Source organism: Bos mutus, chromosome 18 (genome assembly GCF_027580195.1).
Source record: "Bos mutus isolate GX-2022 chromosome 18, NWIPB_WYAK_1.1, whole genome shotgun sequence".
Taxonomy (NCBI): domain Eukaryota; kingdom Metazoa; phylum Chordata; class Mammalia; order Artiodactyla; family Bovidae; genus Bos; species Bos mutus.
In genome coordinates this window covers 40,772,843-41,349,558 of record NC_091634.1, presented here as the reverse complement: position 1 = coordinate 41,349,558, position 576,716 = coordinate 40,772,843, and the positions used below count along the sequence as shown (strand labels likewise).

General features: G+C 40.3%; 4 protein-coding genes and 1 pseudogene across 8 annotated transcripts; 2 read left to right on the top strand and 3 right to left on the bottom strand.

Moving 5' to 3' along the window:
- Positions 1–109,252: 109,252 nt before the first annotated feature.
- Positions 109,253–109,404, bottom strand: LOC138991888 (U2 spliceosomal RNA; annotated as a pseudogene).
- A 147,248-nt stretch (positions 109,405–256,652) lies between these two features.
- CHD9NB (CHD9 neighbor) lies at positions 256,653–269,597 on the bottom strand. The gene is made up of 2 exons (XM_070388435.1): positions 269,063–269,597; positions 256,653–257,741 (listed from the first exon to the last, which is right to left on the bottom strand). The coding sequence occupies exon 2, from the start codon at positions 257,632–257,634 to the stop codon at positions 257,476–257,478; it is 159 nt and encodes a 52-aa protein (XP_070244536.1). The 5' UTR covers positions 257,635–257,741; positions 269,063–269,597; the 3' UTR covers positions 256,653–257,475.
- Positions 269,598–330,714: 61,117 nt separating this feature from the next.
- CHD9 (chromodomain helicase DNA binding protein 9) lies at positions 330,715–498,600 on the top strand. Its single transcript, XM_070388434.1, is given in 41 exon segments — positions 330,715–330,853; positions 361,476–363,095; positions 404,010–404,298; positions 404,301–404,340; positions 416,757–416,868; positions 420,958–421,104; positions 421,963–422,031; positions 422,114–422,169; positions 422,814–422,931; positions 426,339–426,425; positions 426,656–426,793; positions 429,690–429,811; positions 432,964–433,207; positions 436,997–437,173; positions 438,507–438,650; positions 438,748–439,003; positions 440,174–440,384; positions 442,255–442,450; positions 443,792–443,959; positions 444,662–444,841; positions 449,426–449,536; positions 454,545–454,741; positions 455,191–455,267; positions 455,270–455,389; positions 462,253–462,412; positions 462,859–462,948; positions 469,905–470,008; positions 470,501–470,618; positions 471,236–471,293; positions 473,643–473,685; positions 474,042–474,261; positions 476,434–476,636; positions 478,855–479,763; positions 480,931–481,094; positions 481,822–482,094; positions 482,828–482,996; positions 487,559–487,698; positions 488,011–488,232; positions 490,405–490,533; positions 494,052–494,156; positions 495,128–498,600. Coding segments are annotated over 40 exon segments (8,697 nt in total). The 5' UTR covers positions 330,715–330,853; positions 361,476–361,640; the 3' UTR covers positions 496,004–498,600.
- Positions 498,601–518,441: 19,841 nt separating this feature from the next.
- Positions 518,442–564,700, top strand: RBL2 (RB transcriptional corepressor like 2). Of its 2 annotated transcripts, XM_070388429.1 has the most exons (23): positions 518,442–518,789; positions 522,624–522,754; positions 525,315–525,515; positions 529,840–529,904; positions 533,348–533,476; positions 534,816–534,976; positions 535,069–535,133; positions 535,722–535,908; positions 540,800–540,966; positions 543,081–543,190; positions 543,905–544,008; positions 545,360–545,497; positions 546,333–546,497; positions 547,300–547,411; positions 551,110–551,379; positions 551,574–551,854; positions 551,947–552,123; positions 558,030–558,101; positions 558,764–558,869; positions 559,708–559,913; positions 560,532–560,696; positions 563,240–563,411; positions 563,563–564,700. In XM_070388429.1, exons 1-22 carry the CDS (start codon positions 518,550–518,552, stop codon positions 563,408–563,410), a joined length of 3,423 nt encoding a protein of 1,140 aa, XP_070244530.1. In that variant the 5' UTR covers positions 518,442–518,549; the 3' UTR covers position 563,411; positions 563,563–564,700. The 2 variants fall into 2 exon arrangements, with proteins under 2 accessions (XP_070244530.1, XP_070244531.1); XM_070388430.1 differs by lacking the exons at positions 518,442–518,789; positions 522,624–522,754; positions 525,315–525,515; positions 529,840–529,904 and adding an exon at positions 532,171–532,382 and having other exon boundaries at positions 563,240–564,700.
- A 55-nt stretch (positions 564,701–564,755) lies between these two features.
- Positions 564,756–573,954, bottom strand: AKTIP (AKT interacting protein). Of its 4 annotated transcripts, XM_070388431.1 has the most exons (11): positions 573,811–573,923; positions 572,834–572,960; positions 571,260–571,373; positions 569,875–570,080; positions 567,725–567,789; positions 567,540–567,640; positions 566,934–567,022; positions 566,760–566,858; positions 566,560–566,667; positions 565,725–565,785; positions 564,756–565,561 (listed from the first exon to the last, which is right to left on the bottom strand). In XM_070388431.1, the coding sequence occupies exons 3-11, from the start codon at positions 571,299–571,301 to the stop codon at positions 565,451–565,453; spliced, it is 882 nt and encodes a 293-aa protein (XP_070244532.1). In that variant the 5' UTR covers positions 571,302–571,373; positions 572,834–572,960; positions 573,811–573,923; the 3' UTR covers positions 564,756–565,450. The 4 variants fall into 4 exon arrangements, with proteins under 4 accessions (XP_070244532.1, XP_005891005.1, XP_005891006.1 ...); XM_005890943.3 differs by lacking the exon at positions 572,834–572,960 and having other exon boundaries at positions 573,811–573,954; XM_005890944.3 differs by lacking the exon at positions 572,834–572,960 and having other exon boundaries at positions 564,756–565,558; positions 573,811–573,954.
- Between the last annotated feature and the right edge of the window lie 2,762 nt (positions 573,955–576,716).

Below are 576,716 nucleotides of genomic sequence, written 5' to 3'. Positions count from 1 at the left end.
TTCAAAGTTCACTTACCCTAAGAAGAGGTCTGCTTCCTGTGCCAGCAGCCTCCAAAGGCAATCAGGGCTCACCCTCCCTCTCCAGCGTTTGTGAAACTCGATGCTTTCCATGCTTCTGGGAACATTAACCATGGCTTGGTGACACCATCCCAAAAGGGACCAGTTGGCTTTGGGAGAGCGGACGGTGACTTCATTGGGAAGGCCATTAATCATAATTATGAAATAATGAAATGGCTGTCAATTGGCCCATGCCTAATAACACCTAGTTAATAAGAGGGTCTTTTTATTTCTCACAGTGGAAATGGATGGCAGGGGATAGTGTTTCTGGGAGAACATTACACGTCTTGGATGGCTGAAATGCCTTGGCCAGTAGAAGTCACTCAGCTCTTGGCTGAATGCCTCGGCAACACTCTATGAGCCGTGCAATAACCTCTCTGAAATGCACTGCTGCCCCTGTCTTATTGCTTAATTAATCCACTTCTAATTGATATGGCTATGCATAACCATGGCTGCTTCCCTGCCGCGAGAGCCCATAAAACATATTTGGCTTTTTTAACTGGACTCTCCGAAACAATGTCAAGAACATGAACTTCTAAATGACATCATACTTTGTCAAGAAATGCGAGTCCCGTGACATTGGCCAAATATGTTCCTGACATCTAATAAAAACGTCCAGGTCCACTGATAGCATTACCATATTTCAAAGGATTTATAATGCAAGGAGGTGGGGGAAGGGAGATGAAAGAGGACCAGAACTAACTGGAGAGTTGGGCTTTTTGTAACTTTCCTTGGTGGATGTCCTTTTATTCTTCCTCCTAATCATATCATTCTAATCACCAAAATGTCTCTATCAGGTACCTAACTGAGCAGTAGGCTGTGTGAAGCACTGTCCTGAAAGAAGTTCATTTCCGGATAAGTCAATTCTAGATGTTTCTGTGAAAGGGTTCCAAAAACAGACAGACAGGGTTCAAATCCCATCTCTATCACTCTCTCACCAGGTGCCTTTGAACTAGTGACCTAACCTCCCTACCTAACTCAATTCTCCCAAATACCAAAATAATAATAATCGCATACTGCAGCACGTTAGGCTAGGACTGAGAACAAAGTTTTGGGAGATTACATATTATCAAGATCATCTTTAGAAAATCTTTAAACCATTGTTGTCTCTCTAAATCGATCCCCTGTAATCCTCAGGCACATTCCACTTTGAGACCTCTGGAAGGAAAGTCTAGATCAAGGGTTGATAAATAATGGGCCAAATCCAGCCCACCACCTGTTTTTGTAAATAAAGCTTTATTGGAACACACATGCTCATTTATTTACATATTGTCTATGGCTGCTTTCCCAGGACAGCAGAATTGAATGGTTGCAACAGAAGCCATATGGCCCTCAAAGCCTAAAATACTTCCTCTCTGGCCCTTTACAGAAAGAAGGTTGCTGACTCTTGGTCCAGGTACAGATGTCTGTCATTCCACCCTCTCTGCCTTCAAGATGACTCTCAAATCCCTCGCAGTGAATGGAGAGAGATGGAGAATTCTCAAGTACATTGCTGGCCTGTGGGGTAGTCTCCATTAGGTTGTACTATTAAACCTCAACAGCCTTAATTTTGGTTAAGAGAGTTGTTGTTTGCCAAGAGAATTAAAAAGAAATCTTGGTGTACATCTTGCATGGGAGTTAGGCTCTAAAATCAGCTAGAATGGCACTTGTGATTTGATTTCCCTAAACTCAGAACCTCTCATTCCTAAATGGGAATCAAAGGGAGGGGTTAGGGGTGTCAGCACAGAGGCAGGGCTTTGGGGGAGAATTCCAGCATTGGACTCTTTCCCCCTGGATGCTGGCAGGATGGGAAACTGAAGAATTCTCTGCAAAGGGACAAATCGGGGCTTCTTGTTTACTGGATTTGTTAGGGGAAACATTGACTAAAATCACAGACCCTGATCAGGCACCATCACATCCACCTGTGTGAGCTATTTTACAGTAGGAGGTCCTGGTAAGGAACATGGAACTAATAAGCCACCACCAACCAGAATAGTTCAGGAAAGGTCAAAAGGAGATGCACGTGCTGTACCATCTCCCAGAATCCTTTTCGCTGACATCCATCTTGGCTGAGCAATACGTGCACCACCAGAAAGTACCCTGAGTCAGAATGATTGGCCAAAGACAACCTAGAAACTAATCCCATCACCGTAAAACCCGAGGCTGCCAGCCACATGACAGGGCGATCCTCCTGGGTTCTGTTACCCTGCTGCTCTCCGCCCAGGCTCCCTATCCTAATAAAGTCTCTTGCTTTCTCAGAACGTGTCTCCTCGGACAATTCATTTCTGAGTGTTAGACAAGAGCCCACTTTCAAGCCCTGGAAGGAGTCTCCCTCCTGCAACAGATTCACAAGAGCCATTGAGAAACTGACTTTGCCCTCCAGCTCAGCATGCTCTCCGAATGTCATCTCCACCACTTCGCCTGCCTTTCATACTGCTGCTGCTGCTGCTAAGTCACTTCAGTCGTGTCCAACTCTGTGCGACCCTATAGACGGCAGCCCACGAGGCTCCCCCGTCCCTGGGATTCTCCAGGCAAGAACACTGGAGTGGGTTGCCATTTCCTTCTCCGACGCATGAAAGTGGAAAGTGAAAGTGAAGTCACTCAGTCGTGTCTGACTCTTAGTGACCCCATGGACTGCAGCCCACCAGGCTCCTCCGTCCATGGGATTTTCCAGGCAAGAGTACTGGAGTGGGGTGCCATTGCCTTCTCCGCCTTCCATACTGAGACCCTCCTAAAATACTAGTGCTCCTTCCTTCCCACAAGAGCAGCTCAGAGACCCTTCTGCTCAGGAGATATTAATCATGCTGATTAGGCTCGACTTTCCTGTCTGTAAACTCCTGTTGATGGCCTCAAACCAATCAGTACCTGTCAAGATGTTTCTGGTCCCTAAACGAAGGCGGAAGGCAGAGGGAAGAGAGAGCTCTGTTTGAGAATCAGGAGTCCCTCCAGGCCTGCTGGTGGCAGCTGCCCATTCTGGGAAAAAGTGGTTCCCAGACATTTCCTAGTTGCTCTGGTCTCTTTTTATGATATTTGCCACTGCCCCCCACCCCCGCCACCCCCCCGCTCTATTGAGCTGTGATTGACAAAAGCAAGATGATTTTTTTTCAAGATGTACAATGTGATGATTTAATATGCATTGTGAAATGATTATCACAATCAAGTTCATTAGCACATCCATCACCTCACACAGTTCTCTTTTGGGGGTGTGTGTGATGAGAACACTTGGAATCTACTCTCTTAGCAAATTTCAGGTATGCAGCACAGTATTATTACCTCTAATTATCACACTGTACATTCGATCCCCAGAATTTATTCATCTTGCAACTCTTTTATGGTCCACATTCATGAGGCTGCCTCTGTTGGGTAAAAAAAAAAGAAACTACATTTATGTCACATTTCTGAATGCGTTGTCACCCTACAAAGATGTTACAGACTGATGACAACAAACCTGGGCTCTTGACTCAAACCAGTGACCTTGCAGGAATGTGAACGTCTTTATTCCTCAATCATCTGTACGTGAGGGACAGTCGTCAAGGCAAATGCTTCCCAGGTGGCACAATGGTAAAAAATTCACCTGCCAATGCAAGAAGGGCAAGAGAGACAGGTTTGATCCCTGGATTGGGAAGATTCCCCTGGAGGAGGAAATGGCCACCCACTCCGGTATTCTTGCCTGGAGAATCCCATGGACAGGGGAGCCTGGTGGGCTTCAGTCCATGGGGTCGCAAAGAGACAGACACGACTGAGCACACACAGCACATGCTGTTAAGGGGAGCTTCATGGGCCAGTGACACCAGAAGGTGCACGAAACCCCACACTCAGCAGGGTCTTGAACTTGGTCTAGTACTTTCTAGACACCACTTTGCAATTCGTGGAGATTTTTTAACAAAAACCCTTGCATTTTTACTTTGCTCTGCAAATGTGGTCTTTAACAGGCCTTTGCATGAATGCTAGGCTGCTTCAGTTGCATCCAACTCTTTGAGACCCTTTGGACTGTAGCCCACCAGGCTCCTCTGTCCATGGGGTTTTCTAGGCAAGAATACTGGAGTGGGTTGCCATTTCCTCCTCCTGGCGATTTTCCTGTTCTAGGGATTGAACCTGAGTTTCTTATGTCTCCCGCATTGGCAGGCAGGTTCTTTACCACAAGTGCCACATGGGAAGCCAGGTGACTGCACAGATGAAATGTAAAATGAAATAAAATATTGGGTAAGACCATGTGGGTTCCACTTGCAACTACCTTCCATACCACAAGAGGTATGCAGATCCCACTCCAGGGAACTCAGGGTTAAACTAATTCCCAGCACTTCATTAATAGCTGACAGCACCTGAGTGTACCACCTATTTGTGGATATTTGCATGTTTATAGGGGACTCTTGGAAACATAATGCTTAACACATAGAAATAACGTGGGCATTCTAAGCAACTGGTAAAAGGAGATATTTTGCTGAGAGCAGAGCTTTGCAGTAAGTCTGAAAGCTTAACGCATGGGTAGCCACCTTACTCATCTCTGGGTAATGCAAGCCCTGGATACTCAAGAGGGGGTCTGGACTCCCTATTGAATGGAGGAAGAAAGGTGACCTGCTTTCCCAGTGAGTTCCATTTGCTTTGTGCTTTGCTCCTTTCCCAAGTAAAACCAGATAAGGAGCTGCTGGCAGGTCCTCCTGTCATTACAAATGACTGGTGGAGGTGTGAGTTATGGAACAAATAATCTAACAGGTATCTCCTGAACAGATGTTCAAGTGCTTATCTGCTGATTACCAGGGCTGGCCTGCAGCAAAATGGAGAAGGCAGTCCTGTGTGACAGCCAGGCTTCTCTCCTCTATCTTGCTTTCCCCTTCGGGGTCATGATTTGCTTCAACTTCCCAGGGATCCACCCTCTCACAAGGCACCTGCTGACTTTTCTCTGCCCTATAAATTTGACTGCCTTGATCCATTTCCCATCAGAGCTGCTCCAGGTAACACAATTAGAACAGGAATGACCATGATGAGCTCTGTAATTTTGCATCCTTCATCATCAGCTTGGCATACAACATTTTCTCACTTTCTGCCCCATGGTTAATCACTCCCCTGGATGATTGACAGTAGGAACATTCATTTCCTTTAGGCAAAAAAAAATGCTACTTCCACCCACCAGGTATCATCTTGTCACCATGGTCTTAAAAGACCATCTTGAAAGAGTCAGCGTTGGTACATTTCACAATGTATGACTAATTTGTCATGCAGATATACAGAACCTTCCAGAGCCTGTGGCCTCCTACTGTTGAAATAAGATGACCTCAAGGTGAGAAGATGTGGGGATTAGTTCTAGACATGCTAGAAAGCTCGGGAGAAAGATAAAAGGACCTAGTACTTGCCAGAGGACATTTCTCTTACTATCCAAATGACAGTGAATCCCAATTGCCATGTGCTTAGGAGATCCAAAGTCCAGGCTTTTCCTGAAGGTTTCTCTTCAAATATCAGAGGGATCCCCAGGTTGCGTACTGGACCTGTGAGTCAGCCTCCTCCATGTTACCTGCTGCCACCTTCCAACTGAGACCAACTCAAGGGCAACACTGAAGCCATGACAGCCTCATCTTCTGGTTTTGGTTGCCTGAGAGAACTTCTTCTTCCCATAACCAAAGTGGTCCCACAACTGGAACCCAAACAGCTCAAGAAGTCTAAAAAAATGCCCCAGAGCTTGTCTACCATCTCCGCCTATGCCCAACAAAGCCTAGAGGGCAGGTCTCTGCTGATTGGCTCAGATCATATTCAGTGAAGCCCTGCAACAAAACTACCCAATACTGCAATAGAGCTGAGTGTCAAGTAAGAGATGAGCTGGATGTGAGACACCGGCTCAGACATTTTCGCATGATTCCTAGACATTTGGTGAAAGGAATTTGTTACTCCAATAAATATAGTATGAATAAGCAGCGACTTATGTGTCTTTCTGGGTCAGAGTAGGCTCAGGTTTTAGACCTTCTGCTGACACACCAGATCATAAAGACCTGCCTGGATTCAAGAGTTTGGCTGGGACTATCTGGTTTACCAAGGTAGTGCTTCCAACTACTGGAGTAACTCTAGGGCTAATAAACTGAAATTTCTGCACCCACGTTGTCTCTGTCTTCCCTAAGGTGTTATTCTGTGGAGGAAGAAGCCACCTCACAAAAGACAGGACAGCCAGGGAATAAATGTCTCCCAGCCCCCAACATCTATCCCAACAAATGAGAACATGGAGGAAACAAAGTGTAATTTTGAATGCCTTGAATTCTTAACAAAACCTCCAAACCAGAATCTCCTAGGACAGGAGAGAAAAAAAAAAAAAAACATAACTGAAATAAAGACTTTCGGAAAGGAAAAAGAAATGGCACATTTGACAAGGGTCAGCTGGCCAGGCTCCTGTGATGACAGCATTCTGGGAGTATTAATATGTACCAAGAGCTGTAAATGGTTGCAAAAATGTACATGGATTCCTTGACATAATGTACTAACTCACACCATCTGCCACTTTCAGCAGTCATGGACTGCATGCTTGAAATCCTTTTTAATCACTTTCACTTAGCAAGGAGTTGAGCTCCAAGCTAATTTTTGAAAATCTGCCACTAGAGCACTTCCTTGGGATTGTTGGCTCTGGTGACCTTTAGGGGTATCTAAGATGGGCAGAAGTCTATGAAAGAATGCCAAGCATTTCAAAACCTGTGTGTTACCCACACTGGGTACTAAACTGAGCTTCTCTTATGTGAATAATGTTGGCCATCGAGAGTACATAGGACAGTTAAACCCCCCACACCAACATGCAGTTTCCACAGAATCAATCAAATATTCTCAGGGGGCAAAAAAGAATTTTTAATATATTATGGACACTTAAGCCAATTACTCTTTCTCAAGAAACTCAAAATCTATTCAACTCAAGAAATTAGATTCCAATACTTCAAGAAGAATATGGCAGTACCAGATTTATTAATACTGCATACCCCAAACTGTGTATGCTAAATTTCCTAATGAATGTAAAATATTTTTTAAGGAAGTGTTTGATCATATGTGGTTTTGCCTTAGATATTTACAGCCCTAACCCTAGTCTAAAGAGTTAATCCCTCTTTTGAAATGCTTTTCAAGTCCACAGAAAGTGAGCTTCTATTTGAAGGGTGATGGGAACACGTGCAAGGAAACAGATTAGCTGTGATTAGTGGATGTAGGGATCTCTGAGGTAGATTCTCCAGTTTATAGTGGGTTTGTTTTGTTCTCCCAAGTAAGCATCCTCTTGGCACCATTTTGCCAAAAAAGTCAACTTTTAAGGCCAAATAACAGACTTTCTAGAAAGGAGATAAAGATTTTCTCCATCTTTCAAACTTTCCAGATGGTGCTAGTGGTAAAGAACCCACCTGCCAATGCAGGAGACATAAGAGATGTGGGTTCGATCCCTGGTTCCAGAAGATCCCCTGGAGGAGGGCATGGCAACCAACTCTAGTATTCTTTCCTAGAGAATCCCATGGACAGAGGGGCCTGGCAGGACTACAGTCCATGGGGTCCCAAAGAGTTGGACACTACTGAAGTGACTTAACATGGGCACACCATCTTTCAAAAGAGCATGAGAAAAAAAAAATCCCAGATCAGGGCTATATGTATCACACTTCCCCACCCCAACACAGGTAGACACATACTCCAGAGAGATACAAATTAAACCACACATTGACACTTAAATAGAAGCAGCTATATAGCTGAGATATATGTGTGTGTGTGTATATATATATATATATATATATATATATATATATGAGACTTTTATTCAGGGTGTCATAACCAAAGCTTTTTTAAAAAATATATTTCATTATTTACAGAATGTCACTGGCAACTAGAAACTTGAACGCAAGGGTGATTTTATAATAGAGTAAATACAAGACTTACACACAAGCCACAGAAGTTTGAACCTGTCTCAGTGAAATGACCTTTGAGATTACATTGCCAAATGGACCAATTTTAACACCAAATTCCATTAGTCTCTGTACTGGCTCCTAGATTTGTTCACCATAGAATGGACTTGTGTCCCACAAAACCTCAAATTCATCTCATGATGGATAATCTGACATCTCAACAGAGCCATGGAGTATTCATATATTTGGTCAAACATTATTCTGGGTGTTTCCGTGAAGGTGTTTGCAGATGAGATGAACATTTAAATCAATAGACTGAGGAAAGCAGATTGCCCTCCCTAATGTGGACAAGGCCTTTTCCAATCAGTGACTCACCAGAGTAGAATTAAACAGCTGAATAAGAGGGACTGCTTTCTGCCTGACTGACTACCAGAGCTGGAACGTGGGTCTACCTTCAAACTCAAACTGAAATAACTCCTCTTATTGGGTCTCGAGTCTGCCAGTTTTTAGACTGGAGTGTATACCACCTGCGTTCCTGGTTCTCAGGCCTTTGGGCTCAGATTGGAACTATATGTTGGCTCTCATGGGTATTCAACACCCTGACTTTAGACTTTGGGGATTTCTCAGCCTTTATAATCACTTGAGCCAATCTCATTGTAATAAATCTTTCTACACACGTGTGCACACACCCACATATCCTTTTGGAAAATCCTAAGACTTGCATCTGTAGGCAGAACAGTCTCTGTGGTTTGTGCATCAGACTGTATCCATAAGAATAGGCTCTGGTAACAAGCAGTTCCAATAGCTCAGGGACTTCTGGAAACACTGGTCATAACTCACAATACTCATCCATCCCAGGTCAGCAGAGAAGCACAGTTTATTGCAGTCACTCAGAGATATAGGCAGATGGAGCAGCCTCCCACCTTCCCCACCAAAATCCTGCTGATCACTGTGCCAGGAGAAAAGGAAGCTTTGGACAGTCTTGCCCCACAAAAGTAATGTTCCAACCTGGAAAAGACAAACACTACTTTTACTTACAGCTCATTGACCTGGATTGCGGACGTCCTCAGCCACCCATTCGGTACAACCTTACTGTGTGTCTGGAAGGCAAACCTTACCTTTGGTAAGGATTGCTGAGGATGGCTATATTCATTTGAGATGTGGTTCTTACTTTTTCTGCTAATCTTATTCTGTTATCTTAAAAATCACAAAGCAATCTCTTTGACCTGATCCTCTGAACGCATGGCTAGAATGATTGAAAAAAATAAAAGAATGAAAGAAGGAAGGAAAAAGAAAACCCTTGGACTGATAGGTTGTCCAGCTAGTAAATTAGCACTGAACTAAGTAAGTAAATAAACAAACATAGCACCCTCAGAGTGATGGCTTGGGGTTTTTCTTGGATGGTCCAGTTTTGCTGTGTGGTAGTTAGTAGAGAAGCATTGGTGCCCAATATAAAATGTACCTTGAAGATGACTTTTTCTCCTCTGTCTCAGTCAGTCAGTCTTCTCAGTCAGTTCGACTGACTCTTTGAGAACCCATGGACTGCAGCACGCCAGGCTTCCCTGTCTATCACCAACTCCCGGAGCTTGCTCAACTCATGTCCATCGAGTCAGTGACGCCATCCAACCATCTCATCCTCTGTCACCCCTTCTCCTCCAACTTTCAATCTTTCCCAGCATCAGGGTCTTTTCAAATGAGTCAGTTCTTCGCATCAGGTGGCCAAAGTATTGGAGCTTCAGCTTCACCATCAGTCCTTCCAATGAATATTCCAGACGGATTTCCTTTAGGATTGACTGATTTGATCTTCTTGCAGTCCAAGGGACTCTCAAGAGTCTTCTCCAGCCCCACAGTTCAAAAACATCAATTCTTTGATACTCACCTTTCTTTATGATCCAATTCTGTCTTACTTTGTGGGAAATGAGCTTTCCAGAATTCTTATCTCAGAGTTTCTATTCTTGACTTTAATTTTCTTACATTTTCCCCCAATTTCTCTTTCTTCCATTCCAAGAATTGACACTTTATTCAGGTGGGACAATAACATTGAACTCAAGAGCATTGTTACCTAAATCCCAGAGCAAGGCAGTGGGAGGGTAGCCTAAAAAATCAAGGAGAATATTCACCTCATTTTACGAACAAGAAAACTGAGGCCCAGAATAAGAAAGCTGTTTTTGCAGTTCAGAATCATGACTCCTATTAGTTCAATTCACTTTTTGCCCAGGCTTGCCCCACCCTGGAGGAACCAAAAAAGAGATTCTTTTTCCCAAGAAACATAGAAGAAAAAAAAAATACTAAAGGGTGGAGGTAAATTAGGAGTCCAGGATTAACATATACACACTACTGTATGTAAAATAGATAATCAACAAGGACTTATTGAATAGCACAGGAAACTCTAGTCAATACTCCATAATTACCTATACCCATATAGTGAGCTATATGGGAAAAAATCTGAAAAAGAATGGATATATGTATATATTAATATATAGCTGAATCACTTTGCTGTACACCTGAAACACAATATTGTAAGATACAATAACAATTAAATTTAAGAAAAAAATATTAAAAAGAGGTTAGTCCCAAGAAACACAGGGAAAGAAAGGAAGATAGAAATTGAGTATGAATGATGTCCAAGAAAAAAACTTGAAGCTGCTTTATCATAGTCAAGGTTTCCAATAACCAAGTTTTGTGATGTTCACGATTCCCCTCCTTGTCTCTCCCTCTTCAGTCTCTCTTTGCTGATGCACAAAAAGACATGAGTTAAACAACAGGTTATGAAGCCATTCCAATGAGCATTTCAGGACAGGTGAGTCATAAAGGAAATGACTCATTCCTTCTGAAGGTGAAAGGAAAAAACAGAGGTTCCTATTGCATCAAGGACATCCTTACAATTGACTTTTCCCCTACAAATGGTGTTTTCCCTGGGAGTCATGTTCTAATTTATATTCATAAAGGCTAGTGCTGAAATCAAAAGATAAATAGTATCTCTGGCCTTAGCCACCCATCTCTTCATAAGCACAAATTGCATTCTCACCTCTCTTGTAGCTCTGTGCTATTTGACATACATTTAAAGTAAATATCAGTCACATAGAACATCTGCATAATCTTAGAAAGGGTTATAGGCATGCAAATAATGCCAGTAGAGGAGGGACCTGGGGTAAACGCACTGTTAAGTCTAGCTCTTCATTTGAAAGCTAGATCTGTAAACTGTCACTCTAATTACAGAAGTCCTCTGTCCTCCACGAGTTCCCTGATTACACATCCATGTGTCGTGGCTTTCAATGGAAGGGACAAAGCATTTCAGAGATGCAACAAAAGTGTTCTTGTCAATTACAAGCTATTAATACTAAACGTGCTTTAGAATTCTCACTAACAACAGCAGCAGAGACTCTAATTAATACACCATGGATTATACGGATAGGATGAAACCTGAGGTGTTACTGACACCAGTGTAATAACCAGACTGGTTGTGATGTGAACTGGCTCAGAGTTAGAATTTTAAGTACCATACAGAAAAGAAATTAGTATTCTTCAGTCTCTTGTTGTAATGGAGGTGTCAAGAGGTGGCCTAAATTGCAGAACTGTGGCTGGAAGCACATAAAGCCCCTGAAAGGGGAGTCTTGCTTTCCAAACCTTTTTGGAAAATGGAAGGGCCTTCCCAGTGTTGTCAGTCTGGAGTTGAACACAGAAGGAGCCTTATCCTGGGAAGTTTCACCATCATGGTCAAACACCAACGAGAGAGAGCTACAAGGTAACTTCCATAGACCAGCTTCTACTTCTCATTTAGACAGTAAATCAGAGTGCAGACTTCTAGAACAGAGGAAAACAGTGTCTCTCCTTTTGTTGACAAGAATGAAGAGCTTGCCTTGAACTTGGAAGTCAGACAGAGAAAGACAAATACTGTATGATATCACTTACGGGTACAATCTAAAAAGCACAATAGAGACTTCCCTAGTGGTCCTGTGGTTAAGAATCTGCCTCCTAATGCAGGAGATGTGGGTTCGATCCCTGGTTGGGGAACTAAGATCCCACATGTCACAGGGCAAGTAAGCCTGCCCACCACAGCTACAGAAGCCCATGCAGCAAAGACCTAGCACAGCCAAAACTAAATATATAAATTTAGTTTATATATAAAACAAAAAAATAAATAAAGTAATAAACACATAATACAATAAGTAAATATAACAAAAAAGAAACAGACTCACAGATATAGAGAAAAACTAGTGGTTACCAGTGGGGAGAGAGAAGGGAGGAATGGCAAGCTAAAAGGGAATTAAGAGATATTACCATGTATAAAAAAAATAAGCTACAAGAATATATTGTACAGCACAGGGAGTATAGCCAATGTTTTATAATAACTATAAATGGAGTATAGCCTTTAAAAATGGTGAATCACCATGTCGTATGCCTGAAACTCATATAATATTGCAAATACTTCAATTTGAAAAAAGAGAGAGAGATTGCCTTGAGATGGGAGTGGACAGTTGCACTTGTAAATAGGTGCTTATTGTTTGTATGTGTAAAATAAACATGCACACACACACAAACACACACACACAAACTTTTCTCAGCTGTGCTCTGCAGAGCAGCATGGCCCAAATTTAGAGATTTCCTGTCCATTGCATCAGTAAGGCCTCTCTTTTCACACATCTCAGAGGGCCAAATGACTATTCCAGATGATAAAAACAAACTCCCTCCATTTAACTTGAATTTGTATCAAGATTTGTGTGCAATAGCTTTAAGCACAGAGGCAATTAAAGAAGGGAATCTTGTTTCTCCACGTGCATTATTTTCAGATCTCTGCTCTTCCTTGGCCTGGACCTTCTGGGTCTTTTTCTGTGTTTGTGTGCTCTGTCATGTGCAACTCTTTGTGGCCCCATGGACTGTAGCTCGCTAGGCTGCTCTGTCCTTGGGATTCTTCAGGAAAGAATACTGGAGTGGGTTGCCATTTCCTCCTCCAGGGGATCTTCCCAACTCAGGGATCCAACCCACATCTCTATGTCTCCTAGAGTGGTAGGTGTGTTCTTTACAACTAGCACCATCTGGGCTGGATGTTTTGCATCATACTACATAACATTTCCATGCACAAGTATTGCAGTCAAAGACTTATCATAGAAATCCATTAGGACATGTAAACATACTGTTAACAAGTACAATCCAACAGATTTCTCTTAGACAGGGAGCAGTCTTGACCAGTGTTAAAGCACTGGGAAAGGTCTTGCCAAACTCACTTACCCATCTTACTGGCCTAGATCAGTCATTTTATTGCTCTGGGCCACTGTTTCCTCAGTGGCTGAAAGATGGTGACAATTAACTGCCACCCCCCACCCCCACCCCAGCTCCTCCAAAGGATGGTATAGTAAGGAAAGAATGTGAATGCCATTGGCTGGGGTTGCGCGTGCATATTACACAAAAATTGGATGTTCCTGACCAACTGGGCTTCCCTGTTAGCTCAGTGATAAAGAATCCACCCACAATGCAGGAGACCCAAGTTCAACCCCTGGATTTCGAATATCCCCTGAAGGAGGGTGTGGCAATCCACTCCACTGTTCTGGCCTGGAGAATCCCATGGACAGAAGAGCCTGGCAGGCTACAGTCCATGGGGTCATAAAGAGTTGGACACAACTGAAGCAACTGAGCATACATGCAAGCAATCAACTAAAGGAAAGGTCTTTTAAAAAAAAAAAAAGAGAAGAAGAAGAAAGAAGTGAAAAAGGAATATGAGAGAAAAAAGAAAAAGCAAGTATAAATATATTCACAGATAGAACCATCCACTCTCAGAGGAGCTCTTGGAAAATATTCTTACTTCATGGGATGTTAATAGGTTTTATGTAACAAAAACTTTCTAGCAATCCCGTCCTCGTGCTTATACAAGACCTGGGTCTTAAATGACAGAGGCCTAACTCAGGCTCTTCCCTCACTGTGCTCTTCAGGGCAAGAAGTCCCAGTTTGAAGGAAACCTGTCTACTTAGAACCTGTGCTCCTCCTTCTAGCCCACACTCTACATCCCCAATTTCATGCAAAGATAGGCATAATAAAGGACAGAAATGGTATGGAGCTAACAGAAGCAGAAGATATTAAGAAGAGGTGGCAAGAATACACAGGAGAACTATACAAAATAGATCTTCATGACCCAGATAATCAGGATGGTGTGATCACCCATCTAGAGCCAGACATCCTGGAATGTGAAGTCAAGTGGGCCTTAGAAAGCATCACTACGAACAAAGCTAGTGGAGGTGATGGAATTCCAGTGGAGCTATTTCAAGTCCTGAAAGATGATGCTGTGAAAGTGCTGCACTCAATATGCCAGCAAATTTGGAAAACTCAGCAGTGGCCACAGGACTGGAAAAGGTCAGTTTTCATTCCAATCCCAAAGAAAGGCAATGCCAAAGAATGCTCAAACTACCGCACAGTTGCACTCAGCTCACATGCTAGCAAAGTAATGCTCAAAATTCTCAATCTACGCTTCAACAGTAAGTGAACCATGAACTTCTAGATATTCAAGCTGAATTTAGAAAAGGCAAAGGAACCAAAGATCAAATTACCAATATCCACTGGATTGAAAAAAGCAAGAGAGTTCCAGAAAAACATCTGCTTCTGATTTACTGACTATGTCAGAGCCTTTGACTGTGTGGATCACAACAAACTGTGGAAAATTCTTCAAGAGATGGGAATACCAGATCACCTTATCTGCCCCCTGAGAAATCTGTATGCAGATCAAGAAACAACAGTTAGAACTGGACATGGAACAACAGACTGGTTCCAAATTGGGAAAGGAGTACCTCAAGGCTATATATTGTCACCCTGCTTATTTAACTTCTATGCAGAGTACCTCATGCGAAATGCCAGGAGGGATGAAGCACAAGCTGAAATCAAGATTGCTGGGAGGAATATCAATAACCTCAGATATGCAGATGATACCAACCTTATGGCAGAAAGCAAAGAGGAACTAAAGAGCCTCTTGAAGAAAGTGAAAGAAGAAAGTGAAAAAGTTGGCTTAAAACTCAGCTTTCAGAAAAAGAAGATCATCTGATCCCATCACTTCATGGCAAATAGATGGGGAAACAATAGAAACGGAGAGAGACTTTATTTTGAGGGGGCCCCAAAATTACTACAGATGGTGACTGAATCCATGAAATTAAAAGGTGCTTTCTCCTTGAAAGAAAAGCTATAACCAACCTAGACAGCATATTAAAAAGCGAAGATATTACTTTGCTGACAAAGATCCATCTAGTCAAAGCTATGATTTTTCCAGTAGTCATGTATGAATGTGAGAGTTGGACTATAAAGAAAGCTGAGTGCCAAAGAATTGATGCTTTTGAACTGTGGTGTTGGAGAAGTCTCTTGAGAGTCCCTTGGACTGCAAGGAGATCCAACCAGTCCATTCTGAAGGAGATCAGTCCTGAATATTCACTAGAAGGACTGATGCTGAAGCTGAAACTCCAATACTTTGGCTACCTGATGCAAAGAACTGGCTCATTGGGAAAGATCCTGATGCTGGGAAAGATTGAAGTCAGGAGGAGAAGGGAACAATAGAGGATGAGATGATTGGATGGCATCACCAACTCGATGGATATGAGTTTGAGCAAGCTCTAGAAGTTGGTGATGGACAGGGAAGCCTGGCGTCCTGAAGTCCATGGGGTCTCAAAGAGTCAGACACGACTGAATGAACTGAACTGCATCTCCAAACAGCCCCCAAGCTCCTATAGGAAGAGTCTTGGATATGGACGTGCTATTGGAGTGTCCGTGTTTGTAGCCCAGAGGCCTCCTGCAGTGTGGGATGCAACCAGGGATGGTGCGGGAAAGAGAACATACCATGAGCTGGGAGCAAAGGCATAGCTCTCCCAATGCAGAAGCCTAAGGACTCCGAGAATTCTGAAGTCAAACCTGAATTTCCATGTAGTTAAGAAGGTATGTGTGCATGTGTGTGTGCTAAGTCGATTCAGTCATGTCCGACACTTTGCAACCCTATGGATGGTAGCCCGCCAGTCTCCTCTGCCCATGGGGATTCTGGAGTGGGTTGTCATGCCCTTCTCCAGGGGATCTTCCCCACCCAGGGATCAAACCCGAGTCTCCTGTGTTCCTGCATTGCAGGTGGATTCTTTACCTCTGAGCCACCAGGGAGGCCAATTAAGAAGGTATAGTTGAAGCATATTGAGGATACAGGATATATTATATAACAATTTGTTACAATATATGGATCTCCACTGACACTGTTGTCAAGGCCCTGAAAGTATTAGAGTGTGCCAAGATTCCAGGGTCAATTAAGTTTGGGCAACATGGGGATAAACACAGTTAAACAGACTTTTTTTTTTTTTTTAGGGCAGGGTATCACAAAGCCTTCAATATGCATCATGCATTATGCATATCCAAGAAGGGATTATACCATATTTCCTTCATTCCAAAATGCACATTTTTTCACATTTTAACATTTCCAAAATCAAAATGTATCTTACAATTGTAGTCAGCCAGAAAAACGGCTGTGCAAGAACATATGCATTAAAATTTGCAAAGTGAGTGTCAGTGTCTTGGAAGAAAATCCCAGAGACAGTAGTGGAGCATGTCTTTAAGAAGCGTTGCATCACCCAAACTCTTGCTGGCCTAGAAGACAATACCTGGTGGAAAACTTCACATATCAGTGACTCTTGGAGTCAAACAGATGATGCACAAGAGTCGAACTCAACATGAAGGAAACCTCAGCAATTTAACTCACTTAGATTTTCTTCTTCAGGTGTACCCAACAGTGATGATGACAAAAAGAAAGAAAGAGCTACATAAAAATTAAACTCTTTTAATAAATCAAAAATAAAAATTCTCAGTGCTAAGATAGAATTATCTCATGGTTTAGTTGGTAGCAGTGTCTTCCTTAGTTGAACATAAAGTAATGACAGGTACAGTAAGTCCCCTACATACAAATGAGTTCCATTCTGAGAGTGAATTTTTAAGCCCAATCTGTTCCTAAATTCAGCAAGGCTAGCCTAGGTACCCGACTATCACACTCAGCTATATAGGACTGTACTGTAATAGGTTCATAATACTTTTCACACAAATAATACATTAAAAACAAACACAAAACATAAAGAAACCATGCTTGATCTTATAGTTCAGTGTCTTGAAAAGTAGAGTAGTACAGTACAACGGCTGGCATACAGGGGCTGGCATCAAGCTAACAGGCAAGAAGAGTTACTGACTCACTCCTCCAGTCAGTAGCTCTTGTTGCCTGTTTTCTCGTGGGAAGATGGTAGAGCTGAGAGATAAGGGGAGATGGTAGAGCTGAAGGATCATCAGTAATAGGAGATAGAAGGAAAGCTGTGATTTCACTCACGTCTCACGTTAATGGCACAGGTTCTGGTTCCTTGCTGGATTCAGTTCTATCCACCCGCTTGAAAAAAATGATCCAGTGATGTCTGAGTAGTAGCTCTTTTTTTCTCTCATTATAGATGCCATGGTAGCACTGAATTGCATTCTGAATATCTGCTGCAACCTTCATCTACTGGTCCACATTTGGGTTCTGTGCTAACAGTGTCTCCTCAAATAAAATCCTCTTGTCATTTCCTGCGTCATGAATATCTTCAGTCCTTCAGTTGATTCTTCTTCCTCTTGTCTCTCTTTGTCATTTCTCTGAGCACATTCATATCTTTGAAAGTTAACAACTTGAAGATTAATATGTAGGGGACTTCAGTTCAGTTCAGTTGCTCAGTCGTGTCCAACTCTTTGCCACACCATGAATTGCACTACACCAGGCTTCACTGTCCATCACCAACTCCCAGAACCCACCCAAACCCATGTCCATGGAGTTGGTGATGCCATCCAGCCATCTCATCCTCTGTCGTCCCCTTCTCCTGCCCCAGTCCTTCCCAGCATCAGGGTCTTTTCCAATGAGTCAACTCTTCACATGAGGTGGGCAAAGTATTGGAGTCGCAGCTTTAGCATCAGTCCTTCCAATGAACACCCAGGACTGATCTCCTTTAGGATGGACTGGTTGGATCTTCTTGCAGTCCAAGGGACTCTCAAGAGTCTTCTCCAACACCACAGTTCAAAAGCATCAATTCTTCGGCACTCAGCTTTCTTCACAGTCCAACTCTCACATCCATACATGACTACTGGAAAAACCATAGCCTTCACTAGACCGACCTTTGCTAACAAAGTAATGTCTATGTTTTTTAATATGCTATCTAGGTTGGTCATAACTTTCCTTCCAAGGAGTAAGCGTCTTTTAATTTCCTGGCTGCAATCACCATCTGCCGTGATTTTGGAGCCCAAAAAAATAAAGTCTGACACTGTTCCCACAGCTATTTCCCATGAAGTGATGGGACCAGATGCCATGATCTTAGTTTTCTGAATGTTGAGTTTTAAGCCAACTTTTTCACTCTCCTCTTTCACTTTCATCAAGAGGCTTTTTAGTTCCTCTTCACTTTCTGTCATAAGGGTGGTATTGTCTGCATATCTGAGGTTATTGATATTTCTCTCAGCAATCTTGATTTCAGCTTGTGCTTCTTCCAGCCCAGCATTTCTCATGATGTACTCTGCATATAAATTAAATAAGCAGGGTGACAATATACAGCCTTGATGTATTCCTTTTCCTATTTGGAACCAATCTGTTGTTCCATGTCCAGTTCTAACTATTGCTTCCTGACCTGCATACAGATTTCCCAAGAGGCAAATCAGGTGATCTGGTATTCCCATCTCTTTCAGAATTTTCCACAGTTTGTTGTGATCCACAGAGTCAAAGGCTTTGGCATAGTCAATAAAGCAAAAATAGATGTTTTTCTGGAACTCTCTTGCTTTTTCCATGATCCAGCTAATGTTGGCAATTAAATCTCTGGTTCCTCTGCCTTTTCTAAAACCAGCTTGAACATCTGGAAGTTCACGGTTCGTGTATTGCTGAAGCCTGGCTTGGAGAATATTGAGCACTACTTTACTAGCACGTGAGATGAGTGCAATTGTGCGGTAGTTTGAACATTCTTTGGCATTGCCTTTCTTTGGGATTGGAATGAAAACTGACCTTTTCCAGTCCTGTGGCCACTGCTGAGTTTTCCAAATTTGCTGGCATATTGAGTGCAGCACTTTCACAACATCATCTTTCAGGATTTGAAATAGCTCCACTGGAATTCCATCACCTCCACTAGCTTTGTTCGTAGTGATGCTTTCTAAGGCCCACTTAACTTCACATTCCAGGATGTCTGGCTCTAGGTGAGTGATCACACCATCGTGATTACCTGGGTCATGAAGATCTTTTTTGTACAGTTCTTCTGTGTATTCTTGCCATCTCTTCTTAATATCTTCTGCTTCTGTTAGGTCCATTCCATTTCTGTCCTTTATCGAGCCCATCTTTGCATGAAATGTTCCCTTGATATTTCTAATTTTCTTGAAGAGATCCCTAGTCTTTCCCATTCTGTTGTTTTCCTCTATTTCTTTTCATTGATCACTGAGGAAGGCTTTCTTATCTCTCCTTGCTATTCTTTGGAACTCTGCATTCAGATGCTTATGTCTTTCCTTTTCTCCTTTGCTTTTTGCTTCTCTTCTTTTCACAGCTCTTTGTAAGGCCTCCTCAGACAGCCATTTTGCTTTTTTGCATTTCTTTTTCTTGGGGATGGTCTTGATCCCTGTCTCCTGTACAATGTCACGAACCTCAGTCCATAGTTCATCAGGCACTCTATCAGATCTAGGCCCTTAAATCTATTTCTCACTTCCACTGTATAATCATAAGGGATTTGATTTAGGCCATACCTGAATGGTCTAGTGGTTTTCCCTACTTTTTTCAATTTAAGTCTGAATTTGGCAATAAGGAGTTCATGATCTGAGCCACAGTCAGCTCCCAGTCTTCTTTTTGCTGACTGGATAGAGCTTCTTCATCTTTGGCTGCAAAGAATATAATCAATCTGATTTCGGTGTTGACCATCTGGTGATGTCCATGTGTAGAGCCTTCTCTTGTGTTGTTGAAAGAGAGTGTTTGCTATGACCAATGCATTCTCTTGGCAAAACTCTATTAGCCTTTGTCCTGCTTTATTCTGTACTCCAAGGCCAAATTTACCTGTTACTCCAGGTGTTTCTTGACTTCCTACTTTTGCATTCCAGCCTTCTGTAATGAAAAGGACATCTTTTTTGGATGTTAGTTCTAAAAGGTCTTGTAGGTCTTCATAGAACCATTCAACTTCAGCTTCTTCAGCGTTACTGGTTGGGGCATAGACTTGGGTTACTGTGATATTGAATGGTTTGCCTTGGAAACGAACAGAGATCATTCTGTCATTTTTGAGATTGCATCCAAGTACTGCATTTCAGACTCTTTATTGACCATGATGGCTACTCCATTTCTTCTAAGGGATTCCTGCCCACAGTAGTAGATATAATGGTCATCTGAGTTAAATTCACCCATTCCAGTCCATCTTAGTTCTCTGATTCCTAGAATGTTGACGTTCATGTAGGGGACTTACTGTTATTTAATTAACGGCATTTTAAAGTCTATGAGATACCCAAACTTTACGCAAAGCTCCCTAGATATGTTTGAACAGGAAAGTCCTTTTTAGATAAATTATCACATGAGATTAATGATTTCTAGAGCAAATTTTACACAGGCTGCATTAAATCATGGCATATTGAAATACAGGGTTTGGAAAGGGCTTCAAAAGATCCATATCCCTCACTTTCAAATTAGGATTGGCCCAAGTTTACACACCATATAAATGGCAGATGTATTTGGGTTAGCCCAAAAGTTCATTCTGGTTTTCCCATAACATCCTATGGAAAAACCCAAGCTAACTTTTTGGCCAACCCAATAGAACATGAGCCAACCATCCTGATTTCTTATAGAAAAATTTTGATCTTTGAAAAAGTGAAAGTTAGTCACTCAGTCATGTCTGATACTTTGTGACCCTATGGACTGTAGCCTTCTGTCCATGGAATTCTTCAGGCAAGAATACTGGAGTGGGTTGCCATTCCCTTCTCCAGGCAAATCTTCCCAAACCAGGGATCAAACCAGTGTCTCCTGCATTGCAGGCAGATTCTTCACCATCTGAGCCACCAGGGACATTTGATCCCTAAATCAATTTAAATCTTCTGTCCCAAACAGAATGAGTCAATGAATATTCTGTTCTTTTGTGTCTTGGCAAATTCAAAACTTGTTTAGGATTTGCTTGTCAATCATCAATTAAAAAATGAAAGTGACTGACAAAGAAAGAAAATTCATCCAGAGGTCTATAAGCCCACAGATCCAAGAAGTCCCATGAACCAGGCAGCAGAATGAACTTAAAGAAAACTGAACCAAGATACCATAATCAAATTGCTGAAAACCATCCATTTTTTTTTAATCCCCCAAGTCATCAGAGGTAAGAAATATAGGTAGGTTAAAAATGAAAGAATAGAAAAAAGATACGCAAACACTGATTAACTAAAAGCTGGAATGCCTTTATTAATATTGAACAAAGTAGACTTCAGAACAGGAATATCACCAGGAATCTTCTAATGGTATTGCTATATTAAAGATATGACATCTAACACCTAGTGATAAAAAGGTAAATCATTAAGATCTAATAGTCCTAAATATGAACACTCAATAACAGAGCTTCAAAATATATAAAGCAAAACTGACGGAACTGAAAAGGAGAAAAGGCAAACCTACAGCCAATACTGGAGATTTCAACAGTCCGGTCTCAGGAATCAATAAAGTAAATAACTAGAAAATCTGTCTGAGTACCCCCAGATGCACAGAAATACAAGTAAACAGTTCTTTGGATAAGCACAATTTGCACCTGGGTTCAGACGCTGTAATGACACAAATATGTGCTCAGTGTCAAGTCCTGTCAGGTGAAATGATTGTTACATACATCTCAGTTTATGGTGAGAATTAAACAATTTGTGAGCCATTAACTATGGGCTCTCCACTTCTGCCCAATGCATTTGAAAAACCATCAGGAACTTTATGGGGAGTTTGTCACTGAATGGCCAAAATGTGTATGAACTCTTTGTTTGGGGTAACAATCCCTTTAGGACAGGCATAAAACATACTCCCTTTCCTGCGTCATTTATCTCTAGAGAATGTTAGATGATTCCCCTTGCAATAGACGGATACAATCATGGCCATCAGTGGAACATGCCTCCTTGTACCCAGGCTCACATGTATTTCCTCCTACTATGACGGTTGTCTTGTCAGGCAACTGACAAAGTCCAAAGTCTTATCAGGCTTTGGTCAATAGGACATCAACAAACATGAAAGGTAACGTATTCACGTGTGTGCATGTGTGATTAATCGCCCAGCTGTGTTCAACTCTGTGTGACCCAATAGACTGTAACCTTCCAGGCTTCTCTGTCTGTGGGATTCTCCAGGTAAGAATACTAGAGTGGGTAGCAGATTCATCCTCAGAACTTCTGAATATGTTACCTTATGGTCAGCAACTTGGGAAGAACTAGCATGCTGGGGTCTGTCTCTCTCTTTTTGGAACCCAGGCACCATTTAGAGTCTAGTCTCCCAGACACAAGTGCCCCCATGCTAACCAAGCACCAACCACCACATATGTGAGTCAGGCATCTTAGCCAACTAGTTCCAAACAGGCAATCATAAGTGACACCAGATGAGACCAGGGAAAGGCCAGCAGAAATTGTGACAGAATTGTGCACGATGAGATGATTGTTTTAAGTTTTGGGGTGGTTTAGAAGGCAGCAAGCAACAGCTTGTTATACCCCAAGCAACAACCAGCTCTGCACCAAGAAAAGCATGAGTAGTAAGCACTATTCTGGAGACTCAAGGGAGAGACAGAGAATGTCTCATTAGTATCGCCTAGGAACTCAGGCTTAACCTCTTCTGACGTAGCCCTTCTCTTGGCCCCGCAAATCCACGTTAATAAAACACGTGTGCTAGAAATCCCCTGGTACCATTCTAGGCAGAATTTTTGGTTAGGAAAAGAAAAAGAAACTTAATTTGAAGCTTTAATAACCTCCCAATTAGGTTGTTTCTGCTAGCATGAATATTTAATCTTGACATTATTGTGACTATTTTAGAATTGAACCAAAATGAAGTAAAAATGTTTGATCATAAATAATTTCATTATTAAAGATAATCTTTGTTATGTATGTGCCTCTGCCTATCTTTTATTAAGTTTACTTTTCATGTTGACATTTTTAAGGGCATAATTGTATGTTTTCGCTCTTAGTAATATTGTTACCATATATTCATTATGGCATCATGCCAGGAATGCTAGTAATGAAATCCCTTGGTTTTTCCAGAGCCAACAAGAGGCTCTCTCCCCTTCACAACTAACAACTAGATGATCAGCTTTGAGCTCTGCATCGATTCCCTGAATTACAGTCTCTCTTTCTTAATTTGTGCGTCAAGCACCATTGGTCTTGATTTATGGGGAAATCAGTGTAAATGAGAGTGGAAGGGATGGTTATCTTTGCCCTTTTTTCAGCAGTTTCTCGGAGGCCATATATAGCACCCAAGGAAGAGTGATATATATGGTAGGCAGAAAAATAGTCCCCCAAAGATGTCTGGGCTTCCCAAGTGGCTCAGTGGCAAAGAATCTGCCTGCCAATGCTGGGGACATAGATTTGATCCCTGGGTCAGGAGAATCCCCTGGAAGAGGAAATGGAAACCTGCTCCAGGATTCCTGTCTGGGAAATCGCAAGGCCAGAGGAACCTGGTGGGCTACAGCCCATGGAGTCACAAAGATTTGGACACAACTGAGCAAGCACACATAGATGTCCACATACGAATCCCTAGAACCTATGAATATGTTAGCTTCCATGGCCAAAGGGGTCATGCAGATGTGAGTAAGGACCCAGAGATGGAAAGACAATTCTGGATCATCTGGATGGGCACAATGTCATCAAAGGGGTCCTTACAAGTGGAAGAGAGAGTCAGAAGAGACAGGCAGAGAAGTGGCCCTGACAGTAGAAGCAGGGAAGGGCTTCCCCGGTGCTTCAGTGGTTAAGAATCTGCCTTCCAGTGCAGGGGACATGGGTTCAATCCCTGGTCCAGGAAGATCCCGCATGCCTGCAGAGTCACTAACCCCGTGTGTCACAACTCCTAAAGCCCAAGTGCCCATGTTCAGCAAAAGAGAAGCCCCCATGGTGAGTAGCCCCCACTTTCTGCAACTAGAGAAAAGCCTGTGGACCTGAGAAGATCCAGCACAGCCAAAAACAAATTAATACTTTTTTTAAAAAAAGAAAGAGGGTGGGAGTGATACCTTATGAGGACTCAATCCACTTAACTGAAAATAGAAGAAGGGGCCATGCATCAAGGGCCAGCTTCTAAAAGCTGGAAATTGAAAGGAAATAGATGCACCTCAGTTTATGAATCTAAGCATCCCCCTGAGGCTGCAGAGCAGGAGGCAAGCTGTTTAACCTCTCCAAGCTTCCGTTTTCTCCTCTGTAAAATGAAGATAATAGTGGTTATTTCATAAGGTTATTGAGATCATTAAACAAGGTAATTTGCATAAAGCTTTTAGCACAGTGTCTAGCACATTTTAAAGACTTGTTAAAGGTCAATTATTGTTGCCAAAACCTGTTCTGACCAACGGTGTGATAGTTCCCACTTATTTGTGTTCTGACTTCAAAGAGGATCCCACCTTTTGCCCATTGGTAAGAAACCAGAGATGCCTTCCCGGAGGTGGTGTGTGCCCCCAGCCCCAGTGTCAGGCTGGTCTGGGGGACTCCTTTGGCCAATGGACTGTGAGCAGATCTGAGCCAAGCTACATCCAAGGGGAAGCTTTCAGGTGCATAGATTGGTTCAGCCTCTTGTTCTTTTGTTTGTGAGAAGAAAGACATCTCCCAAATAAGGCCGGCTCCTTCCACCTGGGACCTGGCTGGGAGGGAAGACACAGGGCAGAGCCACGGCACGTGTGAAGTGAGATAGAAATGTTTTTTCTGGGAAATTGATGGGATTTCAGGATTGTTTGTTTTCACAGGAAAGCTGACAACCACACCTCTCAGAGATACTGTTTAGAGAGTCTGCCAGCACTCTCTCTCTCTCTCCCTCACTCTCTCTCTCACACATACACACACACACACACACACACACACACACACACACACACACACACACACACACTTTCCCCACCAGACTATCCTAAGAACTACATTTTGCAGACCCACAGATATAGAGAACAAACTAGTGTTTATCAGTTGGGAAAGGAGGGGAGGGAAATTGTTGGGATGTGGGTGGGGGGACAAACTATTGGGTATAAGATAAGCTCAAGGATATATTGTACAGCACACAGAATATAACCAATATTTTGTATTAATGATAACTAAATGGAGTGTAACCTTTAAATTATACTTTTAAATCTTATGGTAAAATATTTTTAAAAGAAACTTTGTTCACAAGTACTCTGGCACTCACAATAGTATTCTGTGACCCCAGGGTCCCTAAACATAGTCAATCCAAGCATATATGGACCCTTGGCCTTTCCAAGAAATTTGGAGTTTTGACCTAGAGGCAGCTAGAAATAAGTTCTGGCTGTGCCCAGAACTAAGGGATTTGTGCAGCAGATGAGAAGTGACCTGATTGGATGATCTTGAAATATTATCATCATTTCAAATATTTTCACAGATCATCAGACTGGAGATCAAATATCTGCACTTTTCCTAAATTAATAATCTGTGAGTGTGGGGAAAATGAGAAGAGTGAAGACATAAGCCACTGAGAATTTTATTGGATCTGGGGACGGTTCTATCACAAGGAAGAAAGGTGAAGAGTCACAGTAGTTTAAACAATAAAGCATTCTATTATCTTACATATCTACATATGAAACTAGGTGTTTCTGAGTTGTTTTAGCATTGTACCAGGGATCTTTATTCTTTATGTTTTTTCCTTCCTTTAACTCCACTGTTCTGCATGTGTAGTTTGAACCTCCAACTTATTACCTCCTGATCACAAAATGGCTGTCATCACACTGGACATTGCACCCTAACACTACAGCACCCAAAGCAGGAAGGGAGGGAACAAACCCTTTATGTCTACATCTCTCTCTGCAGCCACGCAGGAGAACTTCCAGGAATAGTATTCATCTTATGCCTCATTGGTGAGGACTGTGTCATTTGATCACTATTAAGGGCTGGTTTTAAAAAAGGCAGAGGAACCAGACATCAGATTGCCAATATCTGCTGGATCATCAAAAAAGCAAGAGAGTTCCAGAAAAACATCAATTTCTGCTTTATTGACTATGCCAAAGCCTTTGACTGTGTGGATCACAAATAAACTGTGGAAAATTCTGAAAGAGATGGGAATACCAGACCACCTGACCTGCCTCTTAAGAAATCTATATGCAGGTCAGGAAGCAACTGTTAGAACTGGACATGGAACAACAGACTGGTTCCAAATAGGAAAAGGAGTATGTCAAGGCTGTATATTGTCACCCTGCTTATTTAATTTATATGCAGAGTACATCATGAGAAATGCTGGGCTGGAAGAGGCACAAGCTGGAATCAAGATTGCCAGAAGAAATATCGATAACCTCAGATATGCAGATGACACCACCCTTATGGCAGAAAGTGAAGAAGAACTCAAAAGCCTCTTGATGAAAGTGAAAGTGGAGACTGAAAAAGTTGGCTTAAAGCTCAACATTCAGAAAATGAAGATCATGGCATCTGGTCCCATCACTTCATGGGAAATAGATGTGGAAACAGTGGAAACAGTGTCAGACTTTATTTTGGGGGGCTCCAAAATCACTGCGGATGGTGATTGCAGCCATGAAATTAAAAGACGCTTACTCCTTGGAAGGAAAGTTATGACCAACCTAGATAGCATATTCAAAAGCAGAGACATTACTTTGCCAACAAAGGTCCATCTAGTCAAGGCTATGGTTTTTCCTGTGGTCGTGTATGGATGTGAGAGTTGGACTGTGAAGAAAGCTGAGTGCCAAAGAATTGATGCTTTTAAACTGTGGTGTTGGAGAAGACTCTTGAGAGTCCCTTGGACTGCAAGGAGATCCAACCAGTCCATTCTGAAGGAGATCAGCCCTGGGTGTTCTTTGGAAGGAATGATGCTAAAGCTGAAACTCCAGTACTTTGGCCACCTCATGTGAAGAGTTGACTCATTGGAAAAGACTCTGATGCTGGGAGGGATTGGGGGCAGGAGGAGAAGGGGACGGCAGAGGATGAGATGGCTGGATGGCATCACCGACTCGATGGATGTGAGTTTGAGTGAACTCCGGGAGTTGGTGATGGACAGGGAGGCCTGGTGTGCTGCGATTTATGGGGTCGCAAAGAGTCGGACACGACTGAGCGACTGAACTGACTGACTGAAGGGCTGAATTGTGCCTCCCCAAAATCCATGTGTTGAAGTCCTAACCCCCAGCATCTCAGAGTGTGACCTTATTTGTAGATAACGTCTTTACAAAGATCATCAAATTAAAGGAAAGTCATTAGAGTGGCTCCTCATACAATATGACTGGTGTCCTTATAAGAACAGGAACTTTGAACATGAGCATGGACAAAGGGAAGATGATGTGAAGACACAAAACGAAGATGCTCATTTAAAAACCAAGGAGGGTCTTCCCTTGTGGCCCAGTGGTTAAGAATCTGCCTTGTAATTCAGGGATGCAGGTTTGATCTCTGGTTGAGGAACTAAGATCCCACATGCCATGGGGCAACTAAGCCTATCCACTGCAGCTAAAGAGCCCACACACTGCAACTAAAACAGCCAAATAAATAGCTTTTTAAAAAAAGAATCAAAAAGACAAACCCAGAACACATACCTCCTTCGTGGCCCTCAGAAGGAACCAACCAAGTTGGAAGTCTTGTATCTTGGGATTTCAGCTTTCAGAACTGCGGGACAATTCACTTCCGAGATTGAAGACACCCAGTCTGTGGCACTCTGTCACAGCAGCCATAACAAATGCATTCAGCCACTCTGTGCTTACATTCAAGAAATGCCATGAGAGTGAATACATAATCAGCCACTATTGTGCAAGGCAGACCCGTGAGCACAGAATATAGAAGAGAGGCCTGTTGGCTGGGCAACCAGTAGTGATAGTCCCCGTCTTCGTTTACAAGTCACAGAAATAGAATCTGACTAGCTTAGTGGGATGGAGAAGGAAATGGCAACCCACTCCAGTGTTCTTGCCTGGAGAATCCCAGGGACAGAGGAGCCTGATGGGCTGTCGTCTCTGGGGTCATACGGAGTCGGACACGACTTAAGTGATTTAGCAGCAGCAGCAGCTTAGTGGGAAAAGGAATGCATTCGAATGATATAAGGAAGGAGTTAGGACTAGGGGCTTGAGGAGAAGTCTGGAGGACCAACAGCTCAGAAAAGTACAGAAAGCAGGGTGGACCAGGGGTCTGAAGAACAGGAATGACACCACCTCTTCTCATAGTTCCCCAACTATAATGCATGAGCTCCTCATACATTTTTTGCCTTTAAAATGCTAAAGACTCCAAGCTCCAGAGAAGAGACTGGACCTACCTTTTGACCAGGTGAAAAGAGAGCAGGGTAATCTGATCTAAGTTCAACAAAGTAAACCTCCTCTAAGCTTAGGACAGATGATTATCCAAGTGAAAATTAAGGAATTACTCCTTAAAGGATTAGAAATAAATGTTGAGAGGCCAGAAAATTTCAACATCCCCTGCACTGGTCGAAGAAGTGAGGGGTACCAAAATTGGAAACAAATAGGGCTTTCTTACAACTATCGCAGGTTGTCCCAGATCCTGGGGAGGGGTCCTCAGGGCCAAGTTATTTTTAAGCTGCCCACACTTTTCAATCTAACACCCCCAGCCCCTGAGCGTGATAACTAATTACCCAGGATCCATTCAGGAATCATTTTCCAATCTCTTCTTCTAAATTCTCCCTATTCCCTTTGGATCTTGAGCTCTCAGAGGACCAAATTAAAAAGCAAACACAAAAGCACCAGTGGCAACTCACCAGGATAAACCCAATTTCTTCAGATTCAGTACCTTTTTCCATGCAAATAACAAAGAAAAAAACATCACTCAAGTCTGTGTCGACGAGGTTCCAAAACATTTAGTCAATTAGATCCAGTTGGCAAACAAACAGCCTGTCACTCCAGTCTAGGGAGGGGATAGAATCTGTCAAACTAGTTGTTTGACTGAATTGACAGACTATCTTGGTCAAAATAAGTCTTTTTTTATTAACTGTTGACAGATCATAGTATATCAAAAGGAGAATCTACAAAAAACACTTTTCATCTATGTAAACAGTAAAATCAAGGTGACATATTGGAAATCTCTAAATAACACTTTGTCTACATAAAAGGGTGGAATTCTTTAAGTCAGAATAAAGTAGGAAAGAAAGCCTCCTGCTTTGAGTAGAAAAGAATTGAGAATCTAAATTACCCAGAGATGGTGTATCAGCAATATCGGTATGATTTCTCACCATTCATGTCATTTCACTACAGCCTGCACAGTTACAGCTGCACATGCCATGCGCGCCGGGCTGTGTTCTGTTATTATCTTATTTAATCTGACAAGCAACTCTATCAGGTAAGGAACCGCTCTCCCCACTGTAGAAAGAGGAAACTGTGGCTTATGTGACCTAAGTGCTTCCCCAACTTTACACAGATTTGAAATTTCAGAGCAGAGATTTGAACTTACATCTGACTTCAAAACCCTTGGTTTTTAACCACTTTGCTGCCTCATAAGAGCATTTGATTCTTCCTTCCTGGCAACTTTCTCTTGGGCCTACTAAAAGTTCTAGAATATTCTTGTTCATGGCAGCACTATTTACAATAGCTGGGACATGGAAGCAACCTAAACACCCACTGACAGATGAATGGATAAAGAAGATCTGGTATATATATATATATATATATGGTATAAAGAATGGATAAAGAAGATGTGGTATATATATAATGGAATATTACTCAGCCATAAAAAGGATCAAAACTGGCTCATTTGTAGTGATATGGTTGAAACTAGAGTCTGTCATGCAGAGTAAAGTAAGTCAGAAAGAGAAAAACAAATATCACATATTAATACATATATATGGAGTCGAGAAAAACTACAGAGATGAACCCAATGTGAAGGGCAGGAATAAAGACACAGATGTAGAGAATGGCTAGGTGGACACGGGGTAAGGTGGGGAGGGTGGGACAAATTGGAAGAGTAGCATTGCCATATATACACAGCCACATGTGAAATAGATGGCTAGTGGGAAGCTGCTACATAGCACAGGGAGCTCAGCGGTGCTCTCTGATGACCGAGATGGGTGGGATGTGGGGCTGGGGGCAGGAGGGTGGCTCACCAAGGGAGGGGATATATGTGTACATATAGCTGATTCACTTCCTTGTAGAGCAGAAACTAACACAATATTGTAAAGCAATTATATCCCAATAAAAAATTTTAAGTTCTAGAATATTCTTTTACAACTTTTAGACATCAAAGCAGACCCCTTTTCATCAGTTCTCATGAACGCAATGACTCCAGCTTCAAAATTCCCTCACCCAAAATCCTCTTGCCTTTCCTTTAGGCGCAAGCCCATGGAGTCCAATAAGGTCTCCCCTGCCCTGTTTATACACTCCATTTTCCAAATGCAATTGGATTTCCCACTTTGTGTTCTCAGAGAGAAGAACTTTCACACAATACTGTCTGACCCATGGTGTTCACCACTGCCTTATTTTATTTAGCTCAGGCACCAGGGGGCTCTTTCTCAGAGCACGGTGGTAAGATTTTCATCGCATTGTCATTGACTTTTGCCTTATATTTATGACCAGGTCTTCAATTTCTCCTTTAAATTAAATAGCAAGGGCTGTTTGAAAGGCAGGCACTGAGGCCAGCTACTCAGTGGACTTGCTTCTTAACTGCTTCTTGCCTTTTATTCATCCCAACTTCAATTTCTTCTTTGTGTAGTTGTGGCCAAAACCCAAAGGGAATCAAAGGACATGAAGAAATGGGTTGTGGTTAACCCCTCTCTTCAGGAATAATGGATCAAGAGGTACATACAACTCTTTATAGCTCATGAACTTTTTTTTTTAATCTCTTAGACAATCGCTGAGAAGGGAATGGCTACCCACTTCAGCATTCTTGCCCAGAATGATTTATTTTGGGGGGCTTCCCTAGTGGCTCAGATGGCAAAGAATCTGCCTGTAATGCAGGAAACCTGGGTTTCATCCCTGGAATGGGAAGATCCTCTGGAGAAGAGAATGGCAACTCACTCTAGTATTTTTGCCTGGAGAATTCCATAGACAGAGGAGCCTGGCAGGCTACAGTCCATGAGGTCGCAAAGAGTTAGACACGACTGAGCAACTAACACTTTCACTTTCACTGAATGTTACATATAAGTAAACTGACCTCCAGGATCAGACTCAGAGGAAGAGGCATCATAGGAGGCATGAGGTTCAAAAACATGAGGTCCTCCTTTAAAAAAGAAAAAAATCTTCATGAGAGTGGTCAACCTTCATGCCCTTAAACACCCATCTCTACTCTTAAAACTTAAAAGAGTACTTTGTATTTTCTGTCACTCTTTTTCTCTCCAAATTTATATCCACTTTCCAGGACAAAGAACAAGTAGTGAAATAGAGAATGCCCACAGAATCATCTGTCCTCAAAAGTCATCCCCAGTTGGCTCCCCACACCATGACCCCCAGTCACAACATGGCTCGTGTCACAATTCCAAAGACTGAGAGTTTAATCTCTAGAAAGAGATCCATTGCATCTAATTGCTTGGTTCTAAATAGCATTTCTCCCCTTCTGTCCCAAAAAGTTTTTGACTAAATAGATGATATATTTTAGAGTCCATGTCAACTTAAAATTCAAGAAATAATCAATCCTGCCTCCTCATTCAGGGGACTTCTCATCAATCTATTATGTATTACTGAGTATAAATTAGGTGTATGAATATAATTTTTGTATGTGAATCATGAGGCACACAACAAAATGAAGACCTGTCAGCCCACCACCCTGTGTACATCACTAATGTTGTGTTTACCTCTGGGCTTCTTCTCCATCCCAGCTCACTGATACCTCTAGAAGCCAAAGATCTTTCATTGTTTCTTTTTCCTTTTGGTTTTTACATGTGGGTCTCCCTACACATATTGCATAGTTTTGCTACTTTTTGAACTTTATAAAAATGGCATCAAACTCTAAGATGTCTCTAGTAACCAGATTTTTCTTTCAATTTTACCTTTATAAGATTCATTCATGACTGGTCAATGTGACTGTGATTCATTTACTTTCTTTTCTGTATAATATTCCATTGTGCAACTATACCCTAATTCACTTAACTAGTCTCATATGATGGATATTTGCATTGTGTCCAATTGTGGTGACTCCAAATATTCTTTTACATGTATCCTGGTAAATACATCCAAGGATATCTCTGAAGCACATACCAAGGAGTAGAAAGCTAAATCATAGAGTATGCAAATGTTCAGTTCTACAGGAGAGTGACAAATTGTTTTCCAAAGTGGTTGTAACAATTTACATTCCCACCATCCTCTGCTGCAACTCCTGTTTCAATCTTGTAGAAGTCTGAGAACAAGACCAAAAGAATGAAAACAAACAAGCAGACTTTGACTTAAGCTGGGAAGAGGCTGTCAAAGAGGATTGCACATGGAATAATGCCCATGCTAGACAAGCCAAACTAGAATCTTCTTCCTGAATGTGCCAATCACACTGACCCAGCCCATAAAAATCCACCATGATGGACTTGTGGACTAGCAGGGGAAGGACAGGATGGGATGAATTGAAAGAGTGGTGCTGACGCATATACTCTACCATGTGTAACACAGCTAGTGGGAAGCAGCTGTACAGCACAGGGAGCTCAGCTCAGTGCTCCGTGATGACCTAGAGGGGTGGGACAGGGGGTCGGGGGATGCTCAAGAGGGAGGGGTTATATGTATTCTAGTAGCTGATTCACATAGTTGGAGTGCAGAAACTAACACAACATTGTTAAGCAATTGTACTCTGATTTTTTTTTTAAATCCACCATGGCTACCTGGTCCTCAGAGCTCTTTCCATCTTTGTCTCACACTTGCCCTCTCCCAGGATCTGTCCTTCTTCTTGGTCCTGAATACTGTCAGTCTACATGTACCTCTTGGGCATCGATCACATGCCAGGCACTGGAAGTATGGTAGGGATGTGGCAGGCAAGGGACTTTGCCCTTACATTCCACTGGAATGTAAACCAAAACGAGTAAGCAAAAAGATGAATCCAGAGTGTGACTATTCTCCCTTACCCTACTTATTTTCTTGATAGCTGCTGACAAAGATTAGGAAAAGCATTCCAAGCAGAGAGCTGGAAAGTCTGAACTCTCTGAGGTTGAGCTCCTCTCTCGGCATTGCCCAATAAGGACAAGGCATCAAGGGGAGAACCCTAAAATGGGAATCATGGCCCCAAACCTGTTACTTCTTAACAATGTGACATACAGACAAGCTACTTAACCGGAGTCTCGGTTTCTTCAGATGTAAAATGGAATGGGCACTGGGAGGGAAGATTTGAGTACCTGTTGTACCTTGGACACTGTGTTCGTGTGTGTGTTAGTCGCTCAGTCGTGTCCAGCTCTTTGTGACCCTATGGACTGTAACCCGCCAGGCTCCTCTGTCCGTGGAATTGTCCAGGCAAGAGCACTGGAGTGGGTTGCCATGCCCTTCTCCAGGGGATCTTCCTGACCTAGGGCTCAAACCTGGGTCTCCCACATTGCAGGCAGATTCTTTACCGTTTGAGCTACGCGGGAAGCCTGGTACTGTACATAGTTCATCCTTTTTACTCCTGAAAGTAATACCATTTTATGGATGAGAAAGCTGAGGCTAAGAGATATTTAAGGTAACTTTCCCAAGGCAACAATGGCATTAATAGATAATTAATAGAGAATAGAGAATGGTGTTAATAGAGAAACCGAGGTTCTCTAAAGCTATACAGAATGCTGTCTCAGAGGTATCATGAGCACTAAATATAAGGTACAATTACTATTTTTAAATCTAATTTCTAGTTGCCTTCCCATATATTTTCTGTCTAAGGAGCTATTTGCCCTTTCCCAGATACTTCTCACACTTTGGTGAAGGCCTTTGTCTTCAAAGTCATTCCTTTTCCCCAAATACTGTCCTCCATTTTATCTACCAAGTAATCTTTTATTTTGTTTTCAAAAAGATTTATTCAGTAATTACTTCTTTTCAAACCTCTTGTCCTAAAAACAAGATTGATTACCACTTCTTGTGGATTCTAATGGTACCTAATACAAACAGAGGCTTCCCTGGTGGCTCAGTGGTAAAGAATCTGCCTGCCAAGCAGAAGTTGTGGGTTCGATCCCTGGGTCAGGAAGGTCCCCTGGAGAAGGAAGTGGCAACCCACTCCAGTATTCTTACTTGGGAAATCCCAGGGACAGAGAAGCCTGGAGGGCTACAGTCCCTGAAGTCACAAAAGGTGGGACATGACTTAGAAACTAAAAAAAAACAACACATACAGAATAGGTATGAAGTATAAGCTGCTGACCCAAAAAAGTATTAATATCTACCCTAAAACCATGTAACTACAAACAACGATAATTTTTTTCTTGCTCAAAATCTGGGTATTGGCTGAGCTAGGCTGGGCTCAGTTCCAAACTGCATGTTGAGTTCAGATCTACTCCACGTAAGTAATGCTCGGAGCTTCTCCAGAGTGAACTCTTTCTTCTCTAGTAGAAAGAAATACAGAGTCAAGTAACGAAGGATGTAGAATCCAGGTGAAGAATCCAGGTCAATAACTCAATCTGTCCCACACACATAGTAAATATTCACACCATTCACTCAGCTTCTTCCTGAGCACCTACTGTGCACCAGGCCCTCTTCTAAGCTCTGTGGACACAGCAGTAAGGATAAGCAGCTTACCCATCTGTGTGGAGCTAACGTTCTGTTGGGGGGAAGCAGACAGACAAGAAAAGTAATTTCAAATAGCGTTCAGTACTGTAAATAAAGATGTACGGTAGAGAAATGAAAACAATAGCTGGAGTAAAGGGGAGCAGAGTGACCTTAGATAGGGTGGGTGGGAATGACCTTTCAGAAGCACTGGCTTTGAAACAGATATAAATAAGGGAGCAGAATCGGTCCCAGAAATCATGTGGAAGTCTGGGAAAGAGTCTTCAGGCAGCGGGTGACTCCTGTGCCTAAGGAACACAAAGAAGCCTGTGTAATATCAAAATCACCTAGAAGCCTTAAGACATTGATTAGTGGGCCTCACCCCTAGAGTTTCTCATTCATTAGATCTGGTGTGGGCCCACAGATTGCATCTCTGACAAGTTCCCGGAGATACTCAGCATCCATTTTGAAACTATGGTGCTTGTATAATTAAGAGAGTGTGGCATAAGATAAGGCCTGTGTGGCCATGCTGCTGCTGCTGCTAAGTCGCTTCAGTCGTGTCCGACTCTGCGTGACCCTATAGACAGCAGCCCATCAGGCTCCTCCATCCCTGGGATTCTCCAGGCAAGAACACCGGAGTGGGTTGCCATTGTCTTCTCCGTTAGGCCATGCTAGAGAGCTTGAACGTTATATTGTGAGAAACAGGAAACGATTGAAGGACATTAAGCAATGGACTATATGACCTAACAGGTTGAATAATGCACACTGACTTCTGTATGGAGAGGTCACAAGGGGCCCAAAGCAGAAGGAAGTTATTTAGTTCAAATCATCAGTTCTCCAAGGTTCCTACTTGAGGTGATGGAGCACACGGCACTGCTACCAATGTAGAAAGGAATCATGGTGGTAAGAAGGTTTGGGAAGAGGGTGAGGTCAGTTCACAGCCCCCACTGGCACATCCAAGACCACCATACTGCACGACTCCACGGAACATGAATGGTACCCACACAGCACAGAAGCATAAAATGGCAAGGGGAACAAGATCTCCTGCAGTTTTGCAACATTTCTGCCCTGGAATATTCTCCCACCACTGAGCTTACATCCTCGTGAGATGAGGCAGATGAGAGGCAAGCAAGATGATTTCAAATGCTCTTCAGTGCTATGAAGACAATAAACTCTCAGCTCTGTAAATTGAGACCCCTGATGTGGCTGCCACTCTCCAGCTACATGGCTGAGGCATCCTGGGGCAACGTTCCTTGAACCCGGTTAGTTATGAGAAACACACAGAGAATGGTAACTTGCAATTAATGATAAGCAGCTAATATTTATTAGCACCTATAAGGTGCTAAGCAAGATAAACTCTGTTCCTGTATTATTTCAAACGATAATCCTATGAGCTGTATATAATCATTATCTCCGTTTTACAAATGGGAAAATTGAGGCACAGATTGGTTTAGTTACTTGCCAGAGGGTATACAGCTAGCAAGGAACAAAGCTGGGATTTAAGACCAAGGAAGCTAAATGCAGGGCTGGCTTTTGTACCCATTCAGCTACACTGGTTCTCAATTACTTGCTAGCAGACTCTTTCTGAAGGTGTCTACATCCCCCCTTATCCCCTGGACAGACTCCAGTATTACCAAGGAGAAAAATCCAGCCTTGCCAAGGCCTATGTGCCCTGCCAATAAGTAGCTAGAACTGTCAGAGTGTCTGTAGCATTGAAAAAAAAAAAAAAAAAAGCTGAATCTATGTTACAGACCTTTAAACAGAGGAAATATGGACATTTTCTTTTAATAATGCTACAGAGAAATAATGAAATGGTAGGATTACTAAAACATAATTAGGTCTTCAAAAAAAAAATCTCCACTGGAGTCCTATAAAAAGACCACAGGTGTTCGTCATTATTTTTTATTTAGCAGACAGTTTTAGCCATTGTTTGTTTTTTCCCCCATTTATTAAGTTCTGGTATTTTAAGATGATTTGTGTATAATAATAACAATAATTTCCTGTTTGCCTGTCAGTTGTGAGCTGCTTTAATTACAGATATTCATTTTCACAAGTTAACTTGGTAAACATGCTCATTTGTTATGGTCCCTGTTCATTAAATCAGTTAGCACAGCTAGTAACTACATTAAGTATCTTGCTGTCGGGTTTCAGCAATGGATCTTCATCGGTTTCCAATACTATTTCTCACAGAGATGCAGACTTCCTGAGAGTCCCTTCCCATTGGGGAGATGCTGAGTCTTCCATCTCTGCAAGGCCAGGTGCATTGAGCCCAGCGGAGGCTTAGTGTATCACAATCAAAACCATTCATTCAGACTAGAGAATGGTATGTAGTAACCAGAGGCAAGATATGAGATAAAGGAAGAAGGGAGATTTGAATAGACGTGTTCAGAGTACACCTGATCATGACCCTGTCCTTAGATGCCCCCAAAACTGGTCTCTGCAGAAGGGGAGAGCCTATGAGACCACAATTGTACCAAACACCCTGGACCTCTAGCAGCAGCTAATTATTCCAGGGGTGGACAGCAGAGAGCATCAGTTGTTTCCCCTAAGGATCTGAAGGAGCAATTCAAGTCGGAGAAGTAAAATTCAGATAGAATCAGGGGCTGATTCTCTGTGACATTACAGCCCCCAAACACACACAAGCATGGAAAAGTATGAATAGATGAATAAAGCAGACAGTTCCCAGCAACAGAAGAGCACACAACCAGAATAGAAAAAGTAGACAGAAGAAAGGTCACCTGAAGACAGCAGTTCCCAAGAATCCCAGCTACTCATGTCCTCAAGACTTCTGAGCATCTTTACAACAAACCAGTTGCTTAACTAATTTAGTGGGGCTCTTACTTACAACCAAACATCCTTTGACCAGTAAATGCTTAATCATAGTGACTAGCATAATGGTGGTACTACTAAAAGTGTCACATCTGGTGAATTCCAATTTTTCTAGGAAGGAGCTAAAGATACGTGAGCCTGGATCATTAGTCACCTATTGATTGGATGTTTCATTTCAATTTTCCTTTAAGCTAGTGGAGACTGGCCTGGTGGTCCAATGGTTAAGACTTTGTCTTACAATGCAGGGGATGCGAGTTTGATCCCTGGCTGGGGACCTAAGATCCCACATGCCTAGAGGCCAAAAAACAAAAACAAAGCAGAAGCAATATTGTAACAAATTCAATAAAGACTTTAAAATGGTCCACATCAAAAAAAAAGTCTGAAAAAGCAAGTGGAGACTACAATTATGCTGGCATGCCAATCAGGATTGAGGGAAATAAAGGGTCATAAGTCCCAGTAGCTAAGTCACAAGGCTCAAGAGGAAGTAGTTCATCTGAAGTGGAAGTCAGGATGGAAGAACGTGTGTCAAGGTGCTTAAGAGTAGATATTTAAAACAGATTAAAAGTTCCGTGAACTCACCTTGGTCGATTCTTTTCATTACTCTACCTTGTTTCTTCGATGACCTTACTGAGCCCTCCTAAAAGAGGAATATCTATTGATTGTCCCTGGGCCAGCAATGGTGAGAAACCAAACGAGAAGAAGGTTGGATATAAGTACAGGACAATTAGCGAAGATGATATTTAGGCATGCTGAGTTTAAGACAGGGCATCTAGATGAAGACATCAGACGCTGAGAGGCACTGTTAATCACCAAAGAGCAAAAGCCCACATTTAATGAACCCAAACCAATCTGGTAAGGATTCTTCAAAAAGCCCCCAAACTATTTTCTCCATGATACATGACATCATTGTACATTTCCTTCCCTAGTTTGCAATTTCAATTTCTCCTGACTTGACTCTTCTATCTTCTCATCATATACCCATCTTTTGGCTTCTCCTATGGGCTTTAGTTATACCTGGATTTTCCCTCCTTCTGGGGGAATCCTTTGGTCAATGCTGGAAATATGTATTGCAATTCAGGATAGAGCTGAGGATCTTATGTTCCACCCTTGGAGGTAAGAATGGAACACCACTTAAACCACAGTGTCATGGGGGTGCAGGGTAGATTGAGAAAGAATTTTTGCCCCCAGAGCCCTCAAAAGAGGTGGATATTGACAGAGCCTAGAGTTTGTGTGAAGGATTATTGTCTTGGAAGAGAAAGAAACTTGAAAGGAAGGAGAAAGGTCAAGGTAGAGCAGAAGAATAGCAAGGGATCTCCCTTTAGAGACTTTCATGTTCCCTTTAAAGTAGAAGTGTGCTGGGAGTGTGGGGCTCAGAGAGAATCACAGTCATGAACAGAGTGGAAATATTTGAGGAAGACGATGTCTGTGTACGTATGAGATTCACATTCATGAGTATGTAGAGTCATTTGTGTGCTGGCACTCTGTAGGTTTTATCTACCTTGCATCCATTTTCATACCACTGATAATAGCACCTGGTTGTGATTTGGAATCCCCAGTGGATACAGACTTATTAAGACTGTCAATCAAAATGTCCCATCCACCTCTTTCTAAGCAGTGGGCAGGTGACCCAAGCTAAACCAATCAGAGCTCTCTCCCCGGAATTTGACTCTTGAGTGTAGTCACTAAAACCTCTTGGTGCTGATTCATTCAGATGGTGGCTCCTGGAAGTGGCTGCCCTTTAGTTCCTGTTCTCCAAAGGCAAGGAGAATTCAGACATGAGTCTTTTCAGAGGTCTGGTTCTTCAAGTCTTCCTTTAATTTTGTGAACCACTCACTAGTTTCCTAGAAGTTCCTTTTGTTCTTACATTGGTCAAAACCAGGTTCTGTTGCCTAAAACTTACAAACCCCAAGGAAGGCATAAGTAGTATTTCTGGTGTTAAATCAAAAGTAAGACATGCAGAAGAGAATTAAGAATTCTAGGGGCTTCTCTGGCAGCTCAATGGTTAATACACGGGCTGTGGTTTCAATACCTGGTCAGGGAGCTACAATCCCACAAAAGCTTGTGGCCACAAAACAAAACATAAGGGCACTGCAACCCACTCCAGTACTCTTGCCTGGAGAATCCCATGGACAGAGAAGCTTGGCAGGCTCTAGTCTATGGCGTAGCAAAGAGTTCCACACGGCTGAAGCGACTTAGCACATACACGAAACAGAAGCAATATTATAACAAATTCAATATAGACTTAAAAAAAATGGTCCACCTCAAAAAATATTTTATAAAATTCTAAAACCAGGATTCCCTTCCCAGCGCTTCCACTGACTAGATGCTGGGTGAGTTTCAGCAAGTGCTTCAAGCTCACTGGGCTTCATTTTTACATCTATAGATGAGGTTGAACTAGATGTTGCTGAGACTCTATCCTCACAGAAATAGTTTTTCCTGTATCTCAAGTTGCTTTAAACATTCTCTAGTCTTGCCATCCACAAAACTGGCCTCAACCATTGGGCTGAAAGGACTTTAAGTGAAGGGAAAAACAGAAATATATCAATATACCATTTCAAGATCCCTCATTAAAAGAATTCCAAATCCCAGTGATAAGCTGATTTTGTTAAGCAATATAAGCTTAATCTGATTTCATTATTTTTTCACTCTTTCATTTATCATCAGCTAAGCACTTCTTGCATAGATTTTATGCTTTTTCATGGCCTAAAAATGAAAGACAGGATATGATCTCTGCCCTTAAGAAGTTTGAAATTTAATTGACGAGGTACATGAAATCTCTAGAGAGTATTTCTAGGAGGACCAAAATCACTCACCCAAGTACCTAACAGGTGCCAAGTATCTAGTTAGTGAAGAAGTGAAAGTTGCTCAGTCATGTCTGACTCTTTGCAATAGGGAATCTTCCCAACCCAGGAATAGAACCCAGGTCTACCTACATTGCAGGTGGATTCTTTACCATCTGAGCCACCAGGGAAGCCCAAAAATGCTGGAGTGGGTAGCCATTCCCTTTAGGAGGATCTTCCTGACCCAGGGATTGAACCAGGGTCTCCTGTGTTGCAGGCTGATTCTTTACCATCCGAGCCAGCAGGAAAGCCCCAAGTATCTAGCAAGTGTTTAGTAAATATTTGTTGACTGAACGTGACAACACACATACACATACTGTTACATAGACTGTCACCCTAAGAATTCAGAAGATGGATATTTCTCTTGTAAAGTACTAGAAACTTAACATAGGTTTCAATTGTGAAAATGTTGCTCAAAAGAGATCAATAGAAGGATGACTACTTGTATTTCAATAAAGAATATTCCTAACTTAAGAGAAATTATTTTAAAGGTCTAATATGTTTTAAATAGATTTTTTTCTTTGTATGAGAGTGTAAGAACATTTCTATAGTAAATGAGGGTAAACCTGAAGTTGACATGCTCAAACATAACTCCATCCAAAAACTTTGGCCTCTCCCCTAGATGCCAGTGTAATAGAATTTGACATTCAGTAGTGTTAAACAAATGGAATTAAAGCCTCCAATCCCTCGCCAGACCTGTCAACACTTAAAAGTCTGAGTAATACAGGGGACTCTTGTTTCAAGAGGCAAAGTTCACCCTGAAGATCACAGTCCATTAGGGAGTAACAAGAGCCTTCTGGCATGTCCAAGTGGACAAGACTAGGGAAAACCTGAACAGTGAATGCAATAAAATTAAAATGCAATGGGGGTGAACTGCCGTGGCAGCAAGCGTAACCTTCTTGGTGTCTTTAGCGGTGTTAATGGATCTACTTATGGCACAGATGGTGGTTTTCAGAGAAGTCATTTTTTTCTCTAACAAATTCATGACTAAACTGAAAGGACCACTATCAACTTCATTATGCTTTCCAATTGACTTGCTTTAAGGGTTATTCTTTTATTATAGCTCTTAAGCTCCCATTTCTTTTTTAAAGTACTTCTTTTAATACCAATTTTCACAGCACTAAGAAATTTAACACTCTTCAGTGGCTATATTAATGGCAAGGAACTGTTGCAAGCTGGAGAGAAGCGTGAAAAAATACTGCTATTGGACTGGTCATTTGTAATCTCCTCTACTACAAGTTAGGAACCCAGATCCTAGGGGGTGACCATCAGACTGTCACTGAGGAGAGTCAGAATGAGACAAAGTTCGGGCCATGACTAGCCAGAGAAAACATTCTTCCTCCCTAAGGCACGAAGATTGTGGCACACAACAAATTCTATGTTACTCCTTTCAAACATGATTATACTTTAAGTCTCTCCTATCCAACTGTGCCCAGTTAGATTTTTCAAGTGACCACAGATCTCAGTTGATCACACAAACAAATCCAGAAGCATTTACAAACATCATTATGAGTGACTGTAAACAATGCAAAGATAAAACAGGGTTTGTGCAAAATGGGATCAGCCAGAGTTCTGCATCAGGAGACAGCCAAACAGTTTTATTTTTTTCAAAGTGGAATTGACTTGGAGGGAGACCAGATTTCATAGGAATGAAGATATTCACTGTAATATTATTTACAAGAATAAAAATTGGAATGAATTTCCCAGCCACAGGGAAATAAATATATCTGCTCAGCTATTAAAAAGAAGACTAAGAAGAATAAACACAAATAAGTAAAATTATTATAATGTTAGGGAGCAATTCAAGATGCAAAACATCTATAAACAAGATAATACAACTACATTAAACACCTGACCTAGAGCAAAACTACTGGTAGAAATACACGAAGATGCCACCAAAGGTTTCCCACTGGTAGAATTACATGCATGTGCTCACGCGCTCCCATTTTTCTTTTCAATTTCATTGCAATCTGTTTACTTAAATTTATAAGGAAAAAGTTTAGTATTTTACCTCAAGTGAAAGAAGAACAGAGATCATTCACCCAGAGGTTTTAATGATAGAAATGTGTTTTTAGTCATTTGAATTCTGTTGTTAGGCTCCCCTCCTGCCATATGGCTTTTGAACAGTTCATACCCTGACATCGAGAAATCACATTTAGCATTAAAACTGGTAAAAGCAAGGGTCACGTGGCCCAACTCTCCCACTTTATAGGTGGGGAAACTGAGGCTCAGAAGTCCCTTGCCCGAGAAAGACATTTCTTCCTTTAGCTTCCTCATCTCTCAACCAGTTCATTCCTTTCAAGGTAAATCCTTGCCTGTGGTAGAAAATCCTCCTGACTCAAAGGGAAAAAAAATGAAAATTTAGGACTCCACTTAGTCAGAATTAATCAAATCTTGTCACTATATTTTGCCATTTGTTTCCAAAACAGACTCAAATGCAGCTGCCGGGGACTTCCCTGATTGTCTAGTAGTTAAGACTTCACCTTTCAATGCAGGGGGTGCAAGTTCGATCCCTGTTAGGCAAGCTAAGATTCCACATGCCTCATAGCCAAAAAAATGCAAACCTTAAAACAGAAGCAGTATTGTAACAAATTCAATAAAAGACTTTAAAAATGATTCACACAAAGAAAAGCTAAAATAACTCTTTAAAAATGCAGCTGCTAGATTAGCTTCAGGGAGGCCATGTTCCATAATTGTTAATTTATGAGAACCAACATGGCCTCCAAAGCCCTTTATTTTGAGGCTGACTCCTGAGACTAGGGCCTCCCAGATGGCTCAGTGATAAACGAATCTGCCTGCCAGCGCAGGAGATGCAGGTTTGATCCTTGGGTCAAAAAGATCCCTTGGAGGAGGAAATGGCAACCCACTCCAGTATTCCTACCGGAGAGTCCCATGGAGAGAGGAGCCTGGAGGGGTATAGTCCATAGGATTGCAAAGAGTCAGACACAACTGAGTGGCTGAGCACACGTGCACGCCTGAGACTAGGGGTTAAGTGATAGTGTGTGCAAATGACCAGAGTTGTGAGCTCCTGCATCCTTATTTGAGAAAACTCTGGAATCTGCCTTGGCCACATTTCACTGTGACATGTTCTGTGCATGGTACAGATGTTACAGGCATAAGGAGAAACACAGAGCAGCCTGTGTTATCTAGAAAACCTGAGCTTGAGTGGACCACTCTAAAATGTTTGCTTGCTTAAACTAATCCCATCCTGGGGGGAGGGTTGGGAGTGGTGGTGGGGTGGGGGATAACATGTTGGAATATCTCAGGAAAATTAAAGTAGTTTTCAATGAAAGGTTGAATTTTTTGGAGGAAGTTTGCTTCCCTCTTTTCCTCAGAGACATTTCCCCCTTTAGAAATGGAGAGCAATTATTTTTTATTCAACTTGTCTTTAATTTTTATCTCATGTGAAGAAAGAACGGTGATCACTCACAAAAATGTTTTAATGACACGAAAATGGTTTCATGATTGATCATTTCATATCTCACATTCCCCCTGGAGCGCCTACAGATCGCCAGCATGGGAGAGCCTCTTAGTGCAAGTGAGGGGCAGGCCTCAAGGGCTTGGCATATGCGGGCTATTCCTCGAACAAAAAACACAGGAACAAAGGGCCACAATTAGAGGCACCTTTAGAGGCAGGGAGAAATAAAGACTCATATTGTGAAATGTTTGAGCACTTTTGAATGTGCTTTAAACTTTTAAACTCTCCCATCGTTTTCCATATCCTGGTTTTTAATGAGGAACACCACAGTTAGAGAGATATCAAAAAAAAAATGTGAATGAACAATCAGAAGAGTCCTCAAAAATCACAGACATTTGAAAGAAGCTACATATATCTGTAGCTCAACCTTTTTGTTAAACCGTGTTGAACACACCGTTCAAGACAATTGATCTTTGTCTCAGTGTGCAAAGCTTCTCACTCTGTTAGACAAATGCAGTATTTATCTCATTTCAATTCTGACCTCCCAGCACTGTTTTTCTCTGCAGTAGGGTCTGGGGATGAATGAAACATCACATGCTCTCTAGAAGGTTTTACTTTCTTTCCCGTGGACTTTTGGGTTGGCAGAGGGTTTAACAAATATTCCTAATAAAATGCCCACAAAGATGCACAAGAGGCCAAGAGTGTGTTCTCTACATCTGCATCTCTATGCCTATGGACTTGTGGACGCGGGGCTGGGGAGGCAAAGGGGGTGGGATGAAGGAGGAGACTAGGAGTGACATATATACACTATCACAGATAAAACAGATCGCTAGTGGGAACCTGCTGTACAGCACAGGGAGCTCAGCTAGGTGCTCTCCGATGACCTAGCATGGTGGGATGGGGGGAGGTGTGAGGGAGGTCCAAGCAAAAGCCAACACAACATTGTAAAGCAACTATGCCCCAATAAAATATAAATCAAACAGGTGAAAGTTTTAAAAGCAAAAAGGCCTATAGCATCTACAAGTGCTTGCCAGGTGGTGCAATTGTAAAGAATCTGCCTGCCCATGCAGGAGACATGGGTTTGATCCCTGGGTCAGGAAGATCCTCTGGAGAAGGCAGAAAATGGCAACTCACTCCAGTATTCCTGCCTGGAAAATTTTATGGACAGAGGAGCCTGGTGGGCTGCAGTCCATGTGGTCGCAAAGAGTCAGCCACGACTGAGAGACCAAGCACAACATATAGTGTCTAAAACACTGTAAACCAAAGATTGAAGACCACACGCCTAAGGACAGAGGGAGTTGGTGTTAGCTGGTTCATTAAGTGAGACTGATTTAGAAACACAAACATACTCTCCAAATCCAAAGAAGATAGTTAGCTCCCAAGAAGTTAAGTGAAATGAACTCTCCGTCACTTTCTGTGGCCCAACTCTATGATCCAAAGGTTGAACTGATGAAAAAACAGTCACCCTTCCTCTGCCACCACAACTCCTGAGCCAGAGCTCCAACCTTGCCTCCATCAGCTCCTCTCTCCCCATCTGTTCAGAGACATCAAAGCCCAAGGAAACACAGCGTGGCGAAAGTAGTGTTGCCCAGAAGCGTTCTTGCAGCTTCAGCTACTCTGTCTTCACATGAACAGCAGAAGAAATAGGCTTGGAAAACAAGAAGTGCTGGGAACCACGGAAGGGGTCGGGGAGAGAGTAATTTTCACTTCACACACTGCTCAAACTATTGAAAATGATTTGTGACTTCTGAAATGTTTAAATTGGACTGCAACACAATATGTAAAGCAGACAAAAATAGTATGTAGCCCCGTGGGCAATGGGCAATTGATTTGGTTAAAAAATTTATATAGCATACGAGCACTCCTATGCATGCACGTACACACTTGCACACGCACGCGCACACACACACACACACACACACTATTCTTCCCACCAAGTCTCTATTGCAATGAAGGTGAGGGCAAAGCCTTAGATATGGAAGCATGAGATATGGTGTTGGATTTTTCAGAAATACAAAAGCTCAAAGAAACAACAAAAGCATCAGTCAGACCTCCATGCTCAGAAATGGTTTGAGACATTCCTCTAATCTGAACTGATAAAAATTAAAACCTGAATAGTGTTCGAAGATTTCAGTAGTTAGCTTTGAGTAATTGTTTAGTAACTCACTTTGACTACCCCCACTAAAAGTTCCCCAAAGTGACAAATTGGTCTTAAAGGTTAGATTTCCATTTTGCTCCACTTTCTCATCTTAAGACAGGACTGTGCTAATGACGCTTCTTGAGAGACTATAATAAAGAGAAGGCATTAACATAGCTCAGATGGTCTGCCTGGAACAAGCTCCAATGCCAAGAGGAAGGCATTTGGATTGATGATACATCTGAAGTGGCACATTTGAGAGGGACTGGGGAAGGATTCAATGAATCCATTCATTTGTACAATATCAACGTTTCCTTATGTGACCTCAACAAACTCTCAGGCTTGGGAAAAGAAATCCTTCCTCAAACCTCATTTTGCAGGTAGACATCTAAAGAAAGGCAAGCTAGCGTATATTCCTAGATATTGTGAAGTCTCAAATGCCTGCTATTTCCAACTGAGTGCTTGAAAATGTTAAGAATTTAAAAGTTCTCACGAGGAGCATTGCCTGGATGGAAGAGTCCTGTTTAAGAAACTCAAATCATTTTATTCTTTGAAAGGTTTTTTCCTTTGGGAGACTTTTTTTCTTTGAGAGACTTTTATACCAGAACTACCTCCATAACACAAGTTCTAGAATAACCTTTGGTATGACTACTACATACATTTTCCAGAACTGAATTGCTACTAGAAATCTCAAAGGTACAAGCCAGGTGTTTTACTTAGATGTCTTTTCTTCTCCAAAAATTCCTGCCATAAGAAAAGTACTTTTTCTGAAGGAAAGATTCATCAAACTACATCTAACCAAAATTTACAGAGCCCCTACCAGGAAATCAACCCTGAATATTCATTGCAAGGACTGATGCTGATCAGTCCATCCAATACTTTGGCCATCTGATGAGAACTGACTCATTGCAAAAGGCTCTGATGTTGGGAAGGGTTGAGGGCAGGAGGAGAAGTGGGTGACAGAGGATGAGATGGTTGGATGGCATTACCAATTCAGTGAGCATGAGTTTGAGCAAACTCCAGGAGATAGTGAGGGACAGGGAAGCCTGACATGCTACCGTCTACAGGGTTGCGAAGAGTCAGACACGACTTGGTGACTGAACAATAATCAAGAATTCAAGGGAATGAACTCTACAGTTTTCAGGGACCCAGTTTGGAGATCCTGTTTCATAAGGCTCCAAAACATAGGTCCAAAGGAAAAAAAAAAATAACCTCAATGTGATCACTGAGGATCTAATAATCATAATAATATCCTTAGGTCTTAAGTTCTGCTATAGTGGCACCAAAGAACCACGCCATCCACTGTTCTCTCTCTGCAGCTTCTCTAATGCTTAGTGGCATTTGAACATCTGATCAAATGTATTGAAAGCCTTCTCTTGGCTCCAAAGACACCCCATTCAGCTCATTTTCCTCCAACCTCAATGGCTACTCTTTCTTAATTTTCTTCATTGAAGCCCATCTCCAAACGTTGGCACTTCAAGCTCTAGGACTTCTCTCTATCCATGAACTGTCTGTAAGGTGATTTTTTTCCCTAGTCCTATGGCTTTAAATATCCTCTCTACACAGAGAAGTCTTGAGCTCTCACTTAGTTCCAGCTGTGTAATTGACATGGTAGCAGATTTCCTGGTGGCTAAGTCAGTACAGTGTCTGCCTACAATGCAGGGCGTCAATCCCTGGGTTGGAAAGTCTCCCTGAAGGAGGAAATAGTAACCCACTCCAGTATTCTTGCCTGGAGAATTCCAAGGACAGAGGAGCCTGGTGGGCTACAATCCATAGGGTGACAAAGAGTCAGACACAGCTGAGTGACTAACACTTAGACAGGCGCTACTCACATCCTTATGTTGACCCATCTGCAGCTGCCAGCACCTGCATCTCTTTGCCTAAGGGTTTTCTGTGATGGCTAGAGGCGGCTCTGTCTGTACGCACAACAGGCCAGAGGTGCCAAGAAACTTCTTCTCCAAGGAAGAACTTTCAATCAATGGCTGCAGGGAGTTGACAGATTACTCCACTCAGGTGGAGTAACATTGAGGTGTATGTCCTACACAGATCCCCAGAGCTCTCCAAAGGAAACTTGCCCACAGTGGTAACTTGCTTGATCATATATCCTCAGTTGGCTGCCTACCCATCCCTGCCTCACCTTCCAGCCCCATACCGGTATTTCCTGGGATCATCTCTCAAATAACCTGTGTGTGTGTTTAGATGCTAAGTTGTGTCTGACTCTGTGACCCCATGGACTATAATTCACCAGGCTCCTCTGTCCATGGAATTTGCCAGGCAAAAATACTGGAGAAGATTGCTATTTCCTTCTCCAGGGGATCTTCCCCAGCCAAGGATCGAACTGCACCTTCTGCACTGGCAAGCAGATTCTTTACCGTTGAGCCACCAGCGAAGCCCCCGCAAATTGCCTAGCTCCATTTCAATCCTTATCTCAGGATCTTCCAAGAAAACTCAAATGGAGACATCATCACTACCCATATACATTAAAACTCCCCATCCACCTTCTCTCCACGCCTCATCTCAGAAAATGGCACCATGATTTCCCCAGTCCCTCAGACAAAAAAATAGGAACTGTCCTTGCTTTTCCCGTTTCCACCCATTTTCATAGCCAAGTCCTGTCTCTTGATTCACCTTGTTCTTTCACTTTCCTTCTCTAGTCCTATCACCCAACAGCTTTTGTCTGAACTGCAGCCTCCTATCTGGCCTCCCCAAAGCTACTCCCCACCCAGATGCTATTCTCCACAAAGCATCCAGAGTCATCTTTAAAAATTTAAATCAGATCAAGTCACTCCTTTTTAATATTAATTTTTATTAAAGCTGCTTTACAATGTTGTGTTAATTCGTTTTGTACAGCAAAATGAATCAGCCATACATATGCATATATCCCGTCCCTTTTGGATTTCTTTCCCATCCAGGTCACCACAGAGCTCCAAGTAGAGTTCCCTGTGCTAGACAGCAGGCACTCACTTCTCACCTATTTTATACATGTATCAATAGTGTACATGAGGTCACCCCCTTGCTTAAAATCTTATGATGGTTTCCCATCACACTTGGAGTACAACCTGAACCAACGTCTTCCAGACCCTTCACAATCTAGCCCCTAGCCTCTGTTCCTTAATCAGGACACTTCAGGCCTCCTTGACCTCATCCAGAGGTGCCGAGCTCACGTTTCCCTTAGGGTCCTGGGTTGATATTTCCTCTGCTCACAGATGTTTCCAGGACAGGCTCTTTCCTGTCCAGATCTCCACTCATCAAATGTCCCCCGTTCCCTGGATATTGAGTCCCTCTCTATTATACCACCTGAAATCCTCCTTTCTTTGCTTGCTTTTTGTCTACCTTCCTGCACCAGAATGTATGCTTTTGTCTGCCGTGGGCACCCCAGTGACCTCAGCCTCTGGAACAATGCCAGGCACACAGCAGATGCTCAAAAATACCTCTTGAACGAGTGCACCCTCCATGTGAAGCACCACGCTAGGTGCTTTACAGACAAGGAAAGCATTGCTATCGACATTTCCCACTCTGACCTTCAATTTTCCATCTCTAAAGTGGCTTGCCAAAGATCATTCAGCTAATTAGGGGAGATAACTGCCTACTCAGGGACACTGAAGACTTGGGAATGAGGACTTGTGGCTAATTGTTGCAGTTGAAGCAGCTAAAGTCATGAACAGCTGCCACATCCAGAAATTCAAATAATTAGGTCACACATTTGGCCTAAATTTCCTGCCTTCCTATAGTCACCTTCAAAGACACTACAACTTGAAAACAGCAGTACCTTCGCTTATAAAAAGGTATCTAGCACAGAACCGTGAATGAAAAACTTCATATTTAAATTCCCAAAATTCAAACATATTATCTTGATGCTAAAGAAAGAAACTTAATCAGAGAATTGAAAAATTAGATTTCATTGACTTGGAAGTTACCAAATGACAGCAGAGTCTAATGATAGTGGTTTTTTTTTTTTTTTTGTTATCAAAAGTCACACTTCAGAATCTCTTTGTGGATGAGACTATTTTTAGCATCTTTTTCATAGGTTTGGCTTGCTGGATGATCAAGGCCCAGTAGGAGGCATCTATATATTTATAAAATTCTACATGACTTTTAGCATGTTTTATTATGACAAAGTGCACATTTATCAAACCCTCAAAGGACTTTCAGAATTGAGAATTCCAGGTACCATCCACATAAAGCCCTTGTATTGTTTCCTATTTAATAAGGGAATTACTGGAACTCAAAAACTTGTTTGGCGATCTAATCATTGCTTGGCTACTGAAAATTCAACTTTGATTATGAATGTAATTCTTGGCCAGGCCAATGCTTTATGGGACTGTTTGGAGATGAGAAAGATGATCTCAAAGGAAGCAACATCAAAACTGAGAGGGGGAAAAGCCTTTTAACAAATTCCTAGCACTAATATGTGTGAGTCTTACCCAGCAGGCATCCTGTTAATAAGAGTGAGAAGAGAAAATAAAATGAAACAGGAGAAAATGTACCTACAACTAAAGGCATAATAGAGCCAGAAGCTGAAACCAGGTATCTGAGCCCTATGGACATCCTATAGGTAACTGTGTTATATTCCAGACACAGACTCTTAAGTAGAAGGAGAGGAATCAGTGACAAAAAAAACCCCACCTTCCATCAGTTGGATGAACTTTTCTGGGAGGGATTATCTTTGCTTCTCGGGAGGTCCTGGTAGAATCAGCCCTCCCTTAGCCAAGCAGCAACTCCACTTGCAACCTATTGTATGGAGTTTTCCTCCCCAACTGTTTCATTCTCCCTGGCCCCTTACTTCACCTTCCTGGGATTCCCCCACCCCCAAGTCTTTGACTCAGGTTTTCAGGCTAACCTCATCAAGGCACCATGCATGGGAGTTGATAGACACCACTTAAAATGATCACCTCTTCTATTTTATATAATACTTACTCTTTCCAATTTCCAAAGAAATTTCACATACTTCCCTCCTTTGGACTTCTCAAAAACCTTCAGGCTTGTTTAATGGAGAGGTTATCTTCCTTATTTGGGCACTTGAGGAAATTGAGATTAAGAAGTGGAAAGAGCATTGGCCAAGATGGCAGGGATTGTCAATGGTATGGCTGGATACCATCACCAACCCAGGGATGACATCAAGACCTCAGTACCACCCAGAGATATTGGATTTTCCTTGGACTGCCTGCAACCTCATTTCCTTCCTCATCTTCTCAGAATTCTTTTCCTACTTGTCTTTCTTTCTCATCTCCAGGAAATCTACTGAGCAATTTTAGGGAATGAACCAAGTTGCATTGCTCTTGATATCCCATTACAATCACAGCATCAGCACCTAGGTCATCAAAACTACGATGCACCTGTTCCTTACATGAATTAACAAAACTGAATGAATGGTTTTATGATCTTCCAGGGTATTTCTCATCCTTATCTGTATGCTTCCCTAAGAGTCTGCAAGCTCCTTGAGAAGCAATGTTAGTTATCTTCACATCTCTGCCTGAAACAGTGTCACATACAAGTTGCTATTTAATAGCATTTCATGAATGAATGAATAATGAATGGACAAAACTTCACTTTCCTAAGAATAATATGGCACTAGGCATATTGTCACCCTGCTTATTTAACTTATATGCAGAGTATACCATGAGAAACGCTGGGCTGGAGGAAGCACAAGCTGGAATCAAGATTGCCGGGAGAAATATCAATAACCTCAGATATGCAGATGATACCACCCTTATGGCAGAAAGTGAAGAAGAACTAAAGAGCCTCCTGATTAAAGTGAAAGATGAGAGTGAAAAAGTTGGCTTACAGCTTAACATTCAGAAAACTAAGATCATGGCATCCAGTCCCATCAGTTCAGTCCAGTTCAGTTCAGTCCCTCAGTCGTGTCCGACTCTTTGCGACCCCATGAATCGCAGCACGCCAGGCCTCCCTGTCCATCACCAACTCCCAGAGTTCACTCAGACTCACATCCATTGAGTCAGTGATGCCATCCAGCCATCTTATCCTCTGTCATCCCCTTCTCCTCCTGCCCTCAATCCCTCCCAGCATCACAGTCTTCTCCAATGAGTCAACTCTTCACATGAGGTGGCCAAAGTACTGGAGTTTCAGCTTTAGCATCATTCCTTCCAGAGAAATCCCAGGGCTGATTTCCTTCAGAATGGACTGGTTGGATCTCCTTGCAGTCCAAGGGACTCTCAAGAGTCTTCTCCAACACCACAGTTCAAAAGCATCAGTTCTTTGGCACTCAGCTTTATTCAGTCCAACTCTTACATCCATACATGACCACTGGAAAAACCATAGCCTTGACTAAATGGAGCTTTGTTGGCAAAATAACATCACTTCATGGCAAATAGATGGGGAAACAGTGGCTGACTTTATTTTTCTGGGCTCCAAAATCACTGCAAGTGGTGATTGCAGCCATGAAATTAAAAGATGCTTACTCCTTGGAAGGAAAGTTATGATCAACCTAGACAGCATATTCAAAAGCAGAGACATTACTTTGCCAATAAAAGTCCATCTAGTTAAGGCTATGGTTTTTCCAGTGGTCATGTATGGATGTGAGATTTGGACTGTGAAGAAAGCTGAGTGCTGAAGAATTGATGCTTTTGAACTGTGGTGTTGGAAAAGACTCTTGAGAGTCCCTTGGGCTGCAGGGAGATCCAACCAGTCCATTCTGAAGGAGATCCGTCCTGGATGTTCATTAGTAGGACTGATGTTGAAGCTGAAACTCCAACACTTTGGCCACCTGACACGAAGAGCTGAGAAAGGGACAACAGAGGATGAGATGGCTGGATGGCATCACCGACTCAGTGGACACGGGTTTGGGTGAACTCTGGGAGTTGGTGATGGACAGGGAGGCCTGGCATGCTGCAGTTCATGGGGTCGCAAAGAGTTGGACACAACTGAGCGACTGAACTGAACCGAGACATACAATAAATGGGCTCAAGAGCCATCTTGAAGAAAACCCTGGAACCAGGTCACAAATGAACCAAATCCACTATCCTGGTGTTGCAGTGGTAAAGAATCCACCTGCCAATGCAGGAAATGTAAAAGACACAAATTTGATCCCTAGGTCAGGAAGATCCCCTGGAGGAGGAAATAGCAACCCACTCCAGTATTCTTGCCTGGAGAATCCCAGTGACAGAGGCACCTGGTGGGCTACAGTCCATGAGGTTGCAAAGAGTCGGACATAACTAAGCGACTAAGCGTTATGATAAATCCAAGCTTTTACTAGATAATTGTTGGTCATCTTAATCTAACAATTGAAATCTAATATTAAATACACCAGAATTCTTGATAACAATGTGTGTCTAGTAGTTGCTGCCACATGGTGATGGCTTTTGCACAGAAAGTATATAATTATAGACAGATTTCATAACTTTTGTACATCTTGAATTTCTCATGTATCAATTTCTCATCAGTTACCATAATAATAATGGCTTCATATATCAAGCACTGACTTTGTACCCAAGCTGCCACATTGCACTGTAGTCTATATGACCGGTGCCCACTGGAGTTGTTCAGTTCACAATCTACAAAACTGTACTTAGCAGCCCTACATTGTGCTAAGCATTCCATGTGTATTGTCTCATTTAATAACCTCGACAAATCTGCAGAATTATAGGCTCCATATTATAAATAAAGAAATATATCAAGAAGGGTTAAGTGATTGACCCAACATCACATAGCCATAAGCTATGAAACAAGAGTCACACCTATGAAATCTGGCCCTGAGACCCCCAGTATAAACTTCATGCAAGACTTTGCAGTATTTTTACAAAGTTAGAATAAACTTGTAGATAGGAAGGAAACACTTTTGCAAAGAACCAAGGCAGGATATCTTTTAAAAACATTTTAATCTCAACTTTTCCTGATGATCAAGCCCTAGTGGTCAAAACTCAAGAGGTCTTCTAAATAACCTGGGAAATTTTCTAACCTGTCTGTACAAATTCATATTTCATAATGTGAACCTAAACTATCTAAGAGAGAAGTAGAATAAATCCCAGTGATTATTGATGCTCTTCATCAATAATGATAAACATAGAATGATTCAGAGCAAAAGGGAGAAAGAGCTGAAATCTACTGGATAGAGAGTCACAGAATTTCTTTTGTTTTTAAAAAAAGTCCTGGAAAAATCCTCAAAGGCATCAACTCAGCATCAGCCCCACTATTGAGAATGATGTAGTCTCAGGGTCCCAAGCTGGAAACAATCAATTTCTTCCCAAGTTTAGCAACAGTGGTCCAAGATACTCTTTGTCCCAGGAGAACACTATTTTTCAGCAGTCAGCATGAATTGTGAGTACATAAAGTGCATTTTATCATTCTGCATAGATTGCTTTTAAAAGGGTGTAATGTAGACTTTGCCTGGAAAATTCCATGGATGGAGGAGCCTGGAAGGCTGCAGTCCATGGGGTTGCTGAGGGTTGGACACGACTGAGCGACTTCACTTTCACTTTTCACTTTCATGCACTGGAGAAGGAAATGGCAACCCACTCCAGTGTTCTTGCCTGGAGAATCCCAGGGACGGGGGAGCCTGGTGGGCTGCCTTCTATGGGGTCACACAGAGTTGGACACGACTGAAGCGACTTAGCAGCAGCAGCAATGTAGACTTATGGCAGAAAGTGAAGAGGAACTAAAAAGCCTCTTGATGAAAGTGAAAGAAGAGAGTGAAAATGTTGGCTTAAAGCTCAACATTCAGAAAACCAAGATCATGGCATCTGGTCCCATCACTTCATGGGAAATAGATGGGGAAACAGTGGAAACAGTGTCAGACTTTATTTTGGGGGGCTTCAAAATCACTGCAGATGGTGACTGCAGCCATGAAATTAAAAGACGCTTACTCCTTGGAAGGAAAGTTATGACCAACCTAGATAGCATATTCAAAAGCAGAGACATTACTTTGCCACCAAAGGTCCGTCTGGTCAAGGCTATGGTTTTTCCAGTGGTCATCTATGGATGTGAGAGTTGGACTGTGAAGAAAGCTGAGCGCCGAAGAATTGATGCTTTTGAACTGTGGTGTTGGAGAAGGCTCTTGAGAGTCCCTTGGACTGCAAGGAGATCCAACCAGTCCATTCTGAAGGAGATCAGTCCTGGGTGTTCTTTGGAAGGAATGATGCTAAAGTTGAAACTCCAATACTTTGGCCACATCATGCAAAGAGTTGACTCATTGGAAAAGACTCTGATGTTGGGAGGGATTGGGGGCAGGAGGAGAAGGGGACGACAGAGGATGAGATGGCTGGATGGCATCACTGACTCGATGGATGTGAGTCTGAGTGAACTCTGGGAGTTGGTGATGGACAGGGAGGCCTGGCGTGCTGCGATTCATGGGGTCGCAAAGAGTCGCACACGACTGAGCAACTGAACTGAACTGAACTGAATGTAGACGTTGAATGTTCTCCTAAGCCCCACAGAGAATCTGGCCAAAGCTTTGTGCAGAAAGTTGGTTTCCTTAGCTAGTCTCAAGCTTAAAGAGCAAACAATAAAAAATCAAATATCATTTCAAGAGCCACATATTTCAGAAATGGAGAATTCCATGAGCTTTCAGAATACTGATGCTTACCATATTAAGTACCAAAATTCATTTTTTAATTTTATTTAGTGTAACTCTGTCAAATATATTTCCTAACTCTCTCTTTGTAGTCAGAATATATGGAATATATTTTAATAGTTTCTGGAGGGGACTTCCCTGATGGTTCAGTGGTTAAGAATCCACCTTCCAATAGAGGGGATGTGAGTTCCATCTCTGGTCAGGGAACTAAGATTCCACGTGCCGCAAAACAACTAAACCCATGTGCTGCGACTATTGAGCCCAAGCCACAGCTAGAGAAAAGCCCGTGTGTCACAAATAAGACCTGATGCAGCAAAATAAATAATAATAATAAAAGTAGTTGCTGGAGAATGTGGAGTTATCATTATGAATCTCAGTTATCACAGCTGAAATCACATCATCAATCATCCTATGCTCCCAGAATGACTTCTGCCCACGTGGAAAGAGCTTCTGCCCACGTGGAAGGCTGTACCTTCTCTAAGGTTCTGTCTATGTTGAAGATGTCGTTTTATCCTTCCTTCTGTTCAACAGCTATTCTTTCTTGCTGTCTTCCCTCTACCCTGCTCCTTCTAATCTGCCACTGTATTTTAGATCAGAGGTAAATCAGAAGGCAAACTACAGCCTGTGGGCCAAATCCAGCCCCCTGCTTTTGTAAATAAAGTTTCATTGGAACACAGCCGTGCTTACTGTTTCCATGATGTTTGTGGCCACTTTCTTTCTACAACAGGTCCCAGATTAAGTAGTTGCAACCAAGACTGCACTGCATGTCCTGCAAAGCTCAAAATAGTCCCTATCTGCTTCTTTAAATATATACACACACACACACACACACACACACACACACACACACACATTTACTTAAGACTGTGATGGATCTTCGCTGCTGTATGCGGGCTTTCCCACTTGCAGCAAGCGGGGGGGCTACTCTCCCTTGCTGTGCACAGTCCTCCTAGTGTAGTGGCTTCTCTTATCGCGGAGCATAGGCCCTAGAGCAGCTAGGCTTCAGTAGCTGTGGTGCACGGGCTTAGCTGCTCCTCGGCATGTAGGATCTTCCAGGACCATGGATCAAACCCGTGTCTCCTGCATTGGCTGGCAAAGTCTTAACCACTGGAGAGGAAGTCCCTCACTATCTGCTCTTTAGAGAGAAAGTTTGCTAGCCCTTGTTTTAGATTCATGGATAAGTCAGGGCCTTCTGGAAAAATATCTTGCCCTCTCTTTGGGGGAAATTGCTATACTTGGCAACAGTATGTTCTTAGTACTTGAAAGGCCTTTTCACTCAAACCTGTGTTTCCAGATAAGTCCTGGATGGTTGAAAAGGCTAAAAATCTGACCTTCAAGTAAGAGAGCAGTTCTCAGACTTCTCAAAGTCATAAAATGCCATTATGTTTGATAGTAATTTGCAATGGCCTGAAGACAGTATTTGTACACAATGGCGTTCTATCTATAGCCTGAAGCCAGGTGTATAAACATTACTGTTATTCAGAGTTCTGATGCCTTCGAGTAACTGAGCACGCAACTATCGCAACCCTCAAAGCACAGCTTGAGTCACTGACTTAAAAAATAACAGGGAAAAAAAATGAGCTGGAAAAAAGAATTAGAGAGTCACTCAATTAAAAAATAAAATTATAAGGAGTAACAACTAAATCAAACTTCTCCCTGAGATTTACAGAGGAGAAGTCAACCAGAGACATTGTTTAAAAACTAACATGGCATTCTAACCCAGAGCAGATTTCCAGCTAGAGGAATTACAGCATATGGTATTTCACATACAAAAGGTAATTAAGAACTGCCTTGGAAAAGAGCATTTGTAGCCACCTCATCAGTGACCTAGCAGGCTGGTTTCTATCAGTTACTATTCATTACTGTCAGTAAGAACAAAACAGGGTATGATTAATGCGGTCCAGTGCAATGAATTGCAACAGAGGACAACACCTCAAAAAAAGAATCCAGACAAAATACCATCATTTACTGAGCCTGAGGATTCTATTTGCATTTTGTATCAACAGTATTATAACCATTATTATTACTAACAAAGTAATGAGCATTTAGACATTGCCTAATACTAGACTCTGCGTTATATGAGTATTAGCTTGTTGAATCACTGAAAACATCAATGAAATTGAGTGGTGACATCATTCCTGATCTACAGGTAAGGAGACAGTTTTTGAGAAGTCAAGTAATTTAGGAGATACTAGAATCAGAATGAATACACAAGCAAACCTGAGTAATTCCCATGTTCTGAGTTCTATGCTATATATCCGCCCATTTCACTGGGATTTAGAATTTTACAGCTAGATATTCAGTGCCCTGCAATACAGTTTAAATCAGTGCGGTCCAGAAGAAATAGACTGTAAGTCATATATTTGACCTTGTATTCTGTATGTGGTGGTGGTGGCTTAGTCACTAATTCATGTCTGACTCAGCAACTCCATAGTCTGTGGTCCATCACGCTCCTCCATCCGTGGGATTTCCCAGGCAAGAATAGTGGAGTGAGTTGCCACTTTCTTCTTCCAGGGGATCTTCTTGATCCAGACATTGGACCCAGGGATCAAACCCACATCTCCTGCATTGCAGGTGAATTCTTTACCAACTTAGCCACCAGGGAAGCCCCATTCTGTACGTAGCCATCACCAAAAACAGGGAAAATAAATAGGTAGAACTGACTTTAATTCCATATGTATATATATATATTTAAAACTGGGGTATTGTTGTCTTACAATGCTATGTTAGTTTCTGCTGTTCAGTTGAGTTCAGTTCATTCGCTCAGTCGTGTCCGACTCTTTGCAACCCCATGAATCGCAGCACGCCAGGCCTCCCTGTCCATCACCAACTCCCAGAGTTCACTCAGACTCACATCCATCGAGTCAGTGATGCCATCCAGCCATTTCATCCTCTGTCGTCCCCTTCTCCTCCTGCCCCCAATCCCTCCCAACATCAGAGTCTTTTCCAATGAGTCAGTCTTCGCATGAGGTGGCCAAAGTACTGGAGTTTCAGCTTCAGCATCATTCCCTCCAAAGAAATCCCAGGACTGATCTCCTTCAGAATGGACTGGTTGGATCTCCTTGCAGTCCAAGGGACTCTCAAGAGTCTTCTCCAACACCACAGTTCAAAAACATCAATTCTTCGGCGCTCAGCCTTCTTCACAGTCCAACTCTCACATCCATACATGACCACAGGAAAAACCATAGCCTTGACTAGACGAAACTTTGTTGGCAAAGTAATGTCTCTGCTTTTGAATATGCTATCTAGGTTGGTCATAACTTTCCTTCCAAGGAGTAAGCGTCTTTTAATTTCATGGCTGCAGTCACCATCTGCAGTGATTTTGGAGCCCAGAAAAATAGTCAGCCACTGTTTCCACTGTTTCCCTATCTATTTCCCACAAAGTGATGGGACCAGATGCCATGATCTTGGTTTTCTGAATGTTGAGTTTTAAGCCAACTTTTTCACTCTCTTCTTTCACTTTCCTCAAGAGGATTTTTAGTTCCTCTTCACTTTCTGACATAAGGGTGGTGTCATCTGCATATCTGAGGTTATTGATATTTCTCCCGGCAATCTTGATTCCAGCTTGTGCTTCTTCCAGCCCAGCGTTTCTCATGATATACTCTGCATATAAGTTAAATAAGCAGGGTGACAATATACAGCCTTGACGTACTCCTTTTCCTATTTGGAACCAGTCTGTTGTTCCATGTCCAGTTCTAACTGTTGCTTCCTGACCTGCATACAGATTTCTCAAGAGGCAGATCAGGTGGTCTGGTATTCCCATCTTTTTCAGAATCTTCCACAGTTTACTGTGATCCACACAAAGGCCTTGGCATAGTCAATAAGGCAGAAATAGATGTTTTTCTGGAAATCTCTTGCTTTTTCCATGATCCAGCAGATGTTGGCAATTTGGTCTCTGGTTCCTCTGCCTTTTCTAAAACCAGCTTGAACAACCAGAAGTTCACAGTTCATATATTGCTGAAGCCTGGCTTGGAGAATTTTTAGCATTACTTTACTAGCATGTGAGATGAGTGCAATTGTTTGAGCATTCTTTGGCACTGCCTGTCTTTGGGATTGGAATAAAGACTGACTTTTTCCAGTCCTGTGGCCACTGCTGAGTTTTCCAAATTTGCTGGCATATTGAGTGCAGCACTTTCACAGTGTCGTCTTTCAGGATTTGGAATAGCTCAGCTGGAATTCCATCACCTCCACTAGCTTTGTTTGTAGTGATGCTTTCTAAGGCCCACTTGACCTCACATTCCAGGATGTCTGGCTCTAGGTCAGTGATCACACCATCATGATTATCTGGGTCGTGAAGATCTTTTTTGTACAGTTCTTCTGTGTATTCTTGCCACCTCTTCTTAATATCTTCTGCTTCTATTAGGGCCATACCATTTGTGTCCTGTATCGACCCCATCTTTGCATGAAATGTTCCCTTGGTATCTCTAATTTTATTGAACAGATCTCTAGTCTTTCCTATTCTGTTGTTTCTCTCTATTTCTTTGCATTGATCGCTGAGGAAGGCTTTCTTATCTCTTCTTGCTATTCTTTGGAACTCTGCATTCAGATGCTTATATCTTTCCTTTTCTCCTTTGCTTTTTGCTCTGTTCTTTTCACAGCTATTTGTAAGGCCTCTCCAGACAGCCATTTTGCTTTTTTGCATTTCTTTTCCATGGGGATGGTCTTGATCCCTGTCTCCTGTACAGTGTCACAAACCTCAGTCCATAGTTCATCAGGCACTCTATCTATCAGAGCTAGTCCCTTAAATCTATTTCTCACTTCAACTGTATAATCATAAGGGATTTGATTTAGGTCATACCTGAATGGTCTAGTGGTTTTCCCTACTTTCTTCAATTTAAGTCTGAATTTGGCAATAAGGAGTTCATGATCTGAGCCACAGTCAGCTCCCGGTCTTGTTTTTGCTGACTGTATAGAGCTTCTCCATCTTTGGCTGCAAATCAGCCATATGTGTACATATATCCCCTACCTCTTGGGCCTCCCTCCCATCCCCCTCCCCATCCCATCCCTCCCATCACAGAGCACTGAGCTGAGCACCCTGCCCTACACAGCAGATCCCCACTAGCTCCCTATTTTACACTTGGTACTGTATATATGTCGATCCCAATCTCCCGATTCATCCCATCCCCCTTCCTCATCCCCTGTTGCCACGCATCCTGTTCTCTATATCTGCATCTCTATTCCTGCCCTGCTGAACCCAACATATTTATAATAGCCTCAATTCAACAAATAATAATTATACAATTATCAATATAAATATTAATAATTGATTAAAAATAATTATTATTAAGCAAATGATTATTGAGATCCTTCTGTATTCCTGCTATGTTGAACATATTTAAAAGTTCCTCAATACTTATTGAGTCTTTAAATTTGAGTTTAAATTCATTAAAATTAAATAAATTCAAAATTCATTTCCCTAACAGCAGTAGCTACATTTCAAGTATTTGTTAGCTCCATGAGGTTAGTGGCTACTATATACTGACAAGGAAAATCTATATTCTACTTTTCACATCCTAGGTATTGGAACGAACTGAGCACTTGATAAATGGCATGGTTGAGTAGAAAAGGGAAACTGGGAATCCAGGGACTGGTCCCAAGTTTGATTTTGAATGTTCAAAACTGTGTGGCCTTGGGCACTTCTTTTAATTTCTCCAAGCCTCTCTTCCCCTATACAAAATGGAGATTAAAATAACTGCTCTAATACTCAAACAAGCAAGCAACCCAATCAAAAAATGGGAAGAAGATCTAAAGAGACATTTTTCCAAAGAAGATATACAGATAGCCAATAGGCACATGAAAAGATGCTCAACATCACTAATTATTAGAGAAATAGGAAGTTAAAAGTACAGTGAGTTACCACCTCACACCAGTCAGAATGGCCACCATTAAAAGTCTACAAATAACAAATGCTGGCGAGGGTGTGGAGAAAAGGGAACCCCCTCCCCCATCCCATACACTGTTGGTGAGAATGTAAATTGGTATAACCATTATGCAGAACAGTATGGAAGTTCTATAAAAAACTAAAAATAGAACTACCATATGATCCAGCAATCCCACTCCTGGGCATATATCCAGACAAAACTATAATTAAAAGAAGATCCATGCACCCCTATGTTCATAGCAGCACTATTCACAATAGCCAAGATGGAAATAACCCAAATGCCATTGACAGATGGATGGATAAAGAAGATGTGGTGCATATATACAACGGAATACTACTCAGCCATAAAAAGGATGAAATAATGCCATCTGCAGCAACAGGGATGCAATTAGAGATTATTAATGTCATACTAAGTGAAGTAAGTCAGAAAAAGAGAAACACCATATCATATCACTTATACGTGGAATCTAAAATATGACGCAAATGAACCCATCTATGAAACAGAAACAGAATCAGGAACACAGAGCATACATCGGTGGTTTCCAAGGGAGTAGGGCATGGGAGAAGGTTGGATTGGGACTTTGGTATTAGCAGATGCAAACTTGTATTTATAGAATGTATAAACAAAAAAGTCCTAATGTATAGCATAGGGGGTTATATTCAATATCCTGTGATAAGATAAACCATAATGGAAAAGAATATGAAAAAGCATATATATATGCATTATTGAGTCACTTTGTTGTATAGCAATAATTGACACAACATTGTTATTCATTATACTTCTATAAAATAAATAGATTTTGAAAAATAGCTGCATTATCCATCTCCTAAAGTTTTTGTTAAATAAGATGACATCTTCAGGACTTCCCTGTGGCTCAGTGTTAAAGAATATACCTGCCAATGCAGGGGACACGGGTTTGATCCCTGGTCTGAGAAGATTCTACATGCAACTAATATTCCACAGTCAACTAAGCCCATGAGCCACAACTACAGAGCCTGTGCTCTGGAGTCCGAGAGCCACAATCCTGAAGACCATGAACCCTAGAGCCTGTGCTCCGCAACAAGAGAAGCCATCACAGTGAGAAGCCAGTGCACCACAGCTACAGAGCAGATTACTGCAACTAGAGAAAGCCCATTGCACGAAGCAATGAAGACCCAGCTCAGCCAAAAATAAACAAACAAGCAAATGATGATATCTTTAAAAGAACTCAAAATTTTAAATGTTATATCAATGTAAGATTCTATGATCATGCTATCTACCTTTCATGATGAGTAACTCAGTTTCATCTGGCATACAATATCATGTCAGCCCAAGCCAGATCAGTACAAATAGTCACTACGGTTAGGAAAGCACCATACAAGCAATAATTGGAGTATTGCAAGTTGAAGTTGTAAATAAAGATCTCTAGATTATTAAGGTTAGGGTCTATAACAAAGTAGTTGCTCAATAAACATTTGTTGAGTTAAAGAATAAATAATGGAATGGATGAATAAACATCTAAGTCAATCTGCCAGGTTTAAATATCAGGTCTATTCTTATTTGGTTACCTAGCAATCTAAATATGTATCTACAGTACTTACATTTTCGCTGTCAGATACATATGTTTATTTAGACAGATGGCTCTTCTGTGGATGGTCCTTTACAATATCAGGTGCATACACACCTCCAGGGGTTCCAGGATAGAAGGTGGGCCCTGAAATCACCTGAAACATGGGGGGATTACTTTCTTTCTAGAGCAGAGGTTGGCAAAGTGTGTCCCACAGTACAGGAAGAGGTGTTAGCCCAAAACAGTACCATGGCCAAGCACATTTCAGAGAAGTGGAGCATGACAAACCCACAGCAAACATTATCCTCAATGGTGAAAAATTAAAAGCATTTCCTCTAAAGTCAGGAACAAGACAAGGGTGCCCACTTTCACCATTACTATTCAACATAGTTTTGGAAGTTTTGGCCACAGAAATCAGAGCAGAAAAAGAAATAAAAGGAATCCAAATTGGAAAAGAAGAAGTAAAACTCTCACTATTTGCAGATGACATGATCCTCTACATAGAAAACCCTAAAGATTCCACCAGAAAATTACTAGAAATAAGCAATGACTATAGTAAAGTTGCAGGATATAAAATCAACACACAGAAATCCCTTGCATTCCTATACACTAATAACGAGAAAACAGAAAGAGAAATTAAGGAAACAATTCCATTCACCATTGCAACAGAAAGAATAAAATACTTAGGAATATATCTACCTAAAGAAACTAAAGACCTATATAGAAAACTATAAAACACTGGTGAAAGAAATCAAAGAGGACACTAATAGATGGAGAAATATACCATGTTCATGGATTGGAAGAATCAATATAGTGAAAATGAGTATACTACCCAAAGCAATTTATAGATTCAACGCAATCCCTATCAAGCTACCAACAGTATTCTTCACAGAGCTAGAACAAATAATTTCACAATTTGCATGGAAATACAAAAAACCTCGAATAGCCAAAGCAATCTTGAGAAAGAAGAATGGAACTGGAGGAATCAACCTACCTGACTTCAGGCTCTACTACAAAGCCACAGTTATCAAGACAGTATGGTACTGGCACAAAGACAGAAATATAGATCAATGGAACAAAATAGAAAGCCCAGAGATAAATCCACGCACATATGGACACCTTATCTTTGACAAAGGAGGCAAGAATATACAATGGATTAAAGACAATCTCTTTAACAAGTGGTGCTGGGAAATCTGGTCAACCACATGTAAAAGAATGAAACTAGACCACTTTCTAACACCATACACAAAAATAAACTCAAAATGGATTAAAGAGCTAAACGTAAGACCAGAAACTATAAAACTCCTAGAGGAGAACATAGGCAAAACACTCTCTGACATACATCACAGCAGGATCCTCTATGACCCACCTCCCAGAATATTGGAAATAAAATCAAAAATAAACAAATGGGACCTAATTAACCTTAAAAGCTTCTGCACATCAAAGGAAACTATTAGCAAGGTGAAAGGACAGCCTTCAGAATGGGAGAAAATAATAGCAAATGAAGCAACTGACAAACAACTAATCTCAAAAATATACAAGCAACTCCTACAGCTCAACTCCAGAAAAATAAACGACCCAATCAAAAAATGGGCCAAAGAACTAAATAGACATTTCTCCAAAGAAGACATACAGATGGCTAACAAACACATGAAAAGATGCTCAACATCACTCATTATCAGAGAAATGCAAATCAAAACCACTATGAAGTACCATTTCACACCAGTCAGAATGGCTGCGATCCAAAAGTCTACAAATAATAAATGCTGGAGAGGGTGTGGAGAAAAGGGAACCCTCTTACACTGTTGGTGGGAATGCAAACTAGTACAGCCACTATGGAGAACAGTGTGGAGATTCCTTAAAAAACTGGAAATAGAACTGCCTTATGATCCAGCAATCCCACTGCTGGGCATACACACTGAGGAAACCAGAAGGGAAAGAGACACGTGTACCCCAATGTTCATCTCAGCACTGTTTATAATAGCCAGGACATGGAAGCAACCTAGATGTCCATCAGCAGATGAATGGATAAGAAAGCAGTGGTACATATACACAATGGAGTATTACTCGGCCATTAAAAAGAAAACATTTGAATCGGTTCTAATGAGGTGGATGAAACTGGAGCCTATTATACAGAGTGAAGTAAGCCAGAAGGAAAAACATAAATACAGTATACTAACACATATATATGGAATTTAGAAAGATGGTAACAATAACCCTGTGTACGAGACAGCAAAAGAGACACTGATGTATAGAACAGTCTTATGGACTCTGTGGGAGAGGGAGAGGGTGGGAAGATTTGGGAGAATGACATTGAAACATGTAAAATATCATGTAAGAAACGAGTTGCCAGTCCAGGTTCGATGCACGATACTGGATGCTTGGGGCTAGTGCACTGGGACGACCCAGAGGGATGGTATGGGGAGGGAGGAGGGAGGAGGGTTCAGGATGGGGAACACATGTATACCTGTGGCGGATTCATTTCGATATTTGGCAAAACTAATACAATTATGTAAAGTTTTAAAATAAAATAAAATAAAAAAGAAATTCTGAGGGCTTTTAATGCACTCAAGTGCATTGAGAATGACCAAGTGGAGAAATTTAGTCTACAGAACTTACCAAATTCATTTGATCAGGAAGCACTTTCTTAAAGCAATCTTATAGGACTATCAATCTGAGAAATCCACACTGGGAAATGTGTTAAAGAGGAGATGAATGCATCAGTATGGAGGAAATTACTAAAGACTTATGAACACAAATTGCTGGTGCCAAAAAGAGAGATCTGGGAGATTTACTCTTGTCAGGACTAAACCTCTGGTTTCAAGCACAGCCAAATTTGGAGGCTGAAACATGGTGCTCAGGATTCCGTTCCTCTACACGTGTCCCATCTTCCACCCATTTCGTGGGCTTCATTCCCAGGCTTCATAGGCTGGCCCTGATCACTGCCAGATCACATGCTTCCGGGACTTCCTTGGTGGTCCAGTGGTTAAGACTCTGTGCTCCCAAAGCAGGGGGCTCTGGTTCGATCCCTGGGAACTAGATCCCACATGCCAAAACTGAGTTCAAACGCAACTAAGACTCAGCACAACCAAATAAATAATTTTACTTTTTTTAAAAAAGAGAGGCTTCCCTGGTGGTCCTGATGGTTAAGAATCTGCCTGCCAATGGAGGGAACACAGGTTCGAAAGATCCCACATGCCTCAGAGGAACTAAGGCCATGTGTCACAATGACTGAGCCTGTGGGCCTAGGCACTGGTGCTTCTTAACAAGAGAAGCCATGGCAATGAAAAGCCTGCGCGGTGCAACAAAGAACCGTCACAGCCAAAAAATAAAATGCATTTCATTAATCATTTGTTTAAAAGATCACATCCTTCTAGTTTCAAGCCCAGGGAAATCACTTGCTCAAGCAAACAGCCCGAGATACTGGAGTGGGTTGCCAGTCCCTTCTACAGGGGATCTTCCCTGACCCAAGGATCGAACCTGGGTCTCCTGCATTGCAGGCAGATTCTTTACTGTCTGAGCCACCAGGGAAGCTATAAAATGTCTCTAATTGAATTTAATTAATTTGACTTAAGAGTACCCACCCTGACCCAATCACCCTGACCAGAGGACTGAAATTCTCTGAGTGGTCAGGCCAGATCAGGCGTTCCACCGGTACAATTCAGAGTACTTCTCAAAGCTCAGGGTTGAGAGTGGGGGACAGGGTGTGTCACCAGGGGACGCTTAACTAGAAGACAGGAAAATAGATGTTGGTAGCCGAAATGACAAATTGAAGATTAATTTCTCAGGATTTCTAAAATGCAAGTGGCTTTCTGATGGCTTGAGTAACATCCCTTCATACTAACAGTTGATTAAAAATCCCAATCCCCTGAGGAGGAGATCATGTCCCCAGATTTGCTCAAAACTTCACCCGACTAGCAAGCCTTGATCCTTGCTATTGTTTCCTTTGTCATTTCTGTGGCTTTGGTCTTATCAAATTGGGCACCACAGTGCCATCTATCTCATCTTTCTTCTAAATGTTAATCCTCATTCCCGAAAACCAGAGAATAATGAAGGAAAGATTCAAATGTATACCCATTTCTTTCTTGACAAATTCCAAGGTTGTCTCCCCGTCCTGTAATCTTCAGAAGAAACATCTGATTTCAGCACAGCGATTTCCCTATTGTTGACTAGTCTACATTTTAGCAGTGCCCTGTGAAGACTATCAGAGAAGGCAATGGCACCCACTCCAGTACTCTTGCCTGGAAAATCCCATGGACAGAGGAGCCTGGTGGGCTGCAGTCCATGGGGTCGCTGAGTCGGACAAGACTGAGTGACTTCACTTTCACTTTTCACTTTCATGCACTGGAGAAGGAAATGGCAACCCACTCCAGTTTTCTTGCCTGGAGAATCCCGGGGATGGGGAAGCCTGGTGGGCTGCCGTCTATGGGGTCACGCAGAGTTGGATACGACTGAAGGGACTTAGAAGAAGTGAAGACTATTCAAAATAACCAGTTATCATGTTCTTCACTTGCATAAAAACTAAATATTTCCATCATAGGAAATCGCTAGGTCTCTACTACTCAATACAGTGGCCAGTAGCCACACGTGTCTGTGAAAGAGCTCAAATGTGATTGCTGAGGGCTGAAAGATGCTCTAGGTATGAGACATACAATGGCTATCAAAGAATGTGAACTGTCTCATCAATAATTCGTATAGTGAATACATTTTGAAATGATCGTATTTTGGATATCCTGGGTTAAACACGATGTATTACTAAAATATCAATATATAAAAATGGTCATTCCCCTCAGTATCTGTGGGAGTAGATTTCAGAACCCCCGGGGGTACCAAATTCCAGGGATTCTCAAGTCCCTCAGATTAGACGGCACAGTACAGCCGCCATTCACTTTTCTGGGTTCTTCATCCGCGTCCACATTCGCAATTCAACCAACCACAGATTCTAATCAGGAAATCCATCAGTAGATGGCTGAATCCGCAGATGAGGAACCCACGGATATGGAAGGTAGACTGTGTATTATTAAAATTAATTTCATGTTTCCTTTTACTTTTTTTAAATGTACCTGCTGCTGCTGCTGCTGCTGCTAAGTCACTTCAGTCGTTTCCGACTCTGTACGACCCCATAGACGGCAGCCCACCAGGCTCCCCCGCCCCTGGGATTCTCCAGGCAAGAACACTGGAGTGGGTTGCCATTTCCTTCTCCAATGCAGGAAAGTGAAAAGTGAAAGCAAAGTCGCTCAGTCGTGTACGACTCTTCACGACCCCATGGACTGCAGCCTACCAGGCTCCTCCGTCCATGGGATTCTCCAGGCAAGAGTACTGGAGTGGGTTGCCATTGCCTTCTCCCAATGTACCTACTAGCATAGTTTAAATTCTGTATGCAGGCTTTGTTATGTATTGGATAGCACCGCTCTGAGCCATGTCTACCTGCAGCAGATAAAGAAATAGCCTTTTAGAGTTATGGTGGTAAATTCCAAAGAAATGGAAAAGTGTTAAATGTGAGTGCTTCTAGAAAGCTAAGATGACAATTCTCATGTTACAATTTCAGTACTATCCAAATTATCTTTAACTGTGTTCATGCATCACCTTAATTTTTAAAATCTAGGTAGCAGCAAAGTAATAATTAAGAGTTTCAGGGAGACTGCACTGAGACATTTTAGAGCTGGATTTGTTTACATATAGCTGCTTCCATTTGTTTCAGTTCAGTGGCTGTACTTTTTTTTTTTTTAATTTATTAATTAATTTATGTGGCTGTACCAGGACTTAGTTGTGGCATTCAGAATCTTTAGTTGCAGCATGTGGAATCTTTTTTATTTTTCTTTTCAGTTGCAGGATATGAACTCTTATTTGTGGTGTGTGGGATCTAGTTCCCTGACCAAGGATTGAACTCTGGCCTCCTGCATTGGGAGCATAGTCTTAGCCACTTGACAATCAGGGAAGTCTTGTCAGTGCCTGTACTTCTTATCCAGGAGGACGCTTCAAAATCACCTGTGAAGATTTAATTACATATACACAATGGAGTATTACTCAGCCATTAAAAAGAATACATTTGAATCAATTCTAATGAGGTGGATGAAACTGGAGCCTATTATACAGAGTGAAGTAAGCCAGAAGGAAAAACACCAATACAGTATACTAACGCATATATATGGAATTTAGAAAGATGGTAACAATAACCCTGTGTACGAGACAGCAAAAGAGACACTGATGTATAGAACAGTCTTATGGACTCTGTGGGAGAGGGAGAGGGTGGGAAGATTTGGGAGAATGGCATTGAAACATGTAAAATATCATGTATGAAACGAGTTGCCAGTCCAGGTTCGATGCACGATACTGGATGCTTGGGGCTGGTGCACTGGGACAACCCAGAGGGATGGTATGGGGAGGGAGGAGGGAGGAGGGTTCAGGATGGGGAACACATGTATACCTGTGGCGGATTCATTTTGATATTTGGCAAAACTAATACAATTATGTAAAGTTTAAAAATAAAATAAAATTAGAAAAAAAATAAAATAAAATTAATTTAAAAAATAAAAATAAATAAATAAATAAATAAACAGAAAAGTCCAGGAATCAGCCTAGAGTTTTCAAGCATGTGACTTTTCCCCAAGGATCTAAGGTGATTCCTTCTCTTACATCTAGTTAAGAACTTCTGGTTTATGCCTTGGAACTCTGGGACCTTATGTTGCCACAACAGAACAAAGATTACTCAACGAGGAAAATCTTGGCCCAATCTGTAAGTATACTATAGGTAACACATCTACTTTCCTTTCGAAGGGGAGGCATCTTGAAATCACAAGGGTCCTTATTAGGCTCTTCAACTCTACTGTCAAGAACTGTTGTGAAGGTTTAGTCACTAAGTCAAGTCCAACTCTTCTTCCATACCCCATGAACTGTTGCCCACCACACTCCTCTGTCCACGGGACTTTCCAGGCAAGGATACTAGAGCAGGTTGCCATTTCCTTCTCCACTCTCAGGAATACATGACCATTAAACACATTCTGGTCTAGGACTAGCTGTTTCCACAGAATAACTACAGGGCAGGTATTGTCAGCATGTTACCACAATGCGCTACACACTCAGCACGTATCTAAAGGCCACTCAGGGAAATCCTCATGGCAGATTCCTGAGGGATAAACAATAGCTCTTAATGCAGAAACAAAGAAAGGCAGTCAAGAAACAATAGTCCAGGGAAGGGGCAGGGTCCCAGTTCCCCCTCAGAGGAGATGTGGGGAACAATCTGATATACATCTCTGAGTTCTTCTACGGAAAGTAAGAACCCCCCCTCCCACTCAGCACAGAAGATGGTAACTTCAGGCTGAGCACAAGCACGTGGACCCCAGAGTGATCGGAGCCAGAAGGCAGATGATCGAGACTCCTAGAACACCACTTCCCAGGTGGTGCTCAGTTCATTTCAGTCGCTCAGTGGTGTCTGATGCTTTGTGACCCAATGGACCACAGTACGCAAGGCTTCCCTGTCCATCACCAACTCCCGGAGCTTGCTCAAACTCATGTCCATTGAGTTGGTGGTGGCGTCCAATCAACTCATCCTCTGACGTCTCCTTCTCCTCCTGCCTTCAATCTTTCCTAGCACCAGGGTCTTTTCTGATGAGTCCGCCTGCCAATGCAGGAGACGTAAGAGATGCGTGTTCTGATCCCCAGGTTGAGAAGATCCCATTCAGAAAGACATGTCAACACATTCCAGTATTCTTGCCTGGAAAAATCTCATGAACAGAGGAGCCTGGTGGGCTACAGTCCATGGGATCTCTTTTGTGCCCAGACAATTACAGAAGAAACATGGAGATGGACTCTCCCAAAGCCTGGATTCCTGAGTGCAAAAGCCAGAGAGTAGAGACACCCCCACTCCCGACCCTTCCCACTACTGGGGACCTGTAGTGCTCGTGTAGTAGGACCAAGAAATTAACCTTTGTCGTTTTTAGCCCATGAGATTTGGGGGCTGTTTGTTTCTGTAGCAAAACCTGTCTTACTCTCATGTATGGGAAGTTTAACAACTTGCTAGGTGGATCTTATGCACAGTGAAGTTTGAGAAACACTACATGGGTGTGCCATGATTTCTTCCTGGCTTAGGGGAGGGCAAGAGGAAACTGCCTATCTAGGCTTCATATCTGACTCCCATAGAAATGTTTTTGCCCTTTGGTGCTGTGCCATTGTCCTTCAGGGAGGTACAAGTATAAGAAAAAGCCTAGCTGCTTGGTTGGGTTTCTTAAGGATGTTGTTGAAGACTCTTGCCCCTCAGTTATAGCGTCCTCTTGGAAAATCTCTCTGATGTCGATACCAGTCTCAGTTTGGCTTTTCCTGAGTCATTAATGTGTTTCTAATCTAGTGGTTGGGCTTCCCGGGTGGTGCAGTGGTAAAGAATCTGCCTGCCGATGCAGGAAGCACAAGAGATGTGGGTTCTCTCCCTGGGTTGGGAAGGTCCCCTGGAGTAGGAAATGGCAACCTGTTCCAGTATTCTTGCCTGGAAAATCCCACATGCAGAGGAGCCTGGTGGGCTACAGTCCATGGGGTCGCAAAGAATCGGACACAACTGAGCACATACCCAATCTAATGTTTACTGGGAATTACCATTAACCCAAAAGAAGCCTCCAAGCCAAATCATGGCTTTCCTCTCAAAATATGCCAGACTTCATAGCATATCTTGTGTGGGTCAATTGCACGCCTTCATTTTATTCTTCTGAACCAATTTCCCCCTTTCCACCAATTTTTCTGACTCACTCATTTTTACTTTATTTTGAATTATGTGTTTTTGCAAGCTGCCTTAATTCTTTTCAGGAAAAAAATGTAGTATAGGAATAAAACTGTAGATGACATGCGAGCATGAATGCATAAATAACAGGCCCTTATTTCTAGAGCTCCAATAACGAACCTCAACTTGTTTTTTTAATGATGAAGGAAACGAGGAATGAAAAAAGCAGGGAGGGGATGAAGAGGAGGGAGTGGGGAGAGCGTGTAATGCCATGAACCCTCCACAGTATTCCAATTCTGGCTTCTAGTTAATAGGCAACAGAGGAAGGAAACTTTATCTTCAAGATAAATGTTATAAATTGCACATAATGAAATAAGGTCTTATTTTCCCACCTTTTGGTTTCTTATTTTTAAGATATACAGTCCTGTGTCAGCCCAAATATCTAGACTTATAGCACCCAATTCTATTCTGCTTGTAGAACAAATTCACTGGCACAGTCGATTTTTATTTTAATTATTTGTATAGAGTGGAAAGGAATGGCCTGATTTATTACTGAGTTGGACTCCAATGGCAATATTATTATAGTTGCAACAGATGAATAAACCAATATATTTCTTAAAGCCATAAAACAACCAGCTAGATGTCAGGGAAAATTGTCCTCCAAAACAACTGCAAAAAATAAAATTAAAAAAAATCAAGGGAAACAGTGGCCTCCTCAGCCTCCCAAAACCGTTCCAAAGAAAACAGGTCTCCCGACAATTAGGAAAAACTCATTTTAATGAACTTACTATCTACCTACCCCCAGAAATTAAAAAATCACTGAAGTGATTTGTAACACTGTCTCTGGCATTGATGTGTTTATTCCATTTGAAGGTGTTTTTTAAACAAAATCGGTAGCCACAGAAGATCATTGCTCTTTCTCAGAACCCCAAATTTGACGTGCTGATGCATGAACCTTTGGCAGCATGCTGCAGAATTAAGTTGATCAGAAGTCTGTGCTGTGATGCCTGATCGGGACAGAACTGTTCTTTGCAAATTGCTTGGAAGAAGGAAGGAGGAAGGAGGGGGCAGAAATGGGAGGACCCTTTTTATAATCCATCTTTGCTTATCTTTAGCTTGCATGTCATTCCTACAAAGGCTGAGAACAATGAGCAGCGGGCTGCAGAGGGTGGCGAAAGTCAAGTGCAGCCTTGAACACCTCGCCTGGAAGGCTCCATTGGATTAGGTGAACTCAGGCCGCGCTGACTGCCTGGCTGCAGGGTGACCAGTGTTTCTGCTATCCTCTGTGATGGTGATGTTGATTTTTTTTTTTTTTTGGTGTTTTCCATTTGTATTTATTTCAAAGAATGCTCGAGGTGGGCTGCACACCTCAAAACATGCAGAACTACCCAGTGAATGTGAAATGTGTGTTTTCCCCAAAAATGTGTAAGACTTAAGACCTTGGGTTCTTGAATCAGAAAATTTTGATGAGATTCTGGTTCCACATATTTCTGGCCATGTGTCCTTGGGCAAGTTCCCTGACCATGTTGAGACTTACTTTTCTCATCTGCTGAGTGGGATTATGAATGCCTATCTCATCCGATTATTGATGGGACCCAAGGCAGTAGACTTAGCACAGTGCCCACCTCAGTAATACCAATAGCAGAAGTTTCGGGGTGTTATTTACCTCAAACTTCATCATTTTTAAATTGTACAGGCTGCCTTTTATGCCAATGGCCACTTCCAAATTCTCTCCTCGTGTCTGGAACTTGGTTATAAGGAAGTTTACTCCAGGGACTTGTGGTTTCTTGGAAGATCCCATTTGAAAGTATGTCTTTCAATGTGAGCGCTGCAGCATCTTAATTCAGAGAAGGTAAAATATTTAGCTAGGAAACATGGAAAGTAAATGCTATGGGTCTGAAAATACTATGAGTCTCACCCCGAGAGCTCTTAAAATACCAAGGCTTTTTCTCTTCTGGCAGCAAATTTCAAAACCATGACGATAACAACAGCCACTGTGGTTGTACGTGTGAGGCACTTCCTGTGTTCCAGGCACTGTATCATAGCCCTTTCCAAGCCATAACTCATCTAATCATCACAATAATCCCCCAAGGCAGTTACTAGTTGCATCCCCATTTTACAGATGGAGAAACTGGCTCAAAGAGGTCCAGTCCCTTGCCCAAACTAGGAAGTGATTAAGCAAGGATTCAAACCCAAGTCAGGCTGCTTCTACAGCCCATGGCTTTAACCAGTTTTAAGTAAAAACATAAGACAGTGGTCACTTACATTCTATTCCTTCCCTTAGAAGTCTTTTTTGCTCTTGCTAGCATTGGAGAGTTCATGCACCTCTCACCCCTCGTGCATGCAGACATAATCACTCAGTGTGTCTGACTCTGCGACCCCATGGACTGCAGCCCACTAGGCTCCCCTGTCCATAGGATTTCCCAGGCAAGAATACTGGAGTGGGTTGCCATTTCCTCCTCTAGAGGATCTTCCCAACCCAGGGATGGAACCTGTGGGCTCCTATGTCTCCTGCATTGCAGGCGAATTCTTTACCTGCTGAGCCATTGGGCAAGACCCTTCTCATTCCTCATGTTGGCACAATTCCACTTTAAGGAGCCCATTCATTTTTTAAAAAGCTTTTTTTTTTTTTTAATGTGGACTATTTTTAAAGCCTTTATTGAATTTGGTACAATGTTGCTCCTGTTTTATGTTTTGATGTTTTGGCCTTAAGGAGCATAGGATTTTAGCTCCCCAATAAGGGATTGAACATACAACCCCTGTATTGTAAGGTGAAGTCCCAACCACTCAACCACCAGGAAGGTCCCCAAGGAGCCCATTCTAAAGCTACTGTTGTTATTGTTGTTTAAATGCCCAGTCGTGTTCAACTCTTTTGCAACCCATGCCCTGTAGCCCGCCAGGCTCCAGGATCCCAACCTAGGGATCAAATCTACATCTTTAGCACTGAGCCACCTGGGAAGCCCTCTAAAGTGACTGCTGTGCTATGCTGTGCTAAGTGGCTTCAGTCACGTCTGACTCTGTGCAACGCTATGGACTGTAGCCCGCCAGGCTCCTCTGTCCATGGGATTCTCCAGGCAAGAATACTGGAGTGGGTTGCCTTGCCCTCCTCCAGGGAATCTTCCTGACCCAGGGATCGAAACTGAATCTCTTACATCTCCTGCATTGGCAGCTTGGTTCTTTACCACTAGTGTCACCTGGGAAGCCTCTGAAGGGACTATTTTTAGGCAAAAGAATGACTCCAATGGTGGGAACATTTGGCTTTGAAGCAATACATTCTCTTCTCCATCTCTAAGATTTCAATACACAGCATTCAGGCACTGTGGTGGCTGACCAAGCTACTAAAAAGATGGTCTCTGCTTTCAAGGAGATCCCTTTTAAAAGCAAATGCACAAATGAAAAGCCCCATATTCACAGATATCCCACAATGTAGAGGAAAATATCCCCCAAGTATTGCAGTGAAGAAAACCTTTTCTTCCCAATGCTCACCTTCCCTCGGCACAAGTAATTAATTTCATAGCTAGAAAATCTCCCACCTATCTGGCCTGGAGACCCCATCTCTAGCTCAAACTAGACAATAACCAAAGGATAATCAAAAGATCAAAAATACATGATTTAAACCCCTCTTCACTGTGAAAAAAGAACATTCATATTTATTTATTCCTTATTGAAAAAAAAAGATTTCATTTGTAACTCTAAAAGAATTCATAGTTTCTTTAGGCCATTGTTCTGATTTGGAGCAATTCATCACAGAGCGATAACACGCTGATGATGTGTTACACTAATACATCCTTACATTGGTAATGCTCTAATGATCTGGCAGGCTCCTAAATCACCAGAGAGCTGTCACTCCCGTGATGTGTTACTCAGAGATACGGCTCTGATCGGAGAAAGGCATCCAGGAACTCAACAATGGGAGAATTATATTTTTTGACTTCAGAATTTCTTGGCTATAAATAATAACCTCTTTCACAGAAAACAGAAAACTCAGCCTGAAACCAGGAGAAGCAGCAAAATTCCTTATATGTTTGAGTACACCCGAGATACCAAGATAAGCATATAGATTTAGTGGCCTTGGCTGTGTGATAGAGGAGGCCACTGATAAGAAAATTTCTGAAGTATCAATGGGGCTGCTGAATGTGTTCCTGAAAGGTAATCAGTTGGGTGCTTATGGATCCATTCATCAGTGATGTGGATTTCATCAGTGCCCTAAAATAAACAATGTTAAAACCTGAGTCAAAAGAAAAATGACAGGGTAAGGAGAGAGGTACCCTCTTCAGCGCTGTTGGCAGGAGAGTAAATTGATATAACCTTTCAGAGGGCAGTTGGGCAATATCTATCAAAATTTAAAGCATGCATATTCTGGGCCCAGCAATTTCATTTCCAAAAATCTATCTTGCAGACATTCACACATGTACAGAGAATATGGGTGTGTAAGAACATTTACTGCAGCAACTGTTGCAACTGAAAAAAAAAAGAATGCAAACAACCTAAATACCCATCAATAGTGGAGTGTTTAACTAGATCAGTCTGTATTCATTCTGTGAAGTTTAAGTGGCCATTACAAATTATGATATGGATCAATGGCTTTGAAAGTGTTGCAGAGACTTGTAGAGCTATGATTGTCAATTTCTTTGTGGACCGCTTGGGGATTCACCTGGGGAGGTAATAAAGATCACAGAGGCCCAAGCTCACTGAAGGAAAATCAGATCTGAACCTCTGTATTTCCATCAGGGTCTCCAGCTGGTGATGAGATACACTGAAACAAAAGAACCACTTTTCTGGAATACCTCTAGGCATTGGACACTCTGGATCCTCTCCCTAGCCTCACTGTGTTTGTGGATGTGTTCAGTCACTAAGTCAAGTCTGACTCTTTGCAATCCCATGGAGAGCAGCATGCCAGGCTTCCCTGTCCTTCACAATCTCCGGGAGTTTGCTCAAACTCATGTCCATTGAGTCAGTGATGCTATCTAACAATCTCATCCTCTGTTGTCCCTTTCTCCGCTTGCCCTCAATCTTTCCCAGCATCAGGGTCTTTCCCAATGATTCGGCTCTTTGCATCAGGTGGCCAAAGTATTGTAGCTTCAGCTTCAGTGTCAGTCCTTCCAATGAATATTCAGGGTTGATTTCCTTTAGAACTGACTTGTTTGATCTCTTTGCTGTCCAAGGGAAACTCAAGAGTCTTCTCCAGGACCACTTCACTTAGGTAGGTCTCTGCAAAAGATTTTCTTACAAGGTTGCTTTAAACAGGTTTGAAAACAATCCTATAGAAAGGTAGTTAAAATCATTGAGTCTTTATACTGTACTGTACAGTCATTCTCATTTAATCCTTATAGCAACACAATGAATTAGGTCATATTACTATCACAATTAGATGCTTCCTTGGTGGCTCAGTGGAAAAGAATCTGCCTGCAGTGCAGGAGATGCAAGTTAAATCCCTGGGTCAGGAAGATCCCCTGGAGAAGGAAAGGGGGACCCACTCCAATATTCTTTCCTGGATAATCCCGTGGACAGAGGAGCCTGGAGGGCTACAGTCAATGGGGCTGCAAGACTCGGACACAACTTAGTGACTAAACCACCACCACCACCACCATCCCAATTGGCAGACTAGGGGCACTAAGAGGATAATTCAATTCCTCGAGATCAGCACAGCTAGTAATTCTGGAGTAGGGACATGAACCCAAGCAGTGTGGTTTTAGAGCCTGAGTGAACTGCTTTCTGACTCCAACGTGTATGTAAACCCACATATTTGTTGACTTGGAAACGGGCCCACAATATATGGGGGTTTTGAGAAGCAAGCTAATAAACAGCATGTGCAATTGGATACCACTTTATTATATATTCACAGGAAGGGATGGATGTGAAAAGAAAAAAAAAAATGAAGCTATATCCAAAATGAAGAAAATCAGAAGCATGGATCAGCCAGCTGGGTAACGTGTTCTAAAGATTCTGAATTCGATATACTCTCTTATCAAACAGGCACAATAATGAGTCTTTCTCAAGTTGTATATGGGTGAATTGCCCTAAGGAAGCACATATGTACTGAAGCATTTCTGTATGCATAGCCCACATTCTTGAGACTGAAATGTGTTGGTTTCAGGGTCCCATTGAGGAAGGAGACCCTGTGTAAGCTCCATGAAAGCAAGAACCTCATCTATCTTGCTCCTCCAATATCTTCAGAGCCTACTCACTGGAAGGCACTATAGTACATGATCCACAAACAGTTATGGAAGGAATAAGTGAATATTGTAGCTACAGAATGCTTTTCTTGAAGGTCATGTGGCTATATTGACCAGAATTTTGTCTGCATTTTAAGACTATTTTTTAGTGCAGTTTTAGATTCACAGAAAAATCGAGAAAAAGTTGCAGAGATTTCTTATAGACCCTCTGCCTACACATATGCATAGTCTCCCTCATTAGCAATGCCCTCCACTGGGAAGAGTTTACTGTTGGTGCTATATACTCTGCAGGTTTGGACAAATATATAACGACACATGGGCTTCCCAGGTAGCTCAGGGGTAAAGAATCTGTCTGCCAAGAAGGAGATGCAGGTTTGACCCCTAGGTTGGGAAGATACCCTGGAGAAGGAAATGGCAACCCATTCCAGTATTTTTGCCTGGGCAATCTCAAGGACAGAGGACCCTGGTGGAGCCACGGGGTCTCAAAGAGTTGAACACAACTTAGTGACTAAAACAATAACATTAATGACATAAATCCACCATTAGGGTATCATACATAGAGTACTGTAAGAACATTCTCACTGCCCCAAAAATCCTTTATGCTCTACCTGTTCATCCCTCCTTCATCCTTAACTCCTCACAACCACTAATCTTTTTACCTTCTCCACATAGTTTTGCCTTTTCCAGAAGGTCATATAGTTGGACTGATATAGTAGGTGGCCTTTTCATATATGCCTCTTTCACTTAGTAATATCAATTTAAGTTTCCTCCAAGTCTTTTCATGTCTTGATAGCTCATTTTTTTTAGGACTGAATAACATTCAATGGTCTGTATATATCCATTTATTCATTCACCTACTGAAAGATACCTTGGTTGCTTCCAAGTTTTGGTAACTATGAATAAAGCTTCTATAAATATTGTGTTCCAGTTTTGATGTGGTTCTCAGTTTTTTACTCCTTTAGGTAAATTCTAAGGAGAGAGGTTTTTGGATCATATGGTTAAGAGTGTGTTTAGTTTTGTAAGAAACTCCCAAACTGTCTTTCAAAGTGGCTATTCCATTTCACATTCCCATCACCAGTGAATGAGAGTTCCTGTTGCTCCATATCCTTGCCAGCATTTGTTATCATCAGTATTCTAGATTTTGGCCATTCTGATAAATGTGTAGTGGTGTCTCGTTGCTCTAATTTGCATTTCCCTGATGATATATGATGTGACACATCTTTTCATATGCTTATCTTCCAGTTGTAGGTCTTCTCTGGTGAAGTATTTGTTAAGGTCTCTGGCTCATTTTTCAATTGGGTTGTTTTCTTACTGTTGAGTTTTAAGAGCTATCTGTGTATTTTGGATAACAATCCCTTATCAGATGTGTCTTTTGCAAGTACTTTCTCCCAGTCTGTGGCTTGTCTTTTCATTCTCTAGATAGTATCTTCTACATAACAGTTGGGGAAATTTTTTTAATCACAAGTTTGCCATAGGCAAGATAAAAGTTTTCTTGCTTTTGTTTAAATCACCTAATCTAGATAAATCTCCCTACTGGTTTTTTTTTTTTAAAGAATCAACAGATAGAATGGAATTGAACTCACTCAAGAGCCAAGGGAGAAGTGACACAAAAGAAGTAGCAGATGGTTCTCCTGTCTTCATGAAACTTACAAGTTCTTACCAGAATGAGAAAACATAGATTTAATGAAGAATTACAAAATGACAAAAAGTTTACAAATCACATGTTAGAATACATAGTGTAGGCTGAGTTAAAGGAAAAGGAAAAGTCTAAAATAGCCACAAAAGACATAAAGTTTTAATTGGACTCTATAAAAATAATTTGCATTAGCCACGAACATTAGTAGATTGTCTATGTATAGTATCTAGACCAGTGACTCTCAACTATTGCATATTGCATACTAATGAACCATCAGTCTGGCCCAGAGAAACAACCAGATTTTGCTGAATGTGACATTTTTTTAATGGGGGCACAGCTGAAAAAGGATACAGTTGCAGTAGCATCTGTTTGATGGACAGTTTAGCTGAGCAGGCAGGAAAACATAGAGATGGTCCAACCTACTGTGAGGGCTTCCCTGGTAGCTCAGCTGGTAAAGAATCTGCCTGCAATTTTGAAGATCTCAGTTCGATTCCTGGGTGGGGAAGCTCCCCTGGAGCAGAGTATGGCAAACGTATCCAGTGGGTAGTCACCCACTCCAATATTCTCGTGGCTCAGATGGTAAAGAATCCACCTGCAACTCGAGAAACCTGGGTTTGATCTCTAGGTTGGGAAGATCCCCTGGAGGAGGGTATGGCAACCCACTCCAGTATTCTTGCCTGGAGAATCCACACGGACAGAGGAGCCTTGTAGGCTACAGTCCATGGGGTCCCAAAGAGTCGGACATGGCTGAGCAACTAAGCACAGCATATAACCTACTGTGAATGAAGAGCCAAGTATAAGGTCAAATGGGCAAGAGCTTTGGGGTACTTAAGAGAGTACCGTCAAGGCAGTAAACAACTCTACTCAAATAGCAGGGTAGTATGGAAGAGTGACTACTAATTGCTTTATAAGCACTGGACGATATTGTGATACCATGGTTGATGACATTGTAATCATTGCCAATTTGTTTAAAAGTTGTTTTTTAGTCTCTTAATCACTCCAGGAGGACTGCCAAAATTCTAATATTTAAGAGTGTGCCATGAATCCCCAAAGTCTGAGAACCGCTGATTTACATCCTCTCCCACTCATATTTTCTGTTTCATTTTATAGTTTTGCACTTAGTACACAGTATTTTAACAATACTAAGCAAAATCATTCGGGGGCTGTGGAATTTTATGATTACCTGCAGTTGTTTAAGTTGGGAAGATTCTTTCTAAAAATAACTTTTATTTTGAAAGAGTTTAAAACTCACACGAAATCACAAAAATATTAAAAGTGTTCCCATACACCCTCCACCCAGTTCCACCCAAAGATTGCATTTTATATAACTGTAAATGTCATCAAAACCAGGAAACTGACATTGGTTGAACTGACAATACTTTGACTCAGGTTGTACTGTTTATTTTTACACACAGTATTTTTCAAGTACAGACAGTCCCCAACTTACAATGTTTCAACTTATGATTTTTTGACTTTACAATGATGCAAAAGCAATACAAATTCAGTAAAAGCTGTACTTCAAATTTTGAATTTGGATCTTTTCCCCAGGCTAGCCATATGTGGTACGATCTTCTCTTGTGATGCTGGGCAGTGGCAGCAAGTCACAGCTCCCAGTCAGACATGCAATCATGATGGTAAACAACTGATACACTTACGACGACTCTGTACCCATACAACCATTTCCGCTTTCACTGTTAGTACAGTATTCAATAAGTTACATGAGATATTCAGCACTTTATTACAAAACAGACATCATATAAGATGGTTTTGCCCAACTGCAGGCTAATGCGTTTCAAGCACATATTCAGTAAGTTTAGTTTAGTTCAGTCACTCAGTCGTGTCCAACTCTTTGCGACCCCATGAACCGCAGCACGCCAGGCCTCCCTGTCCATCACCAACTCCCGGAGTTCACCCAAACCCATGTCCATTGAGTTGGTGATACCATCCAACCATCTCATCCTCTGTCGTCCCCTTCTCCTCCTGCCTTCAATCCTTCCCAGCATCAGGGTCTTTTCAAATGAGTCAGCTCTTCGCATCAGATGGCCAAAATATTGGAGTTTCAGCTTCAACATCAGTCCTTCAATGAACACCCAGGACTGATCTCCTTTAAGATGGACTGGTTGGATCTCCTTGCAAGGGACTCTTAAGAGTCTTCTCCAACACCACAGTTCAAAAGCATCAATTCTTCCGTGCTCAGCTTTCTTTATAGTCCAACTCTCACATCCATAAATGACTACTGGAAAAACCATAGCCTTGTCTAGACAGACCTTTGTTGACAAAATAATGTCTCTGCTTTTTAATATGCTGTCTAGGTTGATCATAACTTTCCTTCCAAGGAGTAAGTGTCTTTTAATTTCATGGCTGCAATCACCATCTGCAGTGATTTGGGAGCCCAGAAAATAAAGTCAGCCACTGTTTCCACTGTTTCCCTATCTATTTCCCATGAAGTGATGGGACCAGATGCCATGATCTTCGTTTTCTGAATATTGAGCTTTAAGCCAACTTTTTCACTCTCCGCTTTCACTTTCATCAACAGGCTCTTTAATTCTTCTTCACTTTCTGCCATAAGGGTGGTGTCATCTGCATATCTGAGGTTATTGATATTTCTGCCGGCAATCTTGATTCCAGCTTGTGCTTCTTCCAGCCCAGCGTTTCTCATGATGTACTCTGCATATAAGTCAAATAAGCAGGGTGACAATATACAGCCTTGATTTACTCCTTTTCCTATTTGGAACCAGTCTGTTGTTCCATGTCCAGTTCTAAGTGTTGCTTTCTGACCTGCATACAGATTTCCCAAGAGGCAGGTCAGGTGGTCTGGTATTCCCATCTCTTTCAGAATTTTCGACAGTTATTGTGATCCACACAGTCAAAGGCTTTGGCATAGTCAATAAGGCAGAAATAGATGTTTTTCTGGAACTCTCTTGCTTTTTTGATGATCCAGCAAATGTTGGCAATTTGATCTCTGGTTCCTCTGCCTTTTCTAAAACCAGCTTAAACATCTGGAAGTTCACGGTTCACATATTGCTGAAGCCTGGCTTGGTAAGTTAGATGCATTAAATGCATCTCAACATGATACTTTCCACTTACGATGGGCTTGTTGGGATGTAACTCCGTCATAAGTCAAGAAAAATAGGTCTACAGGTAGTCTACAGAATATTTATAAATAAATTAACCACATTTCGAGTTTTTAACTTGGAAACATTTGAGACATTTAACTCAGTATGTTAACTTGCTCGGCAAAAGTGAGTATAAAAGTTTAGTTTGGGTATCTGAAATTTAGAAAGCAATATATAAAGCACGAACATCTAGTATATATTAAGCATTGAACTTGTAGTCAGAGACCCCAATAGTGCCTTCCTGCAGTTCACAGTCCAGGGGGAACTACAACCAGCAAATGCCATTAGGAACATAGCAAGAAATATTCTGTGGTGTTTCTTGGGAAATGCATGGGAACACAGAAGGAAAGACATCTAACCTGGGTTTGGAAAGTCATAGAAGGTTTTACAGAGCAAGGTGAAACCTGAAAATTACATAGGAGCCAGCCAGATACAAGAGGGGTAGGAGAGACATTCGAGGCAACCTGTGCTAAGACCTAGAGGTGAGAAAGATCATGATCTACCTACAGGGCAGACAGAAGCTTTGTTAGTGGAGCCCAATACAGGAGAGGAGATATTAACCCCACAGGAGGGCCAATCATCTATTAACCCCTTAGTTAGGGGTCACAAAGAGTCAGACTCGACTGAGCACACACACACATACACACACTTGCACGCGCGTGCTTGCACACAAGTTACTGTATTAATATGCCTATACTGACCATTATTAGTGACATCCTTAGAGGTGATTTTTACCATGAAGTCCTCAATTACACTTTTTTCCCCCTAGGTTGACTTACTATTGTTTGTTATTCTCAGTTTTGTTCATTGTTCCTATTGTTTGGGTTTGGGTTTTGTTCTTGCTTTTTTCATTAATTTCAGTTTGGGAGTCATCTTGGGCACAACAGGTGCCCAAGGTCTGCAGAAAGGTGCGTTGTTTGTCTATGGAGTGGATACAAAGATGAGTAAGGAAAGGGGCTTGCCTTTGAAAAAGCAGTTAGCCTAGAGGGATAATGGAAATGGTTCTTGCAGTAGTACGGATAGTTCAGTAGTATGCTAATAGTGGGGGAGGGTGCAAGTCAAACAGTACGCACAGCATCCTCCAGCCACATCAAGCCTCGGGTATGTTTTGTTTAACTTCACGAGTGACTATAAAATATTTGAATTAATTGTCAATAGTTGAAAATTAAGAACTTCTTCAAAATCTCTATTTCAGGCTTCTCTTGAAAAATAAACAGTTTTTGCCACACTAGACCTATCTGTCATTCCATACGATGGTAACTGGCCAGAGCTGCTGGGTAACTACTGCGCATGCGTCACTAGGACTTCCGCCCCTACTCTGCCCCACTGTTTTACTCCCCACTTCCATCACTCATTTATGTTATTTCTATATGTCTATGCCAGGCCCGCATAGACAGTGACGCTAATCACCCATCGTGTAAATGCATAGGAAAATGTCATGAAGGCTACGCCCCATACCTCAATAGAGATTACCTGTGAGAAGGGTCATGGAGTGGAGAGACATTCTATTTTCCAATTTACATCTGCATTTTTGAAGATTTTAGAACAAGAATGTTTTATTATTATAATGTTACAAATCAATGTTTATTAAGAAGTTATAATCATGTGTGTAGAAAACTAAAAATACCTTAAGAGCAGAATAAATGGATTATTAGACATTCTTAGAAGGGAGAGATATTATCTTCAACTGAGAAAATTCTCCGGGAATGAGTTGTGAGATTATGCTAGAATCTCAACTTGGTTCATTATTTGACATTTAGCAGGACAGATGCTATATGAGAAAAGTGTTAGTTGCTCAGTCGTGTCTGACTCTTTGGGATCCCATGGACTGTAGCCTGCCAAGACTCCTGTGTCCATGGAATTCTCCAGGCAAGAATACTGGAGTGGGTAGCCATTCCCTTCTCCAGAGGATCTTCCTGACCCAGGGATCAAACCTAGGTCTCCCACATTGCAGGCAGATTCTTTACTGTCTGAGCCACCAGCGGCAATGTATTTTCAGTGAGTAGATTCCAGAACACGTATCAGTCAAACTGGAAGGTCAAATAGGACTAGAATAGGTGAAACCCTGGACATAGTAGGTGACATTGAAGAAAAAAATCAGCCGTAGACTAGTCTGTTGTTCTCTTTTTGCTTTTATTAGTACAAAAATCAGCAAGACCAGGATTCATATCTATTTAAGATGAGAACGTGTGGGCCAGTTGGGCTTTTGCCTGTCCCATACAGAGACACAAAAACGCATGATCATGAGTTGGGCAAACCCCAGAAAAACCTTATTCTTCTCGATACATCCTAAGGACAAGGGTATGTTCAAATGAATAAACACTATTTAAGCAGCTCAATCAGGCAGAAATAATGGTCCTGGTAATTTTGATCTTCTCAGCTTATTCTCTGAGCTCCCTAAAAGAATTCTTTAATCAAATTTTATTTTTCAGTTTCCATTAAAACCTAAAATAAGAGAATCCCAAGCATGTTTCCAAAGTCTACAGAAAGCAATGAAAATAAACTTAATCGTCAGCTGGAATACAGCAAATAAAAAGAAATCATTCTTCCTCTCACTGAGTTTTCAGGAAAGAGGTAACACAAAAATCACAGTTTTTAAATCCATAAGGAACTGCAATTATTTGCCTATACTTCCAATTTATGGCTCTGCAGACAAACCAGTTTTACTATGAAGATTCTTAAAATAATCCCCTTCATCTTAAAAGAAGTTTGGATGAGATGAATCTGTTAGTCCTCCTAGCTCTGGGAGCCTATGCTTTATGACAGTAAATTCTCTCAAACAGCTGTTGTTTTTTAAATAACTAATTAGCACTACCATGGCTGGCTACTACAGTTAATTGGGGGAAAAAAAGTCTAGCAATGAATTATTTCAATCCATGTGGTGATTTCTTTATTATGGGTTATCTCTAAATTTCTAATGTGATTGTTTTATTATAAAAATAATGACAATATCCATTAAATACTGAGTGTTTTTATGTGCCAGACACTTAACTGGTGGTGTCTTTTTTAATCTTGACATCAATCTATTAAGTAGAATTTAACGTCCCCCATTTTATATATTAGAAAACTAAGGCTCCAAGCGTTAAATACCTTCCCAAGGTCTCAGAGATAAGAAATGATGGAGCCAGGACTCAAATCCAAATTGATTTTCTGCCAAAACTTTTGTTCTTATTTGTTCCACCACACAGTGTCCAGATTTAAAGAGAAGCTGTTTTTTATCAGAAGAAGCCAAATTTAATCTATCCCTTTGATTGATTGATTTAGTGATAGACCATATAGTCTCTATTAATAAGACTCCAATAAGGAAATAGGAACCAATTTTTCCTATCATTGTTCATTCTTCACATTTTAATATAGATTTATATTTCCCTGTAGTTATAATGCTCACGTAAAAAGAATCAGAGAGCTATAATTATTTTCATTGTCTCAAACATGATCTGCACTTTTAAGAAGATTCTTAGAAATATGTATCGTAGGCCTCCCACCCACTCCCAAGCATAGCTTTATTACTCAACCATCTGCATAGTTCCCTTGACAAAGAGCATGTCACTTTCATACTTAATAGCTGAGTAGGATTGATATGATACCAAACAAATGCCTTTCTGTTCAAGAGAATCTATACTTGAGAAAACATGTTTCCCCCAGGAAGCCTCCATTTATCCACCAGGATGAATCATGAAGATGGGTGACAAAGGCAATTCCCCAAAGAGAGGATTTGCTCACGTGCTTTGATTGGTTGGGCTTTCGGCTCTGAAAAGTACACCTGCAAATTAAGCATGTGAATTATCTTCTCAATGTCTTCTCAGTTTTGTTCCTTTCAGTGGGAGAAGAGTAAGGCAGTGTTTAGACCCAAAGCACTTTCCAAATGGAACATGCAAGTTGGATCTAAACATTTACTAAGACATGCTCTGAGTCCAGTCATATTATTTCAAACAGAAACATCATTTGGCCAGACAGAGCCGATTCCAACATTCACTGTGGCTACAAAAGGATTCTGTTTTGGCCAGCAAAGACTTCCAAAAAAACATTGCTAGCCATCCATGGAAAAGGAGTGAGTGCCCCCTGGTGAAAATGTGGGAAATGTTTCCATATGTTATTTTTGGCTGGCAAGAAGGTGCAGATGTCTTCACAATAAAAATATACTCACTAGGAGTGCTCGTCTCCTTGAGAAGAGTTGGCACAATTTGGAGCACTGGATCCACAGTGTGGCAAAGACACACAAAGAGGGGAAGACTGTCAAAGCCATCACCAAGACACAGCTAAGGGGCAGGCACCCACGTTACTAAAGCTGGGGATCATGGGTGACTTTTGTTGCATTTTCTCCTACCCCTGTTGGAAGGTTTCTTTTTCTGCCCCTCTCCAAACCCATTCTCCACTCATTTCCACGCTGCTCTGTGTCCTGGAAGCTGATCTTTAGAGATTCTGTAAACCTATGTCCTTGTTCTGTGGTTTCTAGTTGGATTCAACCAAGGGAAGTCACCACCAGATGATCAAAGGTGGGAGGAGAGAGACACTGGACCTCCCTCTTTGCCAGTACAGGTTGGGAGGGATTATGTCCCTCAACCTATATCTCAGCTCTCTAATGTACCTTTCCCACTCCAGGGTCTGGTGAACTTTCCCTTCCAAAGTTCCTTCAGGCTTACAGTTGCTCTTTCCTGTCACTGGCTTGGGGCACTTCACCTTTCTTTATTGTGTTCCCTTAATCCTGCCCACACATTTGTATAAAGTCCATACGGTAAACATATCCTCTTAGCCCTTGTGAGCATATCATCGTCACTTATCCTCATATCCTCTGACACAGTACTTTGCATTTGTTTCCAATTTTCCACAATAGGCTTCTATCCCAATGCAACTGCAGGGACGCTGAAGGTTACTGGTTGTCCCCATTACACCAGTTCTGACCACTTGGATTGGGGTAAGGTCAGAAGAATCAGAAGGTGGGGCCTTTGTTTTCAGGGTCTTACCCACCATCCTATTCTCCAGGGGTTTAATTAAGACAATTGCCACTCTCTCTGGAGAAGGAAATGGCAACCCACTCCAGTATTCTTGCCTGGAGAATCCCAGGGATGGGGGAGCCTAGTGGGCTGCCGTCTGTGGGGTCGCACAGAGTTGGACGCGACTGAAGCGACTTAGCAGCAGCAGCAGCCACTCTCTCTTTCCAACTGCTGGCTTCCACTGCTTCTCTACATTTTGAACAGGAAAAAGAAAGACTGTTCACATTCAGCCTTCCCCTATCTCACTAGGAGGGAAGGAGAACACGGTGTGCTCTCAGGAGGGATCTAGACAATTAAGCAAACAGTGGACGGGTTCTGTGGATCTGGAGTTGGCAAGACTGGGCGCTCTGCAAACAGCAGGAACAGAAGGGCAGCATGTCGAGTTAGCTTCCAGGGTATCCAGCCCAGAGTTTTTTAAACAAAAGAAAACAGGCATGGTTGGACCCTGCTAGTTAGACCTGTGCTCCAAAGATCCATACTTCCTTTGTTAGTCTGCTATAAAACGGTCATCCAAGATCTTGCCTAAATATACTTTATTGATGCTGTGAATGGCAATGATAAGGACAGGAGTATGGACTTTGATGCTAAACCTGGAGTCAACTCCCAGATCCACTCCCATCTTCAGTTCAGTTCAGTTCAGTCGCTCAGTTGTGTCCGATTCTTTGTGACCCCATGAATCACAGCACGCCAGGCCTCCCTGTCCATCACCAACTTCCGGAGTTTACTCAAACTCATGTCCATCAAGTCGGTGATGCCATCCAGCCATCTCATCCTCTATCATCCCCTTCTCCGCCTGCCCCCAATCCCTCCCAGCATCAGAGTCTTTTTCAATAAGTCAACTCTTCACATGAGGCAGCCAAAGTACCTGAGTTTCAGCTTTAGCAACAGTCCTTCCAAAGAACACCCAGGACTGATCTCCTTTAGAATGGACTGGTGTATCTCCTTGCAGTCCAAGGGAGAAGACTCAAGAGTCTTCTCCAACACCACAGTTCAAAAGCATCAATTCTTTGGCACTCAACTTTCTTCACAGTTAACTCTCACATCCATATATGACCTCTGGAAAAACCATAGCCTTGACTAGACAGAACTTGGTTGGCAAAGTAATGTCTCTGCTTTTGAATATGCTGTCTAGGTTGATCATAACTTTCCTTCCAAGGAGTAAGCATCTTTTAATTTCATGGCTGCAGTCACCATCTGTAGTGATTTTGGAGCCCAGAAAAATAAAGTCAGCCACTGTTTCCACTATTTCCCCATCTATTTCCCATGAAGTGATGGGACAAGATGCCATGATCTTAGTTTTCTGAATGTTGAGCTTTAAGCCAACTTTTTCACTCTCCTCTTTCACTTTAACAAGAGGCTTTTTAGTTCCTCTTCACTTTCTGCCATAAGAGTGGTGTCATCTGCATATCTGACATTATTGATATTTCTCCCAGTAATCTTGATTCCAGCTTGTGCTTCCTCCAGCCCAGCATTTCTCATGATGTACTCTGCATATAATTAAATAAGCAGGGTGACAATATACAGCCTTGATGTACTCCTTTTCCTATTTGGAACCATGTTGTTCCATGTCCAGTTCTAAGTGTTGCTTTCTGACCAGCATACAGATTTCCCAAGAGGCAGGTCAGGTGGTCTAGTATTCCTATCTCTTTCAGAATTTTCCACAGTTCTGATCCACACAGTCAAAGGCTTTGGCATAGTGAATAAAGCAGAAATAGATGTTTATCTGGAACTCTCTTGCTTTTTCGATAATCCAGCGAATGTTGGCAATTTGATCTCTGGTTCCTCTGCCTTTTCTAAAACCAGCTTGAACATCTGGAAGCTCACGGTTCATGTATTGCTGAAGCCTGGCTTGGAGAATTTTGAGCATTACTTTACTAGCATGTGAGATGAGTGCAATTGTGCTGTACTTTGAGCATTCTTTGGTATTGCCTTTCTTTGGGATTGGAATGAAAACTGACCTTTTCCAGTCCTGTGGCCTGGAGTTTTCCAAATTTGGAAATTGGAAACTGCTGAGTTTTCCAAATTTGCTGGCATACTGAGTGCAGCACTTTCACAGCATCATCTTTCAGGATTTGAAAGAGCTCCCCTGGGATTCCATCACCTCCACTAGCTTTGTTCGTAGTGATGCTTTCTAAGGTCCACTTGACTTCACATTCCAGGATGTCTGGATCTAGGTTAGTGATCACACCATCATGATTATCTGGGTCATGAAGATCTTTTTTGTATAGTTCTTCTGTGTATTCTTGCCATCTCTTCTTAATATCTTCTGCTTCTGTTAGGTCCATACCATTTCTGTCCTTTATCGAGCCCATCTTTGCATGAAATGTTCCCTTGGTATCTCTAATTTTCCTGAAGAGATCTCTAGTCTTTCACATTCTATTGTTTTCCTCTTTTTCTTTGCACTGATCGCTGAGGAAGGCTTTCTTATCTCTTCTTGCTATTCTTTGGAACTCTGCATTCAGATGCTTATATCTTTCCTTTTCTCCTTTGCTTTTCATTTCTCTTCTTTTCACAGCTATTTGTAAGGCCTCCTCAGACAGCCATTTTGCTTTTATGCATTTCTTTTTCTTGGAGATGGTCTTAATCCCTGTCTCCTGTACAATGTCACAAACCTCTGTCCATAGTTCATCAGGCACTCTGTCTATCAGATCTAGCCCCATAAATGTATTTCTCACTTCCAGTGTATAATCATAAGGGATTTGATTTAGGTCATACCTGAATGATCTAGTGGTTTTCCCTACTTTCTTCAATTTAAGTCTGAATTTGGCAATAAGGAGTTCATGATCTGAGCCACAGTCAGCTCTCGGTCTTGTTTTTGCTGACTGTATAGAGCTTCTCCATCTTTGACTGCAAAAAATATAATTAATCTGATTTCGGTATTGACCATCTGGTGATGTCCATGTGTTGAATCTTCTCTTGTGTTGTTGGAAGAGGGTGTTTGCTATGACCAGTGCTTCCTCTTGGCAAAACTCTATTTGCCTTTGCCCTGCTTCATTCCATACTCCAAGGCCAAATTTGCCTGTTACTCCAGGTGTTTCTTGACTTCCTACTTTTGCATTCCAGTCTCCTATAATGAAAAAGACATCTTACTGTGTGATAAAGGACAAATTTTACTTACTTTACGTCTTAGACTAACTGTCCTCAACCATTAAATGAAATGACAATACTTTTAGAATTGGGTGGTATTAAGGGTAAATGGCCCTGGAGAAGGGAGTGGCAACCCATTCTAGTATTCTTGCCTGAAGAATCCCAAGGACAGAGGAGCCTGGCAGTCTATACTCATGGGGTCACAAAGAATCAGACACGACTGAACAACTAACACATACAAGGGTTAATGGGGCTTCCCAGGTAGCTCAGTGGGTAAAGAACCTGCCTGCAATGCAGGAGATGCTGGAGACATGGATTCAATTCCTGGGTCAGGAAAATCCCCTGGAGGAGGGCACAGCAACCCATTCCAGTATTCTTGCATGGAGAATCCCATGATCAGAGGAGCCTGGTGGGCTACAGTCCATAAGTCACAAAGAGTTGGACACGACTAAAGTGACTGAGCATTACACAGCACAGCATAAGGGTAAACGAGGGCTTAGCAGGTAGCGCTAGTGGTAAAGAACCCGTCTGCCAATGCAGGAGACATAAGAGACATGGGTTCAATCCCTGGGTCAGGAAGATCTCCTAGGGGAGGACATGGCGACCTACTCCAGTATTCTTGCTTGGAGAATCCCCTGAACAGAGGAGTCTGAGGGGCTGCAGTCCATGGGGTCTCAAAAAGTCAGACACAACTGAATTGACTTAGCACGCACACAGAGGTAAATGAAATCATGGGGTCAAAGTACACCATCCCAGACACAGAGCCAGAACTCCAGGACGGGATTTTGCTTCCTCCCTTTTACTTCCCAAAGTATTGTAGGGTTCTATATCCTCACTAAAATTCAACGATTAGGTCATCATAAAGAAAACTGCTTAGAGCTAACATTAGATGGCATTGTTCTGCACCAAGAAAATTTCTCCTTGCTTCCTTTCACATCTGCTCAGGATTGACATCCTAGGAATCATAAAATGAATGAAAAGAGTTAAATATTGAAGGCTTATTATACAACAGGCACAACACTAAGGCTTTTAAAAATGTTATGCTTATCAAAAATATAAATGCACGTATTTAAGGTGTTAAAATAATTAATGATAATATACTGTATGATGCAGGGAACCCTACTCAATGTATTGTGGTGACATAAATAGGAAGGAAATCCAAAAGAGAAGGGATATATGTATATGTAGAACTGATTCACTTTCTGTACAATAGAAACTAACACAACAACATTGTAAAGCAACTACACTCCAATTAAAATTTTTTTAATTAAAAAAAAAACACAGAATTTTAAAAATAGACCCTGTGGATCCCCTCTGCCTCTCCTCCTTTGGATGGGACAGATAAATAAAAATTATTTAAACATTGCTTATCAAAAACATCCTTATGGGATTTCCCTGGTGGTCCAGCGGTTAAGACTTCGCCTTTCAATGCAGGGAGTGTGGGTTCAGTCCCTGGTCAGGGAACCAAGATCCCACGTGACTCATGGCCAAAAAATAAAAACATGAAGCAGAAGCAATATTGTGACAAATTCAATAAAGACTTTTTAAAAGGTCCATGTCCAAAAAAATGTAAAAATCCTTATTCTACGCTCATACTTGATTTCACTACGTATAGAATTCCAAGTGGGAGTAAATGTTTTCAAATTCTGAAAGCATTTCTCCATCATCTTCCAACATCCATTGTGGCTGTTGAGAAGTGTAAAACCATTCCGATTCCTGGTCCTTTTCCGTGTGGCTACTTTCCCCTCTCCCTCTTTTCTGAGATCTGTGGACCTGGTGTCAATCATTTTCCATCCAGTGTGCTGATACTTCAGTGGCCCTCCCTATCTGGGAATTCACCCTTCATTTCTGAGAAATGTTCAGTTGTCTGTCCCTCCATGTTCTCCTTTTGGAACCCCATCATTCAGATCTTAGACTTTCTGGGCTGGTCCTCTCCATCATTTCATCTGTTTACTCAGCTTTCCAGGATATATTCTTCACTTCATCTTTCCCCTGGCTTAATCCTCAGTCTCTTCTATGGAATGTCTTGTTTCTGTTCTCACTTGGAATTACTGAGAGTTCTATTTTATTTTCTAAATGTTCCTTTTTAAAGCATCCTGTTCTTGCTTTATGCATACAATGATAAAAGGATTTTTTTTTCTTAATTTCTTTTCCCTGCATGGGCTCCATTTTTTCCCAGATTGTTTTGTTGTTATTGATTTTTTTTGTTGCTCATTTTTATTTCTATCTTTCAATGTTTAAGCTTTCTCTTATGTCTGGTAGTCCAGTGATCTGTGTATTTGAGAGTACGGAGATCAGAATTCTCTGACAGTCTATTGATTAGGACTCCAAGTTTTCACTGGGGTTCACTTCCTGGTGGGAGAACTAAGGTACCCAAGCCATGCACTGTGTCGGGAAAAAAAAAAAAAAAGGAGTGCGGAGAGAAAACACAATTATAAGCTCTGATTGAAAGATACTGACCATGAACTTGACTCGGTGATCTTGCTGGACCATTCCCTTGAAAAATATCCACAAAGTAGATCAAATTCTCTAGATAAGACTGACCACCTCCTAGGAAGGAAAAAAGCCAGAATGTCACTTCTGAAAACTGAGTGAAGGAAGAGTGGGAGGCCTTAGCAGCCAGAATGCATTGGCTCACTCAAATGCCTTGTTCACTTAAAAAGGGGACTCTGATGCCCAGCTTTACTCCACCCGTGAGCCTAAGGCTTGGTGTCTGTGGCTTAAATCAGATTGATTTTTAGCGTTCCACACTACAGACTTGCGATTCCATTTTCTGAAGTGTGCTAAGTTGCACACTATCCTATTTATCTATTAACAGCCTCTAAAAACTTATTGCTCTGTCTCCTCTCCCATTCATGTATTCAGCGCAAAACACCTTATTTAGGGCTTCCCTGCTGGCTTAGTGGTTAAGAATCCGTCTGCCAATGCAGGGAATATGGGTTCAATCTGTGCTCCAGGAAGATCCCACATGCCAGAGGGCACCGAAGCCTATGTGCCACCAACTACTGAGCCTGTGCTCTAGAGCCTGCATGCTGTAACTACTGAAGCCTGCCTGCCTAGAGCCTGGGCTCTGCAACAGGAGAAGCCATGGCAATGAGAAGCTCGTGACAAGTAGCCCGCACTCGCCGCAACTAGAGAAAGCCCGCATGCATCAACAAAGACCCAGCACAACCATAAATAAATGAATGAACAAATAAATCTTAAAAAAAAAAAAAACACCTATTTAGTGGTGTTTCTGGACAGAATGAAAGCAAATGAGTAAAATCCATGGATTCCAAACATTTTCTTTACTCAGATGTTCCAAGAAGCACTTTACGTACATTGCTTGATTTTCTCCTCACAATCCCCCTCTAAGCAAAGTACAATTTTTATCCCCATTTCACAGAGGTGGAAACCAAAGCTCAGAGGGATTAATTTACCCAAGGACACACAACCAATACAAGCCATAACTAGGATTTAAAATTTGCTCTGCCTCCAGACCCGCATTTGTTGTTGTCCCTGCTGTGTATGTGTGTGTGTGTGTTGTTTATGTTTTGGTTTTTTGGCTGAGAGACATGTGAGATCTTAGTTCCCAGACCTGGAGAAGTCCTAACCACTGGACTGCAGCCTCATTTTCATCCACGCCGGGCTCCTCTGTCCACAGGATTTCCCAGGCCAGAATACTGGAATGAATTGCCACTTCCTCCTCCAAGGGACCTTCCTGATTCAGGAATCAAACCTTCATCTCCTGCATTTCCTGCATTGGCAGGCACATTCTTTACCATTGAGCCCCCTGGGAAGTTGTACAGCAATCATGTAGATCTAAAAAGAAAAATACATGGTTGTGACTCTGGATCCTAATCTAAAGTCCCCTATGGTGAGCTTCCCTTGTGGCTCAGCTTGTAAAGAATCCACCTGCAATGCAGGAGACCTGGGTTTGATCCCTGGGTTGGAAAGATTCCCCTGGAGAAGGGAAAGGCTACCCACTCCAGTATTCTGACCTGGAGAATTCCATGGACTGTATAGTCTGCTGCTAAAGTCACTTCAGTCGTGTCCGACTCCATGCGACCCCATAGACGGCAGCCCACCAGGCTCCCCCATCCCTGGGATTCTCCAGGCAAGAACACTGGAGTGGGTTGCCATTTCCTTCTCCAATGCATGAAAGTGAAAAGTGAAAGTGAAGTCGCTCAGTCATGTCCGACCCTCAGCAACCCCATGGACTGTAGCCTTCCAGGCTCCTCCGTCCATGGGATTTTCCAGGCAAGAGTACTGGAGTGGGGTGCCATTGCCTTCTCCACTGTATAGTCTATAGGGCTCCAAAGAGTCAGACACGACTGAGTGACTTTCACACTCACACACTCACATGGTGAACAGACATTATAACAAAACTTGACTAAATTTGAATTAAAATGCATTACACAAATATTTGTACTCTGACATCTTGGGTTTAGTTAAACAATTGTTTGAAAGTTTGGATTCCAACTGGCATCTTATTGGATTGTAATATACTGAGTAACATTCTAAATAAAATGCTGTTGAGTGAACAAAGAAGACTGAAATATGAGCTTCAGTGAATATTTTGATCAAAGTCAATAATTTCATCAGAGGTACTTCAGCTGGTAAAATAAGGTAGTCTAATATTCAAACTTTTTATAATGTGAGCGTACAAAATTAAATTTTCTCTCTCAGCTCCTGATCATTGCTTTTCATCAACTGTTTGAGGAAGTAAGAGAGATTCATAATGCTTTCTTCCATGAGGAGGAATCTGCTTTAGCATAAGACTCCTGGCCTGTCTCTGCCCCATCACCCATGCCAGATGAGAGCAAGTGAAGAGAAGAAACTGAAAATGCATAGTTCCCTCCCTTCCTCTCTCTTTCCTTTTCATAGGCTGATTGTTCACCAGAAGCATCTCCCCGCCCCCCTTATTCTAAGGTCCAGGGCTGCCTGTAACTAGTGTGTATGGATTCATCAGTGTTCCCACCAGAAAGAGATTTATTACAAGGAACTGGCTCATGAAATTGTGAGAGTTAGCTAGTATGCTAAGTCACTTCAGTTATGTCTGATTCTTGGCGACCCCATGGACTATAGCCCATCAGGCTCCTCTGTCCATGGGATTTCCCAGGCAAGAATACTAGAGTGGGTTGCCATTTCCTTCTCCAGAGGATCTTCCCTACCCAGGGATTGAACCCACATCTCTGATGCTTCCTGCATTGACAGATGGGTTCATTAGCACCATTAGCACCATAAGGAACATAAGGAGTGCCTGGGCTTGCTGGAAACTCTGGTGCAGAAGCGGATGCTGTCATCCACAGGCTTAATCGGTCCTTCCTCAAGGAAACCTATTTTGCTCTTAAAGACTTTCAACTGATTAGTTCAGACCCACACAGATTATCCAGGATAATCTCCTTTACATAAAGTGCACTGATTACAGATGTTGATCACATCTGCAAAATACCTTCACAGCAACACCTAGACTGGTGTTTGACTGCCAAGGGGATACATAAAACTGACTATGACAATAGTAGGTTAATTGCTGACCCAGGCCTAAGTCACATTCTCAGATACCAGCTTTCCTTCACACATGAATGAATGATTTTCTCTATCTGCTTACCCTTCTCAATATTTTTGGAACTCAGGATGCAAGAATGGTTACAATCCATTGTAGCCTCTCAAATTCATCCCACCCTTCCCCCACTTCCCAGGCTGAGTCCAGGAGGTTTGAGGAGCAATCGTAGCCAAGAAAGGAGGTCAACAGCAGAGAAGAAATGCCCCAGGGGGCAGAGTGGTCCCCATGGCATTGCCTGCAGCCCAAAACATTGTGGGAGTACCCAATTTAGGGCTTTGAGCAAATCCAAAGCAAGTTTCCCTCAACCTGAGATTGGAACAGGAAAGCAATTCAGTGTTTCTCATGATCCCCAATGGGATGCAGAAGTAGCTGGTGAAGATTAAAGCTAGAAAACTTGGCTTCCAGAAGTGAAGGACAACACAGAAGCTTGGATCAAGGACCCAGACCACATGGCCCCATCGCAGCAAATGCCAGCAGGGTGACTTGCAGGCCCAGGAGACTCAATATCCGTCTTCTACAAAACTGTGACAGGAGTTAAAGAAACTAGGTATAGCCCAGGAGAATCACGCAGAGTCGAGTGGAATGGACCCTGAATTATTTTTTGTACCATCTTCCACCATCCCTCTCAGGATGGACGTTCAATAAGCAAATTATGTTGGATTATGGAAAAATAGCTTTACATGTCCCACATATCAGAATTTGTGGACAGATATTCATGTCTAGCTACACAAAGAGACTGAGACTGATGCTGAGGACTGCAAGCACTTTAATCTCAAAGCCTACCTCCTTTCCTTCCTTCCTTTCTTTCCCTCTTTTTCTGTTTCTTTCCTTCTTCCTCTCTTACTTTTTCTGTGAAATAGACACTTTTAGATCTTTCATCATTTTGTGTTGCTGTTGTTTAGTCACTAAGTCACATCTGACGGTGGGTTCCCATGGACTGCAGCCTGCCAGGCTTCTCTGTCCATGGGATTCTTCAGGTAAGAACACTGGAGTAGGTTGCCATTTCCTTCTCCAGGGGATCTTCCCAACCCAGGGGTCAAACCCACGTCTATTGCACTTGCAGGTGAAGTCTTTACCGCTGAGCCTCCAGGGAAGCCCTTCATCATTTTACAGCTAAAAGTGTGACCTGAAGTGTCTAGAATCTTCTCAAGAACAGAAGAGACAATAATGTCTGTTATTGGAACAGAAAAAAAAAATGCTATTACCACCAAAAAACTGTGCAATTATATGACAGGATAGGCATGTTAACTAACCTTATAGTGTTCATCATTTTGTGATGTAAGTGTGCCTCAAATCCTCACGTTGTACACCTTAAACTTACTCAATGTTATATGTCAATTATATCTCAATAAAGCTGGAAAAAATGAAATGAATCAATGAGTTCAACAAACTATAGCCTTCTCATGTGCACCTCCCCATCTATATGTCATACTTCCATAAAAAGTTCAAAATATGTACCTATAGATTATCTACTGGGTTGGAGTTGTTGACAGTGGAACATACCTTTCATGGCAATGCAGGTATATGTGCTTATGTATGGATTCAGACTCTCTGAAAAGGAATTCCCCAAGTGTAGCTTTAAATTATTTTATTGAGTACTGTTAGTTCTCAGTTCTGGCAAAAGTGGCCTTAAAATTTAGATTATAATTTTCCTGGGGTTGAGCGACTAAATATGAGGCCTAACCAAAAATAAAGATAGTCTTTCTATCTGTGAATGTCGTCAACAATATCTCTGACAAATAATTAAAGTTTTGCTCACTCAGTAGCCATTTATTAGGTATTTACTATATCTAGAGTTCCATTCCAGTCCCAGGGGATACAGTAGTGAGGAAGATGGGCACTCTGGCTGCTCTCAGGGAATGTATGTTCTGGTGTTGTTCAGTCTCTAAGTCATTTCCAACTTTGTGCAACCCCATGGACTGCAGCCTGCCAGGCTTACCTGTCCTTCACTATCTCCCAGAGTTTGCTCAAATTCATGTCCATTGAGTCCGTGATGCCATCCAACTGTCTCATTCTCCGTTGCCCCTTTCTCCTCCTACCCTCAATTTTCCCCAGCATCACGGTCTTTTCCAATGAGTTGGCTCTTTGCATCACGTGGCCAAATTATTGGAGCTTCACTATCAGTCTTTCCAATGAATATTCAGGACAGATTTCCTTTAGGAGTGACTGGTTTGATCTCCTTGCAGTCCAAGGGACTCGCAAGAGTCTTCTCCAACACCACAGTTCAAAAGCATCAATTCTTGGGCACTCAGCCTTTTTTATGGTCCAACTATCATGTTCATACATGACTGCTGGAAAATTGGTTAGACAGATTGGTTAGACAGATCATTGTTGGAAAAGTCTACCCCCAATAACTTTAATTATTAAAAATGGCTTCCAAACCCAAGTGTCCATTGACAGATGAATGGATAAAGAATATGTGGTATATATACACAATGAAATGTTCAGTTCAGTCGCTCAGTCATGTCCCACTCTTTGCGACCCCATGAATCGCAGCACGCCAGGCCTCCCTGTCCATCACCAACTCCCGGAGTTCACTCAAACTCATGTCCATCTAGTTGGTGATGCCATCCAGCCATCTCATCCTCTGTCGTCCCCTTCTCCTCTTGCCCCCAATCCCTCCCAGCATCAGAGTCTTTTCCAATGAGTCAACTCTTCGCATGAGGTGGCCAAAGTACTGGAGTTTCAGCTTTAGCATCATTCCTTCCAAAGAAATCCCAGGGCTGATCTCCTTCAGAATGGACTGGTTGGATCTCCTTGCAGTCCAAGGGACGCTCAAGAGTCTTCTCCAACACCACACTTCAAAAGCATCAATTCTCCGGTGCTCAGCCTTCTTCACAGTCCAACTCTCACATCCATACATGACCACTGGAAAAACCATAGCCTTGACTAGATGGACCTTTGTTGGCAAAGTAATGTCTCTGCTTTTGAATATGCTATCTAGATTGGTCATAACTTTCCTTCCAAGGAGCAAGCGTCATTTAATTTCATGGCTGCAGTCACCATCTACAGTGATTTTGGAGCCCCCAAAAATAAAGTCTGACACTGTTTCCACTGTTTCCCCATCTATTTCCCATAAAGTGATGGGACCAGATGCCATGATCTTAGTTTTCTGAATGTAGAGCTTTAAGCCAACTTTTTCACTCTCCTCTTACTCAGTCATAAAAAAAGAATTAAATAATGCCATTTGCAGCAACATGAATGGACCTAGAGATTATCATACTAAGTGAAGTAAGTCAGTCAGAGAAAGATAAATATATGATTTTGCTTATTTTGTGGAATCTTTTTTTTTAAGTTGGTACAAATGAACATATTTACAAAGCAGAGTCAGACTCAAACAGACATAGAGAACAAACTTACTGCTACCAAAAGGAAAGGGGGGTGGGTATAAATTAGGAACTTGGAATTAAAATATACACACTAATCAACAGGACCTACTGTGTAGCACAGGGAATTACATTCAATGTCTTTTAATAACCTATAATGGAAGAGAATGTAAGAAAAAGAAAAAAATATATATATAACATGTATATACAACTGAATCACTTTTCTGTACACGTGAAACTAACACCACACTGTAAATCAACTATATTTCAATAATTTTTTTTTAAAGAGATGGCTTCCAAAGTCTCTATCCCCATGGAATTCACCCAATGTCATCTACAAAGGAGCAGAACAGACTTCCAGGTCTCCTGAGCCTCCTTTTCTCTGGACTCAGCAGTCTTGGTCCCTTTCCCCTTAATCACGTTTGATACCATTTCATTTACCCCACTTTCCAGCCATCCTCTGGGGACAAGCTCCAGATTGGCAAGATACTGATTAAAGTCCTAGACTCAGAACCAGACACTAATACAATATTCTAGGTGAGACTTGACCTAGAGCAGGGTTTCTCCACCTTACACAACTGACATCTGGGAGAGGATAATTCTTCGTGTTGGGGGCTGTCCTGTGCATGGTATAACGTGGAGCAGCATCCCTCGTTTCTAGCTGTGACAACTAAAGGTCTTCAGACCTTGCCAATGTCCCCTGGCCGACAAAATGGCGCCGAGTTAAAAACCACTGACCTAGAAACGGCACAATGGCCCGGGTTTCTGTCTGGACTCTCTACATCTACCTGTAAGCCTCCAAATTGTCAACTTTACATGGACTTCTCAGGCAATAACTACAAGTTTTATCTTGCTTGCCCTAAACTACATCACCCAAAATAATTATGTACACACATAAAATAAAGCGGAATAAAAAGACAACTGCCCAGAAAAATACAGAAGTGGTGCTGCGACCCTAAAGAAGACACTCTCTCTCTCTTTGCTCCAATAAAATAAAGTTAGTCGTTTTATTTTTACATCCATGTTTCTTTCAGGAGAGAACTGTCAGAGTAGAATTAAACAGGCAAGATTTGAGGCTCGGTGACCAGATGAAAGAGACCCCAGGTCCAGAAACAAAGTAGGCGTAAGTTTAATTTCCCACCAACCCCACCCCCCACCCCATTATGCCGGGGAGGCGTTGACGGAAGTTTATGGGAACGATAGAGTTCCAGCAGACTGTCAGATTCTTAGCACCCTCAAGAGTTGTCCAAGTCAAAATCAAAAATCTGTTCTCCATCGTATGCTTAATAAACAGAACTTATCCTTGACTGAATGAATAACAGTCTGGTGTGTACAAAGCAGATTAGGTGGACAGTACACTTTTACCCTAGAACTGAAGGAGAATCTCAATCAGGCTGAATTTAGCTTAGCTGGTACACTTTTGAAATGGGCAATAGACTGGATCCTGGTTACTTTGTAAGCCATAGAAGTTCAAGTTTGTGACTAATGTTAGTTTAACATTTCTCTTTCGGGACAGACTAGAATTCTTTTTCTGGAACGAGATCAGCTTGCCACCAAATCCTACTTTGGGAATAGGCAGTGTAAACCCTTAGTGGGGTTAGAAGGTAACCCTTAGAAGGTAAACAAAGTGATCTATTCTCTTTTTTTCTTCTTTTTCGTGTCTGTAACAAATGCACTTTGAGTGAGCCTTCTTAAGAGTTGTGGGGAGGGTGGGCAGAGACAGTAGACACATTATTTTGTGTTTGGTGTGCATAACTGGAGGAATTCCTTCAGGCTTGGGGTAGGAAGCAGGCAGTGAAAGGCCAATGGTTGATTCCTTTGTGTGGTTTTTATTGTGCATGACTAAATGTATTAGACATGTTGGATCACAGAGAATATGCATCTGTGAATCACGGCCCTGTTGAATTTGTATGTGTTTTGCCTGCTAATATCAGCTGCCCGTTCCAGCTACAAAAGGCCTCCCTATTAACATGATATCTGAATTACCTTAATAAAATTAGAGTCAGAACGTGCTATGTGAGTCTTCTGCAAGAAACAAAGATCTTTCCCAATGCCATATATATATATATATATACACTGATTTTCTGTGATTCATGTTTTCTTCAAAATAAGAAAAGATGAGGGATGATGTGGAAGTAGGCAGCCATTGCACAGACTAGGGAATGATGGACATAATAGGTTTTAGAAACAATTCTTTATAGCCTCCAACAAACTTCAAGTAAATGCACATTTTTTAATGTAATCTTTCCAACAAAAAAACCATTAAACCTCTACTATGTGAACGGAGTTTGGCTTAGCTAGATCATGTTCCATTTAGTCGATGGAAAACTACTGATTCAAAGGACAGACACTTCTGTAAATAGATGGGTGTGTTTTTATTCTTTTGTGGATGGAGAAGTAATAAAGTATTGCACCGGGCTCCTACCAGACACCAGGGGGAGAAAGCTGAATGTCCTAAGGTTTTCATCAGCTTTATTGTCATTCCTTGGAAGAAGAAAAATGAGATTTACTTAATCGCAGAAGTATGACAAATTTCTTTCTTTGAATCTCAGAATGTTTTCCAGTGAAGATTTTCAATTGAGAGAGATTATTATTTAGGGGGGAAATCCTTGACAACGTCTTTGCTCCCTGTTTTAAAATCCCTCACCAAGAAGATTACTGCTAGCTTTATTGCAGTGTCACAAAGCCAGGTGCTTTGTGTGTAAAACAAAGGTAGCGAGGTGTTTGGAAAGAACTCTGGACCAAGAGTAAGGGGTCTGTGTTCCTGGCCCTCCCTCTACTGTATGACCTTAAATAAGTCACTGTCTTTCTCTCTGTCTTGGTTTCCCCGCTTGCACAAAAGGAGGGCTTTGAGCTAGATTATCTTCAAGGCCCCAGCAGCTCAAAGAAACCTCAAGATTAACTGTGTTCCTGCCTGCCAGCCAGATATCACTCTGAACAAACGCTTTCACTCTGCGTAATGTCTGTTTCCCCAGACACATCATGGAAGATATTTTCTACCTGAAGTTACAATCTCACCACTTACCTACCCCAATATCATTTAAGGGCTCCTCCTTCTGCTTTGAAGTTCAAAGAAAGAGAAGACTCTGCTTAATGAGAATGGCCCCTTTGAAATGTTCCCTCTGCAGCTGCAAGCTGGCGGATCCTGCACTGTACAAAGGCAAGAAGGCTATTGTGATGCAGATGTGCTCCAAGCTGCGTCGGCAGCAAGAACATTTCCATGGGTCTTTACTGTATTTCTTCTATTATTCATAGAACACAATGTAAATGAAGCCATAAATTTCACCCCCCCACACACTAGATGTAGAAAGAAGATAATGGAAATTGTGAATTATGAATGAATCACTGTTATTGTAATTCCTTAAGGATTCTGATGGAGATGATTAAATTCTCGCAAAGACACCGATTCGAAACTTTTATGCCGGAGTACTTAGTCATGCTGCTTGGAATTTCACAAGGAATGGCGTAGAGATGATCTTGCTTTTGCATTTACCTGCCAAATCTTCTCATAGATAATCTGCCTAGGCTTGGACCTTATTAAAGATGAAGATTTCATTCCTGCAGGAGGGAAAAGTGTTGCAAAATTACATATATCTTCCCACTAGTCAGACATATTGCTTGGGATCCTAAACACATAACAGGTGAAACCCTTTAACCCTGAGTTCTTGGAATTTATTTTTCTTTTAGAAAACAAAATAATTAGGAGTCCCTATCCTTCTTTAAAAACTGATCCAGCAACCTAATAAAGTCAAGGATGCAGATTTTCTTTCCCCTCTTTTAAATTTGTCTTGATAACAGGAATTCTGGTCAGCAATTATTCTCTCAACCCTGGTACACAATTCCTCTCAATAACGACAGTGGACCATGAGATTCAGAAGCTGTTCTGGTTTTGATAATGATAGAAAGTGATTAGAAGTACTTCACTGGGCTGAGACAAAGCCTCTGGAAAATTTCAACCTTAATCCACTTTAGTCTTGTGCCAGGCTTTTAGAAGGTTATAGTCCCCAAAATGAGATTTGAGATGATATTTAACAGTTCAAGTGTCATTCTAGAAGGAGTTCTCTTTTGCAGAACTCCAAAATAGATTTTTGACATTTTTATGCTACCAAATATGTATGCATTGATAAAGATATAGGCACATGCAAGCTTCTGTTCAGTAGTTGCTTTCAAGTCTCAAACACAAAATAGTTTAAAATTTAGAATATATGTGATTACGCAGGGTGTAAAAGGTACCATTGGAGAGTCTTCATAAAAGTTTCTATTATTCACCAAAATGTAGTAGATGCAAAATGAACTAGGAGTTCTTAGGCAGCCAAGAACCCTTCCCTGATCCTCAATATCCTTATTTGCAAAATGAAAAATTTGGATTAGATGATGTCTAAGGTATTTTCCAGCTTTAACTTTCTCACTTCTTGAATAGAAAGCAAATTCAGTTCAGTTCAGTTCAGTTCAGTCACTCAGTCATGTCCAACTCTTTGCAACCCCATGAGTTGCAGCCAGGCCTCCCTGTCCATCACCAACTCCCAGAGTTCACCCAAACCCATGTCCATCAAGTCGGTGATGCCATCCAGCCATCTCATCCTCTGCCATCCCCTTCTCCTCCTGCCCCCAATCCCTCCCAGCATCAGAGTCTTTTCCAATGAGTCAACTCAATTGAGATGCAAATATTCTTACTTTACTGGGCCTAGGCTAGAAGGTATATAAAAAGCTAGGACTCTAACCTCTATCATGAGGCCTTGGGAGTGTCCTGAAAGTCTTGAAAGGGTGTTGCCTATATAGAGCCAAGTTTGAGATCACAAATAAGGTCACTGGAGCTACTAGCCAAGAGGAGTCTTTGCCAGTTGCCAGAGGTGTGGTCAAGGCTTCCCTGGTAGCTTAGGGTAGAGAACACTCCTGCCAACGCAGGAGACATGGATTCATACCTGGGTTGGGAAGAACTGGAGAAGGAAATGACAACCCACTCCAGTATTCTTGTCTGGAGAATCCCATGGACAGAGGAACCTAGTGGGCTACAGTCCATGGGCTGGCAAAAGAGTCAGACATGACTTAACAACTGAACAACAACAATTGTGTGTGAAGTCCCTGGCACATATTGGATTTTACATGTGTGTGTGTGTGTGCTTGTGTGCTTAGTTGCTCAGTCATGCCCGACTCAGCAACCCCATTCACTTATATTCACATATACATGTGTGTGGGGTATATACGTATATAGATATAACTACTCCAATATTCTTGCCTGGAGAATTCCATGGACAGAGGAGCCTGGTGGGCTACATTCCTTGGGGTCACAAAGAGTCAGACATGACTGAGCAACTAACACACACACACACACACACACATTATATATATATATATATATATATATATATATATATATACACACACACACACCTGAATAACTGAATCACTTTGCTGTACACCTGAGAAATTGTAAATGAACTACACTTCAATTTTTAAAAAAACAAAAGATTAAAATTAACATTTGTGAGGAATTTAATGATAAAAAATTAACAAGTTAAAATTATTTACTGATGCACTAATTTCACTTTTAAAGAACTGACCTTATAGCAATGATAAAACAGAAGAAGAAAAGTCAGTCACAGGGTGAAAAGCAATGTATCATTGTGATGAGCAGTATGGCCTCTAGGAATTTCAGAGCAAGGTTGCCTGTCCTGCCATGGCTCAGTTCAGTTCAGTCACTCAGTTGCGTCCAACTCTTTGAAACCCCATGGACCACAGCACACCAGGTCTCCCTGTCCATCACCAACTCCTGGAGTTTACCCAAACTCATGTCCATTGAGTCAGTGGTGCCATCCAACCATCTAATACTCTGTCATCCCCTTCTGCTCCTGCCTTCAATCTTTCCCAGCATCAGGGTCTTTTCAAATGAGTCAACTCTTCATATCAGGTGGCCAAAGTATTGGAGTTTCAGCTTTAGTATCAGTCCTTCCAATGAACACCCAGGACTGATCTCCTTTAGGATGGACTGGTTGGGTCTCCTTGCAGTCCAAGGGACTCTCAAGAGTCTTCTCCAACACCACAGTTTCAAAAGCATCAATTTTCCAGCACTCACATTTCTTTATAGTCCAAATCTCACATCCACACATGACTACTGGAAAAACCATAGCCTTGACTAGATAGACCTTTGTTGACAAAGTAATGTCTCTGCTTTTTAATATGCTGTCTAGGTTGGTCATAGTTTTCCTGCCAAGGAGTAAGTGTCTTTTAGTTTCATGGCTGCAATCACCATTTGCAGTGATTTTGGAGCTTAAAAAAATGAACTCAGCCACTGTTTCCACTGTTTCCCCATCTATTTCCCATGAACTGATGGGACCGGGTACCATGATCTTAGTTTTCTGAATGTTGAGCTTTAAGCCAACTTTTTCACTCTCCTCTTTCACTTTCATCAGGAGGCTTTTTAGTTCCTCTTCACTTTCTGCCATAAGGGTGGTGTCATCTGCATATCTGAGGTGATTGATATTTCGCCCAGCAATCTTGATTCCAGCTTGTGTTTCTTCCAGCCCAGCGTTTCTCATAATGTACTCTGCATATAAGTTAAATAAGCAGGGTGACAATATACAGTCTTGACATACTCCTTTTCCTATTTGGAACCAGTCTGTTGTTCCATGTCCAGTTCTAACTGGTGCTTCCTGACCTGCATACAGGTTTCTCAAGAGGCAGGTCAGGTGGTCTGGTAGTACCATCTCTTTCAGAATTTTCCAGTTTATTGTGATCCGCACAGTCAAAGGCTTTGGCATAGTCAATAAAGCAGAAATAGATGTTTTTCTTGGAGAAGGCGATGGCACCCCACTCCAGTACTCTTGCCTGGAAAATCCCATGGATGGAGGAGCCTGGTAGGCTGCAGTCCATGAGGTCGCGAGGAGTTGGACACAACTGAGCGACTTCACTTTCACTTTTCACTTATATGCATTGGAGAAGGAAATGGCAACCCACTCCAGTGTTCTTGCCTGGAGAATCCCAGGGACGGGGAAGCCTGGTGGGCTGCCATCTGTGGGGTCGCACAGAGTCAGACACGACTGAAACGACTTAGCAGCAGCAGCAGCAGATGTTTTTCTGGAACTCTATTGCTTTTTCCATGATCCAATGTATGTTAGCGATTTGATCTCTGGTTCCTCTGCTTTTTCTAAATCCAGCTTGAACATCTGGAAGTTCACAGTACACGTATTGCTGAAGCCTGGCTTGGAGAATTTTGAGCATTGCTTTACTAGCGTATGAGATGCAATTGTGCAGTAGTTTGAGCATTCTTTGGCATTGCCTTTCTTTGGGATTGGAATGAAAACTGACCTTTTCCAGTCCTATCACCACTGCTGAGTTTTGCGGACATATTGAGTGCAGCACTTTCACAGCATCATCTTTCAGGATTTGAAAGAGCTCAACTGGAATTCCATCACCTCGACTAGTTTTGTTCATAGTGATGCTTCCTAAGGCCAGCTTGACTTCACATTCCAGGATGTCTGGCTCTAGGGGAGTGCTCACATCATCGTGATTATCTGGGTCGTGAAGATATTTTTTGTACAGTTCTTCTGTGTATCTTGCCACCTCTTCTTGATATCTTCTGCTTCTGTTAGGTCCATAGTCTTTCCCATTCTATTGTTTCCCTCTATTTCTTTGCACTGATCACTGAGGAAGGCTTTCTTATCTCTCCTTGCTATTTTTTGGAACTCTGCATTCAAATGGGTGTATCTTTTCTTTTTCCTTTGCCTTTCACTTTTCTTCTTTTCACAGCTATTTGTAAGGCCTCCTCAGACAGCCATTTTGCTTTTTTGCCTTTCTTTTTCTTGGGGATGGTTTTGATCCCTGTCTCCTGTAAAATGTCACAAACCACCATCCATAGTTCATCAGGCACTCTGTCTATCAGATCTAGCCCCTTAAATCTATTTCTCACTTCTACTGTATAATGGTAAGCGATTTGATTTAGGTCATACCTGAATGTTCTGGTACTTTCTAAATATTGCACCATCACATGTTCTCTAAGCCCATGATCACTCTTCTAGATTCAGAGCTCTGTTGCCTGTGTCAATAGATGCCTGAGTTTCTCATCACTGAGTCCCAGGATGAAATTTTATTTTTACATATGGAAACAGCCATATCAGGTCAACTCACACAATAGTTATACTTCAGTTCATTTCAGTTGCTCAGTCGTGTCTAACTCTTTGCAGCCCCATGGACTGCAGCACACCAGGCTTCCCTGCCCATCACCAACTCCCAGAGCTTACTCAAACTCATGTCCATTGAGTTTGTGATGCCATCCAACCATTTCATCCTCTGTCATCCCCTTCTCCTCCTGCCTTCAATCTTTCCCAGCATCAGGGTCTTTTCAAATGAGTCAGTTCTTTATATCAGGCAGCCAAAGTATTGCAGCTTCAGCTTCAGCATCAGTACTTCCAATGAATATTCAGGACTGATCTCCTTTAGGATTGACTGGTTGGATATCCTTGCCGTCCAAGGAACTCTCAAGAGTCTTCTCCAACACTACAGTTCAAAAGCATCAATTTTTTGGTGCTTAGCTTTCTTTATGGTCCAACTCTTACATCCATACATGACTACTGGAAAAACCATAGCTTTGACTAGATGGAGCTTTGTTGGCAAAGTAATGCCTCTGCTTTTTAATATGTTGTCTAGGATCGTCATAGATTTTCTTCCAAGGAGCAAGCGTCTTTTAATTTTATGGCTGCAGACACCATTGCAGTGATTTTGGAGCCCCCAAAATAAAGTCTGTCACTGTTTTCATTGTTTCCCCATCTATTTGCCATGAAGTGATAGGACCAGATGCCATGATCTTTGTTTTTTGAATGTTGAGTTTTAAGCCAACTTTTTCACTCAACTCTTTCACTTTCATCAAGAGGCTCTTCAGTTCCTTTTCACCTTCTGCCATAACGGTGGTGTCATCTGCATATCTGAGGTTATTGATATTTCTCCCAACAATATTGATTCCAGCTTGTGCTTCATCCAGCCCAGCGTTTCTCATGATGTACTCTGCATATAAGTTAAATAAGCAGGGTGACAATATACAGCCTTGATGTACTCCTTTCCCAATTTGGAACCAGTCTGCTGTTCCATGTCCAGTTCTGTTGCTTCTTGACCTGCATACAGATTTCCCCAGAGGCAGGTCAGGTGGTCTGGTAGTCCTATCTCTTGAAGAATTTTCCACAGTTTGTTATGATCCACACAGTCAAAGGCTTTGGTGTAGTCAGTAAAGCAGAAGTAGATGTTTTTCTGGAACTCACTAGCTTTTTCTATCATCCAGTGGAAGTGGATGTTGGCAATTTGATTTCTGGTTCCTTTGCCTTTTCTAAATCCAGCTTGAACATCTTCAAGTTCTTGGTTCACATACTATTGAAGACTTGCTGGAGAATTTTGAGAGTTACTTTGCTGGCCTCTGAGATCAGTGCAATTGTGCGGTAGTTTGAACATTCTTTGGCTGTATTTAATAATATATAGTATTATTATATATTATATAATAAATATATGGTTATATTTATTATCTATAGTTAATGCATATGGTTAACATAAATATATGGTTATATTTATAATAGATATATGGTTATATTTATAATAGATATATGATTATATTTAATGAATATCAAAAAGACAAATCAATTATTTCTCATCAGGCAGATAATACTTCTCACTCAGGAGTATTAGCATCACAGATACAGCCCATATTCATTCTTCTTCTATTTCAATACAATAACACTAGGAGACAAATGCCAATGATTCATCCCTTAAAACATAACAGGTAGGGGACTTCCCTGGTGGCCCAGTGGCTAAGACTCTGTAGTCCCAATACAGGGGACCTGGGTTTGAACCCTAGTCAAAGAACTAGATCCCATATGCCACAGCTAATAGTTTACACGTGGCAATTAAAAAAAATAAAACAGGTCCCGCATGCTGCAAGACTTCGAGTGTCACAACTAACACCCAGTACAGCCAAACAAATAAATTAATTAATAAAATTCACCTTGATGAGGTTTATTTTAAAAAAAGAAAGCTATACTTGATCTTAGCCAAAAGGCCAAGAAATGATGAATCTAGAGTCTATTATGAATCTAGAGTCTATTATACAGATGGAAGTAAGTCAGAAAGATAAAAACAAATATCATACATTAACACATATATATGGAATCTAGAAAGATGGTACTGATGAAGCTAGCTTCAGGACAGCAACAGCAATGCAGACATAGAGAACAGAGTTGTGAATACATTCGGGGAAGGAGACAGTGGGACTAATAGAGAAAGTAACATTGAAACATGCACACTACCATATGTAAAATAGATAGCCAGTGGGAATTTGCTGTATGACACAGGAGTGCTAAGCCAGTGCTCTGTGACTACCTAGAGCGATGGGTGGGAGGTGGGAGGAAGGTTCAAGAGGGAAGGAACATATGTATGTCTGTGGCTGATTCACAGTGATGTATGGCAGAAACCAACACAATCTTGCAAGGCAATTATCCTCAAATTAAAAATAGATACATTTTTTTAAAAAGCTAGGTAGAAATCCCTTTGTGCCCTCATTGCTCACTCATGGTGTTAGGTCATACTTCCATAGCAACTGCTGTTTCTCTTATCATTGCTTGATTCACACTTGTAATTACCTGCCCAAATTCTGTCTTTCCCTGTGATGTTAAGCTCTGACTTCGCAGGGATTGTGTCAGTGTGATTCACCATTCCATGCTTAGTTCCATAGTGCCTGGCACACAGCTAGCATTTCATAAATATCTATGGAATGAAAAAGTGAATGAATAAATAAAGCCAACTCATAGGACTGCTTTCAAGCACCCTGGAGAGAGATACTCCTCTCTGGAAAGACAGACTCTCACAAAGAAGGAAGTGTAAAAGATTTTGTGGGCCTCAAAATGATCTGCCTGCTGGCCTGCTGTGATTACCAAATTTTCTGCACAGATTCACCTCTCCGGATTCACACACATCATCCCCAAGTAGCTCCTGTTAAGTAGTTCTTACTTAAGTGGCATATTTAGGCCATATCAGAAGAGAAAGTAGTTGACAAGAATGAACTGAACATTCTGAGGTTACAGGAGCATATGGGATTTAGGCTTGGGAATAACTACTTCAATTAAAATGATTCTTTCCAAGTACAATTTGCAAAATGTAATTTTTATGTCTGACTCTCCCCGAAAATCTTTCACCTTTTTATGACATTTCCATAATTACTTTTGGAGAGAAAAGTTTCTTTTTCTAAAAGCTATGGGTTTCTGAAATATCAATGATTCCTTCCTCAGTCCCACAGTTCCTCAATTAAGATAAAGCAAAGGTTCAGTTTATACAGAAGCCTGGATGGGCCCATCGGTGGTTTATGAACCACATAAGGTATTAAAAAAAGGAAGGGACAAGAAAGAGGTTCCCAAGTATTGACTGCCCCTCAAAATGATCTCAGACTTTTTGTATATTTCCAAGTCTCTTCTTTGTTGTTGTTATTGTTCAATTGCTAAGTCATGTCCGACTCTCTGTAACACCACGGACTGCAGCACACCAGGCTCCCCTGTTGTCCACTGTCTCTGGTAGTTTGCTCAAATTCATGTCCATTGAGAGAGTGATGCCATCCAACCATCTCACCCTCTGCCACCCCCTTCTCCTCCTGCCCTCAATCTTTCCCAGCATCAGGGTCTTTTCCAATGAGTCAACTCTTCGCATCAGGTGGCCAAAGTATTGGAGCTTCAGCATCAGTCCTTCCAATGAATATTCAGGGTTGATTTCCTTTAGGATTCTCCCTAGAGATTTCAAATCATAGGTCTGGGATGGAACTCAGGCATCTGCATCATAACAGCCCCCACATGATGTCATAGGTCAGACATTTAGAGTCCCACTAAACTCCTTTCAAGCTTTGACATTCTAAGCATCTCAGTCTTTTCATCAGCCAAGGAGCACCCTTCCCAGCAGCCCCTGCTTCATAAGGGGACCATCAAAGGGCAAGAGCTCTGCCCCTACAGTGTTCTGATTGGTGGTTCTCACCAGTGAGAACAGCAGCCATTGTTTACTGAGTCTCTACTTAGCCAGGCTCTCAACACATGGCAAGGGAGTGAAGGGCTTATCCAACATGACCTTAATTCCTGCAGCAACTCTCCCAAGTAGGTCTAATAGCCTCCCTTTCACAAATGAGGCAATCAAATGTTTCGGGAGGCTGAGAAGATTGTCAAAGATTCTTGATTTTGAAGTGATGGAAGTAGGATTGGAACTCAAAGCTGTCTAATTCTACAAGTAGGTTGAACCACTGCACTAGCCCATCTGTCATGACAAAGGTCAAAGGCTTCCCATGTAGACAGAGGGACTGGAGACAGGGCTTCACTGGTGGCTCAGAGGGTAAAGAATCTGTCTGCAATGCAAGAGACTCAGGTTCGACCCCTGAGTCGGGCAGATCCCCTGGAGAAGAGAATGGCTACTCACTCCAGTATTCTTGCCTAGAGAATTCCATTCCAGGACAGAAGAGCCTGTGGGCTACAATCCGTGTATATGTATATACCACATTTTCTTTATCCATTCATTTGCTGATGGACATTTAGGTTGCTTTCATGTCTTGGCTATTATAAATAGTACTTCAATGAACATTGGGGTGCATGTATCTTTTCGAATCAGAGTTTTCATCTTTTCCAGATACGCTCTAAGGATATACACTAGGTCATATGGTAACTTTATTTTTAGTTTTTTCAGGAACCTCCATACTGCTCTTCCAAGTAAACTTTCTAATGTACAATGGATTTCGATTTTTTCCCACTGTAAAAAGTCAGACATGACTGAGCACAGGAGACAAAGAGTGTGGCATTCCCCACTCATGTGCAAAGAGACTCTAATAGAGCCAGTTCTCTACAGCTTTGAAGAGGAGAGATAAAACAATAACAAACTCTGTAAAATTACATTCTGCCTGAATCTGCATGTTTGCCAAATTCTACAAGGCCAAGATCTACGGAAATATTTTGTTTAACTGTCAAAGAGGTAGGTAAAGAACAAACAAGAATAAAATGATTTGCTCAACACCCAGTGCTATAATGAACTTACAAACGCTGTGCAGGCTGTACATGTAAATATCTACTGCCAAGGCTTTGGGCAAGCATGTAGCTGACGTTTTCATTCTGGATTCTTAAATAAATACTCCATAATTATTATTTATATATTATTTAAATGTAAATAATTTCATATGGTTAGCGTTTTAAGAGATTGAGGTATTTGTGAAATATCTACCCATTTCTTAAAAACTGCCATATTAAGAGAGGCCAGATGCATGCATAAATCAGCCAACAATGATGGGACACTAAGAGATAAATGTCTATGGGTCACCTCAAGTTACCAACAGGGAAATTCTATCAATCTAATGGACTTGATAAAGGACAGAAATGGTATGGACCTAACAGAAGCAGAAAATATTAAGAAGAGGTGGCAAGAATACACAGAAGAACTGTACAAAAAAGATCTTCATGACACAGGTAATCACGATGGTGTGATCACTCACCTAGAGCCAGACAGCCTGGAATGTGAAGTCAAGTGGGCCTTAGGAAGCATCACTATCAACAAAGCTAGTGGAGGTGATGGCATTCCAGTTGAGCTATTTCAAATCCTGAAAGATGATGCTGTGAAAGTGCTGCACTCAATATGCCAGCAAATTTGGAAAACTCAGCAGTGGCCACAGGACTGGAAAAGGTCAGTTTTCATTCCAATCCCAAAGAAAGGCAATGCCAAAGAATGATCAAACTACTGCACAATTGCACTCATCTCACATGCTAGTAAAGTAATGCTCAAAATTCTCCAAGCCAGGCTTCAGCATTATGTGAAGCGTGAACTTCCTGATGTTCAAGCTGGTTTTAGAAAAGGCAGAGGAACCAGAGATCAAATTGCCAACATCCGCTGGATCATGGAAAAAGCAAGAGACTTCCAGAAAAACATCTATTTCTGCTTTATTGACTATGCCAAAGCCTTTGACTGTGTAGATCACAATAAACTGTGGAAAATTCTGAAAGAGATGGGAATAACAGACCACCTGACCTGCCTCTTGAGAAACCTGTATGCAGATCAAGAAACAACAGTTAGAACTGGACATGGAACAACAGACTGGTTCCAAATAGGAAAGGGAGTATGTCAAGGCTGTATATTATCACCCTGCTTATTTAACTTATATGCAGAGTACATCATGAGAAACGCTGGGCTGGATGAAGCACAAGGTGGAATCAAGATTGCCGGGAGAAATATCAATCACCTCAGATATGCAGATGACACCACCCTTATGGCAGAAAGTGAAGAGGAACTCAAAAGCCTCTTGATGAAAGTGAAAGTGGAGAGTGAAAAAGTTGGCTTAAAGCTCTACATTCAGAAAATGAAGATCATGGCATCTGGTCCCATCACTTCATGGGAAATAGATGGGGAAACAGTGGAAACAGTGTCAGACTTTATTTTTGGGGGCTCCAAAATTGCTGCAGATGGTGACTGCAGTCATTAAACTAAAAGACGCTTACTCCTTGGAAGGAAAGTTATGACCAACCTAGATAGCATATAGAAAAGAAGAGACATTACTTTGCCAGCAAAGGTCCGTCTAGTCAAGGCTATGGTTTTTCCTGTGGTCATGTATGGATGTGAGAGTTGGACTGTGAAGAAGGCTGAGCACCGAAGAATTGATGCTTCTGAACTGTGGTGTTAGAGAAGACTCTTGAGAGTCCCTTGGACTGCAAGGAGATCCAACCAGTCCATTCTGAAGGAGATCAGCCCTGGGATTTCTTTGGAAGGAATGATGCTAAAGCTGAAACTCCAGTACTTTGGCCACCTCATTCGAAGAGCTGACTCATTGGAAAAGACTCTGATGCTGGGAGGGATTGGGGACAGGAGGAGAAGGGGACAACAGAGGATGAGATGGCTGGATGGCATCACCGACTCGATGGACGTGAGTCTGAGTGAACTCTGGGAGTTGGTGATGGACAGGGAGGCCTGGCGTGCTACGATTCATGGGCTCGCGAAGAGTCAGACACGACTGAGCGCCTGAACTGAACTGAACTGAACCATGGTACATCCAGATCATGTTATTCATGCTAAAGAGAAACTGATCTACTCCTATGTCCACTGTGCCTTATTCTCACTGGACCCTCCTCTAATAGGCCAAGCTCCTTCCTGCCTGGGGGCCTTTGCCCATGCTATTCCCTGCAGCTGGAACGATCTCCCTAGAGAATTCTGCAGGTTTGCCTAATCTACCTTTCAGATGTCTGCTCAAATCATTCTTCTGATGACTCCACCGACTCCAGCTTAGTAGGTCCCTCTGTTACATACCCTCTAAGCCCCTGGACCTGTCTCTTAGTAGCCCTTATCACAATTGAAAGAGTAACTTCTGTAATTAGTTCATGTCTGTCTCCTCTACAAAACTCTAAGCTCCCTGAGAGCAGAACCGATTGTGTATCTATCAAGACCAGCTATATATTCTTAAAAGCCAGGCAAAATGAAAACATTGGCCTTTTTGTTTCAAAATTACTAAAAATTTCAAGACAGCATCAATAGAACATTAAACCAAGCATGGGACCTTATAAGCATATAGCCTTGGGCAATGGAATAAGTCTCACACCCATAAAACTGGCTCTGGTCTTTAGGTTTCCCACTGCATACATGCTCCATAGCAGGTGTCCAACAAATATTTGTGTGTCTAGAAGTAGATAAAGTGCAGAAATTCTCTGACATTCTCTTCTTCCTTGGTCCATCTATCTCCCATCCCTTCAAGTCAAGAAACACGATTCCTGCTACAGTCACTCCTTTGCAACCAGCTTTGCACAGCTTCTTTTAAAGGTTAGAAACTTTCCCAGCAGTCTCATCTGGAGCCCCTAAGATTGAGATTTCTCAGAAGCTGCAGCTGAGAAATGTATTTTTATGTTTCCTTAAAGGAGGCTCCAGTGCATCCTTCAGTGAACTGTTCTTGAAGAGGAGGGAAAAATCAATGCTTTCAGATAGCATTACGTTGCCCTGAATAATCCTGAAGCTGCCCATGACTTACTGGAGAGGGTATAATTGAAGTGAGGATAAACTGCACACCATTTCAAAGTCTACTAAATTGAAACCGTTCTTTTTGTTGACACATGCTTGGGAAGCTGTAGATAATGTGATTTAAAATAAATACACTGGCCCAGTATACTTATATAATTGAAATAAATATGGGATCACCCATAGAGTCCACAGGCAGTTGGGTATATTAACCCCTTGTGTACTGGGTGAGAAGCCACCTGCATGAGCAGGAAGACGTGGCCCTGAGTATGAAGAGGGCACGCAGTCTCAGATGAGATGGACACTTTCAAATGTTGAGTTTTCAGAGCTTTTCTGTAGAAAAAGCCTGCCAGATAATGAATCCTTTCTTGATTCTCCCACCATGCAATTCTGTTGAGTCAATATTAAGGACTCCTGAAGTCCAAGGGCTACAGTTGCAGTAGATTTTAAAAAGAAAGAGAGAGAGAGAGAGCAAAGAATTCGTTTTCCTTCCTCTGATGGCTCCCAGGGAACAATAAAGAGCAAAACTCCAAAACTGCACTAAAATGGTTTCACCATGGCTCTTTTGAGCAATCTGAATGTGCAATTTCTTAGTCAGAATGTACCTGAACACCCAAAGGGGTATGTATCTAGCAGCTAAGTTTCCATCAGAGACACAGAGCCACCATGAGAGAAAAGACAGATTTGTTATAGGATTTAGGCCATCAGTGATCCAGGAGCCAGTTAGTCATTGGTGAAGGTCTGTGCCCTGTGTCTAGTCCTGAAATTAGCAGGGTTAGACATTGCAAAAGGAAGATAATCATGACATGAGGGTGAACAAGGCCAAAACGGACCAGAAGAACATTCTGGAATCACAAGGAGTCATGGGAATAGGTGTCTAGCTCTCATGGGCACCCACATTGGTCTCTCACCACTTCCAAGCCTACTAGCATCATTGATATAGGTGACCTGCTGGAGAGCCCTACACGAGCCTGATGGAGAATTCAGAGAAGCTGAGAGAGGAGCTGCCAGGAGCAGGAGGAGGCATTGCTCCCCATCCCCCCACCCCCGCCCTGTATGCTGGTCCGTGGCCACATTGTGATCATCGGACCAGAGACCTCCAATGTGAGCTGCAGCAGAATCTGAGCCTCCCACCACCCTCCATAGAAACAAGGTGGTGGCAGCATCTCCACCTTCCAAACCTTACCCGGGCTTCTCTCATAGCCAGTTCTGGATTAACCAGAACCACACAAGGAAAGGAATTTGGAAAAATTCAAGGAAAAGAGTTCTGGGAAATGTAGCTTTAACTTAGGTAATGTGATACAAATCCCTGGGGGACAACAATCAGCAGACCCAAACGCATGTCTGAGATCTTTTGAACAATCTTTGAATGTGTAACTTCCCAGTTAGAATGCACCCTAACCCCCCAAGGGAGTGCGACTGCAATTGGATACAGTTCTAGCTTTGGGTAAAACTGGGGTGTGCGTATAGCAGTGGTCTCAGCTGGGCATCATTTTTTCCCCAAGGGGTATTTGGTGACTCTGAACATATTTTTGGATGTCACAGCTAGGAGTGTGTTATGGGCATCTAGTAAATAGAGATCAGAGATGCCACTGAACATCCCACAATGCACAGTATAGTCACCCACAGCAAAGAAATGTGCAGACCAAAATCTCACAAGAGCTGGAGCCAACCAACAAGCCCAGATATGATCTCTTAGGGTCCTCGAAGCTTCCAAGAAAAGCAGCAAAAGATATTATATATCATTTTAAAACTCCATACTTCCAACTAGAAGTAAGAGCATCATACTGATAAAAGAAATGAGGTAGATCAATCTGTATTGATTACTATGTATCCGTATGGTTACTGATGTGAAAAAAGCAAATCATACAACAAATAAAATGCATGGTACAATGCCTTTTTGTCAATGGGAAACACACAGATTTCAATTTATTTTCTCCAAGAAACAAATCCTGAGAGGTTTCAAGTTCAAGTTGTTTATTTGGGAGAGGATCCCAGGAAACACAGGGAAGTGGGTGTATACAATGGAATACTACTCAGCCATAAAAAGAGAATGAAATTTTGTCATTTGCAGTAACATAGATGCACTTGGAGAGTATTGACTGAGGAAAAAGTCAGACGGAGAAAGACAAATAATATATGATATCACTTACACATGGAATACCTAAAAAACACAACAAACTAGTGAATATAACAAAAAAAAGAAGCAGACTCACAGATATGGAGAACAAACTAGTGATTACCAGTGGGGAGAGGGAAGAGGGAGGGGTAAGATAAATGTAGGGGATTGAGAGGAACCAACTACTATGTATAAAATAAGCTACAAGGATATGTTGTACAACAATATAATAAAATAAAATAAATAGAGTTAAGTCAAGAAAAAATGGGGACCAGGGAGGCCCCCTAAGCTGGGATGTTCAGGAAAGAAGGTAACATTTGAACTGAGACCTGGACAATCATGATCCTGCCATAGTCGCTATGGAAAGAGAGTTTCCAGCAGCGGGAAGAGTAAATGGAAAGACCCCAAGCCAGAAAACCAGGTTGGTTCATTGGGGGTGGGGCTGCATCTTAGCGATCAAGAGAGAGTGTGGTAAAAGACGCAGCTGGAGGGACTTCCCTGGCGGTCCGGTGGTTAAAACTCTGCACTTCCACTACAGGGGGCACAGATTCAATCCCTGGTCAGGGACATAAGATCCCCCATGCCACACAATGCAGCCAAAAAAAAAATGTGGCTGGAGAAGTAGGTGGGCACTAGTTGGCACAGAACCTTATTATGTGCTTCTACATTTCATGAGTTTGAGTTTCACTCCCATGAAAGTTACAAGTTAAGTTGCTCAGTCATATCCGACTCTTCGGGACCCATGGACTCCTAGCCCACCAGGCTCCTCCGTCCATGGGATTCTCCAAGCAAGAGTACTGGAGTGGGTTGCCATTTCCTTCTCCAGGGGATCTTCCTGACCCAGGGATTGAACCCACGTCTCCCGCGTTAGAGGCAGACGCTTTAACCTCTGAGCCACCAGGGTTTTAAAGCAGGAGATTGGGCTGACATGGGAGGATTATAAAGGGCTGACACAGGGAGGATTTAATTCAAATCCTCATAGGGAGATTGATTCAAATGAATTGATATTTTTACAAATCACTTCTAGAGACTATGTCAAAAATGAAGGTAGGAGGGTGGGAGTTGGTGGGGGGCAAGAGTGGAAGCAGGGAGACCCGTTACAGATGGAGGAAGGGAACTCTCTCAAGGTCAACCAGCAAGACAGGAGCACTGCTGAATGGGTTCGTGTCCCTCCTTCTAGGCAACGGTGTCTTGCTCTAAGCAGAAAGAGCACACCACCAGGATCCTTCATCTGCAGCAAATATCCAGCCTCTCCCTGGTGTCACACAGCATCTGGGCTGCCAACAAACACTCATTGTTGGATTTTTAAATGTTTCATTAAATGCATCAGAGAGAAAAAAAAAGACTCATTTTATTCGAAGCAGCATTTACAGTCACTTTACAGCTGGTGACTGCTAATTGTCATCTGTTAGGTTGGGCATCAGAATGTGTCATCAGAAAGTCTGTCCATCTGTCCTGGGCTGTATCAGCCTTCCTTATGCTTCCCGTCCACAACCTGCCTTCTTACCACTCTCTCCAGAGCCAGCTCCCATGTCTCTTGGTGCTCAAGCCAGTCCTGCCTGGGAGGAGAAGACAAATTCTTATTCATGCAGTTCCATTGGCTGGAGAAGTGGAAACAGCCATGTGAATGTAAATAAGAGTTTGAATATGTGCACCCAGTGTGAGTCAGTCTCCCATGACGGTGTCAGCCCAATGCCTCAAATCCTTTTCCTACGGAGGTTGTTAGGAAGAAATAGTTATATAAATAAAGAAATAGACACATAAACACTCACCCTCCCCAGCTTCATCATCATCCCTAAAGTGAGAATATTAAATATACAGGGGAAAAAATGGAGAAAGATATACATCAAAGTGTTAACAGTGTCTATCTCTGAGTGAGAAGATTTTTTTTCCCTTCTTCTAGTTTGTGTTTGGTAACATTTCTATAGGAAATATGTGTCATTTGTGATAAGAAATAAAAACAATTTAAGATATTTTTAATGAAGATAAGAAGTAGCTTATAAGTAGATAAGAAGTCTTGCCTGCCCCAAAGGGCTGTGAAAGGAAGAAATGACAGATGAAATGACATCTGTGAATACACTTCGAGAACACTGAATCCCAGAAGAAGGTAAAGAATGGTCACTGTGCTTGTTAACCAGCATGAACATCTTAGCTGTTACCCAAGGAATGTCATCACTCACGTTGCTATTTCTTTCCCTATCTCTCCTCCTTTCTTTCTCCCCATCCTTCCTCCCTTTCTCTTTGCCAAGGACTCAGCCAAGAAAAACAGCATCCATGTTTGCTTCCAGGCAGGGAGAACTCCCAGTTAAAATCTCCAGTGGTAGCCGAGGTCTTTGGTTCTTCCCTATCCCTTGTCTGCATCCCTCATCTCTGAGAATTCTGCATCAGGACATGCATACATACACTTGGACTCTACACCAGTTTCTTCAAACCAAGAAACTCTCATCCCAAATATGCTCTTACACCACCCTCCCACATCCTTCCTTCATTTGTGGACTCACTGGGCAGTTTTTGAGAATTTTCTCCATGTCACACACTGTGCTAGGTGCTAAGGATCCCAAGGCGATGGGTGGTGTGTTTCCTGGCCTCATGGGACTGACGTTCTGGGAAAGGAGACTAGTACTGATCAGTCACATGTTGACTTAAGCTTATAAATAATAGAAAAATAAGGTATGGGTTACTACAAGAGGGTTTATCAGAGGATTAGGACCTAATCTTGGGGTCTATAAAGGCATCCTTGGAAAGAATGATGACTAAGCTGAGAAATGAAAGGTAAATAGGAATTAACAAATCAAGGGACAGGGAGAGAAGAATGTTCCAAACAGGTAAAACCGCCCAGGATGCAGGGTTTTTTTAAGTGATACTCATATAACCAAGAAGATGCCAGGATGCTTTGGCAGGGTTAGGAGAATGAAAAGTGGACCCAGCGAGCAGAACTTAGAAGCCATGGAATGGTCTTGGTCTTAATCCAGCCACAGTGTGAGGCCATGGGAGGCTTAAAAGCAGGAAGATGACATGTTTAAGTGTGTGTGTGTGTGTGACCACTCTCACCTTGGTGTGAAGAAATGAATCTGAAAAATGGCATGTGGCAAACTGCCTGTTTTCTCCCAATCCTCCTTCCTTTCTTCCTGGGCACATGTTCACCCAGCTGGAGCCTCCATTTCCCAGCCTTCTTATCAGCCAGGTATGGCCAACTACGTGAGCATTAGCAGAGTAAACAACTTCTAGTCACTTAGTGAATGGCACCCCACTCCAGTACTTTTGCCTGGAAAATCCCTTGGACAGAGGAGCCTGGTAGGCTGCAGTCCATGGGGTCGCTAAGAGTCGGACACGACTGAGCGACTTCACTTTCACTTTTCACTTTCATGCATTGGAGAAGGAAATGGCAACACACTCCAGTGTTCTTGCCTGGAGAATCCCAGGGACGGGGAACCCAGGTGGGCTGCCGTCTATAGGGTCACACAGAGTCGGACACGACCGAAGCGACTTAGCAGCAGCAGCAGCAGTCACTTAGTGGCTCAGATGGCAAAGAATCTGCCTGCAACTTGTGGGAGACCCAGGTTCTACCCCTGGGAAGGGAATGGCTTCCCATTCCAGTGTTCTTGCCTGGGAAATCCCATGGACAGAGGAGCCTGGCAGAATACAATCCATGGGGTCGCAAAGAGTGGGGCACAACTGAGTGGCTAACACTTTTAGTTGCTTGTTTAACAGGAATGGCTTGCCACAGGCTTCCACTCACCTTTTCTGTGGGCTGGACTGTGAATGTGGCAGCGACCCAGCATTGATCATGAGAACAAGGACAGAACCCCAGGAACTGGCAGAGCAACAAGTTGGAAGCTCCCAGGGCCACGTGATCTCAGGGAACAGACCTTTTCCCTCACGCCGGACTGTTATACAAGAGAAAAAAAACTTAGATCTTTGTTCTAACAGACAAACTTGACCCACTGTGTTTTAGAACTTCTGATACAGCAGCTTAGGCTTTATCCTCACCAATATCATGAATATTAGTTAAATTTCTTTGGTCATAAGCAACAGGAATTCACTCAGGTTAACTTAGGCAAAAAAAAAAAAAAGGCAATTTATTAGAAGGTTATGGACTAGGGCCCACAATCAAAGGAAAATCTAAAGAGCCTGGCTGGGAAGCAAAAATTAATGGTTAGTCTCTTGTGGTACTGTCAACTGGATGAATAACTCCAGTTATTTTCAGTCTTTATTACATTCTGCTCAAAACTTAAATTTCTAAGACAGAGAATCTGAATGCCTCGTATAGGTCACATGCTAACCCCTGGGCAGATGAATGGGTTGGAAGGAGCAAGGAGTATCTCATTTGATCCTCCCACTAGGACTGTACCTAATGGAACTGGATGTTCCCCCAAGAAAAATCACAGTTCTGCAACCAAGAAAATGGGAATGGATGTCCACCCCGAGGATGCAAGAACAAATATCAGGCAACCACTTAGGGGGCTCCTGCAGAGGTCCAGGTGAGCATTGAGTATGTCATGGATGAGGATGGTAGTAATGATGATATTAACAAAACAAGAGATAAATGTAAAATACAGTTAGGAGGCAGAATCAAAAAAAGTTTTTGGTTCATCAATAAACTTTTATTGAATAAGAGACACTGGATAGGACTTAACTTCGTAGCTTAGAAAATACTCTGTTCTCGCTCTCAGTGTATAATCTGAAATGGAAATTTTGGGTGACATATTCAAGGTCACACAGAGAGCAGAGGAGGCAAGACTCAAACCCAGTATGACTGATTGCTCAACATTACACAATCTGGCCCAATAAATAAAAGTTATAGAATCAAAAGAACTTAAGTACATGTATTCCTTCAGTGCACTGACAGAATTAAAAACAGACAGTAAAACATACGACCCATCTAAAAACAGAGATCTCTTCCCAGTAGGGAAAATGGGATAGCAGTATTGCAGGTAAGCTTTAAACTGAAAGATGCACACGCCCATCGTAAGATTAATTCCTGATTTGTTTAGCCAAACGTAGAGAGAATTCACAGGTGCAGAATGGCCATATGGACTATAACTGCAACCCCAGTGGGGCTACAGCTTCTGTTATGCTAAAGCCAAGGCTCGGAAAGAACTGAGAAGCTCAATTTTTACTGCTTCACATGAGACTTATAAGTTGTGCATAAACAATTGGTACCCTTGATGGAAAATATGTATGGACATCACAGGCTTTCCACTTCTCAAACCAAAGTTAGGGTTGGTAGGGTAATGTTCTAACACAGTTTAAAAAAGAAAAAAGCAAGGCAGAGCCTCAGGTCTCTGAACCATATTCTTAGCCTAGCTTCCAAGCATCTCAGAAACCCTATCACTCTGAGAAGTGAACTTCACTTCTCAGAGTGATGATGTCAAACCTCCGCTGGTAACCCCTCAGAACTCCCCATTCCCATGTGGACCAATGGTTTCTACTGCGAACACCGGAACTGTGTCTGAGGGCTTTCTCTAGCTGCAGGAGCATGCTCAGCCCACATGAGGGGCAGGATAGAGAGAAGCCCTCTGTCAGTGAAGAACAGGAGCCTTAGCCCTTTGGTAGACAATGCAGAGGTGGGTACCACACTGTCTTCCAGAGATCCCCAGTAGGATGGAGTGGAAAGCTGCTTATTTCTGCTCCCTGGATTGGCTGTCCTCACTTCCCTGTCTCACTTCCCCTCTTCCCTGCTAATTATCTCCTGGGATCATCTCCCAAATCAATTGCTTGCTCTGGAATCCTTGGGTCAGGATCTGGGAAATGCTTACCTTAACCATTCAATATTACAGCAATTCAAGTCTATGCCCCAACCAGTAATGCTGAAGAAGCTGAACACTTCTATGAAGACCTACAAGACCTTCTAGAACTAATACCCAAAAAAGATGTCTTTTTCATTATTGGGGCTGGAATATAAAAGTAAGAAGTCAAGAAATACCTGGAGTAACAGGTAAATTTGGCCTTGGAGTACAGAATGAAGCAGGACAAAGGCTAACAGAGTTTTGCCAAGAGAACACACTAGTCATAGCAAACACCCTCTTCCAACAACACAAGAGAAGACTCTACACATAGACATAACCAGATGGTCAATACCAAAATCAGATTGATTATATTCTTTGTGGCCAAAGATGGAGAAGCTCTTTACAGTCATCAAAAAACAAGACCGAGAGCTGACGGTGGCTCAGATCAAGAACTCCTTATTGCCAAATTCAGACTTAAATTGAAGAAAGTAGGGAAAACCACTAGACCACCCAGGTATGACCTAAATCAAATCCCTTATGATTATACAGTAGAAGTGACACAGAGATTCAAAGGATTAGATCTGATAGACAGAGTGCTTGAAGAACTATGCATGGAGGTTCGTGACATTGTACAGGAGGCAGTGATCAAGACCATCCCCAAAAAAAAAAATGCAAAAAGCCAAAATGGTTGTCTGAAGAGACCTTACAAATAGCTGCAAAAAGAAGAGAGCGAAAAGCAAAGGAGAAAAGGAAGATATATCTGTTTGAATACAGAGTTCCAAAGAATAGCAAGGAGAGGTAAGATAGCCTTCCTCAGTGATCAGTGCAAAGAAATAGAGGAAAAAAATAGAGAGAAAGACTAGAGATCTCTTCAAGAAAATTAGAGATACCAAGGGAACATTTCATGCAAAGATGGGCTCGATAAAGGACAGAAATGGTATGGACCTAACAGAAGCAGAAGATATTAAGAAGAGATGGCAAGAATACACAGAAGAACTGAACAAAAAAGATCTTCATGACCCAGATAATCATGATGCTATGATCACTCACCTAGAGCCAGACATCTTGGACTGTGACATCAAGTGGGCCTTAGGAAGCATCACTACTAACAAAGCTAGTGGAGGTGACGGAATTCCAGTTGAGCTATTTCAAATCCTAAAAGATGATGCTGTGAAAGTGCTGCACTCAATATGCCTACAAATATGGAAAACTCAGCAGTGGCCAAAGGACTGGAAAAGGTCAATTTTCATTCCATTCCCAAAGAAAGGCAATGCCAAAAAATGCTCAAACTACTGCACAATTGCACTCATCTCACACACTAGCAAATTCTCCAAGTCAGGCTTCAACAATATGTGAACCGTGAACTTCCTGAGGTTCAAGCTGGTTTTAGAAAAGGCAGAGGAACCAGAGATCAAATTGCCAACATCCACTGGATGATTAAAAAAAAAAAAAAAAAACAGTTCCAGAAAAACATCTACTTCTGCTTTATTGACTATGCCAAAGCCTTTGACTGTGTGAAACATTCTTCACACACTGTGAAACATTCTTAAGGAGATGGGAATACCAGACCACCTAACTTGCCTCCTGAGAAGTCTATATGCAGGTCAAGAAGCAGCAGTTAGAACTGGACATGAAACAACAGACTGGTTCCAAATCGGGAAAGGCATACGTCAAGGCTGTATATTGTCACCCGGCTTATTTAACTTCTATGCAGAGTACATCATGAGAAATGCTGGGCTAGAGGAAGCACAAGCTGGAATCAAGATTGCAGGGAGAAATATCAATAACCTCAGATATGCAGATGACACCACAATTAATGGCAGAAACTGAAGAACTAAAGAGCCTCTTGATGAAAGTGAAAGAGGAGAGTGAAAAAGTTGACTTAAAACTCAACATTCAGAAAACTAAGATCATGGCATCTGTTCCAATCACTTCATGGCTAATAGATGGAGAAACAATGGAAACAATGACAGACTATTTTGGGGGGCTCCAAAATCACGGCAGATGGTGACTGCAGCCATGAAATTAAAAGATATTTACTCCTTGGAAGAAAAGTTATGACCAACCTAGACAGCATATTAAAAAGCAGAAACATTACTTTGCAAACAAAGGTCCATCTAGTCAAAGCTATGGTTTTTCCAGTGGTCATGTATGGATGTGAGAGTTGGACTATAAAGAAAGCTGAGTGCCAAAGAACTGATGCTTTTGAACTGCAGTGTTGGAGAACACTTTGAGAGTCCCTTGGACTACAAGGAGATCCAACCAGTCCATCCTAAAGGAGATCAGTCCTGGGTGTTCATTGGAAGGACTGATGTTGAAGCTGAAACTACAACACTTTGGCCACCTGATGCAAAGAACTAACTCATTTGAAAAGACCCTGGTGGCTAAGATGGTAAAACGTCTGCCTACAATGCGGGAGACCCAGGTTCAATCCCTGGGTCAGGAAGATCTCCTAGAGAAGGAAATGGCAACCCACTCCAGTATTCTTGCCTGGAAAATCCCATGGATGGAGGAACCTGGTGGGCTTACAGTCCATGGCATCGCAAAGAGTTGGACATGACTGAGTGACTTCACTTCTTGATGCTGGGAAAGTTGAAGGCGACAGGAGAAGGGGATGACAGAGGATGAGATGGTTGGATGGCATCACCAACTCAGTGGACATGAGTTTGAGTAGCCCCTGCATGTTGGTGATGGACAGGGAGGCCTGGCGTGCTACAGTCAGTGGGGTCACAGAGTTGGACATGACTGAGTGACTGAACTGACTGCCTGACTGAAGACACCCTTTAAAATGCATTGATTGGATCACAATATAAAGTTCAACTGTATGCTACACACAAGACATATATCTAAAACAAAATCCCTCAGAAAGATTGGAAGTGAAAGAGTGAGTAAGATGATGTTCCAGGTAAAAACAAACAGATAATGGTCATGTGTGAGTAAGGCCACAAATCAAACCTCAGCAAATTCTCAGGGTCAAAGAATGGAGTTGTGGACACAGTGCGGGAAGGAGAAGGCAAATGGACAAAGAAGCAGAGACGTACACACGCTCACGCTCCTGGTCACTCAGTCATGTCTGACTCTGCGACACACGCTCACGCTCCTGGCCACTCAGTCACGTCTGACTCTGCGACACACGCTCACGCTCCTGGTCACTCAGTCATGTCTGACTCTGCGACACACGCTCACGCTCCTGGTCACTCAGTCATGTCTGACTCTGCGACACCGTGGACTGCAGCCCACCAGGCTCCTCTGTCCAAGGGATTTCCCAGGCAAGAATACTGAAAAGGATTGCCATTTCCTCTTCCAGGGGTCTTTCTGACCCAGGGATCGAACTCATGTCTCCTGTGTCTCCTGCATTGGTAGGCGGATTTTTTACCACTGAGCCACCTGGGAAGCTCATATATAAAGCTCATATACCCACCTGGGAAGCTACCACATATAAAATAGATAGCCAGTGGGAAATGCTGTATGACTCAGGGAGCTCAAACCAGTGCTCTATGACAACCTAGAGGGGTGGGATGAGCTGGGAGGTGGGAGGGAGGCTCAGGACAGTGGGAACATACGTATATGTCCATGGCTGATTCATGTTGATGTATGGCAGAAATAAACACAATATGGGAAAGCAATTATCCTCCAATTAAAAACAAGTTTAAAAAAAAAAAAAACAGCCAGGAGCTCTGATGATCTAGAAGGGTGGGATGGAGGAAGGGATGGGAGGCTCAAGAGGGAAGTGATACGTGTATGATTACAGATGATTCATGTTGTATGGCAGAGGCCATCACAACATTGTAAAGCAATTTTCCTCCAGTTAAAAAACAAATTTAGAAAAAGCGGAAAAGAAAAAAGAAACACCTCCGTGGGAGAAATGGGAAAAGGGAAGTTATTATTTAATGAGTACAGGGAAGATGACAATGCTCTGGAAATTAATGTTGATGGAGGTTGCACAATTGTGTAAGTGTACTTAATGGCACAGGCTATATATTTCAAATGTTAAAATGATAAATGTTATGTTTATGTATATTTTACCACAAGGAAAAAAAACTCAGACAGCACACTCTAATTACAAAGAAATAAAGCTAGAAATTAATAAAAATGCACTAAACAATAAACACATTGCCACTGAAAAAGTGGTAAACCTCATCTTAAATAAATTTTGTGCCAAAGAAGAAATCAAAATCAAAATTTTGGACTATGTACAAAGGTGAAGAGACAGTGCATCAGAACCTGTGGAATAAAACAAAAATAATATTCAGGGAAAATCAAAGCTTAAAATATGTATTTTGTTAAATAAGAAAGAATAAAAATAAGCTGCAAAACTTCCAAAAGTTTTTTTTTTAATAAATCTAAGGAAATAAAAAATAAGGAATAAGCAGGTTCAAAAGCAGAAATTAGTGACTTAACATGAAAAGTAGTGACTAGGTAATGAATCCAAGAGCTAGATTTTTGAGGGAAAAAATAATAAAATGTATGTACCATTAACTAATCTAATAAAGAAACAAGAAAACAGCAGAGGCACAAAATATAAGTGATGACAGGGAAATAATAAAAGAGATAATTCAAAGAATGATAATAAAGACTTCAATTCCTTGTAAAGTTGAAGACTGGGATGGAATAGATAATTTCCTAGAAAAATATATCACAGCTGACCCAGGAAGAGGTGAGAATATAAATACACTAATTTTTATGCACTTTAATTTATCATAATGTTTTTATATCACAACTGGCACTGCATACAGCTATACTTTCTTAAAATACACTAATTTTAGTAGTAATTCAGAGAGGAATAAAAGAGCTAGCTAGAAGAGAGTTTCAAAAAGAAAAATAACCAAATCTTCACAGAACTCCCGTGCTACTTCAACTGTTTAGAGTCTTAAGAGTATTTCCAACTTCTTTTTCCAAAGCTAACAAAACTTGGAAACCAAAACCTGACAAAAATAGTATAATAAAAAAAAAATTACAGAGTAAATCTCACTTATGAGTAGTAATACAAAAATCCTGAATAAAATATCAGCACTTAGGATCTGGCAGCACACTAAAAGAATACTATAACAAGAGTTAAAATGCAAAGAAAGTTCAACATTAGGACTCACTAGAGTCACATGTCAAAGGAGAGAAAGGATCTAACCATCTTCAAAGATGATGGGAAAGGTATCAGATTTAAAAAAAAAACAGTCTTGGTTGAAAAAAAAACTTTATTAAAGCATGAAGAAATAGATACATCTTTAACATAATTTTAAGCATATATATATATACAGAAATATGTATATGAAATATACGTAAGGAAAAGGCATCATAATGTGTAACAGTGAATTACCAAATCATTCGCATTAAACTCTGGAATAAAGGAAGGTACCTGGACCTCCCTGATGGTCCAGCGGTTAACAGTCCACCTGCCCTGATCTGGGAAGATTTCACATGCCACTTGGCAACTAAACCCTTGCACCACAGCTGCTGAACCCACACATCTCAGAGCCTTTGCTCTGCAAAAAGAGAAGCCACCACAGTGAGAAGCCTTTGCACCACAAGCGAAGAGCAGCCCCTCTCGCCACAACTAGAGAAAGCCCAAACATAGCAAGGAAGACCCAGCACAGTCGTAAATAAATAAATAATGTTTTTAAAGAAAGAAAGGAAGATACCCATCACCGCTACTGCTATTTAACATTCCTCCAGATGCTCTAGCAAGCCACAAAAATGTGATGGTTAAAATTGGAAATAGGAAGGCAAAATCATGTGCTTGTATACCAATGAAACTCAAGAGGATCAGTTACAAAGCTATGAAAAAAGAGAGAAATCAATAAAGTAAGTATTTAAATGTTATATACACATAACAATAGCTCTCTGTATACAATATCCCAATTAGAACACATAGTGGAAGGGAAAAAATCTCATTTATATTCAAAAAGATAAAATATTAAGGAATAAGTTTAAAAGGTGCAGAATCTATAAAAAGAAAACTTTAGGGCACTACTGAGGGACATGAAAGAAAACTCGAATGAATGAGAAGACAACTCTGTCCTTGGAAAGAAGATTACGCAGTGTGAAGATGCCACTTCACCCTAAATCAAGCCATAAATTTTATATAATCTCAATAATATAGCAATGGAATATTTCTTAAATGAGTAAAGCTCATTCTAGGGAGCTGTAAAGCTTCAATAATTAAAATAATTTGATCCAGGTGCTTAAAACAGACAGAAAAGAATAGCAAGACTAGAAATGAGTCTAAATACCTGTGGAAATGTATTATGTACCAAAGCTAGTATTTCAGTCTGTGGAGAAACTAAAATATTTTTAATAAAAGGCATTATGACAACTGGTTAGCTATTTAGTGGGGGAGAAAACCAGATCCTTAATTCACTTCTTATCCCAAAATAAATGTTAAATAAATCAAACATTTAAGCAAACCAAAAAAAGTAAAAACACTAAAAGAAAACACAGGATAATTCAGTTTTTTAAATTTTGTAATAGAAAAGGCCACTTGATATAAAACCCAAAAATTACAAAGAAAATTAATTTTAAAGTTTAAAGTTTGATTTCATAAAATTTTTAAATATCTCTAGAATAAAATGGTCACTGTAAACAAAGTGTAAAAACAAACAAAAAAAAGTGTTTATGACACATATGACAAAGAGGTAATTTTGTCCAGGATAAGAGGTTTTTTTTTACAAGTTAAGAAAAATTCAACAACCCAATATATAAATTAACATGAAATATGTGCTATGCTTCGTAGGGTTTTTTTATACTGAACATCTAATAATCAGGGAAATGCAGAGCAAAACCACTATTAGCTATCACCTCACACCAATCAGAAGAGCAATTATCAAAAAGACAACCAAAAAACAAGTGGTGGCAAGGGCATAGAGAAAAAGTAACCCTCATACTCCGTCAGTGGAAATGTAAATTGGTGCGACCACCATGGAATGCAGTACGGAAATTCCTCAAGAAATTAAAAAATAAAACTACTGTACAGTCTACCAATCTGACTCCTGAGTATTTATCCAAAGAAAAGGAAAACATTAATTTGAAAAGATATTTGTACCCCTCTGTTCACTGCAGAATTATGTAGGTCACCAAGATATGAAAACAACCTAAGTGCCCATCAATAGATGAATGGATAAGGAAGATGTGGTATAGATATGCAATGGAATAGTACTCAGCCATAAAAAGAACAACAACAACAAAAAAAAGAACATAATCTTGCCATTTGCAACAACATCAATGGACCTAGAGGGTATTATGCTAAGTGAATAAGTCAGATGGAGAAAGACTGTTGGAATGTGATTTCGAATAATAGTCTCTGAAATGAAAAGACACTTTGAGACAGAAAAACAAAACAGGCAACTCCATACAGTGCAATTATGAAGTTTATTGTGAATAAACTACCTACATATAGGTAGGATTGGGCAGATGACGAGCCAAAGGTATTCACAGCTGCACTCTACACTGATTTTTAAAAAGGGGATTTAAAGGTGCCACACCTAGGGGGCTCAGAGGTTAAAGCGTCTGCCTGCAATGTGGGAGACCTGAGTTTGATCCCTAGGTTGGGAAGATCTCCTGGAGAAGGAAATGGCAACCCACTCCAGTATTCTTGCCTGGAGAATCCCATGGACAGAGGAGCCTTGTGGGCTACAGTCCACGGGGTCGCAAAGAGTCGGACACAACTGAGCGACTTCACTTTCACTTTCACTAAGGGAGAAGGCCATCTGCACCAATGGGAACCAAAGGTTCCCCCATCCCCCAGCCCCAGCTCTCATGACCATTTTTCCTCAAGGGTCATTAACTATCTGCATCAGCAAAGGACATCCTTCCAGTTTTCATATTAGATGAAGGCAAGAGTAAAGGTTAGTAGGGAACTCATCTGGCTTGGGCACATTCCTCATGAGTTAGGCTAAAGCTCAACCGTGCAGAAAGGGGAAGGAGGGGGACTGCAGGATGGAGATGACTGAAAGGCGTCAGTGTGGTCTAGCCACACAAAGACAAATACTGTATGATGTCACCTGTATGTGAAATCTAAAAAACAAAGTCAGTAAACAGAAAGAGAGCATAGATGCAGAGAACAAACAGATGGCTGCCAGAGTGGGTGGGGGAAAGGAGAAAACACAAGCGAGGGAGATTCAGAGGTACAAACTTTCGGTTCTAAAATAAGTGAGTCCTGGGTATGAAATGTACAGTGTGGGGAATACAGTCAATTATGTGATATCTTCGTATAGTGACAGATGGTAACTAGAGTTATCGTGGTGATTATTTTGAAATGTATAGAAATTTTAAGTCTATGTTGTATAACAGAGACTAACATAAGGTCAATTATAACTCAAAAACAAACAATCTCATAGAAAGAGAGATAAGATTTGTGGTTGTCAGAGGTGGGAGTAGGGACTGGGGGGAGGGAAATTGGATGAAGGTAGTCACAAGGCATGAACTTTCAGTTATAAGATAAATAAGTACAAGGAATGTAATGTGCAACATAATACATATAATTAACATTTCTGGAAGATTGAGGGAAGTCAGAGAAGGGGAAGACAGAGGATGAGATGGTTGGATGACATCACTGACTCAATGGACATGAGTTGAAGCAAACTCTGGGAGATGGTGAAGGACAGGGAAGGGGTCGCAGAGTCAGACACGACTTAGCAACTGAACAATGACAATGTTATATATGAAAGTTATTCAGAGTAAATCCTAAGACTTCTCATCACAGGGAAAAAAAAATTTTTCTATCTCTTTAATTTTGTATCTATGTGTGATGACGGATGTCCTCTAAACTTACTGTGGTTTCATCTCATTATGTAAGTAATTCAAATCTTTATGCTATACATCTTAAACTGATACAGTGCCATATGTCAATTATATCTTAAAAAAAAATAAAAAATATGTTGAACATGACTTGTTATTAAAAAATGAAAATTAAACCATTAAAAATATGCCATTATTTTAACCTATCAAAATCTGGCAAAAATCAAAATGCCACTAGTGATATGGGAAAAACATCTATCCTTGTAGACTATCAGCAGCATGTAAATTGTTAAAACTCCAACACAATCTCCCCATAATTCCCATGTACATAATCTTGATTCAGCAATTGCCTTTCTAGAAACAGATTCAAGAATTTATCCCAGTAGTACTCAAAGATAGCTATACTCAAAGATACATGTACAAGGATGTCCACTGAAGCATTCTTTCTAATAGCAAAAACTGGGGATAATCTAAATGCCTCTCACTATGGAAATGGCTTGAAAAATAAAGGTATACAAGTAAAAAGTCAGTAGCCTTTCAATAGAATAAGGTATTTCCCGGTGTGCTGATCTAGAGCCATCTTTATGATATACTGAATTTAAAAGGAAAAAAACAAGGTCCAAAACAGCGTGCATTGCACATGCCATCTGTTCGTGAAATGACTCTATCAAGACAGCACATCTCTGGAAGGTGTAACAATCAATTAGCAACAAAAATGAGGGATTCTGGGAGAGAGAGCTTGAATCTGGAGGTCAGGTATGAAGGAAAGACTTACTTTTCACTGTAAATGTTTCTATGATGTGTGAATTTTTTACCATGTGCTCATGTAATTTTAAAAAACTGAAAATTTCAAGAAAATGTATACCAAAAGGTGTCTCCCTGAACAATCCAAAAAGAAATTAAGAAAACAATTCCATTTATAATAACCTCAAAAAATAAGAAGAAAACACTTAAGAATTATTATACAGAGTGAAGTAAGCCAGAAAGAAAAACACCAATACAGTATACTAATGCATATATATGGAATTTAGAAAGATGGTAACGATAACCCTGTATGCAAGAGAGCAAAAGAGACACAGATGTACAGAACAGTCTTTTGGACTCTGTGGGAGAGGGAGAGGGTGGGATGATTTGGGAGAATGGCATTGAAACATGTATAATATCATATATGAAACGAATCGCCAGTCCAGGTTCAATGCAGGATACAGGATGCTTGGGGCTGGTGCACTGGGATGACCCAGAGGGATGGGATGGGGAGGGTGGGAGGGGGTTCGGGATGGGGAACACGTGTACACCGTGGTGGATTCATGTTGATGTGTGGCAAAATCAATACAATATTGGTTTTGTAATTAGCCTCCAATTAAAATAAATAAATTTATATTAAAAAAAAGAATAAACTTAACAGAAGAGGCAAAAGACATATACTGAAAACAGCAAAACGTTGCTGAAAGAATGAAAGAAGATACAATTATATGGGAAAACAGAAGTGATTGAAATGGAAATTTTATGTCTGCATTTTTTACCACAATAAAAACTTTTTTCAAGTAAATTTCTAGATCTAAGTGTTTTCCAAGTAAGGCCTTCAGTTTGTAGGTCCAGTGAGATACCATTTTGTTGTCCTCACCATCATCATGTTTTGAGCTCTATGGATTTGTCACTCAGTCGCTGAGTCATGTCCGACTCTTTGCAACCCCATGGACTGCAGCACGCCAGGCTCCACTGTCTCCCAGAGTTTGCTCAATTTCACGTCCATTGCGTTGGTGATGCTAGTTAACCATCTCATCACATTGCCTTATTCAATCCTCCAAATGGCCCCATGAGGTTATTATATTATTTTCCACAGGAAACTGAAATGCAAAAGAATTAAGTAACTTGACCAAGATGAGTATTTTGAGAGCTAAGACCTTGAATTTGAGGCATTCAACCAACCACTCCTCCTGTCTGACCACTCCTCTTTTTTCTGCCTCCCCGGAATTGGGATGCAGAGATGGAGAGTGCGGGAGGGAAAGACAGACAGGAAATCTCCAGTCGTTTTTGGTTTTCAGAGACTTTCACTTCCAGTGGCCCCGTGGCACCTTAACCCTGACCATCCATTGGAGGTTTCAGGTGAATTAAATCAGACACGTGTGGCAGCCCAAGAGACCAGCTGAAGGTCTTATTGTATTAGTCATTTCTCCTGTCATCTTGAGTTAGTATCATATTAGCTTAATGCAATACTAACATGATACAGAAATGTTAGCATATTACAGACTACTCAGTGTGTCAAGTAAGAACTTTATCATATTACTCTGCCACTGATATGTCGAAGAAGTGGAGGGGGATGTGGGGCATGCCCATAAAACAGAGCCAGTTACTGTCAAATCCAAGCAACCCCCCTACCCAAATGAACCTTGAATTGGAGAAAGGAGTGAGTGATTATGTTAGCATATCTGATTCCAAAACACTTCTTTACATAAATATTACGAGAAAAGCTAACATAGGTGCCTTCCAATAAGGTAACAAAGAGGATGCATGCATTCCAAGTCACTTCAGTCATATCCGACTCTTTGCAACTTCATGGACTATAGCCCACCAGGCTCCTCTGTCCATGGGATTCTCCAGGCAAGAATACTGGAGTGGGTTGCCATGCCCTCCTCCAGGGAATTTTTCCTACCCAGGGATGGAACCGCGTCTCCTATGTCTCCTGCATTGGCAGGCAGATTCTTTACCACTAGCATCATCTGGGAAGCCAACAAGGAGGTTGAATCCCTGATAAACTGCTATTTTCAACCTGGTGCCCTTTCCCCCTAATAATTGACAGACAGCAGACTTAAGGGAAGTGGGAAGGGAATCTCTACTGAGAGCCCAAACAGTTGTATCTTCAGTTCTGATATGAAGTCTACACCTCTGCTTGGTGGATAACACCTTGTTGCTGCGTAAATGGCCCTGGTTCTTATCTTGGGATAAATAGACCCTTAGGGAGTCCACCACTGATTTCCAAAGGGGGATTAAATTCCCCAAATTGTACATAAAAGTGTGTGTGTGCAAATGGCTTTTTTTTTCCCCCTTGGCAAAGGCCTGCAGACTCTCTCTCTCTCTATTTTTTTTTTGGCTGCACTGAGTCTTAGTTGTGGCAAGCAGAATCTTCATTATGTCATGCAGGATCTTTCGAAGCTGTGCACTGACTCTTTAGTTGCAGCTCGAGAGTTCAGTTGCGGAGCACAGGCTTAGTTGCCCCCCAGGCACGTGGGATCTTAACTCCCTGACCACGGACTGTGACCCGCCAGGCTCCTCTGTCCATAGCAATTCCCCTTCTCCAGGGGATCTTCCCAACCCAGGGACTGACCCATGTATCCTGCATTGGAAGGTGGATTCTTAACCACTGGGCTACCAGGGAAGTCCCTCAACTGTATTTCTATAAGGACCCTCTTGTTTTTCTCATGGTAACATGACTTCGGATTCCTCTACTCATGAAGATATAGAGACATCATTAACTAGCTCCTCATGGAATAATCTAATGTAGGATCCCACATTAAAAAGAAAACAGCAACTTTGCCCAAGAGAGACCAAGTTCATTTCTTAATTTCTCAAAGTGAGTCCAGGGCTCCACGTCCAAACTAGAAGGAGGATTTGAACTCAAGGCATGCTAAGTTGCTTCAGTTGTGTCTGATTCTTTGCGACCCTATGGACTGTAGCCTGCCAGGCTCCTCTCTCCATGGGATTTCCCAGGCAAGAATACTGGAAAGGGTTGCCATTTCCTTCTCCAAAAGCTTGAAATTTCTTTAGTGACCTTATTTTGTTTCTCTTCTTGGCTTTGGAGGAGTGGGTTTTCATGTCCTCCTCCAGGGAATCTTCCTGACCTAGGAATTAAATCCACATCTCTTATGTCTCCTGCATTGGCAAGCTGGTTCTTTACCACCAGCGCCACCTGGGAAGCCATGAACTCAAGGCAGTCCTACTATAAATGTGCAATTCCCCTTAATTAAAAATCAATTAGCAAATTTCCTGATAAACCAATGGTATTTACAAATATAAACTAATAGCTATTTATTAGAATGTTTATTTGAAGGCCTTAAAATGAGTTTTTCCTTGTAGTGTGATAATTGTTCAGATGGCTTCCTGCTGATTTAATTACTTCAATTAACTAGGATTCTCAGAGACAAGTTTCCCTTGGCTTTGGATTTTCTAGCCCCAGTTATTATCACTGGGGTTTCATTTCTGGTAGCTTAAGGGCCAAGATTGTATCTGTGCCACCCAGCACCAAATACCAATGTTGAAAGATATGAAGTCAGTACAAAGAGTAAGAACAAAAGTCAAGCCTGTGCTTCCCATGCACTCCTTCACAGACCAAGAGGATGCTTCTAGTCACACATCACTAGGCTGAGTCTCTTGGGGTTCAGAAGCTGGGCGGGTAGTTGTGTCTACTTCCTGTTCTCACTTCTTGCCTTCGTGTTGGCAGCGACATGTTTTAAACCAAAAAATGAAGCCTGGAAGTGATATATGGTTCAGTGAAAGAGTGCCAGGCTTAGCAAATGATGGCCTGAGAGTGCTTATTTTAAAACATGTCCACAAGAGGACAGACTGATGTTGCCAAGAGAGAGCGGGTTGGGGGAATGGGAGGTTGGGGTTAGCAGATGTAGGCTTTTATACGTGGAATGGATAAGCAGCAAGATTCTACTGCATGGCACAGAAAACCATGTTCAATATTCTGTGCTAAACCGTAATGGAGGGATTTCCCTGGTGATCCCAGTGGCTAAGATTCCATGCTCCCAGGGCAGGGTGCCTGGCTTGGATCCCTGGTCAGGGAACTAGATCCCACATGCTGCAACTAACGCTCCCATATGCCACAGTGAAGATTTTTTGTGATGCAACTAAGACCCTGTTGGAGAAGACTCTTGAGCGTCCCTTGGACTGCAAGGAGATCCAACCAGTCCATCTTAAAGGAAATCAGTCCTGAATAGTCATTGAAAGGACTGATGCTGAAACTCCGATACTTTGGCCACCTAATGTGAAGAGTTGATTCATTTGAAAAGACCCTGATGCTGGGAAAGATTGAAGGCAGGAGGAGAAGGGGATGACAGAGGATGAGATGGTTGGATGGCATCACCAACTCAATGGACGTGAGTTTGAGTAAACTCTGGGAGTTGGTGATGGACAGAGAGGCTTGGCATGCTGCAGTCCACGGGGTCTCAAAGAGTTGGACACGACTGAGCGACTGAACTGAACTGAACTGAACCTCACTAAATCACTTTGCTGCACAGCAGTAATTAACATTGTAAATCAACTACGTGTGCACGCGCACACGCTCAGTCATGTCTGATTCTTTTCAACCCCATGGACGGTAACCCACCGGGCTCCTCTGTTCATGGAATTTTCCAGGCAAGAATACCGGCACAAGTTGTCATTTCCTTCTCCAGGGGACCTTCCCAACCCAGAGATTGAACCCATGTCTCTTCTGCCTCCTGCATTGGCAGGCAGATTCTTTATTGACTAAGCCAAAAATCAACTATACTTACATTTAAAAAATGAAAAAATAAAACTAAAAAATTAAAATATGTCTACCAGTTCTTCAACATACCTCCTTCCAAAGGTGGTCTCTAATTCCCCTCTCTTTGAGTGTAGGCTGAACTCAGTGACTCTCTTCCAACAAACAGAATATTGTAAAAGTGACAATGGGGGGGCAAGATCAGAAATGTCCTCCCAGCTTCCCCCCGAGCGTCTCATGGAGAGGTCCACATGGCAAGGAACAGAGGCCCCCTGCCACGTGGGTGAGTCACCTTAAAAACTCATCCTCCAGCCCCAGTCAAGCCTTCAGATGACTGAGTCCAGCCAACAGCTCAGCTGCAACCCCAAGAGAAATGCTGAGCCAGAGCCCCGTTTTGTTCACCAGCAAATATTCACTAAAGCGTGTGTTCAGCAGTGTTCTAGATCCTAGGAACACAGCAGTGACAAGTCAGAGAGAGTGCCTGCTTTCACCGCAATAACATCCTAATAGACTCAACTAAAGAATGGATAAAAACAAATGGGACCCCTCCAGAGGGTGATGAGCATTGTTAAAAAATAAATTAAACAGGCTAACAGGATAGATGATGCCTAGTAGGATGGGTCTACATGGTAAGACCAGCAGTAGCTTCTCTGAGAAGTGATAACTGAACTGAGATCTAAGAGGTAAAAGACCCGGAAAAGTGTTCTGGGTGGGAGCTTCTCTGGTGGTCCAGTGGTTAAGACTCCAAGTTTCCACTGCAGAGGGCCTGGGTCGGAGATGTTCCACATGTGTGTGGTATGGCCAAAAATGAGCATTAAAAACCTGGTCAATGAAACTGACATCTTGTTTTTTTGTTTGTTTGTTTTTTTAAAAAAAGAGTCTTCTGGATAGAGAGAACAGCAAAGGAAAATTTTCTGAGGCTGGAAACAGCTTGGTATTTCAAGAATCAAAATTTAAGTGCACTGGAATGAGCATAGAGACAATGCATGTGAAAAATCACAAAAAGTGTCAGAAGAGACCACAACATAAAAGGTCTTATAAGTCAAAGGAAGGAGTGGCTTTGATTCCAACAGAAGTAGGAAGTCAATGGAGGGATTTACGCTGGGAAGTGACACTTCCATATAAAGATCCACTGTGTACCTTTTAAAGCTGATTATGGCTGCTGTGTGGTAGAATGCCATAGAGAGGGCAAAAGGGGACCTTGTGATCCCTTAGCCTCAGGGGTTCACTCAGGAGGTCAGAGGTCAAAGGTCATGACTAGCCTGGGTGGAAGCAGGAAAGATGAAGAAAAGAAATACATTTGAGTTAAATTTTTAGTGTAGAATAGATACAAATGCTGAGAATTTGGACTTTGAGGGGGAATCAAAGATGGCTCTGATTTGGGGCTTGAGCAACAGGGAAGAGTAGAGCTAGTGACTGTGATATTGAAGACTCAGGTAGGAAGAGGTCTGAGCCCTACCTGTGTGACTCAGATCTCAGCTGGTTACAGCTTCTGTGGCCAATGAGGCCAGGCTTATGGATGAAACTTTCCAAGATCAAGAAACGTTGCTTGGTTATATAAGGCATTGTAATTTGTTTAAAGTGCATTAACATAGATTATATATTGAGAGGGCGTGGAGAGAAGGGAAACTTTCTTATACTGTTGGTGAGAATGTAAATTGGTGCAGCCACCATGCAGAACAGTATGGAGGTTCCTTAAACAAACCAAAAACTAGAGCTACTATATGACCCTACAGGGCTTCCCAGTGGGGAAGCTAGTGGTAAAGAACCCTCTTGCCAATGCAGGAGACATGAGAGACACAGGTTCAATCCCCTGGAGGAGGGCACAGCAAGCCACTCCAGTATTCTTGTGTGGAGAATCCCATGGACAGAGGAGCTTGGCAGGCTACAGTCCACAGGGTCGCAAAGAGTTGGATACAAATGAAGCAACTCAGAATGGCACAGCATAGCACATGACTGCACAATCCCTCTCCTGGGCATATATCTGGAGAAAAACATGGCCTGAAAAGATACATGCACCCCATGTTCATTTCAGCACTGTTTACAATAGCCAAGACATGGAAGCAACCTAAATATCATCAATAGAGGAATGGATAAAGAAGATGCAGTACATATATACAATGGAATATTGCTCGGCCATGAAAAAGAATGAAATAACGCCATTCGCAGTAACATGGATGGACTTAGAGATTATCGTGCTAAGTGAAGTTAAGTCATACAGTGAAAGAGAAATACAGTATGACATACCTTATATGCAGAATCAAAAAAGAAATGATACAAATAAACTTATTTACAAAGCAGAAACAGACTCACAGAACTAGAGAATGAACTTATGGTTGCCAGGGCAGAAGAATGAGGGGAAGAGTTAGGGAGTTTGGGATCCACATGTACACACTGCTATATTTCAAATGGATAACCAACAGGACCCACTGCATACCACGTGGAGCTCTGTTCAAGGTTATGTGGTAGCCTGGATGGGAGGAGAGTTTGGGGGAGAATGGATACATGTATAAAGCTGGCCAAGTTCCTTTGCTGTCCACCTGAAACTATCTAAACATTGTTAAACATTTGTACTCAAGTCCAAAATTAAAAGTTTAAAAAAAAAACATAGGTTACATATTTGAAATTCACAATTCTATGAGGTAATCAAGATGAATGCTTATATCCCCATTCTCCAGATGAGGTAAACTGTTGTTCAGAGAAGTTACCTGGCTTTCATAACATTGCCAGCTAGAAAGAAACCATAATAGGGCTTCTTAAAGGGGGAGCAGATGGCATTTTGAACAAGACAATTCTATTATTTCCTGCATATTCACTACCCTTACATTCTGCCCACTAAATGCCAGAGGGGACCCCTCTCACCCATCCACCCACCCAATCATTGTGATGGCCAGATGCATTTCCAAACTTCCCTTAGGGGGTCGCATACTCATACCATAATTATCATTAACTGCGAAATTTTCCCCTGCTGTGCACACATACACACACACACACACACACACACACACACACATACACACACACATACACACCCCTTCAAAATCAAAAAGTAATCTTACCCCACTTCCCCCTCCCTGAGTTAACTGGTTCATGAAGCCCTTTCTCTCTGCCAGGCACTTGGTGGGTGCTGAGGATACAGAGATGGATCAAATTTATGTCTAATTTACATGACTTCTCAGTCAGGTAAGGAGCTCACAATTTCTGTAATATTTAAAGGAAAATTTCAGGAGGGTTTTCCAGGCCTGATCTCTGTGCACAGTCTCCACTATGTAACATGAATTCCTTCCTGCCAGTGATAAACAAATATCAGGAGTCTGAATATACAAACACATCACACAGCAGACGATTCTGGAACCTCAGGCAAAATATGATAATATTTTCATGGGCTGCCCAAATTCCAAGCATTAGATTTGATGAACAGCTTTATTGAATTTTATGGATAAATATTTAAAGCCTTCAAGGGCTTGTGTAAATCACACCTAGGCAGACGCACTTGCTCACAGCGCCATCTGCTGGTGCCTACTGGTGTTGTGCAGAGAAATGAACGAGTAGCTAGGACTCTGTATAATAGAGACTCAGGCCATTCGCACTGGCCCCAGAACCCAGACTCTGAAAAGACCAAATCCAAGGCACCAATCCTCAGAAGCCTCGAGGTGTCCAAGAGCAAAAGTTTTCAAAGTCAACATAAGATGAGGGAAGCAGAAGGAAGGCAGGTATGAAGATGCAATAATTTCTTGTTTTCAGAAGAATTTTGGAAACATAGTGCCCTCCAGAGGTCATACAGCCCTTCCCCCTGATCCAGGCAGAAATACACCCAAAACTGTCAAAAGAGTTCACAGTCCCCCCAGAACAGGCTCCCAGGCTTTGCTTTATTGCTTCCCTGACATGTATCCTCTAGGCGGATGCTATACAGCTCTTAAAAAAAAGTCATGCCCGGGAAGCATGTTCAGGAAATGTTCACACATTCAGAGTGTGTGGGGAAAAAATGACAAAATAGAAGGCATGTGTGTGTGTGCACACGCATGCTCCCGAACACACGTGCCCACACGTGTGTGCAAAAGATACACTCAAGTGTCAGCAATGTTTCTCTCTAATGGTGAACATAAGGATGATTTTTAAAACTGTCTTCCTTGACACAGACATAAAGAACAGACTTTATGACACAGTGGGAGAAGGAAAGGGTGGGATGATTTGAGAGAATAATGCTGAAACATATACATTACCATCTATAAGACAGTGGGAGTTTGATGTATGACACAAGGAACCCAGAGTTGGTACTCTGTGACAACCGGGAGGGATGAGGTGGGGAGGGAGGTGGGAGGGGGGTTCTGGAGGGAGGGGACACATGTATGTCTATGGCTAATTCATGTTGATGTATGGCAGAGGCCATCACAATATTGTAATTATCCTCCAATTAAAACAAATTAATTAATTTTTAAAAATTGTCTTCCTTGTGATTTTCTGTATTTTCCACATTTTCGCCTTAAAAAAAAGTATCATTTTTTTAAGAAGAAAAAGAAATCTTAAGGAAAAATATGGCTGCCCTAAGAATAAATTATTCCTTTCCTCCCTCCAGCTGTCTTCCAAGTTCATTTCCTCTGGTTTTACCCACAGGGTAAGTAGGTTAAGGTAATTATTATTAATAGTGATTATGATAACAACTCACAGTTGAGCATCTACTACGGAAGTCTGTGCATGTAAAGCACCCAGCCCAGTGTCTGGCCTGTGGTAAAAGCTGAATCAACGTGAGCTGTTATTATTACTGTCACTAGCCTTCTCTAAAACCTGCAGAACACTGACCTTAAAAAGCTCACTGTTTAAATGGAATAAAAACAATACATAGAGAGTTTCTAATAATAAAGAAAAGAAAGTGATAGGGTAAATCAAATAAGAAGTGATGCCCCTCAAAGCTTCCATTCTAGGAAGGTTCTTCTGGTTGTAAGAGAGTCATTCAATGTAACCCAATTGAAGAATATTCTCAGGAATCTCTTAGAACTCAAAGGTAAGAACCAAAGTGCTGCTCAGCCCCACAGAAACTGGAAATGGAAAGCCAGGAAGAACCAAGGTTCCCTCCCTCTTCCCGCCTCAACCTCTTTCCTTTCTATAGCCCGCTGTCTTATTAAGCTGCATCCTCTTGTACAGAGTTTGTAATATCCATTCCCCAGCTGCCCTTATCACTCCTTTATACCCCATGCCCAACCGAGTGAGCCAAACCACTCAGTTTCTGTCCATTCTATAGTGGAGAATTTGATTGACCTGGCTTTTTGTGTTTCCACACCAGACCACCCAAATCACTTGTCACTGGCTGACTGATGAATAAATTAGCCTTAGATCAGGGTCTTACCTTGAGTGTAATCGACTTGGTAAGAGGGATTGGTACATGTATGAAACACAACACTTCCAGCCTCAACTGGGGTTACAGGTGAGAGTACTCGGAAGAGGCCATGATTGACATTTCTAGAATAGTGTTTGTTTCCATTTGTTTTACCAGATTTCTTTCCTATCTGTCCTCATGGATCGATTCTTCTGTGAGTGTTGATGCTCAAACGGTAATGAAGAAGTCTTTGTCACAAGTTGGGCTTCCCCAGGAAGCAGATGCTGAGATAGAGATTAGGGTACAGGTGGCTGATTTGCAAATACTCTTGGGATCAACATCAGAGAAAGGCAAGAAGTAGGCCTGATGGAGGGAGGGGTCAAACTATGATGAGACCTCAAAAGACATTTGGGGGACTCTGTGGGGAGTCCTAAAGATGGGTGAACCCCACAAACCTGTCCTTAGTTGGGGCAAAAGAGAGTTTTTATCCCCAACTCTGAACAGTCACATCCTCAGACAAGTTACCCCTAGAAATGCTACTCACACGACAGCATAGATCATCATAGAATCTTGTCTCTGTCTGGAGTTTATTTGCACTATCAGGGTCTCCAGCATACTAGCCTCTTCCTGCTTGTCTAGTCTGATTAGCATGATGTTATCAATATAGTAGGCCAATGTGATGTTCTGTGGGATGTCCAAACAGCCCAGATCTATTCAGAGAATATTATGATAGAAGGTAGAGAATTTACATAGTCCTGGAGCAAAACTGTTAATGTACACTCCTGAGCTTTCCATGTGAATGCAGCCTGTTTCTGGCCCTCTTTCCTTGTAGGGAAGGAGGACACGTTTTCCAGATCCATGGCTATATACTGTATCTGTGTATATGAACCACGTCTTTTATTTTCTGTATTCTGACGTTTGGTCATTTGAGGCCTTGCTGACTCTGGAGGGACTGTCCCTCCCAGGGTTAGTCAATTCTTGGAGATAGTGAACAACTTGCCCACTAGCATGCTTTTCAAATGCTAGCCAGCCGACCCAGTGCCAACACCCTCAGCCTCCCCTTTGTTGGGCTCCCATACTAATAGCACCCCGTGCCCCAGAGCCCACTGGAATTATCTCTATCTCAGCGTCTGCTTCCTGGGGAAGCCCAACCTGTGACGAAGACTTCTCCTTCATTACCATTTGAGCATCAACACTCACAGAAGAATCGCTCCATGAGGACAGATAGGAAAGAAATCTGGTAAAACAAATGGAAACAAACAAAACACTATTCTAGAAATGTCAATCATGGCCTCTTCCGAGTACTCTCACCTGTAACCCCAGTTGAGGCTGGAAGTGTCGTGTTTCATACATGTACCAATCCCTCTTACCAAGTCGATTACACTCAAGGTAAGATCTTGCCCATATTTCCCTCAATTCCCTGTACCCTGTTGCTAGGACTGTAAATTGGTGTAGTCACTATGGAAAACAGTATGGGAATTCCTCAGAAAACTAAAAATAGAGCTACCATATGACTCAGCAGTTCCACTCCTAGATATATATCCAAAAAAACAAACCCTAATTCAAAAAGATACATGTACCCTAAAGTTACAGCAGCCTTGCTTACAATTGCCAAAGTCTGAAAGCATCTAAGTGTCTATCAACAGATGAATGGATTAAAAAGAGGATGTATGGATGTATATACAGTGGAATAATGAGAGTGAAGTGTTGGTTGCTCAGTCGTGTCTGACTCTGCATTTGCATGGACTATAGTCCGCCGGGCTTCTCTGTCTCTGGAATTCTCTAGGCAAGAATACTGGAGTGGGTAGCCATTTGCTTCTCCAGGGGTTCTTTCCGACCGAGGGATTGAACCCAGGTCTCCTGCATTGCAGGTGAACTCTTTACTACCTGAGCCACCAGGGAAGCCCAGTGGAATACTGTTCAACCATAAAAAATGAATGAAATTCTATTTACATCAACATGAATGGACCTATAGAGTATTATGCTTAGTAAAATAAGTAAGACAAATACTCTACATTATCACTTGTATTTGGAATCTAAAAGAAAACAAAACAATGTATATAACAAAACAGAAGCAGACTCACAGATATAGAGAATAAGCTAGTGGCTAAGCAGTGGCGGGAGAGAAGAAGAGAGGGGCAAGAAAACAAGAGGGGATTAAGAGATATAAATTACTATGTGTAAAATAGACAAGCAACAAGGATATATTGTACAGCACAGTGAAATATATAGCCACTATTTTATGATAACTTTAAATGGAGTGTAATTTATAAAAATCTTAATGACGATGTTGTACACCTGAAACTAATAAAATATTGTAAATCAAGTCTACTTCAAGGAAAAAAAAAAAAAAAAAGAGAAGGAAGGAAGAAAGACAGCAGGAAAACCAGGAACATGATGACTGACTGAGACCTTGTGGGCTGTGAGATGGACTATCGCTAAGACTTCAAACGGGGTCTCCTATGCCCCCAGTCTAAGGGGGAGGGCGGGAGGGCATGACGACACTTTGGTCTCTAGGTGTCGCTGTAGGTTGGAAGCCTGTGCCGTCCAAGTCCACTCCCCTTTCCCCATTGTACAGTTACTCCCGTAAATGGTTATAAATCCCTTTGGGGAAAACCTGGAGGAATCATTGCTGAATATACTTGCATGATATAGAAGCATCCTTCCTCTTGAATTATTGGCTTCACACTGGATTTGGGGTTCCAAAACGGGCAAAAGTGGGCGAGTAGTTGTTCCTCGTTATCGAGAGTGACTGATCTCGTCTAACCTTGATTTCTTTTGATCGTCTTGACGCAGTAAGACTCACTGATTCTTCATCTCCTTTGCCCCTGGAGATGCCATTTTCCATCAAGCATCTTCACAACTCTGCAGGAAAGACTTGCGCAGTTGTTCCTCCAGCCCTTCAATTTTTACAAACGTTATACCTACCTGATTCACCCTCTGGTCTTGATGTTCCCAGAGTGCTGGCTTCCCTGTTGCTGTTGTTAAGCTCAGTTCTGATATGGTGTCTCCCACAGTTACCCCTGGCAAGTTGAGGAGCCAGCGGGAGACATTTCTTACCAGCATATTTCTTGTTTACAAAACTTCTCAATGGCACGCTATCCGGTGGGTTTTCTGCTTTACTCTGAGCCTTTCAGTCCTATTTCCACCAACTTCCACGGGAATGCTGGCCTCTCCACCCCACTTACCATAGACCATTTCTTTCTCTAGAAAACCTCTAGAAAACCAGGTCCGCATCATTTCCTGGGTCACCACGCTCTCCCCCTGCCGGCTTCTCAACAATTCCATCATTTGTATAACTACCTTTTGCACTAAATTCCCTTATTTTAAATACTTTGTTTTCCTGTAAGACCTAAATGGTTCTCCATTCAACATCTCCAGATTAAAACTCCCTGAGGCAAGGAACCATCTGTTCTCCTTCTTTGAGGCATCTAACTAAGCACCTGATATTTAATCAGGTCTCAGTAGAAGTTTGATTAATTTACTGGACAATATTTACATAGAGGATAATTTCTCCTGTTACAAATGTCTGCCATGTGTGTAGTGAAAGGTAAGCTTCTTAACATACTGTGAGGCATCATTCTTCGCAAAAAACATTTGGAAGATTTCTGTCTTCAATTGGAAAGAGCATTTTAAATTCCTTTCAAAGATAATGAACTAGCAAAGCTTACTTCAATTATAGCTGTGTTTATATGTCTGTTTTAGTCATTAGCATTTCTTCAGAAAACCCAAACTCCTGAAAAATCAGTGTGCAAACTCATCCTCCCCGCTCCCAGAGTATAGATACAATTTCCCCTTCTCTTCTACTCTTGTCATAATGCTTTTCTTTCTACCATTAAATCTTTAAGTATAGAAAAGTCAGCCATTTTCTAATCCAGTTTCTTTATAAGAGAAAAAGCAAAAATAGCCAAAGAAGATATAAATGACTTGGCCAAAGTCATAAAGCTATGAGAATGCCTAAAATTTAAGTTTCCTGGCTCCCTACAATTTTCTTTCTACCCCACCCCACCCACTCTCATTCTTGGAATCACCCAGTTTTGCAGCTCAGTGAAACACCAAAGAAGACATAGTAAGACTGTAGATTTAAACACAAATCTCAAAATATCAACAATTACATTAAATATGAATGAAACAGCATAGCATGCATGCTCAGTCATGTCCAACTCTTTGTGACTCCATGGACTCTAGACCACCAGCTCCTCTGTTTATGGGATTTCCCAGGCAAGAATATTGGAGTGGGTTGCCATTTCCTCCTCGAGGTGTTCTTAACCCAAAGATCAAATCTGTGTCTCCTGCACTGCAGGTGGATTCTTTACCACCGAGCCACCAGGGAAAAACTCCATGGATATAATAATCATTCCAATTAAATGACATGCATTGTCAACAGGATACTTCTTTTTTTATTTTATTGAAGTATGGTGTATTTATAGTGTTGTATAGCAGAAATTAATACAAAGAGACTCAGTTATACATATATATATTCTATTTCATATTCTTTTCCATTATGGTTTATCTCAGGATGTTTAATATACATCTCTGTGCTATGCTATAGGACTTTGTTGTTTATCCTAGATAAAACATTTTATGTTTATTTTTCTTTATATGGACATATTCCTTAGTGTATGAAAAGAGGCACTTCTATTAATAAATTGAAAGTCCTTAAAATACCAGTAGCTACAATCTGTACCTAGCTGCATCAACAGGATATTTTTAAATTATAAGTCGTTTACAAAGGGGATATCTAAAACATAACATTACAAATCAAATGGAAGAAAATATACTATATAAACTTTAAATGTTTAAAAGCTGCTATATATAACTTTGGGCTCCCTTGAGGCTCAGAGAGTAAAGAATCTGCCTGTAATGCAGGAGACCCAGGTTCAATCCCTGGGTCAAGAAGATCCCCTGGAGAAGGAAATGGCTAGCCCCTCCAGTATTCTTGCCTGGAGAACCCCATGGACAGCAGAGCCTGGTGGGCTACAGTCCTTGGGGTCTCAAAGAGTCGGACATGACTGAGTGACTAATGCTTTCACTTTTCACTTTTCATATATAACTTCACTGCAAAAAGACTTTATCCTAATGATACATTTTTCAATTCATCCTTAAGGTACAGTAACAAGAAATTTTTATGTATCCAATAATCTCAAAATACATAAGACAAAAATTGACTAGATATAAAAGAGACAAAAGCAGAATCAGTGGGACATTTCAGTGATTCTTTACAGAACCAACAAAATTCATGTAAGATCTAGAAGATTTGAACAATACAATTACAAAGGTGGCTTATTGAATAGACAATTGTAATCAGCAACTATAAAAACACATATATTATTTCTAAGAACATATGGAATATTTACAAATATGGTTGGTTGTTTCATAAAGCAAGTCACAAGAAATTTCTGAGGCCTGAAACCATTGGAGTATGTTTACTGACCCTAATACTCAATTGCAAATAAAATCTAGAAAAATCCACAAGCTTGAAAAAATGTAATATACTTCTAAGTAATTCATAAGTAAAAAATTATAGAGGAAGATTCATATGTTTTTAATTAATTATAAAATTAATGTACAATAAACTATTTATGTATAGACACAAGTATTTATGAGTTGCAAATAAAGCCATGGTCTAAGAAAAATTCTTAACTCTACTAGAAAAAGAGAAAGATGGGTAATTAAAGGGCTATATGTCAATGAGGTAGAAAAATAAAGTAGGTATAAAGAAATACAAAAATAGAAATTAACAAAATAGTAAAGAAGTATGAATAAAGAAAACCAAGGGACTTCCCCATGTGGTCCAGTGGTTGAGACGTTGCCTTCCAGTGCAGGGGCTGAGAGTTGGATCCCTGGTTGTGGGGCTAGGATCCCACATGTCTCAGGGCTGAAAAACTGAAACACAAAGCAGAAGCAATATTGTAAAAAATTCAATAAAGTCTTTAAAAATGGTCTACATCAAAAAAAAAAAAAATCTTTACCAAAAAGTAATAAGACCAGAGCCAAAAGTTAATTCTTGGAGAAACCTCTAAAATTAACAAATGCATAATAAGACTCTAAGAAAAGTAGATAGAAATCACAAATAATCAAAGTCAGAAATAAAAAATGAGGCATTACTACAGATTATTATAAGCATCAAGAAAAAAATAAGAGGATATTACAAACAAATTTATGCCAATAAGCTATTCCAAAAAAAGTTGAATGGACATATTTCAACAAAAACTAACTTAAGAAGAGATGGAAATAGAAAATTTGAATGGTCTTATAACATTAATTTACAAAAAAAGGCAACTTGCAACTGGAACCTTTAACCTGAATTATAAAGAAAGGGCAAATCGGTGGCCTCTGGACCAACTCCTTTTGCAGACATTTCTTTTACAGCCTTATTGTGTTTAAAAATTTTTTGTTAACACTGAATGCTTTGAGATTGGACAAATGTTCCTCAGTTCACCACAGATCTCACCCAGTGCTTCACTTTTTTCGGTTACCTACTAGGGCCCTTAGGTACTCAAGTTTGCAACCCCTAAAGTCATACAAAATCATTATTTACACATCAAACACACAGCTGTGTAAAAAGAGGTCTAACACTTTTTCTAAGCATATCAACTTTAGACTGTTTTACAAGTACCTCCAAGTGAATTTTCTTGCTGGAGGAAGGTTTGAGGTGTGATATCATTGCTGTTCATATTTGGACACATTGGTGTCCATTGACCCCCTTCAGTTGGTACTTAACTGTAGTTATTCAAACTGCTGGGTTTGCCTGGTGGCTTGGGTGAAAAAGAATCTCCCCACAATGCAGGAGACCTGGGTTCAATCCCTGGGTTGGGAAGATCCCCTGGAGAAGGAAATGGCAACCCACTCCCTGGTGGCTCAGATGGTAAAGTGTCTGCCTACAGTGCGGGAGACTCAGGTTCAATCCCTGGGTCAGGAAGATCCCCTGGAGAAGGAAATGGCAACCCACTCCAGTATTCTTGCCTGGAAAATCCCATGGACAGAGGAGTCTGGCAAGCTACAGTCCATGGGGTTGCAAAGAGTCGGACACGACTGAGCGACTTCACTTTCACTTTTCAGTGTTCTTGCCCAGAGGATCCCGTGGACAGGGGAGCCTGGTGGGCTACAGTCCAAGGGATCGCAAAGAGTCAGACACGACTGAGCACATTCAAACTGCAACAGCAAGAGGGAACAGTCCCCTCAACACTCCCTTCACTCCTGACATCAATCACAAGTTGGGAAGTGGGGAGAGAATGGGTTTCCAAAAACAGTCTCAGTTTCAGCAATTCTCTAGAAGGACTTAGAGAACTCCTCGAATGCTATTATACTCACAGTTATGGTTTGTTACAGGGAAATGATGAACATCAGTCAAAGGAATAGATACACAGGGCAGAGTCTAAGAGGATGACAAGTACGAAGCTTCTGTTGTCCTCTCCCATGAAGTCAGGATGTACCCTCGCAGGATTGATCTATGACAACACACGAGTGTAGTGACAAGCAGGGAAGCTCACCTGTGCTTTGGTGTTCCGAGTTTTTACTGGAGGACTTCCCTGGTGGTCCAGTGGTTAAGAATCCACCTGCCAATGCAGGAGACATGGGTTCAATCCTTGGTCTGGGAAGATTCCACATGCCACAGGGCAGCTAAGCCCTTGCTCTGCAACTGCTGAACCTGCACACCTAGAGCCCATGATCTGTAACAAGAGAAACCACAGCAGTGAGAAGCCCAAGCATCACAGCTGGAGAAAGCCCACGCACAGCAACAAAGACCCAGCACAACCAAAAATAAAATAAGTTTTTATTGGAGCTTCATAGCATAGTCCTGATTTCCCAGTTGTTGAACTCAGGCTGCAAGCCAACTGACGCCACGTGACCCAAACTCCCACCATAAATCACACGGTTGGTTTTTCTGGCATGGCCAGCCCCCACCCTAAGACTGTCAGATGTGACTAGTGCCACACACAATCCAGTGTGGCCAGCCCCCACCCTAACCAAAGACACTTCACTCATGTATGACAAAGATTACTTCCCAGAAGCTGAGGGCAAAGCCAGACATCTTTGGGGGAAACAAGTCCAAGATCTTTACTTCAAGGTACTGCTATATGAATGACGGTCCTTAATCCAACTTCTCTGGAACCAGATCTATCAACCCATTTATAGATAGACAGGAACAAAGGATCCAGGTTCAAGAAAGGAGCTGTAAAAAACAGAGAAACGAAACTACCAAGTAACATCATCTTAACTATGTTCTTTCCACAAGAGATGTCTCATGATTCTTAATGTTATACCCCTGAATAACTCTCCTGAGATCCCAGCTGGTTTTCTAAGGCAATTTCAGCAAAATTAAAAGGTTAAGACACACTGAAACCTCACCCTGCTTCTTTCTATTAAATATAGTTTCAGAATCTCTTTCCTTCCCCCCAGAAATCTGTGTTGAGAACTGAAGAGATCTTTACTGCAGAATAAGGAGCTCTATACCTTTGTTTTGTGGCTGACACCTTTCAGAAGAAAAATAATAATTTAGCATGTCTCTTCTATTTAAGTTGCTTGACAACCAGACTACCCAACCACAAAGAGATCATGGCTGTCATAGAAACAAGCCTTGGGATATTCCATTGTACTAGTCACACAATATCCCTCAATAAAGTGGTCACTCGCTTTTTAAACATATAACTTAAAAATCCTTACTTGTCAGTGACTATATATTCTCCAGAAATATTATTATAAAATGTTTTGAATAGTAAGTTCTCCTTGTGCATTTAAAATCTGATTTACCTATGAGTTTCCAGGAGCATAGCATAAAATATAGTAAAATATACCTCGCTGATTTGCTTAGCAGGCTCTTCTTTTTTTTCATGAATGGTACAGTGGTAACATTTAGCCCAGGCTGCATTTGAATTATCACAGATTGTGAATTAATGGCATCTCTATTTGGCATGGTATCTCATAAACAGTGAGTGCTAAATAAATATTTGTTGTATTGAATTGAATGTGTGCATGTTTTATTATACATCCATGTTAAAGCTCTAAGAATTTGAGATAAGAGGCTAATGGGGCTGAGAGGGTAAAATGAGTTCAGTTGTTTAATATCCAGGAATCTACACGGAAGAATACCAATTCCTCTGCCGTGAAGGAACGCACGTTTGATCAGCACTGATAAGACAATAGAACGAATCATAGAGCCAGTGTCACTTTTTTCAAATCCACAGTAACATATATATTCATCTTGTCAGATGGCTATATAAATAGATGAGGTAAAACAACATGGCATTTGTTGTACTTCAATTACTTTCTTGTATAATGTCAAGAAGTAAAAGCTAACAAACCATAACTTTTCCTGACATTTCCTCCCTCAAGTGACCAATGATGGATTTGCCTTAAAAAAGCATTCATCATTTTAAAGAAGGGTAGAGACAGTAGATTTCTTTGTGTTATTTTTTTTTCCATTTTTTAAGCCAGTGGTTAAATTGAAAAGCCCAGCTCTCCCACAGACGGGAACCAAAACTTGGTTGATAAGATTACATGTTTCTAAACCTGGGGGATGGTTGAAGCTTCCAAGTAAGAGGGCATTTGCTGTCATAAATGGTCCAGTGATGAAAGTGAATTCCTAGAGAGGCCAAGAGGCCACCCTCACCATCACAGCTCCCTCCTCCCTGCTGCCTCCAACCCACCTGCCCGTTAAACGGTGTATATTTTGCCAGGCAAATTTTTTATGTGGCCAGATCTGACAGCCCAGCACAGTTGCTAAGAACACTGGCACTTGAGTTTGAGGGACATAGCTTCCAATACCATCTCTACCATTTGCCGGTTCTGTGACCCTGATCAAGTTATTTACATCCTCTAACCCTCTTACCTCGTCTAAAGAATAAAGGCAATAATATCTAACTTCATAGAGGTATTGTAAAAGATAAAATTAGATAACATGTTTAAAGTGTTCACTGCAGAGACTCCTCAAAAAAGAAAATATCTGTTAGCAAACTCAGGTGATGCTAGTGGAAAAGAATCCACCTGCCAATGCAGGAGACATAAATGACTCAGGTTCAATCCCTGGGTCAGGAAGATTCCTTGGAGGAGGGCAGGGCAACCCATTCCAGTATTCTTGCCTGGAGAACCCCAGAGACATGGGAGCCTGGCAGGCTACGATCAATACTGTGGCAAAGAGTTGGACATGACTGAAGCGACTTAGCACACACATTAGCAAACTCATCATGAGATCCAAGAAGACAGGAAACATGTCGGGTTTATTCACCATTTACATCCTCAGGGTCTAGCCCTGAATTTGGTTCACCAGCGTTCAATATTTGCCTAATGCCTTAAGGTGTGGATATCATTATAACAATGATTTCTTTATGTTAATATACCCTATATGTTAATATACCTGGAGGCTAGGTATCAGTGTATCGAAATAATAATTACTGACATCATTTATTGAGTAGCATTAAGTCTAGGCACCTGTGATTTCACAAGTGTTAAATCATTTAGTCATCACAATAACCTTAGGAGATAGATAATGTTATTGTCATAATTCTATAAATAAGAAGTTAAGGTACAGAGAGGTCAAGTAAGTAATACAAAATTAGACAGCTAGTAGGCTTCCCTGGTGGCTCAGAGGTTAAAGCATCTGCCTACAATGTGGGAGACCTGGGTTCGATCCCTGGGTTGGGAAGATCCTCTGGAGAAGGAAATGTTAACCCACTCCAGTATTCTTGCCTGGAAAATCCCACGGACAGAGAAGCCTGTAGCCTGGTAGGCTACAGTCCAGTGGGTCGCAAAGAGTCGGACACGACTGAGCGACATCACTTCACTTCACTAAGCCTCAGAGGTGAGATTTAAGCCCAACAGCAAAGCATTTAATTATACTCTACCAGGAAGTGGAGTAAGCTGTTGTTCAAAAATAAGGATAAGAACTACCACTTACTGAATATTTATCAAGTGAGAGTCATCACTTTTATTTAACATTCACAATGACCTCAGGAACCATAATGACCCTCACCTTCCAGAAGAGGAAAGTAAGACACGGATTGATTGAACAAATTTCGCAAGGGCACAGAGCTACAAAGTGGCTCAGGTGGGGCTCAAATCCAGGTCTGCCAGATTACAAAGCCCTGCTTTTTGAGCCCTGTGTTTGAAAACATGGTTGGATAGTTGGAGAACGGACCCCAAGATGGAAGGAATCTGAGTTCCTGAGTGAGTTTGTCAGAGATGCCCTGTCAACACGAACACCAATCCCAGAGAGTTTTTTTTTTTTTTTTTTTTTTTTTTAAGCTTTACATAATTGTATTAGTTTTGCCAAATATCAAAATGAATCCGCCACAGGATTCCCCATACATGTGTTCCCCATCCTGAACCCTCCTCCCAGAGAGTTTTTAATCACGAAATAAACTTCTATGATGAGCCATTACATTCCCAGGTCTATTGGTTGTAGAGTTGTCCTATGTAACTTATTCACAGGACACTCTAGTTAGAGAAAATAATAAATTGCTTCCACATTCAGAAAAAGTAACTTCCCTGGGTTCCAGAAATGATCCTCAGACCATCTCACTTCCGTATCGCTCAGCCCTGACCTGCAGCCGCCCCGCCTGAATGGAAGCGCCTCCGTCTTTGTGGGAGTATACGCACACAGGTACCCCCGCCGCCCCCCAGGAAAGACCTGTCGGTGCCGGAGTTCTCACCTGGTGTTTCTACCTCTTGATGACTTTTTTGTTTCTGTTCTTTTAATTTGGGGTTTGGGCATTCGAAAAAGGATCAGAATTACAGCACTTATTCAATAATTCTGTCTATGTTGAGAACTAGGATTCTGGCAAGCACAGAAAAATATATTTTATTAGTATGTCCAAAACTAGAATGTAATAAAACACAGACCTTTCAGAAGAGGAGGGGGAAAAAACCCTCCATAGAGGGAAGGAAAGCCAAGAACAGATTACTTACTGCTACAGAATCCAATATTGTAAAGTGCTTTTTTTTTCCCTTTTTCTATGTCACATTTTTAATGTCTCTGTGAGCTCAGTATGCTGTGACTATCAATCACGGGAAACTACTGACATTATAAAACTGCTTCTAAGATATACAGAGTTTTCAAAGGCAAAGTTGTCTGAAGAATAAAATTTTTCAAAGATTGTAGATTTTCAAAAATATCTATTTGATACACCAAGCTGAGTAATGGCTAGCTGTCTCTAGTCTGTAACTGCTTGACAGAGTGCATGAATATTGTTTCGTGGAGACCATTAAATACGGGAAACAAAAGCTTTTCATATGAATTCCCAGTTCTCCTTTGGTTAACCTCTTCATCTGTGGGCAGAAGTCATATCAGTGCCTGGGTGCTGAAAAGGAGCCGATCAGACTCAATTAATTTGGAAGTAGACATAGCCTTCTAAGTTTTACTTGGTTTTTGACAAATTTAAATTCCATATATTTAAGTTATACAGTGCAATGTTTTGAAAAGTATACGTTGTTAAATGATTATCATAATCAAGCTAATTAGCATATTCATTACCTCCTATAATTACCAGTTTTTGTCTAGGTGGTCAGAAAACTTGAAATCTACTCTCTTAGCAAATTTTCAGTACATAATACAGTATTATTAACTAGAGTCACCATGCTATACATTAGGTCTCCAGAACTTTAATGCTTAAGACTTTTCACTATTTATCAGACACATATGGATATAAACCGGGCTTCTCATGTGGCTCAGTGGTAAAGAATCTGCCTGCATTGCAGGAGCTGCAGGAGACTCAGGTTTGATCCCTGGCGGGGAAGATTGCCAAGAGAAGAAAATGGCAAGCCACTCCAGTATTCTTGCCTGGGAAATTCCATGGACAGAGGAGACTGGTGGGCTACAGTCCATGGGGTCACAAAGAGTTAGACACAACTGAGTAACTGAGCACGCACACACGCATGGATATAAGCCATGAAGCCAAGTTTATGGATGTGGACTGGAGCCCTATGAGAATTTGCAGCATCTCCTAAGTGGCCAAGAAAGAGTATCTAGAAGAAACAGATTCTAATCACCAGGCATTACTATCAGCATTGTTTTCATTCAACAAATGCTGACTATAGCTATGTGCCAAACACCATTCTAAATACTGGAGACAGGATAGCAACATGACCAAATTCCTTTCTTCATGAAAATCATATTCCAGAGGGGGAGTATATAAAACAAACAAATGTATTATGGATATTGAAAGAGAGTAATATTATAAAGACCATGGTCTTTGATGACAACACAATTAAAATTCAATAACAAAAAAGAAAATCATAAAAATCTTACATGCTTGGAAATGTTAATTTATAAATATAATGAATTCATGGACCAAGTAAGAAATTACAATGGAAATTAAAAACTCAGTAACAATGAAAAACACTACCAATCAGGACTATAGAGTGTGATTAAAGCAAATATGTATACATATATATATATATATATATGAAAAGTAAAATTGAATGAGCTAAGTATCCAACATCCCCAAAAGTGATATTAACAGTGAAAAATGAGCCATAAACACAGATAAAACAATACCCAAATATCAATATGAGTACATTATAATCATTAGACCACTACATTTGAAGATATAGATGAAATGGACAAACTGCTAGAAAAATGTAACTCAACAAAAGCAATTCAAAAAAACTGAAAATGAATAAGTTAAAGTAAAGAAGAATATTAGCTGATTTACCCAACCTTCAGGAATATATCATCCCTCTCTTTATAAAATTTCAGTGAGTAGAATAATAGCAATGATAGCTAAAACTAAAAGACTTGTTATTGTGTTATGGACACTGTTCTAAGTGCTTTATTTATTTTAACTCTTTTAATCCTCAGAATATCTCTATGGAAACTTTCCTGGTGGTCCAGTGGTTGAGAATCTGCCTGCCAATGCAGGGGACATGGGTTCGAGTCTTGATCTGGGAAGATTCCACATTCTGCAAAGTAACTATGCCCACAAGCTGCAACTCTGGAGTCTGGGTGCTCTAGAGCCCAAGCCCTGCAACCACAGCAGTCACCGCAATGAGAAGCCCGCACGCTGCAACAAAGCCCCTTTGTCACAGCTAGAGAAAGCCCACACACAGCAACAAAGGCCCGGTGCTGCCAAAAAACGAATTAATTAATTTGTGGCTCAAGTTTCCCTGGTGGCTCAGATGGTAAAGTGTCTGCCTGCAATGAGGGAGACCTGGGTTTGATCCCTGGGTAGGGAAGATCCCCTGGAGAAGGAAATGGCAACCCACTCCAGTACTCTTACCTGGAAAATTCCATGGACAGAGGAACCTAGTAGGCTACAGTCCATGGGGTTGCAAAGAGTCAGACATGACTGAGCAACTTCACTTTCTCTCTCTATATATATATATATGAAGTTGGCATTTCCATTTTCCAAATTAGGAAACTGAAGTTAGAAGAGATTAGGTCTAACTGTTATAAACAGCTAAAATGGAAAACAAGAAGAAAGAATTCCCCTTTTATGAGCGTTTCAGTTCATGAGAGTAATATAACTTCAAAACGAAAACCAGACAAGGGCAGGAAATAAAAAGAAAATTATACATCAAACTGACTTCTAAAGCTACAGAAATCCTAAATGAGATATTAACAAACCAAATGCCGGCATGCGTAAAATATTTAATATTATAACCAAGCAAAGTTTATTCTAGGAATGCAAGGTTGGCTTAACATTAGAAAATCTGAGAGGGATAAACTAGGAGGTTGGGATTAACATACACAGAGTATTATCTATAAAGTAGATAAGCAACAAGGATGGGAACTATACTCAATATTTTGTAATAATCTACAAGGGAAAAGAATCTGAAAAAGAATATATATATATACACATAAGCATATATGTATGTGTGTGTACATATATATATATATGAGTTATTGTGCTGTACACCTGAAACTAACATGATATTGTAAATTAACTATACCTCAGGGAACTTCCCTGGTGATCCAGTTGTTAAGACTGTAGTTCCAATGCAGTGGGCATGTGTTCAATGTCTGGTCATAGAACTAAGATTCCACTTCCCACATTCCACATGGCACAGCTAAAACATAAAAATAAATAAAATAACAATAACAGAATAATTTTTAAAGCTATACTTCATTAAAAATTAAAAATTCAGCTTTAAAAAATTAGAAAATCTAACATAATTCATCACAGTAACAGATAAAAATATATAATAATCTAAATAAGTAATAGAGGCAGAAAAACTTTTAGCAAACTGTGGCTCAGTGGTAGAGAATCCACCTACCAATGCAGGAGACACAGGAGATGTGGGTTCAATCCCTGGGTTGGGAAGATACCCTTGAGTGGAAATTTTCAATCCACTCCAGTATTCTTGCCTGGAGAATTCCATGGAGAAAGGAACCTGGCAGACTAAGCCCATGGGGTCGCAAAGAGTCGGACACAACTGAGTGACTTAGCACACACAGAAGAGGGAGCACTTCTTTACTATCAAAAGCCTACAGTAAATATATATCTAGGACTTCCCCGGTGGTACAGTGGTTGAGAATCTGCCTGCCAACGCAGGGAACACAGGTTCTATCCCTGGTCCTGGAAGAGTCTACCTGCTGCGAAACAACTGAGCCCATGTGCTACAACTACTGAGCCCAGGTGCTCTAGAACCTGTGCTCCACAACGAAAAAAGCCACTGCAGTGAGAAGCCCGTGCACCGCAGTGAAGTGACACCTAGAGAGAGCCCGTGCGCATCAGCAAGGCCCAGCACAGTCAAAAACAAGTAATAAATGGACATTTTAAGAATCATATATAAAACTACAACATTATATACACATGGTCTCTTTAAAGGCAGAAACAAAAATACTTGTTACTTCTTTATACTTAACACTTGCTAAAGGTCCTAGCCAGGGCTGTATGAAAGGAGATTAATTATATATACTTTCCTCACTGCATTTCCAATGGAGAACTATGTTATGATATTTTGTTTCATTTACATTTTATAATCAGTATTTCTATTTTTAATTTTTTTTTTTTTGTTTGCCACACAACTGAGGAATCTTAGTTCCCGGACCACAGATTGAACCCAGGCCACAGCCGTGGGAGCACCAAGTCCTAACCACTTGGACCACCAGGGAACTTCTCCTTTTAATTTCTTTAACCATTGTTTTTAATTGAAGTACAGTTAATTGACAATGTAGTGCTAGTTTCAGGTATACAGCAAAATGATTCAGTTTTATATATGTGTGTGTATATATATGTTTAGATATATGCACATATTTTCCAATTCTTTTCTCATATGGGTTATAACAAATTGCCGACTACAGTTCCCCTGCTATACTGTAGGTCCCTGTTTTTTACCTATTTTATGTATAGTAGTGTGTAAATGTTAATCCCAGATTCCTAATTTGTCTCTCCTCCTCCCACCCCTACCCCCTGCTATCCCCTTTAGCAGCCACAAGTTTGTTTCCTGTGTCTGTGAGTCTATTTCTGTTTTGTAAATAAATTTATAATGAGTATTTCTAAAAAAGAGGTCTATGGACTCATGAAGAGGACTATGGACTCAGAACTTAAATAGGTCTATGATAATTTCAGCTGCATTTTATAAGCATTTGTAAATATTAAGCATTTTTTTAATCTGGATCACCTGGATAGCCACCTTTGCCCTAATTATGCCCACACAATTTCTGTGACTAAGTTGGGCACTAAGTTAATAGTGATCTATCCAGGAAAAAGTAGAGGACTACTTCATTTTTAAAAGGTGCTTTCAACAGGAAACCAGATAGTGACATGGCAAACTTGATATGAAAGTTGCACAGTAGTTAGAATGGAAACATCTTATGTGAGAACTGAGTCATCACTGAACCCATAAGAACGAAAGAATCTCCACCTGCCAAAAACCTGACCATAGCAGCGTGTCCCAGATGCATTCCATGTGTGATAGTGTGGTTTCTGCAAAGCCATGCTTTCTATCACCTTAAATTAATGTTGTCAATTAAATGTTTTTCAATTTTTAGTTTTCTTTTTATTTAATGTACAATTAAATAAACTGATTTAATTTCATCACACATTAAATAAAAAGAAAATTACAAATGTATTTTGGTTTTTATATGAGTAAAAATCTTAAATTGAAGGAATAGATATACAACATTTAATACATATACTTGTTTATACTTGTACAGGTAACATAATTAAGCTATTTTTTAACATTTTTAATGAAGTAATAGAACCTATGAAGATTTTGCAACTTGCATGAAAATCAGTAGGCAGTGAGTGATTTTAGTACTATATTTATAATTGCATTATTAGATTTGAAACGCCTTTAAGTTTCAAGAGTCTGGATTTAACTGACAAGGAAACATGTGAGAAGCAATGGAAATGGATTGTAAATGTCAGCATCATGTTTGATCATACCAAGGTGACCTTAAAATGCCATCTTATCCAGTTTAATTTAACAAGGCTGATTTCCTAAAATATCAAATATTTGATATAACCAAGAATATATATTGAACTACTGGAACAAATAGCTAGAAGATATTTTAGTTGTCCCACTTGAAAAAAGCAAGATGTAGGCAAACTCTTCTCAACATAGATGGCAGGGGGAGACTAGTTCTCCTTAGGTGGAAAATTTTATCTTTCCTCTTCATTGAAAGCTGAGCGAGTCAACTTTTCCCAGACATAGAGAACATTTTCCTTTACAAGATTTAATCTAAGGGCCCCTGTTCCCCCAAATGCATACCATCAACATGTCATTCCTTTATTCAGATATCCCAGTTCCTCCTTTTTAAAAATGCAATTTCCCTGGGAAGAACTGGCACATTAAATCCCTAAAATCTTAATGTACAAGCATTAATCAAATTACTTTCTTCCCTAAAATAATAGGCTGCACATTTAAAAATGAAAAGAAGGAGCTAAAAATAAATAATATTTTTAATGATTACTTATTGACAGCTAATTTCTTATCAGATACTACTGGGGCTTTATGTACACTCTAGTTCCCATAATCCTTTAAAGAAGGTTCTATTTGCTCATTTTACAAATGGTGGTTTAGTCACTAAGTCGTGTTCGACTCTTGCAATCCCATGGACTGTAGCCCACCAGGCTCCTCTGTACAGGGGATTTTTCCAGGCAAGAATACTGGAGTGGTTTGCCATTTCCTTCTCCAGGGGATCTTCCTGACTCAGGGATCGAACCCAGGTCTTCTGCACTGCAGGCAGATTCTTTACCAACTCAGCTACCAGGGAAGCCCATTTTACAAATGAGGGAACTAAAATAGAGAATGAAGCCCAGTCATAAGTCTGCTAAGGAGTCAGGATTTGAACCCACATCCTGCTTCAATGCCTTCCCTCTGCACCAGCTGTGTGCTCACAGAAAGTTAATGTAGGACTTCTCCAGTGGTTCACTGTTTAAGAAGCCACCTGCCAAAGCACACATCCACACATGTGAATCTATTTGTCACATACACCAGAGAGTAGTCCCCGCTCACAGCTAGAGAAAGCCTGTGCACAGCAACAAAGACCCAGCACAGCCAAAAATAAAGAAACACATTTAAAAATTTTTTAATTGGCTATTGAGCACCAAAAATAAATGTCTTTTGAATTACCATTTTGCTGAGAAGAAATCCCAGTTGGGACACACATCCTGTTCAGTACCACATCCCCCAAAATTTTGTCTGAAATGGTGTTCAATCATTGAGGAGAAATTTCTCATCCATATGATTTCTCTAGGACTTCTGAACACTAATTATCTGAATGGCTCAGTATTTCCACAGGTTAGGAGTCCATATTTTCCCACTAGAAAAGAAAGAAAGAGAGGGAGGGAGGGAGGAAGAAAGCCAGGGATTGTGAGGTTTCCAAGAGCTTTCTGTATCTCTCAAAGAACTCCAGGGATCAACATCTGTGGATGGAAGAGGATAGGATCAGGACCAGGGCAGGGGGCAGAGAGGGAAGTTATACAGCAATGTAGTCCCATCAGAGCCTGGGCCAACCGAGCGGGGAGGTCTGGAACCTACATGGTAAATCAGAGCTGTCCCACAAGGGGCTGAAATGCTTTATACTCCTGCCATGACCTGTCATTGGGTGTGGGCTTTCCTGGGAAAGGCAAGAAGGTTCTCTGCAGCTGAAGGAGCTGAGAGTTACAGGCTGCCTCCTAAGAGCCCTCCCAGCTGCTGGGGAAACACATCCTTCTCTGAAAGGAGGGTCTGAGCGGTACATGTCAACATTCACCACAGTGCACATTTGTCACTGCTCAGATCCACTCATCATTTTTTAATTTTATTTATTCATTTATTTATTTTTGGCTGTGCTGGGTCTTTGTCGCCATTCTCGGGCTTTCTCTAGTTGCGGTAAGCGGAGGCTACACTTCGTCGCGTTGTGCGGGCTTCTCATTGCAGTGGCCTCTCTTGTTGCAGGTCGCAGGCTCTAGGCATGTGGGCTTCAGTAGTCGTGGCACTCAGACTAAGCTGTCCTGCAGCACGTGGGATCTTCCCAGACCAGGGATGGAACCTGTGTCTCCAGCATCGGTAGGTGGATTCTTCACCATTGGACCACCAGGGAAGTCCCCAACTTCACCAATTTTGTTCAAGGACTGCTCTTCCAGGATTCCAGTGGGCCTCCCTGGGGGAAACACAGAGATAAAGGTTAGTGGAATGAAATACAGACTCCACTCCTGCAGCTGGTCTTGGAGCCACACTGATTCTCATCATCTCTTTCCTCCACGATCCATTCTGGATTTTCCTCAATTACCACCTGTGCAGGTCTCAGTGGACCACATTGCTGGACCCCATCACAGAAGGGGGTGAGCTCCTGGTCACTATGTCCTTCCCAGGCCAAGATGAGCACATGTGTGCATTTACCATCACAGTTGAGGGAGGGAGAGGAAGAGGCAGGCAAGACGATCACTGGATGCCACACACATTCCTCCATGCCCGTTGTGATGTCTCCTGGTATCGAGGTCAAGTGCTTCCACCCAGTGGGAACTCATTTCTTGCATCACATTCTCTGGAGCAGAAGAAATCTGAAGTGCTCAGGCAGCCGCTACAGCATGTAGTTCAAAGGGATTCTTGCTGTGTCCTTTCTTCCCACCACCATGAAGAAGTCCTGCCAGGCAGTATGGTCACATGACTCATTGCACCACAGCTGAACTTGCTGCAGAGCCATTTCCTGCTTCAGGCACCACTCAAAGCTAGCAGTCCACCATGACACCTGTTATACAGGCTACAGGAAGATTTTCCAGAATCTACAGTGGCTACCAGGCTTACTCCTTCATGATAAGATACAATCAATAATTTAAAGATGCAATAATTTGGGAGTTCTCTAACATTCCAGTGGTTAAAACTCCACACTCCCAATGCAGGGGGCACAGGTTCAATCCCTGTTTGAGGAACTACGATTCTACATGACGCAGTGGGCAGGCAAAAAATAAATAAAAATTTTAAATAAAAATAATTTTAAGATGCAATAATTTTTCTTTTACTTTGGAAGGGATTTCCTGGTATTCCCCTGACTCCTGGATCCTTAAAAACTTAACTGATTCAGGCCTCTGAATCTTTATAGGTTTTTGCCCTTTATGCTCTGGAACACATTCTCCATCATTCTAGCTGTTTCTTGCTCATCTAATCCGATTAGTATAACATCATCAATATAGTAAATCAATATAATATTATATAGGATACCCAAATGTCAGAATCTTTTTAGACTATCTTATGACAGAGGGCTGGAGAAGGCAATGGCACCCCACTCCAGTACTCTTCCCTGGAAAATCCCATGGATGGAGGAGCCTGGTAGGCAGCACTCCATGGGGTCGCACAGAGTCAGACACAACTGAGCGACTTCACTTTCACTTTTCACTTTCATGCATTGGAGAAGGAAATGGCAACCCACTCCAGTGTTCTTGCCTGGAGAATCCCAGGGACGGGGAAGCCTGGTGGGCTGCTGTCTGTGGGGTTGCACAGAGTCGGACACGACTGAAGCGACTTAACAGCAGCAGCAGCATGACAGAGGGCAGGAGAGTTAAATAGACTGGGGCAAAACTATAAATGTTTTTTGTTACCTGTTGATTATGAATGCAAAATATTTCTGATCCTATTTTCTGATTAAGATGAAAAGAACACATTCACCAAATTAATAGCTGTATACTATGTAACTGAAGGGCTTTTGGGCGTTAGGAAAGATATCCATCTGACATGGTGGCTTCAAGTGGGACTAGTACTTGCTTATGTTTGTGGAAGTCTCCTGTCAGCCTCCAGAATCCACCTTGTTTCTCCAGGGGCCAGACTGATAAATTGAATGGAAATATGACAGGATCACCAATATTTAGATCCTTAGGGGTGACACTAATTTCCCCCAACTCCCAATTCAGAGATTTGATATTTTTATTTGCCATCATTGCCAAAGAAGAAAGGTGGGTTGATTTTTTTTAATATTTTAAGAATATAACAGTATTAATGGTATGTTATATAGTAAAAATCTTGAAGGTGTCCTTCGAATGATTAAAGTTGGGTAAACTTTAGGGCTAATGTAGCAATACTGCCTTTCTAGAATTCACCCTTAATGGTGTGAATGGTTCCAAAACACAGCAATGCTGTTACTCAGGTAAGGGCACTTCAGATTAGTCTCATTCCTAATTCTGTTTGTCACTTACAACTGAATGTCAGGCAATCTTAGATCATCTCTTTTGTAGAGGAAATAGAAACCGAAATATCAGGACTGGCGTATCAATCAATTGAATTTGCTCTTCCTTTTATCAATTTGATTTTTTAAACTCCTGAGAGCAAAGACGTTTCCATAATCCTTATATCTCATCTCTCTGTCCATTTCTGAATGCCATGAAGAGATACGCAAAGGGAAAAGAGGAAAAATACATTTCAAACATTCAGTGTTATTTTTGCCACCTGTGGTAAAAAGAGTGTTCCAGGAAGCTCTAAAAGATAAAGACCCATAGGATGTGTTTTCTGACCAAAATCCTTAAGATAATACTCTTCTTCCCTCCTGATTCCTTGATCAGTGTGAAAGTGTCAGTCACTAAGTCGTCCCCATGGACTGTAGCCCCAGGTTCCTTTGTCCATGGAATTTTCAGGCAAGAATTCCAGAGTGAGTTCCCATTCCCTTCTCCAGGTGATCTTCCCAACCCAGGGATGGAGTCCAGGTCTCCTGCTTTACAGGCAGATTCTCTACTATCTGAGCCACCAGGGGAGCCCATCTCTCCTTCCCTCTAAACCCACGTCAGGTCTCGGGATCCAGGTATCAAAGTAGCATCCTTTCCATGAGGCTTTTCTTGCCTATTCTAGTCCTGACATCTCTCCTTCCCTATTTCTCTATAGAGTTTAGAGTTCACCATCATAAACTACTATAAGAAGAATTATAATAATACCTGTAATAGGTGTTTATAATTTGGGTGCTACTTAGTATCCTTTCCTTCTTTTTAAAAGCTCTGCAATTTCCTTAGGGGATAGACCTCTCTGATGTGGATTACAGTCTTCATAGGAGGGTAGTTCTTAATGATTACTTAAACCAAAAGATCCAGTTTCTTCTTCTCCACAGCCCAGGACAGTGGGAATGAGGGAGACGCAGAGACACATGACCTAAGCCCAACACCATCTATCATTCACAACTGGGACTTTGAGTCTTGAGTGTATTAGGCAAGGGTGAAATGATTTCCAGGTCATTTACCACTATATCCAGGGTATCTTGATCACTCCGGTCCTGCTGGCAGCTTTGTACTCATTTCCGATGGCAACAGATTCATTTCCAGTGGTGACATACTACCAAACATGTGGTGGCTTACAACAACAGAAATTTATTCTTTCACCATTCTGGAGGACAGGAGTCTGAATTCTACACCACTGGGCAGAAATCAAGATGTCTGCAGAGGTGTGCTCCCTCCAGAAGCTCTAGGAAAGCCTCTCTTGTTTCCTCCAGCTCCTTCCCCCAGTTACTGCCAGCAGTCCTTGGCGTTTTGCCGCATCACTGTCCTCTTCAGGGCCAGCATCTTCAGACCTGTCTCTGCTCTGTTTCCACACACCTCCCCTCTGTATGCAGCAAATCTCCCTCTGTCTCTCTCTTATAAGGACACCTGTGCTTGGGTTTAGAGCCCACACAGATAATCCAGGCTAAACTCCTCACCTCAAAAATTCTTACCAAATCTTCAAAGTCTTTGCCAGATAAGGTAAAATTTACCAGTCCTGGGAATTTATTAATATCTTTGGGGGCCACCGTTCATCTTGCAACAGTCTTTGACAAAAGTTTCTGAGATATCTATGAATTGATCTGATGTGGCCCTCAGTATTTAGGACAGAAGGAGTTTATTTATGCCTATTTCCATTCATCTACGTAGGAAGTAAGTAAAAATGAGGAGCAAGATGGTGAAAGGAAATAAACATACAAATTATCCCAGAACAATGTTCATCAAAGGAGAGGGACCCAGAGCTTAGAATGCAATTTGCCCACACCCAGAGTCTCTTTCCCTAAAGCAAATATTTCCCAAATCTTAACATTCACACAAAACTTCCAAGATTTTGCCTAAATAGAATATCAAGCTATATTCTGAATAGCACCTACATTATTATTTTTCTAATACTTTTCATTAAAGGTACTTTCTTTTTTTAATTAATTTTTATTGAAATTTAGTTGATTTACAATGTTGAGTTAGTGTCTGCTGTACAGCAAAGTGAATCAATTACATATATACATATATGTACACACAATTACATACATACAAATACATGCAACTACATATCTCCACTCCTTTTTCAGATTCTTTCCCATATAGGTTATTACAAAGTATTGAATCCCGGTGCGTACAGTAGGTCCCTATTAGTTATCTATTTTGTATATGGTGCTGTGTATATGTCAATTCCTATCTTCCTATTCCTTTATCCCTCCCCTGCCTTTTCCCTCTTTCTTCCCAGGTGGTGCTAGTGGTAAAGAACCCACTTGCCAATGCAGGAGACATAAGAGAGGCAGGTTTGATCACTGGGTCGGGAAGATCCCGTGGAGGATGTCTAGCAACTCCAATAGTCTTGCCTGAGAAATCCCCATGGACAGAGGAGCCTGGCTGACTGCGGTCCATGGGGTCGCATAGAGTCAGACACAACTGAAGCAACTTGGCTTGCACACATGCAACTATAAGCTTGTCTTCTACATTGGAAAGGCACTTTCTTTTTAATGTAAACACTGTTTTAAAGAAAATTTTATATCACTATTTAAAAAGGAAAGTAAATATCACCTATAATAGAAAAAAATATGTGCTTAAAATTCCAGATAGATACCGTGCTGCCTGCAAAGGCTGAGTCTGAGTCTCTCTCCGTAAAAAGGAAGATTTTGCAGGTGTTAGGTGTTAAAGGCTAGCACCCATCTGAGACTTTCTTCTTAGTATAATCAGAAGGATTAAATGAGAACTGAAAAAGAATATGGCCAATATTTTATAATATCTATAAATGGAGTATAACCTTTAAAAATTGTGAATCACTATATTGTACACCTGTAACATATAATGTTGCACATCAATTATGCTCAATTTTAAAAATACTTTATAGCTAAAACAAAAAGAGAGAGAACTGAAAATGAACAGCTGTGTCTCCATCCAATTCAACATCATGTACACCACCTAAAATAATAACTCACTCACCACCTAAAATGTTCACAGAGAAGACTAGGAACCCCTGCCCTACTGAGAAAGGAGGATCTAAAACCTACCCAGTGCACTTGACCTTAAATTTCTATGTTATTCTTTGTCTTCTGTGTCTTTGGGGGTCTGTGATGAAAGTCATCCTCTCCCTCTCTACAGAGACATTGAGAAGAAGCATATTGGCTATTTAGTCACACTCCTCAACCACTGTGGGCCTCAGTTACCTCATCTGCAAAGTGGGAGTTGATAACAATACCTTGCATAGGGCTGTTAGGAGGATTCAATCTACTAAAGTATGGTAAGTGTTTACACATAATACATAGTAAATCCTGTCTGCTATAATAATGACTATTATTATTTTTTCATCAATTGGATAAGTAGTTATTTATTGTCAGCATTGATTTTTGCCTTGTGCTCAAACTTTTTTAGACTGGAAGAGAAATAAGCCATAATCTTTGCCTTCAATGAACTTGTAATTTCACCAGAGAGGTGAGAAAATAACAGACAAAAAAATAAACAGTTCTATAGCAAGTCTTAAAAGCCTATGCTAGAAACAAAAAAAAAAAAATCACACTAAGCACAGATAAATACTGTACAAACATACCTCATTTTATTGAAATTTTGCTTTAATGTATTTCACAGTTACTGCATTTTTAAAAATTGAGAGTTTGTGGCAACCCTGCATAGAGCAAGACCATCAGTGCCATTTTTCCAACAGTGTTATTTTTAATTAAGTTATGTACATATTTTCTTAGGCATGATGCTATCACACACTTCATAGACTAGAGTGGAAACACAACTTTTTTCACGCTGTGAAACCAAAAAATTCATGCCGCTTGCTTTACTGCAATATTTATATTATCACCATGGTCTGCACAGAACCCACAGTATCCCTCAGATGAGGCTGCATTGCTAGCTGCCGTCATTTTCATTTGCCTCCAAGGACCCATTTTTTTGCCCCTCTCACTCTGTGCTTCCACGCAGCTAATCCCTGTGGTCTGCATCTTTGCCGTCTGTCTTCCGGTTAGAGGAAGCCAATGAGAGGCACCAGCAAGAGATCAGCTGGTGAGAGGAGAAAAGGCCAGGATATTTCTCCCTCATTTCCCCTGCTGCAGAGCTGTGCCTCTGACAATGGTTGCTTCTCCCCTATGGCTCCATCTCTCCCAGATTCTAATCCTTTTCTTTTTCCTTTTTATTTCTTCAGCCTTCCCACTGTGATTGATCCCCAGAGACCTCAGCATCCTTGACTGGCCCCTTAACTCTGCCCACACCTGGGTAAGTCAGTCCTTCCTAGAACTCTCTTTAGTTAAATCATTTTGGAGGCAATTCTGTTTCCTGCCAGGACCATGACTGATCCAAGAACTGTAAGACATCAGTGATCTGAGAGTTATCTAATTCCTCTAAACACTCTGAAAACAAATATTAAGGAACATGAAGAGCTTGGTGTAGGAAATAAGAGTCATCCAGATTTTCTTCATTGGTCAAATTATCCTGCAGCATTACTAGTGACGGCAGCCACATTTTGAACACTCATTACGTAGCAGGTCCTTTAAGATGTCCTTGTCATGCCTTGTCTCATTTAACCCTCCCCAAACCCAATGAGGGCTTCCCAGGCGGCACTAGGGGTAAAGAACCCGCCTGCCAATGCAGGTGACTTAAGAACCACGGGGTCTATCCCGAAGACAGGAAGATCCCCCGGAGGAGGGTATGGCAACCCACTCCAGTATTCCTGCTTAGAGAATCCCATGGACAGAGGAACCTGGCAGACTACAGTCCATGGGGTCCCAGACAGTCAAACACAACTGAAGCGACTTAGCTTGCATGCGTGCACATGTCATGGCTACAGTTTGGCCATCATGTATTAATTGAACCTGGTGGAGACTTCCATACTTATAAGACAGCTCAAAGGCTATGGCTCAGAATGTTATCTATAACCCTTGAGGAGCAACTAAAGGTCCTTGACTTTGCTTAATGACTAAACTATTACTATCGGATCTCTTTCTAAGGTTTTCCTTTGTTTCTGCATTTTCTCACTTCTTGGATGTAAACTTATTCTTTGGCTAAAGCTTTTCTACAAACAAAAGGCAGGCTGAGGACCTGGGGATGGAGGGGGCACAGATCATAGGTCCTCACCACTGACCACTAGTTGTAAGACACACAGATTTCAGAGAATCAGGAGAAAAAAGCCCACCCCACTGCCTTTTTGCTGGAGCACGGGTTTGCCTGGATTTTTTTAATGTGCAATATCTCCCCAAAGTGTGTTCTTTTCTAAAATTCCTCAGATTTGCGCTCTCTGAGTTATTTTAGAAGATTTGGTTAAAACAAATGGAGAGGGGAAGATACACATACATATTTCTACCGGCTTGTGAAAACTGATTATATCACTTAAAATCACATCATTTGACTCAATTTGCTGATCTGATTACCCAATTACATACTTTCTAGGTAGCTTTATACCATGTTCCCACTGATTGGTGTTACCGTCTTCCCAAGCAGAGATCTCTCTCACTGTCTCCTCATCCCATACCCCAGGCTTTACCTCCGTCTACCTACTTTTCCTGTAAACAACAATTTCTCTACTTATTTTTTCAATTATTATAACTAGAGCTTTCAAGTTAAAGAAAACAATGCTGTTTTCTTCCCAAAGCCAGCCTTTCCCTGACACAAAGTAACAGTGAGATACTAAACATTGCCAGCAATTGTTATGAAAATGCTTTTCTCTTGTATCCTGTTGTCATGGCAGCTAAAGATCAAGACATGCCTGCTACATACAGCAATTTATACTGATCTGAAAGACTGGTGGGGGGAAACATGAAAATGTATAATCGAATGCATTTGAAACCATAGCCCGACACACGACAATATCAGTTATTCAAATAATATCTCCAAAGCAAAGTACATCATGTATTTCAATCAGTGCTGTGTTCATTATTTCTGCTCTTGGAGTTACTTGCATTTCCAACACACTGGCAATTTTATTATTTTTCTTGGCATTCAGAATCTCTGTATCACCTTTGCTCAGGCACTAGCCAGCCTAACACAGACAGCAGCGGTCAAGTCACATTGGGAGACTCAGAGCTGCCGTGGCATTTTCTCTACTGCTTCTTTGTTTGCTGGGCTGGGGGCATCCCTTAGGTGAATATCTCCCTTGGACGGCAACTGCTTGAAATGTCACAGCGCGGCCAATTCCCCTCCATCCAGATTTTCACTTCACTGCAAGATACTGTACCTTGTACATAGTGTTTAACTTCTCCACGGGGGAGGGGGAGAAAAATCCAAGAATAAAAAGATGGGGGGTGGGGGCCACCAAACTGAGACTATAAAGGGTTTAGATGCAAATAATTGAGTACAAAATACCACTTTTATTAACAATCTGGAGGGTGGGTCTTGTCCCTAATCCTTTTATTGGTTTTCCCTCCACATCACCCAGGGAGACGGACTGGTATTTGGCAAGAGGGAAGTAGAGGCATGGTGGGGATTAGTGGTCTACAATCACAGAACAGACCAGCAGCAGAGCAAGGATGAGAACTCAGAATTCTGACATTCCTGAGCCATTGTTCAGTCCATGGCTGTGGGACAGAGGCCTTGAGAATTGTATGGAGATATCTACAGCTTAACTTATGGCCAAATTAGTTTGGGGTAATTAGTTATACCATTTTTCCCACAGCCAGTAAGGCACACTAATGTTTTGGCCTTGACTTTGTGAAACTGGTTTTCATCCCACTTGGGGATAATCCCTGATTTCATCCTCTTGAATCCTGCCCCTTTGAGATTGTCATCTGCCAGTCAAAAGCAGCGAGCAGCCTTCCCCGAGGTCTAGTTTTCTTCCTTAAGTTGTGCACATGTGTCAAATGTGTACATCCACACTTGGCGTGGGGGAGTGCATGTAAAATCACCGAGCTACAGTGTCTCACTTCTCCTCCTTGCCCGGCATTGAGGAATCTGGAGAATCTGTCATGTCATTGAAAAGGAAGGCAGCACAAAGCTATCCCCTACAGACTCCCAGTGCCCGGACATCCCAGGTGGCACCAGTGGTAAAGAACCCACCTGCCAATGCAGGAGACAGAAGAGACTCAGGTTTGATCCCTGGGTCGGTAAGAGCCCCTGGAGGAGAGCATGGCAACCACTCCAGTATTCTTGCCTGGAGAATGCCATGGACAGATGAGCCTGGCAGGCTACAGTCCATGGGGTCACAAAGAGTCAGACGTGACTGAAGCGACTTAGCACACACGAAGACTCCCAGAGTCTGGGCATCAGGTATTATTATAGCCTCATGTCTACAATGAAAACAACCGAAGAACATGGAGGTTAAGTAGCTGGCTCAATGTAACAGAGCAAGTAAGTGGTAGAGCCAAGATGTGAACACAGTTGTGTGGCTCCAGAAACGCTCAGCCACCGTGCTAAACTAAACTGCTCTGAGACACCAGTGGTGAAGAGCTTAGGCTCCAAGGTCATGTTTGAGCTGTAGGCGTGATCCTGGACAGGTGACTCCATGAGGCTCTGGGTTCATACATTGTGATTGCTATCCCAAGATTCGCTAAGTCAAGTCATTAACACTGGACCTGGCACATGCAAGCCCTCCAAAAATGTTAGATGCTCATTCCAAGGAATGAACAAGTTCAGAGCAAATGAGCCAGAAGGTTTGGACCATGGTAGAATAGTCCAGGAAAGAGAGGGATATGGGAGAAAGAAAGAATTCCCTCTACACAGTCCTGCCCTTTCTGCTAAAAAGGGGGCCAGGGCAAAAGGGGGAGAAACGAGAGTAAAGGGATGCCATGAGCTAGGAACAGAGGATGCTTTTTCAAGTGATAGGAGGCTGGCTAGGTTTTCGACAAATTAAGGTAAGAAGAGAGCCAATACAAGACATGGTCTGAGGATGGAAGCCCCTCTAACAAGAAGCAAGTTTGGGGCAGTGACTTCCCAGGGTGATTGAATTAAACACTCTATTTCATCAACAACTAATCTAAAATTTTATGTTTAGCAAGTCCTTGGTTGCCTGAATGAAGCAACTCCTTCGTGCAATGTGATGTTTTTCCCTTTCTGTCTTCATCTACTCAAAGCTGAAAGAGTTTAAATTTCTCTTCTAGGAAAGAAGCATTTTCTCCCAGAAAAGCATGGAGCCAGGATGAAATCCCAACTTCTGCATGGCCCAACTTCCTGACACTGGGAGTCCTGGAATCACTACATACTGAAAATTCTACAAGGATCTTCTAGTCCAAAAGGAATATCTCACAACATCCCCATGATCTGGAAATTCTCCTCTTGTCCTAGCCTGATGCTGATCTCAGCATCGGTCTGTTTTCCTGAAGACCTGTTTTGGTTTGTTTGTTTTTCATTTTTGGTTGCATAAGGTCTTAGCTGCGGCTTGTTTTTCATTTTTGGTTGCATAAGGTCTTAGCTGCGGCACATGTGATCTTTGTTGAGCCATGAGGATATTTTCTTTGTAGCACAAGAAGTTCTCTAGTCGTGGCATGTAGCTGCAGTGAGCTGCTTTTGTTGCTCCACGACATGTAGGCTCTTGATTCCCCAACCAGGGATTGAACCAGCGTCCCCTGCATTGCAGGCAAATTCTTAACCCCTGGACCACCAGGGAAGTCCCTGGAGTCCTGTTCTTGAAAGACAAGGTAAAGTCAGGACCGCTGAAATCTTGTCAAGGACCTGAAGACTAAGAGTCAGAGAACCTGGGGTTAAGTTCAGGGTCTGGCACTCACTGTATGACCTTGGGCAAGTCACATGTCCTTCTTTATGTCTGGTTTCTCAACTGTAAAACGAGAGCCTTTTATGTGCTTCAGAACTCTATGTTTTATGTGAACTCATTCTATGAGAAAGATATTCTTTGATCAGTAGATACTATCCAAAGCATGATTTATTACTGGGGGTTTGGAGGAAGTATCTTTTTCAAGGTCTATTGTTTTATATGATAATCACCAGTCCCTATAGACTTGGGATAATTTTGCCATCAAAATTTTCCATTATAGTGGCATTATAACTCTGTTTCAACAAGCTTGCTCAAGTAACTTTTCCATTGCAAATTCACATGATAATAGCATTATAAATGGCATCTCCAAAGACTTCAATTAAAATTGATTTGTCACTGTAATCTTAGCTAATAATGGTATGGTAATGGCATTATAATGAGGAGATCAAAGACTTACACTGAAATTATTTTGGCATTGTTATCCTATATTCTAAATGGCTTTGAATAGGCTGTTCTATACATAGATTGAAACTGTTGTGTCATAGTAATATTAAAAGCTAAGAGTATATGGAATGGAATCATTCACTCCTTTACCCCCAAAGCCCAGCTTGGAATTTCTCCTATCCTTTTCATTTCCCATAAAGGTGAAGCTCAAATAGAGCTTCAATTCTAACTCCCCCTACCCAGACCCACAAGGAACAAGAATGAGATTGAGAGGATGCTCCTGAGTGCCTAGAAAAACCGCTCCCACATGTGGCTGGAGCAAACCTAGCTTCCCTGCTTCAGCAGATGCTGGGGCCTGAGTTCCTCTGCTCTGGGCTGGACATGATAAGCTGAGCCAAGGGCTCCTGCTGGTGGAGACAGTGCTCTCGCTCTTTCACAGGTGGTCACGCGGAGCTTCCCTGGTGGCTCAGATGGTAAGTGTAGGCGACCTGGGTTCAATCCCTGGGTAGGGAAGATCCCCTGGAGAAGGGAATGGCAACTCACTACAGTATTCTTGCCTGAAGAATCCCATGAACAGAGGAGCCTGGCTGGCTACAGTCCATGGAGTCCCAAACAGTTGGACACCACTGAGAAACTGACACTTTCCCTTTCTTTTCTTTCATGCCATGGAATTGGAATTCTGCAGCTTCTAAAGTTCAGTGCCTCCTGCCTCTCATCCTTTGTGACTTAGCCAGTGTCACCCTTGTGGGCTTTTTTTTTTTAAAGCATTCTTTTTCTTTTCTTCTTCTTTTTTGTTTTTTTGTTGTTGTTATTTTGTGTGTGTGTGTGTGTGTGTGTGTTTTGCCATGCTCTTGTGGGCTTTGAATGAAGTCAAATCCTTCCACTCCCAGTTCTCTGGTTGTGGAACCAGCTGTGTGTGTGGTTGTTTTGTGTTTGTTTGTTTGTTTACTTTACAGGGACATAAAGTAAATGGAATGAAATATAGACTCAGTTCATATTTACTGTGGAGAATATTCTGAAGTTCTAATATCATTCTAGTTTAGAGAATACTATTGTTACATTGGTTGGAGAAGGCAATGGCACCCCACTACAGTACTGTTGCCCAGAAAATCCCATGGATGGAGGCTGCAGTCCATGGGGTCGCACAGAGTCGGACACGACTGAGCGACTTCACTTTCACTTTTCACTTTCATGCATTGGAGAAGGAAATGGCAACCCACTCCAGTGTTCTTGCCTGGAGAATCCCGGGGGTGGGGGGAGCCTGGTAGGCTGCAGTCCATGGGGTCGCACAGAGTCGGACACAACTGAAGCGACTTAGCAGCAGCAGCAGCAGTGTTGTTACATTGGTTAGCATTAAGACTGGGCTTCCCAAGTGGTGCTAGTAGTGAAGAATCCACCTGCCCATGCAGGAGACCCAAGAGACATGGGTTCGATCTCTGGATTGGGAAGATCCCCTGGAGTAGGAAATGGCAACCCACTCCAGAATTCTTGTCTGGAGAATTCCATCGACAGAGAAGTCTGGCGGGCTACAGTTCAGAGGGCCGCACAGAGTGGGACACCACTGAAGTGACTTAGCATGCACGCACAGCATTGACTAACAATTATATAGTTTCTACTACATGGTAGAAGCTATCCTCAACACTTTAAATATGGTAGCTTCTTGTAATTCATGGTAGTCATGTTCTATAAAAGCCCTATGAATACTGAATTAAGAATTCCAAGCCACAAGTCCTAGGGGAAACACAGGGCTGTGTTCCTATGAGCCTCTGATCATATTTTTATCCATTGATGGACATAAAACCTTTTTTATGTGTATTTGGGTTTAAAGACACCTTATGTGACATATATTGTCCAATCATTTACATTGAAGTCATGGCAAACAGCACTATAGCTCATTCCTGAATGAAGCTTATCTAACATATGTATTTTCTCCATAAGAGACATCACAGTCTCCTTGTATTCAGGAACAACAGACAGCACTGCACTGCTATGCCTTAGGGCCATCTTAAACAAGGAAATCACCAAAAAAAAAAGAACACAGACACTTTTTAAAAAGTGACACTAAACAGACCGTGAAAAGAACCCTGTTTATAGTATGAGAGCTGAAACAAGAAGGCAATGTCACTATGTTCAACCTCCCCTGGAACATGCACTTGTAGCAACTTAGGTTTCTTTTTCCTACATCTCCATGAATGACCACAACATTGCCACAGGTATTGATACTGAGGCTACACATAAATTTAGTGAGTAGACAAATTTGCAAGTACAAATCTGTCAATAATGAGAACTGACCACATCATAATTGATTTAATCTTTACATTAACCTCATAGGTTAGGTACCGTTACTATTCCTCATCTCAAAGATGAGGAAACTGAGGCACAGAGAGTACAAGAAACTTGCTCAATGTTCAGTGTCAATTCAAATTAATTGATAATTGCTCTGGGTTTGTTTCTAAATAAGTCATCAGCTTGATATTTAGTTTAGCTTTTTAATTTAGGAGAGTGAGTTAGAAAAATAGAATGACCCTAGTTTTGGGGTGGGAAGAGGTATCTGTAGATCTCCAATTTTTCAGGCTTTTGAATTAAGCCAGGATGGGATACTGGCTTCCCTGATAGCTCAGATGGTAAAGAATCTGCCTGCAATGCAGGAGACCCAGGTTCAATCCCTGGGTCAGGAAGATCCCCTGGAGAAGGGCATGGCAATCCATTCCAGTATTCTTGCCTGGAGAATTCCATGGACAAAGGAGCTTGGTGGGCTACAGTCCCTGGGGTTGCAATGAGTTGGACACAACTGAGCAACTAATATTTTCTTTCTTTCAGGATGGGAAACTAGCATGTAGAAGATGAGGCAGATACCCTTGGCACTAACCCAAATCCATTCTTTCATCCTGTCTGCCTTCTTCTTGGCTGTTAGAGTATCAGCCTTGTGTGTTGCTCAGCACTGATGACAGCACCTCCACCATCCCAGGGAAAGTGAATCTCATTAACGTAAGTCAATCAGAACACTTCCATTTCCCTAATCAAACTGGTGAGGCAAGGCCGTGTGTTGCAATTCGAGTCAGAGAGCAGTGAAGGGAAATGCACTGCAGAGCTCCAGGGGAACGCTTTCTTTTCATTTAAGAGATGTCTGAAAAGGAAGAGTTCCTTCTCCTGCCTCTGCAGAATCAGTGTGTGAGAACATGATACTTGGAACCACTGCAGCCATCTTGTGACCGTGAGGAGACAAACGGCAGAGCTGAAAGATGTAGTCACGGCACATTCCTGAAGCCATCCTTCCGCCAATCCCTTTGTCAAACTTTACTTATTTAAGCTGCTTTTAATTGGGCTTTGATTAATAGAAACTGAAACTATCCTAATCGACACAGGAATTTTGCTTGGGAATCCAATATAATTGAGAACTGAGAGACACTAAGTACAGAAATTATATAGACAGAAACACAGAGGTTGAACCCTATTTAAGAAGCACAATGTCTTCGTTGCTAAGAGATGCTGAGAGGATATAAATGGCCAGGGATATTTCCCCTACTCAGAGACAACTTATAATTCAGTAAGTTGAGAAAATCAAACATAGCCAGTTAAAGAATTCCTGTGCAAAGAAACAGTAAATTCCATTTAATTCTGCCAGCATTAATTCTGAAATACATGGGGTAGAGCTCTGTTGATGAATTAGACACACTCCCTGTCCTCTACAATCTAGTAGCGAAAATGAGATTGACAGGTGATTATAATTCAAAGAATATTACAAAAAGATGTTTGGGGAGAAAGGTAAGTGAGAGATTGATTTCTTTTGGCAGACCTAGGAAAGCATCATGTCTCCCCTGTGTGAAATTCTTCAATTGTACTTCCAGTTGTACTTCATTTATTCAACAAATATTTGTTGAGCAATTAGTTGAAACCAGCCTGAATGCTAGGACACAGCAGGGAACAACAAAAAGTCCCTTCTTTTAGATCTTGCATTCTAATAAATACAAGACAAGATAAAAGACAAATGAGTAAATATGTTTTATGTCCAGAGTGGTGTCACCAAGAAAAATAAAGTAAGCTGTAGAGGGTAGGAGTGCTATTTTATTTTTACATTTTTACTGGATATCTAGAAAACATTAATTGGAGATCATGCACAGATCACAGTGTTTCCTCAGCTACAAATCAAAAATTTTAAACTAGCTAAATTCATCCCAAGAAAAGTTATCTTCTGTCAGCCTGAAACTAATTGGGGGATAGAAAGAGCTGGTGGAATTGACAAGCTCAGTTGTAGATGCTGGATTCTAGGAGTCCCTGAGTCTATGCTTGGTAATTCACTGGCTTGGGGACCCCACGCTTCCTAGGAGTGCTATTTTACACAGAATGGTGAAAAACTGGCATCTGAGAGTGGAAAACTAAAGGAAATGAGGCTGTAAGTCATTTGTGGATATCTATGGAAAGTGTTCAATGCAGAAGGAACGGCAAGTGCAAAGGCCCTAAAGCAGAGAGTGTCTGGCATACTTGAGGAACAAGAAGCAGGTCAATGTGCCTGGAAGAGAATGACTGATGTGGGAGAAATGCTGTGGGAAGTGAGATCAGAGTCAAGGGCAGAATCAAACTTACCATGAAGTTAATGTACTCAGAAAGGCATAGGCTTCGGTATAACATGGTATAACCTGAAAAAGTAAGATATTTTAGCCACAGTCAGTTAAGATTCTTGTCTCTTTCCATTCTGACTTTTCCATCACATTTCCCTTCGTGCTGGCTCTTTAAGGAGGCTGCAGGTATTTTGAGGGGCTGATGAAGAGGAAATTATCTTGGGGCTACACCTAGACTGAAGTTGCTGAGCTATATTTGTGTGAATCACAGTGGCTTCCATGACTAGCTGTCCCTGTGTAGGAATGGCTCCAGCAGTTCACCACCCAGCACTGTGTGACCTGAAGATGCATGACCAGAGGTCCAATGAGAATAGAAATATGTCCTATGGAGTCCAGATCTGGAACTCTGAAAAATATTTAACAAAGAGTGAAATATACAGGACCAGAATCTAGTCTTTAGACAATTCTCCCAGCATCTGATGTGTTAAACTCGTAAGTGGAAGTTTAGTTTTCATTGACACCTAATCACAACAGAAGTTCTCTCCCATCAGGAATATATTCATGAGTGCAACAACTACAGTGATAAATGTACCTTTGCTGATGGACTCGAGAGAGAGTTTTATCAGACAAGGGCATGAACTCCAAGCAGTACAACAAACAGCAAGTCTATTTGTCTGTAATGTCACCCACCGTCAATAATAAAACATAAATTTCCAACAATCATCCCAGAGGAGGACCTGGATTATCTTGTGTTCTCTCCATTGAAATGATATTACAATATCTTTGTTAGACAGAGAGGCAATCAAATGTAGGCAGACAAAGAATTTAAGGGGGAAACTGTGACAAGGGTGGTTCAATCAGTTCATTAATGAAAACATTATTTTTCTGGATTCTGTGATGTTGGCACTAAGTGTCAGCTTTTTTACTTGTAATTTGTAGTGAGTTCTTTTCTCATACTAAATATGTGTTCAGTTTCAAATGTAATTTTGTAGTCCTAATTTTGTATCATTTATCTTTGAGAATTGCAAAATTTTATCAGCTTGAGGTCTCAGAAAACCCAGGTTTGCTCCATTTTGAAGGCTCCTGAAGAAGGCAATGGCACCCCACTCCAGTACTCTTGCCTGGAAAATCCCATGGACAGAGGAACCTGGTGGGCTGCAGTCCATGGGGTTGCAAAGAGTCGGACACGACTGAGCAACTTCACTTTCACTTTTCACTTTCATGCATTGGAGAAGGAAATGGCAACCCACTCCAGTGTTCTTGCCTGGAGAATCCCAGGGACGGGGGAGCCTGGTGGGCTGCTGTCTATGGGATCACACAGAGTCAGACATGACTGAAGCGACTTAGCAGCAGCAGCAGCAGAGGCATGGGGCAATCATACTCCCAGGTTAAAGTTTAGGAGGGTCTTTCCAGTAGCAGAGTTCAGTAGTGATTCCCAGATTTGGGAAATTCATGGACCATTAATATTTCCCCCTCAAATTTTGTTCAGTTCAGTCGCTCAGTCATGTCTGACTCTTTGTGACCCAATATTTGATAGCTAACTTAGATAAAAAGCCAGGACTTCCCTGGTGATCCAGTGGTTAAGAATCTGCCTGCCAATACAGGGGACATGGGTTCTACCTGTGATCCAGGGGGATTCCACATGCCACGGGCAACCGAGCCGGAGAGCTACAACTACTGAAGCCCCTGTGCCCTAGAGCCCATGCTCCGCAACAAGAGAAGCCGCTGCTATGAGAAGCCCTCGCACTGCAACTAGAGAAAGCCTAAGAGCAGCAAAGACCCAGAGCAGACAATAAATAAATAATTTTTAAAAGCCACCTAAATAAGCATTTAAAACAGCCATATCTACTGCTTTTTTTTTTTCAAATAAGCATTTTATAAAGAAACATATGGAAGTCTTTTTGGATAAAATTATATAACATCTAACATTTTGTTTTAAATTTATCCAACAGGGTATAGGGGAGTAAGAGGAAGATTAGATAAAACAAGATTGATCATTTGTTGGGTACATGGGGGCTCAATACACTAGGCTGCTTTTGTAAAGAAGGCTGGTCATTTTCGTAATAAAATGTGTAAAAATTAACCTGATCTAGCATACCCATAGTTCTATAAAAGAAAGAACATATGAGCACGCCAGAAGTTGGGAGGCCATTAAGTACCATCCTTCATATTAAATAAATTCAATCTAAGGAAAAACTCACTATACTGTGATTATTTTTGTTACTGCTGTTTCGGAGTCAGTCAGAGAAATTCATCCCAAGCTGTTCAGAGACCACATATGTGGGAGTGGGGTCAAGTTGGCAGATTACTCTCAAATGTTTCAGAAAAAGGAAAAAAAGCTCTTTGAATTGTACTTCCTAGTTTTTTATAAGATTATGATGTATGCACACACATATAAGAGAACTGAGGTTAAATCTTGGACTTTGCCATTTAGTTAAACATTACTGTGTTAGTCACCCAATCTGCCTGAGTCCTCAGTTACTTTACTGCAAATAATAAGTACCTCCCACAGTCACATCACTATATTTAAAATAAGTAACCAACAAGGATCTACAGTATAGCACAAGGAGCTCGGCTCAACGTATGTGGTAGCCTGAATGGGAGGGGAGTTTGGGGGAGAATGGATACATGCATATGCCTGGCTGAGTCCCTATCATGACATTGTTAACTGGCTACATTCCAATACAAAATAATAAGTTTTTTAAAAGAAAAAAGATGCTAAGCATCAAAAGAAAAGAAAGAAAAGAAAAAACCAGAAACCTTTCCCTGAAATCCATCTGGAAGTTCAGGTTTTTTTGAGTATTAGCTACCTGCCACCTGTACTCGGCACAGTGGTAAAAAACCTGCCTGCCCGTGCAGGAGATGCAAGAGACACAGGTTCAATCCCTGGGTCAGGAAGATACACTGGAGGAGGGCATGGCAATCCACTCCAGTATTCTTGCCTGGACAATTCCATGGACAGAGGAGTCTGGTGAGGCTACAGTCCTTGGGGGCCCAGAGTCAGACATGACTGAGCATGTGCACACACACACACACACACACACACACACCCTTCTTGGCACCCAGTAATAATTACTGCACTTTTCTTCACTACAAAAAAAGTACCCCCAACAGTTTTTTTAAGGATTAAATAAGACAACTCGTACACCTTACATATTTATGGTAGAAGCATGAACTGGTACAGCCCTTTAGAGGACAATTTGATGATAATTTCTCAAATTTTATATACCTGTACCTTATGGCCCAGCAATCGTACTTCTGGAATTTATTCTTCAATCGTCCTTGTATATATGTGAAACGACACATGTATAAGATATTCATGTTATTTTTTTTTAATTTAAATTTACTTATTTTAATTGGAGGCTAATTACTTTACAATATTGTATTGGTTTTGCCATACATCAACATGAATCCACCACGGGTGTACACATGTTCCCCACCCTGAATCCCCCCTCCCACCTCCCTCCCTGTACCATCCCTCTGGATCATTCCAGTGTACCTGTATGCAAGACAGCAAAAGAGGAACAGATGTATAGAACAGTCTTTTGGACTCTGTGGGAGAGGGAGAAGGTGGGAAGATTTGGGAGAATGGCATTGAAACATGTATAATACCATATAAGAAATGAGTCGCCAGTCCAGGTTCAATGCAGGATATAAGATATTCATTTTAATACAGCTTTTAGCTATAAAATCTGAAAACAACCCAAATGTTCATCAATAGAAGACTAATTAAATTCTGGCACCTCTATACGATGCAGCTGTGAAAAAGAACCAAGAAGCTACATACTAATAGGAAAAAATCTCCAATCTGAATTGCTTAGTGAAAAACATGGGATGCAGAACATGTGTATGATTTGCTACCTTTAGATTAAAAGAAAGGAAAATAAGAATATGTATTCATATTTGCTTAAGGAAAGTGTTTGCAATGCAGAGGATCCGAGTTTGATCCCTAGGTCAGGAAGATCCCCTGGAGAAGGAAATGGCAACCCACTCCAGTATTCTTGCCTGGAGAATCCCATGGATAGAGGAGCCTGGTGGGCTATAGTCCAAGGGATTGCAAAGAGCCGGACATGGCTCAGCAACTAAGTTTCACATTTTTTTCTTATTTTTTCAAGATGCTTACTAGAAAATTTTAAATTGTGAATGTGACTCACCTTTGAGGCTCACACTAAATTCTGGATAATGCTACTCTATAGCATTAAGTACTGGGACTCATACAAAGGAGAGGCTTCATGTATGCTTGTTAAGGGAATAAGAGAATAAATATCCTGTGACAAGTCTGACATGTGACAAGATCCTGGAGGAGAAGAGTTAGGCTGCTCAAACTGCTTCTTTACTTTTTTATCTTTTGTTGAAATATAGCTGATTTATAATGTTGAGTTAGTTTCAGGTGTATAGTAATGTGATTCCATTATACATATTTATATATATGTATACACACACATATATATATATGTATAAATCAAACTAGTTCTTTAGATTGAAAGCAAGAAAGCAGAAGAAACTCTCCTTGTCAGGGCCACCACCTCTTATTAACATGGGCACAGGCATTTAAATTGAACAAATGTAAATATTCTCTCAATTATCAGATCAGATCAGATCAGTTGCTTAGTCGTGTCTGACTCTTTGCGACCCCATGAATCACAGCATGCCAGGCCTCCCTGTCCATCACCAACTCCTGGAGTTCACTCAGACTCATGTCCATCGAGTCAGTGATGCCATCCAGCCATCTCATCCTCTCTTATCCTCTTCTCCTCTTGCCCCCAATCCCTCCCAGCATCAGAGTCTTTTCCAATGAGTCAACTCTTCGCATGAGGTGGCCAAAGTACTGGAGTTTCAGCTTTAGCATCATTCCTTCCAAAGAAATCCCAGGGCTGATCTCCTTCAGAATGGACTGGTTGGATCTCCTTGCAGTCCAAGGGACTCTCAAGAGTCTTCTCCAACACCACAGTTCAAAAGCATCAATTCTTCGGCGCTCAGCCTTCTTCACAGTCCAACTCTCACATCCATACATGACCACAGGAAAAATCATAGCCTTGACTAGACGAACCTTGGTTGGCAAAGTAATGTCTCTGCTTTTGAATATGCTATCTAGGTTGGTCATAACTTTCCTTCCAAGGAGTAAGCGTCTTTTAATTTCATGGCTGCAGTCACCATCTGTAGTGATTTTGGAGCCCAGAAAAATGAACTCTGACACTGTTTCCACTGTTTCTCCATCTATTTCCCATGAAGTGGTGGGACCGGATGCCATGATCTTCGTTTTCTGAATGTTGAGGTTTAAGCCAACTTTTTCACTCTCCACTTTCACTTTCATCAAGAGGCTTTTGAGTTCCTCTTCACTTTCTGCCATAAGGGTGGTGTCATCTGCATATCTGAGGTTATTGATATTTCTCCTGGCAATCTTGATTCCAGCTTGTGTTTTTTCCAGTCTAGCGTTTCTCATAATGTACTCTTAATCAGTATGAAGGTGATGTGTTTTCTTCCTACACTGAATGTTTGGAGTTTTTCAAGCACAGCAGCCTGTAGAAAATGTTCTTCTTCCTCTAGAGGTCTGCGAAAGCAAAAGATGCTTACAGAGTCCCATCCAGAAATACATTTGATTTTTCAGTTCAGAAAATGAATCCCCGTGTTAAATCTCCCACATACCACATGCATCACCACACCTGAAGTGGAGCAATGGCCAAGAAAGAACACTGGCTTTGAATTCAAATTTGGGCTCTACGTTAGTTTTCTAGGACTCTGTGACAGTTTCCCAGGGCTCTGTGACAGAGTATCACAAAGTGTTGGACTTAAACAACAGAAATTGATTGTCTCATAGTTCTGGAGCCTGGAAATCCACAACCAAGAGTCATTAAGGTTGGCTCCATCTGAGAGCTGAGAGGGAGGGATCTTTCCAATTCTTCCTCCTGAACATGTATGTGGCCATCCTCTCCCTAGCTCTCTCTTTTTTATTATTTATTTTTATTTATTTGGGGCTTTCCAGGTGGTACTAGTGGTAAAGAACCTGCCTGCCAGTGCAGGAGACGTAAGAGACGTGAGTCAATCCCTGGGTCCAGAAGATCCCCTGGAGGAGGGCATGGCAGCCCACTCCAGTATTGATGCCTGGAGAATCCCACGGACAGAGAACATTGGCTGGCTAGAGTCCATGGGGTCACAGAGAGTCAGACACGTCTGAAGCAACTTCGTATGCACACCTTTGTTTATTTGGCTGCTCCACATCTTAGTTGTGGTACTTGTGATCTTCAATCTTCATTGCAACATGTGGGATCTAGTTCCCTGACCAGGAATCAAACCTCAGTCCCCTCCATTGGGAGTGTGGCGTCTTAACCACTGGACCACCAGGGAAGTCCCTTCTCGCTCTGTCCCTTTGCACTGTCTTCCCTCTATGTGCTTGTCCATCTCCAAATTTCCCCTTTATATAAGGTTTGGACTAGGATCCATGCTAATGATTTCATTTTAATTTGATTACCTCTGTAAAAACCCTATCTCAGATAAGGTCACATTCTGAGGTCTTGGGCATTAGGACTTCTCTGTTAGAATGGGGCAGGGGTTCTGTCCTTACGTGGTGGCCTTCACTAAACTTCCCTGAGCCTCAGTTTCTTTATCTTGTGCCTGGCAAACTTGCACTGAGAATAGAAGATTACATATGTAAAACCAGTTAGCTAAGCTGGTATCCCAGGCATTGGTGGTAGTCATCTTTGCCTTCAGGGGACAAATAAGGGCTTCCCAGGTGGCTCGATGGTAAAGAACTTGCCTGCTAATGCAGGAGCCACAGGAGATGCAGGTTCAAACCCTGGGTCGGGAAGATCCCCTGGAGGAACAAATGGCAACCCACTCTAGTATTCTTGCCTGGAGAATCCCATGGACAGAAGAGCCTAGTGGGCTACAGTCCATGGGGTTACAAAGAGTCAGACATGACTGAGCGACTATGCATGCAAGCCCGGGGCAAATAAAGCCCTCGTTTGAAAATAAAGCCAACACCAAGGAAACCAAGATGGGGAGGGAGAGAGGTCCTGTTGATGTTGAATGCCTGGATCCAGACATGGCTGGGATCAGTAGCTCCCTAGAATTTTCAGATATGTGAGCAAATATATTTCCTTTTGGTTTAAAAAAAATGGAAAAAAAATTAAAATGGGACAGGGCCTATGATATAGTCAGCCTTTATGAAATGATATATATTTTTCATGGTGGGCACAAGAGTATTACTACTGGGCCCTACAGAGAGGCTATTGGAGAGTGCCTTGTAATAACTAGACTGCGTTCCTAAACTTTTAAGGACAAGCTCATCATTTGTAGTGGGGATAGACAAAGACTCTAATGATATTTGTACGTTTCAGACACCCTAAAGAGGCTCCAAACATTTGCCTGCAAAAGAAGATATTTGTTACTATTCTGTGCCTTTTCTCTTTCTTTGAAGCACCCTCTCAGAGACTCTGAAACTTGCCCTCTAACCTCCCATTCCTACTCAAAAGCTATTTATTTCCATTTCTCATGGACCCTAACAAATTATCTGCCTGTTTCATGGCACACCCTTTCATAAACATTCTCCTTTCAAATTTTCACACACACTTTAAAAAAAATTAAAAACCACAGGTATACATGTGGCGGATTCATTTTGATATTTGGCAAAACTAATACAATTATGTAAAGTTTAAAAATAAAATAAAATTTTTAAAAAAAAGGAAAAAAAGATATACATATATGTCCAATAAAGCTATATCTTTGCAATAAAACTAAAAAAAAAAAAATTAAAAACCCTTACAATGGACTTTCCTGATGGTTAGGAATCCACCCGCCAATGCAGGGGACAAGAGTTCGATCCCTAGTCCAAGAAGATTTTACAGGCCTCTGGGAAACTAAACCCCACAGCTGCAACTACTGAAGCCCGCAAGCCCTAGAGCCCATGCTCTGCAATAAGAGAAGCCACTACAATGAGAAGCCTGAGCCCTACAACAAGAGAAAGCCCACTTGCAGCAACAAAGACCCAGTACAGCCAAAAATTAAATAAATAAATAAATTTTTAAAAATTTACAAAGTAACAATCATGTCCATTTTATGGGTACAAAAAGAGCCCAGATTACAGAGTAGAACTAGGATTTGATGTCATATCTTTCTGATGACCTAGACAGCATATTAAAAAGCAGAGGCATTACGTTTTCAACAAAGGTCCTTCTAGTCAAAGCTATGGTTTTTCCAGTAGTCATGTATGGATGTGAGGGTTGGACTATAAAGAAAGCTGAACGCTGAAGAGTTGAACTGTGGTGTTGGAGAAGACTCCTGAGAGTCCGTTGGACTGCTAGGAGATCAAACCAGTCCATCCTAAAGGAAATCAGTCCTGAATATTCATTGGAAGGATTGGTGCTAAAGCTGAAACTCCAATACTTTGGCCACCTGATGGGAGGAACTGACTCATTGGAAAAGACCCTGATGCTGGGAAAACTGAAGATGGGAGGAGAAGGGGACGACAGAGAATGAGATGGTTGGATGGCATCACCAAGTCAATGGACATGAGTTTGAGTAAGCTCCAGGAGTTGGTGATGGACAGGGAAGCCTGGCGTGCTGCAGTCCATGGGGTCACAAAGAGTCGGATACCACTGAGCGATTGAACTGACTGACTGACTTTCTGATGACAAAGATCATCTCACTTCACTAACCAGCCCTGCCCAACTCCTGGTTGATGGCCTTGCCCTGCCTCCCTTACAGAGAAACCTGGTCCTTAATATTCGAAGCATTCTGAAAACATCCTGTACAAATATAAAATCTTATACAAATGCAAGAAACCCATGTAAGACCACAAATCAACTCTCACATTGTTGTGTGGCAACCCCTGTTTGAACTGGTGACTCTTTAAAAACCTCTCACAGGAGTGAAACTCCATGACTCCATGGCCATAAAATGTATAGCTATAAAGAAAAATCCCATAACCTATTAAAACCTTGTCTTGCCTAGGATGCTTTCAACTGCAAGCAACATAGAAGGGATTTATTGGCATCTGTAAATGAAAGGCCAGATTCAGGAAAGCCTTATATCCTAGCCTTATATCTTAGAGCTTAACAATGTCACCAAGTTCTGAATTCCTCCTGTCTCTCAGTTCTGCCTTCTTCAGTTCAACTACATCTTAAGACTGCCTTCCTTCTGAGGACCCCAAGTGACTGCCTCTTCATTCATAGCCAAAAGAAAAAAGGAGTCTTCCCAGGATCCCCTGAAATGGTTCTGAGATTCATTCTGATTGGATGGCCTTAGGTCACATGTCCACCACCTCTGAACCAATCACTGTGTCAGAGGATGAAACCCACTGATTGGTTCAGTGGATCACACTTGACTCCTGGAATCTGAGAGGAAGTCTTCTACCTCAAAATGAGAGTGATTCCCAAATAGAAATTAGGAGCTATGAGAAAGCAAGAAGGAAAAGATGCTAGAAAAGCAATCAATATATGTTCATTGTGAAGCCTTTTTAGCCTTTCCTATCCCATAATGCCTGATTTGGCAAGTGGTTTGGAGCTTCCATAACACTCTGATCAAGTCCCTAATTAGCTGGATTGCACCAGATTTTCTCATCCATATTTCTGCTCACTGAGCACATCAGTCCTCCACTTAGTCATTTTATAATTCAAATTAGTAAGACCCTTTCAATAGTTTAAATCTCTCCACTGAGCAAGCTTGTCTGTTATCTGGAAATATATGGCCACATGAATTTATTCAAAACACAACATTTTCTCATTATAATGAGACATGATTATTAATGGCAGAGTGCCCATCAGAAATGAAACTAATCTTTCATTTTGTTCAAAATAAATGTGCTCTAAAAAGTACAGAGATGGTAAAATTAATTTGAGAGTAATCAATTGCTGCATTTTAAATGAACGTAATTATGTAATCATTAAATTATTTAATGAGCTTCATTAGGCTTATTTCTGGCTTGGGTGTCACATTTTTTTCTTCCAATTAGCTCAAGTGCTAAAATTAATTTTTTATTACTGGTAAGAGTACCAATCCCAGTCAGAATGATAGCTGGGGGTCTACCCAGCTGTACCTGGAGGTTAAGCTGAGCCATCCTTCCTCTAACAATAGGATTCTTCATGTCAGTACAAATAAAGCCAATCAAGATATGAAGAAATAGCCCAGGCAGATTCATGGCAAATACCAGACTACTTTCAACCAGACAGGACACTGTCAGATTCAACTTGGGTGTTCCATTGAAAGCCTTGCAAAAGAGACCTCTCCAAGAGGAAACCTGTGTGGCAACCCTTGTCAATGCTATATTAGCACCTAGAATGGGTGTGAGCACCGTCTGAAAGTGAAGTGAAAGTGTTAGTCACTCAGTCGCATCCGACTCTGCAATCACATGGACTGCCACCAGCCTCCTCTGTCCATGAGATTCTCCAGGCAAGAATACTGGAGTGGGTTGCCATTCCCTTCTCCAGGACATCTTGCAACCCAGTGATCAAATCTGGGTCTCCCACAATGCAGGTGGATTCTTTACCATCTGAGCACCAGGGGAACCTTGGAACGGTACAAACTTAGACATCTCACAGACATATGTTCAAACCACAATTTTGCAGGACTTCCCTGGTGGTCCAGCAGCTGAGACCCTGAGCTCCCAGTGCAGGTGGTCTGGGTTTGATCCTGGTCAGGGAATTAGATCCCATGCTGCAAAGAAGGGCAAAGATTTTGAGGGCTGCTACTAAGACCCAAGACAGCAAATAAATAAATAAATTGTTTTAAACCCGAATTTTGCTAGTGGAAGGGTATGTGACCCAAAGCAATTTATATAAACTCTATGAACCTCAGTTTCTTCAACTGTAAATGGGAGCAATGAAGCAACTAGTAATTTCTCAGAGCTGTTCGTCAGGATTGGCAATAATGTGTACGCAGTGTCTGGCATATAGCATTCCCTCAGTATGTGGTTATTATTCTATCAAACATTCACAGATTTAATCTTCATGGATACTAAGTTTAAGACACAGACTAACTTTTTCAATCTAAACACTAACAATAAATCCTATAAATAACAAGAAATCCCAAGTGACAGTGTTTAAAAAAAAAAAAAGACACTCCAAATTACTCTTTTAAAAAGACATTATAGGATGAAGGCATTTACAATGCCTCAAAAAGAGAGAGGCAATGTGGCTTGGGGATTAAGACCATGAGATCTGGAGGCAGACTTCCTAGGTTCAAATGAAACAATGAATTCCTAGCTGTGTCTTTGATCAAGCCACTTCATCTCTTGAAATCTTGGTATCCTCATCTAGAATTGAGAGTAAGATGCCCCTGGTGGTACAGTGGATAAGAAGCTGCCTGCCAATGCAGGGGACACAGGTTTGATCCTTGATCTGGGCAGATCCCACTGCCACGGAACAATAAAGACCATGTACGACTACTGTGACCGCGCTCTAGAGCGCCAGAACCGCGACTACTGAGCCTTCGTGCTGCAGCTACTGAAGCCTGTGTGCCTAGAGCCAGTGCTCTGCAACAAAAGGAGCTACTGTGATGAGAAGCCCGCACACCACAACAGAGAGCACTTGAAACTCTCTGAAACTAGAGAAAACCCGAGCAGCAATGGAGACTCAGCACCACCAAAAAAAAAAAAAAATGAAAGTAGCAATAGAATTGAGTTATCGTGAGGGTTGATTATATAATGTACAGAAAGTCAAGTGCCTAGCACCAGTAAACACTCCATATATATGATCCATTGCTATTATTATTCATTAACAGCAGTAGTTATATAGAAGCATGAGACATTGACAAGAATGTTTTCTAGACTTTAAAAAAAAAAATTTCAAAATCAGACAAAAAGATATATTTGGTCCATTAACCTCAAAAACAAAAAGTTTATTCATTCATTTAATAAACATTTATTAGTTAATCACTATGTGTCAGACACTGAATTTAGATGTGTAACAGAAGAAATATGGTGAAATTTTTCAAGTTTGTTATTCTCATTTGATCTTTCGAGCCAACTGAGTTAGAAAACTTTGCCTAACATCTTCTCAGGAGGAGGAGACAGGAAAAGGTCACGGGTATGTCATTCGGAAAGCTACCTTCCCTGTTCATACATCAGACTGGCCCTCAGGTCACAGAAATGCAAATGAGGAGCTCAGTGTCACAGCCAACATGGCCTTTCAGAAACTTGACACAGACACACCAGGGACCAAGTGCTTCTGTGTTCCAGAACAAGATCTTTTTGTTTGTCTTGCCATATTACATCCATTATGGATGTCTAACATTGAAGGGATCCATCAAAATTTAAATTACATGCAGACACCTAAAAAGCTGTAGTCAAATTCTTCTTTCTTCCCCTTCTGTCTCTCTCTCTCTCCCCTCTTATCTCATCCTCCCTCTTTTTTCATTTTTTTTTCTATTTTTTATTTTTCTTTTTTTCTCTCTTAAGTTTAAAAAACCAGAATTTACTCTCAGAACTCAGATGAGGGCTTCCCTGATGGACCCTGATGGTTAAGGATCTGCCTTCCAGGGCAGGGGACGCAGGCTGGATCCCTAGGGGTAGGGGGAGGAACTAAGATCCCATGTGCCACAGGGTAACTAAGTCCTTGAGCCACGACTACTGAGCCCGTGCTCCACAACTAGAGGGAAGCCCACACAACACAATCAAAGACCCTACATGTCTAAGACCTGATGCAGCCAAAAGTAAAATTAATTAGTTTAAAAAACAGAACTCTGATGAGTTTTTCTGAATCAAATTAGAAGCAGATCTTGGACAACTTCCTAGCTATCATGTCTCAAGCGGTAAAGAATCCACCTGCAATACAGGAGACTCAGGTTCCATCCCTGGATCAGGAAGATCCCCTGGAGAAGGGAATGCCTACCCACTCCAGTATTCTTGCCTGGAGAATTTCATGGACAGAGGAGCCTGGCAGACTACAGTTCACGGGGTCACAAAGAGTCAGACACAACTTAGCAACTAATACTTTAACATTTAGCCATCGTGTCAGGAGGAAAAGGGTAGCCAACAGACATTGTCTAATTCTAACTAACCCTGCACTGGGGTTCCTGTGATTTCTGACTTAGCAGAAGAAAATCTGACACTGTCCTGTTGACCTGGGTTCCCAACAGTCACAATTCCCAACATTAATTAAATAAACATTCATTAGCAAAGCAGAACCATGATGAAGTTCTGGTTTTCTGACTTTTCAAAGGCGCCAACTTTGCCTAATGTGAAAAGTTTACTCAAAGCATATTAGGACAGGCTTTTACAGCTGCCAGCTAGAATCATCAGAAATCCTCCTAAATCAACGACTGGACCCAAGACTAAGTAAGGATACAGTGCAAGTGACATCCATAAAGGTACAAAACTTGTTAGGTTCATGCATAGAAGGAGAACATCTTTAAACTACATATCTTAACCCAAGCTGCCTATCTGCAACTCATTTTGAACATTCATCAAACTGATTAACAGCCGCTAGATTTGCCAATAAAAAATCCATTTTTTATATCAATGTGCTAATTAGCAAATCCATTGCTAGCGATCTCTAAAGGATGGAAGAGAACTTACAGTAGCCCCTTCTAGAGCCTGACTCCTTCAGTGGCTATTCACCCAAGTCTGTGCACACTGATGGTGTTACTTGACCACCAGGCAAGTTCCCTGGCACATGCCTGCTATCCCATTAATAGTGCTGAAGCATTTATTTTATTTTTTTCAAAGTTTTTTTTAATGTGGGTCATTTTTAAAGTCTTTATTGGGTTTGTCACAATATTGCTTCTGTTTTTAAGTTCTGGTTTTTTGGCCGATAGGCATGTGTGATCTTAGCTCCTCAGCTAGGGATTAAACCCACACCCCGTGCATCGGAAGGTGACATCTTAACCACTGGACCACCAGCAAAGTCCCTGTGCTAACGTATTTTAAAAGAAATCTTACAGACATTGTAATAGGTTGGGGGGAAAAAATGTCTCTTGTTATTGATGTAGAACAAACCAGATAGAGAACAAAATCCCCAGGATCACTTCTATTTCTGGAATCTGAGGTCACTGAGCTCTAAGGGCAGAGGAAGGAAATGCTCCCACAGACTCCTGAGAGATCCAAGAACTAATCCAGGTCTGGAGAGGGACACAGAGGTGTCTTTCTATACGGCAGACATGACATCTCTCGCTGTCCTGCTGTGGATTTGGGAAAGTGCCTTAGGTTCGTGGATCAGCTTCCAAGGCTCTTTCCCAATGGACTTATAAACTAAATCCCTGAGTTAACAAACGAAAACCACTGGACTGGATTCAGGACAGACCCTAACTAGCATTTAGTCCTTAGGTATTTTTACTAGCCCGGTAGGAACCCACACTGCCCTACAACCACTGTGTATTAAAGTAAGAGAAGGAGAAAACTGGGAGGTGGATAGAGCACATCAGCATTAGGAGATTTTTTTCTCTTTTTTCCCTCTTTTTTCTATTTTTATACATCAATACTCAGGCTTATTTTAGCCCTGTTCTTATTTATACATCCTTCACTTTTCAGGAAAAAACTCTCTATTGGAAATGCTGGAACTTTTCATTAATTTGAAAGCTATCTAGGCTGTCATATTGTAAAGTATAAGTCTAATAAATTATATATGGAGCTAAAACTCTAATTAACAAAACAACAAGTTTTTATTTATTTTTTTCTTGGCTGCGCCATGCAGCATGCGGGATCTTAGCTTCCCAACCAAGGACTGAATCCACCCCCCCGAAGTGGAAGTGTGAAATCTTAAACACTGGACAGCCAGGGAAGTCCCGTTTTTTTTAATCAACAAAATTTTAATAAAGGTTTGGTGAGACCAAGACTCCAACTGGGCTGATGGAAATGTAAAAGGGGGTAAACTTTTTGGAAGACATTTTGGAAATATGTCTCAAGACCCTTTGTAGAAAAAAATTTATGTACTTTAATTCAGTAAAATCACATCTTTGAATCTATTTAAAAAACACTTAGAGATGTAAGTCAAGATTTCCCTATGGATGTGTTTCTCACGAGCTTAATAATCATGACAAATCAGAAACATTTCAAATGTCCAATAATAGACAAACTGGTAAAGAAGTTATGGAACATCTATATTATAGTCTTATAAAGTCATTAAAATCATGTTTTCTTAAAAAAATGCTCTTGAAATAATATTTTATGAAAAGTTAACACATAAACCTACAAATATTGCAAGATTCCTATCTTGTTTTAATATTTGTGTATACATTGTGTACCTAATTTTTTATTGTTTATACTTATTTATTTATTTTTACATTAGGTCCTTTATCTAATTTAAATATAACCACATAATTTTTCAAATATTAGAAGAAAGTGCCTTCAAATGCTAACAGTGATCAATCTGGAATTATTGGTAATCTCATCTTTATTTTTTTCTTATATTGCTGTAGAACTATAGCGTTCCCAAATTTTCCTCATGACCATGAATTTATCTCTTTATAAATACATCGATATACATACATTGATATGTATATGAATATTTAAGCATGATAAAATACACAGTATGTATATATGTGTGTGTGTGTTTTCATCATACTTAAATGCTCACCCTCTCTGATGAAATAGTCCTAGGTCATATTCTGCATTGCTATGAGCAAAGTTTACTGTGCTGTGGATATATTGTATAGACATTTTTATTAACAGGGGATTCTGGTTAAACAGAAAGCCAGATGATAGAAAATATGTGATTCCTTCATAAGGCTGCTGAATTTGCCGAAAAGCACAAAAATTTGGCACCTTAGAACTGACTGAGACACTAGAGATCATCTACTCCAGTGCTTTCAAATATTTTTTCTTTTAAAAGAATTCCTTCTTTTATAAAAATCCTAGGAGAATCGGCAATGTATAAAACCAACATCTGAGCAACTGCTCTGGTTGAAATGATGGAGGCAGGTTAGAATTCCACCCACTTGATCTGAGGACACATGGGGCTCAGTGGAAAACCAACCGAGGACCATTTGAAGCAGGATAATTTATGGATCCATTAACTTGTACTTGTTTAATTTATATTTTTTCCAAGCATACCTTAGCCGTTCGGGCTGCTATCACAGAAAAACACAGACTGGATGGCTTATGCATGCTAAGTCACTTCAGTCGTGTCTGACTCTTTTCGATCCTATGGACTGTAGCCTGCCAGGCTCCTGTGTCCATGGGATTCCCCAGGCAAGAACACTGGAGTGGGTTGCCATGCCCTCCTCCGGGGGATCTTCCTTATCCAGGGATTGGACCTGGAGCTCCTGAATTGCAGGCAGATTCTTTACTGCTGAGCCTGGCAAAGCAATAAAGCTACCCTTTTTATAAGCAACAAAACTTTTATAAGCAACAAAAATTTATTTCCCACTGTTCTGGAGGCTGGGAAGTGCAAGATGAAGGTACCCATTCCAGATTCAGTGTCTCATGAGAGTCCCCTTGCTGATGCACCTGTCTTTTCATTGTGTGGTTACATGGCAAAAGAGAGCTCTCTGAGATCTCTTTTATTTTTTTATTATTCACTCATGGCTATGCTGGGTCTTTGTAGCTGCACGTGGGCTACTCTGTAGTTGTGCTGTACGAGCTTCTCACTGCAGTGGCCTCTCTCGTTGTGGAGCACGGGCTCTAGGTACATGGGCTTCAATAGTTGCAGCTTTGTGGCTCTAGGGTGCAGGCTCAGTAGTTGTGGCATAAGGGCTTAGTCGCTCCTCAGCGTGTGGAATCTTCCTGGATCAGGGACTGAACCTATGTCCCCAGCACTGGCAGGTAGATTCTTAACCACTGGACCATGAGGAAAGTCCCTGGGATCTCTTTTGTAAGGGCACTAATCCCACTCATGAGGACTCCACCTTCATGAGCTAATCATCCAAAAGGCCCCACCTTCTAACACCATCACATTGGGGATTAGGCCTCAACATGTAAGTTTGGAGGGAACCCCTTCAGTCTCTGACAGTAGACCCTTTTGTTTCAGGAGGAGCCGATGTTGGGAAGCTCAAAGCTCAAAGCTGAAGTTGCCCACAAGATGCTTCTCGACCTGGATTTTGCTAAAAGCACTTTGACAAGATCACACCAAGTGTAGCAGGAAGGAAGCACTGACAAGAGAACCCCCCAGACTGGGGATCAACTGGAGTCAGTGGGTCCAGAACCTCAGACCTGGTTCCCTGAGGTGGTCAAGCCTCATGGAGGAAGGGCTATGTGTGCACCCGTGGTGAGTGGGTACCAGGCATGGGGGCCATCAAGACCACCAAAGTTTCCTTGCTGTCTGTATGGTACCTAAAGAAACCACACTGTCTAGAAAATGGGCATCTTTGAGGTGGCACTACAGGCCTACATCTGCATCGTAGATGGATTCTTTACCGAATGAACCACCAGGGAAAAGGAAGAAAGAGCAGAAAGAGTGTGGTCAGTAGAACGCTGCTGCTGCTGCTGCAGCTGAGTCGCTTCAGCCGTGTCCGACTCTGTGCGACCCCATAGACGGCAGCCCACGAGGCTCCCCCGTCCCTGGGATTCTCCAGGCAAGAGTACTGGAGTGGGGTGCCATTGCCTTCTCCAATGCAGGAAAGTGAAAAGTGAAAGTAAAGTCGCTGAGTCTTGTCCGACTCTTAGCGACCCCATGGACTGCAGCCCACCAGGCTCCTCCATCCATGGGATTTTCCAGGCAAGAGTACTGGAGTGGGGTGCCATTGCCTTCTCCGGTCAGTAGAATAACAGCACCCTAATGTCCATGCCCTAATCTGGACCTTGTGAATATGCTATTTTATATGGCCAAAAGGACTTTGCAGATGTAATCAAGGATCTTGAGTGGATTGATTATCCTAGATTATCCAAATGGGCCCAGTGCAACCACAAGTATCCTTATATGGGGGATAGGAAACAAGAGAGTCAGAGATGTTTCAATGGAAGCAGAAGTCACAGTGATGTGAAGGAGGCCCTGAGCCAAGGAATGGGGACAGCTTCTGGAAGCTGGAAAAGGCAGGAAACAAATGAGCCTCCAGAAGGAATGCAACCCTGTCAATATTTTGATTTTTTTAATTAGGTTATAGTTGCCTTATAATTCTGTGTCAGTTCCTGCTGTACAATTAAGTGAATTGATGCCATGCAGGACCCAGTGGGGATCCTGGGCACAAGGACTTTCTGTGTCCCCCTTTTCTTTGATTACAAGAAACAGCCTCCATTCAGCCTCCATGACCTTCCCAAAGTTCCAGTAGGCAGATTCAAGCAGTTGTTAATTAGGGAAGAGAGGGTATGTGGCCGGCGGGGGTGGGGGGGTAGTCCTTGGTAGCTCAGCAGATTAAGAGTCTTCCTGCAATGTAGGAGACCCCAGTTCAATTTCTGGGTCAGGAAGATTCCCTGGAGAAGGGATAGGTCACCCACTCCAGTATTCTTAGGCTTCCCTGGTGGCTCATTTGGTAAAGAATCCAGGGATGTGAGATCAGGGAGAAACAAACATTCAAGAGTAGACCTGGGGCAAGATCCTGTTTCCCTATCAAGAGATATACACAATATCTTTGAGCTATTTTGCAGATACTGAAACCCCCTACCAGTGGGAGAAGCTAATGCTTAATGATGGTAGGCTTCCCACAAGCATGTAGACCCCAGACTAGTTGGACCTGAAGGCTGATGATGCTGACTCCTACTTACCTTACCACCAACCCATCAGAAGAATGTCCACGAGCTGACCATGCCCTCTTTGAACAATTTCTATAAATTTTTTACGATTTCCCAAAGTGGGGACACCCGGTTTTGAGGCCATTAGCCCACTCTGGCCCCTTTCGCCTGGCAAAGCAATAAAGCTACCCTTTCCTGCTTCACTCAAAACTCGTGTCTCCGAGATTCAATTTGGCACTGGTGTTCAGAGAAGCAGAGATTTCGGCATCAGAATCAACCATATGTATAGTATACCCCCTTCCTCCTGGACCTCCCTCCCAACCCCCCATCCATCTAGCTCATCACACAGCCCTGAACTGAGCTTCCTATGCTATACAGCAGGTTTCCACCAGCTATCTATTTTACACATGGTAGTGTGCGTGAGTGTGTGTGTGTGTGTGTGTTAGTCACTCAAATGTGTCTGACTGTTTGCAATCCCATGGACTGTAGCCTGTCAGGCTTCTCTGTCCATGGAATTCTCCAGGCAAGAATACTAGAGTGGGTAGCCATTTCCTTTTCTGAGAGATCTTCCAGACCCAGGGATCGAACCCAAGTCTCCTACATTGCAGGGAGATTCTTTACCATCTGAGCCACAGGGGAAGCCCCAGTAGTCTATATATATATCAATGCAACTCTCCCGATTTGTCCCACCTACCCCCAACACCTTGATTTTGTTAGTGAGATTTTTGATCTACAAAACTATTAGATAATATTAATAAATTTGTGTTGTTTGAAGCCAGAAAGTTTGTGATAATTTGTTACTGTGGCAACAGGAAAGCTATGTAGAAAGGAAGAAAGGGGGAAGTGAAGAAACATGAAATGGAGAAGACTGGGAAAAAGGAAAAGTCAGTCGTGTCTCCTGGGGCTCGGCTGACAAAGTCTCTGCAGGGCTGTGGTCTCCCAGCACCCAGTCCTTCTCAGTTCCCAGTAGGCGGTGAGTTCCCTGAATCAGTATCAGGAAGCACAATCACACAGCAACCCTCCTGACTTGCCAGGCACTATCCTGTATGCTTTGTTTATTTACATTAACCAGTTCAGTCCTCATAATACTATAAGGAAAGTGTAATGAAGTGGGGCAGGACTGCAGTGGTTCATTCATGCTCATTAGCCAGAAGGATGATCGCTCCATTCCCTGAAAGACTTGGGAAAGGATGAAACAGGATCAGAGGTTGAAATTGAGTGCCCCTAAAACCAGTTCCTCTATCCAAGTTTATGATTAACCTCTATAACCAAAGCATTATTCCCCTTCTGTCCAACACCTGTTGTCCTCAAGATAGGGGAATATCAAAGAAAATGAGGGATTATAATAGGGGTGGGGCAGATGCATGACTGCTAGTACAAGACCATTATCAGGAGACCCTTCGTGGTCCCACTCCGCCAACGGTCAGTATTGCGATGGTCCTCTCAATGCAAGTTCCTGGGCCCAGCACACAGTGAGGCCAAACAAACCGAAAGGTCAGAGCTGGCAGCAGAGGAAAGTTCATTGCAGGGCCAAGCAAGGAGACCAGGAAGTGGCTCAAGCCCTAAAAAGACTTGAGCGCCCCTGGCAAAGCGTTTTTTAAAAGCCAGGTTGGGGGTGGGGAGTTGCAGAGTACGTGATCAGGTCGCGCACAATCCCCTGATTGGCTAATGGTGAAGGAACAGGGTGATGTCACCAGTCCTTAGGCTCCAGGAGGCCTGGGGCTGTGTGCTCATGGTCATCAAGTAGTTAACATCTTCCATTTGGTGAAGCGGGAGGCACACCTGAAAAACAGCTCAGGAAGTTTGCCTCCAATGCAATCTAGACATTTCAGAGAGGAGCTGAAGCAGAGGATAGGAGAGAAGGCCAATCCGGGGAAGGTCCCACAGGGTCCTGCTTGATTACAGTCCTTGGGTTGCAGTCCAAAGGAACCAGCCCCTGTCTGGGGGTTCCTGAGAAGCCAGAGGGCCAGCTGGGTCCTGGGCACCCAGCTCCCTCAGTGACGATGACTGGGCACAGTATGGGGACCTGGCCCTCAGGGCACTGACAGCTGAGATCTGCCTCCTCAGCTGGGCCCAAGCACTGGCGGGAGGACCCAAACTCAGTCCTGGACAAACACTCCCGGGCAGGATGACCAGCCCACTCAGGGATCCCTCGCCTCATCCCTTAGCCAGGACCTAGACCTCAGAGGGCAGAAATTGATCCTTGGAACCTTGAACAAGCAAAATGAGGGGGTAATAATGTTGCTTTGCTTATGGGATTTGCTAACTGCTAAAAGCCACAAGAAACCAGGGAGAAAGGATGTAATGCCTCCCCTTCCCTGTCCTGTGTAATTCTCAAGACAGTGACCTTGAAGAATATTATACCTTTAGGACTTCCCTGGTGGTCCAGTGGTTAAGAATCTGCCTGCAGGGGACACAGGTTCAATCCCTGGTCCAGGAAGATCCCCATGCTGTGGAGCAACTAAGTCCAAACACCACAACTACTGAAGCCCATGCACCTACAGCCTGTGTTCAACAAGAGAAGCCATCGCAAAGAGAAGCCCAGGCATGACAACAGACAGTAGCCCCCACTTGGTGAAACTAGAGAAAGTCCACGCACAGCTATGAAGATCCAGCACAGCCAAAAAAATAAATAAATATTATTTTAAAAAGACATTAAACCTTTAGATAAAAAGTTGCATAACAGAGAATAACATTGGTTTTGATGGAGGTTTACAGCACTATCATGAGCTGCCTGTGACCTGACCTATGTGGACAGCGGCAAGAACAAAGGATTCCAAGAAGTTTGCAACAACTAACCCCACCCTTCCCTCAGCTTTCCTATCAAAGGGCTTTGCTGAAAGCTTTCATGGAGTAGGGCAGTTTTTAAGGCATGAGCAGCCTGTCTCCTTGTATGGCCCTGAAATAAACCTTTCTCTGCTCCAGATTTGTGTGTTTCAGTATTGTCTGACCTCACTTTGTGTTGGGCACATGGACTTGCATTCGGTAACAAAAGTGTTATTATTGTCCCCATTTTACAGGTGAGAAGACTGAGGCAGTGGAATTCTGAGAAGTTCACCCAAGGTGACATGACTATTAGATGGCAAAGCCAGGTTCAAACCCAAGCAATCTGGCTCTGGATTGTACAGTTTCTTACTGCTGTGGACAGTGGACAGGTAGAGAAAACAAGAGGGTGACAGGGCTAAGTAAGAGGAGAAGAAAGAGGGAGTCTATTCTCCGCTGATGTTTTCCCATGTCTGGCTGGTTTCACGGGAAGTTTCCATATTGGGTCTACTCCATCCAACAAGTCAGGAATGGATCACTCAACTCCAAGGGTTCTACCAGCATGCCTGCTCCTATCTTCTGTCCTGTCCAGCTGCCTAGGAGGGACTGAGACTCCACACTCAGCTCTAACAGGCATGTGGAAATGGATGGGTCACATATAAGCCAATTACAGCTGGCAGACAGGTTTGGGGAAATCACTTTCCCTGGAACCAATTGGGAGCCGGTTTTGGAGATAAAAGGGGCAGCATATTAGTCTCTGTGGTCAGAAGCAGCTTTCATGCATTTCACGGAGCAAAGGGAACCTGAAACATTTTGAAATGAAAAAATGGGATATGGCCAAATTGCTCAGTCAAGGCCTTTAAAGGGTCTTTAGTGTGACATTCCATGCAGGACCTAGCTGCTTGTTCAAGCACGCAGGTGGAGACTAACATCTGTCCATCTAGAACGTGTGTGCCTTTCTTCCCTTACACGCCTCCACATGTGTCATTTAGTGCTTTTGTCATTAAGACATCCCATCACGTATCCACACAAAGGAGAGTTAGGGAAAGCCTGAACAACTGAAATTCCCAGGTAGACTGAAATCTCATTATTTGCAATTAGTTAAACTTCCTTTCCTATCCAAGGTTTTGATCAGCATCAATTTCAAGAAGTTAAATAGTAGCACCTTGGATAAATGTCTATGTCACAGAGTCATACAATCAGAGAATCTAACACAGATCTTCCTCAACTTAAGATGAGATTTTATCTTGATAAATTGTAGCCTACAACTGGGCAAAATCATTGAGCAGAAAACCTATTTAATTTTTTTTAAAGTGTTGAATATCTCATGTATTAAATACTATACCAAAAGTGAAAAACAGAATGGTTGTGTGGGTTCAGAATGGTTTTAAGTATAGTGATCACATGACTGGCTGGGAGATGGGACTCACCGCCACTGCCCAGCATCATGAGAGTATCAAAGCTCATATTGCTAGCCTGGAAAAAGATCAAAATTCAAGATGTGAGGTACAGTTTCTACTGAATTCCTACTGCTTTTGCACCATAATTAAGTCAAAAATTCACTAGGTTGAACCATTATAAGTGAGGGACCATCAGTACTTGGAAAAATTCAGAGATTGAATTTAACCTAGATGAATAATCAGACTAAAATGTTTGGTAAAGCTTCAGGGTAAATCTGGTGACAAATTTTTAGCTTAGACATGATTTTGTTTTGTCTGTAAAGATAATAATGCCTGTAGTAAATGGTCCATCAGTCTCTGTTTGAATGCAACCAATAACAGAAAATTCACCACTCAAGATGACTCTAAAGAAAAGAAAACTTTTCCACTACCAGACCCATATCTACTACCTGGAATGCCTCAAAGGAGGTTATGACTCCCCAGTGATGACTAACTTTCAGAGATTGTCTCCAAGATGTGCCTGTAATGCCTCAGCAGACGTAAGGCCAGAAGTATAGCCATCAAATCACACACACACACACGCACACTTTATTTACTGGCCTGCCATCTTTGCAAATGTCCAGCCCAATTATAACATCAAAAGAAAATGAGGTATATGAGGCCCCAGGTTCAATCCACAGCATATCCATGAAAAAAAAAAAGGTGAAGAAATAGAAGAGGGACAGAAAGATGAAGAAGAAAAGAGGAGAGAAGAAAAAGAGGAGAAGGGGGAAGGAGAAAGAAAAGAAGATGGGATAGTTTCATGGGACTGTGTGGGCACTAGCTGTTTTGCCTGATAAAGGGAGAAAGTTGCATCTGGAAATATTGCCTTGTCCTAGACATCCCATGAAACACCTTACAGTCTTTTACAAAAATCACATCTTATAAAATTCAATCAAAGAATATGATGCAGCAATCCCAGTACTGGGCATATACCCTGAGAATACATCAATTCTAAAGACTCATGTACCCCCAGTGTTGACTGCAGCACTATTTACAGTTGCCAGGGCATGGAAGCAACCTAAACATCCATTGACAGATGAATGAATAAAGAAGCTGTGGTACATATACACAATGGAATATTACTCGACCATAAAAAGGAACAAATTTGAGTCAGTTGCAATGAGGTGGATGAACCCAGAGCCTCTTATACTGAATGAAGTAAGTCAGAAAGAAAATAACAAGTATCGTATATTAATGCATATATATGGACTCTAGAAAACTGGTACTCATGAATCCAGGAGAGAACCGATTTGTGGGCAAAGTAGGGAAAGGTGAGGGTGGGACAAATCGAATGGACATATATACACTATCACGTGTAAAATAGATAGTGGGAAGTTGCTGTATAACACAGGGAGCCCAGCCTGGTGTTCTGTGATGCACAAGTGGGGTGAGATGGGGGAGGAGAGGGAGTCTCAAGATGGAGGGGATATATATATATATATCAGATCAGATCACATCAGATCAGTTGCTCAGTAGTGTCCGACTCTTTGTGACCCAGTGAACCGCAGCACACCAGGCCTCCCTGTCCATCACCAACTCCCGGATTTCACTCAGACTCACGTCCATCGAGTCGGTGATGCCATCCAGCCATCTCATCCTCTGTCGTCCCCTTCTCCTCCTGCCCCGATCCCTCCCAGCATCAGAGTCTTTTCCAGTGAGTCAACTCTTCGCATGAGGTGGCCAAAGTACTGGAGTTTCAGCTTTAGCATCATTCTTTCCAAAGAAATCCCAGGGCTGATCTCCTTCAGAATGGACTGGTTGGATCTCCTTGCAGTCCAAGGGACTCTCGAGAGTCTTCTCCAACACCACAGTTCAAAACCATCAATTCTTTGGCACTCAGCCTTCTTCACAGTCCAAATCTCACATCCATACATGACCACAGGAAAAACCATAGCCTTGACTAGACGAACCTTTGTTGGCAGTAATGTCTCTGCTTTTGAACATGCTGTCTAGGTTGGTCATAACTTTCCTTCCAAGGAGTAAGCGTCTTTTAATTTCATGGCTGCAGTCACCATCTGCAGTGATTTTGGAGTCCAGAAAAAATAAAGTCTGACACTGTTTTCACTGTTTCCCCATCTATTTCCCATGAAGTGATGGGACCAGATGCCATGATCTTCGTTTTCTGAATGTTGAGGTTTAAGCCAACTTTTTCACTCTCCACTTTCACTTTAAACAAGAGGCTTTTGAGTTCCTCTTCACTTTCTTCCATAAGGGTGGTGTCATCTGCATATCTGAGGTTATTGATATTTCTCCTGGCAATCTTGATTCCAGCTTGTGTTTCTTCCAGTCCAGCATTTCTCATGATGTACTCTGCATATAAGTTAAATAAACAGGGTGACAATATACAGCCTTGACGTTCTCCTTTTCCTATTTGGAACCAGTCTGTTGTTCCATGTCCAGTTTTAACTGTTGCTTCCTGACCTGCATACAAATTTCTCAAGAGGCAGATCAGGTGGTCTGGCATTCCCATCTCTTGAAGAATTTTCCACAGTTTATTGTGATCCACACAGTCAAAGGCTTTGGCATAGTCAATAAAGCAGAAATAGATGTTTTTCTGGAACTCTCTTGCTTTTTCGATGATCCAGCGGATGTTGGCAATTTGATCTCATGGTTCCTCTGCCTTTTCTAAAACCAGCTTGAACATCAGGAAGTTCATGGTTCACATATTGCTGAAGCCTGGCTTGGAGAATTTTGAGCACTGCTTTACTAGCGTGTGAGATGAGTGCAATTGTGCAGTAGTTTGAGCATTCTTTGGCATTGCCTTTCTTTGGGATTGGAATGAAAACTGACCTTTTCCAGTCCTGTAGCCACTGCTGAGTTTTCCAAATTTGCTGGCATATTGAGTGCAGCACTTTCACAGCATCATCTTTCAGGATTTGGAATGGCTCAACTGGAATTCCATCACCTCCACTAGCTTTGTTCGTAGTGATGCTTCCTAAGGCCCACTTGACTTCACATTCCAGGCTGTCTGGCTCTAGTTGAGTGATCACACCATCATGATTATCTAGGTCGTGAAGATCTTTTTTGTACAGTCCTTCTGTGTATTCTTGCCATTTTTCTTAATATCTTCTGCTTCTGTTAGGTCCATACCATTTCTGTCCTTTATCGAGCCCATCTTTGCATGAAATGTTCCTTTGGTAGCCGTGATTTTCTTGAAGAGATCTATAGTCTTTCCCATTCTGTTGTTTTCCTTTATTTCTTTGCATTGTTAGCTGAAGAAGGCTTTCTTATCTCTTCTTGCTATTCTTTGGAACTCTGCATTCAGATGTTTATATCTTTCCTTTTCCTCTTTGTTTTTCGCTTCTCTTCTTTTCACAGCTATTTGTAAGGCCTCCCCAGACAGCCATTTTGCTTTTGTATTTCTTTTCCATGGGGATGGTCTTGATCCCTGTCTCCTGTACAATGTCACGAACCTCAGTCCATAGTTCATCAGGCACTCTATCTATCAGATCTAGGCCCTTAAATCTATTTCTCACTTCCACTGTATAATTATAAGGGATTTGATTTAGGTCATACCTGAATGATCTAGTGGTTTTCCCTACTTTCTTCAATTTAAGTCTGAATTTGGCAATAAGGAGTTCATGATCTGAGCCACAGTCAGCTCCTGGTCTTATTTTTGCTGACTGTATAGAGCTTCTCCATCTTTGGCTGCAAAGAATATAATCAATCTGATTTTGGTGTTGACCATCTGGTGATGTCCATGTATAGTGTCTTCTCTTGTGTTGTTGGAAGAGGGTGTTTGTTATGACCAGTGCATTTTCTCGGCAAAACTCTATTAGTCTTTGCCCTGCTTCATTCCCTATTCCAAGGCCAAATTTGCCTGTTACTCCAGGTGTTTCTTGACTTCCTACTTTTGCATTCCAGTCCCCTATAATGAAAAGGATATCTTTTTTGGGTGTTAGTTCTAAAAGGTCTTGTAGGTCTTCATAGAACCGTTCAACTTCAACTTCTTCAGCGTTACTGGTTGGGCATAGACTTGGATTACTGTGATATTGAATGGTTTGCCTTGAAAACGAACAGAGATTATTCTGTCATTTTTGAGATTGCATCCAAGTACTGCATTTTGGACTCTTTTGTTGACTATGATGGCTACTCCATTTCTTCTGAGGGATTCCTGCCCACAGTAGTAGATATAATGGTCATCTGAGTTAAATTCACCCATTCCAGTCCATTTTAGTTTGCTGATTCCTAGAATGTCGACATTCACTCTTGCCATCTCTTGTTTGACCACTTCCAATTTGCCTTGATTCATGGATCTGACATTCCAGGTTCCTATGCAATATTGCTCTTTACAGCATCGGACCTTGCTTCTATCACCAGTCACATCCACAGCTGGGTATTCTTTTTGCTTTGGCTTCATCCCCTTCATTCTTTCTGGAGTTATTTCTCCACTGATCTCCAGTGGCATATTGGGCACCTACTGACCTGGGGAATTTCTCTTTCAGTATCCTATCATTTTGCCTTTTCATACTGTTCATGGGGTTCTCAAGGCAAGAATACTGAAGTGGTTTGCCATTCCCTTCTCCAGTGGACCACAGTCTATCAGACCTCTCCACCATGACCCGCCCATCTTGGGTTGCCCCACGGGCATGGCTTAGTTTCATTGAGTTAGACAAGGCTGTGGTCCTAGTGTGATTAGATTGACTAGTTTTCTGTGAGTATGGTTTCAGTGTGTCTGCCCTCTGATGCCCTCCCACAACACCTACCGTCTTACTTGGTTTCTCTTACCTTGGACGAGGGGTATCTCCTCACTGCTGCCCTTCCTGACCTTCAATGTGGAATAGCTCCTCTACACCCTCCTGCACCCACGCAGCCACATACATATAATTATGAATTATTCACACTGTTGTATGGCAGAAACCAATGCAACATTGTTAAACAATTTTCCACTAATTAAAAAAATTCTAATTCAATAGATGAATAAATATTGGAAATATTCACAATATATTGCCAAATGAAAGGAAGTTATAAAGCATGTAGGGCATAATGTCATTTTTTAAATCTCTATGCTATTTATTCCTGCCTGGTGGGCTGCATTCCATGGGGTCGCTAAGAGTCAGACACGACTGAGTGACTTCACTTTCACTTTTCACTTTCATGCATTGGAGAAGAAAATGGCAACCCGCTCCAGTGTTTTTGCCTGGAGAATCCCAGGGATGGGGGAGCCTGGTGGGCTGCCGTCTATGGGGTTGCACAGAGTCGGACATGACTGAAGTGACTTAGCAGCAGCAGCATAGACAAATAAGGACTTGGGCCCCCCACGAGTGGGGAAGTTCAAAATGGTGGAGTAGAAGATTATGCACTCATCTTCTCCTGCTAGAACTTCAAAATTACAACTCACTGCTGAACAACCATCCACAGGAGAATGTTGGATCCCACCAAAAAAGATACCCCATGTCCCAGGGCAAAGGAGAAGCCCCAGAAAGACAGTTGTTGTCGTTTAGTCGCTAAGACATGTCCAACTCTTGTGACCACATGGACTGTAGCCTGCCAGGTTCCTGTGTCCATGGGATTCTCCAGGCAAGAATACTGGAATGGGTTGCCATTTCCTTCTCCAGCGGATCTTCCCAACCCAGGAATCAAACCCAGGTCTCCTGCATTGCAGGCAGATTCTTTACCAATTGAGCCATGAAGGAAGCACAAAGACGGTAGGAGGGGTGAAATCGCATTTAGAATCAACCCCTATACCAGCCAAGGAGGCTTGGAGGGCTCAAACAAAACCTTGTGTGCACCAGGAAACCCCACAGAGACTGAGCCAGACCTGCCTTTGAGTGTTTGAGTGTCTCCTGTGAAGGTACAGGTCAGCAGTGGTCTGTCGCAAGGGTGGGGGCTCTGGGTGTGGCAGACCTGGGTGTGGCATAAGCCCTTTTGGAGGATGTTGCCATTAACCCCGCCAGAACTTATACAAGACTGGGGAGACAGACTCTTGGAGGGCACAAACAAAACCTTGTGCTCACCAGGACCCAGGACAAAGGAGCAGTGACCCCAGAAGAGACTGACCCAGACTTGCCTGTGAGTGTCCAGGAGTCTCTGGTGGAGGCGTGGGTCAGCAGTGGCCTGCTGCAGGGTTGGGGGCACTGAGTGCAGCAGTGCATGCATGGGACATTTTGAAGGAGGTCACCATTATCTTCATTACCTCCATCATAGTTTGGTCTCAGGTCAAACAACAGGGAGGGAACACAGCCCTGCCCATCAGCAGAAAAATTGGATTAAAGATTTACTGAGCATGGCCCCACCCATCAGAAAAAGAACCAGTTTCCCACTCAGTCAGTCTCCCTCATCAGGAAGCTTCCATAAACCTCTTATCCTTATCCATCAGAGGGCAGATAGAATGAAAAACCACAATCACAGAAAACTAATCAAACTGATCACATGAACCACAGCCTTGTCAACTCAGTGAAACTATGGGCCATGCCTGGAGGTCATCCAAGATGGGCGGGTCATGGTGAAGAGTTCTGACAAAATGTGGTCCACTGGAAAAGGGAATGGCAAACCACTTCAGTATTTTTGCCTTGAGAATCCCATGAACAATATAAAAAGGCAAAAAGATATGACACTGAAAGATGAACTCCCCAGGTCAGTAAGTGCCCAATATGCTACTGGAGAAGAGTGGAGAAATAACTCCAGAAAGAATGAAGGGATGGAGCCAAAGCAAAAACAATGCCCAGTTGTTTATGTAATTGGTGATGGAAGTGAAGTCCGATGCTGTAAAGAACAATACTGCATAGGAACCTGGAATGTTAGGTCCATGGATCAAGGTGAATTGGAAGTGGTCAAATAGAAGACAACGAGAGTGAAATGGCAAGAGTAAATATCAACATTTTAGGAATCAGTGAACTAAAATGGACTGGAATGGGCAAATTTAACTCAAATGACCATTATATTTACTACTGTAGGCAGGAATCCCTTAGAAGAAATGGAATAGCCCTCATAGTCAACAAAAGAATCCGAAATGCAGTTCCTGGGTGCAATCTCAAAAATGACAGGATGATCTCTGTTCATGTCCAAGGCAAATCACTCAACATTGCAGTAATCCAAGTCTATGCCCCAACCAGTAATGCTGAAAAAGCTGAAGTTGAATGATTCTATGAAGACCTACAAGACCTTCTAGAACTAACACCCAAAAAAGATGTCCTTTTCATCATAGGGGACTGGAATGCAGAAGTAGGAAGCCAAGAGATACCTGGAGTTACAGGAAAATTTGGCCTTGGTGTAATGAATGAAGCATGACAAAGGCTAATAAAGTTTTGCCAAGACAACACACTGCTCATAGAAAACACCTTCTTCCAACAACAAAAGAGAAGACTCTACACATGGACATCACACCAGATGATCAATATTGAAATCAGATTAATTATATTCTTCACAGCCAAAGGTGCAGAAACTCTATACAGTCAGCAAAAACAAGAGTGGGGGCTGACTGTGACTCAGATCACGAACACCTTATCACAAAATTCAGAGTTAAATTGAAGAAAGTGGAAGTGACAAATAGATTCAAGGGATTAGATCTGATAGACAGAGTGCCTGAAAAACTATGGACAGAGGTTCATGACATTGTACAGGAGGCAGGGATCAAGACCATCCCCAAGAAAAAGAAATGCAAAAAGACAAAATGGTTGTCTGAGGAGGCCTTACAAATAGCTGAGAAAAGAAGAGAAGTTAAAGGCAAAGGAGGAAAGGAAAGATATACCCATTTGAATGCAGAGCTCCAAAGAATAGCAAGGACAGATAAGAAAACCTTCCTCAGTGATCAGTGCAAAGATACAGAGGAAAACAACAGAATGGGAAAGACTAGAGATCTCTTCAAGAAAATTAGAGATACCAAGGGAATATTTCATGCAAAGATTGGCCCAATAAAGGACAGAAATGGTATGGACCTAACAGAAGCAGAAGATATTAAGAAGAGGTGGCAGGAATACACAGAAGAACTATACAAAAAAGATCTTCATGACCCAGATAACCATGATGGTACAATCACTCACCTAGAGCCAAACATCCTGGAATGCGAAGTCAAGTGGGCCTTAGGAAGCATCACTACGAACAAAGCTAGTGGAGGTGATGGAATTCCAGTTGAGCTATTCCAAATCCTGAAAGATGATGCTGTGAAAGTGCTGCACTCAATATGCCAGCGAATTTGGAAAACTCATCAGTGGCCACAGGACTGGAAAAGGTGGGTTTTCATTCCAATCCCAAACAAAAGGCAATGCCAAAGAAGGCTAAAACTACTGCACAATTGCACTCATCTCACATGCTAGCCAAGTAATGCCAAAATTCTCTAAGCCAGGCTTCAACAGTACCTTGAACCATGAACTTCCAGATGTTCAAGCTGGATTTAGAAAAGGCAGAGGAACCATGAGATCAAATTACCAACATCCACTGGATCATCAAAAAAGCAAGAGAGTTCCAGAAAACATCTACTTCTGCTTTATTGACTATGCCAAAGCCTTTGACTGTGTGGATCACAACAAACTGTGGAAAATTCTCAAAGGGATATGAATAACAGACCACCTGACCTGCCTCCTGAGAAATCTTTATGCAAGTCAAGAAGCAACAGAACTGAACCTGGAACAGACTGCTTCCAAATTGGGAAAGGAGTATATCAAGGCTGTATATTGTCACCCTGCTTATTTAACTTCTATGCAGAGTACATCATGCGAAATGCCAGGCAAGATGAAGCACAAGCTGGAATCAAGATTGCCAGGAGAAATATCAATAACCTCAGATACGCAGATGACACCACCCTTATGGCAGAAAACAAAGAAGAACTAAAGAGTCTCTTGATGAAAGAGGAGAGTGAAAAAGTTGGCTTAAAACTCAACATTCAGAAAACTAAGATCATGGCATCTGGTCCCATCACTTCATGGGAAATAGATGGGGAAACAATGGAAACAGTGACAGACTTTATTTTGGGGGCTCCAAAATCACTGCAGATGGTGACTGCAGTCATGAAATTAAAAGATGCTTGCTCCTTGGAAGAAAAGTTATGACCAACATAGACAGCATATTAAAAAACAGAGACGTTACTTTGCCAAAAAAGGTTCATCTAGTCAAGGCTATGGTTTTTCCAGTTCATGTATGGATGTGAGAGTTAGACTATAAAGAAAGCTGAGTGCCGAAGAATTGATGCTTTTGAACTGTGGTGTTGGAGAAGACTCTTGAGAGTCCCTTGGACTGCAAGGAGATCAAACTGGTCAATCCTAAAGGAAATCAGTCCTAAATATTCATTGGAAGGACCAAACTGAAGCTGAAACTATAATACTTTGGCCATCTGATGTGAAGAACTGACTCATTGGAAAAGACTCTGATGCTGGGAAAGATTGAAGGCAGGAGGAGAAGGGGGCAGCAGAGAATGAGATGGTTGGATGGCATCACTGACTCAATGGACATGAATCTAAACAAACTCCAGGAGAGGGTGAAGGACAAGGGAGACTGGTGTGCTGCAGTCCATGGGGTCACAAAGTGTCAGACACAACTTAGTGACTGAACAACAACAAATAGATAAAATTTATGTTATTTTTCAATAAACATAGATTAATCTATATATGTAGTGATTCTCTCCGGGTGGGATAGTGATGCAATATTCTGAATAGATAATATATAATATTTTTTAATATTTCTGTTCTTGGGTTTCATATTTTCTTCCCTGATTAGTATTACTTTTACGCGTGCATGCTAAGTTGCTTCAGTTGTGTCCAACTCTTTGCAACTATATGGACTGTAGCCCGCTAGGCTCCTCTGTCCATGGGATTCTCCAGGCAAGAATACTGGAGTGGATTGCCATGCCCTTCTCCAGGGATCTTTCTGACCCAGGGATCGAACCCACATCTCTTATGTCTCCTGCATTGCAGGCAGGTTCTTTACCACTAGCACCACGTGGGAAGCCCATTACTTTTATAACTAAGTTGAAAAAATAATCTAAAAATAAAACCTAATACCTATTCAGTCCCAAGACTGAGACATTCTGGATTTCTAGCCTGTTTGCTAGTATGCTTTTAAAATGGGAAAATAGGGTGTGACTACTTGGGGTCACCTCTAGAACTGAAGAACTTTAGTGGTGTAAGAAGACTACATGATGATTTAATGGAACCCTTTCAATGGAAATATTGGAAAGTTGAGTCCTAGAAAGAAAAGTGACTTGCCCAAATTCACACAGCTACAATAACTGGTGAGTCTCTTGTAAAAACCAAGGTTGCAACTACACAAAGCCAAAATCATCCTCTCATTCAAGCAATATGTCAAGAATTGGGTACATTGGGCATGGAGAAAGAACCAGCAGGGCACGCTTTCTAGCTAGAGTTGATGCCTAAATACCTACAAAACTACATGCCTCATTTGTACAAGGTCCAAGCACAGATCAGATCAGTGGCCAAGATCAAAACACGTAGCCTCAGCTTGATGAAAAGAGGCCATCTGGCTGTGGCTAAAGTCTGAACACCACTTAGAATATCCATGTCATTAGATTGCTCCGTAGTCCCTTCATGATGTAAAGAATGTTTTTGTAGACAACCGACAGTAAAGCTAGATCCAGTATAATCACTGGCCTCAGCAACCATCCTGAAGTTTCCCCCTTGAGCAACAAAGGAGGGACAATCAAGGTCCGGGAGCTCCTTGCCTGCTAACTCCCCCTGAAAAGCCACAAGCCAAATCTATGGCAGCTGTCTATGCAAGGTGAAATGGATCTGTTTCAAAAATTGCTTTCTGATCAAGAGGAACAACTTAACCATAGTCATACCATGTCAGAACTGTCCGAGTCTCTTGCTTTACAGATGAGGAAACTGAGATCCTTGCATTCTTAGCATGTGTCCCTAATCTTGTCCCCCCTCTGCCCCGTGGAAGAACCAATGTCTTCTTCCTTTATTGTTGTTGCTTAATCGCTAAGTCATGTCCAACTCTTTTTCAATTGTAGCCCATCAGGCTCTTCTGTCCCTGGAATTCTCCACACAAGAATACTGGAGTGGGTTGTCATCTCCTTCTCCAGGGGAATCTTCCCAACCCAGGGATCGAACCTGCATCTCCTGCTCACCAGGTGGACTCTTTACTGCTGAGCCATCAGGGAAGCCCTGTATTCTCCATTACTACACCATAAACTCCAAAAGAACAAGGACCATGGCTCTCTTACTTGCTGAGATGGCTAGACAGAGCCAGGCACGGATACAGTAATAGATTTCCACTATTACAGATCATGGTAATGTCAGAGCTAAGACTAGAATCCAAATCTTCTAATATCCAGTTGTCCCCAATATTTGATAGTCAAGCCTCATTATGTTCAGAAAGTGGTACCCATATTGGTAATCCACTGCATCAGCACACTTGACATAAAAGGGCTATTGGCCATTTCCAAAAATGAAATTCACCCTTGACGTATAAAGATCTGTCACTCACTGGATTTTCAAAAGAAATATACGTCTATTCATTCATTCAACAAATAATTTCTGAGCACCTCTTAGGTACCAGTTACTGTGCCAGGCATTTGCCACATGTTGTTGGGGATTTAGGATTACATATGATGTTATTTTCATCTTCCTATTTTCTTAACATTCTTTAACATAACAGCCACATTTATAAATTTTAGAAAAATCTTTTGAGAGAACATTCCAAAATAAATAACATTCCATATGCTCTGCAATTTTTTAAACTTTCAGAGTTGTAGCAATATCTAGGAAGGGTTAAACCTGCCAAGTAATTATTGGAGGACAAAACTGAGATTAATCTGTAAGTACTGATTCAAGTGTAGAAAACGGATCTTATGATAATGGACACTTTAGTCGTATTCTGAGTACACATTCCAGCAGCAGAACCTGTTTCCTGCGCTTGGGGCCCATTATTCCTAATTCCCTAGAAATTAGCAATCAGAAGGTGCCTGCCTGAAATCTGCTACAGGAGGGTTAGCATGGACTCAGGTGAGCTTCTCAAGGGCAGTAACTGTGGCCATGGACCCCAAGGAAAGGGTAGAGCTCCTGGCACAGGGAGTACACAGTTTTTTAAATCAAAGACTTGAGGGCTGAATAAATCAACTGGTGAATTTCAAGAAAATCAAAAGTAGTTGAAGAATGGCAGTGAGGTCTTCTGGCCATTTGAACTATCCCTTGGACAATAAGGCGATCAAACCAGTCAAATCAACCCTGAATATTCATTGGAAAGACTGATGCTGAAGCTGAAGCTCCAATACTTTGGCCACCTGATGAGAAGAGCTGATGCTCTGGGAAAGATTGAAGGCAGGAGGAGAAGGACACGACACAGGACCAGATAGTTGGATGACATCACTGACTCAATGGACATGGGTTTGAGGAAGCTCCAGGAGGTGGTGAAGGACAGAGAAGCCTGGCGTGCCTCAGTCCAGGGGGTCACAAAGAGTCGGACACAATTTGGCAACTGAACAACAGCAACAATCTTCTGAAAGATATTCTCTCCCTACAGCTCTTCCCTGACACCACTTTAGGTCCATTGCTTTATTTTTTCACTTTTTAAAAATTTGTTTATTTTTTTAATTGAAGGATAATTGCTTTAAAGAATTTTATTGTTTTCTGTAAAACCTCAACATGAATCAGTCATAATTATACGTATATCCCCTCACTTTTGAATCTCCCTCCCATCTCCCTCCCCATCCCACCCCTCTAGGTTGATACAGAGACCCCGTTTGAGTTTCCTGAACCATACAGCAAATTCCCATTGGCTATGTATTTTACACATGGTAATGTAAGTTTCCATGTTACTGTCTCCATACATCTCACCCTGTCCTCCCCTCTCCCCGTGTCCATAAGTCTATTCTGTGTGTCTGTTTCTCCACTGAAGAATAAATTCTTCAGTACCATTTTTCTAGATTCCATATATATGCATTAGAATGTGATATTTATCTTTCTCTTTCTGACTTACTTCACTCTGTATAATAGGTTCTAGGTTCATCCACTTCATTAGAACTGACTCGAATGCATTCCTTTTTATGGCTGAGTAATATTCCATTGTGAATATGTACCACTAATTCTTTATCCATTCATCTGTCGATGGACATATAGATTGCTTCCATGTTCTAGCTATTGTAAACAGTGCTGCAATGAATAATGGAATACATGTGTCCTTTTCAATTTTGGTTTCCTCAGGGTATATGCCTAGGAGTGAGATTGCTGGGTCATATAGTGATCTTATTCCTAGTATTTTAAAGAATCTCCATACCATCTTCCATAGTGGCTGTATCAATTTACATTCCCACCAACAGTGCAAGAGCATTCCCTTTTCTCCACACCCTCTCCAGCATTTATTGTTTGCAGACTTTTTGATGATGGCCATTCTGACTGGTGTGAGGTGATATCTCATTGTAGTTTTGATTTGCATTTCTGAAATAATGAGTAATGTTGAGCATCTTTTCGTGTGTTTGTTAGTCATCTGTTTATCTTCTTTGGAAAAATGCCTGTTTAGGTCTTTTTCCCACTTCTTGATTGGTTTGTCTGTTTTTCTGGTGTTGTATGAGTTGCTTGTATATTTTGGAAATTAACCCTTTGTCCATTGTTTCATTTGCTATTATTTTCTCCCATTCTGAAGGTTATCTTTTCACCTTGCTTATAGATTCCTTTGCTGTGCAAAAGCTTTTAAGTTTAATCAGGTCCCACTTGTTTACTTTTGTTTTTATTTCCATTACTCTAGGAAGTGGGTCATAGAGGATCTTGATTTGATTTATGTCATCTAGTGTTCTGCCTACGTTTTCCTCTAAGAGTTTTATAGTTTCTGGTCTTACATTTAGATCTTTAATCCATTTTGAGTTTACCTTTGTGTATGGTGTTAGGAAGTGTTGTAATTTCATTCTTTTACATGTAGCTGTCCAGTTTTCCCAGCACCATTTATTGAAGAGGCTGTCTTTGGCCCATTGTATATTCTTGCCTCCTTTGTCAAAAACAAGGTACCTATAGTTGCATGGGTTTATTTCTGGGCTTTCTATCTTGTTCCATTGGCCTGTATTTCTGCTTTTGTGCCAATATCATACTGTCTTGATGTCTGTACCTTTGTAGTATAATCTGAAGTCAGGAAGGTTGATTCTTCCAGCTGCATTCTTTCTTAATACTGCTTTGGCTATTCAGGGTCTTTTGTGTTTCCATATGAATTGTGAAATTTTTTGTTCTAGTTCTGTGAAAAATGCCATTGGTAATTTGATAGGGATCACATTGAATCTGTAGATTGCATTTGGTAGTATAGTCATTTTCACAATATTGATTCTTCCTGCCCAGGAACATGGAATATCTCTCCATCTTTTTATGTTGTCTTTGATTTCTTTCATCAGTGTCTTATAATCTTTTGTGTACAGTTCTTTTGTCTCCTTAGGTAAGTTTATTCCTAGATATATAAATATTTTTGTTGCAATGGTGAATGGGATTGATTCCTTAATTTCTCTTTCTGATTTTTCATTGTTAGCATATAGAAATGCAAGTGATGTCTGTGTATTGATTTTGTATCCCACAACTTTGTTAAACTCACTGATTAGCTCTAGTAATTTCTTGATACTATCTTTAGGGTTTCTATGTACAGTATCATGTTATCTGCAGTGAGAGCTTTACTTCTTCTTTTCCAATCTGGATTCTTTTTATTTCTTTTTCATCTCTGATTGCTATAGTTAGGACTTCCAGAACTATGTTGAATAATGGTGGTGAAAGTGGCCGAGGAAACCAGAACTGAAAGAGACATATGTACCCCAATGTTCATTGCAGCACTGTTTACAATAGCTAGGACATGGAAGCAACCTAGATGTCCATCAGCAGACGAATGGATAAGAAAGTTGTGGTACATATACACAATGGAATATTACTCAGCTATTAAAAAGAACACATTTGAATCAGGTCTAATGAGGTGGGTGGAACTGGAGCCTATTATACAGTGAGAAGTAAGTCAGAAAGGAAAATACCAATACAGTATATTAATACATATATATGGAATTTAAAAAGATGGTAACAACTACCTATATGCGAGACACCTAAACAGACACAGATATAAAGAACAGACTTTTGGACTCTGTGGGAGAAGGGGAGGGTGGGATGCTTTGAGATAATAGCATTGAAACATGTATATTACCATATGTGAAATAGATGACCAGTCCAAGTTTGATGGATGCTGGTACACTGGGATAATCCAGAGGGATAGGATAGGGAGGGAGGGGAGAGGGGAGTTTGGGATGTACATGTGTGTACATCTGTGGCTGATTCATGTCAATGTATGGAAAAAACCTCCAATTAAAATAAATAAATTAGTTTAAAAAAAAAAGTGGTGAAAGTGGACACCCTTATTTTATTCCTGATCTTAGGGGGAATGCTTTCTGTTTTTCACCATTGAGAATAATGCTTGCTGTAGGCTTATCATATATGGCCTTTACTATGTTGAGGTAGGTTCCTTCTATGCCCATTTTTTGAAGAGTTTTAATCATAAATGGATGCTAAATTTTGTCAAGGTTTTTTCTGCATCTATTGAAATTAATATATGGTTTTTGTATTTCAATTTGTTAATATGGTATATCACACTGATTTGCATATATTGAAGAATCCTTACATTCCTGGAATAAACCCAACTTGATCATGGTGTATGAGCTTTTTGATGTGTTGCTGAATTCTGTTTGCTAAAATTGTGTTGAGGATCTTTACGTCTATGTTCTTCAGTGATATTGGCCTGTAGTTTTCTTTTTGTGTGTTGTCTTTGTCTGGTTTTGGTATCAGGGTGATGGTAGCCTTGTAGAATGAATTTGGAAGTGTTCCTTCCTCTGCAACTTTTTGCAAAAGTTTTAGAAGGATAGGCATTAGCTCTTCTCCAAATGTTTGATAGAATTCTCCTGTGAAGCCATTTGGTCCTGGGCTTTTGTTTTTTGGGAGATTTTTTTACTACAGATTTAATTTCAGTGCTTGTAACTGGGTTGTTCATAATTTCTATTTCTTCCTGGTTCAGTCTTGGAAAATTGAACTTTTCTAAGAATCTGTCCATTTCTTCCAGGTTATCTATTTTATTGCCATATTGTTGTTCATGATAGTCTCTTATAATCCTTTGTATTTCTGCATTGTCTGCTGTAACCTCTCTTTTTTCATTTCTAATTTTGTTGATTTGATTCTTCTCTCTTTTTTTCTTGATGAATCTGGCTAAAGGTCTGTCAATTTTATTTATCTTCTCAAAGAACCAGCTTTTAGTTTTATTAACCTTTACTATTGTTTCTTTCATTTCCTTTTCACTTATTTCTGCTCTGATCTTTACGATTTCTTTCCTTCTTCTAGTTTTGGGGGGTTTTGTTCTTCTTTTTCCAGTTGTTTAAGTGTAAAGTTAAGTTCTCTATTTGAAGTTTTTCTTGTTTCTTGAGGTAGAATTGTACTGCTATAAACTTCCCTCTTAGAACTGCTTTTGCTGCATCCCACAGGTTTTGAGTTGTAATGTTTTCATTGTCATTTGTTTCTAGAAATTTATTTCTCTTGATTTCTTCAGTAACCTTTTGGTTATTTAGAAATGTACTGTTTAATCTCCATGTGTTTGTGTTTTTTTACAGTTTTTTTCTTGTAATTGATATCTAGTCTCATAGCATTGTGGTCAGAGAAGAGGCTTACATGATTGTGATTTTCTTAAATTTATTGAGGTTTGATTTGTGACCCAAGATATGGTCTATCCTGGAGAATGTTCCATGTGCACTTGAGAAGAAGGTGAATTCTTCTGCATTTGGATGGAATGTCCAGAAGATATCAGTGAGATCCATCTCATCTAATGTATCATTTAAGACTTGTGTTTCCTTATTAATTTTCTGTTTTGATGATCTGTCCACTGGTGTGAGTGGGGTGTTAAAGTCTCCTATTGTGATTGTGTTACTGTTAAGTTCTCCTTTTATGTCTGTTAGTGTTTGTCTTATGTATTGAGGTGCTCCTATGTTGGGTGCATAGATATCTACAATTGTTGTGTCTTCCTCTTGGATTGATCCCTTGATCAATATAGTGTCCTGCCTTGTCTTTTTTAATCTTCTTTATTTTAAGGTCTATTTTGTCTGATATGAGGATTGCTACTCCAGCTTTCTTTTGCTTCCCATTTGCATGGAATATATTTTTCCATCCTCTCACTTTCAGTCTATATGTCTGAAGTGGGTTTCTTGTAGACAGCATATATATGGGTCTTATTTTTGTATCTATTCAGCCAGTCTGTGTCTTTTGGTTGGAGCATTTAGTCCATTTACATTTAAAGCAACTATTGATATATATGTTCCTATTGCCATTTTCTTAATTGTTTGGGGTTGATTTTGTAGATCTTTTTCTTCTCTTGTATTTCTTGACTATATAAGTCCATTTAACATTTGTTGTGAAGCTGGTTTGGTGGTACTGAATTCTCTTAACTTTTGTTTGTCTGAAAAGCTTTTGATTTCTCCATCAATTTTGAATGAGATCCTTTTCAGGGACAGTAATCTTGTAGATTTTCCCCCTTTCAGTACTTTAAATATATCCTACCATTTCTTTCTGGCCTGAAGACTTTCTGTTGAAAGATCAGCTGTTAAATGTATGGGGTTTCCCTTGCATGTTACTTGTTGCTTCTCCCTTGCTGCTTTTAATATTCTTTCTTTGTGTTTAGTCTTTATTAGTTTGATTAGTATGTGTCTTGGAGAGTTTCTCCTTGGGCTTATCCTGTATGGGATTATTTGTGCCTCTTGAACTTGATTGACTATTTCCTTTTCCATGCTGGGCAAATTTTCAACTATAATCTCTTCAAAAATTTTCTCATACTCTTTATTTTTCTCTTCTTTTTCCGGGACCCCTATAATTTGAGTATTGGTGCATTTGATATTATCCCAGAGGTCTCTGAGACTATCCTCAGTTCTTTTCATTCTTTTTACTTTATTCTGCTCTTCAGAAATTATTTCCACCATTTTGTCTTCCAGCTCACTGATTCGTTCTTCTGCTTCAGATATTCTGCTATTGATTCCTTCTAGAGTATTTTTAATTTCAGTAATCGTGTTGTCTCTCTATGTTTATTCTTTAATTCTTCTAGGTCTTTGTTAAATGATTCTTGCATTTTCTCCGTTCTGTTTTCAAGGTTTTTGATCATCTTTATCATTATTCTGAGTTCTTTTTCATATAGTTTGCCTGTTTCCTCGTCATTTGTTTGGACTTCTGTGTTTCTAGTTTGTTCCTTCATTTGTGTAGTATTTCTATGCCTTTTCATTATTTTTTTTTAACTTACTGTGTTTGAGGTCTACTTTTCCCAGCCTTCAAGGTTGAATTCTTTCTTCCTTTTGGTTTCTGCCCTCCTAAGATTGGTCCAGTGGTTTGTGTAAGCTTTGTATAAGGTGAGATTTGTGCTAAGTTGTTTGTTTGTTTGTTTTTCCTCTTATGGGCAAGGCTGAGTGAGGTGGTAATCCTGTCTGCTAATGATTGGGTTTGTATTTTTGTTTCGATTGCTGTTTAGATGAGGCGTCCTGCACAGGATGCTACTGGTGGGTGGGTGATGCCGGGTCTTGTATTCAAGTGGTTTCCTTTGTGTGAGTTCTCACTATTTGATACTCCCCAGGGTTTGTTCTCTGATAGTCTAGGGTCCTGCAGTCAGTGCTGCTACTCCAAAGGCTCAGGGCTTGATCTCTCAAGGATGACTTGAATAGGTTGGCTTCTCTATGAATGAGAGGTGTTGAAAGGCACGTGGAGAAATTCACCATTGAGGAACACGCAAATAGGCAAGTCTTCAGTCTTCATCAGGACCAGCTCCTGGAATGCTAAGAGCCTCCCTTTTCTGGCTTCTCATCCCCTAACAGTAATACACCATGCAAGGAAGGATGAGAGGCACCAGGAGAGTGATGTGGCTCTTAGAAGAATGCTCTACTACTGACCTCAAAATGGAAGTGGGAGAGCCACTTTTTTTTTTTTTTACTTTTTATTGGAATAAAGCTGCTTTACAGTGTTGTGTTAGTTTCTGCTGTACAGCAAAGTGAATCAGCTATATGTTCCCTCTTTTTTAGATTTCCTTCCCATTCAGGTCACCACAGAGCACTGAGCAGAGTTCCCTGAGCTATACAGTAGGTTCTCATTAGTTATCTACTTTATTCATAGTCTCAATAGTGTACATATGTCAATCCCAACCTCTCAACTCTTTCCTCCACCCCCTTTTCCCCCTTGGTGTCATTACATTTGTTCTCTACTTCTGTGTCTCTATTTCTTCTTTTTAAATAAGACTGTCTATATCAATTTTTTCAGATCCCATATAGATGCATTAATATATTTGTTTTTCTTTTCTCATCTTACTTCACTCTGTATGACAGTCTCTAGATGAATCCAATCTCTGAAAATGACCCAATTTCATTATTTTTATGGCTGAGTGATATTCCACTTTATATATGTACCACATCTTTAGCCATTCATCTGTTAACAGACATCCAGGTTGCTCCCATTTCCTGGCTATTGTAAATAGGGCTGCAAAATGAACATTGGGGTGCATGTGTCTTTTTGAATTATGGTTTTCTCTGGGTATATGCCCAGGAGTGGGATTGCTGGGTCATATGGTAGTTCTATTTTTAGGAAACCTCCATACTGTTCTCCTTAGTGGCTGTAACAATTTATATTTCACCAGCAGTGCAACAGGGTTTTCTTTTCTCCACCCCAGCCTCATTGCTTTAGATCAGGGATTGACAAACTACAGCCCACAGGCCTAATTCAGCCCACTACCTGCTTTGTAAATAAAGTTTTATTAGAACACACTACACCATTTGTGTATTGTCTACAGCTGCTTTCTAATGGAAGAGTTGAATACTCACAACAGAAATTCTATGGCCTGCAAAATGGAAAACATTTACACAAAAAGTTTGCTGACCTCTGCTTCAGATTACACTCCTTTAAAATATCACTGGAGATAGCAACACTCGGTGTGAATTAGTTTATCCCAAGGTCACTTAGTTGATTCGGTAGGGCAAGGGTTACAGAGAACTTGAGGATGCCATGTCTTCTATGTGTTTGAGAGAACATCTCTGGGCAGAAAATGAGCACAAAAAGGGGGGGGGGGATGGGAAATGGTAAATAGACTTCATCCATTTTACAATTCTGCTTGCCTTTAGATTAAAATTGAGATGAGAGTAAGAACTAAGGACTGTCATGTTTTGAATAGTAAGAGTGTCAAACTTCAGAATTAAACCCCAATATTTCTCTTTTCCAATTAAAAGACAACTCAATATTCTGATTTTTCTTCTATAAAACAGGTCCCTCTGCTTTCAGATATGCCACTTTGCTTCCATTTCTCTGTGGTTGAAGAGTTAGAGAAATTGTTTTAGATTCCACCCATCCCAAGTAATGTTCTTCTGATTTTTTTTCTCAGTTGACCTCATTTAGCAGGGTGGAAGGCAGCTTTTCCTAGTCTATTAAGACTTCAATAAAATCATCCATTTCTAGTTAACTGGAATAGTATTCACATTTAGACCTGCATATTAATTGGCTGATAACGAGATGATAAAGCTGCTTTTCTCTGCAGGTGTACCAATCAATTTCAATGAAACTGAAAAAATGAGTTCTTTTCTTGTTGCATCTGAAATTAAAAAGTGATTTATATTTTCTAATAAAGTGCTTTTCATTGATCTCCTTCTGAAAATGTATGGTTTCATTTGCACCCTTTTAAATTATAATAGTTTCCGTTTGTAAAAGAATGATTTTCCAATATCATTCCTGGCTTTCAATTGATGATTAACTTTAATATAGACTTGAAGGAGAAAATTGGGGAGGTGGTAGGTTATTAAGAGCCTCCACGCCCACCTCCCCCAAAAACCCTGCAACTTTTAATGACCTTAATATCCTTAGACTACAGAATTCTTTTCCTAAATGCAGTGTTGTCAGAGGAAGTTATATTTTTCTCCCAAGAAATCCATTTTTCTATTTCACGAGTTTCCTTTTGTCATAGGATTTTATGCCTGTACCAATTGTTTTCCATTTCTGTTGTGTCAGCCTGGCTGCAGGGCAAATGTGGAAAAAAAAGTTCGTTTTCTTTTCCTTCCTCCAGTCACTGACAGCAAATCCTTACTTAGAGATGCACATGGAATCCTGTGGTTATCAGCTGGATTCTACCACATGTGAAAACTGCCAGAACAATTACATTTCACTTTAATTTAGTATTATGGTCTTCTCAGCCATAATAATTAAGTAGCCATGAAAGGAAGCTGTATTTTGAACATGTGATGGAAAAATCACAGAGTCCAGCACTGGACTCTGTGGAGGAATCAGGGTCATCTCACTTCTCTGTCACCCAGATGCACTTGAGTTCATATTCAAGCCAGAGAGTCTTTGAAAATGGGTGGAGAGTGGAGTCAAGAGACCACATGGGCATTAGACCGAATTTAAAATAGATACCAGAGACTCTGTCTGTTTATCCACATAGGAGGTAAATGTTAGCTGATGAATGAGGTATGGATGGATGGAAGGATGGATGGATGAATTTACAGAAAGGCAATTATCTTCAGATTTAAATTGAAGAAAGTAGGGAAAACCACTAGACCATTCAGGTATCATTTCAGTTCAGTTCAGTTGCTCAGTTGTGACTGACTCTTTGGTATGACCTAAATCCAATCCCTTATGATTATACAGTGGAAGTAACAAATAGATTCAAGGGATTAGATCTGATAGACAGAGTGGCTGAAGAACTATGGACGGAAGTTCGTGACATTGTACAGGAGGCAGTGATAAACACCATCCCCAAGCAAAAGAAATGCCAAAAGGAAAAATGGTTGTCTGCGGAGACCTTACAAATAGCTGAGAAAAGAAGAGAAACTAAAGGCAAAGGAGAAAAGGAAAAATATACCCATTTGAATGCAGAGTTCCAAAGAATAGCAAGGAGAGATAAGAAAGCCTTTCTTAGTAATCAATGCAAAGAAATAGAGGAAAACAATAGAATGGGAAAGACTAGAGATCTCTTCAAGAAACTTAGAGATACCAAGAGAACATTTCATGCAAAGATGGGCAGAAGAAAGGACAGAAATAGTACAGACCTAACAGAAGCAGAAGATATTAAGAAGAGGTGGCAAGAATACACAGAAGAACTCTACAAAAAAGATCTTCATGACCCAGATAATCCCCATGGTGTGATCACTCACCAAGAGCCAGACATCCTGGAATGTGAAGTCAAGTGCACTATAGGGAGCATCACTACGAACAAAGCTAATGAAAGTAATGGAATTCCAGTTGAGCTCTTTCAAATCCTAAAAGGTGATCCTGTGAAAGTGCTGCACTCAATATGCCAGCAAATTTGGAAAACTCAGCAGTGGCCACAGGACTGGAAAAGGTCAGTTTTCATTCCAATCCCAAAGAAAGGCAATGTCAAAGAATGCTCAAAATACAGCGTTCGTCTCACACACTAGCAAAGTAATTTTCAAAATTCTCCAAGCCAAGCTTCAATAGTACATGAACCGTGAACTTCCAGATGTTCAAGCTGGATTTAGAAAAGGCAAAGGAACCAGAGATCAAATTGCCAACATCCACTGGATCAACAAAAAAGCAAGAGAGTTCCAGAAAAACATCTACTTTTGCTTTATTGACTATGCCAAAGCCTTTGATTCTGTGGATCACAACAAACTGTGAAAAATTCTGAAAAAGATGGGAATACCAGACCACCTGACCTACCTCCTGAGAAATCTGTATACAGGTCAAGAAGCAATAGTTAGAACTGGACGTGGAACAATAGACTGCTTCCAAATCGGGAAAGGAGTATGTCAAGGCTGTATATTGTCATCTACTTATTTAACTTCTATGCGGAGTACATCATGCAAAATGCCGGGCTGGATGAAGCACAAGCTGGTATCAAGATTGCCGGGAGAAATATCAATAACCTAAGATACGCAGATGACACCACCCTTGTGGCAGAAAGTGAAGAACTAAAGAGCCTCTCGATGAAAATGAAAGAGGAGAGTGAAAAAGTTGGCTTAAAACTCAACATTCAGAAAACTAAGATCATGGCATCGGTTCCCATCACTTCATGGAAAATAGATGGGGAAACAATGGAAACAGTGAGAGACTTTATTTTAGGGGGCTCCAAAATCACTGCATGTGGTGACTGAAATTAAAAGACACTTGCTCCTTGGAAGAAAAGCTATGACCAACCTAGACAGCATATTGAAAAGCAGAGACATCACTTTACCAACAAAGGTCTATCTAGTCAAAGCTATGGTTTTTCCAATAGTCATGTATGGATGTGAGAGTTGGACTATAAAGAAAGCTGAGTGCCAAAGAATTGATGCTTTTGAACTGTGGTGTTGGAAAAGACTCTTGGACCCTTGGACAGCAAGGAGATCCAACCAGTCCATCCTAAAGAAAATCAGTCCTGAATATTCATTGGAAGGACTGATGTTGAAGCTGAAACTCCAATACTTTGGCCACTTGATGTGAAGAGCTGACTCATTTGAAAAGACCCTGATGCTGGGAAAGATTGAAGGCAGGAGGAGAAGGGGACGACAGAGGATAAGATGGTTGGATGGCATTGCTGATGCAATGGACATGAATTTGATTAGACTCCAGGAGTTGGTGATGGACAGGGAAGCCTGGAGTACTGCAGTCCATGGGGTCGCAAAGAGTCAGACATGACTTAGTGACCAAACTGAATTATCTGCAGATCTCATGCAAAGATCATCTTTGTGATAGGATCTGACTGCCCACTACATTAAAAATCTTTTCTCCCTCCATATCTCACAGGGCCTGAATATCCCCAATATTCCCAGATGGTTTTGTCTAAATCAAATATTATCTTCTTCTAAGTTTTTTGTTTTAAATGTTCTTTGAAGAGACAAGATATGGATGGCTAATACGTCAGCATGGATTCGTTTATCTCCTGCCTTTTCCTGTCTCAGGAAACTGTGGAACCTAATGACAATGGACATGAGACATGTCCAAGAACATGGTAAAAGGTGGTGTCAGGGTGAGTAGTAATGAAGAAATCCTCCCAGCTCAGGACTTCCCTGGTGGTCCAGTGGTTAGAAATCTGCCTTGAGATGCAGAGGATGTGGGTTCAATCCCTGGTCAGGGAACTAAGACCCCACATGCCATTCAGCAACTAAGCCTGTGTGTCTACACTGCTGAGCTCTGGAGCCAGCTCCACAACTAGAGAGAAGCCCACACGCTGCAACAAATACCCCATGTGCCACAACTAAGACCCAACACAGCCAAATAAATACATTCTTTTTAAATGAGGGGTGATGTCAGAAAAAAGAAAAAAAGAAATCCCCCACCTCTGCAGAGGAATCTGTTTCGAGTTATACTCCTCAGTACTACACTTCCCAGATCTCCGGCCCTCCTTTAAAATCCAAAGAATAACTGCTCACCAATTTCTCAAGCCAGGACTGAGGATTGATGACTTCAGTCTCCACGTGAAAGTAAAATAATAATGAAAATTAAAAAGAATCATAAAACATATTTTATAATTATATATAAATCATTATACGTACATACATCATTTTATAACATGTTACATGTGTGCGAGCATGCTCAGTCTCCCAGTCGTGTCCAATTTTTTGCAACCCTGGACTGTAGCCTGCCAGGCTCCTCTGTCCGTGGGATTCTCCAGGCAAGAATACTGGAGTGGGTTACCATTTCCTCCTCCAGAGGATTTCCCCAGCCCAGGGATTGAACCTGTGTTTCCTGCGGCTCCTATATTGGCAGGTGAACTCTTCACCATTGCACCACCTGGGAAAAAATAACCTGTTACACAATTGTGTAAAAATAACTTTATTGTGTAGTTGATGTAATAAATATAAATAACACACATTGTAATATAAATTATAAAAATAAATAAAAAGAAGAGGAGGAGGGTCTTCTGTGTGTCATGCGCTTTCCATGCCTTATCTTACTTAGTCTTCAACATAATGCCCCTTCTGTGCCCACTGAGGGAGAGGAGCAGCTCTCCAGGGCCTCACCAAGTAAGGGACAGAGCCAGAAACTGAACCAGGAGACACATGGGTCTCCAAAACCCATGCGCCAAACTCTGTTCTCCCTCCTACTTGGGTCTGGTACTAAAAATAAATATTTTTTAAATAAATACTTCTGGGAAATTTGATCAGGTAAATAGAGCAATTTCTTCAAAAATAGATTGCAAAGGAAAGAAGGAGAGGAGGGACTTGTAAATTAAAAAGACATAAGAGCTGTATCAACCACAGATAATGAATGAGCTTTGCTTGGATTCTAATTCAAACAAACCATTTGTGTACAGCTCTGGTGGTAAAGCAGTGAACACAGCTGCCTTCCAAACAAGGCATTTGTTAGAGAAAAGGAAAGGAAAGGAGAAAAGAAAAAGAAGGAAGGGAGGGAAAAAGAAAGGGAGGGAGGGAGTAAAGGAGAGAGGCAGGAAAAAAGAGAGAGAAAGAGGACTCAATCCGGGAAATCTCACTGGATATGTGATGAGTTAAGGGATTTTTATTAATATTTTTGGTTGATAATAACATATTCTCCTTATTTTCTTAAACAAAAGATTCATGGTGTAATATTTGCAGCTGAAATGACATGACCTCTGAGATTGGCTTCAAAATCATCCAGTGGAGAAGGAGGGTAGAGAGATAAACAAGGTTGGCCTGAGCTCACAGTTGCCGAAGCTGGGTATTAAGCACTAGGAATTTCATCTATTAGTCTCTCAACTTATATATGTTTGAAGCTCATAAAATAAACAAATAGGCAAAAATTTTCAATGAAAGGAAAAATGACACTATTTTTAATGGATATTTGCCTAACCCTCTGATTATATTATATTTTTAAAAAAAGAAAAAAACAAGAAACACTGAATGGAACCCTATAAAAGAGTGAACTTTATGGTAGGGGAATTATAGCTCAGTAAAGTCTTTTTTTAATCATCTATACAGAAAAGACTAACGCAGATTAAAATACAGCCAATCACATCATGTTCCTAAATTTTCATCTAGTATCTCTTAGCGCATAACTTTTAGTATGCACACATACTTGGAAAAAGAAAAAGCAAGCGACTGTGTCTTATTTGAGCTCTTCTCACCAGTTCTGGACTATTATTCAATTCCTTTGGCTCACATTCACCAGGATGTCTTCAGGAAATTCAAATGAATTCCACAAGCACAAAACCAGATACACTTTCTGTTCTCATCGCTCTTGGAAAAGGGAGGAGCTGGCGAAGACTTGCTGCGTAGTCCCTGAGATGCTGTGAAGAATGCTGAGGGAAGGAAGAGGCATTGTTGAGTGCACTGGGCCCCAGCCCCCAGATGAACAAACTGCCAACGTGCTGGCCTTGGGAGAAGCACCCAGTCTGCTCTGAGCAGTCCTCACCTCTGTGAACAGTGATAACCTCCTAACTGGTTTTGCCGCATTGTGGCCGTAGCACTCATACCCTCCTCCATCACATCCCATGTTGATTAAAGCCATGTCAGAGGGTCTTGCCTTCCAACTGCGGTGCTGGAGGAGACTCTTGAGAGTCCCTTTGACTACAAGAAGATCAAACCAGTCCATCCTGAAGGAAATCAACCCTGAATATTCATTGGAAGGACTGACGCTGAAGCTAAAGCTCCAATACCTTGGCCACCTGATGCAAAGGGCCAACTCACTGGAAAAGACCCTAATGCTGGGAGAGATTGAGGGCAGGAGGAGAAGGGGGCAACAGAGGATGAGATGGTTGGATGGCATCACTGACTCAATGGACATGAGTTTGAGCAAGCTGCAGGAGATAGTGAAAGACAAGGAAACCTGGCATGCTGCAGTCCACAGGGTCACAAAGGGTCGGAGACAACTTAGTGACTGAACAGCAACAACAGAGGGTCCTTGTTGCTCTCAAGATAAGGATCAGCAGCATAACTGTGGCCTAATGCCCAGCAAAGTGTGGTCTCTCATTCTCCCTCTAACCTTATCTCACATCCACTGCTATTTCTCTCTCAGCTCCAGAACACGGATATTCTTCTCCCAGGAGTCAAACATCCTCACACCACAGGGCCTTTGCACATGCTGACCCTTTCCCATGGTTAATATCTACTAATCTTTGAGATCTGGAGATCTCAACACACGCAACACTTTTCTCAGAGCAAGCTTTCCCTGACATCCCTCAGTCAAATTCCCCCATTTTTGGTTTCAACATATTTGTCACAGTTGGAATCCCACACTTATTTGATTAGCATCCTTACTAGGCTATAAACACCATGAAGAATAAAATGATGTCTTCTTTTGCTCACCACTGGATCCCACCATAGGGTCCACAAAGCCTGGAATATGTATACAGATGTATGTATATCTGGAATAAGCACAGAATATCCATCAAATTTAAAAAAAGGAATTAATGAAAGAATAATGAATGAAGGGGTAGATCAATGAACCCTCCAAAGCACAGACCCCCGCAGTCACTGTTTGTGAAGAACTGCACAAGTTCCATCAAAGTGTCCCCTCTTGCAAATGTGAGAGTTATTCCCAAAGATCCCTTAAAAATAAACCCATATACAATGAAACCTACTTAAGCAGAACTCATCAGTGGCCTTCTCTCTCTGGCACAAATCCATTTCATGGAAAGAATTTTCAGTGCTTTAATGATGCCTTTCTGCCTTACAGCATATGACAATTCAGAGCAATTAGCTCTACAACTATAATATGAAAAGGTTGGAATGCATTTAAATTGGAATTGATTTTTGTTTAATCTGTGTTTTCATGGGTGGAAATCGGGTATTTCTGAGCCAGCTCATTAGAAACGGCATGGTGGTAGGGCTTCAGGGGATGTTAAAGCTCCTCCTTCCCAAGAGAAGGGACTGAACTCACCTGCATTCAGTTTGACTTTCTCTGGAGTTATTTTTCCCTCCACAGGTATGCCCTGAACTTGGACTTCAACTCACCTGATCTGTAAATGTCTGCTTTTAGGCATGTATACCCCTTCGTCATTTACACACCCTACCCATGACTTTCATCCTGTCCAAGGTCATTGGCCTCAAGGGGTTTATCTTTGTCTATGTGCTCCAGAGTAGGATCCCTGATGCAACTTAGTACTTTAATGCAGGCTAGTTTCTGCCAAGAATGAAGACCAAAGGATAGTCGAGTGGGCAGGAGTCATGGGGTCAGCTCTTTGGCTTTACTAGATAATAAAGATACCATCTATCTTGGGTGAAGTGCAGAGATTCTTCCACTTAACATATGCAGTGAAATCACATATGGCATATTTTAAACATGCCACCCAAGCAGCAAAACAGCCCTAGTAAGTCAACATTTCTAGAGGTAGGGATTGGACATCTGTATATGTTTAAAGTACCACAGTGGTTCTGATGTACAGCTGATGCAGTGGTCTGCAGCTTGGAAAGAGCTCTCACCTCAATTCTAAGATATGTAATGATCACCCCCATTGTACAGAAATGGAAACTGAGGCTCAGAGAAGTTAAGTGACTTGCCCAACTGAGGCAGGACATAGATGGGTCCTAGGCTGAGCCGCAGGAGTTTGTCCCCTGTCAACAGATGCTCCAAGATGAAGAGGAGGAAGAGCCGAGCCCTGCCCAGATAAAAGAGTCCACGCATTTCTCATTCTTGAGGTCAAGGAGATCTTCCTGACTGTATAGGCAGAAAGGCTCCTTGGAGGTCAAAAAGGGAGTGATGTCAATCTACCCATAGGCCTCTTCACTAGAATCCATCTTGGCTAGGACATGCATGTGCACACAGGGGAGGAGTCTGAGATAAACCCCATATGAACTCAGAGCCAGGCAAAGCAAGACGATGGGCCAAAGGACACCCATGGGTGTCCAAAGGGAAGAAATACTCCATGAAAATGATTCAAAGTACCATGAGGGCACCACACTCTCTCAGCCTGCCCCTATGTCCATCCACACATACTGTTCCCCTTTTCCTAATAAACACTTCAGTGTTTCACTATTTTCTCTCTGTGAAAATTCATTTCTACACGGCTGACAGGCCAGGTCTTGTCACTGACCCTTGGTCTAGTGGCTAGGATCCAGTGCTCTCACAGCAGTGGCCTGACTTCAATCTCTGGCTGGGGAACCGGAATCCTGTTTTAAACCACCACAGGCCAAGACCTCCTGGGATCACAAAGACACACAGTTTGCAAGTGGCCTAATATAGACTCAAACAAAAGTGTGAGCCTCAAAGTCCTTTAGACCAGAATGAATGGAGGGCAGAGCATACTCAATAATGAATAAAGATAATGATTAAAGGAAGTGTAGCCTGAAACTGCTTAGCTGGGTGGATAATCAGTTCAGTTCAGTCATTCAGTCATGTCCAACTCTCTGCAACTCCATGGATGGCAGCATGCCAGGCTTCCCTGTCCATCCCCAACTCCCGGAGTTTCTTCAGACTCACGTCCATTGAGTCAGTGATACCATCCAACCATCTCATCCTCTGTCTCCCTCTTCTCCTCCTGCCCTCAATCTGTCCCAGAATCAGGGTCTTTTAGAATGAGTCGGCTCTTCACATCAAGTGACCAAAGTATTGGAGCTTCAGCATCAGTCCTTCCAATGAATGTTCAGGGTTGATTTCCTTTAGGATTGAATAGTTTGATCTCCTTGCTGTCCAAGGGACTTTCAAGAGTCTTCTTCAGCACCACAATTCAAAAGAATCAATTCTTCGACACTCAGCCTTCTTTATGGTCCAACTCTCCTGTCTGTACTTGACTACTAGAAAAACCATAGCTTTGACTATATAGAACTTTGCCAGCAAAGTGACATTTCTGCTTTTTAATACACTGTCTAGGTTTGTCATAGCTTTCCTTCCAAGAGGCAAGCATCTTTTAATTTCAGGGCTGCAGTCACCATCCATAGTGATTTTGGAGCCCAAGAAAATAAAATCTGCCACTCTTTCCACTTTTTCCCCTTCTATTTGCCATGAAGTGATAGGACTGGATGACATGATCTTAGTTTTCTGAATGTTGAGTTTTAAGCCAGCTTTTTTACTCTCCTCTTTCACCCTCATCAGGAGGCTTTTTCGCTCCTCTTTGTTTTCTGCCATTAGAGTGGTGTCATCTGCATATCTGAGGTTGTTGATATTTCTCCTGGCAATCTTGATTCCAGCCTATAATTCATCCAGTCCAGCATTTCACATGATGTATTCTGCATATAAGTTAAATAAGCATAGAGACAATATGCAGACCTGACGTATTCCTGGGTTGGCATGCACTTTTAATTCATTTTCAAGTGTTTTGGAGAATAAGTCAGCACTTTCCTGAGGAAAGAGGCCACAGGGGCTTCCTTCCATCAGGGTGTGGTGGTTAGTGTTATGTGACCTTCTATACTGTCCACACTGCTGATTACAGCAGGCTGGACACAAAGTCAGTTACAACCAGGTGGATAGTGGATGCTTACTTGATCACGACCTGATCACTACTAGCGAGCAGCTCAAAACAGGCTTTGGTGTAAGGTGTTTGGGGGTGGAGGGCTGCAGTAAGGCAGCAGAAATGAAGTAGTGGAAGTGGAAAATGGACGGAGAAGCATGCAAAAAGAAGCAGAGACAGGAAAGTCGTAAGTACAACAGCATTACAAGATTAGGAGGCTCAGATGCCTACTCTTCAGGAGTGACAGGATGGCCAGATCATTATTGCAGCTCATTCCAGTTCTTTGAGACCCTCCTTATGCGACTGCTGGGACAAATCTGTCTCCTTCACATCTCTGGGTATTCCTAAAATTATCCATTCATGCTATCCTCGTACCTAAAGGATACTGGGCAAACACAGTGAAGCAACAGTAATAATAAGGCATCTTCCTGCTTGCTGAGCATCGCAAAGGAGGCCGCTTGGCCTTCTGCCTCCAGAGGCTGGACTGGTTGACCATGGAGTTCCCCAGAATCCTTTGCACCTCTGAGAAACGGCAGGGCATCCATTGCTCTCCTGGATCACAGCCTAACGGAGCTGAGTCGGCATTCCTTTGCCTCTACTGCCCTCTAGTGTTCACTTGCTATAGTTATCCTAAACACCATTTCTCTTTGGCTAAGTTTAAGAACCCAAAACCTAAAAAGAAACTTTTTATAAATCTACCCATCACTTCATGGAACTTCATTGAACATATATGATATGTTCACTTTTCCATATTTGTAGTAAACCTTGAAAGTGAAAGTGAAAAGTGAAAGTGAAGTCGCTCAGTCGTGTCCGACTCTTTGCGACCCCATGGATTGTAGCCGGCACCAGGCTTCTCCATCCATGGGATTTTCCAGGCAAGAGCACCAGAGTGGGTTGCCATTTCCTTCTCCAGGGGATCTTCCCGACCAAGGGATCGAACTCAGGTCTCCCGCCTTGCATGCAGACGCTTTGCCCTCTGAGCCACCAGGGAAGCTTAGCTCAAAATATTTTAAAAGTCTGTCATGCATCTACCTATCAAATGCTTATCAAGGGCTACCGCAGGATAAGCCGCCTTTTAGATAAAAAAAAATCGTGTTTGCCCTCATGGAGACCTACCTTGGGAGACTGACAACAGACCTCATAAATGAATGAGAAAGTACAGCTGAGACAGTGATGCAGAGGACAGACTCATGGAGAATCGACTCCATGGTCGACTCCAGGGAGGTTAGGGAAGGCTTCCCAGGGGAAGTGAGAATAGAGGAAACCGGGAGGGAAGGGTTAGAATTACAGTGTCCAAAATGCCCGAGAGGAGCACATTCAAGATATCAAGAGAAAATGGGATGCATTTGAAGAAGCAAAAGAAGTTGCCTGTAGCTGGGATGTAAAAAAAGTAAGAATGGGAGACTGGAGAGGAAACTGGAGGACAGTTTTTATGGGGTCTTGCTGACCACATACAAATTTTGATCTCTGTGAAAACCATTGAAGAAAGCTTCTTTTTTTTGTTTTGTTTTGTTGAGATCACATAGGTGATTGTGTGTGAATGCTAAGTTGCTCAGTCATGTCCAATTCTTTGTGACCCCACAGACGGTAACCCGCCAGGCTCCTCTGTCCATGAGATTCTCCAAGCAAGAATACTGGAGTGGGTTGCCATGCCCTCCTCCAGGGGATCTTCCTATCCCAGGGATCGAACCCAGGTCTCCTGCACTGCAGGCAGATTCTTTGCCATCTTAGCCACTAGAAAAGCCCAAGAATACTCGTATGGGTTGCCATGCCCTCCTCCGGGGGATCTTCCCAACCCAAGAATTGAACTTAGGGTCTCCTGCATTGCAGGCAGATTCTTTAAGCTGAGCAGAGTAGCAGGATGGATAGTGGTGCCATTCCCCATGATAGGGAACACTGTCAGGGAAACAGATTTAAGAGAGCAGGCAATGAGAGGAGCGCGAGTTTGGTGTGGGCAAATTAAGGTTAACGTGCCTTTAGGACATTCAAGTAGATATGTTGGTCCATTCATGTATTCAACAAATAATTTTTTAAAACTGCATTTATTGATCACTTAATACATGTCAGGTACTATTATAGACTTTTTCCTTTATAGAGTTTACGTTATAGCTCATCCCCAGGCCTCAACTCTGACAATAAGAATTATTTTGAGCCAAAGATAATTAACAAAATACAGATACAAAATAAGCTGTCTGCCCTCCCTTAGTCTAACAGAAAGCAGAACATAAATTCCCCTCCTGAAGGTGTCCCCCCACTCCTTCCTATACCAAGAAGGGAAAAACAGTCTTATCATCAGAGATGTGATGGCCCTGAGAAAACATCTCTACCAACAAATCTTACTAGCTAAGCCTTATCTATCACTGCTGTGCTAAGTCGCTTCAGTCGTGTCTGACTCTGCAACTCTGTGAACTGTAGTCTGCCAGACTCCTCTGTCCATGGGATTCTCCAGGCAAGAACACTGGAATGGGTTGCCATGCCTTCCCTCAAGGGATCTTCCTGACCCAGGGATCGAACCCACGTCCCCTGTGGCTCCTGCATTGCAGGAGGATTCTTTACCACTGAGCCGCCGAGGAAGCCCCTATCAATCATTAGTTTCCTCATATATTTGCGTTCTGGAAATTTACCACCCCTAAAAGATCAGTCCTTTTGTTTGTCTCATCACTTTTCTACAAAATTATGTATGTTTTCTTGAAATGCTAGATAAGCCCAAGTCCTAATCATGCCTTTGAGTTACTCATCACTGAGTACTCCTGGGTGTATGCATGATGTATGATGCACTCATTAATAAACAATTGGTTATTTTTCTCTTATTAATCTATCTTTTGTTAGTCTAATTGCCAGGTCCCCAGCCAATGAGCTAAGGTAGGTAGAAGGAAACATTTTTTTTTCCACACCAGGCAGATGAAAATCTAGTCAGTATTCAATAAATTTTTTCTGAGACCCAGTCACACATGAGATACTGAACTCAGTGTCTCTTGACCGAGAGATTCCATTTCCTACCTTCTTTCTTGTGCCTTGCCAAGGTAGCCATCCCTCATGTCCTCTGTGAAATTACTCAAAAACCAAACTGGAGTATCCCAGGTGGGACCCAGTCTTAAGATGTCGTCCTAGTATCTCCATTCATAGACACCCAGTGAGACCATCTACATTGAAAACAATGTAAAATGCTCTCTTATATTCTTATTCATTCAAACCATGCTCAGACCTTGGGAAGCATTTCTTCCTGAAAATCCTCAGACTTAGGAGTCAAGAACTTTGAGGAGGTAGTGAAGAAAACTGTGAGAGTCCTTAAGCAGAAGAATTAAGGAAACATCAAGACTTGAGGAGGAAGGGAGATTAGTTAGATCTAGTTGGATCCGGCTCACTAGCCTTGTGAAGTCGCTCAGCCGTGTCCGACTCTTTGTGACCCCACGGACTGTAGCCTACCATGCTCCTCCGTCCATGGGATTTTCCAGGCAAGAGTACTGGAGTGGGTTGCCATTTCCTTCTCCAGAGGATCTTCCCAATCCAGGGATCGAACCTGGGTCTCCCGCGTTGTAGTCAGATGCTTTACCATCTGAGCTACCAGGGAAGTAACCCAAGGTGAATTCCATGGAACACTGTCTTCTGAAGATACCCAGAAACAAAATTATACCACAATCCAAAAAGCTTGAAAAAATCTTTTATGTTTTATTGCTCGTTTTAAATGTTACGATGTACATCGAGACATTAAAGGAACTGAAAAATCCTATAGCAAAGGAACTTGTTGAAACTCTGTGAGAAATATATTTCCAAATTGATTTAAACACCAAACTTTTATTCTCATAATACTTACCAATATACCAATATACTTGGGAATACATTCTGATAAATACATGTAAATAATATAATGTAGATAATAATAGACACTATTATTTATTATCTACTCTATGTCATATACTTTCCATCATCTTGTTTAATCTGTCAAACAACTTGATATTATCTTTTCATGAATATTCTATAAACGTATCATATCTTCTACTATATATATATGACATATACATATTATAATATTACATAATATTTAACCGATGAAAAAACTGAGGATTAGAATGGGTAAATAATTTCTCTGAGGCCACATAACTGGTCAGTGTCAAATGAAGCTTTGAATGAAGCTTGTTAACCATTGCTGTATACTGCTTCCACTCTGCTCCAAGTCCTATTCCATGCTTGAACAGTTCCCTAAAATCATGGCAAAGAATTGTCCCATTCCCTTTTTTTTTAGCGTCTTTTTTTTTCTTTAAATTTATTTATTTTGGCCGTGCTATACAGCATGTGGGATCTTAGTTCCCCACCCAGGGATCAAACCCATGCCTCCTGCAGTGGAAGCTGGGAGTCTTAACCACTGGACATTCGAGAAAGTCCTTAAACTTCTTTTTATACATCTGCCAAAATAGGAAACTCACCATTTCTTCAAATAGCATATTTCATTACTGAATATCTTTAAATATTTAAAAAGTTCTTTATATTGAGTTGAAATCTGTCTTTATGTAACTTCCACTCATTATTTCTAGTTTCCACCTCAGGGATGACATAGATTAAGCTACTGTATTTCTATAAAGGAACAGTTCAAATATTTGAAGACATCTGCTTGTCTTCCATCTGCTCTCAGAAAGATAACCAAATTACATTTTTAGAAGTGGACTATATTGAGGTCCACCCATGTTGATGCTGGAGAAAGAAATGGCAACCCACTCCAGTATTCTTGCCTAGAGAATCCTGTGGACGGAGGAGCCTGGTAGGCTGCCGTTTATGGTGTCGCACAGAGTTGGACACGACTGAAAGCGACTTAGCATGCAAGCATCCATTGGAGAAGGAAATGGCAACCCACTCCAGTATTCTTGCCTGGAGAATCCCAAGGACAGAGGCGCCTGGTGGGTTGCCGCCTGTGGGGTCGCTCAGAGTCAGACATGACTGAAGCGACTTAGCAGCAGCAGCAGCATGTTGTTGCAAATGACAAGATTTCATTCTTTTTCGTACTTTTTGAGAAGAACGTGTACTCTGTTGCTTTTGAATGTAATGTTCTATATTTGTCTATGTCACGGGGTATAATATGTTGTCTAAGGCTAATGTTTCATTATTGATTTTTTGTCTGGACGATCTATCCATTGATGAAAGTAAGGTATCCAAGTCCCCAACTATTAATGTATTGGTATTTCTCTCTTTGGGTTTCCTTGGTAGCCCAGTCAATAAAGAATCCACCTGCAATGCAGGAGACCCAGGTTCGATCCCTGGGTTTGGAAGATTCCCTGGATAAGGCAATGGCAACCCACTCTAGTATTCTTGCCTAGAGAAAGCCATGGACAAATGTTAGATTGGTTAACATTTGCTTTAAACTTTAAGCTCTCCTGCATTGGTGCCATAAATACTCACAGATGTTATACCCTCCTTCTGGACTGACCTCTGGATCATATGTAATGCCTTCCTTTTTCTCTGCTCAAGTGGACTATCATTGGTGTGTAAAGCAGGACTTGAAATAGGTCTTCTAAATGTTTTGCCTCATTCACATTCTCTTGGAAGATATCCTAGTTTCCACAGTGCCACAAAGAAAGAAAGCAAAATTTTTCATCATTGGGGGCCCAGAGAAAGAGGGAGAAAAAGACAGGGATTGACAATGTGTGTGTGACGTGTGTGTTCATATGCACTTTGGAATAAGTATATACAAACGCATTTGATGCTTAACAGTTCTAAAAAGAAAGAAAGAAATCTTAGGACAAAGCAGAATTATGTAATTGTGTAACAGAAATACATTTATCAAAGTGTGAGCATTCCCAATATTCCCACACTGAAGAATTCTTTCTTTGCCTACTGGTTTCAGAGGTTTTGTGATATTGACATGGAGGTGATTCTGCAAAAGAGAGAAGACAGAAGAGAGAATCTAACTTGCTTAATTCCTGGCCTCTTTTTCCTTATGGAGAATTTCCAGGTAATGAGCCAAGCAGAAAAGAAACTTTAACACAAAATAAAATAGCAAGGCAAAATTGATCTGCAGAATAAAGAATAAGGAGGAAGATGGAGAGGGACGAGAAACAGAAAAGTCCCAGGAACTGGAAGCTGGGGAACAGTTTTGAGGGCATTTGACAAGAGCCTCAAGGGCAGTTTTGGGTGTAGGAGAATCGAGTAGGAGAGGGAAAGGAATTTTAATATGTGTTGCTGTGGGTTTTGAAATGGATCTTTCTTAACGTTCTTGAAGTGAGGCGATAACAATTTAAATTCCTTTTCAATAATTTTAGTTCACAGACTGGTTTTTGAACATCATTAAAAGTGGGCATCTTGTGCTGAGGGGCTTAGGAGGATTGCATTTTTGACATTCCTCTGTTGCAATATCCTCCATCTACTGCAGATGGACATTAGGCCAGGGCATTAAAAAAATTCATTGGAAGAGGGATTAAAGTTTGCCATCCCATAACATGCCTTAAAGAGTGGTTAGTTAAGTTTTATTTGGTGCAAAATGAGGACTATAACTCAGAACACTGCCTTTCAGATAGTTCTGAGAAACCACTCCAATGAGGTGGGGGGATGCTCAGCATTATGTGTGATTTTGGTGATTCATGCTCTCAAGCACATATGTTTTTTGCAGAAGGTTGCTGCTTGTCTCGTGAAGGTTACTACTAGTCATGAGCACCAGATGTCGCCATGAAGTATTTTAGTGCTTTTCTAGATATGGGGAGATACAAGAACTGGGCTCATAAAACCTTCTCCTGAAAGTATCTAACTATCTGCCAGTTTTTCCCGGAGCTCAGAGTGCCTCATTCCTGATCTCCTCCACCCTGAACTCCTTTCAGGGGGTGTTGAAGGTCAGCAGCTGGCAGTTTATAATTCAGTCCTTGTAGAGGTAGAAGGCAAGTGCCAATTTATAGTTGGCAATAGGAATTAGGTTGAGTTCACGGCATTTGAGTTTGAGCAAATTGTGGGAGATAGTGAAGGACACGGAAGCCTGGCATGCTGCAGTCCTTGGGGTCCATAAGGAGTCCGGACGTGACTGAGCGACTGAGTAACAAGGCATTGGAGTTCTTGGAATCTCTTATCTGCCATGTTAAAAGATAAACCAAGGCATATTAAAAATTTCAAAAGTTAATTTGAGCAAAAATCAGTTAAATTCGGGCAGCACCAAACACGAAGTGGTCAGGAATACTCTACTGACCAAAGCTTAGGACAAAGATTCTATAGAGAAGATGAAGAAGCGAAGGAAGGAAATTATTTGACTGACTATAATGGCACCCCACTCCAGTACTCTTGCCTGCAAAACCCCATGGACAGAGGAGCCTGGTAGGCTGCAGTCCATGGGGTCGCAAAGAGTCGGACACGACTGAGCGACTTCACTTTCACTTTTCACTTTCATGCATTGGAGAAGGAAATGGCAACCCACTCCAGTGTTCTTGCCTGGAGAATCCCAGGGACGGGGGAGCCTGGTGGGCTGCCGTCTATGGGGTCACACAGAGTCAAACACGACTGAAGCGACTTAGCAGCAGCAGCAGCAGCAGTTTAAAGCCCATTTGGTTGTTTGTGATTGGTCATCCTTAGTGTTTCTATGTCTTAAACTTGGAGTATTACAGGACTAGATTTTGATTCACTTATGTGGGCCACCACACCACTACAGCCGCCTCAGTCCAATGGCCTCCTTGTGTAATTAATTTGACAACCTAAAAGCAAGATTTCTACCAAGAAAAAAAAAAAACTCAGTTGTCATAAATTCCTCCCCCAAAGCAACTCTGATCTTTCACCCCACCACACCCAAACAGACATTGTCATGAAACTACCATACCTCTCATTCAGTCTCCTACGGGCTCACTTATGTTTCAAATAATTCACCCTCCACCTTTACATGGTCTTCTTCTCCTGTGTCTCTGTATCCAGATCTTCTTCTTTCCCTTATAATGACATCAGTCATTAGACAAAGGGCCCACTCTAATCCAGCATGAACCCAGTTTAATTTTACTACTTCTTCAAACCATATTTCCAAATAAGATTATATCCCAAGGTTCTGGACATAAATGGCAGGGGATACTCTTCAACCCACTCCATAATTAAAGCCATGGCCTCTAGAGTTTGGGTTTCCTTGGTAACTCAGTTGGTAAAGAATCTGCCTGCACTGCAGGAGAGTAGGGTTCGATCCCTGAGTTAGGAAGATCTCCTGAAGAATGGAATGGCAGCCCTCTCTAGCATTCCTGCCTGGAGAACCCCATGGACAGAGGAGCCTGGAGGGCTATCGTTCATAGGGTCACAAAGAGTCAGACACAACTGAAGCGAGTAAGCATGCATGCTAGATTTCAAATTCTTGTCTTAACCTAAGTCAGTTCAGTTCGGTTCAGTCGCTTAGTCGTGTCTGACTCTTTGCAACCCCATGGATTGCAGCATGCCAGGCCTCCCTACCCATCACCAACTCCCAGAGTTTACCCAAACTAATGTCCTTTGAGTTGGTGATGCCATCCAACCATTTCATCCTCTGTCGTCCCCTTCTCCTCCTGCCGTCAATCTTTCCCAGCATCAGGGTCTTTAACCTAAGTAGTTGTGTGAATTTGAATAATCCACCTGACCTTCATAAATGTGTTGTCTCACCCATCATGTGTGAGTTTTATGGCCTTGCGGAGCAAATTAGGTAATGTTTGTAAAGTCTTTGAGCACACTGCTTGGCCTTTGGAAAGCATCCACACTTGGAGGCATTGATCATCCTCTCCCATCAATCTAACCCTTCATCCTTTTCTGGCTTTTCTGTGCTGTTCTATCCAACCTACTCTTTGCTGCTGCTGCTGCTGCTAAGTCGCTTCAGTCGTGTCCGACTCTGTGCGACCCCATAAACGGCAGCCCACCAGGTTCCCCGTCCTGGGATTCTCCAGGCAAGAACACTGGAGTGGGTTGCCATTTCCTTCTCCAATGCATGAAAGTGAAAAGTGAAAGTGAAGTCGCTCAGTCGTGCCCGACTCTTAGCGACCCCATGGACTGCATGCAGCCCACCAGGCTCCTCCATCCATGGGGATTTTCCAGGCAAGAGTACTGGAGTGGGTTGCTGTTGCCTTCTCTGAACCTACTCTTTAAATATTGGTTTTTCCAAGAGTTCTTTCTTCCCTACTCTTCTGCCACAGGCAGCTCCTCCCCTTGGGGTATGTGTGTTCTGATGACTCTGTTGAGGTGAAAACTTTTCCTTTTTCAACTTGGATCCAGCGGTTGGGAGCCTGAAAATTTTTAACTGAAAAAAAAAAAAATAGAGAGTCACAGAAGAAAAGACAAGGTTTATTTTCAAACGTGCATACAGGAATTTCAATAATGGAAAATTCATGGAAAATCCCAAGGGAAAGTGTACATATGTACCAATTCAATTTAACAAAAGAGGGGGGGTGTTATTTAGGGTTTCAGTGAGAGTATATGGAAGTTTCTACTGCTTCTCAATGCTAATGGTAATGGGCAGTCTGTCTTCTTAGCAACTGAATTTTCAGGAAACTCCCTAGGAGGGAGGTCAATAGCTCCTATATTTTCAGGAGGCTCTGCTTTGAGCAGATAAAGAAAATTCAGATAAGATTTCTTTCTGTATGACTGTGCTCACTTCACGTGTTTTAATGTTTTCACTTTAATGGGGTTTCTCTGGTGATCCCGTGCTTAAGACTCTGCGCTTCCACTGCGGGTGGCACAGGAATTAAGATCCCATGTGCCTCACAATGCAGCCAAATAAATAAATAAAATTAGTGTTTGTACTAATTCTGGGGATCTGAAAGAATCTCCACATTTCCCTCATCTGAAACTCCCCTAGAAGTTTTTCACACAAGAAAAGAAACTGGGTCATTTGCTGTGGAGAGCTAAGTGAGAAGTTGCAAGGTAAAAGACCTCCGAAGGGAGTGAAGAATAGGGATTAGAACGAGAAACCGAAAAAGAAAAATGATTGAAGTAAACTATAAATGCAGTCTCTGCATTCAGGAGGCAGCCAGTCGAGATGTTGTCGTTGAACACAAGTTTGCCTGCCCAAAGCACAGTGTTTGTAGTTAGGAGCAGAGAAAGGTTTATTATTGCAGAGCCATGCATGAAGAGCAGGCAGACCACACACACTCAAAAGACCTGAAATCCCCAAAGGCTTTCAGATAAGGGTTGTTTTGTTTTATTGGGATATAGTTGCTTTACAATATTGTGTTAGTTTCTGCTGTACAATGCAGTCAGTCAGTTATACGTATACATATAACCCCTCCCTCTTGGGACTCCCTCCCACCTCACCCCTCATTCATCTAGGTCGCCAGGGAGCACCGAGCTAAGCTACCTGAGCTATGCAGCAGGTTCCCCAAGGATTTTTAAAGGCAATATTTGGGGTGAAGGCTACAGGGTGCCTGACTTTCTTCTGATTGGCTAGCGGCAAGATAATGTGATGTTTCAAGCATCTCAATCATCAATCTTCTGGTTCCAATCCAACTGGGGTCCAGTACTTGAGGGTGTTAGTTTCTGCTCAACTCAGATCTTATGTATATCTCTTGAAGAGGAGCTAAGACTCTGTCCCGGGGCTTCCCAGGTGGCACTCGTGGTAAAGAACCCGCTTGCAATGCAGAAGATGTAAGAGACTCAGGTTCGATCCCTGGGTTTGCAAAGATCCTCTGAAGAAAGGCATGGCAACCCACTCCAGTATTCTTTTCAGGGAAATCCCGTGGACAGAGGAGCCTGGCATGCTATGGTCCATGGGGCCAAAAAGAGTAGGACATGACTGAAGCGACTTAGCACACAAAATGCCGTTTCATTCCCTCACTTTCCTAATTAGTAACTGCTTGGATTTGCTCTTCGGAATTCGAGGGAGACCTAGGAGACTAAAGTCTTTTTCTGAACACAAGAAATGGGGAACGCAGAAAGAGCTCTGTATTCCAGAGAGCCCCACAGGGTCCAGCTCAGTTTCAGCTTCTAGATGTTGGATTTGAAGCATCTTTAGGGAAGATGTTTAATGGCAGTGTTTCAGGAAGGAGGACCCCTTCCAAAGCTTGAGAGCGGGCTCTTGGCTAACCCTCAGAAATGAATTATCTGAGGAGACACAGGTGCTGACCAAGCAAGAGACTTTATCGGGAAGGAGAGCCTGCGTGGAGAGCAGGAGGGTAAAGGAAATCAGGAAGACTGCTCTGCCGTGTGGCTTGCATTCTCGGGTTTTCTGGTGATGGGATTAGTTTCCAGTTGTCTCTGGCCAATCACTGTGATCCAGGGTCCTTCCTGGTGGCGCACACATTGCTCAACCAAGATGGATTCCAGTGAGGAGGATTCTGGGATGTTGGCAGGACATGTGGTATCTCTTTTTGACCTTTCAAGAATTCTTCTAGTTGGCAGTGGCTTGTTAGTTCTGTGTTTCTAACCAGGACCTCCTGTCATAAAATAATCCACGAAAATGGTTACTATGGTGCCTGGCCAGGGTGGGCGGTATCAGTCAGTATTTCCCCTAAGAGTAGTGTCACAGTCATGGTAACTTCCTGGAGCAGAGCGTGAAGACACAGGTTTTCCAGTGAACTCTGAGTGACCTGCCCTGATAAACCCTTTGAATTTCTATCAAGTCCAGCTCCAGTTTTCAGGGTTTCCAGAAAGGGGCAGTTTTAGTTTTCAATCATGTCCAGTCAGGAGAGTGGGAGAAAAACTGGAAGTATTAATTACTGACAAAATGCAGGATCCAGTTTCCAAAAAGATCAAAAACAGCTCGAAGACAAGAACCAGGACTAGGATCCGAAAACCCACAAGAGTGGGTTATAGTTTTCCATAGAAACATGTAATTTGTCCTACAGTGACCTATTTTCATCAAAAACAATCAAAGAAAGATCATTATTGATTGCATAGTAAGTCTGATTTCATTGAATTTGACCTGCTTATTTACATAAATGTAGCAGGAATGACAACTAATGCCATAGTTCTATTAAAGTTTGCTTTGTTGGAAATAAAACTGTGTTACTGAGATTGGGACGGGAACCTGTGGTCTTTTAACTGAGATTGTACTTGGCCTCAGGACCTAATGAAGCTCAGGTTCTTGATGTCTCATCACAGAAAGAATTCAGTGAGAGACAAAGTGATAGTTAAGAAGTGCATTTATTTAGAGAGAAACACACTCCACAGACAGAGCATGAGCCATCTCAGATGGCAAGAGCAGCCTTGAAATACGGCATGGTTAGTTTTTATGGGCTGGGTAATTTTATAGCTATAGAGTAAGAGGATTATTCCAACCATTTCGGGGAAGGGGTGGGGATTTTCAGGAATTGGGCCACTTACTCACTTTTTGGTCTCTGGTTGGCCTCAGAACTGTCACGGACTGGTGGTGTGTCATTTAGCTTGCTGATGTATTAAGGTGAGCGTATACTGAGGTGCTGGAGAAGGAAATGGCACCCCACCCCAGTACTCTTGCCTGGAGAATCCCATGGACGGGGGCCTGGTAGGCTACAGTCCATGGGGCTGCTGAGTTGGACACAACTGAGCGACTTCACTTTCACTTTTCACTTTCATGCATTGGAGAAGGGAATGGCAACCCATTCCAGTGTTCTTGCCTGGAGAATCCCAGGGACAGAGGAGCCTGGTGGGCTGCCGTCTATGGGGTCGCAGAGTCAGACACGACTGAAGTGACTTAGCAGCAGCAGCAGCATACTGAGGCTCAAGGTCTAGTGGAAGTCAACCTGTCCTCCATCTTGGACCCATTTGGTTCTAATCAGTTTATGTCATGTCCTTGGTCTATGTCCCATCTTTTCAAGTTTGTGCCCTGCCCCCTTCCCTCCTGCTTCAGAACTTCTCATAAAAAATCTCAGATTGGACTTCTGAAAGTGTACTTTAGACTAGAAAGTCAAGCCAAGAACTTGCCATCAGCTATCTACTCTGCCTAAAGATTTGGATAATATCCTCTCTTCTCAAGGTCCCCAGGATACCCTCTTTCCTGCACCCTCCAGAAAGTGACTTTCCTTATTCACCTGTATGGCTGGGAATCCCATAATTCAGAGAATAAGCCAATTGTTTCAAGAGAGCGTCATAAGCAATGGCTCCATAAAGTCAATTTTATTTCCTTAAAACTGTCTGGTAGTATTTGATTTTATGTACATCATGAAGGAAATGGCAACCCACTCCACTACTCTTGCCTGGAAAATCCCATGGACGGAGGAGCCTGGTAGGCTTTAGTCTATGGGGTCACAAAGAGTCGGACACGACTGAGTGACTTCACTCACTCACTCACTCACATCATTCTCAAATACGGCATTCTAGTAAAAACTTTGGTTACATGATCAATTTTTCCAACTATATACTATTAAAAGGAAGCCAAGTTCTTATTTAACGTATGCAAGTAACTATATTGCTGTGAATACAATAACACTCAAAAAGAAGTATCTGAATTCTGGAAGGATCAAGAAGGGAGAAAAAGAGAAGTGCTTCAGTTTTTGTTTACAAACATTTAATATACAAAAGTGTTGTAAGTTATAGATATCTTAAGAGAAATGAGAAAGGGGTTCCTTATATCCAGAAGCTGTAATATTAAAGAACCAGCAATGCTCCCCTTAAAAAGTCATAAAAATTATAATAAATTTTCATGAGTTCAATCAGTCTCATGTAATTAATTCTTGTTCTATTTGCTCTTGGGTTAGCAGTTTCAACTAGAGTTCTCTACTCAGTCCGGTGTAATCATCTCATAGCTATTAATACCATCAGAAATCTGTGCCCCAGATTACATGTCATAGCCCTTTCTATGAGCCTGACTTGGTCCCTATTTTTGAAGATGAAGCATTCTGGATTTTATCTGATCATAAAGCACTATTTGTAAATAATAAGAGACTTAACATGACCATGGTTTAAAATTTGATGAAATTTTATTATAAAAGTAACACAATTTGGTTGTTTTTGTGATATACAACATTCTAAATAATAATTGGAATTATGACTGCTAATATTATGCCAGGATATTTCATGGAAGGTATTGATAAATTTTTAGAAATTTCATACAGTCTGTGAATACATACATTAATAATATTTATCCATACAAATAAAGCCTAGGGAAGGTTAAGCATCACTTTTTATTTGACAATGTTATTCATGCAGTTTAACACATCAAACAAACCTAATTCGTTTAACATCTCTCTTTTTACAAAGAGAGGAAAAAAAAACTCTTTGAGATGTTCTAGGAGCCTTTTATGAAATCTCAAAGTCAGTTGAAGGTCAAAAAGATTTCATTTAGAAATTGATTTGGGGAAGTTGTCAAAAATGTCAAAGTGTTTTAACACTTCATTAACCAGAAGCACAGACCACTATGCAACAATACTTAACTGTCAATTTAACCAAAATAACAATAAAAATTTTCAAAAGTAAATATAGGGAGCAACATGGTTGGTAAAAAAAAAACAAAACAGGTCTTATAAAAAGTGAAAAGAACTGTTTCTCTTAAATAATTGAGGACATGATAAAGACAACACAGGAAGTTATTGTGGTAAGATTCAGAGTTGTTTCCTCGGTGGATTAATCAAAAGGTAGAGAAAATCTTTTACAATCTCTTACTGAAAACAGGCCTACAATTCAACACATTTTGTCTTTTTAAGAGAGAGAAAAATCACACTCTAGTTTTGCATTAGTGCACTATCGATATTAAAGTTCACTTTAAAATCTTATAACAAATTCACTTATCCAGTTTGACCCCATGAGATTAAATATTCTTTCTCTCTCTTCCCCTGTCTCTCTTTCTCTCCCACAAACCTTTCACAAGTTTCTAGACCCATTCAGTTCTTGTCCTACATTTTCCTCTTTCTTATTCTGGAACAACTTTGACACAACTATTTTAGGATGAAATTACTCTCTTTTGTCCTTAACAGAAACATAGCCTTAACACCTTGTATACTCTTTCTTATCAAAAACATATCCTACTTTCCTGGCACGTTTTGCATAGATTTTTTTTCCCTTCATCCTTATTATTTCTAGTAGTGTCTCTTACATATACTGATTATAATTCTCGATCCTTTTTTTTTTTTTAAAGAAAACTAGGAGGTAGTTTTTGATCCTGTAGCGGAATAGATGCTGCTGTTGCTGCTCATGTTGAGTCCAGAACCGCAGCCGGACAGGAGGCTAGAGGATGTGCGAAGGATGCTGACCTGCTGACTGGGTCTGGAGACCCCAAGGAGGAGGAAGAAGTGGAGGAGGAATGAGTGGACCCCCTTACAGCAGTGAGAGGGCAAGGCGAGCAGCTGGAGAAAGGTGTAAAGGCTCATGAACAGCTAGAGCTCTGAGATGAGTGTGTAGCCTCCAGGTTACAGGCAGGGGAGGACTGCCCAGAGGAGCTCTTCAACTTCTTGCACGGGGGGACCACTGTATGACCCACAAATTGGTTAACAGCTTGAAATAAGTGTGCAGGTTCGTTCACCCCAGCCTTCGTCACCTGGGCATCGGGTATTTCCTTATGGTTTTGAACATATCGTTCATTGTGTAATCAAGTTCATGTGAATCTCAAAGATTTGGGCTTAGGCAAGTAGCTTCTATGTAATTATCAGTGATTTCATTTTAATGAAATCCAGTGATCAGCCTAGGCAAGTAGCTTCTACGTAATTATCAGTGATTTCATCTTAATAAAATCCAGTGATCAGCCTAGGCAAGTAGCTCCTACGTAATTATCAGGAATTTCATCCTAATGAAATCCAGTGATCAGCCAAAAAAAAAAACACCTAGGAAATAAACAATGGTGATATACCAGCATTCAGTAGTTGATAAGCAAAAGTATGAATACACCATCTCACAATTTCTAGAGCCATATGCTTCCTTATAGTACAGTTTCCCAACGTGGCAAAAGAACATGTTCATTAACAGGTCCGAGTATGTTTATTCTCTATGTAAAAAGAAGAAGTCAGGTCAACTCCATTGCTGCCCTGCAAATAGTTTCATCAATACCATCTTTCTAGATTCCATATACATGCTCTAATGTACAATATTTGTCTTTCTCTTTCTGACTTACTTCACTCTGTACAATAGGCTTTAGATCCTATGACTGATTCATGTTGATGTATAGCAGAAGTCAGCACAATATTGTAATTATCTTTTTTATTTATCTTTTAATTAATAATCACTTTACAGAATTGTGTTGTTTTCTGGCACACATCAACATGAATCAGCCATAGGTATACATATGTCCCCTCCCTCTGAACCTCCCTCCCATCTCCCTTCCCATCCCATCCCTCAAGTTGATACAGAGCTCCTGTTTAAGTTACCTGACTCATACACCAAATTCCCACTGGCTATCTATTTTACATATGGTAATATAAGTTTCCACGTTACTCTCTCCTCCAATAAAAAACTTAAAAAGAAAACTTTTTTTTAATTAAAAAAAATAAGGCAAAGGGACTTCCCTGATGATCCAGTGGCTAAGTATCCCCCTTCCAATGCAGGGGATATGGGTTTCAACCCTGGTTAGAGAACTAAGATCCCACATAGTGTGGGGCAAGTTAGCCTGTGCATTGTGACTAAGACCCAATGTAGCCAAATAAATACATAAAATAATTTAAAAAAAAAAAAAAAAAGAAGAAGAAGCAGGAGAAAGTGCTCTCTTACGCCTCTGACTCGCTCTCTTTTTTAACCAGTGCCACCTGGCTTGCGGGATCCTAGTTCTCCAACCAGGGATTGAACCCAGGCCCTCAGCAGAGAAAACTTGGAGTCCTAACCATTGGACCACCAGGGAGTTCCCACTCTTTCTCTTTTTTTTTCTTTCACTCTTTCTTTCTCTATTTCCTTCCTCTTTCTTTCTCATGTGAAAATACAGGGAGACTCCCACAAGCCAGAAAATGACCTTTTACCACAATCCCAGAACACATGTATCCTGATCTTAGACTTCCAGCCTCTGAAACTGTACAAAATAAATATTTGCTGTGTAACCCTCCCAATTTATGATATCTTGTTCAGTTCAGTTCAGTCGCTCAGTCATGTCTGACTCTCTGCGACCCCATGAATTGCAGCATGCCAGGCCTCCCTGTCCATCACCATCTCCCGGAGTTCACTCAGACTCACGTCCATCGAGTCGGTGATGCCATCCAGCCATCTCATCCTCTGCTGTCCCCTTCTCCTCCTGCCCCCAATCCCTCCCAGCATCAGAGTCTTTTCCAATGAGTCAACTCTTCGCATGAGGTGGCCAAAGTACTGGAGTTTCAACTTTAGCATCATTCCTTCCAAAGAACACCCAGGGCTGATCTCCTTCAGAATGGACTGGTTGGATCTCCTTGCAGTCCAAGGGACTCTCAAGTCTTCTCCAACACCACAGTTCAAAAGCATCAATTCTTTGGCGCTCAGCTTTCTTCACAGTCCAACTCTCACATCCATACATGACCACTGGAAAAACCATAGCCTTGACTAGACGGACCTTTGTTGGCAAAGTAATGTCTCTGCTTTTCAATATGCTATCTAGGTTGGTCATAATCTTGTTAAAGCAGCCCAAACTGACTACGACATACAATAACACAAATGTCACACGTTTGCATACAAACGTTGGTCCTCGTCTTTCCTCCACTTTATATTTTTATCTGAACTGTGCTTCTGGAACAAGCTGTCACCTCCTCAATATGGGGGTTAAAGCTTTGTCCAATATTTGTAGAGGAGATTTTTAAGATTTCTTCCTTTTTTCTTGATATATTAATATAACCTTAAAGAGGTTATGGACTAAATTTTGTTTGCCGTTAGTCTGTTTGTTTTTTCTCAGCCTCATGTGGTTGCTTTTAAGAATCCCTTGAGAGCCCCTGAGGAGGACCAAGGGTTACCTGAAGTTCCAGTGACTATAGGGAGTTGAAGGGCTAAAATGGAAAGATAGAAAATCCAGCTTGGTGGATTTATGTTTTCCCAAAGGCGTTATTATCCTTAGAAAAGTCACACTGAGAAGAAAGGAGGCAGGCAGAGTTAGTGCCATGGTGGCAGAACATAGAGTCAGTGGGGTTTGAGAGAAAAGGAATTTAGTCTACTGAAAAGTTCCCATGAGAGGAACAGGATCAAGTAGGGAGAATAGAGAGGCCTTGAAACCAAAGCCAGAAAGGAGAACTTCGAGCCCAAGAGGTATCTTCCAAACAAAGATGTTAGATTGTAACTCAGCTTCAGTAAGTATACTCATTTCAACTATGACTCAAACATAAGTATCTTCCCTGGTGGGTCAGATGGTAAAGAATCTGCCTGCAGTACACAAGACCTGGGTTCAGTCCCTGGGGTGAGAAGATCCCCTGGAGGAGGGCATGGCAACCCACTCCAGCATTCTTGCCTGGAGAATCTCCATGGACAGAGGAGCCTGGTGGGCTACAGTCCGTGGGGTCGCAAAGAGTTGGACACAACTTAGCGACTTTTCGCTTTCTTCACGTTTTTTTACTTCACAGGGCCAAAAATCAAAGAGGGCACAGCAGGTGCAACCCTCATACCCAAAGATAGCCAAGGAGGAAGGAAGGAAGCATCTCATTGCCATAGCGATGAACAGAGGCAGTGGCGAGAGAGACAAGAGTCCTTACAGGATGAGACCTTTCAAGATTTAAATTTCGATGAATTCCCTGAGAGTTGCTAATGGTCAGTAGAACCCCACTTCAGATGTGGTACCCAGACTACCCATATTTCAGTCGTGTCCGACTCCTTTCGGCCCCATGGACTGTAGCCCACCAGGCTCCTCTGTCCATGGGATTTCCCAAGCAAGAATACTGGGGTGGGTTGCCATTGCCTTCTCCAGGGGATCTTCCCAACCCAGAGATCAAATCTGCTACTCTTAAGTCTCCTGCATTGGCAGGTGGGCTTTTTATCTCTAGCGCCACCTGGGAAGCCCCATTTCTACCCTTCAGATCAGTTCAGTTCAGTTCAGTCGTTCAGTCATGTCCGACTCTTTGTGACCCCATGAATCGCAGCACACCACGCCTCCCTGTCCATCACCATCTCCTGGAATTCACTCAGACTCACATCCATCGAGTCAGTAATGCCATCCAGCCATCTCATCCTCTGTCGTCCCCTTCTCCTGCTCCCAATCCCTCCCAGCATCAGAGTCTTTTCCAATGAGTCAACTCTTCGCATGAGGTGGCCAAAGTACTGGAGTTTCAGCTTCAGCATCATTCCTTCTAAAGAAATCCCAGGGCTGATCTCCTTCAGAATGGACTGGTTGGATCTCCTTGCAGTCCAAGGGACTCTCAAGCGGCTTCTCCAACACCTTAAGCAAGTAGAAAACCAGAGTAAACTTTTCAGTTACCAAAACCAGGTTCTCAGGAAACAACACTTTTAGCTACCACAAGACAAAACAGTAGCACAAAAGACAGACAGAACAGCTGCCTGTAACAAAAGTCCCAATATCCAAAGAACTCAGGGATGGGAGGAGCAGACTGGGAGGGAATGACGTAGAAAAGAATGGCTTTATTGCTTTCCCAGGTAAAGGGGGACATGGTGGGTGCCTGTCCCCCAGAAAGCATAAGTCCCAACCCAGGAGGATTTGATAAGGAGTTTTATAGCAAGGGGCTTCCCTGGTGGCTCAGACAGTAAAAAAATCTGCCTGCAATGTAGGAGACCCAGCTTCAGACCCTGAGTCAAGAAGATCCACTGGAGAAGGGAATGGCAACGCAGTCCACTGCTCTTGCCTGGAGAATTCCATGGATAGAGGAAACTGGGGGGCTACGGTCCGGGGGGGTTTGCAGAGTCAGACACGACTAAGGGACTAACACTCTTTATAGGAACAATTTAAGGGTGGGGTTCCTCTCAAGATCAGGGTGTGTGCAGGGCCTGCACTCCCTTAATCCTGTCTCAGGTGGTCTCCACCCTAGAGAATTTGATGAAGGGTTTGAGAACAGTGGTTCAAAGCTGGGGTCTCGGACAAAATCAGGCTGTGAGCAGGGTTGGCAGTCCCTTCATCTCATCTCCCAGGTGGCCAGTCTCCTAATCTTGATAAGTTTCCCTGGTCCCTTTAATCTTGCCTTGGGTGATTTTTTTTTGGCTGTTCCTCCCTTGTTTAAAAACAGCAAAGAACTGGCTTTAACCAAAAATTTCCTTCTGTAAATCAAAAATTTGGAAAATCTTTTTCAGAAAGGCAGAGAGAGGCTCTTACTGTCCTTGCTTGGCCAGAGTCTGGCGGAGACCCAGGATCCTAACTGGTAAAATAAAGTTTACCTTCGCTGGCATGGTCAAAGGTCCGGGGATCTCAGCAGCAGTCCCCTGAGAGTGGAGAGTCCCAACCATCCCATCTTTACTGCCAAAAGTCATGGGAAGAAAACTTTTCCAGCCTCTGTCCAATAGTTGGGGCCTGATAATTTAAATGAGAAAAAGAAAAAATCAGATTAACAAGAGAAAACAGAACGTTAATTTTCACACAAGCTTGTGGGAGCTCCCAATCACGGAAAACTCTTGAAATAACCCAAAGGAAAGGTATAGACTTGTGTGCATGCCTGCTCAGTTGTGTCTGACTCTTTTATGACCCTGTGGACTAGCCCACCAGACTCCTCTGTCCATAGGGTTTCCCAGGCAAGAATACTGGAGTGGGTTGCCATTTCCTTCTCCAGGAATGTGTATATAAACCAATTTAACAAAGAGCGGTGGGTTAAGGCTTCAGTGGGAGAATATGAAAGGTTCTGTTGGGCTTTTTGATGCTAATGAGAATGGACAGACCCTCTTCTTGGCAGTTAAATTCACAGGAAACTGCCGAGGAGGAGGTTTAATGGCAGCTGTATTTTGTAATGGCTCTGATTCAGGCAGCTAAAGGAAATTTACACAGCGTTCATTTCTGCACCTCTGTGCTCAAATGTTTTCACTTTAAAATAATCTTTATACCAATTCTGAGGGTCCAAGAGGATCACCGCAATTCTCAAAGGAGTTCTCCAAGTCTCACCCTCTGGAACCAAACTGCCTAGTACATGTTCCAGCCCTGTCTGGGAAAGCTGAGAGACCTGGGGTAAATTACTTACTCCTCTGTGTTTCAATATGCAGAAAGAGGATGGAGTGATTGAAAGGATTAAGCAAGTCCTATGTGTGAAGCATTTGGAACAACGCCTGGACGCAGTAAGAGTGATACAAGTGTTTCCTGTTGTTATTTTTTTATTGCAGTATAACTGACATGTAAGATTATATTCATTTCAAATGTACAAAGTAATGATTCAACATTTAGGTATATTACAAAATGATCACCACAGTATGTGTAGATAGCATCCATCACCAAGCTACAGAATTATTTTTTTTTTTGTCCTATAAGCTTCTCAAACTCAACCATTCCAAAACTCATCTTCTGTCTAAACCTGTCCATCAGGGAATTCCTGTGGTTAGGGATCTGCGCTTTCACTGCTAAAGCTCCGAGTTTAGTACCTGGTCGAGAAACAGATCCCACCAAGCCTCTTGGTGCAGTTTTTTTGTTTGTTTTTTTTTTAAGTCATTAAAAAAAAAAAATAGATAAACTTTTCCTTCCTCCCATTTTCCCTCCTCCCAGAGTCCCTTTTTCATGAGGTGGCACCACCACCAGCCCCATCACCCAAGCAGAAACCCTGATTTCTCTCTCCCCTTTGACCCCATGTAAAATCAACCACTAAAACTGGTTCACTTTAACCCCTAAATACTGCTTTGAGTTTGTTCTCTTCATTTTCGATTTTCTGTCAGAGTTGATGATTGCTTAGCACTTCCCCATCTTGTTGATGGTTTTGGCTGCATGACTCGATGTGGGTGGTGGAATAGTATTAGACATGACTATAGCTGTGCAACTGGACTCAGCCTCTGATGCTCCTGCTGTCGTCATGTGAACACCCTCAGGTAACCTTGATTGCCTGAACCACAGTGACTCATAGGCACACGAGTTTGAAGAAAAAGCTTATGTCTGTGTGCCACTGAGATTTTGTGGTTGCAAAATAGTTTGGGGTTTGTTTGTTTTCTTTTTTGCTGCACTGGGTCTTATTTGCAGCACCCAGGATCTTCTATCTTCATCACAGCATACAGGATCTTTAGTGGTGGCATGTGAACTCTTAGTTGTGGCATGAGATCTAGTTCCCTGACTAGAGATCGAACCCAGGGTCCCTGCACTGGACGCACAGAGTCTCAGCCACTGGACTACCAGGGAAGTCCCAGCTGTTAATAGGAATACCTATCTGATGCTTTTTTCCTAGGGCAGGCAGTTGTCTCCTAGTTGGTGTTTCCATTTCTAGGCTTACTCCTCTAACTGCATCCTTCAAATGGCTACCAGGTTACTCTACCTAAAGTGCAAATCTAATTTGAGCTGACTTACTCATAATTCTTTGAAAATGACAGAAACCAAATTCAAATCACTCTTGGTGGGGGGGAGGGGGGGGGACTGAGAATCTATTGGTTTGTGTAAATCTTTAGGGGTGGTCATAGCTTCTCACATGGCTGGATCCAGTTGCCCAAACAAGCTCACTGGGAATACGTCTCTCCTTCTCAGAACTCCATTCTCTTCTGTAGCTTCATTCTCAAGCAGACCCTCTCCAGCCCGGTGGGGAAAATGACATTAAGAGGTGCCAAGCTAAAATCCTACTATTTTATTAACTCCAAAAGAAAGTGAATACGTCTTTCATAATTGTGCCAACAAAAAGTCTCCCAGAAGACTCACTGTACTGGTTTGGGTTGGATGCCGTTCCTTGAATTAGTCACGTTGACCAGGGAGGAGCAGTGCTCAGCCTTGTACCCGAGAGTGGGATCAGCCCCACCAAGTCATGTAAACCAAGAGTGGATAAGAAAAGGGTTCCCCAAGGGGAAAAGATGGGATTCGTTACCAGAAGGCAGGATACAAAGCAATCAAAAGTGAGTGATGTCTTGGCATCATTCCTCTGCCTAAAGTCCTCCAATGAACTCCTCATCACCATCAGGATGAGTATGAACCACAAGGCCCTCCATGATCTGTGGTCCTTTTCACTTATTAAGCCTCACCTCCCTGTCACTGTGTGCTGGGCCCTTCGCTCCCACAACACTGCATATCGCAACCTTGCAGCTCATACGTTCCCCTTCTGAAACACTTGCCCTGTTTTCTCTAGCCCATTCCTACTTACTCGTACAGGCTCCATATAGGTCTCATCAAAGCTGGAAAGATCTCTCTGACTTTGCTGCTCCAGGCTGTGCTCCCACAAGGACTACCTCAAAATTTTATTAACAATGACATGTTTGGCACAGAGGAGTCTCCGAGTAGGTCTTTCCTGGTAGCTCAGCTGGTAAAGATTCTGTCTGCAGTGCAGGAGACCTCGGTTTGATTCCTGGGTTGGGAAGATCCCCTGGAGAAGGGATAGACTACCCACTTCAGTATTCCTGGGCTTCCCTGGTGGCTCAGCTGGTAAACAATCCATCTGTAATGCAGGAGACCTGGGTTCGATCCCCGGGTTGGAAAGATCCCCTGGAGGAGGGCATGGCCACCCACTCCAGTATTCCTGCATAGAGAATCCCCATGGACAAAAGAGCCTGGCGGGCTATAGTTCATGGGGTTGCAAAGAGCTGGACACGACTGAGCAACTAAGTACAGCACAGCAGCACACTCTCCCAGTAACTGTGGGATTAATAGACGGATAGAGCAAGGAATAAGTGATTGAGTGGTAGAAACAATAAATATTTGCTTAATGAATGAATTTGGTTTGAAATGGGAAGTTGATTGACTCATAGAACTGAAAAATCCAAGGGAAGAGCTGAAGTATTGGTTGTTGTTGCTCAGTTCCCAAGTCGTGTCCAACTCATTGTGACCCCATGGACCACAGCATGCCCAGCTTCCCTGTCACTCACCATCTCCCGGAGTTTGCCCAAGTTCACGTCCATGGCATCAGTGATGCCATCCAACAGTCTCATCCTCTGTCACCTTCTTCTCCTTCTGCCTTCAATCTTTTCCAGCATCAGGGTAAAGGTAAACAGTATATGTGGGTAGGTAAATAGATAGATAGACTGACAAATGGATTGAATGGACTGGATGAATGGGAGGATGGATGAATAGATGGAGACATAAGTGGATAGCAAGGTGACTAGTAAGCAAAATCCTCCTCCTCGAGTAGTTGTGGAAGTGGGCCAGAGAAATGGCTTTCAAGTTATGGGCTGAGTCTATGCAGACCTGCCTTTAAAGGGTTTAAAGCTCATTTGCGTAGACATAATTCTCGCCACTTACACCAGGCACTTGATCCTCAGAGGGAGCTAGATGGGTGATACTGGGCCCCCATGGCACAATTGGAATATCGTTAAAAAGAAACTGGGTCCTTTTTCCTGTTACAGATTAACTTCCTGGCAAATTGCAACATGCCTGCCACAGCTGGAGGTGGATGGAGAATCCTGTTTTTAAAACCCTCAGAGATCTCGCATTAAATTAAAAGAGCATTTTGCACCATCCCAGGAGGAAGCCAAACAAACCACCCTGTTTCTGAACTTCTAAGGACCCGGAGTCCCCTTCATTTGGAGTTGGTAAGAAGTTGAGTGAGTTTTACCCCTCAGGAGCTGATGGAAATAAGTACCACCCTGCCTTCAAACCTCACCACCAGCTGAACTTTTTCCAAGAGTCCTGAGGGTGGACACTGTGAGCAGCTTCTGACCAGACACCATCCTGTTTTGCAGGGTGAATTTCCATTAGGAGGGAGGAGAGAGAAAAACAGAACTGTATTTAAAAAAAAAAAAAAAAATTGAAAGCAGTTACCAGAGCTTGGCCTCTGCCCAGAAAGCTGTAGAAAGAGGCCCCAAACTTCCTGATCCCCAGCTGCAAGCCCAGGCCTGTTTCCTGGCCCACTGCAAGTTTCCTACCCCCGGGAAAGAGCAGGGCTTCGGGCCAGCTGAGGAGGCCCCATCTCTCCTGCTCCCTCCTTGAAAGACGTCAGGCTCTGCTGAAGCAAAAGGAACGTTTCCAAATTGCTTTACTTCTGGTCCTTCTTCTCTTTACCCCCACTGCCAGCTTCTCAAAACAATCCTATTCCGTTTCTGAGGTTCTGATGGCCAAAACAAGGGTCGTTTCCAGTAGCATGCTGCCTCTTTTTCTCCATCCTTCCACCTCCCTGCTTCTCATCACCCAGCACACCCCACACTCCCAGAGTAATAAATAAAAGGCCCTCAAAGCATCACCCGTGGCACAATGGTAAAGAATCCGCCTGCCAGTGCAGGAGACACGGGTTCAATCCCTCGGTCAGGAAGATCCCCTGGAGGAGGGCATGGCAACCCGCTCCAGTATTCTTGCCTGGAAAAATCCCATGGTCAGAGGAGACTGGCGGGCTACAGTCCATGGGGTCACAAAAAGTCAGACATGACTGAGCAAGCACACAAAGCATCACCCAGCCTAAAAGTGTCGGGGTGGGGGTGGGGGGGGTGGCGGCGGTGATCCTAGTTGACCAGTTGCCTCCCCCATAGGCAAGTAGATTCAATTGAGTAAAGGGAAATGGCCCTCACTACACACAGGCTGGAACAGGACATGGATTTCCATTTACTTGTGGGAAAGACCCCCCACACTTAATGCAGGACTCTGCAGGGGTGAATTCAGCTGCTGGGGGGAAGTCAAATCTGGGGCTCAAATCTGGGTTCTGCCCCATCCTGGCTGGCCATGCTCAGGCAAGTTATTTAATCTCTTACTACCTCAACCTTCTCATCTATTAAATGGGGATGGTTGTGGTGGTTACATTAAACCACTCGTGTAAATCCTCACCGTGATGCCTGAAACCAAGCAAAGGCTCATAGCCCCGTTTCTCACTCACGTTCTACTGATTTACACCCACCCTTCCCCGCTGATCCTCTAATCTCAGCTCCCCAGTCCTGTCTTTCAAACGTGTTGTGTCATCATTTATTTGCAAACATGTCTGTTTGATTTCAAATTAAAATGCTTCTGAGTCGCATTAAAAACAAAACACATGCAAGGAGGGGAAAAAGAGAGGCTGACAGACATATGAGTAAACAGCGAAATATTTCCGAAGGCTGGATACAGACAGCTCAAACGCTTGAGGGCTCAGGCTGACAGACTCTTGATGGGAAGAGACACAGGAACATCAGCAGAGGGGCATTTTTCTGGGGATTAAAACACCAGGATGGGGAAACCCTCCTCCTTCCTTCCCACCAGTACTCAGGGTTCCGCTTACTGGATGATCAAGGCCTTGTTGTCTTCCATTGCCATGATCACAGTCTGGTTCTGATTGTTCCCATAACTCATTAACAGTTCTCCAAGTTAAATATTGAAGTGCTCAAACAAACAGTGTGGACTGAGCCAAACCCCAAAACTTCCTGTGAGGGGCACTGGCTATTCAGCCAGCTGTTAGAAAAAGGAGAGGGAGGGATAAAACAAGACAAAACAAGAAACTGAGAGCCACACATCCCCATCAGCACTATGGCCAGAAAGCTTTCGGAGTTCAGAAAAGTGAAGCATGTGGAAGGATGGGGGGGTCATAGGACCATCACATCTCAGCCGCAGAGATTGATCAGAGTCAGAGCAGTCAGCCAGGGGGCTCAGGGAAGAGTCCCATCATGTGAGAAGACTTCTTTCATCCTCTCTGTCTATCAGGGAGCTGGGGAAATAGGGCTACCGGGGCTGTGACCCCTCACAGCTCCAGAGCAAAGCCTGGTGAAGGTGACTTCTGAAGGCTGGATCCTGAAGGTGGGGATTTCCCTCTCCTCCTTCTCCTTGGAGCTTCTCAGGACGGGGCTCCTCTCAAGTTTCGCTGGCCAAAGGCAGTTCCAGGGATGAGGTGAGGGTCCGCGAATCCAGAGAGAAGCATCTCAGTTCTTCTGCTCCGGGGCGCCATCCTTCAAGGAGGTGTCTCTGCTGTCCCCGGCCTCTGGGCCAGCCCCCAGATTTGGCTCCTCTCCCTCGGGCTGCTCTGCGGGTTTCTGGGACTCCCCCGCCACCTCGGTGCTCTTGCTGGAGTGGCACCCCATCTCAGTCGGACACAGAGGGCGAGCGCCCTGGGAGGTCCTGCGGTGAGTAGGGTCTGTACGGCTGATCCGAGGGGGCCAGAGTTAAATAACCCTTCCTCAGAGCACAGCTGAAAGAGAACGGATTTGGTTTCCATGGTCACCGGGAGACACCAGTCCAATCTGCATAATGACAACGCCGCCCCCTAACCCCCTCCTTCCTCTGCATCTCTGGGGTGGGCTGAGCCTGGAAGGGGGCCCTTCCGGCTAAGCCAACTAGTTCTCAGAACCAAGCCCTATTCATTCCATCAGAAGAATTCCCTTTTGTTTAACCTGTAACTTCTTTACAAATTACAACCCCCCACCTAGTTACCTGTAAACACCAGGCCTCTCTTCTCATGCAAAGAAAGCCCTGTTACTAAGCAACTGGCTGTGCCCTTCCTCCTTGTCCCAGGGTCATATCAGTTCCTGGGGCTCACAGACCCCCCACTTGGAGGCCATCCCCACCCTAGAATGCCACCTCCACCCAGGGTTGAAGAAGAATGGGAAGGGAAGTCCTAAGACCGTGGATTCCAGGGGTTACCCAAACAAGTAAGTAAAGAAAAGAACTAGCATTAACGGTGCTATGTTAAATATGAAAGTTGGTAACAGTAAATCCTAAGAGTTCTCATCACACACACACACACACACAATTTTTTGTTCCTTTAATGTTGTATCTTTAAGAGAGGATGGATGTTCATTCATCTTATTGTGCTAATTATTTCATGATATAGGAAAGTCGAAACATTAGGCTGTATACCTTAATTCATACAGTGCTATCAGTCATGCTCAGTTACTCAGTTGTTGGGCTCTTTGTGATCCCGTGGACTGTAGCCCACCAGACTCCATGGTCCATGGAATTTTCCATGGCAAGAATACTGGAGTGGGTTGCCATTTCCTACTCCAGGGAATCTTCCCACCCCAGGGATCAAACCTGAGTCTCTTGCACCTCCTTCACAGCAGGCGGATTCCTTACCACTGAGCCACCAGGGAAGCCCTATGTCAATTACATCTCAATAAAACTGGAAGAAAAATAAACAAATAAATAAATAAGCAGATTAGCAGGTACCAAGTGCTACTCTGTGCCAAGCACAATTTACATTCATCATCTTGTTTTATCCTCACAACCATCCCAAGAGGTAGGTTGTGTTATTTAACTTTCATTTAACAGATGGAGACACTGAGATTCAGAAAGACTGAAAAACTTATTTAAGGTCTAACAGCCAGGAAATAGCAGGGGTGGGATTTGAACTCGGGTCCCTCAGATTCCCCTCTAATACCATTCTCATTTATTTTAAAGTCCCCATCAGACCATCTTCATGCACCATCATATGTGTAATCAATTTGGGAGGCCTGTCATTGCTCTTTTAATCTGGACATATGAGTAAAGGTTTTCAAAGCTGTGAACGAATTTCTATATATTTTTTAAGTTTTTTTTTTTTTTTTTGGTGGTGCTGGGTCTGTGTTGCTGCAAGCAGGCTTTCTCTAGTTGCATGCGTGGGTTTCTCATTGCAGTTATTGTGAAGACCAGGTTCTAGGGATTTCAGGCTTCAGTAGCTGTGGCACATGGGCTTAGTTGCTCTGAGGCATGTGGGATCTTCCCGAATCAAGGATCCAACTCACGTCCCCTGCACTGGCAGGTGGATTCTTAACCACTGAACCACCAGGGAAGCCAAACACTCTATATTTGACTTCTATTTTATTTCTGATCACCTTGCTTTTCTTTTCCTAACTCCGAAAGGAGCCCGATAATTCTGGCCCAGCTCCCAGGAAGCTGGAAAGAGGATCAGGCAGGTCTACGAAGTAGCTTTTCAGAGAAGCACAGAGTGTACTCTTTTCCAAGTATGCACAAAGCCATCGAAAGTGACTAGCTCCCATTCACTGATGGAGGGGAGGGTACATGCCAGCCTCGGATATCTCACACAAGTCCCCTCGTTTACTCATCACAATCAGACAGCCCCACGTGGGAGTACTATTAAGCCACTCTAGAGGTGAAATAATTGAGTCCAGAGTGGTTAGGTCAATGGCCTGAGGTCAACTCTGTGTCTGGCAGTCAGTTCAGGATGCTGCCTGCAAGCTCTGGAATCTTCCCAGTCCTTGCCCCCCACCCCCCGCCCCGCCCTGCCCCCACTGCCTTAGGTTCATGCCATTTATCTTCCAGGATTTAGGCATTCAGTGATCCACAAGAATGTGGTAAGCCTTCCCTATAAATCACCTGCCTTTGAATGAGCTTCTTGCCAACCAGGCTGGCAGAATGACAATTAGGAAGACATTTAATGTTGTCAATTCACCTCTCCCATATAAACCCCAAAGTACAGTCTGGAGGTGTCAGGGTGGGAGAAGGAGGTTGCATTTGCCTTCCGATTAATTAGAGGCCCTAATTAAGGCAAATGCTCATTCGATACTGAGATGCTAAGCCAATGATTCTCTCGTGAAACCTCCAGATTAATCATGCTTATACCAACTCAGCACAAAAGACAGGCAGCAGGAGCAGCGAGGAGACAGGTAAAACCCTCAGGTTGGGCTTGGCTTAGTTTAGAGGTGTGGCTGGTGAGAACAGATGAGGGCCCTTTTCAGAGTGAATCTGGAGAGAAGCTTTGCCTTGCCCGTGACGCCCACACCCAGGAGAGGTTACACAATCGTGGGGCCCACGTGAAATTAAAATGTGGGCCCTTGTTCAAAAATTACTAAGAATTTCAAGACGGTGACAGTAGAACTTTAAATAAAGCATAAAGGCCCATGAAGCCAGACTTGCCCACACCTAACCTCTTCCCTAATTTTTTCAGAAATGGATTCACCTCTGATGAAGACTGTAATTGGCCAGATCACTAGCTGGCTCTGCCTAGGGGACATTGCCCTAGGAACAGAATGAGGCCAGTGAAAAGACAAGGAAAGAGAAATGGGGTATGGACCACCCAATAATGGATAGGACTTCAGTAGGATAATTTCAATACATTTTCAGCTTTAAAATGCCTTCTTAACTTTTACTACCTATACAACATAGCATGCAGAAGATATCAACATACAGAACAAATAGGGAGACTCCCCTTGTGGTCCAGTGGTTGAGAGTCCACCTTACTGTGCCAGGGACCCAGGTTCGATCCCTGGTCGGGGAACTGGGATCCCGTGTGCCTTGGAGCAGCTAGGCCTGTGTGTTGCAACTACTGAACCCAAGCGTCATGATGAAGAATCCCATGTTACACAGTGAAGATACACGTGCCACAACTAAGACCTGATGCAGCCAAAAAAAAATAATTAATAAATATTAAAAAAAAAAAAAAAAGAACAGATAGGGACTTGCTGGTGGTCAAGCAAGTGGTTAAGACTCCCTGCTCCTAATGCAAGTTTCCCAGTTCAATCCAGGGTTGGCAAACTAAACTAAATCCCTGGTTAAAAAAACTACAAATAAAAACTACTGATATCACATGTTGGCAAAGCTTCAGAGCAACCAGAACTCTCATATGTTCCTGGTGGGAATGCAAAATGGTAACATCACTGTGGAAAACAGTCCGGCAGCTTCTCATACGGTTAAACATACACTTACCATAGACCATTTACCCATATCAGTCTGCTCAGGCGGCCATAAAAAAATGCCACCAAATTGGTAACCTAAACAATAGACATTTTCTCCCAGTTCTGTAGGCTAAGACATCCATAAGCAAGGTGTGGGCAAGTTTCGTTTCTGGAGGGATATTTTTTTCCTGGTTTGTAGACAGCCACCTTCCTGATATATGTTTACATGGCCTTTCCCCTGCGCTCACAAAGATAGAGAACTCTGCAGGCCCTTTCTCTTATAAGGACACTAATTCAATGGGATTAGGACTCCATCAAACCTAATGACCTCGGTGCATGCTCACAAGCTCAGTCGTATCTGACTCTTTGTGACGCTATGGACTGCAGCTCACCAGGCTCCTCTCTCCATGGGATTTCCCAGGCAAGAATACTGGAGTGGGTTGCCATTTCCCTCTCCAGAAGATCTTTCCAGCCCAGGGATCGAACCCACATCTCCTGCATCTCCTGCACTGCAGGCAAATTCTTTCCCACTAAGCCACCAAGGAAGCCCTAAAGGCCCAATCTCCAAATGCAGTCACATTGGGGATTAAATTCAACATATGAATTTGGGGAGGGACACATTCAATCCATAACAGTGTCTAAGGGAAATGAAAACCTATCAGTTCAGTTCAGTCACTCAGTTGTGTGCGACTCTTTGTGACCCCATGAACTGCATCACACCAGGCTTTCCTGTCCCTCACCAACTCCCAGAGTTTGCTCAAACTCATGTCCATTGAGTTGGTGAGGACATCCAACCATCCCACCCTCTGTTGTCCCCTTCTCCTCCCACCTTCAATCTTTCCCAGCATCAGGGTCTTTTCCATTGAGTTGGTTCTTTGCATCAGGTGGCTAAAGTATTGGAGCTTCAGCTTCAGCATCAGTCCTTCCAATGAATATTCAGGGTTGATTTCCTTTAGGATTGACTGGTTGGATCTCCTTGCTGTCCAAGGGACTCTCAAGAGTCTTCTCCAACACCACAGTTCAAAAGCATCAATTCTTTGGCACTCAGTTTTCTTTATGGTCCAACTCTCGTATCCATATATGACTACTGGAAAAACCATAGCTTTGATTATTCAGACCTTTATTGGCAAAGTAATGTCTCTGCTTTTTAATATGCTGTCTAGGTTGGTCATAGCTTTTCTTCTAAAGAACAAGTGTCTTTTAATTTCATGGTTCAGTCACCATCTGCAGTGATTTTAGAACCCCCCAAAATAAAGTCTGTCACTGTTTCCATTGTTTCCCCATCTATTTGCTATGAAGTGATGGGACCAGATGCCATGATCTTTGTTTTCTGAATGCTGAGTTTTAAGCCAGCTTTTTCACTCTCTTTCACTTTCACCAAGAGGCTCTTTAGTTCCTCTTTGCTTTCTGCCATAAGGGTGGTATCATTTGCATATCTGAGGTTATTGATATTTCTCCTGGCAATCTTGATTCCAGCTTGGGCTCATCCAGTCCAGCATTTTCCATGATGTACTCCACATATAAGTTAAATAAGCAGGGTGACAATATACGGCCTTGACATACTCCTTTCCCAATTTGGAACAACAGTCTGTTGTTCCATGTCTGGTTCTAACTATTGCTTCTTGACTGCATACAGATTTCTCAGGAGGCAAGTAAGGTGGTCTGGTATTCCCATCTCTTGAAGAATTTTCCACACTTTGTTGTGATCCACACAGTCAAAGGCTTTGGCATAGTTAATAATGTAGGTGTAGATGCTTTTCTGGAACTCTCTTGCTCTTTCTATGACCCAACAGATGTTGGCAATTGATCTTTGGTTCCCCTGCCTTTTTGAAATCCAGAAAACCTGTGCTCACATGAAAACCTGTACATGAACATTTAGAGCAGCTCTATTAATAATCAATAATTAGAAACAATCCTGGAGAAGGCAATGGCACCCCACTCCAGTACTCTTGCCTGGAAAATCCCATGGACGGAGGAACCTGGTGGGTTTCGGTCCATGGGGTCGCAAGAGTCGGACACAACTGAGCGACTTCACTTTCACTTTTCACTTTCATGCATTGGAGAAGGAAATGGCAACCCACTCCAGTGTTCTTGCCTGGAGAATCCCAGGGACGGGGGAGCCTGGTGGGCTGCGGTCCATGGGGTGCACAGAGTCAGACACAACTGAAGTGACTTAGCAGCAGAAACAATCCAAATGTGAATGGATAAAGAGTGGTACGACAGATAAACCTTCATACAACAGATTATTACTCAGCAATAAAAAGGGAAACTTGCAGTTACGTGTAACAGATTTGATGAATTTCAAAGATATTCATAAGTCAAAGAAGCCAGTCTCAAAGGATTATCTACTGCTTGATTTCACTCACATGACATTCTCAGAAAGACAAAAATATAAGGATAGAGAGAACTTCCCTGGCGATCCAGCAGTTAAGACTCTGTGCTTCCACAGCAAGGGGGTACGGATTCAATCTCTGGTCAGGGAACTAAGATCCCACATGCCAATCAGGCAAAAAACTATATATATATACACACACACACACACACACATATATATATATACATACATATATATGTATGTACAAGGATATATAGGGCTTCCCAGATAGCACTAGTGGTAAAGAACCTACCTACCAATGCAAGAAACATAAGAGATGTGGGTTCCCTCCCTGGGTCGGGAAGATCCCTTGGAAGAGGGCACGGCAACCCAGCCCAGTATTCTTGCTTGGAAAATCCCCATGTACAGAGGAGCCTGGCGGGCTACACTCCATACGGTCACATAGAGCAGAACACGACTGAAGTGACTTAGCACGCACCATATATAAAGATGGAGAACAGATCAGCGGTGTCACTACAAAGTTATAGCTTGAAAGAGTTTTTTTTGGTTTTCTGTGTCCTCTTTGTGGTGCTAGTTACACAAATCTATACACGTGCTCAAATCATAGAACTGTACACCAAAATGTTTTTAAAATCAAATTTGCTGTATATTAATTTAACAAAAAAAAATGTTAAGAGCATCCAAACAAGCAAACAAAAATAAATAAAAACTGTTTTGCCAGGAGCCTAGGGGCTTATTTGCCATCTGGTCCTAGTACTCCAGATCATTTAAAATCCTTTCTCTCCTGCTTTTCATTTGAACAAACAAACAAACACACCTGCCCCTAATTTACCTTGACAGCTGTTTGTTGAGCCACATGGTACAAGGTTCCATTTGGGGTGCCATGTGCTTTCCAGAACCATAGTGAATTTCCATTAAGGAGGCCTGGATGTGCAGGCAGAGGGGGTTCTATGAAGGTAACTTGAAAGCTCTGGCTATAGGCAGGGGCGTGGCCAGCCCAAGCACCCTGCAGGAAGGGAGCTGGGCCATAAGCATCCCAACCTCACTGTCCTCTCTCCCTCTAGTCCCTCCCAGGTCTCCTGTCGGCCAAACCCAACTTGAAGTCAGTGGACACAGAAGCCTTTGGCTCTTGCTCGTTTAGGTCAGTCCCCCAGGATGCAGAGCAGGGTAGAAAAGGAGAGCGGATGTGGAGAGTAAAGAAATCATTTAGCACAATCCACGTGGATCATGTTCTCAAGGGCACAGAATCTGCAGGGGGAGGCAACATCTCTGCAGGGAATTAAACTGTGAGGCAGAATGCAGTGCTATAATACAGGGAAAAGGGCACGTTGGAAAAGAGGGAGAGGGAGCGGTTTCCCAGAGATGGACCCAGAAGCATGAACAGAAAACTAGCTGGTAGAGGAGGAACTAATATCCTGGCCCAAACCAAGAAGGCAAATCTGTCCTGAGGAGTTCAGTTCATTTCATCATTCGTTTGTGGAAAGACAGCTAATAACTCATGTGGCTCAGTGGTGAAGAACTGCCTACCAATGCAAGAGGTGCAAGAGATGTGAGTTCGATCCCTGGGTCAAGAAGATCCCCTAGAGGAAGAAATGGCAACCCACTCCAGTATTCTTGCCTGGGCAATCCCAAGGACAAAGCAGCCTGGCACACTACAATCCATGGGGTTGCAAAGAGTTGGACATGACTGAGCGACTAACAGGGTTAGAAGCATCAGATTCAGGAGCTTCCCTTGTGGTCCAGTGGCCAAGACTCCTCAGCCGCCCCAGGTTCATTCCTGGTCAAAGAACTAGATCTCACATGTCGAAACTAAGAGTTCACATGTCACAGCTAAAGATCCTCAGGCCGCTACGAAGACTGATCTTTCATGCCACAACTCTGATTTGACGCGGCCAAATAAACAAATAAAAAGAAGCATCCCTATTCAGCATGAGAGGGACTGGAGACTGAAAACCAACTCTATAGTGCACATGCTGTACATGTACAGCATGTTGTTTAACCTCTCTGACTCTCAGTTTCCTGGGCTTTTGGAAAGAATCAGTGACACAGCATATATGTCATCCTGCTAATACATCTCATATCTGGCAGGGTTTGCATGTGCAGTTCGTGACCAAAAAGTGACCGACCTTACTTCTGCCATGAACATACTAGGGCCCCCAAAATCAAGTTGCCATTCAGTGCAAGGGCCAGCCTCACAAGATCAAGTACCCTTCCTAGGATGGGTATCAGCCCCTTTCCTGTTGGTCTCTGGCATCCTCGCCTCCTTCCTTCTCTACCCCTCCTTCTGCCAGGGTCCTGACTTCCTGCCCATGCCCCCAGTGCCCCCATTTCTAGCTCCACCCACCTTGAAGGGTAGAGGATTCTCACCCTCTTTTGGGGGGTGGGGCTCTCCACCCAGCTTGAGGGATCTTAATTCCCTGCCCAAGGATTGAACCCTCAGTGAAAGCCCTGAATTTGAACCACTAGACTGCCAGGGGCTTCCCCTCACCTTCTATAATGGAGCATCATTCTGGAAGACAAACAAGCTCTTACCTACTAAAAAAATAGGTTACATCTCACAGCATGAATTTATTAAAAAACAAAATGCAGCAAAAAGAATTCTCCCTTTGAAGGAAAGAATGGACAGAACAGGAGCACAGAGGGATGCAGATGAGATGCCCTTGTCCTCCTGCCCCATGTCTAAGACACGGTGTCCAGCGAGGCTGTCCAGGTGCTCAGTCAACAGTAGTGAAGTGCTCAAAGGCAAAGGCTGTGCAGGCGGGCAATCCAAATTCAGGTCTTGGCCACACGGCTTGCTAACTCTCTTACCCAACAGCAATTACTTAAGAGTTACAGACCTCAGTTTCTTCCTCAATAAAATGGGTGAAATGATTGCTTCATAGGATTATTATTATTATTAAACCAGTTGATCTAAAATTCTGAGTGCCAGGACTTTCCTGGAGGTCCAGTGGTTAAGAATCTGCCTTGCAGTGCAGGGGACACAGGTTCGCTCCCTGGTCGGGGAACTAAGATCCCACATGCCATGGAGCAACTAAGCCTGTGTGCTGCAACCACTGAGCAACTAAGCCCAAACACCACAACTGGAGCCCAATCACCACAGCTAGAGGGAAAAGATCCTGCATGATGTGACAAAGGTCCTGTGTGCTGCAACTAGACCAATGCAGCCAAAATAAATGTTTAAAAATAATTTTAAAAAAATTCTTAGTGCTGGGAACTCCTTGGTGGTCCACTGGTTAGGACTCCATGCTTTCACCACGAAGGGCCTGGGTTCAATCCCTGATTGGGGAACTAAGATCCCCCAAGCTGCACAGCCAAATAAAATTCTTAGTGCCTAATATGTTACAAGACTTCCCAGGTAGCTCAGACAGTAAAGCGTCTGCCTACAGTGCAGGAGACCCGGCTTCTATCCCTGGGTCAGGAAGATCCCCTGAAGAAGGAAATGGCAACCCACTCCAGTACTCTTACCTGGAAAACCCCATGGACAGAGGAGACTGGGAACCAACAGTCCATGGGGTCGGAAAGAGTCGGACATGACTGACTTCACTTTAATATGTTACAAATTATTTTTTTTATTATTGACACTACTTCTACCTATCAAACATGGCTCAGGCCCTCAAGGAGATCATTTATGGAGAAGCTGTGGATAAAAACAGACCTGTTGACAACCACAGTCCCCCAAACTCTGTAATTAGTGGAATGAACAGAATACTAGAAGAACTCAGAGGAGAAATTCTTTAGGAAACCTTTAACCTCATCAGGCGATGCCTGGCATCAGAATCAAGAGGTTATGCTCTAAAGCTAGGTCCTTGCCTGGGCAAGCGTTGGGGCACAGGAGGGTGGTGTGTAGGGCGGAGAAGGGAGCTCCTGCAAGGCATGAAAGTGACTCAGAGACACTTTAAAGTGGCAGAATGGGAAGTGTACCTGTCAGCACTTCTCTGATAGATTCACCTTGACCAGGGCACGAACGGGCCCTGGGTAGGCTGGGGGTGGCCCCTACGACACACACACACACACACCCTCGTCACTCCAGGTACTGCCCATAGATAATCCTCCCTCCCCCTCCTTCTGTCCTCGATGGTCACTTTGACCAGATGACACCAGTACAGAGAGACCAAAGTTTAAATAGGCACAGGCAGGTGGGGGTAGGGGTGGGAGAATGAACCCAGGTCTCACTGTCACTAATTGTCTCTAATATTTCCACTTGGGTCAACTTCTCCCCAACTACCACCCCAGAGATAAACTGCCTTAAAAGAAGACTTGCCAAACTTGCCTCCATCACCAGGGCACTCTCCACTTTTGGTGCCCTATCGATTGCTACATTAAAAAAAAAAAAAAAAACCCTGTACTTATCCTGCCAAGAGCTCAATTACATTGCATTGCATCTGTGTGTGTGCTAAAAGTTAATGTGTTACATAAAGGTGAATTCAACAAGGGCAGAGACTTCAAGGTGTTTTGTCCTTTCTAGTATCTTCTATTCATAGGAAAGTATCTGGTGCATAGTAAGTGCTCAGTTAACATGGGTTGGAGGAATAAAAATAAATGAAATGTACACACTTTCAATAATTCACCATTTTCCTGACCTTAATAAGCAGCTAACGGGTTCTCAGCCTAGGGCGGTGCTCCCCCAACCCAGGAGACGATTGGAAATATGAAGGGGTGGTTTTGGTTGTCACAATGACTTCAGGGTGGCTACTGGCATTTAGCGCCAAGGAATCAGAGACGTAAATGTCCAGCAGTGCCAGGACGGCTCCAACCAAAGAAATGTCAATGTCAAAGGCGCCCTGGTCAGAAATATAACCTGCATTGCCAACTCCTTAGGAGCCTGTGTCTCTGGGCTCTACACACAGGGTGTGATACAGACTGGATGTTTAATAACAGGGAAAGAAAGGTAACTGCTAGGGGGTGGGAGGATAGGAAATGGAGGGTGGCATGGGGTGGGGGTGGGGTGGGGTGGGGGCGGCGTGGGGTGGGGGTGGGGGCGGGGCTAAAAGAAAGAATCGCTAGTAGGGCAAAGGCCTCCCTGGGTTTGAGAGAGGCCCAGTCCCTTGCATCTTCTGATGCTCGCAATATATTTAAAAGATTCGGCTCTGCCAAGTCGGGGTGTACTGAAAGCTTCTGGATGAAAGGCAAGATCCCTGAGTCCGGCCAGGAAAATCCCAGAATGGATCTCAGGCCAGCAGCCAAGGCCTGGCTGCCTCTCCGTGCCCCCAAGAGAAAGTTCAGCAAGTTCAGGTTCCAGTGCCCTCTAGGGAGTGAAGGTGATCCCACCCAGCCGGGATTTGCGCCCAGGGTGCGCAGCGTGCTGGAAAACCGCCCACGTGGGCAGCCGGGGCAGCATTTCCGCCCGGGACCTACCGCTCTCCCACCTCCCCGCCCGGTCCCCGCGCCTCCGCCCCGCGCCCACTAGGTGGCGCCTGCGCTCTAGTGGGCGCCTCTCGGGCGCAGACGAAAGCGACAGCGGAGCCCCGGCGACAGATCGAACCGGAGTCGCAGGATTCCGGGGACCGGAGGGCAGCGCCGGCAGCCAAGGTAGGAATTCCCGAGCCCCGGGCGTTTCCTGCGAACCTCTGTGGTCGGGGTGGGCCCCGCGGCGGCCGCCGAGGTCGGCTGGCGGTCTCGGTAGATAACCAGACAGGTCGGAGCGGCTGCACGTGTCGTTGCCTGCGGGGACCCGGAGACCCGCCGTCTGCAAGCTGGGCCTCGGGGCACAGCTGGACGCCAGAACGCTCGCACGCAAACATCCTCCGCTGGCTGGTTCCTCTGGAGAGCCTGCCCGAATCCCCCAGCAGCCAGTCCTAGGCGGAGAAAAGAGTTACTGCTCCCCAAATCGACTTCAGCGTTGGAGCCAAGGGCTGATCCAAAAGCACCATTTCTCCAACTTGCCTGCACGCTGGAATCGCTTGGGGGAGCATGAAAAAAATGCCGATGCCCCGTAGCCCTCCACCCCACCCCGCTCCGAGGCTCAGATGGAAGTGGTCTGGGTTGGGGCCTTGGACCTCTGAATATTGCAGAGCTTCCCAGGCGATTCCAACTAGCAGCTAAGGGTGAGGACCCTTGACCCAAAGGGTTGGAGGAAAAGGAAGACGGTTGTTACAGCCCACAATGCTGATTCTCCTCCTCCTCCTTCTTCTTCAGGGAGTCTTTTAAGCAGGAAATATCTCCGCCTTTGAGCTGTCAAAGCCAAGATAACAAACCAACATCCTCCCTCCCAACAGGGCTGGTACTGAAAGGGTTGAACTCGAAAGTGGGCAGGGAACAGAAAGACACAGATGTAGAATATGAGAGAAGACTCTTGGGGAAAAGGGGGCTTGTCCTTACCCTGATCCCACAGAAGTTCAGGGGGCCACCTGGAGCAGCCCTCATCATTTTAGTAAATGCTATGTTTACAGTGAGCCTAGACTTAGAGTTCCCAGAGCCAGCCCTCCCTGGGCTGTGTGGCCCTCAAAAACTCATAGAATCACTCTTAGCCTCAGTTTCTTCATCTGCAAAATGGGTATGATCGTATAAAACTCTTAGATTTGCCATGGAAATTATTGACCACAAGAGGTAATGTTTCCCAAGTGCTCACCTGTGCCTGGCACGATGCTAAATGCTTCCTGTGTGTGGGCACATCTACTCCTCACCCTGACCCACAAGGCATTAACTATACTAACTACCCCGTTTGATGGCCGAGGAAGCTGGGGCTCAGAGAGGCCAAGGAACGTGCTCAGAGTTAAATAATTAATTAGAAGCAGATCCTGTGTTTGAATCCAGGCAGTTTGATTCTAGAGCCCGTGGCAAAAGTACAATGAGTTGCTGTTTCCCTTTTTGATGGAGGAAACATAGAAAAAGCACATTACACAGGGCAGCTCATGGTGCCTCCTCTGCAAACACTAGCTGGCATTGCTTCCAGTGGAGCACTTTCACAGAACTGACTCATGGGCTCATTTAAATTGGATGTCTTGTGGAAAGCCTACTGTGTGCCAGGTTGTAATCCAGATGCTACAGATCCAACAGTGGGTAAGAGGCAAACGAGCCCTCAGTGAACTCACACTCTAGTGAATGAGAGAAATGAGAAGGAAGTACAGTGGATCCTCCTTGTTTGCAGACTCTGTATTTGCGAATTCTCCCACTCGCTAAAATTGATTTGTAACCCCCAAATCGGTATCTTCAGCACTTCTCATGGTCATTCATGGACGTGAACAGGATGGCAGAAAATTCGAGTCACTCAACACACTTGTTCCCACCCGAGGTCGAAACGAGATGACCCTGCCTTCTTGTTCCAACTCTCAGAACTGAGCAAGCATCCCTTTTATGGTCTGTTTAGTGCCTTGGCTTGTTTTTTGTTGTTTTCGCATTTTTTGTGTGTTTTGTTGGTGATTTTGCTGTTTAAAAATCACCCCCAAGACCAATTTGCCGCATGACTCAGGGAACTCAACCCGGGGCTCTCTAACAACCTAGAGGGATAGGATGGGGTGGGAGGTGGGAAGGAGGTCAAAGAGGGAGGGGACACATGAATACCTCTGGCCGACTCATGTTGATGTAAGGCAGAGGCCGAGGAAATGGCAATGCACTCCAGTCCTCTTGCTGGAGAATTCCACGGACAGAGGAGCCTGGCAGGCCACAGTGCATAGGGTTGCAAAGAGTTGGACACAAATGAGTGACTTAAATTTCTTTCTAACACAATATTGTGAAGCAATTTTCCTTCAATTAAAAATAAGTTTGGGGAAAAAAATCAGCCCCCAAACATACTGCTGAAGTGCTGCTATCTAGCGTTCCCAAGCCCAGGAAGGCTGTGTTGTGCCTTATGGGGAAAATGTATATTTGATAAGCTTTGTTCAGGCCTGAGTTGTAGTGGTACTGGCCGTGAGTTCAATGTCAGTGAATCAACAATATATATTAAATAAGGGGTAATGAAACAGAAACACACATAAAACAAGGTTAGGTATTGATCTGTTGAGGAAAATGTGACCAGAGGCTTGCAGAAACCTACCCTTAGGTTGTTCCCTTTAGGAGCAGTGGTTCAGTATTTGCTAATTTCATGTTCATGGCAGCTTCAGAGAACATAACCACTGTGAATAATGAGAATTGACTCTAATTAGAAATTACTGCACATGCAGTGAGAGAATCCAGCACAAAGATGGAGAGGCATACCGAAGGGACCTGCCTTGGATTGAGGGTTAAAAAGGCTGAGAAGCAGCCAGACAGAGGGTGGGATGGGGAAAACATGTTCCAGGGAGGAAAAACAGCATATGCAAAGGCCAACAGGTAGCAAAGTCAAGGAGCTCAAGAAAAGCCAGTGTGCAGGGCGTGTGGAGGAAGCAGAAGTCTAATACTGTAGTAATATGCTGGAGAAGGAGTCTGGGGCCAGGTGGCAGTGTTTCGTGGGCAGCTCTCCTTGCGTCCAGTTAGCACAGAAATCCTGGCAGGCGAGGCAGGATAGTTTTTACCTTTGACAGGTGATGAAATTGATGCCCTGGACAACTATATGCCTTGCTCAAGGTTATACCACTGGTAAGCGGTAAAACCCACCTCCCCAACCTGATCTGGATCTAATGTTGAACAGACGTTTGAGTGTTGGTCTGAGATCTCAGGACATGATCTTGGTCCAGGGATTTGGTTTGGTTTGGGGAGAAATCAGTTACTGAATGAAGCCATCCAGAGCGGATGAAACCACCTGGAACAGCAGAGTGTGGGAGAAGACAAGATCTCATGTCCTTTTAAAAATGAAATTATTCTTGGTGTTAAAACGTTAATGTCTCAGGAGAAGAGTCCTAAGTACCTGCAGAGAGCAGAGGGAGGCCACAGAGATGTAAGAAAAGGAAATGTGAGTGGCTGATCCAAAAAACCCCTCAATACTAGGTCTGGTGATAGGCTGTCCACCCAGGGGCAACAAGGTCTCAATCTGCCTCTTGTCCCCACAGGATAATGATCTGGAATAGGGGTCAGCAAACCCTTCTGTAAATGTTTTGAGTGTTGCGGACCATAGAGTTTCAGCTGTTGCTGTTGTTCAGTTGCTAAGTTGTGTCTGACTCTTTGTGACCCCATGGACTGCAGTACACCAGGCTTCCCTGTCCTTCGCTGTCTCCCAGAGCTTGTTCAAACTTATGTCCATTGAGTTGGTGATGCCATCCAACCATCTCATCCTCTGTTGCCCCCTTCTCCTCCTGCCCTCAATCTTTCCCAGCATTAGAGTCTTTCCAGTGAGTTGACTCTTTGCATCAGGTGGCCAAAGTATTGGAGCTTCAGCTTCAGCATCAGTCCTTCCAGTGAATATTCAGGGTTGATTTCCTTTAGGATTGACTTGTTTGAAACTCATTAGGGTTTAAGTTGCAGCTACTCAACCCTGCAGTTATGGAGTAAAAGCAGCCATAGATGGTATGGGACTGAATGAGTGTAGCTGTGTTTCCAATAAAACTTCATTGATGGATGTTGAAATCTGGGTTTTATATCATTTTTATGGGCCACAAAACGTTATTCTTGTTTTGATTTTTTCCCCAACCATTTAAAATTGTAAAAGCCATTCTTAGCTTACAGGCTGTGAAAAAACAGGTGGGGGATGGGGGTGCCTGTGAGCCATGGGCTGTAGTTTGCTGACTCTCGATCTAGAATCATGGACCTAAGTGTCAGAAGGATACTAAATGTCCTCTTACTTGAATTCTTTCCCAATTCATGAAGCTCAAGGAGTACTCCCAGCCATTTCTTCAGCGCCATAGTTAAACTGTGCCATAGTTGGGGTTTCCCTAAAGCACATCATGAGACCAGGATTTGGGTGCCTAAAATTTATTTGGAAGGTGATCCCAGAAAGCCCAGTGAGACTGAAATGGACTGGGGAAGAAAGGAAATCCAGTAAAGGTTGTGTTGATGAATGAGTTACTGTGGGACAAAAGGCTCAGCCTCTCTGGGGATTCTTAGAGAGACTGTGTGTCCCAGTATTCCCCCAATTTCTGCATGCAGTCTGGAGAACACACCCTGTAGCCAAAAAATGCCTTCAGGTAGAAGGACGTGAGAGGCAGCAGGTGTGACTTGGAAACTGCTGCAGGTGTCCTCTGGGGGCGCTGGTGAGTATGGTGGTCTACAACGTGTTTCTAATTTTGCTTTTTGAAGCATACTGATCATACCCTTTGGAGAAGGCAATGGTATCCCACTCCAGTACTCTTGCCTGGAAAATCCCATGGACAGAGGAGCCTGGTGGGCTGCAGTCCATGGGGTCACTAAGAGTCAGAAACGACTGAGTGATTTCACTTTCACTTTTCACTTTTATGCATTGGAAAAGGAAATGGTAACCCACTCCAGTGTTCTTGCCTGGAGAATCCCAGGGACAGGAGAGCCTGGTGGGCTGTGGTCTATGGGGTCGCACAGAGTCGGACACTACTGAAGCAACTTAGCAGCAGCAGCATCAGATCATACCCTTATGGCAGAAAATGAAGAGGAACTAAAAAAACCTCTTGATGAAAGTGAAAGAGGAGAGTGAAAAAAGTTGGCTTAGAGCTCAACATTCAGAAAACTAAGATCAAAGCATCTGGTCCCATCACTTCATGGGAAATAGATGGGGAAACAGTGGAAACAATGTCATATTTTATTTTGGGGGGCTCCAAAATCACTACAGATGGTGATTGCAGCCATGAAATTAAAAGACACTTACTCCTTGAAAGGAAAGTTATGACCAAGTTAGATAGCATATTCAAAAGCAGAGACATTATTTTGCCAACAAAGGTCCGTCTAGTCAAGGCTATGGTTTTTCCAGTGGTCATGTATGGATGTGAGAGTTGGACTGTGAAGAAAGCTGAGCACCAAAGAATTGATGCTTTTGAACTGTGGTGTTGGAGAAGACTCTTGAGAGTCCCTTGGACTGGAAGGACATCCAAGCAGTCCATCCTAAAGGAGATCAGTCCTGGTTGTTCATTGGAAGAACTGATACTGAAGCTGAAACTCCAATACTTTGGCTGCCTCATGTGAAGAGTTGATTCATTGGAAAAGACCCTGATGCTGGGAGGGATTGGGGGCAGGAGGAGAAGGGGACTACAGAGGATGAGATGGCTGGATGGCATCACTGACTCGATGGACATGAGTTTGAGTGAACTCTGGGAGTTGGTGATGGACAGGGAGGCCTGGCGTGCAGCGATTCGTGGGATCACAAAGAATCAGACGCGACTGAGCAACTGAACTGAACTGAACTGATCATACCACTGGGCTTCCCTGGTGACTCAGCAGTAAAGAATCTGGCTGCCAATGCAGGAGATATGGGTTTAATCCCTGGGTTGGGATGATCCCCTGGAGAAGGAAATGGCAATCCATTCCAGTATTCATGCCTGAGAAAGCCCATGGACAGAGAAGCATGGTGGGCTATAGCCCATGGGGTCTCAAAGAGTTGGACACAACTTAGCAACTAAAAAATAACCATCATACCACTGGGTGACGGTTGAGATGATTTTGTGTGACAGACCGTCATGGCACTGAAGATCACGAAACCTCATTCGAGAAAAAGAAGTTATTTCCTTTTTAAACCATCTCTTTGATCCTGCACTGCCTCCCTCCCCAGCACTTTGCTGCTGTCTCTCCCCAGAGGAGGAGCTGCAGCTTTTCACTACCTTGAACTTGCCAGACTTTCCCTTCTGACCACAGTCTATCCCTGGCTCAGAGGGTAAAGAATATGCCTGCAAGGCAGGAGACCTGTGTTTGATCCCTGGGTTGGGAAGATCCCTGGGAGAAGGGCATGGCAACCCAATCTAGTATTCTTACCTGGAGAATTCCACAGACAGAGGAGCCTGGTGGGCTGCAGTCTGGGAGGTCGCAAAGAGTCGAATGTAGCTGAGTGACTAACACTTCATTTCCTTTTGACCACAGTCAACAAAAGAAGTCTCAGTGAAGTACCAGACTGTTTTTTGTAACACTTACTTGTCTCCCTTCTTAGGGAAAAAGCAGTAGTCCTCAAATTGAGGGGATGGAACAGGCAACAGTAGCTAGCTAAGATTTAATAACATTGTTTTATGTTTATTTGTACAGTTGCCATCTGTACATGGCAAGTGCTTCTGGCTTTGCCTTTACAGTAATAATATGAAGTTTCCTTTCAAAAAAATTTATAGAAATAATGTGTCTCCTTAAAGAAAAATAGTACATAATAGTATAAGTGATATTAGATTGTAATAAAAATAGTAATAATTGCTACCACTTACTAAGAACATACTGCTTACTGGGTGCTATTCTAAGCACTTTGCATGTATAATTTGACCAGTCCTCAGCACAATCACATGGGTTAGGTACTATTTGAGGTAGGTACAATTATTAGTGGAGAAAACAGGCATAGGAAAGTAAGGTAACTTGCCCAAAGTTATGTAGCTAGTAAGTGACAGAACTGGACAGAGGAGCCTGGTGGGCTACAGCCCATGGGGTCTCAAAGAGTCAGACATGACTTAGCTGCTAACCACCAACAACAGAAAGAGACAGAACTGGAAAATGAACCCAGGCGTTCCTGTTCCAATCTGTGTTCCCGATTAGTTACACTGCATCTCACAAACCTGACAAAGAAAGAAGAAAGAAAAAAAAGTGATAATATTTGGGACTTCCGTGGTGGTCCGGTGGTTAAGTTTTCATCTTCAAATGCAGGGGGTTCGGACTTGAACCCTGGTCCGGAAGCTAAGACCCTACATGCCTCGCAGCCTAAAAACCAAAATATAAACAGAGGCAATACTGTAGCAAATTCAATAAAGATCTTAAAAATGGTCCACATTAAAAAAAAAAAAAAAAAAAAACTTTAAAGAACTTATTTGATGATATTTGAAGGATTGATATTAAAGGGGTATTACCTTCAAAAATTCCCCTTTAGGTGGACTTCCCCAGTCGTTAAGACTCCATGCTCCCAAGGCAGGAGGCCCAGGTTCCATCCCTGGTTGGGGAACCAAGATCCTGCATGCTGTAAGATGTGGCCACCCCTCAAATTTTTTTAAGTTTCTCTACTTTATCTTGTTGAAACCTGTCTCCCTGTATCTGCCACCCCCATGGTTGCTGTACTTTCTTCCAGAACCCCAGGGAACAGATGTATCCCCCCTGCATCACTGCAGTCCTTCAGATATTTGATGGCTAGGAACCCATTGGCCCTCTGGGATCTTCCCTGCTCTAGATTAAGCACTGCCAGTTCCTTCCGCTTTCTTTCTATCAAGTGTTCTTGGCATCTCCCCCACCCCACCGCCCAAGCCCAGAATTTCTTTCTTCCTTATTCTTTTCTACTCAACAGAACTTATTTTGGTGGCTCTAGCACTTTTTTTTTGCAGGCCTCCCACAGCTCATTCGGGGCTCAGGGGAGATGGCTGTGGTCGGAGTGATTGACGTGGCAAAGAGCAGCTGGCTAGTGATGTCGGGAGAAGAACCCCTCAGGGCCAGCGTGACTGGGGCAGGGTGGAGGGGTGGGTGGGGGAAGCTGGAGGCTGGTGATGCCACTCATTCTTTGCAGGTTACAGAGGGAGAGCCTTTATCGCATGTGAAGCTGATCAGGCTGAAAGGGACAGACTCACCAAATTCACAGCAGCCTGGTGAGGAAGCCAGATCACAAATACGTGAGATGGGACAAGCACCATGAAGCAGGCTGAAATCTTCATGTCAGCCTGTCAGCACATTCTTTCCCCTGTAGAAAAGTCACGGGGGATGCCAGATTCTAGCTAGTAGGTTGGTATTCATGGAATTCAAACAAGGTGAACAAGATGAATGATTTTCATAGCCAGGATGGCCCGAGGTATTTATATCCTCTGAGGGACACAGGAGTCCAGAATGACTCTCGGCCTAATTCTCCTGCTCATGACTAATCAATAAACCAATCTTTGCCTTCCTACTGCTCCCTGGACCAATCTTAAGATTCTGATTAAGAAAGACTTCCAGGAAGCTCTGAGCTGCCTGTAAGGCTCAAGGGATTTCCACTACTGTGGACAATATGAAAGAAAAGATAAACTCTCAAAGGCTTGCTCTTTCTTACCCTTTTTTCTCAGCTCCTCACAAGTTTACCGTGTCTCTCTACCCAACATTCCTTCATTTTATGTTCATGCAATTGGCCTCTCCCATCCCTCCCATTGTCAAGTTTTGATTTGATTTCCAGGCGTTGCTCTTCCTGCTTTGACCAGAGGAACATCCTGTCCTATCCTTAAGAACTTTTGCAGATCAGTAATCACAGACGTTTCGTGTGCATACTACTGATATACTGCCCCCACATTTCAGGGTGACTTGCTGTGTCCCTCTATGTCATAGCTTCTTGCAATCAAGAAGCAGCTTTCCAGGATATTGAGTTTTGTTCCATTATAGAATTGGCAGGATCACAATTTTAAGCTGTTACTACTGTTATCACTTGTCTATGCCTGAAGACTGGGGTACAAGGTGTGTTGAAGAAAAAGGGGCCAGGAGAGGAGGTTTAAGGCACTAAACCCAATAAATTGTGGAGTATGCTGCTCGTGACCAACACTTACGCTTATCTGTAGAGTTAGGAGTGGGGCTTCCCTGGTGGCTCAGTGGTTAAGAATCCACCTGCCAACACAGGGGACAAGGGTGCCATCCCTGGTCCAGGAAGTTCCCACTTGCTGTGGAGCAACCAAGCCCATGTGCCCCAACTACTGAGCCTGTATTCCAGAGCCCAGGAACCGAACTACTGAAGCCCATGCACCCTAGAGCCACGCTCCGTAACAAGAGAAGCCACCCCCAAAAAAAAGCGAGAACCACAACAGAAAGTAGCGCCAGCTCCCCGCAACTGAGCACAGTGACGAAGACCCAGCACAGCCAAAAAGAAATAAAGGAATCTTTAAAACAAAAAACAAGGAGTTAGGAATCCTGTTGTTTTGGAGCAAAGAGACCTTTTGCCAGCCATTAAAAATGTACATTTTGGGGACTTCCCTGGTGGTCCGAGCTCCCAATCCAGGGAGTCTGGGTTCAATCCCTGGTCAGGGAACTAGATTTCACATGCCACAACTACGAGCTCGCATGCCTCGAACTAGGAACCAATGCAGCCAAATAAATAAATATATATTTTTTAAAGTGTACATTTTGTTGGGACATCCCTGGTGATCATGGTGAAAACTCCTTCCCTCGTGGTGAAGACTCCATGCTTCCAATGCAGGGGGTGCAGGTTCAGCCCCTAACAGGCGAATTAAGTCACACGGTGTGGCCCAATAAGAGATATTTATATATGTATAACTGAATCACTTTGCTGTGCACTTGAGACTTAACCCAACACTGTAAATTAACTGTCCTTCAAATTTTTTTAATGTGCACTTTGCACATAACCTCTTTTCCCACCCATATAAAGAACCTTGACTTACATAAAGGAAGATAAAATGCATTTAGAGAAGGATCTCCTGGAGCACCTCAAGAGGAAACGTGGGCTGACCAGGGAGCTCCACTTCTCACTTGAAGAAGCCTGCCAGTCTAATGAGAAAGGCACAGCTCCTCAGTTAGGGGAGTCGGATGGAGGAGGTTCCTGCAGCGTCCTTGGAGTGAAAGGCCCCCTCTCCCTGCGAGCTCTGGCTGTATCCGCTGCTTCTCCTCAGTCTGTCAGCAGGCAGCTGGTGGGCCTGGCTTCCTTCACAGCCCCGCTACAGCTGTGCAAATGTGCACCACAAAGCCAAGGGTTCTGAGGGTCAACCCAGGAATTTGTTTTTAGTAGACTTTGGGGTTTTTTTTTACCAGTTTAGATTTACAGAGAACTTGTGATGACAGTAGAGAGTTCCCATACACCCCATACCCAGGTTCCCCTACTAACCGTTTGGTAACCCACAGTCCATTGGTTCTAATTAATGAACCACACTGATACATGATGGATAACCCAAACCCACAGTTTATTCAGATTTTCTCAGTGTTTACCTAATGCCCTTTTTAAAATTCCAGGATCTCGTCTACTGTCCTACATTATTTCATTTTATTATTTCTGGCTGCATTGGGTCTTCATGGTGATGCTCGGAGTGGGGGGCTCTCTAGTTGTGGCACGGCTTGTGTGACCTTAGTTCTCCAAGCAGGGATTGAACCCACGTCCCCTGCATTGGAAGGCAGATTCTTAACCACCAGATCTCTAGGGTCATCCCTTAGTGGTCACGTCTCCTTAGGCTCCTGTTGGCTGTGACCATGTTTCAGAACTCCCTTGTCTGACTCACCTTGCCAGTTTTCAGGGGTACCAGACAAATGTACTGTCAGAATACCACCCTGTTGAAATTTGTGTGATATTTTTCTCACAGTTGGACTCAGGTTATAGGTCTTGGCGAGGAAATAAAGTGAAAATAAATTCCGCAGATATAAAGTGCCTCTTTTTATCACATCACATGTCCGTGATACCAACATGACTTTCCACTGTTGCTACTGCCCTGGGTCACCCGGCTGAGGTTGCATTTGTCATACTGTTCTCTTGAAAGGAAGATTCTTATGTACAGTTCTACCCCTCCTCCTTTAGGGTCATGTGTCTACATTATTTATTTATTTGGCTGTCCAGTCTTAGTTACAATGTGTGGGATCTTTCTTATGGCAATAGAGCTTCTCTCTACTTGTGGTGTGCAAGCTTAGTTGACCCGTGGCATGTGGGATCCTAGTTCCCCAACCGGGGATCCCCTATATTGGGAGGTGGATTCTTAACCACTGGGGAAGCCAGAGTTTAGAACTGTGCAGGGGAGGTTGAACTCCTCTCTCCCACTGATTAATTTTTCTTGTTATTAGTAATAGTATGGACTTGTGGATTTTATCTTATACCCCAGGCTATAATCCAATGCTACTTTGTTTTGTTGCTCAAGTTATTCTAGCTTTGGCCACTAGGAATGGAGTTTGTGTTTTTAAACTGGCTCGCACGCGTTGTCCAAGTTGCGTGTGCACGCTCAGCTGTGTACGGCTTTTTGTGACCCACCAGGCTCCTCTGTCCATGGAATTCTGCAGACAAAAGTACTGGAGTGGGTTGCCATTTCCTTCTCCAGGGGGTCTTCCCATCCAGGGATCAAACCAGTGTCTCCTGCTTTGGTAGGCGGGTTCTTTACCACTGAGCCACCTGCAAAGTTCTCTTTAAAGTAGCTCCCGAGGCCTTTTTTATACATGTTGGAGTTTGGGACCCATGTAGGCCTGGGTTCACACACCGGCTCCACCACTTCCTGGCCGTGTGTGCGTTCTTGGCAGGTTCCTCTACTGCTGGGGCGTCGGTTTTCCCAGCTGAAAATGGAGCTGAGATTGCTGCCCGCCACTTAGGGTTATTAAGATGCTCTTAGTTTCAATTTACATTCCCACCAACAGTGCAAGAGAGCTCCCTTTTCTCCACACCCTCTCCAGCATTTACTGTTTGTAGATTTTTTCATGGTGACCCTTCTGATCAGTGTGAGGTGATAACCTCATTGTAGTTTTGATCTGCATTTCTCTAATAATTAGTGCTGTTGAGCATCTTTTTCATGTGCCTTGTGGCCATCTGTATGTTTTCTATGAAGAAATGTCTGTTTAGGTTTTCCACCCTTTTTTTTTTTAAATTTTTTGATTGGGTTGTTTATAAATTGATATAGCCACTATAAGGAACAGTACAGAGGTTCCTTAAAAAACTGAAAGTGGACCTCCCATATGACCCAGCAATCTCACTACTGGGCATACACTCTGAGAAAACCATAATTCAAAAGGACACACGCACCCCAATATTTGTTGCAGTAGACAGGACATGGGAGCAACCTAAATGCCCATTGATAGATGAATGGATAAAGATGTGATACATATACACAATGGAATATTGTTGCTGTTGTTACTGTTCAGTCACTAAGTCGTCTCTGACTCTTTGCGACCCCATGGACTGAAGGACACCAGGCTTCCCTGTCTGTCATTGTCTCCCAGAGTTTGCTCAAATTCATGTTCTTTGAGTTGGTGATTCTATCTAACCGTCTCGTCCTCTGCAACCTCCTTCTCATTTTGCCTTCAATCTTTTCAGTGAGTAGGCTCTTCCCATCAGATGGCCAAAGGAGTGGAGCTTCAGCTTCAGCATCAGTCCTTCCAGTGAATATTCAGGGTTGATTTCTGTTACGTTGACTGGTTTGATCTCTTTGCAGTGCAAGGGACTCGCAAGAGTCTTCTCCAGCACCACAATTTGAAAGCATAAATTCTTTGGCACTCATTTGTAAAGCCTCATCAGACAACCACTTTGCTTTCTTGAATTTCTTTTTCTTTGGGATGGTTTTGGAATATTACTCAGCCATAAAAAGGAATGAAATAGATCATTTGTAGAGGTGTAGAAGGCAATGGCGACCCACTCCAGTACTCTTGCCTGCAAAACCCCATGGACAGAGGAGCCTGGTAGGCTGCAGTCCATGGGGTCGCAAAGAGTCGGACACGACTGAGCGACTTCACTTTCACTTTTCACTTTCATGCATTGGAGAAGGAAATGGCAACCCACTCCAGTGTTCTTGCCTGGAGAATCCCAGGGATGAGGGAGCCTGGTGGGCTGCCATGTGTGAAACAGATAGCTAGTTGGAGGCTGCTGTATAGCACAAGGAGCTCAACTCGATGCTCTGTGGTGACCTAGAGGGGTAGGATTTGGGGGGATGGGAAGGAAGTCCAAGAAGGAGGGGATATATGTATGCATATAGCTGATTCACTTCATTGTACAGCAGAAACTAACACACTATTATAAAGCAACTATACTCCAATTTTTTTTTTAAAGACATACTTAGCATGTCCTCTGTCAATATAAGTTGTTATTATTGTTAGTTTGGCATTCACATTCCATCTGATTCTGGTTCCAGATGGTTAGAAATGAAGGCCAACATCCTTCACAAGGAATGAAGGCATCCTTATGGCTTCAAGCACTTCCTTTCCCAGATGACTGTGCCAGAGTTCCTGCGAGGGGTCCCCTTCTCCCAGGTCACCTCCTCTCCCCGCCCACCAGCCTTCTCTCCAGCTCCAGGTGGCTGCACAACATTTTCATCTTCCTTTTCAACTTCTGCCTCTCAGTCACACCACACGCCCACCAGACAATCTACCTCGAGTGCCCTCCAGCAGTTCACACAGCTGCACATCCTCAGCCCCTCAACCCCGCTTCAGCACCACTTCCTGGGGCACCGCCCAGCAGCCCAGCGGGAAGTGCCCCCTCCCTCTGCCTCCCAACTGCCAGAGCCCTGCTGCGCCTACTCTTGCCCAACAGCCCTTATCGCTTGAGACCCCCGAGTCCTCCCCTCAACAGTCCTCGTCTTTGTTCATCTTTATATCCCGCTTGCACCCTCTGAGACCCCGACACCAGTCTGTGGTCTCGTCTGCACCTGTGCTGAGTTTCAACAAGACAAAGGAAGCAGGGGAAAGGCCATTTCCTCAGCCTACCAGGCTCCTCTGTCCATGGGGTTTTGCAGGCAAGAGTACTGGAGTGGGTCACCATTGCCTTCTACACCTCTACAAATGATCTATTTCATTCCTTTTTATGGCTGAGTAATATTCCAAAACCATCCCAAAGAAAAAGAAATTCAAGAAAGCAAAGTGGTTGTCTGATGAGGCTTTACAAATGCCTTTACAAAGGCCTAACTGGACTTCCCAGAGGTCGAAGTGACCCTAGGTCACTTCCAACTTTTATATACGTGTGTGTGTGTGTGTGTGTATATTTAAATTATGGTAAAATATACAGGGCTTAACATTTACCATTTTAACCATTTGAAAGTATACAGTTTGGTGGCATTAAGTACAATTGCAGCCATCACCAAAATCCCTCTCCAGGTGGTTCCAGAACTTTTTCTTCCTAATGAAAACTTCATACTCATTGAACAATGGATTTAACTGTTTAATCAGTTTTGATTTCCTCCCCCATTTTCTCCTTCCTCCAGCCTCTGACAACCACCATTCCACTTTCTGTCTCTGTGATTTTGACGACCCTAGGTACCTTACAAGGATGGATCACTTAATAGTTGTCCTTATGTGACTGGAGTATTTTACTTAATATAAAGTCTTTAAGGCTCATTCACGTTGCAGCATATGTCAGGATTTCCTTCCTTTTTAAGGCTGAATTCTATTCTATTGTATGTACCTACAGCATTTGGTTTGTCCATTTTTCTGCTGATGGACATTTGGGCTGCTTCCACTTTTTGGCTGTTGTGAATAATACTGCTATGAACATGGGTATACAGATATTTTTGCTTTTAACTCTTTTGGCTGTATATCCATAATGGATCATAAGGTAACTCTACATTTTATTTTTTGAGAAACAGCCTACCATTTTCTACGGAGGCTGTACCATTTTACATTCCCACCAGCAATGCTCAGAGGTTCCTATTTCCCCACATCCTTGCCAACACTTGTTATTTTCTGCTTTGATTATTTGTTTTTTCATTAACAGTCATTCTAATAGGATCTCATAGATTTGATTTGCGTTTTCCTAATGATTAAAGATGTTGATCATCTGTTTATGTGCTTATTGGTCACTTGAATATCTTCTTTGGAGAAATGTCTATTCAAATCTTTTGTCCAAGTTTTAATCAGATTGAGTTTTTTGTTGTTGAGTTGTAGGCGTTCTGTGTGTATTCTGGATATTAATCCCTTATCACATACGTGATTTGCAAATATTTTCTCCCATTCTCCCTTTTCACTCCCTTCTCCCTTTTCACCAGTGTCCTTGTGAAGTTCTGTTTACCTAGTTTTTCTTTTGTTGCTTCTGCTTTTGCTGTCATATCCAAGCAATCATTACCCTAACCCTGAACCTAACCCTAACATTGCCAATTCCAATGCCATAAAGCATTTCCTTTATGTTTTCTTGTAAGAGTTTACAGTTTTAGAGCCTATGTTTTAGTCTTTGGTTCATTTTAGGTAAGTTTTGTATATGGTATAAAGTGAAAGTCCAGCTTCATTCTTTTGTATATGGATATCCAGTTTTTGCAGCACTGTTTGTTAAAAAGATCGTCTTTTCCCTGATGAATGGTTTTGGCACCCTGTTGAAATAAGGGCATAATGGTTATTTGACCATATATATTCCAGGGTACATTTCTAGGCTCTCTTTTCTATTCTACTGGTTTACATATCTGTCTGTATAGCAGTCACATGTTCTTTTGTTTACTATACCTTTGAAAGATTTGAAATCCTAAGTCTGAGTTCTCCAGCTTTGTTCTTTTTCAGGATTGTTCTGGCTTTTGGGGTTCCTTGTGATTCCTTATGAATTTCAGTATGGATTTTTCTGTTTTTGCAAAAAAAAAATTGTTATTGGGATTCTGGTAGAGATTGCAGGTGAATCTGTAGATCACTTTGAGGAGTATTATCTTAATATTAAGTCTTCCAATCCATGAACATGGGATGTCTTTCCGTTTATTTTTATCTTTCATTTCTTTCAGCAGTGTTTTGCAGTTTTCAGTGTACAAATCTTTCACCTCCTTAGGTCAATTTAGTCCTAAGTGTTTTATTCTTTTTTGTGCTCACTTGTACTTTTTGAAGCTCCTGATATATTGCAAAATGAAGAAATATAAAACAAGATACCAGAATGGTGGTCAGTTTAAACCATATGTTCTTCTCAGTGTTTCTCAGGGACAGCACATATAGTAATGGGACTATATAGTGACAAAAGCCTAACTTGGAGTCCCTTCATGAATGTGAGGTCTCCCTGTCCACTATCCCCCACTGTGATGGGAGGAAAGAGCGTGAGTGGTTCCTGTTACTGGGGTGGGTGTGGGAATGACAAAATATTCCCTCAGGTGGGCCCGGCTGAGGGATCCAGGAGAGGCTTGAAGTCCCCGAGGCCTTATCAAAGCATCTTCCCAGAATGTGATGTTGAGAACTTCCAGACCTCTTTAAAGCCTCAGGCTGGAAGACCCCACAGTCCTGGATACTTTCTCCCTGGAACAAAAGCAGTCAGCCAGAGGTACAGCTGAAACAGAACAGCCAGCTTACCCACACCATGGTCTTGCTAACGCTGTGGGGATTTTATGGCTGTGTTACTGGCCCACGCCAGTTTCAGTTTGAGGAGTTGAGTGAGGACAAAAGGTGAGGGAGTTCAGCGTGTGAGGGCCAGTCCCTGTTCAGGCATTTCCCCAGCCTCCTGGAAGGGCTTCAAATGGCAGGCCTCTCCTCTCCAGCCCTTCAGCTGTCTTAGCTTTTTCTCAGCCGCTCTTTTTCAGGCATTGGATTTATTTTCCTTCTCCTTTTTGTGGCCTGTGAGGACACGCACACAGCATAGCCGCACACGCATGCACACACACCCCCACCCCCCGTTCTGTAGCCCTCCAAATGTCTGCAGAATTTATAGGCTGTGGTGTCTGGAGACACAATCTCTGTCTCCTCTTCTGTCTTCTTTCCTCCTTCTCCTTCCTGCTAAAGCCTGTTGTTGTCTTATCCCCAGCCGGAAGCCCCCCTCTGTCATGGGGCCAGGTTCCCGGCCACTTGCTCTGCTCCAGCTGCTGCTCCTGCAGGCCTCAGCCAACTCCTATTTCCATGGCAACCAAAACTCATTTTTCTATCCCTGCATTTCCACTTTGGAAAGGAAACCCATAATAGTTTTTTTCAAAGAAAAAAAAAATTGAGCTACATCTGGCATCGTCAACTTGGACTGTACCGAATTCCTAGCTCCCCCGACTCCCTTGGTCTCACGGAGACCCTCCCCCACTTTCCTTCACCTGCCTCCACCCCTCCCACACCCTGTGGCTCCTGACTCAAAAGCAGGTTTGAGGAGGAGCCTGGGTGAGTTCTTTGTCTCTTTAAATTAATGCAAGAGGACTCTGTGCTTTGCCAGTTCAAGAAGAGGATGGGATTAGAGGCTGTTTACCGTGGCATCATGTAATGCTAACCTGTGCCATCTGTGGTATTTGTTTATTTACCCTCCCCTTGGCTGGTGAGGTCAGAGGTTGTCTGAATATGTCATTATGTCATCTCTGAAGATGAAGCTCCCACTCTTGGGCAGCATGACTCTGAGGTTCTGAGCAAGATTTGATGACTACACTCTCAGTGTGGTGGGTTGGCTGGTTGGGCTGGCATTACACATACAGGAACCTAGGAGAATGATGTGAAGGGGTTTGACAAAGCTCTCCCCTCCCCACCCCCACCCCTAAGACTTTCCTTACTGACTTGGCCTATCCCTGGTGCCTGGAAATTCCACGTTTGGCTGTGAATGCCATTGGGCTCACAAGCCGTTTGCTATTAAAAAGGTAAAGTGCATGTTAAGTTGTGGTCAGCATGGACATTCCACCCCTGGCACCGTACTGTGCACATGAAATGTGCTCGGTTACTGTTTGTTGAGTTGCATTAACGTGTTAGCATATGGCAGTTCGACAGATAACTTTGGTTTGTTTTGTTGTACTGCTCTGCATGGCTTGTGGGATCTTAGTTCCCCTACCAGGGATTGCACCTGGGCCCCCAGGAATGAAAGCACAGAGTCCTAACCACTGGACCACCAGGGAAGTCCCAAGAAAGGATTTTCTGTATTATTATTCACGACTTCATTGCACTCCCCTGAACTACCCACCGCCATCAGTATTGATAACAGAGAGTCACGTGCGAAGTGCAGGCATCAGTTTCTACTACAGCAGTTGGCTCTTCCGGCTGCTCAAAACACAACGTGGGCTGAGAAAACAAGGAGCATCATTCAGCCCCTCCAAGGGGAAGACACTGTTTGTCTAAACATGGTTCTTTATCTCTACAACATGCTACCCCCGCCCGCTCCTGCTACCCATGCGGGCCTGGCTTTTTGAGTCACTCGTGCTGTGTTTTTGAACATAACGTGGGGGAAGAAGAGCCTCCACGGTCTGTTCAGCTCTGGCTCTGAAAAATACAAGCTGCATTCAACTGAATGACAGAAAGAAATCTGTCGAGCCAGGAAGCGTAGTAAATACCGTGACTCTCTGCAAATGTGCACAGCCCAAACAGCTTTTTCCAGTCTGGAAAAATGAAGAGATGTGTCTGTGCAAAACCAGCCAAGCCTCCACCCCTCCTCCCTTTCCACCGCGCCACCCCCCACCTCCTGGCAGGGCCTCCCACCCAGCCCCAGACATTCAGTCATCAGCTTTCATCCTTTGTGACTTGCTTTGCCCCAGGAAATAACATTGCCCAGGCTCTGGGGAGATGTACCAGCCTCTCCCAGGCATCTGAGGGCCGTCTGTCTGGTTGGGTGTCTGTCTGGTTGGGTTTTGCTAGTCGTCTCCGACCTTGGCCAGCTTTGGCTCACAGCACTGTGGTGCGGGAAGCCGGGTGGGTCTGGTGTCTCCTCTTCCCTTGCTTGCTCCCTGCTGCTCTTCCCCTCAATCTTCCCCATTTTGCTCTGAAAGAACCTTTATCCCATCCCGACTTCCATGAGACAGTGTTTAGAGGGAAGGCTTGGACAAGGTAAGGGTTTAAAAGCATTCGCTTTGGACTGGTACAGGGGGTGGAGGTGGAACAGGAAATTTCTCAGTGACTCAGAGACCACCAGGGCCAGGACAACCTTTGGTGGGTACAGTTTCTAAAGGAGAGGGGCTTATAGGGAAAGTCTGGGTCTGCACCTTGCCTTGAAGATACATTTGTGTAGCAGCTCTGGTGTTTTTGCTTCGATGGTATGTTTAGGAATGGGATAGTGCCGACAAAAACATTTGTCTCCTGCAATGTTGACCCCAGAGACCACATATCCAACTGCAGTTCAGTGTATTGGGAGGGGCGCTGGGATGGGGACTGGAAGCAGTGGGTTTGAACCATGACTCCTGAGTGGGGGGTGGGTGTGTCATTCACCGCTGTTTCCGTAGCAGCGAGGGCCAGCCTGCCAGCAGCACGTGCTCGACTAATGGTTGCTGAGTCAGTGAAGGAATGAATGAGCCCATGACCTTGGATACTTTGCCTCCTTGAACCTCAGTTTCTTTCTTTGTAAAAAAAAATAGCATAGGGATGTCCCTGGTGGTCCAATGGCTGACTCCATGCTTCCCAACCAGGGGGCCCGGGGTTCAATCCCTGGTCAGAGAACTAGATCCTGGTGCAGCCAAACAGATAAATAAATAACATTAAAAAAAAACCTAACCTGCCTAGTTCACCAGGTGAGTGCTCCTGCACACGTGTGTGCATGTGTGTGTGAGTGTGTGAAAGGGAGAGAGACAAAGCAGCAGTATGAATGTCCTCTGTTGTAAATTGGAATTTAAAAGTCAGTTTGACTCAGGTTCTGGGCTTTACCCTTAGTGTTTGTGTCTTTCCTCAGAATAAGGGTCTATATTTGTGTCCCCTGAACACTTCGTTCTCCATGCTGTATTCTAGGAACCCTAACGACTGGAGTGCATTTCATTTATTTTTTTTAAATTTTTATTTATTTTAAAAATTTTTTGACTATGTGGCGTGTGGGATCTTAGTTCCCTAACCAGGGGTCAAACCCACACCCCCTGCATTGAAAGTGTGGAGTCTCAACCACTGGACCACCAAGGAAGTCCCCGGGGAGCATTTTAAATGCTCTTAACTGAGCAGTTTAAATCAGAGAACAAAAAAATAAATAAATAAATAAATCAGAGAACAATGATTTTCAAGGTTGGCTTCTGACCAGTGCCATGTTGGTCCCATACTTGGCTCCAGAACTCCACGAACCACCTCCCCCACCCCACTCCCACCCCCACCCCACCACACACACACACACACACACACACACACACGATGGAACTCACCCTAGCTCAAACAGCAGGTTTTCATCCAATGCTGGGGAACTGTGATCCTCAGATCTTTGCTCATCCTGTTTCCTCTGCCTGAAATGCTCCCCTTCCCTATTGCTTGGCTCATTCTAACTCATCCTTCAGATCTCAGCTTAGACCTCAGTTTTCTCAGAATACCATTTCCCACACTCCGCCCCCAAGCCTATCAGGTCACGCCTTCTCCTCCATGGCCTTTCCTTATCCACGTCCCCTGTCTGAGAATGGCATCTTCCCATTCACTTGTCTGCCTCCTTCATGAACTGTGGACCCCCTGCAGATGAAGACTGAGTCTTTCTTGTTCATCGATGGAATCTCAGTGCATATCACAGTGCCATATGCCAAGAAGGTGCTCAATAAATATATATTGATTAGATGAATAGCAAAAGTGTGTTGGTGAGATGAGAGACAGGAGTTAAGAAGGTTCTCTTAGGAAAGTATTGTATTTACTGAAGTATAGAAACAACACTTCTCCTTTCTCCTCCTACCAGAATGGCTTGCATACAAATGAAGCATGCAAATCCACACACACACACACACACACACACACACACCCTGAGATTCACGCACACACCCTGCTGCAGGCAATCGCTTGTGCAATGTACTTTCCCTTGGTCTGAAACTCTGCTCTTGTCAACTCCTCCCATGTAGCTTTCTCATCCCATGTATACAGGGAATTGCAAACCTAACTGGCAGAGTAAAGGTAATGCCAGGGAAAGAGATTCCATGATCACACCTTTGTGACTTGCTGGATCCAGGTTCCCCCACCAGGGATCGAACCGAAGCCTCCTGCAGTGAAAGCGAGGAGTACGAACCACTGGACCTCTGAGAATTCCCATGCCTAAAATCTTTTCTCATCTCTCTCTCTGCCCTCTAGATTACTGCACCATCCCATTGTGAGGACATTCTACTTAACCTTTATTATGTACAAATCAGGAAGACACCTGAACTTAAAAAAAAATAAAGAAAAAGCTTAGTGCATGGTTCTGCCAGCTGCTCAGAGTCCTTGCAAATGTGTCTTTGGGCAAATAGCTCCCAACTCTGTGCCTCTTTTCTATCTCACAGAGAGGAACAGAAGTTGTCCTCAAAGCACCATGTGACTTTTAAAAAACCTTTTTATTTTATATTGGTGTACAGCTGATTAGCGATGTTGTGATAGTTTCCAGTAGACAGCAAAGGGACTCAGTCATACTCATACATGTATTCATTCTCCCCCACAAACTCCTTCCCGCCATCCAGGCTGCCACAGTGTGACTTTTCTGGGGGGAGGAAAAGAGCTCCTTAAATATGCGTGTACTGGTCATGGTTTTGTTGAGCCTGAGAGACAGGAAGGTATCACTTGCTCTTCCACAGGCAGGTGAATTTTAAGTTGTCTTGAAGGTTATCTTAAATGTGGCTAGAGGCTGAAGTGTCGACTTGCCTCTCCCAAAGAAAGAGTTCTGAGCTGGCCACGTGAACTTCCTTGGGAGCAGAATTTCCAAAGAGGATGGGAGGGTGATTGGTAAGGACCCAACTGGCAGCTGATCCAGTGTGATAACATGACAGAAGCCTCCAAGTGTTTTATGAACCAGGGATCAGCAGGCAGGGCCACCTCCTTCCTGGCCCGGGTGGGGCCCTCTGCCCCGTGGCTGCATCTGACCTCCTGGCTCCTTCTCCCAATGGCGTGCTGACCACGTGTAGAGCCTCTAGGTTGGGGCCGCAAACCCGGGCTAACCACCAGACAGATCTTACTGAGCTCATAAGGTCAGCCTTTGCAATATTTTTCTTCTGAAATCAGTTCCCAAATTGGAAGACTTCATATAAAATCCAGATCTCCACGTCTATGGAAAAATGCAAGATCTGGCAACACCAGGCTCACGTTCTCCCACAGGAATAACCAGCCAGAGGTGAGCAGCTGCTGTGCCTTACTGAGAAGATGTGCTGTTTCCAGACCCCACTGCTACTGCCCGGGCTCCAACAGGCTGAAGGTGGTTTCCCTGATGGCTCAGTTGGTAAAGAATCCACCTGCAATATAGGAGCTTGCCTGCAATACAGGAGACCAGGGTTTGATCCCTGTGTTGGGAAGAGCTCCTGGAGAAGGAAATGGCAACCCACTCCAGTACTTTTGCTTGGGAAATCCCATGGACACAGGAGCCTGACGGGCTGCAGTCAATGGGGTCACAGAAGAGTCAGACGTGACTGAGCAAGTAAATCACCACCTCCTCCAGGCTGAACCCAGCGTCCACTACCTTTCATCACTAATGGTATCTGCTGGGCCCCTGAAGGCACCTGCAGGTCTCTCCCTGGATGGGGATCTTCTGTCCCCCAGATGCTTCAGGAGCCCCTTTTCCTCCTCCCTCACCCTGTTGATGTTGATGTGTCCAATATTTCAGTGCCCAAAACTGGGTTCTTTCTGCCTGTAAGTCATACATTGCCATCATCATGAAGAAATACCAGGCCACAGGCTAAGGAGCAGGCAAGGACCTGTTCTTCCCTTCCCAGATAATACACTCCCACTTCAGCAATAACCTTCTGGGAATCATGCCCGTGACTTTCCTTCTTTCTATTCCATTAGTGACTTTCAAAGTGCGTGTTTCAGCCAGATAAAGGAAGCAGACTGCACTGTATCAGACCTCCTGCAGGATGAGCATTGCGGGATGGGGTTGGGGGGGTGGGGTGGGCAGTCAGGGCTTTCCTGTGATTTGCTCTCATACCTGGGAAGTCAGAATCTGCCGGGTCATAGAGGTGCGTTCTCCTAAGGAAGGAATCAGGCCTTGCTTAACTTTGATCACTGAAATCACTGTTCTCCTTGCCCTTTTTTCATAAACAAGGAAATTGGAACAGAGCTAAGAGAGGCTTTTTCATGCACTTTAGGAAAGAATGAGCAATGGAAAAAGGAAATTGAGAGCTTTGGGGGAGTTTATAGCAGAGGAGTCGTTGAGTTTGAAATCGGAGCTGGGAATCCATATGTTTGGGAGGAAAGAAAAGAAAAGACCAGCCACACTCACAGAGCTTCAGTGGTATGTGCGGAAACGGTTATGGCAGAGGTGGTGGAGAACCCCACGTGGGCTTTATCAGACCCAGATGTTCAGGCAACAGTCCTCAGGATGCCCATGAAAGGGGCTGGAGCCAGAGCCTGCTGTGCCAGACCCAGTGTTTTCTTAACTACCGAGGAACACATGAAATCGGAACACGTGAAATCAGTGGCTGGGAGCTTCCCCCTTCGGCACTCTTAACCCTGAAGCCCTGCCACTGTCTGTGCCACACCCGTTACACACAGGCTGGGCCGCCTCCGGGCAAGACAGATGTGGACGGGAGTGGCTCATCTTGTCCCCATCCTTGCCTGTCAGTCCCTGTCAAGCAGGGGCTGCCAACCTGCCTCTGCTGCCCTCCACCCCAGACTAACCTTGGAATACAAGAGTTGGAAAGCCTGGGTTCGATTCTACCTTGTGTAAGTGACTTAGCCTCTCTGAGTCTCAGTTTTACCATCTTTAAAATGGAGGAAAAAAATCATTTGTGAGGGGCACACAAGACATGCGTCAAGGGCTCTGAAAAGAATAAAAGCATAAAACATATTTAAAAAAAATTATTCATTATACTTTAAATATCACTATGGAAAATTTCAAACATATGCTCATGTAGACAGAATAAACCCTCACACACGGGAAACCTCGCTTCTACAATGACCAACTAATGCTCAATCTTATCTCATCTATAGCTCCACCTCCTTTCCCCACCCCCTGTTATTTTGTAGCATATCTCAGATAGCTTATTTGATCTGGTTATCAAAATGACATGGCTGACTTGCTCCCTCAACCAACTGAAATGTACCCAGTTCTCAGATGTCCCTTGTTGCACCCTTTTCCTCTTCCAGCCCCACCGTATACCTAGTACCCTAAACCCTTCTCGAAGCCATTATTCCTATGAAACTGTCAGCTCAGGTTGTAAGCCCTGGATTTTACCAGACTCAGGGATCTGCAGAGAAAGGAGTAGAACTCTAGGGGATTCCCTGGCGGCCCAGTGTTTAGGACTCCATGCTTCCACAGTTGGGGGTAGGGGAGAGGGCTGGAGAAAGAGTTCAATCCACTATGGGCAATGACTTAATCCATCAGGCCTATGTGGTGAGGCCTCCTTAAAACCCCAAAAGGACTCTCTTCAGAGAGCGTCCTGGTTGAACATGTGAACTGGGGAAAGGGTGAGCTGGAGAGGGCATGGAAACTCTCCACCCTTTCCCCTCCATCACTGGCTGGGGATCTAAGATCCCATATGTCATGTGGTCTGGCCAAAAAAAAAAAAAAAAGAGAATAGAAGCCAAAAACATAGACACTGAAGCATCAGTCCTTGAAAGGAGATGATATTGGGCCATTTCAAGCCCTCCAGGCCTTTGACATCCAAGCTTAAACCCTGCAGAAGTTGACTAAGCTCCTCCTCTATCCATGCTTTTCTTCCAGGAGGAGGGCACATGGGGGCAGGGATCACCAAGTGAATTAGGTCCTCCCTCAACCACTGGCTGCAGGAGAATCAGGGCTCTCCTCTGCCAGCAGATGCTCTGGAAGTGACAGTGTTAGTTGCACAGTCATGTCTGACTCTTTGGGACCCCATGGACTGTAGGCCACCAGGCTCTTCTGTCCATGAGATTCTCCTCGCAAGAATACTGGAGTGGATTGCCATTTCCTCCTCCAGGGGATCTTCCCGACTCAGGGATCGAACCTAGGTCTTCTGCATTGTCTGGCTAGAGTCTGTGATGGAGCTGATTGTGAGTCTTGGATGTATTCTCAATCCCTGGAGAGTGGATAGAATGCAGGCTCCGGAGACCGGAGTTCAAATCTGCCTCTACTACTTACATCACTTCTTTGTGCCTGTTTCGCTCTCTCATCTGTAGAGGTTCCAGTACTTAGCTCACAGTTGGTGAATAGATTAAATGAGATAATGCCATATCCATTAGGATTACCTTGGTAACCAGGAACAGAAAATCCAACCCAAGACACCTTTGGGCAAAAAAGGAACTTAGGGGCTTATCTTAAGCTAAGAAGTCCAGGAGTGGTGAAAAGGTTTCGGACCCAATTTCCATTGTGTGATTTTGGGGTCGGTCCCCACAACAACAAGGAATTCTCTGAGATGCCAGCTGAGTATCCCACAATTCAATTCAGTTCTGACACCATCTACTTGGAGATAGTACAAGATCCCACAGGTTACATGACTGCCCTTCACTCGAAGCCCACCCCATGTCAGACACCAATGACAAGTCCAGCCTCTGCTTCTGACCAATTAGCTATATATCAGAGATTCCCTGGACCTCTTCCTCCGGTGTTTTTAATTTGCTAGAGCAGCTCACAGGACTCAGAGAAACTTAGTAGATTACCAGTTTATTATAAAAGGCTGTAACTCAGGAACAGCTAAATGGTGGAAGAGGTGCGTGAGGAAGGTGAAGAGAAAGGGTGGAGAGCTTCCATACCCTCTCCAGTGCACCACTCTCCCCAGTTCACGTGTTCAACCGGAAAGCTCTATGAATGGAGTGCTTTTGGGGTTTTTTGTAGGCCTCACCACTTAGGCTTGATGGATTAATTCATTGCCCACAGGGAAATGAATTCTGTCTCCAACCCTCTCCCCTCCGGGGAAGACCACAAGGGTGAGACTGAAAGTTCCAATCTTCTAATCACTTGTTTGGTTCTCTTGGTAACCAGCCCCCATCCTTAGGCACTTTCCAAAAGCCACATTATTAACATAACAAAGGACACCTTTATAGCTCTGTTCTCTTAGGAAATTCCAAGAGTTTTAGGACCTCCAAGCAAGCAACTATGGAAAAAGACCAAATATTTCTTATTATAAATCACATTATCACTGGTGGCCTTGGCTGGGTTTGGGGTTCTAATCTCAAAATCAGGACTTGATTTCTGTCTGCTTCTTGGCTCCATCTTTTATGTTTCAACTTGAGTTTTGGGTTAAAGTCGTAAAGTAGATGACAGCATCTGTTTTAGCCCCTGTATCCTTTCCAGATCTTCAGAGAGAATCTCTTTCTCAAAACTCCTAGGAAAAGTCTCACTGATCCTGATTGGGTCGCATGACTATCTGTGACACAGTCATGTGATTCAGGGAAATAAGATGCACTCATTTGCGTAGGCAGAGTCCTTGGATCTGTTTGACGGGGGCCGGGGAGGAGGGGTGTGTGTGTAGGTGATTATTAGAAGGAAATTGCAGAGGGAGTTGGGCAAGGTTACCAGAATGAATGTGGCTAAGCACTGGTGACAGTATTGAAGATATTCACTTTAGATGCTGTGTAAATCTCTGGGCATATTATCAAAGCTCATGAATATGATTTTTAAAAATTCCCTTCTATCTCATGGATTATTTTTATTCTTTTTCAAATATCTGAGCCACCAGGGAAGTGGGGGTTTTTCAAATATGTGCTACATCTTTGATCTTCTCGCAGTCCTAGGAGACAGGAGGACAGGTACTATCCGCTTTTACAGATGAGGATATCAGGACACAGAGCAGTCACACAGCAAAATCATAAGGGTGTGATGGCCGTCAGTCCCACTTAACATGAGAGTGTGTGCTCAGTCCTGTCTGATTCTTTGTGACCCCATAGACTGAAGCCTGCCAGACTCCTCTACCCATGGAATTTTCCAGGCCAGAATACTGGAATGGGTTGCCATGCCCTCCTCCAGGGGATCTTCCCGACCCAGGGATTGAACCCTGGTCTCCTGCATTGCAGGCAGATTCTTTACCACCTTGCCACCATAACTGGCTCTGAATTCCCTGGCAGACCCGCTGGAACTGGAAATTGGGATGTACCGTGTATGGGTTAATCAGGACCTGACAGGGAGTTTGGATCAGCTGCCCAGGTTCATTCCAAAGTAAGCAGTGTTAGACTGGCAGCAGTCTGGGTGGGTCAAGTACCCATCACTGATGCCCTGGCAGATGGCAGTGGAGAAAGCTACTACATGGGCCAAGCCTCTGCCACCCCAGGAACACCCTCTCATGACCCACTCCCTTTACCACAATAAACTGAGTACAGGACTTAGTTTTCCTCATTTCAGAAAAAAAAAAAAAGTGGGAAAAAAAAAAAAAAAAACGAGGGGTAGGGGAGGGTTAAGGCTGTGCTTGTTGCTGGGCTGACTTTTCCCAAGGGAAATTGGTCCCAGAGCCAAGAGTATCCTTTGCCAAGAAGTGGAGAGAGAGAAGAATCCCCGGTCAAATGGGGGTGGTTTGGCCAGAAGTCCTCGGGATCCTCTTAAGTGTCGTTGGGCTCTCCAAGTGTTAGTCACTCAGTCGTGTCCGACTCTTTGTGACCCCATGGAGTGTAGCCCGCCAGCCTCCTCTGCCCATGGAATCCTCCAGGCAAGAATACTAGAGCGGATTGCCATTCCCTTCTCCAGCGGATCTTCCCGACCCAGGGATTGAACTTGGGTCTCCTGCATTGCAGGCAGATTCTTTATCATCAGAGCCACAGGGGAAGTCCTGGGCTCTCCAAAGAGCCTCCCAAAACACAGCACCCCTCTTCTGCATCCAAGTTCTTAACACACTGAATAAAAAGACAAAGGAATGGCAGAGAGCCAAGGTACCACCTTAATTATCACGAAAGCTAGCATGGGCGATGTCACTTAGTGGAAGGACAAAAACTAGCTTCCTAACAACCTGGAAGGCAGAGGGAATGGAGCGGAACGTGGCGGATTGGCCTTCCTGGGCTTTCTAATCAGATGTCATTCCATGGGCAAGGGCAGTGAGAGTCAAGATCCAAAGTGTATTTAGGGAAAACCCCTCCTCAAGGAAACCAGAAGTGGAGAAAACATGTGACCGTGGCAAGTTATTCATCTCTCTGGGCATCCGTCTCTTCTGGGCACAGTGGGTGATGACAGTACCTCCCTCGCGAAGGAGGCGGGAAGGACTGGCCGGCATGGTTACTGTGTGTGACAGCCCCGGCATGTAGTAATCACTCAATAAAAGCTGCCTGTCTCTGTGCAGAGTCCAGGCTCATGGCAGGTGGCCTTGCTTTTCTCTCCAGCACTGAAGCCCAGGGCCCCCTGAGTCCCGCTGTGTTTGTGTACGGGCTCTTTCTCTCCAGCTGTAAAAATTCATGAGACTGTGGGTGTGCAGCGGCTTCTCAGTTCTTGGCTTCTTCCCAGGCTGTGTTCTCCCCACTTGGGGGGTAGGGGGAGTGGGGTGGGGTGGCAGACATCCTCTCTGCAGTGGTGGGAGCCCTCCTCCTCCCCCCCACAACCACCCCCAGGCCCTGTTCCAGCAGAGCCTGGCTCAAAGTTCAAAGCCGAGGTGGCTTTGTTGAGTAATTCGGTGACACTGCCTGCCCGCCCGCCATCTGAGGGGATGGCTCCCTCCCACACACCCATTTGCCGAGCATCTGCTGCCCTGTGTTTTGCGGTGTGGAGGCTGGGAACGGGCACGCCGCCCCTACTGACCGCCGCGAGGCTGTGCTTCCTTCCTCTCCCCGCTGCCCTTGGGCTCCAGGTCTCAGAGCCTCGCGCGGGGAGGTTTCAGATCCGCTCCCAGGCTGCCTGGCGCGGACTGCATCTGGACTCACCCCAACCTCTTCCTCCTGGGGGTTCAGAGTGTTCTTGGAAGGAAGCCTGGGAAGGGAAAGGCCTTCCCCAGCCTTCCCCATGCAGCAGTTGGCCGACAGCAGAGACCCGAGCTGCCAAGGGCTCCAGAGTCAGACAGACCCGAGTTCAAATCCCTGGGTGACCTTGGGCAGGCTGCTGTCTCTACACTTAGGTTTCTTATTCATGAAAAACTGTGACAGCAACAGGATCTGCCTCGTGGGCTCATTGCCAGGATTCAGCGAGATGTTCCCTATGGGAACGCTCACCCCACATCTGGCAAGTGAGGCGTACTGGAGAGATGGTAGCCCTTGACCATCAGGAGGGGATCTTCCTCCCCAGGAAGGGAGGGAACATCACCTATTTGGCCCATCCCACCGCCCAACCAAGACTCCTGGGTAGTTGCTCTGACTTGACTAAACTGGGTTGTTTTTTTTATTGCAGAGACCTTTTGGGCAAGGACTCTATCTCATTTATCTTGTAACTCCCCCACCTAACATGGTAGCTGACACTTAAAAAGCACACTAAGTGTTCTGAGTAAATAAGTGGAAGGTAAAGGAGCTAGGGAGTGTCTGGCGGCTGCTTCTGCTCCTGGGCTGTTTTCTGAACTCTGGGCCATCCCAGTCTTTCTGCTTTTTTCTCTTCTCCCTCGCTTCCTCCCCTCCTTCCTTGCTCCCTTCCCCCTTCCCTTCCTTCCTTCCTCTCTCCTTCCCACCCTCCCTCCTTCCTTCTTTCCTCCCTCCTTCCTTCTTTCCTTCCTTCTGACCTTCGTTTTGCTAAATGAAAATAGCTTCCATCTTTCCTTTTCTTGTCCTCCAAAGCTGTGAGAGCACCCCTTGAGAGCCCTTCACCCAGCCGAGAGAGCTGCGATTCCTCTTTCAAATTGAGTCTGTCCCCTGACTCATTCATTAAAATGCATAGGGCATGTGACCAAACTGCATAATGAGTCTCTCATGAGGAAGGCTCAGAGGCACGGAGATGCTGCCAACTGCAAAGGCAAATACTTCCCCCCCAGCTGCGGATCAGGCTCATTGGCCGCCGTGCCCTGAGAAGGCCGGGGGCTGCCGTTCATCTCCAGTAAATCAGCCAAGCCCTGGAGAACTGCAGCCTGGCTCAGGCTGTGCAGGCTTGGAAGCTGCGTTCCTTTGGAGAATCCAACCCACGACCTTTTCTCAACCTTCCCCCACCCCTGCTTCACTTCATTTTTCATTTCTCTCAATAGATTTTTAACCACACAAGTAGTATGTGAATATATTCTTTTGATAAAAATTTAAGCAGAAAAGTGAGGCTCCTATGACCATTGCCCAACAGTTCTACTTCTCTCTGAGACAGCCTTCTTCCAGTGTCTTTCAGCTGCTCTGTAAAGGTGCCCCATAAAAGCAATTTAGGGACCCAAATCCCCTTTTGCCCTCCTGAAGTCCCAAGGCCAGTTCTCAACAGAACAGTCAATATGCATCTTGGACCCTTTCTCAGCCCTCTTCCTAGCAGCCCTCCATTCTGCCACGTGTAATCCCCACTCACTGAGGCATCTCCCTTGAATCCCATCCCTACAAGAGAACTCTACCATCCACACTTAGGAGGCAAACAGATAAACCAGATTACTCCCTGATTAGACATTATGTTGCACTGTTTTCCAGAGGCATCTGCACTTTTATTTGGAATCTTGAAGCATGAAAAAGGTGTTGAAATCCAGTGATCATCACGGTGACCTCTCAGATACCAAGGCCATCTGCGTTCCACTTTCAGGGCTTGAGCCTCTCCAAACCCCCTAAATTATATTTCTTGGGTAACAACCTATTCCACCAGGGAGTGGCCTTGGAAAAATCACTAACTTCCCTGGGTCACATTAACTCACCTGCAAGATGGGAACAATACTAGCACCTCCTTCAATGGGTTGTTGTGAAGCTTAAGTGGAAAAGCTTTTGGCATTTTGCCTGGCACGTAGTCAAGACATGATTAATTGTCATGTCATAGTAAAGAATTATCCTCATCATCGTTAGTTTTGCTCTAATCCATAATACTCCAGTTCATTCATTCCGGAAGTATTTTTGTTGAGCACCTACTATGTGCCAGGCACTGTCCTTGATCTTAGGAATCCAGCAAAGAAAGGGTCAAATATGGTTCCCACCCTCGACATTCTGACACAAATGTATCAGATCTTTCTGTTTGTTAAGTACTTTGTTCTCAGGTATGTCATGTCCTCACTGATGCCTTTTAGTCAAGCAGAGGCTGTATGATTATCTCTGTTGTTTGGGTTTAGAGAATTAAGCTAATGTGACAAGTAGAAACTGCACCCCCTACAACATGGTCTGGAGTCTTTCTGGTTCCAGTCTCTTGAGATATCAGTGATTGTTCCCAGGCATGGGGGTGGGTGAGCGGCTTGTAAGCAGCTCCCAGAGCCAAGGTGTGGTTTTTTCCAGTAGCCATGTACAGATGTGAGAGTTGGACCATAAGGAAGGCTGAGCACCTAAAAATTGATGCTTTTGAACTGTGGTGCTGGAGAAGACTTTTGAGAGTCCCTTGGACAGAAAGGAGATCAAACCAGTCAATCCTAAAGGAAATCAATCTTGAGTAGTCATTGGAAGGACTGATGCTGAAGCTGAAGCTCCAATACTTCAGCCACCTGATGTGAAGAGCCGACTCATGGAAAAGACCCTGATGTTGGAAAAGATTGAGGACAGGAGGAGAAGGGGGCAACAGAGGATAAGATGTTGGATGGCATCATCAACTCAATGGAGATGAGTTTGAGCAAACTCTAGGAGATGGGGAAGGACAGGGAAGCCTGGTGTACTGCAGTTCATGGGGTCACAACAAGTCGGATACAACTTAGCAACTGAACAAGAGCCTCAAAGCCCTGACCCCTCCAACAGTAGAACAAAAGAGAGAGAGAGGACAGCCTTCCATGTGCCTCTCAAAGAGTCCCAGTTAGTTCTGTCCATGAAGTCAGTCAACTGTGCCTAACATGCAAACGTATTCTCTGTCTGGGTGCCAGTTTCCAGGGCTTTGAGACGATTTCATTAATGAAAAAGCACTTGCTCCAGCCTGTGGCCCGTGGGCCTGGCTATGACAACAGGCAGCTCAGCTGTCTAAGAGCATCTTCCCCTGGACTCCCCCCAGCGCAGGAGAGAGAAGGGCTGGGACTGTGGGCCCAGTGACCAAACTGCATCTCCTTGGGGAGGTGTCGGAACCCCCAGCTAGAACGGGGTTCTCCGCACACAGCCAGGATCATCCCCGAGTCAAGGCCAGGCCACAGGACTGGTCCTGTCTGAGAAGACACACAGAAACTGAAAGTCTGTACAGGGCAGGCCTGGCAAAAACCCCATGGAAAGGGCACTGCAGGCCCACCACCTCTTGGAGATGCCCAGGACCCGAACAGGGCTCTGCCCATGGCATTTCCCTGACCCCATCACAGTGACCACTCACCCTGGCCCTCTGACCATGGGTGAAAAATCTGAATCTACACAGCAGCATGACTGGTCAAGGGTCCCCCACCCTCAAGGTCAGCACTGCCTAATCCTCATGGAAATTCACACAGCCCTGTCCTTCTTTAGGGTCCTTTATTCACTCTGTCTGGACAAGCTCACACCTTTCCAAGGTGTGCTTCATACCCATCCGAAGCGTATAGTTGCATTTTCTTTTATTGACTCCAAGTATACAGGATCATTCATAGTCTTTGATTCATGATATGCTTTCATCTTCATTTGGACCTTGCACAGCATTCATCTAATTATTATTTATCTATGATTACTTATTTATTTATAATACGGTAAACATCTATGAGGGGGCTCGCCTGCCAATGCAGCAGAAATAAGAGTTGCAAGTTCGATCCCTGGGTTGGGAAGATCCCCTGGAGGAGGACATGGCAACTCACTCCAGTAGTCTTGCCTGGAGAATCCCATGGACAGAGGAGCCTGGCAGGCTACGGTCCGTGGGGTTGCAAAGAGTCGGACAGAACTGAAGCGACACGGCACACATGCACGCAGACACCTGTGATCCCCACCCCCTACTTCTTCCTTTTGATGCGGAAAGCTCATCATTTCTGCACTGGTACCAAATCGAATCTTGGAGACAGGGTTTGGGGTGAAGTAGGAAAGGGTAGCTTTATTGGTTTGCCAGGCAGAGGGGGACACAGTGGGCTAACGTCCTCAAAACCATATATCCTCACTTGGGGAAGACAGTGAGAAGTTTTATATTAATTGTTCTAAGCGGGTGTGGTCAGCTCGTGGACATTCCTCTGATGCGTTGGTGTTGAGGTAAGTAGGAGTCGGCCTATCAGCCTTCAGGTCCAACTGGTCTGGAGTCTACATGCTTGTGGGCAGCATATCATCATTAATCTTTAACTTCTCCCACCTGGAGGGGGTTTCAGTACCTGTGAATTAGCTCAGAGATATTGTTGTGTGTATCCCTTGGTGGGGAAATAGGACCTTGCTCCAAGGCTTCTCATGACTGTTTGTCCCTGGTCTCCCATCTTCTCCCTTCTTTAACAACTGCTTGCCCACTGAAACTCAGGGAACGTCATGGAGGCTGAGTGAAGGCTGTTTCCTATAATCAAAGAAAAGGGGGACACAGAAAGGCTTTATGCCCAGGAGCCCCACAGGGCCCTGCAGGGTATCGCTATGTGTTTCTGCCCTTCCCATCACTTGACCTCCCTCATCCATCCTGAATCCTTTTTTTTTTTGGCTGGATTGGATCTTCACTGTGGCATACAGGCTCTCTGTAGTTGTGACGCTTGGGCTTCTCAGGCTGTGGAGCACAGGCTCTAGAGTGCATGAGCTCAGTGGTTGCAGCATGTTGGCTTAGTTGCCCCGAGGTGTATGAAATCCCAGTTCCCCAGGCAGGGATTGAACCCGAGTCCTCTGCTTTGCAAAGCAGATTCTTTTTTTTGTAAATTAATTTATTTTAATTGGAGGCTAATTACTTTACAATATTGTAGTGGTTTTTGCCATACATTGACATGACTCAGCCACGGGTGTACATGTGTCCCCCATCCTGAACCCCCCTCCCACCTCCCTCCCCAGCCCATCCCTCAGGGTCATCCCAGTGAACCGGCCCTGAGTGCCCTGTCTCATGCATCAAACCTGGACTGGCGATCTAGTTCACATGTGGTAATATACATGTTTCAATGCTGTCTCTCGAATCATCCCACCCTCACCTTCTCCCACTGAGCCCAAAAGTCTATTCTTTACATCTGTGTCTCTTTTGCTGTCTCACATAAAGGATCGTTGTTACCATCTTTCTAAATGTTAATATACTATATTGGTGTTTTTCTTTCTAACTTACTTCACTCTATATGGCTCCAGTTTCATCCACCTCATTAGAACTGGTTCAAATGCATTCCTTTTAATGGCTGAGTAATATTCCATTGTGTCTATGTACCACAGCTTTTTTATCCATTCATCTGCCGATGGACATCTAGGTTGCTTCCATGTCCTAGCTACTGTAAACAGTGCTGTGATGAACATTGGGGTACACATGTCTCTTTCAATTCTGGCAACACAGATTCTTAGGACCACCAGGGAAGTCCCCCATCCTGAATCTTGACTTTCCAATTCCTTTGTATTTCTAAAAATTAATTTTAGTATATTTTTCTGAAAGTTGCATCCTTTAGATCTTGTTTTCATATTGCTTAAGAGAATATTCTGCTGTGTGTAGCCTTCTGGAATATACTTTTTTCTCAAAATGTTATATTGCTAAAATTCATCCACATTGTAGTATAAAGCTATGGTCTCTTTGTTTTCACTATTATAGTCCTTTTACTGTTATGTCCCACAAGCATTTATTTATCCTCCTGACAATCAACATTTGCGTTGTTACCAGCTTTCCACTGTGAATGGCTGAGTTAGACATTCTTGTTGTGGCTCAGCTGGCAAAGAATCCGCCTGCAATGCGGGAGACCAGGGTTCGATCCCTGGGTTGGAAAGATCCCCTGAAGAAGGGAAAGGCTACCCACTCCAGTATTCTGGCCTGGAGGATTCCATCATACCAACAACGGTGATAATAGATTACAGGGGACTTCCTTGGTGGCTCAGACAGTAAAGAATCTGCTTGCAGTGCAGGAGACCTGAGTTTGATCTGTGGATTGGGAAGATCCCCTGGAGAAGGGAATTGCAACCACTCTAGTATTCTTGCCTGGAGAATCCCATGGACAGAGGAGCATGGTGGGCTAGAGTCCAGGGGGTCCCAAAAGTTGAACACGACTGAGCGACTAAGGATGTACATCCCTTGGTGGGCCAGTAGCAAAGACTGTGCTCTCAATGGAGGTGATCCGGATTTGATTCCTGGTCAGGGAACTAGGTCCCACATGGCATAGCTAAAAGATCCCACATGCAGCAACTGAGACCCAGCACAATTTAAAAATAATATAATAGATTAAGCACTAAGTGCCAAGTGCTATGCTGACTAACACCTTTACTTTTATTATCTTGTTGCATCATTTCAGAAACTCTATAAAATAGGTTCTATATTACCCATTTATAAAAGAGGGGGAACTGACATTAAATGTCTTTCCCAGAATCACACAAGCAGTAAATGATGGAGGCATTTATTGTACCTGAACCCTGGCATCTGACATCCAAGCCCTTAACCATGATATTATAGGTGTCCAATAATATTTGAATGACGTGTCTTTACTTACAGGTAACCAGAGGCAGGATCAGATGCCTTGTCACTTTTACTTTTTATCTCCTATCAGAGTATTTAACATGCACCTATATTTTGGTTATAAACAAAGCTTAGAGGATTTTTATAATTTTACTCCAGTCAAATGCAACTCACAATCTATGATTGGTTATAATTTCTCAGAAATCATTATGCAGACTGGAGAAGTCCCACTGTGAGAGAGCTCTAACCTACAAATTGTTCTTAAATGTCATAAGATGTTTATGAATTTCTCCTTTACCAATAATTCCCCAACCCTGCTCTATTTTTTTCTCTTATCAATCACGCTTATTATCTCTAACCTACCATGTAATGTACTTATTGTTGTATCTGTTATTCTCCCACAAAGACAGGAATATTTGTCTGCTTAGCTCTGTCTACCTCTTTAATTGGTTTAGCGCTGATGTGGCCATAGCGCCTGAAACTGTACATGGCCAAAGAAACAGCTCAACAGATATTTGGTGAATGAATGGCAGAAACATATGCTTCCAGGAATGAATGAATGGGTGAATGAGTGAATAAGCCAATGAAGACTAAATTGAACAGCTAATGCAAATCGGCTATGTTATTTTGATTTGCTGGTTTCATTTTTTCTTTTGAAGCCAAGGATTTTTTTTTTCAGGGTTCAGATTTCAAGCATTTCTATAGGTCTGGGAGGCCAGAGATTTTGTGTCTCTGTGCCTAATGGCTAAAACAGTCCTGAGGATCCAAAACCATGTTCTGTTGCCTTTTCCTTTATCTCTTAAAAACCAAAAACATCAGCAGTGTGAGCAGCCTGCCTCAAATGAGACTAGCAGGAGGCATTTTAAAAAATAATAAATAAAAAAGCTCCTGGCAACTTCAATATAGGAATTGTTCTAGCAGTCTCCGTCAGTGTCCAGGTCCAATGCACCCTGTTATGTGTGCAAAACACCTGACGTGTGTAACAGGCCTGACCCCCCTGGCTATTAGTCCAGACGAGGGTGCACTGGATAAAGGCAGGCATCAGGAACCACCCACCCCTCCCAGTTAAGCATCTGTGGCTCAGTTCTCAGAGCCGGGCCAAACGGGTAATTATAGCTTCCCTCTGTGGTGTACAGGGCAGGAGGCTGATTTAATAAAGGAAGCCTGCTGTCTGTCTCCAGCCCGGCTCTGACTCATGGAACCAGGGAGTCCCAAACTCGCTATCCTCGGAGGGTGGCGAGCCACCAGGGGCGGGTGGGAGGTGAGGGTGGCTGCCTTCTCAGAGCCAAAAGCCCCGAGAATGAGGAAACTCCCCACTTGGCCTGGAGGAACCTGCAGCTGGAGCCAGAGGAAGTGAGGCTCAGACAGAGCAGCTGCTGTTCCAGCAACTGCAGCCCCTGCCGAGCACCCTTGAAGGGAGGCCACCCGCCCACCCCCCCTTCCCCCCCCCCCGCTGCATGGAGATGTAAAGTAAAAGGAGTTAGTAATTTTCATATTCAGGATTAATTGGGGGAAAAACCAGATCCCCTCTAGAGAGATGTCCGCCTTTGCCTGCCAGGCCGGGGGCCTTGGGGTTCTTTTAGGAGCCCAGGTGGACGGAGGCTGGAGTCCTGAGAGCTCTGTTCTCCTGATTTCTCACTTGGGGAGGGGAGGCAGCTAATTGGTTCTTTGCAGCCACAGTGGCAGTTTGACCTGGGAGTGGCTTCAGCTCCGGGAGAGGGTGACAGTCAGCTCCGGGGAGGATGTGAATGCCGCCCTCCGTGGGTCACCGGAGGTCATTTTATCCTTCCATCTGCCTCCAGCAGCTTCTTTCCCCTCCTCCTGACCGGCAGCCCGACGGAGACAACTTGACCTCTTCCCCCAGCCCCCACCCTGTCATCCCTTCCCGCTGAGTCACCCCTATCCTGGTCAGGTGATCCTGCCCTGAGCCCTTCCGAGAGCACCTTGACCTATATTCCGAACTCTCCAGGACAGCGGATCTGAATGGTTCCCAGAGAGGGCCCGCCAGGGCCAGTGGGCAGGATGCCCGGGTGCCCGCTGCTGGCAGCCCCAGGCTGCTGAGCAGGCGCCCTGGGGGCAGTGGGAGGGGATGGTTCTCCCCCACCCTCCCCTGGCCCCAGAAGGAGAACCACCAGACGGGCTGGAAAAATGGAAAGTTAGGAGGCTGTGTGCCCGGCTGGGGAGGGAGGTGTCGAGTTGAGTCAGCTGGGAAAGCTGACAGCTACTAGGAGACAGGCCTCCTCCCCTCCTGCTCGGAGCCAGAGTCCCTGGCTCCGTGCCAAGCCCTGACTGCAGCAGGCTGCCGGGGACAAGCGGGGCAGGGAAGGACACATGCCATCCCGGCTCCAGGGTCGGGCGACAGGGCTCCCCAAGGGGAGGGGAAAGCTGAGGAACTATGCAAACCCTGGGATCAACTTCGTCCCAGATGACTCATCTGGTTAATCCCAGCCCAGAACACAACCCCCACCCCACCCCAGCCACCAGGAACAAGTTCCCATCCCCAAATTCCCCACAGAATGAACCCGACTTATTTTGTCTATGGGTTCTTTGTCTGTTCAGGCTTTATGTCCCCGGGATGTGAGGATAACTGGGGGGTTGGTGGAGGCCGTGGGGTGGCGGAGTCGGGAGGCCACAAGGGTTGGGGGAAGGAAGCAGCGCTGTGGAAAAAGATTAACAGGGAAGAGTTCAGAATCAAACTTCAGTCACTGTGGGCCTCACTCTCCAGTCTGTCGCTGAGGGTGCGGGTTTAATAGAGCCACACCACATCCATCAGATGGCGTGAGCATTAGATCAGATGATATGTGTGAAAATGTTCTGTCAATCATGTATCATTATGTATAACTGTATACTTTGGCCACCTGATTCAAAGAGCTGACTCACTGGAAGAGACCCTGATGCTGGGAAAGATTGAGGGCAAGAGGAGAAGAGGGTGACAGAGAGTGAGATGGTTGGATGGCATCACCAAATCAATGGATGTGAATTTGAGCAAACTCTGGGAAGTAGTGAAGGATAGGGAGGCCTGGCATGCTGCAGTCCATGGGGTCGCAGAGAGTCAGACACGACTGAGTGACTGAACAACAACGATATGCTCTCCTCTCTAACTTGTTATATCACTCCCCCGTCCCTTCAAGAGGATCATTTTATTTATTGAATGTCCCAGACACAGAAGAGCCTGCCTCTGGGTGTGTTCACAAATGTAAACAGAAAACCGTAGCTTCTAGCTCCATTGTGGTCCGTCAAGTCTAACGCCCAGGCCCACCTAGCTTGATTACACAGTACCCACAGGTTAACTGTACAGCGTTTTTTTTCTTTCATACCAAGAAAAGCTGTGTCTGTATCGTAATTTGGACAATAATCTGTAGACTGGAGCAAAGTCCATTTTTTTTCATCAGAATGTAAACTTAGGAAGCCTGGTGCCCATGGGTGCTTGAGGAAGGGGCAGGTGCAGGTGACTTGGCTGGAGGCAAAGACGAAGGGAAGAGAGAAGGAAGGAAGGGAATTAGTAACTTTAAGAGCAGAGCTGATTTCCCAGGAAGCTAATTATGCTTAAATTTTAGGGCCTTTCATTTGCATGCATTCCAAGGCCTGGTACCTAATTTTTAATTCATAATTATGTATTCTTTCCTTAAAGAGAGCCCACAGTATTTACACTTCGAACCCCACCAAACCTGGATCTGCCCCTTTGCAAGAGGTCTCTGAGAGACCCAACCATTATTCTGCTAAAGATTCACAAGCACGAAAGAAACCCACATGGTGTGGGAGGTGTGGCCTTTCCACGTAGTCCCCACCGTGGACGCCAAATCTGAAATTTGCAGGAAGGTCCACATGTAGGCCAGGCAAGGACAACACCCCACGGAATGGGATGTAGAAAGAGGGTGGAGGTCAGGAATATGCAGAATTTTTGGGCCAGTTCCAACTGACTTCCTGAATCCACTCTGGTGCTTCCAGGACTGGGTAGTGTCCAGGTTCAAATCTGGTTGCATAGCCCAGAGCAGTGGAGAGACAGTGGCTTGCAGTCTAGAATTCTCTCACTGGCCCTGGCTGGTCTTCTGTGTGTGTATGCGCTCAGTCGCTCAGTCGTGTCCAACTCTTTGCAACCTGTAGCCCACCAGGCTCCTCTGTCCATGGGATTCTCCAGGTAAGAATACTGGAATGGGTTGCCATGCCCTCTTCCAGGGAATCTTCCCAACTCAGGGATTGAACTTGTGTCTCTCGTGTCTCCTGCACTGGCAGGCGGGTTCTTTAGCACTAGCGTCACCTGAGAAACCCATGAGTCCCGTCTTAATAACTAGCTACTGGCCTTGGTGGAGTAACTTAACCTCTTTGGGCCTACATTTAAGATAACAGTGGGTGATTTCAAAGTGCTTTGCTTAAATCGCCTTGTCCATCACTGTATTCCCATTGTTGAGTACAATGTAATAATATTAAAGGTAATTGTTAGTATTGTTTTATATTAATGGCAAACATTAACGTAGTGCTTATAGATGAGCAAACTGAAGTACGAAGCTGTTACTAAATTTCCCCAGATCATTCATCGAGTAAATGGTGAGGCTGTGATTCAAATCCATGCAGTCTGGCTCCAGAGTCCCCCTTTTCAATATGCTACATTTTCAATAAACATCTTTTTTTTTTTTAACTAGTAGAGTTTATTTTTTAGAAAACTTCTAGATTTACAGAAAAATTGAGCCCACAATACAGAGAGTCTGAGGAATGTAGCAAATCAGCAAATGAAGTATCCTTTGATTGAGACCATGATTCATTACCAAAGGTACAAGGAAAAGGAATTGGTGAGCTCTCTACTTGGGTAGGTTCCTCCACTTAATTCTCACAGCTAGCTGCTTTGTTAAATAGTAGCATTAACAGCATTTTGCATTGAGGAAACTAAGGCTCAGAGAGGGTAGGGGGCTTGTCCTAGGTCACATAGCAGATGAAGGTTGAGGACTAGAAAGCTACAATATGTCCGATTCTAAAGGTAATGTTTGCCTCTCTATAAACTTCACCATTATCACTAAAAGGTATTTCGTGTTGTATTTAGTAACCTATCGTTTGCCTCTAGTGCCTTATAGAGTTCTAAAATTGCTTTGTAGGGACCTCCCTGGTGGTCCAGTGGTTGAGACTCAGGGCTTCCGGTGCAGAGGGCGTGGGTTCGATCCCTGGTCAGGGAACTAAGATCCCCTATGCCTCGTGTGCACCCAAAAACAAGCAAACAAAAGCTTTGTATTCTTTTTTATCTTTTGGTCCAGGAAGGTGGATGAAGCAATGACTGTGATTTCATTTTGCAGAGGAGGCTGTGTGTGTGTGTGTGTGTGTGTTAGTCACTCAGTCGTGTCCGATTCTTTGCAACCCCATGGACTGTAGCTCTCCAGGCTCCTCTGTCCCTGGAATTCTCCAGGCAAGAATACTGTAGTGGGTTGCCATTTCCTTCTCCAAGGGATCTTCCCGACACAGGGATGAAACCCAGGTCTCCCACATTGCAGGCAGATTCTTTACCATCTGAACTACCAGGGAAGTACTCGGGCTTTAAAAATTAAGATCCTGTGGTAAGTGTTGAGGTAGATTCAGGACTGAAACACTAGTTTGTTAACTCTCCTCCCTTTTTCATCCAAGCATCCCTCCATCAAAACTACCTAACTGCACGTTGACTCTTGCTGAGCCCATAAAGAGGAAATCCCTTGTTTGCTATGAGTCCCCAAGGGGCTGCCCCTTTTGCCAGGGGTTTGCCAAGAAAAACTTTTCCAGAACTGAAGCTTTGACTCCATTTAGGTCCTGTGCTACATATTTAGCATTTTATCTGCTGGGTGGCCAAAGCATGGAGAGAAAAGGTTAACTGTGACATTTTGTTTTTTCACCTGTGTATAACCAGCCCAAGGTGAGGAGTTGGGCATTTTCAGTTAAAGAAGGTTGTGCCTGATTAGGATGGCAAGGTCAGAAACCGCATCGCCAGTGTTGGAAACCCATTTTCTGATGGCGGCAAAGAAAAGATTTCCACTCTGCCCTCAGCTTGCAGGCCAACATAAGGATACGTCTGAAGCAAGCAAATTATCTTTGGCACTTCCCCTTTCTTGACAGCCTCGAGCTGGAGGCACCCAACTTACTACCCCAGAGCAGAGCATATTCTTGTTTGTTTGCTTTTGGTACATCATCTTCATCTTGAAAAAATTTCAAACCTACAGAAATGGTACCTCCTAGATTAAGAAGGGCTTAATTCACTTTTAAAATATTTGAATTTTTAATACAATTTTTAAAGATTACACTTCATTTGCAGTTGTTACAAAATGTTGGCTATATTCCCCATGTTGTACAATACATCCTATCTTACACCCAATAGTTTATACTTTTTCTAGAAGAAGCCAGTGATTCGGCTTATTATGCACCCTTCCAGAGATATTTCATATATATACAAGAAAATATAACTGTATGTGTGTATTCTTGGGTTTTCTATTTTTATTTTTCAAGTTTTTAAAATGTTCCTAGATCAGTTTTTTTTTTTTTTTAATACTTATTTATTTGGCTGTGCAGGGTCATAGTTGCAGCATGTGAACTCTTAGCTGAGGCATGTGGGCTCTAGTTCGCTGCCCAGGGCTCAAACCCAGGCCCCCTGGATTACGAGCATGGGTCTTAACCACTGGACCATCAGGGAAGTCCTTGGACGTATGCGTTCTTGTTTTACCTTTTGTCCCCATGATCGCATACTCTATTATTCCACATCTTGGTTCTGTCATTTGAAATCATTCTAATTCCGTTCATAAAGAATATTCTCATTAAAAAAAAATTTAATCGTATTCCATTGTATGGATATTCCATAATTCGGTTAACCAGGCCCCCAAGATGATCACTTGTTTCCAAACTTTTGTTTCCAAACTTTTACTGATGTACTGTAATGAATAACCTTGAACATGTGTTATTCCTTAGAATGGATTGTAATATAGACCAGAAATGAGGTTCTACTGTAAGATTATGTCTGGGAGGTTTCATAAGTTCAGGTACTTAAAAAGCAGGTCATTTCTTGTCTCTCTTCTACACTCCTTTGATCTGGGGTTGGTAACCTAATCTTATGTGCTCTATGTCTTAAAAGTTTCACTGATGATGTCTCCGGTGACAATGGTGATAAAATAACTTTTCTGAAGAGGTTACTTTCTTGTGCTGAAACTACTGTTTCTCACGGATACCCTGTGCTCACCCCTGCTCAGGACATTAGCCAGTTAGTTCCATACAAATAATGCATATGTTACTTTAGCACCACGAATCTAATCTAGTCTGGGGTCCACCAGTGCCTTGGTGCCAGGTTAGAACACGTGAACCAGAAGTTCAGGCTTCATGTTGTTTGTATTTGGGGAATTAATCCAAGTTTCCCATGCATGCTGTTCGAAGATTTCAAAGAAGCATAGTAAAAAGGTATAAATACCAATAACAACAAAAAATAATAAAGTTATTTCCCAAAGGACAGCTGGAAGGCAGGGCTGCAAAGTTAAATAGCCAGAAACATCCTCTGTGGCTTTTTCAAATTAGGTCTTATTATATGTATTTACTAGGACATATTTCAGATAAAGAACTAAACTCCATCTTTGTTAGCTCAGAGGAAATGAAGACAGGTTCATAATCTAGTTAAAGGTGCAGCTGCTACACTAAACACACACACACACACACACACACACACAAACACCTCACCACTGCCACCACATCATGTCCCACATCCCACATCTTACACATGTTTGGTTACATTGTAGCATTTTGACAAAAAAGTCATCTTATTCAGTTTCCTCCTTCCCAGATGGGCTACCCGTCTGATATATATATATATATTTCAAACATATATGTATATATATGTATGAAAGTGGAGGTGTTAATCACACAGTTGTGTCCAACTCTTTGCAACCCCACGGACAGTAGCCCAACAGGTTCCTCTATCCCTGGAATTCTGCAGGCAAGAATACTGGAGTGGGTTGCCATTCCCATCTTCAGGGGATCTTCCCCACCCAGCATCGAACCTGGGTCTTCTGCATTGCAGGCAGATTCTTTACTGTCTGAGCCACCAGGGAAGCCCAATATATAAATGTATACATATATGTAAAGGACGGAGAAGGCAATGGCACCCCACTCCAGTACTCTTGCCTGGAAAGTCCCATGGACGGAGGAGCCTGGTGGGCTGCAGTCCATGAGGTCGCTGAGTCAAACATGACAGCGACTTCACTTTCACTTTTCACTTTCATGCATTGGAGAAGGAAATGGCAACCCACTCCAGTGTTCTTGCCTGGAGAATCCCAGGGATGGCGGAGCCTTGTGGGTGCCGTCTATGGGGTCGCACAGAGTTGGACACGACTGATGCGACTTAGCAGCAGCAGCAGCATATGTAAAGGAAAGATCCTGGAGAAAGGAATGGCAACCCACTTCAGTACTCTTGCCTGGAGAATTCCATGGACAGAGAAGCAGGACCAGGCTGCAGTCCATGGAATCGCAAAGAGTTGGACACGACTGTGTGACTAACTTCAGTTTGTCAAAGGAAAGACATCACAGCTTCTGAGAACCCTTCCAGCTTTAAAATATGTAGCCACTCTCATCATCAAGAAGTTCTATGTATCCAACTGTTAACTATGGAAATAATTGTCACCTGAGGCCTGGGCATGATACATGACAAGTTCATTTGTTTAATAAACCTTGGTTGAGCATCTTCTGTGGGCCAGGCACTGCCACAGCACAGAGGATGTGGTGGACAGACAGAGATCCTGGTCCCATGGGGCTTATGTTCTATTGGAGGCAGGGAGACAGTAAACAACAATAACAACAAGATACAGTGTATCATATGGTGCTAAGTGATATGGAGATACAAGGGATACAGTAGGGAGTGTGTTGGGGGAATGGTCATAATTTTAATTTATGTGTTTAGGGAAGGCCTCACTGAGAGAGTAGCATTTGAATAACATCCTTGAAGAGGGGAGGTGGTATAATTGGTAACCCTTCAGGCACAAAGTAAATAAACTTCCTCCTTTGTGGTATAATTTGAAGGTAAGCCTTTTTTTGTTTCCAGCTGTTCTTTTCATCAACTAATCATGATCCCTAAAATTCTGTTATTAGTGATACACAGTTAGGTTAAAAAGCTAAAATAAAAAGTATCCAGTTTTGCAAACAAAACATTGTAAAGCAACTATACTCCAATAAAAAAAATAATTTAAAAATACACAGTTCTGAACTATTAAAACCTTAGGGTGAATTTGTTTATCTGCTACTTTTGTAAATTTTATCGAGGGCGTAGAGTAAGGTGATTGAACTGGTAGAGGTGTGTGAGGCAATCACAGATGTGGGGATGTGCAGGGAGCAAGAGTGTGACACAAGGGCCCGGGTTGCTGCAGCTGGGAGCCAAGGACCGAATGCTCCTTAAGAATTGTCTCATTTTTGCCTGCTGTCCCCCAGCCCACGTTGCCCAGTCCTGGGCATGATTCCTCCTAACTATACTGCTGAGAGAGGCGCCCTGGGACGCAGGATGTGGCCTGATGTGTGGTTTAATAACGCGTCTCCCGAGGGGCTCAGAGTATTTGGAGTCGTGCTACAGAAGTCATATGGAAGGGGACACACAGGGAAGCAAGTCTGAGTGTTAGTCTGTGGGTATTTTAACAGCTCTCAGAAAAATAAACGAGTCAGGACACCCAAAAGTTTAGTCCTTAATCAATGAAAGAGAGCAGCATTATATATGGTGACATTCACCTCATTTTTTCCTTTAACTGTAAGGCTGTGCTGGGTCTTCGTTGCTGTACCTGGGTTTTTCTCTAGTTGTGGGGAGCGGGGCCTCCTCTCATTGCAGTGACTTCTTTTGTCGCAGAGCATGGGCTCTAGAGTGTTCGGGCTTCAATAGTTGCAGCACCCAGGGTCAATCGCTTCGGTGCTGGGACTTAATTGGCCCAAGGCACGTGGGATCTTCCTGGACCAGGGATCAAACCTGTGTCCCCTCCATTGACAGGTGGATTTTTATCCACTGGACCACCAGGGAGGCCTCACCTCATCTTTTAAAATGAGATTATCCCCTGTGTCTGATTCTTAGGTTTACCTTTGTTTTTATAAGTTCCATTCTCAAAAAAAAAAAGAAAGAAAGAAAAAAAGCTTCTATAGAGAAAAGCTTTAGACCCTGGGTCACAAATTCAAATGTCTACAGGGGGCAGATGGTAATGGACACAAACAGGTAGGGATGGGTGGGGACGGAGACACACCAAAGAGTGCCTGCCTCTTCTCAGCTCCTGGGAGTGTTAACTAGGAATGAGAATTCAGAATTAACATTTGAACAACTGTTTCTATTACAAAGGTAGTTCATGTATGCTTATGTTAATAAGCATTAGAAATTGTAGAGGGTTTTCTATAAAGTTTAAGAAACTACTAAGTTTCTTAACAAGTTTCTTTCTTCAAAGAAAATTTGAACTTGTTTATATAGATTTAAAATAATGCTGTAAAAACTGATGTCTAACGTTAATTTGGGCTGAGTGACTTCTATTGATGATCTTTCTCAGATGTTCTCTATTTTCATGGATCTACTGAAATTAGCACTTTGTGTATTACAAAATAAGTCTACATTTGCTTACCTCTTAAAACCTTTTGCTGGCCTTTCTTGGTTGATGTGCTTATTAAATAGGGTCACTGAAATCAGAGACCTGGGATATGGCTCAAAAGAGGAGTTCCCTGAGTATATCCAAACATTTTTGCTTAAGGCTTGTCTTGTTCCAGAGCTTTGGTTTTTGCTTTAATTGGTTGAATGAATTTTCTGTACTGGTATCTTTAATATTTTTATTTACTGATCTATATCTTAAGCATATCACAGTATTGGTATAAATAAAACTCTAATAGGACAACATAGAATAAAGGACATGTTAGTTAAAAAAAAAAGAGAGAGAGAATTCAGTATTGCTAGGATTTCTCCATTTTCAGCAGAAGTTGGAAATCCACATTTCTAGGCCAAAATCTTCTGATTTTTAAATGAGAGCAACCAGCCCAAGAGACTTGGATACACTGGGCAGACCATTTATGATGTCTGGTATAAAACAGAGGATTTTAGTACATTATAGAACATGATGGCAGAAGTAGACAGAGGAGGGACATCTGATCAACCTTCCATTAAGAAGATAAATTTTTTAGAGAGTTGACTGGCTTTGCCAAGGTTCTGCCTCACCTATTTAACCAGTTATCTTGGGAAATAAATCAAAGTTTCCCAGCTATGCTGTTTGAAAAATTCAAAACTAGTAACCTCTGAGTCAAGAAAATGCTGAACAGAGAAGTCAGAGGCCTGGGTCCCAGGGTTGGTTCTTTCATAGACTCACAGGACCACCTTGGGTGGATTTCTTAGTCCCTTGGGGTTTAATCTCCTTATCTGCAGAATGAAGGCCTGAACTGAAGGGATTTTTCAAAATGTTCCCCTCCAAGCCCAGGAAGTCTTCAGAGATGCCTTTCTAAGGGTGGGGAAGGGCAGGGGGTGCCTAAGCTTACAGAAAGGCTCCTCAGCCTTGGTTCTGTTTTTTCATTCAGGACTTCTGCTTTTCTGTGTTTTAGATCTTGAGCTCCTGAAAAAAAAAAAAAAATTATAATAATCTTTTTAAAGAAAGAAGTTCCTCGTCTTCAGAAAGATTTCAAAATCATTGAATTAGTTTATCAATATCAGTAAGATGTTATTAGGTAAGGTTTGCAAACTCTGTGAGGCCTGAAGCTAATCAGAACGATAGGACTTTTCTCCATTGGTCTACCACAGCTTGTCTGTTTTACCTGCTATTACACCTATAAACCAAATCAACATGCAGCCAACAAATAATGTGGGAAGACTAGACACATGACCCAGTTTGTTTTGAGGGGATTTAAGAAAATCTTTGTTCTGATGAACAGAGGTGGTTTTTTTTTTTTTTTAATTAATTAATTTATTTGTCTGCATCAGGTCTTAAGTTGTGACATACGGAACCTTTACTTGCATCACATGGACTCTCCAGTTGTGGTGTGTGGGCTTAATTGCCCCATGGCATGTAGGATCCTAGCTCCCTGAGCAAGGATGGAACCCCTGTCCCCTGGAAGGTGGATTCTTAGCCACTGGACCACCAGGGAAGTCCCCAGATGTGATCTTTTGTGATACCATGTATACATATACAGTAGAGTCATATGTGCTACTAAATAAGCTTTTCTTGGGGTTGGGGAGCAGCACGTGGGGGGCTTCCCTTGTGGCTTAGATGTTAATGAATCTGCCTGCAATGTGAGAGACCTGGATTTGATCCGTGGGTCAGGAAGATCCCCTGGAGAAGGGAATGGCTACTCACTCCAGTATTGTTGCCTGGAGAATCCTATGGACAGAGGAGCCTGGTGGCTACAGTCCACAGGGTTGCAGAAGCATCGAACACGACTTAGTGACCAAACACAGCAACAGCAAAGCTTTTCTCGGTTCATATGACTTGGTAAATTGTATCAGCAGTTTACAGTGATCTGTCAGTGGGAGAAATCTGAAAATCACTCAACTGGCTCTTAAAAATTAGCTATGATTTATTGATAACCTAATTTGTGCTGGTTTTATGTATATCATCTCTAAGCTTCGGATTATTTACACTGTAAAAGAGATGTTTTTAATCTCTATTTTACAAATAAATAAAGTCTAGGTGAGGTTAAAGACTTACCAGGACCACATAGGATTCTAATCCATACCTGTCCCAGCATATTCTCAGCCAGACAACCTCTAAGGTTGGCTTTTAACCTTGAAAAGTTAGGAGGCAGGAGTTCTGTTGTAAGCTGTCCTGGGATCAACTGCAAAACTGCCATCAACTTGCAACTTTCTATATCCTCTTACCTACTGAAACCCTGGAATAGAATTTTAAACTCATAGCTATTCAAATTCAGTGCCCTGATCTTGACTAAATAGAGGCTCTCTGGATTAATTGATTTTTAAATAATTTTATTCATTTATTTTTAGCTGTGCTGGGTCTTTGTTGCTGCTTGGGCTTTTCTCTAGTTGTGGCGAGAGGGGGCTACTCTCTGGTGGCAGGAGGGCTTCTCATTACGGTGGCTTCTCATTGGGGAACACAGGCTCTAGGGCTCTTGGGCTTCTGTAGTTGTGGTTCCTGGGCTCTAGAGCGCAGGCTCAGTAGCTGTGGTGTACGGGTTTAGCTGCCCTGCAGCATGTGGGATCCTCCTGGGTCAGAGATTGAACCCCTGTCTCCTGCATTGGCAGGTGGATTCTGTATTCCTGAGCCACCAGGGGAGCCCCAAGGCTTTCTGAATTTAAATAGTCCCTTTTATAGCCTGGACATCTTTTGCAGGAGATGGAAGAACTTTAAAGGGTGGAAACAGACTTTTGGGGATGAATAAGTGGATTTATTGTGTTATTTCTGGATTTGGCCGAGCTGAGTTTCTCCTGTTGCAGAGGAAATGGCTTTCCCTGTTGGGTGATCTGGTTTAATGGATTCAGGGACAACTTCTTCAGCACTTTGCTGGATACTTCGTATATCCTGGGTCAACATTTCTAATTACTGTAACCACTGTGGTTTTTTTTAATAGTTGTTTGTTTTTTGCTTAAAAGTTCATTGTAAGACGGAAGACCGGTAATTTTCATTTTTTAAAGTTAATTTTTATATTGGAGGATAATTGCTTTACAATGTTGTATTGGTTTCAGCCATACAACAACTTGAATCCCCTGTCTCTTGAGCCTCCCTCCCACCCAGTAATTTTCATTTGCACACTGCAACATTTTCAGAGGAAGTCTATGAATATTACTAGCAAGAAACAACGACATGGGGCAGGGAGCATAGGTGTTCTGATTCTCATTTAACAGGCAAGAAAAATTGCGGATCATTCATTCAGTTGGCAAGTGATAGGGCCTGGATGGTAACTCAAATGTTTCTACTTCTAATCCTGTGTGCACACTCATTTTACTGTAGTTATTTAGGTTTTCTAACTGGAGGGGAAACAACATTGACTTTTAGCATGAATCTAGCTTTTGTGAACAGTTCTGATGGTGGTTTTAAAAAATAAAGAAGAGAACAGCTTATTAAGTTGCACAGTTTGAGGAAAATACCAATAACCATTGCTTTACCTTAAAAAAAAAAAAGAGGTCCCAATTTTATGTAAGGTCTAAAAGTTTAGAGTTTGCCATAACAAAAAGTATGGACAAGTGTTTCTTTTCCGTTTTTTTTTTTTTTTTTTAATATTTATGTATCTTTTTGGCTGTCCAGGGTCTTAGTTGTAATCCAGGGGATCTTGGTCTTCACTGAACCACAAGAGATCTTTAGTGGCAGCATGTGGGATCTAGTTCCCTGACCCAGAATGGAACCCAGGCCCGCTGCATTGGGAGCTCAGAGTCTTAGCCACTGGACTACCAGCGAAGTCCCTGGACAAGTGTTTCTGAGCCAACCACTACTTGATCTCTGTTTCTTACAAAGAAGGGGATGGAATTAGGACACATCCCTCTTCTGGGAGCATTGTTTTTTTGCTTGCTTTGCACTTGAGTGATTGCTTCTGATTTCTACAGCTAAATGAAGAAGTTTGTTGATGACTTTCTTTTATGAAGGAAGAAAAATGCTGGAACTTTCCCCTTTGAGTTTGAGGTTTTCAGAGCAGGTATTAACAGATGAGGGTTCCCAGGTAGCTCAGTGGTAAAGAATCCTCCTGTCCCATTGCAGGAGACGCAGGTTCAATCCCTGGTCAGAAAGAATCCCCTAGAGTAGGAAATGACAACCCACTCCAGTATTCTTACCTGAGAAATCCCATGGACAGAGGAGCCTAGCTGGGTTGCAAAGAGTTGGACATGACTTCGAGACTAAATAAGAACTAACAGATGAACCTAGGTTACTTGAACACCTTGTCTTTTTCCTGAGAGGTAAATTTTTCATTTGGTTTATGCCGAATTCTGCCCCTTTGTGATAACAAGGCAGGTATTCAGAAGCCACAAAGGTAAAGTCTAAAGAATACTTTGAGTTTCCCTAAACAGAGGTGACACAGGAATGACTCACCTAGAGGAGAAGAGCATGGTAGTTGGGTAGTTATTCAGTTCCATGTCACTTAGACCAGTACTTTCTACCTTGGTTACACAAGCAAAGACACAAAGAGCTTTTAAAACATATTGGTGCCCGAGACCCATCACCCCTAGGTTGGGGCGGGGTCTAAGCAACGGTAGTTTTGAAGTTTCCCCAGTGATGCTAGTATGAAGGTTTGAGAATTTCCAGTTGAGGCTTCCAGTATCTTGTTCAAAACCAGTGGGATAACCCCAAATGACAGCAGTTCTTCCAGCCAGGACATTACAGATATGTCGGGTAAGCAGTTCATCAGGATAAAATAGACATTTATCTTTTTGTAATGAGAGTTTTTGTGTTGGAGCATAGTTGATGAACATGTTGTGTTGGTTTCAGGTGTATAGGAAAGTCATTCGGTCATACATATAGGTGTACCTGTTCTTTTTCAAATTCTTTTCTCATTCAGGTTATCACAGATAGTGAGGAGAGTTCCCTGTGCCATACAGTAGATCCTTGTTGGTTATCCATTATAAATACAGTAGTGAAAATACGCATTTCTTGAGCACAAGCGTTCTAGGTGCTGGAAATACTTCCAGGAGCAAAAGTGGCCCTGCCTCGGCCTCCAGAATCTTGCTTTCTAGTGGGCAGAGACAAACACACAAACAGGACTGTGGTGTTAAGAAGGAAACACACTGAGTAATTAGGCGTCAAGGAAGGCCTCTAAGAGGAATCATTTTTGCAAAACCTGAAGGAGCAGCTGAACCCAGAGCCTATGGTAAGGCAGAGGGAGTAGAGGGTGAAAAAATCCCAAGACAAGGAGAGTGGTGTGTTTGAAGAACAGAAAAGCCTGCAGTCCCTTTCGTTTATCTAGAAAGGGGAGTGGCAGAGAGTGAGCAAGCTCTAGCCTGACATTACTTATAGTTTGCACACATCGCTCAGCATGTCCCTGCCAAACAGCACACACTCTGCAAAGGGAACCCAAAGAGAAGTGTCCCCCAGGAGCCAGGGTACTGTGTGCTGGACACAGGGTTCCACAGGATTAGCCAAAAATTGCTAACTATGAGAAAAAGCTAGGCAGACCTCCATTACACTGAGATAAACTGTGAAAAGGGGTAAATTCAATTATATATTTGATATCAAGAGGATTTGGCCTAACATTTTAGTCTTTTATCTTGTTACTAGCCATCACTCAAATACAGTCTATCAGTGTGGCAGAACTGGCCTCATTTTGGAAGAAATTCAGTTTTCTGAAGTACTGTTTTTGAGGTTTCTACCCAACCAAATTTTTTGGAAGGTGAGCTGTTTGTCAAATATCTGTAATGTTGGAGAAATCAAATTTGTGCCTATGGTGGTTTAGTCACAAAGTTGTGTCTGAGTCTTGCGACCCTGTGGATTGTAGCCCACCAGGCTCCTCTGTCCATGGGATTTCCCAGGCAAGAATATTGGAGTGGGTTGCCATTTCCTTCTCCAGGGGATTTTCCCGACCTAGGAATCAAACCCCAGTCTCCTGCATTGCAGGCAGATTCTTTACGGACTGAGAGGCTTAATTTCTATCAATATCTTGTTTAAAGAAACATTGACTCAGTTCCTTTGCTTGTTTTCATAAAGATTTCTACTTCAGTTGTGCAGGATCTGGGAATTCCCTGGTGGTCCAGTGGTTAGTACTCTGTGATTTCACTGCTGAGGGCCCAAGTTCAATCCCTGATTGGAGAACTAAGATGAGATCCCCCAAGCCATGAAGCGAAGCCAAAAAAAAAAAATGTTCAGGGTTACTAACTGCTTACTGTGTAATGGTAACCAGAGGGAAAAAAAAGCTACACTGATTTATTTCAGCAAAGCTTTCTAAGGCCTCTCTGCTCTTGAATTTAAAACAATTTTTTTTTCAATCATGTAACCTGGAATTAATTTTCCTGGTTGGCATGTTGTTACTCATTTTCTATAAAACAAACCATGGGGTTCAGTGCAGAGAAAACAACTATAATTAATATGTATCCTCAACCAGAATGTCCAAGAATTCCAATAATCCCCTCATGCTTTTACATAAGAGATGGTATGTTGCCCTGATAAAAGTGCTGTAAAAGATGATCTTAATAAGAAAGATAGCCCTTCTGAAGAAATCCATATGAGGCAAGAAAAAAAAATTCAATTTTTTTTTTAAATACAAGACTAAAGTAATTGTTAAAGATTTTATTCCTAGCAATAATACATGAGTTCTGTAAGCTCTTTTCCAGACACAACAGGAAGTGTGAAACCTGGCCGATTATGGAAAGATGGTGACCAAATTATAGTCATGGCTATAATGAATAAGGAAAAACAAGTCAAGAAATATTCACAGGAAACCTGGTGCAATTTTCTCTTTTTTGAAGCTGAAACAAGACAAGATGGATTTCAATTGCACCAGGATGGATTTCTCCTTGAAATAAGATGCCTGTAATACCTCTAAAACAAACTAGTTGATTAGAAAAATACAAGTCTACAGTTTCCATTAGTCCTTAGGCTCTGTGATATAGAGCATACTTCTTTTTTTAAGTACACCAATCACAGTATCTGTAAGTTAAGTATTAGAAAATTAGTAAAAATAATTAATTAGTGGGTGTTTATTTACTTTACAAAACTTGTCACAAGGCAAAGGACCATGCCTATTTTTTCACTGTTGTATTTCCAGCACCTAGCGCTGCGCCTGGCACCTCACAGGTATTCTTTTCTTTTCTTTTTTGGCCGCACCATGAGGCTTGCAGGATCTTAGTTCTCTCACTAGGGATTGGACCCACATACTCTCTGACACGCTGTTTTTGAGTTCTCTACCCAACCAGATGTTCTGGAAGGTGGGATGTTTGTCAGAAATCTGCGTGTGTGTGTGTATGCTCAGTTGTGTCCGACTCTTTGCGACCCCATGGCCTGTAACCCTCCAGGCTCTTCTGTCCGTGGGATTTCCCAGGCAAGAATACTGAAGTGGGTTGTCATTTCCTACCTCAAGGGATCTCCCTGACCCAGGGATCGAACCCTTGTCTCTTGCATCTCCTGAATTGGCAGGCTGTTTCTTTACCACTGCACCACCCAGGAAGCCCAAATATCTGTAGTGGAGAAATCAAATATAAGCCTGTAGAAGGCTTAATCTCTATGACTTTGACTGCCCTAGGCAGTGAAAGCGTCGAGGCCTAACCACAGGACTACCAGGGAATTCCCATTCACAGATATTCTTTAAATATTTGTTGAATGAATTAATTTCTTAAATAGCAGCTGCACATTATACACTTCATCCCCTCTAACTTGATTTAGAAACTTCTCCAGGACTGCTTATGTTACCCAAAGAAAAGCAGATGGACAAAGAGAGGGAATAAGATGCTCAGGATGTCTTATCAAAGAAAACAGCAAAACCTCTTTGAAGATTAGGACAAGCAACTGTTGTGTTGTTTTTTTTTTTTTGCCGTGCCATGAAGCATGTGGGATCTTAGTTCCCTGACCCGGGATCAAACCCAGACCCTTGGCAGTGAGAGCATGCAGTCCTAGTCCTTGAACCGCCAGGAAATTCCCAGGACAAGCAACTGTAGAAAATCAAAACAGTGAAAGATTTGAACTGTCAAGTAGGATCATGCTTAGAGGTATATTCCTAACTAAAAGCAGGGGATAAAATAGATACAATTTAGAGACTCTAAGATCTTTCCCTGATTAAGTAGGCCTAAAATAAGAGTCTGAAGAACAGCCGCCTGGCTGAATACATCCTTTGGATGTTTTTATCAGCAGCCTCTAGATTTGAAAACAGTGCTGAACATGCTTTTAATTGATCTTTGAGGTGCTCTAAGCTACAACTGAAAGCCGACCCTCTTTTCTATTTGCTTGAACAAGAGCCTGAAAAGGAAAGCTAAAGAGCTTTCTAGTGATGTCCTTTACCCCTGTTCTAAAAAGTACCTGTATTCTCCATGGAATTCAGGAAATTTCACAACACCCAGGGGCTAATGTGAAGTTAGTTTTTACTCACTACTGAAGGAAATGGCAACCCACTCCAGTATTCTTGCCTGAAAAATCCTCTGGACAGAGGAGCCTGGCAAGTTATAGTCCATGGGGTTGCAGAATCAGACACAACTGAGTAAAGTGGACAAGTATCTAAGCTCCTCAAGCTACTACTTATAATTGCGGAAAGATGGAAATCATGTTAGATTCCATAATACAATGGGGCATAAAACATTTTAAGTTATGAATGTACATAAAATGTGTAAAAGATTACAAAAGTATACTCTGTGAAAGAACATTTACTTTATTGCCTCAACCTGTGAATGAATGTCAAAGAAGATGAATGAAAATATTTTATCTACACACATTTGTTCAGTATTTATTACTAATAATTCATGATTATTTATATGGGAATAACAATCCCTTCTTCTGTAGCCAACACAGTTCCCAGCCTGGTAGACATACATGATGAGGGTATTTCAGTTCAGTTCAGTTCAGTCACTCAGACGTGTCCAACTCTTTGCGACCCCATGAATCGCAGCACACCAGGCCTCCCTGTCCATCACCAACTCCTGGAGTAAATGCATATAAATTACCCCAAAGTCACCAAACTGGTGAGCTCATTGTGAGAAGTAACAGTGCCACTCCAATAATCTTCAAATTAAAAAAATTATTTGCTGCTTAATTGATAAATATAATTAAAATGTATCTATTCCTTTTGCTCAACATGTGTGTATGTATGTATATATGTGTATGTATATATATATGTGTGTGTGTATATGTATATATATATACATATATGTATATATAAATATTGGAGAAGGCAATGGCATCCCACTCCAGTACTCTTGCCTGGAAAATCCCATGGATGGAGGAGCCTGGTAGGCTGCAGTCCATGCGGTCTCTAAGAGTCGGACACAACTGAGCAACTTCACTTTCACTTTTCACTTTCATGCATTGGAGAAGGAAATGGCACCCCACTCCAGTACTCTTGCCTGGAAAATCCCATGGATGGAGGAGCCTGGTGGGCTGCTGTCTCTGGGGTTGCACAGAGTCAGACATGACTGAAGTGACTTAGCAGCATACATAAATATATGAATTTAATGATTGTAATACTGTAACAAAGTTGAAAGTTGCTGGTAGGGATTACTTTTTAAAAAACAGCTTTATTGAAATAGTGTTTACCTACCATAAAAATTCATATTTCAATGGTATTTAGTTGTACAAACATCACCACAATCTAATTTTAGAACATTTTCATTATCCCCCACCCCCCCATAAATATCTATTATCAGTCACTCTTCATTCTTCATCCCTTTCTCCCCAACCCAGCCATAGGTAACCACTAATCCACTTCGTTTCTCCCTTGATTCCTTAATCTGGACATTTCATGTAAATGGAGCTATATATGTGGTCTTTTGTATCTGGCTCTTATCATTCTGCAGAATGTTTTCAAGCTTCTTCCATGTTGTACCAGGTAGCAGTAGTCAATCAATTCTTTTTATGGTTGAATAATTTTCCATTGTATGGATGTAACACTTTGGTTCAGTTCGTCATTTGATGGATATTTGGGTTGTTTCCACTTTGGGGCTATTATGAATAACGTTGCTATGAACATCTGTGTGTAAGTTACACACATGTGTTCATCTCACTGGGGCTTCTGGGTCATATACTAACTATGTTTAACCTTTGGAAGGACTGTTGACCAAAGTGGCTGCACCATTTTTTGAATACTTTCCTACCAGCAATGTATGAGGGTTCTAACTTCTTCTCCACATCCTCACAGACACTGGTTATTGCCAGTCTTTTTTATGATAGCTATCCTAATGGATGTGAAGTCATATTTCATTGTGGTTTTGATTTGCATTTTGTTAATAACTACCAATTATTAGAGTGCATTTTTCATGTGCATATTGGCTGTGGTATATCTTCATCAAAGAAATGTCTATTCAAAAATACTTTGCCTATTTTAAAATTGGATTTTTAAAAAATAGCTGAGTTGTAAGAGATCTTTATATATTCTGGATACTATACCCTCATCAGATGTATGATTTGCAGATATTTTCTGTCATTCTGTAGGTGTCTTTCTTTGCATTTTCTTAATAGTGTCCTTTGAAGCACAGAAGTTTTCTATTTTGACATTCAGTTTATCTATTTTTTTCCTTTGGTTGCTTGTGCAAAAGTTTTTTTATTTTAATGAAGTCCAATTTATATTTTCTTTTATTCTTTATGCTTTTGGTACCATATACATGAAACCATTGCCTAACCCAAGTCCCTGACGATTTACTCCTGTGTTTTCTTCTTAGAGTGCTATAGTGTTACCTCTTACATTGGGGTCTATGATCCTTTTTCATTTATTCTTTTTTGTATTTGGTGTGAGGTAGGGATCCAACTTCATTCTCTAGCATATAGAGTTGCCATTCTCAATTTAAATGTCTTGGCAGTCTTGTTGATAATCAATTAACTATAAATGTAAGATTTTTTTCTGGACTCTCAATTTTAGTCCATTGATCTATATGTCTATCCTTATGCCAGTACCACACTGTCCAATTTCCGCAATGCTGTAGTAAGTTTTGAAGTCAGAAAGTGAGCATCCTCTAACTTTCTTCTTTCTTTAAGGTTTTTTGACTGTTCTGTGGGCATCACTTCTGTAGGTCTCACTGAAGTAGGGTCTAATCCTTAGTTTTGCCATCTTAGAATCTTGATTTTACCAGTTATTCCCCAAAGTGCACAGTACCAGAGCATTGGTTCATACCCCTCAAACTTGCAAGAAAATGCCAAGTTTGATACACTATATGCATTTTGAGATATTCCTTTCTTGGTAATCTTAACTAAAATGGCTATGCAGGGAATTCTTCCTTACAAGGTGCCAAATTAGTTAATATAAGTTTCCTTAGTAAACTTGGAATTGGAAACTAAAGCTCAGGGAGGGATATAGTATAATAGCAAAGAGTTACAGGCTTTTTAAAGTTTGAATCCTATCTCTGTTACTCAGTGATTGTGTAACCAGGGCAAGATTTTTAACCCTTCCCATCTATAAAATAGGGGAAAATAATCCCTTTCTCATAGAATCACTGTGAATGTAAAATAAAATACAATTATGTAAATAATACTATAACAAAGCTGGAAGTTGCTAGCTTCCTGAGCAACCTTTATAAACCCTTACACAGTGCTTGGGACTAGTTAGATTTCAGTAAATGGTACCGACTGGATACACTTGTAGAATGCTTCATTCAGGGTGTGAAGAACAGCTGTCTGACATAGCACAGCTTCCTAGAGACCTGAAACATTGTGTTTGCAGATATGGGATCTTTGGGGTTTGAAAGACTTTGGGTAGGAATGGAGCCATTTTTAGAGTGGGATACAGGGACCTGGAGAGCACATTGCTACCACCTGGTTGTGGATATTCCATTGCCTGAGGAACTAGTAAGCCATTATTACTAGATTTAGATGTTGATGATTATTGATTCTTATTCATTTAAATTGCAAAAAGTAGTATTTACTGATGTAGCCTCTAAATCCTCAAATGTAGAGCCATCCTTTGCAATGGTTTTTCTAGAGTGCACATATTCAGACACTTCAGCTATCAAGAATACTACTAAGATTTAAGAAATAAGTAAAAACTAGTTATTGAGCAGTTAAAATAGATGTCACAGAACCTCATGTGCTTAATCCACAGGACAGCCCCACAGAAAATCGTTACTCAAAACTTGAAAGTCTAAACTAATAATAGAAGTTTATCTGTGTCTAAGTTCATAGTGCAATAGAATCATTAAAAACAAACAAACAAAAACAGGAAACAAGGTTGTTAGGTAGAAGAATGGAGAAGTGTCAGCCCAGTAGTGAGAAAGGAGACATAAAACAAACAGATGTAAATCTAAAGTAATCATAAAACAGCATTCTAGAGGTAATTTATTATAGAGACATCAGTTCAGTTCAGTTCAGTCGCTCAGTCGTACCCGACCGTTTGCGACCCCATGAATCACAGCACGCCAGGCCTCCCTGTCCATCACCAACTCCCGGAGTTTACCCAAACTCATGTCCATCGAGTCGGTGATGCCATCCAGCCATCTCATCCTCTGTTGTCCCCTTCTCCCCCTGCCCCCAATCCCTCCCAGCATCAGGGTCTTTTCCAATGAGTCAACTCTTCGCATGAGGTGGCCAAAGTATTGGAGTTTCAGCTTCAGCATCTGTCCTTCCAATGAACACCCAGGACTGATCTCCTTCAGAATGGACTGGTTGGATCTCCTTGCAGTCCAAGGGACTCTCAAGAGTCTTCTCCAACACCACAGTTCCAAAGCATCAATTCTTCGGTGCTCAGCTTTCTTCACAGTCCAACTCTCACATCCATACATGACCACTGGAAAAACCATAACTTTGACTAGACGGACCTTTGTTGGCAAAGTAATGTCTCTGCTTTTTAATATGCTATCTAGGTTGGTCACAACTTTCCTTCCAAGGAGTAGGAAGAATTTCAAATCCTGAAAGATGATGCTTTTGAAGTGCTGCACTCAATAAGCCAGCAAATTTGGAAAACTCAGCAGTAGCCACAGGAATGGAAAAGGTCAGTTTTCATTCCAATCCCAAAGAAAGGCAATGCAAAAGAATGGTCAAGCTACCGCACAATTGCACTCATCTCACACACTAGTAAAGTAATGCTCAAAATTCTCCAAGCCAGGCTTCAGCAATACGTGAACCGTGAACTTCCAGATGTTCAAGCTGCTTTTAGAAAAGGCAGAGGAACCAGAGATCAAATTGCCAACATCTGCTGGATCATGGAAAAAGCAAGAGAGTTGCAGAAAAACCTCTATTTCTGCTTTATTGACTATGCCAAAGCCTTTGACTGTGTGGATCACAACAAACTATGGAAAATTCTGAAAGAGATGGGAATACCAGACCACCTGACCTGCCTCTTGAGAAACCTGTATGCAGGTCAGGAAGCAACAGTTAGAACTGGACATGGAACAACAGACTGGTTCCAAATAGGAAAAGGAGGACGTCAAGGCTGTATATTGTCACCCTGCTTATTTAACTTATATGCAGAGTACATCATGAGACACGCTGGGCTGGAAGAAGCACAAGCTGGAATCAAGATTGCTGGCAGAAATATCAATAACCTTAGATATGCAGATGACACGACCCTTATGGCAGAAAGTGAAGAGGAACTAAAAAGCCTCTTGATGAAAGTGAAAGAGGAGAGTGAAAAAGTTGGCTTAAAGCTCAACATTCAGAAAACTAAGATCATGGCATCTGGTCCCATCACTTCGTGGGAAATAGATGGGGAAACAGTGGAAACAGTGTCAGACTTAATTTTTTGGGGTTCCAAAATCACTGCAGATGGTGATTGCAGCCATGAAATTATAGAGACATGCTGCTGCTGCTGCTGCTAAGTCTCTTCAGTCGTGTCCGACTCTGTGCGACCCCATAGACGGCAGCCCACCAGGCCCCGCCGTCCCTGGGATTCTTCAGGCAATAGAGACATAGATCTACATAATTTTAAGGGCATTCATTGGTCTTAATAGAATGCAGTAATGGTAATAATGATAAGGATGCTCCTTAATCACCAAGCGTGTATTTTTCAAAGGGCTGTATTCAAGAAAATGTGGGTTTTCTTGGGGAGAGGAGTTCTGTAAAGTAGGTAGAGGTTTCATTTAAAGGGAGTATCTTGCCAGATAAATGAGATGTTACTGGCCTTAGATTTGACTCAGCAGGTAGAATTTGCAAGCTAAAGTGGCATTCAAATAAGTAGTGTAGGGAGCTCAAAGGTGAACTGTTTTTTGTGTATTCTTATCCTAGAGTGTAGTTGTTATTAAGTATCCAGGGGAATCAAAACTGTAATTGTACCTTTTCCCTCAGGAGGGTTTTCTCCCAACCCTTTCAGTATCTCAGCTAAACAACGCTGTGTTGATCTACTCTGGACAGCCTTAATAAAGAGTGAAATTACTTGGCAACTAGCTGTCTGTATACTGCAGCCATTCCATTCTGGTCAGGCATAAACATGCACAGTGACATTGCTCTATCCTTCTTTGTGAAGACACAAATTCAAGATTTTTCTGTCAACTTCAAGTGCGGTGCAAGTCACTCAGTCGTGTCCGACTCTTTGCGACGCCATACAGTCCATGGAAGTCTCCAGGTCAGAATACTGAAGTGGGTAGCCTTTCCCTTCTCCAGGGGATCTTCCCAACCCAGGGATCGAACCCTGATGTCCAGCACTGCAGGCGGATTCTTTACCAGCTGAGCCACAAGGGAAGCCCAAGAATACTGGACTGGGTAGTCTATCCCTTCTCAAAGTGAATGTTAAATATCACCCTTCTAGGATGGGAAACGGAACAAACAAGGTGGTGCTGCATATTGCAGGCAGATGATTTACCGACTGAGCTATGAGGGAAGCCCGACTGAACTTGTAACCTTCCGTTATTTTGTCTTCTCTCGTTCAAATATGGATGTTAAAGTTTTAATCCGGTATTAAAGCCAGCTCAGGACCTAAGAGACCCGTAGAATTTTTAGAATCGGAAGGCTTTTAGAAAATGTGTCCACCCTCTTCATTTCACAGAAGGGAAAACCGAGGCCTTGGGACACGTTATGATTTAATGTAGGTCACCCAGTTAATTAGTGACAGAGTAGGAACCCAGGTGTCCCCAGGCCTTCGTAAGCCAGTGGTTTTCTAGTACGCTCCCTAGTCTTGGACCAGTTCCTTCCCCTCTTTGGGGTGGGGGGTGCGGGTGGGGGTGGCGGGCGGGAGAGTCGGAGGAGGTTGTTCTTTCTTTCCCTTCAGAGCTGTGCAATTTAGAACGCGGGCCTGATCATGGGGATGACGAGGTGTCAGCCCGGCTCTCCACCACTTGAGGTGCGCGCGCTCTCTAGATGGGGACATGGGGCTGGGTCTCTCCTTAGCCTGGCGCCCCTTTCGCGGTTGGTGCTTAGCACCTGGACTGAATCGCTGTATCATCGCGGCGACACTCTCCTGGCTCCCGATTTTACGGCACAAGCGTGTGCCACCGCCGTCTCAGACCGAAGGGAGAACCTGGGGTTCGAAATCACGACAGTGTCAAGAGGGAGGCTCCGGAAACCCTCCCGGTTCCTCGGAGGACCCCAGCCTGGCGGGGAAATGCCCAGCAAGTGAGTGACCTCGGCGCCGACCCCGCCGCCGGTCAGCTCGCGGCCGGGGTGTGCCTGCCGGGCCTGACGTGGCGGCGAGGCCGCGGGGAGGGGAGAGAACGCCGCGAGGGCGCGGCCTGACGTGGCGGCCGCGGCGGGGCGGCGAGGGGAGCCCGGGCCACTGCACTGCCCCGCGCTCCGGCCAGAGGGCGCCCGGCCCCAACACTTCCCCGCCCCGAGGCCGCCCAGGGCTCCCGGAGCAATCGCACCGGCGATTGGGTCGGCGGCGTGGCGGGGCCATGTTGGAGCCGGGCAGCGACCCCGCCTCCCGCCGCCCTCCACCCCAGGTCAGACCGGGTCGTGTGGGAAGGGGAGCGACAGAGGGGAAGCCTCCCTCCCCGGTCGCCCGGCGCGGCGGGAGCGGCGGCGGGAGCTGCCGCGGCCTCGGCCACCCCTCCGAACCCGGGCCAATCAGCGGCGCGGGCACAAATATGCAAATAGCGCGCCGGTGCTGCCGGAGTGCCGCTCGCAGGGGCTGGTGGGGTCGCGCTGGGGGAGTGAACTGGGCCAATCAGGCGGATGCGTGGCGGCGCGGGGGAGGCGGTGCCCCTTCACTCCTCCCTCCGCTCCCTCCCGGCCCCGCGCTGACAGGGGGGCCTGGCCGCGCCGCCGGTAAGTGCCGCCGCCACCCGTCGCTGCCACCCGCCGCCCCGGGCGTGGGGAGGAAGCCCCGGGGCGCCCCGGGGCAGCGGCCGCTGCTCAACTGGTGGGGAGAGGCGGGGGCGGGTTCTGTCATCCGGGTGGTCGCCTGAGGCCGCCCCCGCCCGGCCAGCCGCGCGTGTCAGTCTCGGTCGAAGCGCGGGGCGGCGGGGGCGCCTCAGTCATGGCGATGCCCGAGAGCCTGCGAGCGGCGGTGAGTACGTGCCGCCGCCGCCGCCACCGCCGCTCGGCCGGGGTGGGGGTTGGGGGGGGTCGGGGCAGGCCGGGCCGCGTCGCGGCCGCGGAGGTGAGGGGCCGGCGCCCGGGGGCGGGCGGGCGCCCAGGGAGGCCTGGGAGGGGGCGCTGCCCGCACGTGCGGCCCAGCCCGCCCGCGGCCCGCCCCGCGCCTGTCATGGCTGCGGGCAGCTGCCCCCGCCTCCCAGCCCGCAGACCCCGGGGTCGGGACCGGGTCGCAGAGCCTGTTGCGTCGGATGGAGGTGAGGGCAGGGCGGGCAGGGCGTGGGTTGGCAGAACCCCCCCCCCCGCCCTTCCCCTCTCCGCTTGAGGTCCGGGCCTCCCCGTCCGCTCGCTTCCCTCCCGAGGGTCGGGCTTCCCTCCATCCTGCAGCTTCTTCCCCCGCCCGCCTGCTTTCTCGCCTCCGTGACTCATGACAAGGCGTCCCGCGCGAGTGCTGGGTGCCCTCGAGCCCGGGACGCCCCCGGAGCTTTCCCAGGCCTGGGCGTCCGGGTTACGACCGCAGTGCTTCTCTATGATACCCCGCCCCGAGGGCCTCTCCACGTCTGCAGCGGGGCCCCGACCCCACCAGCCCCTGTGTGTGTTGGGCCTCCGCCGTGACTGCTGCTTTCTTGGCATCTGGGTGTGGGACGTGATGGGTGGTTCCAGGGCTCGCTCTCGGAGATCCATCCCAAAGCCACGCACGACCCGGAAAGCCTGGGTGTCTGACTGGCCTGTAGCAGTCGCCAGCTCAGAGTGGTTTCTGTTTGTTCCTTTTTTGGTTTTGTTTTGCCCCCTCCCCCGCCCCTTTTCTTAAGGAAAATAAAACTTTTCAGAACAAAGTAGACGAGGTTTTTTTTCTTTTTCCCAATTGTGATTATTTACCAGTGTTACACAGTTACTTTCTTGGAAGACTAAGATTTGACTCTGTAGTGACTTTTAGTCAATTTATGTGAAATACTCATAAGTACTTCAGAGCCCCTCCCCATTAAATAAAGTTTATCTTCATGAATGCAATCATTATCACAATTTAATTTCTTAGTTTTGCACTTCTCAGCTTTTCCTTTTCTCTGATTTCAGACTCTAGTTTTACTTAAGCATCTATGATCTTGAACAGAATTTTTGTTATTATTTAGCCTAAACTCTGCATAATCGTATAGGTACTTAGAACCATTAGGTTTACAAATACTTGAATGTACCTAAGGGGAATTTGGAGAAGGAAACGGCAACCCACTCCAGTATCCTTGCCTGGAAAATCTCATGGACTGAGAACGGAGGAGCCTGGTGGGCTGCAGTCCATGGGGTCACAAAGAGTTGGGCACGACTGAGTGACTAACAAGGGAAACTTAAGGGAGGATTCCTCTTTTCGGGACGGGGGTTGTTGGGTTTGGTTTTTGGTTTTTGCAATGCAAAAGGATGAATTTAGTGTTTCTTTTATGTTAGATATACAGAACTTGAATTTAAATGTGACTTTTTGCTAACAGAGGTAGCACAGAGCCTTCCATATGACCAATGTTTGATAAATACTATTTTTGGGTTTCCTGGGTGGCTCAGTTGTAAAGAATCTGCCTTCAATGCAGGAGACTCCAATTCCATCTCTGGGTCAAGAAGATCCCCTGGAGGAGGAAATGGCAACCCACTTCTGTATTCTTGCCTGGGAAATCCCATGGGAAGAGCCTGGCGGGCTACAGTCCATGGGGTCCCAAAAGAGTTGGACATGACCGAGCAACAAAACATTTTTTGTTAAATAATAAAATATTTTTTTATTAAACAACAAAATATTTACTAAATGAAAAATATCTATTGCTACCATGTAGCTTTCAAGATTTTTCTGTTTATATTGCCTTGTTTAGTCACTAAGTGGTGCCTGACTTTTTTGTGACCCACATTGACTGTAGTTCGCCAGGTCCCTCTGTCCATGGGATTTCCCAGGCAAGAATACTGGAGTGGTTTGCCATTTGCTTCTACAGGGGATCTTCCTGACCCAGGGCTCAAACCTGCATCTCCTGCATTATCAGGCAGATTCTTTGCTGCTGTTGTTCTGTTGCTCAATTGTGTCTTATTCATTGTGACCCCATGGACTGCAGCACACCAAGCTTCCTTGTCATTCACTATCTCCTGGAGTTTGCTTAAACTCATGTCCACTGAGGCGGTGATGCCATCCAACCATCTCATCCTCTATTGCCCTCTTCTCCTCCTGCCCTCAATCTTTGCCAGCATCAGGATGTTTTCCAGTGAGTTGGCTCTTCACATCACGTGACCAGAGTATTGGACTTCAGCTTCAGCATCAGTCCTTCCAGTGAATATTCAGGGTTGATTTCCTTCAACCTGGTTTGATCTTGCTCTCTAAGGTGGATTCTTTACCATTGAGCTACCTGGGAAGTCCTTCACGTTAAATAGTTATGGTATACTCCAAAGTCTTGGCAGGTCTCAGTCCTTGGGGAGTTTCCTATAAAATCCACTTCATGTAATATAGACATAAAATGATCTCAGAAAGATCAAAGTAGTTGCCTCCCAGGCTTGCCTCTGGTTATCTCTGTCATCCTTGAACAGTTTTAGGATAGTGGGTACTGTAGAGTTTAAAAACAAAAACCGTTGTGATTGATTAACTAGGAGAAAATGGTGTCCTAAGGATATTGGAAATAATATTAGGAAGAAAATATTGTGCTGGTGTAACCAGTAAAGCCTTCTTGTCTTGGACGGCGTGCTGATTGGTGAGACTCAGGACTTTGTCAGTTTACTAGCTGTATAGTTGTAGTCCAGTTAATTAAATGCTGTGAATCTTCATTTTCTCCCATTTAACAAATCTGTAATTCTAAATATCCCAAGATTTTTCTCTGAAATGCAAATTATTCTTGGATTTAAGTTTTCAAAAGGCAGAGGTTTTGAAAGAGATAGTGGTATATTGGTATTTCAGGTAAATTGGCCTTTCTGGGAAACATTTTTAGAATAACCTCAAGTGAGCAAGTATGAATAAAGGTAGGAAAGCAGTGTTCTCAATGGGAAAAGCCCACGACAAGAAAAGATTAATGAAATCATAGCCTTTTCAACTTGGAAATATCTTTAGATACTTCTAACTCCAGACCCTGTATCTAATATGACTGCATGCCTTCCATAAGGCACTGAACTAACTACACCTTGGTAGTTTACCTGTGGAAATAAGATAGACTCGAAGGAGAGGCTTGTGTAAATTTAGGATGGGGAACTGAAGTAGCATTACAGATTTAGAAGTAAAACCTATTGAAGCTTCTACCAATAGTAAAATGAAAATGTTGGATCAGTGATAGAAATGTAATACAAGAAAAAGTCAACTATTACACTTTGACAGCAAAGGGAAAAAAGTCTCAGGTCAAAGTCTAAAAAAGAAAAATGAATATGATTGAAATAATCTACTGGGGAAATTTCATCAGGTGTTAGTATAATGAATAAAAAACATAGCAATGAGAATATAGAAACTTGAGGTGGTTGGTCAGAGTGAAAATGAATTATGAAAACTAATTATGAGAGTGTGTTGTCATAAATGTTTGAAAAACTCTAAAAGCCAAAGACTAATTAGAAGGGATTCATGGAGACTGAGATAGAGTGATTTTATTGTAACCTTTCATATGTTTTGTAGATGTGGTCTTAACATGATTAAGGTGTTTTAGCAAAATATACAGATTTAGCTTTTTTACGCTTATCTACTTTGTAAATATAAGTTGCCACATTGCAGTTTTGTAACTGTCGTCTAATACTTTGTGTCTCTTTACTCCTTATTTGGGCTTCACTCCCATACATTCCACCTCTCTGAGTTTTACCAGTCTGTGAATACTCAAGTCAAATTCCACATTGTGTAAAATCATCTCTTATCATCGTAGCCCTTAAGGATTTCTCCTTCCCATGAAATCATAGGATTATTATTTGTCTTACTTTTTTGACATTGTGTAGTTTCCTGGCATTCCTTCTATTGTATTGCCTTTGAATTTGCAAGAATACTTTTTGCTCCTTTCTTTTAGAAGCAGTTGGAAAGTTGAAAGAGTGATGGTGAGAAACCCAAAGGAGGGGAAAGCCACTTTGAGCTGTAATTTGTTTCCTGGACTCCAGGCCATAAACATCCATCTGTCCATTAAGCAGATTTATTAAGTGGTCCTTTTATTTAGTAATTTATTATATGTACTATAATGTGACCTCTGCCTTTCTAGAATATACAGTCTAATAGTGGAAACACATAACGAATAAACAATAAACAAATGTCAAATTTCAACTTAGGATGAATACAGTAAGGAAAGAGAACAGAATGCTATGAGAGGGAAAAATGGAAAAGGTTTTAGTGTGTATGGTCAGAGAAGGCCTCTTAGGTGGTGCTGTGTAAGTCACGACGACAAGACTGAGAAGCCAGGCAGGAGAAGAGATTCCTGGAATGGAGAAAAATACATATGAAGGCGAGAAAACAATTCATACCTTGAAGAAATGAAAGAAGTTCAGGGTAGCAAGAACATAATGGAGGGAGACCATGCAGGATGAAAAGAGAGAGAGGCAGAAAGCAGATCATGCGGGGCCTTGCAAGGCACGTTAAAGACTTTTGGGTTTTACTAAGGACATTTCAGTCATTGAAGATTTTGAAGCAGAGGAGTAATACAATTTTTAAAATATAACTTTCGTTTAGATTGGAGCTAAAGGCAAGAGTGAAAGCAAAGACATTATGCTACTATCATCATTGAGGTAAAACAATGCTAACTGGAACTGGGGTAGCAGCTATAGAGATGAGGGAATGGAAAAGGTGATATGTGTATATGTATATATAAAATTGGATCTGCTAGAGACAAGGAGATGGGAATGATAGAGAAATTGACAACTTCATGGTGAACTGAATGTAAATGAAAGGTGTCAAAAATGACCTCCAGGTTCCTGGCTTGAGGAATTAGGTGGTGGTAAGATGTACTGAGAAGAAGATGAGGGAGAAAAAAGGTTTGGTGAGAAAGCTTTGAATACTGTCCATACACAGGTGTCTTCAATGGTTTTATCTGAGTGGTAGATGCCTCAGTCAGGATAGCTTTAACTATGTGTATGACACCACACTATGACATGTTCATAGCTTGTGTTTTGAGAGAAAGGTGTAGACTTCCTATTTATGTTAGAAAAATTGGTAACTGAAATGACCTTTATAATAGTGTCCTTCAGTTTTTGAATGTTTGTGAATATCTTAATGTAGATTGGGGCTTCCCTTGTGGCTCAGCAGGTAAAGAATCACCTGCAATGTGGGAGACCTGGGTTCGATCCCTGGGTTGGGAAGATCCCCTGGAGACAGAAAAGGCTACCCACTCCAGTATTCTGGCCTGGAGAATTCCATGGACTGTATAGTCCATGGGGTCGTAAAGAATCAGACAAGACTGAGCAACTTTGACTTAATGTAGATTACATTGATACAGAGGTTTAAGGAAAAAAAAAAACTTGAGTGTAGTATTAGATGGGTTTATGTATTACTTGGGTGATGGTGTAGAATACAAGTCTTATAGTCTTGGTATCTTCAGGAAATCAGCAGTCTTTAAAGTTATTAGCTTGTAAGTAGCCTGATAGTAAACGTATCATTTTTAATGAGGCTTCTGGTGCTTATGAGTAAAAATTATACCTTAGGTTATTAGTAGCTATTGTTTATCAAATAGCTATAGATGTTGATATTTTTGTTATAATTTGGCATAATTAAGTGAAGTTAGCTAAATGAATTTAAGGTTTTTGTTTTATTTATTTTTTTTTTGAGGGGAGTGGTTTGTGCTTTAAAACTTTTTTTAACCAGTAATTTTGAACGTTGTTATGGCCACCTCATGCAAAGAGTTGACTCATTGGAAAAGACCCTGATGCTGGGAGGGATTGGGGGCAGGAGGAGAAGGGACGACAGAGGATGAGATGGCTGGATGGCATCACCGACTCAATGGACATGAGTTTAAGTGAACTCCGGGAGTTGGTGGTGGACAGGGAGGCCTGGCGTGCTGCGATTCATGGGGTCGCAAAGAGTCGGACATGACTGAGAGACTGAACTGAGCTGAACTGATTGCTCCAAACAGACGGGATTTGAAATTTGAGGAGAGGGGTATTTATCTTTCTTGGCCATTGATTATGTCAGGTTAAGTTCCTGACTAAGCAGCAGCCCTCTATTGAAAATCGGGAATTTCCTGGTAGTCTGTTGGTTAGGATTTCTTACTTTCACTGCTGAAGGCTCTGGTTCAGTCCCTGGTTGGGGGCCTAAGATCCTGTAAGTCGTGTGGCACACCCCCCAAAAAAAGGATTATTGGAAATCAGTGGTTATTCACCTGAAAGATAAATGCTAATATATCTTACTGGGTTTTTTTGTTTTTATGAGAAGGAAAAGATGGTGAGGATAATGTTTAGGTTTCATATATTTTGCATAAAATGTTTTGTCTTAAAATTTTGTGCTTTACTACAGTTTGGGTAAATTAAAAAATTTTTTCATCGAATTAGCTGACTCGAATTCAGTATGTTTCTGCATTTTCTCAGTTATTTTGAAAGAGTTGCAGTAATTTTATGGGGGCAGAAACTGAAGTACAAGAGGTTAACAAGCATATAGGTATTTGGAAAATGGAGTTAGTGTAGAATTTATTTTCAATATTTGTTTTTGAGTAGAAGGATAGAAAACAAGATGATTTTATTTGTACATTTACGTTTTTGCTAAAGTAGGAGATATTTGCTCTTGCCTAAAGTTAGAAGGGAAGCAGGTAATTGCAGAGGGTGATTAAAGATCCTCCAGAGGCGGAACATGTAAGTCCCTTTGAAAGGCTGGATGGAATGGTGACTATTAAGAGTTGAAAGATTAATCTTTGGGAAGGAGTCATACTTCCTCTTTTGAAAAGAGTGTAATAGAAGAAAAAAGGAATAGATTCAAAAACAGATACATGCTTTGGAAAAGATGATTGGTGAATTTCAACTGAAAAACCTCAGAAAACTAAGAGGCAGAATTGTTTGGGGTGAAAATGGGGAAGTTAGGATTGCAGAATTGGGAGAAAAACAAAAAAAACTGCAAAGAGATAGCCTCAAAGCCTGGAAAAGTGAATTTAAACGTTAAGCAAAAGCAGGGACTGCATTGAAGGCAAATGTTAGGTTCCAGGCATGTAATAATTGTTAGGAATATTATAAATATTGAAATTGTTAGTTGAAATGGACTGAGGCAAGGAGGTAAAATTACAGTGGTGATGTTAATAAAGTATGGTGGGTTGAGTGAGTGTAAAAGGACCCAGGGGTATTGAAAATGATGAGAGGACAGCATTGGAGATAATTAGTGAAAGAGTTTGAGGAGGTCTAGAGAAGCCTAACAGTCTTCGGAAGGTTTGGAGGACTATAGGTTCTTGGGAAGTCAGGAAAGAGATAAGAGGTATGAGAGGGAAGTCAAAGTTGCTCAGTTGTGTCCAGCTCTTTGCCATCCCACAGACTGTAGCCCGCCAGGCTCCTCTGTCCAGGGAATTCTCCAGGCCAGAATACTGGAGTGGGTAGTGGTTCCCTTCTCCAGGGGATATTCCCAACCCAGGGATCGAACCCAGGTCTTCCACATTGCAGGCAAATTGTTTACAGTCAGAGCAAGCTACACTTGTTAAACACTTACTGTATTTTAAGAACTTTGAATGTGTTTCTAAACTGTGCATCAACTTTGCAAGTTAAATGGTGATAATCAGCCTGAGTCTCAGTTTTTAGTGTATTTCGAATTTTGGAAAATTCTGCATTTAAATCAGTTTCCTGTTTTTAATGTTAATAGTATAGACACACACACTTAATTTGGTTATGAGTAAGACTAATATTCAGGACCACTTAATTAAACAGCTTAACCTGACTCAGTAGCAAATAGGAAACTTTTAATCTTTCTTCAATATCAGCCTCAAATTAATTTTCCCAGTTAGCTTTTACTAAGAGTAGAGATGAGATTATATTTTTAAAGATTTTCTTTCTGTGAGATGTAAACCAACACTAAATTAAGTATGAATACCTACAGAGTAAGTAATTGAATTTAGTAAGTGGTGATCTACAGACCAGAGATGTTAATATAAGCATTACCTGAGTGCTGTTTAGATTAGTAGTTGGAGTTCTTTTAAACCAAGGAATGCTTTGTTTTTAAAAGATCCTACTTGAAAGCTTAATCTGTAAAATAAAAGAATATGCAGGGCGAAATTTTACAGGGGAAGAAATGGGGGAAGGGGTAGTCTAAAGCCTTTCCTTCCTTTGGCTAAGTGTTATCCAGTAATCTAGAGAGAGCACAGTTTGAAAACAGCATTTACAGAGTGCTTTTTGTGGGTTATTTATTACAGTTCTAGGAGATCGGTATGAGTATATTACGCTCCCCATTTGCAGATGAAGAAACTGAGCTTGAAAATGATTAAGTGACTCGTTTAAGATTACATAGCCCTACTCCAGTATTCTGCACTGGGAAACCCCACGGACAGAGGAGCCTGGTGGGCTATAGTCCGTGTGGTCGCAGAGTCTGACACGACTGAGCAACTGAATACACACACACACAACAGGTGATAAAGCTGACCAGTCTCTTTTCAAAGCCCTTACTTTTACTTGCTGTGTTATAGGGTCCTTGTAGAATAACTTACCAATGAAAGCAGAATGCTTTGTGGGATACTTGGGCATTAAGCTTCAGTTGGATCACTGAAGGCATTCTCATGTACGCGACTGTGTGTGTGTGTGTGTGTGTGTGTGTAGGGTAAATGTATATAACCTAAAATTTACTATTTTAACCATTTTTAAGTGCAGTCCAGTGGAGGCATACTTCAGGTCATAAAAATGATATATTTTTGCTTAAAAGAATGCTTTTGAATCTCAATTTTTGGTGCAGCTATTAGAATTGAGAGGTTTTGTTTTGTTCAACATTATGACATTGAATTCTTGAAAACATTTGAGGATTTACTATGTGGCAGGAATTACACTAGATGTTCAGGATAAAGATGAGTAAGGACCATTCTCTGCACACCTCTTATTTTGTAGGGAAGACAGACAAGTAGACCAAGAATGATAATGCAGTGTGTGAAGTGTGGAATCCAAAAATTGAATGCTTGGGACTTGCCTGGCAGTCCAGTGGTTAAGATTCTGGGGACACAGGTTCGATCCCTGGTTGGGGATCGAACTAAGATCCCACATGCCACATGGCACGCCTCCCCCACTCAAACTCAAAACAAACCAGCCCTAAAATGAATGCTTAACCTTTCTAGAGGGCTGTGTGTGTGTGTGTGTGTGTGTATGTACACCATGTATTAGCTTCCTAGAGATTGTAGAACTTGAATTTAATATCAGAGCATTATCAGCTGAAGGAACAGGGGTGGTGGGAAGTGATATAGGTGAAGAGAACTTCCTGTGTGTATTAATGGAGATGTGAGAAAATTTGATGAATTCAAGCAGCATTTCAATGTGGTTAAGTCATGGACTGTTGTTTAGTTGCTAAGTCAGGTGCGACTCTCTTGCCATGCCATGGACTGTAGCCCGTCAGGCTCCTCTGTCCATGGGATTTCCCAGGCAAGAATACTGAAGTGGGTTGCCATTTCCTTCTCTAGGGGATCTTCCCAACCTAGGGATTGAACCCACATCTCCTGTTATTGTAGGTGGATTCTTTACCACTGAGCCCCTGGGAAGCCCCAGGCATGGATTACCTATGGGGAAATAGAAGCAAAAACGGGTGGAGAGGCAGTGATATCTTCAGCAAAGGAATGTAAAGTGAGGTTGCTCAGTTGTGTCCGACTCTTTGCAATCCCATGGACTGTAGCCTACCACGCTTCTCTGTCCATGGGATTTTCCAGGCAAGAGCACTGGAGTGGGTTGCCATTTCCTTCTCCAGAGGATCTTCCCAACCCAGGAATCGAACCCCAGTCTCCCACATTGTAAGCAGACGCTTTACCATCTGAGCCACCAGGGAAGTGCAAAGGAATGTAATGAACAAGCAAATATATTGGGAGATGAGTTTAGGCATATAATGATACTATTGGCTGGTATAAATACTTTTTTTAAATGAGTTGGAAACTAGGTACAATCAGATGCAACAGGCTCTTACTAATTTTTCCTCTAGTTAACATAGAATCTTGATATATGTTCCTAGTTCTGCAGATCAGTGAGAAGAAAATACATATTTATTGAGCAGTTACTATATTTTAGACTTCCTTCTTCTGAACACTGCGACAACCCTGCAGTGTGGAAGGTTAGGTGAGGAAAATGAATTCCAAAGAACCATTGAAGGTTATAAAACTTAGAAATGGCAGTTAGAATTTGAACTCATGACTGATCTTCTTCAACTATGCTATGGCCGATCAGTATTTGCCAGAGACTTTTCTTATTGAGTGGTAATCTAATTTATTTTATAACTAATTAGCTGGATGGATACCTAATGCAGTTAATCTGAAACATACCAAGTATACAGGGAACAGAGGTAAGGATGGTCTTTAAAAGAGTTGTATAAACAAATGTAGTAGAGATTGGAATACATGACTTGTACAACTTCTTATGTGGGCTTCTGTGATGATTTAGTGTGTTGTACGTTAATCAGATCAGATCAGATCAGTCACTCAGTTGTGTCCGACTCTTTTCGACCCCATGAATTGCAGCACACCAGGCCTCCCTGTCCATCACCAACTCCCGGAGTTCACTGAGACTCACGTCCATCGAGTCAGTGATGCCATCCAGCTATCTCATCCTCTGTCGTCCCCTTCTCCTCCTGCCCCCGATCCCTCCCAGCATCAGAGTCTTTTCCAATGAGTCAACTCTTCGCATGAGGTGGCCAAAGTACTGGAGTTTCAGCTTTAGCATCATTCTTTCCAAAGAAATCCCAGGGCTGATCTCCTTGTACATTAATAAAACAACCTAAATTATCTTGTCTACTGGGGAAATTTTTGAAGGATATTCTTCTGTATAACTATTAACAAGTTAGTTTATCTTTCTGTTGTAGTTTTTGCTAGTATTGATATTGTTATGTAATAGGGTCAAATTAGCCTGAAAATCTTTTTCAGTGAGGACAGTGTTGTTCATGCAAATAGTGGAAGGTTAGAACAATCTTCTGTAGCATAATTTCTTTTTTAGAATTTGAGTATAGAACATTATGGGTGATATCTTCACAGGAAAAAAAGTAAGTTTTTTAAAAGTTAAGAGGTATTTTGGGGGCTTCCCAATACTGGTGGCTCAATAGTAAAGAATCCACCTGCAATGCGGGTTTGACCCCTAACCTGGGAAGATCCCACGTGCGGTAGAGCAACCTAGCCCATGCGCCATAACTACTGACCCTGTGCTCTGAAGCCTGGGAGCTGCAGCTTATGAAGCCCACATTCCAGGTCTGCTGAAGCCTGTGCTCCTCAACAAGAGAAGCCACCACAGTGAGAAGCCCACATACTGCAACTGGAGCGTGGCCCTACTTACCGCAACTAGAGAAAAGCCCAAGCAGGAGCAAAGATCCAGCACAGCGAACAAGCAAATAAATAAAATTATATTAAAAAAATGTTTTTAAGTAAGCTAAGTTTCATAAATGTTTATTGGGTTGGCCTAAAAGTTTGTTTTTTCCACAAGGTAGTATGGAATAACTTGAACAAACTTGGCCAACCTAAATATTTTAGAATATAGAGCCCACTACTTTTTATCTTCCTAGTGTTTATTCCGTAAAGAAGATTTTAAGCTTTTTTCCCTGATATCTCTAGTTTGGTTAGGGTAGGTGTTTGTGTGAGTAGAAATTTAACCAAGTGTACAGTGTTGATTAAGGACACCTTCATAAGCATTTAGTCCAAGCCTGTTATTGACAAGGAAACTGGGGGGGGACAGATGGTTGTTAAATATGCTGTCACACGTTTAAGTAGTTCCAGGAATTAGAATTTTGGTCTCTACACTATACAGGAGAAAACAAATAATACTAATAGGTTTTAGTTTATAGTGTTATGTAAGGACATTTTTCTTTTGAATCCTTTTAGTTTACTTGGAAAGTTTCTGTTCAGGCTTATAAGGCACTACCAGTAAATTAAGCAGAGACAAAGTTGATGTTCATCAGTTTCACAGTATAATATTTTGGTTAGCCCTGAGCAGGTTAGGTCTGATAATTGGGTCATAGTTTGGGGTTTGGTATCCTGATGTCTTTTACTCTACTAACCATAAAATAGTTAAGTGTACTACACAGGTTAGATTCTATAGCATATCATGCTTCTTATTCACAAAGACTTAGAAAAATTTTTAATGAACCATCAGTTCAGTTTAGTTGCTCCGTTGTGTCCATCTCTTCACTACCCCATGGACTCTGGCATGAACCGTAATATATATAAAATTTATATATACCATAATATACATAAAATGGAATATTGTTCAGCCTTAAAAAGGAAAGACATTCTGACATGTGCTACAACATGGATGAACCTTGAATACATTATGCTAAGTGAAATAAGCCTTTTACACACATATACACAAATACTGTATGATTCTACTTATATGAGATATCTAATGTAGTCAAATTCATTACAAACAGACATTAAAATGATGTTGCCAGGGGACTGGGATTGGAGGAAGGGGAATAGTGAGTTGTTTAAATAGAAAAGATTTCAAATTTGCCAGGGGAAAAAATTCTGAAGATTGGTTGCACAAAAATCAATATGTTTAAAACTACTGAACTCTACACTTAAAAATGGTCAAGATGGTAAATTTTATGTTTTACAACAATTAAAACTTTAAAATATTTTGTGTTTTGCAGATTAAAAACATTAATTTTTTGAAAAGATACATGCACCCTTGTGTAAATTGCAGCATTATTTATAATAGCCAAGATATGGAAACAACCCACATGCCCATCAAATAGATGAATAGATTAAAAAGATGTGGTATATATATAGAAAAAAGAATACAGTCTTGCCATTTGTAACAACCATGTATAGGCCTGGGTGATATTATGCTATGTGAAAGAAGAGACAAATACTGTATGCTTTTACTTGCATGTGGAATCTAACAAAACAAGTCATAACAAAAGAGAAACTGGAGTTATAGATACAGAGAACAAACAGGTGGTTGCCAAAGGAAAGATGGTGGCGGGGGGGAGGAAAGAAAGAGGTGAGGGAGATTGAAAGGTACAAACTTTCAGTTGCAAAATAAACGTCACTGGTATGAAGTGTACAGTTTGGGGAATACCGTTAACCAAGTAATCTCTTTGGTGATGTCATAACTAGTCTTAACATGGTGGTTTTTTGAAATATATAGAAAGAGACTATGTTGTGTAACAGGAACTAACATAGTGAAGGTGAATTATACTTTAAAAACACACAAACAAACTGGGAAACAGATCAGATTTATGATTACCAGAGGCAGGAGTAGGGGCTGGAGGGAGGGGAATTGGATGAAGGCCATCAAAAGGTACATGATAAGGTAATTAACACTTCTGTTTGTTGTCATATATGAAAGTTGTTAAATGCTAAGAGTTCTCATCACAAATTTTTTTCTGTTTCTTCAATTGTGTATCTATGTGAGATGATGAGTTGGAGAAGGCAATGGCACCCCACTCCAGTACTCTTGCCTGGAAAATCCCATGGACAGAGGAGCCTGGTAGGCTGCAGTCCATGAGGTTGCTAAGAGTCGGACACGACTGAGCGACTTCACTTTCACTTTTCACTTTCATGCACTGGAGAAGGAAATGGCAACCCACTCCAGTGCTCTTGCCTGGAGAATCCCAGGGACGGGGGAGCCTGGTGGGCTGCCGTCTATGGGGTCACACAGAGTCGGACACGACTGAAGTGACTTAGCAGCAGCAGCAGCAGAGATGATGAGTGATCTCTAAACTTAATGTAATAACCATTCATGATGTGTATCAGAGCATTTTGCTGTACACCTTCAACTTACACAGTGCTGTATGTTAAGTACATCTCAATAAAACTGGAAGAAAAAAATTAAAAATAGTTTTAAATAGGCCATAAGCTCATTGCCCAGATAACCACTAATCCCATTTTTTAGAAAGTTTCATGTAAGATTTTTAAAAAGGACAAAAAAAGTTTCTGCTTTACATTGCATTCGTTTTCCCCTCACCCAGATAGTTTTATGTGCATATTCCATGGATAAGTATTTTTTGATTGCTTATTGTAAGATAAAGATAGATTTCTGACCTCTTAGATAACATACGTTTTCTGGAGAAATGTAAGCTTTAAACAAGATAAATATGAAAAACGTATAGCTAATACTAAGGTGAATAAAGGGAGGGGCAGAGATATGAAGGGTTGGAGGAGAGTGACATTTTAGATAGATTGGTCAGGAATGACCTTACCAAGAAAGTTATTTTGAAAAAAGCATTTACAAAAAATGAGGGGAGAATGTACTCAGCAAGTGCAAAGGCCCTGAGGAAGGAGCATGCTTGGCTTTTGTGTGTGTGTGTGTGATGGATTATCGTATATGTTGCATAGAAACATAAAATAGACCCTTTTAGACATTGTATATTCAATTCGGTGGCATTTCCATTCACAGTGTTCTGCAACCATCAGCACTATTTCCAGTTTTTCATTTTTCATCACCACAAAGAGAGACTCTATTCATTAAGAAATAGTTCCCTACTTTCAACCCCTCTTACCAGCCCCTGGTAACCTCTGATATTTCTGTTTCTTTGAATTTGCCTATTCTAGATATTTCATATAAGGAATCATACTGCGTTTTTCCTTCTCTGTCTGCCTTTTATACTGGGCACAGTGTTTATAGGTTCACCCTTGTTTGCAGGTATCAGAATTTCATCCCTTTTTTGTGGTTGAATAGTACTCCATTTTACCAGATTTTGTTTATCAGTTGATGGCATTTGGAGTTTTTTTCGACTTCTGGCTATTATGAAGAATGCTGCTATTGACATTGCTTTATAAATATCTGTTTGAGTCCTTGTTCTTAATTCTTTTGAATGTATATTGTATACCTAGGCATAGAAATTCTGGGTTATATGGTAATTCTGTGTTTACCTGAGGAACTGCCATACTCTTTGCCTCAGTGGCTGTACCATTTTACATTCCTACGAGCAATGTAGGAGGGCCTCAGTTTCTCCATTCTCCTCAACACTTGTTCTCTTATTTTATTTTATAGCATCTCTAGTAGGTATGAAATGATACCTCTTTGTGATTTTGATTTGCATTTCCTTAATGACTGATGTTTAATATCTTTTCATATGTTTATTGGCCATTCCTTTAAGTTGAGTTGTCTTTATAGTATTGATATTTAGTTGTAGGAATTCTTTGTAGAGTATTGAAACTTTATTAGATATGATTTGCAAATGTTTTCCATTTTGTGAGTTGTCTTCACTTTCTTCATACTGTCCTTTGATGCACAAATTTTCAGTTGTTGTGAAATTCAGTTTACCTGTTTGTTTATTTATTTTTGTCACTTATGCCTTTATTTAAGAAATCACTGCCAAAACCAAAGTCATGAAGATTTGCCTCCATATTTTCTTCTCCGAGCGTTATAGTTTTAGCTTTTAAATTAGCATCTTTGATCTATTTGAATGAATTTTTGTATATATGGTATAAAGTAAGGGTTTAGCTTCATTCTTTTGCAGTTGGCTCTTAAGTTTTTGCAGCATTAGTTGTGGAAGAGATCGTTATTCCCCACTGAATGGTCTTGGTATCCTTGTCAAAAAATCAGTTGATCATAGATGTGAGGGTTTATTCCTGGGCTTTCAGGTCCATCCCATTGGTCTGTTTGTCTGGCCTTATGTCAGTAACACACTGTTTTGATAGTTGTGATTTTGTAGTAAGTTTTGAAATTGAGAAGTGTGAGTCTTCAGCTTGTTCTTTCTCAAGTTTGTTTTGGCTCTTCTGGTTCCCTTGAAATTCAATATGAATTTGTGCAAAAAATGTCATCAGGATTTTGATAAGAGTTGCACTGAATTTATAGGTCACTTTGAGTAGTATTGTCATCTTAACAACATGAAGTCTTCCATTCTTGTCTTTGATTTATTTATATTTCATTATGCACAGATGTCTTTGAATTTATTTAGATGTACTTTAATTCCTTTCCTGGTGGCTTCAGACAGTAAAGTGTCCACTGACAATGCGGGAGACCAGGTTCGATCCCTGGGTTGGGAAGATCCCCTGGAGAAGGAAATGGCAACCCACTCCAGTACTCTTGCCTGGAAAAACCCATGGATGGAGAATCCTGGTGGGCTACAGTCCATGGGGTTGCAAAGAGTCAGACACGACTGAGCAACTTCACTTTAATTCCTTTCAGCTATGTTTTGTAGTCTTCAGTGTCCACATCTTACACAATATTAAAAAATATTTAAATATTTAAATGCTTCATCCCTCAGTTCAGTTCAGTTCAGTCCCTCAGTCGTGTCTGACTCTTTGCGACCCCATGAATCACAGCACACCAGGCCTCCTTGTCCATCACCAACTCCTGGAGTTCACTCAAACTCATGTCCATTGAGTCGGTGATGCCATCCAGCCATCTCATCCTTTGTCGTCCCCTTCTCCTCCTACCCCCAATCCCTCCCAGCATCAGGGTCTTTTCCAATAAGTCAACTCTTTGCATGAGGTTGCCAGAGTACTGGAGTTTCAGCTTCAGCATCAGTCCTTCCAGTGAACACCCAGGGCTGATCTCCTTCAAAATGCACTGGTTGGATCTCCTTGCAGTCCAAGGGACTCTCAACAGTCTTCTCCAACACTACAGTTCAAAAGCATCAATTCTTTGGTGCTCAGCTTTCTTCACAGTCCAATTCTCACGTCCATACATGACCACTGGAAAAACCATAGCCTTAACTAGACGGACCTTTGTTGGCAAAGTAATGTCTCTGCTTTTGAATATGCTATCTAGGTTGGTCATAACTTTCCTTCCAAGGAGTAAGCGTCTTTTAATTTCATGGCTACAATCACCATCTGCAGTGATTTGGGAGCCCCCAAAAATAAAATCTGACACTGTTTCCACTGTTTCTCCATCTATTTGCCATGAAGTGATGGGACCAGATGCTATGATCTTTGTTTTCTGAATGTTGAGCTTTAAGCCAACTTTTTCACTCTCCTCTTTTACTTTCATCTAGAGGCTTTTAGTTCCTCTTCACTTTCTGCCATAAGGGTGGTGATATCTGCATATCTGAGGTTATTGATATTTCTCCCAGAAATCTTAATTCCAGCTTGTGCTTCTTCCAGCCCAGCGTGTCTCATGATGTACTCTGCATATAAGTTAAATAAGCAGGGTGACAATATACAGCCTTGACGTCCTCCTTTTCCTATTTGGAACCAGTCTGTTGTTCCATGTCCAGTTCTAACTGTTGCTTCCTGACCTGCATATAGGTTTCTCAAGAGGCAGGTCAGGTGCTGCCTGGTATTCTCATCTCTTTCAGAATTTTCCACAGTTTATTGTGATCCACACAGTCAAAGGCTTTGGCATAGTCAATAAAGCAGAAATAGATGTTTTTCTGGAACTTTCTTGCTTTTTCGATGATCCAGCGGATGTTGGCAATTTGATCTCTGGTTCCTCTGCCTTTTCTAAAACCAGCTTGAACGTCTGTAAGTTCACAGTTCATGTACTGTTGAAGCCTGGCTTGGAGAATTTTGAGCATTACTTTACTAGCATATTGATGAGTGCAGTTGTGCGGTAGCTTGACCATTCTTTGGCATTGCCTTTCTTTGGGATTGGAATGAAAACTGACCTTTTCCAGTCCTGTGGCCACTGCTGAGTTTTCCAAATTTGCTGGCATATTGAGTGCAGCACTTTCACAGCATCATCTTCCAGGATTTGAAATAGCTCAACTGGAATTCCATCACCTCCATTAGCTTTGTTCATAGTGATGCTTCCTAAGGGCCACTTGACTTCACATTCCAGGATGTCTGGCTCTAGGTGAGTGATCACACTATCATGATTATCTGGGTTGTGAAGCTCTTTTTTGTAAAGTTCTTCTGTATATTCTTGCCACCTCTTCTTAATATCTTCTGCTTCTGTTAGGTTCATACCATTTCTGTATCCCTACGTATTTTTAAAAATGCTATTGTAAATGAAATTGTTCTCTTAATTTCTTTTTTGGAATGGTGATTGCTACTTCATAGAAATGCAACTGATTTTTCTGCATATATTTGTATCCTGAAATTTTATTAAATCCATTTATGAACTCTATATGTTTGTTATTTGTATTTTTCTATAAAGTCATGTTATCTGTGAATAGAGATAGTTGTATTTCTTTTTTTCCACTTTGGTTGCCTTTCATTTTCCTTTTCTTTTTTTTCTTCTATTTTGTCTGACTGAATTTTCTAGTACTATGTTGAAAAGAAGTGGTGAAAGTGGGCATCCTTGTCTAGTCTTGATATTGGGGAAAATGCATTTCCTAATTTTTTGTAATTTCATATCGTCATAAGATTTGAGGTACTTACTATGAAATTCTTAGATCAATTAAAGATGTAGTATAGATTGGTCTATATGCCTATAAACCTTGTTGAAACTCACTAATAAGTAACTTTGAAGCACTACATTAAGACCAAGAGTTCTCAAATGCCAGGATTCTTAAAGTATCAGTGATCAGAAGGAACTTTAAGACTTGTCCAGTCAGTTACAATATGCTACTGGGCTCCTTTTCAATATCTCTATTGAGGTCTCGGTTCGTCTGTTAAAAATTGGAATATGTAACTTTAGTAATAAGGAACTCATTATCTTTGCCTTTGAATAGCTCTATTTCAAATTCCTTTCTTACACTGAGCCAGAATACTTTTCCTTATAGTTTCCTGGTATCTTATCATTCTAGATCAGCCGCTTGGGGTCCTACGGATGGCATGAGTAATAGCGTGGAAAATGAACAATGGGACATATTAGACAACAAGCAGATTGGTGTGATGAGATTGTGGAGGATGTGGAGAGATGGTGGGGTGGTAACTGGAGATGAGAAAAACTTGAAGGGCATATATTTAGTATTAGGGAACAATAAGTTTTCATTGGCAACTAACATAAAATCTCTGTTTTACAAAACTTACTCTGGTCACAATGTGCAGGATAGATTTACAGTGGGAGAATATTTGGGGCAGAACTGTTGGTTTTACAGTGCCATTAGCCAAATAAAGCATGTAGGAGAAAGATTTTAGAAGAATGATTGGTTTTGGATCTCTTTAGTTTATACTTGTGGGCAAGTCCAGGGGGCAGCTGAAAAAATGTACTGGACATAAAGTTTGAAGTTGTCAGCATATAGATAATAGAGAATGCCTTTACCTGGGGAGGATGTCTAGAATGAGGCGAGTACTGAGAAGAGGAATTCTGAGAAGCATGGTTTCAGGTAACTTCACCAGTCTCCTTGTTGTCCTCTGAGTATATCCCATTTTGTCTGTGTTCTTCTTTAGTCAAGCTTGAATGTTATACCCAGGTTTGGTGTTACTAGCGTAAGTGAATACTACGTTTTGTTTAACCAGCATCCTGTTTGTTGTTGGACATCTAGGCTGTATTCAGTCTTTTGCTGGAGCAAGTAATAAATACCTGTATCTGCCATTTCAGTCATACATGAACATATTTATAGAATAAATCATTAGAAGAGAATTTGTTCAGTCAAAGGGTATGTGCACTTGAAATATTTTAATACTGTTTTAAAAAAAAATTTATTTTGGCTGTGCTGCGTCTTTGTTGCTTTGTGTAGGCTTTCTCTAGTTGTGTGGGTAGAGGCGGCTACTCTTCACTGTGGTGCATGGGCTCATTGTGGTGGTCTCTCTTGTTGCAGAGCACAGGCTCTAGGCACACGGGCTTAGTTAGTTGCAGCTCATGGGCTCTAGAGTGCGAGATCAGTAGTTGCGGCACATGGGCTTAGGTGCCCCGCAGCATGTGGGATCTTCCTGGAACAGGGATTGAACCTCTGCCCCCTCCATTGGCAGGTGGATTCCCATCCACGGCACCACTGGGGAAGGGAAGTCCTGCCCTTGAAATATTTATGGATATTAGTAAATTTCTCTCCTTAGAGGTTTTACCATTTTAGCTTTCACAGCATATGAGAATTTTTAAGTTCATTAATATGTTATTAAACTTTGGAATTGTTGTGAATCTGATAGGTGAAAGATGGTATATAAGTGTAGTTCTAATTGACATTCTCTTATTTCAAATAAGAATATGAATTGACTGTTGGTATCCTTTGTCCATTTTTCAAATAGGCTATTAGTATTTTATAGGAAATCTTGATATATTTAAAAATAAGCACCTCAGAGAATTCCCTGGTTTTTCAGTGGTTAAGACTCTGCTTCCCCTGCAGTGGGTCCAGGTTCCATCCTTGGTCGGCTTGTGAGATCAGCTCAGCCTTAGAAAGATGAGCACTTCATCAGTAAATGAGTTGCAGATCAGTTTGCTAATTTTCTTTTATAATCTGATTTGTGATTTTTTTTTTTGCCACACATCTTGCAGGATGTTAGTTTCCCAAGCAGGGATTGAACCTGCACACTTGGCAATGAAAGCCACTGGACAACCAGGAAATTCCCTAATTTATGAATCTTTTCATAAAACTTTATGAAAAATTTATGTAATCTAATTGGTGATTCTTTAATGACATCTATATTTTGTTCCATAAATAGAAAATAAGGTATCCTGTCCATGTTTTCTTCTGGTATTTTCATGGCATTTCATTTCTGAAATTTTTTATCTTTGATCCATTTGTAATTTATCTTGGTTTGAGAACAAGCTATGGATCTAACTTTTTTTCAGGTAGCCATCCAATTGTCTTATTTATTTTATAGTTCATTTCCCCTCAATTTGAGATACTAAATCACTTTCTATTGTATCTGTATGGTTTCTCATGTGTTAATACCACAGTGTTTGAAAAATGAAATTTTATAATACTTTACTATTTAGTAGGATTAGTTCTTCTTGGTTGTCCTTCTTTTTCAGATCTTTTCCTGGTTTTGGTTTTTGTCTATTTAAAAACACCTTGTCTGCCTCTTGAAAAAACTATTGAAATTTTTATTGAGACCACAGTAATATCAGACATTAGTATAAAGAGAGTTCATATATATATACGCACACACACACACACACACACACATATATGTATAATAGTATACAGAGAATTTGTGTATTTATAGTGTTGAGTTTTCTTTTTTTTTTAATTTTATTTTATTTTTAAACTTTACAATATTGTATTGGTTTTGCCAAATGTCGAAATGAATCTGCCACAGGTATACATGTGTTCCCCATCCTGAACCCTCCTCCCTCTCCATACCATCCCTCTGGGTCGTCCCAGTGCACCAGCCCCAAGCATCCAGTATCGTGCATCGAACCTGGACTGGCGACTCGTTCCGTATATGATATTATATGTATTTCAATGCCATTCTCCCAAATCATCCCACCCTCTCCCTCTCCCACAGAGTCCAAAAGACTGTTCTATAGCATTTTATATAAAGAGTGTAAATTAATTATCAGCATTTAAAAATCAGGGAATTACCCAAATAAGTCTGGATGAATTTCCAGCTCCTCTTTACAGCTTAGAAACAACAATTAACTGAAACTGACTGGTGGCTTCCCCTTTGTTCTTTTTAGCTAGCCATAGTTCTCTTCTGGCCAGCTTCTCTCATTATGTCAGCCGCCTGGCCTCTGTAGAATTTGCAGCCTGAATATTCTTGTAGAGTTGGTCATCTGCACTGAAAACAGAACTCCAGGATTAAAAAGTATTAGATTTGACCCATTGCTCCATTCTCTTGAGATTGTTTTGTATCTTGGTTCTGTTAACTATTGTAATGAAGGCTGCCTTGCAACGTAAAATCACCTTGTTAAGCAAAGTTTCTATATCTTGGTTTAAGCTGACTCACTTAGACAAGCTGATGATAGGCCTTCTATGATACACTATTGGAAAATTAATTAGTACTACTTAAGTGTGGTTTCACCTAGTTACTAGTATATTATCACATAAACTTACTAGTATTAGGCTAGTAAACATTGTCACATTCTGTACTATCTGTCATATCCTTAATACACTATAGAAACTCTAAGGAAATTAGTAGTATGTGGCCAGTAGTTGAAGGTTTAATCCCTTTAACACTAAACCTTTTATTTTAACCATTTGAGATAAAAAATTTCACATTTCAGTAAGCTGGAACATTTTGCAGATAGCTTTGAAAAGTTTTAAAGGGAGACATAAATCTTCAAGAATTTGAAGGTTTGTCACAATTAGATTTATTTTATAACAATCTCAAAGTAAATCCCTAGGAAGGCAGGAGGAAATTTGACTTGATGAAGTTTTGAACAGGTATTCAAGCATAGTCTGAATGCCTTAACAAGAGTTTGTTTCTAGACATCAACAGACCTTTTTTTCTTTAAACAAAGAAATGGCAAACTCCAGTTTGCCAGCTTTTTATTTTGCCAAATAAGAATATTCTCTCTTTTTTAATTTTAAAAGATCTAGTTGGCTTTATTAAATGATTCATGAATTGGGCAGCATCCCATCTAGCAAATAGAGAGGAATTCCCAGGAAAAATCTTTAAAATGACTAATATCATTATCATCTTATTCTTTGAAATATTGGTCACTGTCATTAGTAGAGGTGCTATTTGCTATCTAGCAATAACTTCAAATAGTAGTAGCTACCATAAAAATGTTCATCAAGTGTTAAGCCAGAGAAGAAATTTTAATCGGTGAAATAGTTCCCTATTGCCTCCAGGATAAAGTCCAGATTTCTTAACAGGGCTAATAAAAGGCCTGGATATCTGACCTCTGCTTGCTTCTCACCATCTCTCTATTTGGCTAGTAGCATGTTCTGGCCACATTATGCTATCAAGTAGTTCCCAAAATGTCCTGTCCTGCCTCACCTCTGGACACTTCTTTAGTGTTTCCTCTGTGCTGTTGCCAATTTTAGGTAACATGCAAGAGAGTGAGGGAATTGTAAAAGACTTATTCTCTACATGAACAGGGATTACTGCTTGCTGGTAGAGTCAGTATTTTATCTTACACATTTGAAGCAGATAGGACTATAGTTAATTGTATAGTTATTTTTGTTCTTTTGTTTTTTACAGATGAAAGCAGAAAGTATGTGATCTTCTCAAGGTCATACAACTAGATGGTGGTAGAGCCAGGACTCAGGTCTATGTTTGTTTGTTTGAAGTATCATGTTCTTTCTAATTTCTTTGTAGTCATTCACTGATTTAGTTAAAATATATCACATGCCTACCATGCTAGACAACATATTAATAATGATACAAAGGTTATAAAGGTGTTCCTTTTTCCCAAGGGTAGAGAGTCTATTGGAGAAAAAAGGTAATATATTATTATAATGAAAAATTATTTATTGTGTGCACAGGTTACTAAACCAGGGTTGAGTAGGCAGAGGCCTTCTATAGGAGGAGAATCCTAAATGGAATTTTCTGCAGGTACAAGTATGAAATACCTGTAAGTAGCTCATAAGCAAAGTAAAAATTGTGTTGTTTAGTCATTAAGTTGTGTTCGACTCTTTTACAGCCCCATAGACAGAGCCTGCCGGGCCCTTCTGTCCATGGGATTTCCCAGCCAAGAATACTAGAATGGGTTGCCATTTCCTTCTCCAGGGGATTTTCTCAACCCAGAGGTCTAACCCACATCTCTTGCACTCAGCTCTCTACTGCTGAGCCACCAGAGAAGCCCAAAGTAAAAATTAATGCAGCACAAATTTAATACTGTATAAAAATGCTATGGACATGACTATAATAGAGGACTGAATAATTTGGTAGGGATCAATGATTATACTAAGTTGGGAAAACTATTAATATGTAGAACTTACTGGGAAGACATTCATTTAGTAGAAAAATATTGAGAGACTTATTTAGAGAATATAGAAATGTTTTAGAGAAAAAGCAACTATTAGACACTGAGGAAAGTAAATTTACCACTGAAGGAAGTTTATATATATGTGTGCATGTGTATAAATTGTGTTATAGAACACATATTTAGAGGCTTTATTTTTTATTCTTATGGCCCAGCTCTTTATGCCTTTCCTGATCTTTTCTGTACATAATTAATTACCATCTAATATATGCTACTGTAATATAGTGCTTTGTATCTCTGCTAAGATGTATATCATATTTTTTATGTGTTTTCTTCCCCTCTAGAATTTTTGAAGGCAGGGATTCTATCCTATTGATTTTTGAATCCATTTTATATGATCATCATGTTTGGCATCAGATAATTGTAGAAACAAAGATAGATAAGTAATTTAATTTTGATTCTGAATACTTGCTTTAACTTTAAAATTCTGTGCCCCAAATGTCTTAATGTACTTAATGATAAGGTCCCCTACAGTGTCGCTCCAACTTGTATTTCTACGTCTATTTTCCAGTTTTCTCCTTTTGTATACTCTAAAATGGTCATACTACGCCTAAATATATACTTCCTTCCTTCCATTTCTTTATTCCTGAATCCTTTGCCTGGCCTGTCCTTTCAATCCCTTTATAAGATCCCTTCAAATGCTAATTGTTCTAAGAAGCTTTTCCTAAATACCTTGCCAACTGTGCTCTCTCTTCTCTTAATAATCACCTTATACATAAATTTGTGCTTGCTTCTCGTAGGCCATGTTTACCATATTTTATTCGGTATATAATGTGCTCTTCTTGTGCCATTACTCCTTATCTCCCCCATTTAGATTCTGAACTTCCTGAGGGTAGAGGCTTTTGTAGTTTCTGCAGAGTTGCTTTGGATGTAATGGACAGTCCATAATATTTGCTTAATTAAATAGAAAGTTAAAATTGGACTGATGTGGTCTTTTTATGAATTTGTACGATAGTACATTTATTAGAATGAAATAAGATGATAGATCTTAAAGAGGAACTTAATTGAGCATTGTGTCAGTTGTAGAATGAAGTGTTTAAATCAGAAAAGGTGACTTTTTTTTTTAGATTTTATGGGCACTTTTTTCTAGTTTATCTTTAGTTTCTATTTGTATAACTAACATTGACTACTTACGTGTGTCTTGTCACATACGAAATATGTATCTTCTTAGATATAAGGTGTCCATTTTCCTCATAGGATGTTCCTCCTCTGAATGTACTTTAATAAAAGCACAAGTATTGTATTATCTTGGTAATGTATTATATTGGCATTTACTTGTCTGTATCTCCTCTCAGAGGCCAGTTATTCATCATCCTAGTGCCTGGAAGTTGCTTCTCAATAAGTATTTGTTAGAAGAGTAAGCAGCAAAATTGTTTTCTTTAAAGCCTCTCATATTTTTGATAAACTTTGGGTTACATAAATGTAGAAAATACTTTGCTATAGTATAATCAATCATAATGTACAAAATTCAAAGACTATCATTTCCTTCCTAATTGGAATATTACATCATAAGCAAATTTCCAGAACAGTGTTCTAAAAAACCTTTAATTATTTCTTAAGAATAAAACAGATGTACAAGCCTATAGTACATAGTGTAAATTTGGAAATGTTTACTGTTATCACAATAATTGGGAATGTATGAACTAATGTCATATGCTTCAGGTAATTTACTTTCAATCAATTGGGCAGCAGTTTTTGTAGTTCTGAACTCTTGAAGTAATAGATTCTGTATATTCAAGAACTTATTTTAATCAATTCTAAGATGCATATTTTTTCTCCTTTTAATATCTCTGAAATTAAAAGGAGAAAAAATAATAATATCTCTGAAATTAGGATGTGTCTCAGTCACTGTCTGCCTGGTGGCTGTAAACTTAGTCATAGCTATTTATGTAGCCATCACTTCAGTTGGGCTGTGTACATTGGTACTATACATGTTTAATTATTTTAAAGGTCTCAAAAGATATACAGTTATTTGGCTTTTAAACAAAAAGTTATTGATTTTGCAGAGAGGCACAGAGTAGCACAGCATAAATTTAATATTCAGTTCAGTTGCTCAGTCGTGTCTGACTCTTTGGAACCCCATGGACTGCAGTATGCCAGGCCTCCCTGTCCATCACCAACTCCCAGAGTTTACTCAAACTCATGTCCATTGAGTCAGTGATGTCATCCAACCATCGCATCCTCTGTCGTCCCCTTCTCCTCCTGCCTTCAATCTTTCCCAGCATCTGGGTCTTTTCAAATAAGTCAGTTCTTCGCATCAAGTGGCCAAAGTATTGGAGTTTCAGCTTCAGCATCAGTCCTTCCAATGAATATTCATTTATTGAAATTCATTATTCATATATTCATTAGTGAAACAGATATTTGTTGTTGAAGAAATGACAACAATTCTACATTTTTTTACAGAGCAACAATCAGGTGTTTTATGGACCAAAAAGTACTTCTTGGAAGAAGAAATTGTCAAATCCTTCAGAATAAGTCTACTTCTAAAAATGTTTTTTAAAAGTTACAGATAGATTATAAAATAAAGATTCAAAGTGATATAATGTCATAATTTATTTCTTCATGTTATATCAACTAATAATGTTCCTTATATTTGACAACATACTGGATTTCGTAACTTCTGTTGTATTTCTTCTTTTTCGCCTCTCGGTAAATGATCATACATCCATTACAAAAATATAGGACATTGCTTTCTCTGATTAACGGGTTAGGTATACATAGATGTTCCCTTGTCTAGTGTCTAATAGCGGAACATAAGATATGTTCCAGAGAATTGGTTTAACCTACTTTTTTCTTTCTTTTTCTTTTTTTTGGCTAATGCTATGTTCAGATTAGAGCACATAGCCCTCTGTCCATTTAGTCTCATAGTTATAAAATCTGGAAAAATAATTTCTCTTTTTCTGTATTTTACTTTTTCTAAAATTATGTATTTGTTAAAGTACTTGTATACCATTGTGATTGATAAGTCCATTTCCAGGTAAAATTAATGTAAATTTACATAGTTTTTCCTTCTCAGAAAATTTTCAAAAGTATTTTTTCATTTAAATTGTGAGCAGACATTCTCTTTAGGAAATTTATATTTTCTAATACGGACCTCCCAAAATAGAAGCTCTGGAAAAGTTTTTTAGACATTTACTAGTTTTTGAATAAACTAATATGTAGAGGAGCAAGAATCTTCATTTGGGTTCTGTATACAAGACAGTGAGGGCAGAACTCTAAATTCCCTTTTTGAAAAGGTTTGGGATAAATAATACAAGCCTGAAACAAAATTGGCAAGTAACCTATTAGATCCTTTCCACACATAAATTCTACATATGTTATGTGATGTGTCTGTGTATAAATGCTGCCATTTTTTTTCTCTTGCGATTATCATAAGACTAATTTATTTCTTAGCTTAAGCTACTGTTTGTTTTTGCCTCAGCTTGATTATCAGTACATTTTAGTTTGCACAGTTTAGTAAATATAATAAGCGATAGGTATATTCCAAATGATTTAATGGTGGGAGACTTAGGGGTAGAGTGATGAATATAGCTGTTAACAAAAACGTGCTTGGTTTTGCTACATGGATGTTTGTATCACTTGGCTCTCAGGAGGCTGATCTTCCATGGTAGCTGAACAAGAGAACCATGGTAGCAATATGATACAGCATCTCCAACATACCACATGTCTGTGTTGTCTATCAGCTGACCAGATGGCGAACTTTTATCTCATTTAGGGCCAGCTATCATGACTTCATACAATTGCTCTTCTTGCTGTAATTTCATGTGTACCCTATAAAATAGTAGCTTTATCTGCTCAAGAGGTATAGAGCAAAAGATCACAACATACTTGCTAGTCTGAGAGGATCTGTTGTCAATTACCTTCAGTTCAGTCGCTCAGTCGTGTCCGACTCTTTGCAACCCCATGAATCGCGGCACGCCAGGCCTCCCTGTCCATCACCAACTCCCAGAGTTCACCCAGACTCATGTCCATCGAGTCGGTGATGCCATCCAGCCATCTCATCCTCTGTCGTCCCCTTCTCCTCTTGCCCCCAATCCCTCCCAGCATCAGAGTCTTTTCCAGTGAGTCAACTCTTCGCATGAGGTGGCCAAAGTACTGGAGTTTCAGCTTTAGCATCATTCCTTCCAAAGAAATCCCAGGGCTGATCTCCTTCAGAATGGACTGGTTGGATCTCCTTGCAATCCAAGGGACTCTCAAGAGTCTTCTCCAATACCGCAGTTCAAAAGCATCAATCCTTTGGCGCTCAGCCTTCTTCACAGTCCAACTCTCACATCCATACATGACCACAGGAAAAACCATAGCCTTGACTAGACGAACCTTTGTTGGCAAAGTAATGTCTCTGCTTTTCAATATACTATCTAGGTTGGTCATAACTTTCCTTCCAAGGAGTAAGCGTCTTTTAATTTCATGGCTGCAGTCACCATCTGCGGTGATTTTGGAGCCCCAAAAAATAAAATCTGACACTGTTTCCACTGTTTCCCTATGTATTTCCCATGAAGTGATGGGATCAGATGCCATGATTTTCGTTTTCTGAATGTTGAGCTTTAAGCCAACTTTTTCACTCTCCACCTTCACTTTCATCAAGAGGCTTTTTAGTTCCTCTTCACTTTCTGCCATAAGGGTGGTGTCATCTGCATATCTAAGGTTATTGATATTTCTCCCAGAAATCTTGATTCCAGCTTGTGTTTCTTCCAGTCCAGCGTTTCTCATGATGTACTCTGCATATAAGTTAAATAAGCAGGGTGACAATATACAGCCTTGACGTCCTCCTTCTCCTATTTGGAACCAGTCTGTTGTTCCATGTCCAGTTCTAACTGTTGCTTCCTGACCTGCATATAGATTTCTCAAAAGGCAGATCAGGTGGTCTGGTATTCCCATCTCTTTCAGAATTTTCCACAGTTTATTGTGATCCACACAGTCAAAGGCTTTGGCATAGTCAATAAAGCAGAAATAGATGTTTTTCTGGAACTTTCTTGCCTTTTCGATGATCCAGTGGATGTTGGCAATTTGATCTCTGGTTCCTCTGCCTTTTCTAAAACCAGCTTGAACATCTGGAAGTTCACGGTTCAGGTATTGCTGAAGCCTGGCTTGGAGAATTTTGAGCATTACTTTACTAGCGTGTGAGATGAGTGCAATTGTGCAGTAGTTTCAGCCTTCTTTGGCATTGCCTTTCTTTGGGATTGGAATGAAAACTGACCTTTTCCAGTCCTGTGGCCACTGCTGAGTTTTCCAAATTTGCTGGCATATTGAGTGCAGCACTTCAAAAGCATCATCTTTCAGGATTTGGAATAGCTCAACTGGAATTCCATCACCTCCACTAGCTTTGTTCGTAGTGATGCTTTCTAAGGCCCACTTGACTTCACATTCCAGGATATCTGGCTCTAGGTGAGTGATCACACCATCGTGATTATCTGGGTCGTGAAGATCTTTTTTGTACAGTTCTTCTGTGTATTCTTGCCACCTCTTAATATTTTCTGCTTCTGTTAGGTCCATACCATTTCTGTCCTTTATCGAGCCCATCTTTGCATGAAATATCCCCTTGGTATCTCCAATTTTCTTGAAGAGATCTCTAGTCTTTCCCATTCTGTTGTTTTCCTCTATTTCTTTGCATTGATCACTGAAGAAGGCTTTCTTATCTCTTCTTGCTATTCTTTGGAACTCTGCATTCAGATGCTTATATCTTTCCTTTTCTCCTTTGCTTTTTGCTTCTCTTCTTTTCACAGCTATTTGTAAGGCCTCCCCAGACAGCCATTTTGCTTTTTTGCATTTCTTTTCCATGGGGATGGTCTTGATCCCTGTCTCCTGTACAATGTCACGAACCTCATTCCATAGTTCATCAGGCACTCTATCAGATCTAGGCCCTTAAATCTATTTCTCACTTCCACTGTATAATCATAAGGGATTTGATTTAGATCATACCTGTATGGTCTAGTGGTTTTCTCTACTTTCTTCAATTTAAGTCTGAATTTTACAATAAGGAGTTCATGATCTGAGCCACAGTCAGCTCCTGGTCTTGTTTTTGCTGACTGTATAGAGCTTCTCCATCTTTGGCTGCAGAGAATATAATCAGTCTGATTTTGGTGTTGACCATCTGGTGATGTCCATGTAGAGTGTTCTCTTGTGTTGTTGGAAGAGGGTGTTTGTTATGATCAGTGCATTTTCTTGGCAAAACTCTATTAGTCTTTGCCCTGCTTCATTCCGTATTCCAAGGCCAAATTTGCCTGTTACTCCAGGTGTTTCTTGACTTCCTACTTTTGCATTCCAGTCCCCTATATTGAAAAGGACATCTTTTTTGGGTGTTAGTTCTACCTTAGCACAACATAACTTTCAAGTGTAATACATAAATATTTTGTACATGCTAGAGCTGTTGGGGAGTGATGGCCATTTCATGGTATGGGAGAGTCTGACATTCCATTCTCAAGTTTGCTTTACATTCTGTCATTATAATAATGTCATTATAATACTGACAGAATGCATATATATGCATAGTCATGTCCCCTGTAGCAGCAACTTTTTCCCTGTAGGGAATATCACTGAGCTATTTGCCATGAATTACTATACCAAAACATACTATACACTGAGATTGTATGTTTTTTAAATCATATATAAACTTTGTTTGTAAAACTTTAATGAATATTCATTATTAAACTTTGCTTTTGTTCTTATTTCCTAGGATTCTGACACTTCATGACATGTCATTATCCAGAGCAATAATGAACATTGACCTGTTATGGATTAGTTGATGACCTTTGGAAATGATCCAGTAATATCTACTACAGAGAAACTGAATGTACTCCATTTGGAGTGAACAGCCCAGATTATTATTGAAGTTTTCAAGATGACAGATCCCATGATGGACTTTTTTGATGATGCCAATCTGTTTGGTGAGACCTTAGAAGGTTTGCCAGATGATGCATTTGTACAACCAGGACCTGTTTCACTAGTTGATGAATTGAACTTGGGTGCAGAATTTGAACCTTTGCACATAGACTCACTGAATCATGTTCAAGGTACTCCAACACATCAGAAGATGACTGATTATGAACAGTTAAATCAGTTTGATTCAATGAAATTTCACCAAGTTAATCAGTCTTTTGGTAGCCCAGCTGAACATGTGTTATCACCACACTCTCAGTTTAATTGTTCTCCAATCCACCCCCAGAACCAGCCCAATGGTTTGTTTCCAGATGTAGCAGATGGCAGTCCTATGTGGGGCCATCAGACAGCTACTAGCATTTCAAATCAAAATGGGTCTCCTTTTCACCAACCAGGACATTCTCACTCTATGCATCAAACTAAAAGCTTTGTGGCACACCATGACTTTGCCTTATTTCAGGCCAATGAACAACAAACACAGTGCACTTCGCTACGCTCACAACAAAACAGAAATAATCTTAACCCAGGGCAAAATTCTCTTAGTCAGTCTAAAACTTTTATGGATGTTAATGTTTCTGGTCCACACAGAGTCAGTGTTAACCATCCACCACAAATGAATAATGCATCTACTTCACAACAGTCTCTTTCGATGCAGCAATTTTCGCAAACATCAAACCCTTCAGTACACTTCCTCAAGTGTAGCAGTCACCAAGAAGGTAATTTTAATGGACCTTCTCCAAATATGACTTCTTGTTCTGTCAGTAATTCACAGCAGTTTTCTTCACATTATTCCTTTTCCAGTAATCATGTGTCACCAAATAGTCTTCTTCAACCCTCTGCAGTTCTTGCACCTAATCATACAAATCAGACTTTATCTGATTTTACTGGGAGTAATTCCTTTTCACCTCATAGGGGAATCAAGCAAGAATCGACTCAGCATATGCTAAATCCTAATACATCACTGAATTCAAATAACTTCCAAATGTTGCATTCATCACATCCTCAGGGTAATTACAATTCAAAATTATCTCCTGTGCACATGAACTTCCCGGATCCTGTTGACTCAGGAACTCAAATGGGCCATTTCAGTGATCATGTAGAAACTAATGGCTTTTCATCTTTGGAAGAGAATTTACTTCATCAAGTGGAATCTCAAACTGAGCCATTCACAGGACTTGACCCAGAAGACCTCCTTCAAGAAGGTCTCCTTCCCCAGTTTGATGAGTCAGCATTTGGGCAAGATAATTCAAGTCATGTTTTAGATCATGACCTTGATCGGCAATTTACTTCACATCTTGTAACACGGCCTTCTGATATGGTTCAAACTCAGTTGCACAATCAGGCTCGGAGTTGGCATTCATCACTTTCTAATCATCAGCATTTACATGATAGAAATCGCCTGTGTTTACAGCGACAGGTATGTAACTCTTATTTTGGTTTGGGGTAGCGTGGGGGTTTTACTCACTGAGTTTATTTCACATGAGACATACTCAGAATTTCTCAAACTCAATAATTTTGTCAGGTGAATGTGCATATTTTGACGTAGATTTATAGTGTTTCAATAGTCTTATATGTGAAAGTCCTTCATTGATTTGCTCAAAGCAATAAACTTCTATTATTTAGATTTTTAAAAAATATATATCTTTTATAAGGTACTAAGATATCTTTTGTAACTTTCAGTTATGATTGCCTTTGACAGAAAGATTTATTATCAAAACCAAAAAATAACCATAATTAAAAGAAAATAGATTGGGAATGTTTTATTGCCAATATAATGGACATAGAGTTAATATTCCTATAAAAATAATTTGATAATTTGATGAGATCTCATTAGTTGATAATTAAATAAAATGTAAAAGCTGAAATTCACAAAAGAAGTCAGTAAACGACATTCAGAATGATACGCAACTTTAGTAATAATTCAGTTGCAGTGTGGTTCATTTTTATCTATTAGAAAAATTTTTTAAATTTGATGCTTAATTTATGCAAATTTATGGTGAAATTGGAATTCACATAGCTTTGTAATTGATACAGATATTTTGGAAAGCAATTTGGTGGCACGTGGCATATTTGGGTATAAAAACTTTATTACAATAACCCAAATATGGCAAAAGTAATATACCCAAAGATATTTCTCTTGCTGTATCTAAGAGGGAAAATTGGAAACAGCACAATTTATTATCATATCTATATTGGATGAACTGTTGTAGGCATTAAAAAGACTTTGAAGACTGATAATACGTTAATAATGGTGGAAAAGCATAATTCAAAATTAAGATCCCAGTAAAGTGGTTAAGAGTACAGGCTCTGGTACCACACTACTTGGGTTAGAATCTTGGTTCATGTTACTTATTAAGTGTTAATAATTTCAGTGCATCTCATTTGCTTCATCTTTAAATATGGGATAATAATAGGGCTTTGATAAGAATGAATCGAGTTATAATATGTAAAGTGCTTAAAACTGTGCCTGGCATATAATACATGCTTAGCATATAATAAGCACTTAACAAATGTTTTTATAACTATACTTTTTTCATAGCAGTTTGGAAATATACTTAAGAAAAATACTAAAAGGAAATAGGTTGTTTTAGGGTAGCACAATTGCTTTTCTTGCCTTTGGTTTTTTTATAGTTTTTGTCATATGAATGTATTACTTTAAAATTCTTTTGGTATATTTAATGTAGTATTTTATCAGCTTTCTGAAAGTTTGTTGTTAAAGATTTATAAAATTGCTTTAATACTTTGCTTACTGTGAGATTTGGTAGACAATGAAATACAGCATGGTTCTTGAAATTAAGTATTTACAGACCATTTTTTTATTTCAAAACTTTGAAGTATCTGAAAAGGATAAAATCTTTTGCTTTGTGGGTCATGATGTTTTTAGTACAGCATTTGAATTATCTAAATAGATTTAAGATACTTAAAAGCAACTTGTAAATTCTCTTTTTGTTGCCTGAATATATTATGATTTTGCTCCCTCTACTGGAAGAGGGTCAAGCATCTTGGACCTTGGGGAAAAACTACTGATCAAACCCAGGATCATCTATTCACTTTTAATGTATATTTCTGACTAGTTTGACTAATTAATTTGTCCAGCATATAATTGAAGTTATTAAATCTGAAATTTATTAACTTATTTCCTTATTTTTTCTAAGGATTTTTTTTAAATTCATGTTTTCCTAAACATGTTCTACTGACTTTAAAAAGAAGACTCTTCTTCTATAGATTTGAAATGAATGGAGAATAATTATAAATATCTAAAATAGTCCCCAATACTAATATTTAGATATTAGTACTAAATCTAATACTAATACTCAACCTTAATGCTATCTGAGAGAAATTCTTTTCACACCAGTTCATCAGCCTTTAATAAATCATCTCATCTACACTGATACATTCATAAGGCTTTATTTAAATCTACTCATCTTCTTGTTTCAGCGTTTGTTTCATTTTGCTAACTTCTTATTCTTTTTGTTACATGTTTAAAAACTGATAAAGGGCAAATGTTTTTGAATACTTATCTGATTTACTGCAAGTCTGTTCTCAAGTTTCCTATTACTTCTTTGTGTTAAGACTTAGAGTTGTGAGTTTCTGATTGTGGGGGTGGAGAGAAGAGATGGATTGGTAGAGAAGATAGGAGATTATAATATGGTTAATAAGGATTGGATATAGATTTTATATGTATAGAATTATGTCAGATATCCCAATATGTGAAATCAAACTATTCAGTATGTTTAATTTATGATAAATTTTGGCAGAGCATATGTAAGTCTTTTATCAGAATTTTTTGGCATTTTCTGAACGATAATGGTTACTACATAGCCAAAATGTTGTATTATTACAGTTTTCCCCAAGTTCTATGAAAAGAAATTTTTTCTTAGGTGTTTTTTTTTTTCTAAGTCTCTTGCTTAAATGCAATAATTTCATTTCAGACTAAATTAGCATTATTAATTATGTGTATAGAAGTTAACAGATTAAAAACTAAGAAAGTGGCATAATTTTTGTTTTATTAGAATTTTTAAAAGGACACATATTGTTATAGCCAAAACAAGATATGAATTAATCTATCGTTGGAAAACTCATGGATGGCACTCTATAATTTTAGAAAGCTTCACTGAGAATATTAAGTATGTAAAGAATATCTGTAAGCCTTGTGTTTTCTTATTCCCCAATTGAGGTGGAGTATTTGTGGATATAATTTCAAAATCCTAGAATCTGTGTCAGTCATTAAAAACTGAATATTGCTGAGAAAATTTCTTTTATAATTGACTCTAGAATTTTACCATTTAAAAAAGAGAAAAGAAAAAAAGTGAGGTGCTACAGGAAGCATTTCTAAATGTAAATACAAAACATAATAGAGAAAATACTAACTTATTTTCATCTCTGGTTGTTAGAGCAGAGGAATATTGAGAGAATAATACCATAAAAATTTCCTAGCTCTTTTATGATAAATACTGCTCTTTAGTGACATAGAATCTTTCATTTTTGTCTGATTATTTGTTAAGTGGGAACACTGTATGGAGCACTGTGTGATCTTTCAATGTTTGTAAATTAAATTTACTGTAAAAGTTCTATAGCAGTGAAAGATATGTGGAATAGCTAAAATAGCTATCAGCATAGGAAATAGAATTTTAGGATGTATGTAATTGTACATAATTCCTTTTTGGCTTTTGTATTCTGATGAATTTATAACTTTATTTACTACCTTGAATTTTTTTTAAAAATTTTCCCTGAAGGTAGGGAAACCTGCCTTTTTTATAAGCTTTAAAAAAACTTAGAGAAAGATTTGAACAGCTTCTGTAAGGCACATTTTAAAATACTGGATTTGGGGGAATTCCCCAGTGGTCCAGACTCTGCACTTTTCACTGCCAAGGGCCTGGGTTCATCTCTGATTGAGAAACTAAGATCCCACAGGCCACACAGTGTGGCCAAATAAATAAATAAGAAAATATTGGGCTTCTTTTCTGACAAAAAACTTAATACATAATTATTATTTAAAAATTGAACAACATAGAAAACAGATGAAAAATAAGTTACTTGTAATATCACTATGAGAAGATACCATTGTTGACATTCTGTAAGTTTCCAATGAGATCAGCTGTCTGTCTCTTCCCTATGTATTTTTGCATTTTTAAGAACAAAGTTGGGATCATATAGTTTATGCTGTTTGGCAAATTGCTTTTTTGTAGTTATTATTATTGTAACAAATTATTGTTACATTTTGCAACAAATTAATATGTTGCAGGCATTTTTCATGTCCTAAAATATTTTTCTGAAAATGATTTTAAATGGCTAAAAGTTTGCCATCTTAAGTTTGCTAAGGGTGCTGAGTGCTAAGTCGCTTCAGTTGTGTCCACCTCTTTGTGACCCTGGGGACTGTAGCCCGCCAGGCTCCCTTATCCATGGGTTTCTCCAGGCAAAAATACTGAAGTGAGTTGCCATTCCCTTCTCCAGGGGGGTCTTCCTGACCCAGGGATTGCACCTGTGTCTCTTATGTCTCCTGCCTTCACTGGCCAGCCGGTTCTTTACCACTAGCACCTGGGAAGCCCAAGGTTGCTAAAATGCGATATAAAAGTAAAGTTGTTATTGAGATCTGGGAAAAATCTGAGTCAAGGTAATTAAAATATTTTATATTTTTGTTGTATTTATTACTATAATAGTTCAATTTGAAGTAGGTATGTGATAGTGAGCAAAAATTAGAATATGCCCTATGATAGAGCCTTATGTTTGTGCCAACACTGTTCTAAATACTTAATATATGTTATTAACACATTGATCCTCCACAGCAGTCCTTTTATTTGGAGTTAGTTAACTCCTCCAGTTTCCATTTGAGGAAACTGAGGTACAGAAAAGTTAAGTAATATACCCAAAGTCACACCTGACTAGATTCAAATCAGATTTAGCTCCATTATATATGGTCTTAACTACTTTCACTTTCCTTCAGAGTATATTAATGCAGTGTGATGTTTACCAATAATACACTAAGTGATTCCTCCCTTCTCACCCTGCCCCTCCCCCAACCCCTTCAGAAATATACCTTACTGATGAAATAAAAACTTGCTTTAGAGTCTTTAAGTGAAGGCCATTCATCTCATGTATTCTGGCAATATTGACAGATAGTTTATCCGTTACCAGAGGGAAAGACAACCCCAAAACAAAGAACAAAAGTAAAGTGAAATAGCTATTGCTTCCAAAAGTGTTTTGACTTTTTAAAGAATAAGACTGTGTTTTAGATGATAATAACAAATGCCCTGAAGGTAAACCTCATAATTACCTTCAAATATTTGAAGAACCTTAGAGGCTGGAATTGCATCTACCAAGTGGAAGTCACAGAAAAGTAGATTAGTATAAGGAAGTTTGAAGTAAAACACTTGCACTGAAAGCCAGGAGGTGGAAAATGGACTAAATTGGTAGGTTCTTTTCAGCTATTCTGTGGTTGTAATTTTGAGTTTCTTAGTGAGATGTATTATTCATATTGCCTGTTTAGCTCCTGAGTGGCAATTACAAATAATGAAGAAAGGTAAAGATATGTGACAAGTTACCTGCTATCCAGGAATACCTGGGAATTATTTATCACAGATGGGTAAATTTTCCAGATAGTGGACGTGTGTTCTATTAAGCTTTAAAACCTTTAATTATATGGCTTTCTCCCAACCCCCACCCCAAGAGTGATGGTAATGGTGGTAGAATGATCAGTTAAGAAAAGGTGAAAAAACTCTTAAAGTTTTATAGGGAGGTCCTATATGTTCAAATTTGTAATGATTATTGTTACACCTCCAGGAATCACCCTCACTTAAGTAAGGATTTTAGATATTTGAAAGTTATCTTAGAAGCACAACTAATTTTTCCTGTAAATGAAATTACTATTAAAAAACAAAGCGGAAAACTTCCTAAAACTGAATGTAAATCTAAAGCAAGAAATTTGCTATACTTTGCTCAAAGCCATTGAGTTCCGAGGATCCTGAGGTCTTTGCTAGTTATTTTTGGTTTGGGGTTTTGTTAATAGTGGTAACTTTTCCTACATCAAAAAGCCAACATATAATGAGTAATTTCAAAATTTGTCATTCCATTTATGTCCCAGACAAAAAGAAGAGAAAAAAATGACCTAACTAGTATTTAGATTGTTTTATTGAATAATTTAAATTCTTGTAAAGTAACATCCCTCTATTTATCAAAATTTATTTGCATCTTTATACATTTGGTATGCTATTGCTTATAAGAAGTTGCAAAATTCTTAGTTGTCTAAGCTAATACACAAAATAGAATTCTGTGAAGGAATTTCCTGTTCAGTTGGTTTTTGTTTTTTCAGATAAAGTGGACTAAGTTTTTTCGTTTTGACATTTCTGTCGAATCTTCTAGATTAAAATGTTCTGTTTGGACTGGAAATGTGTGTAATATTAGCTACTTCTGAAATATCTTAATTATTAAACTGTGTATTATATTGTATTAGAGGGATTGAGTTCTGCACTGAGTAATGACATTCTAGTTGTTAACAGTAGCTTTAAGGCTGTTGACTTCTGACTTGCATACTTAAGGGTGAGAGGTGAACAGGAAGTGAATTCCGGGGGGAAGAGGCGGCAGTTGGTGAGAAATTTGTGGATTTGTGCAGTGTGTGAAGAGTATGAGATTCAAGCCAAACTTCAAAGTAGGTCTAACAGAGTTTATTGTATTCAGTTTTTTTGCTTTTGTGTTTTACTCTTTCTTGCTATTTTTTTAAATGAAAGTGCAGTTGATCATATAAGTTACAGCTATAGCATTGTAGTTAATTTTATTGAGGTGCATTCCCAAATGCCTTAGAACTACTCAGTCATTTATCCTTATTAATGTCTGAAATTGAAAAAAATGTGTTTGGGGCTACTGAACCATCAAACTTTATTCCTGTTATGATAATATGAATACTTTGGAATATTTAAATATGAGAGATCAGGTTTCTTTATTTGGATAGTTGGACTGAAATGATTTTAAACTACTGAAATATTTTAATGCAATATGCTATCAGTAATACATGGAAGGAGATGGTAAGCACACAGGAAGCTTAGACTGCAGTTTTCAGTTAAATAAAATCTGGTAATTTACTATAGGCAACTATGCAAATAATAACTTGCACATTTATTATGCAAATAATACCTTACAAATTATGAAAGGAGGGTAGTCTTCTTTTTTGTATTGACGTTTTATATTATTTGCAATATTATATTCATTTCAGGTATACAACATAGTGATTCAATATTTTTATGGATTATATTGCATTTAAAGTTATTATGAGGTAATAAGGGCTAAGAACCAATCTTTAAGCAAAGTTTTTTGCTAGATTAATGTACACTTGTGTACCTGAAGAGTTTATGTTGAACATTTCCTAGAATTATAGAATTTTAGAGCTGGATAATATTTCACCCTATCCTAATACAAAAAGCAAAAACAGGTCATTTTGCTTGCTGTCATACAACTGGCTAACATTCCTTCTTATAGTTTAAACGCTATAGTATTTAAGCGTGATCAGAAATGAGAATGGCCAGGCATTTAAAATTAATGTGTTATAAGTATTGATATTTTTTGAGTTGCTCAGTTTTGTTTTTGTGTGGGATTTTTTTTGTATATCTTTCAATGTATTTTAAGTTTTTAACCATACTTCTAGTGTTAAAAAATGCACACTTATTGTATCTGTCAAATATAGATATAAACTGTGTATGTGTGAATGACTGAATTTTGTGTAACATCCGTGTTTTAGAAATGTTGCATTTTTGCTGCTTCTGTTTGTTCAGCATTTATTAGGTATCTACCAGGTGTAAGATGGAGAAGGTGATGGCACCCCACTCCAGTACTCTTGCCTGAAAAATCCCATGGACAGAGGAGCCTGGTAGGCTGCAGTCCATGGGGTCGCTAAGAGTCAGACACGACTGAACGACTTCACTTTCACTTTTCACTTTCATGCATTGGAGAAGGAAATGGCAACCCACTCCAGTGTTGTTGCTTGGAGAATCCCAGGGACGAGGGAGCTTAGTGGGCTGCCGTCTATGGGATTGCACAGAGTCGGATACTACTGAAGCGACTTAGCAGCAGCAGCAGCAGCAGGTGTAAGAGATTGTGCTGGGCACTGAGGTTGCAAAAATGAACCAGATATGGTCCTTTGCCTTTGAACAACTCAAACTGAAAATTAAGTCATACTTTCCCATTGATCTGTATTGTAATTTCAGAGGTGTTCTCTTTTCAGTTGTGATTCAGTTGACAGGTTTCTATCACTCCTTAGCTCTCCAACTAAGTGATTTTGAATGAGTGATAATTATAAACAATTCATTTCCTTGATCCATCCTATTTAAAGAAGGTATTCCTCTAAGTTTCTAAGATTAGCTCTTTGTTACAGGACATTTTGTCATTCTGTACCTACTTGATCCTTTGTATGCGTTTATATCTGTATTATAATGTATGTACATATAATATCCAACTGCTCTTGTAAATGGCAGAGTCAAGAAAGCAGGCCCTTTTCTTTTGAGCTTCTAATCTGTTTAATTTTATTACAAACTATTATGTTACAGAACTGTTTTAAAAAAAACTATGTGATTCAACTTTTAGCACTACTTTTTTTTTTTAATGTCAAAAGAGACATAAGTAATTACTGAGAGATACATTATACTTAAAAGATTACATTGCTAGATAAATTTCCTAGGACTTTTTCCCTCTAAATACCTCAAATGAAAGTAAGACTTTCAGAAGTAATTTTTAAAAATTAATGTGGTAAATAAACATTGAATTTAATTAGAAATAGAAATAATAAAACATTTGCATAATATTTTAAGTGGTTTACTTACATTGTTTGAATTTTTTAGTAATAACCTGAGGTATATATAAGTTGGTATTATTTCTCAGAGTTTATAGATTAAGTACTTGAGGTATCAAGAGGGAAAGTAACCTATCTAAAAATCTTTAAATTCATTGTGTTTTTTACCACATCAACTCATAAGAGCATAAACAACAAATATATTCATTGAGCACCTGGTGTTTATATATCAGGTACTGTGCTGGGTACTGACATTACAAATACAAAGAGACCTCTAAGGCTACGCCTGCAAATCTGTATTTTTGTTATATTGCAAGAATAAAGATGACTTTCAGTAAACTTAAGCAATATTAGAAATATGAATATTATGAATTTTTAAACTGTTTATATTTATAGTAATATTTACTTTTCCTGACTTTTTATTTAGGAAAAAAATAAAGTCAACTTAGGAGTTGAAAGGATAATATAGTGGACATCCGTGTACCATCACATAGACTCACTAGTTTTTTGCTTGCCTCATTTGTCTTCTTACTCTGTTTTCATTTTAAATAAAAGTTACTTTTCCTATGTAATAAAACTTATCGTCAATAACAATATCATATGACCAAAATTCAGATACCTTTTAATTATCCTAGTAATTTTTATAGATGTTTATTTTAAAATACAGGATCCAGTCAAAGATCAGGCATTGCATTTAGTTATGTCTTGTTAATATTCTGTATCCTAATACAGGGGTTTTCATGCCTTTTTGTTTTCTTTTCCAATGTCATCATTTTTTAAAAAAGTCTAGACCCTGTCTGTTTTTATCTAATTGTTTCTTCATACTTCAAATTAAACATTTCTTGGTGAGGGTGCCACATAGATGTACTTCTCTTGGGTCACATTAGGTCATATTAGGAGTTGTCTCATTAATGGTGATGCTAAGTTTTATGACCTATTAAAATTACCTTCAGACTTCCCTGGTGGCTCAGACGGTAAAGTGTCTGTCTGTAATGTGCGAGAGACTTGGGTTCAATGCCTGGGTCAGGAAGATTCCCTGGAGAAGGAAATGGCAACCCATTCCAGTACTCTTGCCCAGAAAATCCCATGGAGGAGGGGCCTGATGTCCATGGGATTGCAAAGAGTCAGACACAACCGAGTGACTACACTTTGTTTCTTTCTAAAATTACCTTCACTCCTTTTTAATTAGTAAGTGGGATTTGGCTATAAAGAGTTGGATCCATAGGTTAAAAAACACTGAATATGTTATAGTCATTTGCCCTTATTCTTTTTGAATATTTGCCAGTGGGAATCTTTGCAAGCCAACCCTGTGCCCTTCTAATGTGTCCTCTTTCTTCTCTAAATACTTCTACTTTCTGGTGTAAGAAAATGTATTTAATTGCTTTGCCTCAGACCTGGAATCAGCCATTTCTTTAAGGAGCTCATTTGCTTTGCTTATACTATGCAATGTAATGGATCTGAGTACTATTTGTAATTTCTTAGTTGGGTTTTTGTGTTAGAACCTTGAGATCCAGAAATTTTTGATTCACTTTCATAAGTACTTTGTCACCATCTAGTATTTCATGTGGTGCTATGTTATGTACGAAATAAAATGTGGTCCTTGCTTGGTATTTGATTTAGGTTAAACTCATGTTGAACAGAGGGGTTTGAGTTTTCTTTTTATAAGGTAGATAGAAATTTTTGAGAGCATACTATATGCTAAGCACTAATATAGTTGTAGTTCTGACAGCTTTGTTTATAAGACATTCATTTGTTTATGAATTCAGTAAATATATTCTGAACACCTGTCATATGAACAAAGTTAGTGGAGGTGATGGAATTCCAGCTGAGCTATTTAAAATCCTAAAAGATTATGCTGTTTAAGTGTGGCACTCAATATGCCAGCAAATTTGGAAAACTTAGCAGTGGCCACAGGACTGAAAAAGTTTTCATTCCAATCCCAAAGAAGGACAATGCCAAAGAATGTTCAAACTACTGCACAACTACACTCATTTCACATGTTAGCAACGTAATGCCCAAATCTTTCAAGCTAGGCTTCAACACTACTTGAATTGAGAACTTCCAGATGGACCTGCTGCATTTAGAAAAGGTAGAGGAAACAGAGATCAAACTACCAATATCTGTTGGAACATACAGAAAGCAAGGGAATTCCAGAAAAACATCTACTTTTGCTTCATTGACTATGCTAAAGCCTTTGACTGTGTCGATCACAACAAACTGTGGAAAATTCCTAAAGAGATGGGAATACCAGACCACCTTACTTGCCTCCTGAGAAACCCATATGCAGGTCAAGAAGCAACATTTAGAACCGGACGTGGAACAATGAACTGGTTCCAAATTGGGAAAGAAGTACTTCAAGGCTGTATACAGTCACCCTGCTTGTTTAAATTCTATGCAGAGTACATCATGTGAAATCCCAGGCTGAATGAAGTTCAAACTGGAATCAAGATTGCCAGGAGAAATATCAGTAACCTCAATATGCAGATGACAACACCCTAATGGCAGAAAGTGACAAGAAACTAAAGAGCCTCTTGATAAAGGTGATGGGGGAGAGTGAAAAATCTGGCTTAAAACTCAACGTTCAAGAAATGAAGATCATGGCATCTGGTCCTGTCACTTCATGACAAATAGTCGGGGAAGTGGAAACAGTGACAGACTTTATTTTCTTGGGCTCCAGAATCACTGAAGGTGGTGACTGCAAGCATGAAATTAAAATATACTTTCTCCTTGGAAGAAAAACTATGACAAACCTAGATAGCTTATTAAAAAGCAGAGACGTTACTTTGCCAGCAAAGGTCCTACGTATAGTCAAAGCTATGGTTTTTCCAGTAATCATGTACAGATGTGAGAGTTGGACCATAAAGAAAGCTGAGCGCTGAAGAATTGATGCTTTTGAATTGTGTTGGAGAAGACTCTTGAGAGTCTCTTGGACTGCAGAAAGATCAAACCAGTCAACCCTAAAGGAAATCAGTCGTGAATATTCGTTGGAAGGACCGATGCTGAAGCTCCAATACTTTGGCTACCTGATGTTAAGAACTGACTCAGTGGAAAAGACCCCAGTGGTGGGAAAGATTGAAGGCAGGAGGAGAAGGGGTCAGCAGAGGATGAGATGGTTGTATGGCATCACCGACTTGATGGACACGAGTTTGAGCAAGCTCCGGGACTTGGTGAAGGACAGGGAAGCCTGGTGTGCTGCAGTCCATAGGCTGCAAAGAGTCCGACATGACTGAGCGACTGAACAACAACGATTGGGAATCTACTGTTTGAGGTACTGAGGGAGATGCAGAGACAATGCCCATATACCGTTTTTATGACTCAAAACTTCTGTGAAACTGCCTAAAAAGGTGTCATGGGAAGTTAAACATGGGGTGGTTTTTTGTCCCTCTGGCTCCTGCATTCTTCTGTAGCCCTGTTGAAGACAATCCACTGGAACTAGGATTTGAGACTCCATCATCTTCCAGTTGCATTCCAATGCCCACTGCTAGCAAAGCTTAACATTGTGCCACTGGCAGAGAAAAATGTGTACAAGTTCCTTTATTGTAGTGCAGACAATGAAGTATAGATTTAGACCTGAGAGGTGATAAAGTGACATCTGGCATGTAAAGTAAGCCTTTGGTGAGGTACTGTTTAGTACTTTTTTTATTATTTTAGTGGTTGCTTTAAGATTAATGGTATACATATTTGACTTATCACAGTTTACCTTCAGTTATAATATACATCTTCAGTATGAATACATATGACTGATATCACAGTGTACTTCCATTTCCCACCATCCTGGCCTTTGTACTTTTGTTGTTGTCTATGTAAGTTATAAACTCCACACTAAATTTCTACTAATGTTCCTTTAGGCAGTCAGCTATCTTTGAATACAATTTTATGAATAAGAAAAAAATATTTTATATTTAATTAAATGTCCAGTACTTTGGCCACCTCATGCGAAGAGTTGACTCATTGGAAAAGACTCTGATGCTGGGGGGGATTAGGGGCAGGAGGAGAAGGGGACGATAGAGGATGAGATGGCTGGATGGCATCACTGACTCGATGGACATGAGTCTGAGTGGACAGGGAGGACAGGGAGGCCTGGCGTGCTGCGATTCATGGGGTCGCAAAGAGTCGGACACAACTGAGCGACTGAACTGAACTGAACTGATACCATTTCCAGTATTCTTCATTTCTTCATGTAGATGCTAGGTTTCTATCTGATACCATTTTTTCTGCTTGAAAGACTTCATTTAACATTTCTTGTAGTGCAGGTCTGATAGTCATGAATTCTTTTAATTTTTTGATGTCTAAAAAGTTTTACGACCTCTGTTTTTTAAAGACACTTTTGCTGGATATAGACTTCTAGGTTGACAGTGGTTTTTCTTTTTATCCTTTAAATATGTTGCTCTGCTGTCTTCGTTTTTGCCTTGTTTCTGGTGTGAAGACTTCTGTAATTCTTACTTTGTTCCTCTGTGTGTAACATATGTTTGTTCTCTGCTAACTTTTATAAATCTTCTTCTCTTTTATTATTTTTAAGCAGTTTGATTCTGATACTTGGTGTGATTTTCTTCATGTTTCTTGTGCATGAGTTTTGTTGAGCTTTTTAGATCTGTTCTTATAGTTTTTTGTCAAGCATGAACATTTTTCTTTGAAATTTTTTTGTTTTTGTTCTCAAATATAGGTATATTAGGCTGCTTGAAGTTGTACCACAGCTCACTCATGTGTGTATATGTGTATGTGTATTTTTTTTAGCTTTTTCCTTGTCTTTAGTTCTGAGTTTTATTTTTGTTGTTTTGTGTTTGGATAGTTTTTATTAATTTGTATTCACTATTTTCTTTTGTTGTGTAATCTGTTAATTCCAGCCAATGTATTTTTTAAATCTCATTTTCATTCATTTTATGTCTTCCATGTCTATACTTAGCAGGCTTAATCTTTCCTCTAATTTACTGAACATTTGAAATATAATTATACTATGTTACTTTTGCTTGTCTACTATATCTATTATCTGTCATTTCTGAGCCTGCTTCTATTGATTGATTTCTCTCCTTAATGTAGGTTGTATCTTCCTGCCACTTTGCCTGCCTGATAATTTTTGAATGGATGCCAGACATTGTGAATTTTACCATTTAGTGCTAGGAAAGTTTTGCATTTTCTATAAATATTCTTGAGTTTGTTCTGGGATAGAGTTAAGCTACTTGAAAATTGGTTTATAAGATCTGTTTTCAAGCTTTGGATGGACAGTCTTTAGGACTAATTTTCCCCCACAACTGACACAATAATAGCATTGTGAATTCTCTTTCCAATGCCTTGTGAAATAGAAAATTTTCCACTCTGGCTGAGGTGGACCATCCCTGGCCTTAGTGTGAAAGTGCGGTTCCTTTCAGGTGGCTTGTTTTGGGCCTTGGGGAACTTCACAAACTGGTAGTATTATTGATCAGTACTTATCTAAAGCCTTGGGAGGAGACCTTCTGAAGATCTCCAGAGGTCTTTCCCTGTGAAGCTCTCTCTGCTGCAGAATGTTCCCCTGCAAACTAGTAGCTTTGATTCCCCTGAACTCTCAGCTCTGTCTCCTCAACTCAGGCTGTGAGATTCCACCTGACTTTCTGATCTCCCTGTTCTGCAGCTTAAAGTAGGCTAATAGTCAGCCTTGACTTGTTTCTCTTCTCTCAGGGGTTACTACCATGGGTTGCCTGATGTCCACCATCTAGAAATGATAGTTTTACATACTGTGTTTGGTTTTTTGGTTGTTTTAAGTGTGAGGATAAATCCAGTTCCTATTACTCCATCTTGACTTTAATTGGAGGACTTAAAACACCATTTAATGACTATATGATCATTTATAATATAGAAGTAGTATGATTTATGTAGCCAGTTTGCCTTGTATAGTATAGCGAGTATCTTTGTAGATAAATTATTGTGTGTGCCTATAATTAGATTCCTAGAATATCAAGGTTAATGTACAGACTTTCCTTTAATGATTTATACAGTTATGAATAATAATAAGAATACAAGTAGCCAATAAACATTGAGCAGTTATACTTAAAAGATCATGTCTTTACATATTTTTTTCATTTAATTGTCAGAACACCTCTGAGGTAGATCTTATCTACTCTTTTTACAGATACTGACTTGAAGTACAGAATAATTATATAGCTTGTTCAGGGTCATACAGATAGTATTGGATACATTTTTATATGTCATCACATTTTATCCTACTCTTCATTATGGCACCTTAATTTGTAATTTAAAAAAACCCCAAAACTCAGGGTATCACAGTTTATAAGTCACAGAGCAAAGACAACATGGATTTGAGAAAACTAGATAGTGAGAAAAGATAAAGAGGGAATCCCTTGAAAGTCCAGTGGTTAGGGTTCTGTGCTGTCCCTGCCAAGGGCCTGAGTTCCATCCCTGGTTGGGGAACAAGTCTCACTCACCACCCCCCAAAAAAAGAGAAAGAAAAGGTAAATAATTGATGATTTTGTAATACATAATTCAGTAGTTTGCTTAGTTGTTTTAATAACTATTTACATAATATTTATTATAAAATAATCTTATATAATTCCAGGTTAAATTCATAAGCATCTTAGATATTGTAGTACTGCAGGGAATGGTACTTTTTTTTTTAATCAGATAATCTGATTTCCAAAGTGTTGTATTTTATCTTGTAAAACTGCTGTTTTTGACTTTCTTTTTTTTCTTTTTTTGGCTTGACTCTGTTTCTTTGTAACTTACTCTTTCAGCACTTTCTTAATATTACTCATGTGGTTATATCTCTTACTGAATTGAGCCATAATTACTAGAAAGTTTAATTCATGAATTTTTGTCACCAGACAAATGAGCTATTTATGAAGAAGATAAATTAGTTTTTCTGTTCTTGGTATCTGTCATTCATTTCGCAGTTCCATTGTTGGATAATAAATATTTTGCAGGTTGATTTTTGAATGTCAGTTTCTTTTATAGAGTAGGAATAGCACTGACTTTGTAGTGAGGAGAACGAAGCTTGAATCCTAGCCCTGTTGTCTACTATCATAGTAGTCTTAGGCAAGCTTTCTCATCTGTAGTATGTGGCTGTATATTTTTTCTAACATTTTTGATTAATGTGACAGTAAATTTGAAAGTGCCCTGTAAATTGTAAACTCAGCTTATTATTTGATAATGATTCCTTGCTTCAAGGATTTTCAAAAAATATTATAACTAGAAAGACCTTTAATTATTAATCAACTTTTAAAAATCTTATCATTATAGAAACTGAAGCCCAAATATAAAGTCTGTATAACTTTTTAGTGGCATAATCTAAAATCTGATTCTATTTCCTTTTATTGTTCTTTTTCTTACATAACATTTTTTTACACTCCCCTACTTTCTTATGTAACTATTTCTTAACTCATTTTTAAGCTGGCTTGTCCCTAGAATTTTTGAGTCCCAGGGAAAGAGTACAAATGTAAGCTCTTAAATTGTATGTCAAAATATTTAAAGTTGTGAAGTCAATAAATTGTCAAATATGTTCTGTTCTTCTTTGAGAAACAGAAGCATTTGTTTGAAAATAGAATCCTTGGGCCCTATGGAGTCCCACACCCAGAATATGGCAGAAATGGGTCATTCTACTTTTCTTCCCACTCCTGTTGCTATCTTGTATTTCTGGTGGCCTCATGAACACAATATGGACTTCTCAGCCTGCATATCCAGGCTCCCCTTCGCTCTTGCCATCTCTTTACCCTTGCCATACAAAGTGTTCCTTGCCAAACAAGGACTTCCTTGAGAGAACAAACCTAGGGAATAGACCCAGGTGAGCTCTGCAAGTGAGTGTGAAACTGTTTTAGGTAGGGAATTCCTACATACCTGGAGCATGTTCTAGAAGAGGGAAGAAGTAGTACATTCTTTTGGCCTTGAGGAGGGGTGTGACACAGGAATCAAACCCTCTAAACTGTGCAGCTCAAGGAAGAGGGACTCCTCTTACCTGATGTAAAGAAAGATGTTTTCTTTACAAGCAATGACACAGACATGTGAAGTTTGTTGGTGAGAGCTGGTAAGTTAGTGCAGGATGTAGGTAGCTAGCTTGTCTAAGACCAAGAGAAAAATTTTCTCTTTATGGAAATCTTTATCATTATCCATACCTTGGGCTTTATATCTGTCAATTCAAGTATAGCTGATTTGAGAATTAAGAGTTTGTAGACTGTATAGTTTTAAAATTTTCTTAAAAACAAAGCTGTCTTGGGATTAAAGTGAAATTGTCCTATTAATACATATGTGTGTTCCAGTCAATGAATTGTTAGTATGGTAGTGGATTAGGACAAGTTATTTTCTAATGAAAAATATTCGGTATCCAAAAACAAATAAAAAGAAGTAAATAAATAAAAGTAGTAAATAAATGTTCTTTCATTTCAGTAGGTGTTAACATTTTGCCTTTTTTGCTCTAGTTATAGTTAAGTACGTAGATTTTATTGTTTTGGGTGGTATGATTTGAAAGTAAATTCCAGTCCTCACAAGACTTTACCTCTCAATACTTCATGTTAAAATCTCCTAAAGAATGAGAGATAGGTTTTTAAATACAACCATTATCACACCGAAGATCAGTTAGTTCAGTCGTTCAGTCGTGTCCAACTCTTCGCAACCCTATGGACTGCAGCACGCCAGGCTTCCCTATCCATCACTAACTCCTGGAGCATACTCAAACTCATTTGCATCGAGTTGGTGATGCCATCCCACCATCTCATCCCCTTTCGTCCCCTTCTTCTGCCTTTAATCTTTCCCAGCATCAGGGTCTTTTCCAGTGAGTCAGATCTTCGCATCAGGTGGCCAAAGTATTGGAGTTTCAGCTTCAGCATCAGTCCGTCCAATGAATATTCACGGCTGATTTCCTTTAGGATGGACTGGTTGGATCTCCTTGCAGTCCAACAGACTCTCAAGAGTCTTCTCCAACACCACAGTTCAAAAGCATCACTTCTTCGGCACTCAGCTTTCTGCACAGTCCAACTCTCACATCCATACATGACCACTGGAAAAACCATAGCCTTGACTAGACGGACCTTTGTTGGTAAAGTGATGTGTCTACTTTTTAATATGCTGTCTAGGTTGGTCACCGAAGATAGTCAATAGTAATTTCACATTTCATTTAAAATCTTATTCATATTCAAGTTTCTCCAACTGTTAGGATATACTACTGAATTGTTTAAATCATTTTTACTTAAAATATACCACTGAAATGTTTGAACTCTTTAGTTTTGGTCATGACTTTAGAATTAAAAATATATCCAAGTCTTCATTGCTTTGTCATTAAAAAATTTTTTTTAATAATCCTGGCATACCAATTTAAATTATCATGACATACAAATTTTATATATTTTCTTGTTGCCAGGATGTTCTTTGAAGGAACAGTGGTCTGTAAGTAGCTATGAGTTCTCTCTGACATTTTAAAAATTAATTACTTGTCCCCTTTATTTTAACGTGCCTTCTAAATTTACTTTTTCCTTCAGGGAAAACGTTGGCTAAAATTGGGATAAATGAAAGGGATTTACATAATTTGAGGAGAACAAGTGAGTTACTGAAATCTCTTAGATTTCTTTTGAGGGAAGAGAAGAATGAGAGATTATAAATATTTGAAAACTGTTTTAGTGATATATTAAGGCAAAAATATAGATGACAGTACTTCTGGTGAGAATAAACCATCTAGACTTCTTGAAATGTAGAGTAAGGGTTATACCAATTACTTCTCATAGGTACTCAGTTTTTGACACTGTTCAGTTCAATTCAGTTGCTCAGTCGTGTCCAACTCTTTGCGACCCCATGAATCACAGCACGCCAGGCCTCCTTGTCCATCACCAACTCCCGGAGTTTACCCAGACTCACGTCCATCAAGTCAGTGATGCCATCCAACCATCTCATCCTCTGTCATCCCCTTCTCCTGCCCCCAGTCCCTCCCAGCATCAGGGTCTTTTCCAATGAGTCAGTTCTTCGCATGAGGTGGCCAAAGTATTGGAGTTTCAGCATCAGTCCTTCCAATGAACACCCAGGACTGATCTCCTTTAGGATGGACTGGTTGGATCTCCTTGCAGTCCAAGGGACTCTCAAGAGTTCAAAAGCATCACTTCTTCGGCGCTCAGCTTTCTTCACAGTCCAACTCTCGCATCCATACATGACCACTGGAAAAACCATAGCCTTGACTAGATGGACCTTTGTTGACAAAGAAATGTCTCTGCTTTTGAATATGCTATCTAGGTTGGTTATAACTTTCCTTCCAAGGAGTAAGTGTCTTTTAATTTCATGGCTGCAGTCACCATCTGCAGTGATTTTGGAGCCCAAAAATTAAAGTCTGACACTGTTTCCACTGTTTCCCATCTATTTCCCATGAAGTGATGGGACCAGATGCCATGATTTTAGTTTTCTGAATGTTGAGCTTTAAGCCAACTTTTTCACTCTCCTCTTTCACTTTCATCAAGAGGCTTTTATTTCCTCTTCACTTTCTGCCGTAAGGGTAGTGTCGTCTGCATATCTGAAGCTCATCACTTTTTCTGGGATCTGTTTCTATGGTTTCAGGGATCTGAATTCAGGAATCCATATGGATTCTATGGATCTGTTTCACTACAAAGTCTTAGGCTGATTATTCTTTCTCCAATTTCTTGGTTCTTCTTTTTTCTCCTCCTCACTATTCCAGATTCTCCAAGATACTTGCTAAAGCTCTCCTAGCTTCTCGCTCTATATTTTCTGCTTCTTTTATTTTATGGTATCCCAAGCTTTCTTATATCACTTTGTACAAGATACTCCCTAAATACATACCTTCTTTTTTTTTTTTTCTTTAGCCATGGACTTTATCGTTTGAATATTTGCAATTATTATTCTATACACAAATGTTAATTTCTTACAAAACTCTGTATTCCATATTGCTAGGTCACTTCACTCTTCATTTTATGTCACATTTCCATCAAGAACTATTTCCCCAAATCACAATCTGCCTGATTGTGTGTTGTTGTTGTTCAGTTGCTAAATTGTGTATGACTCTGCGATGCCAGACACTAGCCCACCAGGCTCATCTGTCCATGAGATTTTCCAGGCAAGAATACTGGAGTGGGTTGCCATTTACTTCTCCACCAAATACATACCTTCTTAAATCTCGTTTAACATTTTTCATTTGAATGTAGACCTCTTTACGGATGGGCAGTGAGGGCTGATAACTTAGATGTACCTCCTCTAAATTACTGCCTCTGCTTTGTTCCACTTTAGTGCCAGGTTAATCTGGTATAGCTTTTATCGTAATTTTTCCTGCCCAACGTCTTCACTTAGCCTGGCACTCAAAGCCTCGTACATGACACCATAACTTCCCAAATCTCTCACTACTGTAAGTATCACTCATTCATTAAAATACAATGTTTCCTTTTCCTTAAAAAAGCAAAACAATTGAACCACAAATCACTATATACAAACACTTTTTTTTTCTGTAGCTATCTCTTTTAGTGACTGATACATGTAAGATTAAATAGGATAATATTTGTAAAGAGCTTAAGAAATAGGCACTCAAAAAATATTATAGCCAATTATCACACTATGCGCTGCATGAATTAGCTTGTTTTAATACTGAACACAATCTTTTAGCTGGTAGGAGAAGGCAGTGGCACCCCACTCCAGTACTCTTGCCTGGAAAATCCCATGGACGGAGGAGCCTGGTAGGCTGCAGTCCATGGAATCGCTAAGAGTCAGACACAACTGAGCGACTTCACTTTCACTTTTCACTTTCATGCGTTGGAGAAGGAAATGGCAACCCACTCCAGTGTTCTTGCCTGGAGAATCCCAGGGACGGTGGAGCCTGATGGGCTGCTGTCTATGGGGTCGCACAGAGTCAGACATGACTGAAGCGACTTAGCAGCAGTATTATATGCATTTTATGGATGAGGGCACTATAGTTTGGAAAGATTAACAAACTTGCCCAAAGTTACATGGCTGATATGTAACAGAAAGAAGTTTTAAACCCAAGATTGCCTAACTCCAGAGTCACTATTTTCTTTTTATTGTTAATGGTTATTTACATACTATTTTTAACATGGAGAAAATAAGCTAATCTTCATGAAATGAGATTAAAAATATATTCATATTTGCCTTATTTATTTGAAATCTCTCTTAAGGTTGAGAAGATGAAAAAATAGAAATGAATGGGTTTTTTCTTATTTTTTTAAAAATTGCAGTATAATTGCTTTACTGTCAGGTAAAGCAGGTATATGTATGCGTATATCCACTCTCTCTTGAACCAACTTCCCCCCGCCCCATCCCATCCATCTAGGTCACCACAGAGCACCCAGCTGAGCTCCCTGTGCTATGCAGCAGGTTCCCACTGGCCATCTGTGTTACACACAGTAGTGTTTATGTGTCAGTCCTGCTGTCCCAATATTTGTCTCACCCACCCTTTCCCCCCATTTCCACATTGTCTGTTCTCTGCATCTGTGTCTCTATTCCTGCCCTGCAAACAGGCTCATCTGTAAAATCTTTCTGGATTCCATACATGGGCATTGTGTTGTTCAGTCGCTCAGTTGTGTCTGACTCTTTGTGACCTCATGGTTGCAGCACACCAGGCTTCCCTGTCCTTCACCATCTCCTGAAGTTTACTCAAGCTCACATCCACTGAATCGGTGATGCCGTCCAACCATCTCATTCTCTGTCATCCCCTTCTCCTCCTGCTGTCAGTTTTTTCCACCAACAGGGTCTTTTCCAATGAGTCGACTCTTTGCATCAGGTGGCCACAGTATTGGAGCTTCAGCTTCGGCATCAGTCCTTCCAATGAACATTCGGATTGATTTCCTTTAGGATTGACTGGTTGGATCTCCTTGTAGTTCACAGGGCTCTCAAGAGTCTTCTCTAACACCACAGTTTGAAAGCGTTGATTCTTTGGCTCTCAGCCTTCTTTATGGTCCATCTCTTACATTGGTACCTGACTGCTGGAAAAACCATAGCTTTGACTATATGGACCTTTGTTGGCAAAGTGATGTTTTTGCTTTTTAATATACTCTATCGGTTTGTCATAGCCATAGATATTGTGATTATCCTCATTGCGTAGATGATGCAACTGTACCAAACACTGGCTAGGTTTTAGAGATACAAATCGAATATGACCTTGACTTCTAAATAACTACAATATGCTTTGGCAAACATAGCAGTAAAATTACATATTATAAAAAGGAAGTGATATCTACACCGAATTTTGAATAAGATGTTTGCTTGGCTGCCTTTGAGAGAAAGGGCACTGCAAACAACCAGAACAGTAAATTCAAAGTTATTGATATAACTTAAAAAAGAAAGTATTTCAGTATTTGGGAATTGGAGATAATAACTGGTAAAAGAGAAGATGATCATGTTATGTAGAAATGCTAACAGTCTAAAATGATTGTAGACTTAAAATATTCTATTTCTGTTTAAAATCTTCACATTTTGATTGTAGGTTTTAAAAAATTTCCTTTCCTTCCCCCATCACTAATTACATTGGTTGAAGTAAACTCTCAGATGTCTTTCAGTATCTTATAGGTTTCTCCTGGTATTGGAGGAGATATATAATATTTCCTTTTTATTTTTTACTATTTATTTTCATAAAAAACACTAAATAGCAGTAAAGAAAAATAATTTGTTTTTTGTGTCAAGACATCAATGCATTAGAACAGATGGTTTTTTTCTTAAATAGCTGGTATAATAAATCACTATTTACTTAGATTAATGATAGTAAGATTAAATAGTAGGCACTTTTAGAGTTGTAGCCTTTTAATTTGTTGTGTAACATACAGAAAAGTACACAAATTAGAAGTAAATAGTTTGATAAATTTTCAGACTCATCATCATCTACTTCACCAATCCAAATCAATAAATTGAACATTATCAGAATCCTAAAAATCTCCTCAGGCCTCCTACTAGTCTTGCTTGCCCTCATCCTAAAGGTAATCACTATTTTGACTTACACGTTCATAGATTAGTTTTGCCTGTTATCGAACTTTCTATGTATTTATGTGGAGTGTGTACCCAGGAGTAAAATTGTTCAGTTGTAGGGTATGTGAATGTAGTGCCAGATCAACCACATATTTAGTAATTTAAAACAGCATCCATTTATTATCTCATAGTTTCCTTGGGTCAGATGTCCAGGCCCAGCTTAGCTGGTTTCTCTGCTTAGGGTCTCATAAGACTGCATCCAGCGAGTCCACTTGGGGCTGTGATCTTATAGAAGACTCACACCCTCATCTAGGCTCATGGGATTGTTGGCAGAATTCATTTCCTTGAAGCTGTAGGACTCATAGCAGCTTGCTTCTTCAAGGCCAGAAGGAGACTGTCTCTGAGTTCTTAGGAAAGACTAAGCTGTCTTCTTTAATTACACATTTTTATCTGAAGATAATTGCAGATTTATATGTAATTATAAAAACAGCTAAATCTACTGTATTCTTTACTGAGTTTCTTGGCATATTGATATTTTCTTATGTACAAATTTTTTTGTTTTAAGATTTGCATAGGAATATTTAAGGAAACAGTTTTCTCAGTCCAGGTTTCATATAGATAGGCCTTTAATAGAATGGAATCATTGTTAGTTTTATACATTTTACAAAAACTTGAAAATCTTTGCAATAGGCTAACATTTGAAGATAGTTGTCAGATCAAGATCTCTTTGTTTTCTCATCAAACTTTTGTTTTCATTTAAGAGTATTAGTCATGAGTTAAATAAACTGCAGAGCTAACATAGTCCCAAAACTGCCTTCATTTTTTCTTCTAATTAAAAAAAAAATAGTTTTATTTCTTTTTAATTTTTGGTTCTGCCGGGTTGTTACTGCTGTGCCATTATTACTGCTTTTCTCCGGTTGTGGAGAGCAGGGCCTACTCTGTAGCTGTAGTGCATGGGCTTCCTCACTGTGGTGGCCTGATGAAGCGCATGGGCTCTAGGATGCTCGCACTTCAGTCTTTGGGGCATGTGAGCTCAGTACTTACGGCTCCCGGGCTCTAGAGCACAGGCTCAGTAGTTGTGGTGCATGGGCTTAGTTGCTCTGCAGCATGTGGGATATTCCCAGATCAGGGATCAAACCCGAGTCTCCTGCATTGGCAGGCGGATTCTTTACCACTGAGCCACCAAGGAAGCCCCTGCCTTGACTTGTGACACCATCTACACATTCTGGAGGTTCCCAGAACCACCCTTAGTTTAAATAATAGGCTAGCAGAACTCGCTGAAGAACTATTATACTTATGGTTACAGTTTATTACAGGGGAGATTATAGGTTGTGTGTGTGTATGTGTGTGTCAGTCTTGTCTGACTCTTGGTGACCACATGGACTCGTGGGTTAAAACTTGTCAAAAGAAGGGATGCATAGGCAGCTTCAGAGGGTTTCAAACACAAAGTGCTCTCTTTGGTGGTCCCACCTTTGAGTGTGGCAGTATGCATTGGACATTGTTGGTCAGCGATGCTCATCTGAGCTTCAGGGTCAGAGTTTTTATTTTTATTATATCCATTAAATAGCTATAACTGTTTATCTCTTTGATTGATTAACTAATTGCCCAATATGGTCGATTCCATCCTCCAGGTAGACTAATACCAGGTGACTCAAAGCCCTCCAACCCTAAGCGAAGAGTCTGCGTTGAACCCCTAAGAAATAAAATTGAAGCGTTCATTAACCTCTCAGAACTGTGTATTTCAAAATTTTTTACTGTGACCCAGCATAGGTGTGTTTTTTAATGTTTATGAATGTATATATGTAGGGGCGTGTGTGTATTAAGCTGTAACCAGTGTTTCTGAAAACACTAGTCCACTACGTTTATAAAGAGTGTTAATGGCTATCCCCTGAACTGATGGCTTGTAATGAGATTTTAGTTTATAGTTAAAAATCCTGACTCTGAAAATCAGACCATTGAGAATAGTGATGGCTAATTATTAGAAGGAACCAGCTTAAAACTGTAGGACCTGAACGGATAAGATCTGAAGAGGAATGAGGTTCTCTTGCATGGAGTGGTCTCCAGAAGTACAGACTGGAAAGGATAGTATAGTTGGTGCAAAATGTTATCCAATAGGGAAACTTGGATTTTTAAAATATAAAAATCAGAATGTTCATTTTTGTGCTTTGTTGCTAATTTCTCAAAGCTGCTTAGAATAATTTGATTCATCTTTCCTCAGATCTTTGCATTGCTAATTCTTTCTTTTCATTCCGATTTCAGTATGAGTGGTCTCCTCAGTTAGACTTTCCTTGTGTCCATTTTAAAATAGTCACCCCATCACTTTTAATCCTGTCATCCTGTTTTCATTCTTGGCATAGCCATTACCCTTACCTGATTTTTTCCCCCCTATTTGCCTATCTCCTTCTCTAAAATGTTAGCTCCATTAGATCAGGGGCTTTATCTTGCTCACTGTTTTATTCCCGGTATTTAAACAGCATGTCTGGTAGGTAGTATGTACTCAAATAATGTGTCTTAAATGAGTGATCTAGTCAGTGTTCCTCTTAAACCTCAAACAGAATACATTTCTTTTGGTGAGACTAGAGTATACTATAATTATCACCTCCCTTGTTCATTATACTTCTTTCCTGTTTGTGCAGTCTAAGATTGCATTTACTTTTTTGGCAAGCTCATTGTACCATATATTCATTTAGTTTACAGTGAGCTAAAATTTCCTGGTATTTTTCACATGAACTGTTGCACATACTTTTTCTCTCCCTGCCTTTTTTTTTTTTTAAGTAGGTAGTAGGGTTTGTGTGTGCGTGTGTGCATGTACACATGTGCTCACACGAATACCCATTTATAGATTTGGCCTTTTAAATTTTTTTCATCAGCATTTTTGAGTATGATCTAAGAGGGAGGCTAATTAAGAACTAATGGTAGGTTTGCTGAAGAGATCTTAAGCTGAATTGAAAGGCTAGAGGAACCCAGAAGATTGACCGGATCCCAGATTTAAGCTGAAAATACTCATTCATTTGGAGGGGCTATGTGCAAGCTGAGGAGGTAGATTCTCTTAGACAGATTTTGGAAGATCTCAGTTGACATGCATAGGTTTGCTTCTTCCTATTCTTAAAAGAAATGTAGCATGATTTCTGCCAGGTTCAGACCTAGCATTGGAGTTAAACCCTTCATGAATCTAAATATTACTCTCTTTGAAACTTAGTATGGACATGAGTATAGTAATACTTGAAGAATTATGTTCTCTTGCATCTGTCCCCTCTTCCTTCCCTGATTTTCCTTTCCTAGCCATCCCACCCTCCCACACTGTGTCCTCAAGATCCTAACCTTCTTGTTTAAAGCAGTCAGTGGAGCATTTTTAATTGCCCTTTATCATTTATAAAACCTTAAGTCATTGTGAACTTCCCAGCACTATTCCTACAGGTCAGTGCCTCTTATATTCTTCTTAATTCTGTCTTTTGTACTCTGCGTTTTGAAATCTGGCAAGTTTGCAACCAGTATTTTTAGATATACTACATCTGTCCTTGTTAGAATCATTTCTTATTGAATTGTTGGAATTTGATTTTTGAGTCCTGACTTGCTGAACTGTATTTCCTGACTTTGTTGATCTGTCTTGTGCTTTTGTAAGTTTCAGGCCATATGATGATACTTTTTTTCCTTTAGCATCAAAAGGCCTACATTTATGACACACAGCTAGTATGCCTAAGCATGTTGTGGATGCCAAAAGGTCATGTTTAGTTTTTTCATATAATTCCCATCACTTCTACTTCCACAAATAACTTCTCTTGTGGTTAGAGTTACATCCAGAGATGCAGTTTCTCTCACGACTTCCTTTGCATTCTGCAAGATGAAATTATAATATGAAATTAAGTATATTTTGTGATTTCTAAAATGCTTTTGACTTTTTATGTATAGCTACTCTTCAATATTTGATTTTCTCTTGCCTAAAGCTGTAAATCAAATTCAAATACCTTATTTAAAAATTTTTCCTTATTGCAAATGTATTTAAATTAGCCTCCCCTTACCATCATTTTTATTTATGTTAGTAATTACTTGAGTGTTCAAGTAGATTTTTAAATATCTCAGAATTCTGAAAGTAAAATTGATTTTTCATAAATTGTATACAAAAAACCAGTGTCTTTGAACATAACCAATTCTCAATCTTCTCTTTAAGGATTTGAGGGTTGTTTTTTTTTCCTTTATATTTATTTTATTCAGTTCAGTTCAGTTCAGTCGCTCAGTCGTGTCCGACTCTTTGTGACCCCATGATTCGCAGCACGCCAGGTCTCCCTGTCCATCACCAACTCCTCGAGTTCACTGAGACTCACGTCCATCGAGTCAGTGATGCCATCCAGCCATCTCATCCTCTGTCGTCCCCTTCTCCTCCTGCCCCCAATCCCTCCCAGCATCAGAGTCTTTTCCAATGAGTCAACTCTTCACATGAGGTGGCCAAAGTACTGGAGTTTCAACTTTAGCATCATTCCTTCCAAAGAACTCCCAGGGCTGACCTCCTTTAGAATGGACTGGTTGGATCCCCTTGCAGTCCAAGGGACTCTCAAGAGTCTTCTCCAACACCACAGTTCAAAAGCATGAATTCTTCGGCACTCAGCTTTCTTCACAGTCCAACTCTCGCATCTATACACAACTACTGGAAAAACCATAGCCTTGACTAGATGGACCTTTGTTGGCAAAGTAATGTCTCTGCTTTTGAATGTGCTATCTAGGTTGGTTATAACTTTTCTTCCAAGGAGTAAGCATCTTTTAATTTCATGGCTGCAGTCACCATCTGCAGTGATTTTGGGGCCCAAAAAAATAAAGTCGGACACTGTTTCCACTGTTTCCCCATCTATTTCCCATGAAGTGATGGGACCAGATGCCATGATCTTCGTTTTCTGAATGTTGAGCTTTAAGCCAACTTTTTCACTCTCCTCTTTCACTTTCATCAAGAGGCTTTTTAGTTCCTCTTCACTTTCTGCCATGAGGGTAGTGTCATCTGCATATCTGAGGTTATTGATATTTCTCCCGTCAATCTTGATTCCAGCTTGTGTTTCTTCCAGTCCAGCGTTTCTCATAATATACTCTGCATATAAGTTAAATAAGCAGGGTGACAATATACAGCCTTGATGTACTCCTTTTCCTATTTGGAATCAGTCTGCTGTTCCATGTCCAGTTCAACTGTTGCTTCCTGACCTGCATATAGGTTTCCCTAGAGGCAGGTCAGGTGGTCTGGTATTCCCATCTCTTTCAGAATTTTCCACAGTTTATTGTGATTCACACAGTCAAAGGCTTTGTTTGGCATAGTCAATAAAGCAGAAATAGATGTTTTTCTGGAACTCTCTTGCTTTTTCGATGATCCAGCTTTGAAAATATTGTCCAAAGAATTTAGAATGTGGTGATTAGTGTTGTCCACCAAATTATGCAACTGTGTGGTGGTTAATTTGCTTACACTATTTCCCTTATACTGTATCAGGTTTTCTCAAGACTGTAAAAATGTATTTTACCCATGGGTTTTGTCAGACTGCCTTTACCACACTTCAGTCTCTCTTTTTATCTGGAAGAAATAGAAAATAGCAAATGGATTTACTGCTTTGGAAAGCCTACTGATGCCTCATTCATTGTCTTAAATGTAATGCTTTATGGACTTTGGACCAGTAGTCATCTATGACAATAACTTAGCAGAAGAGTTGAGCTTTGCTGTTATTTCAGTGTGATAGATATTTGTCCTGTCTGTGCCTGAACTCTTTCATCTGCAGTTAGGAATAATTAATATTTGATTAATTTTAATAATTTGATTAATAGGAATATTGTGAAGTCAAATAAGAAATAGTGAAAACTTATGGGAAGGAAAATTATTTTTGAATTAACATATTCAAGAAATCTTACAGTAAATAGATGGGGAAACAATGGAAACAGACAGACTTTATTTTCTTGGGCTCCAAAATAATTGCAGATGATGACTGCAGCCATGAAATTAAAAGACTCTTGCTTCTTGGAAGAAAAGCTACGACCAACCTAGACAGCATATTAAAAAGCAGAGACATTACTTTGCCAACAAAGGTCTGTCTAGTCAAAGCTATAGTTTTTCCAGTAGTCATGTATGGATGTGAGAGTTGGACCATAAAGAAAGCAGAGTGCTGAAGAATTGATGCTTTTGAACTGTGGTGTTGGAGAAGACTCTTGAGAGTCCCTAGAACTGCAAGGAGATCAAACCAGTCAGTCCCAAAGGAAGTCAGTCCTGAACCTTCATTGTAAAGACTGATGCAGAAGCTGAAGCTGCAATACTTTGGCTACCTAATGTGAAGAGCTGACTCATTAGAAAAGACTCTGATGCTGGGAAGGATTGAAGGCAGGAGAAAGGGACAACAGAGGACGAGATGGTTGGATGGCATCTCAGACTCAATGGACATGAGTTTGAGCAAGCTCCGGGAGGTGGTAAAGGATAGGGAAGCCTGGTGTGCTGCAGTCAGTGGGGTTGCAAAGAGTCAGACATGACTGAACAACTGAACAAGAAGCATTTTAGAAAAGATGCTGTGGGAAGTTTGTATTATTTACCTAAGTGATATTTATATATAATATTTTAATTTTTTTGATAGAGTTTCTTTTTCATTTTCTTCTTTTTTATCCTTTTCTTTATTTTTGGTTTTGGCTGTGCTGGGTCTGTGTTGCTACATGGGCTTTCTCTAGGTGCGGCAAGCAGGGGTTACTGTCTAGTAGCAGTGCATGACTTCTCACTGAGGTGCTTCCCTGGTTGTGGAGGCTGGCTTCAGTAGCTGCAGCACGTGGGCTTAGTAGGCTTAGTTCCTTCAAGGCGTGTGGGATCTTTCCGGAACAGGGATCAAAACCGTAACTCCTGCACTGGCAGGCAGATTCTTAACCACTGAGCCACCAGGGAAGCCCTAATATTTTAATTTTTTATTAGTGGTGTGATAATTTTGAATTGTTTTATGGAAAGGGCTTTAAATTTTGTACTTGTGATAAAACTCATTCTCTAATTTCATTTTCTCTCTCTCATACAGTGAAGTGAAGTGAACTCTCTCAGTCGTGTCCAACTCTTTGCAACCCCATAGACTGTAGCCTACCAAGGCTCCTCTGTCCATGGGATTTTCCAGGCAATAGTACTGGAGTGGATTGCCATTTCCTTCCCAAGTTTGCAATTCAACTGTAGCCTGCCATTTTCCCTTCATTTATTTAAGAAAAGTATTTAACACTGTCACTTTCTTCCCATTTACTTCTTAATCTACTGTAATATGGCTTACACCTCAACCACTGTGTTAAACTATTCTTACCAGTAACCTGGAATATCTTACAGTGCCAGAAAGTAAAGAAGTGTTCAAAATATGGTGCTGGTAAACAGAGCTTAGGAACCAACTTGAAGGAGCTCTAAAAGGTCAAAGATGGAAAAATTTGAATGACAAATAATCTTATCAGATTATAACCCATAGAATAAAATAAGTTTATACCAGTCCATGAGTCTATACAAGTATAAATAATTGAATAAGTGAATGACTGAATGAATAGATAAAGAGAAGAGGCAACGTTTGTTTGTAGTAGAATTCCAGTTGAAAATGTGGAAGGAATGATGGAAATAAATATTTTCCATTAGGGAAATAACCACAGTAATAATAATTGTTAAAGGCAGCAGTCATCAGTTTTAGCTAAAATAACTAGGCAAATATTTATGAGAGGCAAGATATTTGCATAGTCTGATAAGATACTTAATAATTATAAAAGGAGAAATTTATGATAGTCATGGCAGACATTACTTTAACCAAGGGATCAAAGTTAACAGTACCAGTTATAAGACATACTGTCATCACAGTAAAGCCTGATACGGTGATGCAGTGAGGTGGGCACAGTATCACATTACAGCGGTAACAATAGTATCTGACATTTCTGAGTATTTGTGTGCCAGACGCCACACTAAGCACTTTACTAGCATTATCTGTTAGGCCTCACATAGCCCTAGAAGATAGACACTATTATTATCTCCATTTTACAGATGATGAAACTGGGACCCAGGGCTGGCTGAGTCCAAAGCGCTTTGCTTTAATCACAACATTATGCTGAGAACAGCTTTTAGTGTCATTAGTAATTTGTGGACTGATGAATTCAGTATATTTAATGTTGTCAGTAAGGAACTTCATGAAATTTTGTGGTTTAATGTGTTTAAGATATAATTTTGTTTAGAAACAAAAGACAAAGTTTTGAACAATATGGCATTGAAAAAGCAACACAAACTAATGTAAAATAGGTTAAATATTATTTGTTTTTATATCACGTATAACCATTTTGTAAACAAAAAAGTTTTCATGAAATATTTGATATTTTTATTGAAACCACTTAGCAACTCTAACAGAGAAGGCAGTGGCACCCCACTCAGTACTCTTGCCTGGAAAATCCATGGACGGAGTAGCCTGGTGGGCTGCAGTCCATGGGGTCGCTAAGAGTTGGACACGACTGAGCGACTTCACTTTCACTTTTTACTTTCATGCATGGAGAAGGAAATGGCAACCCACTCCAGTGTTCTTGCCTGGGAGAACCAGCCCACCAGGGGGAGCCTGGTGGGCTGCCGTCTGTGGGGTCGCACAGGGTCGGACACGACTGAAGCGACTTAGCAGCAGCAGCAGCAGCAACCCTAAATGTAAAAATCTGGTCCTATTACTTCCCTGTATGTAGTGAATTACTGATTCCCTATTTCAGTTTAGCATAAAGTCCAGATATTTTAGCATAACTTACAACACTTGATAATCTAACCCATTACCTTTCTGTCTTAATTGCTTATCATTTTTCCACATGCATTGTTTTCTTGTCATGCCAAATTACTTGTTATTCCCAGAATACAACTGTTTAAATTTCTTTATTATATATAACATTTCATGTGTACACAAAATCAGAGTATCTGTCACTCAGCTACAACAGCCATCAGTTTATAGGCAATTTTTTGTCTAGATGACCCTATGGCTATCATTACCACCCCCTCCAGCAACTATCTTGAAACACACCTCAATGATATCGTGTCATCTGTAAATATTTCAGTTTATATACCTAGAAGACAAAGGTTTTTGCTTTAAAACACAACTTTAAAATTAGTTTCACACTTAATAACTATTATTCCTTCATAATCAAATATCCAATCAAAGTTAAAGTGCCCTAGTATTAACAAATATGGTCTTACACACTTTCTCGGGTCTGTATCAAGACAAGGGCCACATATTGCATTCAATTGATATGAATTTTGAGTGTCTTCTTTTTTCTTTTTAATTTTGGCATTACATTTAGTCTTAAGTCTCTTGATCTGTGGTTACACTTTGTTTCTTATAGTTTCTTTGTGAAGAAACTGAGCCATTTGTCTTTAAAGTTTCCCACGTTCTGGATTTTGCTGAATACATTCCCATGGTATGCTCTAACATGTTTTCTCTCTCTGTATTTCCTGTCACATAATAATAAATTTTTATTTAAAAAAAATAACTTTTCATGAATATCCACTATTTGTCTGAACTACTATGTGGATGATTAAATGAAATACAATAATATTATCTTACAATGTATAATTCAGGACTTATGACAGTAAAAGAGAATGTCGTCACTAGGTAAAAGTGGAAACCTGGATACTAGCACAAGTCATAAGAATAAGCCTTTTAATTTGTGAATGTGGGAGTTCACAGATGTAAAGAAAACAAAATAAAATAATTGCCTCACGTCTATCAAAAACTCTGAAAACAAATCTGTGGGTAAAACTCAGACTTTGACATAATAATTTGGATCAATTTTTCCTGTTTTTTTTTTCTCTTTAACAGGAAGTCTTTATTGGTACCCTTGGAAATGATGTTATGTAATGAATGCATAAGAAGTTACCACTAATGTTTGATAAATATTATTAAAATCAACTATAAATTTATTGTTTTTAGAGTTTAGTTTAATATGAGTACTTAAGGAAATAATTATATAATTCACCCTAAAATAAAAATATTAAAAACTAGCATCCTGGCTTACTATAAACAGTTTAACAGAACTAAAATGCCTTCTAAGTTAGGTTTATAATATCAAATTGTCTTCAGATATTTACTTTACATTTATTTATTGAAAATTTTTTTTTATTTGACTGTACTAAGACATATAAAGGATCTTAGTTCCCCAACCAGAGATCAAACCTACACCCCCTGTGGTAGAAGCTCAGAGTCTTAACCACTGGACCACCAGGGAAGTCCCTTTGCTTTCCTTTTGATGGCAGAGTTTTTAACTCTTCCCTTTTGACTTCCATTTCAACACTCGTGATACTCACCTTACCATTTTTGTAGTTTTCTTTTTGTTTTTCTTTTTTTGACTCCTTTTCATCTCCAGCTATTCAAAACTTGATGTTTTGGGTTGCACTACTGGTTCTCTTCTTTTATTCTGTTGTCTCTTGGCAGTAAAACTCAGTCTTGCTCAAGTTTCATTATCTCTGTTCTGTTGTATATTCTCTTCCATTGGAAGCTCCATTCACCTCATCCCCAAAGTCTGAATCCTGAGAGTCCTCTCTTCTGAGAAAAGTTGGAAGGTTTTTAGCTATAATACAGTTTAAATATGTTGTTGAAAATTCCTCATTTTGTGTTTTATTATTACCAAAGACTTATATCAGTTTTGTTACTTGAGATACTGTATTCCTTTGTATTGTTGTAAAAATGTATGAAATAGAACTTTAATTTTTTTATATTTTTCCCTAAGAAAGGAACCTGTGCTCAATAGTAGATGTATAGTAGTCATGTGACCATTCTCCCCTTCTTTTTGAAGATTTTTGATTTCCATTCATATCTACACACTGGTGATTCAAGTTTTTAACTGTTTGTATGTGGTGTTAGAGAAGACTCTTGAGAGTCCCTTGGACTGCAAGGAGATCCAACCAGTCCATTCTGAAGGAGATCAGCCCTGGGATTTCTTTGGAAGGAATGATGCTAAAGCTGAAACTCCAGTACTTTGCCCACCTCATGTGAAGAGTTGACTCATTGGAAAAGACTCTGATGCTGGGAGGGATTGGGGGCAGGAGGAGACGGGGACGACAGAGGATGAGATGGCTGGATGGCATCACTGACTCGATGGACGTGAGTCTCAGTGAACTCTGTGAGTTGGTGATGGACAGGGAGGCCTGGCGTGCTGCGATTCATGGGGTCGCAAATGGTCGGACACGACTGAGCGACTGATCTGATCTGATCTGATGCAACTAAAATATTTGAAATGGATGAATTGAGAATGGGCCAATATGTGGGAAAATTATTCCACCAAGAGGAGAAAGAATTGAGTTCCCACTTAGATTTTAACGTCTCTAGCTCCTTACCCAAATCTCTTTGCTTCTTTTATGAAAGAAAAGAGGAATAACTATGGTATTAAAACCTTCTAATTTTTAAAAGGTAGCATTCATAAAGGCTGGGTACCACTCTTTTTCATTCTATTCTACTTCATTTTTTTAGTACTAGTCTGGACCTACTAAATTTATATTGTGACTTGTTATTAGGTCATGGTTTATGGTTTGAAAAACACTTATAGCATAAATCCTTGAGTTTCTCCAACATTGAAATATGACATCCAGGGTCTTCTGTATATTCTTCCAATTGCTATCAAAATAATTGATATGTCACATATATCAAATCTTTATGATTTGCTATGACTTGTTTTTATAAATATTTGTATTTTATGTATTTTTTTTTCATTTAGCATACCCAATCCTTGGGGAGGAAGACCTTTGCCTTTATTTTTTTTAAGTTGTGTTTTGAAACTGTGACAAACCTAGAGAGAAATCAAAAATGAAATACAAAAAAATTCTATTACTTTGTAAAGAATTGGAGAGTGCACTGCAAATCTGATGTTCCCTCACCCCGAAAGACTTGATCTATTTCCTATTTAATAATAAATATTTGGGCTTCCTGGTGGCTCAGATGGTAAAGAGTATGCCTGCAATGCAGGAGACCTGAGTTCTGACCCCTGGGTTGGGAAAATCACCTGGAGAAGAGAATGGCTATCCACTCCAGTATTCTTGCTTGGAGAATCCCATGGACAGAAGAGCCTGGCGGGCTATAGTCCATGGGGTCGCAAAGAGTTGGACACAACTGAGCAACTAACACACAATAAGTATTAATAAATATTACTAATAATAAATATAATAAATATTCTACAGATAATATTTTCCTATATAACTATAAGCATAATGAGTGGGAAATTAATACAGCAGGAGCTGTTGGGACTGAGAGAAAGATTGGACAGAATATGTTGAATGCTTATGTGGGCGAAAAAGAAAAATTGTAACATTGAGAAAAGTTACTATTAACTACCCTTTTGTATATTTGTGTAAATTGGGAAATTGCCTACATTAAAAATGATTAGTTACTTAACATTTCAGTGTTCATGTTCCATGAGAATATAGTTTTAAAGTATAGTTTTAAGTATATTTTTATAAAAATGTAATATAGTTTTAAAATCACTAGTAAAGTAATGCTCAAAATTCTCCAAGCCAGGATTCAGCAATACATGAACCGTGAACTTTCAGATGTTCAAGCTGGTTTTAGAAAAGGCAGAGGAACCAGAGATCAAATTGCCAACATCCACTGGATCATCGAAAAAGCAAGAGAGTTCCAGAAAAACATCTATTTCTGCTTTATTGACTATGCCAAAGCCTTTGACTGTGTGGATCACAATAAACTGTGGACGATTCTGAAAGAGATGGGAGTACCAGACCACCTGACCTGCCTCTTGAGAAACCTGTATGCAGGTCAGGAAGCAACAGTTAGAACTGGACATGGAACAGCAGACTGATTCCAAATAGGAAAAGGAGTACGTCAAGGCTGTATATTGTCACCCTGCTTATTTAACTTATATGCAGAGTACCTCATGAGAAACGCTGGGGTGGAGGAAGCACAAAATGGAATCAAGATTGCCAGGAGAAATATCAATAACCTCAGATATGCAGATGACACCACCCTTATGGCAGAAAGTGAAGAACTAAAGAGCCTCTTGATGAAAGTGAAAGAGGAGAGTGAAAAAGTTGGCTTAAAGCTCAACATTAAGAAAACGAAGATCATGGCATCTGGTCCCATCACTTCATGGCAAATAGATGGGGAAACAGTGGAAACAGTGTCAGACTTTATTTTCTTGGGCTCCCAAATCACTGCAGATGATGATTGCAGCCATGAAATTAAAAGATGCTGACTCCTTGGAAACTTATGACCAACCTAGACAGCATAGTAAACAGCAGAGACATTACTCTGTCAACAAAGGTCCATCTAGTCAAGGCTATGGTTTTTCCAGTAGTCATGTATGGATGTGAGAATTGGACTGTGAAGAAAGCTGAGCACCAAAGAATTGATGTTTTTGAACTGTGGTGTTGGAGAAGACTCTTGAGAGTCCCTTGGACTGCAAAGAGATGCAACCATTCCATCCCAAAGGAGATCAGTCCTGGGTGTTCATTGGAAGGACTGATGTTGAAGCTGAAACTCCAATACTTTGGCCACCTAATACGAAGAGCTGCCTCATTGGAAAAGACCCTGATACTGGAAAAGATTGAGGGCAGGAGGAGAAGGGGACGACAGAGGATGAGATGGTTGGATGGCATCACTGACTCAATGGACATGAGTTTGGGTAAACTCCAGGAGCTGGTGATGGACAGGGAGGCGTGGCGTCCTGCGGTTCATGGGGTTGCAAAGAGTTGGACATGACTGAGCCACTGACTGAACCGAACTGAATAGTAGAAGGAATGTTTGATTATAAATATTTGATTGTCTACTGTTAAGATTCATCGTTAAATGGATTTTGAATCGAGTAATAGAATCTATTGAAAAGCTTTGTACGAGAAGTGAGATATTTTGGAAATCACCCTCGGTTCTGTGAATAGTGTCAGTGAGTTAAGATATTGAAAGAAAATGGCAAGAACATCTAAATCTTATATTCCAACCCTTACTTCTTTCTGAGGATCTAGTCCCAAATTTCCAATTACTCAAACTTTCCATTTCAAGCTCAGTGTGAAAAGAATTAAATCATGTACCCATACACACCCTTTCTCAACTAGATTTCCTGTTTCTTTTGTCTTCTCCTGTACTAGTACTTGGTCTAGAAAATAAGTATTGACTCTTCCTGCTTGTCAGCCATACCCACCCATGTATAGGTTATTTCTACCTCTTGGAAAGAGGACTGGAAAAAACTGAACTTGTTTCTTGCATCGTTACTAGTATCTCTGCAATTTTGAGAAAGTCATTTACTTTCTTTTGTATTCAAATTAATCTCTATATCTTAGGGTATTTGAACCAGTCTCTGTAATATATTGGTATTTGAACCAATCCATGTAACTTACAATACAAATACAAAACTTACTTGTATTATACAGTGGTTAAGAGCATGTTTTCCATTATAAGGCTTTCTGCCTCCTCATCCCTGGTCCATCTTGCAGTAGCCGTGTGGTTTCAGGCAAGTTATTTTTCTATGCCTTAGTGCGTGCTTGCTTGGTCACTTTAGTCATGTCCGACTCTCTGCGACCTTATGGACGGTAGCCCGCCAGGCTCCTCTGTCCATGAGATTCTCCAGGCAAGAATACTGGAGTGGGTTGCCATGCCCTCCTCCTGGGGATCTTCCCAATCCAGGGATCCAACTGGTGTCTCTTATGTCTTCTGAATTGGCAGGCAAGTTCTTTACCCCTAGCGCCACCTAGGAAGCCTCTCTGCCTTAGTATCCTTAGCTCTGAGGATATAGTAGTACATATCTAACAGAGTTGTTTTTGTTTTTTCATTTTTATTGGAGTATAGTTGGTTTACAATGTTGCATTAGTTTCAGGTGTACAGCAAAGATTACACATATATTTATATATATACATCCACTTTTTTTAAAGATTCTTTCCCATATAGGCCATTACAGAGAATTGAGTCGAGTTCCCTGTACTAAGCAGCAGGCTCTTATTAGTTTACGTCTTTCATATGTAGTAGTGTGTATATGAGGCTTCCCAGGTGGCTCAGTAGTAAAGAATCCGCCTACCAAGCAGGAGATGTGGGATTGATCCCTGGGCCAGGAAGCTCCCCTGGAAATGAAAATGGCGACCCACTGCAGTATTCTTGCCTGGGCCTGGTGGGCTACAGTCCATGGGGTTACAAAAAGTCAGACACGTCTTAGTGACTAAGCAGCCACAGTGGTAATGTGTATATGTCAATTTCAGTCTCCCATTTATTCCCCCCTCCCATCCCCTGGGAACCATACATTTGTTTTCTACCTGTACTCTACTTCTGTTTTGTAAATAAGTTTATTTGTATCCTTTTTTAAGATCACAATAAGCAATATCATATGATACTTATCTTTCTGTGTCTGACTTTCTTCACTGAGTATCACAGTCTCTTGGTGCATCCATGTTGCTGCAGATGGCATTATTTTGTTCTTTTTTATGGCTAATATTCCATTGTATATTTGTAGCACATCTTCTTTATCCATTTCTTTGTTGATGTACATTTAGGTTTCTTCTGTGTCCTGGCTATTGTAAATTGTGTTGCAGTGAACATTGGAATGCATGTATCTCTTTGAATTTTGGTTTTCTTCGTAGGGTTGTTTTTAAGATTAACTGAGTTACTGCACTGTAGATCCTTGAACAATGTGGGGTTAGCGACTCACTGAAAGATCCAATTATAATTTATAGTTAGTTTTCCCTTTATGTGATTCCTCCATATTTGTAGTTCATGATTCCTCCATATCTGTGGTTCCACATCCTTGGATGAAACCAGTGGTGGATTATGTAGCACTGTAGTATTTATTGGAAAAAATCTGTATATAAGTGGACCCAGGCAGTTTAAATCCACATTGTTCATGTGTATATCATATTAGGCATAGTGCCTAGAACATAGTAAGGATAATATGTGTTAGCTCTTCTTATTATTATTTCTAAAAATTATTTGTGCCCCTAAGTCTCTCATTTTGAAATGCTACTATAAGAATCTCTCCCATGTGCTATACCTCTCCATTATCACTATTACCCTACTACTCAGGATTGAATTAATTATTACATGTAAAATGCTTAGAATAGTGCCTGTCACCTAATAAGCATTTGGTGTTAGCCATTATTATTGGTTATTATGATTTTTACATAGATGACCTCTCAGGTTACTAAGATCCTTTTCTTGCCATTAATGATCCTATGCCTTTAATATCCTTTCCTGCTCTTTACTTTAGTCTTTCTAGGATACTATTCATATAATGTAGCTCCATTTCGGGAGCTTTGATGCCTAAAAGGAAAAAAAAAAACTAAAAACAGGTTCTTTGATGCAGATGTTAGGTGATCTGCCAAGACCAGTTGAAAAAATGGCATTAATGAAAGAGGTCAATGTGAATTTTGAAACAGTGAAAATTTTGTTTTAGGTATTTCATTCTACTAAAACAGTCTCAATATTTTATAGGAGAAAAATGGTATTAATTATCAAATTCAGGAGGACTTGCTACTTATTTTTAGTAACTGACCAAAACTCAAATTGTTATATGAAAAACTCAACAGTTTAGTTGAAACAGAATGTGGAGAGTAAAGGTCAGGAATGTTTTAGGAGTTTTTTGAGGTTAGGAAAATAAATTAATGTATGAATTCAGGTTTAAGTAAGAGAAAATTTTAAGTAGGATTAGTTATTCTTTATAGACAGATCTTATGTGTTCATTTCAAAATCTTAAGCTTCTTTTTAGAATTTAAATGAAAATAGCTTCAGTTCTCTGTTTTAAAAATAACATTGTTAGCTTTTTGTTAGGAGAATAATGAGAGACCTTATCTAATTTCTTAAAGAGAAGTCACTTGTTATGTGTTCATTTCCATGACCTCCTCTTTAACCCTTCACTCCTCTTCAGCTGTGTTTATGCTTTAAATATTTTAGAATTATCACGGAGAAAAGTATTTTTCTCTGGTAATAATTGCATTGGACTTTGTTTTTTTAATGATGATAGCTACATAAAGCCACTTCACTACTGTTTTTGTTTTCAAATAATTTTTTGAAATCAAGTTTTTACGTATATTTTTTAAAAACTTTACTACAGGAAATGGTAGAGTGAGAGTTAAATATGTTACATGGAGGGAAGAACAGTCCATTGGGGGTTAAATTGCAGAGTCTAATGGAATAATAACTGGTAGCACCATCTGCTGGCCTACTTCCGCAGAAGGAGTCAGTATTTTTAACGACATCTCTAATATTCATGCTGATGCATTTTGATGCTTTGTGCATTCATTTCTTTCTGTGCTTTGTTGGAATCTGGCTATCTGCTTACAGCTATTGAGGAAACTCAGCTTTTTAGGAGGGGTTTACGCCTTTTTCATATCTAATTAGGATGAACAGTGGATATAAACTTGCCAAGGCAGAAATGTGTTGATAAATCACAATGTGTATTTGTGGAGGGTTGTGCATCTCTTGGTTGCAGCTTGCTAAATAGGCCATTTAGGAATCTTCTTTCAATGCTTTTTTCTTGAGCACTGCCTGGGGTGGTGAAAAAGCAGAGGGCAAGCCTTTGTCTGACGCCAAAAATGTCTTCAGTGAAGAGGCCAAGAGGAAGGGTAAGTGAAAGCCTGAATGAGTGGGAGGAGGAGGGGTTCTTTGGGCTAAAAGGCTAATGGGATTGAATAACCTTCCTTATTACTGGCTGCTGCTGCGGGAGTCGTACTGCATCGCCATCTTGAGCTTGTTGCTGTTTTCTCGCGTCTTGGTTATTTGTTATAGCCTGTAGGCCTTAAGGTGGCATTTTAGTGAGCGATTCTAAACCCTCCTTCCTTTCTCAGTGCTGTAGCACTGCTATGAAACCTTTGATGAGGCAGGTATAGAAAAGATATCCAGTGAAGCACACTGGAATCAGCATGAAAATGTGTTTGGAAATTCCTGGTGGTTTTTTCCCTTGCTGTAGTCAGAGGCATGTTTACGGGTAAGAATGTAACAAAACTGTGATCTAAGAATATGTGGATGAATGCGTGTTTGAAGAGGATATTCTTTTTAAAATGCTGTTGATTTGCTTCCTGTGATATTGCTAAAATATTAATAATTTTAACGTAAAACTATAAATTTGTTTTTTTCCAGAATTGCTTGAGCAAAATATTATGATATAGAAAGAGAAAAAAATCCTCATTTAACTCTTTCACAGAAGAACTAAAACTTTCTCTAATTTTTAGTATGGTTTTGTCTGTTTACTAACTAGCTATATTGCCGCATAGACTGCACATTAAAATGATTTAAATGGTTTCAGGTTCTAGTTCCAGTTTCTTGTAAAGCAGAGAGGCTTTGTTTTTCTAAAAATCATAATAAACTATGGGGAGTAGTCATTCTGAATGAAAATTGATATTTTAAATTTGTTAATAATTGTCAGAGTTCTGGAATGAAGAGGAAAGAAGATACTTATTCCAAATGCCCAGAATATTTATATGACTTAATTTGGATTAGCTGTATTTATAGGACAAAATTTGAATCAGCTAATTAAGAATGCTGTGAAAATATCAGTGAATCTATATTACCCTTCTTTAATCTTCATTTTTAAAAGCAATAGTTTGGCTTTTTATTTTATACCTAGACTAATATCTAAATCAGCAAAGTGTTTTAATTTTAAACTGTAACACATATATTTGCTTATGTATTTTACTTCTTTAAGCTTAATTCTAAAGTTTTGGTTGTGTGTATTAATTGTTTAAATGTACTTTTATATATTGTGTAAAAATTATTTTGATTTCTCTAGCCTCCATCTTCCAAGAAGAGTGATGGTTCTGGGACATACACTAAGTTGCAGAATACCCAGGTGAGGATCATGTCCGAGAAGAAGCAGAGAAAAAAGGTGGAATCAGAAAGCAAGCAAGAAAAGGCTAATCGTATAATATCAGAGGCCATAGCAAAAGCAAAGGAGCGAGGGGAACGCAATATTCCACGAGTAATGAGCCCTGAAAACTTTCCTAGTGCTTCAGTTGAAGGAAAAGAGGAGAAGAAAGGAAGAAGGATGAAATCCAAGCCAAAGGACAAAGAGAGCAAAAAAACAAAACTTGTTCTAAATTAAAAGAGAAGACAAAAATTGGGTGAGTTGGTTAAGAATTAAATCTTCCTTAGAAGTTTTTGTAAAGGCAGTCTGTCTCATCTTCTACTTTTGATTTGCATGTGATGTGTTTACTCTCACTTTGGAGTTTTAAGTTGTGTACCTCATTGCCTTTTTGAATGAATTAGGTATTGATAATATTCCAGAATTTTACTAAATTTACTGATATGTGAACATACCTTTTTGTTAGTAAAAAGAATTTAAAATAGGAAGATATTTTATATATAAAATGGAAAAAGGAAAAAGAAAATCCACACTGCTGTGCCAGTTCCAAATTTACTTTATTTAAAATTTAAAAGCGCCTTGAAATTCTTTATAATTGTAGATTTATTTCTCTCTTAGTTGTACTTCACTGGGTACTTTATAGTTTGGAAACATGAAATAGAGTATTTTCTCATAAACCCACAACTTTGAAATAAATGGAATGGCAAGGAAACTAAGACCATTTAAATCAACAATAAGCAGCTCTCAGTTCTTACAGACTTACTTCCTTATAGTTCTGATTTACTTTATGTAATAAAGAGGCCAGGTGAGGATTAATCCTCCAAGAGAATTAGAAGGATAAAGAACTGCTTTTGGAGGGTACATTAATCCTAGGTGTTTTTATTTGACTACTTATTTTCAAAAAATAAAATGTAATAACTATTATTTGTTTTATGTGTTTGTTTATTTTATGTATGCAAGGGTAAAACTAATGTAAGGCTAACAGAGTTTAGACTTGTTTTTATGGGAATATTTGGTTATTTTTGAAGGCTTTATATGAAATTTTAATTAAGTATTTAATTTTTGTCCACATAAAAGAGTACACAATAAAGGAGAAATTTCATTATTATTAAAATCTTCATTTGCTTAAGAAATTATTTATATATTATATAGATATTTAGAACTAAATTTATAACAGTTTATTCACAGCATTTTCAATGCAACCATCAAACTAAGTTATATCATTAGGTCATGAAGTCTTTCAGTCCAAATCTTTAAATAATATGGGCTCTCTTGTTATAATAGAGACATAATTAATATTATTGATTTTATATTTTATTTGCAGATAGCTAACATTAAATTTGAAGTTTAGATTTTTGTTCCTTTTATGTTTAAAGGTTTTGGTATGAAAGTATCTTATTAGTTCAATATTTTGTCTAGTTTTAATTTAGGAAACCCCATATATAATCCTTTAATGTATTAAAAGTTACCGTAATTAAAATTTTCCAGTTTTAACTTGTACAGGGATATGGACAAAGTAGTAGTACTATTGGAAAGGATATTTAAAATAATCATAAGAGGAAACCTTAGAGAACCTTCAAGAGTTACAGTAAGTTTAAATGGGGGAATGGGAGGATAACTAGAGGAAAGGAAAAGATAACAGAGGTGAACCTGGTTCAAGAAAAAAAATAATATATAAAGGGAAATTAGAAATAATAAATTATAATAAAGAAACATGGATTTTTTAAAAAGTGTAGATTAATATGGTAGGGGATAGTAATATATTAGAGTATCTGTAGTCTGTGATATTTGTATTTTTGTTAGATTAGTAACGATAAATTATTTTAATATTGAACAGCATGATCAATTTAGTGTACTTGTTTTTTAGAGATAGCATTCGTGAGAAGAGGTCAGAATTGTATTGGAAAGATATTTCTATGGTTAGGTATTGAGTAAGTGATAGAAAAATCACTTGCTGAAAGTGGATGAGTTTTTGATAGAGGAATTTATAAGTTGCAGGCAAGTAGAACTGAAGCTTGCCCATATATTATTAAGCTATTGGGAGTGCAGCAGTTTTTTGATCATCTTTATTAGACAACCAAAGATTACTTTCATGTTGGAAGAAAAAGCGTGGATGGAAATGAAATGCATATACAACCTGGAGTTCTGTATTGGTCACTTCTAATATTTCATTACTGTGCTTTGTAGTTAGCCCACTACGTTGTATTATTTTGAATTTGCAGTTTTTAATTTTTTGTGAAGAACGATCCTTTAAATAGTTAAGTTTATTTGCATCATTTTAATAGTATTTCATGATGTATTAAATATTTTCTTGTAAAGGTTTTGTTTTTCTTAGTTTTAGAAGAATCGAACTTTTGCTAGTATCAGATGATTTATATCAGATAAAATTAAAGTGAGTGTGTGCTGGAACTTAACCAGGAGCATTGATGAATGCTTATTAATGAAACTTAAATTTCAAAAATAGCTAAATTTGTAAACAGTAAGTTATTATTGTATAGTCAGAGTTGTTCACTTAATGCACATACGTGATATCATATAATCTAGGAATTATTATATACTAAGACTAATCTGAAGAAAACCAGTACTGCCTCTGCTTGCTAATATGCGTGAAACCTTTGTATTTTTTCTGCCACTTTCATAGATTAATTTTTTTAAATACGAGGAATAGAGTTTCCTTTTCAGAGACTTTGATATAGTGTCATTTAATCTTTGCAGCAATTCTGACTTAGACGGGGCATGCAGTATGATAATGAGGTTAAGTGCTTTGACTTTGGAACTAGTTGTACTTATGCACATTCCCCCTTTATCGCTTACAAGCAGTGTGACCCTGGACAAATACTTAACCTCTCCAAATTTAGTTTACTCATACATAAAATGAGGATAATGGTAGTGCTTGCCTTATAGTGTTATATTGAGGGTGAAATGATTTAATAACATTTAAAGCATATAGAACGATACCTGTAAATAATGTTAGCCGTTATTTTCTGAAAACATAAATAGCATTTAGCTATTTAAGGAAAAACCCAAGGCTAGGAGCTATGCCCCTTGTTTGAAACAAGTTCTCACCTATCTGTTTAGGTTCTCTTTCTATTAAGGCTCTCTTCCTGAATAAGATGAGTTTAAAAATGAAGCAGACAAAATAAAAACAGAAGCAGTTGGTGAAACTGATAAGAAGGAGAGTAGTTTCACTTACCAATACTTTTTTTCTTATTGGTATGCCTCTGTTTATCAGATTAGCTAGAGTGGCATTTAGGACAGGTGGGTGAATTTTGTTTTGAAACATGCTTGGAGTTTGAAAGGAATTACATGGTTATATGGAAGGGGTGGTGTGAGTTAAAATGGAAATGCTAGGTATAAAATGAAGAGTGAGTTATAGGACTTTTTCTGCTTTGACATTTTTCATGATCTTGGCAGTCAGGTTACAACAAGCCACCTTTCAAATACAAGAGTGGGTATTTCTTTAATGATCTTTGCTACATAATAGAAGCTCCATGAATGGAAAGGAGTGAATTTTATGAAAAGAGTGAATGAATTGAAGATTAAATTTTAAATGATGCCAAATGGTTGCATTTGGTTTCTTAAAATCAGAAATGGCAAGCTAATCCTTCACTAAGTCACAGGAGCAAAATTAATGGTTTAGTAGTGATAAAGTAAATTCTAAAATAAATTCATTCTAAGACTTCTAGTAGAATTTTTCTTATAGCTCGGTTTTAGATTTAATTGAAGCATTTTTAGGTTTATGTTTTATAGCTTTGACATTTAAACTATGTTTCCATGTTGTCAATTATCATTTATACTTCTTTGCATTAGACTATCAGACTGACAAGCAGAATGCTTTTTACACTTAAAAATGTTCTTGTAGCCCTGTAAATTTAATCAGTAAAGGTAAAACCTTCACGATTAAAAGTTAAAAAAAATTTTTTCTATTACTCATAATTATTCTTTCTGTTGTTACAAGAGTGGCAGTTAACAAGTGCTAGAAGTAGCTTTTCTCTTTAGTTAAAGCAGAAAACATCTAAATTAGGAGATATTTATCAAAGCAAGTTGGAATTAAGGGTGTCATGTTATAAAGAAAAACAGTAAAACATTTAATAAGATTTGGAAATTACAATGTGCCCTTCTTTGCGATTGTCATTCTGAGTGCCCAAGGGATAAGCAAAATAACATTTATTAATTACCTACTATGCATATACATATATATGTATGTTTGTATTTTTAAACAAACATGTAAGTATATCCATATGTGTGTCTAGAGAGAAACACACATTTAAATAATAATGGGAAAATCATATGAACAAAATCTGAGGGGAAAATAAGAGGAATCAGCAGAAATTGGGAATTATCACTTTATATTGCATAATAGTGAAATAACAAATGAGAGCCTTCCCTGGTGGTCCAGTGGTTAAGACTCCACAAAGGGGTGGGTGTTCATCCCTGGTCAGTCAGCTACTCCACGTGTCACAGGAAGTAACAACTGAGACCCTGATTGCAGACATTCAGAGTTGTAGGAATTTAGTGTGTGTTTGGATAAAATATAAATGTATTAATTAAATGTTTCTCAGCATATGATAAGAAAGCACTTTCAAAAATGTGTGGTATAAATTTATTATGTATTTTTAATTGTTAATCATGCCATTAGTAGACTGTGTAAGTTATATAATTTTTAAATGCTAAGAAGATAAAATGTTTTATTGATTTGACTATTTCTAAACTTAAGTTCAATGAAAATCTGAAATATTCATCTGCAGAAAGAATTAATGTATACTTTATATATTATTTATGAATTTAAGATTTACAGGTCCATTTATAATACATATATTTTTATGTAAGATGTACTATAAGGTTTATCACTAGCAAATAATGTGTGATTATTTTGTTTAATCTAAAATGTCATTGATTATGACACTTATTTTATGTGTCAGTTAGAAAAAATATATTAACAGTTAAAACTTTGGCATACCTTTGATTATTAGGTGAATCTTGATTTCATAGATGTTAATTTGTGGGGGAAAGGTGTACTTTAGAGACACTATAGTATTTGATTTTAATTTTCCTATATTGTCAGTATTTCTAAGCATAAATTTTTTTTTAAAGAAAGGAAATAAGTTTTTTAAAGAATAAGGATTAAACTATGCTGATACATATACTGACTATGATTAGCTAATACTTGGACCTTAGTGACTATATGAAACAACTTGGTGAAATAAACATTTTGAAAAAAATGATGCCCAATCTTAAACTGGAAGTGATTATTTATTTGTTTTATTTAGTATTATTTTTTGTCCATGCCACATGATGTACTGGATCTTAGTTCCCAGCCAGGGATCAAACTCATGCCCCGACAGGAGAAGTGCAGAGTCCTAACTACTGAACCTCCAGGGAATTCCCTAAACAGGAAGTAATTTATAATCCACCTTATTAAAAACCTCGAATATAGTCCTCCTTTCATAAATTTAAAGATTAACTAAAAACCATTTTAAAAGTTGATTGTTTTTTTCCAAGTAAGTTTAAGCTAGAATCTTGAGTTGAACTTTAAACTGGAATAATTTCATCAAGTTAAATATGTTTCTTCTTTAAAAAAAACAATACACATGTATATATCTGATGATTTTAAAAATAGCCCCAGTGCCTGCAACTGGGCTTACAAAGAAAAGAAAATCATAATGTAAAATAGTAGGTTTGTTTGTTTGCTCTATGTTTGATGAATTGGATGCATTAATTACAACAAATGGACTAAATTGGATAAGATTCATTGTTTGTCCAATTATTGCAATGAGAGAATCTACAAGGGGCAATTACAGATTGACACCGCATAGAATGTAGCTTGTTACACAGCTTCTACTAATAACACGTGGGCAGGATTTAGATGAGTGCATAAATTACATCTGAAAATCAAATATAACCGTCAAGTATATAAACACTGAGGTTTTCTAGTATGTGTACTTATCAAATGAATTAACATTTCAAATTTATACTTAGTTTGAAATTGCCCTTTGCTGTCTGAAAACAAGCTATGTTTTGATATTTAGTTCTTTTACATGCCTGGACACTTGTTGCTGCAGTTTGCTAACATTGATAACAGATCCTTTTACTGTTTTAAAAAACAAAACTTGCTTAGAGTCTTTATTATCATTAGAGTCTGTATTACTTTGTTGCTTTACTTTGTGACATTTCTAAAAAGCAGACTATCGATTTATTTGAAGAATGTACCTATAATGACATTTTATTTTAGAATTAACATAGTAAACTTTCTGTAATTCATCATAGAGGAATGAAATGCTCTTTGGTAATTGGATATTTTGCTTAACTGATTTTATCATGTTTCTTCTACTTGTGGATCATCTGATTTCCTTCAGATAACATTTATGGCTATCAGTTGTCAATGTACAGGCAATAGATATCCCTGGTTGTTCAGAAATCAACAAACTTTAACCGTGGTATTTTCTAAAATATAATGTAGTTTCATAATCCTCTTTATTCATTAAAGTGTATTTATTGATATTAAATTATCTAGTTACTGGTTGAAGTATAGTATTTTATTTTAAAATCAGTAAGCTATGTTGAAAATAGCAGAGTAGGAGTAAGGAGACTTTTGTCTTTTACTAGACGTGTGGTTTTGGCAATTTGTTTTATCTTTTAGGGCTAAAGTTTCTCTGTTTAGTGGGACTGATGACTTCCTCACCTATATATGAACTTTTCTCAGGGTCAGCTGAGATATTATAGACAAAAGCACTTTGAAATTTTAAGTATTCTGTAAGTATAGAATAGTTTTATTATCCTGAATATTTGTTCCTGGAGTTTTCTTCACTAATTATTTTGAGCCAGTGGTTCTAAAACCTGGTGGGAATTCTTATAAAGTCTGATAAGGGATCCCACTTACTAGATCAGAATTCTGGAGTTGGAACCTACAAATCTGGAGTTTTGTTTTGTTAGTTTTTATTTTGAACTAATCTCACACTTGTGAAAATAGGTTAGGGTTCCCTTAGGCTCTTCACCCAGCTTCCTCAGATGTTAATAATATTTTACCCAAGCACAGTGATCAAAATCAGGAAGTAAACACTTAACACAATCCTGTTAACTGAGTTACAGCTCAGTGCAAATTGTGTCAGTTCCATTTTTTTGGCCAGGATCCAGTTAAGGATTTTATATTTTATTTGTTGTCTTATCTCCTCATACTCCTCCATTTTAGAATGATTCTTCAATCTTTGACATTTTCCTCTTTGGAGTATACTGGGCATTTATTTTGTAGTGCTCAGTTGCTAAGTCATGTCCATCTCTTTGCAACCCCATGGACTGTAGCCCGCCAGGCTCCTCTGTCCATGGCATTTTCCAGGCAAGAATACTGGAGTGGATTGACATTTCTTCCTCCAGGGGATCCTCCTGACCCAGAAATTGAACCTGTGTCTCCTGCGTCTCTGCATTGGCAGGCAGATTCTTTACCACTGAGCCACCTGGGAAGTCCCTTATTTTGCAGAATGTCTCTCAATTTAGAATTTTTATTTTTAACCAACAAACTTCTAATGAAACCTGACTCACATGTTTAGGAATTACTGATCAAAACTAACCAAATGTTTGTTCTTTGTAATATCCCTTATATACCATTTTAGAATGTTTAATAAACTGATATGACTTCATTATTTCTAAGAACCAATGTTCTATGTAAGTACCCATAGGATATGTGTGTGTATGCACATATATATAAACTATATATTTTATATAAAATATATATTTTTAAACTCAGAATTATGTCAGTGAAGAATGACTTCAAATTTTAGAATAAACCTTATTTCTACAGATGAAATGTAGCTTTTTTGAACAGAATGGTCATATGTGTAAGTATTTGGACCTCAGAAGTTTAGTAGGAAACTATTGTATTTGAAATATTTCTTGCAAAGTTAGAATTTGAAAAATACTTTTGCATGGGTTAATGATAGCTAATTAGTTTATGAATTAAGATTTATTCCAGGCCTATACAATAATATTGGAAGAAAATGCAGAATATAAGAAAAATAAATTTTGAAGGTATTTTTGTTTGTAAGTACATTTTTCAAATAAAGTAATGAAGGTTTACCTTAGGTATTATCTGTTTAGTTTAGTCGCTTAGTCGTGTTCGACTCTTTGCGACACCATGGACTGCTGCACACCAGGCCTCCCTGTCCATCACTAGCTCCTGGAGTTTACTCAGACTCATGTCCATTGAGTCGGTGATGCCATCCAACCATCTCATCATCTGTCGTCCCTTTCTCCTCCCGCCTTCAATCTTTCCCAGCATCAGAGTCTTTTCAAATGAGTCAGTTCGCATCAGGTGGCCAAAGTATTGGAGTTTCAGCTTCAGCATCTGTCCTTCCAATGAATATTCACAACTGATTTCCTTTGGGATGGACTGGTTGGATCTCCTTGCAGTCCAAGGGACTCTCAAGAGTCTTCTCCAACACCACAGTTCAAAAGCATCAATTCTTTGGTGCTCAGCTTTCTTTATAGTCTAACTCTCACATCCATACATGACTACTGGATAAACCATAGCCTTGACTAGATGGACCTTTGTTGGCAAAGGAGTGTCTCTGCTTTTTAATATAAGATATTAAAACACTTATATCTAACTTATCCACCTCCACCAAAAAGAGTGAGTGTTCAAGACTAATTTGGTAGCACTTAGTATTTTTTTTTAGCACTTAGTATTTAGTCAATGTTTATTTATAAAAATATTATTTAAGCAGCTTAGTTCAGTGTCCTTAGAGTGAAAACTTACTTTACCTACTAGAAAGGCAAAGTATAATCTCTTCATAGTCATAAATATAAAATTTTAAATCTCTCTGCTCCTGATTTCATTGAAGTTTTTATTGAGTGGGATTTGAGTCTTTAAGCAGCAATATAGATACCATATTAGATTATATATTTCACATACAGAATTTATTTAGCATACCAAACACTAATAAAATGCCTTTTTAAGCAAGGTACTGAAGGGTATTATCGGGCCTTGATCTGCATGTCATAGGAAGTCATTATTAATAGCTTTGCTGCCGCTAGTGTTGTCCTCATCTACAAACCAGTCTAAATTATGTTTGGGTTTGGCAATGGATAGCAGATGAGGGAGTGCCATGAAAACTGTATTTCTATCAATCATTTTTAGTTTGAGTTATCCCTTACCTTGCCATTGAAGATCACCTGCCCAAGTGCCTTAGGTTATATTAAATAACCAGAAGTAACACAAAGGTTACTCTTAGAAGGAGGTTGTTACTTGAAGAAAAAGCATGACAGGAGACTTCTGGGAAACCAGTGTCTTGTTACATTATGTTCAGTTTGAGAAAACTCACTGTGCTATATATACTCTTTTGATATGTGCGCTTCTCTGAATTTACATTATATTGTAGTATTAGTACACTTTTTAAAGGAAACTGAGGAATTGCATTTGGGACCATTTTGAGATTTTAATATCTGTGGTATATCCATGTGGATATGTCTTATAAGCAGTTGGTTATATGAATCTGAAGTTGAGGAAAGGTCTGAATTAGAGATAAGAGATTTGAGAATCTTCAACTTCTAAGTGGTTGTTACAAATGGATTAAATTTCCTAGGAATAGTATATAGAGAGGAAAGAAGTCTAAAGACACAACTTTGAGAAATACCAAAGTTTAAGGGACTGGCAAAAAAACAAAAACAAAACTGAATCCTGCTGAAAAATGACAAAGTAAAGAAGAGCCAAAGAAGTTTAGTCAGAACCAGAAGAATGTTGTGTCATGAATCTGAGAGTGGAGACAAGGAAAAATTAGTTATGTGTTGGTAGATAAAATTTTTTTTAATTTCCATCGGATTTAGCATTACAAGGGTCATTGGTGGCCTTAAACATTAGGAGGTCAGTCTTTGGAGTGAGGCATATTTAATTTCTATCTCAGTTCTTACTATCGGTATGACTTTAAACAAGTAATTTAATTCTTTAAGCCTCAGTTTCCTCCTCTTGTATAATTTGCCTCTCAGAACTATATGAACACAAAGTTAGAGAATGCATATAAAGTCAGCAGAGGTTGACTCAGTAAACTTTGAGTAAATGGAAGCTATGAATATGGAAAGTTGTTTTAAGAGTTTTGATTATAGTGGATTGAGGAGTGAAAGGAACAGTATAAGTGACTCGAGAGCTGTGGATAAGGAGGGAAGAACAAGATGATGTGGTATCTAATAGTAGGTATTACCTCAAGGGAGATTTTTATTTTAGGGGAGAAACCAGAGTAAAGGAAGAGGGACTGGAAGTTAGAGAGGAGATGACCTGTGTAAACAGAGGGGATAGAGTATGACTGTGGGTAGTTCCTTAATGTTGTGTCAGAGTATCCTTTTAAACTTTCTCTGATTTCCTGGTTTCAATGTAAAATGTATGTTTACTGTATGTCATTTATTTCACATACTCAGAAAAGTACAAGTGAGATAACCAAGTAAAAATTACCATTATCATGTTGAAAGTGGTGATCAAACCAATATGAGAATATCCTGGGAATTAATCATTCTAGAATTTTTTCTCACTTCATATCTCATTATCCAGTCAATAACCAAGTCTATTGTTTCTGCTTCCAAAATGAAAAATTATGTATCTTTTTTGACTTCTTCATCCACCCTACCATGGTCCTGTATTTCATTCTTCATTTCTCACCTGAATTGGCAGCTGGTTTCCCTCATTTACATTTCATTTCCTTCTAGTTGCATTGCTTCCTTATTTAAAATTATTTTCCCCCCAATTTTATTGAGAGGTAATTGACATATCACAGTATATTTATTTATGGTGTACAACATAATGATTTGATGTGTGTATATATTGTGAAACTGTTACCACAATAAGTTTGTTAACATCTGTCACCTCACAGTTATATATATTTTTCTTATGATAAGAACTTCTAAGGTTTACTTTCTCAGTAACTGTCAAATATTTAACTCAATATTATTATCTATGGCCACCAGGCTGTACATTACATCCCTAGAATTTGTTTAAAATTCTTACATCTTTCAGTTGCTTTACTGTTCTTATCCATTCAAAATATCTCCATGCCATTTGTTGTCAGTGGTGAGCAAGTCAGATTTCTTTTCAATTTCTGCCCTATGGAGCTTAAAGATGGCCTTAAACTAAAACATTAACCCCTTGCATGTAAGACGGGGTCTTCTATGACCTTGACCCAGCTCTTCCTGTAGTATACTTTGTGTGGTCCTGGCGGTTCATGGGGTCGCAAAGAGTCGGACACGACTGAGCGACTGAACTGAACTGAACATGCTCTTATTGTTGGATATTCTCATATATCCTGTGGTATCCCCCTGTCTGGAATGTACCCAGTCTTTTCTTTCACTACTTGTTGGGCTCCCTTTCATCTTTCAGTTCCCTGTCTCAAACATTGTCTTTTCTGTAAAGCCTTCTTTACTCTTTAGTAAATATAAGCATTTCTTCCTTTGTCTTCACATTACATCTTGTTCTAACTTCCTCTTTATTTTAGCTGTGATCGTATTCTAACAATGATGTGTAAGGTTAGGAACCTTATCAACTTTACCTTCAAATCCTAGAACCCAGGAAAGTGGCTGGCATGTCACAGTCAGATGTAGTTACTATTAGTCGAGAAACTACTATGTGTTAAAGGCTGTGCTCAGACATACATTATCCCGCTTAATTCTCAACAAAAATATGGCTCTAGCTATTGCAATATCCCTGTTTTACAGGCAAGGACGCTATCAAGTAATTTCCCCAGTGCCACACAAGACAGGTAAATGGTGACATCAGGCTTTTATATTTTTGAAACTATGATTTCAAAGTAGATGCTTTTAACCTTCAAGTTTTCCCACATTAGTAAATAACTGTTGAAAAAATTTTTGATATATTTCTAATATATCATGCCTGAATATAATCGGGAAGCTTTCTATGTTTGGAATATAGGTATCTAAAATAGAACTTTCCTAATAGTGATCATGTCATCTCATCTCTTGAACTAGATAAGAAAATGTGGGCTGTACTTATGTATTTCCATCTTTCATCAGGAAACAAACATAGAAAACACATTTTCATTTTAGACATTTACATTCAGTGTGTGTTAATGTACATATATATGTGTATATGTTAGAGACAGGTAAATGTATACATACTGTAGAAATATAAAAACTCTTACTCTTTAGAAAGATAGAGTGTAGCTAAGAAAAAAGCCTTAAGTGAAATAACCAAAGAACAATTAATTGTTTAAGTAAGGGAAAAACTGCTATAGGGTAGAAACAGTGGAGACTTGGAGACTAGGTGGGATTCAAAGAAATTAAGTGGAATTTGAAATAAAAAGAAGTAGAAGGAAAAAGAATCCCTCATTGCAAATCTATCCAAGATAATAAAATAAATGAATTTATGTTAATTATTAAATAATTAAATCACCTGACATTTTTCTCATGAAAAATAATCATGAGCCTAAAGAAACAAGGGATAGAATTTAACTATATTTCTAAGCTTGAAATATGTTAGCTGTATTATTGGTTTCTATTTGTCCCATTGGAATAGAGTTTATCATTTGAAAATACCATTTTTTATTTCATGATAAATAGCATCTTTGAAAGTTGAACATTCAAGGGATAAAAAACAGAAGAAAGTTTATCATTGAGATCTTACTTTGACCAAAAATGGAGAAATACAAAGAGATCTTACTGTTTACTCTTTTTCTCTTAAAACAGCAAACTCATTATTACATTGGGTAAGAAACAAAAGAGAAAGAATGAGTCTTCAGATGAAATATCTGATGCAGAGCAGATGACACAGCATGCATTCAAAGAGGAAGACTCTCAAGTGAGTATGAAATTTTTTTCTGAGAAATGAACACTGGCAGATTTAGATAGCATAATATTGTTTTATGGATGTTTATACTGTAGTTTAGTGGTAAAAGTACATTTTATTTTCATACAAGTTATATGACAAAACATTATTACAGTATGGTCCTACAGTGTTAGACCTGAGAGGAAACTTACACATCCTCTTCAAACCCTCTCCGTTTTCAGATAATGAGACTGAAGCCCAGGAGAGTTTAAGTAACAATCCAAAGACCCTGGTGGCTTTTAGCATGGAGAGTATCTAGTGATATTATTACCCTGTACTTATAGAGCATTATTAAATGAATTTAATGATGGAGATACTAATTTTAAAAGTCACATACAAATGATAAAGCAAATGGGTTGAATCATTCTTGAAGATAATTTCTTTGGTCTGCTTCTACTGAGGAAAAGATGAACAGGTATATTAAAAATCCCCTAAAGCAGACAAAAATACTGTACATTTTTCCTTTTTATTTTTTTAATAGCTGTATATTCAAAATAACCTTGTGAAGTTAAAAAATTATATAGTAAAGGTCATAATAATTCAGGCCACCCTCTGCTCTCTAATAATTAAAGTACGACCCTAGGCCGTAGGGGTGGTGGCAGTTGTTGCATTATGGGGCCAGAAAGCCCCTGAATGGCCTTTCTTCTTCCTTATGCAGCTTCTTATCCAATGGGAGAGTAGTGGCTCAAGGCTCCTGGGCTGCTGCAAGAGTTGAGGTAAGGGCAGTGACTGAAGCTCCTAATATTATATGGCCTGGCTTTTTCTTCATATGTTATCCTTAACTTAGGCAAACTTATCATTATTCAATATGAGAAAATGTAGTTAAATTTTTACTAAAATAATGCTGGCCATTTTTCCATTATGTAATTACCAAACAATGAAATGGTAGAATAGGTTAACATGCATATTTCTTCCATGCCTTTCACAGTACTTAACTAGGTTGCTTTGACAAGTGTTTTGCTTTAACACAAAAATTTTAATGGAGAAGGAAAGAAATATTTTCTGGTAAACAATCATAAATCTGTATTATTGATATATTTAAATATATTAATATATAAATTATGTATAAATATCTAAAAATAGTTTTCAACCACAATGGATTGTTATGATTTGAAGGCTTGAAAAGTAATTGAAGGTTTAGAGTCAAGTGAAAAATCTAAAAATATGGTTATGATATTTAATTTTTTACCTGATAGAGAAAATTCAATAATCTAACTACATTTAGAGACTTAAATTATTTTTTAAAGCCCCATAGCACATTTTAGCACATTTTATTAGGTCTATGATAGGAAACAAATGGTACGTTATCATAATGAAGTATTTAGTCATTTAAGAACATAATGTTTCTGACCTCTTATATAAAGTGCTGTTGATTGAAGCCTTTAAAACATTAAGGAAAAGTTAGAAAAAAGAAATTTGAAGAAATAGTTTGTCACTTTTAAGTTGTCCTTTGAAAAATACTATGGAGAAAAAGAAAGCCAAAGCAACCCACATTGGCCTAAAATATGGACATTCAAATTAGTTCTGTATTTTTAAGGTAGTGAAACTGTTATGTAACAGAGAAAGCTAATTGGTAAGAGTGGCACCTTACTTCTCTTTGCTGAATGTGTATCTATATGCTCTAGTGGAATGTAAGTTTGGGTGAAATCAGTTGGAAAACTGCAAAAAAACTCACAGTTTTTTAAATTACTCATAGACTGATAAAAATCTTCATAGAATGAGGGAGCAGTTTATAGTATGTGGCTCTCATTCCTTCTTGTAAAGAATTACCTGAATGTGCATTTTTGTGAGTTAAAACAATTGTTTCAGGCCATTTGTTTACTACTTACTAAGGATTGTGTATGGCATTTCAAAGTACCTGACCTAAGTGATCAGAAAGGAAACTTTAATGTTGAAATTATCTATAGAATCTTCTAAAAGTATACCAAATTATTACCAGACTTCATTATATAAACTATTTATACCTAGTGAGACATAACATTCATAATATATGTTATTGTTAGAATAATAAGTGTCCTGAATGGTTATTAAATTAAGGTATTTTTGAGCATTAAGAACTGATGCCTGTACTAGAACTCCAAACATTTCTTTAGCCTGGTATTAGAGATCCATCAGAGAAGGCAATGGCACCCACTCCAGTACTCTTGCCTGGAAAATCCCATGGATGGAGGAGCCTGGTAGGCTGCAGTCCATGGGGTCACTAAGAGTCGGACAAGACTCAGTGACTTCACTTTCACTTTTCACTTTCGTGCATTGAAGAAGGAAATGGCAGCCCACTCCAGTGCTCTTGCCTGGAGAATCCCAGGGACGGGGGAGCCTCATGGGCTGCCGTCTGTGGGGTCGCACAGAGTCGGACACAACTGAGGCGACTTAGCAGTAACAGCAGAGATCCATAGACTTTTCTCTCCCAGGGAATAATAAATGTTTCATATCTTTTCCAAAAGAGAATGTGGGAGAATTGGGTTTCTATAAGTCCCTTGGGCTTCCTCAGTGGTTCAGTAAAGAATCCTCTTGTAGTGCAGGAGCCCCCAGGAGATACAGGTTCGATCCCTGGGTCAGGAAGATCCCCTGGAGAAGGAAATGGCAACCCACTCCAGTATTCTTGCCTGGGAAATTCCATGGACGGAGGAGCCTGGCAGGCTACAGTCCATGGGTTCACAAGAGTAAGACACGACTTAACAAGTAAACAAAACAAAAGCTAGTATATTTGTTAGTGAACTCCCCAGCCTTTATGGGCTTCCCTGGTGGCTAAGATGGTAAAGAATCTTTCTGCAGTGCAGGAGACCCATGTTCAGTCTCTTTTATATAATTTTTGTTTGCCACCTTCCTGCCTCCCATAGTGACAAAATTGTCACCTTGAGCTTTGAAAATATAAATATCTTCGTGGCTAAGAGATGGTGACCCATCCTAATTGAAGCATGGAGTTTTCTACTACATTTGGCTGAGCTGCCTCACCACAGTAGTGCCTTTCTTTCTCTCAATATTCCACTACTTTCAAGAGAAGAGGCACTACAGCCTTTCTGAATACAAATAAGTTTGTCCCCACACTGCTGCGCTGATTCAGTTTTGTTATGGCAATGGTAGCATGAAAGACCTACCACATTGAAGACATTGGCAGAAACCAAAAGGAGAACACATGGGTATTCTGTTAGTTGCATTTTGGGGAAATGTTATGGGAGTTACTAAATACACAGAAGGATAGTAAAAGGAAGATGAAATATTGAGTAGTAGAACAGTTGACTGAGGTACCTCCATCCATGAGATTTTAAGGAGGTACGCAAAGTTAAACCTAAGTCCTTAGGGATTTTCAGGCAATTGTGTAATTTGTTTTTTAGTGGGAACATCAAATATTAGATTTTTAGGGAGGTAAGTAAAGCCATGTGCATTTGATACTTGCTTTTAAATTATTTAGATTATTTTAAAATCATGTTACTGCACAGAAGACTTTCTGAAGAGCTTTCTTCTGTTTTTATGATAGTGCTGATCTTTATTTTTAAGGGAAGCTAGTAAAGGCAGTACAACAGTGGTTCCTCCTTCATTCACATTTAAGTTTTTAGTAGCTTTCATACTTTGTTATTTTGTGTATCTCTTTTAAAACATTTTATGTTATTTGTTTTTTTTTCTGTTTTAAACACAGGTTCATGGGTTTTGTGTCAAAGTTTTTATTTCTTTTAGTTTTACACCCCTGATATTAAATTAATATTCATCTGATGACTTTCTAGGTTTGAAGCAAAAACTGTGCTAGTATTAATATTTTAAAATACATGTTTCCCAATCTGTGAAATAGTTAAATAAAAAGACCTTTTTATTCTTAACAAATTCAAAAGAAAAGTAATAAAGGTATTATTGTTAATCATTCCTACTTGACATTTTAGGAAGTAAACTAAAGATAACTAAAGATTGCAAATCTTTGGCAAAGGTAAAATTATAATCTTCCTTTAATTAAAAGTAAAAATGAGGAAAGATGAATGCAGAATACAGTTTTGAAAATTTAATGTACAAAATTGTCACATGACCCTTTAAAATAAATCATGTGAATATGATCCTTATCATTCATTACAGAAAAGAAGATCAAATCGACAAATTAAAAGGAAAAAATATGCAGAAGATGCAGAAGGGAAACAATCTGAAGAAGAAGTTAAAGGCTCTATGAAAATAAAAAAGAATTCAGCTCCTTTACCTGGTGAACAGCCTTTACAGTTATTTGTGGTAAGACAGATTTTGGGTTGTATGACAAAAAACATTTTAAATCAATGTAAATTAAAAATCTTCATTATCTTTCCTCCTAAAACCTACATTAACTTTTCCTCCTAGGTTCCATATTATAGTTAATAGAACCATTAGTTATTTGGATCAGAAACCTAGGTATTTGTTCTCTCTTTTTTTATCTTTACTTCTTGACATTCAATTTTTTGCCTCCTAAATATATTTTCATGCAACTCCTCCAAACTCTATGTTTTTTGTGGAGTGTTTCTAAATTACAAGTTTAATTACAGTACTTTTCTTGAAAACTCCTCTAATGGTGTCCTAAATCAGAAACAAATGAAAATGCACTTTTTACAGCTTATAAAGCCTTTTGTATGGATTTTTTGGCCTTATGTCCTTCCACTTCCCTCTAAGCTCTCAGTCCTCTGGTTTGATGAACATAGTTGTCTCAGTGCCATATTTTGATACCTTTATGTCTTTACATATGCATTTTCCTCTTTGTAGAGTTCTTCTACTCTCCCTTATCTGGACTGTAACCCAGCTACTCATTTCCTTGCTGAATCATCTGACACCTTGAACAAGTACTAATCTTCTCTATACCTGAGCTTTCTAATCTGCAAAATGTAAACTATTGAGAATAATGCATAAGAGATTAAAAAGCCCAATATGTTTACTATGAGGGTGATGCCAGTGATGATGAGGACAGTAACAACATTTTCATTTTGTATTTCTGACATTTAACATGATCCCTGACATGTTAAATAAGTGTTTGTTGGATTTTAGTATATTTATAGACATACAGAGTAGCAACTGAAATGTTTTCAGAATGTATCATCATACTTTTTCTCCTTCTTCACATAGGAGAATCCAAGTGAAGAAGATGCTGCAATTGTGGACAAGATACTATCTTCTAGAACTATAAAAAAGGAAGTAGGTAGTGATACATTACATTCTGTACTTTATATTCCATGGGCTGATTGTAAAACTCATAATTATTGAATCTTTTTCTTAGATATCATCTGGAGTGATGATTGATACAGAAGAATTTTTTGTAAAATACAAGAATTAGTAAGTATTTGAGTTGGAAAAAACAGAAAGATATTATTTCAATATGAATTAATATTTTGAATATATTAAGTTAAATTCTTATTTTTCTTTTATTGGTATTTTGAAATATTTTATTTGTTATTGCATGAACTTAAAAATCATTAAAAAGTGAATAGACTATGAAAACTTTCATGTTAAAATTGAGTAGTTTTTTTCCCAAAAAAAACTGCTGACATCGAAATGCAGGAATATTTATAAATCATGCTTTTGGAAATAAGAGACATTTTCCATCATATTATACTGTTAAACTTTTCAGATTTTGTTCAACTTTTTCTTATGCTTTAGTGAAAGAAAGTATTTTAAATAAAATTACATTGCTTTCAAAACAAGTTTGCTTTCTGGTCATGACAAAACTGTTATAATGAAGAAATGAATGAAAAGTCACATCTTTGTTATCCTTATGATTCAGTTTACCATTCTGTGTAGTGATCACAGTGGCTTTATTTTAGAAATTATATGAGAGTCTGTTGACATTAAATGAAATGATGAACAGCCTATTTGGAAAGTTGAAGATAATATTTTTAGAGGCCATGATTAAAAATAAATCTAAAAACAAAACATGATTTTCTATATCATTCTAATATACTACTTTTATAAAATTTTAGCTCTTATCTTCACTGTGAATGGGCCACAGAACAGCAGCTTCTGAAAGATAAAAGGATCCAGCAGAAAATCAAACGATTCAAATTGAGACAAGCACAAAGAGCACATTTTTTTGCAGACGTAAGAAGAAAAAGACTATTATGTGTTGAACTCTGAATGCATGTCATATTATGTATCAAAAACTTAAGTATTATTCATTTTAATTCTTAGGCTTCTACTTTTGATGTTTGACTATAAATGATGTCTACATATTTTCCCCCCTAAATTTAGCTTGTGAGTGAAGTAGCTCAGTTGTGTCCAATTCTTTGCGACTCCATAGACTGTAGCCTACCACGCTTCTCCATCCATGGGATTTTCCAGGCAAGAGTACTGGAGTGGGTTGCCATTTCCTTCTCCAGAGGATCTTCCCAACCCAGGGATTGAACCTGGGTCGCCGCATTGTAGACAGAGACTTTACTGACTTGACTTTACTTCCCTGGTGAGGGAAGCCCTAAATTTAGCTTGGAAAGTAGCTAAAACAGGAACACTAATAAACCAGAATGGTAGCTATCTCCTGTATTTTAAAGTTAACATTTATTTCAATACCTTTTAGAGTTGAATGTGAGTATATTAATATCTTAAAGTATTTTATCAGCAAACTTATTCAAGTAATGGTGACATAACAAATAAATGAAAAAGAAGATTTTTCAGTATATGAGATACTGCATATTTTCTGTATCAGCTTTGTGTATGCATGAACAGAACATTATTGGAAAAATTCATTAACTTTTCCAGGCCTTTTTAAAAAGTCAGATATCCTTTCCTGCTCTAAACTTGTTAATTTTTCTTTTAATAGACTTTTTTAGAGAAGTTTTAGATTCATCTAATTATTTTAACTTTTTATTTGAAAATGTTAGTACTGGATTTTCCCACATATATTTTAACTGGATTCCCTAAATGTTAACATTTTACCGTATTTGCTTTATCATTCACATTAATTCTTCTGTCTCTGTGCACCTCTCTCCCTCTTTCTGCCTCTCTCTCCCATGTACATAATTTTTTTTCTAAACCATTTGGTAATTCTCAATTTCAGTATTCTCTAGAAGCATTTTCCCATAATAATAGTACAATTAACACAGACATGGTAATATTATCTCATCTATTAGACCTGAATTCATATTTCACTAATTGTTCCACTAGTATTTTTATAGAAAATTTTTTTAAAGTATGTTTATGCTAATTCTGATCCAAAGTCTAGTTCTGCAGTGCATAATACATTTAGTTGGCATGTCTCCTTTAATCGGTATTTTTTTGTTTTCCATCCCTTGGACTTCTTTCTTTTTAAAGAATTTAGGTGGTTTATTCTATAGTGTGTCCCTCAGTTTGGGGTTGTCTTGATTTTCCTCAGCTTCAGGTCATGCATTTTTTTAAATGAACATTACAGAAATGATGCAGCAGCATTCTCAGTGAATCATGTCAGGAGGTATATGATACCTATTTACCCAATTACTGGTAGTGTTAACTTTAATCACTAGATTATGTTAATATCTTATGGCAGATTTTTCTACCATGAAGCTATTTTTATTTCTTTGTAATTGTAAAGTCTACTTCAAAAATTTGTTGATTGAAATGACTATCAACTTATGGATGCTGGGAGGTCCTCAAAAATTTCTCTCTTCCTCACTCTGGTAAATCTCTTATTGAGCTGATGGGGCTTACCAGGTGGCTCAGTGGTAAAGAATCTGCCTGCCAGTACAGGGGATGCAGAAGATGCGGGGTCGAAATGATCCCCTGGAGAAGGAAATGGCAACCCATTCTAGTATTCTTGCCTGGAGAATCCTTGGACACAGGAGCCTAGTGGGCTGTAGTCCACAGACACGACTTAGTGACTGAGCACACACAATGAGCCAAAGATTTTAGAAGTACTTAACTAATAATCTTTTAATTTTTCATGAAGGTTAATTTTTTTAATGTGCCTCAGGCACAAGATAAACTGGAGCTATGCAGATTTTCTTATAGAGTACTTTTTTACCATTCTGGTGTTGGGTAGTGCTCTTTTATTACCAAGTGTGTCTTGTACGTGGAGATGATAGTATTGATCAGGAATGGATTAAGATAGTGAGAACTAAAGGCAGAGCCATGGAGTACTGTAACATTTAGAGGTTAAACAGAGGAAGAGATGCAACAAAGATAACTGAGCTGGGCTTTGGAAGTAAGGCTTTCAGGCATGATTAAGAATTAGCTAAGCAGATGAGAGAAGGAACAGCGATCTATTCAGAAGAGAGAAAAATAAGTATAAAAACATGAAGGTGTGACAGAACATGGAATTTGAAAAGCATGTGGTTTTGTACTTTTGAAGCATAATATCTTGGGTATGGCTGTGTCAAGCAGTAGGAGATGAGGCTGGAGGAAAACGTTTGAGCCTGTTTATTCCCCAGAAACTAATGTGGGCTTGTTTCCCAAATAGGGAAGTCAGTAAAGAATTTGAAGCAAGGGAACAATATGTAAGATTTATAAAGATCCAAGTAAGAAGACATGAGGCAGTGAGAATGAGGAAGGAGGAACCAATTTGAGTTATAAACAAAATTAGAATCTGTGTAAATCAATGAGATAAGGGAGGTGGGAGATGAAAGAAGAGAAAGAATCTAAGACGACTTCTCCGTTGCTGGCTTGTGTAACTGGGAGTAGCTGCTGCTGCTGCTAAGTCACTTCAGTCGTGTCCAACTCTGTGTGACCCCATAGACAGCAGCCCACCAGGCTCCCCTGTCCCTGGGATTCTCCAGGCAAGAACACTGGAGTGGGTTGCCATTTCCTTCTCCAATGCATGAAAGTGAAAAGTCAAAGTGAAGTCGCTCAGTTGTGTCCGACTCTTGCGACCCCCATGGACTGCAGCCTACCAGGCTCCTCCGCCCATGGGATTTTCCAGGCAAAAGTACTGGAGTGGGGTGCTATTGCCTTCTCCCACTGGGAGTAGAGTGTGGCCTAAAGTTGGTGCTGTGTTGGCCATTAGCCCAGTTAGAAACTACAGGCAGAAGTACAGGTTGAAGTGTAAATGAATGCAGTTGAGTGTGAAGTCGCTCAGACAGTTTGCGTTTAGTTAGGTAAGGGGGTCTTGAGCACAAGAACCAGCACCAGATAGTGTTTGATACAAATGAGAGAGGACCCTTCACGTCAGGTGATTGGTCTTCAACTCTTGGACCTGGTTACTACTGAGGAAAGTAGCACAAGAAGGTAAAGGAAAGCCTCTTTTCCAACTAGGAAATTTTAAAGGATATACCTTCTAGAGTAACTTACTTGTCTGAGGTGCCTCATTTTTTTAGTGCTTTTTAGTTGAGTTTTTTTAATACATAAATTGGTGATTCATAGTACAGACAAATCATAGAAATCTTTTAGAAATTAAAATGGAAGTATTCCATTTTTTGAAATTCAGTTACAGTCAAACTGAAGTGTTTGTTCTATAGTGAATAGCTAGTAATAAGTTTGTCTTTATTTCACTTTTATTTTTCTACTTCTTTGTCAAATATCAATTAAGTTACTTTTAATTTTAGATGGAAGAAGAACCATTTAACCCAGACTACGTTGAAGTAGACAGAGTGTTAGAAGTCTCTTTTTGTGAAGATAAAGATACTGGCGAGGTAAATATTTGGTAGAAATTATTTTTGAGTAAGTAAGAAAAATCTAAAACCTTCCAGGTATTAAAACATTACTTTTTTAGAGGTAATGATCTAAAAACGTTAAACAAAGTTTCATAAGTCTTTACCAGTAAAGATTAATATATTTAAATTTTTTCTGGGGATTCTCAGTTTAAACTGTTTCTTACTATTCTTTTTCAAATTAATAAAGTGAAAAAAACTTTCTTTTACAGCCTGTTATTTACTATTTAGTAAAGTGGTGCTCATTACCGTATGAAGATAGTACTTGGGAACTAAAAGAAGATGTAGATCTTGCAAAAATAGAAGAGTTTGAGCAGTTGCAAGCTTCAAGGCCTGACACAAGACATTTGGTAAGAATATGCCTTATCATCATGAAATCTTAGCATTTCCTTAATCAAGAGGTGTAGTGTGATTTTTGAATTTTGAATTTAGTCTGGTGTGCAATTAATACTGTATTTTTAAAATGACTACATAGTAAGTAAAATTACTACTTAGTATTGTATATATGTTAATTTAACTATTCCTCTATTAGTGGATACTCCAGGTTTTTTCTATTCCAAACAGTGCTACATTGAAACATGGAACCCTTTATAAGTGAAATCAAAAGTATTAATATAATTGTTTGGTCAGAACATATGTGCATTTAAAATTTTTGATAAGAAGGGACTTCCCTGGTGGTCCAATGGCTAAGACTCCATGCTTCCAATGAAGGGGGCATTCAGGGGCCTGGGTTCAATCCCTTGTTGGGAAACTAGGATCCCTCATGCTGCAATGACTACAACAACAAAAATGATCCCATGTGCTGCTGCAGCTAAGACCTGGTGCAGCCAGATAAATTTTAAAAATATTTAAAATTTTTTTGATAAATATTTCCTTTTAAATTTCCCTCCAGAAAAGTTTCAAATACTTCTACTTAATCTTGAATTTACTCAGGTCATTTATAAAAATGTCAAAGGTATCAGTTTCAGCTCTAAGCAGTGTTATTAATTCTCTGTCAAAGAAAAATCTTTAATATACCCACCTTTCCCTTGCTTTCTGTAAACCAGTTATTTCTTTATAACTGAATAGCTCTTCTACTTCCATAGTAGCTTTATTTTTAGAAAGACCGTTTGAATAGAATATCACTAAAGATCCACGTAAATTAAGTACACTGGTTTCCTATTGATTCATCCTTGTCTCTCCTTGCTTTAAAAAAAAAAAACTGAATCAGTTATTGATTTTTCTAGTACAAAGACTACAGAATTCTAGAAGGTTATATGGCAAGTTGTGTTATTTTAATAATTACATTTTTTTTTTACTTAAAGCATAGGATTGTTACCATGTAAATCCAGTTTGCAGAACCAACCAAAAGAAATTCACAAAGAGATATACTATGATTTTAATTAAATATTTTGGCCAGTCCTCTTTCAAATGTAATTTGGTCATAGAAATTTCTTCACTAAAGAGGAATTTGGTATATGAAAAGACTAGAAGAGATTACTTTTCAATTGGAATCAGAATTAAGGAAGGCTGTTATGAAAAATGTGGAGATGTAATATAAAAGAAGAAAGTTAATTGTTCCATGGAAGAGACCATATTGTTTTTATAACAGTTTTTTTTCTGGTTGTCATTTTATTTACTGGTCTTCTTAATCTGTCTCCCAATAATACCCATAGCTTATTACCAAGAGGACAGCAGCTCACCTCTATTCCTTTTGTCTTCCAAGTGCCTTTTCTTGAGCCAGGAAAGGAAAGTGTTAATTCAGGGAGGAACAGTCTAAAGGATATTATGAAGAGGAAAAATTTTCTTTTTGGAGTGGGGTCCATATTTCAGTGGTAACCTGATCTTTAGTCTTATTAAGTAAGCTGTTTCTTAGATTAGTGGTTGTCTGTCAGAGGTGCTTATCAGTACCACTTTGGAACTTTTCGAAAATAAGAGGTGCCTAGTTTCTGTATCCTGGCTCCAGAATCAGAATATCTCTGAGTGGACCCCAGGTGTTAAAAGTCTTTCCCACATGGTGGGAAGAGCCACTGCCTTAGATACATTTGTAGTCTTTGGTAATGTAGCCAATAGAATTAATCCCTTCAGTTAAAGTAAAATCAATTTGACAAAAGTGCTAGTTTATCAAAGTCAAGTAATATAGAAGGTAAGTGATTTTTTTCTTTTTGCCAGTCTATTATTATTAAATAAAACAACATATAAACGTGTTTTTGAACAAATGAAATTTGTTCCTAAACTAAGGAAATAGTGATTGGATTACTGAAAGGAAAATTATTAGAGAACATTATTTAATGTGGAAATTGTTTTAAAGTTCATTGGCTACTATTTAAGAAATTTTTTTTTCTTTTTTTTTTTTTAGTAAACCCTGGATATTTCATATTTGGGTGCTATTGTAAGATAGTACTTTTAAAATTTATTTATAGTTGTTTCTACAATGTAGAATACAATTTTCTGTATACTGATCTTATGCAGTGATGGTAAAATCACTTCTTAGTTTGTGTTTTTTCTAGATTCCACAGGATTTTCTGTATAGTCAAATCATGTCTTCTGGAAATTAATAAAGTTTCACTTCTTCCTTTTTCATCTTAATGACTTTTATTTCTTTTTCTTGCTTGATTACTCCTGTTACAACCTATAGTACAGTGTTGAATAGAAGTGATGAGAGTGGACATCCTTGCCTTTTCTGATTTTAGGGAGAATGTATTCATTTTTTAACCAGGACATATGATAGGTGGTTTTTTCATAGATGCATCTTACTAAGTTGAGGAAATTTCCCTCTATTCAAAATTTAATTAGAGTTTATTTATTAGGAATAAATCCCTTTTTTTACATCGATCTGAGATTATCATAGGTTTTTTTAGCCTGATCAACAATGATTAATTTTCAAATTTAATCCACCTTCCATACCCAGGAAAAACCCCACTTGGTCTTGCTGTATTACCCCTTTTATATGTTATTAGATTCCATTTGCTAAAATTTTGTTACTAATTTTTTATCTAGATATTGGTCTCTAGATTTCTTGTAATTCCTTTGTCTAATTTCAATATCAGAGTTTCACAGAAAGAGTTGAGACTATGCCTTCCTCTTCAGTTTTCTAGAAGAGTTTATGTAAAACTTATTCGGTCCTTAGATGTTTGTAAAATTTCATCATAATGCCATATATGTTACCCTTCTGTGATTATTTTAAAAACAGTGCTTTTACCATGTATGAGATGTATGGAAAATTTAAAAGTCTGAAATACATCATTCATTTGTTTTTCTACAAAGGATCGTCCTCCTCCTAATATTTGGAAAAAAATAGATCAATCCAGGGATTATAAAAATGGCAATCAACTCAGGGAATACCAACTGGAAGGACTCAACTGGCTCTTATTCAATTGGTACAATAGGTATGTAGTATGTATTAATAAAAAAATATTTTATGTGTGTTTTAAAAATGTGTTCCAAAATACATTAAATAAAATTGATACTAATGTTCCTACATTATTACTATCATGGAGTCTTCATTATTGAAAGAAAAATTGTGGTTACCTCTGGAAGATAATGTACATTATAATTTAGAATTTTGACTACAGTTGCTTCCCTTAAATATGTAGCAATCAGAATAGAAGAAAGTTGATATATTGATTCTTAATCAAATTTGAGATAGCTTTCTTAACATCATCAAACATCAACTATGTTATCGAATGTTTTTCAACTTACACTGCTGTCTGCCAGTAATTGAACCTAGTTACTAAGGTGTGAGCAGTTTCATCTAAAAAGTTAAATAAGTCTGTAATGTACATCTTCAAGGAAGCAGATTTTCAGTAATTGCTAAGGAATAGAATACAAAATATAAGAACCTAGTAATGAATTACCCCCACTTATTATTAATTTTCCAAACTGTTTAAAAAACTTTTTGGAATATTATGTCACCTTTTTTTAGTGAGATGGAAAATTAATTGCAAAAGAAGTAAAAAATGGTATCTCGATTGATAAAAAAGTCTGATTATGTATATAAAAGAGCAAATGAAGGTACTATTACTAGTAATGGTAGCAAAATTTTATGACACTTATTCAGAATCATTTTTCTGTGTTTTTACTTGTCACATGATTCTTCTGTTTAACTAAGTAACAGTTAGTCATGAGTCCATGGCAATGGTGCATCCATCAACTCCATCAGATGGAGTTAGGGGGATCTGTTATCCCCCACAGTGCTCTTCCCCTTGTTTATATTTTCTAAGTGTTATCATTTTTCCCAAGAGAATCTTCCTGGTAAAATAGTCAACAAAATTTTAATTGTCTTCTCTTATCAGTACCCTTTCTCAGTTGCTTGTTTTAAACTTATACCATTTTCCTAAAGCACTTTATCAGAACCCTTCCCCCTTCACTCACTATATATGACTGCTTCTTAGAGAAGTCTAGGACCAGTATTTGAATTCATTGAGATTGTTGCCTGCCCTCTCACACCCAGGCCTAAAAATGTATCTTCATCCTTAGCCATTCATGCATCTGTCCTCCTTTCAGAAGTTAAATGGTGCCTCCCCAGAACCAAGATTGATGCTACAACCTCAGCTCTTGACAGGCATCTCATCTAGTCTTCAGAACCTCACTTCAATCACTTATCAGCCTTCTCTGTTGTATCTTCAAACTATCCCATTAAGACTAATGCCGTCCCTTCAGTCTGTGAACAAATTTGGGTTTAACCTATATATAAAAATTTTTAAGGAAAGGATTAATCTTCTCTCAGCTCTGTTTTTCCTTCTAGCTACCTTGATCCCTCTTTGTAACTTCCAAGGTAGAGGTCTAGGAAGTATAGTCATCATGAACTCTTCCTGTTTTCTTATCTCCAATTCTCCTTAAACCTGTCGTTTGGATTTTAATTCTGTATCATCTCTGAAACTCTTAATTTTCTAATCCACAGTGTTTTTTTCAGCCTTAAATTGCTGTCTCTGCTGCATTGGATAGTAGTTCTAGACGTTCTTTAAACTTTTCTCCCATTCTCACTTCCAACAGCTTCCATAGCGTTAACCCTCCCAGCTCTCCAATACCTCTGTTACTATTCCTTTCAATAGTCTTTCCTGGTTCTTCTTCCTCTGCCTACCCTTTCAGTGTTGGTTCTTTTTCTTTCCCAATGTGCTGTCTTCTCATATTACATGTTTGTTCTGCCTAAGCCAAACTTTATACCACCCCCTGTGTCTTCACTTATCAGTAACATCTCTAAGGCGTTAATTCAAGCCCATATTTGCTTGCTTCTTGCTTCCTTAATGTCTATCTCAGTGATATTTTAACACAACAAATTCACAATTAACCTTATTATTTCCTGTTTTGTCCATATCAGACTTATTCTTCCACATTTTACATCTTGGTTGAGAATAATACAACTTACTTAGTCACCCAAATTTAAATCTGACTGTCATCCCACACTCCATATATCTGATTGATCATTAAGTCCAGATCATTCTAACATGTATTTAACTTCAGAATCAGTTTTCTCTTGATCCCTCCTACCTTAGTCCACAGGTCCACTATTCTTTGCTCTATTATTTTGGTACTTTCCTAATTACTGTCCCAACTTCAAGTCACCTCACCTTCTAGTATTCCCGTGGCACCAGAGTCAGCTTCAAGTACAAACCTAATCTCATCAGGTTTCTTTAACAATGTTCACTGACTCTCATTCTCAATAAAATGATGTCCATAACCTTTATGACCCCTGCTTATCTTAGTAATATCCCTTCCTTTACCATTCCCTCAAAACCATATTAAACTACTTCTTGCCTCCCAGTTAATCGTATTCTTGACACTTGTACCCCTTTGTTCTGCCCTCTGGCAAAACCCTGCTCATTACTGACCTCCTCTCTGAAGGCAGTCTTAACTTCTCTCAGCCTTTCTAGATGCAGTTAGATACTTACTCACCTGAGCTTCCATAATGAACTTAACACTGATGATTCTTAATTGGCCATATATCACAATCATCTGTGCAGCTTATTTTAGAAATTTCAGTTGCTTTTATCCTACTTTGCATATTGAATCAGAATGTAAAGGAGAAGGCCATGGGTAATTGTTTCTTAGGCTGTTCCAGTACACAGCCAGAATTGAAAACCAGTTCTTAATTTGTGCTTCTGTGATAGCACGTTGCATGATTATTTATTTATGTCTGCTTTCTAATAGATGCAAGCCCCTGGAAGGCAGAGAACATGTTCTTTATATATATATATATATATATATATATATCCCTGAGATAAGAAGGCATTTAATAAATGTTTCCTGAATAAATAACATTTAGTTTGCTTTGTTCTTGCCATTTTGTTCTTTTAAAAACTCAAGTATCTAACAGGTGGTATCTTTATTTTGGAGCTACAAAAAAATCTATAGTTTTCCCTTTGCAATACTATAATAAAATTATAATCTTTAACCAAATCTGCACTTCAGAAACTTTCACGTTTTTATAATTGCAAGTATTTTAACCTGATCTCTCTGCTTTTTTTATATTTATCTTTTAAAACATTGTAGTATACAGAAAACCCAAAATATACATGGGTAATATATTTGTTTATTTCAGACGAAACTGCATTTTAGCAGATGAAATGGGTCTTGGCAAAACCATTCAATCAATTACATTCCTCTACGAAATCCTTCTGACTGGTATAAGAGGACCTTTCCTGATTATTGCTCCACTTTCTACTATTGCAAACTGGGAGAGAGAATTTCGTACGTGGACTGATATTAATGTTGTGGTTTATCATGGGAGCCTGATTAGCAGACAAATGATACAGCAATATGAGATGTACTTCAGGGACTCACAGGTGTGTTATTGGTGATTTTGTTTGTTGTTTGAAAGGTCAGATTTTAAAAAGATAAGCATTACATATTAATTACTTTCAAATTTGTGATAGATTTTAATTGCCTACTTAGATCTTAGTTTGATTTATTTATTCCTCATATTTATTTTACAATAAATTTTAGTAGCTGAAGAAAGAAATGACCAAAGTAGGCAAGTTCACACTGTAGTTTACTGGAAGGAAGTATGCTGATTTATACAAATGTACAAATTTGATTTTCTACTTTATTTTTTAGCTAGAATAATTGTTTTATTAATTGTTTTAAATACACATTAAATTTATTTTAAAAATAATAACTGTCTCTTTGATCATCTTCCGGTTTTTTCCCTCCATTTAAAAAATTTACTTCTTCACTGACCACCATGGGTCTGAATGCCCATTGGGTGAAACTGTAGGTTGTCTTGTGTGTTCATTGAGTTTTGATGTTAGACATTTTGGGTTGTTTTGTATACTGGTACACACATACCTCTGTGTCTTTCTTCCTTTGCTTTGATGGTTTTCTTCTCCATATTCTAGAGGAATATTTTCCATTTTACTTTGACCACTTTTCTTTAGGAAGGGATACCTCTTTTTCTGCTAAATATACAGATCATAAAATTGAGATGACATTATATGAAAGAATTTCCTAGCAGAAGGTTAAGTTTAGAAAACATGAAATGCCAAGTTGCAGTTTTTAGTAGTAGTTTGACTCTTCCTAGGTGAAACTTTTACTAAGAAATAAGAAACAAAGTTAACTAAAACACATTTCACACAAAATTGTGTTGTTTCATTAGAAAAGATTATGGCACTCTGCCTCAATAAGTACCTTAATATTTTATTTTCTTTTACTGATTCTTAACATTTTATAAGGATCATTATAACATACGGTCAGGTCATGAGATATGGTATAGGTTAAGGTAAGATAAAGTGCATAGCCTTTTACTTTTGCCTACCAATTATAACTGATTTTCTATTTAGTTAAGGCTGAATATCAGTAAAATTAACTTTCTTCTACTTTAATGTTTGAAACAATTAGATTTCTGTGAAATTAGGCATGTCTGTAATCAGTTCTACTGAAAATTATCAACTTTGCATTTTTGGAGCCTATGACAACTTAAGTTGTTCGATTTCCTTCCGTAGTGTTTTATTATTCTTAATTGGACATTTGTAGAATTTTAGAGCTGTATAATATCATTAAAACCATTTACTCTAGCTTTTTTAAGGTATTTTTAAAATATTAGAAGTTTAAGATTTAATATGTATTTCATGAGTTTGGTATAAATGTGATAGCCAGAAAGCTGAAAGATTCCTGATGTGTTATAAACTGAATAGTATGTAATAAATTATATTTTATGGTAAATGTTATACATTCTAGAATATTGTGTGAAGGGTTTAAAATTTCAAGAGTTAAGGATGTCTCATGTAACGAGATAAATAGATCTATACTTTAAATATAGAAATAACTTTCAGATTAAACTCTTTCAAATATATATATTTTTTAATTAAATGAACATTTAACTTCTGCTTTTTTCCAAATTATTAAATAATTTGAAATCACAGAAATGGCAAAATTATGCTGTAATTTTCTGAATTGCACTGGAAAAAGTAATAGATAATAACACTAATATCTACAGACATTTATTGAGTATTTCCCATGTGCCATGTATTATGCTAAACAGTTTGCATGTAGTATTTCATGTAATCTTTGTAATAGCTACCCTGTAAATAGGTGATATCTTCCTCATTTACAAATGAGGAAGCTGAAGTAAAAAGAAGTGATACTGTTTCTCCTAAAATCACAGAGCAAAACTGGTATTAATAAACCCAAGTCAGACTCAAGAACCTTTGTTTTTAAACAGTACAATACCCCTGAAACTGAATGCATCATATCCCGGGTTTTTAGAGCTGTGTAGACTTATATTTTGTACCTATTCTAATATTCTACTGGAGTTATTGTTCAGCTTAATGGCCAGTGTATGCAATCAATATGAATTGTTCTAAAATTACTGTAATTTAAGTTGATAGGAATTTAAAAATCTAAATCAGATCACATGATTTTCTTAGCCCTTCATTTCTCCTAATAGTTTATAGTTTTCAATGCCATTTAAACAATTGTCTTCACTTGGAATCTAGAACTTTATTCTGTTCCTATATCACTTTCCTTTTGAAACCCCCTTTAAGTGATTCCTTCTTGTCTTATCTAAACTTGGGGGTGACCCAGGGCTCAGTCTTCTACTTTTTATATCCGTACTCATTCCATCAGAGATTTTATTCGGTCACACAACTTAATTACCATCTGTACTGCTGGAAACTCCCAAATCTATATCAACAATTCTAACCTCTTTCCTAAATTCGAGTCATATGCAAATGCCTACTCAGTTACTCCACTTGAATATCTAATAGACATCTCAAACATAACATGTCCAAAACTGAAATCCTACATTTCCTCGTGGTAGTAAATGGCAACCCCAGCTTCTAGTTGTTTGATCCCAAAAGTTTAGTCAAAACTTGAATCCTCTCTTAAACTCACTCCATTCCTATCCGTTAGTAAATCCTGTTGGTTCCACCTTCAAATTAAATCCAGAACTGGCCTCCATTGATGATGGAGGCCTCCAAATCTCATGGCCTCCATTGATGATCTCTTGTTTGAATTACTACAACAGCCTCTTAACTGGTTTCTATGATCCTGTCCTTGGCCTTTTTCAGACTATTTTTTACCAGAACAGCCAAGGAATTCTTTTAAAATATGTCAAATCATGATACTTCTTGTCTCAAAACCCTCTAATAGCTTCTTGCTCAAAGTAAAAGCCAAGAGTCCTCACCACAGCTTTCAAGACCCTATACAGCCTCATGCCCTCCATTCATTGGATTTTAGTCTCACTGGATTTCTTGCTAATATTTGAATACTGCCAAAGATATTCCCATGTTATGGCATTCACATTCTCTATTTCTACCAAGAATGCTTCCTGGTCCAGATCTCTAGATATCAACATGCCTTCCTCCCTGATCTTCAGGACTTGGCTCAAATGTCACTTCTTAGTGATGGCCTCCCAGCCATTGTAAATAGAGTTGGAATGGTCACCTCCAAGCCCATACTTCCCATACACATCCCTGTGTTATTTGAGTCTGTGACCTTTATTACTTTCTAACATAATTTCTTTGATTTTGTTTTTTAATCTTGGGGTTTCTTTTTTCCTTAATGGCTATGTTCTATATTTGAGTAATTGGAATGTAAGTTCCAATTGGATAATTAGTTTTGTCTGTCTTGTTTACTGCTCTATCTCGTGCAGCTAGAACAGAGTCTGGCACATAAACACCCAATAAATACTTGCTAACTAAATGACATGAGTGGCCAGTTTTTATATTTACTACTTATTTGCCATTATATGTGTGGAGTCATAGATATAAATAATAAACATAAACACTGAAATTTATTTGGCTAGATTTTATAATAAGCATTTCTTTTTTGACTTAACATTGTTAATAAGATTCTTAAAAATTATCAAATGTCTTATCAAGGAATACTTTTTTGGATATAATTAATTGTATCATTGTTTTGGCAAAATTTTTGACAACATTCTTGAAAACTACAATCTAATAGTTTTAATGCTAAGGTTCCTCATTTTAAGGGAGTATCTCTGCATATATAAAAATTTCTATGGAAAATAGTTTTATAGCAAATGTCATTAAGTGATTTGTATGCTGCTTGATAGGAATTAAAAATTATGATCAAGACATTCTAGCAAATTATTACATTTGGTAATAAATTTCTAGGGGCGTATTATTCGAGGAGCTTACAGATTCCAAGCCATCATCACCACTTTTGAAATGATTCTTGGAGGCTGTGGAGAGCTTAATGCAATTGAATGGCGATGTGTAATTATTGATGAAGCACATAGGTTAAAAAATAAAAACTGTAAACTTCTAGAAGGTCTGAAACTCATGAATCTGGTAAGTGACTTAATGTCATTTTAATGACTTCCATTTCTTAGCTACATAGTAAAAAGAGCTAGTGCCAAAAACTTATTTCTTTATTTTTTTAATTTTAAAATACAGATTTCTAATTTCTATCTGATAATTAAGATTATTTTGCTTTAATTAGTAAGGGGAAAAAATCTCATCTGTTTTCTAAGACTTAAATTTTTTAGCACTTTTCTCTTAAAAGCTTTAGTAATTTTGTAATTTAAAAAGAGAGGAAAACCTTTGAAGAGTGTCCTATTGAAAAGAAAAATATAAGTTTTAAGGCTAAATTCCTCAATAAAAAGCCCTTTCACCAAAGTTAAAATATTATTCAGATCATTTTATCATAGAGGAATAAAGTATCTGCATGTATTTATTATAGTTAATGGGATTTTTGAAAGTCATCTTATTAATGTGTTTGCTTTCAAATCAAAGTATTTTGTGTTTTTTAACATTTCGATTTAATTAGCATCACATAATTAGTACGTGAGCACTTGAACAAATGACTCAAGTACATTTGCACAGAACTACATAAAGTAAAAGAACTGCATAAAGTACAGAACTACATCAAGTAAAACAGTAAAGTGCTCCTTCATAGTCTTCATCCATGCCCACTCGTACTTTCCACTCCTTACTCCAGTATTTACAGATTGGTATATATCAGTCTAGACTATTTACTAACATCAAATACTTACGTAGACATGCAGATACATATAGAAATATTTTGCTTAAGAATTTAGAGGTATTTTCAAATCAGATTTTAAATACTTTATACTAGTATCACTAAAATATTTTTATTTCCTTTTGTTACTATTACGTTTAATTTGTAATGCATTTCTAGCTCAGAAATATTCCAGTCAGCCTTTCACATTGTTGGATTGTTACTTTAATGATGTAAGAACTTGTTCTTTTGTAAGAAGTCAAGTGATGATCTGCTAAATTGTAAAGAATGAGCACTGTTTTGTATACTAATTACCATACCAAGAATGGCTAAGTACCCGTCAAGAATTTGTCTGTTTCCTTGAATAAAAACCTAAAAATAAACTTTTAATTATTTACTATTTTTCTTTTAAAACCAATAGGTAAAAATTAATAGCAGACAAAGTAAGCTATTATGAGAATAATGCAGAGTCAATTAATGAAGATGAGTGGGTAGAGATATATTTTGAGTTGATTCTTGAATTATGGTCAGAAAAATGTTTGCTTTTCAAAAACATGGAAACATTTGATAATCTATATCAACTTTCATATCATCTTAGCACAATGCTGAATGAGATGGACTTGATAGTATATGATATTGGCATGATGTTCTTTCTTTATATAGGAACACAAGGTGCTTTTGACTGGCACACCTCTCCAAAATACAGTTGAAGAACTATTCAGTCTTCTTCACTTTCTGGAGCCCCTAAGGTTTCCTTCTGAATCAACGTTTATGCAAGAATTTGGGGATCTGAAAACAGAGGAACAGGTATCCTATTAGTCTTTGTAAATAGGTACATCAAATCTCTTCTCATTGTAATTATGCATGTGTATGCTACCTATATTGTCCATCATTTTTTATGCAGGTGCAGAAACTTCAGGCTATCTTGAAACCAATGATGTTGAGACGATTGAAAGAAGATGTGGAAAAGAAGTTGGCACCTAAGGAAGAAACCATCATTGAAGTAGAACTTACTAACATTCAGAAAAAATACTACCGGGCTATTCTGGAGAAGAACTTTTCATTTTTATCCAAAGGAGCAGGGCAGACTAATGTACCCAACTTAGTCAATACCATGATGGAGCTCAGGAAGTGCTGTAATCACCCGTATCTTATCAAAGGTAGTCGAAAAGGATTGCAAAGAAATCCTTTGCTTTCAACAGATACTCATGAAAAAATAACAAATGCTCAATAAAAGTAACACAGATGTAGTAGCTGCTACAAGGAAAGGCACTGACCCTGTGACTGTCCACCCTGGTGTTCTGTGGGATTACAGTTGTTCCAGAGTCGGGGGCAGTGTGAGCTACTTCGTAACAGTGTCCCATGTTAGCATTACCAGATTACAAAAGCAGGAGACGTGATCAGTCTAACGTGGAGTGCAGTTCCTCCACCAGCTTAATCCTCCTTATGGACAAAGACAGTAAAGCCCATGTTTGAATCTCTGAATTTACATTTTTCTTCCTGGTTTCTTTTCAGTCTGGATACACTAGTTATTGTCTCTAAATTTGTGTGCTCTGATAACAAGGTCTTGTTAGCTCCTCTATTAATGATCTGTCTGTACAGTTGAGTATTTTTACTTCCTGGGAGTATATATAAAGAGTATATATATATATATAGATAGATAGATATTATATATATATAAAGATAGATATATATAGATATATATATATAAAGATATATATTTATATATATATATATATATAAAGAGTAGTATACTCTTTATGCAAGACAAGCTATTTCTTAGGCCAGTATCTAACTTGCTTGCAGTTCTGGTACTCTTATAGCTAGACAGGCTGGAGGGAAGGAGAGCACCCTTAATGCTAATCTAGACTATAGGAGAAGTGTGGTCAAACTTGACTTCCCTTTTAATTTTTCCTGTTTGCTTGTTTTGATGGCAAGCAGGATGCCTATAGACACATCTAGGTTATGGTCACCTTGCAGTGGTAATGACTGTTGTATTGGTTTTTAAATACTAGAAATTTATTTAAAAGTTTGTGTTTACTCACTTAGGATAGAACTGTGTTTTCACTAATTCTTATCCTAAGAACATCCATTCAACATTTAACAAACATAAATTTATGTAAGACATTATGCCAGTTATCTTGGGAGATTAAAAAAATGCTTAAGACACTGTCTTTATCCTCAGTGGAATTATAGGCTGGTGTTCTAGTACCTACATTAGAAAAATTTAATGTGTTAAAGAAGCACAGAAGATCACTAATTTAAAAAGAAAGTAGTTGAGAGTATCTGCATTTGTGTGTTGATGCTATTTTCTTATATTTTTTTGACAGGTGCTGAGGAGAAAATACTTGGAGAATTTAGAGATACATATAATCCAGCTGCTTCTGATTTTCATCTTCAAGCAATGATCCAGTCTGCTGGTAAATTGGTCCTTATTGATAAATTGCTTCCCAAAATGAAAGCAGGAGGTCATAAAGTGCTCATCTTCTCTCAAATGGTACGCTGCCTTGATATCCTGGAGGACTATCTTATACATAAAAGGTAAGGCATGTAATTGACCATGAATTATACTATAAAGTATGCTAAGTGTATGATATTAAAGTTTCTGCAGAATGGTTTACTGTAACCCAACTTTACTCAAGTCTTCCTTTTTACGTAGATTAGAATCCATTTAAATCTGTACATAAAGATTGTTTAAGATTATATATCAGGTTTTCCTAACCTACATATTTTGCAATAGTACACAGGGCTAATGAGACTAAGAAAATTTTGCACATTGACAGATATTTGCTAACCTATTGATGGGTGTATTAGGTTACATTTTATTTGATGTGTTTATTAACCTTGTAGTAGCGACATTTTAAATGGATTTAATAACCGTCTTCAAAATTAAAGAAAATGATTCAAGATCCTTTTTCAGATCTTTTTCAGTGTTAAAATTAGAACCTGAACTTGCTGGACTTTGACTTATTGTACACTGTATAATATTTGCTCTTGCTTTCACCTTTTCTCATGTGTTTAATGTGGTTTTTTTGTTTTGGTTTGGTTTTTTGATGTATAGTAAGATAATCTCTGCAATAATATCTAATCAGTATTTAGATAAGTAAGATATTTATCAGAGTATTTGTGGGCCAACTAGAAATCAACACATTAATATCAAAGAGAATCTGAAGATTCAGCTGTAATTTTAGTTTATGATATTTTGACCCTTATTAATAAGTAAAGATCAGTCTATGCTAGTTTATATTTTCAGATATTTTATAGTACATTTTTATTTTTCATTTTGTTTTCAGTTCCGCTTTTAGTGTCAGTGTTCTCTCATTTAGTCTTATTCCAAAATTTGTATGCTCTGTTTTATACCAAGTAGAAGGAGGATTAAATTGCAATAGTCTTAAAATAGCCATTCTTGCATTTTCTTGATGTCTTTACACAAAGAACTTTATAAGATAAAGATAAATTTGACTTAAGATGAATTTCATGGAAAACCTCAGATTTCTTTGATCCAGAAGTAACAGTATTAGGAGTCACACTCCCCCATTCACAGGCCCCAGAGATAACAGTGCAACTGCTGATAAGACTTAATTATAGGTGGAAAGAAGTGTCTTAAACCAGAAAAGGTGTGGCAAGAGTCATGTGTATTCCTCTTCTAGTTCCAAAGTCTTTATGTATTTTATATTTATTGATGTCTAGCAATTTCTCAGTTTTATGTTAAATGAGGAAGGATAAAAGAAGTTAAAATTTAATTATTTGGCAGTGATGACTTTGAAGAATTAGCATTGTAGTTTGCTGTTAATAAATTACAGTTTACAAGCAAGTATATCAATTGAGAGAGTAACATGATTAAGGTACAGAAAAATCTTGTATCAAGTTTTATTTAAACCTTTGCTTCTTGACCCCCACCAAAAAAAAATCACTTGTTATAGTGAGATTGGTGCATGCATGCTGAGTCACTTCAGTCCTGCCAACTCTACGACCCTATGGACTGTAGCCCACCAGGGTCCTCTGTCCATGGGATCCTCCAGGCAAGAATACTGAAGTGGGTTGCCATGCCCTCCTCCAGGGGATCTTCCTGACCCAGGGATCAAATCCACGTCTCGTTGGCAGGCAGGTTCTTTACCTCTAGCACCACCTGGGAAGCCCAGTTAGTAAAGTATATTAATTGTAAAGCTTTTTACCTGTACATCCAGTAATGCAGAGATTTTGTAACTTTATATTATTTTGTGTTTCCTGTTTAGCACAAACACTGAGAATTATAAAACCATAGAAACTAGTTGGGGTAATATCACTTCTTAATTTTGTAGTAAACATTAATGTTGCAGCAAAACTGATAGCTATGTGTCTGTCAATTTGATAGAATGCTTTTATTTTCATTATATCCATCTATCTAAATTTATTGCATTTCACTTGATAGATATTTATATGAGCGAATTGATGGAAGAGTCAGAGGGAATCTTCGACAAGCTGCTATAGATCGATTTAGTAAACCTGATTCGGATCGATTTGTCTTTCTTCTGTGTACCCGAGCTGGTGGATTGGGCATCAACTTAACTGCAGCTGATACATGTATAATTTTTGATTCTGATTGGAATCCTCAAAATGACCTTCAGGTAAACAAATTCCCTGGCTAAGAGAATTTTTTAAAATTTCCATAGTTATCTTTGATAACCTGTTTTATTTTTATTTGAACAATTAACATGTATGTTTCCCTAAGAAATATCAGTGCCAAATAAAATAGATGAAATTATTTTATTTTAATTTAATGACAATAAAATATAATAAAATATACTTATTTAGATTACATATCTTCTAAAAATGGCTTACCTACTTGAGTATAATATTTAATTGTTTAAAATATATCATATATATTTGTGAAATGCATAGAATAAGTTTAAGAATAGCTTATTTTACTTCTTTAAAAATAAGTGCTTACTTCTGATTTCATCTTTTTAATCATTGCATAATGTAGTATGCATAGAATTGAGACATAATTGAATTTGCTTTTTATGAAATACTAGAGAAAATTAATGTATACATTTAAATTAAGACTACTTGAACTTCATAGAAGTATGGGAATATTAATTAGTGGTTACAATGAGTCAGAGTTTACAGAAAATGTGTTTCTAGGAAGGATACTACATGAGAACAAAGTATTGGAGAAATGCTTCTTTTATTGTTCATAGTAGTCTCAGTAGTACTGTAATTGATATTATTCTTGAGAATATACCTGAATATACCTGACTTAATAAGCAATAATGTTTTAACCTTTCATTTGTATAATCTAGTTCAAAATTTATCAGATTTTAAGTTCAGTAGGAATTTGAGATAATATATGAAGCTCTTACGTAATCTCTGCTGTCTTTACTTTCAAAATGTCTACATATTAGATAATTTGTTCTTTGCATGTTTAAGTAAAATTTAGGCCTCCAAAGTTATTCACCTTAAGGTTTTAGCCCTCTCAGAATTACCCAGCTTAACTAAAATATATTGAAAGAATTGTTGATAATGTAGCAGGGAGAAAAAAAAACTAGAAATTTAGAGTTAAAATTTATGTTTAAAGCCAGCGGCTAAAAAAGTTTGTTCATAGAATTTATGTTCCTGTCTAGAATTATATTGATGACACGCTCTTTAAGAAATAGTATTACTTCATGGATTTATGTTCTCCAGCATAGTTTAAATTTTAACTCATTGCTGATTGTGATATTTCTTCATGGATTCACATTCTCTGAAATATACATTTAAATTTTAATTTATTGCTGATTTTGGAATCATTTCTCATTTTAGTAAGCTCTGCCTTCATTTCCAGAGACAGGTTATATGCAGTTCAGTAGCAGGAGTTTCTAAAATATTCTTATACGTATTTTTATATTCCTTCAAGATAGCTTAATGTGTAATGCCTTTTGTGCTATTTTATAAAATAAATTGAATCTATAACGTTTCATTTTTTACAGGCCCAAGCTCGTTGCCATAGAATTGGTCAGAATAAAGCAGTTAAAGTCTACCGACTGGTGACTCGTAACTCATATGAAAGAGAGATGTTTGACCGAGCCAGTCTGAAGCTGGGTCTAGATAAGGCTGTGTTACAGAGCATGAGTGGAAGAGAAAGTAATGTTGGTGGTGTATGTATATTTTTTCTTTACTTGGAGTTTTCCTGTTTTTGTTTACATTTAATTTAAACCCCAGATAGCATATTATTTAATTTTGACCCATATTGAACACTAAGTAGATATTTTTATGTAAGGAGGAATTTCAGAATAGAGCTGTATGTATTAGATAACACTTTTGGAACCTGTTCTGTCTATATAGCTCCAATATTTGTGAATCCTAAGAGTAGGATTCACTACTCTGAAAAGAAGAAATTCTTCTTTTTCAAGATGTTTGTATTATGACACGTCAAAATAGAATTCCTTGTTTTTCCACATTTTTTCTATGAAAAAGTTTTCAAACTGGTCTCTTTAGGGCTAAACTACTACCATTGGCTTTGTCTTGTTATAAATGATGTTTTTGGCATTGTTCCCCTCAAAATCTTTTTTGTACCTTGTGATTATAACAACTACTGGATTCTAGTACTAAAAAGAACCTTGAAAGATTACCTGCCCCAGAGGCTTTGTTTTAACTGAAGTTATCATGGGCAAATGGCAGATCTTAGTTTAAAGACAGTGGAGTCAACAACTTCAGTATGTTCTTCAGAGAATTCTCTTGGTACTCCCCAAGCCCAAAATGCAACTTAAACATGACTTCTGTGGTTTTTAATGTTCTTTAGGGATACTTTCTCATTTTATGAACTTTACAGAATTATTACCAAAATTTTTACTCTTTAGATTCAACAGCTTTCCAAAAAGGAAATAGAAGATCTGCTTCGAAGAGGTGCTTATGGTGCCATTATGGAAGAAGAAGATGAAGGCTCTAAATTCTGTGAAGAAGATATTGATCAGATTTTACTACGTCGTACAAAAACCATTACAATTGAATCAGAAGGACGTGGGTCAACATTTGCCAAGGTAACAGTGAGTGATATTTTATAACTATACTTGTAGTGTTCTCTCCTAAAAAAATTTTAACGGTCTTTTACTTTACTGTTATTTGAGGAGCACCTACTTAATATTTAAATAAACAGAATTACTCAAAAGAAGTAGGTAATATATTCTTTTCCTTCGTTTTTATCTGCTCTCTCATATCAAATTTCACGTGTATTCTTATGCTAGTGAAATGGATGGAGTAGGGGTTCATAACTAGAAATGGTTCTAAGTATTAATTAGAGTAGAAGTTAAATTAAGAAATGAAAGAACATACATGTGAAAATTAGAGAAAAATATAAGTAACATAGTGTAGGACGTTAAATCATTTTACATTAACTTATAATAATTTAGAGTACTTAAAGGAGAGAAAGGATTTCTAATTTCATTTTAAGTGTTTAAATGAAGTTTAGGGAGAATAAGATGAAGTTTGTGTATTGAAAATAAATATTATTTTAACATTCCTATTTGGGGAAAACATTTTTAAAATGTACTAGCTGCCTTTACACCCACCCTCTTCCCTTCTTCCCTCCCCCGCCTCCCTGCTGGTAAACGTATATCTTGTGTTCTTCTAAAGAGTTTTTTATTGCAGTATTCTGTCCCACCTATAGTGATTCATACAGATTTCTCCTTCACACTTTATTTCCTTTCTGCATTTTCTTCCTTTGTCCCCTCTCCACTTCCAACCCAGAAGTCTTTGTACATCTTTATGGAGATTAGTGTAGTATGGCAGGTAGTCCAGGTGCTACATCAAAAATAATGGTATCAGTCTTCATATGAAAATTTTCCTCTTGCATTCAGGAAGCAAACTAATGTAATCGTGTTGTCAGGTACTTTACTAAGTGGTGGGAATACTAAAATGAAAGGATTCTAGTCACTGTAAAAGAGTAAAAGAGAAAGTATTAATTCTGCATAAAAAGGGAGAACAACAAATCAAGAAAGTCTTTGCAGAGGAAATACATTTAAGCTGACTCTGGAAGGAAGTTTGAATTTAGTTGTGTTACAAAAAGAGAAAGCCACAGAAATGAACTATATGTTGCTAAACTACAAGGAAGATTTCAAGAACTGTGGTGCAGGTGTGTATGGATGTGCAGAGTAAATTAAAATGGAGATGAAATGAAGGTTAGGGAGATTGGACCTAAATTGTGAAAAGCTCAAAAAAATTCCATTTTGAGGAATTTGAACTTGATCGTGAGGCAGTTGAAAAGCTTTTAAATCCCTTCAAGCAGAAAATGGACATAATGGTGTCTGGTTTAGAAATTTAACTCTAGCAGCAGTGTAGAGAATGAGATTGAATTGTGAAAGACTGAAAGTATAGAGACCAGGTAAGAGACTTCTGTAAGCTGTGTCGATGGGCTGACCAGAGCAGTGGAGACCCATTTGAATCAACAGGAATTGATGAGCAGTTAGAAATTTGTGGAAGGAGGTGTCAAAAATAACTTTAATGTCAATTTCTAGCCCTATTTCTGGTGTCATTAAAGTAAAATAGAGAATGCAGAAGAGGAAGTTTATATGGAGAAGATAAAATATTGGAGCTGCTATATTTGTGACATTTATAGGGCATCCAAGCAGAGATATCCAGGAGAGTTGCCTAAGTTACAGATACAGATTTGGGAGTCAATAGAGAACAAAGCAGAAGAAAGTAGTGTTGTGGAAACAAGAAATACTGTAGAAGTATAAGGTTAAGAAGTAAAACTAGTCATGATTGGTTAGATATTCCCTGGGTCTAGCTTCTTTCCTGGGAATCTTGTTTCCTTTGGATTCCTTACTCAAGTTGTCAACGTACTATGTACACACTATGTATTTTCCCCCTCTTGCCTGAAATTATCTGAAGTTTAGTTAATTTAACCAAAAGGTATTAGTCATAGAAATGACCTTTGTTAGTTAAACTAAGCATAGGGATATTCTCCTTAATTATTTTTTAATTAATGAAGGCATATCTTCATTTAGAGTGTTAATTCTAATAATCATGAAAAGTCAGAACAGCAAAGACTTGAATTCTGGCTCAGAAGCTTAGTGACCCTGGGCAGTTAACATGGATGAGTTTTTCTTGTCCTGAAAGGAGAACATAATAATCATGCTTGACCTTTTCCTTCCGTCCTATAAAGTGCTCTGTGAGTTTTATTTTCCTCAGGTGTCTAATCATAACCAGCTGTACTCTAAGAATGTGAAATACTTAAGCACTTAAGTGTCTATTTTAAACCTTCAGACCAGATAGTAATTGTTGCATTTGAAAAAAGAGCTTACTGAAGAGGTAACACACTACAGTAGCTGAAGAGGTACCTCATACGCCTGCACTTATAATTTTTCATTTCTGTAATTGTGTGGAAATGCCACTGTCTGATGGCATTGGGCATAGTAGGATGTGGCACTACTATGTAGTGGCACCCAAGGCATTAAGTTGGTACTATTTTTGGCTTTTCCCTAGAACTTCCAGAACTTCAGTTCCTCAGTTGTTTTCAGTGGTTTTGGTAACTAATTCCAGTACATGTTTCTTTGCATTTCCAAATAGTTTTTGATAAGAAGCTCCATATATGGAACAGGTTTCCTTGGTGGCTCAGACAGTAAAGAATCTGCTTGCAATGCAGGAGACGTGGGTTCGATCCCTGGTTTGGGAAGATCCCCTGGAGAAGGGAATGGCTACCCACTCTAGTATTCTTGCCTGGATAATCCCATGAAGAGAGGAGACTGGGGGGCTACAGTCCATGGTGTCACAAAGAGTTGGACACAACTGAGCGACTGACACTTTGATTTTCTTCACTACATATATGGAGCAGGGTGCATAATAAGACTAACTAGATTTAGTTAAATATAGTAAACACTTTTGGGGGATATGGGGGGCTGGGATCTTAGTTCCTCAACCAGGGATTGAACCCACATCTTCAGCAATGAAAGTGCAGTGTCCTAACCAGAGGACTGCCTGGGAATTTCCAACACTAATTCCTTGATACCATCCATCAGTTTTTCAGTGTTAAAACTTTCAGTTATCTATTACCTATGTGTAATTTTCTGCATTTTAAAGTTCCATTGAAATGCAAATGAAGATTTTTATCATTTGATTATACCTCAGATAATTAGCCATTATCCTACAGTCATTCACTAATTATATTCTCCTTTGAAAATCGTTTTATGTGACTATATTCCATTTATTTTCATAGAAGTTTTGTTGTTCAGTTGCTAAGTTATGTCCCATTCTTTGCAACCCCATGGACTGCAGGCTGCCAGGATTTCCTGTCCTTTACTATCTCCCAGAGTTTGCTCAAACTCAAGTGCGTTGATTTTGTGATGCATCCAAACATCTCATTCTCTGACGCCCCTTTCTCCTCTGGCACTCAGTCTTTCCCAGCATCAGGGTCTTTTCCAATGAGTCAGCTCTTTCCTTCAGGTGGCCAAAGTATTGGAGCTTCATCTTCAGCATCAGTCCTTCCAAGTGAATATTCAGGGTTGATTTCTTTTAAGATTAACTGGTTTGCTCTCCTTGCTTTCCAAGGGATTCTCAAGAATCTTCTCCAGCACCACAGTGCATCAAAAGCATCAGTTCTTCGGCGTTCAGCCTTCTTTATGATCCAACTCTCACATCTGTACATGACTACTGGAAAAACCGTAGCTTTGACTATCTAGACCTTTTTCGGCAAAATGATGTCTCTGCTTTTTAATACACTGTCTAGGTTTGTCATAGCTTTTCTTTCAAGGAGCAAGTGTCTTTTAATTTTGCGGCCACAGTCATCATCCACAGTGATTTTGGAGGATGAAAATAAAATCTGCCACTGTTTAGGCTCTTTTCTTAAAGTATTACATATCTTAACCACATATTTCATTTTTATAAAGCACTGTGATGACTTTTCTCTGAAGCAGCATATCTATTTTTAGGAACTTAAGTTGCAGATAATCACAGTTAGTGAATCACAGTGTCAAACTATAATGTCTAAAGTTTGATTTATTTAAAAGATTTTATATAATTTCTATAATATTTAAGAAAATAAATCATTTTTATTTTCTTTTATTCCTCTGTAGTTTCTTAATTTTTGCAGTGCTTATGCAGTATTTTTGTTGTTAGGAAAAGAGTTTTTAAAATAAAAACAGGCAGTGACTCATTTTTCTTTATTTCTCATCTTCTGTATTGCATTTTTAAGGAGACATATCTACTTAAAAATGGGATGGAAATAAAGGAGGAGAAATACCAGAAAATTAACTGTATAGGGCAAAATGTTTAAAATTCTTGTAACCTAATTTCTTTATATTCATGTATTTTTAAAAATCAATTCTGTATCATGTGGTTTTTTTGACCAAAAAGATTTGATACCAGCTTACCCAAAGTTAAATAATTCTTTTGACTTTGCTCGTAAAACTCCAGCCTCTGTTGGTATTAAGCTTTTTGCCATAAGCAGATGCTGTGCTGTGTTTCAGATCATTGCAGTTTGGAACATCCTTTGAGTGTACATGGTGTGTATATGCTGAATTCAAATTCTGTCCACAGTAAATATGAGGAGATAAGATTTTAGATATACTTTAATAGATTTTTCCTCTAAGCTTCAAAGGATTTTGAAAAATTACCATTATGTATTTCAGGCAAGTTTTGTGGCATCTGGAAACCGAACAGATATTTCATTAGATGATCCCAACTTCTGGCAAAAATGGGCGAAAAAGGCAGAAATAGATATAGATGCCATCAGTGGTAGAGTAAGTATTTCCGTCCCTTAAAAAAAAAGTTACCTTTTGGAATACTTTATTATTATAATATTTTAAAGTGTTCAACTATGTACTTACTGAAATTTATCTGCATAAATAAATTGATACAAGGCAGTTAAATGATAACATATTTTACTAGGCACTGCTTCAATTTAATTCTTCAGGTACCTGACATGTTAGGTTGTAATACAGGGAGAGTTAAATTTTGGAGGTCATTTATGTCTTAAAATTATAATGCGTTTTTAAGTTTTCTAATTGTCTTCAAATAATGGATTACTTTTATTTCACTCTTTAGCCTTCATTTTGCTTTTTTGGTGTTAGATCTCATTAATCATGATCTAGTCAACTATAAAAGGAGAAAAAAGAAATCAAGAAAGTGGCATTTTCAAATTCTGACAACTAAAAAAATTTAAAATCCGGTTCTGCTTATGTACATGAATCTATTATGCTTAATAAGTATTATGAAATTTAAAGAAAAAAGAAAGTGGCTTTTTAAACTTAAAACCCTTTGGAGTTAAGAAAGGGCCAAAAGCTAACACAGAATTCATGGAACTGATAATATAACTTCACTTCGAAAGACACCTGTCTAATAATTTATAGGAATCAATGTTTGTAAGTCTTACCTACTGTCAAAATAACTGCTAAATGGTTTAAAGAAATTTATATTAAGCATTGATACATGGGATCCCTTTTAATAGATAGCCTTTTAAAATGTAAAACTTTATGATGAAGAATAATGCGACTGCCAAATAATCATTACTGTTTATATGTTTTGGAAATATGTATAATTCTGTGTGAAACATTATAAATAAGTAAATTAGAAAAGAGATGTTTATTAAAATATTACTGTTTGCATATTGGCATGTTTATATGCCTAAAAAGTCAATGGCATCTGCAAACCACTATAAAATTAATGAATCAGTGAATTAACAGGATAGAGGATAAATATGACATTTAGCCTTCTTAATTATCAGTACTACCAGAAGTAGAAAAATTATGGAAGAGGAAATCTACTTCATAGTAGAAAAACTATTTAGAACACTTAGGGGTATACCTACTGGTCATGTATGATTTTAATAAAGTGAATTACCAAACTTAATTGTAAGATTTGTCAATTAGAAAAACTATACATTTTAAACTTGAGTTTAAACATAGAAATGCAATCCCAATCAAAAATGTTAACAATTTGTTCATATAACCAAACAAAATCTAAAAATTCCTCTGAAATAATAAATATTCAAGAATATTAAATCAGCTCTTAGGAATCTGACTCGGCAATAATCACATGTTTAATGATAATGTGGTACAGTGATGTACATCACTGCATTGTTCATTTTAGAAAAAAATTAGAAACTAATCAGTACTTTTATATTATCTAATGCACTAAGTAAAAATCATCATGTAAATCCCTAAATATTCACTTAGAGCTCTGAAACAGGATGTGTTAGTCACTAAGTCATGTCCGACTCTTTCCACCAGGCCCCTCTGTCCGTGGGATTTCCCCGGCAAGAGTACTGGAGTGGGTGGCCATTTCAGCCTCCATGGGATCTTCCCCACCCAGGGATCAGGCCCACATCTCCTGCATTGCAGGTAGATTCTTTACCACTGAGCCACCTGGGAAGCCCCCTAAGATAAGATAGTTAATTTCAGAGAGTCAGAGAGAGAGACCAGTACTTACAGTGTGATCTTGGTTTATAATTTTTTTAAAGTATATAACGGTAATACACAGACACTTGTATATTTGGCCTGGCTCCAGCTAGAGCACACTGTGAAGTAGGTACCATTCTTGTGCTGTGACTAAAATGAATGAGACAGATGAACTGCTGCTTTAATAGGGCTTATAAATTCCGGTGGGTATGTAAACAAATATATAAGATAATTTCTGAGACCAAAGAAAATGAAATCGTAAGATGGTAGAGAATACCTGAAGGAATGGAGATAGCATTAGGTAAAGTGGTCAAGGGAGATCACTCTGAGGGGACATCTGTCCTGAGACTTGAATGATGAGAACAAGGCAGCAATGTAAAGACATGAGAAATAAAATTGCAAGGTAGAGGGAATAGTAGTGAGCCACTGGTTGAAATAAGCTTAGTGTGTTCCAGAAATAGAAATGGCTTTGTGTCAGAACATAGGGAGTTGTTGAGAGTGGTGACAGCTTAGGTCAGAGATGATAGATATGGCTCAAATCAATAGTACCTTATAGATAATCTTATAGAGTAAGGATTTTTTGAATAAATGTATATAAGCATATAGATGGCTCCATAGTAAAGAACTTGCCCTCCAGTGCAGGAGGCACAGATCAATCCATGGGTTGGAAAGATCCTCTGGAGGAGATGGCAACCCACTCCAGTACTCTTGCCTGGGAGATCCCATGGACTGAGGAGTCTGGTGGGCTACAGTTCACAGCGTTGCAAAGAGTTGGACGTGACGTAGTGACTAAACAACAACATAGTCATTTAACACTTGTACAGTTATGTTTTCTGATTTATACATTGTTTAAAATTTTTTATATTTTCCAGCAAGAAGTATCATGAAGACAGATGGGTATATATGTTTAAAATGTAAAAGTATATTAATGTATAATAAAGGAATTAAGATATTGAAAGAAATATATAGAGAGCAAAGAATAGAATAAGAACAGGAGAAAATCAATTTATAGGATGTAAATAAGTAGCATTAGAGGAAAAGGAAGTATGTAATAATCATGATTAGAATATTCAGTTAGCATTGGTGAAGCATTTTAATAATATGCTCTATACCAAGTAAACTCCAATTTGTGGTAAATGTATTTTTGAAACAAAACATGAAAAATAGGAAATCTGATTTCTATTTTATCAAATATTTGATGGGAAAACATTCTGAATTAGAAATCACAAAGGAAGTAATTGGCATATTTAAATATATGACAAAAAATTATGTTATGGCAAAAGGTGCTGACTGGTGACTATTTGTAACAGAAGTATATATGAAAGTATTTTTATTATATAAAAGCTGATGTATTATAGCTGATTCATGTTATACAGCAGATACTAACACAACATTGTAAAACAGTTTTTTAAAAAAGCGCTAATGTAAATTGATCACAGGTAGAAATAAAATCTTTACAGATTATAGGCAAAAAAAACTTGAAATTTACTTGAGAAAGTAAATTTACTTGAGAAAATAAAACTAAGGGGTTTTTTTGGGGGGGACAGGGGAAGGAATAACTCTTTGTTTTGTTTTTAATTAATTTTTATTGAAGTATAGTTGATTTACAGTGTTGTTTTAGTTTCACATGCACAACAAGGTGTTTCCATTATAAATACATTTTTTTTTTTCAGGTTCTTTTCCCTTACAGGTTATTACAAAATATTGAGTATAATTCTCTGTGTTATACACTAGGTCCTTGTCAGCTTTTTCTTACATAGAAGATGCCAGTTAATAAGTGTAGAAGGAATAAGAGAGATGAAAAATCTCAATTAATCCACCCTATTGATGAATTCTAAAATTAGTTTAAAATATAAGGAGAAGCTAAACTTCTATATATCTTTCAAAATATTTATTAATTACAAAAGGAAAACTAGTAAGTTTGCAGTCAAAGAACTTAATAGAGAAGGTTAGTGTCATGAGTCGGAGAAGGCAATGGCACCCCACTCCAGTACTCTTGCCTGGAAAATCCCATGGACGGAGGAACCTGGTGGGCTGCAGTCCATGGGGTCGCTAAGAGTCGGAAACGACTGAGCAACTTCACTTTCACTTTTCACTTTCCTGCATTGGAGAAGGAAATGGCAATCCACTCCAGTGTTCATGCCTGGAGAATCCCAGGGATGGGGCAGCCTGGTGGGCTGCCGTCCATGGGGTCTCACAGAAGTTGGACACCACTGAAGCGACTTAGCAGCAGTGTCATGAGTAATGACATACTAACATTCTATAACCCGTTAAATTCAATGCCCTGTGTACATAACTTACTGTGGGATAGCAGAACCTGCCTGATCTGCTTCTCCCACTACCCTTTACCCTTTTCTGCTCTAGGACTTGAACAGAGAATACCTTTTCAAGGTCCATTGCTCTTTTCGTCACTTATAATGCCATCTCTTTCTTGGATGCCTAGCAAACTACTTCTCATTCTTGAAAATCTCTTTCAAGAATCACTACTTTGTAAATCATTCTGCCTTTTTTGTACCCATCTTGTATCATAACGTATTGTATCCTGAAAAGCATTTGTTTACACATTAGTCTGATCCTCAAGACTATCAGTTTCTCCTGAGCAGAAAGCTGTCTTAGTCACAGCTACGCCTGCAGCCCATAACATAGTGCCTAATTTAGAGAAATTGCTCAATAAAGGTAAGTTTGTCAACTTAAGTTGTTTTGAATGAATTAAAGTGCATTGAACGTAGTGAGGTTCATATACTTTACCTTGCTTGTTGTATATTCAGTTCACTTCAGTCACTCAGTCATGTCCGACTCTTTGCGACCCCATGGACTGCAGCGTATTAGTATGAATCTTTTGGAACACACTGAAACATGATTCCAGATCCATTAAAAAAAAGTATACCCTTTGACCGATATTTGTATTTCTGGATATTTCACTTCTTTGGACTTATCTATAGGATAAAGTATGAAGATTTACTTTAGCATTGTATATTTTAAAAATTGAAGACAATCTAAATTATGAATTAGGTAAAGAAAATGATTACGATGCATAAATTCAGTTTAAAATATAGTTTATGGTTGTAGAAGCACAATATAATAATTTTCAGATTAATAATAAAGTAATATACCAAATTCTTTTTATCCTATGATTGTAATATGAATTTATGACAAATGGTAATAAGGATTTTAAAGAAATACTAAAAATTTTAAGTTGATTTGGTAGGTCAATGGAATCGTTAGTATTTTCTTTCTTCTGGCTTTATGTAATTATTTTGTCGTTTGTACAGCTTGAAAGGTAAAAATGTAAAATATTGTTAGAAGCACAATAGTAAAAGGACCTTCAAGTAATAGCTGTTAAATTTTACAGAACAGCTTGGTTATTGACACTCCAAGAATTAGGAAGCAAACAAGACCCTTCAGTGCCACAAAAGACGAGTTAGCTGAATTATCTGAACCCGAAAGTGAAGGAGATGAAAAGCCCAAACTTCGGAGACCCTGTGAGCGTTCGAATGGCTATGGAAGAACTGAATGCTTTAGAGTAGAGAAAAATCTGCTAGTTTATGGGTAAAATATTATTTTTAATGTTTACTGTTAGTAGTCTGGTATATAAATTATAGGAAAATATACTATAGTCTAGTATACTTTTTGTCTTGTTAGAATCAATAAAATTATTTTTAAAGTATCATGCATTTATATATTTAACATATTTAATAGAATGATGAGTACCTTAAATTTTAAAATTATAAATGTATTGCTAATGTCAAACTCCTTATTGTTCTCAGATTTGCATATTCAGTAACAAAATGGATAATTTTGTTATCCATTATTGAATAAAATAATACTAGAAATTACCATGATTCTGCATGTTATTCATTGGAGACAAAAAAACTATTAGGTAAATCCTGTTAATGACAAGATGTGTTTTTTGCAGTTTTCAGGCCTTTTATCCATGAGTTATGTTTTTCTCTAGGATTTCATCCAATATTAATGTAAATATACCTTTTTTTAAACAGATGGGGCCGATGGAGAGAGATTCTGTCTCATGGCCGTTTTAAAAGGCAGCTAAACGAGCACGATGTAGAAATAATTTGCGAGCCCTCTTAGCATATTGCCTTGTTCACTACCGAGGAGATGAGAAAATTAAAGGCTTCATATGGGATCTCATTACTCCAACTGAAGACGGGCAGACACGAGAGCTACAGAATCATCTAGGTAGGAGCATACTTTATTTCCTTTTTAAATTCAGCTCTGGTTGTATAACTAGCACTTAACATAGTACCCTATAAAATACTGAAGTATTTCAGATAATGGTAAAGAACTCTTAATCTTCCCTCTCAGTACAAGTTCCAAGTTGGAAAAGACTAGTCTGAGTTTTATATATTGTTATCAAACATGTATTGGTTTACAAGTTGTTGACCCAACAGTATTTCTTAGAGGTTGTCCATCTGTATTCATGTAGATCTATTTTATCTTTTAAACTCCTGCTTAGTAGTCCATAGTATGGGTATTTCTTAATTCATTTAGCATCTCTAATGATGGACATTTTAGACAATTGAAAAACAGGTATCATTGAAGATCCCTGTACATTGCTCGTTGTGCACAGGAACGAATCTTTCACGAAAGTAAATATCAAGAAATGGAATTGTTGAATTACAGCATACATACATCCTTAGCATCTAAAATGTGGTCTGTGAGCCTTTCCCGGGAGCTTTTTAGAAATGCAGAATCTTAGACCACAGACTTACTGCATCAGAATCTACATTTTAACAAGGTCCTCAGCAGTTAGTATGTATATTAAAATTGGGATTTCTGTGTGTTGATTTTATATCCTGCAACTTTACTATAGTCATTGATTATTTCTAGTAATTTTCTGGTGGAATCTTTAGGGTTTTCTATGTAGAGGATCATGTCATCTGCAAATAGTGAGAGTTTTACTTCTTCTTTTCCAATTTGGATTCCTTTTATTTCTTTTTCTGCTCTGATTGCTGTGGCCAAAACTTCCAAAACTATGTTGAATAGTAATGGTGAAAGTGGGCACCCTTGTCTTGTTCCTGACTTTAGAGGAAATGCTTTCAATTTTTCACCATTGAGGATAATGTTTGCTGTGGGTTTGTCATATATAGCTTTTATTATGTTGAGGTATGTTCCTTCTATTCCTGCTTTCTGGAGAGTTTTATCATAAATGGATGTTGAATTTTGTCAAAGGCTTTCTCTGCATCTATTGAGATAATCATATGGTTTTTATTTTTCAATTTGTTAATGTGGTGTATTACATTGATTGATTTGTGGATATTGAAGAATCCTTGCATCCCTGGGATAAAGCCCACTTGGTCATGGTGTATGATCTTTTTAATGTGTTGCTGGATTCTGATTGCTAGAATTTTGTTAAGGATTTTTGCATCTATGTTCATCAGTGATATTGGCCTGTAGTTTTCTTTTTTTGTGGCATCTTTGTCAGGTTTTGGTATTAGGGTGATGGTGGCCTCATAGAATGAGTTTGGAAGTTTACCTTCCTCTGCAATTTTCTGGAAGAGTTTGAGCAGGATAGGTGTGAGCTCTTCTCTAAATTTTTGGTAGAATTCAGCTGTGAAGCCGTCTGGACCAGGGCTTTTGTTTGCTGGAAGATTTTTGATTACAGTTTCAATTTCCATGCTTGTGATGGGTCTGTTAAGATTTTCTATTTCTTCCTGGTCCAATTTTGGAAAGTTGTACTTTTCTAAGAATTTGTCCATTTCTTCCACTTTGTCCATTTTATTGGCATATAATTGTTGATAGTAGTCTCTTATGATCCTTTGTATTTCTGTGTTGTCTGTTGTGATCTCTCCATTTTCGTTTCTAATTTTGTTGATTTGATTTTTCTCCCTTTGTTTCTTGATGAGTCTGGCTAATGGTTTGTCAATTTTATTTATCCTTTCAAAGAACCAGTTTTTGGTTTTGTTGATTTTTGCTATGGTCTCTTTTGTTTCTTTTGCATTTATTTCTGCTCTAATTTTTAAGATTTCTTTCCTTCTACTAACCCTGGGGTTCTTCATTTCTTCCTTTTCTAGTTGCTATAGGTGTAGAGTTAGGTTATTTATTTGACTTTTTCTTGTTTCTTGAGGTGTGCCTGTATTGCTATGAACTTTCCCCTTAGGACTGCTTTTACCGTGTCCCACAGGTTTTGGGTTGTTGTGTTTTCATTTTCATTCGTTTCTATATGCAAATTTTGATTTCTTTTTGATTTCTTCTGTGATTTGTTGGTTATTCAGCAGTGTGTTGTTCAGCCTCCATATGTTGGAATTTTTAATAGTTTTTCTCCTGTAATTGAGATCTAATCTTACTGCATTGTGGTCAGAAAAAATGCTTGGAATGATTTCTATTTTTTTGAATTTACCAAGGCTATCTTTATGGCCCAGGATGTGATCTATCCTGGAGAAGGTTCCATGTGCGCTTGAGAAAAAGGTGAAATTCATTGTTTTGGGATGAAATGTCCTATAGATATCAATTAGGTCTGACTGGTCTATTGTATCGTTTAAAGTTTGTGTTTCCTTGTTAATTTTCTGTTTAGTTGATCTATCCATAGTAAAGTTGCAGGATATAAAATCAACACACAGAAATCCCTTGCATTCCTATACACTAATAATGAGAAAACAGAAAGAGAAATTAAGGAAACAATTCCATTCACCATTGCAACGGAAAGAATAAAATACTTAGGAATATATCTACCTAAAGAAACTAAAGACCTATATATCGAAAACTATAAAACACTGGTGAAAGAAATCAAAGAGGACACTAATAGATGGAGAAATATACCATGTTCATGGATTGGAAGAATCAATATAGTGAAAATGAGTATACTACCCAAAGCAATTTATAGATTCAATGCAATCCCTATCAAGCTACCAACAGTATTCCTCACAGAGCTAGAACAAATAATTTCACAATTTGTATGGAAATACAAAAAAAACCTCCTCGAATAGCCAAAGCGATCTTGAGAAAGAAGAATGGAACTGGAGGAATCAACCTACCTGACTTCAGGCTCTACTACAAAGCCACAGTTATCAAGACAGTATGGTACTGGCACAAAGACAGAAATATTGATCAATGGAATAAAATAGAAAGCCCAGAGATAAATCCACGCACATATGGACACCTTATCTTTGACAAAGGAGGCAAGAATATACAATGGATTAAAGACAATCTCTTTAACAAGTGGTGCTGGGAAATCTGGGCAACCACTTGTAAAAGAATGAAACTGGACCACTTTCTAACACCATACACAAAAATAAACTCAAAATGGATTAAAGATCTAAACGTAAGACCAGAAACTATAAAACTCCTAGAGGAGAACATAGGCAAAACACTCTCTGACATACATCACAGCAGGATCCTCTATGACCCACCTCCCAGAATATTGGAAATAAAAGCAAAAATAAACAAATGGGACCTAATTAACCTTAAAAGCTTCTGCACATCAAAGGAAACTATTAGCAAGGTGAAAAGACAGCCTTCAGAATGGGAGAAAATAATAGCAAATGAAGCAACCGACAAACAACTAATCTCAAAAATATACAAGCAACTCCTACAGCTCAACTCCAGAAAAATAAACGACCCAATCAAAAAATGGGCCAAAGAACTAAATAGACATTTCTCCAAAGAAGACATACAGATGGCTAACAAACACATGAAAAGATGCTCAACATCACTCATTATCAGAGAAATGCAAATCAAAACCACTATGAGGTACCATTTCACACCAGTCAGAATGGCTGCGATCCAAAAGTCTACAAATAATAAATGCTGGAGAGGGTGTGGAGAAAAGGGAACCCTCTTACACTGTTGGTGGGAATGCAACCTAGTACAGCCACTATGGAGAACAGTGTGGAGATTCCTTAAAAACTGGAAATAGAACTGCCTTATGATCCAGCAATCCCACTGCTGGGCATACACACTGAGGAAACCAGAAGGGAAAGAGACACATGTACCCCAATGTTCATCGCAGCACTGTTTATAATAGCCAGGACATGGAAGCAACCTAGATGTCCATCAGCAGATGAATGGATAAGAAAGCAGTGGTACATATACACAATGGAGTATTACTCAGCCATTAAAAAGAATACATTTGAATCAGTTCTAATGAGGTGGATGAAACTGGAGCCTATTATACAGAGTGAAGTAAGCCAGAAGGAAAAACATAAATACAGTATACTAACGCACATATATGGAATTTAGAAAGATGGTAACAATAACTCTGTATACTGAGACAGCAAAAGAGACACTGATGTATAGAACAGTCTTATGGACTCTGTGGGAGAGGGAGAGGGTGGGAAGATTTGGGAGAATGGCATTGAAACGTGTAAAATATCATGTAGGAAACGAGTTGCCAGTCCAGGTTCGATGCACGATGCTGGATGCTTGGGGCTGGTGCACTGGACGGCCCAGAGGGATGGTATGAGGAGGGAGGAGGGTTCGGGATGGGGAACACATGTATACCTGTGGCGGATTCATTATGATATTTGGCAAAACTAATACAATTATGTAAAGTTTAAAAATAAAAAAAAAAAAATAAAATTGGGAAACAGTGATATCCATTTAAATTTTTTTTAATATTTTAATTTGACATCAAATGTGGCTATGCCAACTTACAGTCTTATCGAAGGGCTGGAAATTTTTCTTTGTAATCTTTGTAACCTTGCTAACAGAACATTCTTTTTTGCATAAGATAACTGAATTTTCTATAAAGATAAAAAAGATGACTATGCCCTTAAATTTGTGTTACAGTTTTGTTCGCTTTAATCAACAAATACTTGTCAAAGCACCTGTCATGTGCTTCTTTGCAAAGTACTGGGAAAATGAGAAGGAACAACACAGACAAGATCCCTGAGCTCATGAACCTTACATTCTGGTCAGGCAGAGTTAAGACTATATGGACCTTTGTGAGCAAAGTGATATCTCTGCTTTCTAATGTGCTATCTCAGTTTGCCATAGCTTTTCTTCCAAGGAGCAAGTGTCTTTTGATTTTTGTGGCTGCAATTACCATTCTCAGTGATTTTGGAGCCCAATAAAATGAAATTACCTAAATACTTTTAGATTATGATGAATACTGTGAAGGAAATAAACCAGAAACTGAGATCGAGAACAGAAAGCACGTGGTTTAGATTTGGGGTGGTCATTGGGGTTCTATCCCAATAGGAGGGAATGAAATTATTAATGTGAAGAGCTGATTTCTGGTAAAGATGGAAGATTGTGTATTACACAAATATAATTTCATTCTTCCTTAAAACCCAACTTAAATGTCAATAAAGAGGAAAAAATTCAAGGCATTAAGCTTGATGAAGTATACAGGTAAAAATTTTAGTTTCTTAAATAGTAGAAGGGAAGGAAATGGAGAGGGTATCTATAAATCAGTAGTTCACAACCAGACATGATTTTGTGCCCTAGTCTTGCTCTTACTCGGGGTTGTTACAACTTTGAGGATGTTAATGGCATCTAATGGGTAGAGGCCATGAGTGCACAGGCAGCACCCACAGTAAGAAACTGTGCAGCTCAAAATAACAGTAGTGCCAAGATTGAAAAGCCTGCTATAATCTGAAAGAGATTTAAATGTCCTCAGCCAGTTATAATGTATGAGCCTTATTTGGATCCTGATTGAAAGCAGCAGCCCAGGGGAAATTTTTCTGTTATTTTTATTAGATAATTATAAATTTGAATACTAAATATTAAGTAAGTATTACTGCATTTCTTGGGGCTGACATGTTGTAGGGTATTGTAATTATTTTTTTTAAGGAAGTCTTTTACATATGTTAAAAGATACGCAGACATTTATTAGAGGTGATTATTGTCTTCAGTTAATTTCAAAATAGTATTGGAGGTTCAGGAGCAAACATAATATAGATGAAATAAAATTGGCCGTGAATTGATAATGAAGTTGGAAGATAGGACCCAATGCTCTATCGTATTATTCCATCTATTTTTGTGTATGCCTAATTCCATAATTTAAAAATAAATAAGAATAAATCTTTAAAAGTAGACAGGGTGGGAAACAAATTTTGGAATCTTGGAGTGTTAGATAAGTGGTAACTAACTTAACCAATCAGAGAGAACTAAATCTTAGGTCAACATTAGGAAAAGGCAACAACCAGCTGATTTTGCTTAATAGATTAGCCAAAAGTTTCAGGAGTTTGTGACATCCATGACCTCTGAAAGTGGGTATAAAAGACAGGGGCTTTGATTAAATGTTGTCTAAAAGGGAGATCAGACCCGTAAATACCCTCTTCAGCTCCATGTAGCCACGATATGAAGACTGACTGTTTATTCTCTCGAGAAAATAACATAAGGTGTGCATTTCATTGGGATTTGCAACATGGACTTACCAAATAGCTGTTAAATTAATATGTATAATGGACAGTGTCATACTCAAGGAAGAAAACTAAGAAATTTTCCTTGGTTAATCTGACCAGAGCAAAACCTAAAGATAATGACAGGACAAAGCCAGCCAGATTACCCTTCAAAGAGTCCACAGTCATCTTCATTAATTCAGACGGCCAGTCAGTTTTCCTTTCATTCTTAAATGTGAGCAAGTAACCAAGAGTATCAGACATCTGAGGAAAGTCTCCAACATGAATGAGAGACTAAAAACAAATTGCTAAAATGTAATTGTAGGAAACAGGCTGTAAAAAGAAAAGTTTTTAAATATTAATATTTGAAAAGATACTTCAAGTATACCATGATTTTGAAAGAAGAGTAAACACACTTTTGGAAAACAGATCTTTTAGCCACAACTTACACTTTTGTAACTAAGGCAGCAAAAAGTAAAGCACAGGGAAAGGTTTGATCTTTTGGTTTTTACATTTAGAAAATGTTTTGGAACATAGAGGTAATCAGAATGATTAATTAGAGATATTAAATTGGGTGTTTGGTAGAAATTGTGTTAATATGTGTGGAGTCATTGTATTGACTTATCTTGTTTCAAAGATCTCTGTATAGCCTCCACAGACCTCTGAAAGCCTCCAGAAGTTACTCGCATTGTAAAAATGTTTCAAACTGAATATCTGTATACAAATTATCCCTGATTTCATCTGTCCTCATTTCAACAGGCCTGTCAGCCCCGGTACCAAGAGGTAGAAAAGGGAAGAAAGTAAAGACTCAAACAAGCTCATTTGATATACAAAAAGCAGAATGGCTTCGAAAATACAATCCTGAGCAACTACTTCAAGATGAAGGCTACAAAAAACATATAAAACACCACTGTAATAAGTAGGTAGTAGGGTATTTTTAACACAACTCATTAAGAGTTTACTTTTCTGAATTTTAACAATCTTAAAGCATGCTGATTTGGAATACAGAGACAGTGTGGTCTAGGACCAGTCCTAATCTTAATCTTACAGGGTGTCCTTCAGCAAATCATGGTACCTCTTGTGTCACTTTTCATCAACAGAGAGAGAAATAAAACTGACCTCCAAGTGATCTCGTTGTATCTTACTTGGCTCTAAAATAATGATGATTGTGAAGATTTTGGAGAAACCTATTATATATATATATATATATATATATGGTAGTAATGGGGTTAATTTAATCAGAAGTAATTATTATTATTTCATTATAAAAATTCTGTATACAAATTCTTTTTTAATTTTAACCCCATGAATGAAATTTCTTTAATGATGATTAATGTCTTTTGATTTTTTTCCCCTCATTTTTAGAGTTTTGCTTCGTGTAAGGATGCTGTATTATCTAAAGCAAGAAGTCATTGGAAATGAGTGTCAGAAAGTTTTTGATGGAGTTGATGCAAGGTAAATAACATGTTTATATTTAGTTTTTAGCAACATGATGAGGCAAAAGTTAAATGACTAGGAAATTGTATATTAAGTGGCTCTTTATTCAGTGAAATTCACGGAAAGGAAAATCTACCAAATTTAGAGTAATCCTTGTCAATTTGTTGCCTTTCATCAGTAATCTCATTGTTGGCTCTGTCACTGAAAGTTACAAGAAGAGTGAAAATAGCAGTAGTAGCAGCTTGCTACTACCATCTGAAGTGAAAGTCGCTCAGTTGTGTCCAACTCTCTGCAACCCCATGAACTATACAGTCCATGGAAGTCTCCAGGCCAGAATACTGGAGTGGGTAACCTTTCCCTTCTCCAGGGGATCTTCCCAACCCCAGGATCAAACCCAGGTCTCCCACATTGCAAGTGGATTCTTTACTGGCTGAGACACCAGGGAAGCCCTCCTTTCTGGTTGTGGTGGTTAAACAGCTTATTTATGTTTAATCCCATTTGAGATTAATGATCATAAGTTTGAAGTGAGTCATTTGACAGGGCTCATGCGATTTTCTCCAGCAATGTTCAACTGCTTAGTTATAGGCAAAAAGGTAAGTGGATTTTTAGGTTTAACATGAATTGGGGTTGTGTCATGTGTGTAGAACAGAGGGAAAAGCCGGCAAAGAATTTTAGTGAGTACAGTGCTGGACTCAGTTCAGTTCAGTTCAGTCACTCGGTTGTGTCCAACTCTTTGCGACCCCATGAATCCCAGCACGCCAGGCCTCCCTGTCCATCACCAACTCCCGGAGTTCACCCACTCACGTCCATCGAGTCAGTGATGCCATCCAGCCATCTCATCCTCTGTCGTCCCCTTCTCCTCCTGCCCCCAATCCCTCCCAGCATCAGAGTCTTTTCCAGTGAGTCAACTCTTTGCATGAGGTGGCCAAAGTACTGGAGAGAATGCTTATTTATAATGAGGAAAGTGGGGGATGAAACTGGGGAAGAGAGTGATGATGGATACTGAGTTAGGTAAGATGGGGGACACCATGATGAAGCTGGAGAATTATAGTGAAAAGTACCCAAGTTAATTAAGTTGGAAGGAACTGACAGTTGGAATTCAGATTGAAGAGAATGCTGCTATTGGTGATGGTAAGATTAAGTATATGACCGTGTGCATGTGTGGCTGTGGTAGAGAGAAAAAAAAAGATGATGTAAAGGTCAAGGAACTGAGAGACCAAGTATTGGATGGATCACATGAGGATGCACAAGTCTCTCATTGTAGTAAGAGGGAGGAAGCTTAAGTTTTAGGGCTCCTACTACCATATCTAAGCCCTAAAACTGTAATTCTCTAGCTTCATCATGGTGTTGGTGTCCCCATGTTAACCACTTACTATTCATCATCACTTTCATCCCCCACTTTCCTCATTATAAATAAGCATTCTGTAGTCCAGCACTGTACTCACTAAAATTCTTTGCCTGCTTTTCCCTCTGTTCTACATACGTGACACAACCCCAATTCATGTTAAACCTAAAAATCCATTTACCTTTTTGCCTATATCTGAGCAGTTGAACATTGCTGGAGAAAATCACACAAACTCTGCCAAATGACTCACTTCAAATTTATGATCATTAATCTCAAATGTGATTAAACACAAATAAGCTTTTTAACCAACATGACCAGAAAGTTCATTTACCAGTTCTTCAAGAGGACCATTCCATACCTCTCTCCTCAAACCATCTTCCTATCCTACTAGCATCCCCTCCAGTAATGACTTCGGTATATATTTCATGAAGAAAATAGAAACAGACAAGAGCCACCTTCAGTTCTACTTGTCATATGTGTCCCCCTATTTATTCCTTCTCTCGGGATGCCCTAGAAATCTTCCTCCTCATCCTCTTAAGAGCAGCCCTTATGCTTGGAACTCATCTCTTACCTTTTAAAGATTTTACACCTTTGTTTCCTGAATCATCATTTCCCCCACTCTTTACTGAATCATTCTCTTGGCATATAAGCATTCCTTAATATCATTCACTTTAAAAAGAACAAAAAACCTACTATAATATACCTACATCCTTCTAATCCATTTCTCTGCTGTCCTTCACAAAAATAGAGAGCTGTGTGGGTTGATAATCTTATACCTCTTTACTTTGCATTTTCTCTTCTGCCTGTTCCAGTTAATCCTATATCTCCACTCTGATTTTTAGTAAGGCCACTAATAACCTAGAATGTGAAGTTTAGATGTCTCTGAACTTACTCTCTTTCTCCCTTCTTGAAATGATGTCTTCAGGAGACATCCATGCTACTACACCCACCTGGTTGTGCTTTTTTCCTCGTTGGTTTTCTTATTTTCCTTTGCTAGCTCTTATTCTTCTAAAAGAGGCTTCCCAGGTGGTTCAGCTTTTAAGCATCCATCGGCTATTGCAGGAGATGCCGGTGCAATCCCTGGGTCAGGACGATCCCGTGGAGTATTCTTGCCTGGAAAATCCCATGGACAGAGGAGCCTGGCAGGCTACAGTTCACAGGGTCGCCAAGAGTAGGATATGGCTGAGAGACTAAACAACAGCAGTCCCTCTGATAGAGCTCTAGATGTTGGATTGGTCAAGAGCTGTGTCCTCAGCTTGCTTTCTTGTCTGTTCTTTCTCCTTAGGTGAACCTATGCAGCCTCATCATATCAAATATAATCTATACATAGATGACTGTCATATTTACATATTCATCCCAGACCTTTCCCCTCAGCTCCAAAGTCTAAAGCAGCTGCCTCAAACATCTCCACTTGAAATATCTGATTAACATCTCAGTCTTCCCCTGCATCTTCCAAATCTTCTATCTCCTTTTCTTCCCTCCCCACCTTCCCACATTCGGGCCTTCTGCATCCTAGTAAATCTACCACCCAGTTGCTCTGGTATTATTCTTGATTATTCTCTTCTCCTCAAATCCTACAGGAAGACTTGTTAGTTTGACAAAGTATATGCGAAGTCTGAGCACTTTTTCACTCTTGCCTCTGCTGACTCCCCAGTGCAAGCCTCCATTATCTCATGTTTAGACTTTTACAATGGCCTCCTTATTGCGTCTCTTTGCCTCTTCTTTTTCAAGAGTCGTTGGATTTTTTTGTTGTTGTTTTGGCACAGCCCCACGATTTGCAGGATCTTAGTTCCCCGACCAGGGAGTGAACCCAGGCCCCCTGCAGTGGAAGCACAGGGTTCTAACCACTACTGAACTGCCAGGGAATTCCCATTTTTGCATCTTTTGCCTCTCTACAGTTGGACCTTGATACAGAAGCCAGAGTGGTCTTTGTAAAGCAAAAATCAGGCCAAGGCACTCCTCTTCTTAGAACCTTCTCATTTCTCTTACAATAAAGACCTATCCTATAGTGCCCTACATAAGTATGGGCCTTCCTCCTCCACTCTGTCCTTCATCCACAATGTTCCTCCAGCATGTTAGGCTCATTCTGTGCTGTTTCCCCAGTGCAATACTCTTTCCCCTCATTTTCCACAGAAGTGCCTGCTCCCATCATGCAGGTCTCAGCTTAGGTTTCACTTCTGCAGATAGGCCTTCCCTGCCCACTCTAGCTAGAGCAGCCCACCGGTCACTGACTATGACTTAACCTTATTTTATCTCATTCATGATGCCTACTAGTATTAAAAATTGTATTTATTTTTAAATTGTATTTCTCCTGTCAGTACAATTTAAGCTGACTGAAGGTGACATCTGCTTTCTGTCTTATTGATGATCATATTCCTAGCCCCAGAACCTGGGAAATAGTAACAATCAGTAAATATAATTTGTTGTTGACTGATCGGCTCCTCTTTTTCTTTGCTCTGATTGAATTCAACCCCTCTGTGATTTCCTAGGAACTGTGATCTTTGAATTATCCTCTTTCATTATTCTCTCCTTCACTGGTTTCTCATTTGGGTTTTATTTGGATTTTAACATATTCATCTCTCTCACAACATACTCCCTCATTGCCTCCAGGCCTTTGTGTTCTTGAGGCAACATTCTCTTTCCCATTTTCCTCCCTTCTCCCTCTCTTACTACTCAGGTGACCTCAAATCAGCCTCCCTGTCTTCTCAACTGGGTGCCTTGTCACAGCACTCATCACAGGTGTTGAAGAGGTTTTGCAGATACTTCTTCAAAAGGGAAGGGATCTGTCTATCTTATTATTGCCATTGTTAGCATATAGTGAATACTGTTTAAATCTATTTTGAATGGATAATCTGGCCAGGGGAAGTCAGAGGCTTTATGCAAGAGATTGCAGAAATTAACAACAGGAGTATATGCACCTTATTGTATTCCTTTCCCCAGCAGTTAACGAACACTTAACATGCATATGGCACATTTAAACGATGAGGTATATACTGAGTGCCCTTTACTAGTCGCTCCGTCGTGTCCAACTCTGTGACCCCACGGACTGTAGCCCACCAGGCTTCTCTGCCCATGGAATTCTCCAGGCGAGAATACTGGAGTGGATTGCCATTCCCTTCTCCAGAGGAACTTCCCACCCTAGAACCCTGGTCTCCTGCATCGCAGGCGGATTCTTTACCAACTGAGCTATCAGGGAAGCCTCCTTTACTCTTTAAAAGAAGGAAAAAAACCTTCCACCTCAGATGTCACAGTGTTTTGAGCTTAGAGTGCCACCTGCTGGTTTGTATAGGGAAATACAGTATCTGACCCACTTGATAATTCCCCTTTGGGTATCCTGTCTCCAGTGTTCTTTTCCTCTTTTTCCTTTATCATTCTGTGCTTCTGCTTTGATTAATCCTGACCAGGAATGCAATCAAAACTAAATATCTTCTTTAACTGTGTTTTTCCTCATCTGTTTTTCAGCTTTTGCCATATCACAGGAAAACCTCTCTTCCTCTTTCTGCACTAAATTAAAAAATATTGTGATTGTGACACTTCTGTTTTTTAAGCAAAATAAGATATAATGAGATGTGCATTTTAGAATGCTGAAAAATGTCTTTCAGTCTCCTGGCAAAACACGAAAAATAAAAAGTGATTTCCTTATGTTTTATTTACTTATAAAACTTATAACTCTTTTTCATTGTCATTGTCTTTTATTTCAACTATATTAGTGCTTAAATATTGGGTTCTTGTGAACCAGACCAGAAACGTTGATCACTTATTTTATATCTGTATGAAAGTTTGAGTTCCCAAAGATAACCAACTTGTAGATGAACTTTTGTCACACAACTTAGGAAACTCTTCATATCTTACATCCATAGTCCTTTGTTAATTTATAAAATTTATGATGCTAAGATGAAGAGATGAAATGTAACTAAATTTATGGGGTTTTTTTTTATGTGTTGTGTCTTTAAATCATATCTGTGATTCTTTGAAAACTGATAATTCATTAATTTCATAGAGAAATTCTCAAGTAGAATTTTGATTCCCTGGGGTATTATGCTGTGCTTAATCACTCAGTCGTGTCCGACTCTTTGCAACCCACTGGAGAATAGCCTACTATGCTCTTCTGTTCGTGGGGATTCTCCAGGCAAAAATACTGGAGTGGGTTGCCATGCCCTCCTCCAGGGAATCTCCCTGGCCCATGGATCGAACTCAGGTCTCCTGCATTGGAGGTGGATTCTTCACCCTTTGAGCTACCAGGGAACCCCAAGAATACTGGAGTGGGTAGCCTATCCCTTCTCCAGGAGACCTTCCCAACCCAGGAATCAAACTGGGGTCTCCTGCATTGCAGGAGGATTCTTGCCAGCTGAGCTACTAGGCAAGCCTTATTCAATCTCTGCCCCTTTGGCTGTTGAATACAATATAAGAATGACATATATTTGTATAAAAATTAGTGATATTTGCTAATCCTTGTCAGACATTATTAACTCTATGCTAGGCTGAAGGAGACAGTGGCTTGAATCTCTGGTAAAGAAGTGAACATTTCAGTCCTTTTATGTGTGGCATCTTTCCCTTTTTAGAGGTATATATTACTTTAGAAGTGTGTTACTTGCAGAATGTTTCTGGGAAAATAATAATTTCAAGTGATAAAGGAAAAGAAAGTTATATTTATAAAATTATAAGTGCTGTAGTTGTTTTATATTAATGTAAACCACCAAATTACCAGAGCATCATGGATTTATCATTGTGTTTTTAGTAACTTATCATATTATCGTTTTGTGGCATGGTATTATAAACAGCATAAAAACAGCACTTTGAGTGTTTTCATCAAATTATTAATCAAAAACTTGCATTTTCCTCTGCTTATAAGCAGTGCTTCATTTTTCAGTGTGACTTTGTAGCAATTGTTGCTGTTGCTGTTCAGTCACTGAGTCATGTCCAACTCTTTGCAGCCCCATGGACTGCAGCATGCCAGGCTTCCCTGTCCTTCACCATCTCCCAGAGCTTGCTCAAACTCATGTCCCTTGAGTCGGTGATGCCATCCAACCCTCTCGTCCTCTGTCATCCCCTTCTCCTCCTACCTTCAATCTTTCCCAACATCAGGGTCTTTTCTAATGAGTGGGCTCTTCGCATCAGGGGGCCAAAATATTGGAGCTTCAGCATCAGTCCTTCCAATGAATATTCAGGATTGATTTCCTATTCCTAGCAATAGCAGTCTAAAAGAGACATAACTTGTTTTACAATGTAGAGCAATTGATTTGCTTTTTTAGGGCCTCAGTCTCTTCATATACAAAATAAAATATTTGAACCAGATGATTCTGGTCACATTGTTTGCTGACATAATCAGGTAGAACCTTTTGTCTGTATCTGAAGGAAATCAGTGAAAAGAATATTATTCCTTAAGGATAAAGTAAACCTATTGGAACTTACTTCTTCTGTTGTGCTTAAAAGTATTAATTCATTTTATGATATCTTTGTAGTTATTGTGCAATTTTATAATTTTAATTGGTGATAATTGTGGGAAATAATAAAGTTATATCCGCTTTTTGTTAAAAACCACAATGCTTTTTAGAAGCTGTGTAAACTTTTGCCTCCTCTTAGACTTGTTTATAGTAACTCATAAAGTCATATCATGCTTTTTTTTAAGTGACATTGATGTTTGGGTCCCAGAACCAGACCACTCAGAAGTTCCAGCTGAGTGGTGGGATTTTGATGCTGATAAGTCACTCCTTATTGGAGTTTTTAAACATGGTAAGTGAGAAGTAAGATAGGTAGAGTCTTCATCTCTGTATACTGTTAAATCAGCTATGTCTTAATTTATTGATTTCCACTTACAGCCTTATTTCAGTAACACCCATTGAATACACTGTATAAAGTATATACTCTCAAACTGTCCATCAGTCACTACATTTTCTTATGAGTGAGTGGCATATATAAACTGCTTCTCCCGGACATGTCTCATGTAACATTCCCTCTCAGGAAGAGTTTTTATGTGAGATTTGTTGCATGTGATCAGCTTTTCCTCTTTTTCAGTGTAACTGATAAATTTAATCTAGATTCCTAAATATACTTATTGTCAGACCATGTAATGTTTGTGATAATTTCTAGAAAACGTTTAACCTGTATCATTTTAATATATGGTCCCTTTAGTCCAGGAACATCACCCATCATAAATATGAGAAATACTTACATGTTTTTCTTTTTTTTTATCCTTTTTACCTCCAAAATTGGTGGTCCCTCTAGGTTATGAAAAATATAACACTATCCGAGCAGACCCGGCATTGTGCTTCTTGGAAAGAGTGGGAAAACCTGATGAGAAAGCAGTTGCTGCGGAACAGAGGGCAAATGATTATATGGATGGGTACGTGCATTTCAGAAGCATGAGTTCTCCGTATATCTCTGTCAACATCAGCATGTTCTATGTCAGTGATGTTTCTCTTTAAATAAAGTAGTAGTAAGAGATTTTGGAGTTTACAATCCAAACGAGCTAATGATAGTCTAATAAATCAGCACTTGTCAAACAGAGTGTGAATGAAGAAAGAGACTGGACCTTCCCCACACCCATTCATTTGATGAGTTCTTCACTTGTCCATTCTTAGTAGTCACAGCAATTAAGACCATAAAATTCTGAAGGTGTAAGAGGGAAGAAAAAGGCTAAGCATACACAATTGAAGAGAAACATGGTGTTCATTATACCTGTTTCTTTTCTCACCGAAAGCGAAAAGTAAGAGACTGTGTTAAGATTAATATCACATTTATAAGTGAACTTGGGGGTAAATTAGAACTAGCTTTCTTCTGACTTGCCATGTAATTGCCTTCATGCTAATAGACTTGAGCTCCTCTGGCTAAAGAACAGAGACTTCAGTCTGACCTTTAAAACATTAAAAAGTCTTTCCGACAGTACCCCATTTGTTTGTCCAGCCAAGGGAAATTTGAAGTTCGGGAACAATAATGATGGCATTTGTTCGTATTTAACAGGGATGTGGAAGATCCAGAATACAAACCTGCCCCAGCTATCTTTAAAGATGATATAGAGGTATGCTTTGGATCATGTTTTTAAGTCATCAATTCTAGTTATCCATGTTTTCTTTTGCTTGCTTTTTTTATGTGTGTTTTTCCTTCATATGTTTTTATTATGCATCATTTCTCAGAAGTTAGTGACCAGCTTAGGTTGCCAGACATCACAAATAAGCATTTAGAATTTGCTTGATCTCCCCTTCTAGACAAGCTGGAGAGTGGTTTGGACATATGGATGAAATGGAACTTGCCAACATGCTACAATGCTAGGAACCAAAGAAACACAGTGTTCAGGGGCAAAATCCCAAAGCAGAGTGAAAACTAGATACTAAGGTACACAGCAACAGGTAGAAACTGTGCCTCCGTAAAACAGTTTGAAATAGAGGGTAGAGCCTAGAGGAATTTTGAGCTGCTAAAGCACAGTTCTAAGTGTTCTATTTATGGAAAGTCAAAAAGAAGAAAAAGAGTTGTTGAAAGTACAGAAAATAATCTGTTGGATTGGAGAAATGATATTAAAAGAGGAGAGGAATTTCTCCAGTATTTCTAAGAACATAGTAAAGACTAAACAATGCTATGGCTGTCAGGTAGGATTTGCTGGCCTTGGTTGCCAAGGGAATGGGACATTGGTGTGGTGCCTACATGAGGTTTAGGCCAGTGTGTACCAGTGAGAATGATATCCAGTAAAATCAGAACCCTTAAATAGTACTTTCTGCCAAATTGTGCATAAAAACGTAGAAATTTATCTCAGCATGGGCTTCAGGTAAGGAGAAAATTATCTCCCCTGAGAATTCATAACCATAGGCCTACCTTTTCTTGAGTTTATGGTTTGATTTTTTTTTTTTTAATTTAATCTGCATGGTCCAGGAATTCTCAAGGCAAAAAATGTAATATAAAAAGAGATCCCAAGCTGGTAATACACTTGAGGTACCTGGTGAAAGAAAACAAACAAAGATAAAGAAATAATAGAAGAAACAACTTCAGTTGAGATTATATTTGCGTCCTGAAGATAAAAGCCTTCCATGAAATAAGGTCAAAATCCAAAACTTAATCTATGAGGAACAATTTACCATGAGTTAATGTTAGCAAATACAACAAAGAACAAGATTAGATCTCTAAGAATTTCTAATAATAGATCTCCTGAAATAGAAAATGAATAAATTTTTTACTGATTAAAGACATTAAAGAAAACTAAGAACAGAACAAAAGAAAGCATATGATTTTAAAAGGGACATGTGAAGGAGAATTATGTATAACTTTAGAAGTGGAAAATATTGACCTTGAAATTTAAAACTTAACAAGTAAGTTAAACCTTGTGCTGGAGAAGCAAATTAGACACAGTTCATGAGAGAAGAAATTATTTACAATATAGAAGAAATTATCCATAATGTAGCATGATGAATCAGTTTGAGCCAAAAAGAGAGAAACCACATAGTGATTTCAATAGGGAAAGCGTGATGTAAAGACTTACTGATTGTGATAGAGGAATTGAAATAATGAGAGAGAGACTAGAAAGCAGTGTCGGGAACTCTCAAGAATGTAAGAATAGCCACTGCTCCTAAGGCTGAGATACAGCACCCAGGGAAGGATCCTGTCCCCACGAGGGCTAAGGGTATGGCCTTAGTAAACAGAGGACTGTTATCGAAAAGATTAGAAATAACAAGTATTGGATAGGATGCAGAGAAAAGTGAAACCTTATACATGGTTGGCGGGAATGTAAATTGGTGTGGCCACTATGGAAAACAGTATGGAGGTTCCTTAAAAATTAAAAATCGTCATGTGATCCAGCAGCCAAACTACAGGTACTTAGCCTTTAAAGAAAAACACAAATTTGAAAAGATATATGCACCCCTATCACATGTTGTTTCAAGTATTATTTATAATAACCAAGATGTGGTAACAGCCTAAGTGTCTCTTGATGGAAAAATGGGTAAAGAGATTGTGAGAGATATATACATAACACACATTTTCATATATATGTTTATGTATGTATGTATACAATGGAATATTATTCAGTCTTTAAAAAGACTGACGTCTTCTCATTTGCAACAACATGGATGGACCTTGAGAACGTTATGCTAAGTGAAATAAGTCAGAGAAAGACAAATACTGTGTGATCTCTTAATATGTGGAATCTAAAAAAGAACATATTTTTAAACTAAATTGATAGATAAAGAGAACAGATTGTGCTTGCCAGAGGCTAGGAGTTAGAGATGAGGTGGAAATGGGTGAACCGTTTTTGGTTTGGGTTTTTTTAGTTTAAATAAATTTTTAAAATTCTATTGCAAACAAAATATTAAAAAGAAAATCGATTCTCTTATTGTATCTTGACCCAGTTTCCCTGTGACAGATTTCTGTTTTCTTTTGAAAGGATGATGTTTCCTCACCAGGAGATCTTGTTATAGCAGATGGAGGTAAATAACGTTTCTTTCTTTAGTAGTATTGTAAATTAACATTGCCATGATACCATGAGATAAGTAAACTAGTACACTGTTATATGTTTCAAATGTACATGAAATTTATTTACAGTTACAATCATTATAAAACATAGTTGATTGAAAGTTTAACAATATTTTTAGTTCTTAGAGCTCTAATTAAAGCTTTTTTAAAAGATTTGTTTTTGCGTTTCACTTAATTGGATTAAAAGAAAAAATTAAGTAGGGAAATTTTGCTGCTTTTGTGAGCTTCATGACAGTATTTAGTTTTTTTGTGTGTTTGTTTTTTAGTTGTGTGTTTTTTTTTTTATTGACATGAGTTTGTTTAAATGTAGATGGTCAGCTGATGGAGGGTGATAAAGTTTATTGGCCTACTCAGTCAGCTTTAACTACCCGTTTGAGGCGTCTCATTACTGCATATCAGCGTACTAATAAAAACAGACAAATCCAGCAGATACAACCTACTTTCCCTGTGCCTGCCAGTGTTATGCAGCCTCTTTATGAAGAAGCCACTCTTAACCCTAAAATGGCAGCCAAGATAGAAAGACAGCAGAGGTAAGACTAAGTTTTTAATATATAGTATCTAAATATACTATTCATTCTGAAGTCTGTTAGGCTGTGATTATCTCACTTTGCTAAAAACATATCTAGGTAGAGAAGTTGGTCACAGCAAAATGCTTTATGCACACATACATGTGTACATAAGTATATGCACACACAAAGATGGTTAGACTAATACAGATTGCATTTTATAGTCACTAGGTCTTATTTTATGTGTAATTCATGTTTATGAACAGTGAGGTGTAAGGAAAATGAAGGTGAAAACTCAACAATTAAATTATAAATGAAATGTATTTTTAAATTATATGAAATAAATTCCACTGTGTCTTATTTCACATGATGGCATTAATGAAGTACAGAATTCATGAAAGAGAAGTTCGTCTCTGCTTTTTATAGAGGATGAACCCTTAAAGCTACTGATGTCAAAGGGAAATAAATGGTAGTAGAACTTCTTGCAAGAGATCTTATTAGGAAGACAGGCACACTTCTCTCATCCCCAAAACTTTAACTTCTTAAAAAGGATAGAATCCCTGGAAAAGAGTAAAGAAAGTTTAGCAATAACCTGGCCTCCTTGTTAAACCTGGATCTTTGGATTTTTTCTGAATGATAAATCACTGTTCCTTTGTTTCACTCGAGGCACATTCATTGTAACCAGAATTTACTCCAACATTTAAGATTTTAGCTATCCTAGATGTAATATTCAAATGCCGCTACCTATGTAAATACACTGTTTCAGTTACCTGTCCTTGCATAACCTCCCATCCCATTACACAGTGATGTAAAGCAACATCGGTTTTTTATTTCTCATGATTCTGTGGGTTGACCAGGTGGTTCTTCTGCTTCCCATGGTGTTGGCCAGAGTGTGGGAAGGGTTTGAAAATTGAGTTAGTTGCACAGTCACATCTGACTCTGTGATCCCATGAACTGTAGCCCACCAGGCTCCTCTGTCTGTGGAATTCTCCAGGCAAGAATACTGGAGTGGGTTGCCATTTCCTTCTCCAGGGGATCTTCCCAACCCAGGGATCAAACCTGGGTCTCCTTCATTGCAGGCAGTTTCCAAGAGGGAGCGTTCCAAATGCCAAAGGCTGAAGTTGCAGGTTTTTTATGGCCCAGCCTCGGCAGTTACAGAGTGTCACAGCTGCCACCCTACTGTTGGTCAAAAAAATCACAGGGCCAACCATGATTTAAGGGAAATGAGTTGCATCTCTCAAATGGAAGAGTGGCAAAGAATTTGTGGCCATCTTCAGTCTGCCACATACATTTTGCCTCAGTCTATATCTTTAGGAAGATTTAGATAATCTTCCTAAAGTTTTAGTTTTATCATAATATTCAGTACCCTGTATTTCGTACAAGGATAAAGTCTAACTTCTTAAGCCTTAATTCAAGAGTCTCTTCAGTTTAGGCCTTAGCATGCATTTATAATTTTATTCACTACTATTTCCTCAGCCTGAATGCCCCACTTAGTCTTGATTCAATATCCTGCTTAAGTTGTTCTTGTCACCGAGAATATTCTTATTAACTCTTTAGTCTATACATGGCCCTACTATTCCTTCAGTGTTCAACATGGGTTCTTTATCCTCTGTTGGTTTTTTCCTGCACTAGACTAGCTCACAGTATTCTTTGTTTTCTGCACTCGTATAGCACTTAGCTAAAAAAAGCTAGTCATTTTCAAAATGATAAAAGATCCTGTAATAACATTTATCTTTTCCTTTCCATGTCTTATCTAACCTGTAAACAAATGCCATTTAATTCTGTGATGTCTTTCTTGATTAGTCAAGTTTGAACAAACCCTTCCATCTTCTGTGCTGTCCTAAACTTGTGGTTTCTATAATACATACAACTATAAAATACTACCTTATACTGTAAATATGTTTGAAATGTTTTATCCAAAGGGAGGGTCATCATGTCTTACACATTCTTGTATCCCATGCATATTTTTTCACACAGTTAAGTATGCAAAAAAACCATTATTGTCTGAAGGAAAAGAAACATGGGTAGAGATGAGTCAACTAGCATTTTTAAATGTGTTTATAAGGCAGTAACCCTGGATTTAATCTTTTAAAGTGTTAGGTACTTGAAGTGTTTTTGAATTTTACAATAGTTATTTATATTCAGCATTAATATTATTTCCATGAACAATGTGACTTTTTCTTTAATTCAAAATAGATGGACAAGAAGAGAAGAAGCTGATTTTTACAGAGTTGTATCTACATTTGGAGTGGTATTTGATCCTGACAGAGGCCAGTTTGATTGGACAAAATTTAGGGCTATGGCTCGGCTACATAAGAAAACTGACGATAGCTTAGAGAAATATCTGTACGCATTCATGTCAATGTGTCGGAGGGTTTGTCGTCTTCCTTCCAAAGAAGGTATGTATAAAATTTTTTTTTCCTTTGTTTCAATCAAAGAAACAATTAAAATCCAGAAATTCCCAGCTTTTTAATACAGTTTCATGTAATTCAACATTTCACCAGTTTTTCTGAATTGTAAGTAAACTCTGCTTAACAGTCCTTTATTCCTTAATTCTACTATTGAAATGAGAGCTAAAGAGAATACAGGTACACATTTAATTTTGAGAAAATAGTGTTTTTATTTAGAACTAGATTTATGATTGTCGAGGGTGGGAAAATAAAGGATAGCTTTTGGTAAATAGAACTAACCTATATTTTTAGTCTGTCTAATAGGAACTGTGCTGGAGGGCTTATTTAGCACAAATGATTTTGCAAGAAATGAGGCCTCCATTCAAAAGACATTTTAGTAGGAAAATCCACCCAGGGCCTTCAGAAAACAAAACCAAAACAAGAGCAATTAATCAGAGCTGCTAATTCTCAGCCAATTTAATTGATTTTGAATCCCAGGTGGGGAGTTTTCATATATCCCTCACGTTTCCTCCCATGATATTAAAATCTTAAATCACTAATCATCTTGCTGCTGCTGCTGCTAAGTCACTTCAGTCATGTCCAACTCTCTGCAACCCCATAGACGGCAGCCCACCAGGCTCTCCCTTCCCTGGGATTCTCCAGGCAAGAATGCTGGAGTGGGTTGCCATTTCCTTCTTCAATACATGAAAGTGAAAAGTGAAACTGAAGTCTTAGTCGAGTCCAACTCTTGGTGACCCCATGGACTGCAGCCCACCAGGCTCCTCTGTCCATGGGATTTTCCAGGCAAGAGTACCAGAGTGGGTTGTCATTGCCTTCTCTGAAATTATTAGTCCAGGAAACTAACATTAGTACAATACCATTAACTAAACACCTTTTCAAGTCTTATCTGTTTTTCTACTAATGTCCTTTTTTGTTCCAAGAGCCCATGTTGAATTCCATTGTTGTTTTCCCTTCACCTCCTGCAGTCTGTCACAGTTCCTCAGTTTGGGTTTGTTTGTTTGTTTCGTCTTTAATGACGCTGATACCGTTGATCAGTTTTGCCAAAAACCCTTCAATTTGGATTTGTCTTGTGTTTTCACATGATTGTGTTGAGGTTATGCCTTTTTTTTTTTGCAAGAATAGCTTAGAATTGATGTTGTGTCTTTCTCAGAACGTAACATCAAGGGGCTCATGATGTCAGTGTGTCTTTTTACTGATGATGTAGCCCTTGATTCTTTGTTAAGCTTAGGTAGTTTCTGCTGCGTTTCTCCAGTGTAAAATTATGTTCTCCCCTGTAGTTAACAGATTATCTTAAGATACTTTGAGACCACACAAATCCTATTCTCCTCAAACTTTCACCCACTGATTTTAGTAACCATCAGTAGATCTTGTCTGCAGCAGTTTTTAACTGTGCAGTTCTACTGCAAGGAAAAACTGTTCCTTCTCCCCAGTCTACTCAATTATTTATTCATATTCATATTTATTCAAATGTGTGTTTATTTTTTATTCTGTAGGTTATAATCCAGTACTGTCAGTGTTAATTCTGGTGTTCATATTGTTCTAAATCTGGCCATTAGTAGCTCTTCAGGTAGTCTCTACATTATTCCAACAAACCTCTATCTTTTTTTGAGTACTTTCCAACTGCCAGTGTCTCTGCTGATAAAGATATGACCCCACCAAAAAGAAGAGTGTGGTCTGATGTTGAAATGGAACTGTCTCAGACTAGTAGTCATACACCATTTGACAATTGTTCCTATGTTTATATCAAATTTTAAGAAAGACTTTGGTGTCCCTGTGAGTCCACTGTAACACTCTGAGTTACCTCAGTGCACTTAAAGATATACGGACTTAAGTTTGCCTATGGGATGTTATTTTAACGTTTAATTTGTATTTATAAGTGAGTTTGAGTGCTTTTCTCTTTGATTAAAACGGAGTAGTGTGACATTAGCTCATAGAGAATTTCTTAAAAGTTCATCCTAGTTCTATTAACATACTTACAAAGTAATCTTAACGTTTTATTTAACTTTCTGTAGATCCAGTGTTATGTGTTACATGGTTATTAATACTTTCTAAAACTTACATTTCTCCTCATTTAAAACTGTTAAAATGAAATTCTGAAACTATACAAGATATTGAGTAGATGTATATTTTAGAAGTTGCATTATTTGTTTTAAACCTATAATGAAATATTTTTTAGGGTAATATGTTTGTTCTTGTCTCAATATAGAATTGGTGGATCCAAGTATTTTTATCCAGCCAATCACAGAAGAACGTGCTTCTCGGACTTTATATCGCATTGAACTTCTAAGGAAAGTAAGGGAACAGGCCCTCCGACATCCACAATTGTTTGAGCGCTTGAAGCTTTGCCATCCAAATCCAGACTTACCAGTCTGGTGGGAATGTGGCTCTCATGATAGGGACTTGCTCATTGGAGCTGCTAAACACGGGGTGAGCCGAACAGACTATCATATTCTTCGGGACCCTGAACTCTCATTTATGGCCGCTCAGAGGAACTACAGTCAAAGTAAGATGGCTCATTCAAGGACTTCTACCCCACTTTTACAGCAATATCAAGTAGCACTTTCTGCTTCTCCTCTTACCTCTCTACCTAGGCTCCTAGATCCTAAAGCTGTTATTCTAGAGGATGTGAAAGTTAAAAGTGAAAACCTTAAAGAGGAGCCTCAGTCTTCTGAAGAAGAGTCTATGTCTTCTGAGGAAACCAGGACACTAATAAAGTCTGAGCCTGTAAGTCCAAAGAATGGTGTTTTACCACAGGCTACTGGAGACCAGAAATCTGGTGGAAAAGGTGAAACAGACAGACGCATGGTTGCAGCCAGAACAGAGCCTCTAACTCCAAACCCGGCTTCTAAGAAACAGCGAGTCCACAAGAGAGGATCAGAGTCTAGTTCTGATTCTGACTCTGATTCTGAGAGATCATCCTGTTCTTCCAGATCATCTTCTTCCTCGTCTTCCTCCTCTTCGTGTTCCCACTCTCGATCAGGCTCTAGCTCTTCTTCTTCCTCCTCTTGTTCTTCAGCATCATCTTCATCCTCATCCTCATCTTCCTCTTCCTCATCCTCCTCCTCATCTTCGTCAGAAGAAAGTGACAGTGAAGAAGAGGAAGTCCAAAAGCGAGGTATATGCATAAAGTGCTTTTGCTATTTTAAGACATTTCATATGCAAATGAGAAGTGATTCAGATTGCTTAAGCATGCTTAAAATTGTTAGTTTAAATTTTACGTGTACAGATTTTCTTAAAGAAGGACTGCTGAAAATGCAACTAGATTACTGGTTCATACTCTGTGTTCAGTATTCACATTGCAAAATGGGTTAGTCAAACAGAGGATTAGAGACTTGGCACAGTAATTTTATTTCTTTGTGATTGCCTTGAATTTAGTATTGTATTTTTCCTAAAACAAGTTCATCAGTGAGCAAATAAAGATAATAATTTTATAATAGACACCAGTCCGACTAACAAGACCCTACTTGGGCCTACTCAGAAAGGTCTAGCGGAGGAACTCCAGCCTGTCCATAGAGTAGTGGTAGGCGGTCCTCTTCTGTGGGCGTCCTTGTTGCAGTCTAACAGCTCAGGTGTAAGGAAATGTGAGTGAGTGTGAGTGCGTTAGTCGCTCAGCCGTGTCCAACTCTTTGCTACCCCATAGATTGGGGCCCACCAGGCTCCTCCATCCATGAGATTTTCCAGGCAAGGATACTGGAGTGGGTAGCCATTCCCTTTCCCAGGGGATCTTCCCAACCCAGGGATCAAACCCAGGTCTTGCAGGTAGACTCTACCGTCTGAGCCACTAGGGAAGACTAAAGAATGAGTCAACATCAAATGGGCACAGGAGCCATAATAGCAAGCATCTCCTGGAACAACTCCACAAGCATGACTTTCTGGGTTTTCACACAGGACATGCCCAATTACAAGAGTTCCCTCCTGAAAGAATGATACCCTCCCCAGCAAATATTTGTGCCCTCTCAGTCCAAATTGATAAACTCCTGAGTTTACCAATCACGAATGTATGTGTTTTCAGGGAAACAGACCTAGAGAGTTACCACAGGTCAAATCTTCTTGCAGAAAGGGATGTTTGGTTAACCCTATTCCTTCAAACTCCGTAATGCCACTTATTTGGCTTTTGCTATAATTTAAAAAATAATGAGTACTTTATTGTATTCTAGGTGATTTTTTTTTAACTTCTCAACTTTTCATTTTCAAATCCTAATTATATAAGATTTGAGAAGTATATGCAAAATTGTGTTACACAGTCTTTAAAACAATTATAATTGGTCATAATTATTCTTAGCAGAAGGTACCCCTCACATGAAAGCCTACGATGAAGAAAGTGTCGCATCACTGAGCACTACCCAGGATGAGACCCAGGATAGTTTCCAGATGAACAACGGGACCGCAGAGTCTGCTTACATCCTACAGGGTGGATACATGCTGGCAGCGTCATATTGGCCAAAGGTAAGTAAATCATTTCTTGGTGATATAGTTCATTTTTAAAAATATTTTTCTGTCTATCTTTAACGGTAGATAATCTTATTATGTAGGAAAATAGAGTCACTATCATGTGTGGGATGACCATTTGGTGTTAGCATTAAAAGTAACAACTATTACTGTCCACTATTACTCCATTAGATCTATGTCCTTAAATGTATATGATTATCAACCTTAGAATATTCAGAAGAAAAGATAATGAATGCTTATGTTCACATACAATTCAGATGCTTCTTTATGAAATAAGTGCTTTTAAGTGGGTCTTCTTTAAGAAAATTTACGAACCAGTTGTGACCTAGAAAAATGTTCGTTTAAGTACATGTACATACAGTGGTGGAAGCTCAGACTGGATTAAGACAGTTCTTCCTTCCTCCAGTATGTGACTGGATTAGTAGAAGAGTACTTAACTTTAGAAATGAGAGAGAAGAGAACTCTCTACTCTTCTGTATACTCCTGAGTTTGACTTTTTTATGAAGACCCTGTATTACTCTTTAAAAACAAAAGAACAGCAAAATATCTTTATACTTTTTAACTTCACCAATGGAAATTTATACAGAATTGTAATATGTATGTGAGAAAATGTATGCATACCAAGTACACACAAGTTGTACCAGGGATAAATCCATCAAAGCTGTGATCCCCAAAGGTCTGGCTCAATTACTGAAATTACCCTTTGATGTTCATGCTGTTGTAGGATCGTGTGATGATCAACCGGCTGGACAGTATTTGTCAAACAGTCCTGAAAGGGAAGTGGCCTTCAGCTAGAAGAAGTTACGATGCCAACGCAGTGGCTTCTTTCTATACCACAAAGCTGCTGGACAGCTCTGGTGCAGCCACAGAATATAGCGAGCCCAGCGCGCCCCCTCCTGCAGGTGCCGCAGTCAAAGAAGAGCATGACCAGTCAACACAGATGTCAAAGGTGAAGAAGCATGTACGAGAAAAGGAGTTTACAGTGAAAATCAAAGACGTATGTTTATTTTTATTGCCCTAGGACCTGATTGCGATTGCGGTGTGCAGCATGCTTTTCCTGCAAATGGCTGCCTGCTCTTACTCTTACTTCCTTCACATACTTGTTTTCTGGTATTTGGATTGTTTTTTTCTTTTTGATATCCAGGTTATTAAACTTGAATATTCTACTAGAGGGATCATCATTAAATATGTTTCTCTACCTATACTTCTGAAAATAGTCCTTCTGCTGATCAAGATGCTTTCTTAAACAGTCTGACAATTTCTTATTGTTTAGTTCTTTTATATAATATTCGAATGGTATGTCAGTGCACTTTCTGTTTTAAATATTTAGCATGCCTTGTTATCAGTAACATTTCATTGTTCAGTATGATTTTTGAAGCTGAATTGATGCCTAAAACATGGGTAATATCTCTTAAAATGTCATGTGAATAATGTACACAGAAGATATATGTCAATCGCTGAACGGGTTACAATGTACTAGTCACATGAAACATTTGGTTTTGCTCAGAAAAGTGTATGTAATACCTAGATCTTTTTTTTCACTTAAAGATAGAAATTTTAATATTCATTATAGAAATTGATTAAATGTTTTTCTCTAGTTGATGTATGAACAAGAAGAGAACATGCCTGATTTTTCAGGGTTTTTACCTCACTTTTTCTAAGTAAAAAATTTCTTACATACTGCAATGATTTTAATCATTTCTTTCTTGATAATGGCATCCGTTTAACAGGAAGGTGGTTTGAAGTTGACATTTCAGAAGCAAGGGCTCACTCAGAGAAGGCCACTGGACAGTGAAGACTGTGCTCCTGGGCAGCAGCAGTACCTCACTCGACTTCGGGACCTTCAAGGTGCGTCAGAGAGCAGCCTCGCCAGTTTCCCAAAATCCCTACCACTATCAGGTGAATATGCTAGTAATCATTGCCTCAGCATGAAATAGTCCATTCTTCCTAAATCCTTCCTAAGTCCTCACTTACTCACAGAATACTTGCAAGGACGAGATCGTTTCTACTTTAAACAGCCCCTTTATCATAAGAAAGCTCTTACCACAAAATTTCTTCTTTGGAAGCAAATTCTGCCCACAATTGGGTCTTCTCAATGATTGTATTTTTGTCTTTAAAGGCATCACAGAAATAACCTAGTCAAATATCTGCATGATAATCTTAACATTTTGAAAACAATGATAATATCTCCCCTTGAGACTATGATTTGTTCTAATTTTTTGGCAATGTGACTCAGTAATTATTAAATACTGAATTAGTGCCATGTTTTCTGTACTCCAAAGGCACTGAGGAATCCATCCGTGAGATTTTGTTTTATTTCTGTTGATCTGGTTGTATTTTGGTTTGTCTGTGTCCCTCTTAAAATGTGCTATCAACAATTGAGAATTTTAGTTAAGAGTAGTTGAGTCTTAAAATGTATGGACCACAACATACTGATCATAAAAAAATGTATCTTTTCAGTTAAAAGCAGATGAATGACTGGAATTTCCTTTGTACCTCTGTATACATAAAGTTAAGGACTCTAATTCGGTTGCCATCCACTACTTGAAAACATTTCAAAACTCCTGTGCTTGTGCACAGTGTGTGACTTTCCTAAAATTTGGGAAAATAATCCTATATTATAGATGTTAAATGATTGCTGTTTCCAGTAGCTACTATTCAGTTCAGTTCAGTCGCTCAGTCGTGTCCGACTCTTTGCGACCCCATGAATCTCAGCAAGCCAGGCCTCCCTGTCCATCACCAACTCCCGGAATTCACTCAGACTCAGGTCCATCGAGTCGGTGATGCCATCCAGCCATCTCATCCTCTGTCGTCCCCTTCTCCTCCTGCCCCCAATCCCTCCCAGCATCAGAGTCTTTTCCAGTGAGTCAACTCTTCGCGTGAGGTGGCCAAAGTACTGGAGTTTCAGCTTTAGCATCATTCCTTCCAAAGAAATCCCAGGGCTGACCTCCTTTAGAATGGACTGGTTGGATCTCCTTGCAGTCCAAGGGACTCTCAACAGTCTTCTCCAACACCACAGTTCAAAAGCTCAGCTTTCTTCACAGTCCAACTCTCACATCCATACATGACCACAGGAAAAACCATAGCCTTGACTAGACGGACCTTTGTTGGCAAAGTAATGGCTCTGCTTTTCAATATGCTATCTAGGTTGGTCACAACTTTTCTTCCAAGGAGTAAGCATCTTTTAAAAATATCATGGCTGCAGTTACCATCTGCAGTGATTTGCGAGCCCAAAAAATAAAGTCTGAGACTGTTTCTACTGTTTCCCCATCTATTTCCCATGAAGTGATGGGACCAGATGCCATGATCTTCGTTTTCTGAATGTTGAGCTTTAAGCCAACTTTTTCACTCTCCTCTTTCACTTTCATCAAGAGGCTTTTTAGTTCTTCTTCGCTTTCTACCATAAGGGTGGTGTCATCTGCATATCTGAGGTTATTGATATTTCTCCTGGCAATCTTGATTCCAGCTTGTGCTTCTTCTAGCCCAGCATTTCTCATGATATACTCTGCATGTAAGTTAAACAAGCAGGGTGACAATACACAGCCTTGACATTCTCCTTTTCCTATTTGGAAACAGTCTGTTCCATGTCCAGTTCTAACTGTTGCTTCCTGACCTGCATATAGGTTTCTCAAGAGGCAGGTCAGGTGGTCTTTCAGAATTTTCCACAGTTTATTGTGATCCACACAGTCAAAGGCTTTGGCATAGTCAATAAAGCAGAAATAGATGTTTTTCTGGAACTCTCTTGCTTTTTCGATGATCCAGCGGATATTACCACTATGATGATCCAGCTACTATTACCACTTTCTAATTGTAAATTATAACTAAATAATGAATTAGAGTCATCAGAATTTTGTCACATAGTTTCATTAACCATTCACTGTAATTCTCTAATTACTAGACTTTCAGACAAGTATGAATGAGCCATAGTTCTCTTGCTGAAGTATAAATCCCCCAAGTGTGCTTTACAACGGTAGTGTTGCTATTATTTCTTTTTTCCATGAGAAAATGGGAAGCGGTGGGAAAGATAAGTTCTGGGATTTTTTTGCCCAACATAAGTGTGTTTAATAATTCTCCTGCTTGTACCTTGATAATTCCAGAACTATAAAGTGGGATTGATACTTCTGTCTTCTGAACATTTTATTACTATTGCAGCTGAAGACTTTCAAAGACTACAGCCTTTGCCTATAAGTAATTCTTTGGTAAATAATACTGTTTTAATAGTGTTAATAGTAATTATAATGCTAACTTGCACCTATACAAAATATTAAAAAGCCAAAACATTAAAACTAGATAAAATTATTTAAGAATTATATCTCATTCATCTTGATAATTCCAAATGTGAAATCTTTCTTTTGGCCATGCAACACGGTATGAAGGATCTTAGTTCCCCAGCCAGGGATTGAACCTGTGCCCCTCCATTGGGAGCACAAAGTTTTAATCTAAACTAGACTACCCAGGAAATCCCCTTGAATGTGAAATCTAGCTCTGTCTTCTTACAGGACTCTTAGGAAATCTATTAACATTTTTGAGCCTTTTCTTGTTTGTGAGGTGAGGGGTTGGGGTCAGAGGAAAGGTAGCATTGTTTGGTAGATTAAATAATATATGTGACGTGACTGGAATGGAACTTGGCACATAATTAGATGCTAAACAGATGTTAAAATTAGATTTTAGATTGGATATTGAACAAGTACTATTATAATTCTTCATATTAAGCCCTTTTATGTTTATATGAGTATGCCTCTGAATTTTATCTAAAAGCTTTGAATGAAGAGATATTGTATAACGTAAATTATGTAACGTAAATTAATGAAAGAAAGTAAAATAGCATAAATTATAAGTCTTTAGTTTATTCCAGAAACCACCTGGAATAGTAATCAAAAGATGGTAGAACTAAACAGCCTGGAGTTGAATTCTGTCATTTACCAACTGTTGTGACATTGGGCTTGCAACATAACATTTCTGATCACATTTATAAAATTGGCTTAATACCTCTCTGTTTTGTTTGTTCTGTTTTTGGTAATTTAAGAAGACATTTGTAACACTTAGTCTAGTTTATGATGACACCTAGTAAGCACTCAATAGAAAGTGATATTTATTTTAAATTTTAATATTATTATAATTACATCTTAGAAAAGACAACACAGGCTTTATGAAATAGAGTAAGTTAAATTTTCCATTTTGGATTCCAGCCCAGAATAAATCAGTAATGTTTGTAAAAAGCACTCTCAAGAAGAAATTAAGGGAGCTGGGTTTTTTGTTGTTTTTAAAAAAGAAAGAAAGGGAAGTGTCTTTCATGAGTACACAGGACTTGCTCAAGAAATTCTCCTCAGATGATTGAAAATGTATTTCTCGCTACAAGCTGAACCATTATAAGCAAACATCTCATTCTTAATAATATTTTCTCTCATAAGAGTATTCTAGATGATGTAGTCTTTAAGGACGGGAACTGTGTCTTACCTTTGAACCATCCTAGTGCTTTGTACGTAGCTGTCTAAAAATATGTATCTATTGGGAAAAAATGAATGCATGGAACTGTTGGATTCATACCTCTTAAAAACTTTTTTTTATTGAGTGCCTACTGAAATAAGGAGTGTTTAACTGGCAAGAAACACTGGTGATCTTAGGGAAAATACCTTAAATAGTCTGGTCAGGGGCAAATTTTGGGAATTTGAGGAGTGAAGTTTGTTTTGAAAAAGAGGAGCATAACAGATACCAATGTTTCAAAAGTTTTGAAGGCTATGAAAAAGCCAAAATAAGTTTATTTTTTGTTTGTTTTGAGCCATGATTTTAAGTTGATACAAATCTAATGTAGATTAAGATATTTCGACACCAAAAAAGCAAAGATAAATGGTAAAGCAAACTTATACTTAAAAGATAAAGTAGGAATTAATGGATTCAAAAAAGGTGGAAAGGTTTGCCTTGTACATTTGAAAGGCATGCTTCTTCTCTGAAAGGGTGTGAAAGAAAAGATATGTGGATATCCAAGGGAAAATTTTGAGGAGACATGTTAAAACTTGAAAGAGGCCTGGATTGCAGTTCTCCTGGTTTTTAAATGAGAAGTATTTTTAGTTAAAAAAAAAAAAAGTATTGTTTTTTTTTAATTAAACATTTTGTTTTATTTTGATCATAAGTCTCATTACAAGCATTCATTATTTTATTCTATTTTATTGAAGTATAGTTTACTTATAATGTATTAATTTCTGCTATACAACAAAGTGAGTCATTTAAACATCTATATCTATACACACACACACACACACACACACTCTTTTCCATTATGGTTTATCATAGGATATTTAACATAGTCCCCTGTGCTATACAGTAGGACTTACTGTTTATCCATCCTGTATATGATAGTTGGCATCTGTTTATCCCAAACTCCCAGTCCATCCCCCTAAAAGTGATTACTTTTAATTTAAGAACTAGATTTTTATCACTCTTTTGCATTTTTAATTTGTTAGGTACTCCCATTCAATCAACCCTTGGTGCCAATGGAGTTTTATTAGACAACCAGCCTGTAGTCAAAAAAAGGCGGGGAAGGAGGAAGAATGTAGAAGGTGTTGACATCCTCTTTTTTAACAGAAATAAACCACCTAATCATGTAAGTAAAGTAATGCTTAAAAGCTACTGATTCTTGAGTCCAAAATTCATCCCAGTAAAGATACATATTGCTGCTTTGTGAATTTTTTGTGACTAATAAAAATAACTGAAAAATTAGGAGTATACTGTATAGTTTTAGATTGTATCTCAGTAGAGTCCAGCACTGGCCAAGATTCATGAGAATTTTAAATTTGAAAGACTTAGAAGAAATTTTAAACAATTTTTGTTTCTCTTCAAAAAGAACTGCTTCATTGAACCAAAATCAGAATGCTAAAGCGTGGAAATAAAATTTTCATTTGGTGTTTTTCTACAGGTTACGTTAGGCTTAACCACCTCACAGATTTCTACAGGGATAAATCCAGCACTGTCCTATACTCAACCTCAAGGAATTCCTGATACAGAAACTCCTGTTCCAGTTATTAACCTTAAAGATGGGACAAGACTTGCAGGCGATGATGCACCGAAGAGAAAGGATTTGGAAAAGTGGCTTAAGGAGCACCCAGGTTATGTGGAAGATTTAGGAGCTTTTATTCCTGTAGGTGATACCTTATAAATCTTAGTATTTATGTCTATGATTCATTACATCTATAATGATGAAGCATAAATTGTCACCAACTTATGTTAAATATGTGTTCTGCCCAAGATTTAGGATAGATGAACAGCAAAAACTAATGACCATCTTTCCTATGATATAATATCATTTTCCATTTTTCATTCTGTATTCAATGTGTTTAATAAAAGTCACTTGTCATATACAGAGTACTATCATAGACCCAATGACAGTTATAAAGGTATAAAACCTCCAGTCCTTTCCCTCAAGGAGTTTATTTTAAAATAATAAAAATGATCATAGTAAACACTTATTGAGACTTAACTCTGTACCTGGCTTTATACTTAGCACTTACATGCATTATCTCATTTAACACTCCCAGACTTTATCAGAATGGCCTTGTTATAACTTTATAGATAAAGAAATGGAAACTGAAATTTTAAATAAATAGTGCAAAGCCACACAGCTAATGTCTTAAATCCACTGTCCAAACCTCTGCTCTTAAGATCTTATAAGAATACAAGTACATAGACAATATTAGTCAAGATGAGAATAGGTCTATTCATTTGCATTTTCCTTATCCTCTAAAATACTTCCTACTCACTATCTTATGGGCATACGGCTTTCTTATAGAAATGTATTATTTCGGTTTGCAGTGCTTTACTATCAGATGCTTATGTACCAGATTTTGTGTTAGTCTCCCTTGTTGTTTCTATATATTTTATAAGGTAAAAGAATAGTCGCATATCCCCTGTATGCCAGTTAGTAGCCTTATTCTATCTGCCTCCATTATGAAGATTAATTGGATAACCCAGTAATGTTGTTTCCTACCCTGTGAGCTGCTTAAGGATTGTGTCCTATTCACCTTGTAGCCCCAGGATTTAGCACCTAATTTCTGATACAGAGAATGGTATCTAGTTCCCTGTAAATATTTACTGAGTCAGTGATTTGTAAATGAAAATCTTTTGAAAATGAAAGAATACCGTATAAAGGTAAAATGATTATTAACAGAAAAAAATTTAATTGCCTTATTTTTTCATGCAAAAGAACCACAAAAGCTCCAGTCCCTAGAATATGACTGTACTTGTAATGTGTGTGTGTGTGTAGTGTCTTACATTGCTGTTATTATCACCAAAAGGTAACATGGTAGTCTAATACCGAGAACCTCAGTCTTGGCTTTCATATCCTAGTTTTTTTCAGAAAATGCCACTAATTCTCAAACTTCCACTTAATTCTTTTTATTAAAAAAAAAAAAAAGACAAATAAAGCTCTTATAAGGAACAGGTTTTCAGTAAGATGAGCAATAATAAAACGAGTATGGCAATTCTGAAGATAATGAGAATCATTAGTTTAACCCTGTAACTTCTTAACATGTTAGAAAATAACATTCATTTATTTAGTCAATTTTTATTGAGCAACTGCTATATGCTAGTTACTGTTGTAAGGTATTTAGGATAAAAAACAGTGAACAATATAAAGTCCTTGCCCTTTTGGCAGTTATGCTCTCGTCTCTGAAGATTCTCAGACCTTTCTCTTACTACTGCAAAGGAATCTTTATTACTCTTTTTAACTTAGAGCCATTCATCATTTTCACTGCAAATAACCCTTTTATCACAATGTTTTATATTATAAAACAATTTTAAGACATTGTTATAAGCCACATTTGTTTAAGTAGCGAATACAACATAATGTTGGCATGATTTCCCAAGGGCACTTGATGTTAATGGTTTCTTGGCTCTCACATGCTACTGTGGTATGTCTACAGCAAAAGGATTGTACCATGGTGTATGTACTATACCTTCAATATATAACATAAATAGCTGGCCTTTGAACAACACAGGAGTTAAGAGATACTGATGCATGCCACCCTCCACAGCCAAAAATTCAAATATAATGTTACAATTAGCCTTCCATGTCCTCAGTTACACATCCTTGGATTCAATCAACAATGGATTGTGTAGTCACTGGAAAAAAAAATCCACGTATAAGTGCACCTATACAGTTGAAACCCATGTTGTTCAAGGGTCAACTGTATTACTATATCTTATATATACCATATATCTTCAGTTTTACATGGTTAAATTACTTGGATCAGCTTATTTGTGCCATTTGCATAGTTAAAGATTTTACAGCTATTTCTTTGTCTATATATTTTAGCGAATGCAACTCCATGAGGGGAGACCCAAACAAAAAAGGCATCGCTGCAGAAACCCCAATAAATTAGATGTTAATAGTCTCACTGGAGAAGAACGTGTTCAGCTGATTAACAGAAGAAATGCCAGAAAGGTACTTGCATATTTGTTGTTAATTTTTCATACTGATGCACTATGTAAGAGATCTCTAGAACACTGTTTCATTATGCAGTATTTTCTAACAGACCTAGTTGGGTTAAATCTAGAAGATTTGAGGGGAAAGACACGGACTACAATTTTATGCAGTCTAATTTCAAATCCCACACCTTTGGCTAAGCTGTTGAAGGAAATAAGTTACTTTCTATATCTGTACCTTTGCAGTGGCACCGAACCAGGGCACTGCATCTAAAGCAGTAGTTCTCAAAAGGGGGTAACTGTCCTCCAAGCGACATTTAGCAATCAGGGGACGTTTTTGATAGTCTTAGCTCTAGATGAAGGAGGTGGGTGTTGGGGAGGTGGTGAGCTGCTAGCCGGATGCTGTTGGCCTTGGCGGGTGAAGGCCCAGAACGCTGCTACACCTCCTGCAGTGCACAGGACAGCCCCCACGACACCAGTCCAAAATGGTCTGTGGTGCAGAGGTTGAGAAACTGCTGAAAGGGAACATTATTCTCATCACAGCCATTACAGATTTATATATATTTATCATGTATTGATAATTCCATCATTAGGCCTTAAAGTGTCTTCTTCTGTCAAAATTGGCATATTACGTAATTTTCTGATAGATGGAAATTAAATGTTTTAAATCAAATGTCTTAAGGCAAAGAAAAACGTCTTATCTTAGAGACAAATGGTACCCCTGTGCTTATCTTCTTGCTTTACTGATTGATGAATGGTAAGAGCTAGGTTTTTCCAGGTTTTTCTTATTTCTGAATAAAATGTGGCTCAACATTTGTTTCCCCCAGTTGTTTCTGTTTTATGTATGTATTGGTATATGTCTCTCTTACCTCACAAAGTAAATGATAGAACAGTTGAGGCACCTTTTGTAAGTTATGGCTTTGACACTTTTATTGTTTTTTACTCTGATGAGCAAGCAGCACAATAAGTAAAAAAAAAAAAGAAAGAAAGAAATGGCCTTCAAAGTAAGAACATCAAGTTTTCCATTGAATTCCTTCACTCACAAATTAAATTACCCTACATAGATCCCTAGTTAATTCCCTACTTCTGTTTGCTCTCTGTTGAATGACCTCACTGCTAGTATAAAAATACATGAAGTCATTTTAATTTCTCAGAAGTATTGAAATTGGAAGAATACCATTTTTAAAATAACAATATATTAATATTATTCTATGTACTAACTCATTAAAATTAATACTAATTTTCCCCCAAGTTTATTCAGCTTTTGTTAGTAGATTAAGATGATGTCAGATGTATTAGGGGAAGAACAAGATGACATTTTAGTTGCATTTTACTTAAATTTTGTGCTTATACAGATTGTGTTATAAATCTTTGCACTTCATCTTATAACAAAAATTAACCTTTCTAGATATGAATAAATTTGTCTTAGCCAGTTTTAAGGAAATGGAACTATTTTGAAATTTTTACTTGGTTTAATATTAAACATCCTAAATTTTATTTTTAATTGTAGTAGCCTGGTAAAGGACCTGTTAATTTCCCTTGGTTTGTAGATTTCTTTATTGTTCTGAGTTTCTAGAGTACAGGCTTTAACATACAGAGGGCATCTAGTTTAAACTGGAGTTTAATGAAGGAGATAATAAAAAGGAGATAGCAACAAGATTGAGAGGCTAAGTAAAAACTATAGAAAATAATTAGATAAGAATATAGATATTATAACTGGCCACATTAAACCCTGTTTGTATCCTAACAAGATATAGTACATATTCATTCAGAAAGCTGTGGGAAAAGGAATTATTTAAGAAGTGTCCTTAGACTCCAAAGGAACATTAAATTGGTAGGTTGAAATCATTTAAATATTTAAAGGGATATGTTTATTTTTATACTTTCAGGGTTCAGTTCAGTTCAGTCGCTCAGTCATGTCCGACTCTTTGTGACCCCATGGACTACAGCACATCAGACTTCCCTGTCCATCACCAACTCCTGGAGCTTACTCAAACTCATGTCCATTGAGTCGGTGATGCCATCCAACCATCTCATCCTCTGTCATCCCCTTCTCCTTCTGCCTTAAATCTTTCCCAGCATCAGGGTCTTTTCAAATGAGTCAGCTCTTCACATCAGGTAGCCAAAATATTGCAGCTTCAGCTTCAGCATCAGTCCTTCAATGAACATTCTGGACTGATTTCCTTTAGGATGAACTGGTTGGACGTCCTTGCAGTCTAAGGGACTCTCAAGAGTCTTCTCCAACACCACAATTCAAAAGCATCAATTCTTTGGTGCTCAGCTTTCTTTATAGTTCAACTCTCACATCCATACATAACTACTGGAAAAACCATAGCTTTGACTAGGCAGACTTTTGTTGGCAAAGCAATGTCTCTGCTTTTTAATATGCTGTCTTATGTTGGTCATAGCTTTTCTTCCAAGGAGCAAGCATCTTAATTTCATGGCTGCAGTGACCATCTGCAGTGATTTTGGACCTCCAAAAAATAGTCTGTCACTGTTTCCACTGTTTCCCCATCTTTTTGCCATGAAGTGATGGGACCTGATGCCATGATCTTAGTTTTCTGAATGTTGAGTTTTAAGCCAACTTTTTCACTCTCCTCTTTCACTTTCATCAAGAGGCTCTTTAGTTCTTTTTCACTTTCTGCCATAAGAGTGGTGTCATCTGCCTATCTGGGGTTATTGATATTTCTCCTGGTAATCTTGATTCCAGCTTGTGCTTCATCCAGCCTGGCATTTCAGCCTGGCATCCAGCCTGACCAAAAAAAAAAGCTCCAGTGATGCCTACAAATACAACTTTTATGGTATCAGTTTGCATAAAAGATACATGCATTGGTTTTTGAGACCTGAGTTTAAAAGCTGATCCTGACACTTACTAGTTAGCTTTAGGCAGCTTGTATAACTTCTCTGAGGCTTAATTCCTTCATTTGAAAAATAGAAATAATCCATTCTCAAATGGATATAGTGAGAACTAAAATAAATTATGTACTTAAAGTCCTTAGCATAATACTTGGCAATATAATAATAACAACTTATATTTATTATGTGCCAGACCCTGAAGCTACTTAGCAGCAGCAGCAGACCCTTTCCTGAGGTGCTTGAATTATCTCATTTTCATAAAACCGTTTGAGGGAGGTATTATTGTTATCTCCATTCTGCAATTCAGAAAGCTGAGGCTCAAAGAGATGTACTGATTTGCCTGAGTTCATGTAGGTCGTAAGTCTGATGACTCCAAAGGATATACTCTTAACTAGGCTACACTGCCTACCCAGCATAGTACTTCACAGTACATGGTAGTTATTTTACTGTCCAAAGAATATACATGAAACATCTAAAATTTATGTTAGCATGTTCATGCAGTATATTGATAGTTCTTATGGGTTGTGGTAGTCCTTTTTACTATAAAAAAGATTGTCAGGGTGGTTCCAAGAATACATGTGTTTTAAAGAAATAAACTCTGTAGAGCACAGATTAAAAGAAAGAAATGTCTTCACATTTAATATGCTTTTAAGTGTCTAAAAATCTGTTTTTTATTTATAGGTTGGAGGTGCATTTGCTCCCCCTTTGAAAGATTTGTGTCGGTTCCTGAAAGAAAATGCAGAATATGGAGTAGCTCCTGAATGGGGAGATGTTGTTAAGCAGTCTGTGAGTATTTCATGAACACTAATTTAGACATCATTTAATTATATCTTAGATTTTAAGTTAAGAATTAACAATATTTCATAAATATGTGATGATATTTTTTAGTTCACAGTTTTTATCTTGCAGAGTATGTGGCAAACTTCTCAGATACTTGTTGAATTAGAGTGCAGAATCAGTGTATACTAACTGGTGTCATATTTCTGCTTTACCTTTTTATTGTGGCTACTAGAAAACTTTAAGTTACATATGTTGTTTACATTGTTTCTATTGGACAGTGCCGATCCAGAGGTTGTAAACTCTTAAAATTTAGGAATTTTGGGTTGTTTGTTGAGGGGGAGGGTTGTTTTGTTCTATGGTTACTTCTAGGAGTTTTGAACCCCAGAAAATCTTGGGGGAATTTCAAGAAAGTACCATAGGTTGTTCTCCACTCAGGACTTGGTGCTTCCCAGTCTGCAGGTGCTACTACTGTTCTGAGCCAAGTGATTTTTTTCCCTATTGAGTATCTTTTCCATCTTGGCTCTATCTCTATTATTCCCAAAGTGATAAAAGAGTCAGAAGCATCTCGTTTCAGTCATTACTTACTTCTCTCCTTTCCATACTGTTCTTGCAGATCAGAAGAATGGCATTTCTTTAGTCTTCTGGTGATGTGAACAGTGTAAGGGCATGGCAGTAATAAAATTTTTTGGATCTTCCAGTTTCCAGAACTATTTTACAAACCTATGCCTCATAGTTATAAAAGAGAACCAGAGGCTCTCTTAAAATAAATGAGAAGTGGAAGAACTGTTTCAAGCCCTACTTAAAAATAAGATAAAATTGGGTTACTTCTTTCATAATTGGTTATTTTGTATCAATAAATAACAGAATAAGTTTATGAATAATTTCATGTTTTTAATGGCTTATTTGTATCACTTGTTAATAGCAATTGATTTTATTTTAAAATGTTTATTGTTGATTTTTTTTTTTTTTTTTTTTAGGGATTTCTTCCAGAAAGTATGTATGAACGTATTCTCACTGGTCCCGTGGTAAGAGAGGAAGTAAGCAGGCGAGGGAGACGACCTAAAAGTGGAATTGCGAAGGCCACAGCGGCGGCGGCAGCTGCAACTGCCAGCAGTATTTCAGGCAATCCTTTGTTAGCCAATGGGTTACTGCCAGGTGTGGACCTCACAACTCTTCAGGCCTTACAACAAAACCTACAAAACTTGCAATCACTGCAAGTGACTGCAGGGCTGATGGGAATGCCTGCTGGCCTTTCTTCTGGAGGAGAAGCTAAAAATGTGGCCGCCATGTTCCCCATGCTGCTGTCGGGAATGACTGGGTTGCCAAATCTGTTGGGCATGGGAGGGCTCCTGACAAAGCCGACAGAATCCGGAACAGAAGAAAAAAAGGGAAATGACTCTAAGGAGGTGGAAGGGAAAAAAGAAAGGACAGAGAGCCAAAACCCCGAGAACGGTGGTGAAAACTCTGTGTCAAGTTCTCCTGCATCCTCTACTGCTGCGTTAAGTACAGCTGCAGCTGCCAGCCCATTAGCTCTGAACCCACTGTTACTATCTAATATTCTTTATCCAGGGATGCTTCTCACTCCAGGCCTTAATCTTCATATTCCAACTTTGTCTCAGTCCAACACTTTTGATGTACAGAAAAACAAAAACAGTGACTTAGGCTCATCTAAGTCTGTGGAAGTAAAGGAAGAAGATTCCAGAGTTAGAGATCAGGAAGACAAAGGGGGAACTGAACCGAGTCCTCTCCATGAAAACAGCACAGATGAGGGTTCAGAGAAAGCCGATGCTTCATCTGGATCTGATAGTACATCATCGTCATCCGAGGATTCAGATTCTAGTAATGAAGACTGATTCCCAGACTGCACTTAAATTATGAACTGATTTTGGATTTTTTTTTCCCCTTTAATTATTAATTGTAAATACGCCAGTGTTGAGTGCATCAATAACTTACTGACCGAACATTTCAGTTATTTGTTTAGAAGTGCAAACTGCTTTCAGAGACGTTTTGCATGTAATATTTCTTAAGATTCATAAGTTTCTGAACTCGTATGTACTATCAAATACATAAAGGTGTAAAATTACAACAAAAGGCATTATAATTTTGTTGGGGGTTAATTTTATGAAAATTATGCTCAATAAGAGTTGTATATTTAATATATTTGCAGTGAACACAGAATACTTTATGCATATTACTGATTTAATTTGAATATAGTTTTACAGCCTCCTTGACACCTATAATTTACAGATCAAAACTCAGCAATAATTTGGGCAGCTAATGAATGTCATGAAAGCTGTAGAATCTACATCACCATCCATTGCTTTAATTACATGAAAATGCTCTAGTGTTGTGATGCACTGCTGATATTTCCAATTCAGGTACAAGTGTGTTTTAAAGAAGAAATAAGTTTCCCAATCGGCCAATTTAACTGGCTACCTGTTACCTCAGCTGAGTTAGTTTAGGAAGTTTACATTCGTTTCTAATTCTATACTTGTTTTCAGGGGTTTTTTAAACACATCCTATATATCATGTTAATCGGGCAAGAAATATGACTTGCTTTTTGCTGAGCTTAACTCTAAAATCAGTAAAATTAAGTCATAAAATAATCCTGTGTCATGTGACTTTGACACCCTCTAGACACATTTAGTTTTAACTTTTCAAAGTTTGGCCTCCTATTAGAAATAATTATGTCTCAGATGAGTAATGTCTGTTTCCAGGGTTCAGAAAAGGTAAATCATGAAATACCACTGAAAAGAACTTTTCAACACAGCATACTTCATGTAAGAGAAATTGTTTGTTTGCTTTATTTGTGTAGATTTCTATTTGTGTTTTATGTCACGGAAATATTCCAAAATTAACAGATAATAGGGTAAAGTAATATGCAGATAGTCTAAATTCATTTTGCGTTTCTAGGTATAAGCAGACTAAATGTTGGCCCAGAATCAGTGTTGGGTTATCAGTTTATATTAAATATACTGAGTTGCCCATTTTGAAAATGCACTTTTAATAATCTCAAAAAATATATACATAATTCCTGTAAACCACAAAAAAAGGAAGCCGAAGGTTTCTGATCAATTTCTTAGAACCCTTTACCATGTAAAATTTGTCTGATATTTGATTTGTGATACAGTTTCTCCTGCTAAAGCTGCTATTATTCTGACAAGGTAGAGGTCCAGGTTCACCTTCATATACATTGAAAACAGAGCTGAATTGGTTATATAATGTCATTTACATCCTAAGGAGAGATAAGCATTGTTCTGGTACTTAAATAAATAAGTCAGTGACAAACTTTGCTAGGGGGGAAACTACCCCACTTCTCTCCCACGGAAAAATTAACTTTCAGTTCATTTTGATACAACTCTATTGCTTTGTCAGGAATTAAGCAATTATATTGGATTTTCCAAGACCTTTACCAGTAAATTATGTTTCTGTATGTAAAATAATCCCTTATTAGAGAGACAGTGTTACATGTATTTACAAAATTATATCGGTTCCATTGGGATTGTATTGATTTTTTGTATTTTCCCGAAATAGTACTTTGAATTGATAGTCCTTTATGCAATGTCTTAGCAATAGTCACTATAATGCCCTTCCAGGAGAAGTGGGTAGTAATTCTTCATCATGAAAATGATATATTACATATTTAGTATCTTCCCTTTGCAGTATTGCACTTTTGTTTGACTAGAATACACCTATGAGATAGCCAAAGTTTTCAAACACAATTAACTTAGGTTGCCAGTGGAGTATTTCAGCACCATCCATGTTTCCCTTCTCTCCCTCTAGTCCTACCCACATGATCTTCATTCCTTTCTGTCTCCAGTTTAAAAGGGAAATAAAAAACCCTAGATCTTGTCAGTAAAATCTAATTTATATCAAATTTATGAGATAAAGTATTTTCCTAATTAGATCAAATGAATTTGGTTAACATCTTAGTGATTCTCTTTCTATGTAATAAAGGCAGTTGCAGTTTTCAAAGCATTAAGGCTAATATTAACTTTAAACATTTCTCTTGGGATTCAAGATACTTCTATCTAGTACTGATTGGGGAAAAGTTGTCCAGCTATCAGCTTAAAAAAAAACATGCAAACATGGTTGTGTAAAGTTAAGGGTTATAAGAAAAAAAGAAATCAGTAGAATTACGTAATACTAAAGTTGCAGTTGAAAGGATATCCAAGTATGTGTTGGTAGTTACTAAAAGAATTATAGCTGTTATTGCCTTGTATTTATAGCCCTGTTTCAGGTTTCATGATTCAAGTCTTAGTCCAATTTTTCTTTTGGACATTTGCAATATTTACCAGTTGTGTTTTGTGTAGTCTGAATTTGCTTTCTGTAGTTAAGCAAACGTCTTAAAAAGTCATTTGTAATTTATTAAATTACTTTCTATGATGTTCTATAGAGCAAATGGAAGTTTAATTATTTTTTATTAAACATATTCTTTGACTACCCATGATGTCAGCCTCTGTACATGACAATACTTTTATTATTTTATATGTAGTTTTTATTCCAGTTATGAAAGAACTACCCATGATGTCAGCCTCTGTACATGACAATACTTTTATTATTTTATATGTATTTTTATTCCAGTTATGAAAGAAACATTAGTCATAAGTCTTTAAAAGGAAAGTGAACATTGGAAGAATTTTTAAGAGACAGAAGCAGGCTATAATTATACCCACAATGTTATTATTTCCTTAAGTTCTCTTCTCCCAGACCTTTAAAAATCCAGAAAGGCTCAGAGATACACCTAACCTCTTAAAGAAATCCATTTTGGAAATCAGTAATTATTTTTCCTTTGGTCTTAGAGGCTTTTCTAATTTATCACTGTTGTTTGTAGTGTTTGGCTGTTTTTTTTCTTTTTGTAAATACAAAAGAAATTTGTTTTCCCTCAAACTGTCAGAGTGGAACAGTGGAGTCTCATCACTCACTCATTTAACTTGACCACACTGAATTATACTGTCATGCTTAGAAAATCTTTTTTTTTTTTTTTTGTAAAATAAGGTAAACAAAAGTCAACTGCTTCATCTGATGCTTACCCAGAGGATCAGTAATATGTTCAGTGCTGGAGGAAGAATTGGCTATGTTGGATGTTTTTGCAAGAAGATACATATAAAATGATGTATTCTATATATTTTGAGCTGTAGGAAGAAAAAGAGTGAGTTGCAGGGAGAGTAATTTTTGGCTACAAGTGATGTTCAACTCACACAATAAATTTAGAACTTACATAAATGCAACTCCAGAACATAAGCTATTTATTTTTAAATGCAGAAAAATGAAAAAATTATTTAAATAATCCATCAACCTACCCTGAAATACTGTTCATGGAGCTATCAAATCTTATTTATATGTATGTTATATACATATAGTGGGTTGAATAGTTACGGGTTGACTTAAAAAAATTCACATCAACCCATAACTTCAGAATGTGACCTTAATTGGAAATAGGATCTTGGCAGATAAAATCAGTTAAGATGCAGTCATACTAAATTAAGGAGGGCCCTAAATCCAATGACTAGTGTCCTTAAGAGAAGAGGACATAAACACAGGGAGAGGGCCATGAGACAATATGCAGAGATCAGTGCAACGCAGCTTCGAGCCAAGGAACACCAAGGATTGCCAGCAACCACGAGGAGCTAGGAGAGAAGCATGAAGCAGATTCTCCTCCAGAGCCTCCGGGAGGAGCCAGCCTTGCCAACACCTTGATTTTGCACTTCTGGCCTAAACTGCGGTAGGAGTAAATTTCTATTGTTTGAAGCCATCTAGTTTGTGGTAGTCTGTTGGTAGCTTTAGGAAACATACATTTTCATATTAAATCAGTATTATATAGGACATAATGTTTGCTGTTTTGCCTTTTAATATACAGGCCTGTGTGTCAATAAGTACTCTGCAATGTGATTTTTAATACATATATTGCTCATAAAGATGGAATTTATCTAACCAGAAACCTAAAAATGGACAGTTGAGTTTATATATTCATTTTTTTGCATCCATCTTTAATGATTTGCTTAAGCCCTAGAATTGAAATACTTCTGTTTTTAAGGCTTTTCATTTGTGTTGCCAGTGCCAGTGATGACATTAGTTAACAGTTCATTCTACCATTAGCAACATATATTTTATGTATGATTTGATTTCTTACTAATATTGTATTGCATTAGAAATCATCTTAGCCATTACTAACAGGCAAAAGTAACATTTTTTAATTGAAGTATGGTTGATATACAATATAATGTAAACAGTTGTTGTTCAGCCAGTAAGTCGTGTCTGACTCTTTTGCAGCTCTGTGGACTATAGCCCACAAGGCTCCTCTGTCCATGGGATTTCCCAGGCAAGAATACTGGAATAGGTTGCCGTTTCCTTCTCTAGGCGGTCTTCCCAACCCAGGGGTCAAACTCATGTCTCCTGCATTGGCAGGTTTGTTCCTTACCACTGAGCCACCAGGAAAGCCCCATTATATAAATTATAGTGTGCAATATAGAGATTAACAATTTTTAAAGGTTATACTCCATTTATAGTTATTATAAAATATTGGCTATATTCCCCATGTTGTACAATATATCCTTGTCGCATATTTTAGATTCTACATATAAGTGATATCACACAGTGTTTGTCTGACTTATTTCACTTAGCATAATACCCTCCAAATCCATCTATGTTGCCAAAAATGTCAAAATTTCATTCTTTTCTATGGCTGAGTATTTCAATTGTGTGTGTGTATAACCACATCTTCATATCATAATAAATTTTTTAATTGTTCTTCCTTTTTCTTAGTAAAAAATAAGACAATATAAAAAATCAGGAGGAGGAGAGGAAGAGAAGCGCAAAGTAAACAAAAATCTCATGCTGAATACGCAGACATAATTGTTAACCTTTGAGTCATTATTTAGATATACATGTTATATATTATTTTAGTAAGAGTAAGGTTAAACTGTATGTGCCATTTTGTAACCTTTTTTCATTTACCATATCATACTAATATCTTCCCATGCCATTAAAGAATGTTTCATATTTTTAAGGGCTTTCTCATTCCACTTTTTAAAACCTTTGTCAATTTAATAGATTAGAAATAGACCCTTATTTGAGTTTATTTTGGTAAGGAATCTGAATTTCTCCAAAGACTTAATGCACTGTCCTAGCAGTGTGTAGCATATAATCTCTCCACTGATTTGACATGCCTGTGTTGGATTGGTCATAATCTAAGTAATGCATACATTTATCTGTATATGTGAATTATTTAGGTATATGTGATTTAGATCATATCTATCATAGATACATGATAATATCAATGGTATGTATGAAGTAGACATAAGAGTAACTATACTGATAAAAGAGTAATAGATTTGAGAACAAACCAAAAAAATGTTACTAGAAATAAAGGAGAACATTTTACAATGACTGAAGGGTCAATCTATCAGGAAAATAAAACAATTATCAACATACGTGCACCTAATAACAGGTCCACAAAATACATGAAGACAAACTAATAAAACTAAAAGGAAAAATATACAATGCAGCAATAATAGTAGGAGACTAATAGCTCACTTTCCATAATGGATAGAGCAAGTAGGCAAAAGATCAACAAACTGATTTGAAGGTCATTATAAATCAACTAGACCTAAGAAACATCTATTGGACACCACCCAACAATAACAGAATACATGTTCTTAGAGTACACAAAGACCATTCTCCAGGATAGACCATGTAGCAAGTCCAAAGTTCTCAAATTTAAAAATATTAAGTCATACAAAGTATGTTCTCTAGTCATGATGGGATGAAGTTAGAAATCAGTAACAAAGCTTGGAAATTTACAAATATGTGAAAACTAATAACTTATCAATAATAAGTCAAGGAAATCTCAGAGGAAGTTAAAAAATATTTTGAAATGAATGGAAACAAGTAATATACAAAGACATCATATAAAAAAAACAGTGCATGAAGGGAAATGTATAGCTCTAAGTATCTACATTAAGAAAAAAAAAATCGCAAATCAACCTAACTTTCTACTTTAAGAAACTAGGAAAAGCTCAAACTAAACCCAAGACAAGAAGTAAGGAAATAAAGACAAGAGCATAATTACTGAAATACAAAGTAGAGACAATTAATGAAACCAAAAGGTAATTCTTTAAAAAGATCAGCAAAATTGACAAACTTTTAGCTAAACTGATCAACCAAAAAAGAAAAGACTCAACTTAGTAGAATCAGGGAATTTCTTGGTGGTCCAGTGATTGGAACTCTGCACTTTCACTGATGGAGGCCTGGGTTCAATCCATGGTGGGAAACAGATGTTGCAAGCCACGTGGCATTACAAAGAAAAAGAAAAATTATTAGATGACTCGAAAGAACATCATTTGTACCAATATTACAGAAATAAAAATGTAAGAGAATATTATGAATAATTATATGCCAATAAATTAGATAACCTAGATGAAGTGGCTAAATTTCAAGAACACAACCTAGTGAAACTGAAACAAGAAGAAATAGTAACTAATAAAGAGACTGAATTACTAATTAAAAATTATCCACAACATAATCCCTAGACTGGCCGTTTCACTGAGGGACAAAAAAAAAAATAAAGAATACCTATTCATCACATATTCAAATGGAAAAGAAAACAATTCCCAACTTGTTTTATAGGCAAATATATCTCAGTACCAAAGTTAGACAAGTATTGTAAGAAAACTGGAAACAAATATCCCTTAGGAATACAGATGCCAAAATTCTTAACAAATTGCTAGCAAACTGAATCCAGCAGTACATGAAAGGTACTGTACACGACGACCAAACTGATTCTTTCTCAAGAATGCAAGGATGGTTCAACAATACGAGAAATAATCAATGCACTGTTAATGGGAAAGCGCGGGAGGGGGGAACATGAGTATCCCAATAGATGCAAAAAAGACATTTCACAAAGTCCAACACCATTTCATGATTAACAAAAAGGCTAGATTACACTTTGCTCAATAAAGGTCATTTATGAAAAACGTACAACTAACATAATACCTAATGGTTAAAGACTGAATATTTTCTCCTAAGTGAAGACAAGACTAGGATGTCCTTAATTTTATTCAACATTGTTCTGCAGATTCTATCCAAAGCAAAGAAAAACAACAACGGAAGACATCTAGATTGGCCAAAGTAACCCAAGAGAGAAATGACTGGGAGCATTTGCGTTTTTTTTTCTTTATTTTAATCGAAGTATAGTTGATTCACAATGTTGTATTTATTTCAGGTGTACAACAAAATGATTCAGTTATATAAAATTTGTACTTCATCAGAATTAAAGTCTTTAGTTCTTCAAAGGACACCTTTAAGAAAGTGAAAAAACCCACAGACCAGGGGAAAAATTGCAAATCCTGTATCTGATCAAGTACTTCTATCAGAATATGTACAGATCTCTTACAGTTCAGTAATAGAGACAAAAATTCAGTTGTGAAATGGGCAAAAGATTTAAAAAGACATTTCTTCAAAGAAGATATAAAAAATAGCACGTAAGCACACAAAAAGATGTTCAGCATTATTAGCCATCAGTTAGTTCAGTTCAGTTCAGTCGCTCAGTCATGTCTGACTCTGTGACACCATGAATCGCAGCACGCCAGGCCTCCCTGTCCATCATCAACTCCCGGAGTTCACTCAGACTCACATCCATCGAGTCAGTGATGCCATCCAGCCATCTCATTCTCTGTTGTCCCCTTCTCCTCCTGCCCCCAATCCCTCCCAGCATCAGAGTCTCTTCCAATGAGTCAACTCTTCGCATGAGGTGGCCAAAGTACTGGAGTTTCAGCTTTAGCATCATTCCTTCCAAAGAAATCCCAGGGCTGATCTCCTTCAGAATGGACTGGTTGGATCTCCTTGAAGTTATTAGCCATCAGATAAATGCAAATCAAAACCAAAAAGAGATACAATGCCATACTCCTCGGAATGGCCAGAATCAAAAAAACAGATACTAACTTGGGTTAGCCATGATGTGAAGAAATTAGAACTCACATATTGCTGGAGGAATGTACAATGATGCAGCCACTTTTCAACACAACTTTGCAATTTCTTGTGGTATTCCCTTATGACAGCAATTCTATTCCTAGGTGTATACCCAAAGAAATGAACATGTCCAAACAAAAGCTTGTAAACAAACATTCATATTATTCACAATAGCCCAAGAGTATAAAAATCTCAAATGACCATCAATTAATGAATGGATAAATAAAACATGATATACCAATAAATATACCAAAAATGATAGAATGAGCTCTGTTCGTTTCCAAGGCAAACCATTCAATATCACAGTAATCCAAGTCTATGCCCCGACCAGTAATGCTGAAAAAGCTGAACGGTTCTATGAAGTCCTACAAGACCTAGAACTAACACCCACAGATGTCCTTTTCATTATAGGGGACTGAAATGCAAACGTAGGAAGTCAAGAAATACCTGGAGTAACAGGCAAATTTGGCCTTGGAGTACAGAAAGAAGCAGGGCAAAGGCTAATAGAGTTTTGCCAAGAGAATGCACTGGTCATAGCAAACACCATCTTCCAACAACACAAGAGAAGACTCTACGCACGGACATCACCAGATGGTCAACACCAAAATCAGATTGATTGTATTCTTTGCAGCCAAAGATGGGGAAGCTCTATACAGTCAGCAAAAACAAGACTGGGAGCTGACTGTGGCTCAGACCATGAACTCCTTATTGCCAAATTCTGACTTAAATTGAAGAAAGTAGGGAAAACCACTACACCTTTCAGGTATGACCTAAATCAAATCCTTTACAATTATACAATGGAAGTGAGAAATAGATTCAAGGGATTAGATCTGATAGATGGAGTTGATGAAGAACTAGGGATAGACGTTTGTGACATTGTACAGGAGGCAGGGATCAAGACCATCCCCAACATAAAGATGCAAAAAGAAATAATGGTTGTCTGAGGAGGCCTTACAAATAGCTGGGAAAACAAAAGAAGCGAAAGCAAAGGATAAAAGGAAAGATATACCCATTTGAATACAGATTTCCAAAGAATAGCGGAGATAAGAAAGACTTCCTCAGTGATCAATGCAAAGAAATGGAGGAAAACAATAGAATGGGAAAGACTAGAGATCTCTTCAAGAAACTTAAAGATACCAAGGGAACATGTCATGCAAAGATGGGCACAGAAAGGAAAGAAATGGTATGGACCTAACAGAAGCAGAAGATATTAAGAAGAGCTGGCAAGAATAAACAAAAGAACAATACAAAAAAGATCTTCATGACCCAGATAACCACGATGGTGTGATCACTCACCTAGAGCCAGACATCCTGGGGTCCAAAGTCAAGTGGGCTTTAGGAAGCATCACTATGAACAAAGCTGGTGGAGGTGATGGAATTCCAGTTGAGCTATTTCAAATCCTAAAAGATGATGCTGTGTAAGTGCTGCACTCAATATGCCAGCAAATTTGGAAAACTCAGCGGTGGCCATGGGACTGGAAAAAGCCAGTTTTCATTCCAATCCCAAAGAAAGGCAAGGCCAAGAATGCTCAAACTACCGCACAATTGCACTCATTTTACACGCTAGAAAAGTGATGTTCAAAATTCTCCAAGCCAGGCTTCAACAGTACATGAACTGTGAACTTCCAGATGTTCAAGCTGGTTTTAGAAAAGTCGGAGGAGCCAGAGATCAAATTGCCAACATCCGTTTAATCACTGAAAAAGCAAAAGAGTTCCAGAACACCACCTACTTCTGCTTTATTGACTATGCTAAATCCTTTGACTGTGTGGATCACAAGAAACTGTGGAAAATCTTCAAGAGATGGGAATACCAGACCACTTGACCTTCCTTCTGAGAAATCTGTATGCAGGTCGGGAAGAAACAATTAGAACTGGATAGGGAACAACAGGCTGGTTCCAAACAAGAAAAGGGGTATGTCAAGGCTGTATATTGTCACCCTGCTTATTTAACTTATATGCAGAGTACATCATGAGAAACGCTGGGCTGGATGAAGCACAAGCTGGAATCAAGATTGCTGGGAGAAATATCAATAACCTCAGATATTGAGGTTATTGCACCCTTATTGCAGAAAGTGAAGAACTAAAGAGCCTCTTGATGAAAGTGAAAGTGGAGAGTGAAAAAGTTGGCTTAAAGCTCAACATTCAGAAAACGAAGATCATGGCATCTGGTCCCATCACTTCATGGGAAATAGATGGAGAAACAGTGGAAACAGTGACAGACTTTATTTTTCTGGGCTCCAAAATCACAGCAGATGGTGATTGCAGCCATGAAATTAAAAGATGCTTGCTCCTTGGAAGTAAAGTTGTGACCAACCTAGACAGCATATTAAAAAGCAGAGACATTACTTTGCCAACAAAGGTCCATCTAGTCAAAGCTATGGCTTTTCCAGTAGTCATGTATGGATGTGAAAATTGGACTATAAAGAAAGCTGAGCACCAAAGAATTGATGCTTTTGAACTGTGGTGTTGGAGAAGACTCTTGAGAGTCCCTTGGACTGCAGGCAGATCCAACCAGTCCATCCTAAAGGAAATCAGTCCTGAATATTCACTGGAAGGACTGATGCTGAAGCTGAAACTCCAGTACTTTGGCCACGTGATGTGAAGACCTGACTCATTTGAAAAGACCCTGATGCTGGGAAAGATGGAAGGCATGAGGAGAAGGGAACGACAGAGGATGAGATGGTTGGATGGCATCACCAACTCAAGGGACATGAGTTTGAGTAAACTTGGAAGTTGATGATATACAGGGAGGCCTGGTGTACTGCAGTCCATGGGGTCACAGAGTCGGACATGACTGAGTGACTGAACTGAACTGAACTGATACCCATAAAACAAAATATTACTCAACAATAAAAAGCATGAAGTACTGATACATGCTGCAACATGGATAAACCTTGAAAACATTATGCTAAGTGATAGAAACTGTCACAAAGACCACATATTGTATGATTCTATTTCTGTGAAATGTCTAGAACAGGCAAATCTATAGAGATCGAGATATAATCTATAGGTCAGATAGATAGGTAAGGCTTCCCTGGTGGCTCAGATGGTAAAAGAATCTACCTGCAACGTGGGAGACCTGGGTTCGATTCTGGGGTCAGGAAGATCCCCTGGAGCAGGAAATGGCAGCCCACTCCAGTATTCTTGCCTGGAGAACTCCATGGACAGAGGAACCTGGTGGGCTACAGTCCATAGGGTCTCAGAGTTGGACACGACTGAGCGACTAACACTTTCGTAGAGATAGAAAGTATACTAGCAGTCACCTAGGGTTGGGGGCATTGAACTGCCCATGTATATGGGATGGATGTCTCCTTGGTATGACGGAAATGTTCTCAACAGATTTTGGTTTGTTGCATAACTGTGAATATAATAAACTAAAACCAACTGCATTGTATACTTTAAGTGGGTAAATTTTATACTATGTGAAAATAAAGTTGCTTTTAAAAACCGACAGAAAGTACAGTGTACAAGCTCAATGTGAAATCTTTAAACTTTTAAGCTTAATAAATACCCTCTTGTCTCCCTACTGGAGCCCCTGCTGAGATGTGGAAACCTCTGCCCCTTCAACATTTATTGCTGATCCATGAGGCTCAAACTAGCTAACAGCTCCTTCAACTAAGGGCACCCCCTGGGGATCAAGAGGAAAAGCAAGAATTCTGGAACCTCTTTTTTCCTCCTCTGTGCATTTACTCCCAAGATGATCTCACCCTGTCTTTTTTTTTTAAATTAGATTTTTGCTATTTAAAAAAAAATTTATTGAAATATAGTTGATTCACAATGTTGTGTTAGTTTCAGGTATACAGCAAAGTGATTTGGACACATGCTGCTGCTGCTGCTAAGTCGCTTCAGTTGTGTCCGACTCTGTGCGACCCCATAGACGGCAGCCCACCAGGCTCCCCCGTCCCTGGGATTCTCCAGGCAAGAACACTGGAGTGGGTTGCCATTGCCTTCTCCAATGAATGAAAGTGAAAGTGAAGTCGCTCAGTCATGTCCGACTCTTAGCGACCCCATGGACTACAGCCTACCAGGCTCCTCCATCCATGGGATTTTCCAGGCAAGAGCACTGGAGTGGGGTGCCATCGCCTTCTCAGGATTTGAACACATACATATACATATATACATACACATACACATACATATATACACATATATGAATATGTATATGTACACATATACATATATATAAACATATGAAAGAGATTGTTTTCCCTTATAGGTCACTACAAGATATTGAATATAGTTCCCTGTGCTACACAGTAGGTCCTTGTTGATTCTCTTACGTAGGATATTGTGTATGTGTTAATCCCAAACTTCTAATTTATCTCTCCGCACCTTTCCCCTTTGGTAACCGTAAGTTTGTTTTCTATATCTATGGCTCTATTTCTGTTTTGTATATAAGTTTATTTGTATCATTTTTTTTAGATTCCGCATATGAGCGATATCATATGATATTATTTGTCTTTAACTTCACTCAGTATGACAATCTAATGTTGCTGCAGATGGCATTGTTTTCATTCTTTTTTGTGGCTGAGTAGCATTCCATTGTAAGTGTATATCACATCTTTTATCTATCATTGGACATTAGGTTCTTTCCATGAATAGTGCTGCAATGAACACTGGGGTGCAAGTATATTTTTATATTGTGATTTTCTTATGGAGGGTAATCTGCTCAAAGTCCACTGATTTAAATGTAAATCTTATTCATAAACACCCTCACAGAATCATCCTAAACAGTATTTGACCAAATATCTAGGCACAGGGGCCCAGCCACGTTAACGCATAAAGTTAACCATTACAGCTTCTATGTGAAGAAGAAATTGTGGTCAAAGGAAAGACAGAAGCAGAGAGGCCAGATAGAAGGACTTTGCAAGGATGCTGGTAAGAGGAGATGGATGCTCAGATCAGAGAACGGGCAATGGAGGATCTGAGAGGTGGTTGGATTTTGAAAAGGTGAAGACTGAGCTGATGGATTAGATGGAGAAGGTAAGAGAAAGAGAAATCAAGGATCACTCCAAAGTATCTTGACCTAGTCAACCAGAAAAATGTTGTTGCCACTTACTGATGGGGGAAATGGAGACAGCAGGGGATGGGCTTCCATGACCTGAGGCCCGGGGGACAGCAGAGAGGGGACAGCAGAAGGGACACAGCCCTTGCTCCTGACCTTGAACCTGGGAGACATGAGGCAACGTTGGACATTCCAGAGTGCACAGTCAAAGGGCTGAGTGGTCACGAGAAGGATATTTCTTCCTGGCCAAAGTATTGTTTAACTCGAGAGGGAAATGACTGGTAGGGTAAGCAATTTTTTTCTTTTTTTTTATTGAAGTATAGTTGATTTACAAAGTTGTGTTAGTTTCAGGTGCTCAACAAAGTGATTCAGTTATATAATGTTTCTGTTGTTGTTCAGTCACTTCTGACTCTTTTGTGGCCCCATGGACTGTAAGCCCACCAGGCTCCTCTGTCCATGGGATTCTCCAGACAAGAATACTGGAGCAGATTGCCATTTCCTGCTTCTGGGTTTGATCCCTGGGTCAGGAAGTTCCCCTGGAGGAGGAAACGGCAACCCACTCCAGTATTCTTGCCTGGAGAATCCCATGGACAGAGGAGCCTGGTGGGCTACAGTCCATGGGGTCACAAAGAGTTGGACACGACTGAACAACTAACACACACACACACATCTATCTATTTATCTATCTATATATACACACACATATACACATACATACATAATACACATATATTATAAATATGTGTATATATTTAAGTATGCATATATTCTTTTTCAAATTCTTTTCCCTTGTAGGTTACTATAAAATATTGAGTATAGTTCCCTGTGCTATACAAAGGTTTGCATCTTTAATGAAAACTGAGGGAATCAGTTTGATCAGTATGATTGATTTCATTTTGACCTGGGCCTCACAGATTCAGTAGAGGCCTTGAAGTCAAGCTAGGTGTTTAGTTGCTGTTGCTGTTGCTAAGTCGCTTCAGTCGTGTCCAACTCTGTGCGACCCCATAGACAGCAGCCCACCAGGCTCTGCCATCCCTGGGATTCTCCAGGCAAGAATACTGGAGTGGGTTGCCATTGCCTTCTCCAATGCATGAAGGTGAAAAGTGAAAGTGAAGTCGCTCAGTTGTGTCTGACTCTTCGAGACCCCATGGACTTCAGCCCACCAGGCTCCCCTGTCCGTGGGACTTTCCAGGCGAGAGTACTAGAGTAGGGTGCCATTGGTTAAATAAATATTAGTTGAATACCTGTTAAGTGATGAACACTCTTCTAGGTTTTGGTAACAGAGTGTCACTGCTCTCCTTGCCCTAAAACCTTAACCTTCCATAGAATCAAGTCCAAAATCTTAACCAGGACTTTGACATCATCTCTATCCGTACCTCCTGCCTTTTCCTCTTGCTTTTTACACTTCAACCACATTCTCATTCCTACAACTCCGTGAATCACCCACGCTTTTTCCTGATGCACAGTCTTTCCAAAAGCTTTTTCCTGTGCCTGAAATGAACCCTTCCCTTGTACTGGCTATAACTTTTAGATTTTTTCTTGCAGAAGTGAAGGGGAAGAAGGGAAAGCCTTTATCCACTTCCATCCACCCAGGCAGCCCTACTCCTGTGCCTGGTAAAGCTCTTCCAGAATGCACTCCTGTAGTTTCCTGACTTTCTTTTTTTGTAATATATTCACGCTTGACAATTTCTGTTTGTTCTAGGTCTGTTTTCCCCATGTCAGCATAAACTCTGGAGGGCAGACACCATGCATTTATCATTTACTACTATATCTTCAGTGCTTGGCCAAGTACTTGACACATAATAGGCACTCAGTAAACATCGGTTGAATATTTGAGTGGACGGATGGCACAATCTCTGGAGTGAAAGAATAATCACAGCCCAAGAACCAAATCTCTGGAATAGCTGAGGTTGATTTCTTTTTTTTTTTTAATTCTTTTAAAAATTGACATAAAATTGACATATAACATTGTATTAGTCTTAGGTATATAATAATGATTTGATATATGTATGCATACATATACATATATGATTATCACAAGTTTAGTTAACATCTGTAACTACACAAAAGTACAACTTTTTTCCCTGTGATGTGAAATTTTAAAGTTTACTTTCTTTTAAGATTTCTTCTTCACACATACAATGTGGTGTTTTAACTGTAGTCACCATGCTGTACTTTACATTCCCCATAACTTATCTATTTATAACTGGAAAATTGTACCTTTTGTCCATGATCACCCATTTCACCTACCCACTCCTGCCCACCTCTGGTAACCACCAATCTCTTCTCTGTATCTGTGAGTTTCCTTTTGGTTTTTCCTTTATTTTAGATTTCACGTATCTTTCTCTGTCTGACTTATTTCACTTAGTATAATACCCTCATGAGCCTATGCTTGTTGTCACAAATGGCAGGATTTCCCTCTTCTTATGGCTGAATAATATTCCACTATATACAACTATCTTTATCCATTCATCAGTCAATGAACATGTAGGTGACTTCCATGTCTTGGATGCTGTAAATAATGCTCCTATGAATACAGAGGTGCAGATATCTTTCTGAGCTAGTGATTTCATTTTCTTCCAATAAACACCTAGAAGTGGAATTGCTGGATCATCTGGTAGTTCTTTTTTCTGAGGAACCTCCACATTGTTTTCCATAGTGGCTGCTCAATATACATTCCCATAAACAGTGTACTAGGTTTTTTTTCCTCCACATCCTTGCCAACATTTGTTATTTATAGCCTTTTTGATGATATCTATTCTGATAGGTAGGAGAAGGCAATGGCACCCCACTCCAGTACTCTTGCCTGGAAAATCCATGGACGGAGGAGCCTAGTAGGCTACAGTCCATGGGGTTGCTAAGAGTCGGACACGACTGAGCGACTTCACTTTCACTTTTCACTTTCATGCATTGGAGAAGGAAATGGCAACCCACTCCAGTGCTCTTGTCTGGAGAATCCCAGGGACAGGGGAGCCTGGTGGGCTGCCATCTATGGGGTCGCACAGAGTCGGACACAACTGAAGCGACTTAGCAGCAGCAGCAGCAGCATTCTGGTAGGTGCAAGGTGATATCTCATTGTGGTTTTGGTTTGCATTTTCCTGATGATGAATGATATTGAGTATCTTTTCATGTGCCTCTTGGCCATTTGTATGTCTTTTTGGGAAAATGTCTATTCAATTCTTCTGCCCATTTTAAGAATTGGGTAGCTAATTTTTTAAGAGAATTTTTTTTTTTTTTTGCCTGTCTATGTGGCTTGCAAATTTGGAAAACTCAGCAGTGGCCACAAAACTGGAAAGTCAATATTCGTTTCAATTCCATAGAAAGGCAATCCCAGAATGTTCAAACTACTGTACAATTGCACTGATTTCACATATTAGCAATGTAATTCTCAAAATCCTTCAAGCTAGGCTTCAGCAGTACATGAACTGAAAATTCCAGATGTACAAGCTGGATTTAGAAAAGGCAGAGGAACCAGAGATCAAATTGCCAACATATACTGGATCATAGAAAAAGCAAGAGAATTAAAAAAAAAAAAGTGCTTCATTGACTATGCTAAATCATGTGACTGTGTGGATCACAACAAGCTGTGGAAAATTCTTAAAGAGATGGGAATACCAGACCACCTTACCTGTCTCCTGAGAAGCTTGTATGCAGGTGAAGACACAACAGTTAGAACTGGACATGGGACAATGGACTAGTTCCAAATTGGAAAAGGAGTACATCAATGCTGCATACTGTTACCCTGCTTATTTAATTTAAATGCAGAATACATCATTTGAAGAAAAAGGCAAAATGGTTGTCTGAGGAGGTCTTACAAATAGCTGAGAAAAGAAGAGAAGCTAAAGGCAAAGGAGAAAAGGAAAGATACACCCATCTGAATGCAGAGTTCCAAAGAATAGCAAGGAGAGATAAGATAGCCTTCCTCAGTGATCAATGCAAAGAAATAGAGGATAACAATAGAATGGGAAAGGCTAAAGATCTCTTCAAGAAAATTAGAGATACCAAGGGAATATTTCATACAAAGATGGGCACAATAAAGGACAGAAATGCTATGGACCTAAAAGAAACAGAAAATATTAAGAGAAGGTAGTAAGAATATACAGAAGGACTACATAGAAAAGATTTTCATGAACCAGATAACCATGTTGGTGTGATCACTTACCTAGACCCAGACATCCTGGAGTCCAAAGTCAAGTGGGCCTTAGGAAACACGACTAAGAACAAAGCTAGTGGAGGTGATGGAATTCTAGTTGGGCTATTTCAAATCCTAAAAGATGATGCTGTGAAAGTGCTGCATTCAATATGCCAACAAATTTGGAAAACTCAGCAGTGGCCATGTGACTAGAAAAGGTCAGTTTTCATTCCAATCCTAAAGAAAGGCAAGGTCAAAGACTGTTCAAACTGCACAATTGCACTCATCTCACATGCTAGCAAAGTAATGTTCAAAATTCTCCACACCAGGCTTCAACAGCACGTGAACAGAGAACTTCCAGATATTCAAACTGGATTTACAAAAGGCAGAGGAACCAGAAATCAAATTGCCAACATCCATTGAATCACAGGAAAAGCAAGAGAGTCCCAGAAAAACATCTACTTCTGCTTTATTGACTCTGCCAAAACCTTTGACTGTGTGGATCACAACAAACTATGGAAAATTCTTCAAGAGATGGGAACACCTGATCTGCCTCCTGAGAAATGTGTATGCAAGTCAAGAAGCAACAGTTACAACCGGACATGGAACAATGGACTGGTTCTAAATCAGGAAAGGAGTACGTCAAGGCTGTACATTGTCACCCTGCTTATTTAACTTATATGCAGAATATATTGTGCAAAATGCCGGGCTGGATAAAGTACAAGCTGGAATCAAGACTTCCAGGAGAAATATCAACAACCTCAGATATGCAGAGGATACCACTCTTATGGCAGAAAGTGAAGAATAACTAAAGGGCCTCTTGATGAAGGTGAAAGAGGAGAGTGAAAAGCCGGCTTAAAATTCAACATTCAGAAAACTAAGATCATGGCATCTGGTCCCATCACTTCATGGTAAATAGAGAGGGAAAAAATGGGAACAGTGTCAGTGTTTATTTTCATGGGCTCCAAAATCACCATGGACTGTGATTGCAGCCATGAAATTAAAAGACATTTGCTCCTTGGAAGAAAAGTTATGACAAACTTAGACAATGTATTAAAAAGAAGAGACGTCACTGTGCCAACAAGTCAAAGCTATAGTTTTCCAGTAGTCATGTATGGATTTGAGAGCTGAACTATAAAGAAGGCAGAGGTACTGAAGAATTGATGCTTTCAAATTGTGGTGCTGGAGAAAATTCTTGAGAGTCCCTTGGACGGCAAGGAGATCAAATCAGTCAATCCTAAAGGAAATCAACCCTGAATATTCATTGGAAGAACTAATGCTGAAGCTGAAGCTCCAATACTTTGGCCAACTGATGTGAAGAGCTTCACTTCAGTTCAGTTCAGTCGCTCAGTCGGGTCCAACTCTTTGCAACCCTATGAACTGCAGCACGCCAGGCCTTCCTGTCGAACACCAACTCCCAGAGCCTACCCAAACTCATGTCCATTGAGTTGGTGATGCCATCCAACCATCTCATCCTCTGTCATCCCCTTCTCCTCCTGCCTTCAATCTTCCCAGCACCAGAGTCTTTTCAAATGAGTCACCACTTCACATCAGGTGGCCAAAGTATTGGAGTGTCAGCTTCAACATCAGACCTTCCAATGAACATCCAGGACTGATCTCCTTTAGGATGGACTGGTTGGATCTCCTTGCAGTCCAAAGGACTCTCAAGAGTCTTCTCCAGCACCACAGTTCAAAAGGAGGAGAAGGAAGTAAGGGAAATAAAAGTTTTGTAACCCTAGTCTAGAAGTCTAATGTCCAAGTCAGTTAATCGCCATCATCAAAAGTGCCTCTGACTTAAGTGCCTAGTTCTTTTTTTCTGGAAGGAATGTTAATGTCAATTATTAAGTAATTTTAGCTTTTCAAAGTTAAAATTTTTAATCTGTTGGTGAGAGTAGTGGTGGCATAAATATTGACCAAGAAAAAAGTTTGTTATTAAGTGATTTCTTTTCTTTCATCATAATTGATAGACATATGTCTTACACTTAACAGATGTTCTGTTGTTTGTTGCTGTATAACAAGCCACCCCCAAAATTCATGATTTGAAACAATAACAATCATAATAATTATAATTATTTTTGTCCACAGATCTGCTGTTTGGCAGGGTTCATCTCTGCTCCATACAGCACTAGCCAGGACAGCTTGACCAGAGGCTGAAGGATCTGCTTCCAACGGGCTCATTCAGCATGCCTGAGTCTAGACCAGGGGACTCAGGTCCTATGGGCAAAAGGAAAACAGCAGAACTTCTGTCCAAACCCTTGCTCTAAGAGATGCCCAAACTCTTCATGGCTTCTAGCAACATAAGACTGTGTCCCAGGATGACTCCAGTCCCTATTAAAATGCCTGCCTGAGAAAGCTCAGTGCTGCCAGAATTTAAAGATTGTTCTTGCTAACATCTGATGAAAAGCCCCAACTGTCCCTTTCCTACAGCATTTACTAAATAGGGCTTACAATTGTGATACCTTCCTCTGCCCTTCTTAGATGTACAGTCATCCCTTGGTATCTGCAGGGCATTGGTTCCAGGAGCCCTACAGATACAATGTCTGCTGGCGTCGAAGTCATATAAAACATCATAGTATTTCCATACAAGCTATGCACATCCTCTTGTAAACTTTAAATCATCTCTAGATCACTTACAATACCTGACACAATGTAAAGAAATTGAAAGTGTTAGTTCAGTTGTGTCTGATTCTTTGCAAGTCCATGGACTATAGCCTGCCAGCTTCCTCTGTTTATGGAATTCTCCAGGCAAGAATACTGGAGTGGGTTGCCATTCCCTTCTCCAGGGGATCTTCCCAACCCGGGGATCGAACCCAGATCTCCTGCATTGCAGGCAGATTCTTTACCATCTTAGCCACCAGGGAAGCCCCACTCAATATAAGTGCTTTGCAATTAGTTTTAAATACAATGTAAATACTGTGTAAATAGTTGCTAGGGTGTGTGACAAACTCAAGTTTTGCTTTTTGGAAATTTCTGGAAATATTTTAAAATTTATTTTTAATTGAAGGATAACTGCTTTACAGTATTGTGTTGGTCTCTGCCATACAAAATGAATCAGCTCTGCTGCTGCTGCTGCTAAGTCGCTTCAGTCATTTCCGACTCTGCGACCCCACAGACAGCAGCCCACCAGGCTCCCCCATCCCTGGGATTCTCTGGGCAAGAACACTGGAGTGGGTTGCCATTTCCTTCTCCAATGCATGAAAGTGAAAAGTGAAATTGAAGTCACTCAGTCGTGTCCGACTCTTAGTGACCCCATGGACTGCAGCCTACCAGGCTCCTCCGTCCATGGGATTTTCCAGGCAAGAGTACTGGAGTGGGGTGCATTGCCTTCTCTAGAAGCCAGCTCTAAGTATACGTATATCTCCTCCCTCTTGAGCATCCCTCCCACCCGCTTCTTGGGAATTTTTTTAAAAAATATTTTTTGATCCACAGTTGGCTGAATCCGCCAACGCACAACCTATGTTTACCGAGGGCTGACTGTATCATCTACAAATCAAGAGTGTCTTTCTCAGAGACCTGAAAGCCATTCCTTTGAAATGTAATCCTCAGGAAGGACAGTCTCTGTTCCCAGTGTTTGTGAGAGGATACAATTCTACCTTCAACAAATTGACAGCTAGCAGGCCCAGCTGCCCTAATTATATTTATACTCATTAACCCTCTTAGTTTTGCTTGAGCTCTTCTCTCTTCCCCCACCTCTACTCTTTCATTCTGCTTTTAAATCCCTAGTCCTCTCCACACAAACCAGGCCTGAGCCTGGCTCTTTCCCCTATTGTCAGGAGTGATGGAATAAAATGTTTTCATCCCTTTCACTGATTTCTGGCTTTATCTATCTTTGATAATAGGCTACCCTAAGTGACCTGGGCTTCCTTGCAGTAAGGTGGCTATGTTCAAAGGGTCAAATGAAGAGAGAGAAAAGTGACCTCATAGCAAAACAGCAGTGCCTTCGGCTCCTGGAGCAGGAAAACGTTTTATACTATCAGTTCAGTCGCTCAGTCATGTCTGACTCTTTGTGACCCCATGGACTGCAGCACGCCAGGCTCCCCTGTCCACCACCAACTCCTGGAGCTTGCTCAAACTCATGTCCAGCGAGTCAGTGATGCCATCCAACCATCTCATCCTCTGTTGTCCCGTTCTTCTCCTGCCTTCAATCTTTCCCAGTATCAGGGTCTTTTCCAGTGAGTCAGCCCTTCTCATCAGATGCCAAAGTATGGGAGCTTCATCTTCAACATCAGTCCTTCCAATCAAAATTCAGGGTTGATTTTCTTTAGTATTGACTGGTTTGATCTCCTGGCAGTCCAACAGACACTCAAGAGTCTTCTCCAACACCACAGTTCAAAAGCATCAATTCTTTGGCTCTCAGCTTTCTTTATGGTCCAACTCTCAAATCCATACATGACTATTGGAAATAGCTTTGACTAGATGGACTTTTGTTGCAAAATAATACTCCTACTTATTAATACTATAGCCCTTTATAAACCAAAGAGGACTAGAAATAAAGTGATTCATATAGATTTGAAAAGAGAAAGCAAAGAAAAATGAAGTTTAAGCCAACTGGGCAACTAAGAACAGAACAAATATGTCACTTAGGGGTAAATGTAAATTCACACCATGGGGGAAAAATGAATCAAATAAAAAAATCAAATAATTATTTGAAAGTCTCACATAAAAGTAAAACATAGAAAAGGAGAATTCCCTGGCGGCCCACCGGTTAGGACTCTACTTCCATTGAAAAGGGCGCTGGTTGAATCCCTGATGGGGGAAATAAGGTACCATAAACCACTGCAGCTCGGACAAAAAAGAGATATAGGAAAGAACTAGAATTTGTAAGAGTGATGCCAAAATTTGAATTTAGGCAGACAGGCCCTGACTTTTACCTTGGTTTTTCAGATTAGGACACGCAGATGATAAGTATTATTTCTGAGGACACTTTGAGCAGTAAACCTTCACGTGTCAACGTTTCTTAGATACTTTCTCTTCAGTACAACCCTGCTGAATGGGTCTCTCGATGAAGAGGTACTTGAAATGTAGAGAAGTCGGTTTTATTTCAGGCCAAGAGAGAGGACGCGAGATGACTTTTTTTTTTTTTAATATGATTTTTGATCCCCGTGGGTCTCCGGCCTGGACTACATTTCCCGGCAGGCCGTGCTCGGAACTACGGGTGCCGGCTTGAGGTCCAGCGCCGTTGGCGGCGGCGCAGTCGCCGAGAGCGCGGCCGACCGGCGGGCGCTTCGCGGTTTGAATGGCTGCGGGCCCGGGCCCTCGGCTCACCTGAGGACCCGCCGCACAGGTGTACGCTATGCCGTCGGGAGGCGACCAATCGCCGCCGCCCCCGCCTCCCCCTCCGGCGGCGGCGGCCTCAGATGAGGAGGAGGAGGACGATGGCGAGGCGGAGGACGCCGCGCAGCCGTCCCGGTCGCCGGCCCCTCAGACCCAGCAGCGGTTTGACGAGCTGTGCAGCCGTCTGAACATGGACGAGGCGGCGCGGGCCGAGGCCTGGGAGAGCTACCGGAGCATGAGCGAGAGCTACACGCTGGAGGTGCGCCCGGGGGAGGAGAGCAGCGGCTTTCGGGGCCTAGCGGTCCCGCCCCGCCGCGGGGGATGGAGGCCCTTCTCTCTCCGGCTCGGGCGCCCCGCGGGGGAACCCCCCAAGTCAGCCCCGGCTTTCCAGGTCCCCAGCCTGGAGCGGGAAGGGAGTCCTTTCTGCCCACTTTCGTCTTGGAAACCTGGCTTTTGAAAAGCCCTTAGCGGTCCTAAAAGTGAACTCTGTCTCGGTGCTCTTCCCTCTCCGGTTCCGAAGGGGGAACAGCCTTTGCCCTGAATTAGCACCTCGAGGCTGAGGTCGTGCTGGGGTCTGATTACAAAAATACAGCCATCTGGTTGGCAGACTGAACAGGTGCAGTTGTCAGGACAGTACTCAAAGGGGATGGGGGTGGGGGGCTTGCCTGCGCTAGGCTGAAATTAACCCGATTTTAGCGTCTGCGTTTCCAGGCTTCTCCTTAAGTTCTTTGCAAGCTGTACCTAATTGCCTTTGTCCAGGCATTGCCATTTGAGTAAATGCGTTACGTTTCGGGCTGTGTTTGTGTATTTGTAAACAAAGACGAATCTTCCCGTGAGCGGATGAAACGGGCTTTCTGCCTACCTGGATATAGACTCATATCTGTCTCTAGGAAGTCAGGACTGCGGCGATCTTGAGGACCTATTGGTCACCCCAGACACTGCACAGGATTCTTAAGAGTCGCTGTCATCTAGACATGTTTTGTCCCTTTCTTCGGACGGGGCTTGCAATTAGAAAAATGGCCATTCTAGCCAGTGAGGCTCAACTCTGTAGGCACCTCCCCTTTACGGGCCAATGGGAAGTGACACGGAAGTCTGTATTGTTTATCCGCTGTCTGACTGCCCGTGGGAGTGATATTTAAACTGCGGGCCGTATGATTTTCTTAAGTTGTTTAATAGTTTGTGGAAAGAGTAGGGCAAATAGGCTCAGAATGGGAAGGCTAACCGAGGTGTTATTTAACTGTAATACTGTGTTTTTGCCTGTGTGGCACTCATTAAGATTATTCTTATTATTTTTTATTCTTGCATTAATAGAATTTTAATTTAGTTACATCTGGGGGAGGCGGAGAGCTAGTAATGTACTGGCTTTAGAACCTAACAGGTCTTGGTGGCAATTTACTTAACCACTCCAAACTCAGTTTTGTGATATGTCAACTTGAGATATTTGTACCTACTTTACACAGCTGTTCTGAAGGTTAAGTAAGGTTGTGGCATTTCTGGAGCATAAAGCATTCATGGATAGTGCTTTAGAATTTACAAAGCTCTTTCACATGCTTAGGTGATATGACCGAATAGGCCATGTTATTGTTTATTTCCTAGTGGTTCCTGTGACAAAAGAGAAGGACTGTTTTTGGTGATGGGCCTAAGTGCCTCCAAATAAGCTCTTATTTTACCCTCAGGGTAACCTTGTAAATTAAATAGAAAAAGCATAATTTTACACTTTTTATGCTTAACTCACAGTGGTTAAGTCATATGAAGCCCAGGGTTATATAAACAAATGACAAATAATAGATGGTTCAGTTCAGTTCAGTCACTCAGTCGTGTCCGACTCTTTGCGACCCCATGAATCGCAGCACGCCAGGCCTCCCTGTCCATCACCAACTCCCAGAGTTCACTCAGACCCACGTCCATCGAGTCAGTGATGCCATCCAGCCATCTCATCCTCTGTCGTCCCCTTCTCCTCCTGCCCCCAATCCCTCCCAGCATCAGAGTCTTTTCCAGTGAGTCAACTCTTCGCATGAGGTGGCCAAAGTACTGGAGTTTCAGCTTCAGCATCATTCCTTCCAAAGAACACCCAGGGCTGATCTCCTTTAGGATGGACTGGTTAGATCTCCAGTCCAAGGGACTCTCAAGAGTCTTCTCCAACACCACAGCTCAAAAGCATCAATTCTTTGGCACTCAGCCTTCTTCACAGTCCAACTCTCACATCCATACATGACCACTGGAAAAACCATAACCTTAACTAGACGAACCTTTGTTGGCAAAGTAATGTCTCTGCTTTTGAATATGCTATCTAGGTTGGTCATAACTTTTCTTCCAAGGAGTAAGTGTTTTTTAATTTCATGGCTGCGATCACCATCTGCCGTGATTTTGGAGCCCAAAAAATAAAGTCTGAAACTATTTCCACCATTTCCCCATCTATTTCCCATGAACTGATGAGACCAGATGCCATGATCTTCGTTTTCTGAATGTTGAGCTTTAAGCCAACTTTTTCACTCTCCACTTTCACTTTCATCAAGAGGCTTTTTACTTCCTCTTCACTTTCTGCCATAAGGGTGGTGTCATCTGCATATCTGAGGTTATTGATATTTCTCCCAGCAATCTTGATTCTAGCTTGTGCTTCTTCCAGTCCAGCGTTTCTCATGATGTACTCTGCATATAAGTTAAATAAGCAGGGTGACAATATACAGCCTTGACGTACTCCTTTTCCTATTTGGAACCAGTCTGTTGTTCCATGTCCAGTTCTAACTGTTGCTTCCTGGCCTGCATATAGGTTTCTCAAGAGGCAGGTCAGGTGGTCTGGTATTCCCATCTCTTTCAGAATTTTCCACAGTTTATTGTGATCCACACAGTCAAAGGCTTTTGCATAGTCAATAAAGCAGAAATAGATGTTTTTCTGGAACTCTCTTGCTTTTTCGATGATCCAATGGATGTTGGCAATTTGATCTCTGGTTCCTCAGCCTTTTCTAAAACCAGCTTGAACATCTGGAAGTTCACGGTTCAGGTATTGCTGAAGCCTGGCTTGGAGAATTTTGAGCATTACTTTACTAGCATGTGAGATGAGTGCAATTGTGCGGTAGTTTGAGCATTCTTTGGCCTTGCCTTTCTTTGGGATTGGAATGAAAACTGACCTTTTCCAGTCCTGTGGCCACTGCTGAGTTTTCCAAATTTGCTGGCATATTGAGTGCAGCACTTTCACAGCATCATCTTTCAGGATTTGAAATAGCTCAACTGGAATTCCATCACCTCCACTAGCTCTGTTCTTAGTGATGCTTTCTAAGGCCCACTTGACTTCACATTCCAGGATATCTGGCTCTAGGTGAGTGATCACACCATCATGATTATCTGGGTCATGAAGCTCTTTTTTGTACAGTTCTTCTGTGTAATCTTGCCACCTCTTCTTAATATCTTCTGCTTCTGTTAGGTCCATACCATTTCTGTCCTTTATTGAGCCCATCTTTGCATGGTTAGTTATTTTTTAAAATATGTGTATGATTGCTCAATTTTTAAAAAAAGACTTTGATCTCAGATTCTTAGATCAGTTTACCCAATAAGTAAATCAGTATTTATTTATTTTCCAAATACTTGTTGATCACCTGTTCGTTGCCAGACACTCTTATCCAGGTGCTGGGCATAGAGCAGTGCACAAAAACATCAAAATACCTGCCCTTGTGGAACTAGTAGTTGGGCATGCTGTCAGATCATGTGGGGTGTCAGTCTCATGGAAGTGTACAGTGGAAAATAAAATTCATTTGATATTTAATATAGAATACTGGTTATAGACTTTTATCTTTTGATTTCTTGTATTTTCTGTTCTTGTTGGGACTTCTAAGGTATATGTGCTGAGAGAGAGAGAGAACCACGTGGAATCCCTATTGCCTTTCATCATCTTGAAAGTTGCATCACTTTCATCTGTGCTGTTGGTGGAGCCAGATCAAAGTGAAAGAACAAACTTATACTTCTCCTTGGAAGAATGTGTCATAAAAGCATTTGGGACAGGAACATGATTGAAAATGCAGTTTCCCACAAGCATTTTTCAACTGAAATATGTATAGTTCATTAGCTCAAACTCAATTGTCTTTTTTTTTTTTTACAGGGAAATGATCTTCATTGGTTAGCATGTGCCTTATATGTGGCTTGCAGAAAATCTGTGCCAACTGTAAGCAAGGGGACAGTTGAAGGAAACTATGTATCTTTAACTCGAATCCTGAGATGTTCTGAGCAGAGGTAACTATGTTAGAGTTGTTAAAGTGCGGCTAATATAAAAACATCGTGACAGTAGGAATTCTCTTTCACTTTCTGAGCCTTTGTGCCTGTGGAATGCTAAATTTAGAAATTAGGTCATGGTTTTCCTTTGCCACATCTAAGTACCCGTTATATTTTATTTCTTTGGAGAAAAATATTTAAATTTTAATGTATTTAACACTTAAATGAGGAGTTTACTATTAAAGGTTATGACTTATTGTAATTATTGGGAGAATTCTAAGTAAAGATACTCTAAGTTGAAAAGATAAATATTTTATGGTATTAAACCTGCAACTATATGCACAGGACGGGTATCTTCTATAAGTAATGTGTAAATACTCAGTTTCCTGTTTGGGGGATAAGTAACACTATTACAATATCAGAGAGAAGGCCAAAGAATATTTTGAGGAGGAAGAAATTGCTTTTTCTTTCTGTTGTGTAATTGAATTGATTATGTTTCATTATTTGGGCACTTTGGGTTAATTTTTTCATGGCTTATTAAAGGCTGGTGGGAAAAGGATGTTTGGCATTTTGGAGGAAATACCACTGTCAAAACTTAATGGACCTAGTGGTTTAAAAAAATCACTTACTTTAAAATAATTAACAAGAAATGTAATCTTTTAGCTGTGGTCTATTTATTAATCTTGAATTTCATCCTGAGTTATATTTAGGCCTAAGAACAAGAGGCAATTGATAAAGAATTGAACACCTTGGCTATAAACCTTAAAAAAGGTGCTAAGTATAATCATTGCAAAGAAGCAAAGTGGAGACACAGTAATCTAGTTAAATGACAGATAAGGAACTTTAGAAGCAAAGGTCAAATTATGGAATAATCATTATAGACTTTACTAGACTAAACTTATCTAATACTTTAACACAAGTAATTTCTCAGACTTCAGTTTTATTTCCATTTCAAAAACTCAGTTTTTAACTTCTTATCTATGGGTTCAGGTTATTTACTTTTCTGCCATAATGGACTAAATGAATTAAAAGCAAAGAGCAGTTTGGGAGAAGATATTTACAATGTAACAATGGTCAATATCAGGAATTAAATAACCACTAACACTAGTTAATAATTGGTAAATAGGTACTAAAAAATGGGAAGAGTATATGATTTCACAAAAGCCTAAACTCAAGTAGCTAATAGATGTAACAAATATATTGAATCTCACTAGTAATCAAAGAAGCTCAAAGTAAAAATTAGATATTATTTCATTCTCATCAGATTGGGGAAATTTGGAGTCTCATAATACCATTATTTGGGCTTCCCACATGGAGCTAGGGGTAAAGTACCTGCCTGCCAATGCAGGAGAGGTAAGAGACGTGGGTTCGATCCCTGGGTCGGGAAGATCCCCTGGGGAAGAGCATGGCAACCCACTCCAGTATTCTTGCCTGGAGAATCTCATGGACAGAGGAGCCTGACGGGCTATAGTTCACAGGGTCGCACAGAGTCGAACACTGTTGACTGGAGCAACTTAGCATGCACGCACAGTACCATTATGCAGGGAAATAGGAACTCTATTGCTAATGTACATTAGAGTATAAATTGGCACAGTCACTCTAGTGGGAAATTTGGCAGCAGCCAGTAAAGTTGAAGATGCATATTCTCTGACTCAGCAATTCTATTTCTTGGGGATAATTCTTAAAGAAATTCCAATATACATGTATAAAAATGTGTTCCTTATAGCATTTTTTGTTACAGAGAAAAATTAGAAGCCTCAATTTCCATTGGCTGGGGAGTAAATGCAAAAAATAGTAGTTCATATGGAGGAATATTTTTAGCAATTAAAATGAATGAATTCGATCTATCCATATCAACATTACTCTGATAAACAGTATTGAATGGGGAATTCTCTGATGGTTCAATGATTAAGACTTCACACTCTCACTGCAGGGGGTGAGTTTGATAGGGAACTAGGATCCCACATGTTGCAGGATAAGGCCAAAAAACAAACAAAAAGCCATTATTGAATGGAAAAGTAAGTTATAGAATGCTACTTACATTATACTATTTATATAAAATTTTAAAATCAGACATACAAAAGATACTGTTGCTGGGTATGTATATAACCACATAGTAAGTATAAAAACTTGGATGAGAAGGACTCAGACTATAGAATGATGGTTATCTTCGGGGAAGAAGAGTGAGAAATAGGATTGGGGAAGAGTACAAATGAGAACTTTGGCTGTTTCTGTAGAATCTGAGGCAAACATGTCAAAATTTATGTGCTGCGTTAATATCCGTTGAATCCGTTGGTACATGAATGTTGGTTTTGTTCTCTGGTTACTTATTTTATAGCGTGGATGTGTATTTCATAATTTAAAAAACCTTTAATCTCAGAAAAAAAGATTAGGAAAGCTTTGGATTAGGAAAGATTTGGAAGATGAGAGAAATAAACCGACCCGTGAGACTAAGCTAGTCAGTCATGAGTTGTGATTTTATGTCACTGTCTGAAAGTAACAGTGAGGTAATGTTGATTTACTTTTATTTACCTATATTTGTATTAATTATGAAAATCTCACTTTTTATTTTTACTATCAGCTTAATTGAATTCTTTAACAAGATGAAGAAATGGGAAGACATGGCCAATCTCCCGCCACATTTCAGAGAACGTACTGAGAGATTAGAAAGAAACTTCACTGTTTCTGCTGTAATTTTTAAGAAATATGAACCCATCTTTCAGGACATTTTTAAATATCCTCAAGAAGAGCAGCCGCGTCAGCAGAGAGGAAGAAAACAGCGGTATGTTAAGCAGGAATACACGCTCTTCTGTCCGTGCTCCGGTTTGGATCCCTTGGTCTGCGTCCCTCAGTTTATTTTGCTAGTCCTAAGAAATCAATGTGATTTCATAAGTAACCTTTTTTTCTCATCATAATTTCTTGCTTTTCATTTTATTTTAGCTCTGAAGAGTTTAGCTTCTTTCATGTTGCAAAATGCGTGGAATCTTTGTTCATATAAACTTTTCCTTCTAGCAACCAGCAGTGCAACAACGGGACTGTCGGTGCCCTCGCCAGTTAGCCACCTTGGGTATAGAATTTGATTACTTAATTTTCTTATATTGACTATTGACTTTTTCTATTATTTTCTACATATTATAATGCATATAAACTCTTTGTTTGACTTCTATGTCAAACTGAGTAAATTCCCCTGAAAAGGCTTCTCCTTGTATTTGGATGTTTGCAACCAGTGAAAAGTAGAGAAATTCGGTTGGGGGAGAGTAGTCTAATTGCAACTGTCATGAAATTGTGCTCTGACTGTGTCTGCAAAGTCTGAAAACGTACTCTGGCTCAATGTCTTCCATCTTTCCTGGCAGATAAGGGCAGTTATGGGATACAGATTCTCTACTTTTCTCAGCAAAGTTGTTTCATAAAGTAGAAGAGGAAATAGAACTGGAAAGATGTTGACAAGAAAAGTAGGGGAAAGGGAGTTATTATAATTGAATGAATAAAGTTTGCTTCTCTTTCAATATATAAAAATGTTCCCAAATTGTGATGGATGTTTATAGTAAGTAAGCATCTTTAAAAATAAAACAATGTACATTTTTATATAGTTGACCCCACTGCTATGGAAGCAGCCAGTCTACTTTGCTTGCAGTTTTGGGGAATTGTCTGTTTATAATGAAGTATTCTAAAGTTTGGATACAAGCTTCTTTCTGAGCCTGAATGAGCTGATAGGATCATTTATAGAAAAATATAGAGTATCTTCTTTCCTTAAAGTGTTGCAGAAAATGATTTCAGATTGCATTTGCTTTGACATATATTATTACATATAATATATATATTATCAGTTCAGTTCAGTCGTGTCCAACTCTTTGCGACCCCAGCACGCCAGGCCTCCCTGTCCATCACCAACTCCCGGAGTTCACCCAAACTTATGTCCCTTGAGTTGGTGATGCCATCCAACCGTCTCATCCTCTGTCATCCCCTTCTCCTCCTGCCTTCAATCTTTCCCAGCATCAGGGTCTTTTCAAATGAGTCAGCTCTTCACATCAGGTGGCCAAAGTATTGGAGTTTCAGCTTCAACATCAGTCCTTCCAATGAACACCCAGGACTGATCTCCTTTAGAATGGACTGGTGGGATCTCCTTGCAGTCCAAGGGACTCTCAAGAGTCTTTTCCAACACCACAGTTCAAAAGCATCAATTCTTCAGTGCTCAGCTTTCCTTATAGTCCAACTCTCACATCCATACATGACTACTGGAAAAACCATAGCGTTAACTAGACAGACCTTTGTTGACAATGTAATTCTATAATATATATTATAGAATTTTCTCTAATTATATATGTATATATATTATATTGCTGGAGAAGGAAATGGCAATCCACTCCAGTATTCTTGCTGGAAAATTCCATGGACAGAGAAGCCTGGCAGGCTACACTCCTTGGGGTTGCAAAGAGTGGGCCACAACTGAGTGACTGAGCACATACATATTATATTAGGTGTATATATTACTTAATTCTAATTAAGAAAATTCTAAGATAAGTTTACTAAAAGGTCTACATTTATATCACCCTAATCATAGTAATAATAATCCATACCATTTACTGAGCATTTATTATGGTGCAGGGACTCTGCTAAGACTTAAATTAAGCATGTATTACTTGATTTAATCACTACTTCAGCTTCATGAGGTTGATACTGTTGTTACAGGTGGGGGGAACCAAGCCTTTCAAAGGCTAAGTGATTTGGCCAAGGTCACACAGTAAGTGTGGAGCTCTTACTGAAACTTAAAGAGTCTGCCTGAGAGCCCATCTTCTTCTTATAAACTGTTCTTTGAAAATTTGTCATTGACTATTGAGAGTTTACTATATGAACTACTTTGTTAGGTATTATGTAGGACACAAATATTAAAAGCAAAAACAGGCCAAAACCCAAACCCACAGTTACTGTCTTTTGAGAGCTTACAGTAAGTATTATAAGGGAGAGGCACGTATAAATGCAAAAGATAATAGAAATGTAGGACTTCTGGGGCAAAAATAATTCACTCTGTATAAGCCCGTTAGATAATGTTCCATGGAAGAAGTAGAAACATGTCTGAAAGGATGAGTAGGATTTTGGTAACCATCATTGGGTACCCATTTTGGTGAATTTGGAGAGATAGATGTTCTTCTATGCAGAGGATGAAGAATGAAAATACCACAGCAGCAAAGAGGAAATTTGGCTTAAGTTGGTTGTTTGTTCCAGAGTTTTCAAGTTACAGAGCCAGTTTTGGGAGTACCTTAATTTTATTTTCTTCTTTCCAGTTTTATTGAGATAGAATTGACATATAGCACTATATAAATTTAAGGAGTGCAGTGTAATGATGTGACTTATGAAATGATGACCACAATACGTTTAGTGAACATTCAGAATCTCACATAGCAATACAAAATTAAATAGAAAAAAAATGCCTTCTGATGAGAACCCTTTAAGATTTATTCTCATAACAACTTGCATATATTAACCTACTGCAGTGTTAATTATATTTATTATGTTGTACATTACATCCCTAGGACTTATCTTGTAACTGAAAGTTAGAATGGCTTGAAGGTTAAGCCTAAAAGTTTGACTTTTATCTTGGTAGGCATCAAAACCACGCAGTTTGTCCTGTGTCTGTGGTGGGAAGCCTGCTTTTTAAAGCAGGGCCATGACGTTTAACCCTGGCCATCAACTGGTGAATGAAGCCCTACAATGTGCTACCCAAGGAGAAGTATCTCTTAGTGGATGAGGAGACTAGACACATGGAGAGCAAGGGTACTGAGTTAATGACAGTGTGGGAACTAAACTCCAGTCTTCAGCTTCTTCTCCTCAAAACACCTTGTAAGAATAAGGGTATTGGGATATGGAGCCAACACATGTCTGATCTAAACATTGGCAGAGGTTTTGGTAGAAAAGCCAGTTTAAAACAGGTCTAAAACTCCCTTTAGCAGATGACTTAGCAAATACAACAGGTACTCTTTTATTTTTTTCTCCCTCTTCTTCCCTACAACAGTACCTACAACAGGTACTCTTAATGATCGAAATATAAGGAATTATAGGACGCCCCGAATTTCCACTGAAAAGTCCTCTCGGAGGCCTTCCCTGGTGGTCCAGGGGGTAAGACTCTGTGCTTCCACTGCAGGGGGCACAGGTTTGATCCCTGTGTGGGGTAAGATCCTGCATGTCGTGCAGCATTCTCCCCCAAAAAAGTCTTTTCGTGACTTAATATAATCTGGAATGTATTTAGAGAGTGAGGGTTTACAGTTCATCAGCTGTGATGGAAAAAAACTGGAGGACTGTCTGACTGCACGAGTGTGTGCCAAGCTGCTGCAGTCATGTCCGACACTATGTAGCCCACCAGGCTCCTCTGTCCATGGGATTCTCCAGGCAAGAATACTGGAGTGGGCTGCCATTCCCTTCTCCAGGGGATCTTCCTTACCCAGGGATCAAACTCACGTCTCTTACATCTCCTGCATTGGCAGTCAGATTCTTTACCACTAGCGCCACCTGGGAAGCCAATCTGACTGTATACATGGGTCTTCAAGCAACATTAGCCTTGCGATGTCATCAAAAGAGCTATTGTTATTTTGTTCATTTCATTCTTATTGTTATTTTGTTCGTACCCTTATTCTAACAAGGTGCTTTGAGGAGAAGAAGCTGAAGACTGGGATTTAGTTCCCACACTGTCCTTAACTCTGTACACTTGCTCTCCATGTGTCTTAGTGGCCTCATTCGCCACAAGATCCTTCTCCTTGGTTTATATTATAGGGCTTTATTCACCAGTTGATGGCAAGGAATAAGCATCATTGCCCTGCTTTAACGAACTCGTTAAAAAATAGAACTCGTTTTATTTTCTGCCTTAGCTGTCTTGACCTGGAAAAGCTTCTACAGTTCTTCAGAAGTTTTCTTCTGAGCGAGCTTTCCCTCGCTCCCAGCTGTTTCCTTACCTGTGTTCGACTGGAGCAGAACTTCTTGCACGTTTTCCATGAGAAATGAATCTGCTGTCACTCCCTCCAACTGTGGGTTTTGTTTCTCACCCAGTTTACAGTCGTGTGTCGTGTCTTTTTCTGATTCTTCTGTTATCTCATGACTTTTTTCTCCCCCCAAAGGCGACAGCCCTGTACCGTGTCTGAAGTTTTCCATTTTTGTTGGGTGCTTTTTATATATGCAAAAGGTAAGGAAAGAGTAATATTTATTTCAATATTAGCTTACTTAAAAGTTCAGGTACTACTGTCAACCTATAATGTGTATCAGGAAAAGATGCTCACTGAAAAACTTCTCGAGGATTTGAATCCTGCTTTCTTTTTTTTAAGTATTGCCATTTTATAAATCTTTTGAATTTCTTTTCTTTTTTTTCCTTTGATATTTTCTCCCTTCCTCCCTCTCTCTCTCCCTCTGTTTTTTAAAAAATGTATTTATTCATTTATTTATTTTTGGCTGCGCTGGAACTTTGTTGTTGTGCACGAGCTTTATCCAGTTGTGGCGAGCAGGGGCTGCTCTCGAGTTGCGGTGCGCAGGCGTCTCATTGCAGTGGTCTCTCTTGCGGAGCACAGGCTCGAGGGCTCTCAGGCTTCAGCAGTTGTGGCGCACTGGCCTAGTTGCTCCGCAGCATTGGGTTTCTTTGCAATATACCAAATATCGTACATTAAATGGAATATCCTTTAGTTTTTTTCTTACACAACATCTTTTCCAAAACATATTATCTCTGAATTATGGGCTGAAAACACATTAGTGTGTCTGTGCTTTTGTCTTGGACTTATATTTTGCACAAGACATGCATTACATAATGGAGTGGGACTAATCATTCTCAAAGTAATTTAGATTACTTTTTATGCCTTGTTCGGATAAACATGCTTGATCAAATGCCTTTAGATAGAACTCATTTTTGCTACCCTCTCTTCTCACTTAACCTGCCCAAGGTCTGCATTCAGTGAAATACATTTTTATGACTATCATTGTCCTTTCTGTGTTTCTATGTAAAAATGATTCTTAGTAATTTAAGGAAGAAAAGAAAGTACAGTTCCTTAGCTTTTTCTGTAGACTGTGTAGAATGCCTTTGGCATTAAGATAGCCTAATAAAACAGAAAGTTAAAATCAAAGAATTATAGAGCTGAAAGGTGTTTCTTCAGTAGGAGAGATTCTCACTATTAGGTCAGCTTGCCCAGTGTATTTATTTTAAAGAGTAAGTTACTGAGGCCCAGAGACCAGCTGCTGGAGCAAGAGCTGGGATGTGAATCCACGTCTTCTAGCTCTTGGTCTCATGCTGGGTGTGTGGGCCCTCCAGCAGGGATGTGTCACTCTGTTGGTGTCACTATGATTTGTCTGATTGTTATAGGTTACAACTTACCCTGCCTTCCCCGAGCTGCATGCTTGACTGAAAATAAAAATAATCTTTGTCAGAAGTAAGCTCTTGGTTACTTTTGCTTTCTATTACACTGCATGTTTCTTTAGTGCAGATGAAGGTGGTGTGATCAGTGGCATGAAATGTAGAACATCTTCAGAGCGCATAACTGTTTTCATGATGGTTTGAACATTTGCTGCCCCTTGGCTTATTGTGGCTGGTGTTATATATGATATTAACCTGGGCAGTAGGTTATGGGCAGGTATATATGACTTAGAGGATTTTTATCTGTTTTTATGGTATGTGTACACTTGGAGGTAAGTATTTAGTACTGGTATATAAATTACTGGAAAAGAAGTGTATTGCCCTCAAGTAGGTTTTGGTCTCAGCTGAGCAACTGGGGTGGCATATTTTTGTCTCCACAGTTATCTCAGTGTTTGAATTTTATTTTACTGTTATTAATTCTGTGTGTAATTATTTGGTCTGAAGGGCCTTTGTCCACTCACAGTCCAGTGCTGTGATCACTTATGCTTCACTACGATCTTTTCCAGTAGAGGAGATTAGTTGGTTTTCTTCAGTTCTTGATTTCAGTATTTGGTGGGGGGAGGTGTATTCTTTATGGGCGTCTTTTTCATGACTTTGTGCACAACGGTGGGCATCCCAGATGATCTCATTCCTGATAAATAAGCCAACACTTGCCTGTTATCTTTGTTGACTTCCAATGGCAAGTACATACCGGTGACAAGTTTGGGCTTGTCATGAAGGGCTTTGTGGCCTGAAGACCGTTAGGCACCACTTCCTGTTTTACATGATATCCCAAGTCTTTACTCAGATTATCTTTGTTGATTGAAAGATAAAATATTTCACAAAGTGGGATTTATTTCTAAAGTCAGGATTGGAAAGGTAGACTCTGTCATGTTAGGAGAGTTCTGGAATTTAGATTCTGATCTTTAGGGGCATTTAAGTTTCTCATAAGAAGTTACTGGGCTGCAGGTTTTTTCCTTCTATGGCAAGTGCACACCAGCGACAAGTTCAGGCTTGTCAGAGTGATGGGCTTTTTAATTTGAAACTGGTAGGTACCACTTCCTGTTTTACATTTGAGGAATTGAGTGTATTTTAATATTAAGCATATTTATAGTCAAACCAAGCAAGTTAGTTTGGTTAGATCAATGCAGAATTTAACCTACTAATTATCATTTATGTTTTTGGCAACAGAAAAATATTTTTTTCTCTTTCTTTAATTCATTTAAATTGATTTGTTGAAATGTTTCACTATTAAAAAAAATGAATTTCTTATCCTGATATGCTGAGGTAAGTGGTAACTTTCTTTAGAGGAAAGAAGAAAAAAAGCCTGAAACCAAGTAGTATGAGTGTGTGTTTGTATTTAGTGTGAAAATGTCGAGGCTTAGAAATAATTCTTCAGATGTATGTTAGCTATTTAGATTGAATTCATCTGTTACTATGAGAATGTAAAATCAATATGGAGCATGTATAAGCAGTGTTTAATGGAAAGAGGGATATGCTTAAAGATACAGAATATCTAGAACTATATTTTAATTTCTAAGAATAACTCTTAACTGCCTGTAAAAACCTATTTTCAATGTTAGGGATAAACCAGAACTACAAAGTTATATATTTCTATAGGTTTAGGTTTTTGGTTTATTTTTTTCTCGGTTACCAGGCATCAACAATTATTCCCAGGATATTTTCTCTAGAACTGAAATATATTTTATTGTGATCTTGTTGCGTTAGTTTGTATGAGCTTGTATTACTACTTCAAAAAGCATTGAACTATTACTGTTAGGAGTCTGATTATAGTTTCTGGTCTTTTTAAAGTACATATATGCTAAAAAATAATTATATTAATAATTTTTGAGCTTTTCCCAAATAAGTATTTATACCGGTTTTCCTGACAGAAAAGTATTTTCATATACAACAATTTCTTACAGCTTGAGATAGTTTATGAAGTTGTGTTCAGAGTTTTCAAAAGAAAAACCAGTGAGAGCAAGTTTGGACAGGCATTTAATAAATGCTTATTTAACAACTATTAAGTGAATGGCATTTTTAGTGAAGTTTTGGTTTTTCTTAAACTCTTAGAAATTTATTAAACAATAAGTAATATTTCAAAATGTAAATTTGCCAAAATACTTTCTGTAGCTCTTGAGTCAGGCTTGCATATTGTTGTATAATGTCATTTTAATTAAAGGAAGAGATTATTTTTATAATATTGTAAAGTTGATGCAAATTTGACTCTATAATTGTTTATAATCCTATAGGTAATTTTCCCATGATTAGTGATGATTTGGTTAATTCTTATCATCTTCTGCTGTGTGCTTTGGACTTAGTTTATGGAAATGCCCTTCAATGTTCCAATCGTAAAGAACTTGTGAACCCTAATTTTAAAGGTGAGTTTGTAAATCTGGGACGCAGATGACTCACGTGTCTACACTATGTTTACTCTTGGGGGTTGTGTACATAGTACAGGTTTCCTAGCATCAGAGAACATAAATGCTTTTCCACGCTTCATCACCATAGTTATCCCAGAGTACTTAGAACTAGGAGTTGAGCTCTCTGTAAAAATATTTGTAGAAAGAGAAATTGCAAATATCACAACGTTTTAGAAGTGTTAGATGACAACTTTAGAAGTTTCTGAAATATATACTCAATGAGAAGTAGGAATTTAGAAATCTGGAGTCGGAACGATGACATTCGAGCTGACGGTGGTTTTGTGTGTTGGCAAGTTTCATGCCTGACACACAGGAGGAGGTCAAAGAAGATTTATTGAAAGATTTATTCATTCAAATCTTTTCTGCAGAAGAGGAGTACCTATGGTTCTAAAATAATTAAAATGCATTTTCAACTCTAAAAGGTGTGTGGAAATGATCATTATTTTGGTAATGCATTTAGTAGACTTTAAGGTGTAGAATTTCTATGAATGATATACAGTAAGAGGCCAAATTATGATTTATAAAGCAAATATTTAAAAAGTACTTATTGAACTAGTATGTAATGCTCTTGCTGCTTGAATAATACCTCGGTAGGATTCTGAGTGACTGTCAGTTTTGAAGTGGTTATGATTAGAATTTCAACTTGTCTGCCTCACAAGATAGATTTTTAAAGTTAGATGAGTTAATTACTTCAGTTGCTCCCGGTTTGGTAAGTCTAGTGTTCTCTGTATTCTGACCTTTCATTTATTTTCTTCCTAACTCCCTTTTGTATTTCTGTATCGCTGGTTCCCTTCATTTTTTCCCTCTTCTTTTATTTATTATTTGTGTTTTTTTTCCTTTGCCTTGCATTGAGTCTAGGGCAAGAAGGGCTGTAAAGTAATATAATAAAAACATCTAACAATTAAAGTATATAAAGAGTATGTGCTTTGAACAGTAACTTTTCTCAAAGTGACTTTTTTATTTGAATGTAACACTTTTTTGCAAAATTTTATTTATCTGTTTTGTAGATATTATAGTAGTATAAAAAATAATTTTTTAGTTTTTCTTTTTTAACTCTCTCCAGATAGATAACTGAATAACTGAAATCTTTTGAGTCATAATAAAAGCTTTACTGCTGTTTGCTATTTTTGAAGTGTATTTAAACAGTTAAATTAGCACCTTCCACTATTTCCTATACACACATGTGCTAACAACAACTGTGCTGATTAGACTCTCTGTTATTTATATTTTAATTTATTACAGTTAGGCTTGTTGAATGCTACCTGATATCTCTGTTCTGTGCTTTTACCCATCATAGGTCTATCTGAAGATTTTCATGCTAAGGATTCTAAACCTTCCTCCGACCCACCTTGCGTCATTGAGAAACTGTGTTCCTTACATGATGGCTTAGTTTTGGAAGCAAAAGGAATAAAGGAACATTTCTGGAAACCTTATATTAGGAAACTTTATGAAAAAAAGGTTTGTAAGTAGAAAGAAATGATTTGAAAATATTTTCTGGGTAAAGACTTGATTTAATATGATGACTTAAGGATCTTTTTTTTCCATCATAGCTCCTTAAGGGAAAAGAAGAAAATCTGACTGGTTTTTTAGAACCTGGGAATTTTGGAGAGAGTTTGTGAGTACTTCTAATATAAAAAGTGTTTTCATACTTTATGTGGTCAGGAAACGTCAGAGTTTAATGTTTTTATTGTTTGTATCCTAGAAATTTAGAATATGTTTTATGGCAGAATATAGGGATGCAGTAAAAAATTCTATCAACTCTTACTCAAAGCACATGTTTTGAGGTAGTTGAAAATTGTGTGGCTGTTCTTTAAAGTTTTGATAGTTAAGTTTTGGGATCATGATTTTTGAAAGAAATCCTTTTGGAACTACCCAGGTGGCGAATGGTGCTGTGGAAGCACTGACGTCTTCACAGGTGCCTGGAGCAGCCAGGAGAGAGAACTCGGCTGGCAGCTTGGTACAGGGCACCCACCCTGGGGTACTGTCAGCGAGATACACTTCCTGTGCAAGGCCTGAGCACAGTGGAGCACGCCTGCATTTTTATGCTCCTCAGTTTTTATCTTAGTGATCCCACTAAAATCTAACTTTCACAGAACTATTAGAAGTTTTAGTAAATGAAAACAATGAAACAAGTAGCCTCACACAACTTCAAATGGCAGTTCTGCAGGTGTACATTTTGCCTGTTTTTTTTTCCCCCCTCTAGTAAAGCCATCAATAAAGCCTATGAGGAGTATGTTTTATCTGTTGGGAATTTAGATGAGCGGATTTTTCTGGGCGAGGATGCTGAAGAGGAAATTGGGACTCTCTCAAGGTGCCTGAACACTGGTTCAGGAGCAGAGACCGCTGAGAGGGTGCAGATGAAAAACATCCTGCAGCAGCACTTCGACAAGGTGAGCCAAGCCGACCCGAGAGAGGCAGCGCGAGCAGACGTGCTGAGGGCCTGCTGTGTTCTGGTGGTTGTGTGTGTGTGCATTTTACTGGCTTCCAGTACGAAGGAGAAAATTCACATCCTACCTCTCACAGTTGAAAGGTTATCTCTGTCATTATTTTAATTTTTGTTGACATGACTTTCACAAGTTTTGGTTAGAACTGTGAAAAAGAGTTTAATATAAATGTCAACGAATGCCTCATGCTGGTTGTTGGTTCTGAAAACAGAACCAGGGATATACAGCTGTTACATACTGAACATAGCAGGCATTTCGGAAATGTTGATTGACCCCAATCAGTACCTTCATCTAAGACACTAGGGAAACTGAGAATCTATAGCCTTTAAGAAAACTCTCTTAAACTGAGTTTTGGGATCATGTGTAATTTCAGGCAGGATGATGGAGACTGAGAGTTTCCCTTCTGGTGTGTGGTGTTCATAGAAAATAAGCAACTCCTGACAGGTACTTCCAGAGGCAGTGTGGCTAATTCCAAGGGGGTAACTCACCTGTAAGACCAGACTCAAGGCTGGTTTGCTTTTTTCATTCAGCAAATATTCTCAAGATATTCTATATACCAGATTGTATCCTAGACACTGGGACTACACCAGTGAACAAAACAGCTATGAATATCCTGTTTAGTATTCTGATGTGGGGAGATGGATAAGAGATAACCAAACAAGTAAATTTATAGTTATCAGATGATGATAAATGAAGAAAGCTAAAATCGAGTGGTAGAGCAAAGTATTGAGGAGAAGAGAGAATGGGTGGGCTTAGGGCTTCTGGTGTAGATAGGGTGGTTGGAAAAGGCGTCTCTGAGGAGGTAGTATTAACACAGACCTGAAGAAGGTGAGGAAGGAAGTTACGGGAACAGCTGGGAAATGTTTCTGAAACCAAGACAACAGCAAGCACAAAGCCACGAGGTACAGACATGGTTGGCTTTTTGGAGGAACAGTGAGTGAGAACACCAGTGTGGGAGAGATTGAATGAGTGAGACAGACAATGACCGAGAAGTGCAGGGGGGTGGGCCAAGGGGAGAGGCCAACCACAGAGGACGGTGAGAGCCATGGGAAGATGCTCACGTTTGCTCTGCTTGAGAGGAAAGCCGTTAGGAAGGCGTTGTAGAGAACAGTGACTGATGGAATCTGGTTTACATTTTTAAAAGGGCTCGTGAAGAGGTGGGATGGGGCAGGGGTGGGAGTAAGGAATTAAGAGGCTATTGCAGTGATTCTGGTGATAATTCATGGTGTCTTGAATCAGAGAAATGGTTGTATTTAGGCTCTGTTATGGAGACAGCATCCACAGAATTTACTGATGGCTTGGATCTGGGGTGTGCAAGAAAGAAAACAGTGAGGACTCCAGTTGGGTGCATGGTATAAAAGCTAATGTCCTTACAGATGTCTGGAAGGTCATCAGTGATCTAGCCCCACTCCCTCTCTGAATTCATCTCTCACCACCTCTTCCTCACGTTTCCACTCATGTCACATTAACCTCCTTTTTCCTTCAGATATGCCAAGCCTACTTCCAACTCAGAGCAAGCTGTTTCCTTGGCCTGTAGTGTGTTTCTTCAAGATACTCATGTGGTTCACTTGTTCACTTCCTCCAGATCTCTAATAACCTGACTACCATATAAAATAATAACCACCAGCATCCTCCCATACCTCAAGACTTCCTTTCCCTCTCACTCTGTGATTAGTGTTAGTATTAATCACTGTCTGATGGTAGGTAGGTAGGAAGAATTGTTTATCTGAAGATGATAGAGAAAGACAGAAGGAGGAAGAGGGGAAGGAAGGATAGATGGGCTGTTTATCATCTGTCTCCTTGCATTAGAGTCAAAGCTTCATGAGGTCTATGACGGGTGTTGTGTTCAGTGCTTGTAGGCATTACATAATTATTTACTATTGACAGTTACTGAGGGGAGAAAGAACAAGTCTAGGGGGGTAAAAATCAAGAGTTACAGTTATGAGCATGTTCAATGTGAGATGTCTTTTAGACATTCTAGTAGAGGAGCTGAGTAGGCAGTTAAGAGACACACAAGACTAGGGCTTCCCTGGTGGTCCAGGGGTTACGAATCCAGCTGCCAATGTAGGGGACACAGATTCAGTCCCTGGCCTGGAAAGATTCCACGTGCTGTGAACTAAGCAACTAAGCCCATGAGCTGCAACCACTGAGCCAGCACACCTAGAGCCTGTGCTTGCAACAAGAGAAGCCACCAGATGAGAAGCTGAGCATCTCAACAAAGAGCAGCCCCCACGTGCTGCAACTAGAGAAGGCCTGCACACAGCAACAGTGACCCAGTGCGGCTAAAAAAAAAGATGAATACATCTTTAATAAAGAGAGAGAGACGTAAGACTAGCGTTCACGGCAAATGTAAAGGCTATGTATATAAGTTCCTGTGTGTGTGCGCTCAGTCGTGTCTGACTCTTTGCAACCCCACGGACTGTAGCTTGCCAGGCTCCTCTGTCCAGGCAAGAAGACTGGAGTGAGTTGCCATGCCTCCTCCAGGGGATCTTCCTGATCCAAGGATCAAACCAGCATCTCTTATGTCTCCTGTATTGGCTTCTCTAGCGCCACCTGTGAAGCCCATATGAAAGGACTTCACACACATATACATAGAGTCATTAGGACACAGACGGCTTTTAAAGTTATGGAATTAGGAGAGGTTACCTAGTAGTATGAGTTGACAGGCAATAAAAGAGGTCTAAGGAGTTAAAGACGCTTCTTGATCAGAATGCACAGGAAGTTTTAAGCTAAGAACTTAAACGGGGCTACCAAGCAGCCCTGTGCCGACCTTGAGGACGTGGGCAGGAAGTTGCTTGTGGTTGTCTTACCTCGTTTCCTTTGTGGAAGCGCTGCTGCGTGTAGGCACAGGGGTGGGATGCTGCTGGCTGCTGTTGCTTCTCCTCCCAGAAAGGCTCCGGGTCATACACAGGGAAGATGGTGGCTGCAAGAGAAGCTGCTCAGGGACTCCCCTGGTGGTCCAGTGGTTAAGACTCTGCTCCCAATGCAGGGGGCCCAGGTCTGATCCCAGTGCTGCAACTGAAGAACCTGCACACGGCAACAAAGACCCCAAGCGCGGCAACGACGAACTGACGGAGCCGGGAAAAAGCTGTTAAGCACCGAGAGAAATCTGCTGAGTGTAATCAATCTCGATCATCTTGTTGACCTAAAAAACGATAGGATTAATTTCTTTGAAGCAGAGTGGAAGTCTTGGCTCTACTCTTAAGTTACAGAGAAGCATGTAGATTTATTTCTGTATAGTGGATTTCTGTGTTTTTCTGTGTGTTGTGGAACTCGAACAGTTCTGTTGCCAGGTAAAATTTTTGGTGGGTGTTTTTACAGCTGTCTCTGGAATAAGTACTTTCTACATAGGGAAACATAGTCTGTCTTGAGTATTAAAAAAGCTCTTAAGCTATCATAACCTTTCAGAGTTTGTTGGAAATACAGAAAAAGATATTTTATTAGACTGTGTATTCATGCTTAAATTCTTTGGTGTCAGGTTATGTCTTTTTCATCTTTGTGTTCAAGAATTTCATTTGAACTTATTTCTCTGAAGGTCTGTCTGCTTTAGGGGGGAAGCCTACGATAGATTCTAGAAACTAAAGGTGGGGCAAGAAGACTGAAAAAGGCTCTTCTGCATCAGGTTGTGTTCTGCATCTAGGAAGGCTTGCTTTATCCTCTCTGTGAAGCAAGATATGATTATTCAGAGGGGCTTTTGTGAAATCATGGATTTCATTTGGGCCAGATTTAATTCTCAGCTTTCTTTTGTAAGTCTTTGAATAATTACGAAAATAACAGTAGATGCGAGTTATGAAATTATGTTTGTCAGAGATAGCCTTAATATTTTCATGCTTCTTTTTGCTTTCAAGTTAAGTTTTGAAGGAAAAATAATAGGGAATCACTGCAAATGGTGACTGCAGCCATGAAATTAAAAGATGCTTACTCCTTGGAAGAAAAGTTATGACCAACCTAGATAGCATATTCAAAAGCAGAGACATTACTTTGCCAGCAAAGGTCCGTCTAGTCAAGGCTATGGTTTTTCCTGTGGTCATGTATGGATGTGAGAGTTGGACTGTGAAGAAAGCTGAGTGCCAAAGAATTGATGCTTTTGAACTGTGGTGTTGGAGAAGACTCTTGAGAGTCTCTTGGACTGCAGGAAGATCCAACCAGTCCATTCTAAAGGAGATCAGCCCTGGGATTTCTTCGGAAGGAATGATGCTAAAGCTGAAACTCCAGTACTTTGGCCACCTCATGCGAAGAGTTGACTCATTGGAAAAGACTCTGATGCTGGGAGGGATTGGGGGCAGGAGGAGAAGGGGACGACAGAGGATGAGATGGCTGGATGGCATCATTGACTCGATGGACGTGAGTCTGAGTGAACTCCGGGAGTTGGTGATGGACAGGGAGGCCTGGCGTGCTGCAATTCATGGGGTCGCAAAGAGTTGGACATGACTGAGCGATTGAACTGAACTGATGCCTTATTTTAAACATTAACTTTTTTTGTCTGTGCCACATGGTGAGGCTTGTGGGATCTTAGTTCCCAACCAGGGGTTGAACCCCGGCCCTTGGCAGTGAAAGTTCAGAACCCTAACCACAGGACTGCTGGGGAATTCCCGTAAATATTTTTTAAGAGTCAAACTTCTTGGTTGGCTAAAGTATAGATTGTCCTTTAACACAATTTCACATGGATAGTGATGTCTCTTAATGGTGTTATAATTAAATTCCAAGGAAGTGGTGACATTTGAATCACTAATATTTATCAGTAATGTAAAGATAAAGTCTGATTGGCTTGAATTCCCATTTATGAAGTGATTGACAGTCTCTTTGACCTAAACTAGTGTTCCTTTCCCCTCTTTAGTCTAAAGCACTTAGAGTCTCCACACCACTTACCGGTGTGAGGTACATTAAGGACAGCAGCCCTTGTGTGACTCCAGTTTCTACAGCTACACATAGCTTGAGTCGCCTTCACACCATGCTCACGGGCCTCAGGAATGCACCGAGTGAGAGACTGGAACAGACCCTAAGGTTAGTCTGAGCCCTTCCTGCCTTCTAAGATTTGCTTGTTGACTGTCTTCCAGTGCTTTATTTTAATATTTTGCCATTTGTACCTTAATTCACCCATTGATAATTTTATATCAGTGTTATGCTCAGTTCTGTTGTTAGTCCTTAGAGGACAGAAAAGGTATGAATAGCAAATGATCCTTTTTTCTCAGTATCTTAGTCCATTTGGGTTGCTATACAGAATATGGTAGACTGAGTGGCTTAGAAACAACAGAAATTAATTTCTAACAGTTTTAAAGGCTGGAAGTCCAGGATCAAGATGCTAACAGTCAGTGCCTGGTTCGTAGACAGCTGTGTTTTTGCTGTGTCCTCACGTAGCAGAAGGAAGAAGGGAGCTCGCTTGTGTTTTCTTTATAGGGGCTCTAATCCCATTCATGAGGACTGCCCCGCTCATGACCTAATCACCTCCCAAATTCCCCACCTCTGTACATTAACCTTGGGGATTAGATTTCAATACATGAAATTGAGGTGGGAGTAGGGAGGGGAGCAACTGCAACGTTCAGTTTGTAGCTCTCAGATTTTTTTAAACATAGTTCAGGAGACAGTAACTAATAACACTATATACTATAGAATAAAACACTAACCTATCTATTATCAGTTACTCTATCTTAAGATTTCAAGGAAAGAGGGATCAGTAAACATGGGCATCTGTCAAAGAACTTCAGAATAAGGATTGAATCTGAGCAAATTTCTGAAGGGTGGGTCACATTTGAAAAGATAGCCAGTTAGATTCACAGCCAATGTAAAACCGCTGTAACTTTTCTAAGTTCTATAAAACACCTTTAGCCTGGAAAGGAAATAAGCTGCCTTTAGTTCCTTTGATCTGTCTGATACTAGTAAGAATATCAGGGAACTTTAGTGAAAAACACGACTGAATTTCATTACCTGTGCATAATTTTTAGCAAATTTATTTGACAAAATTACCTCCAAGACTGCTTCTATTCCTAAACATTTATGATTTAATGACATAGACCCTATGGGAGACCATTTAATTTCTGGCAGTATAGTATAAGAAAGCCCTGTATAAGCATACAGTAATTTCCCACTCATAGCCACACATATTAAATACCAAGGCTGATCAGTTTTCCTGTACATTTTTATGAAGTCTACTTTATTCATAAACTCGATTGTGATTGACACCCACTATGCTTTTTCTGTATGACCTCTTCCTAAGTCATATTACTCAGATGAATCTTGTTTACCTAGAATTCAGAAACATTTTATAAATACATTTTGGAAGGTTGTCAACCTCTGTGTCTTCCAGATCTCCTTGCAGTCTCTAACTAGGTGTAACAGCTTCTTTAATCTTAAATACCATTAGTGGGGTTAAATATTGCCAGTAGATACTAAGTAGAACAAAAGAGTCCTGTTTTTGTAACCTCTGTGTGTATTCATAAATAAAATTCTGCTTACATACGATACTCAGTAGCCATTAGTATCAGGACTATAATTGATTTTTACTTCCTTTGTAATTTTCTAAACTTGCTGCATTTCTACCGTGACTATATATGTTTATGATCAAGATAAAAACATAGTTATTACAAAAGCCCACATGGTGATCATTTATATTATGCTTCTGAATTGAACATATAGTGCCTTTCAAGTAAAACTAGAAAAATCAATGAAATAAACTTCATTTTGGAGGAAAAAATGTAGCATGCCAGTAATGATTTATATGACTTTGTTTTAGTATAGATTACATAACCCTTCATTCTGTTTCTTTCTAGGAGTCCTTAGTAAAGAGTTGTGCTGCTATCTGGGGAAAGAGTTGAGGGCAATTTTGTTTGTCAAGAGTGATTGCAGATGTGTAGGGTAGGTGGGCGCCAGTCACGTGCATCAAATGGGCACTGGTCAGAGTTGCTCCATGGAATCAATATTTTTCATTCAAATGGTAATACTAACAGCTTTGATAAGGAAGTATGGGATTGCCTGGATTAATTGGGATGTGTATAGTTTCTGCTCAAAGTATTTGATATTTACAGGTTAAAATTACTCTGAAATTCCAGAGTTGTAAACAGTTTATCACTTTGTGACTTGGCAAGACCCTTAAATCAGATAATTTCTTCTTCTTTTTTTAGGTCATGTTCCAGAGATCCAACCCAGGCTATTGCCAACAGATTGAAAGAAATGTATGAGATATATTCTCAGCATTTCCAATCAGAGGAGGATGGCAGTAATTGTACTAAAGGCAAGGCTTAATATTACCCATATTGTTCTCATTTTTGAAATTTAACTATTAATATGTGGATTTCTTTCTTGGAAACTGAGTCAGAAATTGACTCTAGTCTGAGGGCCACAATACGGATATCCAACTTTTCTGTCAACCAACCGATTTCTGGGCTAATCTCAATAAGAGAGAAATTTTAGATTGATAATCTTTATTATGTTGGACTTCTGGCACTTAAAAAATCTTTAGTTTTCATTTGTAGACTGGATATTAAGTATAGAACTATAGTGATTCCTCATAATATTAAGAACAAGGACAGAAGATATAGCTGTTAACCTGCCCAGGCTTGTTCTTGGAGTTGTTTGATGTCATGAAGTATAAGTACCAAATAGGACTGCAGTAGCAAGCCAGTTACATACCTCTTAGCATAGAGCTGCTCTATTTGGAATTAAAAAAAAGAAAAAAGTGTGATCTTGATAGAGTGCTATTACAGTTTTTATGTATAAATTTTATTTCCAATTTTAGAAAAATGTCAGTGTTACCATGAAGAAAATGTTAACGAATCTTAGGGACGGTTCAAATAGTAGCTCTGGGAAGTACATACGTATATATGAAGTGTTGGGGTTGGTTTTTAAATTGTATTCTGTGGGTAGGAGATGGGATAGACCCTCATTTTCCACAATACTTACGTTCTTTGCATGTGACTTTTGTTTTTTTTTATTATTATTTATTCAGATATTGCCAGCAAACATTTTCGTTTTGCAGAGATGCTTTACTATAAAGTATTAGAATCTGTTATTGAGCAGGAACAAAAAAGACTGGGAGACATGGATTTATCTGTGAGTAAATAACCAATGTACTGAGAAGCACAATAAATTGTAGTTCCCTTTCAGCCCAACCCACCAAGAAAACAGCCGCTATTGAAAAAATAATATATGACTTTGAGAGAATAAGATAAGGAAACTTGTGTTCTGAGCCTCTCGTCTCCGGTTGCCCACTTAGTGTCTCTCATCGCAGCAGGCTGTGTGTTATCACTTAGAAATTCTGTGGGTAATGAGACTCCTTAGTCAAGGTTAACACGTTCAGACTTAGCCTTAATTGAGGTTTTTAAATAACATGGAGTTTTAATTCAAGCCTTGTATAGAATAAATTGAGTATTGACTATATAGGAATTTAACATAAATATTCAACCATTGATCTTTGACTAAGGTAATTTTTCTAGATTGTGGAAGTAATGCTTGCTTTTAATGACCTCAATAAAGATAATTTAAAAATAAATTAACTTTAACATTTTAATGAAAACTGTAAAATTGACAAATAATGGTTCTGACTCCTTATAACTATCTACACTGCTTTTATTCTGTATAAAAATATGGCTGCATATACAATGGAATGTTAACCATAAAATAGAATGAAATTCTGCCATTTGCATGGTGTGGATGGACCTAGAGAACACTAAGTGAAATAATGTCACCTACATATGTAATCTTAAAAAACGCAAAACAGAAACAGACTCACTGGTACAGAAAACAAACTTGTGGTTACCAAGGGGGAGAGGGAAGTAGGAACGGATAAATTAGGACTATGGGATTAACTATGCTGCTGCTGCTAAGTCGCTTCAGTCGTGTCCGACTCTGTGTGACCCCATAGACGGCAGCCCACCAGGCTCCCCCGTCCCTGGAATTCTCCAGGCAAGAACACTGGAGTAGGTTGCTATTTCCTTCTCCAGTGCATGAGAGTGAAAAGTGAAAGTGAAGTCGCTCAGTTGTGTCCGACTCTGCGACCCCATAGACGGCAGCCCACCAGGCTCCTCCGTCCATGGGATTTTCCAGGCAAGAGTACTGGAGTGGGGTGCCATTGCCTTCTCCGATTAACTATATGGGATTAACTATACTAACTGCTATATACAAAATAGATAAGCAACAAGGATATTCTGTATAGCACAGCAAATTATAGCCATGGTCTTATAACAACTTATTTCCAGAGTATAATCTGCAAAAATACTGAATCATTACACTGTACAGCTGAAACTAATGTGACATTGTAAATCAACTGAACGTCAATAAAAATAGTATATGGTTGTAGAAGTTTAAAAGGCTGTTTTAGGACAATTTTTCTATTTTTAAAATTTTGAGACATACAGAAGAGTGTAAAAATGTTCCTACATGTTGAAGCTTTGTTTTTTTATAGGGCATTCTGGAACAAGATGCATTCCACAGATCACTCTTGGCGTGCTGCCTTGAGGTCGTCACTTTTTCTTATAAGCCTCCTGGGAATTTTCCATTTATTACTGAAATATTCGATGTGCCACTTTATCATTTTTACAAGGTATTTTTGAAAATCTGATACTGATGAGGAAATTGTAGAAGAGAGTAACATTTTGTTGTTAGTCATCTAATCCATTTTAATATGGAAGTACATTTCTTCTGTTTTTAACTACATATTTAATAATTTCCACTCTAAATGGGGAGCAAAGAATAGGAGAGTCTTAAGAACTATATAAATTCTTTTAATGTTTATAGACCTATTTTGTATAAAAGTTTCATATGGTTCCTCCATTTATCTGATAGTCTTTTAGAATACTTCTTTTTATAAGGTAAGAAAGTTTATAAAAAGTAGCAAATTATCACTAGCTAATCATGATAGCAACCTTTTTAATTTTATGAAAATTAAATGAAAGTGTATTTCAGAAAAGAACTTTTCACATGTTACATAGAGGCACACAGTTACAGCACTGATTTGGTTTCCCTCTTGATACTGATTTAGTATATAAACTTATCCTAATTCTTGTACAGTAGTCAAAATGAATTTTTATAGTGGCATAGACTGTTCAGTTTTTAAATATCACATTTTGAGTCATGTTTCTTAATCTCAATAGACACAGCATGTTTTTTAATTTAAAGATTTTTGAAATGTATTACCGTACAAAAGATTTTAGATGGTTCATACCTGCAGTTTAAATAATTATTTATTTAGGTAATGAAATGAAGAGCAGCTGTTTCGAAATAGTATTCTTTAACCTTAATTTTTCATTAATTGACTTCTGTTTCTATACATATGTAAAAAATATTGAAATATGTTTGCCCATTTTGCTTTTCCACTTGAATAATTTTCTTGTTAAAAGTTATTACTAAACAAACCAAGACATTTTTAAACATTTCAGGTGATAGAAGTATTCATTAGAGCAGAAGATGGCCTTTGTAGAGAGGTGGTAAAACACCTTAATCAGATTGAAGAACAAATCTTGGATCATTTAGCCTGGAAACCAGAGTCTCCGCTCTGGGACAGGATTAGAGACAATGAAAACAGAGTTCCCACGTGCGAAGAGGTTTGTGAAAAGATCTTAACATCTTTCTATGACAAAAAGCCTACCAACGTCTATCCTATTCATAATTCTCTTTCACTGACCACAGTTAAACTTAGCATCTTGCTCGTAAGTGTGGGAGGGTAACAGCTGGGTGTGATTTGGTACAGTCACCTCTGTATCTACGAGGAAACAAGAGTCAAATGATTAGTGACTGCCCCAAGGTTTAGTGACAGAGTAAGAATTCAGTGTTCTGTCTTGATTTCCTAGTCAAGTTTCTATACTTTAAAATGGTTGATTGTCTAATTCTCCAAATGAGTAATGAAAGTTAATTTGTATTTAGTATCCAGTTACTAGGTTTGAATTTTTTAAACCTGCCAGACTTTTTTTTAAAGATTTACTTATTATTTTGTTTGGCTGTGCTGGGTCTTCATTGCTGCCCTTGGGCTTTCTCTGGTTGCTGCAAGTAGGGGCTGCTCTCTAGTTGCAGTGTGCAGGCTTCTCATTGGGTGACTTCTCTTGTTGCAGAGCACGGGCTCCAGGGTGAACGGGCTTCAGTAATTGCTGGGGGGCATGTGGGATCTTCCTGGACCAGGGATCGACTCATGTCACTTGTATGGGCAGGCAGATTCCTATCCACTGCACCACCAAGAAAGTCCCAGAATTTTTTTTAACTTCAGTATGAAAGTAAAAAAGATAGGTGATTTTATTTAGGTGGAAAAACTGATGAGCCAAGATAATTTCCTTTTGCCTTAGATTATTTTTTGGTGTTTAAAAAAAAAAACTTTTTTGAATAATGGTATTTTGTGTAAACATTTCTTAATAGGTCATGCCACCTCAGAACCTGGAAAGAGCAGATGAAATTTGTATTGCTGGCTCCCCTCTGACTCCCAGAAGGGTGAGTGAAGTTCGTGCTGATTCTGGAGGACTCGGAAGAAGTAAGTTTAAAATACTAAGGGAAGTATTTTGGGGATTTAAATTCCATCCAAAACTACAAGTGAAGTTAGTAGGGTATATATTCTGTATATAGAAGAAAATAATCCGTGCATTATAGTATCACATGGATCAGTTAAAGAGCACAGGAAAATGTATGATAAGTATCTTTTTAAAATACATAGAATGCTATATATTAATGTGATTCCTATTTTTTAAGTATATTTTTTCCTATAAACACACAAAAGGGCTGAAATGGAAAAATCAAACCATAAATGATTATTGTTGGATAATAGAATTCCAGATTATTTCTATGAAGTTTTTAAGATGAATATGTATTACTTCTAAAATCAGAAGAAACAGAAAAAGGTTTCTTAAAGGTGGAGTCTATGATGGAATTAGGTATAGACGAGCCAGTGAGTTGAGAGGACTGAATGGCCTGAGTGTGTTCAGGTTTTTCATTTTTCTGACTATGCCTTGCTGCTTGTGGGATCTTAGTTCCCTGACCAAGGATTGACCCCGGCAGTGAAATCTCCAAGTCCCAACCACGGATCACAGGGAATTCCCAGGCATGTTTAGCTTTGACTCTTGTCAGTTGAGCAGTGCTACCTACCCTGGTTAACATCACAGCATTGCTGGCCCTGAGGTGCAGCAAAGGGAATTTTTGCTATTCATCCGGTTACAGTTTCAGTTTAGTTCGGTCGCTCAGTTGTGTCCGACTCTTTGCAACCCCATGAATCGCAGCACCAGGCCTCCCTGTCCAGCACCATGTCCCGGAGTTCACTGAGACTCACGTCCATCGAGTCAGTGATGCCATCCAGCCATCTCATCCTCTGTCGTCCCCTTCTCCTCCTGCCCCCGATCCCTCCCAGCATCAGAGTCTTTTCCAATGAGTCAACTCTAGACAGCTCTTTATAACAGTTGCCAAGTGCAACACATACTTCAGATAAAACTTCTTTTTTAAAAGCAATTCTGTAAATCCAGAGAGTTCTAAATTGTTAGATGCCATTAGAAAGATATTATTTCTAGATCAAATTTTTAATGTAATTGATAAGCACTGGCTATAGAAGATCAGTTTTAAAATCAGAAATCACTCTATGTCAGTGTATAGTCAATGGATATGAATCATCTGTATGAAAATGTCCTCATTTTTTAAAGAGGAGGCATAATGGCTTAACTTTTTCTGCTTGTTATCCACTTTAAACTTCATTTTTTGTACTTATCACTTTTCCATATTCATGCTGCTAAGCTGCTGCTAAGTCGCTTCAGTCATGTCGGACTCTGTGCAACCCCATAGACGGAGCCCACCAGGCTCCCCCGTCCCTGGGATTCTCTAGGCAAGAACACTGGAGTGGGTTGCCATTTCCTTCTCCAATGCATGAAAGTGAAAAGTCAAAGTGAAGTTGCTCAGTCGTGTCTGACTCTTAGCAACCCCATGGACTGCAGCCTACCAGGTTCCTCCGTCCATGGGATTTTCCAGGCAAGAGTACTGAAGTGGGTTGCCATTGCCTTCTCTACCATATTCATGAGGTCTTTTAATATTTTACAAGATAATGATCATAATTTGAAACACAAAAAACTATTGAAGTGTAGTTGATTTACAATATTGTGTTAATTTCTGCTATCTAGCAAAGTGACTATACATGTATATATATTCTTTTTTCATATTCTTTTCTATTATAGTTTAGCACAGGATATTGAATATAGTTCCCTGTGCTATACAATAGAACTTTTTTTGTTTATCCAGAGATAATGATCATAATTAATGTATTCTTCTTAACTCTGCAACTTTGTTCCAGATGTAAATCTAGTTAATTTGTTTCCTTTTGTATCATCAAGAAATTGAAATGTTAAGCCACAGTCTGTCAGAAATACTCCTATCAATCCTCTTATGTCCTCCCTACATATATTTTAATACTTAAAACCCACTCATGTGCCGTTTTTACAGCTAGACATGGAAAAGAGAAAGGGATGCTTCTCAAAAATTCAGATTGGTGTGGATTCAAACTTAACAATAGATGAAGCTACAGTGGTTAACAGAGTTTCTGTTTGGGATGTTGAAAAAGTTTTGGGGAAAGATGGTGGTGGTAGTGGCGGTCTGCACAGTAAGTGAAAGTCACTTAGTCGTGTCCAACTCTTTGCAACCCCATAGACTATACAGTCCATGTGATTCTCCAGGTCAGAATACTGGAGTGGGCAGCTGTACCCTTCTCCAGGGGATCTTCCCAACCCAGGGATTGAACCAAGGTCTCCCGCATCACAGGCGGATTCTCTACCAGCTGAGCCACTAGGGAAGTCCAAGAATCCTGGAGTTGGTAGCATATCCCTTCTCCAGTGAATCTTCCCAACCCAGGAATCGAACTGGGGTCTCCTGCATTGCAGGCAGGTTCTTTACAAGCTGAGCTATCAGCAAAACCCTCTGTGAATGTGATACCACTAGATTGTATACTTAAAAATGGATAAAATGCCAAATTACATGTATTTTATCACAACTTAAAAAAAAATAGTGATGTAATATACCCCAAACCATTGAACTGTACAATCTAAGTGGGTGAAATATATGTGAATCATATCTCAGTAAGGTTGTTTAAAGAATAGTAAACTAAGCTTGTTGCTGCTGCTGCTGCTAAGTCACTTCAGTCGTGTCCGACTCTGTGCGACCCCATAGATGGCAGCCCACCAGGCTCCCCCATCCCTGGGATTCTCCAGGCAAGAACACTGGAGTGGGTTGCCATTTCCTTCTCCAATGCAGGAAAGTGAAAAGTGAAAGGGAAGTCACTCAGTTGTGTCCGACTCTATCGACCCCATGGACTGCAGCCTACCAGGCTTCTCTCTGTCCATGGGATTTTCCAGGCAAGAGTACTGGAGTGGGGTGCCATTGCCTTGTCTAAAACATGTATGTCCATTCTTACTGAATAACATTATTATATTTTAGTAACTTTCTACATGTAAAAAATGACAGTGATGAAAATGCATAAAATGGAGAGTAAATGCCCCAAATGTTACCATAGTAATTTCAAGTCCATCAAGTCTTCATATCAAGTAGTAGCTTTACAGTGAAATCGTGTTATCTGAGTGTTAGGTAGAAACTGAATATGGTAGAAAAATAGTTATTCAAAATGCCCCTAAATCATCCAGACTTCATGGGAGTGGAGGGAAAAGTCTTGTTTGATTTAGCAAAATCAAAAAAACAACAGTGTGAGACAAATAGAGAAAAATCCTTCCTTTAAGTTTTGCTCTTAGTAGTATTCAGTTCGGAGAAGGCAATGGCAACCCGCTCCAGTACTCTTGCCTGGAAAATCCCATGGATGGAGGGGCCTGGTGGGCTGCAGTCTATGGGGTCGCTAGGAGTTAGACACAACTGAGCGACTTCACTTTCACTTTTCACGTTCATGCATTGGAGAAGGAAATGGCAACCCACTCCAGTGTTCTTGCCTGGAGAATCCCAGGGACGGGGGAGCCTGGTGGGCTGCCGTCTATGGGGTCACACAGAGTCGGACACGACTGAAGCGACTTAGCAGCAGCAGTAGCAGTATTCAGTTGAATTTTCATTCATTGAATTTAGCTATGATGTGACGCCTGTTATTTTTGTTTTTCAGTTATAACATTTCAAACACTTAGTTGTGAGCATAATACCTTGGATGGAAGTCAGATCTGTCTCCTTGAGTTAAATGCTTCAATCTTTTCTTTTCTCTGACCCTAGGCATATCATCTCCAACCACGCTGTATGATAGGTACAGCTCCCCAACAGCCAGTTCTACCAGGAGGCGGCTATTTGTGGAGAATGACAGCCCCACTGATGGAGGGACCCCCGGGCGCACTCCCCCGCAGCCTCTAGTCAATGCTGTCCCCGTGCAGAATGTAGCTGGGGAGGCTGTATCTGTCACACCGGTTCCTGGACAGACCTTGGTCACCATGGCAACAGCCACAGTCACAGCCAACAATGGACAAACAGTGACCATTCCTGTACAAGGTAACGAAGGCAGAGTTGGATATTGAGTTCTTTCTCTGGCATTTATTACTTGAGATTTGGCTGGAATGATGATACGAGACAAGCATGGACTGGGAAAGGGGTTGGGAGGGGGAAAATGGGAAACCTCTGCCCGGAGAATCTGGTATTAACAACATTTTCTTTGTGCTTTTTTTTTTCTTTGAAACAAACTTTAGGTATTGCCAATGAGAATGGAGGAATAACGTTCTTCCCAGTCCAAGTCAATGTTGGGGGGCAGGCGCAAGCTGTGACCGGCTCCATCCAGCCCCTCAGTGCTCAGGCCCTGGCTGGAAGCTTAAGCTCGCAACAGGTGACAGGAACAACCTTGCAAGTCCCTGGTCAGGTGGCCATTCAACAGATTTCCCCTGGTGGACCACAGCAGAAACAAGGCCTACCTTTAACCAGCAGCAGTATCAGACCCAGGAAGACAAGCTCTTTATCGCTTTTCTTTAGGAAGGTAATTTTTCACGTACCCTCACCAGGTCTAGAACTTGGGAAATACAAGGGTTAGATAAAGTTTGAGATATAATATTTTTGTTTATCTACTAGGTTTATCACTTAGCAGGTGTCCGCCTTCGGGATCTTTGTGCTAAATTGGATATTTCAGATGAACTGAGGAAAAAAATCTGGACCTGCTTTGAATTCTCCATAATTCAGTGTCCTGAACTTATGATGGACAGACATCTGGACCAGTTGTTAATGTGTGCCATTTATGTGATGGCAAAGGTGAGTACCATTGGGAATATAAGAGGAAAAAGATGCTACTTCCTCATTCTTAGAACACTTTTAACAGCTTTACTAAGGTAAAATTCACATACTGAATAATCCACCCATTTAAAATATACAGCTCAGTGGATTTTAGTATATTCACAGATATGCGTGACAAGCACCACAGTCAGTTTTAGAATATGATATTCCATTGTATGAAGATATATTTTGTTTATCCATTCATCAGTTGATGGACATTTAGATTATTTTTACTTTAGGGCTGTTATAAATAATGCTGCTAATGAACACGTGTATACAAGTTTCTGCATGGACATTTTTTCATTTCTCTTCTGTATATACCTTGGAGCATATTGCTGGGTCATGTAGTAAACTCCATTTTTAACTGCTTGAGGAACTGCCAGACTGTTTTCCAGTCACTGAACCATTTTACAGTTCCACAGATAAAATAATTTACTGAGGTGAAACTCACATAACATTATGCATTTTAAAACAAATGGTCCAATAAAGCTTTAAAATCGATTAATTTTTTTCTTCTTTTTCAAGGTTTGGCTAGTCTAAATTGCTTGACATTCTTGGTGAATTTTAGAATCAACTTGTCTATTCTTCTTGTTATAAAGAAGTCAGGTGGGGTTCAGATAGAGATGATGTTGAATCTGTAGATTAGTTTGAGGAGTATTGTTATCTTAACCATATTTTACCTCCTGATTAATGAACATTTCGGGCCCATGCTTTTCTTTGTGGGTAGTTTTTTCCTGGTTGCGCGTCTATTCAGACTGTCTATTCCTTCCAGAATCAGTTTTGGTAGTGTGTATCTTCCAAGGAATTTGTTTTCTCCAGGCTTTCTGATTTGTTGGCACCATTGTTTATAATATTCCTTTTAGTTCTTTTTATTCTTTGTCAGTAGTAATTTGCCAGTCTTCTTTAAAACTTTTGGTCAGTCTAGCTGAAAATTTTGTTGGTTTTGTCAAAGAACCACTTTCTGGTTTATTATTATATGCTCTAATCTTTACTATTCCCTTCTTTCTGCTTGCTTTTGTTCTTTTTGTTTTCTCAAGCTTTCTGGAGGCTTATTTATGTTCGTTTTCCTGGCTCTGCCACATGGCTTGTGGGATCTTAGTTCTCTGATCAGGGATTGAACCCAAGCGTTTGGCAGTGAAAGTGCCAAGTCCAACCACTGAACCACCAGGGATTCCCTAGGCTGTGTTTGCTCTTTTTTTTTTTTTTAAGTGTCTTAAGATGGATGGATAGGTAATCTTTCTTTTTTCTTACTATGGGCATTAAGAGCTATAGATTTCCCTCTAAGCACTGCTTTAGCTGTATCTCATAAATTAGGGTATGTTGTGTCTTTATTTCAAAGCATTCTCTAATGTCTTTTGACTTACTGGTTATCTAGGTGTGTTGTTTAATTTCCATGTATTTGTGAGTTTCTCAAATTTCTGTTAATTTCTAGTTTCAATCCACTGTGGTTCCAAAACACACTTTGTATTAGTTACTTTAATCCTTTTAAATTTATTGAAGTTTTGTAGCCTAGCATATGGTCTATCCTGGACAATGTTCAGTGTGCACTTGAGAAGAATATATATTCGTTGTTGGGTGTTACATCTGTTACATCTATAGATGTAAGGTTTTTTAGTTGTTTTTTTTTCTTAATAGTGTTAAAGTCTTTCTTTGTTGATCTTCTGTCTAGTTGATCAATCCATTATTGCCAGTGGGGTATTGAACTCTGTAAATATTATTGAATTGTCTATTTCTCTATTAATTTCTGTCAGTTTTACTTCATGTATTTTGATGCTCTGTTATTAGGTGTATGTATGTTTTTAATTGTTAGATCTTTCTAATGGATTGACCCCTCATAATTATGAAATGTCCCTCTTTATCTCGAGTAACTTTTTTGTTTTAAAGTCTGTTTTATAGTGTGATCTTTGTATAGCCAGTCAGCTTTTTTGAGTTGCTGTTTGCATGATATGTCTTCTTTCCATCCTTTTCTTTTAAATCTGTTTGCTTTAACCTAAAGTGTGTTTTTTGTATATGGAGTATATAGTTGGATCTTTTTTAAAGTAATGTGACAGTTTCTTCCTCTGTGTTAATACATTCACATCTAACATTGTTGTAACTGGATTTATGTCTGGCACTTTACTTTTTTTGTCTCCTGTCTTTTTAGATCCTCTCCTTCACTGCTTTCATTTCCATGTGCATTCAGTAAATACTTTGTAATGTGGTGTTTTCATTTCAGTATTGAGTTTTAAACTTTTTTTTACTAGTGGTTTCTTTACGGTTTTCTATATTTTTATTTTTGCCCTATCTGCCTTTTTTTGGTCCCATCTTTATTGAGATATCACATTTCTTCACATATATATTGGCAATATCTAATCCCTTGAATCTATTTCTCACTTCCACTGCATACTGGTAAGAGATTTGATTTAGGTCATACCCTGAATGGTCTAGTGGGTTTCCCTACTTTCTTCAATTTAAGTCTGAAATATATCCACAAATTTTAACAAATTCCAAGTAGGACAAATGCAAAGAGCTCCATACCTGACACATAGTAAAAAAGTTGAAAGCCAAAGAAAGGGAGAATCTTGAAAGCCTCAAGAGAAAAGCAACTTTTTGCTTACTAGGAAACTCTAATAAAGTAACAGATAACTTCTCATTACAAACTATGGAAGCTATGAAACAGTGTACAAAGTAAAATCTAAGAATCCAGTATGTAACAAAATTATCTCTTGTAAATGAAAGTGAAATGAATACAGTCTCAGCTAAACATAAAGACAGAAAACTTGAACCATCTTACATGAAAATACTAAAGCAAGTTCTTCAAGCTAAAAGTAAGTGACCCCACACAGTAATTCAACTACACATGAAGAAACAAAGAGCAGTGGTAAAAATAATTATGTAACTGGAAAGAATACATAATGTGTATTTCTTCTTAACTGATTTTTTTAATTGTATAAAACAATTCTATGTATTCTTGCCACCTCTTCTTCATATCTTAGTGCCTGATGAACTATGGATGGAGGTTCGTGACCTTGTACAGGAGACAGGGATCAAGACCATCCCCAAGAAAAAGAAATGCAAAAAAGCAAAATAGCTGTCTGAGGAGGCCTTACAAATAGCTGTGAAAAGAAGAGAAGCAAAAAGCAAAGGAGAAAAGGAAAGATATATACCCATTTGAATGCAGAGTTCCAAAGAATAGCAAGGAGAGATAAGAAAGCCTTATCAATGATCAGTGCAAAGAAATAGGGGAAGACAATAGAATAGGAAAAACTAGAGATCTTTTCAAGAAAATAAGAGATATCAAGGGAACATTTAATGCAAAGATGGGCTCAATAAAGGACAGAAATGGTATGGACCTAACAGAAGCAGAAGATATTAAGAGGTGGCAAGAATACATACAACTGTACAAAAAAGATCTTGGTATGATCACTCACCTAGAGCCAGAAATTCTGGAATGTGAAGTCAAGTGGGCCTTAGGAAGCATCACTACAAACAAAGCTAGTGGAGCTGATGGAATTCCAGTTGAGCTATTCCAAATCCTAAAAGATGATGTTGTGAAAGTGCTGCACTCAATATGCCAGCAAATTTGGGAAACTCAGCAGTGGCCACAGGAATGGAAAAGGTCAGTTTTCATTCCAATCCCAAAGAAAGGCAAGGCCAAAGAATGCTCAAACTACCACACAATTGCACTCATCTCACACACTAGTAATGCTCAAAAGTCTCCAAGCCAGACTTCAGCAGTACGTGAACCGTGAACTTCCAGATGTTCAAGCTGGTTTTAGGGAAGGCTGAGGAACCAGAGATCAAATTGCCAACGTCTGTTGGATCATCGAAAAAGGAAGAGAGTTCCAGAAAAACATCTATTTCTGCTTTATTGACTATGCCAAAGCCTTTGACTGTGTGGATCACCACAAACTGTAGAAAATTCTTCAAGAGATGGGAAGAATACCAGACCACCTGACCTGCCTCCTGAGAAATCTGTACGCAGGTCAGGAAGAAACAGAACTGGACATGGAACAACAGACTGGTTCCAAATAGGAAAAGGAGTACATCAAGGCTGTATATTGTCACCCTGCTTATTTAACTTATATGCAGAGTACATCATGAGAAACGCTGGACTGGAAGAAGCACAAGCTGGAATCAAGATTGCCGGGAGAAATATCAATAACCTGATATGCAGATGACACCATCCTTCTGGCAGAAAGTGAAGAAGAACTAACGAGCCTCTTGATGAAAGTGAAAGTGCCGGTGCCAGCTGGCAAAGTTGATCAGGTCCCGAGAACATGCACGGCGCGGCTGAGAAAAACTACTACAGCAAAAGAATGCTACAACAAAGATGAGGTCGAGAGGTTCAGACACGTCTCCACAAAGGGAAGCGGTCTGACCACGACTTTATTCAGCATCTTATATTTATACAGGAGAGCGTGAGAAAGACAAGACAGTTAACATTTTTTCTTGGTTGACCTATACATTTTACAAAAAGTCACAAGAAATCTTGAGAGCATGGGAATGGCACCCTGTTATTATTTCTTACACTAGATAACATTTCCGTGTGTGTGAGAAGTTTGTCCAGAACTCCAGGTGTCTGCAGTAAATAATCGCCTAATCTCTGGGGTGGCGGGACAGAGAGCTATGTTTGCAAGCAAACCCTAAAGGACTGAGGCAGCTCCCAGAGCTGTGTCCTTCAGACAAAGGACCCCGTTCTCACGGGCAGCTCCCCGCATGAAAGAGTGAAAAAGTTGGCTTAAAACTCAACATTCAGAAAACTAAGATCATGGCATCTGGTCCCAGCACTTCATGGCATATAGATGGGGAAACAGTGGAAACAGTGGCAGACTGTTTTTTTGGGGCTCCACAATCACTGCAGATGGTGACTGCAGCCATGAAATTAAAAGGCGCTTATCCTTGGAAGTAAAGTTATGATCAACCTAGACAGCATATTAAAATGCAGAGACATTAATTTGCCAACAAAGGTCTGTCTGGTCAAGACTATGGTTTTTCCAGTAGTCATGCATGGAGAGTTGGACTGTAAAGAAAGCTGAGTGCCAAAGAATTGATGCATTTGACTGTGGTGTTGGAGGAGACTCTTGAAAGTCCCTTGGACTACAAGATCCAACCAGTCCATCCTAAAGGAGATCAGTCCTGAATATTCAATGGAAGGACTGATGCTGAAGCTGATACTCCCAAAACTTTGGCCACCTGATGTGAAGAACTGACTCATTTGAAAAGACTCTGATGCTGGAAAAGATTGAAGGTGGGAGAAGGGGATGACAGAGGATGAGATGGTTGGATGGCATCACTGACTCAATGGACACGAGTTTGAGTAAACTCCAGAAATTGGTGATGGACAGGAGGCCTGGCGAGCTGCAGTCCATGGGGTCGCACAGAGTCAGACATGACTGAGCAACTGAACTGAGACTTAATGTTTTTTAAATAAATTTGGAAGGTTTCAGCCTTGGAATATTTCTTCTGCTGCACTCCTCTGGTACTGTCGTTATGTGACCTTGATGTGCTTAATGGTATGCCCCATTTCTCTGAAGCACTTTTAATTTTTCTTCATTCTGTCCTCTGTTCTGTGAACAATTCCATCTCAGGTTTGTTAAACTTTTCCTTTGCCAGTTTAAATCTAGTTTTTCATTCCTCTAATGAATTTTCTGTCACTATGGTTTATTCTAGGTCTTGATTCAGATACCACGTATTCCCTCTGTTGTTACTGAATTAGTAGATTTACTTGAATATATATTTCTTCATTTGTTGTATGCTTTTTGGAGACATTTCCAGAGACTTTAAATGGTTGTTTTTTAATACGATTTTCACCAGTATCACTGGGGAGCAGGTTCATGGATCATCTCATACTATATTATGCTAGAAGTCAAATTCACTCTCAGTGTACCCTTATTCTTTGCCAGGTCACAAAAGAAGACAAGTCCTTCCAGAATATTATGCGTTGCTATAGGACTCAGCCACAGGCCCGGAGCCAGGTAACTACATTTTCTCTCAGGGCTGAAAATAAAGATGAAAGTCTTTTTGATGCATATAAAACAATTAACTACAGGTGATTCTGTAACCTCTTCTCCAGGATAAAAAATAGGACTCTATTTTAATCTTATTTAATTATTGACAGCCACACATCTTAATTAGTTTAAGTTTAGTTTAAGTTCTCTTTTCTCCCAAAGTTAATGATGTAAAATATTTGATTCCTTTTTAATTCAGATAATTACAAGATAGGTGTAAATTAGGAAGCTGCTGTTTGGATTCTATGTCACCTTGAATTCAGTCTGGTTTAGGACACAGTGCTGCACATTTAACCAAAATAGCAGTAAGTGAAAGTTTAAAACCCATTTTACCTTAATGCTATATACTTGTCTCAAGAGAGAGGTGGGTATGTAAGATCTTTGTATCTGACTTAGGATGGCTTGATTTTACAATTAGAGATTATTGCTGCTCTGTAGTATTGTAGGCAGCACTTGGAAGTTGAAGCCTGACAGGCCCTGATACATAACCTTGGCTGCATTTACAAACCTCCCCTGAGTAGGACAGCTACTGTAGGGAACTGTGAGAATGAAATAACATGTTAAAGTTGTATAGTCTAGGATGTGCTCAATAGATATTGTTCTGTTGCCTTCTCATGCTCTGTTTAAAGGTGTATAGAAGTGTTTTGATAAAAGGGAAAAGGAGAAGAAGAAATTCTGGCAGCAGTGACAGCAGAAGTCATCAGAATTCTCCGACAGAACTAAACAAAGACAGAAGTAAGTGGGATCTTTATGAATGTATACAACTAAATTAGGAGCTCCTCTTATTTTTTAGGTCTAGGACTAAAGAATTAGTAAAATTACTGTTGTAGAAACTGTGAAAACAGTTTATTCCAACAAAAGATTTGTTGGAATAAACTAAATTCTAAATTTAGTAGCAAAGTTGTCCTTTATTTCATGGTTTTGAGACACATTGTGCATAAACATTTTTCTTTAGGGGTACTAGAAAAGGTTAGAGAAGACAGGCATTTGTTGACCTGAGTTCCAAAAAAATGTGGCATGTCAACAGAAACCATGCTATGGAAATACCATCCTTAATTGCTGGTTTATACCACTTAATGCAGGGCTCGGTCCTAGAAAACTGGTGTCAATTAATGAATACTTGCTACAATTAGTGAATACTTGGTGTCAGTTAATCAAGCCCTTGCTACATTAATAGCATGATAGTAGTTAGTGGGGCTTCCCAGGTAGCTCAGTGGTAAAGAATCTACCTGCCAGTGCAGGAAAGCAGGAGATATGGGTTCGACCCTTGGGGTGAGAAGATCCCCTGGAACATGGCAACCCACTCAAGTATTCTTGCTGGGATAATCCCATGAACAGAGGAGCCTGGTGGGCTACATCCCATGGATTCGCAGAGAGTCAGACACGACTGGACACGCACACACACACAGTTAGTACTAAATACCTTGTCTGTGCTTTGCTGCTCGGTGGCGAGGGCCCATTTGCTGCCATTTAACAAGGAGAGCTTGTTAAACGCTCTTCCTGAATTTTCTTTTTAAAAGCACCCTGCACCAGCAGTCTCCCTGTTTAACACCTTCTGTTCTACCCGGTACAGCCAGCAGAGACTCCAGTCCTGTCATGAGGTCCAGCAGCACCTTGCCAGTCCCACAGCCGAGCAGCGCCCCTCCTACCCCGACTCGCCTCACGGGGGCCAACAGTGACGTGGAGGAGGAGGAGAGGGGGGACCTCATCCAGTTCTACAACAACATCTATATCAGACAGATGAAAACGTTTGCCATGAAGTACTCACAGGCAAATGCAGTAAGTTTGAGGAGGATTATTTCATACTTTTTTTTACTTGTGAGGAATGAGAAATCACGTGTTTTTGAGCTACTTCTGTGTAAATTAGTTTGACAAATAATTATTTTGTTAAGTAAAATAAAACTGAGAAAGTCTTTAACAGAAATAATTTGCTTAATGAACGTAACTTCTACTGTTGTGAAGGGTTAAACATGAATAAGATTGCATTTGGACTCCCTGCAAAGTATAGTCATATGAGACGGACTGCATAAGTTCAAATTACCCAAAACTTGCCAGCTCTGGTGACCTTGCAAATTATTTAACTTTCTCTGTGCCTATTATTTCCTTGTATATAAAATGAGAATAGAAATAGTCCTTTGCTTATAGGGTTGTTGTGAGGATTAAATGACATAATATATTAAAAATGGTTAAAACAGTGGCACAAAGAAAGCATTTAACCGATTCCTATTGTATGGTTTTCTTTAATTTTTGCCACAAATACATCACTATCTACCATTCATAAAGCATTTAGTTTATTATACCTCTTCACTGATTCAGCAAGAATAACCATTTTCCCAAAAAAGTAATTGGTTAGGAATTTTGTTTACCGTAGAATGTTTTGTTTTTTTTTTTAAACAGATGGATGCTCCTCCACTCTCTCCCTATCCATTTGTAAGAACAGGCTCTCCTCGCCGAATACAGTTGTCTCAGAACCATCCTGTCTACATTTCCCCGCATAAAAATGAAGCGATGCTTTCTCCTCGAGAAAAGATTTTCTACTACTTCAGCAACAGCCCTTCAAAGGTGAGCCTAATGTAAAGCCTGGCCTTTACCAGCCCCACACTTGGGATTCTAAGGGTTGTTGGGAAACCCTTCAGCACGCACATGGGTGATGGGATCCGTGAAGGAAGGGTGACCAGTAGTCCCACAGCAGCAGGAAACAAGGGTTTAGGGGAGAACTTTCAAGTTGGAAACAGGGTAAGGGGTTTAAATTTCCATTCCTCTCTTTTCCTATTTGTGCATCTGAACATTCTGCTATAAATCTGGAATTTTATTTTTTTGTCCCATTTGTAAAACTTTAAAATTCCAAATTTCTGTTAGGGAAAGAAAATCCAGATTCCTTGACGGATTACTCAGTGCCTATCTCTGGGACAGGAACTGTCTCTGTCCTTTGAATTCTTAGTCTAAGAGGAGAAATGGGCATTTTATAACAATATGCACATTAGCACCGATTTAAGTGGTAGCATCTGCCTCAGTCTGCAGTGGGTAGGGAAGCTTGAGTCAAGCCTTAACGGATGAAAAATTAGGAGGTTGCTGAGGTGTGGAAGGAAGGGCATCCAGGATAAAGTGGACAAGAAAGGGAAACAAGTCCTTGAGGCAGTAAGGCTAGAGCTCTGGGAATCATATGTTACTTACTGTTAAGGAGGCAGCTAGATCTTAAAGGTCCTTAAGTGATAATTATAAAGATTGTTCAGAAAACACACACAGATAACAAATGGCCCAGGAAAAACACATACAGATTCCTAAAAAACACAATGTCAATACCATGGAGAGATGGATGACAGATAGATGGTGGGGACAGTACTGCTGTTTCCCTATTAGTAGATTTTCATCCTATACCAAATTAAGTTCCAAATGAATTAAAAAGTTAAACAGAAAAATAAATTGGAGTAGGACTATTCAATTCAAAAGAAGGCCTAAAAAGGAAGAAGACAGCAAACAAAGAGCAAGTAAATACAAATGGTCTAAATACCCCAGTTAGAACTCAGGCCTTGTTAACAGTGGATTAAACTATGATACAGATTACCATAGCATACTATGTAACAGTTAGAGATGTGATCCATATATACTGATATGAGAAGGTGTAAGACATAATGTGGACTGAACAGTATACCAGTTTAATTTTTTTGAAACCCCACTTAATGAACATTATTAAATTTCTAATGCATGCTTCCTAGAAAAAAGAGCAGAAAGCTACACAGTAGCCTGATCTGTTTGGTGAATGAATGGTAAAAGTGTCCTTAGGGACTGGGTGAGGACAAGAAGGTGTATTCTGTATGATCTGGGGGGGAATAAGTATTCATTTTTAAACTGTCATGTACATATTATATAAATTATGGTATATAAAGCACTGTACTGTATATAAATTTTATGTATTAATGTGTTATTAATCTATATTGTTATGTATATAGTAAGGAACACAATTATACTTGCACGATACAAAATATGTTGTATATACTTGTATACAAATACCACTTATACAATTAGTGTATAGTTAACAATTTAAGAACATTCAAGTAAGTGGGAGACTAGAGACAGAAAGTGCAGAGCAGACTTTTAGGGAGGTAAGAGAGTAGAGGAGAAAGAGGAAAACTTGCTTAAAATGGTTAAAATTTGGGAAAGATGCATATACTGATTATAGAAAACCATGGTGGTTTTAAGCCTCATTTAAGAATAAAAACTAAATATCTAGGATCTGCTTTGAAACATCTGAGAGGTGAGAAGTGAATGAAGGCACAGATCAAGTAAGACTGGCCGGCATCGCTGAAGTGGGTGATGGCCATGTGAAGGTTCACTATACACGCTTTTCCGTTCCCATGCTTGAAATGTCCTACAACAAATGCATGTAAATCTGCTCAGTATGCTTTCTACTAGGAAGCATGGACAATGAAATCAGTGGCACATGGTAAAAAAAATCATCCGAAAATAAGGTACAGCTGACTTTTGGGACTCGGGGGAAACTTGGTGCTGAAGGCACCTGTACACAGATCGTCTTTCTAGCCCCCTGGCAGTATTCTTCTCCGTCCAGGTTCCTCACGTGAACCAGAGAATGCAGAAAGTAATGCCTTTCCTCAGTTCTCCCGAGGAAGATGTATAATGCATTTTAGAATTTAGACTTCTCCTATGAAACTCCATGGCTGCTAAAAACAAATGAGTAACACTAGACTGGGGGAAAAGGGGACATAATACTCTATAGTCATGTTACTTTTTTAAAAAAGGAAAATGGAAATGTATGAAGTTGATTAAATATGGCATAGCAACGTGATGCTATTAACTTTTGTAAAAAAGAATCAGATTTGTGAACTTTTATATTGTTAAAGTGTATATCAAAATCACCTCTGGAGCATGTTAAAAAATGAAATACTCTGCCTCTTTCCCAGTCATCATCTCAGCTAGCTGAGAAGTGAGACCAGAAGGGTGTAAAATTTGCTAGTTCTTTCCTTTATAAAGATGTTCAAACTCCTCAAGTAAACTGCTTAACTCATTTGAGGTTCTTTGATCTAACACTGAACTGTGTGTATTAGAATTTTAACGCTTTTTGTATCTATTTTTACCTCTGCCACCAGAGACTGAGAGAAATTAACAGTATGATACGGACAGGAGAAACTCCAACCAAAAAGAGAGGGATCCTTTTGGAAGATGGAAGTGAATCACCTGCAAAAAGAATCTGCCCAGAAAATCATTCTGCCTTATTACGTCGTCTCCAAGATGTAGCTAATGACCGGGGTTCCCACTGAGGTTAGTCCGTTGTATTGAAACTGTCTCTTCACAAACTCTGTTTAGCAGCCACATTTAATGTATGCTAGATGATGGGGCTCTTTTCCTGGATCCTTCCAGTATCCTTAGGATATTTTTACTTACCCGAACTGCCTTTTTTCCTACCTTGCAGTGCTTGCCATCAAGGCTGCCTAGAATCCAACATAGTTGGATTTTTTTAACTCTTTGGCAAAGCTATTCCAAGTATTACAAGTACTGCAGAGAACGAAGCGTACTCGTGTGTAGAAGAGGTCTCTGTTAACGTGTTCCAGCAGAGGAACCATATTTCAGTTCATTCCTGTTTTGTGGTCAGCCCTGGCCCTCATGAAGAGTGAAACTTGGCATTTCGTCCTGAAACACTTAGTAGGAGTGTGAGATTGCATTCCTAAAAGGTAACAAATTGGGAAAGCGCCCAGATTTGGAGGTCCTGGGTAACCAGTCCAAGTCTCCCGTTGCCTTTGTGTAATTCTTCCCTACCCCAGTAGGTGTGGTGCAGTGTGACAAGTCTTTGATTAGTGTGCAATGTGTGAGTGAACTTGTATAAGAAGTGGCACTTTAGGGCTGTAAAAAGCATGATTTTGTAACCCAGATTTTGCTGTATATTTGCGATGGCACTTTCTACAATGTGAACTTTATTAAGTACAAAACTTCTAGGCTTAATATCTTCTTTGATGCTTTTGTACTTTTTTAAAATTGTTAAAGCCCCAGTAGCTACCTTTTGGGCAAGTGTTTTAAATTCTCCATTTTTGTTGATAGGGATCACCTGGCTAAGTAAAGATTTAAAATCAAGTTGAATTAAGGGGATTATTATGAAAAATTATGACCTCTTCCTTTAGGAGGTAGTTATCCAAAAAGACGTGTGTCTTTATTAAGGTGGTATTTTTAAATATCTTTGGGTGTGTTCCTGGAAGTTTAAAAAAATAGATTGGAGAATTTTAGGTTTTTATTAGTACACAGTACCATTTATACAGATTAGAAAATGTTAATTTAACAGCTACTGAATTATCTATATATACCTTTATTAATCACTATTGTTCCAGCAGTTTTAAAGTTGAATGAATAATCTTATTAGGGAGAAAGTTCAATTGTAAATTGAATCAGTATAAACAAAGTTACTAGGTAACTTCATATTGCTCTGAAAGAAATATGGAACTTACACTGTTCACTTAGAATAGTGTTTTGCAAAAATATTTATAAAACCTCTCAAGATACTGCTACTGTAATTTTATATGAAAATAAGTGTATTTTTCAATAAAGCATTTATAAATTAATCTTTGTTTAGTTATATTGAGAAAAGGGTAGTTTCCTGCATAAATGACAAAGAACAATCATTCACTGATTTATTGTCTCTACAAAACACACTAGCCATTCATCGTTTAAATCTCTGACTTCATTAGAAACCGTTTTAACACTTTTTCTCCCTCCTGCCATAAAAATACAGTAATTTGCTTAAAAAAAAAAAAACAACAAAACACCTAAGAACAAGTGTTCTGGTTTCCTCTCACTCACCTAGTGTGTCCCTCAGTGACAGCAGTTTGTACATCAGTAAGACAGTAAGCTGAAGACTGAGGTTCATTCATTCCACTGCTCCTCCACTTCAAAGTGCTAATAAGCTATGGAAACTGCTCTCTCTCTCCTTTCATCTCTGCACCCTAACATATGTACAACCGAAACCACCAATTAAGAAATCACTGTAGTGTTGAACTTTGCTTAACTTCATTAGTTTAAATGAATGCAACTTACCTTTAGCATTATATTCAAAAAAATACGTAAGCTTCAAGGTCCCCAATAATTTGGAGTACTGAACTAGATAACCACCTTAAAGACACTTCTGACAGAAGTAATGCATTACGTAAAGAGAGGTTTCCAGAACTTGCTGTTAGAACCTAAGCATACATGGACAACACTGACGTCAGCCACTGTTCACAATGTTTTACTCTGCAGGCAGTCCTTTGCCATTGGTCAGCTTTAGGAGCCGAAGTCCAGCAGGAAAGTGCGTGGTGCACCGGATTCAGCAGCTCTTAAGTCGCTACCGTTTTCTCTTCTTTACTGAAAGGTTGTACTGAGCCGGGCTTTACCCATGACAGGCCAGCAACGTGAACGCTTTTATTGTGCTGTTCTTCAGGCTTCTTCTAGGCACAATGAAAAACAGACATACAGACCGATAAGGAGATTTCAGCATCGTACCAGTCTGTCTCCCCAAAGGCCACTGTGTACACTCAGTGGTCACCAGTGAAGATATACTTTAGAAAGGAAACAGCAAGTGAACCTATTTCTAAAATGGCATCTACTTACTTTCTGAGTCAGCATCTTCTCTCTGGCTTCATCATGGACAGAAGGATTCCATGGAGAAAAGCTTAAGGAAGAGAGAAACACTAAACAACGGCTCACGAAATTTAATGTCCATTTTTAAGCCCGTTCCCCAAACAGAACTTAACAAGGAACAGTCTTAATCAGTTGTCAGTATGTAAGTTTCAGACATTACCTAAATGATTTTCTCACATAATTATCCCTTAGAGAGCACTTTTCCTGGGTTAGCTCACGTAAGCCTTGCAACCACCCCTGATGTCCTATTATAGATGAAGAAAGCAAGACACGGTAAAATTAAGTAACTGCTCAGGGTCACCAAAGCCAATTAAGTGCAAATGTCACCCAGTCTAACTGCAAAGCCCAAGCTCTTGAACACTATACTACGCTCCTCTCTCCCAGCAACACCCATGCTGCCCAACAGCTAAGTCACTTCAGCTCTCAACACTCTTGAAGACACTTGCCCAACACACACTAACAGTGCTCGGGGAACCCATGATTCGGACTGTTCACTCACACTGATCAGTTTCCCTCCTTTCACCAAATCTGTAGGTTGATGGGGTAATGACCATTTAAGAGGGGCTCCAATTGGAAGGAAAAGTCCTGACACTTGAGCAAGCACATTACCAGGATCTTTGAGAAACCAAAGTCTCTCCATAGCTTGCTCCTGGCAGTAAAGCAGAAATGTAAAGCAGAAATCAAGTTAGAAATGTTGCAGGCTAGCAGATGACTCACTTTCCTTTTAAATCCCCATTCTAAGGCCACCTGGAAAACAGAAGCCCAGTACTCCAAGTGCAGCTTATCTGGATAATGTACCACTCACCTAATTGCATAGGGGTCTTCTATTTTAGGTTGATCAAACAAGCGAGCAGTGCACACCTTAACGCTGTCGACCACTTTACTTTTAAAAAGCTGAATATCTTTCTCGTACCTGTGTCAAAAGTTTAAATCAAAAGGTTACCAACACGACCTCCTCGGCTGTCTTTTCAAATGTATCTTAAATGACAAAGCAGAGTAACATACAGTACTGCAGCCTCTGGGTTCAGGGGGCTTGCCGTATCGATCTTGTAGAAGACTCGCCTTGCGTACATCAGTACTTGCCAAATGTGGTTATGGTTCCGCCTAAAGGGAAACACAGCGGGGTGACTGAGGCTTCCCCTTGCTGGCTTACATCACCACATGCAACTATTTACTGACCTCCATTTTGCAAACGCTCTCTTCACATCCAGTTCACCTGAGGCGGGATCCACTAGCGGGTGAAAGACGGGAACATCGAACACCAGACGCTGCGGTGAGAGAGAGACACTGCCTTTAATGGAGCAGCGGCGCTTGTTAAACCACACACAGACGCTGTAAAAGGAGCTTCAGGACAAGGCAGTCTTGCTGCTTAAAGTCAAAGAGCTGCCTTGAGAAGGACACTTAAGTACTTTCACGATTTTCCTGTAAAAGTGAATTTTGCAATGAAGCAAAGGGAAAGTCGCTCTCCTCCACCACAGCGTAACAGTCACCACTCACATGGCAAGTGCTGTACCACAGCTTCCAGCCTCAAAGGCACACCCTGCACAGAGAAGCAAGCAAAGCTGACGGCAGAAGCCAGCAGGGCAAAAGATGGAACAAAGCAAAAAAAAAAAAAATCCCCTCAAAGGACTACACAGTATATAGACAAGTATATATGCCCAGTGTATATGGGCAACTGAAATCATAAAAGTTACGAGGTCCGGAAAAGAACCGAGACATTTTGAAAGCCCCGTTCAGCCCTCCTCACTGACCTAGCAATGAAGCCAGAGTGTATCCCCAACTTACTGGACAGTCACCATCTGGGTAGTTATCAGGGATGTAAACTGTAAACTTAAATACGCCATCTTGATAAAGTCCATGCCGGATGAATATTACTCCAAACCACACTGCAGGACAAAATAGAAACAGTTAAGGGCTAAGTTTGCGTCAGTGGAATCAAACATGCTATGAAAAGAGGGAATGCTTCTTACTTAATGCAGATCGATAAGATGGCTGCACGTAGACACCTGGTAACTTCTGCTTCACAACCAAGGTACTAAAACAGAAGCAGCAGAACAGTGAGACTGGAGGGATGTGAAGAACACACACAGACCAAACCACCCACATTCATCTTTTAAAGAAGGAACAGGTTCTCAAAGGGGACCCGATGCCCTGACCACGTAGACGGAGTCATCACAGTCCCTCACCTGGCCCTAACTGCTGTCTGTCTACTGGCTTCATAACATATGCGTGCAGAGTAGCACAGCCAAAAAAGGGCCCCAGATTTAGAAACGAAAGCCAAGCAGGGATTCACAGTCAAGTTTTCCTCCTAGAAATCAGCTTCCCCAAAACACCATCTTGTAAGCTAACCTGTATAGTTAATGCTGGACATCAAGTTTTAGGTCAGTGAGAGTTATTTGTAAGGTTATTGCTTTTGTGACCACGGACAATAGATCTTACCCACACACATTCAAAAGCTCTTTGAAGGTACAGTTTTAGGTAATTAAGACATTAAAATTCCATGGAATTTCCTTCACTTGGGGGTCATTTTAAGTGTGAACGGGCAGCGTCTGACTGTACTCTGCTCCTGAATTCACCCCCAACTCAGGCCCTTGAACTCTGCAGGCCTCGGCGTGGGAGCCGGTGGGAGCTGAAACAAGGGAAGACAGGCTGCACTGGCTCTTCTGGGACCTGGTCATTCTGCTCTGTTCCCTGCTGCTGAGCCACGAGCCTACACAAGTCATGCTGTGACCGGACCTCGAGAACTGAGGGCCTTAAGGCACATTAACCTGCCAATCCTCAGTTTTACTGAGAAGAAACTTATTAGATCTCAGTTGACATTTTATTACCTATTTGCTACCACACTTATTTTTTAATCATTTTAAAGTAGTTATTCCATTTTTAAATCACTAAAACTCAGCGCATCAACAGCAGTGTGGATGGCAGATGTATCTCCTACAGAGGTTTGCCAGAAAGGCAGATTTTGTGGCCTAATACAGCAGACTTAACACCACAATAGAAGCCTGTCCAACTCACTGCCTTGCCTCAAACACAGGCGTCCATTATAAAGTTACCAGCTCATGCTCAGCCATTCACACTGGGGCCTCAGACCCTCTGACCATTACATTAGTAAAGAAAGGGGGCATTGGAGGATGCTTTTAAAACAGCTTCATGGGCAAAGGCATTTTTAAATGACTGAAATTCAGAATTAATTCTCCAAATTTGCTGCCTATATCACAAATGACCAATATAACAAATGCCATCTGCACTCACTCACTGCGTGAGCCCCTCTGATGGGCCAAGCACTGTTTCATCACTACCAGGCTATGCAGAGGTGCCCATCTCCTCACAATCTGTGGATGGTACAAGCTCAGTCCAATCTGTGACTTCTGTGACTACTCAAGTTCTTACACGGAGCCCAGATCTTTTAAAACTTCCCAACTGCCTACTTCTGCCGTTGGGGGTCCTACAGAATAACTCAAATCCTCTAATTGATGGGCCTTCAAATATATGAAGACAGCTTTAATAAGTACCTTCTAAGTTTTCTCCAAGTTAGTGCTTCCTGTTCCTTCAACTGTTGACTCCTATGGTCAGGCTTCCTGACCTCTGCCTCCTGGGACTAGCCTCTCAGTCTGTCAGGAGGCCTCTTAAGGGTGATTGCCAGAATGGAGCACCAGCCTCCAGCTGCGTCTGACCCAAGAAAGAATAGAGCGCCGCCCTCCCACCGTCCTGCCCTCTACAACAACCTCTTCAGGGGGTGAATTCCGCACCTCATATAAAGGCAGACCAAAATTAAGTTCCCGGATGCTTAATAAATCTCAGTTTCTCCCTCCTCTTGCTTTTCAAAACAGACATGGAAATTAAAGCACGTATTTGTCTTCAAATCTTACTTACCCAAGCTCTCAGTAAGAACTGTTACTTTTAGAAGCAGAGATTTATATACCACCACTGAGGCCTTGGTGAAGAAAGATTACATTGCCAGCGACAGAGTCCATCCTATATACATTAAGGCTCATACTGAAGGGGGATGGGTTTGACCGTCAAGATTAAATGGCTGCTGTTTACTGAGTCCATCAGAATAAATTTCATTCTTCACATTTAAGGGTCATTCAAAATTTAACCGGATAGTTTCAGAACTTACAACTCTGCAAGAAGGGAGTACTCCAGGTAGAAAGGTCCGTAGGAAGCATGCGTGCCATTTGTTGACTGCGTTGCTGGGGCAGGAGATGTAGGCTTAGTTATGGGCAAAGCATTTTTGGGAATAGAAGGCAGCTGTTTCTTTGGAGCAGTGCGTGGAGGACTGGTTTTCACATCCCCTGTTAATGTCTTCTCTTCACCATCAGACCGCTATTCAAGACGAAGTGGTGAGAACATTTGTTAGCATGATTCTTAAATCATAAGGCCAAGTGTGATGCCCTTCAGTCCTTGACTGAAAAGCTGGAATGACTCTTACAGGGACCTTCTAGCACTGTGATCGAGATGACCTGGAAGTCTGTTGAGTGGGCAAGCTATTATAGAGAGCAGAATCGAGCTGATGCAAGACTAATAAACTATTAGAAAAACTCATTCATCAGCTGTATCCTATAGACAACAAAGCCAATATTTATAGGATTTACATGAAACAAAGAAAGAAAGGGTTTCTCTTCAAGGCCCCAGAAAGAGGGCAAGGGGTTACTACACAATCAGACCAGATTAGAAAGGTGCCCTGGCATGCAGATGTAGGAAATTGGGTGCTAAGCATCTCAAAACAAATAGTGTAATGACTGAAATTAGTCACTCCCTGATGTCAGCACCTTGGTTAGAAACAAAGGGTGAACCTCTTCTCTTGCGCGCATGGGTCTGAGTTTGATCTGGTCCCTAACTGGTGTGTTTTCACATTTGGACTATCATTAGCATAAACCGTCATTCTTAGTCAAAGACAAAGGTCTAAATGATTCAGAGACTAAACTACCACCCCACAGGTATTTCCTTGGCTCCGAGACCATCAAAGGCTGTATCATCACCTGTATTAAAAATGTATACAGTATCAGGTACAGAAAAAAAAAAAAGATTACAAGGGTATTTTTAGACATGGAATTATGGGTGACATTTTCTTTTTGTTTGCATATTTTAAGCTTCCCTAAAACATATTTTATTTTACAAGATATTTTAGTTAGATAAATTAAACCAGTGCTCTCAAGTCTGACTTGACCACATTGGACTGGCCTTTCCCAAAACTTCTCTAACCATGAAATCTTGAAGTTTGTAGAAAAACTACCTACAATGTGTGTCACAAATTTCATCATGTGTGAATATAACCTAAAAGTCAAAATAACAGAATTTTGATTATCAGAATGGTTTCTGAGATGTGATCTCGGTCTCAGAAGCTGACTTTAATCAATGAAATAATTATTTCTCAAAAGTAAAACCTAAACTAGAAAACCAAAGTTAATTCTGCTAAGACAACAGGCAACCTTAATATGGATTATTCTGGCCTCTGTTTTGACACAAATGGGTTTCCTCCCTAAGTTCATCAACTATACCTACTTTGCGTACAGAGCTTGTAGACATGCTCCAGAAAGGGTTCATAACGTGTGCTCCAAACAAAGAAATTCAGTGGTCTGTGTCATCAAATTCTTCTGGCCTCAGAATTCACTTCACCTTAAAATGAGACGGGAAAACAGAGAAACATACTGATACCAACAGTTAAGACTTCTGAAATAGTTAAGAGCTAAATCTGAACCTCTAAACAGAAATACAATAGAATGTTATATAATATGCAGTTATAAAAACCTAGGGAGAAAGTCTTCAGAAACGGTTTCCTTCTACACCCCCTCCCTCTTCTGACTCCAGTTTCTTTCCCATCTTTAAATGCCGACAGGAATCTGTGCACTGAGTCTTTGGCCAGGATTCAGAATATTCAGTAACACAGTTCAGCTCTGGTGCCAGCAGTGCAGAAGATATGGACTGAACAGTTGCTACTAGCAGAATATCTAGGCATTCGACTGCTGGGAAAGCCAGGTTCAGAATGCACTGTACCCACAGACACAAAAGGTCTATCACAGTTCTCAGGGTTATGGGAATTGAAGATCCACGGGAGTTGATTTAAACGTGTCTTAAACACAGAATGATTCTCTCCAGCAAAACTAGCAACCAAAAACAAAGCATGAGAGACACAGAAAACTGGATCCTGTTGGGACCATACAGGACCACACACACACAGAAAAACCCGATCTTTTCAACTGCTTCAAGTGTGGAAACAGCAGGACTATGCACTTAAGGAATTGCCAAGCAATATGTACAAAAGCAGCAGAAGGGGGCCAAAGAAACCTTTCACAAACACACATCTTCCACCAAGGCTTCATGAAGTGGATAAGAAACCCTGTCTTAAAGGTCACAAAGTCAGTGGGTCATTTACTAACAATACAAGGGAGAAGCAGCAAGTGGAGCTGTAAGGACAGCAGCTTGTCTGCTCTGGTGACATTCCCCCCAGGCTCCATCACGTTTAAAACAGAGCTCTGCTCAATTCCTACTTGCACCAATCAAAAGGCTGAAGGTGAAAAAGGTCAGAGCTTAAACAGTATTTTACCAAATTTATAAGCAAGTCATTACAGTAGGATGTGCCAAATGTCCCCCATTCAGCAACAATTTGTTTCCTGCTGAGCTCATACACAGGTGGGCCTCTGATCCTGCCAGTGCCCATTACTGCTGTTCTGCTTTCCAAAATACAGTGCCACCCAATAATTAAAAGAATGTGGGTTCTGGTTCTTCCACTTACCTAATGACTTAAGCCCAGTAAGTAGCAACTTATTGCTGAGAGCTCTCTGCAAACCTGGTGACTATTATACAAGCCAAAATGGCAGGGCACCAAAACTGTAGTGGGGCTAAATGTTCCTGTTTGGTGCGAATGAAAACACGGTTTTCAGATCCAGAGTAATGGGCAGCACCCGCCCGCTGGGTCAGACCTAATTTGACAGGGGAACCCTGTTCCCCTGGAACACAGTGCTCACCACCACGTAAATTGACTGGGGTGGAATACTCACCTGTAAGGTCTCTTCCAAGTCTAATACCTAGTAATTCTATGACTTTGCCTTTAAGAATCAAATATTAATCAAACTTACCCCCAGGTTCCTCCTGTCTTTAAGAACGAGGTATTGTCTACTGCTGCCTTTGTTTCCAGCAACGACATAATCACCTAGAGAAACTGCAGCACGCTTTTCAGGAGTAACTACATCATTTAATAGATGTCTACTGGGCAGGTACAGCATTTTTCCAAGATGTGACACAGATGGAAGAAAACACAGGACAGGTCCTAGTCATTCCGAAACAATTTAAAAATCTCTGCTGATCTGGTCGTACAAACAACAAAAGACTGTCTCTTAATATCATACAGCTGAGAAGTCGTAGCTTAGCCTGTACGAATTATCCGCACGTGTACTGAGCCAAAACTTGAGACAGGCGGTGCTACCTCCTATGCCTAAACAGGCACATCATCCCGAACAGACTTAAATCACACGTTAAGAGGTGGCAGAGGAGGACCCAGGGAGAAGATGAAAACTGCCTCGGCCCCGGATCTCTGGGGACAGCCGGGACGAGCACCCTCGCCCGGGGCGTAAACCCATCTCCGCGCACGTAGGGAATCTGGACAAACCTGTCTCGGGATGATGTAAGGCAGGAGCCAAACCCTGTCCTCGCTGTTAGCTCGAGGCCGGCCCCGGGCCCGCGAGACCCTCGGATGAAGGGACTGCGGTCCTCGGACGCTACCCTCAAGCTGGAAGCAGGGACGGAGCCGGGCAACGAGGGAAGGCCCCGGACGGGTCGAGCCGGCCCGGCCCGCCTCCCCTCCTCAGGCCGGCCCGGCCCGGCTCCCGGTCAGCCCCCAGTGCCAGGCCCCGGGGTCGGCGGCGGCCGGCGTAGCAGGTGCCTGCAAACGCGGACAGGTGCCCGGCCCCGCCCCCGTGTCCCAGCGCGGCCGCCGTCGCTACAGTCTAGAACCCCCGGCAGAGCACACAAATGCCGGGCCTGAGGACGCTGGCGGGCCGGGTATGAGGACTCCACGGCCCTCGAGCACCTACCACAGCCTGGCAGTGCACCTCACCTCGGTGTTTTCAATGCAGTGCTCCCAGCGGCTGAGCGCCGTCGCAGTCCCACAGCATCTCTGGCCGCAGCGCCAGCCCAGCCCCTGCCTACTCTCCGCCCCGCCCGGCCCTGTTCTCAGCCTCCGGCTCCGCCCCGCAGCCCAGCCCCAGGGCCCGGATGCTTCCGCCCAGCCTCGCGGGGCAGAGTGGTTCCTATACCTGTCGGTCAAAGACGTTCTTCCGGGGGCGTTGAGGCGGTGGCTCTAGGTCCTGCCAATCAAATCTGCTCCGCTCGGGTGGGGCCGCGCTTGACCCTCCCCTTACGTAACAGCGCCCGGAGAGAAACGTCAGTCACGGAAGTATCTGTCCCTGCGGGGGAGGCGGCGGTGGTGGGGTGTTTAGCGGGGAGGGGGCGGAAACAAGTGCCCGGACATAATTGGTCACAGCGTCTGCCAGTTACCATGGAGACCCGCCCACGGGCCTCTGCGTGGCCGCCGCTGCTAGTCGGGAAGGCTGTGACTGCGGGTTTCCCAAACCTGAGTCAGGGCTGGGTAGGGTCGCGGAGCCGGGGTCCCGAACAACGAGCCTGGGGGCGGGGCCGGCCGCCGCCCAACCGCCCCGGTGCCCGCCCTCTCTCGTCCCTCGGTCTCCGGAGACCGCCACGTCTGGCCCACTCGGGTCTGACCGGCCCGCAGTGGCAGGGGCTGGGGCCGCTGTCAGGTTGGGAGAACTTAGGAGAACGCTTGGTGTATCCTTGAGAAATGCCCGTTTTCTGTGTCAAAGAATAGAGGAGCGCATAGGTACAGAAAATGGGACTAAACTCCCAAGTCACCCCTTGGCAGTAGCCTGGCTGCCAGAAGGGCTTTTTAAAAGTGTACCTATCGGACCTGACCTATAAAATCCGAATCCGAGGGGCAATGAGTACCAGGAATTTACATTTGTTGTAAGTTCCTCTGGCGATTCGGGTATGCCTTGAAGTTTGAGAACCTCTTGCACGGTAACGAAGCTCCTGGTCCTCTGATTTTTAAATTTTTATTTTTTTACCTAACAAAGGTGATCTGGAACATCTTCACTACATCTAACCCCTTTCACGGGAGTCGTTTCAGACTGAATAAAGTCTAAACGCAGCCATCTGATTCACAAGGCACACCCTGTGCTGGCCTCATTGCCATATTCCCATCTCATTTCCCACGTTTCTCTCCGGCCTCATTCTGTGGCGGTTGCCCTTGGTTTTCACACCTCCGAGGCTTTTCTTAGAATGGTGCCTACTCTTGGGTTGCTTTTCCAATCCCCACCTAACTCGGGATCTTATACTCAGAAGAGGAGAAATGTTCTCTGATCTGGCTGTTTTGTTCAATTTTTGGTGGCCTTTCACATTCTGGTAAAATGACCTTCTTGTTAAATGGCAAACAGCCAAACGCTCCTAATCCCAAGGGTTGGTTCTGAAATCCAACTTCCTCCTCTAGTGAACATTCCTGAGCCACTTCCGTTTGTCCAGTTAAAATACACTGGGGAATGTTGTAATGCCCTTACTATTAGTGCCAGTCAATATAAAGAGGAAGAGAAGCAGGAAGTCCTTTCTCCTGACCACAGGTGATCTCCCTTGGCACCTCTCTGACCCAATCCCTCCTCAACTTCTTGGCAGTCTCATCATTCTTTCCTGAACTTTTTTTCTGATCCCACCTTCTACCCTTCTCCTTGACAATCTCATCTCTTTCCTAAGCTTCACCAAGGACTCACATATGTTTCTCCAGCTCAGACCTCTCCACTGAGCTTCAGCATCCATTTGGCACTGGATGCTTCAGACACATATCAGAATCCTTATAGCTGCACACGCCAGAAAATCCAACTCCAATCGACTTGCATAGCAAGGAGATTTGCCTCATATGGGAGGGCAGGGTCCGGTGGTGGCAGTCTGGACTTCAGGCACTGCTTTCCTTCCAATGCCTGGATGGTTCCTTAGACACACCCAGGTGTGACAATGGCTAGCAAAACAGAGAGCACCTGTTTCTTCCACGGGTCTCTTCCACAGAGCAAAGATACGTTTCCCAGAAGCTCCCCAGAAGCAATGCTCTCGTTTCAGTGACCAGAAAAAGTCACACGCCAGTCTCTGCCCACAACAAAACCAATCAAGGTCAAGTGGAATGAGTCTGCCAGGATTGGCTAGGGCCTCAGCAAGATTTACCCTGGATCCCTGGCCTTTAGGCAGAGGAGTGACATGATTGGTTTGTATTTTGAAAAGGCTCATGGAGAGGGAAATGGCAACCCACTCCAGTATTCTTGCCTGGAAAATCCCATGGACAGAGGAGCCTGGTGGGCTATAGCCCATGGCGTCGCAGAATCAAACATGACTGAGTCACTGAACAACAACAGCTTTGCCCGGAGAACAGACTGTGGGGGTCATGAGAGCACTTGGGAAAACATTGCAGTAGTTCAGCAAGAGACAGCTGCATGAATTTGATGGTGAAGATGGAGAAGTGAATGAGTTCAGATATTCAAGAGGTGGATGGACAAGTCAGGACTTGCCCATGGATTAGATACGGGGATGAAGACTGTCATGGAAGAAGCCTAGATTCTGACTTGAGCTACTGGATGAATGGTGAGGACTTTCACTAAGATGAGAAACAGTAAAAGCCATGCTGTTTGCAGGGGTGGAGGGATGGGGAAATAGTTCGGTTTCAGTTAGGCAATGTTTGGGGGTGTTTCTTTAAGTTCTCTTGCCTGTGTATTGTTAACCATTTCCTCCTTCTTCTTGGCTAACAGAGCCTTGATTTTTGTTGAGAAGTCCTTCCCTTCAGTGGTTTCCTGTTCTTGGGGCAACATAGTCACCGTGGGCCTGGCCTGGCAGGGCCTATCTGTCCAGCCCCATAGGCCCCAGGCTCCAGCCACTCACCTTCTTCTAATTCCTTGGACGTGTGATGCTCTC

Excerpts from the sequence above, each read along its gene's own strand:
- CHD9NB (XM_070388435.1), bottom strand. The coding sequence starts at position 257,634 with ATGGGGTGCCACTCCAGCAAGAGCACCGAGGTGGCGGGGGAGTCCCAG.
- RBL2 (XM_070388429.1), top strand. The coding sequence starts at position 518,550 with ATGCCGTCGGGAGGCGACCAATCGCCGCCGCCCCCGCCTCCCCCTCCG. Across the intron at positions 547,412-551,109 it reads TTCTGGAGGACTCGGAAGAA|GCATATCATCTCCAACCACG; the intron begins GTAAGTTTAAAA and ends CTCTGACCCTAG. Across the intron at positions 560,697-563,239 it reads TCAGCAACAGCCCTTCAAAG|AGACTGAGAGAAATTAACAG; the intron begins GTGAGCCTAATG and ends CTCTGCCACCAG.
- AKTIP (XM_005890943.3), bottom strand. The coding sequence starts at position 571,301 with ATGAACCCTTTCTGGAGCATGTCTACAAGCTCTGTACGCAAA. Across the intron at positions 570,081-571,259 it reads CTACAAGCTCTGTACGCAAA|CGGTCTGATGGTGAAGAGAA; the intron begins GTAGGTATAGTT and ends CGTCTTGAATAG. Across the intron at positions 565,786-566,559 it reads GAAGACCCCTATGCAATTAG|CTTTTCTCCATGGAATCCTT; the intron begins GTGAGTGGTACA and ends CTCTTCCTTAAG.